This window comes from Arvicanthis niloticus, chromosome 5 (genome assembly GCF_011762505.2).
Source record: "Arvicanthis niloticus isolate mArvNil1 chromosome 5, mArvNil1.pat.X, whole genome shotgun sequence".
Lineage (NCBI taxonomy): Eukaryota > Metazoa > Chordata > Mammalia > Rodentia > Muridae > Arvicanthis > Arvicanthis niloticus.
This window is the reverse complement of record NC_047662.1, coordinates 36,501,950-36,972,006: the sequence shown is the minus strand read 5'-3', so window position 1 is coordinate 36,972,006 and position 470,057 is coordinate 36,501,950. Positions and strand designations below refer to the sequence as shown.

The following is a 470,057-nucleotide window of genomic DNA, read 5'->3' as shown; positions in this document are numbered from 1 at the left end:
TTCAGAAGCCCACAGTTGCAGTTCCACAGGCCACAGTTTTTTAGTATCGGTCATCTCAGGATTTGGTTGCACTGCTGCAGCACGGACAGTTGGAAGCTGGTACTTGTTCATCTTCATTTCAGGGCTCTGCACAAGATCATGTTCACTTCCTAGGTTTACTTTTACTTTACAAGGTGTGTGTGAGGGGAGACAACAAGATGACTTAGCAGGTAGGAACACTTGGAGTCTGATCCCAGGAACTCATATTAGTGGAGAGAAAGAACCGACTCGTGTTAAGTCTACCTCTGACCTCCATATGTATGTCTTAGTACTTGAGCAACCTCTCGTCCCACTAGTAAACAAACAAATGAATGTTTTAAAAAAGGCATCATGTGATGAAATGATAGAGTCTGTCTAAGAAAGACTGGCACTCTGGGCTTGGTGGCACACACCTTTAATCCCAACACTTGGGGACAGTGGCAGTTGGATCTCTGCTCAAGGCAGCCTGAACTAGTTCCAAGCCAAACATAGTGAGACTGTAAAAACAAAGGAAGGGCTCTGAATGCCTGTGTGCTTCAGAAGGATACTGGCTGTCCTTGTCTACTATTCTGCACTTGTCACCTCCATACAAGGTTCTCAGTGAGCCTGGCGCTAAACTGAGACCCAGTGACAGAGCTACCTCTGCCCTCCTCTTCCCCACAGTGTTGGGGTTACAAGTGAGCATACAACCATACCCGGCTGTTTAGGTACGTTCTAAGGTTTTTTTAACTGTCACCATGCTTGTGTACCCATTTCCTCAGCAAAGAAGGTTTTTAAGATATAAAGTATTGCTTGGGGTTAGGGGATAACTTAGTGGGAGTGCTGACTGCTCAAGCATGAGTACCCGAGGTTCAATCCCCAGCACCCACAGTAAAGCTGAGTGTAAGGTTGTAACTTGTAATCTAAGCAATAGAGAGGCAGAAGCAGAAGGCTCTCTGGGGCTCACTGGCTAATCAGCGTAGCCAAATCAGTAATCTCAAGGTCTTTTAAAAAATATATTTGTCAACCAGGCAAGCTAGCACATGACTTTTTTTTTTTTAATTCAATGTATATGAGTATACTGTAACTGTCTTCAGACACACCAGAAGAAGGCATCAGAGCCCATTACAGATGGTTGTGAGCCACCATGTGGTTGCTAGAAATTGAACTCAGGGTCTCTGGAAGAGCAATCAGTGCTCTAAACTGCTGAGCCATCTCTCCAGCCTGCACACAGCTTTAATCCCAGCACTTGGGAGGGAGAGGCATCAGATCTCTGAGAGATCAAGGCCAGCCTGGTCCACAAAGTGAGTCCAAGACATCCAGGGATGTTATGCAGAGAAACCCTGTCTCGAAAAACCAAAAAGTAAAAACAAAACAAATATATAATCAGGCTGTGCAGTATGACACAAACCTTTAATCACATCACTCAGGTGGGAGAGGAAGGTAGATCTCCTGTGAGTTCAAATCTAGTCTGATCTACAAGGACATCCAGGGCTATATAATAGACTGTCTCAAAAAATTAAAATTAAAAAAATTAAATTACTTCTTTTATGAGCATGTGCAATTTGCCTGCTCATAGGTCTGTGCACCTCTTTGCAGAGGCCAGATGAGGTGATTGGGTCCCCTGGAATAGGAGTTGTATATGGTTGTGAGTCACCACGCTCCTACTCCTCTGGACGAGCAGCTAGTGTTCCTAACTCTGGAACCATTTTTTCAGCCTCCAAACCCCAAGTCTTAATCAGAGATATTCCTGCCTCAAGAAAGTAGGTGAATCCCAGCACTCAGGAGGTAGAGGAAGGCAAGTCATGATTTTGTGGCTAATCTGGTCTGCATAGTCTTCCAGAACAGCTAGAGTTACATAGTGAGACCCTGTCTCTATAGTTTTCTTTTTGCCTGACACAGAAGTTAGATTTAAAAAGACCCGTCTCATAAATAAATCAATAAATCATAAATGGAGGTGAGTGGTTTGATCTGTTTTGAAGAACACCTGAAACTGACCTCTGGCTTTCATATGTATGTATGTATGGAAGGGCACACACACACACACACACACACACACACACACACACACAACTAATCTAAGCATAGTACACTGGAATATGTCTGCAGTTCTTCTTATTCAGAAGGGTAACAAGGTCAAAGCCAGTATGGGTCACATAGACCTATTTCAGCAAAAGGAAAGACAAAAAAGAAAGAAAGGAGAGGAAGGAGGGAGACAAAAGGAAAGAAGGAAGGGAGAAAGGAAGGAAGAAGAAAGAGAAGGAAGAGGAAGGAAAGAAGGAAGGAAGGGTTGCTAACTTTTCATTTGTCACCCATTAAACGTTTTCTCTAGGTCCACATGGCTCATGACAGACTGCTATGGTAAAGGAATCTCCACATTCTTACTAGCTAATAGGGATGACTAAATTTTACGGGCCTGGGCAGAAGAGATGACTCACAAGGTAATAACACTGGCTGTTTTCAGGGAGCTTGGGTTTGAACCCCAGCACCCACATGACAGGTCACACCCATGTTTAACTCTAGTTCCACACCCTCCTCTGGCCTCTGAGGACACCAAACATGCAAGCCATAAATACAGGCAAAACAGCCATTTTCAAAAAACAAACAAAAAACCCCTGTGGTCTGGGAAAGATGGCTCAGTTGTCTCAATTAGCTCACTGTTGTTCTGCAAGTGTAAACCTGGGTTTGGAATCCCAGGACCCACATAAAGATGAGCATGGTAACAAGCTAGAGAAAAGAAGAGCAAAAAATACCTGTGAGCTTTCAGGCTAGCTGTATAGTCAAATTAGTGAGCTCCAGGTCCGGTGAGAGGCTATGCTTCAAAAAAATAAGATGGAGTTATCGAAGAAGATACCCAAAGGCAACCTACACACACACACACACACACACACACACACACTTGAATATAGACATATATACACAAATATTCTAATCAATGCTAATTAAGTGTTGAAAACTAAAAAATAAAAGCAAGCCAAAAATATACACAGAGTACACTTTAAGTAATAATGTTGGCTGGGTATGCTGGTGAACGCCTTTAATCTCAGCACTTGGGAGGCAGAGACAGGTGGATCTCTGAGTCCAGTCTAAATGAAAACTTTCAGGAACTACATAATAAATATACCCTGCCTCAAAAATAATAAATAATAAATAATAAAAAGAACAACAATAATTAACAATCTCTTTTTTCATTTCTGGAATTATATAGTATACAATACACACACAACACACACACACATATATAATATATATATATATATATATATATATATATATATATATATATATATATATATCATAATTTTGTGTCTTTTTTCTCATTGAACAAGATCATAAAAGCAGTCTAATACAATTCAAAAATCTTTTTTTTTGTTTTTTTTTTTGTTTTTGTTTTTTTTGTTTTTGTTTTTTGAGACAGGGTTTCTCTGTATAGCCTTGGCTGTCCTGGAATTCACTCTGTAGGTCAGGCTGGCCTCTAACTCAGAAATCTGCCTGCCTCTGCCTCCCAAGTGCTGGGATTAAAGGCATGCACCTCTATGTAATAATTACATAGAGCAGAAGTCCTATGTAATTATTAATTTTTATCAAATTCTTACCCTTAAGCATGCAATACTTGTTTTTGCTACTATACAAATGTTGTAGTGAAGTTCTAGACATAGGGTGACATGCTTATAATCCCAACAATTGTAAGGATGAGGCAGAAGACTTTGAGTCCCAAGTTAGCCTAGGACACTTAAGGTAGTATGCTCTTATATCTTAAAGAAAGGTGGAGGAAGGGCCAGGCAATGGTGGTGTATGTCTTTAATCCAGTACTCAGGAGGCAAAGGCAGATGGATCATTGTGAGTTCAAGGCTAGTTTGGTCTACAGAGTGAGTTCCAGGACAGCCAGGGCTACACAGAGAAACCCTGTCTCGAAAAACAAACAAACAAACAAACAAAAAACAGAGAGAGGGAGGAAAGAGAGAGAGAAAGAGAGAGAGCAAGAGTGAGAGAGAGAGAGAGAGAGAGAGAGAGAGAGAGAGAGAGAGAGAGAGAGAAGCTCAGGAGTTAGGACTTGCTGTTCCCACGGAAGACCCAGGTTCAGTTCCTAGCACCTAAATGGTAGCTTGTCACTGTCTTTAATTTCAGTTCTAAGTGATCTAGTACCCTCTTTGGTCTTTGTGATACCAAGCACACATACAGTACATATTTATACATGCAGGCAAAAGATGCACACACATAAAATAAAGAATAAATCTTGGAGGCTAGAGAGATGGCTCAGCAGTTAAGGACACTGGCTGCTCTTGCAGAGGACTTGGGCTCAATTCCCAGCAACCACACTGTAGCTAACAACCATCTGTAACCCCAGTCCTGGGGGATCCAACCTCCTCTCCTGGCCTCTACAGACAGTACATACAGGTAGTGCACAGACAAACATGTAGGCAGAATATCTATACTCATGTAATACAAATAGATGTTAACAAAATTTAAAGTACTTTCTAAAAAAGTTTGTGGGGTTTGGTGGCACTGGCTTTTAATCCTGGCCTCCTGAGTTCTGAGGAGGCAGATGTGGGCAGGTCTCTGGGAACTTGAAGCCAGCCTGGTCTACATAGTTAGTTCCACGCCAGACTGGGATATTCAGTGAGACCATTTTTAAAAAACCCAACAATAATAAAAAACAAATAAACAATTAAGAAAGACAGAAAGAAAGAGAAAGAGTCTATAATGAAAGGCCAACTATGGTGATACATGGTGGTAGTGCCAACTTTTAGGTAGCTGAGGCAGGAGGTTTCAAGGAATGATGAAGGAACTCAAGGCCAGCTTAGAAAACATAGTGACATCTCATTTCAACAAGTTCAGGATGGTGAGATTGTAGGTTTGATCCCTGGAACGTAAACAAAACAGAACAGAACAGAACGAATGCATATGCAATATCCCATGGGTCTGATGCTCTCCATCTCCTCTGGCCTCTGTAGGCATTCATGTTTGTGGTATGTAGTCTGCTTACATCCATGTAGGCAAAACTCTCGCACACAGGTGGACATGGTAGTACACGTTTAAACCCAGCACTAAGGAAGCAAAGGCAAGCAGAGCCATAAGAATTGGAGGCTAGGCTATACAAAAGACTTGTCTTAAAATAAGCAAACGAAAACCTAACAAGCTATCACCAAACACCAAAACCAAACAACGACAAGACATAAAATACAAATAAAGCTTGAGTTAACAGAATGGTTACGATGGTGGCTGCAGAGGTGGTTCATCAGGTAATAGCATTTTCCTGAGGACTTATGTTCAAGCTCCAGACCCCACAGGGTGTAAAGAAAGAAATATTTCTACAAAGCTGTCCTCTGACTCTCACACGTGGATCATGAAACACACACACACACACACACACACACACACACACACACACACACACACAATTAATGCAATGATGAAAATCTGTGTGCACACATTTTGTTTATATTTTTAATTATTTTCTACTTTTTTGGAAGTGGACTTACAGAAAAAGGCTAGAAAAAGATATGTTCCTGTAGACAGGATCCAAGCTGGCATGGAACTTACTGTGTAAATCAGGTTGGCTTTGGACTCACAGACATCTGCCTGATTCTGCTTCCCTGAAAACTATGCTGACCATGTTTGAGACAGGGTTTCTCTGTGTAACATCCCTGGTCATCCTGGAACTCTCTCTGTAAGCCATTCTAGCCTCAAATTCACAGAGATCCACCTGCCTCTGCCTCCTGCGTGCTGGGATTAAAATCATGTGCCATCACAGTCAGTAACTAGAATGTTCTTAAGATGCCTGTTGTCTATGGAAGAAAAAAAAAAATCTGTGCATAATAGTTACCATAAAAAGCAGAGTAGGCCCAAGGGAACAACAACCAAAATGTCCTGGAGCTCAGGGATGAGTTTACTAGAAGAGACCCCATCTAGGCAGACCTTTGAGGAAATGCTTATTTTATTTATTTATTTATTTATTTATTTATTTATTTATTTAAATGAACTTAGGTCCTCAGGAAGAGCAGCCGCTGCTTTTAAACACTGAGTCCCAAGGAAAGGCTTCACATGAATGCAGGAGGAAGGAAATGGTGTGAGCCAGACACTGACACTCATAAGCCCAAGTTACAGTGGAGGAAAGGGGAACAGACTGAGACGCTCAGCTTGGGCTGGACTGTGAGGTGAGGCAGTTTGGATTTACTCTGTGCCATCAAACACTTTTAGACAGGAAGCAACAGAGTCATAATTATGTCTTCAAGTGATCCCTCGGGCTGCAGCTGGGTTGGGGGAGGGGGAGAACAATCCAGGAACTTGTAAGAGCTAACTGAGTGACTGCTGATGAAGCCTTAGGAATATAAATGGCGAGAATAACAGGATGCAGGGGGAAAGGATGCTGCAGCTCCTCCTCAAGACCCTCAGGGAGCACAGAGGAATTGCCCGAATGTGGCCCAGTGAAACTGGGCTTTAAGATAGAGGTCAGCTTTGGGGCAGTGGTGGCGCATGCCTTTAATCCCAGCATTTGGGAGACAGAGGCAGGCCAGCCTGGTCTACAGAGTGAGTTCCAGCACAGTGTGTATTTGTCTTGAGAGCCCTCCTGTTTTGACATTGGACAAACTGCAGGGAAGAGGGCATCCAATCTCATTACAGATGGTTGTGAGCCACCATGTGGTTGCTGGGAATTGAACTCAGGACCTCTGGAAGAGCAGTCTTCCAGAGAGGACTCTTAGCTGCTGAGTCCTCTCTCCAACCTGGGATTAGCTTGCTTGCTTGCTTTCTTTCTTTCTTTCTTTCTTTGTTTTGTTTTGTTGTTTTTTTTTTTTTTTTTTTGGTTTTTCGAGACAGGGTTTCTCTGTATAGCCCGGGCTGTCCTGGAACTCACTTTGTAGATCAGGCTGGCCTCGAACTCAGAAATCCGCCTGCCTCTGCCTCCAGAGGCAGGTTAGCTTTCTTAACAGAGACTTCTTACAGCTTTCAGAACATGGATGGAGAGATGGTGGACTGAGTTAGTGCTGTGGAGGTCTGTGAACATGCAGCAGAACGGGGATGATTCTCACACAATCATTTTTTAAAAAAGTTGGTTGACATTGGAAATGGTCTGTTTACCTCCAGAAAGAAATCAAAGATCATCCAAAGTTTTTTCCTTTATTGTGTTATTTATTGTCTGTGTTAGTGTATTCGCACAATGTCTCATAGCACATTGTGGAGGACAGAGGACAACTGCAAATGTTGGCTTTCTCTGTCCACCATGTGGGTCCTGGGTATCTAACGCGGGTGATGAAGCTTGGTTTACTTGCTAAGCCACCTCACTGGTCCCTTGTGTAGCTTTCTGATGGAGAGACTGAAGCGGGGGTCTTGTGGGCAGACTTGGTGAGGGGGCCCAGTATAATGACCTGGCCGAGCTTATTTTTTTCGGCTTTGGACATTTTTACTCACATTAGCTAATTAACTGACACTTTATCCAGGTGGAGATGAGGGAGGGACGGTGGAGGACAGCAAGCTCATGGCTTATTACTCTTCCAGAGGCTGGAGGAGACTGATAATGTGACTGCAGTACCAGAGCCAGAGTGTTTGTGGACTGGACAAGGGCTAACAAAGGAACAGGAGCTAATTGATACGCTCTTGGGGCCTGTGCATGATGGTCAGCTGATCTATCTATAACAGTATGATCAATGCCCCATTCAGTTCAGGGGCAGTGACAGCTCAGAGACACCCGGGCAGACTCTGTTGCTGATCTGATGACAAGCGCATGGGGTAATTGCTGCCTCAGCACAGATGTCTTCTCTGGAGAGTACTCTTGATTCCAAGAGGCAGTCTGTGATTCTTCATGGTCAGAAATGTCACATACGATTCCTTTTTTCACAGAGAAGGTCTTCACACTGAAATAGAGCAAGCAATGAATTCTTCCTATTGCTTTTTTTTTTAAATAAAAATTTAAAAAGACAGCAAGCATGATGGCTTATAATCCCAGCACTTTGGAGATTGAGGCAAGAGGATTGCCAGAAGTTTGAAGTCAGTGAGCTTCAAGCCATCCTGGGCTACCTTGTCTCGAAACAAAACAAAAAACAGGGACTGGAGAGACTGCTTAATGGTTGGTTAAGAGCATTTGTTTTTCACAAGACCAGAGTTTGACTCCCAACACCCACATGGTGGTTCTGAACTACTCATAACTACAGGGGATCTACTGACAGGGTCTTCACACACACACACACACACACACACACACACACACACACACATACACACACACACACACATACACACACACACACAAATAAAGAAATAACTTTGCTTAAATGAAAGCAAAATATTTACTGAAAACAAAAATAAGTGAAACTTAAAAATATCTTAGTCAGGCTTGGTGGTACATATCTTTAATCCCAGAACTCTAGAGACAAAAGCAGGCAGATTTCTGAGTTCAAGTCAAGCCTGGTCTACTGAGTAAGTACCAAGGTAGCCAAGGCTATACAAAGAAACCCTGTCTCAAAAAACATAACACAACACATCAAAACAAAACAAAATCTTGGCTTCTTCTTTAGAATCCAACCATTAAAAAGTTTCTTTTCTTTACAATTTTCTTTTCTTTACAATTGTTTATGTGTATGTACCATGTGCACACACTGGCCCCTCCCAATCACTTAAGGAAAAGAACAAAGACGGTGGGGGCTGGTGAGACGGCTCAGCAGAGGCACTGGCTGCAGAGCCTGATGGACCTGCACTTGATCCTGTAGGTCCACAAGATTTTCGGAAGGACATGGTGGAAGGAGAGAACCAACCCAAGGCTTCTCTTAGCCCGAACACATGCACCGTAGCATGGGTACCCCGCAAAAGAAAGGGGAGAAGTTAAAGCAAAATAAAACAATGGGAAGTGTTTAAAACCCTAAACTCAAGTTTTGATAAAAATTGAGTATCAAAGTTGAAGGGCAAAACAGATGGCTGGAGAGTGAGGTGCTGAGAGGACACAGAGCACAGGCACCAGGCTGCTCCCCAGCTGCATGCAGCCTTGGCTTTGCCTTGTTGGTTGTGAGGCAGGATCTCAAGCTTCCCTCAAGCTTGTTCTGCAGCCAAGCTAGCCTTGAAGTCATGATCTGCCTACCTCAGCTTCCCAAGTGTTAGGAACTAGATAACATGTTTTGTTGTTGTTTTTGTTTGTGGAGACAGGTTTGTTTTTTGTTTTTGTTTTTGCTTTTTTCTGTGTAGCCCTGGCTGTCTTGGAACAGCGCTGTAGACCAAATTGGTCTCGAACTCAGAGACCCACCTGCCTCTGCTTCTTGAGTGCTGGGATGAAAGGTCTGAGTCATCACCATCCATTGAAGAACAGCATTTGTTACCATGAAACAGAACAGATAACTTGGAAGAGTGTACAATGCTCAGTGTTACAATGTTCCGGAAGCTAAGGCAGGAGTATGTGAGCTTGAGGCAAGCTACTGTCTCAAAACACCTCAAAAAGAAACACAACACAACACAATAAAGCAGGCAGCCTGGGTGAACTGATGAGCTCCAGGTTCAGTGAGAAATCGGGTCCCACAAAAAGCTGGGTCTGGGAAAAAGCAGTTTTAGAAGTGGCTCAGTGGTTGTCGCTCATGCAGAGAGCCAAAGATTTGATTCCCAACACCCACATGGTGGCCCACAGTCTTTCATAATCTCATTTGCAGAGTACCTGACACCATATTCTGGATTCCAAGGGCACTAGGCATGCAATTGGTGTACACACATAGATGTAGGCAAACACTCATACACACACATAATAATAATAAAGTTAAAAACTTTTTTTCATTAAAAAAGGTAGAGAGTGAAAGTAGGAGACACTTGACATTGACCTTTGGCCTCCACAGACGTATGCATATGCACATACATCTGTATGTAAGGAGCATAGTTATACATGCACATACCATAAACACAGAATCCACAAATTAAAATAGGATGCCACCAGGTTGGTGAAGTGGCTCAGTGGTTAAGAGCACTTGCTGCTCTTGCAGAGGACCTGGATTCAGTTCCCAGATCTTATGTGGCAGATGGCTCACAATTGTCTGTAACTCCAGTTCCAGGGGATCTGATACTGTCTTCTAAATTTTGAGAGCACCAAGCAGGAATGTGGTACACACACATACATGCAGAAGAAACATTCATATACATAAATAAGAATAATCTTAAAAAAAAAAAAAAAAAAAAAAAAAAAAAAAAAAAGAGGATCCCGGCCCAGTAGTGGGATACAAGCCTTTAATCCCAGCATTCAAGAGACAAAGGCAGGTGGATCTCTGAGTTGGAGGTCAGCCTGGTCTATAGAGTGAGTTCCAGGACAGCCAGGGCTACACAGAGAAACCCTGTCTCAAAAACCAAAAACCAAACCAAACAAAGAATCCCACAGTGAAGCTGCTGTGGAGCACAGCACTCTGGCTAGCCGTGTGAAGGAAGATGACTGATTTTGAAGACATGAGATCTGAACTGAGACTTGAAGGAAAAGAAGGTGGTACATAAGTAAAGATGTGGGAAAAGGGACATTCTAGGTAGAGGGAGGACAGACATGTAAGTAAGTTCCTGAGACCGCTCTGGTCCTGTTCTCTGACGAAGGGCTGAGGTAGAGGTGGAAGGGTGTGTGTGTATTGCACACAAGTAGAAGGAGGTGAAACAAGACACAGAGAGTTATGACCAGGACTCTGCTTATCCTCCCCGCTTCCTGGCACCTTCAGCTGCTTACACTGTACATTTTAGGCAAACGTGAACATTTTTTTTATTCTTCAAATAGGCTGCTCTCTTTTTATATTAAAGAGTTTTGTTCAGAGTGTTCCTTAAGCTGGGGCTCATGGCTATAACCTTTCTCTCCTTCTTTTCAGTAATAGAATTTTATAGTAGGACATGGTGGTACACACCTTTGATCCAAATACTCCAGAGGCACAGGCAGGCATATCGCTATGGATTTGGGGCTAGCCTGGTCTACATAGAGAGTTCCAGGATAGCATGGCTACATAGAGACCCTGTCTTAAAATACAATAAAATAAAATAAAAAATAAAATAAGAATCTTGGCACAGCATATAGAATCTTCTATCTGATCTGGACAGCCTACTTCTGGGCTGCTATATGAAAGGAAAAAGAAATTTCTGTCTTGTTTGACACTCTGTCTGTTTCTCTCTGTGTGTCTCTCTGTCTCTCTTTCCTTTTTTTTTTTTCTTTTTGGCTTGGTCTTTCTGTGTATCTCAGGTTGACATCAGACTCATGATTTTCCTGCCTTCATCTCTTGAATGATTACAAGTGTGTACCACTCTGCTTAGCTTGGATTTCTTTTAATGGCTCAGCCTCTATTCTTTCTTTTACCTGGTAAATTCTTTCTTATTTCCTTCATTTTTTCTTTTGTTTTCTTTCCCAGACAGTGTCTTACTCCGTATCCCAGGCTGGTCTTGATTGCTCAGCTTCCTGATTATTGTGATTATAAGTGGGTACAATCATGTTTGGCTTGCCTTGTGAATTCTTATTTTTATCTGTTAGGGCCAAGCTCTAAGAACCACTTTTCCTAAGCTCTCTAAGGGGTGTTTCTTCCTTTCACTTCATTCTCACTCAGATGTCTCCAGAAAATAGCCTTCTCTATGTCTCTACTGTACTTTGTACCTATAGCTGTCCTAGTAGCACCCTTAATGAACAATGACGAGGCTAATAAAATGTCACACACTGTGGTAGATGAGGGATTTGTAGTCTACACAGGAGGACAGACATGGGGTAAAACAATTGCATAGTGGTCCTAATATATTCTCTGTGAGAGGAGAGCTGGAGGGTAGCACAACCAGCCTTCACTCTTTCCTCCTTCTCAACTCCCATACGTTGTTCTATGAAAATAACAAGGGATGGACAAGTCTGAATAACTCAGATCCCGAGAAACTAACAGTGGGAAAGAGGAAGCTATCCTCACCTAAAAGAGGCAGTTTCCAGACTCACCAGGACAGAAGGATTTATTATTATTGCTCTTGGAAGCCGACAACATCGTTTGCTGCATGTGATCACTACTGGAGATGGGCTAAGCTCTTTGGCGCATCTGCCACCAAAGGTGAAAAGTAGTGGAGCTGCAAGATGACCAAGCACAGAAGAACTTACTGTTGCCTTGAGAATCGCTGGACAGTTGATTCCTACACTTAGGGAAGGATTTGTTCATGTTGCAATCACTTTAATTAACAAAAAGTTGTTAAACAGTCTGAGTAGTTACAGAGAAATGGCCCAACAATATGTAGGCTACATGTTCTATCTAGAAGTTTAAGGAAAAAACGTATTTTATGTTAATCATGTGTTAAACTATGTGGATATGAGTACAGATGCCTATAGAGGCCAGAGGCGTGTGTAGATCCTCTGGAGCTGGAGTCATGGTCATTTTGAGCTGCTGCACATATTGTTAAGGTCTGAGCCGTCTCTCCAGCTTATCTGGGGGTATCAGAAGATTGTTGAAAATTATATTCGGTCCATGTACTCCTTACTACCTCTAGAGAGAAGGCATATTGTCACCAGGCATGGTAGTACACACCTTTAATCCCAGCACTTGGGAGGCAGAGGCAGGTGGAACTCTGGAGTTAAGAGGCCAGCCTGGTCTACAGAGTGAGTTCCAGGGCAACCAAAGGTACACAGAGAAACCCTGTGTCAAAAAAAAAAAAAAGATGAAGGCAGAAAGAAAGAAAAAAAGAAAGAGAGAGAGAGAGAGAGAGAGAGAGAGAGAGAGAGAGAGAGAGAGCCAGTCAGCCCATCAATACGGAACACAACTACAACTAAGAGAGTATTGGATGACTTGCACATAGATCTAGGTACGGACTTCTGGTAGGCCTTTATGAGTTAAAAGATTCAAGAGAACTATAAGAAATCAAAGACACTGTGAAAACATGGGTTGTGTCTTTGCACAGATAAAGAGAACTTAGCAAGGTCTTTGGGAGCAAAGACACTGCAGCCTCACTAGAGTTTACTAAGTATGCTAGCTAGTCCACAGTCCAGAAGCTTGACAGGGAACAGAGATGCCAATGTTGGGCCAGACTGGAGCTTCTCCTGTTCGTAAAGATACTCTGTTTCATTTCATTAGGCACCTTCAAACTCTTTGAAGTTGTCAGACTGGCACTTTACAACTTTGATACAAGATTTTTACCAGAACCTGAGTTTTGTGTTTTAAAGATTTATTTTATCTATGTGAGTACACTGTAGCTGTCTTCACACACACCAGGAGAGGGCATCAAATCCCATTACAGATGGTTGTGAGACACCATGTCGTTGCTGGGAATTGAACTCTTCATCGCTGAGCCATCTCTCCAGCTCCGAGTTTTGTGTTTTTAAAATATCATATTCTAGCCAGGTGGTGGCATGCACCTTTAATCCCAGTACTCAGGAGGCAGAGGCAGATGAGTCTCCAAGATTGAGGGCAGCCAGGGAAACACTGAGACAGCCGGTCTCAAAATCAACAACAAAAAATTCATATTATTTTTTTAATAGAAATTAAGGGTTTATTATAAAACACAAAATGTTAGTTTCTCATTGTCAATGATTCAAGAAAACAAAGCAGTGAACTCTTGGGTCTGGGGTCAAAAGCTATGAACTTTTGGAGGGTCTGAGGGTCAGGACACCTGTGTGAAGGCGTGGTGATCAAAAGCCACATTTAGGAGCACACTGACAGATGCTAACTAGCAACCTTTAGCAAGCAGTAAAACAACGCTTAAAGAAAAAGGTTTAAATCTTTATTTTATGTGTATTGGTACTTTGCCTGAATGCATGTTTGTGCAGTGCCTACAGAGGACAGAAGAGGGCGTTAGATCTCTCTGGGACTGTGGTTACAGACTGTCAGCTGTCCTGTGAGTGCTAGAGATGGAATTTAGGTAATCTGGAATAGCAACCACTAAACTATCTCATCAGTCCCTGATGGGACTAGTGTAAGATAAGACATCTTAGTTATCTCTTCCTCCTCCTCCCCTTCCCCTCTTCTTCTTCCTCCTCCTCTTCTTCCTCTTCTTCCTCTTCCTCCTCTTCCTCCTCTTCACACTTGTTTGTTTTTCAAGACAGGGTTTCTTTGTGTAGTCCTGGCTGTTCTGGAACTCACTCCATAAACCAGGCTGGCCTCAAATTCAGAGATCTACTTGTCTGTGCCTCTGCTGGGATTAAAGGTGTGCACCACCACTGCCTGGCTCATAAGATATATTTTTGAATGTGTTCAGCATGCCAAAACCACATAGTAGGCCCAGAACAAAGGCACTGGTCTAATTGCTGAGGGCAGGTGAGAGGAAAGGCTATTCAGTCAATCTAGTGACTTGGGAGGACCTGAAAGTTGACAGTATTTGGGGAAAAAGTCACTCAGAGAATGAGGAAAGAGATTCCTTGTTCCGAGCATTCCACTGAGCCCCTGAGAGTGTTGAGTTGCAGATACGAAGCATGAAGGAGGAGCTTCTTAGTGTGGTGAGGGGAGGTGTCAAGGTCTCAAGTTAGTTGGCTAAGTGCTGAATGCTCTGACAGGCAACTACAGGGCTATTCAGATAATCTGCTCTGTCAGGGAGTGAGGATAAATACACCTACATATGAATCGGGCCTGGATAAACTCCCATGGAAGGCAGAAAGTCCAGAAATCAGAGGTCCGATCTCCAATCTACAGATCCTGTGTATAACCACAGAGTATTATATCTGTTCCAGGATAAAGTTTTGGAAGAAATTCTAGCTGTCAGGATTGTTGAAAATAATACAAGGAAAGAAGGGAAGATTGGTCAGACCACCAAATAAATAAAAGGCAGTCTTTACCATGTGTCCCCAGTCCCAGCTTCTCAGGAGGCTAAGGTCATAGGTTCCCTTGAACTCAGGAGTTCAGGACCAGGCTGGTCAACACAGTGAGACACCAGCTCTTAAAAATATTAAGAAGAAGACAGGTAAAGTCATTCAACAGAAAAGACTGTAAATGTCCACCAAGGATTTTGGTGATTCACAAGTTTATGTGTGAGGATTAGACAGGAGAAATATCTAACAGTGGGCCTTTTCAAATATTTAATGTGTGTGTCTGCATGCATATATGCATTCATATGTATGCAGCTACCTGCAGAGGCCAGCAGAAGACATCAGATCCCTTGAATCTGGAGTTATAGGCACTTGTGAAGTGTTCGAATCTGAACTCTGGCCCTCTGATGGGGCAATTTACACTTAACCAATGAGGTATCTCTCTAGTCCCTAATGATGGCTCTAATAGTAGATCTTTAGGTTCTGGGGAGAAAACCATGAGAGTAGAAGCTAAAAGACAGAACACGGAGACTAGTGCTGTAGCTTAGTTGGCAGACCGCTTATTACTATGAAGGACGCCATGGGTTCTGTCTCCAGTACTGCATACAACCAAGCATGGGGAAGAGTGATGGCTTAATTGGTAAAGTGCTTGACACACAAACACAAAGACTCCAGTACCCATGTGAATGCTGAGTGCAGCAGCACAGTCGAACTCATAGCTAAAGAGGGATTCCAGTGATAGCATTCAAGGTTGAAGTACATCAGTGAAAAGGAGAAGGGGACAAGCCTGGAGCTTTAGCTATATTTAGCTCTCACAAGAGGAGACCACAGCCAGGAAAGGATTGGAGCTCACCTTTGTCTGGTGGAGGGAGAATCCTGGGAAGAGGGGTGACAGAAAATTGCCAGCTTCTAAGAGGCTGTCAATGTCATTATTTTAAAGACAGGAAGGAGTCTTGCTACATAGCTCCAGACTGCTTCAAATGTGTGATCTTTCTCCACTCCCTGACTGCTGAGATCATAAGCATGTTACCCCAAGTCCATTTCCCTGAGGTTTTTGATGGAAAGATTCCTATGTAGAAAGCACCTAAGCCATCTCCCATCACAGAGGGCCATATTTAAGCTTAGCACTCAGGTGTCCTACACAACTTGGAAAGAGAGAAGGGGTGAAAATGTCTGTGATCACAGACCCTGGTGGTATTCAGGAGAGGTAGGCACATTGGTGGGGATCAAGACCAAACCAAAAAGTGTTTTAAAAACACAGGGACAGGGTACCTGAACATTCTATCTTCATCTGGGTATACAAGCCATAGAAAAAATAAAGGAAGGAAAGAGCCAAATATTTCTGTTTTCTCTGCTTCCACTCAGGGTTATCCAACTTAAAGCTTTAGTTTGGAGAAACATTCAAAGTTCAAAATGTACAAGGAGAAGCTATCATTCACGGAAAGGCCAAGGCAATGGTTTTCTTTCTTTGTTTCTTTCTTTTTGTTGTTGTTTCAAGAATGGAATGTGACTTAGGGTAATGAACTTAGGGTAAGCACAAGATATAGTTTGAAAACTCAAGACTCTAGGAAATAACCCAAGAAGTCTGTTTTAACTGAGAAGAATAAATTTAAAATTACCTTAAGATCCATTGATAAACTATTGTTCCTGGGTTCTCTATACCATAGATTCTATCTTATCTTATTTTACTTATCTTATTGTTTTCCCTGGATGTATGCCTGATGCCTGCAGAGGTCAGAAGAGAGCATCACTACCTGTCACCTCTACACACACACACACACACACACACACACACACACACACACACACACACACTGTATTTAAGGATAGTTGTGAGTCACTTTGTGGGTTCTGGGATTTGAACCTGGGTTCTCTGTATTAGCAACAGGTGCTTGCTAAAGTGCCAAGCCACCTCTCCAGACCCTTAGAGTTCCTTTTTAAAAATTACTATATATTTATTATATATGATTACATGCTATGGTGCTGTTTCAGACATCATAGAGGACAACTTGAGTTGTTTCTGGTCTTCTGCTATGGGAGTTTGGAGATTGAACTCAGGTTGTCAGGCTTCATAGCAAGTTCTTTACCAGCCAAGTCACCTCACCAGCCCCTACACCAGCATCAGAATTATTATTATTAAAATAAATGAATTTAAAGAAAAAGAAAATGGTTGAATTCTAAAGAAAGGAAGCCACTGGTGACACATACCTTTATCAGGAGGCAGAGAGGCAGAGAGAGGCAGAGAGGGACAGAGAGAGGCAGAGAGAGGCAGAGAGAGGCAGAGAGGCAGAGAGGCAGAGAGAGGCAGAGAGGGACAGAGAGGGACAGAGAGAGGCAGAGAGAGGCAGAGAGAGGCAGAGAGGCAAAGAGGGGCAGAGAGGGGCAGAGAGGGGCAGAGAGGGGCAGAGAGGGGCAGAGAGGGGCAGAGAGGGGCAGAGAGAGGCAGAGAGAAACAGAGAGAGACAGAGGGGCAGAGGGGCAGAGGGGCAGAGGGGCAGAGGGGCAGAGGGGAAGAGGCAGGTGGATCTCTGAGTTCCAGGCCAGCCTGGTCTACAAAGTGAGTTCCAGACCAGCTGGGACTACACAGAGAAATCTTATCTCAGAAAACCAAAGCCAAAACCAAACCAAAGAAAACATTCTCTTTAACTAGACTCAATGATTAGTTCCAGGGTGACCATGTGACCCAATGGGACAAGCCTGTCCCCCAGAATTTCTCTGTTACCATATGACAAAATTTACATTTTGCTGGATAGGATTGTTTTTTGAGTGGAAGGTAAACCTGATCTGCTGGATCCATCCTTGGGGAGCATCTGGGGGGAAGGGAACGGAGAATGAGTCAGATTCTTGCTAACACTGCGTTCCAGTTACTTTTCTGCAGCTGTGATAAACACCCAGACCAAAAGCAATTTGGGGAGGAAAGGGTTTATTTCATTTCACAGGTTACAGACCATCAAGGAGGGAAGTCATGGCAGAAGTTCAAGCAGGAACTGAAGCAAAAATCATGGAGGAATGCTGCTTACTTACTAGCTTGTTCAAAAACTTCAGTTACCTTTCTTACCTAACCTATGCCCCCTTGCCTAGGGACGGTACCACCCATGGTGGGCTGGGTCCTTACATCACTTACCAATCAAGAAAATGCCTACAGACATATACACTGACTAAAATAATCAGGAAATTCTTCAACTGAGGCTCGCTCTTCCCAGATATGTTAAGTTGACAGCCAAGACTAGCTATCATACATGGTCATAGCACCACTGCCCTCTGTTCCTGATATGACCCTTTTGATTTATTTGGCTAAAGCAGGGTTTTAGTCACAACTAAAGTCATATTGGGACAACAGTAGTACTGGGCCCTATGAAAAACTCAAGATTGAAGGTGTCCCTTTATAACTTCAATAATTTTGCTTAATCCTCATAAAAGTTGATGACAGGAAATATCACATAGAATATAAACACAGGCTATGAAAACATCTATATTGTTGTTGTTAGTATTATTAGTTTTGGGGATCGGACCCACAGCCTCAGGCATGGTAAGTGTGCTATCTATGACTGAGTTACACCCTTAGGCCCAGAAGATCCCCAGATAACTGCTCCCACTTATGAACCCCAGGAAGTCAAAAACAATCACAATGTTACTGAGGAACTCTTCCAGGCTCCTAAGTGTCCTTAGTGTTCTAACTTTTTTTTTTTTTTTTTTTCGAGACAGGGTTTCTCTGTGTAGCCCTGGCTGTCCTGGAACTCACTCTGTAGACCAGGCTGGCCTCAAACTCAGAGATCCACCTGCCTCTTTATCTCTCTCAAAGAGGCAGGGTATCTCTGTGTTGACCATTAGGTTAGGGGTCTTCCTACTTCTTGTGGCAGAGCAGCTGGGAACCCAGACATGCACGGTGACACTCAGTTGTTTTGTGAGTACAGTGAGGGATCATTAGACACACTCACAGGCTCCTAAGAGTCAAGTTGTGAGGCAGGTCTAGCAGGAAGTTCCTGTCTGTCTTAGATATCATGCTCATGGTGGCATTTGACTGTATGGTCCAGAACAGATTATTATTACCCAATCTATGAATGTGAAGTTGGATGGAGGAGTGATAGACAGGACTCACAGCAAGTGTATGTCCAACAGCCCCAAAGAAAACTATAAAGGGTTTCCAAGGACCAGAATTTCCTCCAAGGGAGACAGCTCCAAGACCTGACTGATGAGATTATAGAGGACATTTTACACTCTTTGATACCCAGTATCTGAACATTGCTCTCATTTTGGAGTAATGTCAAGCCAGATGAGAGGCAGAACTCATAAACTCTGATATAGCATTGTTTATAGTTTCAGAAATAAGGTAATATTTTACGATTTGGGCTATTAAGCTCAAGATCTCTAATTAGAGATACAGTGTACATACTGTAAAGCACAATGATGGGTGTAAAGTCACAATGAGTAATCTAAAATAGTTTTCTACAGATGGCAGAAGATACAGCAAGAGCCACCTCTTTGCTCCTGGCACAGCTGTAGGTAGTAGGGCTTGTGTCAGACACCAGCCTCTCTAGCCCACCAGGGGACAGACAATAAAGCTGGCAAGGAAGTTGCAAGTAACAGAATCTAGTTGGATCATAATTTATATGAATATTTGTATAAACAATTTCTATTCGAGCTGAAAAAGAAACAGCTCTGGTTTGGACCCTGTGTCTAAAGTCTTGCTCTGGTTTGGACCCTGTGTCTAGAGTCTTGCTCTGGTTTGGACCCTGTGTCTAAAGTCTTGCTCTGGTTTGGACCCTGTGTCTAGAGTCTTGCTCTGGTTTGGACCCTGTGTCTAGAGTCTTGCTCTGGTTTGGACCCTGTGTCTAAAGTCTTGCTCTGGTTTGGACCCTGTGTCTAGAGTCTTGCTCTGGTTTGGACCCTGTGTCTAGAGTCTTGCTCTGGTTTGGACCCTGTGTCTAGAGTCTTGCTCTGGTTTGGACCCAGTGTCTAGAGTCTTGCTCTGGTTTGGACCCAGTGTCTAGAGTCTTGCTCTGGTTTGGACCCTGTGTCTAGAGTCTTGCTCTGGTTTGGACCCAGTGTCTAGAGTCTTGCTCTGGTTTGGACCCAGTGTCTAGAGTCTTGCTCTGGTTTGGACCCAGTGTCTAGAGTCTTGCTCTGGTTTGGACCCAGTGTCTAGAGTCTTGCTCTGGTTTGGACCCTGTGTCTAGAGTCTTGCTCTGGTTTGGACCCTGTGTCTAGAGTCTTGCTCTGGTTTGGACCCAGTGTCTAGAGTCTTGCTCTGGTTTGGACCCTGTGTCTAGAGTCTTGCTCTGGTTTGGACCCTGTGTCTAGAGTCTTGCTCTGGTTTGGACCCAGTGTCTAGAGTCTTGCTCTGGTTTGGACCCAGTGTCTAGAGTCTTGCTCTGGTTTGGACCCAGTGTCTAGAGTCTTGCTCTGGTTTGGACCCTGTGTCTAGAGTCTTGCTCTGGTTTGGACCCTGTGTCTAGAGTCTTGCTTGGGCCCTTTTCTGTGCCAATTTCTCTCCTTAGGATGAGAAATCCATGGAGGCAAAGGGAATTAATTATTTACCCCAAGTCCTTGCCTCTCACTTCTGGACCATCTTCAGTATCTGGAGTTTCCTGTTCACAAAGCCTGTTTGCTTCCAACTACTTAGTCTCTCTCTCTCTCTCTCTCTCTCTCTCTCTCTCTCTCTCTCTCTCTCTCTCTCAGACAGGGCTACTCTGTGTAGCCCTAGCCATTCTGGAACTCATTCTATAAACCAGGGTAGCCTTGGGTTTGCAGAGATCCACTTGCTTCTGTCTCCAAGGGCTAGGATTAAAGAGCATGCACCACGGGGCAGTGGTGGTGCACACCTTTAATCCCAGCATTTGGGAGGCAGAGGCAGGTGGATTTCTGAGTTCGAGGCTAGCCTGGTCTACAGAGTGAGTTCCAGGACAGCCAGGGCTACACAGAGAAACCCTGTCTTGAAAAACTAAAATAAAATAAAATAAAATAAAATAAAGGGCATGCACCACTATCTCCCAGCTGGATGTGTTTTTCTAAGAACAGAAAGCATAAATAGTGTCTGCTCCTTTAGATCCAAAGGTGATCGAGAGACAGCTATTGGGAAGGGATGGGTGGAAAGAGCTTGGGTACTTGAATAAGGGCCACTCTCACAGAACAGGATGAAGCCAGGGGCAAGAAGACAAGGGATCATCTCTCCATCTCCTCCATCTTTTGTATGTGTCAGAACTCCAATGATCCTTGAATATTAAATTTGAATGTAGTCTTCTGGGTTTGCATGAAGATGCATTTGATATAAGGGGACTTAATTTTTTTTTTTTTTTTAGTTTAGTTTTTTAGTTCAATGGTGTGTATTTGACTTAGAACCTTTAAGAATTTTGACAAATGGCATGTGGGTCTCCATTAATACTCTTGCCTCAGACCCTACCAATGTTAATATCAGAACTCAGTCTGCTGTTAGGAAACTCTAAACTGATGTCACAATGTTATATTGCTATAACAAAGTACCCAAGGGTAGGTGCTTTATAAAAATGATTTCTCTTGCCTCGTGGATTCTTGAAGGCTGAAAAGTTCAAGCTCAGGCAGTCACATCTGATAAAGATCTATTTTTAAAAGTTTTTAATTAGCGTATTTTAATTATACATAATAATGGGTTTCACTGTGTCATTTTCATGAACGTATATGATGCACTTGGATCATATTCGCCTCTCATTATCCTCTTATCCCTCTTACACACTCACCAGTCTCCTCAACTTGTTCCCTTTCTTCTCAAATCTCTGCGTGTGCATTAGGGTTTTGTGCAGGATGAAGAGTTATTTATAGGAGCATGGGCAATTGACCAGTGGCCGCATCACTGAAGAAAAGGCCTCTCCCACCACAGCAACACTAATTGCCTATAGATCCTCCAGGAGGGGTGAGGCCCATGAGTCACTCCTTACAAATAGCAGTTAACTGCCTATAAATCTTTAAAGAGGGGTGGGGCCTCAAGAGCCCCTCCCACCCTCATGTCAGAATGTTGACCGGCCAAAGCTTGTGCACATCTTATTCTTGTGGTCACAACTCGCCAGGAGTTCAAGAGTGCAATGTCATGTCCTGCCCAGAATACAGTACTCTGCAGCACTCCACCCCTTTCCCACTTGGGCTCGTCTGTCTGTTTTGTGACCACTTCTGTGATATTCCCTGAGCCTTGGTGTGATACAGATGTTCCATTTTGGACTGAACACTCAACTGTCATTTATTCTCAGAATTTTAACCAGTTATGACTCTTTGTGATAACTGTTGCCCACTAAAAAAGAAGCTTCTCTGACCAAAGCTGACAGCTTTACTGGTCTGCTAAGACCTTTAGAGCATATAACACAACAGAGGACATCATGTGGTAGAGGTGTGAATGAGAACAGTAAGCCTACAAGAGAGAGAGCAAGAGAGAAAACAAAGGAAGCTGGACTCACAATGTATCAATTCATTCTCAAGGTAATTAATCCAGTCTCTTAAGATCCAATGGATGCTCTGGAGATGGACCTTAATCTGTCCCCTCAGAGTCATGCCCCATGGCCCAATTCCCTTATACTGGACCTTACTCTTAAAGGTTACACCTCCTCTCAATGACATGGTGGGTGAAGTTCCCAGCACATATGCTTGTTTTATGTTTTCATTTAAGTATATACTGTACTTGATCATATCCGTCTCTCCATTACTCTTTTCTTTTCTCTCCTGTTGGTTCCCATTTTAACTTTCATGTCCTTTTTTAAAACTCTAGATTACATATATGAAAGGGGGAAAAGTCTCATATTTTTCTTTCCTATTCTGTATTCTTTCATAATACAATAGCTCATTTCATCCATTAAAAAAATTTTTTTTTAGGAGATTGGATATATTGGTATATGTCTTTAAGACCAAGACCAGCCCTAGAATGGCAGAGGCAGATACATCTCTGAGGCCAGCTGGGACTACATAATGAGACCCTGTCTTACAATTTTAAATTTCTGAGTTTATTTTTATTCTATGTGCATGACTGTTAGCTGGAATGTATGTCTGTATTTTACATGTCTGGCCAGCACCTACAAAAGCCTGAAGAGAGCATTGGAACTCCTGGAACTGACTCCTTGTATTCATTCAGTCCTTTAACTCTCTTCCATTCTTAATATTTCCTTCCTTCACTCTTCCTATTTTCAGCATTGAGGTTGAACCCAGGGCCTTATGCATGCTAGATAGCACTCTGTCATAGAACCATATCCCTGTAAAAGTGTCTTTTACTTACTTGCCTGGTATAATTGTCATCCCAGAGGCTTACTGCTTCTGTTTGCTAGCCTAAGTCTAGTCCTGGAAGCCTCCATACAACCTAATCTTGGGCTAGCATGTTTTCTGCCTCTGAGACTTACTGTTGAATAAGCTCACCCTTTCTTATTCTTTTGATTGCTGGCTAGCTGATTTTACTCAGCTGTTCTGGCTCAAACTCCTCTCCAAGATGATTGATTCAATCTGGCTTCTCTTAGCTCTGCTTGGCCTCAAACTAACTCTAGCAATCTGCTCTAATCTGACTCCTTTTTATTCTCTGGCTTGTTCTGTCTTCCCCTGTGTCTAGCTTGTTCTCTCTCTCTGTAACCTGTCTCTGTACAACTGTCCCAGTAAGACTGCCCTTTCTCCTCCCTCTGTCTGCTACCTAGCTTCTCTGTTTTCTGTGTTCTCCTGAGAGTTGGGCAGATCCTATTCCAACAAATCTTTCTCTGATTTGTCATTTTGTCTACCATTCAGTCAGACATCACTTTTAAACATGGGTGCTTCCTTCTACAAACTACCTTTACCTTCATTGTTTGGAATTAAAGGTGTGTGTTAAGGGCATGTCTACATTCCAGCCAGATCACACAGATCTAGAAGGTCTTTGGACCGTCTAGCAACATGCAGCCATGTTGCTAGACTAAAATTCCTCTACATATCCTCAGATCTCCCCTCACCTTTTTTTGAGAAAGGGTTTTGCTATGTATCTCGGCTGGTCTGGAACTCTCTATGTAGACCAGGATGATCCTGAACTCCTAAAGATCTTGCCTTCTTTTTACTTTTCTATTTTGTGACAGGCTCTCACTGGACAAGGCTGGCCCTGAAATCACTCTGTAGCCCAGAAGTCCTTGACCTTGTAATCTCTCCATGTTTGGAAATGTAAGTAGTTCTACCAGGCCCTGCCTTCTTTGGTTTCCTTAAGAGTAGTTTCCTCTGAAATTCAGTGTTAGGTTGAACAGTACCCATAGCCAACTCCAGAGGTTTATACATTTTTACAAGTCCAAACCTTTAAAAAGTCTAATTAGGGGGGTGGGTGGGTGCTATTTCCAAATATTTATGAAAGGAACACTAATTAACTTGGCCTGGGTGGGGTCACTTATGGCCAGGAGCAAAGTCCTGTGCAAGTTGAAGAGGGAGATTTCATGCTGAAGTCACCAGAGGTATTAGAAGGTATCCACTACAATGGGATAATTGACTCACCAGTTTAGGACAATGATCTTCACCCAGTGTCAGGCCATAATCCATAAGCAATGCTCTTTGGGCTACCTGATATAACCTGGAGGGTCCTTGACATAAATGAATAATTCAGATACACAGAAGAAAATAAATGAAAACATCCTCACTTACTTTCTTATAAAAATTTATAAAAGTGCATCCCTCTTGCCCCCAAGGATCTTACTGTATAGAACTTGATTAGATCTCACAGAGATCCACCTGCTTCTGACTCCCTAGTAATAGGATTAAAGGTGTATACTAGCATCCCCAGAGCATGAAACCATTTAAAAATAAACAAATGGGGCTGGAGAGATAGCTCACTGGCTAAGAGCACTGACTGCTCTGTCAGAGGTCCTGAGTTCAATTCCTAGCAACCCCATGGTGGCTCACAACCATCTGTAATGTGATTTGATGCACTCTTCTAGTGTGTGTCTGAAGACAGCTGCAGTGTACTCATATAAATAAAAAAAAATCTTTAAAAAATAAAAAGAAACAAATGGATTAAATGGGAAAACATTTAAAAATTATGGAACTGAGTATGATGGTTTACCCTTATAATCCCAGCACTTGATAAACTGACATATGAAGATTACAGTGAGTCTAGAGTCCTAGGGTCAGCCAGCTTGGGCTCTAGAGAAGAGCTTGTCTTGAAACATTTAAAAAAAAAATAGAGGAAGAAGGCCTGGTATTTGTGGTATTACTTTCCTAGGATTGTGATAGTGTCTTACCACAACTGGCTGGCTTAAAACAATAGAAATGTATTCTTTCATAACATTGGAGGGCTGAAGTCCAAGGGTTCAAAGCCAAGATATCTGCAGGATTAGCACTTTCAGGAGACTCTGGGAGAATCCATGCCTTCTCCTAGATTCTAGGGGTTGCTTGTAATTCTTGGTGCTTTCTGGCTTATAGAGGTATTGATTTGATCTCTGCCATTGTCTTCAAACAGCTTTTTGTGTATGGCTGTGTCTCAGATCTACTTCTTCAGTTCTTATAAGGACATTTGTCATTGGATCTAGAACCCACCTTAAATTTATGGTAATCTCATTGCAAAATCTTTACTTATACCTTTGAAGACTTCTTTTTCAAATAAGGCCATATTTAGAGCTTCTGGGCTTAAGGCATATACAGATTGTTAGATAGAACTGGCTGAAGTGGTACTAGGGTATAATCATTTCCCCCAATGTATTACTTGGTCAGAAAAAGAGACAAAACAAACAAACAAAACAGAGAAGTCTTAGTGGTGTTATTGAGTTAAACGTTTCAGAGATGAAGCAATTCATGGGTGAGATGGGTACTGCCTGGTTCTTATTTGCAGGGTCCTAGTCAAACACTGCAGAAGCAGCAACCACAAAGCCCCATATCAAGCTAGGATTCTGGGCTCAATTCCTCTATTGTCTTGGAAAAGAAGACTTAATCCAAGGGATGTGTTTCAGTTGTGGTTGGGGAATAAAGCCTCCAGTGAATTCCACAAGAACAGAATCATGAGGTTAAGACTCTGCAGTCAGAAGCCAGGGAGAGGCTGAGAGAGCTAGGCTGTTGGAGAGGGGGGAAAGCAAAACAAAACACAACGAAACAAAAACTGAGAGGGTCAAGAAAGAGTGCTGTTTTGTCCTGGTTTTAGTGCCCCAGGGAGAATGAGTTAGTTTGAAAGCACAGAGGTCATGGAAATTGTTGCTTGTTCTTGTAGCACGCCCTTATGGTATGGTGGGCTTATTTAGGACAAGTGGTGTCTTCCAGAGTGCTCAGCACAAGATTGGTTAAGAGGAGAGGCTTAGTTGAGGTTGAAAATGAAAGCTTGTTATTTTTGGACCATTTTTTTCTTCTTAAAATGCTCTGTCTCCCCCCCCCGCCCCCCCCCCCCGCGCGCGCGCGCGCGCGCGCGTGTGTGTGTGTGTGTGTGTGTGTGTGTGTGTGTGTTTTGAGACAAGTTTTCACTGTGTAGCTCACTTGTGCTGTGTAGCCCATGCTGATACAGAAATCTCTGTGTAGCCTGGGCTGCCTCAATGCCACTGTGCCTAGTTTTTAATTTGGTGGGGATTTGAACTCAGGTCCTCATGCTTGTACAAGTATCTTATCCCAGCCATCTCTCCAACCTCTTAGGTTTTCTTTTTGTCTCTTTCCCCTTTTCTTCTTTCTTTATTTCCTTTTTTGTTAATTTGTTTTTTGAGATAGGGTTTCTCTATGTAGCCCTGGCTGTCCTGGAACTCACTCGGCAGATCAGGCTGCCCTCAAACTCCGAGATAGATTAGCCTGCCTCTGAGAGTGCTGGGATTAAAGGTGTGTGCCACCACCACCCAGACATGCATTGCTTTTCAATACACATTTCTCAATACATTAGAAGCCTTAGTTCTGAAAATGATGTAATTTAGAATTTTATACTTTGGCACTCAAAAAAGAGAAATAAGATTTTAAATGAAGTTTTGTGTATAATAGTGATCTTTACTAAGTGTTATCTCTTGTGCAACATGATTGTAATATCCTCCTTCTCCTCTTTCTCTTCCACTTCTTCCCCTCCTCCTCTTGACATAAGAAAAATCTGACTTGGTGGTGCACATTAGTAATCCCATATCTCAGGAGATGGAGGTAGGAGAACCAGAGGTTAGCCTAGGCTATCTCCAATCTTGTAGCACACTTCCTATCTCTGTCTCCCATGTGCTGGGATTACAGACCTGTGCTACCATGCCCAGATTCTTCCTTTTAATTAAAGAAATCTTTTTGAGTGTATGATTTTTTTTTTTAAATCAAATGATCAAACCTTTTGTTGTTTTTGTTTTTTGTTTTTGGAGACAGGTTTCCTCTGTGTAGGCCTGGCTGTCCTGGAACTCACTTTGTAGACAAAGGTGGCCTCAAATTCAGAGATCCTCCTGCCTCTGTCTCTCTAGTGTTAGGATTAAAGGCATGCTGACCAGGTCTTTTGCTTGTACTTTCCTTACTCAGAGATTTTTTTTTTTAAAAAAGAATTCACTTATTTATTTAGATTTATTTATTTTATTTTATGTGTTTGAATGTTTTTACTACATATATGTAGGTTTACCATGTACATCCATGGTCAGAAGATGGTGCTAGATATCCTGGAACTGGAGCCAAAGGTGGTTGTAGGTGCTAGGAATCTTCAAGAGTAACAAGTGCTAGAAACCACTGAGCCATCTCTGCACCCCGTCAATGATGATCTTTTAGCCCTGGAAGCCACCTCATTTCACCAGGTCTCCAGGATGATGTCCCCGTAGAGATTGATGTGGAGGTTGCAGAAGGCCCTTTGGTTTTAATACACGTATTACATAAACTACTTGAGAGTTTCCCGCTGCTTGCAAAGAAAGCTGTTATCTCTACTCTTAAACTGGGATTGTCAAGTAAGAAAACTGGGCTACCTTTATCCTCAAACAATGATACATATTAAATGTATTTTGATTTGAGACCTGTGGCATTACATTACAGTTAGATATACTCTAGAAAGGTAGCCCAAACAACAAACTGCCCAGAACTACCGAAAGAATGAACTCAGGAAGCGAGCATGCTTCAAAGCCCTATATGGAGTTACATTTCAGAAATGAGCTGGGCTGAAAACAAAACCCATCCCTTTCCTAGCTGCTGAGCTTTCCTGAATTTCCTACAAACTGCCTGGAATTTTTCAAACAATTCACAGCTGATAAAATAGAAGGGTGGCGGAACTGAAAGTCTGTGGTGAAGACCCTGGAGGCAACCAGCGGGAGAAGGTCACTGTCTCTAAGTGTTCCTGTAACCAAAGAACTGCTCCTCTGCACCACCTACCCCCCCACCCCACCCCACCCCCTTTTTTTTTTTTTTTTTTGGTTTTCTTTTTGTCCTTTCAAGTAAACCAGGAATCAGGATCAGCTGAGGAGCTACAGAGAGAATTACTAGGGTAATTTAGAATTTAGAATGCTGTAGAACCTCCTTGGAAAATATACTTGTAACATTTTCTGACCACTCAATGTGTGCCACACCCTTAGCAGGGCATGGATGACTCAAGGACCTGCTCTCCACCCACAAGAAATTCTTTCTTTTCTTCTTTCTTCTCTTTCTTCCTTTCTTTCTTCCTTCCTTCCTTCCTTCCTTCCTTCCTTCCTTCCTTCCTTCCTTTCTTCCTTCTAAAAACAAGATAGAATTAGTCTCTATAGCCTTGGCTGTACTCAAAACAAGATCTGTAGACCAGGCTGCCCTCAAACTCAGAGCTCTGCCTGCCTCTGCCTCCTGAGTGCTGGGATTAAAGTTGTGCATCAGCACTGCTCAGCTGTTTTTTGGATTTTGTTTTTTGTTTTTTTAAAGAAAACTTAAAATATTATTTTATGTGTATAGATGTTTTTCCTGCATGTATGTCTGTATGCTACGTGCATGCCTGGTACTCACAAAGACCAGAAAAGGGCACTGGATCCCCTGGAACTAGAGTTACAGTCAGTTGTGAGCCTCTATGTAGGTGCTGGGAATCAAATCTGGGGCCTCTGGAAGAGTGACCAATGCTCTCAACTGCTGAGCATTCTCTAGCCCCAGGGAATTTTAAGGAATGTTGGAGAGCTGTATCTAACAACACAAGCTTTAACACGTAGCCCAAGGCTGTTCAGAGGGGATGATTCCAGCAGACTTCAAAAACAACTGTAGAGAAAGGAGTTTGCTATTTTATACTGTAGTGTGTCACATGGAGGATAAATTTTTACTATTCCCATACCTGTAAATACCTCACTACAGTCAATTCTTATTTTATTTTTGAGACATTCTCACATAGTTCAGCCCCACCTTGAACTCGCTATGTAGCTGAGAACGTATTCCACCCTGGAGGAATTCATTTTTACAGTAGGGCCGGTTATTGACAGTTCTTAGGAGATGGCAAGAACTATGTGGAAAGGGACTAGAGGAGTTGGCAGGAACCAGAGCATCGAAGGCCTGAATGCCAGGCTAAGAGAACAAATCATTTTCCAGAGGGCATGAGAAACCATCTGAGTTTAAAGTAAAGGAACGACATAGGTTTGTTTTTGTTTCTTCCCAGTGCTCCAGACTGAACCCAGAGCCTTGCCTGTCAGGGTTTATTTGTTATTGTTATCATTATAGTTATCGTTACTGTTATTATTGCTGTTATTATTATTCATCTTAGCTATGTGGTGTATGGACTAAAGAAGGCAAGGAAATTAGGTAGAAACTGTTCAAATGTGATTCAAGAAATTGAGGGATTCTGGGGACTGAGGACAGAGCTCAACCTGTAGGGCATTTGCCTCACATGTATGAAGCCCTGGGTTTAGTTCCCAGCACTACATACAACCAGTTGTAGTGGCACATACCTGTCATACTTGGACTGAAGATGGGGAAGCTGGAAGACCAGAAGTTCAAGCTCATCCTTGGCTATATAGTGAATTGGAAGCCAACTGGGCTACATGAGAAACTGCCCTGTGTAAATAAAATAGATAAAACAAATAAACAAAGGATCTGACAAGTTGCAATTTGGGCTAGCTTTTTTAATGAAAACCTTAAAAAATATGTATATAAATAAATAAATATATATGTATATATAAAATAAACATATATGTTCCTTCTCACATAGTGCTTTCCAACTCCTAAGAACTGTACATGTATATATATTTTTCTGGCTGCCCTGGAACTTGCTATGCAGACCAGACCCAACTAAAACTCAGAGATCTGCCTGTGCTTGTTCTGCCTCCTGAGTGCTGTGACAAAGGCACGCACCACCACTCCAGCTTAAGATATACTTTTTAATTATTTTGTTTTATGTGTATGAATACTTTGCCTGTATGTATGTCTTTGCACTATATGTACACCTGGTGTCTATCAAATCCAGAAAAGGGCATCAGATCCCCTAGAACTGGAGGTGCAGACAATAGCGAGTCACCATGAGGGTGTTGGGAACCTCTGAAAGAGTAGCTCATGCTCTTTACTGCTGAGCCATCTTCTAGCCCTTGGTGAAACTTTTTCAGGCTTGAAGTTAATTGTATGTATTGGAGAAATAAAAATAAAGAGACCAAGGTATATAAAAAGTTTGAGAAATCCCAACTACTGAGAAGTGTCTCCTCACCTGCACCTGGGTCAAGACCATCACTTCTTTGGGGGCTCCCACAGCTTTCTGTCAGTTTCCCTTTCCATGCCTGCCATTGTTTGTTCCTCTGTTGGCTCTCCTTTATGAATCTAGAGAACTCACTGTTAGAGATTCTTTCTTACTCATTCTATATCTCCAGGTAAAAATAGTCGCTAGGTACATGAAGAGGCGAGGGGCTGGAGAGACTGCTCAGTACTTAAGTACTGCTTTTCCAGAGGTCCTGAGTTCAATTCCCAGCAACCACATGGTGGCTCACAACCATCTATACTGGGATCTGGTGCCCTCTTTTGGCAAGCAGGTGTACATGCATACAGAGCACTCATACATTAAAAAAATAAAAATAAAAAAAAAGAGAGAGATGAAACTATGATGTCACAGAAAAGGAAATGTTCTTGTGGTGGAGACCTGGCCTCTAGTGTCAGCTCTGTTACTAAGTGATTGCATGACTTTGAGCAAGTTCCTTCACTGCTTTGGGTCTCAGTTCCTCATCTGTAAAATGAGACTAAAAATACAATCCTCTTCCCCAGGGTTATGGAGAGCACATGAGGTAACAGAGCTCACCAGCTGCTTGCCCTGTTTGTGCCCTGCCCTAGCAAAGCAGCCTGGACTATTGTTCCTGTCATTTGGATCTCATTTGCTCTGTCTCCTGGTGAGAGCCAAACTGAAATCTGTTGTTGGAGGGGACATTTGTAGAAATGGCATACATATCATCCAGGTGGCCTTTGTGTTGCTAGAAGGGCAGATATTAAAAGAGAGGAACATGCCAGGCAACAGGGAGATGTAGTTTTATATCCTTTAAAGCTGAAGGAGAGTCCAAGGTGGGGAGTGTGGTAGAACAGATCTCCATCATGTGCTGCTGGGCCTAAGCCCCTAAGCCCAGGACTTCATCAACATTTGGACAAATGCCACTTCTCTAAAGCCCACTCATTCATCTACTGTCATAATTCTCAGGGCCTTAGGCTGATATGATTAACTCTATCATGATTATTCAAGTGTTAAAAAAAGATGAGGGGAAGTTTTTAAAAAAAGGCAAATACCATGTAAGAGCGATGCTATTCAGAGCGTTAGGCACAGCTATCTCAAGAGATATGTATCAATCCCCAGGTGAGAGGACTTTCTAGAAGATTTACTAACACTGCTCTTTTTGCAATCTAAGGGAAACTTTCCATCCAAAAGCATGTGGCTTTGGGAGGCCCTAGAAGCTGCAACTGATAATTTTTAGTGCTTTCTTTGGTTTCAATTTATTAAGTGCATTTCTTTAGCTGCATGGGGGCGGTCTCAGGAGATCAGTGGTCAGGGAAGGTGATGATCGGGGAGTGTGTGTGGGGGAAAGGAGATTGAGGCCAGTGAAATTCTTCCTGAAAGGCTAAAGTTAGTCCTGATGTCAAAGCTAGTGACCTCAGGGGAAAAGGTACGTTTTCATTTGGTCAAGTTTTTTTTTAAAAAATTTTGTGTTCAGATGGTACCTTTAATCATGAAGAACTTTTGGCTGAGTTCCAGGCAGAGTCTGCTGGCACAGAGAACGCTGAGATCACACACTATATTCAGAGCACAGAAGAAAATTTTCATCCCTTTCTGAAATATAGGGAAGGGGGGAATGGAGCACATTTGAACAGTTTTGTAATAAAACAATAGCAGGGTTAAAAAAAAAAAAAGGAAGTGTATCCTATCTATTTGGAATTCAGAAAGGTACCATTCTAACTATTAAGTGGTATTTTTATTTATTCTTAGAGCTTGAAAATAAATTTAAGTAGCTTGCATAAATCCAAAGGCAATCTCCAATTTCAAATATATAAATGAAGGCAGATAGATTTTGTGATTTACCTAAGGCTAATTTAAAGTAAAGAAAGGAGGCAAAAGAAGAAGGAGGAGGAAGAGGAGGAGGAAGAGGAAGAGAAGAAAGAGGAGAAGGAGGAGGAAGAAGAGGAGGGAGAAGAAGAGGAGGAGGAGGAGAAGGGGAGGAGGAAGAGGAGGATGAAGAAGAGGAGAAGGAAGAAGGAGGAGGAGGAAGAGGAGGAAAAAGAGGAAGAGGAGAAGGAGAAGGAAGAAGAAGAGGAGGAGAAGGAGGAGGAGAAGGAGGAGGAGAAGGAGGAGGAAGAAGAGGAGAAAAGCACCTTCTAAAGTAGCAGGTTGTGACCCAGAAGTTTGAGCTCTTAAAGCTGAATTTAATCCACACTAAGGCCAAATATAATCCTCCAGTATGGAAGTGGTCCAGAACACCAGAGCTAACATTTTTTACCTTTGCCAAAGAGCCAGAGGCAGTTAAATGTCGTGCAATCAGAACCTTGATTCTGTTTCTTAGCTGGAAGAAAACCCAACATCATGTGATAGGCACTTCACACCATGGTAGGATGATGATTGAAGCCCATCTTAAAGGGAATATTCTCTTTCTGGACATCATCATAGGCTCTTGTGCCACTCATCCCTTGGAAATCTCCTATTCAAAGGTCTATTTAAGTTGGAGATTTGGATCATACACTTTTTTGGTGGTAAGAATGAATTATTGCTGACTTAGGGTTACTATCGCTGTGATGAAACACCATTATCAAAAACAACTTGCTGAGGAAAGAGTTTATTTTCCTCACAGTTCCATGGAACAGTTCATCATCAAAAGCAGTGAAGGGAAGAACTCAAGCAGACGGGAGTCTGCAGGCAAGGGCTGAGGCTGAGGCCATGGAGGGGTGCTGATTACTGGCTTGCTCACCCTGGCTTGCTTAGCCTGCTTTCTTATAGAACCAGGATCACCAACCATCGATGGCATCACCAACAATAGGCTGGGCCCTTTTACATCAATCACAAATGAGTAAAAGTCCCTACAGGCTTGCCTACAGGCCTGTCTTATGAAAACATTTGTTGTTGTTACTGTTTTGTTTTTTTCTGAGACAGTGATTCTCTGTGTGGTCCTTGCTGTCCTGGAACTCACTTTGTACACTAGGCTGTCTTCAAACTCAGAGATCTGCCTGTTTTTGCCTCCTGAGTGCTGGGATTAAAGGTATGACCACCAGTGACTTGGCTTAAAGATATTTTCTTAATTGAAGTTCCCCTCTCTTAGATGATGCTGTTTCTTTTTTTTTTTTTGGTTTTTTGAGACAGGGTTTCTCTGTATAGCCTTTGGCTGTCCTGGAACTCACTCGGTAGACCAGGCTGGCCTCGAACTCAGAAATCCGCCTGCCTCTGCCTCCCAAGTGCTGGGATTAAAGGCGTGTGCCCCCACTGCCCGGAGATGATGCTGTTTCAAGTTGACATAGAACTATCCAGCATAATTGCTTTAATGCCATGTATCAACCTTGATCATTAGACAACTACTGTGTTACTTTTTCACTCCATCCTGCTAAACCTTAGATATGGGTAAGGCATGGGTGATTACTTTGTATATCAGAAAGGGAAACCCATAACTAACTGATCAAACTCAGTCCAGGCAAAAGCTGCTGTGGAAACATGAAAGACATTTTCTTTTCCACACTTTTGTCTCTTCAGTTTTGTTTTCTTTGGGAATGCACAGGGAGGGATATCTGTGTATACCAACTTGCCCTCGACTGACTGTTTAGCCTTTTGAGTTATCTAATGTGAACACTTTTGGCACTCAGATATGGTGAGGTAGAGACTGCTGGGAAGCCAGCCACAAATTAGAGTTGTTCTTCCAACATCTTCTACCTGAAGGAGCAGTTCAGGAGATTAAAATTAATGAGCCCTGCCCCAGAGCTGCTTAGCTTTTGAAATACATTTCAACTGAAGAGACAAAAGAAGGCATCTACAGGATTGGAAAAGAATTCTGGTGTGCTTTTCGAATTTGTTTCCTTAATGCTTAACCCTCTCTGTATTTCCTGGATTTTTATCCCTTTACTTTGTATCCAGTTTGTACACATTTTGATTTTGACTGTTTCCTGGGCCTGTCAGTACACCCTCATGTCCCCTCCCCGCCCCCACCACCATTTTTTTTTTTTCCCAGATAGGATTTGTCTTTGTAGACCTGGCTATCTTGGAACTAGCTCTGTAGACTGGGCTGGCCTCGAACTCAGGCCTCGAACTCAAGAGATGTTTGCTTCTGTCTCTAGAGTGCTGGAACTAAAAGAATGAACCACTGCTACTGGCTTAATCCAGAACATTTTTTAAGAAAAGCAGAACCCTTTAGGAGGTAGAGGATAAAAAGTGGCGACCCTTCCAGAGGCCAATCAATACGCAGAGCTACTCAGGATTGGTTTTGCTAGGGCTTAAATCAGGTTGTCAACTCAAACACAATGGGCTTTGTTACTCCAGTGTAAAGAGGAAACAGCAGTTTTGGCCTCCTCAGACTGTGTTGTAGGGCAGAATGGCAATTTTAGGCACAGGTTAGCTATTCAGGGTTCCCCCGGCAAGTTAATTAGCTGTTTCCGAAATGCATAGAAATGTTCAGCATTTCTACACTGAAGCAAGTCTCAAAGCTTTAAGCTTGGAGGGAGGGAATTGTGTGTGAGGAAGTGGAAAACAGGATAGCGCCTTTTTGGCAAGAGAATCCAACACCTGTGATTTATCTCAGAAATCACTCAGACACTGTAATTCCAAAAAAATAAAATTCTATTTTATTCTTATTTTTTAATTTTCTGGTTTGAGAACTAAAACTGGAGGGCTTGATGAGATGCCTCACTATTTAGCTGAGCGTTACTATGGGTTCAAAAGTCCTTCAGTGCGAAGCAGAGTAGCGCGGCAAAATGACTCCCCAAGAAACACTCAAGGTTCGGGTACCCTCCGGGAGTCGGGGGGGGGGGAGGGGCGATGAGCACCTTGTCTGGACAGAGAGTCCTGCAAGTGGGTTTGGCGACCTTTACTGTATCTTATGATTTAACACCGGGGTAGGGGACAGCGAACGCAGCAAGGTGAAGAGGCTGGTGAGGAGGAACTCTGCCTAGAGACTTCCAATGGAGCAGAAGAGTGTGCGCCCCGCCAAGTGACAGCACGCCCCGCTGCCGCCGCTCCCCTCCCCCCCCCCCCCCCCCCCCGCGGCTAGTCTCCAGGCAGAAGAGTCTCGCGCCAGCCCGTCCTCCCCCTCGTCACTAGTCCGGGAGAACCGAGCCACAGCGGGAAGCCCCGCCAGTCTCCGGGCAGCTTGAGCCCCCGAGCGCTCGCCCAGCCTGTCAGTAACCGCCGTTTGCGCCTTCTTTCTTTCTCCACACCCCCTCCTTTTCCTCCTCTTTTCTTTTCCCCTTCTGCCTTTGTCCCGCTTAGTAACTGAGGTCCGACCAATCGCCGTCTTACCGGCCGGCGCCGGCTAGCTTCTGATTGGCTCGCTCGGGGCGCGCAGCCGTCTCCGCTCCTCAGCTGGAGCAGGGCAGACAAAAGACGCAGGCTCGGGCTCCGGCAACCGGGATCAGCCAATCACCGTCCGCCCCCCACTCTTGGCGGAGCTCGCGTGCGCCCGGCTCTGACTCCTGGCGAGCGGCCAGCGCCCGGACTGTACCATTCTGAGCGAGGCTAGGGGGTAGTGGCAAAGTCTGATTAAAGTGTCGAGGCTCACAGGCTGACACGGAGAGTTAAAAGTCGAAGCGGAGGACAGTGGCAGCCTTCTTTCTCAGGTTCTTGACAATTTTTGCACGTTAGGGTGAAAAGAAGTGGAAAGGACAGTCGAGCTACCGACTGTTCCTCCTGTCCCGCACGGTTGGGTGGCGCCTCAGCGGGGGTGGCAAGGGGGGCGGGGGAGGAGGTCCCCTCAGCGCAGTTAAAATGAAACTCTAGTGGTTGGAGCCAGGGCAGAGCGTGAGGGGAGCCGGCGCTGTCGTGGTTACCTTTACTACACCGGCAGAGTCGAGCTGACTGGACTCTTCAAGGGGTCGCCATCCCGAAGCTGCGAAGCTTGGGTTCCCAGCCTGACGCGAACAGAGCCCGAGTCCCAGTCCCAGAGGGAATCGCTCTCTGCAGACCAGTGGGACCCCGAAACTTGAACGCAACCCCCCTTTTCAAGCCTTTGTCACTTCCCCGGCTTTCTCCCAACGCGTTCTTTTATTTTTTTCCCCCCTTCCTCTCCATTCTCTCTTCCCCGAAGGACACAAAAGTGGCTTCCGCTGAAAGATTAGGAGGCGGTGGGAGCTTTTCCCTTTGGAGAGCGATTGTGTAGGAAGGATTTTCGGGAAGCTGCTTTTTAACACCACTGCTCTTTGCTTTCTGAGCTTCCCTGTAACCCTCTGAGGTAAAAACCCCGTAGCTTGAAAGTTCGGGGCATTTTGTTGGGTGCTTTAGGAGGAGAGAAGGGAAGGACCTTGTCCTCATCCCAGTAGTTTGGCTGGACTTGTACTGGCCGTTGGAACCCCCCACGTACATTTCCGTGTGGAACTTTTGCAAAATATATTTAGATTTTTAAATATCAGATAAAAGATATATATGCTTTCTATATATTTCCTGACGACCTGACCCTGACAGCGCGATGTACAATACGGTGTGGAGTATGGACCGCGATGACGCAGACTGGAGGGAGGTGATGATGCCCTATTCGACAGAACTGATATTTTATATTGAAATGGATCCTCCAGGTATTTGAGAGCAAACTTTTAATTTTTTTAAAAAAACTGTTTGGACGGGTTTGATTTGTGCTTAACAAAACCCCGGTGACGTTTTCAGGCCAGAAGTATTCTTGGTGCGCCAGGTTCGGGATGAGGGACAGATTGCAGTTATAGCTGCAGTAAAACTGTTCTGGCTTACACCTTTAAAGTTTGCAGTTAGGACCCTGATCCCATTGTCCAGAGAAGGTGGGGGTGGGGGGGACTGGAGTGGGGGTGGGAGGAAAGACCCGTTTTGGTTTGGCCTTTGCATGTCATTCAGGTTTTTGACGGCCCTCCACTTTTTTTTTTTTTAAATAATTCAAGATTTCTACTGGCAATGTTTTATAATCCATGCTTGAAGGCAGACTTTCCCTTTGTGGTGATTCCTTAAAGCTTATACTTTAATGCAGTTGTCTGATTTGGTTCGTTGTTATCTTACCCTGGTTAACTTTAGAAACTGAGTTGCCTTTGTGATTATTCATTTTGAGACTTCTCCTCTTAGAAACCAAATGCCGGTTAGTGATTTTCAGGGATTGGGCGGTCTTATTCATTCATGGCCTTAGTCTGAGGCTTTTTGCCTTCTGTGCATATAGTTTCTTAGGTCTGCATGTAGTATTTACTACTGGTTAATTAATTTATGGTGATTTAACTTAATTTGGAGGATAGAATTGATATAATTTCGACTCTTAAAAATAGAGAATCTTTCTCTTTCCCGTGAATGGGATATATACATATATGTGATAGGTTTCCATATATGTACATGTGAAGTGTAATATGAACATATTTTTATTTGAGGATTTTGAGGCCACTAGAGATATTCTGTGTTTCTCACAATGAAGGAAAAAGAAAGAAAAACAAAAGTTTTTTGTTTTTTAAAGTATGCCTCATTTTATAGTTATTATAGCTGTCAGATATTCAAATCCTCTTTGCATTTATAGACAGTGCTTTATGTAATGATTTTGAATAAGCAGAGGGCCTTTGTGATTCTTTATTTTTAATTGAGGATAAATTTGTTGCCTTTTAAACTGTGTTATAGTTAAGTCTACAGAATAAAGTGTTTCTCATTAGAGAACCTTGCTTATTGTAAGACTATATATTTTTGGAAACATTGGAAAGGAATGGAGTCCATGCAAGTATAATGGAGAATAAATGTCTTGTAGAAGGTATGTAGCAATTATTTCTGCATCCTTGTGAGTGGTGGATTATCTTAAAAAATTAGTGATAGTGTAAATGATGCCTTAAAAAGTAATAACAGTATTGAATGACCCTTTTCTGAAAACTCTTAATGACCACTAAGAGTTTTTCTCTTTTCCTTTGTCTTAGTACTGTCTTGGTTTACGTTTGTAATTGTGGTTGTGATCCAGTTGACGCTTTCCAGTGTTTATAAAGTTTGTGAGATTTACCACTGTCTATTGTGTGTTTCCCCTTTGTTTCCCCCAATGGTAAAGCATAGCCTCTGTGACATACATTTGTCATTCATATGTTCAGAAATCCAGGCCATCAGTGGTCTCTCTCTCATAAAGAGTGAATAATGCTATATATCTGTATTTGTAAGAATTGTATATCCACATCGCCTTAGAATCACGCTGGATCATAGAGTATCTTGCCTTCCAGACATACAAAGGGAATTTATTGGGCGGGGAGTTGAGAGGGAGGAGGGTAGAAAATAAAGAAGGTACTAATGTTTGAAAATTTTAATTTTATAGAAAAATATTGACCAAGTTGAGCTGAATATATATATATTATTTGTTTATTTTTTGAGCCTGAGTCCAACAGTATAGCTCAGGCTAACCTATAGCTCTGTATGGTCTAGGCTGCCCTCTCAAACTTGCATTCCTCCTGTCTTATCTTCTGAAGTGTTAAGATTACAGGCATGTGCCACTATGTTTGGGCCCAAAATAATTTTTCAGAAGGCTATTATAATTATGCAAAATGTGGGTTTTAATATGTATGTTTAGAAAATTCTGATCCAAACTTTCTTTTTCACTGAAATAAACTTTTGAATTTAAGATGTTTATCCTTGAATGAAATTCTGTATACTAAATATTCAGAACACTGAAAATACATTTATACTAGTATGTTTTATATCCTTACTATAGAATATGGTTGTTCCTAATAGTATTTCAAAAAAGAAGCTGCTTTTAAATATGCTGAAACACTGACTATAAATTGAATATATTTTCTTTCCTCCCTTTTTTTGTTTTTGTTTTTTGTTTGTCTTCTTGTTTTTGAGGCACAGAACTTACTTTATGTAGACTATGTTGGCCTTGAACCCATAGAAATCTACTTGCCTCTGCTTCCCAAGTGCTAAGATTAAAGGAGTGAGCCACCACACCTGACATAAAGTGAATGTGTGTATATCTCTGTGTGTGTATGTATGTGTACACATTTTTACATGTGCATTACATATTTTAATTGTTTAATGCCAAATTATATTTTATTTAAGTTATCAGGAACCATAATAATTACTTTAGAGCAGTTCTTTGATTACCAGTGAAGAAACAAAAACAGCTAAATAAGACATATCTTTTTTTTTTTTTCAAGATACAATGATACTAACATTTTTTTGGATAGTTTTATACAACATTTTTTAACCATATTCAGTCCCCCTTACCAACTCTTTCCAGTTCCAGTCCCCTTTGATTGGCAGCATGTTTCTATCCATCTTTTCCTAGCCTTCCACCCTAACAAAAAGTTCTTCCTTCCTGGACTGGGGGAGAGGTTATTGTTTTCCTATTTCTCTTCAATGCAGTCTATAGTTTTTGTTTGTGGATGTTTTGCCTGGTGTTTATCAGTGCACTACGTGTCATGCCTGGGGCCCTCAGGCCAGAAGAGGACACTGGATCGCCTCCAACTGGAGATATAGTTGTGAGCCATGATGTGAGTGCTGGGAATTGAACTCCAGGGTCCTCTGGAAAAGCAAAAAGGGCTCTTGACTGCTGAGCCATCATCTCTCTAGTCCCCAGCTTACAGTTTTATTGTTACAATATTTTATGATGATTTACCTTTAAAAAAAATCTTCCAAAGGTGCTGGGTGGTGGTGGTCATGCCTTTAATCCCAGCACTCTGGAGGCAGAGTCAGGTGGATATTTTGAGTTTTAGGTCAGCCTGGTCTACAGAGTGAGTTATAGGATAACTAAACCTACACAGAAAAACCCTACCTCAGAAGAAAAAAAAAATCCCAATGGCTTCTTTGCCTCTCTCTCTCTCTCTCTCTCTCTATATATATATATATATATATATGTATATATATGTGTATATATACATGTATACATACATATGTATACATACATATATATGTATATATATGCACACATACAACACACACACACACATACACATGCACCCCACATTGGTTATCCTTGCATATAAATCCATCTTTCTTTTTCTTCCTAATTTTCTCATCCATTTTTCTCCTGGAGTCTATCATAACTTCTATGGACGCTATTTTTTCTTCTTGTTACTTTAATGTATGCTTTTGTCTTTTCTTAATCACTTGTAATGGTCGCTTGTCAAAATGTTATATGTTTTTAACTTAAATCAGATGCATTTCCCCCCCAGAATATGTACTTCCTGATACCCTTTGTTAGAAGACATTCTTCCCTTTTCTTTTTCTTTCTTTCTTTTTTTAAAAGCATACTTCTTAGATGGAATTTTTTTTATCATGTTTAGAGTGGCTGCTGCATTTATTTATGAATAGTTTGTCCGATGGAATTGTGTTTCTGCTTGGTTGGAAGTTTCTTTCCTTGTTTAGGGTTTTGGAAGTAGTAGGCAATTTAATCAATATATGTTATAGGTAACTAAGTGTCCCTCTTTCTTTCTAAGTTTAGGTGGTTTTTTTTTGCTTAAGGTCCTTGATCACGTCACTTCTTGGCTATTGCAATAGCCTAGCTTTGGAGTTAGTTTATTTAGGCCCTTAATTGGAGTATTATTAATATTTTTGTGTATTGTTTATATGTTGACTTTAGTCTGAATTATAAATATAATACGTTTTTTATCTGATATTGCCTTAAAAACTATCTTCCAAAGAGCTTTCCCTCTAACCTGTCTTAATCTTTTCAATAACTATCATTCATTTTATTCTTCCTTCCTTCCTTCCTTCCTTCCTTCCTTCCTTCCTTCCTTCCTTCCTTCTTTCCTTCCTTCTTTCCTTCCTCTTGGTTTGGTTTTTCAAGACATGGTTTCTCTGTGTAGCCCTGGCTGTCCTGAAACTCACTCTGTAGACTAGGCTAGTCTCTTAACTCAGAGAACCCCTGGGATGAAAGGCATGTACCACCACTGCCTGGCTAGATTTTTAGTCTTTAGAATTGTGTCTGTGGGGTTGGAGAGATGGCTCAAAAAATATAGAAAGATAGAAAGAAAGAAAAAGAAAAGGAATTGCATTGAATCCAAATAGGAGTTTAATATGTTTTTGGAAAATTAATATCTATCTTATCTATCTATCTATCTATCTATCTATCATCTATTTATGTGTGGGAGCAGGAATGCCATGGTGTGCCTGTGGTGATCAGATGACAAATTACAGGAGTTGGTTCTTTTTCTCACCATGTGAATCCTGGAGATCAAACTCAGGTTGTCAGGGTTGGCAGCAAGCACCTTTACTCACTGAACCATCTTTGTGGCCTGGGTTTCATATTTTAATGTTCCTGCATTTTCTGGCAGCTATAGAAATACTGTTTATATGAAATGTAAAGATACCTTCAAAATGTTAAGATTGGGATAGAAATGTAATTAGTTGTTAGAATGCTTGTCTAGCATATAGGATGCTCCGGGTGTGACCCTCCACACCAGGTGAACTGAGTGCGGTGATACAGGTCTGTAATCTATGTAGAGAATACAAGACGATCACAGCCACACAGGGAGTTGAGACTAGCCTGGGATATGAGATCTGTCTCCAAAAAAAGAAAAAGTACTATCAAGAGTTAGGATTGTGGGCTAGGCTGGCAAGATAGTTCATTAGGTAAAAGTTCTTGCTAACAGTGCTAGGAATTGAACCCAGGTCTTCTAAAAGAGCAGTCATCGCTCTTAACTGTTGAGGCATCTCTCCAGCTCCACACATTGTTGTTGTTCTTACTCTAACGGTAGAAAATGTAATAAATGATTTTTTTTTTGTTTTTTTGTTTTGTTGTTGTTGTTGTTGTTGTTGTTTTGAGACAGGGTTTCTCTGTGAATCCCTGGCTGTCCTGGAACTCAGTCTGTAGACCAGGTTGGCCTCAAACTCAGAAATCTGCCTGCCTCTGCCTCACAAGTGCTATGGTTAAAGGTGTGTGCCACCACTGCCCGGTGATTCTTTTTTTAAATTAAATGACAGGATTCCTAAGATTTTTAACCATTTTGGGTCTCACTATGATAAATTTTTGAAATTTAGTCAGCAGCATTTTCTCAGTAGATAACTAATTGTTTTTTTTTACATTTATTTATTGATGTGTGTGTATGTGTATGTATGTGTGTGTGTGCGTGCACATGTGCATGTGTGTACACACTCACATCAGGGTCAGAGGAACCAATTGTAGGAGTTGTTTCCAACCCTTTACCCGTTTGGGTCTCAGAGGTTAAACTCAGGTTGTCAGATGCTCAGTGCATAAAGTGCTTGCTCTGCGGGGCCTGCTGACCTGAGTTTGGTCCTCAGGACCCACGGAGAGGTGGAAGGAGAGAACTGACTCTATAAAGTTGTCCTCTGGCCTCTACACAAGTGCTGTGGTTTGATTGTTTTTACTTACACACAAAGCATAGACAGATAGTAAGCCCAATAAACTCACTGCATCACCGAGTTAAAAAAAAAACATAAATGAAAGCAGGTGTGTTTATACATGCCTTTAATTCCAGCACTGTACTTTGGAGGCTGAGGCAGGAGTTTGAGGTCAGCCTGAACTTCACTGTAAGACCTTGTGTCTTGAAGGAAGAAAAATAAAGCAAACTGTAAGATAGACCTTTTCCTGTTTTGTCAGTTACTTATTTCAGGAAGAAGGCAACCTCTCTGGTTGATACTCTTCTCAGTTGAGGAATATTAGGTCTGAAATAAGGTTTATTTGCATAGTAACTAAAAATGTAAGAGAACATTGAGTAACTATAAACTTCTTACATTTTAATTTAGTGTGTGTGTATATCTCAGTGTATATGTGTGTGCACACATGTACATATGGAGGTTAGAGGACAACTTGTAGGAGTTGGTTCTCTCTACCATCATAGGGTCAGCAAGTGCCTTTCTTTACCCATTGACCCAACTCACTGGCCCATAAACTGTATTTTTTTTGTTTTTTGTTTTGTTTGTTTGTTTTTGTTTTGTTTTGTTTTTTGTTTTTCGAGACAGGGTTTCTCTGTGTAGTCCTGGCTGTCCTGGAACTCACTCTGTAGACCAGGCTGGCCTTGAACTCAGAAATTTGCCTGCCTCTGCCTCCCAAGTGCTGGGATTAAAGGCGTCCACCGCCCGGCTGGCCCATAAACTTTAAAGTCTAAAGTAAATGAAGTAAACTTGGAATGGGTTATGATTTGAGAACTAGCCTTAAAAATTAGGAGACCACTATAAAGTTATCTATAGATTATGTCTTTTAATTAACATGTGTGATATACCTAAATATTGGTTATGTTCCCCCATCCCCAGTATGTTGGAAACTAGAGGCTATAGCATAGGATGTTTAAGAGAGGTAGCTTTGGAATAAATTTCCTGACTTGATAATGTGTCTCTGCTACTTGTTAGCGTGCTTCTCTGGATAATTTACATGTGTTATATTTTTCTCATTTAAAAAAAAAAATGGAGGTGAGTCTAGGGTGACAGCTCCACTGGTCAAGTGCATTGACAGACATAAAGACCTGACTTCTGATCCTAGAATCCATCCAAAAAACTGGGCATGGTGGTACATGCTTATAATCCTAGCCTGCTTACCTGTACCTGTACATGAACATACACACAGAAAAAAAATGGAAGTGGTTCTGATCCTTTGGTAGGGTTACTGTGAAAGTTAATTGTGTGTGTGTGTGTGTGTGTGTGTGTGTGTGTGTGTGTGTGTGTGTGTGTGTGATGTGTTCGTATGAATGTCAGAAGGCAGTACTGATTGTCTTTCTGGATTGCTTTCCACATTATCTTTCATAGGACCCAACACTCACAGATTAGCTAGACTGGCTAGCCAGTGAGCTCTAGAATTTCTCATGTCTCTTCCTCCCAGTACTGGGAATATAGGCATACACTGCCATGCCAGGAGTGCTGTGATCCAAAGTCAAGGTCCTCATGCTTGTTCAGCTAACATGTTACCCACTGAGCCATCTCCCTAATTCCTACTTTTGTGTATTAATTCACTGATACTTTTAACAATTTCTTGACTGTTAGACACTGTTCTAGGTGCAGCAATGAGCAAAACAAGTCTTCACATTTTGAAGTAAGGGAAGACAATCAACAGATTCTTAAGTTTAATACACATATATGGCAGACATGAGAGCAGGGGAATTTTTCAGGTAGATACAATATCTAATGACTTGCCTTGGGTCAGGACCATATTCAGGGATCACATAGGAGGCCAGCGTGGGCTGGAGTAGAATGAAGAGAAAGTGTAAGAAATAAAAACAAGCTGAAGAGATGGCTCAATGTTGAAAGCATTTTCAGTGCAAGTGTGAGAACTTGAGTTCAGATTCCCCCAAACCCTTGTAATTTCAGGCCCCTATGGCAAGATATGAATATGAATAGAATCCCTAGAAACTTTCCTGACATACGCAGTGCAATGGCAGACAACACAGACCCTGTCCCAAACAAGATAGTACTCGACCAACGTTTGACGTTGTTCTCTTTCATACCCACACCTGCCAACACAGACAGAGGTGTGTACACATATTATGCATGCACCAACAATTTTTTTTAAAAAGAGTTGGAGAAAATTCTTAGTATTTAAGGGTTCAAAGGACTGGAGTTCTTTACCCAGTACCCATGCAGGGTGTCTCAGACCACCTGTAACTCCAGCTCTAGGGAGGGCTGATTCCTCTGGCTTCATAGACATCATATACTAAGACATCTGCACACACACATGGTGATTTTTTTTTTTTTTTTGAGACAGAATTTCTCTATGTAGACTTTGCTGTCCTGGAACTCTGGGTAGACCAGCTAGAGTGGCCTTGAACTCACAAAGATTCACCTGCCTCTGTTTCCAGAGTATTGGGATCAAAGGCATGAGCCCTGTGCCCAGCAGTAAAAATAAATCTTAAGAAAAAAAAAAGAGAGATGATGGTTAGGCAGTAATGTCACACACCTTTAATCCTAGAACTCTGGAGACTGAAGCAGGTGGATTTCTGTGAATTCAAGGCCAGCCTGATGTACAGAATGTAGATCCAGGACAACCAGGGCTGCACAATAAAACCCTATCTTGAAAAACCAAAAAAGAGAGTGGAGAGAGAGAGAGAGATAGGCACACACACACACACACACACACACACACACACACACACACACACAGAGAGAGAGAGAGAGAGAGAGAGAGAAAGAGAGAAGATGATATAGGTGGTGGTAGAGCATTATATTCTTTTTTTGGTTTTTCGAGACAGGGTTTCTCTGTATAGCCTTGGCTGTCCTGGAACTCACTCGGTAGACCAGGCTGGCCTTGAACTCAGAAATTCGCCTGCCTCTGCCTCCCAAGTGCTGGGATTAAAGGTGTGCGCCACCACCGCCCGGAGCATTATATTCTTTAAGACATTGTGAACCATTATAAGAACTTTGGCTTTCAAACTTGAGTGAAGGCCCCAGTGAAATGTCTCAGCAGGTAAAGGTACTTACCAACAAGCATGTCTATTAAATTTGATCTCTGGGACCTACATGATGGAAGGAGAGAACCAACTCCTTCAGGTCACTGTTGACCTCTATAGTATGTTACATCTGTACATGTGATCACATACATAGATCCACACAAAATGTAATGAAAAACTTGTTGTTATTGTCAACTATATGGCATTCCACTTCAAACTGACTTTTCTAGTTTCTTAGCTTTATATTTCTGTATGTGAGTTGATAAAAAAAGTTAAGTAAAAGCTATGTATTTTTACTATTTTCTCTCAAAGTGTTATTATTCTGATCTCTGAAATTTAATTGGTTAGTAGAAGTATACTTGGCTTTGGTTATTTTAGGAAGAGCTGCCATAATGTATTTATAAATAACTGAGTATAAATCTAGTTTGTACTATAATTTACTTTAAAAGATAACTTTAAGAGGCTGGAGAGATGGTTCAGTGGTTAATTTGTTGGCCTATAACTATTGGTAACTCTGGTTCCAGGAGATCTGATACCCTCTTCTACCTCCAAGAACACCATCCATGCACATGATACATAGACATACATGCAGGCGAAACACTTATATACATTAAAATAAAATAAATCTTTAAAAATTATTTTTAAAAAGTAGCTTTGAAAAGAAAATTTCCCTGAAGGTTCTTAGTTTCTCCTTTGGGCTTTGCCAGGAAGAAGAAATTCAAAGAAACCATGCCATACACATTTAATTTTATGTTAAAGTTGTTAGTACCTTATAATAATCAATATAGACTTATATATTTTCTCTTATTTATGTAGTTTTTTTTCTGGCTCAAGTTTAAATTAGGTGGATTAGACTGGTTGCAGTGTAATATTGACATGCCGGGGCATTACTATGTTTAAAAAAAAGAAGAACTTTTTACTCAGTTTTTGGTCTGTGTATGGGTGTTTTTTTAACGTTTTGTGTGTGTGTTCCCTCAGAGACTAGGCAAGTTTGAGGCCAGCCCAGGCAACACTGTGAGACCTAGTCTTAAAAAAACGGAAGACAGGGAATAAAAGGAGAAAGAAAGGAAGGAGAGAGGATGGGAGAGAAAACCCTTTTTAAAAGATGAAAAGAAGGGCCTTTCACTGTCATTTTATTCAGCAGGCCATATGACTCAAACCTTCCTTTTTCCTCAGAATATTCTGTCCTCTCAATTCTTCTTGTACAAAGCTGCTGTCTATTCTGACTGCTGTTAACCTTTAAGCATTCATAACCTCTTTATCTATACTAAGATAACTTCCGTACTTTTTTTTTTTTTTTTGGCAGGGTTTCACTTTGTATCCCTGGATGGCCTGGAACTAGCTAAGTAGAACAGGCTAGCCTCAAACTCATGAGATCCACCTGCATCTGCCTCCCAAGTGCTAGTGTTAAAAGCCAGGCCCAATTTCTCTTTAATCTGTCTATTTTTCATTTTGGCAACCAGTTAATGGTGCTACACAGCTGCTGGTCAGATCAGCAGTCTAACCCCAAGTGCACTCAGACCTTTCCTGATTTGGACCTCATTTGTCTATCAGACACATCAAACACAATTCCCACTTTACAAACAAACAAAAAAGTTTTCAACAAAACTTAAGATACATTAATCCACATATGTACTAAGCTGTTTATTCTCTATAATCACACCAGTAATTCATACATTTCTCCTCTGCTTATTTTTCTTAGTATGATTCAAACATTTAGTCAACCACTAGTTACTAACAGCTAGGTTTTGGAAACTGAGCAATTACTGATTCAGTTCCTATCGTAATGGAATTAATAGCCTAATAAGGAATAAAGAAGCTAAACTACTACTAATAAACATAAATAATTTTAAAAAATGGACCAGAAGAATGGCTCACAGGTAAAGGTACTTGCTACACAGCCTAATGACCTGAGCTCAACCCCCAAGACCCATATGCATGCATCTGTGAATACATTATGCAGTAACACTTTTGTTTTTGTTCCATTTAGCGGCCATGTTTTGACTTTTAGAAAGCTATCTGCTTAATTTAAAAAGTATCACTAGGTGATTTAGACTTGTGGGATATTAATTCAGAACTTGGGGGTTAGTCTTTTTCCAAATAATCATTAATTATAAAAGTAGCTGTCACATATTGAACTGGGACTGAGCTGAACTGCTTTTTGGTTTCTAGGGTTCAGTAATGGGACTTTAGGGTTGTCAGAGAAAATATATACTTTGTGTCTCATACAATATTTCGGACATATACTAAAAAGTATTGTTTATTTGAAATTCAAATTTATTTGGGTGTTTTATATTTGTGTTTGTTAAGTCTGGCAATCCTAATTTAGGGAAAGGCTGTTAACTGGACAACATCTTCTAGTACATTTTCTGTATAGTGATGTGTAATTTGATGCAGTAGATATCCGAATAGAAAATTCAACAGAAATTCACTAAAACAAAGAATCTATAACTTATGTAACTGAAAAGACCAAAGAGTAAGGGCATCTGGCTTGGTATGACCAATGCTATTAAGCTTTGATATTGTCTTTCTCCAGTTCTTTTGGAATTACAAATCTTTGTTGGCTTTTTTCTCAAGTTGGCTTTTCTGGTGATAAAGGTGGCTGCTGCCTTTGGCTCCTGGAATTACACGCATCCTTATTCATAGATGATAAAGATTATGTTACATAAGCATGACACAAAAATTGTGATCTTGGATGTAATCAGACCACCCCTATGTTCTAAAGGATCACTGCTTTAAGATCTGGGCAGCTTTTTTTGTCTAGACAGTAGCTATTAGAACTACTTCAAGGGTTTGTCAAAACACATACTGCTTGTCCTTACCTTCATGCTTTCTGTTTTATTAGGTCCCCATGAGTTTGAGTTCTAGGAATTTGTAACATGAGTGAGACTGGCTTTGCTATTCACAAACCACACTTTTAGAATCACTGCTATGACAAGCTCCCATTCCTGGAGCTGAGGAACAGGTCCCAACTAAATTTCTTACCAGTGTTGGAAAGGAACAAGGTATTTTAGAGAAATGATAACTGTGTCTATTGAAAAGAAAAAACAGATGCTATTTTTTAGATATCCACTTTTCTTCCCATTTATTTAGGCAATAGCTTCTTGATTTTTCTTAAAAAATAATTTTTATACCACTTGCAATCAGTGTCGTAAGGTGGAGATGGTCTAAAAGTAGGTTTATGGTCCACTCCTGATCAATAAGGGCTGTTGCTGGGTGATTAGCCGACTAGTGAATAGGGCAGTGATCTTTGTAGTATAGTTAATGAACATTCTATTTACTCTCTTCACTGATAATCTGAAAATGACATAAGCCTTATTGTCAAGAAGCTCAGACTATGATCAAGGAGACCCACATTGTTAAATACATGAATTACTTCCCTGTATAACCCCTTCATTTTCATCTGGCTGTCATCAAATGTACACTTTCATTTTATGAATATTGTATTACCCTTTAAATTACATTTCATTTATTTGTGTGTATGTCTGTGTCTGTGGTGTGTTCTGAGGGTTCCAGCCTTCAGGGTGATGGTCTTTCCTTTAAGGGTTTTTACATAAATCTGTATCTTGGTGGTAGTTCTACCACAGAAGGTGAACCAGAAAGAAAGATTCCATTTTTATAAAACAACTAAAATACAAAGTATATTTTACATCTTTTGTTTAGGATTGTACAAACACAAAAAAAGGTATGAAGGTATTTTTCATGCATTCATTTGATGGGATGTAGCAAGTGGACAAAACAATCCTTGTGTTGTTCTATGGGTGGGGATAAAATAGTTTGCAAATAAGAAGTAAATATAGTTAGGTAGACATAAGTAGTGTAGAAAATGAAGTTACTAGCAAAGGGAGGTGGAGGGCAGAGAAGGAATTGCTATTTTACTTTGAGTAAAGTACAGAAGGTTTCACTAATATAGTAACTTAACCTTACTGTAAAATATATACCAGAAATATCTAAAATATAAATGTGTAATTTAATGAATTGATACAAAGTGAACCACCCTATAACTACCACCTACATAAAGATGGAGATAGCCAGCTTCTCAGAAGTCTCAGGCATTCCTGTTTCCAATTAGACCCTTTATCTCAACAGATAATTATTAAGTTGACTTTTTATAGCAATTACTTTTTTCTTTATAGTTAAATCCCTAAATGATGCATATTATCTCTATCTGATTTTGAGTTTGTTATACATGGGATTTTGAAGAATGTATTTTCTTATTCTTTTCATTCAATATTATCTATAGTTTCCGTGTAATGGTAGTTTCTTTTTTGTTAGTATAAGGTATTTTGTTGTGTATTAGTTGATTTTTACTTTTTTCTTGGACAATTGCTCACTCTGTATCATTGGCTAACCTGGAACTCCGTATATAGGTCAGGCTGGCCTCAAACTCAGAAATCTACTTGCCTCTGCCTTCTGGGATTAAAGGCGTGCACCACTACCGTCATTCTTTATTTTCCTTTTTATAAGAGTTCTTGCCATAACCTTAGTCCACATGGATCAAAAATAACCTTCCCATTTTAAATAATCTTATTTTGGTTGTTTGAGATGGTTTCTTACTGTGAAGTCAAGACTGCTCTTAAACTTGTGATCTTTCTTCTCAGCCTCCTGAGTACTGAAACTCTGTGCATGTGTTAATGTATTCACTCTTCAACCTAGTAATTTTAATTACCTCTGCAGAACTCATTTAATCAAGTGATGGAACATATTCAGAGGATGGCATATGGACAATTTTTATGAGGGTAGTTATTCTGTCAGTAATTCTAAATATGAAGAAGATAAAATTTTACCAACCAAAAGCCGGACTTGGTAGTACATGTGTTTAATCCCAGCATTCTGGAGGCAGAAGTAGGCAGATCTCTGAGTTTGAGGCCAGCCTGGTCTATAGAGTGATTGCCAGGACAGCTCGTGCTACACAGAGAAACCCTGTTTTGAAACAAAACAAAACAAACACAACTGTATTTCGAAAAAGGAGTGAGACTGAGACTGAAGAGAGAAGGTAAGGATGGTGTTCTGTGAGGTGTAGAGCCATGAGAGTTGTGTGTTTGGAGGAGCTATGGGCATTTTGTTGTATCCAGGATGAAAAGTACCTGTGGGAAAGCTCTAGAAAAATGAGCCTGGAAGAGTGGTCAGAAACAAAGGCAGTGCAGGCCGTCTATGCTGTGTTGAGTTCAAATGTTATCCTGTCTGTAGTAGCTAGCTCTTGAAACAATTTGCTAAGCTAGGGTGGTTAGTTTTGAGAGTCAGAATAAGCAATGAAGGTAAGAAAAGAACCAGGGATGCGTTTTCAAAAAGGAAATAGATTCCTACCAGGATTAAACCCAAGATGATATGTGAAATATGTAGATTCTACTGTACTTTTCTGTAAGGAGGCCTTGATAAGACACACTTAGGGAGTGGAATAGACATCAAATAATAGATTTAAGAGTAAATATGAGGTGAGGAAATGAACAGGAAATATGTATCATCTTTAGAAAACTTATGAAGCAAACATGAAAGTTTACTAGTGAAGGAAGAACAGTTTATGTAGTGCAGGTTATCCCTGAACTTGCTATGTAGTCATGATGACCTTGAATTTAGGATTCTCCTGATTGTTGGGATTATAAACATATGCCGCCATGCCTGGTGTATGTGAGGCTGGTGTTCACACCCAGGGCTTCATACATTCTAGGCAAGCACTCTACTACCAGAGCCACATTCCTATCCCAGGAAACAGATTTAAGAATATTAGAGTTGAACTTGTTTCATATTTTCTGGCTTTATATAGGTAGAATTCAAAACAATGAGTCTGTGTGATTAGATGGACAGGAAGGTGCTGGATTTGAAGATATGAAGGGATTATTAGTTTAGCAAAGGAAGAGAGAACACTTTGTCTAACACTCAGAAGTCTGAACTTGAGTTTCAAGAATAATGCAGGTTGGATATAAAAATTGAGTGGCAGCAGAATTATTTTTCTGGTAAAGGGCACAAGAAGGGGGAAATAGGAAACAGTTCTCACTTGTGGGTTTGCTTTTCAGGGTTTCAAGTGCTTGTGGTCAACTGCAATCTGATAATATTAAATGAAAAATTCTATAAACAATTGATAAAGGTTAAATTGCATATTGTCCTGAGTAGTGTGATGAAATCTCCTACTGACCCATTACATCATTCATAGGACACGAATCTTCCCCTTTGTCACACATAGGCCCTGTCAGTCACGTAGTAGCCACTTTCATTATTAGACCTACTGTTGGAGTATCTCAGGGCTGGTGTTCGGTTAACCCTCATCATAGCCTAACCCTGTAACACAATGCCTTCTTCAGTTACCTCACTTTATCCCATCATTTAGGCATTGTGCCGTCATCACACAGTGTTAGAGGAGGGGGTAGATACAGCATAATAAGATATTCCAAGGGAAACCACGTTCACAAAACCTTTTTATTAACAGTATATATTTTTTTTTTTGTATTTTCTTAATCTCTTCCATTTAGTTTATAAGTTAATGTACAGGAGAAGATAGTATCTATTAGATTCAGGTATTATTATTGGTTTTAGGTATCTAGTTGAGATCTTGAAGTATATCCTCCATGGATCAGATTAGAGTGACCATTGGTCACTCTGTGGGATGGAAAGGTCATTGCTTATAGACATTCAGATAAATTACTAACAAAACAGTAATTTCAGTTGCCATTGGAAACTATAAATTGGAAGCGGCATGAATTTCTAAGCTGTTGTAATTTCCTTCAGGAGAATTCAGAAGCTGTGCCATAGTAATAGTAGAAACAGGGTTTTAGGATTTTCCCGCAGTGGTATGACAAAAGAACAAGGAGCTTGCTAGCTAGTTCGAGGCCAGCTTGGTCTACAGAGTGAGTTTCCGTATAGCCAGGGCTCCATAGAGAAACTCTGCCTCAAAAAACCAAAGTAAATAAATAAATAAACAAACAAATAAATAGGAAAGCGTTGGAGAAAACTCTGTTAGCCTTCATCCATATATATGCACACATATTTATATACACTCACATGTGCCCACATACATTTGAACACACAATCACATATACCACAGACAGGGTCTCATTATGTAGTACTGGCTGGCTTGGAAACTCACTATGTAAACCAGCTGGCCTCAGACTCAGATCAGCACGCTTCTGCTTCCAGAGTTCTGGGTTAAAGGTGTGCATCACCATGCCAAGCCAATGTATAGACCACTTGATGTACACTACCATGCCCAGCCAATATATAGACTACTTGGTTTGCTTCCATTCAGCTGTTGTAAATAGTTGGTTATTGATATGGAAGTGCTAATACCATACCTTTAAAAAAAAGATTTATTTTATTTATGTGTGTATACTGTAGCTGTCTTCAGACACACAAGAAGAGGGCATCAGATCCCATTACAGATGGTTGTGAGCCACCATGTAGTTGCTGGGAATTGAACTCAGGACCTCTGGAAGAGCAGCCAGTGCTCTTAACCACTGAGCCATCTCTCCAGCCCAATACCATACCTTTTAAGGCTCAGATTTTTTCTCTTTTGGATATATACTTATAAGCAGGATTGATGGATGGATCATATATTTGTTGACAATTGTTTTAGGTATTATTTTAATTTTAAATTATTTTTAGCCTGTACATGAATACTGTACACATATGTTGGGTACTATATGATGTCTATCTTAATGCTTAGATCAGGTTAAAAAGATTTATGTTTTTTTTTTTTTTTTTTTAAATCTCTCTACCTTTTCCAGCCCATGTCTTGAGCATGATAGGCAAATACTTTACCATTGAGTTGAGCTTCATCTCCAACCCCTATCCCCTGCCTTTTTTTTTTTTTTTAAAAAAAAAAGAAAGAATCTCTATATAGCTCAGGCTGACCTTGCATTTGAGATCCTGCTTTTTTGCCTCTCAAGTGGAAGGATTGCAAATCAACATCTTAATATTTTACATGTGCATGAAATCATGCTGTATTTGTCTTTCTGTGTCTTAATTATTTCACTTGACATTTTTCTATTTTCATGCCACAAATAACAGAAAGGGTTTCTCTGTGTAGCTTTGGTTATCTTGGAACTCTCTCTGTAGATCAGGTTGGCCTCAAACTCACAGGGATCTGCCTGCTTTTGCCTCCAGAGTGTTGGGATTAAAGGCCTGTGCCATCACCCAGCACCCTCCACACATTTTTTTTTTTTTTTTTTTTTTTTTTGGTTTTTCGAGACAGGGTTTTTCTGTATAGCCCTGGCTATCCTGGAACTCACTCTGTAGACCAGGCTGGCCTCGAACTCAGAAATCCGTCTGCCTCTGCCTCCCAAGTGCTGGGATTACAGGCATGGCCCACCATTGCCCGGCCAACCTTAATCTTTAAAAAAAAATTATATTTATTTTATGAGTACAGGTGAATGCCTAAGTGCATCATGTGTGTTTTTGGTTTCTGAGGAAATCATAAGAGGGTGTCAGCTCCTAAGGAACTAGAGATACATACAGCTGTGAGCTTGCCATGTGGCTGTAGGAAGAGCAGTGTGTGTTCTTAACCACTGAGCCATTCTTACTGAGCTAAGTGTTACTGCATTGTGGTTTGATTTGCATTTTCATATGATTATTGATACTGAATATTTTTTCATATACTTGGTTTCTTTTCTCTCTCCCTTTTTTTTTCTTTTTGGTAGAAGTTAGCTGATGGAATTTTTAAAGTCAGATCCATATAATTTTTTATGAGCACAAATAATTTTAATGATTTATGGTAAATAAGAGTGAAGTTTAAATCCATTAGGGAAAACATGAAAACTGCAAGCTTTTCTATAGAAGGAAGTAAAACTTCCTAGTGTTAAAAGCCTAACATAAACCAACTGCATAAAATTCAGCATTTAGAGTACTCAGAAATACTAATACTGATAGGGAAAAGTTAAAAAAATATGAGGGGGGGGGCAAGGCAAGAAAATGAAACATGGACAAGAACCCTCAAAGGCATTTTTAGATACAGGAATTCACAAGAAAGGAAGAAATACAAACAAGACCGGGAATGAGACCCTGATGTAACACAAAGCAACTGAGAGTCAGAATAAATAAAAATAATAAAAAACTACTACAACCAAAATCCCCAGATTTTTTTTGTTGTTGTTTGCTTTTTAGACAAAGTTTCTGTGTGTAGCCCTGGCTTTCCTTGTGTTTGTTCTGTTGACCAGGCTAGCCTCAAACTCACAACGATTTGCCAGCCTCTGCCTCCCAAGTGCTAGGGTTAATAATGTGCACCACTACCACCTGGTCAAAATCTCCAGATTTTACATGGCTTAATCCAGATGTTACCCAGATTTAGAATATGATTTGAATGAAGCATAGGCAAGAGTTGTAGACTTACAGTACTATTCACCCTGGCAAGCCAGAACCAGGAAATATTATTTTGTTTACATAATATACATGAAAAAATAGCAGTATGTTAAGGGAGACATTATGTAAGGTGTGTTTTCAAATGATGAGCAGAATCTCAGACTTTCTTAGTAGTGGATCTGGAGACGACTGGCTTCATGGCCTCCTGTGTTCTGAGCTGGTATACACCTACCCAGAGCTTGTCAAGCTCCCCTGTTTGGCTTTTGACAGCAAAATTGTTGGTTCTCTTAGCACCAATTTCTGCAAACTTTAGTGCCACAAACACCTCAGTTTCTGAGAAAATTCATCAAAGAATCCTCTTCTTTAAAACCATTTTAAAATTATTGATTTTTGTCCATTTATAATGAGAGCATGCAGGCCTGACAGGTCAAGCTGCCCTCATGCCCAGGTACCCTTCCTACTTCTATGCCTTGGCTGTTTCAGTGTCAAGAGGAAGCTCTTCACACTCGTACTATATATTTGCTGCTATGGCTTTTGTGTAGGGTGTGGTGAAAGTGTCATGAATTGAGAAATCTCCACCTTTGACCACCCACCAAAATAAAAACTTTATAAAGAAATTAAAATTGGGTGAGTTCAAGGCCAAACTAGGTAACTTAGCAAGATTGTCTCCAAAATATCCAAAGGTTGTGAGTTTGTGTATGTGCAGCTTCCCCCCAACCTCTGCAAGAGAGAGAGAGGGGGGGGGAGAGAGATTGATTAAAACTAGGGGCCTGGGGTTATAGTTCTATGCTAGGTAACTAGCATGTACAAGATGTACAAGACCCTGACTTCCATTCCCAGTATCACAAATAAAAGGTAGGCAAGGGGAAAGGTAAAGAGAAAGAGAAAAAGGAATAGGGAAGAAATTAAATCTTCACATAGACTTATTTTAGTAATGCTCAGAAAAATTTATCACAGATTGCTTCTAATCTATTGAACTGATGGTATTTGTTTTCTAAACTGGCAAGACTTTTAAGAAATGATGACAGACTGGAGAGATGGTTCAGTGGTTAAGAGCACTGACTGCTCTTCCAAAGGTCTTGAGTTCAATTCCCAGCAACCATATGGTGGCTCACAATCATCTATAATGGGATCTGATGCACTCTTCTGGTGTGTCTGTAGACAGCAACAATGCACTCACATATATAAAATAAATACATCTTTTTAAAAAAAGAAAGAAATGAGACAAAAAAAAACAAAAAAAAAAAAGAAATGATGACAGTAAAAGAAGTTAGAGAAGATTGAGGTATGCACAGATACGTAGTAGGCAGATAGCCAATGTATACAATAAAAGTATGCACAGATATATAGTTGACACAAGTATGCATAATAAAAGTATGCTGCATGAGCCAATTTGGCACTAACACCCAGTGGTTCACATCATGATTTCCTAATGCATATACAAGATTTTAAAAATGAATAAATGTGAAGAAAGACCAAGAAAAAAACCCAAGAAACTAAAATACAGTATAAGAAAAAGATAATAGCAATAGAACTTTTCTCCTATAGTGGTATATTTAGATAGATGCTTTATTATAACAAAGGCAAAATAAATCATACAGTGATATTCTGTTTACTAAAGAATACAAAATTAATGATAGAACACTTGTGGGTCTGACAAGTAGTTCTGATGCCATCTGACTTATTAGTCTTTGATAGATGCTGATAAAACTGAAAGACCTGATCAACAAAAACCACAGGCCATTTGTAAAATGAAAACTTCTTTGCATTTGTAAAATGAAAACTTGTTTGCAGTTCCCAGTGTGGAACCCTGTGCCTCATGTATCCTTCTTGAAGACTCTACCACTGAGTTTTAGTCCCACCCTAAGGAGAACAAAAAGAATCTTAAAAGTAGTTTAGGCCTCTAAATAAATTCCTAATCTAGTACCAGTTGTATTATTTTTCAATTTAAAGGTGAACAATGTAAATGGTTCTTCTTTTTCACATAAAGTAAATGATCAAGAATATCACAATGGTTCTGTTCTCATGAACCATGCATGTTCAACTTAAAATGTTCACATTTTATGACATTTAGCTGTCAATTGGAAGCAGTTCAAAGACCATTAATTACGTAGCTGATAAGCTAGGTGGAAGAAGCCATCTAGACTGCTCTGCTGAGCACTGGGTGACAATGAAACAAGATTTTTATAGATGATGTATTTCATATAGAAGTGCTGATGTCTGGTATGCAACTTTGTTGGTAGTCTGAGTCATGTCACTGGCTTGGGCTTTCTACTGAGGACCTTGTCTCCTGCTACAGCAGTGAGCTTAAGAAGGTCATTCTGTAGGTGATGTTTAAAGTTTACACCCTCCCTCCCCCAAAGAAGTAGCATCCATCAGATAGCTTTAGCAACAGTTGCCCTCTGTTGAGCCTGCTCCTCTACCGACCTCCAAGAACTAACTTCCTGTTCATGTACTTTGCAAAGAGGCCAGCATCTATTGTGAACCCTCAAGCATACACTTCAAAGGACTTAGAGCTTTATCATCAGGAATAATGACATGAGGAACTGTTCTGTCAAACTCAGCACATTTGTAGCCTTAAGAGCTATCTCAAGTTTGCTGAGCATCTTCTGTTGTTATGAAAGCCACTGCTTACAGGCCCAGTAGCCCATTCTTCTGCTGCCTGGCATTCATGGCTGAGCACTGCCTAGTTGAGAATGATTCATTCTTCTCTGGTAGCAGCAATAATAATTATCTTATGTTCTTATTGTCTGTATGATCAATAGGCTACACACCAAATTGTTGACAGCATTCCTCAAGGACATAATAGGACAGTAATGCCTTGACTGTATCTATGTGACCGTTCTTAGTTACATGTTGGACTGGTGAGTGTTTCTGATAGCCAGTGGTGTTCACCAAAGCATTGTTCTGGAACAGCTATTCTATACCTTCAGGTGCCCATGACTATAGGGTTCATGCAATGGTGTTTATCCAGTGTGGTCTTTAACTTTTGGGTCATTTCCATTTTGCAAAAGGTATTCAATAGATTACCATCTGTTGCTTTTAATAGAAACAACATGAAGCAAAGTCTCTCCTGTGATTTCTTTTCCTGGTGTAGTATTGGGTGATGACTTCACTGTGGAGGGGCTCGACATCATTTGTGAGTTGAATTATTCAGCAGAATTGGAGGTGTACCCAGTGAAAGTTTAAGGGAATCATCTGATATGGTAGTTTCTCTGAGTGTGACATCAATTTAAAGTTGGGTTAATGGCAGTGAAGAACAGTTGATCAATAGTACTTTTCTGCAAGCTTATTTCTCTATTGCTACTTGGAATGTTGCTTTCACATCTCTTAGAAGTAGGATTAGGGGGCCTGATGCAGTGGTCACAGTTTCTATTATACCTTAGTGAGAGATGATCTTTTACATAGACCTTCTTCTCGTGAGTCTCTTCACCCTTGTTCACAGTGTCTGGAGACACTATATGCTCAGCCAATTATAAAGAGAGTCTAAGATGGTGGAACATGCCTGTAATTCAAGAATTTGGAAGTCTGAAGGAGGAGGAGCATGAGTTCAAGGTTAGCTGGGGCTACATAACTATGACCCTGTCTTAAACCAAACAACATAAACCAAACCAAAACCAATCAAGAAAATCAAAACAAACAAAACCCAAAGAACCTATATTTTTTCTGATATATATGTAGAACAAATAAGGTTTTTGGTTCAAAGATCACTAAATACTTGCATCCTTTGATATACCAAGTCAATAGAAAACGTAGGTTTAAAATTATGGTTCAGGGTGGGTACTAGTGGTTAAGAGCACTCAATATTCTTGCAGAGAATCCAGATTTGGTTCCAGCACCCACATGCTGCTCACCGTTACATGTAACTACAGTTCCAAGGGATCCAATACTCTCTTCTAGCCTCTATTGACACCAGATATACATGGTATACTCACATTCAGGCAAAGCAATTATGCATTTAGAATAAAAATAAATCTTTAAAGCCAAAACAAAAAACCCTAAACAAAAACATCAACTATTTTCAATATTTATTAATAAAAATAAAATTTAAATTAATAGTTAAAACAATTTATTAATTTATCAATATTATTATCACATATATATGTGTAAGTCAGAGGAAAACTTGTAGGAGTTAGTTCTTTTGTTACTTCATGTGGGTTCTGGTGACTGAACTCAGGTCTAGGCTTGGCAGCAAATGTCTTTACCTGGTGAGCCATCTCATCAGCCCTAATTACTTTTTAAAACTTATATTTGTTTTTTTGTTTTTTTTTTTTTCCTTTTTTTGGGGGCGGGGGGGTTGTTTTTGAGGCAGGGTTACAGAGATCCACCTGCCCTTACTTTTGCTGGGATTAAAGGCATACGCCACCACATCAGGATCAAGCACTACCAAACTACTGAACCATCTCTCCATTCTCATGAAATAGTCTTTTAAAAAGACATATTTTGAACCAAAAAATATGTGTGTTTGGTGATACCCATCACCTAATCTTGGCACTCAGGGGGCAGAAGCAGTTGGATCCCTGAATACAAACTCATCCTGGTCTACATAGTGACTTCCAGGCTTGCTGGGATAACAAAGTGAGACCCTGTATGAAAAAGAAATATAAACAAAGATATCCTTGGCTACCCATGTTCAAGGCCAGTCTGGGATACATGAGAGACTCCATCTAAAGAAAAAAGAAAAAATACAATTTAAAGAAAAACATGTCTTCAAAGATAAAATAATACTTTAGTTTTGTTGAGAGAGAAGCTCAACCAAACTACCTGCTGGAAACTACAGATTTCTGCCTTGATGACACTAATATACAGGTTCTGTGTAGTAATTAGCTGTTTTAATGTTTTCATTCAGAGATGAGTGTTGCCAGCAACATCTGATGTGGGATTGGGATTTAGTTGACAAAGCAGACTGATGGTTAGGGTGTAGGGAGAGGTTAATGTTAAAGGAGCAAAAGTCACTGTGGGGGGGGGCGGGATTTCATTTGTCCACGCATGAGAAAAATTATTCTGTACTTCAGTGCTACGTGCCAGGTGTTCAGTGAGGTCTGGATGGAATGTGGCAGCTCAGGGATGCTGAGGAAGATAGTGTCTAACCATTGCTTCTGTAAAACAGTTGATTAAAGCTTTCCCCCCCTTATTTTAGAAAGTCGAATGTTTTGTTTCTTACTTTTGTTTCTACAGAAGGCTTTCAAAAAGTTGAAAATTTAATTAAAATAACACATTTTCTTTCCATATAACTTCTCTTTCTCCCAGAGTAGCTTGATTAAGTGGTTATTTTTCTAAGTATATTTGACCATAAACAGTTATAATACTCTGAACAGTTCTAATTTGTTGTTGTCTTGTGCCTTTAAAGTAAAATAGTTTTGGTCTAGGGCCTATATTTTAAAGGCTTATTTTGTTTTATTAGTTATATATTCCGAGCCCTTTATAATACCTAGTTATTTACAAATATATGCACTGGGATTTTTTTGTTTGTTTCTGAACAGTGATTAGTAAAATTGATATCATTTTTCTAGAAATTCAGGATATGGATCTATTAACATGGTCAGTTATAATACCATGACTAAAATTTTCTACTAGAATTTTTGATAAAATATTTCAGGTTTGTTGTGTATCTTTTATTGACAGTTCATTTGATTTTGATAAAATTTAAACTGGATAATCCTTTAGTTTGTTTATATTTAAATACCCTTAGTACTGCAGTAATATATAGCCGAGAACTGAATGAAAATTTTCTTTTTAATTTTGACATTTTTTTTAAGCTGAGAGTTTTTCACATCAAGGACATTTGTGGGAGAAAAGATTTACTATTTAGAGGGTAAACATGTTTTGTTTTGCTTTTGAGACAGGCTCTTACCATATAGTCCAGGCCTTGAACTCTGAATTCTCCTGCTAAAGCCTGCTAAATGTTGGGATTACAGGCCTGTATCACCAGGCCTAGCTAGAAACTTAAAAAAAAATTTGAGAAACTAAGAAAGGGAACTATTGAGGGACATTCGTTGACATTTTTTTTTAAAGATTTATTTATTTTATGTATGTGAGTTTACTGTACACTGTTTTCAGGCATACCAGAAGAGGGCATTACATCCCATTACAGATGTGGTGAGCCACCATATGGTTACTGGGAATTGAATTCAGGACCTCTGGAAGAACAGTGAATGCTCTTAACCACTGAACCATCTCTCCAGCCCACATTCTTTTTTTTTTTTTTTTTTTTAGTTTTTCCAGACAGGGTTTCTCTGTGTAGCTCTGGCTGTCCTGGAACTCACTCTGTAGACCAGGCTGACCTCAAACTCAGAAATCCACCTGCCTCTGCCTCCCAAGTGTTGGGATTAAAGGCGTGTGCCACCACTGCCCGGCTCTTTTTTTTTTTTTTTTTTTAAACTTAAAAAAGTTATGTGTACAGGTGTTTACCTGCCTGTATGTCTGTGTACCACACATTGTGTGGTTGGTGCCCATGAGGCTGGATGAGGGCTTTGGATCCCCTGGAGCTGGAGTTATAGAGAGTCGTGAGCCATTAGGTGGGTGCTAGGAATAGAAACCAGGTCCTCTAGAACATCATCAGTGCTCTCAACCACTGAGCCATTACTCCAGCACCCTGTTCTTTTGAGAGATCTCATTATGTATCTCAGTATCTCATTAACTATCAACATCAAGCTTCTTCTCTGGGATTATGATTTGCTGAAGCCTTAGATATCATTAAAATTTTTAGTAATAATGTGTTTTTAAAAATACACATGTATTTTTTTAGGCACACCACAGTACAGTGTACGTTTAACTTACTCTAACATTGATGAACCTAACATTACTAATGTGATATGCTTTATTGCAGTGCTTCTTAATGTGGTCATTTATGTATACACCCATAGTTTCAACAAAGTATGCCTTATGATTGCCCATTTGAAACCCAGTTCATTGGTTTAACTTTAGCATGATATCTGCCTGTTTTAAACTTTTCATTATTTCTGCTGTTTTCAGGAGAGGATTCACTTCTTTTCTCAGCTGTGTTTGGTGTCCCTGAGTCCACAGTCTTCATAGTTATTTTCCCTGAACGTGGGAATTGACCATCTGTTCTTGTCTCATTTCTGTGCTGTGATGACAAAAAGCAACTTGGGAGAGAAAAACTTACTTAGGTATAGTTTGGTACAGTTTCATGGTCTAGCTCATTACTGTTGGGAAGTCAAAACAGGAACTTGACAGTTACGGTACATCCACAAATGGAAGCAAGAACTGAGTGCACACACTTGTGCTGCTTGCCTTCGCCTAGCTTGACTTCTTCATTCATGTAGGGTGCAGGACCCCCTATCTAGGGAGTGGAGTCACTCACACTGAGCTGGGTCTCCTCCCCATATCCATTAACTTAAGACAGTCTCTCACAGACGTGCCCAGAGGCCACATCAGTGTAATCCATCCTTTACTGAGGCTCTTTCCTTGTGATTCTGTTTTATCAACCTGACAATGAAAACTAACCCTCAGGAGGCTGGTGTGATGGCTCTGTGGTTAAGAGTGCTTGCTACTCTTCCAGAGGACCCTATTTCAGTTCCTAGCACCCATATCAGGCTGCTCATAACAACCGAGGGGGTCTAGTTCCCTCTTCTGGCCTCCAGGATCCCTGTACATGTTCTACATGTTCTACACACACACACACACACACACACACACACACACACACACACACAATTTTAAAAAAAATTTTGAGACAAGGTTCCTCAAAAGGTAGTTCTGGCTGTTTTGGAACTCTCTAATGCAGGAGTTCCCAGCTTGGCCTAAGACTCACAGAGATCCTCCTACCATTGCTTCCATCAATAAAATAAATCTTAAAATAAACAAAAGCTAACTAACCATCACACAGACCTTGTGTAGGATGCGGAGAGAGGAAGGTAACTGCTTGGGTACTTGGTGGAACTGGGAAAAAGAACTGAAGGTTTGACTTTTTTTTTTTTTTTTTTTTTTAATATAAGCTGATTCAATTTTGTTTGGTGGCATATTCTTTATTTTTTTTAGATTTATTTACTTATGTATTTTATGTTTATGAATGCTCTGTCTACATGTATGCCAGAAGAGGGCATTTGATTCCATTATAGATGGTTGTGAGTCACCATATGATTCTTGGAAATTGTACTCATGAACTCTGTAAGAGCAGTCAGTGCTCTTAACTGCTGAGCCATCTCTCCAGCCCTTGGGGCCCATTCTTGAATTTTTCCTTCAAAGCCACATTGTACCTCTTAATTCCTGCAGGCTACAATAACGTGAATTATATTACATTTGACTGAATTTCTTTTCTTAGGCTTGTGTTTAATTTTAGAGGCTCTACCAATTCAATTTTGTCTTTTTTTCCCCTTTATTAGTTTTGTTGCTATTCTCTGTTGTCTCTTTCCTGAATCTCTTTACTCTGTTTAACTTTCAAATGTGTTTTATTGCCATTTGGGATTGATCATAACTTTTTTTTTTAGCCCATTTATGTTTTACTATGTATCACTGCTTTGTTACTTTCATTGTTGTATGACATTGTGTTACATAGAGATGAATCACAACTTGTTTCATCTCCTGCTATATACTCCCCATATAAAGCCCACTTTGGGGGTATTACAAGTTGTTTAGCTATGAATATCATATACAGGTTTTTTGTGGGTATTTCATTTTTCTTGAATATGTAAAATTGTTGAGCCGTCAGGTGACTGTCTAGCCTTTGAGGATACCAGCTCTTCTTTATGGAGCTCATAATTTTTAGTCCCTAGTGTTAGTGTAGGTAAGTGCCTTCCTTCCTCTTCACTAACTTGCTATTCTGCCTTTGAATTATAATTACTTTAATGGGTATAAAATAGTGTCTCATTATGGATTTGTTTGTTTGTTTGTTTGTTTCTCAAGACAGGGTTTTTCTACATAGCTCTAGCTATCCTGGAACTTGCTCTGTGGACAAGGCTGGCCTCGAACTTAGAGATCTGCCTGCCTCTGCCTCCCCACACAGTAAAGGTGTTCACCACCACCAGTTGGTTCATTATGGAATTTTCGTTTTTGAAGATTATTTATTAAGAACTTCAGACTTGTCTGGAAATATCCATGTATCTCAGACTGATCTCAAACTTGTCTACAGCCTCCTGAGTACTGGGAATGCAGACATGCACATCACACCCTGCTAAGTGCTGGGAATGCAGACATGCACATCACACCCTGCTGAGTGCTGGGATTGCAGACATGCACATCACACCCTGCTGAGTACTGGGAATGCAGACATGCACATCACACCCTGCTGAGTGCTGGGATTGCAGACATGCACATCACACCCTGCTGAGTGCTGGGAATGCAGACATGCACATCACACCCTGCTGAGTGCTGGGAATGCAGACATGCACAATCATACCCTGTTGAGTGCTGGGAATGCAGACATGCACATCACACCCTGCTGAGTGCTGGGAATGTAAACATGCACATCACACCCTGCTGAGTACTGGGAATGCATATATGCACAATCACACCCTGCTGAGTGCTGGGAATGCAGACATGCACATTACACCCTGCTGAGTGCTGGGAGTGCAGACATGCACATCACACCCTGCTGAGTACTGGGAATGCAGACATGCACAATCACACCCTGCTGAGTACTGGGAATGCAGACATGCACAATCACACCCTGCTGAGTACTGGGAATGCAGACATGCACATCACACCCTGCTGAGTGCTGGGAATGCAGACATGCACAATCACACCCTGCTGAGTACTGGGAATGCAGACATGCACAATCACACCCTGCTGAGTACTGGGAATGCAGACATGCACAATCACACCCTGCTGAGTGCTGGGAGTATAGACATGCACATCACACCCTGCTGAGTACTGGGAATGCATATATGCACAAGCACACCCTGCTGAGTACTGGGAATGCAGACATGCACAATCACACCCTGCTGAGTGCTGGGAATGCAGACATGCACATCACACCCTGCTGAGTGCTGGGAATGCAGACATGCACAATCACACCCTGCTGAGTGCTGGGAGTGCAGACATGCACAATCATACCCTGCCTTTCTGGTTCTGGTTTGCATTTCCTTGATGACTGATGATGTTGAGCACCTTTGACTGTGCTTGCATTAGCCTTTTTGGTCAGGTTTTTGTTTGTTTTGTTTCTTTGTTTTTTAAGAAAAGATTTCTCTATGTAACAGTCCTGGCTGTTCTGGACTCAATTCGTTGACCAAACTGGCCTCGAACTCACAGAGATCTGCCTTTGCCTCTACAGAGTGCTGGGATTAAAGGTGCCCGCCACTAGGCCTGTTTATGTTTTGACTATTTGTATATACTTTTTGTGTGTGTGTGTATATGTGCAAGTCACATGTGTATATAGTAGTCAAAAGATGGTTCCCTCCACCTTTATGTGGGCCGGGACAACTTGAACTTAGGTTACCAGGCTAGCTCAACACACATCAGGATTATACAGTGAGACTCTATCTCAAGAATAAGAATATATAAAATCCAGTATGGTGGTACATTGCCGATATTCAATATAGTATTAGTTATTGCAAGCTAGATAGAGTCTTCCTGTTATACATTAGTCACTTAACAGTTTTTGGAATGAATTGCTCAGGTTAGGGCTCTACTTATGTTTCAAAGATGTGAAGTTTTACCTGGTGATATTTCCAGGTAACCAAAATGCTACTGTAATTGAATGCAGTGTTTTATTTAATGAGGAGGAAAACCTTTATATTTCAGGCACCTATTGGTAACATTTCAAAAGGGTCCCCTTGGCTAACACTAACCTGACAGCTGATTTGATTGAATCCTGTTTCACATTGATTATTTTGAAGACCCCCAAACTCGGGAGACCCTTCCTCAAGTCTCGGGAAATCACGACCAACCAAAAATCACAAGAAACCATACCTGGATGCAATCAGCAGAGGCTTATTGGGGAGAGTTGGCTAGCCAAGGTCAAAACTGCTCGTCCACGCAGGAACAGAATTTTGACAAAAGGCCAGCAAGCTGAGGGTTTTTTTTATTATTATTTTTTATTTTTTTAATAGCATGGGGTGGGGAAAGGAAGGAATTTTTGTGCGGTTACACATGATTGGTTGTTTTACAAATTTTGAACATAAGCAGGCTGTAACACTGGGAAAACCTCAAGGGAGTGTGGGCGGGTAACCAAGAACAGTGGAAAGTTAGCTACTTCTTGGAACCACCCAGATGACTTGCATCTTCTCTGTGGTCAGGAATGTCTTCTTGCTTTGGGCCTTCCCCACCCTGAGGCTTGAGGAATGTTAATCTAGCAAGTATCCTCTGATTCAGGGATAATGCCCTCCACCCGGAATGTGTCCCGGGGCAGTGAAGGCCTGAAATCTTACATTCAGTTCCGCCTTCTGGGACCTGCATTCTCTTGCTCAGGTTTAGGGTAAAGAAAAAGCCTATATATATTTCATAAAATGGTCTTTATAATTTTTCACTCTACAATTTCACACAGCAACTATTCCTGGGTGAAGAAATTAGAAAATGAATAATTTTCATATACAAATAACATATATTTCTCTTGTAGCTCTTCCACCAAAGCCGCCTAAGCCAATGACATCAGAGGTTACAAATGGAATGAAGGACAGTTTTGTTTCTCTTCAAGATGCAGAGTGGTACTGGGGTGATATTTCCAGGTAACCAAAATGCTACCGTAATTGAATGCAGTGTTTTTTAATTGATTTTGAAATAGTAGTTAAGTTGTTTAATACTCTATTGGTTTTCATTTAAAGATTACATTTCAAAAAGTAACCCTTCAAAAGTGTATTTAGGGTCTGTTTGTTTGTTTTGAGAGAGAGTTTCACTATGTAGTTCAGTCTGGCTAGAAGCATGTTCTGTAGACCTTATTGACCTTGACTTTGTCCCCCTGCCTCAGCCTCCTAACTGGACAGTTTACAGGCTTGCACCACCATGCCCATCTGTTGTGCTTTTTCTTTTTTAAACCCCAACTGTTTGTGTCAAGGCAGGTTCCAGTTGATGGTGCAGTGCCATTGTAGATCACCTTCTGCACTTTTCTTAACCTTGGTGTTTCCTGTTACCAAGTGGTACCAGCCCATTTCTCTTTGACCCATATCACTTTATCTTTTCATTAGTATTAGGTACATTCATACTGTTTCACATAATTACAATCTGTCTTCAGAACATGTGTGTCTTTCTAACTGAACTCCACCTGTTAAACCAGGTCTCCTTCCTCTTCTTGAGCCCCTCCTAACCAGGCTTCTATATTCTGTCTTTATGAATTCAACTACTGTAAATATTGGGATTATATAATATTATACATTTGTGACTGGCTTTTCACTATTTCACATATCTTCATAGTTCATTCATGTGTCAGAATTTCATTTCTGTATATATAGCCTAATATAAATATCACCTTTTGTTTATTCAACTAAAATGAGGATTTAGTGGACATTTAGGTTTTTTTTTAGCTTTTGTGCTGATACAAATGAAGCTGTTATAAATATTATTTATAAATATATATCCGCTAGACTTCCTGCTTTTGATGATTTTGGACATTTACCCCAAATGTGGGATTGCTAGATGATTTGTTAATTTTGTGTTTACCTTTTGAAAAGGACTTAATACATTTTGGATCAATTATATAATAAGAGTGTTTTTAACATTTAAGTGCCATTTAAACTATACTTTAAAATCATGTTTTACTGGAATTCAAAGATCTTATGTCTTAAATTCCACTGAATAGTAGTCCTTAAATTCCTAAGCTGCAGAAGGAATTTTTTGTTAACACTAATTTAAATTAGAGAGCACCATGTTGATATTTTCCCCTCTGCTCAGTAACAGTACCACTGCCACTTAAAGCAATGACCTTCTTCCTAAACAGCTGTGGGTTTTCTTGAAGCTCTTCATGTTCAGACCTGCCCAAGAAAGCCCTAATGGCTTATTAGAAACACGATCTGTACAGAGAGTTGAAATCTGGAGGAGTTAGACATCAAGTAGTCTTTCCCTAGATTATATAATACCAGAAATAATATCAGATTTTGTTTCCATGGGGAGGACCTGCATGACTGCTGGAGACTTGAGGGTGTTGTAACTTCCAGCTGGTCTTGATAATAATATGTGAAGACAACCAGTGTTTAAGATTTTTTTTTTTAAATGTTTGCTATAATTTTGCTTCTCAGGGAAGAGGTAAATGACAAATTGCGGGACATGCCAGATGGTACCTTCTTAGTTCGTGATGCCTCAACAAAAATGCAGGGGGACTATACATTGACCTTGAGGTAAGTGCTTTTCTGCTTCTAGCTGGTATCCTCCTAACATGAATGTGTAGAAAGTTCTGTGTTTTATTTAAATCTTTATATATTTTCCATTTTTATTTAATTTAGATATATAATTTTTGCTTTTTTGGTTTTTTGTTTTTTGTTTTTGTTTTTTTTGAGACAGGGTTTCTCTGTGTAGCCCTGGCTATCCTGGAACTCACTCTGTAGACCAGGCTGGCCTCAAACTCAGAAATCCACCTGCCTCTGCCTCCCAAGTGCTGGGATTAAAGGTGTGTGCCACCACTGCCCAGCCTAGGCACCATTTTATGTTTAAATATTTTATGTACAATAAAGGCTCAGGGGTTAAGCATTGGCTGCAGAGGACTGGGTTCAATTTTCAGCACCTACATGGGCAGCTCGCAGCCAACCATCTATTACTCCAGTCCTTGGGGATCTGACACACTTTTCTGACCTTGGTGGGTAGCAGTCATATTTAGGGAATACATACATACATGCAAACAAAATACTTGTATACATATAATAAAATAGTTTTTTTTTTTTTTTTAAATTAAAGGAATCTTCAATATTTACCAGTTTACATGGGTCAATTCCTTGAATAGCAGTACTCAAAAAATGACCCTGTGATCTTCCTTCAGCAATAGTCCATTTTATTGTTGAATATTAAAAAAATTTAGAAGATTGTCTTTACACTGGGGATTATATCTAGGATTGGGAATATTGATATACTTAAGACATGGCTTTATCCTGAGGAGTTTGTAATCCAAGTGTGTGATAGTGGAGTAGGAGAAACAAATGTACCCTGTACCTTAACTGTTTCATTAGAGTTCTTTCAATTGCCCCTTCTGTTTACCCAGGCTGTCCTAGAACTTGCTATGTAAACCAGGCTGGCTTCAGACTCACAGATATCTGCTGCTCTTCCTCCCAAGTACTCGAACTAAAGGTGTGCACCACCACGCCCAGCTCTTGCTTTTTAACTGTTGAAACTATTGTTCTGCTTTCTGTCTCTAAACTTTACTATTCTAGGGCCCTCATATAAATAGAATCATACAAGTACTTATCCTTCTGTGTCTTGCTTATCATTTAAAAAAATTTATTTTATGTATATGAAAACACTGTTGCTCTTTTCAGACACACCAGAAGAGGGCATAGGATCCCATTACAGATGAGTGTAAGCTACCATGTGGTTGAACTCAGGACCTCTGGAAGAGCAGTCGTTGCTCGTAACTGCTGAGCCATCTCTCCAGCCCCTTGCTTATCATTCTTAAGTTTAATATATTTAAGGTTCATATATGTTACAGCATGGGCTCAAATTATATTTTCTTTAAGGCTGGATAATATTCTGCTGTATGTCTATATTTTAGTTTTCCATTCATTGATAGATATTGGCAAGAAAAATAAGCAAGAAAAAATTGTATTACTTTTGTTGATACACTTAACATAATTCTACTTGAACCTAGATTCTAGAGTATGAATTGTCTCTAACTATCCTTTAAAGTTTTCATCCATCTAGAAAAGATTTGGTAAATAGTTAGTTAGTTTTTAGTAAATATTTGAATAGAGCATAGATTAAGTGAAAGAAGGACAGAGGGCTTTCTCAGAGGCGATAACATGTGAGCTGTCCCTTCATGGGTTCTGGTAGCCAGACAAACAGTGGACTTAATTCAGTTTAATAAGCAGTTAATTTCAGGATATTTAATTACACAGGATATTTAACACATCAAAACTTTTGCCTGCTATAACCTCCACCTAGGAGGCAGAGGCAGGAGGATTGATAAATTCAGGCTTACCTGGGTAACTTACAGAGACTATCTCAAAACAAGAAGTGAAAAGTGGAGCTGGGCAGTGGTGGCGCACGCCTTTAATTCCAGCACTTGAGAGGCAGAGGCAGGTGAATTTCTGAGTTTGAGGCTAACCTGGTCTATCTACACAGTGAGTTCCAGGGCTATACAGAGAAACCCTGTCTCAGGGGTGGGGTGGGGGTGGGGGGAGTGAAAGGTGGAGAGATGGCTGGAGAGATGGCTCAGTGGTTAAGAGTACTGGCTGTTTTTCTAGAGAGCCCAGGTTCAGTTCCCATCGTCCCCTGGCAGCTCACAACTGTCTCTAACTGTCTCTGCAGTTGTAGAGTATCTGGTGTCCTCTTTTGAAGCACACAGTGCACAGACGTATAAGCAGGCAAACACCCATACACGTTAACATCTGTTAAAATAGAATGAGCATCCAGTTTATTTGTGGAATGCTCACTTAACATGAGTGAGGACCCTGGGTTCCATCTCCAGTGCTGCTGTTACAGCAAAAGAAAACACATTTTGCCTAAACAACCACATAGGCAGGTTCAAAAGAAGTAAGAAAGGTATATTGAACAAGAGTTAAAATAATAGAGTTTCAATAAATATGCTTTGGAGGATGTAAGAAATTAAGGAGATTCATTTTTAAGGGCATAATAAAAGCTGACCTTCATGGAAGAAATGACATTTTATGTGTAGAGATGGGGATGCATTATCATAACACTGGGAGCAGGGAAAGTGAAATGAGAAGTCAGAGCTATCTGGTGTGATGCAGTTTCTTTCTGGCTGTGTAATGTTTGTTAAAAGAAAGTGGGAGGGAAAGGTTCGAGGGCTTAGAGAGCCTTGAATTCTAAAGTTTGGAGTTTATAGTTAATATAGTAGGTGGGTGTAGAGAAGTTATGATCAGACTATATTTTAAAAGAAAGGAGAAACAGGGAGGGAGATACAGCCCAGTTGATGAGTACTTGCCTAGCATTTGAGAGAGAGACCCTGAGTTTGATTCTTAGGATCAGGTGTGCTGATGCATGCCTGCAATCTCAGCAGGATCCCAGGAGGATCCTAAATTCAAGGTCATACCCAGCTATATAATGAGTATGAGGCCAACCTGGGCCATATGAGACCCTGACTTAAAACAACAAAACAATTAAAGGAATAATGACAGATACTTAGGAATCTTTCACAGAGTGAGAAGTAGTCATGACTAAATTTAGGATTTATCACCCATTTAATATTTATTGAGTACTAACAGTGTTTACACTCTTCTAAGCAAAGAAAAGGACAACAGAGCACAGCCCTTCCCGTGTAGTGAGAAGGAAGGAGTGAAGACAGGGAGACAATACAGGACATTAAAAAAAGAAATGAGCTGAGACAATGTCACAGCCCATGAAGTGCTGCACAGGGGAGCACAATGCCCTCAGGAGTGTAGAATGAGGAGGCTCAGAAGGGCTTCTGAGGCAGTGGCCTCTGAAAGTTGGATTAGAAATCTCCAGCCAGAAAGGTGGACTCAGGGGAGAGAACAAAAAATACAGAAGCAATCTGGGGGAAGATTTATTGTAAAGACCACTTTGTGGTTGGCTTACATTATCATGCAGAGTATGTGAAAAGGTTGAAATTAGAATGGAAACAAATGCATAAAATAAATAAATCTTTAAAAACTAAAATAAAAAAATAGAATAGAAACAAGCTTTGCAAAAACTTAATGAACCATGAAAAGGAGTTTGAATTTTTTTTCTAAGTGCAAAAAGATTGGTAGATGATTATATATAGGGGATGACATGATCCAGTCCTGATTGCACATTGTCCTAAGATACTCCAGCTATTGTCAGAAAGGACTTGAGATAAAAGGATATGGAGAATTAAGTTCAAAAAAGCTTGGTAACAACAGGACTGGAAGAGAAGGTGAAAGTGATTGTGGTTTGAACTTGCTAAGCTTAATGCTGTGTTCCATTTGCAGAAATAGGAAAGTTGGATCAGATTTATTTTTAATTTTTAATTTAAAATTTTATTTTATGTGCCTTAGTGTTTTGCCTATATGTATGTCTGTGTGAAGATGTTGGGTCCTCTGGAACTGGAGTTACAGACAGTTGTGAGCCTCCCTGTGGGTGCTGGGAATTGAACCTGGGTCCTCTGGAAAAACAGCTAGTGCTCTTAACTGTTGAGAACCGAAATAGTCCCTGTTAGGGTGCCAAAAAATGTCACGGCCCAAGCAAAATGTTGAGGCCTGGGCTGCCCTGAGTTTGGTGGCCACTGTATCCCAAGTTGCCACTCCGGTCCGTGAGTCAGGGTTCAGCAAGAGAGAGAGTGAGGACAGACTCTAAGAATGGAGACCAGACAGAATGTGCTTCAATCCCGTTTATTCTTCAGTCTCTCTTCCTAGTCCAAGTCCCAAGTCTTGAATTCCTAGTTCCTAGTGCCTCCAAGTTCAAAGTTACTTCTTCCAAATGCCTGCTTCTCTGTCTTCTCTCTGCTGTGTCTGATTCTCTCATCTCTCTTCTGTCTGCCTCTCGCCTTTATATGTCTCACTTCTAAGCCATGCCTTTTGGTCACACCTTTAATCATGCCCTTAGGTCTTATCTCTAAACCTGATCTCTACACTTCTAAGTCACACTCTTAAGTTACACACCTTTAATCTCATACACCCAAGGTATCTAAACCAAGATTATCAGAGTGTGCTCAGCTGTTGTAGGCTATTGTAATCCAAGTCTCATGTCAGGGTATATGGCTCAAGATGGCTGCAAAGCTGATAGCTGCTTTCTGCTAAAAGTCGGCCCCCAACACTTAACCACTAAGCTACTTCTCCAGCATCTAGATGTTTATTTTTATTTATATGTATGTGTGTGTATGCCACCTGTATGTGTGTGCCTGAGAAGGTCAGAGGAGAGCATCAAATCCCCTGGAGCCACCCAATGTGGTTTGCTGGGAACTGAACTTTGGTTCTCTGAAAGAACAAATAGTAAGTACTTATTTTTTCCCGCTAAGATAGGGTTTCTCTGTGTAGCAGTCCTGGTTGTCCCGGAACCAGGCTGGCCTTGAACTTAGAGATCTGCCTGTCTCTGCCTCCCAAGTGCTGTGACTGAAGGCGTTTGCCACCACCACCTGGCAATAGTCTCTAAGACATTTCTTCAGTCCATCTACTGCAATCTTTTTTTTTTTGAGATAAGTATTGATTTTTAGCTCTCTAGAACTTTTAGGAAAAAAAAAAAAATATATATATATATATATATATATATATATATATATATATATATATATATATCTTAAGATCTATCTAGAGATGGTGATTCAATGCTTATGAGATCATAGAGCACCCCCCCCCTAAAAAAAGAGCTAGGCACCATATGTGTGCAGCTAACACAATGTCAATGAAAGAACGTATAGAGTGACAAGGGGGAAAGCTGAGACAGGTTTTTAAAGAGGGTAGCTATGTAGCCAGGAAACAGATAAGAGAGGAATAAAGCAAAGAGCAACATCATCAGAGGCATGGGGAAATGGTATGCTGGGAAGCAGGAGGCAGTGGTGGCACATGTCTTCAGTCCTAGCACTTGGGTGGCAGAGGCAGTCATATTTCTGAGTTCAAGGCCAGCCTGGTCTACATAGTGAGTTCTAAGCTAGTTAGGGCTACACAGTGAGAAGCTCTCTTGGAAAAAAAAAAAAAAGAATGAAAAGCAGCATCACCAGCATGCAGGGATAGGTAGGTGCCTGGGGAGATGGATCACTGGGTGACAGTGTTTGCTGCCAAGCCTAATGACTGAGTTCAGTCCTGGGCCCCACTATTTAGAAAGAAAGATATATACTGAAAGTCGTCCCATGACCTCCATAAACAATGTAATACATGAACATCATACATTTTCTTTTTTCTTTCTAAAGATTTATTTATTTACTTATTTTATGTATACGAGTACACTGTAGCTGTCTTCAGACACACCAGAAGAGGGCATCGGATCCCATTACAGATGGTTGTGAGCCACCATGTGGTTGCTAGGAATTGAACTCAGGACCTCTGGAAGAACAGTCCAGTCAGTGCTTTTTCTTTTCTTTCTTTCTTTCTTTCTTTCTTTCTTTCTTTCTTTCTTTCTTTCTTTCTTTCTTCTTTTTTTTTTGTTTTTGTTTTTTTTTTTTGTTTTTTGTTTTTTTTGAGACAGGGTTTCTCTGTGTAGTCCTGGCTGTCCTGATACTCACTCTGTAAACCAGGCTGGCCTCGAACTCAGAAATCTGCCTGCCTCTGCCTCCCAAGTGCTGGGATTAAAGGCGTATGCCACCACCGCCCGGCAGTCGTCCCTTCCCGGGGACCCAAAGCATGCCCCACCACTAGCTTGCTCAGTCAGTGCTCTTAACCACTGAGCCATCTCTCTAGTTCCATACATTTTCTTTTTAAAGAAGAAAGGCGCTGGTGCTCCCGGTTAGATGGCAGAGTGCTTGCCTAGACACACGAGTCTCTAAATTGGATCTCCAGAACCACATAAGCCAGTTACTATAGAAGACCAGAACTGAAGGTGAGGGCAGGGCAGTCTGAGGGTTAGTCTTGGCTAATAGAGTTTACTGGCAGCCTGGCTACCTGAGATCCTCCTCAAAACCATAGCCGCCAGAACCAACAAAAAAGAAAGAGCAGGAAGAGAAGGAAGGACTGGGCCAAGGACAGAGCCTGGATTTGATAAAATTACTGGTGAGCCTTTGATGGGAGAGATGAAAGTGAAACTAGATAGCAGAGAATGGGGTGGAGATGATTTTCCACAGAGTAACTAGCATTTTCATTGGATGAGATGACTCAGTAGTTAAAGGCACTTGCTATGCAAGCCTTGAGTTCAATTTCTAGAATCCATGTAAAAGTGGAAGGAGAAACCAGTGGCATGTGTCATTCCTCCAGTAATAAGTAATGATATATTAAAAACCAAAAGTGGTGCATACCTTTAATCCTAGTATTTGGGAGGCAGAGGCAGGCAGCTCTCTGAGTTTAAGGCCAGCCTGGTCTATAGAGTTAATTCCAGGACAACTGGTCTCCTAGAGTTGGGGTTACAGGTGGTTGTGGGCTCCTGGAATGGGAATGAGTTTGGTTCCTAGCATCTCCTTCCTGCAGTGCACAACTCATCAGACACCTGCAAGTGTGAGTATACACATGCATTTCATTAAAAATAAGTCTGTTTAAATCAAAGTCTTACTATAGTTTATAAGATGTTTTATGATCTTCTATTTCCTCTTACAGAATTTACTGTTCTCTCTTTTGGTCATTTAGCCCTTAAATCACTGGCCTCCTTGCTGGATTTAATTTAAATATATATATTTTTAAAGATGGTTTTACTATGTAGCCCTGGCTGACCTAGAACTTTCTATATAGAACAGGCTGGCCTTGAACTCACAAAAATCTGCCTGTTTCTACCTCCCACGTGCTGGGATTAAAGGTATATACCACCACCACTTTAGCCTTTATTCTTTTTATTTTTAATTTATTTACTTTGTGTGTGTGCATGTGTGTCATATTGTGTTTATGGAGGTCAGAGAGCAACTTAAAGGTTCCGGGCTTTTTTTTTTTTTTCTACTGAGTAGGTTCTGTGGATTGAGCTGAAGTTGTCAGGATTGATGGCAAGGCCCTTACCGATGAGCCATCTCTATGGCCCTTCTTTTTCTATTTTTAGCCTGAGGCAAGAAGATTGCCACAAGTTTGAGGCCAGTTTGATCTACACAGCATGTTTCAGGCCAACACTGGCTATAGTATAAACATTGTCTCAGAATGCTGAAACCCAATCCAGAAATCAGAATGTAGCCCTCTCCCTCCCCAGACCTCAGACCTGTGAAGTGTACATACGCTGTCTTAAGTTCTGTGAGAGCATGGGCTGAATCTGGCTTCTTCTATCATTGTGTCCATAGCACTTTGTGCAGTTCCTATTATAAAGTAGAGTAACTCCACCCCGAGTGAGGCAAGGCTTACTCACCTAACATGACTTAGTTAGCCAGCACTGCTTCAAACTTGTGGAATCTGACCTTGGGTAGTTTATTTTAGTTATATTTAAGTATAGCACAATTTTAGAAAAAAGTTTCTTGATGAAAATTAACTCAGTCCTGTGTATACAACAAAGCTTAAGACATGTTTATAATTGAAACTACAAAATATGGCCTCTTCTATAAAGATGTTTCTGTTGACTCAGAAACAATCCTTAAAATAAGGGTCTAGGGAGAATAACTGAAGTAAATGTGATAGCCTGTGGGAGTCAGGACCAGCCTGGCCACAAGGTAACATAGATGTTACTCAGGCTGTTATAAAGTACAATTGACATCTTGCATAAGGATGGGCTGATGACTGAGAAGCAGTGCTCAAGATCTAGGGAGCAAGAGTCCAGGATAAACAAACATTATAGTCTCGGGGACTTGTGTGAAACGCTGACCTACAGGGGTCTGGAGCTGTGGCTCAGTGGTTAAGAGCACTGGCTGCTCTTCCAGAGGTCCTGAAACCACATGATGGCTCACAACCCTCGGTAATAGAATCTGATTCTTTTATGGTGTGCAGATGAACATGCAGACAGAACACTCAAATACATAAATAAATAAATCTTTAAAAAAGGACTGGCCCTACAGATAGTAGAGGTCACCAGTGTTGTACTGCTATGGACAAACACCATGACTATGGCAAGTCTTATAAAGGAAACGTTTAATTGGAGTTGGCTGACAGGTTCAGAGGTTCAGTCCACTGTCGTCATGGCAGGGAGCATGGCGGCATGCAGGCAGAAATAGTGTTGAAGTACTTGAAAGTTTTACATCTAGATCTGAATGAATGCAGCAAGAAGAGAGACTGGGCTTGGCATGAGTTTCTGAAACCTCAAAACTTCCCTCCCAGTGACACACTTCCTCCAACAAGGCCACATCTCTGAATCCTTTCAAATAGTGCCACTCCTTGGTGACCAAGCATTCAAATCTCTGAGCCTTTCTATGGAGACCATTCTTATTCAAACCACCACACCAGGTTATTAACTATGTCCATTCCCTGACTTCTGGGTGTGAAACAGGTGTATGCGCCCCTTCCACTTTCCTGATTTTCCTAGTGCTTATCTATGAGCCCTCTATAGATGTTCAGCACATAAATTTGAATGAGGTTGGGTTTTTTTTTTTTGTTTTGTTTTGTTTTTTGTTTGTTTGTTTTTTGTTTTTCGAGACAGGGTTTCTCTGTGTAGCCCTGGCTGTCCTAGAACTCACTCTGTAGACCAGGCTGGCCTCGAACTCAGAAATCCGCCTGCCTCTGCCTCCCAAGTGCTGGGATTAAAGGCGTGTGCCACCACTGCCCGGCCAATTTGGATGAGTTTTAAGTGAGACAGACTAACTTGGATTTATTGTCTATATATGTGTGTATGTGTATACACCTATACTAATCACATGCCATTAGTTGATCCTTGTAATGTGCATTTTATATGAATAGTTCATCATTCTTCTAAATGCTGACCTAAGCCTTGTATAATTTGAATTTTAATCAGTCTATAGATTCAGGCCTATTTTGCTTAGTCTTTCACAAGTTTCAGTGGATCATTTTTCATGTATTATAAATACACTGCATAAAGTGTATAAACCCGTCCCCCATATCATGGTGCTGTTAGAAAACCTGAATGGGAATAGCACAGTATTTGCTGTTATAGCTAAATCAACCTGGTGTGGGTTTAGATGATGCTTTGTGGGGCTTATAAAACATTGCCATTTTAATTTTAGTTATAAATTCCTTTTTTTCTTATTTCCTATTTCCCCTTTCTTTTCTTCTCTTTCATTTTCTTTTCTGGGGAAGGGCCTTGTAGCCCAGATATACTGGGCTCACACTTTTGATTCTCCCTCAGTGTCCCAGGTTTACAGGAACGTACTACCATACTTGTCTTAGAAGTTCTCTTTAGGGATTATTTGTACTTGACTCGGTAAATAAAGGTGGTCTGTGGTACTTACGCATAAAATTCTGTCTGTAATATGAACCTTGAGTGTATTGATGACACTGAAACAAATGTTTATAATTCCTTTTGTATAGAGATGGCTTCTGCTTCTGTTCAAAGACAGAAACTGCCTCTATTGTCCATGACAAATTAAAAAAAATTCACAAAATAACAAAAAACAATTAACTTACTTACATTTTAGTTATTTTTAAGTAATATTTTGGGCTAAATTTCTCAATATTAACTGTTCTATAGATTTGGGTATTTTATATTGATTTATTTTGAGATAGGGTCTCTCTATGTAGTCCTGGCTTTTCTGGAACTCACTATGTAGACCATGGTAGCTTCAAACACACAGAGATTCTCTTGCCTCTGCCTCAGAATAAAGACGTGCATGACCATTCCCATCCCAGATGTTTGATTTTTAATAACTAAGGTATCTTATGGACAAAAGAAATAGAAGAAAAAAAACCAAACAGACAAAAAAAAAAAAAAAAAAAAAAAAAATTTAAGGTGTGATGGCCCTATGCTTGGAGGCAGAGGCAGGGGGATCTCAGCTGTTCAAAACCAGTCTGGTCCACAAAGCAAGTTCTAGGATAGCCATGACTACACAGAGACTTTGTCATAAAAACACCAAACAAAACAAAGCAAAGCAAAGCAAAATAAAAAGAAATAAAGGCAAGAAAATAATATGAAATGCATAGTTTTAAACACATAATTATATATGCTGTCTTAGCACCTCTGCCTATTACCAAAATAACACATTTATTTGTTGTGAACTAAGTTCTTAATATCTCCATATGAAGTTAGTGTTTTAATAGAATTTTGGGGAAAATGCTACAATTATTGTTTTGTTGTTCACAGGAAGGGAGGAAATAATAAGTTAATAAAGATCTATCATCGGGATGGTAAATACGGCTTCTCTGAGCCACTGACGTTTAATTCTGTGGTGGAGCTCATCAGCCACTATCGCCATGAGTCTCTGGCTCAGTACAACCCCAAACTCGACGTGAAGCTGACGTACCCAGTGTCGAGATACCAACAGGTATGACGATTATTTCATATAATTTTATTCTTATTGGTTTATACTTATTTTCCTAATTAATCCTGAGTGTAGTGGGGCATGATTTTAATCCCAGCAGAAGCAGGTAGGTCTCTGCAAGTTTCAGGCTAGCCAGGGCTATGTGAGACCCTATCTCAAAAGAAAAGAAGAGGAAAATAAAAGAAGAAGATAAATTTCTTTCTTTTTTTTATATTTTATTTACATTTCAGATGCCATCCCCTTTCCCCATTTCCCCTCCCTAGAAAACCCCTATCCCATGCCCCCTTTTCCTTTTTGCTTTTATACAATTTTTTAAAATGTTAATCAAAGGCTTTATAAGTTTGTTAATGCTCAATCAGAAGTGTAAACCAATACCCAACCTAGATATATAAACTATCTTTGGTGGAGACACGTGAACATCTGCCTCCATGCCCCCCTCTCTTTCTCTCTCCTTCTCTCTCTCATCACCTAGCTTCTCTTCTTCATCTTCTCCTCTCCTTATCTCTTCCTCTCGGTACTCCTTCCCCCTTAGCTCCTCCTACACATCACCCTTCCTGTTAAAATAAAACTTTTTTCTCACAATACAATTAGAGCATATTTATTCCTTTTTTGGGGGTGGGGGGTTGTTTTGTTTTTTGAGACAGGGTTTCTCTGTGTAGCCCTGGCTGTCCTGGAACTCACTCTGTAGACCAGGCTGGCCTCGAACTCAGAAATCCACCTGCCTCTGCCTCCATCTGCCTCCCAAGTGCTGGGATTAAAGTCGTGTGCCACCACGGCCCGCCCGGCTGAGCATACTTATTACTAATTGTACCAGTGAGGTACAAGATAGTCCTAATACCCAGTCCATCATTTTGTTGACTAACCAGAAAGAAGGTAAATTTCTTAAGTAACATTTTAAGTATATTAGATTAGTTTTTTTTGGTTTTGTTCTTTGAAATAGGGTTTCATGTATACGGGCTGGCTTTGAAGTCACTATGTAGCCAATAGTGATCTGGAACTTACGATCTTCCTGCCTCAGTCTCCTGAGTGCTGGGATTCTGTTTTTTGCTATCCACCTCACCTTTTGGGGGCGGTGTGTATGTGAGCCCAGAGGTCATCTCAGGTGTTTTGAGTCAGTTTCATTGGTACCTGAGGTTTACTGATTATCCTAGGCTGGATGACCCAGGGATCCACCGATTTCTGCCTCCCTAGCAGTGGGGTTCAAGCGTGTGCCACCAAGCCTCGATTTATTCTCTGGAGCTGAGGATCAGATTCAAATCTTGATATTTATTTAACAGGCACTTACCAACTGAGCTGACTCTCCAGCCCTATTTCTTTTTTTCTTTTTTTAATTTAAAAGTTTTGTGTATGTGTGCTAGTGTGTGCATGTGTGAGGGTCTGAAAGGCCAGAAGACATTACATTTTGTGAGCTGGAGTTACAGGCAGCTGTGAACTGCTGGGAGTGAGCTTGAGTGCTCTGACAGAGCAGCCAGTACTCCCAACCATCAGCCATCTCTCCAGTTCCTCCAGTCTTATTTCTTACTCTCTTTTTAAATATTTTCTTGGCCAGGCAGTGGTGGTGCATGCCTTTAATCCCAGCACTTGGGAGGCAGAGGCAGGTGGATTTCTGAGTTTGAGGCCAGCCTGGTCTATACAGTGAATTCTAGGACAGCCAGGGCTATACAGAGAAACCCTGTCTTGAAAAACAAAACAACAACAGTAAAAAGGTTTTACTGTATTTTACTTTATGTGTATGATTGTTTTGCCTGCCTGGTATGTCTGTCTGTGCATGTATATATGTGCCTGGTGCCCACTGAGGCCAGAAGAGGGCATTGGATTCCCTGGAACTAGAGTTATAGATGGTTGTTAGCTATCACGTGGGTGCTGGAAATTAAACCTAGGTTCTCTGGAAGAGCAGCCAGTGCCCTTAAGCACTGAACCATCTCTCTAGCCCCATATTTCTTAATTTTTTATAATGTTATTTTTATCTGACTTAAAATCTGATCTTAGTGTTAACTAAAAAGTGTTGTTCTTGCTGAGTGGATGGTGTGTGCCTTCAGTCCCAGCACTAGAGAGGCAGAGCATCACTGTGAGTTTCAAGCCACCCTGGACTACATACTAAGATCCTAGCTCAAGAAACAAAACAAAACAAAACAAAACAAATTCTTTACAAAATCAAATCATTTTTTTGGTGCTTGCTATTAAAACAGGACTTCTAAAGTTGAAATATAATTTAAATGTAAATAGACCTGGAAAAACATGTCAGAATTAATAATGTTGCTTCATTTTATTTTCTTCTGCTTATGTAGGATCAGTTGGTAAAAGAAGATAACATTGATGCAGTAGGTAAAAACCTGCAAGAGTTCCACTCTCAGTATCAGGAGAAGAGCAAAGAATATGATAGGCTGTATGAAGAATACACCAGAACGTCACAGGTGAGAGCTCTTGTTTCAGATGATCTTTGTGCTATATTATGGTTGGTAGATTTTGAGTAGTTGCCTGGGCCAGTCTGCTGTCTATCTGTATTAACCCAGGGGGTCAGGAATGTGGCTTGTCTGGTAGAGTGCAGATTGTCTGTCATTCACAAAGCCCTAGGTTTGATCCCTGCATCACATTAAACTGGATGTGGTGGTGCAAGCCTTTAATCCCTGGCACTGGGGAGTTGGAAGTAGGAGGATCAGAAATTCAAGGTCATCCTCAGCTGTGTAGCTAGTTGGAAGCTAATCTGGGATACATGGGGACCTTTCTCCAAAAAACGTTTTCAAAATTAGGTAATAGTATAAATGATAAAATTAGCAAAATGACAAATTTCTGAAATAGAAATTAATTTTTGTCCATATGGGCTATCTTGGAACTTGCTCTGTAGACCAGGCTAGCCTTAAACTCAGAGATCTGCCTGCCTCTGCCTCCCAAGTGCTAGGATTAAAGGTATTACCTCATCCAGCTGGTTTTGTGATTTTTAAGACAAACATTTATTTATGTTTTGCTTGCATGATTGTCTGTGCACCGCACGTATGCCTGGTGCCCATGAGGGTAGAAGAAGCCATCAGAACTGGAGTTATGGATGGTTGTGAGCCATCATGTAGGTTCTGGGAATCAAACGTGCATTTTCTGCAAGAAGAATAAATGCTCTTACCCACAGAGCCATCTTCCTAGCCTGAAGTTCTCTGCTTTAAAGTGGCTTCCTATTTATTTTTATAAAGTTGGTATTAACATCCCATCTTTGTTTTTTTTTTTAAATATTTACTTTAAGCTAAAGTTTTGTTGGTTTTGTTGATCTTTTTAAAGAACAGTTTTTGATTTTGTTAATTTCCCCTCCCTTCCTATCTCATTTTCTTACCCTTCTTCCCTTTCCTTCTTCCTTTCTTTTGTTGTTGTTTCTTTGTGTTTTTGTTTTTGCTTCTTTGCAACTCAGTCTCATTTAACCCAGTGTATTCCTGGCCCTTCTACCTGTACCTTGCGTGCTGGAGCTGCAGGTGTGAGCCTCACTCTTCGCTGGCTTTCTTTCTCTGCTTTCTCTTCTTGTCGTTACTGCTTCCTTCTGCTAGCTTTGCATTTCATTTGGTTTTTTTTTTCTTTTTTTTTCTTAGATTCTTATGTTATCCAATATATAGTTGATTTGAGAGCACAGATTTCTTTGAAAAAATCACTTACTAGTATTATGAGGATACTTCTGCAGGTCAGAGGGCAACTTTGTGGAGCCTCGAGGTCTGAGTCCCAGGGCCCTTTAACTGTCAGCTTACTTCTTTTCACTGTGAAAAAGAATGTGACCAAAAGCAACATGGGAAAGACCCTTCTTTGGGTGATTTTTCCTGTATCCTATCAGGAGGGGAACTCGGAGCAGGAACTGAAGCAGACACCATGGAAGAATGCTGCTTGCTGATGTGCTCCCTGTGACTTGCTCAGCCTGCTTTATACAATCCAGGAACACCTGCTCTGAGGTGGTGCCTCCCACAGTGGGCTGGGCCCTCCTGTCTGAGTTGTTAACCCAGAAAATGTCCCATCGACTGTCCTACAGGCCAGCCTGACGCAGGCTGTTCTCAACTCGGTTTTCTCCTCTGAGAAGGCCCTACCCTGTGTCACACTAACAGAACCGACCAGCGCACCCAGTGACCCTGCCCGTGTCACACTTAACAGAGCCGACCAGGGCACCCAGTGACCCTGCCCGTGTCACACTAACAGAACCGACCAGCACACCCAGTGACCCTGCCCGTGTCACACTTAACAGAGCCGACCAGCGCACTCAGTGACCCTGCCCGTGTCACACTTAACAGAGCCGACCAGCGCACCCAGTGACCCTGCCCGTGTCACACTAACAGAGCCGACCAGCGCACTCAGTGACCCTGCCCGTGTCACACTAACAGAGCCAACCAGCACACCCAGTGACCCTTTGCACTTCTATCCCTCCTACCACTCTTGCTTTTGTTTTTGATTTTTGGAAACAGGTTTCTCTGTGTAGCCTGTTTGTCCTGGAACTCACTGTGTAAACCACTCTACAGTTTTTTAACCGTAGGTGTTCACATCTATAAAATACCCTGGATACTGCTTTTATCATGTCCCATAAGTGTTCTTATGGAGTGGGTAGGTCTCATGTCAAGGCATTTTCTAATTCTGCCTGTCGTTTCTTTATTTATTTTACATTATTCTTATTCTATGAGGTGAGTGTCACTAGCCCTGGCTAGCCTGGAACTTCACTGTGATAAGGGTAGCCTGGAGCTCACAGAGATCTGTCTGTCACCAATTCATAAGGCTTCTGGGATAAGGATACATACACCACCATGCCTGGATTTTGTCATTTATTTTTTGAACCATTAGTTGTTTCAGAGCATGTTATTTATTTCCTGTGTATCTCTGACTTTTCTAACTTTTCTTCTATGATTTCTTTCTTTTCATTGTGGATCAGAGAAGGTCCTCTGTATGATTGTAGTCTTATAGTCTATTAAAACTCAAGGCTAGAAAGATGGCTCAGCATTTAAGAACATTTGTTGCTTTTGTTGTTCTGTTTTGTTTTGAGATAGTTTTTCTCTGTGTAGCCCTGACTGTCTGCCTCCACAGTGTTGGGATTGAAGGTATATGCCACTGCGGCCAGATAAGGTTGCTGGCTCTCGCAAAGGATTTAGGTTTGGTTCCCAACACTCAATGGTGGTTCACAACCATTTTTAACTATACTGCCAGGGGATCTAATGCCTTCTCCTGACCTAGAGTGTTTTGGCACTGGACACAAATGTAGTGCACACGTATACGTGCATGCCACTCATACACATAAAATTAAATAAATCTGAAAAAAATTAAAACTTATTAAAACTTGTTTTATGGCTTAATGTGATATATTTTGGATATAATATTTGGAATGTTATATTTTTATTTAAGAATTACCGGGCAGTGGTGGTACACGCCTTTAATCCCAGCACTTGGGAGACAGAGGCAGGCGGATTTCTGAGTTCGAGGCCAGCCTGGTCTACAGAGTGAGTTCCAGGACAGCCAGGGCTACACAGAGAAACCCTGTCTCAAAAAACCAAAAAAAAAAAAAAAAAAAAAAAAAAGTTTTAAAAAAAGGATTACCTATATTCTATTCTTGCTATGTGAAGTGTTTTTATTATGCATATTAAGTATATAATTGGGTTAATTTACAGATAAAAATCTTTGTAATATTACAAAACACTATTATTATGCATCTGTCCTTGCCTGACCCCCCCCTTTTTTTGAGATGGATTCTCATTATATAGCCCTGGATAGTCTGGAACTCACTGTGTAGACCAGGCTAACCTTGAACTCATGGATATCTACGTGTCTCTACCTCTCAAGTGCAAGGGCTAATACTAAAACTTATGCCAACTTGCCCTAAACCTGTATTTTGTTATATATCACCATCCAAGATTACATTTATATATGTTTTATGCCTATAATGATTCTCTTACTCATTTCCCTTTCACATCATATAAAATAAAAGAGGCAGGTCTAGGTATACAACTCACTGATAGAATGCTTATTCAGCATTTGTAGCTTCCTGGTTTTGATCTCAAGCCTTGGAAGCAAAATCCCCTAATTTACTAACTGTAAAACCTTATACTATGAATGGCTATTTCACTATCCATGTACTATTGACCAATTTAATGGAGTCAGTCTGTAAATAGCTCAGTGATTTTTTTCTCCTATCACCACACTCATAGGCTCATTGTGCTAAAGCAATAGAAGACATTGAAACTTGAAATAAGGGTGTAGATACCAAGCACACACAATACATAACATTTGGGCAAACACTCACATAAAAATAAACAAATGTCCTTGATGCTCTTTTAGTCCTTCCTCCCCCTCTTCTGTGGGCTTCCCTTTGCTCCATCTAGTGTTGGCTGTGGGTCTCTGCATCCACTCCCTTCAGTTGCTGGATGATGCCTCTCTGATGACAGTTGGGCTAGGCACTGAGTATAGCAGACTATCATTAGGAATTATTTAATTGACTTTTCTTTCCCAGTGTGTGTTTGGTTCTATTCTGGGTCTCTAGGCTGTCCAGCCTCTGGTTCCTGGCTGCTGGCTGTCTGGACAGTATTAGGTATGGGCTCCCTCTCATGGTGTGTGCCTCATATTGGACAAGTGATTGGTTGGTTGTTGCCACAAGTCCTGTGCCACTATTACCCCAGAACATCTTAGAGGTTAACAGTTTTGTAGCTGGGTTGATGTCCCATTCCTGCTGCTAGAAGCTTCGCCTTGTTATAAAAGATGGCCAGTTCAGTTTCTGTGTCCCCATTACTAGGAATCTTTGCTAGGATCACTCTCATAGGAGCCGGAGGGGTTGTGGATACCACAAGAACACACCCACAGAATCAACTAAGCAGGGCTCAAAGGGGTCATAGAAACTGAAGCAACAGTCACGGATCCTGTATGAGTCTGAGCTACGCCCTTTGCATATGTTATGGTTGTATAGTTTGGCATTCTGTGAGACTCCTAATGGTGGGACTCTTTTGCTTGCTTTTGGGACCCTTTACTTCCTGCTGTGTTGTCTTGTCCAGCCTTAATATGAGGGTTTAGGTGTAAAGAGAATATCTTCTATATTGTACGGATACATCACCTGTTAATTAAAAAGCCTGTGGCCTATGTCTTAGGCAGGACATAGAGGTGGAACATTCTGAAGAGACAAAGGATTTGGGGAGAGAGCCCAGGGGAGATGTGAGGAGATAAACTCATGGTGCCTAAGCACAGGTAACCAGCCACATGGTAGAATGTAAAGTAAATGGGTTGTCTTAAGTTATGAGTCTAGCCAGAGTTGAGCCTAGCTATCTGAGGGCAGAGAACTCATTATTTGAATAACACAAGTGTAAACTTCACACAGTGTATAGGAACATTATGCCTACATGTAGGCCAGTCCTGTTGTAAGTTATGCCATGTCCAGTTGATATCCCTAGGAGACCTGCTCTTCTTATGAAGGGAAACTGAGGAGAAGATCTTGGGGAGAAGGGAGATAGATATGAGGGGGGAACTGGGAAGAGTGGAGGGAATGGGGTCCTAAAATCCAAAACAACTCAAGCAGTCACTAGAGTCCAGCAAAGCAAGATCTTTATTAGAATTAGGCAGCGAAAACTGACCAGTCAGGGACAGCAGCACAGACTCGAGAGCTGACTGTCTTAGAACATTCACCTTAGTGAAGCAGAAAAATAATAAAGCCCACAGGCATCTGTGGTGGTTTGAATAGGTTTGGCCTCCATAAATTCATGTGTTTGAATGCTTGGTCGTAGGGAGTGGCACTATTGGAAGGTGTGGCCTTACTGGAGAAGGTGTGACCTTGTTGGAGAAAATGTGTCACTGTGTTGGTGGGCTTTAAGGCTTCCTATGTATGCTCAGGGTTCTTCCCAGTCCAGGAGATAATCTCCTCCTGGCTGCCTTGGGGTCAAAGTGTAGAACTCTTGGCTCCTCTAGCACCAAGTCTGCCTGCATGCTGCCATGTTCTCTGCCATGGTGCTAATGGATTAAACCTCTGAAACTAAACCAGCCCCAATTAAATGTTTGCCTTTATAAGAGTTGCCTTGGTCATGGTGTCTCTTTACATCAGTGAAACCCAAACTAAGACAGTATGTATGCCAAGGTACAGTTACAACATTTCATCAATCAGAATCATTTGTTCTTGTTCTGGTTAAAAACAATCATTATGTTTTGGGGGACAAAAGAAGAATGAGAAGGAAGTTGGCTAGCCACCTGGAAAGTCCCCAGCTTCCTGAGAGCCTGAGAACTTGAACTTAATTTCACTTTATGATCAAGATGGAGTCTGAAAACAAAATGACAGTACTTTGGGTAAGACTCATTTGTCTCATCCATACAGATGTAATGTATGAGAGAATAAATAAATAAATGGTTCTAAACATTGAAATAATATATAATATTAAATACATGTTGCATAAAGACATATAAGACACAGCAGCACAAATATCTGAGAAGACCAGATCTTTTGGGTTCAGACACTATCTTAGAGAACCTGACCTAAGGTTGAACTTGAGTTAACTAACAAACTGACACCTAGCACCAGTTTCCAGGTTACTAACCAATCTGAACCTCTAGGTTAAACGTCTCCCCCCGACACCCCCCACTTCACTTCCTAACAACCACCAATTGGGAGAAAAGCAGAAGTTAAGTTTGTGGTTTGGCTCTCAGCATCAGCCAATTATGTTAAAGGCCATAATGGTCCCCCAATCAGATGTGTGCCGGGCTAGGTACCCCCTTCTTGCCTCTATAAATGCTTTCTTGAAACTAGGCTCAGGGCTGACTCCTCCCATTCTGATTTGTCAGAGACAGTGGTGGGACCTAAGCTCAAGCTTGAATAAAGAGACCCTAATACTATTACATCGGAATCAGCTCCTTGGTGGTCTTTTTGGGGTTAACAAACGCTTCCTGGCACAACAATCAAGTAGTAAAAAATTATCAAAATATCAAAATCATTCTTTTTTGTTTGTTTGTTTTTTTGAGACAGGGTTTCTCTGTGTAGCCCTGGCTGTCCTGGAACTCACTCTGTAGACCAGGCTGGCCTCAAACTCAGAAATCCACCTGCCTCTGCCTCCCTAGCACTGGGATCAAGGTGTGTGCCACCACCACTGGGCTTAATGTTGTTGTTGTTTTAATTACATTTTATTTATTTGTTTATTTGTTTGTGTGTTTGTGTGTATGCATACTGCGGCACGTGTGGAGGTCAGAGGATAGCTTTCAGGAGTTGGTTCTCTTCTTTTATCATGTGAGTCCTGGGACCAAACTCAGGTCATCAAGCTTGGTGTCAGATGCTTTTTCTCATTGAGTCGTCTTCTTGGCCTGGACATGACTTGTTAGAACAGCTCGTTGTACTGTCTTTCCTAGTGCTATGGCTCCTGACTGTACTACAGCTGCTCTCCACCTTGCAGCGTTTGCACTGGCTAACTGTTTGCCTCAGAAGACTTTTTAAAAGCCTGGCTAGCCGTCTGACTTCCATTTACTCTGCTCAGACAGATGTCATCATCTCAGTAAGGCCTAGTTGGCATCTTTATTTAATAAATTGAATGTATTGGTCAGGCATAGTGACAAATGCCTGAATCTCAGCACTTGAAAGTTAGAGACAGGAGGATCAGGTATTCAGAGTCATCCATGTTTTGGGTGAGAAGCTTCAGTTTCACAGATTCTCTTAGCATCTATCAGGTAGTACTTCCATGTAGTGTATTCTTAATAACCATTCACTGAAATCAGTAAGTATGAGATAGTTGAAAAACTAGCCTACTAGGTGAAAATTTCTAGAACTATAAGTATTCAGGATAGCCGTCTGTGGTGGTTTGATGATGCTTGGCCTGTGGGAATTGGCACTTTTCTTTCTGGAAGTTTTTAAGCAATCATTACTTTTCTGAGAAGTATACTGAGCCAGAGTTAAGCCTGTAAGTGTGTTTATTTTTCTTCCTGCAGGAGATCCAGATGAAGAGGACCGCCATTGAAGCCTTCAATGAGACGATTAAGATATTTGAGGAGCAGTGTCATACCCAGGAACAGTACAGTAAAGACTACATCGAGCGGTTTCGCAGAGAGGGGAATGAGAAGGAGATTGAGCGGTGAGTGTGCTTAATACCTCATGCGAGACTGAAACAGACTGTTCTTTTTTTCTTTTCTTTCTTTCTTTTTTTTTTTTTTTTTTTTGGTTTTTCGAGACAGGGTTTCTCTGTGTAGTCCTGGCTGTCCTGGAACTCACTCTGTAGACCAGGCTGGCCTCGAACTCAGAAATCCGCCTGCCTCTGCCTCCCAAGTGCTGGGATTAAAGGCGTGTGCCACTACCACCAGGCCAAACTGTTCATTAGTGATACTTTTCTGTCTTTTTTTTTTTTTTAAATATTTATTTATTTAATTAATTTATTTAATGTATGTGAGTATACTGTTGCTGTCTTCAGGCATACAGAAGAGGGCATCAGATCTCATTACAGATGGCTGTGAGCCACCATGTGGTTGCTGGGAATTGAACTCAGGATCTCTGCAAGAGCAGTCAGTGCATTTAACTGCTGAGCCATCTCTCCAGCCTGTCTTGTTTGTTTTTACCCCCTCAAGTTGCATATGGAACTGCTGGCTATTCACACTAATGCTACCAGATGGCATCTCTTGTATGTGTTTTATCTCTGTAAATTCTTAATTCTTACCCATTCTGTAGAACTTAGGTTAGATATAACCTTTTACAGAAAAGTCTTCCCCAATACCTCATGGTGTTTAGGGGTATTTTGCCAGTGTTCATACAGTGTTCGCTCCTGGTCCCATTATAACATATGCCCACTGAACTGCCAGCTCACTAAGAATAGACATGGTGGCTTACTTTTTCCCTGATGTAGCCCAACACTTATGGCTACCATAGCCATGCTTTTACATGCTTTTACAGTACCAGTTGAGGCAGGAGGATTGCTTAAACCCAGGAATTCAAGACCAGCCTGTGTAGCACAGTGAGACCCTATGTCAAACAAACCCCAAAAGATATTAGGACTCTGTTTTTGCTTCATGATCTTCCTGTTTCTGTTGTTATTTTAGACTTAATATGTCATGTATTTTTACAGAATTATGATGAATTATGACAAATTGAAATCACGTCTTGGTGAGATTCATGATAGCAAAGTGCGTCTTGAGCAGGACTTGAAGAAACAAGCTTTGGACAACCGGGAAATAGATAAAAAAATGAATAGCATCAAACCTGACCTGATCCAGCTCCGTAAGATCCGAGATCAGCACCTTGTGTGAGTAGTCTGGGGCTGTGCTGAAGGAACACACCAGTGTTGGTGTTTTACTGGAACTAGAAATATCAATGGGAGAACAACTTGAGAACTAGAAGGTAATATATAAGAATTTAGGAATGGGCCCGTTAGTAGTAGGAGGACCCAGAATGGCACAAATTAAGTCAGGATATAGTGCTGTACTTCATGCAAATACTTGGGAACTCTCAGATGAAATTGTAAGGCCTCCATGAATGGAGGACCTCACCCAAGCCTTGGGAATTCACGGCCACCCATTAACTGCAAGACACCAAACTTGATGTAATCAGCAAGAGGCATATTTTAATCAGTATACTGAGGTCAAGACCTGTAGCCCACACAGGGGCAATGGGGTCTGACCCCGGGGCTTTGGAGACAGAGAGAATTTAAAGCCCAAAACCACAACTCAGGGGGGAAACCACAACCCAGGGAGAGTAAGGGAGGGCTATTGGAGAGCACCTGTGGAAAGTCCCAGCCCATTATTCAGTTTGTGACAGGGTACAAGGAACAGGCTATTCTCTAAGAGCCTATACGTAATCAGCGAAGTTCCTGGTATCCAGGATGTACAGACACTCTGAGAACTCCCAACTCAAACTCTCCTGGTATCCAGAGTGTACAAATCAAACTCTCCTGGTATCCAGGGTGCACAGGCATGCTAACTTGAACTCTCAGCTCAAACCCTATTCAATCTATCTTATGGTCAGTTTTTAGTTCCTGGGACCCATAGCACTTGGTCACACTGTCTTGAACTCCGAGCTCTGAACTCTATTCAATCTATCATCTATTTTGACTTGTGGATAGCTAGTTTCCTAGGACCCAGAACGCAGAACAAGCTGATCTGTACTCTTGACTCCATCTGTGGAAGGTTTAAAAATTTTTAACTCTTTCAAAATTAGCAAAGTGTTACAGACTAAAAATTATATATTGAGGCTGGAGAGGTGGCTCTGTGGTCAAGACCTCATGCTGTTCTTCCAGAGGACCCAGGTTTCCAGCACACACATGGTGGCTCACGATCATCTGTAACCCCAGCTCCAAGGGATCTGATACCCTTTTCTGAACTTTGTGGGTATCAGGTACATGATGCACAGACATACATACAGGCAAAACTTTTATAAGGTAAAATAAATATAAAAAAGAAAAGTGTACATTGATGTTTCCTTAAAATATAAAAATGTAGAAATTGTCGTTTTATGGTGGAATCACAGAAGTAGAATTATACCCTAAGGGTAAATTCTACAAATAAGTCAATAGAACAGGCAGTTCCTTAAAGAAGTTTTAGGCTTAAGAAATGATACATGTTTGTAATCCTAGTACTCAGGAGGTAGAGGCAGTAGGACCAGAAGTTCAAAGCCAGCCTCAACTACATAGTAAGTTTGAGGCCAGCCTGGACTACATGAGACACTCATATGTGTATGTGTATGAGACACTGTTTGGCGGGGGGAGTAGCGAGGGGGTGCTGACAAGATGGTTCAGTCGGTAAAGGCCACCAAGCTTGACAACCTGACTTAAGGCAATCCTCATGGTAGAAAGAAAGAACCAACCTCTGTAAATTGTTCTTTGACTTGTAAATGGAATTAATCATTCTATCTAGCTTGTGTAAAAGACACACAGTGAAGGTATTTCATTTATAAGCCGTAAGCCTAGATTGGGCAGGTTTAGAGCTGTTCTGACTCATTTCCCAGCCATATGTCCCTTGTTCCTTGCTGTTTTTCCGCCATGCGGTGGCCTCCTCCATTCTCTGTGTCCTTTCTTCTTTTTTCCCTTTTCTCTACCTGCAACCCTCTCACTAGATCCTCAAGCCCCACCTTTTCCTTCTACTGCCTAATCACAGGCTCTAGATGGTTAGTGACCAGTTAAATTGAGGAGCAAGGTTTACATAGCATCACTTGGGGTAACCGGATCTTGAGAACCAGTATTTAGCATTATAATACAAGCAACACCAGACCAACCCACTATACTGACCTCTGTTTAGGGCCATGCCTCTTCTCCCAAATGTAAAAAAAAAAAAAAAATCTCTAAAAAAATGAAATTTTGCGTTTAAATTAAAAAGTGTGTGTTTAGTAGGTACTTGAGATCCTTTGAGTAATGAAAACCAATGGTTTAACATTTTCTCTTTATTTTTATGTGTATGAGGGTTTTGCCTGCTTGTTGTGGGTGCTGGAGTGGGACCTGGGCAGCCTGTGCTCTGAACTAGTCTCTTCAGCTCCCAAATCCATTCTTTTTTCCCTTTTTTAATATTTATTCATTGATGTGCAAGTGTGTTGCCTGCATTGTGTTGTAAACAGGTGCACTGTGGCACTCTGGGAGCTTCTCAGGCTTCTTTGCTTAGGACAGTAGCCCTGGTAACGAGGGCTCCATCCTGCCTCTTTTTAATAACATTATATGGGGGTTAAGATTTCAACATGTAAACTTTAGGAGGATACAAACCATTTATGATATAGCATGGTCCAGACATAGAGCCTTGAAAATTCTGTTTACAGTTTGAATAGAATTTAGATCATTGCTGATGTGGTGACATATATTTGTGATCCCAACACTTTGGAGGTAGAGACAGGAAAATCCTGAAAGTCCCTGCTTCAGGATTCCCTGTCTTTGGGGAAAAAAGAAGTGTTAATGAGATGGCTTAATGGACAAAGGCACCCACTTCTGAGCATGGTAACCTGAGTCTGATCCCTAGGATCCACATGGTGGAAAGACAGAACCAGCTTCTCAGTTGTATTTATACACACATAATAAATACAGTTCACTAGAGACTAAAAAGCAAATTCTGCTGTAATTACTATAATTCCCTTTGCTTAAGGTATAGGCAAGATAAAATTATTAATATTGATTATTTGTGGTGGGGATACTTGATAAGAAAATGCCCTGAGGTAAAATTTGGGGTCCTTAGAAATGTTCTGAATTTTTCAGTAAATGTAGCCGCCTGCGGCCACAAGTCAAGTGGGTTCACCTGAAAGGGGGGCTGGGAATGAAAGGGGAAGGAGGGTGAGAAGAGATGAGGCCAAGACAAAGTTCTCTGATCAAGGCCTGAAATTTAATAATTTGCTTTCACATATAAAGGAAAAGCCCCACCCTCCAGAGTCTCTTCTCGGTTCAGCCCAGGGGCTGGGCGAGGAGTTAGCAGTCCGAAGGTGTCAAGGTTAGCTCAGCAGGCAGTCCATTCAGCTCAACTCCTGTGGCAGACTGCAGGTCTCCAATGCAGGCAGCTTCCCAAGTCCTTTGTTATTCGGATCTCTAGTGGTAAACAGCATGTTCCAGTCTGCTCAACCTAGGGGCTGCTCAACCTAGACAGGTTGGCAGCGTGGGGGAAGGGCACAAGTAAATACATTTAGAACTTGGCATCTGAATGCTAAGTGCTGGTGGAGCACGCCTTTAGTTCCAGCACTCAGGAGGCAGAGGCAGGTGGAGCTCTGAGTTCAAGGCTGGCATGGTCTATCAAGTGAGTTCCAGGACAGTTAGGGTTATGCAAAGACTTTTTTTTTTAAAAGAATAAAAGAAAAAAGTATTAAAATACTTTAAAATTTCTGTTAAAGAAGTGCATTTGGGTTAGGAAATGGCTTAGTGCTTGCTTGTGTAAACAGAAATCACGTAGTTTTTACCTATCTTCCCTATTAGCGCCTTCTCCTGGCCCTTAGTAACCACTGAGCTACTTTACTCTGCCTGTAGAGTTTTGCTCTTCGGAAGATGTCATGCAAATGAAGCGCACAATGTGTATCCTTTTATGACTGGCTTCTTACACTTGGCTTGATGGTGTTAGGTTTTTCTATCATGGGTATAAATACTGTATGTTTTTATGAATACATATGTCCTCTTGTGGCCATGAGAGGAGTGGAATGGCAGTTCTGTTTGCGGACCCCCAACACCATTTAAAATGTGGCTATATTATTTACACTCAAACCAGTGGTGATGGGAGTCAATTTTTAATATATTTCTAATAACTCTCAGTGTTTATGAGTGATTTTTCTTTCTGACATTTTCTGTTATCTCATTTTATTCATTTCATTTTTTCCCCTAGGGGGGTCTCATTGTGTAGCTCTGGCTGTTCTGGAACTCACTATGTTGACTGGAATTTACAGAGATCATCTGCCTCTGCCTCTGCCTCCCTGGTGCTGGGAATAAAGGTGTGAGCTACTACACCTGGCCTCATTTTATTCTTATTTAGAGAAAATAAAGTTCTGTCCACACAGGATGGTACACTCTTGTCTTTCTTGGGAGGCAGCGGTGTTCCTCATGTCTACCACGCACCTCTTACATAGGAAGGGTTTCATCCCATTCATCATGACTCTTTCCTATCAGACAGATAGACAGGAGTGAGCATGTGCTTCTGTGGTAGTCCACTTTTGTTTGCTTCCTTTTTTTTTTTTTTTTTTTTTTTTTTTGGGTACATGGTTTCTCTGTGTAACAGAGCCCTGGCTGTCCTGGAACTCACTCTGTAGACCAGACTGGCATTGAATTTACAGAGATCTGCCTCTCTGCCTCTCTGCCTCTCTGCCTCTCTGCCTCTCTGCCTCTCTGCCTCTCTGCCTCTCTGCCTCTCTGCCTCTCTGCCTCTCTGCCTCTCTCTGCCTCTCTGCCTCTCTCTGCCTCTCTGCCTCTCTCTGCCTCTCTGCCTCTCTGCCTCTCTGCCTCTCTGCCTCTCTCTGCCTCTCTGCCTCTCTGCCTCTCTGCCTCTCTGCCTCTCTGCCTCTCTGCCTCTCTGCCTCTCTGCCTCTCTGCCTCTCTGCCTCCTTTGCGTTTAAAGATGTGCACCGCCTGCCAGACAGACAGATCTACTTAGTGAGACCCTGTCTCAATGAAACAAAAAACAAATACCAAAAATCCATCGCCTAAGAAACCAGGGAGCACAGGTCTTTTGTCCCTGGCTCCTCAGACTACTGTCTTAGCTGCTTTCCTGGTTTGTAGTTGTTGATTTTTTTTTTTAAAGATTTATTTATTTGTTATTTACGAGTACACTGTCTCTGTCTTCAGGCACACCAGAAGAGGACATCAGACCCCATTACAGATGGTTGTGAGCCACCAAGTGGTTGCTGGGAATTGAACTCAGGACCTCTGGAAGAATAGTCAGGGTTCTTAACCACTGAGTCATCTCTCCAGCCCCAGTCATTGACTTTTTAAAAAATTAATTAAGATATTTTAAGTTAGCTGTAAAAAAGATGGGTTCTTGTCCAGATAATTTAAAGGTTATTTTCACAGTAATATTTTAGTTGAGCACCAATAGACTTTGCATCTTAACACTTAATTCTTGCCCTTAACTCAGGGTGCCCTGGGTGCAGCATCTTTTTCTAACCCCATGTACTCTACGGGAAGCCTACTGTCTCACCTGCGCCCTCTTTAGCTGTTCCCAGCATCAGACATATGAGAGTGAGAATATAAAAACACTCTCATGGGGGCTGGAGAGACAGCTTAGTGGTTAAGAGCATACACTGCTCTTTCAGAGAACCCCAGTTCAGTTCCCAGCTCTCAAATGGTGGCTCTTCTTCAGTCTGAGACATTAGATCATGCAGTCAGTTGGAACTTGACAGTGGATGTTCTATAAATTTCCCCATCTTACTAAATGAGGCAGGGGCAAGGAAAGGCTATGAAAGTAACATCTTTTTTTTTTTTTTAATTTTTAAGATGAGAAGGTAGGCAGCTTGGTTACTGGAACATGGACCCCAAACCCTTTTTCTTTTGCTTCCTGAATTTTCAGAGGTGTCCTAACTTTTTTCCTAGTAGGGGCACCTCAGTGTAAGGAGGATGGGGGTAAAAGGAAGTGGGTGATCTGAGGAGATGGCTTAGTGGAGGAGAGCTTGTGTTACTATAAGGACCTGAGTTTTGGTCTTCAGCACCCACGTAAAGGTAGATGTGGCCACAGATGCCAATAAACACAGTCTGGGAGGCAGAGACGGGCTGACCCTGGGAGTTTGCTAAAGAGCCAGTTTGACTGAAACAGTGAGCTTTAGTTCCAGTGAGAGACCCTGTCTTAACATCTGTTATCATCCTGTCAAGCTAGAGAACTTTGTAGTGACGTATTAAATTTAAGTTTCTTACCTAGTATGGTCATTGCTTAATAAAGAAATATGCTTCTTTAAGCAAAGACAGTGTCGGTGCTAAGGACGTTTAGAAAAAAAGCATCTGGATGTTTTGCTAAAGAAAGTGATGGTGTAGTGGGTTGGGTTGATTGTGACTAAGTCACATTTTATCTCTTTTCCAGCTTCACTAATTGTCAAAAATGAAATCCATGTTAACTGAAGGGAAAGTCCTTACAAATCTGTCTCTTAGACCTTTAAACACTTAGGTGTGATGCCAGGTTATATAATGTACTTGGGTCAGTGACAGACACTAAGATGAACCCAGAGTTGTAAAGATTTTCTTAAAAGCATCCTACCAGCAAATATTTACTTTGTAATGATCATCTGTATATTGGCACTGTTTAAGACATTGGCAGTATGGCCATAAACAAAAGAGAAATCTCTTTAAATCAACATAGTTTAGTGGGGAGACAAGCACAAACAGTAAAAGTCTAAAATAATGAACTTCTCCAGGGGCTCTGAAGATAATAAAGTGGCAAGGAGTAGACTCAGTCAGAACAGTCTGGCAGATGGGTTTCAGGTGATGGTTATGACATTGAATGTTAAGGAAAGAAGCCCAGGTTGGTGATAAGCAAGTGGATTTTTAAAAACCTTCCTTTTTAATTTTTAAATTATATGTATGAGTGCAGGTGACTTCAGGTAGACATGGAGGCCAGAGTGGATGCCCTGGAGATGGGTTGTTGTAAGTGGTTGTGAGCCATTTGAGTGCTGGGAACTGAACTGGGGTTCTCTGAAAGAGCAGTGTAAGCTCTTAACCGCTAAGCTGTCTCTCCAGCCCCCATAAGAGTGTCTTTATACTCCACTCTGATATGTCTATTTCAGACCATGGGTCTCTACTATGCTTGAATGCAAGTATATGTGTGTTTCCAGAAAAGAAAGGAAAGAAAATAAGATACATGCCTAATTTCAAGTGCTTTTGTTTCTTCCCTTTTGTAAATTGGTGGGAAATTGGTTGTGGTATTAGTTGAGGGAAAAGTAATGGAAAGACTAATTTAGGGGAAACTCTGGCCACTCTTCTAGAGACTAGGAAAAATAAGAGGTTCCTGTTTTTTTAAAGCTTATCTGGTTGCAACACACTTTGTCCAAGCAGTTTGATTCTGATAGTGTCTTCCCTCTTGGCAGATGGCTCAATCACAGAGGAGTGAGGCAGAGGCGCCTGAACGCCTGGCTGGGGATCAAGAACGAGGACATGGATGAGTAAGTCCCTTTGTGGGAGGATCCTTCATCGTGCGTGTGGGAAGTGGGCTCTCAGGCTCATGAGCAGAACCGAGGCCTTTGCGCCTTTTTTGAACTAGTTGCCTGAAGAACACAGTGTACACACTTGAGTACAGAAATGACCCACATGGAACCTGGATACATACAGTACCATTCAAGTGTCTTAGGATACTGATGCACTCTATAGGTTTTGTACTATAGTAAATAGGAAAGTTGTTTAAAACTGAACACTCAACCTAATTTTATAAAGATTGAGAACAACATTTTATTGGCTTTTAGATGTAAGAAAACTGATTGTTAGAATAATGTTTCAAATATTTAATTTTTAGAAGCTGTTTTATCAATGAGGACGATGAGAACCTGCCACATTACGATGAGAAAACCTGGTTTGTGGAGGATATCAACCGAGTACAAGCAGAGGACTTGCTTTATGGGAAACCAGATGGTGCATTCTTAATTCGTGAGAGTAGCAAAAAAGGATGTTATGCTTGTTCTGTGGTGTAAGTCTTCTCTGGGGATATGACCTTTTCAAATCTGCATTAATTAATGAAAGTCATTATCATAAAATTGAGATGGGATTAGAGTATGGTGATAAGGTATGGTCTGCCATCAAGTATTCATCTAATGTTTTAGGATGGAGTGCATTTGAGTATGGCCTTGCTGCTAACCTGCTGTGTAACACAGGTACATAACTTACCTGTCCCTTGTCTGGTCTCACCTGTAGAGCAGAGGTGAAAATAATACTTGCTCTGAGGTAAAAATACCTACTAAAGTTATTATGATAATGATGCCACTGTGGTAGGAAGCAAAGAAAGATGACCAAGTGATTGCTGTCAAAGAGGGCAAGGTTCAGACAACTGTGGATGTTTCTCTCACACACAGAACATAAGTATAAATATAAACAACATAAAAGCAGAAGATGGACAGCCAAGGCTATACAGAGAAACCCTGTCACTATTGGAAAGACGCAAGAGGAACAGATGGTAGTCAGGGGGATAGAATATGATGGAGGTACAATGACAGATATGTCTCAGAAGTCATTCTGGGGCCCCCAAGGTCACTCAGTAGGTAAAGGCACTTACCACCAAGCTTGATGACCCAAAGACTCAGATGGTGAAGGAGAAAACCAACTACTTCAAGTTGTTTACTGATTTTCACATGTATACCATGCATACATAGTATGTGTGCTTCAACATAAAGAAATAAGTGTAATTTAAGAGCCCTTTAAAATGTCACATGAAAACCCATTATTTTGTATTGTAACTTAAACAAAAAGGAGGGTCACATAGAAAGGGACTCGAGAACAGTGAGATTACAGGTATGAGCTATCACACTTGGCTCCCAGGCTTCATTCCTAAAATATCTCAGATAATTAGAATCACTGTGAAATAGCCATCAATAGTAGGCATTTCCTGTGTGGGAATGTTTATTGTGATTGGGGAAAAAAGAGTTAGAGGATTATGGAAGAGGTCTTAGAACTGGATCCTGGGGCCTGAGTGCTGTCTGTGGAAGGAAATGAAGGCGGGGCTGAAAGGTATAATGTACCTCTGTTGTCCGGCCATCTAGAGTGGGACGACTTACAGCAGCCCATGTTTGTTTGATTTACTCTGCTTAAGTTGTGAGAGCAGAAATGACTGTGTTCACCAGGCCTCAAGTCTTAGAACAAGGAGAGGAGGTGGCTGCATGTCTCCTACAGCTGATGAACACGTTCAGCAAAGTGGCTGGATACAAAATTAACAGACACATCAGTAGCTCTCCACAAATGACAAGTGGACTGAGAAATCAGGGAGACAACTTTCACAATGGTCTTAAATAATAGGAAATACTTAGAGTAACCCTAACCAAGCAGGTGAAAGACTTGTAAAATAAAAACTTCATTCAAGGCATTTAAGAAAGAAATTGGAGATATAAGATCTCCCATGCTTATGAATCAGTAAGATTCATAAATGGCCATTCTACCAAAAACAATCTAACACAATTCCCATCAAAATTCCAACACAATTCTTTACAGATCTCGAAAGGACAATTTTCTGTTTCATATGGAAACACGAAAAACCTAGGTTAGCTAAAATGTTAACAATAAATATACTCCTGAAAGTATCACCATCCCTGATTTCAAGCTGTACTACAGAGCTGTAGTAATAAAAGCTACATAGTATTAGCATAAAAACCGACATGTCAGTGAATGGAATGGAATTGAAGACCCATATGTAAACTCCTGATTTTTTTTTTTTAAATAAAAAAGATAGAAAGAAAATACAAAAAAAATATTTTTAACAGATATGCTGGTCAAACTGCATGGTTGAATGTAGAAGAATCCAGATAGATCCATACTTAGTGTCCTGCACAGAACTCAACTTCAGATGGAACATAGGCCTCAACATAAAACCAGTAACACACTGAAGGTGACAGAAGTGAAAGCAGGGAATATCCTGAGCTCATCAGTACAGGAAAAGACTTTCTGACCAGAACACTGTTAGCACAGGCTCTACAATTAACAATTAATAAATGGGACCTTATGAAACTGAGAAGCTTCTACATGGCAAAGGACACCATCATTCAGACAAACCAACAGCCTACAGAATGGGAAAAAGATTTTAACAACTACACATCCAATAGAGGGCTACTATTAAAAATATATAAAGAACTTTAAAAAACTAGATATCCAGAAAACAAATAACCTAATTTAAAAATGGGGTATAGATCTAAATAGAGAACTCTCAAAAGAGGAAACTCAAGTGGCTAAGAATCAAACACATGTTCAACCATAGTCTAGTCATCAGGGAAATATAAGTCCAGACTACTTTAAGATTTCATCTTATACCTGTATGGATGGCTAAGATCAGTAACACAAGTGACAGCTCATGTTGGTGAGGAGGTGAAGTAAGGGGAACACTCATGCATTGCTGGTGTAGATCCAAAGGCCCACAGATCCATCCTCCCACAGAGATGCTTGCTCACCCACATTCTTTGTTGTTCTATTTATAATAGCTAGGAATTGGAAACAGCTTAGATGTTCTTCAATAGAAAAGTGAATAAAAGTATGGTACACTTACACAATGGAGTATTACTTAGCAGTTAAGAAAATGAAACCATGTAAGTTGCAGGTAAATGGAATTTTAAAAAATCATCCAGAATGAGCTAATCCAGACTTGGAGAGAGCAATAAGGTATGTTTTCACTTATATGTGGATATTAGCTGTTAGGTCAATGATAACCAAGCTACAATCCATAGGACCACAGAGATTAGGTATGGAGTAAGGGACTGGCAGGGACAGATAGATCTCATTAGGAAAGGGAAATAGAATACTTACAGATGGATGGTGGAGCTGGAACAGGAGGATCAATGGAGGGAGAAGGGGGGCAAGGGAGGAAATTCGGAGAGAGACAGCTAAAATTAGGGTCATTTGAGGGGGGTCATATGGAAACCTAATACAGTAGAAGCTTCCTAAAATACAAACATATATGAGAAGGTAATGTAATTGAAATTGCCAAATAACTGGAAAGACAGAGCCCAAACTGGCCATCTCTTATTACCAAAGGAAGCTTCCAGTCACAAGATTGGGTCACAAGATTGGGTCACACCTAATTGAGTTGTTGGCCAAAGGGATGCCATAGGGATCTCCAAACAACTCAGGCTGTTGCCAAGGATATAGGTGGTTCTCCCAAGGCCCTATTGCTGAACTCATTGAATATAGAGAAGTTGAATTGGTGCCATACAGAGCCTTTATCCCTATTGTTTGAATGTCTTTGGTACTGAAAGTTCCTCTGTATGCTGCTAAATGAAACATAAACACCAACCCTGTCACAGACCCTTGGGATGGACAGTGGTGGCCTGCCTGTAAAACATGCTACTACAATGGTGGCACAAAGCTTACAAAAGTAACCAACCAATATCTGATTTGACTTAAGGCCCACTCCATGAAATGGAATCTGTACCCAATACTGCTTGGGTGATCAAGAACCAGAGCCTATAGCCCAAGGATCTAGGGTACAAACCAACTCCTACTGTTCTTAAAAAGTGGTGGTGGGGGCAATAAAAAGACATTCTGCTCTGCTCTATACAGAAGTGCCTTGCTTAGCCTTCATAAAGAATCTTTCTGGCTTAATTTTTAATAATCTGCATGCCTTTAATCTAAGCATTTGGAAGCAGAGGCAAGCAGATCTCTGAGTTTGAGGCTAGCCTGGTCTATAGAATGAGTTCCAGGACAGCCCCAGGGCTACTCAGAAAAACCCTGGCTGGAAAAACCAAACTAAAGGAACCAACCAACCAACCAACAAAACAAAACAACAACAACAAACCCCCCCCCTTTGTTCTGTAGTCAATGGGAACACATACAAAGACACACATCCAGACACTGTTCAGATTCAGAGAGCGAGAGACCTTGGAACACTGAATCCTCCATCAAATTCCTTCCTCCAGGATGCAGGGCAGAGGAGGCAGAAAATGTAAGAGCCAGAGGGGATGGAGGACTCTAAGAAAACAAATCCCACTAAATCAACATGAGCAAAGTTCATATGACCTCCAGAGGCTGCGGTCGCACACACTCGGCCTGCGTGGGTCTGTAACCATGGCTTCCAGTTTAGTGTTTTGGGGGATTCCTGAGTGTATGACCAAGTAGATCTCTTTTTATTGTGCTTTCTCTTGGGCTCTTTTCCTTCTGTTTGTTTTTTCTAATTCCAATGTGTTAGTTTTGGTTCTATCTTACTTTATTATTATCCCTTAGAAGCCTGTTTATTTTCTTTTTTTCTTTCTTTCCTCCCCCCCCGCCCCCCCCCCCCCCAGACAGGGTTTCTCTGTGTAGCCCTGGCTGTCCTGAAACTTACTTTGTAGACCAGGCTGGCCTCGAACTCAAGAAATCGCCTGCCTCTGCCTCCCAAGTGCTGGGATTAAAGGCGCCTGTTTATTTTCTAATGAGAGACAGAAAGGGAGTGGACCCATATGCAGGGGAGATGGGAAAGAACTGGGAGGAGTAAAGGGAGGGGAAACTGTAATCAGTATATATTATGTGAGAAAAATTCTATTTTCAGTAACAGAAAAATGAAAATTTAAAAGAACACCAAAAAGATAAACTCAGAAAAAGCATTATGCATCACAACTAAATAGGATTCATCTTTAAAAAGCAGGGGTACTTTAATAGAAAAGTCAATTAACGTGATAATACTAGGAAAGGAACCAAAAAAATTACATGATATACTCAATATATTCACAAAACATATTTGCAAATCCAACTCTTTCATTTCTTAAAGCACGGAATAAGCTAAGAATAGGGAAGAATTTCTATTACTGGGTAAAAGGTATCATACTTTTTTTTTACTCCATGATTCATAGACTTTATTTACTTAGCACATCTTAATTATACAGATTAACAAATTTCATTATGACATTTTCATAATGCATATAGTACTTTTATTACAATTGACTGTTCTACCATTTCTTTTTTTTTATTGAATATTTTATTTACAATTCAGATGTTATCCCCTTTCCTCATTTCCCCCCACCCCCACCCAGTTCCCTATCCCATCTCCTCTCCTCCTGTTTCAATGAGGATGTGCCCACCTACCTCCCACTTCCCACCTCCCCACCCTTGAATTCCTCCACACATGGCGTCCAGCCTTCATGGTACCAAGGATCTCCTCTCCCACCTATGTCGAACAGGGCCATCCTCCCCTACATATACAGCTGGAGCCATGGGTCCCTCCCTATGTGCTCCCAGGCTGGTGGTTTAGACCCTGGGAGCTCTGGTTGGTTGGTATTGTTGCTCTCCTCATGGGGCTGCAAACCCTTCAGCTCCTTCAGTCTTTACTCAACTCCTCCATTGGGAACCCCTTGATCAGTTCAGAGCATCTGCCTCTGAATATGTCAAGCTCTGGCAGAAAAAGGTATCATACTTAATGACAGAAATTTGAATGTCTTCCTCTGAGAGCATTATGTCCACTGTGAAAGGTATTGTGATGGAGGCAGGAGTGGGAGTGTACACCTTTAATCCCTCCCAGCACTCAGCAGTGGAAGCAGGTGGATCTCTGAGTTCAACTGCTCTATGTAGGGAGTATCAGGCTTGCCTACTGTGAGACTCTGTCTTAAAAATAAAAAGACATCGTGATTGGAAAGGAAGAGTTAAAATGGGTTTATAGAGGTTGCAGGTTACATCACTGTTACATTTCTCTGCATATGTGTGTGTGTTTGTGTGTGTATATATTATACATACGTGTACATATGAATATGTGTATATGTGTATATATATACACACACTTAGATATACACAGATATACTTACTTATTATGTATTTACTTTTGGATAGGATCTCTTGTACCCCAGGCAAGCCTCACATCTGTTGTGTTTCTGATTATGACCTTGAGTTTCTAATACTTAGGACTCTACTTTTCTAGTGTTGGGTGCTGCCATGCCCAGTTTATATAAAAGTGTATTTCTGTGTACTAGCTATGAGTAACCCAAAAGTGAGGTAACATGCCATTTAAAATTATGAATTGCCAAGGAACTAAACAAATACGAGTTGTACGATGATTATCTGAGAAACGTGGTTGAAAGAAGTTGAGAGTTTAGTCAGTGAAGATGACCACGTGTTAATTTCTAGAGCAGTGGCTCGTGCTCTTTCCTAGTGCTTCAGCCTTTAATACAGTTCACATTGTGGTGACCTCCAAATGTAAAATTATTTTCATTGCTACTTCATAACAGTAACTTCACCACTGTTATGATTCATAATATAAATATCTGTATTTTCTGGTGGTCTTAAATGGCCCCCTGTGAAAAGGTTATTTGATCCCCAAAGGGGTCGTGACCCACAGGTTAAGAACTGCTGGTCTAGAGGTAGTTTTCCTGTCAGTGTCACACCTACTCAGCTCCTTGAAATGTAATAAACTTGATTTTCTCTTCACCAAAACATCTTCATAAAGTTGATCTACATAATTATCATGATCCTAACAAAATCCACAGCCCTAGCTGAATATTTGCAGAAATAAAAAAAAATTTCTAAAATTCCAATGAAATTCAAGGGACCCAAAATAACCCAAACAATCTCAAGAAAGTTGCAGCACTGCCACCTGATACCAGCACTCAGGATTATAAGCTATAGCAATCAGCAAAGGAGGAGTTAGCAGAGAGTAGACTTGTATGTGGAGTGACAGGATTGAGGACTGAGAGAGTAGGTCTACATCGGTGGTGGTTGTAAGTATCTGAAGTCAAGCCTTTAAGAGACACAGTTATGTTTGATTGACAGGATGCTTCTGCATGGGATCCTTTGTGTAACAGTTGTCTGGACTTCCTCTGTTTACTGTGACCTGCCTTAAGCATTTTCCTGTGTTGTCTTTCAGTGCAGACGGGGAAGTGAAGCACTGTGTCATCTATAGCACTGCTCGCGGATACGGCTTTGCAGAGCCCTACAACCTGTACAGCTCACTGAAGGAGCTGGTGCTCCACTACCAGCAGACGTCCCTGGTTCAGCACAACGACTCCCTCAATGTCAGGCTCGCCTACCCTGTCCACGCACAGATGCCTTCGCTCTGCAGATAAGCAGAGTGGAAGAGACATGCTCTCCAGCAGTTTTTTTCCTATGGTTTTTATTAGACTACGATGAGGGCATTCTTTCAACGTAGACTGCTTGTTTTGCACAAGTGATTCTGTGAATGTGAAATGGAGAGGCCAAGCAGTAGCTTGGAGAGAAATAAGGGGCCCAGGGTCTCTGGACTCAGCTGTGCTGCTGCACTGATGGACTAAGCTGGAAGCAAATATTGGTTTCATGGGGTTCAGTTTTGTTGTCAGGCACCTTTAAAGGAACAGTTAGACTTGTTGTGGGTTGGGGTGGGGGTCTTATTTGGAAGCCTCTGAAGAGTCCATGTTCCCTTGTCCTTGACTCTGAGAGTGCAGCAGGTCACGGTTCTGCTGGGAGTTGTTTGCTTTGATAGTCTTTCCTCTTCCCCCCAAATAAGGAGCCGATTTTGGCTCTGTGGTAAAATGGGATTTGGTTTGGGGGGAAAAACAACCAAAGGAAAATAGGGAGGTGTGGGATTACATTTATAGAGTCTAAACCAAGGAGGCAAAAGACCCCCTTCAGTTGATGTTACTTCAATTTTACCAAGGTAATATAGGCTTCAACATCTTAACCAATTTTTCCCTCTAAAGCACTGTGTTCATAAATCAACAAAGCAGCATTGCCAGACCAAGGTCTAAGGGGGATAGTAGTAGCTGAATGTACACTTCTGTACCAAAACTTGAAAGAAAACTAGAAATGTGAGTTTCAACAAACACTAAAATTGGTCAGTGTGTTTCCTTTTGCCCTGGCCTTGCTTCTCAGATGAGGAATAGAATTATTTTGTGGAGATAGTAAGCTTTGAGTCATAATGAAGTTGGTGCTTGTGTGGTGTTTCTTTAGGCTAAAGAAAGATGTTTGAAACCCTTGTAATTGTTTTATGAGTAAAGAAAAGGTGCAATCTAGTGATTTTAGATGGCTTGATATACCAAATAATGATAGAGAACATTGTTGTGTGCTTCCTCAAGTTTAAAAGCCTTGCCAAAACTATACAAGGATTAATTTGCCTTCATTTCCCCTTCCTTTTCTGGATAGGGTTTAGGGAGCCATAGGTAGCTAAAAGAGGACTCGAGTTTGTGGTCAGAGACCTCAGTAAATCACAGGCACATGGGCCCTGGTGTCCACACTGAAGGGTCCATTACATTACATGTTATTCCATACTGTGGTTGAAGCTTTTGCCAGAAGAGGGGATAGCATGGAGTTCAGACGATCTGGGAAAATAATCCACAAGCTTTCCTGTTTGCTTTTTGTGAGCCTGCTATTAAGGCAGTGTGCACAGCCTGCTCTCATTCCTTCATGGCTGTGACGTTAGGCCATGAATCTGTTCCATGTGGTTTAAGCCTTCCAGCTAAGTGAAGTTAGAGGAAAGGGCAGGCATCTATTTCTGGCTTCACACTCATTTAAAAGTCCAGCTGCTTCAGAGTCAATCCTGGAGCCATAACAGGCTCAGTATGACTCAGCTGCTTGAGCCCAGTGATGTGCAGTCAGGCACTCTAGAGAAGCAGGCTGTACCTGGGTCTTGGCTCCAAAGGCCTAAGGGAAGATGGGGTTTGGGGGCCAAAATAAAGATGAATATGACTTTCCCTGAGCACTTCCTTTGGTGACAGTGTCTAGAATGAACCAGTCTAGAGATAAGTCAAAAGTTTTGGATAATTGTTGTCACAGTTAAGGATAGGGCATGTCACTGATGGCTTTTTCTTGTTCATGCTCCAGTATGAAATGAGGAAATTGACCACCCTCAGCCACTGTTTAAGGCCTGGCCTTTCTCATAATTGCCAGCTTGAAATCTTACTCCATTTTCTCAGTAGTGCCAGGCTATTTGTTGACTGGCACACCTGTGTGACTGTGTACTGATGTTGAACTTGCTGAAGCAGGTATATGCTCAAGATTAGGTGTGAGGAATCCCTCTGATTCGGCACTAAAATTTTAGTATGTCCTGAATGTTTTTTTTTTTTTTTTTTTTTTTTTTTTTTATTAATCTTTTCCAAGTAAGTCAAGATGGTAGTGTTGAATAATGTCTTTACTTTGCAGGCAGAGAGCAGCATCTTAGCTTCTGCACCTGGACTTGACTGTGGAGAAAGGCTGGTTTTCAGTCCTTTCAGTTTTAATAGTCCTTCCCTTTGAGTGACTATTTTGTGGGATCTGAGACCAGGGCTCATTTAATAAATCAGAAGCTATCTTTTTCTGACAAGTTGCTACATGGTTTATCTGATCCTGAGCTGTAGAAATGGCATCAGGACCAGTCTCCTAACAGTGGCCCTGGTGTCTGAGGGAGTCATCATGACTCGGAAACAGGTATTGGTCCCAAGGCTAGCTCAAAGTTCTGTCCCATGATCTAGGCCCTGGGACTATCTCTTTTTGTACCTTAACTGTAGTCTCACTGACTAAAGCAGAGGGTAGAGACAGATTAAGACCATAGGGTCAGATCAGCGAGCCCCCAATAGGAGAGCAGCTTTGGGTTGGCTAGATACATTAAAAACAACAACAACAACAACAAAACAAGGCTGTTTCCACCTGGCATAGTTCAAGGGTAGGTAGTAGGTTCTCTATGTTCTTGTCACTGCTCCAGCACTAGATGAAGACATCTTACAGCTCCACCCTAAATAAGATCTCCACATTTACTTCAGACTCAAGCTTGTGAGTGTGGCGTCTTCCTTGTGTCCCTTCTCTGCAAGGTACCAGCTCCACCCATTCTGAATTTAAGAAAATGTATCTGAGCAATTTCTGATTTCTAGGGTTCTCTCTACTGCCAGTTAGATCTTTGTGAGGTTTCCATGCTTCATAAACCAGAAGTCCATTCTTGGTCCTTTGCTGCCAACTGCTCATTCTTGACTTAGCTCTAGCCGTTTGTGACAACCACCCTTGTTTCCTTACAAATCCTCGCATGTAACTTTGGTACTCTTGTTGTTTCTTGTGAAGAATCTATTCTGTTGTCTTTGGTGTAATAAGAAATTCATGTAGTTTATGTAAAAATAACTGACTCAGAAGGAAGCCAACTGTGTCTTGTGTTGGAACAATTCATAATGTAATTTCTAGACCACTTTTGCAAATTGTTCTTGTCATCAGATGTGTTCAGACATTGCTGTGCAGTTGTGGGGAAGGGTGGGGGGACAGTAAGGTGAGAACATTGTTGGGGCTTTTTCTTTTTTTAACCTTCTCCAAGACTTGGAATGGTCAGCCGACTCGCTCCAGATGCAATAAAGACATTGCAGTGAAGCATCTTTTTGTTTTCTTGGCCTGGAGGGCAGTGGGCTTAAGCAGGTTAGGGCAGACGGTAAGAGGTTCTGCATGTTTGGAGGCCAAACTGGGGCCAAGAGAGGCTCTCTCTCCCTCCTGTGATAGGAAATGAACACTCAGCAAACCTACCTACCTTCCTAAGGACACAAACCCAAAATGAAATGGAAGCGTTTCCTCCCTTCCACACCCAGTCAAGTGAATGCATTTTACTGGCTCATGCTCAGAAATAAGAGTCTTCATTTTCTACTCCGGGACCAGGAGAAATGGACTTAGCTTTACAGTTTATACTCTTGTTCCTCTTCAAGGTTTCCCACATGGCATGGTCAGGGAACACCTGTTTATTTACCTTGTGTTGTGCCTTTATTCCATCGTAAGTACAAAACCTGAACTGTGGGTGATGTTTAATACCAAGACAATCAAACTTACTCTCCTTGGATACAGTATCTCATAGGCTTTTAGACTTAGAGAAAAGGTTAACAATCAACTGGTTCCCTGATTGTCCTATCCCCAGACCCTCAAACCTGCTTATAGCTTTATTAACTCCCTCCTTTCAGTTAAATCACAGTAGTTAACTCTGTTCCAATCCCCCCCCCCCCCCCCACACACACACCATCCCTTATATATATTTGGATTCTGTCTCCTCTCTGGAATCTTTTTTCCACTCAGTTTGATCATCCACATTTTACACTTAAAATAGTTGTGTGTATAGCGCTACAGAGACCTACTAAAGGACCCACCTGGCAGGTCACAACATCCAGAATTCCAGTTCCAGAGGATCTAACCCCTCTCTGGCCTCCGTGGCACTGCATGCCTGTGGTACAGATACACATACAAACACTCACACGCATACTTTTTACACATTTGGGCATCTTCATTCTACTCTTAAACTCTATCTGTGCCCACCCCTTATTATTATTTTTCACAGCAGGGGCCACCTCAGTGTCTATTTCATCACCTGAAATTTCCCTACGGTTATTACTTGAAACTGTACCCTCAGAAATGCTAAGTAATCATTGCTTCTGTTTCTTCATTAAACCTACTCCTCACCTCGTTTTCTTCAGACATGTCTCATCTCTTTGGCTTTTCTAGTCTCCATACCTGGGGCCTCTGCCTAAATTTTGTCTCCATCACCAAATTCACCTGCTCTATTTCTAGGGCAATACATTTCTTTTGCCCAGATCTCCACTGTAAGATACCTCATATTCAGAATGCAGGGTGTGGTGCTCTGAGTGAGAACGGGCCCCACAGGCTCACGCCCCAATATCTGACCCCAGTTGTTAGAACTGTTAAGTACAGTGGTGTGTGTGGCCTTGTTGGAGGTGTGTCAGTAGAGGTGGGCTTGAGGTTCCAAGGCCCTGCCATATCCTGTATTCCTTCTCCCTGACTCCTGCTTGAGGACCAACATGTTAGCTCTTAGCTTTTACTGCTCTCATGCCTTTGCTCCACTACCATGGGCTTTAACCCTCTGAAACCATCAATCTAATTGAACACTTTTTAAAGGTGCCCTGGTCAAATGTTTTGTTATCTTGTTAAGACAGGGTTGAAGTAGCCCTGGCTGCCCTGGAGCTATGTAAACAAGTTGGCAGCAAACTCAAGTTCTCCTTCCTCTACCTAAGTGCCAGGATTAAGCGCGTGCCACCACACCTAGTCTAGCTTTCTGATTGAGGATCTCATTCCTTTTTTTTTTTTTTTTTTTTTTGGTACTGGTTGTGGGCCTTTTGGGTTTCCTTTCTCATCTTATTGTTTATGTTCCCCGGGTGATCCTTATTTTATGTAGGTTTAATTACTATCTTCTGATAGTTCCTTGTTGACAGGTTTGTGCACTATTCAGTGGCTTATGTGAACCACTATAACCTGTCTGTACTACAGCCAGAATATAGATAATCTAAAGTAAACCTAGTACCACTTGCCCAAAGCCACCTTTGATGAGAAACTGCTCATACCCAGCAGTGTTGAGTACTACTGAACTTGGGTTGATGCCTATGTAATTTTTGTATTTATATCACAAGATGTTTAGTGGTTGTACTTCCTCCCACTTCCAATCTCCTAGAACTGTTTCCAGTAAACTGCAAGTGTTTCCTTCCTCCCATCCACCCTCTTCACCTATGCTATGGTTCTTCTGACCAGATCCTGACATGAGACAATCGTTACCCCCTTAGTCATCCTGTGGTATTTCAGGCAATAACCTGTGACCGGTTTTCAGGACCCAGTGCAACAGTCCAGGCTCTGCAACAAATTCATAACAAGAAGCTACAGAACTATCAGAAATGAAGAATAAGGAAGGCATCCCAGATGGAGCAGATAGCCCTGGGAACCAGCAAGTCTTCTAGCTTTGACATGCCAAGCCTGGTTCCCTGTCCTGTGATGCTACTAACTCTGATCTTAGCACCTGATGTTCCAACACAGAAGTAACCCAAACATAACCCTAGCTTTTAGCAACAGCATTTATGCAGCGAAGCTTCAGCCCATGTTGTATAGGAACTTGTTATTGTCAATCTAATTTTTGAAAGTTACTGCCTCCCCCATACAGAATGACAAAGCTGCAGTAGCCCAGAAGTAGTGACTTTGGTTTCCACATCTCCCAGTACTGTTCTCAGAGGTAGGCATTAGATCACGGGGCAGGTAGCAAAACTATCAGTTCAGGAATTTTGGGAGTCTGGCCTTACTTTACCACAGAGAATCTTCTAGCCTTGACACACTATAGAGCCTGGTTCCTGCCATGATGTTACCTCCTCTTACCTACCCCTTTGTCCCCTGTATGTTTTCCCTTTCTTTCCCTCTCAAACACTACCTAGAAGTATAGTTCTAATCATTAAGGGCTGCTCATTTTAATATTTACCAGCAGAAATCCTGACCTACAACAGCCCAAGAACAGTCTGTCACTAAATAGGCAATTCTATTTTCCTCTCACCTGGCCTCTTCTATTTTGAAGCTCTTTCTTCTTCTCTTAGATCTTGTATTCTAGAGTGTGTGTTATGGTGTGGACCTTTTTTCATGCTAGACAATTCTACCACTGCGCTATACCTCCCATCCTTGCCTTTAATGTTTTATCCAGGGTGTTGATAAGATGTAGCTCTCATTTCCATATATTTTATTACCTTCTGGATGCCATATATATATCTTAAAGTAAATATATCCAAAGTTAAACTCATCACTTCTTTGTACTTTTTCTCACTGGCTAAGACACAAAGTTAGATAAGTAAAAGTTCTAGAGTCACAGGTCCAAGTTCTAATCCCAGCTCTGCCCAAACTGTATTGCCTTGGGCAGGAAAGCTCATTTTCTTAATCTAGCAAGCAGGAATATTAATGGCCACATGTCCTCATTTAGTGCTCCATTACTTATAGTCTCCGGGCTGGACCCTGCTTGCTCCTTTTGTACATTTATGGCTATGCAGAAGGATGGAAGGCCACAGTCTGTCCTTAAACTGCCAGATCTAGTTCCACTTTGAGTTCTTTTGGTTCTTTGAACATAGAAGGTATATTGTGTAACCTACATGGACCATTCTTTCCTAAGCTACCCCATTCTTATACCCAGAAAACTTACTGTCCAGCACCCATTTATGCCTGAGTTCAGTTATTTCATTAACTGAGAAATGCAACTGGATTAGTTTTTTCCCCCAAGAGTAGAAACTGAAGTCATTATAATCTCAGCAGCAAAAGGCCCCAGACATAAGAGTCTTGGGTATAATGACCAATGGAAAGAAGCAAACAAAGGCCAATATGGGTTCCAGGAGGGTGTATTACACAGGTGAGTGCAAGGAAAGCAAACAACTGCTATGTTCGCTTTAAAAGCTCATCTGATGTCAGTGCTAAGTCCTGATGCTCTTGCTGGCCCTCACGTTCTTGGTTTCGCCAGAGCAGGCTGGACCGGGTTTCTGGGCTCGGGGGGTGGGCTCTGCATGGAATGTCCTGCCTCCTGTCGCCCGAGGAGTCAGGCACTTCGGTGATGCTCAGGGATGGTTCCTTTTTCTTCATTTGTTCACATTCAGACTCCCATGGCCAGTTCTGGCTGGAGACCTCAAGAAGTGGATGGGTCAGCCCAGGGACACTTGGTGGCTGTGGCTTCTCCTCCTCAGGAGACAGATTCTTAGGAAGAGTTGGAACTGTGGTTTCCAAATCTTGGGAGTTAGCTGGTTCACCTGTCCTTGTTATCTTCTTGTTTGTGGATGTTCTGTCTGGCCCCTCAATAAGGAATTTCCAGGACCATGTCCCTGGCTTTCCAGAGGTGGAGGTGGCAGCAGAACAACTGGTAGGGGTAAGTTCTGAAGAGCTGGGACAAAGTGCAGCTAGTGCCTGTGTGTGGAGGTGCTGGGCCTTCCAGCAGCCTTCAGAGGGGGTAGGGCTTGTGGGTCCAGACCTATTCAGGCTAGGGGCTTGTAAGGAGTTGGTAGCTTCCTCAAAGGCTTGTGGCCTCCAGAGCTTCCTCTGCGAGACCCCAGGAACTTCTATTCGGGGGGAACCCAGTATGATCCCTGTCAATAGACCTGAGAGTACAGGACCCTGGTTCTTTAGATCCCTGTGCAAGAAAGTGTCCTCTTCCCTACCCTCTACTGAACCTTTAGGGGGTAGATTCTGGCTTGCTTCTGGGTGGGGGGACAATCTTGGCTCCTGTGTGGCCTGGCTGTTCTCAGGCTCGTCATCAGTGTCATCTTCTGAGGAGTCTACTTCACGGATAGCTTCTTGTTTTTGCAGTGACTCCCGGCGTTCAGCTCGATCCTGCCGTAGGGTCCCAAGGGCCCGTGAAGGAGCAGGCTGCAGTACCCCCTTTCCTGGAAGGGGCCCTTTCCCAGATAGCACACTTCTGGTTCCAACTACCTCCAGAGCGCTGGCTTCCCTGGGTGTCAGTTCCTTCTTTAGCTCACTGTGGGGTAGATCAAGACTATGCTTGCGGGAAGGAGCTAACTTCTTCTCAGCAGCTGCCAGTGCGGCCGCTAGCTTCTCAGCAGACTGCACTCTCTTAAGTAGTGGAGAGCGGGGTGGCTCTGCACTCTTGGGCCGTGAGAGTTGCCTACCTAGTGGAGGAGACAAGTGAAGTTTGGTAGGAAAGGACTGAGACCCATGGCCAGACAAAGGAGATGGGGAACGCTGAGGCGATGCTGCTGCTGCTGCTGGTGGAGAAGGGGTGTGAGCCAATGGCGACAGTGGGATGCTGCCTGCTGACTTGCGCCGTGGTGAGCGGTACTGGCGTTGGAGCTTGGGTGCCAGACCGTGGAGGGAGCTGGGCCGTGTGTGTGCAGAGCCAGCAGGAGAACTGGGCACGCTGGAGCTGGGAGAGCTGCTCTGCGAGGAATTCCCTCCTACTTTGGATAGTTGCATGGGTAGACGGACAAACAGAAAACAACACATCAGTGTTAGCTGTTAGAAGTGACTGAGAAGCGAGGCAGAACTTAAGCTCTAGAATGCCCCAGGACTGTGGTTCACTGTATACTAACTTTATACTACGGTCCATCCACTTAATCTATCCCCTTTGCCACCACCCATCAATTCTTCCCAAGACTTCTGGATCTTCAAGGTTATGCTCAAAGAGATTTAGAGTTGGTCCTATGGGAAGCAGATGGCTCAAGTTCATTCCAATTTCCCAAGGAACGGTTTCTGATCTGAAGGGGAACCCCTGTACCTGAGTGCACAGCATCTGGGGCTGCCCGGTAGCCCTGAGGAGGAGATCGGGGAGAGAGGCTGTGGCTGTGTGTGGGAGAGCCTGGACCACTCTCCCCTGATGACAAGGAGCGGTTAAGGGAAGAAAGGCTGCGGCTGGTGTGTAGCAAGGAAGCCTGCTTTGTGATTTTCCGGAATAGGGAGCTTCTTTTTCGGCTGCAGAGATAAGGGGACAGCATACTCTAGGCCCGATCAAATGTGGGCATCTCAGGGCAGACCTCTGGATGGACCAAGTGTGTCTCACCTTTCTTGCCCATCCTTGCCCCGGCTCCGTTTGCTCCTTCTGGCCATTTTGGCTTTATAGCTGCCTTTCCTTGCTGGCCCCACTTTGATGGATGTGTTCTCCAAGGGAGTTGTTGAAATTGATACTTTGTTTCCACTCTAGGAAGCCAAGCAGACAAAGCAGGACCCTTTAGCTGGGGCGATGGCCATTCTTTTGTCTTAGCCTTACTCTTCCCTGAAGCTCAGCTTCAGCTTTTGCTTCCACACCAACATGTAAACTAAACTAAACAAGCACTGTTCTTCCTCACAGGATAGAAAATGGTTCCAAGTAGCACTCCAGAGGAGTTGATGACCGGGAAGACAGCAGTACCTCCCCTGTCCTGACATCAGTCTTACTTGCAATTTAGAAGGGTCTAGGGTTTGGTCAGCAAAGGTTAATTACCATACAGAGAAAAAAATCTCCTGTATTGCACATTCAAATTCTGCATGTCCCTACATTTATCCTGAATGCTACATGAATGTGTACCCAATCCTCCCACTCCCCTTATGGCGAGTCCAGGCTCACAAGTCTAGGGTCAGTCATACATCACACAGACAACATTCCTAGCACTAACCTTTAGAACCAGCTCCACCACTTCTGTATGGACTAGCCCATGCACAGGCTCACCATTGACATGGGTGATAAGGTCACCCTGACGAAGCCCTGCTTCGCTGGCTGGACCACCATCCTCCACATGCTGCCTCAGGAAGAGAAGAGCCTTTAATTTGGAGCCTGGTTCTGCTCTGTGACCCTTGACCACCACCACCCTCTGGTTTCTGTGAGTTATGTGGGCAATGACCAAAGAAAGGGCAGATAAGCTCTGGTAAGGGGAAGGTAGAGGTACACAGCTGGAGGACAGCAGCTCTGCCTGCCCAGACATACCCACACCATGTGGTGGACAGTGTAGACATCTGAGTCACCCATGTAGACACGAATGGCCCGCAGGGTGAAACCATACTTCTTGCCAGCTCGGTGGATGATGATGGGCGGCCTCAAGCTGCCAAGGGCTGGCAAGAAGTCCCTGCTTGGAGAAGAGTCCCTGGATGATGGATTGGATGACTGGGAATGTGGGGACATGGGGCTGGCCAATGGTGAGCAGGCATGGTGTTCTGGAGAAGCAGAAACCAAGACTTAGTGATCAGAGGTCTTGACATGGCCATGATCCTAGCTGGTCCAAGCTGTTGATCCCACCCCACTCCTAGTCATGGATGGAGCTAGGACTGAGGGACATCTTCCCCACAGGACTTGATTTACAAAAGGCCCTTACCTACAAAGAGCTTTTGGGGCCCTAGGTTGGAATGTAGGTGACAGGGAACAGCCAGCTAGGTGTATAACAGACTATGTGAGCATGTCACAAGCATTCAAACATCAGTTACCCTATGAGCTTATTATTTATATCCAATTACAATTTTTCTAAATGATTTATTTTTTTGCCTGCATGAATGTTTGTGTGAGGGTATCAGATCCCCTGGAGTTACAGACAGTTGTGAACTGCCATGTGGGCAATGGGAATTGAACTTTGCTCCACTGACCCATCTGTCCAGCCTTATATATATATCCATATTTTTAAAGTGAAGAATTTAAAGTGTCAAGACAATGTAGTCAAGGTCAAGAGCCTTTTCACATTGATGATTTGAATATTAGCTCCTTGGCCCAAAGCCTGCACTCTTCTGCCTCTAGAGTTCCGCCCTCTGATGCCCGTGCGTGTACATCACTAACATCCACACTGGTCGTTAGAGACCGCTATTCTCATGGGAAGGAGGTAGCCTCTCGTCCTTACCTGCTTTACACATGCAGCTGCACACCCCAGCCTCCCATGCCCTTCCTATGAATTTTATCTTAGTTTCCTGTTGGTCTTACCTGAAGGAATGAGGAGGGAAAGGGCCGTAGCTGAGGCTGATTTGATTACTTTGTTGACGGGGCGAGTGGTACGCTTCTCTATAGAATCCCCAGAGAGCAGCCGGTGACGGGCCCTACGCACAGCTAGGTCACTGATGGCTTTGGCTGCAGCTTCCTCAGCTAGCTGTGGGGTCCCGCGGCCTCTTGTCTCCGTGGCTGTGGGCCCAAGTGAACAGTGAGACCTGTGACACAGCTAAGCCTCTCCCTGCAGTGTATTCCAGCCTATGCCTCCCACCATCCATGGGCCACACCTGGGCAAGACTGACTGCTTTGGCCAGGAGACTCCTCATCCAGCTTCAGCTGCCTCTCCAATGGTCGTTCAGGAACAGGCCTAGATGACCCCTCTCCAGATGGGGGTGTGAGGACCCATATTCCTTCCTGTTGTTGCTTCCTAGGGGTGCTACTGGTCTCCTCAGGGAAACGAGACCCATCTGGGAGGCCTGAACAACGGTGCCGCACTGTCATTGGAGGACTGGAATCACTCTCTGTGTGGGATGACTCAGACACAGATAACCGCTTCCGTAATCTGGGAAACAGAGAGCCCGGTGGGGTGAGGTGGCCCAGGTAGTCTCCCTTTCCTGCCTCTGCTGAGACTACCTTTGAAGCACAATTAGTCACAGACCTTTTCAGACATTTTACCAGACTTCCCTGGAGAATGCTATTTAACTAGCAACACCCTCTCCCTTCACCATCTGCATTTCCCCCATGATGTGACAACTGAGAAATGACTGACCTTCCCACCCTTGTGAGCCCCAGATGCTTACATCTCAGGAGACCCAATCACCCAGCTGCGGTCTCGGCCCTTCAGTCCTGCCAAGCCATCTGAGTGATCTTCCTTTTCTTCACTTAGGCTGCGCTTGGTTGGGGGTGGTGTCCGGTGTTCCTCAAGGAGGGAAAGCCGCTCCATGCTACTGTAAACCTGTGGACACAGGAGACACATGAGATGGCCCTGAGAGCAAAGGGTCTCCTTGGGGTCTGACAGTCAAGGGTTTGAGGGAATCCTTCTTTCTGGCCCATTCCATTCAAGTTGCATATCTCAGAAGCTGCTCTGCTGACCTGTCCCTGGCAGGGACCGGGTGATTCTGGGAGCTCCTGCCGTGCAGTCCTGGCTCTGTGACCTCCTTTTCTGGAATAGGTCCTATCAAAATTTCCTGAGCCTGCCCTAGGTATGTCCCTGACAGGTTCTCTCCTCTCAATTCCCATCAGCCTGGGCCTTCTTAGTCACACCTTGTTGAACCTTGGAGAGCAGGAAGAAAACTGGCGGATCTCAAGGTAGCCATCCTCACTCACTTCCTCCTCATCCTCAGAGTCCACATGGTGGTATCGTTCTGAACGGGCTGGACCAAATACAGTTTAATTAGTTTCAGCGCCATCCTGGTGGCACCAGCAGGACCCTGAGCAGGGATGTATAGCAGTTCTGGGCACTTACATTCCATGCTCCACCTCACCCCACCAGTGGTCTTACTATCAAAGTAGCTGGTGTCATCCTCTGACTCCAGCTGAGGTATAAACTCAGCCTTCTGGCGAAGAAGTCCTGTCCAGTCCAGACCCATGAAGAACGGATGCTGCTTCACTTCACAGGCACTACCTGCAGACAGAATGGACGGGGGACAAGACTAGCCTGCATGTGGGACATCAGTCATGTGAGAAGCTACATTATGAGAAGGCAGGCCTGGGGAGTCTCAGTTCAAGTATTCTTCCTTCTTTGCCTAAATGAATAGGGGAGTTTCAGGATCAAAAGGGACTTTCCATTGAACTTTTGAGTAGACAGATGGAGCTTCTCTGTCTCCTGAGGTAAGAGATAGGAGAAAGGCCCAACTTACTTGTACCCAGTCTTTCTAGTGGGTTCTGGTGAAGCAGTTTGGAAGTGAGGTCTTGGGCATCTGGGGGAAGCGCATCATCACCCTCAGGCCACACAATCTCATCTGAAATATCAAGCATGGGCAAGAAAGGAAGGAAAACTTGTGGGTAGAATGGGGACATGCAACAGATGATAGTGTAAGGTAGGGCAAAGTCCGGCTGGGAGCTCCTCAGAGCCTTTGTCTGGGACCCCAGTTCCTAAAGCCCTATAGGTTCCCCCACTCCTAGGGGAGTCTCATAGCCCTTGCACTGCCTGCTCCTTGATCCAGTGTGGACGAGTATCAACAGGGATTCCCAGCCCTGACGCTCCAGCTCACCTGCCACTTTACACACAGAACTCATTCACATATGTAACACATTGGCACAAGAGTGACATGAACACACAGAAAGCCCCAGGAGGACGGAAACACACGCACATGCGCACACGCATCCAAAGAAGCAAGCCTACTAGGAACATACACTCATTTAGAAAAAAGAGCTGCAGAGCCTCCCTCCCAGCTGTGTGCATACAGCCCGACTCTCCACACTGACCCAGGGTGACAGTACCTACCACTGATCACTTGCCCAAAGAGCTCCTCCGGAGTGTCTCCAAAGAAAGGAACGCAACCCACCAGGAACTCATACAGGATTATGCCCATGGCCCACCAGTCCACTGGCTTCCCATATCCCTGCCGCAGGATCACCTCAGGTGCTATGTATTCCGGGGTCCCGCATACCTGAGTGCAGAGAAGCCAGGCTGGCTCAGAGTCCTGAGGGATACTCCTACTGCTGGAGTAGAGAATGCTCTGAGGCAGCTTACCTTACTAATAAATAAGAACATCATCAATCCCAGGGAACCAGAGTTAAAGCTCTTGGTCAGGAGGGTTTCTGTACTTCCTAACTAAATAAACATCTAATTCTAGCCCAAGCCCACCGTTCTCACTCTCTTCTGGATTTGGTCTTAGAATTGGCTCCTCCCCCCAGAACAGAACTTACCAGTCACCTATGGAAATCACAACCTGAAATATCAAGTAAGAGAAAATCCAGGGGCTGCTCTCCAGAAAATGGCAAAGTGTCCAATGTAAATGTAGAGGTGTGTTCCAACAAGAACAGGCCCCAGGAAAACTGTGCCTGAGACTGCCCTCACATGAAGCTATCAGCAGTTAAATGCCTACTCCATCCAAACCCCAGGGAATAGTTTATCCTCTTTTTTTCTCAGGGCTCATCCTGTTTACCAAATGTGCCACCTATTTCAGTGCTTCCCTGGAACTAAAGGCAAAACCATGGAATTACCATGTTAATAATCAGGCACAAATTAAGCAAGTGACTCCAAGGCCTTATTCTGAGGCCTAGATTTCAACCCTCAAGGTTTTCACCAGTCTTTCTTACCTGCTTGTCTAGGAACTCTCGGGCATCCTTTTCAATATGGCCCTCATACAAGTTGGTTGTCAAACTCATGAGGCCAATTTTAGAAAGTCCAAAGTCAGTGAGTTTGATGTGCCCCATGGATGTAATCAGAAGGCTGTGAGACCACAGAAATAAAATCATGGAGTAATTTCTCAGTTGTCCTTCAGCTCTGATTTAGAATGCTTCTGCATGGTACCAAGGGACACAAATGGGGAGTGCATAGGCAGCTAGTAAGGAGAAGCCCTGGCTTGGTGAGTACCATCTCAGCACCCGCCCCCTTACAACTCCATCTCTTTGTTGTTCCACCTGCATTCTATACCTCAAGAGGATGAGACTTGCTCCACGGTTGAGATCAATCATCCTAGAGCAGCTGCTAAAGTCACTAACAATCCCTCTCTAATCTGAGGGACTTAAAATACCCATCTCAGAGAGAAGGAAAATTGGTAAATTCTTTATCCATGCCCTTGGATGTCTTGGGAGTGAGTGACCAGAAATCAGAGACTTCTTTACATACTCTGCCTGGGTCATTCTATTTGATGCCTCCCCTCTATCCTAGTGATTCCCAAATTACTATCTCTGGTCCTGATTTCCTTAACAGGCTCTGTCTGTCCAGCTGCCTGGCCATGAACTCAAACTATCCCAAAGTCAGGTTTCCTACCTTGTTCATCATCTGAGCAAGAAATAAGTGCTGTGATCTACTGAGTCCTGTGACTGTGTCCAAACTATTCTGGAACTGAGGATGTAGTTCAGTGGTAGAGTACTTCCCTAGCATGCATAAGACCTTGCTTTTGATAAACAGCACCAAAGAAGGAAGGGAGAGGGGTTATTTCTACAATACTCAACAGAGAGAATGCACTGTTTTCATTTCAGAAGGGAGGAATTCAAGGCTAAAAACTTTAATTAAAAGACTGACTCAGGGTTAACAAGCATGAGTGGCCGTCAGACACAGGTCTGCATTTCAAAGCTAATTTTCTATAGTCACTATTAAATGTACTGGCTCTTTTGTTCTGCTTGGTTTCTTCTGTTTCCTAGTAGCCATTCTAAGATGATCCAAACATGTATTTGTCCCAGTTATCAAGAGACTTAAAGAGGAAGTCCTGAACGATAGAAATAGACAGTGGGCATACTTGTCAGGCTTGAGGTCGCGGTGCACGATGCCGTAGTTGTGTAAGTATTCCAAAGCCAGCACAGTTTCCGCAAAGTACAGACGTACCATGTCCACAGGTAGGGCCCCGATGTTCTTGAGCAGAGTGGCACAGTCTCCCCCTATAAAGAGCCCAGGCTACCATGAGAAAAAGCTACCATGATCCAGGACCCTGCTCCAGCCAGTTCTTAGGCTTTGTAGAACCTAAGGAAATAGTCTCACAGACCAGCCTGATGCGGGAGCCTGGAACTCTGGCCCTTCTGCAACTAGTGTGGGTGGGAGACAGGTAATAGGAAGCAGGAAATCAATTTGCCAATGGTTTCCAAGACTATCATTTAGGAGGCAGAGGAAGAAATCCAAGCCTTTATACATTCATCATGACTTGCGGGAATAAGACTAAGTTTTTTAGGATGGGAATACTGTATCCAAAGACTGCATCTGCTAAAATACTTGTTTGTTCTACTTCCTTTTTTTCCAGTAAATACCCAATGAAGAAAACGCATGGCTTTGTTTAGGTTCAACTTTAGGCCTTAGAGAAAATATGTTTGAAACTGTACACAGAGGGAGGGTCAGAGGGGGGCCGCTGCCCTCTGCAGGCTCTGCCCATGCTGTTCTCTAGTCTATTCTGAGAACATTTGACTGCTTTAGGGGTGGCCCCTTCACAAGTCATCAGCCAGATGCAATCTTCTGAGTCCTACATTGGGCTTTTCTGGCTACTAAGTAAAAGCTCTTTTCCTGTTTGAGGGTGCCTCAGACTTTGGGGAAGACCACGGATGCTGGGTTGCCACATCAGTCTCAGAGTGCCTTCCTGGTAAGGCACCGTTCTCACTGTGGAGCTATGAGCTCACTGTGGCCCATGGTCTCAGAGTCCCTAAGCAGAAATAGATGACAAAGAGGTCTTGGAGACTGGAGCCTTAAACTTCACTACCAAGAAGCTGGTCTCTATTCAGGCTTAAGTCTCAGACTGTACTCTTTTGACTTCTACACAGCCACCCTGCCCCAGTACCTTCAACGTATTCCATCACCATGCATAAGTGACGCTTGGTTTCAAAGGAGCAGAACATGCTGACTACAAAGGGGTTTTCAGCGAAAGTCAGTATGTCGCGTTCCACAAATGCCTGCTGGATCTGGTTCCGTAGGATTAGGTTTTGCTTATTAATCTTCTTCATAGCAAAGCGCTGCCGAGTGGACTTGTGCCGCACCAGAAAGACGGCCCTGGGAAAGACAGCCAGCCCAGCCCAACCCCCAGGAGCTCTCAGTACCTCAATTGTACATTCCATAACCCCAAGCTGCCTTTTCATCACATATGCACACACAGAACAACAAAGACCTTGGAATGTGCTGCTACTGTGCCAATTAGCTCTTTTAATTTCCTGGCAGACCAGGTTCTGAGGACCCATCTCAGTATTTTCAGAACTCAGAGAGTGCTACCAAGACAGGTGGGAATCTTGCCTGGGCAAGAGTAAATGTTTAGATGCCAGAGGAAACTGACCTCTTAACACTCCAGGAGAAATTCAAGGAGGTAGGAGGTCCACCTTATGGTATCTTTTGCCCAGGGGATTGGGAATCATACAACTTCAGAAGGAAGAGAGCAAGGGCTGACTAAGCTCTGTTTCTGGCCCTGATCTGCCCCCAGGCCTTTACCCATAGGCGCCATTGCTGATGAGCTTCATGGTCTCAAAGTCCTCTTCAGAGGGCGTCTTTTTAGATGGTTGAGGTGCCCCACGGCCCTGGAAGACAAAGGAAAAGGAAGGAAGTAGCTATGTTTTTCAGAGCACACATACTTGGGAAAACTGTTCAGCCACAGTGCCAGGCCTGCCCATCCTTTCCCAGGAAGCACACTTCTTACTGTTGGCAGCATCAACTCCTCATCCAATTACATGACCCCTAAAGATGTGTTTGTGTATGAGAACTTGTCCACATATATGTATGTGTGACTGGTGCCCATGGAGTTGAGAGGAGGATGCTAGAAATTAAACCCAGGTCCTCTGGCAGAACAGCGGTATTCTTAACCACCAAGCTCTCTCTCTAGTCCCCAAATGTTCTTTTTAAAGCAAATTTATAGGGCTTCACAGAGCTCAGTCTCTAAGAATGAGGCAGAAACTCAGGATCTTTACCTCAACTGAATCATCTGTCTCCGGAGTATCAGGACTGTCATAGCTGCTCAACTGGGCCATTTCTAGAAACATGCAAGGATATCAGAAAAAAAAATTGCATAGCAGTGGTAGGCATTTTGACAATATCCTCATACCATACAACAGGTACATGTAGGGTATGTATTAATACTCCTGTATCAACCTGAAATGTAAACTTAGTCCTGTGACTCTATCCTTAGTAAGGCACACGTTTCAGACAGGGAAATAAGCCAAGTGCTGTGACTTTCTTATTTCTAGAAGTTCAGTACCATTTATAAGACCTGGCATAGTCTTAGAAAAGCTTCTTTCAAACTTGAAGTATTTCCTGGATAATAGGATTAAGGGAGGCTTCTAGTCTGAAGATCTCATCCTTCAGACCAAGACTATTTTACTTACTGGGTCAGGGAAGCAAACAGACAGGAGCAGAACAACTACAGAGCAAGACAAGTAAGCCCATGCAGGGGCTCATCATGAACTCCAGAAGAATAAGGCTAAACTCTACAGAAGAACTGGACAAGCTCCCAACAGGAAGGCTTATAAGGTGGCCAATAGGGGAGGGAAGTATGTAGAAGAATGATCTTTTTTTAAAAAATGTGATTATGATCCTTCCTTATTGACCTTGTTTGATTTGAGGCTCTAAATCCAATCTAACTGGGACCAAGGCAAGCCTGGCTAGGACAGAGCAGTAACTGTGAATACTGGTTCAAAAGGAAAGGCTGTGTAATAGTAGAGAACCACAGAGTGTCTCCTGTGGTCCTGAGGCCTCTGACGTCATGTTATGTCCATGTCTAGGCTAAATCTCTTCTTTATAGGTAGTAAGCAGCATGCTCACCCTCTAGGGGATCCCGTGTGAGGCCCAGCTGGCTAACAATGTAGCGGGGAATGTCACATTTAATTCCATGTCCCTCTTTGGCATGACCCTCAGCTGCTTCTAAAAGGTGGTAAAATTCTTCAGGGTCAAACTCCTGTGCCAGAGAAAAGAGGTGGTCAGTGGGGAGAGATACAAACAAGTGCTGTTGCATTTCTTGGCATTAAAGCACATAACCACAATGAAAGAAATCAAACTTCTTTGTGATGGTATACACTGGCCCCTAAACATCCAGAAACAGGATTTACAGATCATGGAACAAAGCTGGTCTATAATCACCTCCAGACGACTTCCTAAGCACAGTGTAGACTTCCTAGTAATAAGAAAAAGAGTTTTTGGCTTCAAGACAGTTTAGACTATTCACCTGTTTTCCAGTTAGATTCTTTCAACCAGGTGGTACTGTCTTGTCAGGTGCTCAGGTGCTGTCTTGAGCACTGCTGGTACATACTCACTTGTAGTTCACAAGAGCTTTGGCCTACCATCTCAGCAGTGCACATATGCCTTTGAGTATTACTGAACACTTCTTTTTTAAAAAAAAAGATTTATTTATTTATTTTATATATGTGAGTACACTATAGTGGTCTTCAGACACACCAGAAGATGGCATCAGATCCCATTACAGATGGTTGTGAGCCACCATGTGGTTGCTGGGAATTGAACTCAGGACCTCTGGAAGAGCAGTCAGTGCTCTTAACCACTAAGCCGTCTCTCCAGCCCTACTGAACAATTCTTATGTGCAAGGCCTAGAGTGCTAATGTTGATAAAACACAGTTTATACATGACAACAAGGGATTTACTTCTGGATGCCTGCCCTTTGTCACACTTTGGGCTACACTATTAATCCTTTGACTATAGAGAGAAAAATCAAAGTATACAGGGATATGCTGACCTGTCAATGACTTGTTCAAGATCACAGAGGTAGGAAGAAGTAGAAATCCAGCATGCAAATCTCCTGGCTACAAGCCTGTACCTCATTATAGACTAAGATATCCTCCTGCCTCTGCCTCCTGAGTATTGGAGTGATGTTTTCCTATACTGCATGAAGATGTGTCTCTATCCTTCCTTGCTTGCCTAAGTCACCCTCTGATTGGTTCAAATAAAAAGCCTATGGCCTTGGGCTAGGACAGGGAAGTAAGCTCAAATACTTTGGTCATCTTGAAAAGCCCTTAGAAACAGTGATCAGGGGAGTGTTCACGTAATTGGGTTTATTGCCTTGCTTGTTCTTTGACTATTTGTGTTTATTGTCTTGCTTGTTCCTTGACTATTTGCATCTATTGTATTGCTAGTCCCTCCACCTAGAGCTAACCTTAGTACTTGCATGTAATTAAAATGGTATAAAAGCAAAAAGGAGGAGCAGGGATGAGATAGGGGGTTCTAGGGAGGAGAAATGGGGAAAGGGGATGATATCTGTATTGCAAATAAATAAAATATCCAATGTAAAAAGAAAGCCTATGGCCTATAGCAAAAGGCAGAATTGTAAGGTGGGACTTTGGATAGAGAGAAGAACTCTGGGAAAGAAATGTGGATCTGGACAAGGAGGAAGAAACAAGTTGGGAAGGAAGGAGAGGTAGCTAACAAGGCAGGACTTTGATTAGTATAAACCAGATAATTGAGTTATGAGCTAGTGGGAATAATGCCTAGCTATAAGGCCAAAAGCTTATAAAGAACAAGTCTCCCCATCACTATTTGGGAACTGGGGTGGGTATAGAAAGGCCCACAGTTACTCCTGAGAGCTGAGATTAAAGGTGTGCACCATACCTAGATCCGACTTCATACTCTTGACATAGAAGGACTAGATCTGCAGCCTTTGCTTTATACTTGCCTCCATTCTCTCTGCTCTTTTATCTGAGAACTACACCATTAACAATCAGGATTGCCGGGTGGTGGTGGTGGCACACACCTTTAATCCCAGCACTTGGGAGGCAGAGGCAGGTGGATTTCTGAGTTTGAGGCCAGCCTGGTGTACAGAGTGAGTTCCGGGACAGCCAGGACTACACAGAGAAACCCTGTCTCGAAACAAACAAACAAACAAACAAACAAACAAACAAACAAACAACCCAATCAGGATCAACTCTAAGACCTAGAGTCCATCGAACTTCTTCCTCCTCAGTCTTCAGCTATTATGACACCCACCTCATAAACACTTCTCTAACCTAATTCTTTGTTCCTACTATGGCCTGGCACTGCCTTCCCTTCTTACAGATGCTTTAAGGTCCCTGTGCTGATTCCCTGAGTCATCTGGCACTCTTGTTCAATTCAGCACCCATGTTGAACCAAAGTAGTTTGTCTCCTTCCTTCCTTCCTTCCTTCCTTCTTTCCTTCCTTCCTTCCTGTCTGTCTTTTCTTCTTCTTCCTCCTCTTCCTCTCCTTCCTTCTCCTCCTCCTTTTGCTTCCTTTCTTCTTCTTTCTCCCCTCCTTCCCGCCTTTCTTTCTGCAGTGGTAGAAATACAATTACTAAAGCACCCTAAAGGGTCTTGGGCACGCTAGGCAAGCCCATAAGTTTGATGGTGTATTTACTAAGAAATAATGTGTTGATGTATAAATCTAAAACCCAAAACTGTATGGAGTGAAAGAAGGCAGAACATACTGCCTTTCTTAGCAAAAGCAGGGAACATGTGTCTGGGAGGAAGAAGAAGAGGAGACGACTGTCACAAAGGGGAAGAGACCTTTTTGAGGAGAAACATTATTTTAACCATGGCAGCAATTATACAGCTGTACTTTAATATTTGTTAAAACTCAAAGGACTATATATACTTCAGAGATATGTATTTATGTCAATTATTTAAGAAGCTAGGTGTGGATACATACATGCTTATAATCCTAGTATTTGGAAGGTAGAGACAGGAGGATCAGGAGTTCAAAGTGAGGCTCAGCTATATACTAAATCTGAGGCCAGCTGGGGTTACCTGAGATCTTGTTTCAAATAACAAAATATATCTAGCCTTTTTTGGCAGTTCCAAATGGCCTAATGTTCTCTGTGCAGCTTTACTCACTACCTTTTCAAAGACACTACTGTGTTCATGGCCTTCCACTGGCCAATCTACACTTAACCTCCAAGTCAATGAATAAACTCCATGTTTTCCAAGGACCTCATGTTCATTGCAAGAATGGAAAGTTTTCTTCACCAGGTTCCCACTGTACCCTGTACTGATCAGCTGTGTGACTCTTCTCATAGTATGATCCCCATCCACATGTCTGCATGCCCTATATTTGCTTATGGCACAGGAAGCTTTTAAGATTAAGACCCTGAGGGTCCACCATGAGGTAGGTGTTTAGTGATGTATAACTGAAAGACAAGATGAAGGACTCATGCAAACTCAATTGGCCCAGGCTCCTCTTATGCTCTTTAACCCTCAAGGTTCCCATGACTCGGGTGGGGGCTGATCTAGCATATGGCTAGGCCAGACTAATATTTATTTCAACCAGTCCCCCAGGGGCTTGCAAATCATATTTAAATAAACAATTTATCAACAGACATGTTAATTGTACTGCCAGCTTTTGGCAAGCTACTTCCTCTATCTCCCCTAATCCCCACCTGCACATGCAACCTTCCATGTTGACTCACCAGACATTCCAGGAGACGAGCTGGGCGGGCAATGATGATCATCAACTTTTTTACCAGCTGTATCACAAAGGCTACATCTGAGCTTTCTGAACGTTCATGAGCCTACAAGAAGAGAAAGGCTACTTAAACAATTATCCTAATGTGGCTGGATTAAAAAGGACCAGACTGCACAGAGCTGACTACAGAAAGAAACTTGGAAGTCTATGTTGAAGAGTCAACAGCCAGGGGACAGCCCTTCTGTGCCCATTCCACCAGGGCCAGCTTCAAACCTATGTTTTTTAGGACAGGATCTCTCACTGCATCTGTCATTCACTGATTGGCTATAGAGGCTAGCCAGCAACCTCCAGGGCTCCCCTTCCTCCCCTAAAGGGTTTTAGAATATATCTGGTTTATTACATGGGAACTGGGAATCCAAACTCAGGTCCTCAAGCTTATGATTGACTCATCTCCTTAGCCCCTTGACATTTTCTCTTCTTTTAAGAATCTTACTATGCAGCTTAGGCAGGCTTCAGTCTCCTGAGTTCTGGGATTATTAGGTGTATGCCACCATATCCAGTCATGTTTTGTTTCTTGGTTAGCAAGCTCCACTCTCTTATACTAATGATTACTAGAGCCTCATAAGAACTAGGTGACTCTGTTTTTATTTATTCATTCTATGTACGTGTGTACATGCTTATGCCATGGTGTGCACATGTGTAGGTCTGGGGGATCAACCTGAGGTCATTAGGCTTGGTGGCAAGTATCTTTACCTGATGGTCTCATCTTATCAACTCCAGAACTTCATTTCTGAACAGAAATAAACAGCTGCTTTTCATTGGAATTTGGCATTCTCAAGTTGGTCTTATATAATGTTTATAATTAAGTATCCATTTTGAAATCAGAGGAAGAATTTTTATAGATAGAATTACTTTTTTTAACATATTTAAAGAAAACTTTCTCATTGTAACTACTGCCTACTGAGTTCTAGCTTCATGGGTATAGAGGCGGATCTGCTAACATTCTAGTATTTGAAAGCAGTGATCAGGATCAGCATGAATCTTATCTGTCTTGAGATGAACTGCTTCCGAAAATTCCTGCTCTTTCTAGACCCACCACAAAGCCCTTGTTTGAACATTAGCTCTGGACTCTCAGTTCCATTACTCCTCCTCCTCAGAGGGGTCTAGAGGAGACAGGGGTGCTTGACTACTTTAGTGGCATGAAGCACCTTGGAGAAACAGGTGCTCTTTTTTAAATGGTATCGGCTGAATGAGAAGCATCAGCTCACCTGACCTGAGAGGCTGACAGACAGCAAAGTGAGCGAGAGGCTGAAGAAGGCAGTGCTTAATAATTTATCGAATGGTTTGGTTTTTGCTATCTCTGGATTATTCTGTCTTTTGTTTCTTGGAGACTTAATTTTTTTTTTTCTTTCTCTCTATTTATGTGTATAGGCTTGTATGTATGTGGACATGAATGTAGGTGCTTACAAAGGCCAGAAGAGGGTGTCAGATGAGCTGGAGTTACAGGCAGTTGTGGTTGCTGGGACCCAAACAAGCAGTACACACTCTTAATCAGCAAATCATGTCTCCAACCTTCTCAGAGATGTAAAATTTATAGACTGTTGTGAGCCACCATGTGGGTGCTAGGAGTTGAACCTGGGTCCTCTGGAAAAGCAACCAGTGCTTTAATAGCTGAGTCATCATTTCAATTCCTTCCAGAGACTTTTTATAGTGAAGAGAATCGCATTTTCAAGTTAGAGTATATCACTGTGTTAATGAAGTTAATGGGCATGCTCACAGGATAAACCCTACCCTGCTCCACTGGGGTTGAGAACAGTTAAGAAGCTGTGCTTCAACAAATGATTTTCAGTAAAAGATAGTTCATACACATATACTGTATTATTATGTTTTGAAATAGGGTCTCACTACATATAGCCCAGACTGGCTTGGCATTTACTATATAGACCAGACTGTTTTAATTCACTGGGATCTGCCTCACATGCCCAAGAGCTAGGATTCAAGGAGTGGGCCATCGTGTCTGGTGAATCTCTGCATGACTTTTTGCTTTTGGAAAAAGTCAAATACCTATACATAATACCAATGCTGGAGTTAAACACTACTCATGTTGGAGTCTTTCTAAAGCTTTGGCTTTAGAAAACCATTCACAAAACTGAGTTCCTCTGAAACCAAGCAGGCTTCTCTTAGTGATGGAGAGGCTGTGGGAAGGATATCAGCTCATCAGTACCAAATATGGAAATTCCTACACACTGGCAAGGAGATCTGGTAGGGGCCAGCAGCTGGGAAGAGTGAGTTCACTGCTAATTCCTGGGATTGCCTGTAGAAGTTTCATTACTTTCCTTGTCAAGACACTTACATCTTGCAGAAGCTTTTCCAAATTCTCTTGAAGTTCATAGAAATAGTGTGATGAAATGAGGCCACTCCGAGATTTATCCAGGCAGTCTCGGGCCATCTCAATCACTTGATGATGAATAAAGCTTAGTGCTCCATCTGCCAAGGGCAACACACTATCTGGAGTGTTACAGGAAATGAATTCAGCTAGTCGCTCTTCCATTTGTGCAGTGGCCTGAGAATAAAAGAAAAGTAAATAATTCCCTTTCAGTCCCAGCTTAGCTGCAGCAAACTTTGAAGGATGGGATCCCTGTGTGTCTAACTTCCTCATGTTACAATGGGAAATCTAATGACTGAAGGCATGAAGGGATCTCATCAGGTAAGTCAGACAGCCCCAGGACAGATTCAAGGCCCTCTATCACCTTTTTTGCCTGTTTCTTGCCATATCCTACATTGTAAGATTTTTGGTTCTGCAGGTATACAAGGTTTGCTGGTCTCTGACTGGCCATGTTTCATGCCTTTGTTACACCATTCTCCAGGGATGGCCTTTCTTACATGTTCCTGTTGCTCTTCATCTCACTTAAGCATCATGAATCCTCCGGTGAGTCTCTTGCTTCCTAGGAAACAAAGGTTCTCTTTCCTCTTGGGGGGAGAGGGGGTCTAACTTGGTCTCCCAACTGGACAAGTCAGTGCATAGATGATATTGGTTCTGAACTATTCTATGTGTAAGACATTCTGGTAAATCAGAAGGTTTCATTATCACAGGGTTCTCGTATTTAACATAAGTTCACACTGAATACAAGAGGTACTCAGAGAACATGTATAAAAGATATGAACCTGCCTGGTCTTGGAAGTTAAGTTGGGATGAGGGCTGTGGATTGCAACATGACCCTGGCCTAGATTCCCAGAAGAGCAGAATGGAGATTTGGCTCAGGGCTCTCTTGGGCCTCTAACTGTACAGCCATGTGAAAATTGACAAACATACACCAGTTAACAACTGCCTTTCTCAGACTTTAACTTCTTCCACTAACTTTAATAACTTTGTCACTAGGTGGTGACTTCTGTATTCTAATATCCTGACACAAAAGTATGTTTATATGTGTATAGAGAGATTAAAAAAAAAAAGGACAGCAGCAGGGAAAGAAGGAAGGAAAGAAAGCTTTTTATTTTATTATTATTATTATTATTTTTTTTTTTTTGGTTTTTCGAGACAGGGTTTCTCTGTGTAGCCCTGGCTGTCCTGGAACTCACTCTGTAGACCAGGCTGGCCTCGAACTCAGAAATCCGCCCGCCTCTGCTTCCCAAGTGCTGGGATAAAAGGCGTGCGCCGCTGCCACCACCACCCGGCGAAAGAAATCTTAACACATCTTCTCTAAAGCCTATCTTAGATGAAGGACACAGAAATACCTATAAATACCAACACACAGCACTAGGTGTTAATACATATCTCTGCACATAGATGCATGAAATGAGACATGAAAGATATGTTTCTCAACACTATAATGAAGTTCCATAGTGTGCAAAGTAAAATATGACTTCCTAGCTACTTTCCTGCCATTTCTTTGCTCTTAATTTTTGTGCCTACTTCAAAGCTACAATGTGGAACAAAGAGAAAAGATTAAACAAACCAATAGCTAATAGTTACTCGTACTTTTCATGTCTGGCACACTGTTAGAAAAGCAGCGTTCACTGATCCTCATATGAGACAGACTCTAATAGGATTCTATTATTATGAGTTGTCAACAAGGCAAATGAAGCTCCTCGAAGTGAAGTAATCCGTCCAGAATCACACAGCTGATAAATGGGGCAAAGCTGAATGCAGGCAGTCTAGGTCCTTGTCACACGGCTTCACTGGTGTATGTCAAGAAGGAAAAGCATAGAGCATTTTTGTCGCTCCCCTCAGCTGTCACGGGTATGCAAGAAGAGTATACAGGAAGGGCCTCCAAGAGCAGCAGGAAGCACATGTCACAGACAGGAACAGACAGACTATTCAGGGAGGTCTGGACAGAGAGAGGATGAAGGACACTTGACCACCTCAGTCTCCTGTTGTCTCTCAGGGCTTGTCATGGTTATTTTGGTTGTCATCTTGACTACATTACAATTAATTAAAACCCTCAAATGCCTGGGCATACTCGGGAGGAATTTTTGCTTAATTAAATCATTTGAAGTAGGAAGATCTACTTCTAAACTGGATCTCTGAGGTAGCAAGACACATCTTTAATTCAGATCTTTTGGGATGGGAAGGCCTATCTCTAATCTGGGCCATACCTTCTGCTGGAATATTAGATAAAAGACATCTCATTTTACCTGCTTGTTCTTGTCCTTGATAGCAAATCTATTCCTTTATTGGCACTAGAGCCTACTTCTTCTTTTTTTAAAAATTGGATATTTTATTTATTGACAATACAGATGTCATCCCCTTCTCCCACAGAGCCTATTTCTTTGAAATTCTGGTATATACTGAAGACTAGTTAAAACATCCAGGTTTGTAGACTGAACTACTCAAATTTTGGACTTTCTGATCATAGACAGTCATTATTGGATTAGGTGGACTACAGCTCTGTAAATCATTCTAATAAATATTACTTCTATATAAAGAGAATTCATCCTGTAAGTTGTTACTCTAGAGAACACTGATTGCTTTCTGTAGGAACAACTTATCCTCAGAAGACCAAGTATGAGTACATAGCAGATTGCTCTTAGTAAGAACTGCAAATTCATACTCACAAGACTGGGACAGGATGCAGTATGAGGCTAACCATAACAGTTCCAGCTATAAAGTGAGACCGACTCAAAAGACAAAACAGACAAACAAAACCCTTAACAACAAAAAACACAACCCAGCAAATTTCAAAAAGTAAAGGAGGAGAGGTCAAGGGCAGGGGAGACAGGCAAAGTGATGTGCTAATGTCAAAGACAGATGTTCATAGCAAAAGTGTGAGTGTTTAATTTCCCAGCTCTCTTGGGAGAGTACCAATCTTCCTTCTCAGTTTGAAAAGGAAAACAAATGTTAGTGAGCAAGTCTAGGGTTCCTGCCTCTGGACTTGTTCTCTTGGCGGCTTTTTCTACCAGCTGAGCACTCCTCTGGCTGTGCATGTTCTGGGAGCTACTTAAGAAATCTGTATCAAATGAAGGTGTGACCAGAGGACAAATTCTGTTGAAGGCAAGAGGGGGAGGCTAGAGACAACCCTGAGTCATGAAGGCAATGTATACAATAAGAATCGAGCTCTCCCAATCTGTGCAACCACTCTGGAAATCAGTCTGGCAGTTCCTCAGAAAATTGGACAAAGCATTACCTGAGGACCCAGCTATACCACTCCTGGGCATATACCCAGAAGATGCTCCAACATACAACAAGGACATATGCTCCACTATGTTCATAGCAGCCTTATTTATAATAGCCAGAAGCTGGAAAAAACCCAGATGTCCTTCAACAGAGGAATGGATACAGAAAATGTGGTAATTTACACAATAGAATATCACTCAGGTATTAAAAACAATAAATTCAAGAAATTCTTAGGTAAATGAATGAAACTAGAAAATATCATCCTGAGTGAGGTAACCCAATCACAAAAAAAACCACACATGGTATATACTCACTGATAATTGGATATTAGCCCAAAAGCTCCCGATACCCAAGATACAACTCAAAGACCACATGAAGCTCATGAAGAAGGAAGACCAAAGTGTGGGTGCTTTGGTCCTTCTTAGAAGGAGTAAGAAAATACTCATGGGAGCAAATATGGAGATAAAGCATGGGACGGAGGGGTTGTCTGGAGACTGTCACACCTAGGTATCCGTCCCATGTGCAATCACCAAAGGTAGATAGATGCTGATGTGGATGCCAGGAAGTACATGCTGACAGGAGCCTGATATAGCTGTCTCCTTAGAGGTCTGCCAGACCTGACATACTCAGAGGTGGATGCTCACAGCTAACCACTGAACTGATCATGGGGTTCCCAATGGAGGTGAGAGAGAAGACTGAAGGAGCTGAAATGATTTGTGGCCCCATGGGGAGAGCAACAATACCAACCAACCAGAGCTCCCAGGGTCTAAACCACCAGCCTGGGAGCACATAGGGAGAGACCCATGGCTCCAGCTGTATATGTAGGGGAGGATGGCCTTGTCGGGCATAGGTGGGAGAGGAGATCCTTGGTCCCCTGAAGGCTGGATGCCACAGTGTGGGGGAATTCATGGGTGGGGAGGTGGGAGTGGGTGGGTGGGGGCACATCCTCATAGAAGCAGAAGAAGGGGGGGGATAGGATAGGGGGTTCCTGGGTGGGAGGGAAATGGGGTAAGGGGAATCACATCTGAAATGTAAATAAAATATCCAATAAAAAAAAAAAAGAAAAAGAAAAGATTCGAGCTCTCTAGTTCCTTTCTTCTTCTTAAGACATATGATATTTTCCTCTACTCAACTCTTGATCTTGAGTGGAGAAACAGAAGTTCTGCAAGTAACAGCCTCTGCTTCTTTTATCCTGCCCCCTCTACATCCTCTAGATGATGATGAACTTTCTGGTTTCCTCTGCACTTGACTCCTTCACTCTTGAGTCTTCATATTGGCCTGGCTATAGGTAGTCATCCTAGGATATTATTTTCTCCTTTAAAACGAATCCTTACCTTGGGGAATCTTTCTTTGTACACATGATTCATCATTATTATTTCACTGTCAAAGGAAACTGGGGACCGTCCAGGACTGAATAAGAAAGAAAGAATCATGTTATTTTAGTGCTATGAAAAATTCAAGAAGAAATATGGCCATCTTTGAGGCATCTGAGTCCAACTGTCAATCAGCATATCACACATTCCTACGGTCATGAAAGCCAAGTTCCAGGCTTTCTTTATTCTTAGAGGTCCTAGCATATTTGTTTATAGTTTTAAAATGATGCAATGTTAAAATAAGCTACCTTCCTGCAAGAATTGTAGCTTTCACACAGTTTTCTGCCATGGCTGAGAAGAGGGGAATCTACTTGCCAGTCAACCTACTGCTGGCTTCCCTAGGATACGCTCCCCAGAAAATGATTCCCTGTTCTTATAGCTTCAGTTAGTGAAAGACAGTCTACCCCAAATGTGTCCTAGGAATCAAATCAAACAATGAACCAAAGAAAGACTGTGTATACATATTTTCATTTCTAAAACAAGTCACAACAATGGGCTACCTTGACTGTCACCTAGAGGATAGAAAAGCCATAATGAGTAGTAAGTCTAGGTTTTAACTGAAGATTGATAGTAATTTTTCAGTCTTTTTATTATTTTTTCATAGTAAACTGTATCTTTTCATCTAGAATACGATAATCATATCTCTTTAAACATTTGAAATCTGAGTCAAAGAGCTGAATACTCAGTTTAATATCCAGACACAAGATCTCAGCTGTCAGCTAGGTTAGTCTTAGAATTGTGCTTTGGACTTCCCTTAATGTTACTATAATCCTCACAATCTCACCTGACTTAAAAGGTACCCATGGTCCAAAAAAAACTGTGAGACCACCATGGTTTCGGTGTTCCTTTATAAAATCAAGAAACTGCCTGGGATCTGCACTCTCATTGCATTCCTGACCCTTCACTGTGAAGGCCCAGTGACATTTTCATCAATCTGTGAATCTGAATCACGTCTTTGAGACCTGGCCAATGACTCCGTGTCACTTCCAGTGCTAAGATTATCTGAGGGGTTCTTCCTGGGAGGTACAGCTCCTCTGAAATTCCAACCTGTCCTTTAGCTAATTCATTGCTTTCCAGGAAACCAAAAAAAAAATAAAAAAATAAATAAAAATAAAAATAAAAAAATAAAACTTGACTTAGTCATTAAAGTCATACTCATTTTCAGAACTGATAATATCATGATTCTCCTTTACTAAGTGGAATCTGAAGGAAAAAAAGAGCCAGCTACTTTGCACTTGAAGCCAAAACGGCTGAGTGTTATTGTACTTGACTCACTCAAGCTTTGGTTGCTTTTGACCAGGAGTCAGCAAATTATGGTTTGTGGATTGTTTGTGTGAATAAAAATTCTAAGGAAGTTATCTGTACTGCAACAGTAAAGTGACATAGCTGTGACAGAAATCAGTTGACTGCACAACCTAAAGAATTTAGCAGCTCAGCTCTTTGCAGGATATATGTACTGAACCCTGTGCCATGCAAATAAGATGGGGCCCACAAGTTCTAGGGCAGTAGGTAGGAGTATTCCTTACCTGAGGCTTCGGGAACGGGGCCGCATGGCTGGGGACTGACGCCCCTCCTCATCTGGTACATTCTCTGTGCTAAAATGCTTTGTCAGAAAGTGTAGTTCATCAGCTGTCGGCTGGAAAGGTAACTGATGAAGCTTTTCTTGTGAGGAACATGATGACTAGAAAACAAACAAACAAAACCCACCAGCATTAAAGATATATGCAAAGGATCTGGAGAAACAGTTTGGTGGTTAAGAGTGCTTGTGACACCATCATAATGTCCAGAGTTCAAATCTCAGCAACACATAACAAGCTGGGTGAGTAAAAAGCAGATTCTTCTACACAAATGCTTTACCTTCACTCAATACAGCTTCTAGCTACTTGGAAGAGCAGTCAACCATGTTTCCTGGCTCCATAAATATTCCAGGTCTAAGCAAGTGCAACCCCTTGTTTTCAGTTTCATAACCCTGAGAGCACTAGCGTGGGATAGCTCAGCAATGTTTTCTTTTAGTTTTGTTATGCAGAGAAGAAAATGTTTTGCTGAGGTTAGGAAGAACGGTGGGATGCCAGGGACACTACAAGACAAGAAAATCTAGCAGGAATGGCAACTGCTTTAGGATCTAGACTTAAACAACAGACCTGGTTTGAAAAGCAATCTGAAGTTCTCAACAGGGCTCAAGAATTTCTGACAAGGGCACACCACTTACAGCAGACAATAAGAGGGAGCAAGTTGGTGCTATAGTGAGAATCTCACAGATGTAGTCACTTTGTGGCAAACCACAAAATCCCAGTCTCCAGAGTTCTTCCTTTACTTGGCAAGACTGTCTCAAAGACAACTTTCACATACCAACCAATCAAGGCCATGGGGTTCAACCATCTGAATCTATTTAGTATTAGAGCTTGAGTAGCAACAAAGGGAACCACTGTTATAAGATCATCCAGTGAGAAATGAGCTCTGCCTGGCTCAATAGTACAAGCCTGCCTTATAGAATATTATAATAATGCACAAAGCTTAAAAAAATTATTTTTCATGTGTGACTGAGTGTGTGTCTGTGTGTGAGGCCAGCCTAGAATAATAAATGGTGAGCTGTCTCAAAATGTGGGTGGGAAAAGTATGTAAGATGAGTCTATTAAAATAGACTGTACAGTAATAATTTTGTGTTACATACATAGACACAGAAATACACATAAATATGACTCTCCTTTTGGGTTTACAAGATAACACTTCTTTGAGTAAAAGATTTTGGGAAAGGGTATGTTTATTAGGAAAAAACCTTAAGCTTAACTGCCAAAGACCAATGCAACCTCTGGACTAATAGTGATTTATAGGCCAGTGAAAGAACTAACGTATTTTTTCTTGCTTGTGACTCATGACTATAGATAAATCGAGCAGAGAAGACCTGAAGACTGATAGAAGAAATGGGGATGGCTCATCAAGTTTATGCTTTACAAAGCTGTTACTTAGTCCTTTGTCAACATTTGTCAGCTTTATCATCCCAGCTCTGATGCTCCAACCAGAAGATGCATTTCAGAATTAATTATACATACTCACAATAAGTGTATCAGACAGATCTACTGTCCAAAAACTGAAATTCTCTTTAAAATATACTCTTTAGAGAAAAGCCCACCCTTTTGATGACATAACAAGCAACAAATAACTACTCTTCCTTTTTGGCAGGTTTTAACAATGATGAAGGCTACTAAAGCTTTGGAACATGGGAAAAGTGATAACCTCTCTATTGGATCCTAGAAATAAGGTTGAAGGAGACAGGGAACCATGCTTGGGAACTCCCACATCTCATCTCACTGGCAGAGAAAGCTCTTTTCTGAGTTCATCAGGAGGAACTAGTAGGAGAACTGGTTAATCCTTCTGAAGGAAGGCCTTATAATTATGCTGTGAAAGTTACCAAGCCTCTTCCCCTCAAAAAATAAAAATCTCTCTTATCCTCAAGAAAACTCATTGAGCTTGGAAGAAATTACAGGACTGAATGGAAAAAATTATCTATAAGAAAATACTTCCAAAGTAAAGAAAATATGTTGTCTTAGTTGGGTTCTAGTGCTGTGAAGACATACCATGACCAGGACAACTCTGATAAAGGAAAACATTTAAATGGGGCTGGCTTACAGTTCAAAGGTTTAGTCCATTATCATCCTGGCAGGAAACATGGCAGTGTGCAGTTACACACGGTACTGGAGAAGGAACTTAGAGTTGTACAACTTGATCCCCAGGCAGAAGGAAGACTGAGCCTCTAGACCCAGCTTGAGCTACTGAGACCACAAAGCCTACCCTCTAGTGACACACTTCCTCCAGCAAGGCCACACCTCCTACTAGTGCCACTCCCTATTCAAACCACCACATATGGTTACAGCTCTGGATACTTACAGAAACAGTGGAGCTAGGAGTGTTGGTTCCATAGCCTGAAGAAGGCAATGAGGCCAAAGACCAGCGCCGTCCATCAGTCCTACATTAAAAAAAAAAAATTATGAAATTCCTACAGGGTCACACTCTGAGCTTTAGGGCTTGCCTGCTTGTGTCCATTAATACTTTTAGGCAGTTAATTCACTGTCTTACAACACAAAACACTCTCTGTCTAGCTTGAGTTCTCATACGCTCTACTGTGTGGGGCCTACTGTGTGATTTTTATTTCAGAGATAGCTACCAACACCACAGAGTCTATGACCTTGAATAAGAGCAATGGTTATAGGCAAGTCAGATGGCTCAGTAGGTAAAAGTGCTTGCCATCAAGTCTAACAATCCAAGTTTGAACCCAGGACCCATATACTGTAAGAAGATCCTATAAGTTATCCTCTGACTATCACAGTTGCATTTGCACACACACACACACACACACCCCTCTGTGTCAGAGTATGCATGTGGAAATAAGGGAAATGTGCGGGAATAGGGTCTCTCTTCCTATCATGTGGGACTCAGGGATCAAATTAGGCCATCAGGTATGGCAATAAGTACCTACACCTGCAGAACTATATTGATAGCCCATAAAAAAAAAATCTTTTTTTTTTTTTTTTTTCAAAAGCTGGGCATGGTGGTACACACCTTTAACACCAGCATTTTGGAGGCAGGGGTAGCAAGATTTCTGTGAGTCAGAAGGGAGCCTAGTCTACAAAGCAAGTTCCATGCCAACCTGGGCTATAAAATGAGCCCTGTTTCAACAACACAAATTTTAAAAGGAACTATGTTACATGGTTGGTGAGATGACTCATCAGGTAAAGATGATTGTCAACAAGCTTGATGACATGAGTTTGATTCCTGGGACTCATATGAAGGAGATAGCTAACTGTGTGGGGCCTACTATCTGATTTTTATTTCAGAGATAGCTACCTATCTCTGAAACAGAGAACAGGCCTATGGACTGTTCTCCAACCTCCATTCCTGTTCTGTGACATGCATGTGCACATACACACACCTGATAGATAAACAACATAAAAAAGAATACTTTATGCCACATCCCATCACCCAGACAAATAATTACGAGTCCATGTTATAAAAGCTTCAGCTCAAAAACCTGCTTAACCTTTCTCTGGTACAGAGAAGCCAAGAACTGTGATTCTCTGTGTTAAGTGCTTTAGGGGAATACTTTTGAAAACAGCAGAAAGCCTTCTCCAAAGTCATAAACAGACAAGTTGGTTCACTATTCTTTCACGAGGCTATTGCTGTTCTTTGACAAATATTTTGAAGCCAACTTATGTGTCCTAATACATACCAAGGAGCCTGTTACTATTTGCTATTGACTGATACTTCAGACTCAAACGGTGCCTAGTTCTTTCTGTCAATCAACTGGCCTAGGGAAGAGCCTTTATAAGAGATGTACATATGGAAATGAAAAAAATGTTTTGTGGGAGTTGGTTTTCTCCTTCTACCACATGGGTTCTGGAGACTGAACTCATGTTGTCAGGTTTGGCAGCAAGTACCATAACCTTCTGAGCCATTTTGCTTGTCCTAAAGAATTTTTTCTTTGGAGCTTGGTGGTATATCCTCAAGTTGAATTTGAATAAAAACATATTTGCTACTATTCACTAAATACTTTTTAGATTTTTAAATGTATTTTCATGTGTATAGGCATTTTGCCTGCACATGTCTGTGCACCCTAGGAGTACAGTGCCCAGGAAGGCCAGAAGAGGGCATCAGCTTCCCTGGGACTGGAATCATTGATGCTGAGAGAAGTCATATGGGTGTTGGGAATTGAATCTTGTTTTTCTAGAAGGGCAGCCAGTCCTATTGAACACTAGGCCATATCTCTAGCCGTGACATACAGAATCTCAAAACATCAACAATGTAGGATCTTTAGAAGTTAAGCTCCAATTATAGTTTGCATAAATTTATCTACTTCTTCAAGGTCTTAGTAATAGCAGGGGATAGATTAAAAAAAAGAGAAAACAGGAAGAGATCTTGGCAGGATTCTTCATTTTCAAGTCTTTGTTTTTCTACCATGTACAAGGGAAGAGCTAGAGGTTCCATGTCACATGCAACTTCAAGCTACTCAGACAGCCAGCTCATGCAAATTAGAACTTTACTGAAACTCAGTCTCTGACGCAAAACAGTGTCCAGAAGGGAGCTAAAACATGATGTTCTTTCTTACCTCTTTGATGGGTCCTAGGTGATCTACAAGAAAGCCACTCAAGTCCAGGAAAAAAGCTGGGCAAAGATTAGTCAAGTATAACTCAGGGATGGATTTCCTATGACCTTATCAAATTCGTTTTTTCACAGGTGATTTTCAATCTTTAGATCAGTGATACTCAACCTGTGGGGCTGTGACCCCTTTCAGAGTTGAACAACCTTTTCACAGGAGGCTCACTAAAGAACATTGGAAAGCACTGGTATTTACATTATCATTCATAACAGTAGTAAAATTACAGTTATGAAGAAGCAATAATAACTTTATGGCTGAAGGTTACCACAATCTGAGAAACTATATTAAAAGGCCACAGCATTATGGTTGAAAACCACTGATTTAGATGAAAAAATAAACTACTGGTAGGATAGCTACTTCTCAGTATATACTGAAGGGCAGGGACCAAAGTCAGTATGAAATGCAATCACTGGATATCTGTTTCCTCTGCACACCTCACTGGAACTATGTGAGTCTAAGGGTGACTTGTCCCTAGGCTTGAAAGCTTGGAAATTATTCAGCAAATACTGCCTCCAACATATGAGTTCCGAATCTCAGTTCCAACAGGAGTATTGAAATCCCATATGCCCTTTTTTACTAGAAAGGCTCAATTTTCAAAACCACATTCAGAAAAGAAGCCATCACAAACAGTTCTCCATCAAACACAGAGACCACATGCTATACTGACTGCCATGCAAAGCAGTAGCCCAGCCCATTGCCCATCACACCCGTTATTACCTGTCTGCTCTGTGGCCATGGCTGTAGTGAAAAGATATACATCATGAGAACCAAAGTGAACCAGTATGAGCAATTCCACCCCCAGTATTTTGTATAGCTTGGCAGAGACAAACATTTTGTTCAAGAATATGTGGCAGTTTGAAGTAGAATTGTATGACAGATGGTCTATCCTCACCATTCAATTATATCTGTCTTTTCTGTGATATGATACAAATCTGATCCTGAAGGGATCCTTAGTCTACACACCTGGTCATTTTTCTTATATGTTCTGCAGAAGGATAGCTAGGGGACTCATATCCCACAACTACAACTCAAATGTCATAGTCCCAGTCCAGACATGTTTGGGTCACATTGTTTAATATCAAGCTTCAAAGCCCTTTGGCTATCCCTATGTCAAATATAAATGAAGCAGTTACAAGGGTATCAATAATACCTTCCATTCCATCTGCTTAGAATACTCTCTATGTTTTCATCCATGGGTTCAATGCAATAGCTACTTCTTAGCCTTCAGAGGCGTCTTATGAATGTACCCAGTGGGAAGCCTGTTTCTATTCTTTCATACAGTATCATGTTCCTTCCCCTTAAGATATTCATCAGCCTTCCTGGGCCCCTTTATCAGAGTTGAGGATGGAACCAGGTTCTTCTGAGCTAAACTTCCAGCCTCCAGTTTATAATTATGGATTCTTTTGTGTCTTCATTTACTGTGTTATGTGAACCACTCATTGGACTAATAAGCACTGAGGGTTTATTATTTACCAGGATGCTGTTCTCAACACATCTAAGGTATTTCTAATTAAAATATGATTTGACTCTAGTTCAGGCAAGACAGAAAACATGAAAGCAAAAGATTATACACTGGAAAGCACTACAGATGGAATGAGATGACTTTATAAAAAATGTTCAGACTGTGGTTAGAAAAGGTCTAAGGAGATAACAATATGAGATATGAATGATAAGAATGAATCCACTAAGTGAAGGTCTAGAGAACAATTTCCTTATACCAGGACAAGTGAATAAGTCTGTAGTAAGGCCAAAAAGCTCAATGTATTTCCACTGTGTTACCATGGAATACCTAAGCACCCAGGGAGCCTGACTCAAAATTTCTTAGTAAGTATTTATTAAATGAATAAGAAATGACCCAAAGCTACCTGGGTGGATCTGATAACGGGTCTCACTGTTCCAGCTCATAATTTGATATTAAGTTCACATACAGGCCACAATTATCAATTAAGCACAAACTTACAATATGATCCTACCAAAACACTTGATTAACCAGATAGAAGTTATATGGGCCATGTGCGTTCACAGAACAAACCCACATGAGATTTCTTCTGATTAAGCTGACTACTAAGTGAGGAGAAGCAGCAACATTAGCCATCAAGCCCTTCCTCACTTGTCCTTCTCAGCCACACAGAACTCTAGGGAGAAATGGGATGCATCCTTTCTCAGTTGAAATGTGTTAGTTAGTGCTTGTTCTAACAGTTTCTTTTGTTTCTGCTTTATTTTTTTGTTTTTATTATTTTATCTTAATTGTTTTGAGACAGAATCCCATGTAGCCCATCTAGATTGTCTTCAAATTTAGTATGTAGCAGAGGATGGTTTCAACTTCTTTTCCTCTTGCTCCAACCTCCCAAATATTGTGACTACAGGTGCGAGTCATTATACCTCATGTATGTGATAGTTTGTGCATGCATATTAGACAAGCCCTCTACCAATGTAGGGTTTCTCTGTGTAACCCTGGCTGTCCTGGAGCTGGCTCTCTGTAGACCAGACTTGCCTCAAACTGAAGAACTCCACCTGCCTCTGCCTGCTGAGTGCTGGGAATAAAGGCATGCACCACCACTATCACTTACCAGAGAAAGAAGTCTTAATATTAGAACTGCTCTTATTTCAAGATATATTGTATTCTTTGGCCATTGACAGTAACAAAGCTGGAGCTTTATTACTATTTATTTTAAATGGGTTTTCCCATTTAAAACTAAGGACATCTCTACCTCAAAACTAAACAAGCAAACAACCCCTAAATTAAAACAAAAGCTCCACAAACTTGAACTTTGGCTAAGAGAGAGTTCTGAAGTTTGGCTAAGAGAGAGTTCTGGAGTTGTGAAAAGAAACCATTATGTGTAGAAAGCCTTAGCAAAAGGTTTGAGACACTGTCAGGATGGATTTCGCCAGAGGCCACTTAATGTGCTCTAGGCATGGGTGGAACTGTCAGGTCTGCTGGGAGAGGCCAAAATCTACACTATCGCTTTCAGACAGGAGAGAAGTGGGACTTAACAAATCCTTCCAAGCTCAGCTAATTTTAAGTGAAGATCCTATAGTCTTTCTATACCTATACTTGGGACCCCCCTAGCTGAAAGCTGGGATTTGTATTCCTAGCATTTGGGAGGCAGAGACAGGGAAAATCTCTGAATAGGGCTATATACATAATGTTACTGTACACTGGGTAAAGATTATCTTTGTATCATTCAAATAATGATTTCTGTGCCCCCACATCTAGTTGCAATCCTTATTCTGAGAATCTCCTGTCTCAATGTTGTGTAATCATTGATAACTAATTCCCTGATTGGTCAATAAAGGGCTGATCAGCCAATGACTGAGCAGCAGAGAGAATAGGGCTGGACTTCTTCTCAGCCAGGGGACAGGGAGGAAAGAGAGGAAGTAGGGAATTGCAGCAGGTAGAGTCCTGGAGACACCATGAGAAATGGCCTGGAGCACAGAGAGCCAGATCAGTACTAAAATGAAAGTATGGTTGGAATTTTGACTGAGAGGTAGCCAGGTTAGTTTAGAGGATCAGTGTAGAGTAATACTGATCAGTTGCTGTGACCTTTAAAGCTTGTTAGATAAGTAATATAGTCCAGTCTCAATCTGGGAGCTAGCTGGGTGAAGGAGACAACTTCGAGAAACACATTAAAAAGCCACTAACATAGGGCAGCCTGTATAGTCTACATAGCCAGGGCTACATAATGAGACCATGTTTAAAAACAAACAAACAAACAAACAAACAAACAAAAGAAACAACAAGAAGTATAAAAAACTCCAACAACAGCTGAGAATAAAGTGATGTCAGGCCCTTTCAGCTTCGTGGAAATACTTGAGATACAAGGCAAGAATGTTACTCTGGATTCTTCCTGGAACACTTTCTCTTCTATAACCTGAGGATAACTATCAGTTACAGTATAGTGCTGTGGAATATATTCTTAGGCACCAATGTCTTGTATTTAGGATTATAAAATAAATGAATCTACTATCTTTTTGTTCAGCTGCAATGCAGTCACTTAGAAAAACTTGAACAAGATACTTATCATCTGGGAGAGGACAGAAAGGAAGGCATTTTAATGACAGGTAGTCCAAGACAACCCAGTCCACATGAAAGAGTATTGACTTGAAAGAAGAATTCAGACATCTACCAAGCACACATATCAGCCAGGTGGCAGTCGTGCAATGCCTTTAATCTCATCACTCTGTTCTCTGAGTTCAAGATCAGCCCTGTCTACAGAGTGAGTTCCAGGACCTCCAGGGCTACACAGAGATAAAACAAGACAAGACAAAACAAAACAAGTCAAAACAGCACAGAAGAGGTTCTCAGGCAACTTACCTACGGGCAGGAACAAAGGAAAAGTGAGCAGGAGCATTTGGAGAGAAATTCCGGGGGCTGTCCAAGGGACTGTTACCTGTGATGGAGAAAGGAAAAGAAACCTCTTTGAGGTTTGATTTGGGAATGAGGGGTAAGGGTCGGGTGAACTGGTGTGGCTTTCTGGTAAGAAACCTTTCTCTCTTATTAATCTAGTATATCTGATTATTTTCTCAGGCCAGCCCTCAGCCTAAGAGTCTTTATAAAAGCTTGACAACCCAGAAATTTTATCTTTTGCTCTCAAGGTACCTGTGACAATCTATACCTCTTGGACATCCATTCTAGACACAGCAGTGATTCACATGCTTCCTGCCCTCTCAGGAACAGATCAAGTTACAGTATTTCAGAGGCTTACAGATTTTCCTAAAGACAACAGAATGCCTAATCTAAAAGTTACTTGTACAAGTATCTTCACACACTTCATCCAAGGGACTAAACAGAAATGTGCATACTTTAAGGGTAAAGTTCTTTGGCAGAAATTCAGGATAGAAGTACACCATAAAATGCCTTATAGTATAAACTCTGAGGTCTATAAAGCATGGTCAACCTCCTCAATTACCATTTTCTCAATTAATTTTCATGTATACTAGTCACTTTTGAGATAGAAGCCCAGGCTGTTTTTGAACTCTTACTCTTGCCTCAGACTGGGATTCAATCATAACCTAACGCTTTGATTTTTGAAATGAGTATGTGTGTCTTACAAAGATGTCTGGAGCTTCAATGATCCTCCTGTCACAGCCTTCCAAGTACCCGGGACTATGGATTATTACCCAGTCAGGTAAGATATGCAAATTTCAAACAAATAATATATCATGTCAGAGGATCCCAAGAAATAATGCAGACTGACAAGAGAATCTAATCAAATTACAGACACATGAAGCAACGCCACTGAAGGAGTGGAGGAAAAACTGTTGACATAAACTTTAGAAACGGAGTCTGTAAGATTAAAGGAAAAAGAAAGACGGCCCTCCAATATCAAAGCTGTTACTCAGGTCTTAGTTTCTAATACTATCCTCCCCTCCAAAAACATTCCTCAAGTTTCTTGAAGAAATGACTGACTCTAAGACTGACTGATGTAAGATGTACCAATGAGCAGGGAGCATTTGATGGTGTGAGAAGGCAAGGAAGCTGCAAATAACCCAAAGCACAAACAGAGACAAACAGCACTGATGGGAGATGTCACAGAACAGGGATCAAATGGAGGGACTTCCTTTCAATGGCCAAAGCTACAACTTAAACAGACAAATAAATAAGATTCAAACTAGAAGATAAATATCTATTAGTCCATACTAATAAATTAAAAATGAGGCGATGAATATACAGACAACTTAAACAATACTACCAACCAATTTCTACCAACCAATTTCACCTAATTGACATTGAATGCTGCAATACAATAGTAGACTTTATGTTTTTTTCAATGACACGAGAAATTTACTAAAGAATATCATATTCAAGGCCATAATAAAATCAAATACATTTTAAAGAATTTAAATCATATAAAATATTTTGACCATGAAATTTAATGATAAATTAGTAAAAGAAGCAATAAGAGAAATCTCTGGGATTTGTTTTTGTTTGAGACAGTTTGTCTGTTTAGCCCTGGTTGTCCTGGAACTCACTCTGTAGACCAGGCTGCCCTCAAACTCAAAGATCCACCTGCCACTGCCTCCTGAATGCATGAGCCACCAGAGCTGGCTGGGATTTGTTTTTGATGAATTTAATTAGTAAGAGGGCATATAGTATGTAATATAGTTGGGAATGGGGGGAAGGGGGACTGTGAAAGATTATGGCAAAACAAAACAAAACCTTCTATAAGGCAAGGGGATATAATGATGGGTTCCTCCAGCCTGGTAGTCTAGGAGTTTATAAACATTTCTCTGATGATCCAGGTTCCAATAGTCTTCCCAAAGCTATTTTGACCCCAACTCTGAGAAAAAGCGTAAAGAACTTAGTGTAGATCTCACAGAAAGGTTAAGAGCGATTCTCCCTCTCTCTCCCCTCTCCTTCTCTCTCTATGCAAGTGTCCTTTCTCTCTTTCTCTTCCTCCCCTCCTACCCCTCAATTCCCCTGGCCTCTGTTCTTGGAGCCAGTTAACTCCCCTGTCCAAGAGCAACTTCAAGAAGACTTTCATTTTCCCAACCTTGGAGTAGAGGATCCTAACTTGGAGTAGGGGGGTCCTTTAGACTACCTGTGTTTCTAACTGACTGACCCCAAACTTGTTAAGTCCCCATAGTTCCCTTTAAGGATTTAATAATTCACTAGACCAACTCAAGAAAGCAATACATTCATTCTAGTTGTACTATAATCTATACTAGGGGAGGGTAAGGTCTGTGAGAGAAATCAGAGCTGCTGTGCCTGCGCTGTGGAATAAGGGCGAGTCTATGAGCACACAAATGTGTTTACAAATCAGGAATCTCTACCAAGCTTGTGTGTCCAGAGTCTGTTAGTTTTAAATTGGGATTTTATTATATAGGTGAACTCAGTCTTGAGGTCCAGTCTCTTTACTGGAGATCAGGTTGGCTCAAAGTTTCAACCCTGTAACTACATGGTGATCAGCCATCAGCCTGAAACTACCTTTTGTTAAAGTGATGAGTCACTTTAATAAAACCACCATTCCTGTGCCAAGAATTAATTTTGGTATAATTACAGATGTCAAAAGTCTAAGAGAATATTTGTATACCTTCCTTTATTGCAATGTTCTATTTTTCAAATACTTATTTTACTTTAAAAAATTTAAAAGGTTGTAAATATTTTGAAGTTTACAACAGAATAAAACCAGCAATAATTTAAATTAGACTTATTTGGGGGAAGATTAACATGTTAGAACAATAATGTTTTAAAGAAAAAAAAGAAAATGTAGCAGCACACAGAACAGGCTTTTTGGACTTTACTAAGCAATTTAGTGGATGGAAAGAGGGTTCAAAGACAAGTAATTCTAAGAAGTTATAATGAAATAACTATTACATAAAAAACAGAAGCACTCAGATGAACTTGAATCAGCTGTTTCCCTTACAGTTTGTTTATAAAAGAACACAATTATGTAGCAAGGCCCTGTGCAGAAAGTAGCAAGCGTAACAATGTTACCTTCCAAAGCCATCTACATAATCATTCCCAATAAATCCCTTTTCCTCCTCACTAAAGGTCAACATTATCCTGATTTAAAAAAATTTCCTCACTTTAGCTTTACTAAGTACTAAACATCTACAGAGTAAGTTCCAGGAAGCCTGGACTACAAAAGGAGACCCTGCCTCAAAAAAAAAAAAAAAAAAAGGGTGGGGTGCATTCTAATCATCTTATTATAAAAGTCACTCTTTTAAAATCTGCCTGCTTTGACATTCTTGAATCCTCTCTACCTCTGGCAGCCTCTAGGCTTTCTGTTCCTACAGAATGCCTTTTCTAGACATGTCAAAGAAATGGAATTGCAGAAGTGGCCTTTTGTGTTTTAGTCAGTCCACTTTGCAACTTTATGTAAGAAAATGCCAATCTTTTGGCAAAATGGTTCTACCAATTCATACTCCTCCCATTAGGGCTATTGTGCCCTCTTCCCACATGACCACTCAGTAAGCCATCATTGGTGGTCAAAGAAGAGAGTATTTATTTTTGTGACTTTAATTTTGCAATTACTAATGAAACTATCTTTTTATGCATGCCTTTAGCTATTTTTCAATCATACTATTATTTACAAGTGTTCCTTAAGTGTTCTGAATCTAGAGTCCTTTGTCACATGTGTCACAATTATCTTCTATTTCATTGCCTTTTGACTGTCTTTGAAGTATGTTTTGATAGCTACAAATTCTGAATTTTCAAACAGTCAAATTATCAATCTTTTTATATTCAGGTCCCAAAGAAAGGTGGGACAAGTCTCACTCAGTGCCTCTGACTCGCCCCAGTACCTGTCACTGGGTCCTACCCTAAACTTCTCTAGCATAGGGGCCGAGCTTCCATTTCCCGAGCTTCTGATTCCTGTATAATATAGCCATTTTGGCCACACATACTCTTGGTCCTCCTCTCTAGGCCTCTTGATCATATGTAGGCTCGAAGTTAGATGTGCATGTCTTCCTTAATTGCTTTCCAGTTCACTTATTCAAATAGGGTTTCTTGCTGAACCCGGCACTCATCAATTCCAGCTATACTAGCCAGCCAGGATCTACAGGAAGTGCTGGGAGTGCAGGGATTACAGGCAGGCTACAATGCCTGCTGGGCTTTTATGTGGGTTCTGGGGATCCAGAGGCTTGCCTGGAAAGTGGCTTATCCATTGAACCATCTCCTCAGATCTGAGTTTTAATGTTTCTTGATATGGATATTCAACTGTCCCAATACTGCTTAATGAAAACAATCTTTTTGTTTATACCTTTACAAGTAACTTTTGTCATAAGTGTCTATGTGGACTCTGAAAGAAGAGTCCTAAATCTATTCTTCCTATTAGTGTTCCTTGTCTCAATTAATGGCATCCTTACCCATTTATTACCCAAGCAGACAATAAGGAGATACTGCACTCTAGTTGCTTTAGCCATTTATGCGTTTCCTGTGTTCATATATTCTCCACTTCTAATAACCTCTTATACCTAGATAATGGCAATGGTCTTCCAACTGCCAGCTGTGACAATCCTTTTAGTAACTTTGATATTTTTAATCAGATAATTATATACTTGTGGCAAAAATGTAGCAAGCTGAAAAGAAGTGACAGGTTTTTTTTCTTTTTAACAAAATAGTTTGTGTGTATGTGCACACATCTACAGAGGCCACAAGAGGGCACTGCATCCTTTGCAACTGGAATTACAGGCCTTGTGAGTCACTGAATGAGTGTGGTGGGACCTGAACTCCAGTCCTCTCCTACGGATTGAACAGCAATGGCTCTTAACTAGTACAACCCATCTCGCTAAGTCCCCAAAAGTATTTCTTTTATTTTTTTTGCTAATATGGTAAATGTCCACTTTTAGGATTATGTAGTTCTAATTTTTCTAGACTTTTCTTTGCATTATTAAACCTATTTTCTATATTGTTCTAGAAAAAAATTTAAGCCTTAAAGAACACTCACGTTTTAGATTCAGAAAAAATTTTTAGAAAATTTCATAAACTCTTCTTTGAGGAAAATGAACATAGATATGAGTGTAAAACTGCAATACAAGCTTAGAGTTACAAACCTCATAAAAACATCCACAGGCCACAGATCTTAGGTAAAAGAACGACACAAAAAATTAGTATCTTAACTCTTTATAAAACGTACAGCCCTCCCATAATTTAGCTTAGCCTCTTAACCAGATTCAATTAGCAATTCAATTATAATCTGGAAACATACACCATGAAGGCTTGCATTTTTATTTCCTAACTATAACATGCTATTCTATACTTACAGATAAGTTACCTTTGCTTAAACTTATCTCTGAAACACCTTGCTTATTACACAACTATCGTAGAAGGCATCACCTTACTTTCTGATAGCACATTAAGTGACCATGGGTCTAATACATCTTATGATGTCATGTTAGACCTTGTCTGTCACTTGTGGCAGCTTCCTCTGCAGCTCTCCTCTCATATATCCCTTCTGACATGGGACCTGCATACCTTGCTAGCTTTCCATTTTCTCTTTCAGGCATTCTCTCTCCTTTGACATAAAAATACCCAGGTCTGAAATCATGTCATCAGAAATGACTCCTTTTGAAGTCATCAGAACATACTATACACACTTTTCCATACCCTTCAGTAAAAACTGTCATTCTTGAATTTCTGACATTCTTTTTATCATGGCTTTTGACAAGAGTGATCTCACTGTCCTCACAATCTTTCAACATCCCAGCCTTGAGAAGTTTCTGGAGAATGTCACACAATGAGGCTGCCCAGTTTCATATTACCCTATGATCCACTGATCCCACTGACTCTGCATAAAAAAAAATCAGACCACAGTTTTACTGTATTTACTCTCACATTCGTTTAAGACACTATTTTATAGTTTACCCTCTGTCCTCAGGCTCTCAGATAATTATCTCACTTCTAACTTCAGATAGGGAGCAGAAGTAATCAGAAAATACCCCAAATAAGCTGTCATTACTGTAATGTGGGTGTTCTATTCCCACCCTCTCTATTACTGCAAAAGTACATATAACTGGGTTCCTGTTAAGGCCAAGCTTCTGCTTACGTACTAGATCTCATGTCGTCTCAGTCACACAAGGACTGTGGGAGACATTGCCCTTTTTCATGAATGGCCAAATTTTTCACTACATGGAATGACTTCTATCAGAGTACAATAAATTTCATTTCTAACTTATTCTCCTCTTGTGCAAGAGAACTAACCTAGGGTCTTATTTACACCTGGCAAGGGATTTAAACCTCTGAGTTATTGCTTCCTACTTTTTTTTTAAAAAGAGCTGTCAACAGAACTTTATTCATAGAAACTGGGCAGTCTGACTTGATGGAGCCATGACCCGTGAGGCCTAGCCCCTTGTTTGGACACTAGTGAAAAGTGCAGAATGCCCTCTCCACTGCCGGAGAGAGCCCAGGAGGAATGCTATGTTCTATGCCATGTAGGGAATGAGTAGACATCTGGTTGTTCCTTCTGAGGCTCCCCATGGAGCTGGCGTGCCTGAGGGTAAATGGTCCCAAAGTTAGGTGTAGCTGCACCCCTGTACCCAGGGATAAACTCCTGACCCCAGGTTCTGGTCAAGTTGGGAGTCTTTAAAAGACAATGACAAGCAGAAGTAGCCCTAAGGGCACCTGCGGGTCTCTACTCCCAGATCCACCAGGACAGAGGCTCTGGCTGAACATTAAAGATTCAAAATCATTCCAAACCAAGAAAAAAAAAAAAGAGAGAAAAAAAATCAAGATCACTCCAAGGCCCATGAGTTGCCAAAATCCTCAAATGACACTGATGTGGCATGGCCTAGGGGGAGAGGACCAAAAACTCCAACAAAAAAGCCAGAAGCAGAGAAGGACAGCCCTAGAGGCAGGCATCTGGGTGGGCCCTGACAGGTGCAGCAGAGCCCACCACACAGTCTCAGGACCCTTGCATAGTGACATACTCACCACCCTTAGCATCTCAGGGCCCCATACAGGGTTTAGAGAAAGTGTTACTCTGTCCTACCCAGACTGGAATCTTCCAGAGTACTCCAGCTACATGTCCTGGATATATGGCATGAGGCTTGGCAGAGTCACTTTCAGGGCACAGACGACTCAGGCCAGAACCCAGAGGCAAAATGTTGATGCTGTCCTGGTGTGTAGAGCGCAAAGGATGGGCAGGCAGGGAGGGAGTCTTCAGAGGTAGACATTGAGGGTCTGCAGGATGCTGTGGCGGCAGAGCGGGCAGTTGTGGTGGTAAACAGGGTGACCCATGAGGATCTTGGTGCAAGCCTGGCACAGGCACAGGTGCTGGCAAGGCAGAAGCAGTACCGTCTTGCTCTGGTCCTGGCAAATCACACACTTCTTCCGCTCTTCTTGCTCCTTCAGCAACTTCCATGGGTCTTGCCCAGATGTAGGCTCCTCCTCATTGAGTCTCTCACAGCCTCTAGTAGATGCCGCTCTCATGACCTCTTTTGCTTCAGGAACAGTGTCCTGTGGATCCTGGCTGAGAACACCCTCCTGGGGCCACCTTGGGGGCTCCTAGTGCTCCTCCCTGATTTGGCCAGCTGGCCAGTTGTAGGCTTCGACTCCAGACTCTGCGCCAAGCCTCTAGACCTAGTAGAAGGTGAAACAGCCGTACAATATCCTCTGGAAGCTGCTGGTAGGATGGGTGGGCGTGAAGCTGAATGAGAGCTCTGGTGGCCAGCCTCAAGGTTTGTTCTGGATGCAACACAATCAAAATCACTGCTAGTACAAAAGCCAGCAACACCAAACCAGTGAGGTGGAAAAGCACACAGCTGGCAAGGAGGAGGACAGCGGAGGCCAACAACTCCAGTACTAGTTGACAGGGGATCCACAGGAGAATGACCATGGCCAGAGCACTGCTGGAAATGTGGGCAAGGAAAGCAGCCACCACATCTCTCATCCTCCAAAGAGGCCCTGTCACAGCATCCCACAGGGCCAGCACCAGGGAGAAGTTCTGAGTGTCAATGAGGCAGACGGTGACCAGAATGTTGATCACATAGGCCACCAGGCTCATGGCAATAGCACAGATGTCACAGGCCTGGCGCAGCAAAGCATGACCATTGGAGACTATGTTCAGGATGCCCCTGTTCAGTAATTCCAGGCTCCTCAGAACTCCATGAGAGGCCAGGTACCCCAGTAGCTTTAAGCTCTCCAAGCCAGAGCAGCAGCTATAGAGAAGAGTACACAAGGCCTGCAAGCTCTGAAAGTAAATCAGACCACTGCTTCCACGACAGCCACCAAAGAAAGCAGGAATTCTCGACCCAAGTGCAGAAGACTAGTCAGTACCATGTGTGGCAGATTGTAGATGAAAGCCAAAAGCCAGTCCAAGGTAGCCAGGAGGGAGGACACGAGCAGGAAGTTGAGATCCAACACCAAGGTCAGCAAGTCCAGCACCAGGCCCACACCATTTATCACCAGGTAGACAGCCTCCGTGATAGGGGCTGTGGAGTTCAGGACAAAAGGAGGGCTGGCTCCTCAGAGAAGACGGTGTCAAGGTTGCTAATACTGTGGAGAGTTGAGTTAATTTGGAAGGGATGTGAACATCTCAACAAGGGAGAACCAAGGTCTACAGAAGTGGGTTGGAGGGAAGACTTTTACAAGAGGAAAAGGCATCCCAGTTTGGAAGGCGGAATGTACAGGTGCGACAAGGTGAAAGAAGCATCTCTAAAGTGACAGGGAGCCAGGATTGGAGGAAGTACATCAGCTTTAGAAGCCTGGAGCAGTACACAAGGCTGGGCAACAGGTCAGAGTGGGAGGAGACCAGGAAGGAAGGGACAGAATCAGGAAGGGCGGGGCCAGGGCCGGGTGGGGGTGGCTCAGGCTCATGGTCCAACCACTCAAGTGCTCCTGCCCCCACCTGGCCCTCCTGCTCATGGCGAGTGGCACCCTGCTTCCTAGTTTTTACAGTAATACTTCTACACTTACTGTTTTCTTTTTCTTTCTTTTTGACTGTCCAATCAGGCTGTGGCCACTAATCAAAGCAGCTACCAAACATCACCACATGGCTATATCCAAATGGTAGTCTTCAGACTTCATGTCACTAAGCTCCACTTGAAATACTTGTTCTTATTGCTGTTAGCTCCAAGACACTAGTGTTTCTCAGAATTCTTCCTCCTCTTCTTTTTGTGCTTTCCCTACTCTGATCTCTAAGAACTAGAATGTTCCACAGATTAGTCATGTACCTTTAGCCTTTTCAGTTTCTGCTCATTACTCCTAGGATCTCATCTAAACACACAGGTTTTTAATCTTCATAACTTCAATGTTTATATGTCTTCTATACTTATTCCATGTAATCAAGACAAACATACTCAATTGCTTACATAAATGCACAGATAGCATTTCACTATAAGGACCCAGCACTTCTAGATGGATCAGAGGTGGAGTTTCAGGAAAACAGAACTAGAATGATTAGAGCTAGTATCTACAAAGCACAAAGAAGAAAATTGAAACTATGGAGACAAAAGTTAAAGGCTTAAGGTACAAGAGGAGGGTAACTCACCACAAAGTTAGAAGTAGAAAAAAATCTGAATGGCATAAAACTGCAAAGCTGAAAATTATGAGCATATCAAAACAACCAACAGAGGAGTGGAACTGAAGAGAATACAGTAAGTCAAGTGCTACATGTTTTCACAAAATAAGAAGACAATCTGAGATAGTCAGAGAAGTTGAAGTTACAGGACAAACACTGTTTCCCAGAGTGAAGATAAAGAAGCAGATGCAGAAAATCTGAATTTATAGACTAGACTTTCATAAACAAAAACTTCCATGGGAGCCAGTGGAGGAAGTAGGAAGAGTAAGAAGGCCTGACTGCGATGGACAACTTGTACAAGGCTCAGAACAGGCTATTCTAAGAGGTAAGAATTACCGGATGATGTATGTTTTATTCAATATGCTTGGATGTTCTGGCTGCATAAATGTCTACATACCATGTGTGTTCCTCGTGACTGAGGAAGTCAGAAGAGGGCATAGGATCTCCTGAGACTGGTTACAGTTGTAAGCTGCTATGTATGTGCTGAGAACCAACCTAGGTCTTCTGTAAGAGCAGCCAACAACCTGAACCACTGAGTCACCTCTCTAATCATCTCTTTAAGTATTGGTAAATTTTATGCACAGGACAGCTACCAGATTCTCACAGTGAATATTTAAGAAAACCTTCATCTGATTTCAGAAGAAGAAGAGGAAGAAGGACCACTATGAAAAAGTCAAGATATTCTGTTATTAACGAAGCACACCTTCTGAAGAAACTACTATAATGTACTTAATCTATTGGAAAAGAAATACTCAACTCCTGCAACTTAGAATCTCCTGCACACATAATCTGTGGGAATTAAACTAAGACATGTTGATTTATAGCCCAGCAACATAAGCCATCCAAAAACTTAGATTCAATTATATAACTAGAGAATACTTCTCTCCTCACCCTATCAAATTTACTGTGGTTAATTTGTGTAGTACATTATAGCCATCTACCAAACAAAAACATTATGAGCTAGGTGTGGTGGTGCACACCTTTAGTTCCAGCAGAAGCAGGTAGATCTCAGGCCACACTGGTCTGTGTAGGGAGTTCCAGACCTTCCAAGGTAACATAGTAAGACCTTGTCTCAACAACAACAACAAAAAAAGTTACAAGGCATACTAAAAGGCAAAAGAGGAAGGGAAAATATCCCTATGATTAATATTCTATGTGCCTGAATGAAAGAGTAGACAAGTATCCAAATGTTCACTCAAGAACATATGGGGAATTATGTAAGCAGATGGGTGCTAAAGAAGCAAAGGGAAAGCTAAAGATCAAAAGCACTGCACTAAAAGTCAAGAATACCGTACTGATAGACAGGATACATCTCAGGGAAGCATCGCTAACTTAAGGAGATGCCAACAGACATTTCAACAATTGAAAAGCAAAGGAGAAGTGGGGAGGAGGAGAGAGGAAAGGAGGAAAGCATTTGGGACCTAAGACAACCAGTAAAAGCTGTAGCAGACCTACAGCTGAGTAAGAGAAGAAACAGCAGGGACAGAAGAACATCTGAAACAATAAGAAATGAAAACCTTATGTGCTGGCAACATAGCTCAGTGGTTAAGAGTACTGGCTGCTCTTGCAGGGGACCCAGGTTCAAGCTCAGAACCCACATGGCAGCTCACACCTATGTGTATATCTAGTTCCAGAGGTCCAAACACCACCACACAGACACAGATGCAGCCAAAACACCAATAAACATAAAATAATAAATAAATAAATTCTTAAAAAACCCAAACTAATGTCTTATAAAAGCTATCAAGCAAAAAAAGGTCAGAAAACGTATATAACTAACCCCTCTCTCCAAACTCTACTTAGGCATATTGTGTACACATTATAGAAAATCATAGACAAAGAGGTTTTTTGAAGTCTTGGAAGAAGGTGGGAAGATATGCCTTCCCCACAGAGAAGCGGACAAGATTGCACTCTCACAGACAAAGGTGACAGTATGGTGAAATAGTGTAAGGGGAGGGAGAGAAGAAAGGAAAAAAAAGCACACTCTCAGAATTGTTTCTATATCTATGAGAATAGTCTTCAAGGGTAGAAGAGAAATACCTTTTCAAAAAATATTAGCAATTTAATACCACCAAATCTATTTTCATAGAAATAGTTAAAGAACAGTGTATAAAGACATTATATACATAAGAAACTGAATTCTACATAAAGAAAGCATTTAGCTTAGCATGTGGCTCAATTACCAGTGCTTGTTGAAAAAAAAAACAAAACAAAACAACACACTGCACGCAATTAATTTTTAATAAAAATTTATTATTATTTTTTGTGCACAAGTGTTTTTTTGTTGTTGAAGCAGTCACAATTTTTTTCCTTGTTTTAAATCAAATCATAATTTTTACTTTTTAACACAGGGGTTATAAACACAAAAATGCAGGATGTGGGGAAGGGGATGACACAGGAGCATAGGTGTTCAGGGGAGTACAGATATCTTTCAGAACAGGGTATCAGCTGGGTAAAGGTTTAGGGGACAGGTCACTATGACTCTGCCTATGATTCACTTGTCCTTATCTAAGTTGGTATTATCTGCCAAGGCTGCCTATTTACAAGGTCTATGACTACTCAGGTTGGTAGATTTCCATAAAAGCTGCCTGTTTACAATAGCTTATAGCCATCTGTTTCAGTGTTTTTCCACAGAGACCCAAGACTTTGTGTTAGCAGGCATGTATGTCAGGTCTACTGCTGATTTTAGGCTTATGGCTGATTTTAGGCTTATGGCTGATTTTAGGCCTTCAGTGTATAAGCAGGGCTGCTCCTGACATCTCCTCCCTTCTCCAAGTATAGAAGGGCTGTGGCGATTCTAATCTTGCCAAGGCCGGGATAGAAGCCTGACCTCCAATAATTAAAGGAGACCTTGTAATGGCTCCAGTCCTCCTGTCATTGTCCAGTGAGGCATGAAGGCCATACCTATCCCAATGTCATTTTTCCTGGAGAGGGGATACTTTTGACACCAATCCCTATGCAGTCAGACTTGTCCCTCAGGGAACCCAGAAACATATTTTTAACTTTTATTTATATTCCCTTGCAGTGCTTAGCCTCGCCGCCTAAGCAAGAATTCAGATCACCAGTCAGAGGGAGTTGTGGGTGGCCCCTCTCTACTTGGTCTAGGGGTGGAAGTCCCCTCTTTTAGGTTGGGTGGAGATGGGATTTGGGAACACCCTGGATAGAGTAACAACCTCATCTTGAGTCTCGTGTTCCTCCATAGCTAACTTATGATAATGTATCTGAATAGATTTTGCTATTAGATTATCTATCTGTTGTTTCACAAAGTTAGTCAGCCTATTTAAGGCCCAGGAAGCAAAGGAAATAAGCAAAAATAACCCAATTAATGGTCCAAAGATGGAAGGAAGTAGGGTTGACAATCATGGAGAGGTTGAAAACCAATTCTTGTACCAGCTCTCATCTTTCTCTTTCTCTTTCTCTGTCTTTTCTCAAGACCTTCTCTGGCCTTTTTCATGCTCTCTTTAATCATCCCTGTTTTGTCTATGTAAAAGCAACATTCTTTTTTAAGGGCTGTACACAGTCTAGAGCTGTACACAGTCTTTTCTATTGTAAAAGAGAAAATCAAGTTCAATAAAGTCATTTGCAATTTTTGGAGATTGCATCATACAGCGAAACAAGGGATTTCTTCAGATTAGTGTTGTCAATCTTTAGCTGTTTGATGTCCTTGCAAAAGGCCTATCGGAGGTCTGAGTAGTATAAGTCCGGAGGCCAGCATCAGGATTAGAACTCCTAACAGCAGATATCATGGGTGATTCATTTTTACCTGAGATACTGACCAGGTTAGAGCTCCTGGGAGCCCTGCTTCATCTGGGTTTTGTGAGGTTGGATGCAGAGCTGCCACCGGTGATCTGCTCAGTACACAAGCGTTTTTACCTGCCTGTATGCATGCATGTGTTCCACATAAATGCCTGGTGCTTGATGAAGCCAGAAGAGGATGTCAGATCCCCAAGAACCAGAGTTAGAGAGAGCTAGGAAGCAAATCTGGGTTCTCCTCTAGAACAGCAAGTGCTGTAACCCCAAGTCATCTCTCCAGCTTTAGTATGCCAAGTCTTAATGTGTATTTGCCAAATAACAAAGCATTAAAATGCATAAGGCAAAAATGAACACAATCAAGAGTGATAGAAGATGACATAATAGCTACACATTTTAATGTCCTTTCAAGAGAAATGGCAGATCTAGGAGGCAGAAAATTACTAAGAACTAATTAAGCTTATCATAGTAGTCATATGAATATGATGGACATTATAATGATTACATCTATATACCATATCATATGAAAAATTGATATAATTTTTCATATCATATGAAACATTTATCAAAATACTACATTCTTGACCAGAATATATATCTCGTCAGGTGGTGGTGGCTCACGCCTTTAATCCAGGCAGAGGCAGAGGCAGAGGCAGAGGCAGAGGCAGAGGCAGAGGCAGAGGCAGAGAGGCAGAGGCAGAGGCAGAGGCAGAGGCAGAGGAGGCAGAGGCAGAGGCAGAGGCAGAGGCAGAGGGGCAGAGGGGCAGAGGGGCAGAGGGGCAGAGGGGCAGAGGGGCAGAGGGGCAGAGGGGCAGAGGGGCAGAGGGGCAGAGGGGCAGAGGGGCAGAGGGGCAGAGGGGCAGAGGGGCAGAGGGGCAGAGGGGCAGAGGGGCAGAGGGGCAGAGGGGCAGAGGGGCAGAGGGGCAGAGGGGCAGAGGGGCAGAGGGGCAGAGGGGCAGAGGGGCAGAGGGGCAGAGGGGCAGAGGGGCAGAGGGGCAGAGGGGCAGAGGGGCAGAGGGGCAGAGGGGCAGAGGGGCAGAGGCAGAGGCAGAGGGGCAGAGGCAGAGGCAGAGGCGGCGGCAGAGGCGGCAGAGGAGGCAGAGGAGGCAGAGGAGGCAGAGGAGGCAGAGGCAGGCAGATTTCTGAGTTTGAGGCCAGCCTGGTCTACAGAGTGAGTTCCAGGACAGCCAAGGCTATACAGAGAAACCCTGTCTCGAAAAAACAAAAACAACAAACAAAACAAAACAAAAAGAATATATATCTCACCAAGCTTAAAAGAACAGAAATCATTCTATATCTGCTTAGAGCAAAATAAAGTTAGAAATCAATAAAGGAAAGATAGCTGAATAAATCTCAAAGTATTAATTATTATTACACACTAAAAACATTTGAAAATATTTTGAACAAAATAAAAATAAAAGCATCATTTATCAAAATTTGTGAAATGCAGATAAGTTAGTACTTGAGAGTATTAATGCATATACTAGAACAGATAATTTAACTCATTCTAAGTTTACACTTTTGAAACTAGGAAAAAAGCAAATTAAATTAACTTCAGGCAAAAGAAAATAAAATCTAGAGATATAATAAAATTAGAAACAAGAAAATAGAGAAAAATCAATATGTTCTAAAGCTGGTTTTTGAAAAGAAAAACCAATCTTCCCCTTGTCAAAGTAGTGGGAACAACAACACATAGATTACTAATATCAGAAATTAAGTGTTAGGCATCACTAAGGATCTCAGGAACTAAAATCATTAGTAAAGAAATACTATAAAATAATTCTATACCCACAAATCTCATAATACGATTAAAATGGATTAATTTTATAAAAAGATATAATTTGATAAAATTATTCATATAAAAATAGGTATATGGACAGGTCTCAATCTACCACAGAAATTGAATCAATAATTAATAACTTTTCAAGGCAGAAAGCACCAGTTTCAACTACACATTTCAAAAAATATTATACCTGTTCTACACAAGTTCTTCCAAAAGAAAGAAGGGGAAGGAATACATCCCAGCTCATTCTCAAGCCAGCATTTACCTTAATACTCAAATCAGACAAACAAAAACAAAAACCACAGACTGTTATCTTTCATGAATAGATACAAAAATTATTTACAATTATTGACAAGTTGAATTTAACAACGCTTAATTAAAAAGAACTAAACACCAAGACCAAGTGGGGCCTATCTTAGGGATGTAAGCTAGTTCAACACTTGAAGAAAATCAACAAAATAGGTATAGCTCTGTATGGTACTACAATGGGCAACATATGTCATCATAAATGTGTCTAATGTGTATCATTAGTAGTAAACTCAAGTACAAAACTACTGTTTGGGCAATAACAAAGTATCAGAGTAGGTTTACCCAAGTGCAACAAATGTACCATTCTGGTAGGGAATACTGACAATAGAAAACCTTAACATGTGTGGGGACAGAGTATGTATCTTGAGTTTTGCTATTAGCCTAAAACTAATCTAAAAAATAAGGATTACTTTTACACACACACACACACACACACACACACACATATATATATATGAATGACTAGGGGATATAATATGCAGAAGGCCCTGGGATTAAACCCAAATCTATCTATCTCCCTCTCTCCTTCTCCTCCATCCCCCCATACCCACACTTTCCAGAATGGCTAAGTACCTATTGAACCAATTTTACTAAAGCTACGTCTGTTTATAAAATATTTAACAGTCTAGGCTGAACAGTTAAGAGCATGTATTGTTCTTCCACAACCAAAGTTCAGTTCAGAACACTGTGAGGGGGAGGGGAGGGTGAGAGCGCCTCTAAATCCAGCTACAGTGGGAATCCAACAGCTTTGGCCTTCATGCGCACCTGTACTTATATGCACATACTTAGATACATAACTTAAATAAGAAAAAGATACTTAATACTAAATTGGTCTGTATAGAATTTATTTAGTTAATTTCAAATTAACAGATATTTTATTATTCAAGAGATTCAAGTCTTAAGAGCAAAGCAAATAGGACTTAGAAATTTCAGCTGTATAATATTTGACAATTTAACAAATGTCAAGTTTGATATGTATGGAACAACCAGTGCTGCTTCTGAACAGCTGGTTAAGTATAGTCTACATTCAATCACAAAATGTGCTTCATGCCAATTCTTCTTCTCTGAATTTTCTGCCATCGTTTGTTGAAAGATGATTATGAAAACATTTATGAACTACTAGGCATGTTATAAATACTAACTCCTGGAGTTAAATTAAAGATTCAGGCAGGCAGAAAAGACTATGTAGTATTCTCAATCAAAATCACTTGAGTAAGCAAGACTTAGTCCTAAACTCTATCAGAAATCTAGAGATAATCATCTCAGAGAGGAGTAGTCAGTAGTAATTGTTCAGATTCAGACCCAGGATAAACTGCTGAGATGCACATTTTACATTCCAAGGTGAACCTGGTCTCCAGGTTCTCCCAGCATCCCTTAGTCCCTACCTGTTACAGGGTATACCCTGCTCTTTGGCCTGAACTTTCCAGCCCTGGGTCTGGGCTTCCCATCCTCCAGATGCACTTTCCTATATAATCTAGACATTTGCCTCTCTCCTCTCTCCTCCCTGTCCTCTGACTCCCTCCCAAAGACAACTTCCCCCAGCCTCATGTTCCTTGGGACCAGTGAGCTTGCCCAAGAGCTGCTTCCTAGTAAAACCCGCCTTTATATACTATAATTTGGCTTGAATTGACCCATTTCACTGGCAGAGAACGTATCAGTTATTACTGCCCAGTACTTACATTACAGCTATGTATGGGGTCTAGAGAAGCTAAATTTACTTCCACATAATGAAAATCTGGGTCAGACATATGCTGACACTTTACAAAGTTCTAGGGTGGAAGTGCGATTTAAGAGAAGCCAGAATCGATTAAATATACATGCACCCATGCATGCATGCACACATGCACGCATGCAACACACCAAAAAAATCCTTGGAATTATGTAATAAAAAATGAGAGCTTTGCTTTAAAGGCCAAGTATTTTTAATTCCTTTTATTGTTGATAGTGTCTTCTAAAGTGACAGTTTTTCAGATGAGCCCTTTTTCCAAAGATGATATTTAATTAGCATCCCTCTCAGAGTATTGATATTTACTCAAAGACCGTCAGCAAAAAGAGAAGCCCACAAGATTAGACCAGATTATAAGCCTATGATATCCACCTCTTTCACTACTTAATGTCCCCTTTTATTAATCAAAGACAAAGGTCAGGCTTATGACAATAGTACCCAGCGATTAAGACATCTAGGAATGGGCAGTGGTGGTGCATGCCCTTAATCCTAGCACTTGGGAGGCAGAGGCAGGTGGATTTCTGAGTTCGAGGCCAGCCTGGTCTACAGAGTGAGTTCCAGGACAGCCAAGGCTACACAGAGAAACCCTGTCTCTAAAAACAAAAAAAAAAAAAAAAAAAAAAGAAAGAAAGAAAGAAAGAAAGAAAGAAAAAGAAAAAAAAAAAGACATCTAGGAAACAATCTTTGACTAGTTTCCTATTGTTCTAAACCTGTCCATTATCATTAACCCTATGTTAAGAGGTTCTGCTCTAAACAGGATACTCCAGCAATTCCTGCAGCAAAGGTGAGTCTGACTCTCACGATACAAGCCTAGAATAAAACACCTGGCTAAGTTAAATAAGGTCTCTGCCCCTTTCCTACTAAGTAGTGTAGGGCCTGAGTTTGTACAAATCCCATTAAAATTATGTATCTCCCTTAATCAGAAGCAAATAAATCAGCTCTTACACTATCTATTAAAGTTCATATTCTATATGGACCTGAGACTGATTACAGAAATAATATGTAAAATCAATGTCAATATGAAGCAAATATTCCTCACATTTTGTTTTCTTTGATTCTCAACTGGAAAAATTAACAGGAGTCTTATAGGGTAGGAAAATCCTCTGTGAGACCTTTTGGCAGGTGTTGTGTAAGTTTCCTCCAAGATCAAAACATTCCATTCAGAAGGGATGCTCCTTAAGGAAAAGGTAAACAACTCAAAATAGCTCAGGAAGTCCCTAAAACTAACCAGATTTACTAGGGCCCTCCCTGCTAGAGTAAACAATAAAAACTGAAAGTCCCTCAAACAAAGCTATAAAAAAACACTCTCAAGCTAGCTATGCAACAAAGACAACTCTGAGATCTGACCACCTAAAAGAAACAAAAACCAGTGAAACTGTATAAAGAAGTTTAAAATAATTAGGTCACTTGGAAGGGATACTCTCCAACCTGTTGAGCTACTTGCAAGATGTCCCATCTGTATCTGGTTCCCAGATTTTGTGAACTGTCACTTGTGCTGGGATGGGCTTTGGAGATGCACCTGTCTTTGAGTCATTTCTGCTTCTATAAGTAACTCCAATACAACTCATTGGCTCATCACCAAGTGGACTTTGGTAGTATCAAAGTACTTTGGTCTGTCATAGGATCCCTATCTGGAGCGAATAGACATGTGTTTTGTATCTCCCCTCACCCAAGGCGGGAGGGAGGACTTGTCAGACAACAGTAGGACAAAATGTTACTGGATGGTCATATGACCCAAGATAACTCAAGCCACACATGGTAGAAAACATTAGAACAGAGGCCATTGATCAGAAGACTCAAGTGGCATCAAAAGGTGTCCAAGACTAGAAGTAATGTACATAAGGAATCAAAATCCACTGTACACATACTCCCACAGAAACAAAGTCTAAGAACTCTTTATGTGTGGTAAATTCCTCCAGCCTGCCTTCGACTCAGTTGCTGCAACACAAGCACTCTTTAGAAGGCCACTCTGGACATCACTGCATGTGTTCTTATTCTCTCTCTACCCTTTTGTCTTGTTTGTTCTCTCTGTCTTCCAGTCTCTGTCTGTCTCTATCCCTCTCTCATGTGCCCAATCCAAGATGGCCTTTTGCCTTCACCCACTTCCCCAATAAATAAATCTCTTCTGTTAGATCTGTTGCATAATATGATTTTGTGACACGCCTTGGCTCCAACTGGCCAACGTAACAGTGGCGGCTTTAATAACATGCATTAGTCAGACAATGTTGAACTCACAATGTGAGAAGTAGGAAAGAAACCTGCTGTCTGTTTTATTAACTTTTTAAAGTTATGTTTTATTAACTTTTTAAAATCTGCAAGCACTTACCTGTGTGGCCATGGAGTGGGGAGTGTGGCCTTGGTAGTGTAGGTGATGTGCTAGAGGTTACAATCAAGCTCTTGCGGTTGCTTGTCCGACAACTGCAATAAAGACAAAATGTCCGTTATAAGCATTCCAGGTTGGTTACAGAGGCACCTAAGTAGCATGATTCCCTGGGTTGAACAATATAGTGCTTTAAACGTCACTGTTCACCAATTACTGTGTGAATCACTTAAGACTTTATAATTCAATTCATTTTACACCTTGGAGTAACTTTTGCCAGTGCCCTGACTTTTGTCTTGACTTGTATTTTTCCAGTGTTAATTAAGTTTGCTTTCTGAAGAAACCCAAGAACATATCTGGGGGAAAAAAAAATTTGTTCTAAATTGTAAACTTAATTTGGAAACATAGCACGTGTCAAAATATTGTTTTATTTAGGCAGGTATGGGGCACTCATCAAGTACAAAGCCCTGAGTTTGACTGTGGGCATGAATAAACAAGCAAGCAAATACACAAAATGATCCCACTTTTATCTCACAAATTCAATGTTTTGTCATAAAAATGAAGCTAATTTATACAGTCTGTCAAGCTACTTTTACAAACAGTTAATTGCTAAATTATCTAACATCTTTATTTTAGAGTTGTTTCAGTAAAACTGAATTTCCTTACAAGCTAACATAATCTTTCCTATAATCAGGGAAAACCAAACCATGATGAAAAGTCATTTTAGACCACATTTCTTACTTAAAAAAAAAATTACAAATGTATTTTAAAACCAGACTATTTTTTATTTAAAAGACTGGGGAAAACAAACAAACAAACAAACAAACAAAAAGGCATTCTGCTGAGCCTGCTGGTAAGCCAGCACACCATATTCTGCCTCGACTCCCAGTCTCCCAATAAGTGTCCTGATTCTTGTGTTAGGCAGAGCAAAATCAAAACCAGCTTGGTCACAAGAAAGTGACAGATAAAAAAGAAGGAAAACAACAAGATAAAAAGACTGAAAAATAAGATGGTGAAAGTTAAGCCATTTAAAAGTAGCCAGTGATTGTGCAAGAGTCCAGGATGATGATCCCAAAGTGCCAGTGAAGGTCAAAGGCTGCACGTGAAGACCTTCAGCAGACACTAGAAAATGAAAAAGACTGAAGAAGCTGATGCGTTCAGAGAAGCATGAGAAGTACCAGACATCGTGAGGTTCGAAGCCTTTTCTGAGTTGTTGGCATTACTGATTAAATGAGTTTGCCTAATTAATAAAAAATTAGGGAAGTTTGCCGTTGAAAGTAATCTATGTTTACTGAATCTACTAGTACAGGTGCCAAGAAGGTAGTAAGGGAATAAAAAGTCTGTGACTGGAATGAACAGAGCTCACTCCAGTCACAGAAAAAGAGAAGCGAAAACAGAAGAAAAAAAAAAGAAAGAGAATAAGGAAGAAGTGGTGAGTAGGAGAGAAAGCAAAAGGAAAGACACTGTGCTGGGAGTGGGAGCAGTTGTACCCAGGGAAGGTTTGAGTCCTGAGAGGAGAACAGGGATCTGAATTACAGACAGAAGATCACCTCAGAGAATGGGAAAGGTATGATATTTGTTATGCTTGAATACTGCTGGATGTTTCTTTTTTTAAAAAAAAAAAAAACTAATTCAGATATTATCCTCAAACAATCAGTCACCTTACACTCATATGCCAACTCTGACTTTCACTGGACAAATGACAGGCTTAGCAGAAAAGCTCAGCATGCCTGACTACTTCCTTTGCCGTGCAGGAGCTCTTTGGTCCGTGGACGCCTATTTGTTAATTTTGTTTTTGTGGACTGATCTTTTGCTCTAATACCTAAACAATTTCCACCGGCAACCTGGGCTTCGTCACAAGCCCTTTCCTTGGGCTGGTAAGATGGGAAAGTGGTTAAAAGTACTTCATTATCCTTCCACAGGTCCTGAGTTCAGTTCTCAGCACCCACTCAGGTGGCTCCTAACTTCCTATAACCCCAGCTTCAAGTGGAATCTGAGAGGAGGAGGGGTGGGGGGAGGAAGAAGAGGAGGAAAAGGAAGAGAAAGAAGAAGAGGTGGAGAAGGAGGAGGACTGGCAAGGTGCCTCAGTGGGTAAAAGTGCTTGCTGACATGCCTGACAGGATGACCTGAGTTCAACCCTGAGATTCATAGTGAAAGGGCTTCATAGTGAAAGGGTTTCATAGTGAAAGGGAAGAACTGGCTCTTACAAGTTGTCCTTTGACCTCCACATGTCTGCTGTGGCAGAAACATGCAAGGGTACACAGAAAATAGTAAATATTTTACATATCCATTTTGCTGTCTGTTTTCTCATTAGACTAAGCTCAAGCAGTGACTTTTATGTTTGTTTTGCTTACAGTATGTTGCTAAAGCCTAGAACAATGTAAGTAGCTTCTCAAGTAAGGTAGGCTCTAAAATATTTGCTAAATAAATTGATGAGTATGATTTGCTATAAAAACTAAAATAAAGACAATAAATGTTTAACTGTGTACCCGTGCTACATGTAAATAAAATTATTATATCTAAACTTACTATTGTGTAGAAGTTAAAATCCCATGAAACTTAAGGGATCAATAATTGAGTTGAACTATATTTGGTTCTTTAAACTTTAAAATAAAATACAGACCACTAAAGATCGTATTTCTAGGCCGCATGCCTTTTAACAAAGGTACACATAATCTCACTTGGCTAATCTGTAACAGCTACCCGAGGGAGAAGAAAGGTCAGATGCTCTGGTACATTTGCCATGATCAGTTGAGATCCAAAACAAGGCTAGCTTTTCCCTTTCAATAGGCTCTAGCCATTTCCCCATGATCAGAAGAGGATTAAGATTTTATTTTTTCATCTCAATGAGAAAAAAGGACCTGGTGTCTGAAGAGGTGGGTATACAACCCAGCTAATGGCAAATAACCTGAAAGTTCTTTGAACTGATGCTCTGCTGCTAACTTCAAAAATCTGGTCAGTAAGAGTGAAGCCCAGCATTTCATCTTACATGCATCTCACTGTGACAGTAGGAGCAGGGTCTCAGGGACCCCATACAGTCTCTGAGACATCACTAAGTTATGAAGCAATACACAGTGTGGACAGAACACTCTACTGTGGATCTTTAAGCACCTCTGAATTTCCAATCCCAGGGGCCTACTTCCTATTTGAGCACTTGGCTTTATGGTCAGGAAAAGACCACTTTTGTTCCACTCAGTGTAAACAAGATAGAGAACCCGGAGCAATTTCCACCCAAGCATTTCTGACAAGGCAGTAATAATCAAGATGATGTCCTTGTTAAGACCAAGATATGAGCAAAGGTAAAAACAAACAAAAAAAACCCCAAAAAACAAAACAAAAAAACACTTCTTGCCAATAAAGGGAGGTGTTATTAAACATATATAGTAAAAAAAAACAAAAACAAAAACAAAAAAACTAATGCATCTGATTCTTTTACACAGATCATTTCAATATTCTTTCTCCCTCCCTTTCATATTTGTCTTCTTTTCTTATTTCTACTTCTAACACATGCAGCCTACTACTGACCTCTTTAAATTAAATACCTTCATTACATTCAAAATCTTCCAAAGGCTATTGACTCTAAATAGGAACAAGTAGCTAATAGGTGCAATGTGTTAACTAATTCTCCCCTTTATCTAGGATGTCCTTCTTTTTCAACAATACATGGTAAAAATTCCTTACTCCTTTAAAACTATTCAACTGCTACCTTCCCCATTTCTGTATATGATACCAGGATGTGTTCTCCTTTATCATTACTTCCCAGCAGCACTTATCATCTTCAGACAAGTATACTAACAAGTTTGTCAGGAATAATGTCTATTTCTTTTCATCTACAATAATCCTAAGAGATATCCCAGTCACTCAGAAGTAGTGCCTCCAGCATGGCCAATTTCTCTAATCTTAAACAAATGGAAGTATTTCCAATGCAACAGGTAGTCAGAGTCCTCTCCGTTCTCTGGGCTATCAAGCACACAATTTAGAGGGAAGTCCCAAATTCCTTTTCTCCAAAGCTAGCAGCAGTTCTACTTGAATTTAACTGCCTATTAGGAAGCATTCATGACTTAACAAACTAGCCTCTTCATCCACTTTCTGACAGGGGCTGGAAAAATGGCTCAGCAATTGGGAGTACTTGCTGCTCTTGCAGAGGACAAGAATTTGGTTCCCAGCACCAGTATCAGTTCTTCAGCTCCAGGGGATCTGCCATCCAATACTGCCCTCTGCTGGCATCCTCATATTCATGAGCAAACCCCCCCCCCCCCCCCACCCATGATGACAGGATATAAGGTGTTTTTAAGTAGGGTCTAGTCTGGAAAGGAGGGAGAGAAGACAGAAAAAGATATATACATAAATACATCATACATAATCATGTGTAATAGTCCTAATTGAAAACAGTCCAAATATCTATCAACTAATGACCGAACAAAATACTATCTATTCAAAAAGGGAATAATGTTCAACATGATAGAACTGTAGAATCATTATATCAAATGAAAGAAGCCAGAATCAAAGCACTGCAACAATTATATGTATGTGAAATGTTCAAGTTGAGTGTGGGATCTTTAATCCCAGCACTCCAGAGGCTGAAAGAGCTCTATTAGTTCAAGCACAGCTTGGTCTACATGGTGAGCTCTAGGCCAGCCAAGACTATATAGTGAGATCCAGTCTAAATAAAATAATATCAGGCCAGCTGTTACCTAGGGCTAGGACTAATACAAAGATTAAATGCAAATGGGTAAAAGCAAACTTCTCAAGAAAAGCAAATGTTCTACACTTAGATTGTGTCTATTTCTAAATGTAGTAAAACCTACCAGGTCACTTATAATTGCTGTGCTTTATATCATGTGTTACAACTTAAAAGCCTTTTTATCCAAGCCTTCCATCACTAAGCCACATTCCCACTTACTCCCCTCCCTTAATAATGCAGTTTAGAAACTATTAGATACTTGTGATGTCCATGTGAATGATAAGTATCCATGTAAGTGATAAGGTACTTGGCATGAGTTGACAGAGATGTTGAGATATTATCTACTTAGAGAAAACAGTGTTGGTATATCATGAGGTGCTAGACAACCAAAAAGGTAAAGATAGCTTTTTTAGCCACAGTGGTCAGTGGGTACAAAAGATTAGTTGTAAACTGAAGAAAAATTATATTAAGTAACAATATTGAGGATAATTAGAGTCAGGGTTCTAATTAGAAAAAAAAAAGAATCACAAAACCAGAAATCACTAATAGAGAAAATTGGAATAAACTACAATTAAAAGCAGTGGCATCAAGTAAGCCAAGAGTTTTAATATATGCACCTATTACCTAAGAACAGTATTCACAGTATAGCAACATCTTTTAAATAACATTCCCCACTCACAAGAACTATGCATTCTACAGAATGCCTAAATCAAGGGCTAGTGATGGGAAGTTAAAAGAAAAGCCACATAGGACTATTTTATGAGGCCAAAAAGAAAGTTTTCACAAGAATGACATATTTCAAAAACACATAAATGCCAACATAAAGAAACTCCTCTAGATCAAATGGTATAACTTCAGCAACAGCACATATAAGGATATTAAAAAAATATGGGGCTGAGAGATAGTTTAGCAGTTAACAGGATTGAGGTTAGATTTCTAGCATCTACATGGCAGTTAACAACTGTCTGTGAGGCCAGTTCCTGAGGATTTAACACTTTCTTCTGGCCTCTATGGGTACAACACTCATGTGGTACACGGACAAAAAAATTCCATATATGTAAATAATATTTAAAAGTATTTTAAACAACAAATTATACTACATTAAGTAAAGTAGCAATTTTTTGTGTAGGTTTGTGTGATACAGTAAGTGAAAAAAAATAACAAAAGGAAAGTTTTCTAAAGTAGAAAAATACTATTTAGCAACCCAAATAATGTAATAATATCCTTAAAGCCATCAATCATCAATGGATACTAAAATCAGTGGGCAAAGTTATTATTCTATGTGTCTATATGTCTGTCTGTCTGTCTATCTATCATCTATGAATCTATCATCTATCTATCTATCATCTATGAATCTATCTATCATCTATCTATCTATCTATCATCTATGAATTTATCTATCATCTATCTATCATCTATGAATCATCTATCTATCTATCTATCTATCTATCTATCTATCTATCTATCTATCTATCTATCTATCTATCTATCATCTGTCTTTCATTGATTCTGGGTCCCAAACCCAGAACCTTGAAGATGCTAGGCAAGCCACTATGCAAAGTAAAAAGCTCAATGTGTCAAATTTTGATAAGGATAATTTAAAATTTTAAATTAGGAATAGATACTTACACAATCATTCTCACAAGATAATTGTCAACCAGGAAAAGATTTAAAACCACTGGTAAGATAGTTCTGTGGACAAAGGAGTTTGTTGCTCAGTCTAATGATCTGAATTTTATCTCTAGAACCAGCAAGGTGAAGAGAGAACCAACCTCTTCAAGTTGACCGACCTCTGTCCTCCACATATGTCTTGTGGCATGAGTGTTCAACAAAAATAAATATAAAATTGTAATTTTAAAACATGTTTTAAAGTTTTTAAAAACATAACTGCACTGAAAACACGCAGCTTTCACCTTGTTCAAATCAAGGCTAGCTTCATAGTAATGTCATAAAAATGAAGTTTGTGTTACCTGATTGTCCTTTCAAATAACTGGTAGTGATTTTCTATACCTTTCTCTCTCCCCTCCTCCCTTTTCTTTTGGTTTTTTTGAGACTGGGTATCTGTGTGTAGCATTGGCTGAGGTAGGTGGAACTCATTCTGTAGACCAGGTTGGTCTTAAATACAAAGATCTGCCTGCCTCTGCTGCCAAGTGTTGGGATCAAAGGCATGGCCTGGTTGTTGGTTTTCTAAAGTGTCAAGAACATAAACACCAAGAAAGCAAAACTGTTCCAGGTAAGAGAATACAGAGATGATAAAACTCTAACACATGATCATGGACCAGATTTTTAACATAGTATATACTTCTAGGGTATAATGTGATATTTTGATATATACATAAAACTAAAAAAAAAAAAAAAAAAAAAACCTACGAAATAAAATAAAACCTATACATGCTAGGCAATTGTTCTATCACCAAACTGGGTTAAACCTCACCCTTTCAAAGAATAATGCTACTGTTTTTTGGAGGAGGGATAAGGTCTCATGTAGCCCTGACATCAAACTTGCTATATAATGGAGGATGACCTTAAACTCCTTTTTGATCTTCTTCTCTCTCTCTCTCTCTCTCTCTCTCTTTCTCTCTCTCTCTCTCTCTCTTAAAGATTTTATTTATTTATTCTATGTAGGTGAGTACACTGTAGCTGTCTTCAGACACACCAGAAAAGGGCATCAGATCCCATTACAGATAGTTGTGAGCCACCATGTGGTTGCTGGGAATTGAACTCAGGACCTTTGGAAAAGCAGTCAGTGCTCTTAGCCACTGAGCCATCTCTCCAGCCCCTTGCCTCTATCTCTTGTAAGTTTCAGACCTACACCATACCTGATTTATGCAGTGCTGAAAAATCCAATCCAGGGTTTAATTCATGCTAGCAAGGTGTTTTAAATGAGACTGGCCCATCAAGATTCATGCCAGGCGGTAGTGGCGCACGCCTTTAATCCCAGCACTTGGGAGGCAGAGGCAGGTGGATTTCTGAGTTCGAGGCCAGCCTGGTCTACAGAGTTAGTTCCAGGACAGCCAGGGCTACACAGAGAAACCCTGTCTCGAAAAACAAAACAAAAACAAAAACAAACAAACAAAAAGAGATTCATATATTTGAACGCTTGGTCCCCGGTAAGTGGAAGGACTAGGAAATATGGCCTTGTGGGAGTAGGTGTGTCCCTGAGAATGGGCTTTGAGGTTTCAAATGCTCAAGCCATGCCAATTAGCTCTCACTCTCTGTATCCTGCTTCTGGATCAGATGGGAGTTCCCAGCTATCACTCCAGTGCCTGCCTACCTGTTACTAAACTCCACAACTGTAAGCTCACCACACCCCCTTGCTTTCTTTTATAAGTTGCATTGGTCATGATGCTTTGTCACAGCAGAAAAAAAGTAACTAAGACACTAGCTAAGTACCAATTGACAGCTTTCCCTCTATTTTTAGTTTTCATAGGTTTTTTTTTAAATTAGTTTCTTGAGGGACCTAACATTTTCCTCTAAAAAATGCTTTTTTTTTTTCCTTTAAAACAATTATTAATCACCATGTGAATACTTGGAGTCAAACTCAGGTCCTCTGGAAGAAAAGTCAGTGCTTTTATCTGCTGAGCCATCTGTCTAGCCTCAAACTAACGTTTTCCAAAATAGCTAATCCAACTGAACATATCACCAACAGGTTCATATGAAGACTTCTCTTTGTTCTACATTATTTTTCATCTTTCTTTTGGTTTTCCCTTAAAGTCCTGATTTAATAAAGAGTTAAGAAATAATAAGAAAATAGGTTCATGAAAATATAGTATCAATTTTAGAAAATGAAGATTAATACTATTACATTAGTTATTTTTCTAGAAGATGCATTGCAATACCAACTTATTCACAAAAATTCATTATAAAAATTGTGAGGTGTTGACCAGGCCCATAAAGTATAAAGAGTTATAACAAGATTATAATTCAGAGCTGCCCTTTGGAGCTACAACTAAATAAGATTGCTTTAGAAGTCAAGGAAGCAACTACTGAAATGATTGGAAAAAACTTTTTTTCTCCATGACAAGAGATTATCTTGGAGGCATTTAAATGACCTTAGATGAAGTGCCCAACAGTGGGGAGAGGGAACTCATAGAGTCCACCTCCAGGAAATAGACAGGCCCTTAAGTGGAAGGATGAGATTGCCAACCCACAGTCAAAATTTCTGATCCAGAAGTGTTCCTGTCTATTAGAACTGAAGGGACAAAAATGGAGCAGAGACTGAAGGAAAGGTGGTCTGATGACTGGCCCAAATTGGGATCTGTCTCATGGGAAGACACCAAGATCTGACACTATTATTGATGCTATGGTGTGCTTACAGTTTGCATGGTTGTCCTCTGAGAGCCCCAATCAACAGCTGACTGAGACAGACATAGATACTTACACCCAACCAATGAACTGAAATCAGGGACCCCTGTGGCTGAATTAGGAAAAGGCTGGAATAAGTTGAGGAGGAGGGTGACCCCATAGGAAGACAGGCAGTCTCAACTAACCCAGACTCAGATTTCTCAGGCACTAAGCCACCAACCAGGCAGCATCACTAGCTGGCCTGAGGCCCCCCTGACATATCTACAGCAGAGGACTGCCTGGTCTGGCCTCAGTGGGAGAAGATGGGCCAAACAGGAGAGACTTGAGGCCTGGGGGGAGAGAGGGAGACCTGCTGGTGAGGGAGCATCCTCTCAGGGACAGGGGGTAGAGGGAATCAGATGAGGAGGGGGGACTGGGAATGGGAACAATGGCTGGATTGTAAAATACATACATACATACATACATACATACATACATACATACAATTACTTTATAATTGGTTAAAAATCTTTTTATTGTTAAGTAATAACAAGGCATCAAAAATAAACACAAAAATACAGAGTAAGACTTAACTACTTACTGGAAGGATTTAAGCGAATACACAAGGAGCCAAGCTCAGCACAATAGAATTTATGAATGCAAGAAAGACAAGGGATAAGGAGAACAAATAGCATGTGCTGAAGATAGGATGTGAGAAGAAGGAGTGCCTCCATAGTAATGGGATACCATTTCCAAACCACTCTGTGCTTAAGAGTTGCCCTCTATTTCCTATGCCTTTTACATCATCTTGATTATCTTTAGCTGGTCATTCCCTAACACTATCATCAGCATCCAACAGGGCACCTCCTCAGCAGTCATCTGCATTTGCCTCCGACGACATCTCAACAGCAGGCTCATCTTTCTTCAGGAAGCTGCTGCTCTGCTCCTCTAAAACTCTTCATCACTATGGCTTGTTTGTTCTTTTTTTTTTTTTTTTAATACCTTATTTTATTTAGATTTATGCATGTGAGTGTTTTTCCTATGTGTAAATGTGTACCAGCTATGTGCCTGGAACTTATGGAGCTCAAAAAGCAAGTACCAGGGACTGGAGTTACCAATAGTTGTGACTCACCATTCAGGTGGTGGGAACTGAACCCATGTCCTCCCCAAGAGTAGCAATTGTTCTTAACCCCTGAATCATCCACCACTCCATCTACTTTGTAAATTCTTTTCAAGTGTTTCTAGTTTTTTCCACTTTTAGTTTTATCTGAATCAGCTTCTTAATGGCCTCAGGTCATCTACTTTCAACTCTTCACACTTGGAAGATCCCTACTTATAAATTAAGCTATCTTGGCCCTTCATATGGTGTTTCTCAGTACACACTGGTATTTAGAGGACACCATTATCTGAACAAATGGAAAGGAGATACCTGTGCTGGGTAACTACATCCTGTCATAATAATTCCATTGATAATAATTCCAAGTCAAATGGAGAACCATACATCTCTACTGCAGATCACTTCCTTAATTCATTTTCAGCTCCTCAATAAACATAATTATTTAACCCTGCCCAGCAACCATTCTATCATTATTTCCTGGTTCATCGGCCCAGGTATTTATCTCATTAACGTATTAGAAGAAGGTAAAGCCCTTAAACACAATAACTACAATTCTGTCATAGTTCAAGAAAATTTGCTCTGTAGGAAGCCACGGTTAGCGGTGATACATTCTGCCATTCCAAGATGGCGCGGGCATCCTGTCCTCCCACAAGTAAACAACTGACTGCGCAGGTGCAAGAGGCAAAAAGCGCGCCAAAAGTCACTGCCGATCCCGAGGCGTATTATGGGTAATGAGTGAACAGCCAATCAGAAGTGAACACGTCACTCTAGGGTGTATATGAGCAGTGCCTCTTCCAGTCTTTCCATCTTTCCACTTCTGCTTATACAAGAAGTAAAACCTCGCTGTAGTATTACCCGATCACTGCCTCCGTGTCTTTTTCGTGGGCGAAGGGGACTCGGGAGGCGCGTGGAACATTGCTCTATATCATTCTTCTTCAATTCAAGAATATTGAGATTCCCAGAAGATACACAAGAGTTTATGCAGTAAGGATGTTTTCTTCTTCGTGACATTTTTAGCCAATATCTTTAATAAGGTTTTTCACAAAGCTAAAAATGTAGAGATTAGATCCTGACTCTCCTCCTAAGTCCTAAGTGGAAAAAGCTGACTGGCACAGGTGGTTAACAATGCAGTACCATTTTGTCTTCATATCTTTACAAAATTTCATCCTTTTGATTATAGTCTATGTAACAAATGCGAGATAAGAGCTCACTGTTGTTTTTATTTGAATTTCTCTAATAGAGATGCTGAACATTTAAAAAATATTTTTAATACAGCTATTGATCATTTTGTATGTCTTTTAAGAAATATCTATTCAAGTATGTTGTTCAGTTTACTTAATTAGGTTCACTACTACATTTAGGTTGGGGATTGAACCTCACTTCCCACATGCTAAGCAAGCATTTTACCTTTGGGCCACATACCCAGACCTCCTTTACCAACTTACCAACAACAAAAATCAGGGTTGCCTTATTGTTATGGGGTAGTTTGAGCTGCTTGTATATGTTTTTTTTTTAAAGATTTATTTATTTTACTTATATGAATATACTGTAGCAGTCTTCAGACACACCAGAAAAGGACATTGAATCCCATTACAAATGGTTGCGAGCTACCATGTGGTTGCTGAGAATTGAACTCAGGGCCTGTGGAAGAGCAATCAGTGATCTTAATCACTGAGTCATCTCTCCAGCCCCTATGTTTTTTTTTTTTAATTAAAAACTTAAATTTATATGTATGGCTGTGTACCATATGTATACCATATGCATATGTATGTACAATGGCATGTATGTATCACTCATACAGATACAAACATACACACACAAATGAATGGTGGAGAATAGGATCATGTCATCTGTAAGCCAGGATAATTATACTTCTTCATACATATCCCTTTATCACTTTTTCTTGTCTCTAGCTAAAACTTCAAATGGTATGTTAACATTAGAGAAAGTAGACAGCCTTGCACTGTTCCTCATTTTAGGGGACACACTTTCAGTTTTCCCAATTGAGTATAATGTTGGATACTGGTGTGTCAAGTGGTCTTTATTATGTTGATGTTATGTTCTATTTAAAGTCTCTTAAGGAATTTTATCATGAAGGGATGTCAAACTTTGTTAAAGGTCTTTTTTCAGCAACTATTGAGATGACTAAGTGTTTTTAGTCCTTAACCGGATATATGTGTTCCATTTGTTAATTTCTGCATGTGAGTCAAGCTTGAGTCCCTGAGATAAAAGCAATTGGGCTATGGTGCCTCATCTTGCATTTAATCTGCAAAAAAACTACTTGTGAGTTGGAAATGGTGGTACACATCTTTAATCCAGCACTTAGGAGGCTGAGGCAGGCAAATCTCTATGAGGATGAGGCCAGCCTGGTCTATATATGAGTTCTTGTGTCCGGCCAGACAAGGCTACACAGTGAAACTTGTCTCAAAACCAACCAACCAACCAAACAAACAAACAAACAAACAAAAAACCCAAAAGAATAATTTTATTGCAATGTTTTTGTATCTATGTTCATTAAAGAAATTTGTGCTTTTTGGGTAATACCTTGATTCTTTCAAGAATAAATTTAGAAAATAATCTTGATACTATCAAAACAAAGACTTCAAAAATTGTTTCACTGAAGAGGGCCACAAGAGCTCCTATCCTTTTGCCATTTAAGTCTACAGATAGTCTGCCAGAGAAATGAAGCAGGTGGCGTGCTCCTCCACCTCACAAGGGCCAGCATTTTACTTTCCCACAGCTTGATTTCAAAAAACTTACAATGCATAGAAATAAGGCCAAATACTCAAAAAATATTACCTCAAAAATGGAAAATGACTTCCAAGATTTATTCTGGTCACACCAAAGATTAAAAGTAATTCACAAAAGGATCCAATGGTTTAATAAGTATATCCTAGAATCTTAAGACTGCTTAAAGAAATACAAAAATAATCTGTAAACAATCAAAACCATCTCATATAGTGAACAAACATGCAAACAAGCTTATCAGAATACACAGCAAATTTCACATTTTTATGTCTATCAATGTAAGATATTGTTCAACATTGTGTGTTCTAAAACTACTCTAAGAAGTGCTACTAGTCCATGCCATGTGCCAAAGCTAGACCTACATGAGGCTATGTGTGCTATCCAACCCTTCATCTGTGCTAACCTCACACACTGAGAGTTGTCTGAAGGTTGGGTCAAGCCCTTGACACTGTCTAGTATTTAACATTATCCCAAGTGACCAGATTCTGATCTCCAAAATTAAATTATGTCATTTAAATCTGAATACCCTGTAAGTAAAAATTACTTAACCTTTTGACTTCACGGTTTAGTTTTTTTTCTTTCTGGCATATACATTTTTGATCTTCTTTTTACAAGCTTTTACCCCATTTGGCTTCCAAGATACCTTTCTTGGTTCTTTCTGAGCAGTGACTCTTTATTCTGCTAGTTCTTATCTCCCTACCCAATAAAAGTCAGCTTGCCAACTCAATCCTTTGACACTTTTTAAATTTTCTATCAACAGAAACTCACAATTCCACAAATCACTAATATGTGCTCAAGTTCTAATTATATTACCTATAACCCAGATTTTGCTTCTCTCTCATTGACTATATAATTAGTTATCCTGCAATTTTCCAATATGCTACTTAACTAAAATTTTCTGGCTACTGAATCCAAATTCTTTAGCTATTTCTAACTAACTTTTTCGCAATTCTAACTTTTTCGTTAAGTGACTCCATTAACAAATTCTGTCAATTCTACATTTCCAATAATATACCGGGGGCTCAATTGGTAAAGTGCTCACCATGTGAGCATGAGAACCTGAGTTCAGATTCTGAGCAACCGATACAAAGGTTGTGGCTACGTGCACTTGTAATCCCAATGCTGTAAAGCTGGAGGCAGGAAGATCCCTGGAACTGAAGGATGTGAAGGGGCCTGTCCTGCAGAACCCAAGCTGCAGGATCTCCATGACATGGCAACAATAGGATAACCCTTGGTCAACCAGTTTAGCTCAGAGCTCAAGGTTAAGCGTATGTCTTAAGGCATAGAGAATGGCTGAAGAAAACACCCAACACCTACCTCTGGCCTTCACATGCAAGTGCAGATTCGTGCATACATATTTGCACACTCATGTGTATGTATCTTTACAAACACATAGGTATATATACTACACAGATAGAAACAACAACAATAATAAATTCCCAAGCAAGAGGCCTGCCTGCCCTACTCATCGTTATGTATGTAGTAGAAGCATGGAAGAGAAAGAGAAGCAGAACAGTTTGTATACTACGAAGAGAGGTAGAACTGGAGATGTGGTTGGTATCCATCAGGAAAAGCCTGACAGGAGTAGCCTGCACTGCTACCTGAGGCCACGGTAATGTCTGGGCCCAAGATGCCTCCAAGGGCCATGGCCTAGTGGCATGAGGGGCCTGTGTAGATGTCTATGGCCCACATTACCACCAAAGGCCATAAGGATATCTGTGGTCTGGGATACTACCTAGGACCTTGGTTCATGTTCAAGGGCTGAGCTGAGGTAGCCCCACTGGCCCTCTCCTGGGCAATATGGGAGATCTGGCCCAGATAACATGAACCAGGAGAGCTATTCATCCCACTCAGCACTTGGGAGAGGTAGCCCCAGTGGCTAGAGACCAGATCCAGGACTTTGAGCTGGCCCATCCCAACATCTACCCCATCTATGAACTGCTGAAGCATGTAAAGGGGCCAGTCCTGCAGAACCAAAAATGCAGGATCTTCATGACAGTGGCAACAACAGGATATCCAAGAGGAGTCCCAGTGAGGGTACAGTATTGATGGTGTAGAAGAAGCCAAAGGTCTCAAGCCAGATCAATGACTCATTACAACAAACATTTACAAGTAAAGCTGTTTGGGCAAAAGGGTAAACTATATGACACACTGACAACACTGCAGCTTCCAAGATGAGATGATTTTGTTGTTGTTGTCATTGTTGTTATTTTGTTTGTTTTCTTTTGGGGGAAAGTTGAAAGGCCTGCTTTTAGATTTGTGTGGGTATGTGTGTATGTATTTAAAGATTTACTTATTTTATTTATATGAATCTTTTACCTACATGCCTGATTGATCCCCTGGAACTGAGGTTACAGATGGTTGTGAACCACTATCTGGGTGCTGAGAATCAAAGCCAGATCCTCCAAAAGAACAAGTGCTCTTAACTACTGAGCCACCTATCTAGGCCCTATACTCAGATATTTCTTTTTTTTTTTATTGGATATTTTATTTACATTTCAGATGCCATCCCCTTTCCCCATTTCCCCTCCCTAGAAAACCCCTATCCCATGCTCCCTCTTCCTTTTTGCTTTTATACAATTTTTTTAAAAATGTTAATCAAAGGTTTTATAAGTTTGGTAATGCTCAATCAGAAGTGTAACCCAATACCCAACCTAGATATATCAACTATCTTTGACTGGTGGAGACACGTGAGCATCTGCCTCCATGCCCCACCCTCTCTTTCTCTCTCCTTCTCTCTCTCATCACCTAGCTTCTCTCCTTCTTCTCCTCTCCTTACTCCTTCTCTTCCTCTCAGTACTCCTTCCTCCTAAGCTCCTCCTACATATCACCCTTCCTGTTAAAATAAAACTTTTCTCTCAAAATACAATTAGAGCATAATTATGCCAATTTGTACCAGTGAGGTACAAGATAGTCCTAGTACCCAGTCCATCATTTTGTTGACTAACCAGAACCTCTGTCATCTCTCCTAACTAAAACACTTAGTTCTGAACCTGGCTTTTTCCTTGGCTTTAGAATGAATGTCAGCTGAAAACCATCCACTCAAATCTTTTCTCTCAAAGTAAATAGCCAGGATTGGCTATGAGACTATAAGTTTTCAACCCCATCAGAAATCCAGAATGACTGAGTTAATTGAAATTATGGGAAGCACAAAGCATAGCTTCTAAAACTTAGCCAATTTATAGAGACCGCTGAACACCTGGACAGTCCCTATACTACAGAATGTTGGAATACTCAGCTATTTCTGCTACATAAAATATGAACGTGTTATGAGTTTGTCATAGTCACAGAGTTAGGATGCCCACAAAACTGTCTTAGTACCAATATGCTGCCCTACTTTCTTCAGAAAGTTTGAATATAACCGAGATCTGTGAAACACTTTTACAGCCTTTTATCAAATTTTTCCCATTACTAAGGAGCAAGGAATAGACTTTTATCTATTAGACTAGAAGCAATTGGCAATAACCAAATCAATTTATTGTAGGCTTCCTTACCTCCACTGTAGTGTGCGGCTGGAACAAGGACTGCAGGGACTGCTGTGGGCTTGAGGGTTCAAGAAAAAGACAAGAGGAGAAGTAGACAGCACACAATCAGCACTAAATGGGACTTTAGCCAGGGAGAGGGCTGGAGCCGATGAGGGCGAGAACATATGCTGATTTAGGTCGGCTCCTCGGCAAAGAGTAGAGATTCTGACAAGGTATCATAGTAAAAAAACAGGGTCAGTGTTAATTTCTCCACCAAAAAAGAAGCATATTCAAAGTGAATTAGTTTAAGAGACTTAAGAAAAGTAAGTGGTCAAAAATCATTCTCAAATATTCTACATCAGTACTAATGTGGGCAAACAGCATAGAGAAAAAAATATATATATATTTCAGCTTTGTCTATTTAAAGTATTTAGAACTGGTTTCAGGCAAACCACCATATTCTCTACTAAAATTTATTCATTGGTAAGGAACAGGTAGCATTTCATATTTAATGACAAAAAATTCCTAAAGAAATACGTATGTCAATAAAAGGTAAATTGCCCTCAAAAGTTTGCAAATTGTAGCATCTACAGTGACTTTAGTTTCTCAGTCCCCTTTCCCCCTAGAAGTAATCTCGATATCCTCTATCTCAGGTGCTTTGAAGGCTTTTATGAAAATGAGGCTGAAACAGGTGATACTGTTCCTAATTTGCTGTCAGTGTCATAAATGGAAAAAAGATGAAAATAACTTAAAAGATTTATAAAACTTAATTTGCTATATAATTAGCATGGCTTTATACACACACAATTATCTATGAATAGTATTATAACTTTAAAGTTTAAAATGTATTATATAAGCACCTAACCTATTTCAAAATGCCACATTCCTGTACTACTATTATTGTTTAGATACAATGGCAGTCTATCTAAATCTTATACAATATATATGTATATACATATGTACACACATATAAAAATCTTTACCTTCCTTATCATTATCTCTCCAGCTGAATTCAATTTATTTCTTGGGGGTGGATAAATGATAGAGTAGGATAACAAAGTAGAAGACAAAGTGACTCAAAAATGGTACATGTCTATAATAATCTCATTACTGTGAGGCTGGTACAGAAAAATCATGAGTTTAAAGCTAGCTTGGCCTACATTGCAAAGCTCTACCTCAAAAGAGAAAAGTAAATTAAAGGTATACCTAAATTTTCACAAATGCAACCTATTTTTACTTGCATATATAACTTAGAATTCATTAGAATCTACAATAAACTACTGTTTTTGTTATCCTGTAAAATAATGCTTAATTTTTAAAACGTTTCTTCTTGAGACAGCATCTCACTAAGTTGCTCAAGCTATCTAACTTACTATGTTCTTTCTCCAGCCTCTCACAAACGTAGGATTATGAACACCCATCACCATGCTTGGCAGTCTTAAATCTTATCACAAAATGTGAAGTTTAGTCATTTTAATGACTATGTTATCAAGACTACAAAAATCTATAAAAACACTAATCTCATTTTCATGTTGCTACTAATCACCACTCTGCACATTAATCATATAATGAGCTGTGGGGTCTAAAAGGGACTATGTGATTAAAAAAAGAGAGAGAAAGGAAGGGGCAGGGTATGCATGCCTAATTTAATCTCAACATGAACACTCTAAATTTGAGGCCAGCCTGGTCTACAGAGTAACTCATTCCAGTATAGCCAAGGCTACAAAGAAAAAAATTCTGCCTGGAAAAAAAATTAATAAACTACTTATTAGTTCCTCCATTGGGGTTATTTTTCAAATTCATTTCTAAAACTAACAAGACACAATAATCATAACCAATGTTCAAAGACTGTAATTGTTGACCACTTATATTTTTGTAGGTCTACCAACTCCATTTAAAAATTCATGCTCAGCTAAGTCATATTTATTTTCAATACTATGTCAGTTGATTATGCTTCCTTTTGTGATCTTTTTACTTTAGTCTCAGTCTGTTTTTTTTCTTTTTTTAAGTTTCCCAATATGCCAATTATACTTAAAATAAATAATATTTTGTAAGGACTAGTAGAATAATAATTCATTCAATAAACATGCTAAAGGCCTCAACCTACAGAAAGCCACCATGAGCACGAACACCTAGGAAAAAGTGTGCTCCCTCAGATTGGAAATTTAAGGCCCAGCTCAAGGCACACTAAGGAGACATGGACACTAAGATTCCTCCATTGTTAGTGATTTACTTAACACTTCTTTAGTAAATAAATCTGTGTAAGATCAGGGAAACCACCCTGAAAATAAAACCCTCTTTTCCAGTTTTGAAATTTTCACCTAATAGTTTCAGTTTTAGTCAAAGGAGAAATAGAATTTAAGACTTGGATCTGTAAGGCTGAAGGCCTGAGGTTAGGAGGTGACAGGCCAAAGGCAGAAATGTAACCCTCCACAACCTGAGTCAAAGGAGGAATGCTTTTTATTTTTCTTTTCCTCATATTCTTGAGGCTTTTTTATTTGAATCTCTAACAATAACTTTGAAAGCTTGCTTTCAATGTAAGGGGAAAACTATGTATATTGTTAACCAAGCTTCTACAAGCACCATAGAACCCCTAAAATTACTTCTCAGTTTCCAGAATTTGAAACACCACTGGTCCCTACTACAGACCACTCTTTGACCTTGAATCAATTAAAGTAGCTTTGCCCTCTTCCTAACAGACATTTCCAAAGCAGAGTCTTCATCCAAGCAAATGAAGGAGTTATTTGGTATTAGTTCTTTTCTGACACCTGGCAGTTTCCAGTCAGAGACCCCAGTCTCCTTACTGAATCCGTAGGCTCGGTGCTCCCAGTCTCTCTCTCCTCCGCTTCATCATTCTCCTGACTACTCAAGATCTGTCCTCTTACAGTGGAATCTCAGCAGACACTTCTCTCATATAAGAAGCATTTCAACAAGTAAAATCTTAGAAAGGTTCCCAAAACTCATGGGTAACATTAAAATATTTTTTCTCCACAAAAAAAAAAAAAAAAAAAAAAAAAAGTGACCAGCACAGCAGTCAGAATCCCCTCACAAAAGCTAAGAGTACAAGAGAGCAAAAAGTTCCAGATCCTAACTGAATCAGCTGTCCTCTGATCTGCCTGACATCATTCACACTCTGCCTACAGCAAATCAGAGACCCAGAGAGCACCTTGTTCCCTCTAGTCACAAGCACCCTCCCCCACAAACCAGCTGTACCCTCCCACCCTCAGACTTGGCAGCAGCAAAGGCTCTGGCAGAAATTATACATACCAACTTGAAAACTCACACTGTGTCAGAAATACTATTAACCCAGGAGCTGTGGGTCAGGATATAAACAGCTGTTCCAGCAGGCAGGGGATTGGATGAAAGCCTCTTACAGATCCCAAATTTGTAAATTAATGAGCTAAGAATAAGTATGTATTTCTGCAACATTATTCATTCTTAAACCCAGGCCTGGTAGAAGATAACAGCACATTAATTTTATTTAAGACTCCAAACGTAGTCATTATTCAAATTCTAAAACTGACCAATTTAAATAATCTATATTCCTTAAAATTTTGACATCAATTTTATTCAATTTCTATTAACCTCTTATCACTCCAATAACCTGTGGTAAGAAAAGCTAAGAAAATAAGTCCAGAATATCAAGGCATACTGATATCTGATCCTGGGAGGTGGAGGCAAAAAGATCAGATACAAGGTCATCTTTGTCTATCCAGCAAATTGAGACCACCCTGAGATACATGAAATTTCTCAACATAATATAAATAATTGCAAGTCCAGAAACTAATGTAATTTGATTCAGTAACTACTACAGAAAATATTTACATGTAAGGCATACAAGATTTTAATGTAAGCTAATTAAGTATGCTTTAGTTTCCCATCTGTAAAAGAAAGACAATTAAGGTACCCAATATAAATAAATAATATGCAAACCAGAAAAGTGTACAGCACAGAAAGCACTGTGGAAATGTTGGCTACTGTTATCTATCTTTCTATTTTAAAAAAGGAGATGCATCTAAGTAACAGGCAATCGTCTGACATGTAGAAAGCTAAGCACCCAAAGAAGCTGCACAGGAGCTAAAGACTAAGAACTTAGTCCCATCCCCTAGTGTACAGTACTAGCTAACTGCTACAGGCTCTTCACATATGTACATGGCAAAGTATGTCCAACTGTTTTCCAGGTGAACATCAAAAGATTAATGTATATTCCAATCATGTTAAATCAAGTGAGGAGGACAAAAATCAACATTTTTAAAAGGGGGGAAACAAAATATAGTATGTCAGAGTATTACACATAATAAGGTTAAACACTGTTTTATGAAATTAGTTTGTTACAATTATTGAAATATGTAAAAATATGTGCGTGTGATGAGATATGATGTAAAACAAAATCTATTTGTTACTAAAAATCAAAAACATTTGAAAGTCATTGTTCTGTTTTAATCACTTAAGCAAATCTACCCTTGCCTGGTAGCTATACTTACTTACACAATATATTAGCTCAATTTCTTGGCCTTTACAGTTTCAAATATTTTCTCTCCAAGTCTTAAAGGTAACTGAATCCTCTCAGAAACCTCAGTAAGTACTGTGTCCTACTTAGGAAGTCCTAGTATATCAGGATCAGCCACAAAAGCCACAGCCTCCTATCCCACTCCTACATTCAAGCTTAAAATTGTGACATGGCTTTAAGTTTCTTCCCAATATGTTCCAATTAAACCAAGGTTAATAAAGTACAGTAATGACAAAAAAAAATCAAATTTTATTAAGTACTTAGTAGGTTAAAACTAAGTACTTCACACACAATTCTTATCATCATAGTATCCCTATACTATATATGCTATTAATAGTCCCATTATTTCAAACAACAATAACCATATAAAACCAAACAAAGTAAGACAGTAAGCTACATTGGTAAACTGAAAATCAACCTCTCCTCAAGTTTTATGCTTAATTACCTTTCATATGAATTTTAGTAGCCCAAAGTATCACTCTCTTCAGCCAAAATACTGAACCAAAGCACTTTGTCTCTAGAATCAATGTTAAGAAATTTCTGAGCTATACTTTTCAGTAAAAGTGTCTAATAACAATGGCAAACTGATTTTTCTCTAGACTGCTTTGCAATACCAACCACAGGAAAATTGACAGTGTGGGGATTTCTTCAATAATACTGAAGATGAAAAACATTTGATTTTTAAAAAAGATTGTCATATTTTATATCCTTTATCTAACATAAAAAGAGAATACTACTTTTACCTCCAGAGTTTAATACATCTCCAGAAAGAGTACTTTCTTTAAGTTTACTGGCACTAGAGTCTATATAATGTCCCTGTGCCTTTGCCAACACTGGGAAGGCCTAACATTTTACTGAATAAATAACAGGTCGTAGTACATATTGGTATAGCAAATGAATCATCCAACTTTTCCTATTCATTCACAGAAACATTTGTGGACTGTGTTATTAACTCAAAGTAAGGGAGAAAAAACCTGTGGAATATATCACTCACATTAGAGATCAGCTAAACATTACAAACAAAAACTAAGATACTTAAATAAAGCTGCCTCAGTTACAAGACCTGGCCATCTATACTGGCAAAATGGAATGTTAAAATTCCACCCAAGAACTACTGTTCAGAACCCAGGAAGATGACTACATCTTTCTTCTCTCCTTTAAAGTGAGAGGAAAAATGTCAGAATGCCATCAATGTAACTATAAAAGTGGAAACTTCAGAAAGAGAAAGAACTTCATCAAAGATTAATGAAAATTTGAGTAGAAAACTGAAGCCGGCCAGATGTGTCAGCACACACCTGTAAGCCAAAAACTCAGAAGGTAAATGCAAAATGATCAGAAGTTTAAGCCATCCTCTATTACAGAGTTCAAAGCCCAACTCAAACAAAGAGATATGAATAAAGAAAGAATCAAAATCAATGCCTATGTTTTTCTACTGCATAAAAAAAAAAGACCACAAACTTGACCACTAAAGCAGCACTTAGCTTAGATTTTGTATCAGAAACTCCAATTCAGACTAGTTAGTTTTTTTATATGTAATATTTCAAAAACCTGTAACCAGCATGCTATCTTGGCTATTTTTTTTTCCTCAAGCAATCTTGATTCAGAAAAAAAAAAAAAAATCCAATTCTAAATTCATATCACTGAATGAATTCATTTCCTTGTGGTTTAAAAAAGACAATTCTAGCTATTTGCTAGCCATCAACTATATTCCAGTATATAGCCTAGAAGAAGCTACTCTTAAGTTCCTTTTTGCCTGGTGAATTTATTAGTTACTGTTTCTCACAGTTATAACCAAATACCAGACAAGAGCAGATTAAGGAAGGAAAGGCTCCCAGCTTGAGAGTGCAGTCCAGCAAGGAGAGAAGTCAGGAAAGCAGAAGTAAGAAGTGATATGTGGCATCCAGAGAAAGAATGCTAACGTTCTGCCTACTTCCTCCCTTTTTAACTCAACCCATGGAATGGTGCAATCCACATTTACAGTGGGTGCTCCTAGATTAATTGATTCCAGAAACTCCCTCAGAGGAATGCCCAGAAGTTTGTTGTTTCCTAAGAAATTCCACATTCTGTCAGTTTTACAGTCTACGTTAACTGTCACACCTAGAATTTTTCAAAATGGATACTTATTTCATTAAACCAGTACAGGCAGCCTATGATGAAGTCTATAGCTATACAAAACTATATATATTATAATATAGGTATAAGAGTGGCATCCAATATCCTGAAAGTGCTTAACCATATTTTACTAGGAAACAACAGTACAGTATTTTCAATATTGACCTCAGTTGTTTAAAATACTCAGTAATGACATTGCTTCAAAATTTGTTATCAAATATCTTATGGACCAACATAGTTTTATAAAATGCTGATGTCTAATATTTATATCAGACTCTCCAAATACTTTATTTTAAATATTTTTTATTTCATGCATATGGGTATTTTGCCTGCATGTGTATCTGTGCACCTCATGCATACAGTGCTCATGGAGACCAAACGGAAGTATCAGATCTTGGAACTGGAGTTTCAAATGTTGTTCATCACAAAGGGCAGAGGTTCTCAAATTGTGGGTCTCAATTTCTTTAAAATCATATCTTGGATATCCTGCCTATTCGATATAATTCATAGCAGTAGCAAAATTACAGTTATAAAGTAGCAGCAAAAATAATTTTGTGGTTGGGGGGGGTCACTGCAACATGACAAACTGTAATAAAGGGTCACAGCATTAGGAAGGTTGAGAACCACTGAGACATCTCTCCAGACTCTACCCTGTTTCTTTTTACATGATTATTCCTACTTCCTTTTAGTACATATATTGTATCAGATGACTAAAATGTCACATTAGCCTTGTTTCCCCTATAATAATTATAGTCATCATGTTTTATAAATCAGATACATCATTCACCATCTTCTGAAAGAACTATTCTGTAGATACTTGGCTCAAATCTGGAGTTGGCTTTATGTTTCTTTGTGTAATCCCGTCTGTCCTGGAACTTTCTCAATAGGTCAGGATGACCTTGAATTCAGGGATTCACCTGCCTCTGCCTCATTAGTGCTGGGATTTAATGCATGTGCCACCATCACCCAGTTATTTTGTCTTTATATGGTATTAAACCACTTAATTCACCTGTTAAATGTATCGTCTTAATGGCTTTTAATCAGAACTTTCACTTTTGAAAATTATCAGTAAAATAACAATAATTATTTCACATCTCTGTTATCTATGAAGAATCTCTTTCACAGTGATGCTTGTCTGGAAGCTATACAATCAATTAGTAGCCAGAGTCTGTGTTTTCAGCAAAGAAAGCTTGTCTCAGAACTACAAGGGAAAGAAGTCAGCAAGTATTTAAAACTACTAACAGGTCAAAGAATAGACTCTTGGGCACAGGCTTCCGGTGGTATCACTAGGACAATTGGACAGTTTCCAGATCATTCCAGTCGACTGAGTCAGAATTTCCAAAACTCCTTTTGGTAGAGAAGGCAGCTGCTAACATCTGAACTACTAAAATAAAAATTAATATACAGAACAAAATACTGAGAAGGAATGACTGGTTACTTGCTAGAAATAGTCTTCTAATGTTTAGTTTCTAATATGTAAAAGAAGCCCATTATCTTCTTTTATGCTATTTATAACCCTTAAATTGGTAGACTCTACTCTTGTGTAATGCAACACTGATAAATCACTTCTCATTCTCTTTGGCCTGCCTCCAACCAAGATTGAGAAAGGCTTACTAAGTCGCCTCACTTTACAAAGCAATCTAGTTATCCAAATAGGTGTAATAAAAGTCTCTCTTTTTTGAACACTAAAATATAAATATATATGTATATATATTTATATATAAATATAAAATATTTATAAAACACTAAAATATAAATATATTTATATATAAATATAAAATATATATAAATATAAAAACCACTTATGCAACCAAGGACTTGCCTCAAATGTAACATTTGAGAGTCATATTCATTTATTCAGGATTAACAAGATGCTTTTAAGGAACTACAGACAATTTTGTATAGCCAGTTCAAATAAAATCCTCCTAGCAAAACTGACCTAGTACTTGGCATATAGGGTCAAATCTTACAGAAACTAAGAAAGATCTTTTCCTGGATTGGCCAGAGCTTGTACGATATCTGGGACCCTAAGAGAAAACAAATTCCCCAATCTGATGTAGAATTTCTTAGATGTGATTTCCTACTCTCAAATTACAAAGCACAGAAGCTTTCGGATTTTCATGAGATTTTTTTTAAAGTAAAAATTTTACTTATTTTTATTTATGTGTGTGTGCCTGACTTTCTATCTGTGCACCATGTGCATGCACATGGCCCTGGAGGCTAGAAGAGTATCAATATCCTCTGAAAGTTCAGTTACAGGTGGTGGTGCGCCACCCGATGTGGGTACTGGGAACTTGAGTCTTCTGCCAGAGCAGCAAGTGCTCTTAATCACTAAGCACTTCAGTTAAACAATCTTAGATTTATTATCAGTTAAATCAAATTTTAAAAGGACTACAGTAAACTAACATTCTTGCTAACCTACAAGAATTTAACAAGAATCATGCTAGTCTCTTGTATGTGTGTGTGTGTGTTTATGTTTTTAAGATATCAGGTAGGAAAAGCAAGAAACAGCATAATAAGGGAGGGGGAGGAGAGGAATGAATAAATTAGATCACTAGGTATTTCCAAAGGAAGGTTATATATTGTTGAAAAAAAAAAAAAAACATTCCCTTGTTTATTTGATTCCAGTCTTTTATTGCATTTAAGCTATGTTTTATAACTCATAAGCTACTTATAACTGATGGCAATACAAAGTATTTTGTCTATATACATGCAAATGAACTCTGTAATTATCCAATTACTTCCCTTCATCATAGAAAAAGCCAGTTTTGAAAACACTCGTACACTTATTTTAATCCATATAAATCATTCTTCTTTAAGTTCTTAGAAGTGTTACAACTGTCTGTCTCCCTTACTAATGGGTTAAAATAATTAACATGCCTTTTTAAGTCAATACTTCTATGTATATTTTATTCATATTTGTTACTGTGTTACAAGATTTTTACAAAGCTGGATTTTTCTATGGGAAAGGAAAAGTAGCTGGATCTTTAAAGAATTGAAATAATATTTCTCATGATCCAGACATAGAATATTGTACTTTAGAGTCCATTAGATTAATTTAAAACTTTTTTGTTTTTAAATATTTATATGTGAGCTGGAGAGATAGCTTAGTGGTTAATAATGCTGGCTAAGATGGGGTCTCAGCACTGATAGGGAAAGTGGACACAAGTCCCTATCCCTAACCAAGAAGCCAAGACCAACTGATAACCTTTCACAAAGAAAAAAATTGTTTTTCCAAGTCTTGCTGGGTATATAGATCTAATGGCAGGCCGCATCCTCAGCAGTTGATGGCCAACACAAAATGAATTTAATGGTATTTCTGAAAGACTTTGTCTTTCAATGTTTGTTTGGACTTTGTTGGGGTTTTTTATTATTATTTATTTATATTTCAAATGTTGTCCCCACTTCCCAGTCTCCCCTCCACAACCCCCCCTTCCTATCCCTCCTTTGTCTCTAAGATGGTACTCTCTCAACCATCCACCCACCCAATCTCACCCCTCTAGCATCCATCCCCCTTCGATGGAGGCAACAAGACTCCACAGGACCAAGCATCTCCCCCCTCCCCCACTGAGGCCAGATAAGGCAATCCTTTGCTATAAATGTAGATGGAGCCATGGACCCAACCTAGTTGGAGGTTTAGTCCCTGGGAGCTCTGACGGGTCCCATTAGTTGATATTGTTCTTCCTATGAGGTTGCAATCCCCTTCAGCTCCTTCAGTCCTTCCCTATCTCTTCCACTGAGGTCCCTGGGCTCAGTCCAATGGTTGGCTGTGAGTGTCTGCATCTGTCTTAGTCAGGTGCTGGCAGACCCTCTCAGAGGACAGTTCTACTGGGCTCCTATCTGCAAGCAGTTCTTGGCATCTGAGTTTGGTGTCTGCAGATGGGATGGATCTCAAGGTGGGGTGATCGCTGGATGGCCTTTCCTTCAGTCTCTGCTCCATTTTTCTGCCCCTGCTTTTCCATGTATGTCCTTTTGGGTTTGAGTTACCTCACTCAAGATATTTTCTTGTTCTAGCCACAAAATTTGTGAAGTTGTCATTTTTAATAGTAGTATTCCATTGTATAAAAGTAAAACTGCTATGAACATAGTGGAGCACAGGTCCTTGTTATATGTTGGAGCTTCTTTTGGGTATATGCCCAGGAGTGGTATAGCTAGGTCTTTAGGTAGAACTATTTCCAATTTTTTGAGGAACCGCCAGACTGACTTCCAGAGTGGTTGTTCCATCTTGCAATCCAACCAGCAATGAAGTAGTGTTCCTCTTCTCCACATTCTTGCTAGCATCTGCTGTTGCCTGAGCTTTTGATCTTAGCGATTCTGATTGGTGTGAGGTGGCATCTCAGAATTGTTTTGATTTGCATTTCCTTGATGACTAAGGATGCTCAACATTTCTTTAGGTGCTTCTAAGCCAATCAAGATTCCTCAGTTGAGAATTCTCTGTTTAGCTGTGTACCCACCCCATTTTTAAATTGGGTTATTTGGTTTTTTGGAGGTTAATTTCTTGAGTTCTTTAAATATTTTGGATATTAGCCCTCTATCAGATATTGGTAAAGATTTTTTCCCAATCTGTAGGTTGCCATTTTATCCTATTGACTGTATCTTTTGCCTTACAGAAGCTTTTCAGTTTCATGAGGTCCCATTTATCTATTCTTGATCATAGAGGCTGAGACATTAGAGTTCTGTTTAGGAAATTTCTCCCTGTGCCAAGGAGTTCAAGGCTCTTTTCCATTTTCTCTTCTATTAGATTCAGTGTATCTGGTTTTATGTTGAGGCCTTTGATGCACTTGGACTTGAGCTTTGTGCAAGGTGATAAATATGGATCTATTTTCATTTTTCTACATACAGACTTGCGAGTTGGACCAGTACCATTTATTGAAGATGCTTGTTTTTGGCTTCTTTGTTGTAGACAAGTGTCTGTAAGTGTGGGCTTATTTCTGGGTCTTCAATTCTATTCCATTGATTGACCTGTCAGTCTTTGTATCAATACCATGCATGTTTTTTTTTTTTTTTTTAAATCACTATTGCTCTGTAGTACAGTTTGAGGTTTTTTGTTTTTGTTTTTAAACCTCACAGGTTTTTTGCCATCACATGCTTAGGCAGTAAAGGAAACCATCAAAAACATAATGATGGTAAAAATGTATTATGTATTGGAACAAGGGAGCCATGTTATAGCCCAACAAGCAAAAGAACTTGGCAGTTTTTTACTGTGTGGCTCTAGCTTTAGAGGCAAGGATACAAGAAAGGTGTTATGAAATCTCCCTTTATGACTAAAGAAAGCCACTGAGGCCAGGTGTATGGCACTGGTGTCCCTGTATGGAGACAAAGTGGCCACTGTATGAAGTTGTGAAAGTGAAGCCTGGATTGCCAAGGTGTAAGAGAAGCCATACTTGTGGGATATCTGCCAAGGAGAGCTGCTAACGGAGTGTAGAAAAAAACCTGTCTTAGTTAGGGTTTCTATTGCTGTGAAGAGACATCATAACAACAGCTACTTTTATAAAAGAAAATATTTAATTGAAGCTGCCTTACAGCTTCAGAGGTTTAGTCTATTAATTATTATCATGGTAGAAAGCACAGTGGCATGCAAGTAGACGTGGTATTGAGAAAGGAGCCATGAGTTCTACATCTGGATCCACATGCTGGAGGAGGAGACAGTAAGCCACTCAGTCTGGCTGGAGCTTCTGAAAACTCAAAGCATATCCCCAGTGACACATTTCCTCCAACAGGCCACAACCTCCTAATAGTGCCACTTCTTTGTGACCAACCATTCAAATCTACTAGCTTATGGAGACATTCATATTCAAACAACCACATCCCATTCCCTGGCCATATTATGATGCAGAAATGCATAGTCTGTAACAGTTCTCAACACCATTGAAAAGTCCAAAGCTCAGTCTTCTCTGAGATTGATACAATCTCTTAATTGTAATCCCTCTATAAAATCAACACAAAAAAGCCGATCCAGCCCCAATTAAGTGTTTTCCTTTTTAAGAGATGCCATGGTGTTGATCTTCACAGGAATAGAAACCCTAACTAAGACAATTATGGTTTCTGATTTTGTGTTTTAATGGGAGTTCTATGTGGTGGGGTCGCATGCACGTGTGTGTGTCTGTGGGGGGGTGTGGGTGTGTGTGTGTGTGTGTGTGTGTGAGAGAGAGAGAGAGAGAGAGAGAGAGAGAGAGAGAGAGAGAGAGGAGAGAGAGACTGTTTCTTGTGTTTTTTCTTTGAGACTTTTTGTTTGTTTGTTTTGTCCTGGCTTGTTTTTATTTTATTATTTATTTATTTAGATGCTTGTTTGTTTTCTAGTAAGAAAGGTATGGATGGGTAGATAAGATCTGGGAAGAGTTGGGGAAGGGGAAGCCATGATCAAAATATATTGTATGAAAAAAATTTGTTTTCAACATATATTTTTTAAAAAACCACTAATTACTCTATCAGAGGACCTAGTTCAGTTTTCAACATTCACATGGCTACTCAGAACCATCTATAACTCCAATCCCAGGTATTCTAACACCATCACTGGCAACAGGCACATAAGTCCTACACAGATACATATGCAGCCAAAAACTCCCTTACATATAATATTTTTCATTAAAAAAAGATTTCTTTATCTTTATATGAAAGTGTCTGCATGTATGTAATTGTGTCACATGCATGCCTGGAGTTCTAGATAGAGCCAATAGAGTCTCAAAAATGATGCTGAATCCTCTGAAACTGGACTTATAGGTGGCTATGAACTGCTCTCAGATTGCTAGAAACTGTAAATGCTTTTAATTGCTGAATTATCTCTCTAGCTCCTTAATTTAAAATCTAATCATGCAAGAAAGGAAAAAGATCTCCCACTCCACCTCCCAGCATCTATACTTTAAAAAGGCTAAGTGAGCATATGGTATCATAAAGAGCCATTACTAGAATCCCTCCCTGATGACACTAATCTTATACTGCTAGCCTCCAAAACTATGATCTAATTTTGTTGCTTAAGCCATTCAAACTATAAGATTTTGTTACTTCTGGTCACAATGACTAATGCAGTATAATTCTCTTTTTACATGTGACTTAAGAAATATGAGGGATGAATCTGAGGTCATCTTGGTCTATATAGTGAGTTCTAGGCCAGCTAGGGAGATCTTGCCATAAAGGAAAGGTAGAGAGGGGAAGGAAGGGAAGGGGAGGGGAGGGGAGGGGAGGGGAGGGGAGGGGAGGGGAGGGGAGGGGAGGGGAGGGGAGAGGGACAGAGACCAGCTTGGTTACAAAGCAAGTTCTAGGACAGCCAAGGCTGCACAGAAAAACCCTATCTCAAAAAACACAACAAAAAAGGACCCATTAAAGATATATTCTAGAAAATGCAACTTAATCTAAGTTGTCTACAGTTTAAGAGTGATGAGGTTAGAAAAGCCTTTCATAATACAATAAATTATGAAAATTTATCTGGGGTGTGAAAAACTGTAAAACTACCTGGGTATACATAGGAGAAAGAGAGAGCTAAAGAGATGGCTCAGCAAGTAAAGTGCCTACTATGTGAGTATCAGAGCCTGAATCTAGATTGACAGCTTCCACGTAAAAGTGAGACATAGCAGTGTCAACATGGGAAAGAGGCAAAGACACACATATACTTCTCCTTCTGACAAATCTTGAAGACAATAATAAAATCCTTTCAAAACTTTCCTTTTGAGCTTGTAAGAATACAAAGCAATGAGCAAATTATAAATCACTAATTTCATTGACATCAGTTTTTCTGTTATAAAAACTCTTGAGTACTAATTCAACTTAATCAAGAGTATGTAACTTAGGGTTTTTACTTTTCTGGCTTCTTTACTGAAAATGCTAAGCAGTAAGCACTTTTGCTTCCGACAATACACTACCTAGAAGGCTTTGTCCAGTTCTACATAAAAGTTTCAACTATCTGAGGAGATGTCCAGGAACAGATATCAGGTAGTCATTCACTTCAATTAAAGGCAATTAAACAACAGAAATTACAGTTCCTATTTAAAGCAACAGAGAACTTGTTAATTGCTAAAGGCTTGTGTGCTATAGCCTAAATATGGTTTGTCCCCTACATATGAAAAGTTATTTCAGAGAGCACTGGTTCCTTCCAGTCTGAGCAGATCCTGGGCAGCAGCTCTGCACCCAATCTCACAGAACCCAGAGGAAGCAGGCCTCCCATGAGCTCTAACCCGGGCAGTATCTTAGGTAAGGAGACAACAACACCTGCCCCAAACAGGGAGTAACTGGGACCCACTAGGACCCAGGAAGTCACTCCTGGTCCGAAGCACTGGTTCCTTCCAGTCTGCACCTGAGCACTGAGCAGATCATGGGCCCCAACTCTAACCCCAGTAGTAACACACACCCCACACAGCTCTGACACAACCAAGATAATAGGAAAGACAGGCTCCAGTCAGAGACAGGGCAGATAGCACTAAGGAGATCCAGATGATGAAAGGAAAGCACAAGAACATAACCATCAGCAACCCAGGGCACTTGGCATCATTAGAACCTAGTTCTCCCACACAAGAAAGTTCTGAATTCCCCATATCACTAGGAAAGCAAGATTCAGATTTAAAATCACTTCTAATGATGATGATAGAGGACTTTAAGAAGGACACAACACTCTCAAAGAATTTGAGGAGAACACGGGTAAACAGGTAGAAGCCCTTAAAGAGGAAACACAAAAACCCCTTAAAGAATTACAAGAGAACACAACCAAACAGGTGAAGGAATTGAAAAAAATCATCAAGGACAGAAAAATAGAAGTAGAAACAATAAAGAAATCACAAAGGGAGCCTACCCTAGAGATAGAAAACCTAGGAAAGAAATCAGGAATCATAGACACAAGCATCACCAACAGAATACAAGAGATTTGAAGAATCTCAGATGCAGAAGATACCATAGAAAATATTGACACAACTGTCAAAGAAAACACAAAATGCAAAAAGTTCTTAACACAAAACATCCAGGAAATCCAGGACACAATGAGAAGACCAAACCTAAGGATAATAGGTATAGAAGAAAATGAAGATTCCCAACTTAAAGGGCCAATAATTATCTTCAACAAAATTATAGAAGAAAACTTCCCTAACCTCAAGAATGAGATGCCCATAAACATACAAGAAGCCTACAGAACGCCAAATAAGACTAGACCAGAAAAGAAATACCCCCGTCACATAATAATCAAAACACCAAATGCACAAAACAAAGAAAGAGTATTAAAAGAAGTAAGGGAAAAAAGGCCAAGTAACATATAAAGGCAGACCTATCAGAATTATACCAGACTTCTCACCAGAGACTATAAAAGCGAGAAGATCCTGGACAGATGTCATACAGACCCTAAGAGAACACAAATACCAGCCTAGGCTACTATACCCAGCAAAACTCTCAATTACCATAGATAGAGAAACCAAGATATTCCAAGACGAAACCAAATTTACACAATATCTTTCCATAAACCCAGCATTACCAAGGATAATAGCAGGAAAGCTCCAATACAAGGAGGGAAATTATACCCTAGATAGAGCAAGAAAGTAATCCTCTTCCAACAAATCCAAAAGAAGATAGCCACACAAAGATAATTCCACCTCTAATAACAAAAATAACAGGAAGCAACAATCACTGTTCCTTAATATCTTAACATCAATGGACTCAATTCCCCAATAAGAAGACATAGGCTAATGGACTGAATATGTAAACAGGACCCAGCATTTTGCTGAATACAGGAAATCCACTTCAGTGACAAAGACAGACTCTACCTTAGAGTAAAAGGCTAGAAAAAAATTTTTCAAGCAAATGGTCCTAAGAAACAAGGTGGAGTAGCCATTCTAAAATCTCCAGCCCATGAACAGAAAGGGAGGGACTCATGGCTCCACCTGTATAGGTAATTGAGGGTGGCCTTGTCAGGCATCAGTGGAAGTGGAGGGCCTTGGTGCCTGAAAGTTTAGATTCCCTAGTGCTGGGGAATTCGAGAGCAGGGAGGTAGGAATGGGAGGATGGTGGGAGCACACCTTTATAGAAACTCCCAGAATTATATAGATTAGACATGACAAAGGCAGGCCATCAAAAGACTAGATTCCAGAATTCAAAGAAAAAATCATCTTGATACTAAAATTTGTTTTGAGAATTGTATATTGCAGAATACACAGCCTTGGTGTATCTACTCATCAAGGGAGCTGAGAAGACCTGCTTGAACCTCTGATGTCCTGGAATTCCAGCTGGATGCAGTGAAGATACAGAGTCAGAGGCTTATCAATTTACTCTTCCCCCTGCCCCTTTTCTAATATCTCAACACCCATAATCAGCTTGAAGAAGTTAATGAAGTCGGCGCCCCTATTCCCTGGGCTTGGGGACTGAGGTGGTTAATATTGGCCTGTCTTTCTAGGGAAAAGTAGTGGTTTTGTTGGAACAGGGAGGAGTAGCTAGGATTTATTGCATAGCCATAACCTATTGGTAGAAATATGTATAATTGTTATTAAGATGAAGTTATAAATTCTTAAATGGTACAAAATTCACTTTGATTTCAAATTTAAGGTTTTGATTGGTATGAGCTTCTTATTGATATAAAAGTGAGATTAATATTGTTACTCTCATAGGCATTGTGCCTATATAACACATTTAGGAATACAAGGCTTAGACCCAGTCCTTCTTTAACTTTTTTAAACTTTTTTGAGTTGGTTAGACTGTGAGTTAAGGGCCTATAGCAAATTCATGGCTGAGTTTACTGTTAGGGTGTTTTCTATATTTTATTTAGAAATAGCTGAGAGGAGTTAACAGACAATAGTCCAGATTGCCTCACATGGATAGTTGGTTTTCAAAACGACAGAAGCCCACAGAATTGACGTTACAAACATTTCTGTGTTAATGTTCATTTTGATTAGAGAACTGTCTGCTCCTGACAGTTTCCTGTCTTGGATTCTAAGAAGAAATTGAGCATCTTTGGAGTTACTACAGTTGTGGTGAGACAGCCACTAGGGAAGAATTGCCTCTTTCCATCTACAGACAAATTACTGTCCAGAAAAGGAACCACTTGTGGAATAGTCGACTGATTATATCTGCCAAGACAGAGTAATCAGCCCTTAATAATTCTGCATCACTAGGTCTGTCAGATGATCCTGGGCCAGAAGGCTGAAGATTGGATGCTCCAACATTATGTAGTATAGAGACTATCCAGGTGTCCAGGGGTCTCTATAAATTGGCTAAGTTTTAGAAGCTATGCTTAGTGCTTCCCATAATTTCAGTTAACTCAGTCATTCTGGATTTCTGACGGGGTTGAAGACTTATAGTCTCATAGCCAATCCCAGCTATTTACTTTGAGAGAAAACATCTGAGAGGATGATTTTCAGCTGACATTCATTCTAAAGCCAAGAAAAAAGCCAGGTTCAGAATTAAGTCTTTTAGTTAGGAGAGATGACAGAGGTTCTGGTTAGTCAAAAAATGATGGACTGGGTATCAAGTCTATCTTGTACCTTACTGACACAAATTGGTATAGTTATGCTCTAATTGTATTTTGAGAGAAAAGTTTTAACAGGAAGGGTGATATGTATGAGGAGCTAAGGTGGGAGAAGTAAGGAGAGGAAGAGTAAGGAGAGGAGGAGAAGGAGAGGAGCTAGGTGACGAGAGGGGGGTAAACATGGAGGCAGATGTTCACGTGTCTCCGCCAGTCAAAGACAGTTGCTATATCTAGGTTGGGTATTGGGTTACACTTCTGATTATATGGGCATCTTGTTATTGAGCATTACCAAACTTATAAAACCTTTGATTAACATTTTAAAAAACTGTATAAAAGGAAAAGAAGAAGGAGGGATGGGATAGGGATTTTCTAGGGAGGAGAAATAAGGAAAGGGGATGGCATCTGAAATGTAAATAAAATATCCAATAAAAACAACTAAAAAATTAAAAAAAGGAAAAAAGTTATTTCCAAGGTGTGGTATTTTGCACGTGTAAATGCACCAAGTGGAAAGGGTAGATTTCATGGGTTCACTGGCAAACAGTCTTGTCTAATTGGTGAAATCCTAGTTCTTCAGAGAATCCCAAAAAGTCTGTATGATACCCAAAGTTGACTGCTGGCCTCCAAATGCACATGCAACTTGCACAGACAACTGCTCATAAAAACCTGCACACATGAAAAGAAAAGCTAGCATTTTATTAACTGTCAACTACAATTTCTTCTGTCTATTTAATAATAACTTGAACAAGAAGAATTTGATAGTTAAAATATAAAACCTGTATTTTTTTTCTGATACTTTCTTGGTTCTAAGTTAAAAAAGAAATGGTTTTCAGGGCTGGCAGGGTATTCAATAGGTAAAGATGCCTGACATCAGCCTGAAGGCTCACATTTGATCCCTGGAATACCTATGGTGAAAGAAGAATTCATGTCCATATTTTGTGTTTGCAGGTAGTTTCTACTCTGAATGAAGTCTTTCTTGAAGCTGATGTGCAAGCAATTTCAGGGTTATTGGCCAATATGGCTGCTGATAGGTCAGTGACGGCCAGCAAGTGACGAGGCCCCGGCTGCTGAGGAGCCACCTGCAGAGTTCCTGAGAATGCAGTATCTTACTTTCCTCCTAAGATCGTGAACAAATGTGATGATGATTAAGATGTTTCACTGTGATTTCAACCAACTATAACAAATAAAGGACCACAGCTGAGAGTCAGATGTGCAACTCCAAAATACTGTATTTTTCAAATCAAAATAGATGTCTGCAGGATTGGAAACCTTTTTTTTTTTCCTTTGCCACCAACTATGTTTGAGTTGTTATGGACTGTGATGAGACAATATTGCAGAGGCAAAGTACGTTTTATAAAATAAAGACTTCTGTGTTCTGAAAAATAAAAACCCTGCACACATACAAAAATACTCACCCATACATGTGCACATGTTGACAAACACTATGATATTGTTTATAGTGAGGAAATGAAGAACTGGCTTAGTCAACCTTCTAAGTCCTCCAAAAGAATGTATCCAATTCAAAGTTCTAACCTGATAATTTCAGTTTGTTTCCAGCACAGAACATAGTATCTGTGAACATTTGCTTAATAATCAGTTGTTTAAATGTCAGTTACTATTTAAAAGAAAAAAGCCAGGCATGGAGGTACATACCTTTAATCCTGGCACTTGGGAGACAGAGGCAAGTGGATCTCTGAATTCAAAGCCAGCCTGGTCTACAAAGCAAGTTTCAGGACAGCCAGAGATACACAGAGAAACTCTGCCTCAAATAAAACAAAACAACAAAGAGAGAGAGAGAGAGAGAGAGAGAGAGAGAGAGAGAGAGAGAGAGAGAGAGAGAGAGGGGAAGAAAGAAATATCTGATCATCATTATTACATAACATTTTAAGGCTTGGTGTAGGCTTAACTTTCTTAACTAATGTTTAAAATATTTTTTGTTTTAAAGATAAGATAAATATTTTTAATAAGATAATATTTTTTGTTTTAAAGATAAAGTCTCTCCCCATAAGCAATATTAACCTCAAAATCACAATCCTCTTGCTTTAGCTTCCTGAATGCTAGAACAGAGGCTTTATCATGATCAGCTAGAACTACCTGTGGTTGGTTCTATGATTATTTCAGAACTTGTATGACCAGAATATTCTTCCAGTACCAAATTAAAAACATATCTCACGATTTCCTCCTTCCCTAAAACTTGATTCACTGGAAGCATATATTAGTAGAAGCTACCTACCTTGGGTCTTAACTTCATCTCTTTTTTATTTTTTTCTTTTTTATGTATATGCATGCATACATGCCTTATCATGCCTGTAGAGGTCATAAGACAGGTTTTAGAGAGTTTAATTCTCCTACTATGTAGGTCCTAGGGATCATATTTGGGTTGCCAACTTTAGAGATGACTTTACCCATTGAGCCATCTTGCAAGCTCAGTTTCGCTTAATATTAAATGGAAAATCCCAGAGAGTTTCCAAAAAAAAAAAATAAATAAAGGGGGATAGGTAGAAGACATAGTAAAAAATGACCAATTACAAATGAATGCTAAATATAATGCTGAAAAAGCACCAAATCCATTACACCCACTCACTTAGGACAACATTCCAACTGGGTCTTTGCCTTGACCAGCTTTGAGATGATTCTGGACACTTATAAGACTAGAAATGAAACCTACTGTAAAACTGAATTAAAAGAATCAAGGGGCTAGAGAAATGGTCAAGTGGTTAAGTGGTTAAGACCACTGGCTGCTCTTCCAGAGGACCTAGTTTCAGGGATCTCACACCCTCTTCTGGCCTCCATGAGCTCTTCAAAATATGGTAAACAGGAAGGGGAAACACAAACATAAAATACAGTCTTTTAAAAATATAATGCATCTTACAACAAACCAAAATTACTGAAGCAACGTTATTTACTATAAAGTGATCCTTCTAATAGTTTTAATAGAAAAGCAGGTGTCATGATCTTTATTTCAAAGATTAGGGAACTAAGACTGAATTTAAAATGAAGTGATTTGTCTAAGTTATAAAGTCTATTCTGTGATACGGTGAAGACTAAATCCTAGTTGTAACTCATAACCAGAGAAACTCAAATGGGCTTTGTTAAAACAGTTAAAAATTTTTTTAGGGAACAATTTAATCACTAGAGTCTTAATATAAAGCAAAATGCTCAAATAGTAGTGACAGAATTGCCTGTTTCATACATTTAAAAATATGTATGAACTATATTGGGGATTGAGAGACAAGTGAACAATGACAGTGGGGTAATCAGGGACAGGCAAGCATGCTCATGTCACCCACAGATGGTAAAAAGCAGCCCTTGAAACAGCCCAAGAAGGTGGACTAGGAAGAAAAGGCTTTTAGGTAGAAACAGGAGGAGCAGCAGAGGGAATTTGAAGAGCTAAAAGCCAAAGCCATAGACAAAAACCCTCAGGCCACAAATAAGAATTAAAATATCTTGCAAAAAAAAAAAAAAAGTTATTCCTAGTGTAAGTGACCCTCTTCCATTCCTATTTAAATACCTGGATGCTCTGTTATAACACCTTTACCACCTACAGGTAGAATGAAGTGTTGTCAGGAAATATGTTGAACATTTTAATAAACATTTGTTTAAAAAAATCAAAAAGTTACTATTGTCTATTGTCAGGAAATATGTTGAACATTTTAATAAACATTTATTTGTTTAAAAAAATCAAAAAGTTACTATTGTCTATAGTTCTCATCCAGCAACTCCTACCTCAGTTGTGAATTAAAAACAAATCCAATAAAGAATCCTGTCAGACCCTACCGATCCACCTTTCTTGTATTCTGGCTTCTGTATCACCTTGAATTAAACCAATTTGTTTGAAAGGCAGTGGGGGTTGGGGGGGGGGGGAGAAAGGTATATGATATACTTTATGTTTAAGGGCTAGCAAATGGCTCAACAGGTAAAGGCATCTGCAATCAACCCTGACAACCTGAGTACAAGTCTCAAAACCTACATGATGGAGAGAATGGACTCCTGCTGGCTGTCCTCTGATATGCACAGCTGTCATGGCATAAACATATTCATCCACTATACACTAAATAAATCTCTTTAGTACAATTAATAACAAACAATAACATTGTATCTACTTCATATACAATAGCTCAAGTTTTCATAAAAGTTTCAAAGTCACTGTTTTATCACAGTCCTGTTTTCTCAATAGTTCCCAAAATTTTTTATGTGTACATGTGTATGTTCTTACAGGTGTGTATTTATGGGCATGCATGTTTTATATAACTGTGAAGACATATGTTACAACACATATGTGGACTAAGAGGACAACCTACAGTGTTGAACAGAGCCTCTTCATTGTTCACCACTGTAGATGTTGAGCTAACCAGTCCCTATTTTTCTAGGGATTCTCATGCCTTCATCTCTCATCTCCCCATAAGAAAACTGGGTTACATACACATGCTACCAAGCTCAGCTTTAATTAGGTTTAAGGGGATTTGACCCAGGTCCTCATGCTTGTATAGCAAGCACACTGACCAGAGATATCCTCAGCCTAATGTTTTCCAAATTTTGACTCTTAGTCAACCATAGTAGATGTTAGTACAAGTGTACATAGGGTAAAGGTGTATCAAATAACAATTGATGAGCCTTATCATGGAAATTTTAACTCAGTAAATTCATATTCTACCTTTTTTCCCTCTGCAATGACAGATGAAACCTTGTGCATGAGCCTCGTCCAAGCTAAGCACACACTGTGCTACCGCTGAGTTACTTCTCCAACACCACACTATGCTTTTAAGCATACATTCCAGAGAGTCTATTTAGTCATGTCAGCAATGAAGCCCCAAGAATCCTTGGGACAAAGTAGCCAAAGAAGACATTTCTTAAGATTTCGTAATTTCTTAAAATTAAAGTCCAAAGACAAAAATTACTTTCTAATCTCTACTAACCCTCAATCCAGACTAAAATAAAGAGGATAGGGACCTGCTTCAGTCTGCTCTCTAAATGTGGCTGCCTCTGCTCCAACTTGTCAGAAGAATCATTCTCTTCAATATAGCCATGTTGTGGGATTCAGAGACAAAGAATTTCAGATTTAATACTCCAACACTCTAAGCTTAATAAATCTATTAAAAGTAAATTCCCCCACCCCGCCAAAAAATAACTGATAGGAATGTAAATGACAACACTTCTATCAAACTGTTAGGCGAACTTTGAGTCAGAGAAGGGGACTCGGGGCAATGAGGTCACTGAAGAAGTCTCTGACCAAATGAGAAACACAAGCAGAAAACAGATTTTTTTTTTTTAATGAATATGAATGTTATACCAGTGCATATGTCTGTGTACCACATGTGTGCCTGCCTGTTCCCCATAGAGGTCAGAGGAGGGCATCAGGTCCTTTGGCACTGTAAGCCACCATGTGGGTGCTTGGAATTGAACACAGGTCCTCTTCTTCAAACCACTGGACAATCTATCTTTCCAGCACCCAGAAGACTCTTGAATGAGATTTCTATAATGAATATTAACAATAAATTCTTAAGACAATTCCCAATCAGGAGATCATAATATAAAATCATAATGGTAAAGACCATCTACTTACAAGCTGCCTCTCCTTGGAAGGCTCAACTCCTTCTGAAAAACAAAACACATAAATAAGTTAAACAAATAAGGGCCCATTTGAATCCCATGAGCCTATCTAAATGGTCTAAGAAATTTATAGCATCATCTTAATAATAACACAACTAAATGTTTCTATGTCGTAGTCTCTTCTTTTGCCTCTAAAATTTTATGAAAGCCAGGCATGGTGTTGTAAGCCTTCAACCCCAGTACTGAGGACAGAGACATGCAAACCTTTGAGTCCCAAGACAGCCAGAGATGCACAAGGTTCTGACTGATCACTTGTCTACATCATTTTATAAATAGTCCTCCATTAATTACATCAATATCCAGCCATGTTTTACATTCAGAAGAGATTTTACTGGTTTGCTAAAACACATATAGCAACAAAATGACAACATAAAACACAGAAATAGGAACTTAAGGATTTCAAAGGTTCTCTATAGGCTAGAGAGATGGCTCAGTGGTTAAGAGCACTGACTGCTCTTCCAGAGATCCTGAATTCAATTCCCAGAAACCATATGGTGGCTCACAACCAACTGTAATGGGGTCAAATGCTCTCTTCTGGTGTGTCTGAAGATAGCTACAGTGTATTCATATACATAAAATAAACAATTCCTTTAAAAAAAGGTTCTCTATTTCAAATGAATTGCTAAGACTTAAAATATGTTGCTTTGAAAGCACTCATTCAACTTTTAAAATCTATCTTTATTAGGTAAAATACCCCAATTTTCTTCATTTTAATTACTCATTTCATATGCATTACCTTTTAAAAATATTACAATTTTTAATTTTATGTCTATCAATTACTATTTTTCTTTGATTTTTATAATTTTCATATTAACTGCTTTCAAAATAAGCTTTGCAAAAAGGTTATATAAAAAAAACTATAAAGAATAAATGTTAATGAAACAACAGTCAGAACGACCTCTCTATTCTTCCCAATTAAAGGGAAGATTTCACAGATAATTACAATATTTTTTTTATACATGTAATCACCTTCTCAGGGTAGATATAGCAAGTCTTTCTGCCAGTCTTTTATTATTAATAAACTACAAAGGATTCATTATGATTAGGATATAAAACAAATGGGAGAGAGAGCACTTAGGAGGTAGAGGCAGGCAGATCTTTGAGTTCAAGGCCAGCCCGGTCTACAGAGGGAGTTCCAGGAGAGCCAGGGCTGCTACAACAGAGAAACCATGTCTCGAAAAAAGTAAAAAAAGTAAAATATTTTAGTCAAAAAAATTATAATACAGAAAATACAAAATGAAAGATCAGGGGCTGGAGAGATGGCTTAGCAGTTAAGAAAGAGCACTGACTGCTCTTCCAGAGGTCCTGAGTTCAATTCCCAGCAACAACATGGTACCTCACAGCCATCTGTAATGAGATCTGATGTCCACTTCTGGTGTGTCTAAAGACAGTGACAGTGTACTCATATACATTAAATAAATAAATAAGTAAATAAGTAAGTAAATAAATAAATAAATAAAATATTTTTGCAGTGGTGGCGCACACCTTTAATCCCAGCACTTGGGAGGCAGAGGCAGGAGGATTTCTGATTTCAAGGCCAGCCTGGTCTACAGAGTGAGTTCCAGGACAGCCAAGGCTATACAGAGAAACCCTGTCTCGAAAAAACAAAACCAAAACAAAAAACAAAAAGAAAGAGCATTACAGAGACTAGAGAGATTGTTCAGTAAAGTACTTGGCATGAGAACTTGTTAGTTCCTCAGAGCCAACATAAAAAGCCAGATACTTAGTAACCTCAGCACTGCAAAGGCAGAGATGAACAGATCTCTGGGGCTTGCTGGTCAGCCAGTTTCATCTAATAGGGCAGCCCCAGATACTAGGGAGAGGAGCTATCTAAAAAACAAGGTAGACAGTTCTGAGAATCAACACTCTCTGGCCTCCATGTTGATGCACACTCTCATATACCTATGAAATCATACATATCTAACCTAAAACATGCAAACTAACAATTATGTATCCAAAATACATGAAAAGATACCTATATTAGCTATTAGGACACTATTAGAAATAGTTTTAGTTAAGGTTTTATATAAACCTTAGAGTAAGAAAGGGAACCCTGAGACTGGCTTTCAGTGTTTCAAGTCCCAGTTCTCACCAGTCCCCTTTTAAGCAATCCTCCCTAAAACTGAGTTTTCTGCAACAGTGTTCGAGTATATCCAACCACACTCCGGGGCAGACCCATGCCCACTCTATGGTTTTTTTGTGTGCTTTTTGGTTTTGTCTCTTTTTTTTTTTCCAGTTTGTTTTTTTCCTTTTGAGAGAGAGCATAAGAACATAAAATTGCTCGGTAGGTAAGAAAAATCTAGGAGGAAACTGGGGAAAAGGAAAGAATATAATCAAAATATACCACAAGTAAAAAAATTTTAAGTAAAAAATTAAAATGTTAAAAAAAAATAAATTTCTTCCCTATCCCCCGGCTAGTCAAGGAATTGAACCTAGAACCTTGTATAAGCTAGTAAGTGCTATACCACCAAACTATCCCCAGGTTACACTTTACTTTTTATTTCACATCAAGGTCTTGTCTGTGCTGGCCTTGAACCCACTCTGTGTCCTGGGCAGGCTTCAGACTTGCAATCCTCTGTCTCATGTCTCCAGAACAGCTGGATGACAGATCTGAGTCATCGAGAGTAACTAGAACTACACATCTGTTCTTTTTATATTACTGTTATGCATATAGTTGGTCTCATCTATAAATACACTAATATGTATTTATCCATTCTCAAATAAATACAAGATTATTTTCTTTCATTTTTCTACTCCATCAAAACTACACTCCTATAAACACTCTTGTATTTATGTCCTAGGATATATCTACAAACATTTCTTGTACTGGGCAAATTGGTACAAAGCTATAATACTAGCAATGAAAACGTAGAGGCAAGAAGACGGAATTCAAAGTCATCCTCATATACATAGTAAATCTGAGGTCAATTTGGGTTACATCCGATCCTATCTAAAATAAGGAGAAAGCTTCTTAGAAATAAGTTTCCACTCAGATGTAGAACTGCTAAGTCATAAAGTACAGGATAGTCCAAGTTTTTTCAAAGAACCACTGGACCAATAACCCTCCATTTCCAATGCTTGGCATATTTTTTATTCTCAGACTTAGCTCTAATCCTAAACGCATCTAACTAATTGCCTATATAATATCTGAATGATGAAATGTCCAATAAAATCAACAGTTCTTTTAATTGAGCCTGAATCTACCCAAGTCTCTCTCCCTATCTCAGATAATGATAGCTGTGTGAACTACCTAGAGAAAACATAAAAAAGTATTCTATAATTTTGCTATGAGAAATAATTGTTTGAGATAATATCTTGTTCAGTTCCCTATGATGGTTTAAAACTCATGGCCTCCACTGATCCTGGCACCCTAACCTCTCAAGTTGTTTGGATTAAAGGTACAACCATGCCTCCCTAGGTAAGAGAGTATTTAGATGAGATATAACAACAGAAAATTATAGACAAATGGGATTGTATCAAATTTAAAAGATTCTTTACAAAAGGAGTAAATGAGCAACCTGTCCTTTACTGTCATTCTCCAAATGGGAGAAAATATTCATAGTCTGTATATCTGACAAAGAGATACTAGCCAGAGTACATAATGAACAACAGCAAAATGCCAAATAATAGAATCTGAAGTTAAGATAAATAAACACCACTTGAAAGAGACATGATGATTGCTTAGTCAACTTAATACAACTTAATACAATCTAGCATTACAGAGGAACTTACATAGGAGCTGTCTAAATCAAGTTGACCTACAGGCATGTCTGTGGGGGATTCTCTTGATTACATTAATTAATGTGAGAAGAACCATTCTCTGTGTGGTCTGCATCATTCCCTGAGTTTAGGTTCTGAACAGTGTAACAGTCAATAAAGCGAACTAAGTAATAAGCATAAATAAATTCACTTTTCTCTGTTTTTTACTACATTGTAAAAATTAAAGATGTAATTCCTGCCAATTTGGCTTCACAGATATGATTGACTCTAACCTGGAATTGTTATCTAAAATAAGCCCTTTCTTCCTGAAGTTGCTTTTGGTCATATTACATTCCATTGCATACATACATTCACTGCAGCATGAATCTAAAACAGAAAACTTACAAATGGGCAACAAGTGTATGCAAAATTGCACAAAATTGTTATAAGAAGCAAATAAAAACCATACTCTTGTTAATACTCAATTTCTAGAGGGGGGAGGAGGAGGAGAAGTAGTATAAGGAGGAGAAGAAGAAAAATTAGAAGGAGGAGGAAGAGGAAGAAGAGGCAGAGGAGGAAGAGGAAGAGGAAGAGGAAGAAGAGGAGGAAGAGGAGAAAGAGGAGGAAGAAGAGGAGGAGGAGGAAGAGGAGAAAGAGGAGGAGGAAGAGGAGGAGGAGGAAGAGAAGAAGGAGGAGGAGGAAGAGGAGGAGGAGGAGAAAGAGGAGGAAGAAGAGGAGGAAGAAGAGGAAGAAGAGGAGGAAGAAGAGGAGGAAGAAGAGGAGGAAGAGGAGGAGGAGAAAATATTTGCTAGTAAGGATATAGAGAAAGGTGAATGCTTATATACTTTCCATTCATTTGATTTTGATTATTTGTGGAAGTTGGGAGGGTCTGTCCATGTGGAAGTCAGAGAACAAGTTGCAGAATTTATTCTTTCTTCCTACCACATGGGACCTGGGGACTAAATCAGGTCACCAGATTTGGGGACAAATGTTCCTTTTTAAAAATTTTTAAATTGCATTCATTGTTTTCTAATTTTTTTTTAAAGGTACAACATATATTTGGGGCTGGCTTACAGGTTCAGAGGCTCAGTCCATTATCAGTCAGGGCAGCATCCAGGCAAGCATGGAGGAGCTGAGAGTTCTACATCTTCATCCAAAGGAAGCCAGGAGCAGACTGACTCCCATGTGGCTAGGAGGAGGGTCTCAAAGCTCACCCCCACAGGGACACACTTCCTCCAACAAGACAACAGATCCCAATAGTGCCACTCCCTGGGTTAGGCATATTCAAACCACTACATTCAACTCCCTGGGCCCCACAGGCTTGTTCAAACACGAGTCTATGGGGTCCATACCAAGGGATAGCATAATGCAAAATACATTTAATCCAACTTCAAAAGTCCCCACAATCTATAACAGTCTCGACAATGTTAAAAATCTTCCGAGCCTCATGCACTCTCTTAACTGTAATCCCATATAAAATTAAAAATACTGGGCCAAAGTAACACAGAAAACCAGCTGGGAAAACTCCAAACTCCATGTCTCCATGTCTGATATAAGTACTGTTCACACGTCCAACTGCTTTCATCCTTGTTGACTGCTGTTGGTAGATCTAGCATTCATTAGCAACAAACTTCATTCTTTCAAACTGGTTCCACTCTGTTAGCAGCTTTCCTCGGCAGGTACCCCAAGGCTCTGACATCTCTTACATCTTGGAGTATTGAAGGCAACTTCACAGCTTCTTGTTCCAATGTCTGAGAACCACACATGATCTTCTGGGATCTTCCAAAGGGTTTGGGTCACTTCTCCAGCTCTACCCTCTATAGCATTCTAGATTCTGGTTGAGGTTGACCCCACTCCACTGCTGCTGCTGTTCTTGGTGGTCATCCCATATTACTGGCATTTCCAATACCCTGGGGTCTTCCACTGCAACTAGGCTTCCCCAATAGCCTCTCATAGGCTTCTTTCATGGTGCCCATAACCCCTTTAGTCCTGGCCCAACAACTGCAACCAATGGCCTACCATGGCCTCTCACAGTGCCAAGCCTCAGGTGCCCTCCATGACCCCTCATACCTTCAAATTCTGTAATACCTGAGTGACTCTTACATACTACCAAGTCCAGCTGCAGCATGAGCTTCAGCCTTGGCTGTCTCTGGAACACAACTTCTTTGTGCTCTCAGGTAAAATCTTTCTTCCCAGAAGATTTTACCTCAGTGATGCTGATCTCTTCTTAATCACCGCTAATTTCTTAGCTCCAGCTAACCAGCATCAGTTGTCCCAGAAGTCCCTTCTATTTCTGACTCTAAAACCAGAGCCACGTGGCCAAAGCTGTTAAGTTCTGCTGCTTGCTGGGGCTGGAATATGTTCCCCCTGTTCTATTACATTATCACTAGTTTCCACTGTTTTCTAATTTTATCTATTTTGTGTTTATGGGTATTTTGCTTGTATGCTTGTCTATGTACTACATATACATACATATACATACATATACATACATATACATACATATACATACATATACATACATATACATACATATACATACATATACATACATATACAATACATATACATATACATACATACATACATACATACATATATATATATATATATATATATATATATATATATATACCTGGCGCTCACAGAGGCCAAAAAGGGGCATCAGACCCTCTAGAATAGGAGTTACAGATGGTTGTGATCCACTATGTGCATGCTGAGACTCAAACCTGGGTCCTCTGGAAGAGTAGCTAGTGCTTTTAATTACTGAGCAATGGTTCATTGTTTTAATAAAATTCTCTTCTTACTTCCCACATAAATTTTATATGAATCTAATTTCAATTCTAATATATAATTTTATGTATATATGTTACAATTTCAAATATCTTTCTTACAATTATAATTAACAAGAGTTGCATTCCATTATACCATCAAAGCAATTGCCTCCTAAGATACATTTTTTTAAAATATTCAAATAAAACAAACAAGCAAACCACCTAGAATGAAAATCTAGAAAAGTTTAAGGAAGAGTATGTATCCTTATGTAATATATAATAATAATACTTCCGTCTATAGCCCAGATGGTACAGCTAATATTTTTCTCTATTTGCTTTATTATTACATATTTAACTATCTATTCATCTGTTTTATAATGCATTTTGCAATAGATTGTAGACTTCTAAACCAATCAGCTAAGTGTTTTATTAGCAAAGTTCAACAACTATGAATCTGTGTCTCATTAATATACAAATCTTGAACTGTAGAGATGTTAAGTGTGTCAATCAGTAACTTTGATAAATACACATACTCCAATAACTGAAATTTCTATTAAAATACAGAACAAGTTTAACAAATCAGAAAGTTCTATCATGTCATTTATTGGTAAATAACTTCCTCAACATTCCAATAGTGTGTTCAAAGAAAACTCTATTTTTACTATAGATACTTTTTCTGCCTGCTTGAATATTCTAGATGAATGGAACTATGAAACACCCGCTCTCCTTCTAGGACCTTACTAAGTATTCTAGTGCCTTGAACTCATTATCATCATACCTTAGCTTCCCCAATGTATGAAACTTTTTATGTAGGGCTTTGTTTTATATATAGCACAGTGTATTTAAAATCCATCTACATTGCTGCAAATAATAGTAACAAATTATACTGCTTTTTCTTGGTGATAGAAATTTGAGTTGTTTTCAGTTTGGGGCTTTTTAACAAATGTTTTCATAAATTAAGTTTTGTTTGTCTTAGGAAAATACATAAGAATATGGACTTAGTTGGTTACATATGTAAGGTTGTTATGTGAAACTAGTATTTTTAAAAGTGATTGTACCATAATATTCTCATTAACAATGCATGAGTTTTAACTGCTCCAAATCTTACCTAAAATCTGCTATACTTATAATGTAAGAATGTTAAAAGTTGACTATTTTATATTAATCCAATGTATTATACAGTCCTGTCAGTCCTGTACACTTTAGCTACTCTATTGGGTATATAATGGTATCTGGCTGTGGCTTCAATTTGCATTTTCCTGAAGCCTGGTGGCCCAGAGCATCTTCTTTTCATGCTAATTAATTGAGCTAATTAATTAGTTGAGACATAAGGAATACAAGTTTGAAGCTGGTCTGGACTACACAGAAGGTTCTAGGCCAACCTTAACAAAACAAGGTTGGGAAAAGAAACAGAAGAAGGAATTAAAAACAACAACACTATCAGATAAAGTGAGGTAATTTCATTATCATAACTACTTTGTAAATTCTTAAGAATTTTACTGCATGAACATTTTTGTTTTCTATCAAGACAGAAGATTTTCCATCTTTCCAGTTTCCATAATTGCTATTAAAATGAACACAAGTGCAGATATCTTTCTCATCTAGTCTCTGGGAGAAAGCATTCAACTATGTTGCCACTAAATATTAAAAGACAGCTAGAAAGTTTTCAAAAATAATATTAAACAAATTAATAAAGCTCTTCTCTATTATTAATTTGCTTAGAAATGCTTATTATTTCAGATGTAGAATGTTTCTGTATAGACCAAACTGGCTTCCAACTTGACATTCTGCTGCCCCAAACTCCCAATTACTGAGATTATGGGTTTGCACTATGTCTCGTTTGTACCTTGACTTTCACAATGGATAATAGTATCTAGCTTCCTTTTCATCATATCTCTGTCATATTTTTGTATTATAATTATGCTGGTTTCTCCAAATGTGTCAAGGAGATAACTATTCTATTTTCTGAATGAACTTGTATTAGTTAATGTACTTATTAAGTTCCCACAAACAAAATAATCTAGGCCTACAGACTTTTATTTAGAATTCTGGCCCTCTATACTAGTGATATCCATAATGTATTATTTCCTCTTCTCAAATTGTTCTTGTCCATATGATATTTTTATTAGTCTCATTTGCTATGGAAGTGAATGATTCATGTTTGGACTACACTCCAATGTGACAGTATTATGAACTGAGAGCTTTAGAGGTGAGTAGATCATAGGTGATCCTGCCTTCCTAAATAAAAAGTATTTATTAAATTATTGTATTTTATTACATTTATTTTTAGTTAAAAATTAATAAATGACTTATTAAAATTTCTTTAAAACACCTTTATTAGAGGGTTTTTTTTTTTTTGCCTTTTTACCTTCTGCTATATAAAGGTGAAGCAAAAAATGCCCTCTCCAGACAACAAATGCCTATTCATTCATTTTAGAATTTACAAAATTAAAATTATCTCATCTTTTTTGGGGGAGGGTGGCATTTTTGAGACAGTGTTTCTCTGTATAGCCCTGGCTATCCTATACCGCGGTCCTACACAGGCTGGCCTTGACCTGCTTTTCTCTGCCTCCCAAGGGAAAAGCTATTGAGAAAATATGCTTGAAAGGTATATTCCATTTTCCTAGCTTAGCATCTAAAACAATCTACATAAAATATTGTAATAGTTCTTCCTGGCTTTTTAAAAAATAACTTCACTGAGTATCAAAAGGCATAATTTTAAGTAGCAATGAGAAACACAGCTACATAAAATGAAACCCTTTATAGGTCAGAAAATGTAGCCACAAAATGAATACATGAAAACTGATCATCTTGATCTATTTTCCTTACCATTCCTTATACCATAAGGCCTACATTTTACATCCAAAGCTCCAGATTAACACATTTTGTTCCAAAAAGTCTTTGGTACCAAAGAGGATCAAATTCTAGTAGAACAAGAAATACTCTATCAGGTAAAGACAGTAAAAGTAACAATGACCTCCCAATCTTTCCTATTCTCAGGAATATAGTATTGCATTTGGCTAAAAAGCTACATAACCAGAAATCTGGATGAATTAACAGCACTTCCATTTAGGCAAATAACCATAAATTCTCTGATTCATCATCTTTTAGAAACAAAACCAGTTATTATCTGACAATACATTCTAATATCGGATGAAGTGCATCTCAGCTTTCTTTGATCTATGTATTGTCCCCCTTACCTCAAACTCTCTTCATTCTTTATAAACTTTTAATTAGCATTCCAAACACCTATCGCTCTTGAAATAAAAAAGAAAGCAAAATTCCTTTAATTACTATATATCCTTTTTTCTTTTTTTAACATATATCCTTTTTCAATAACTACCTCATCAACTCCCTTCTCAATGCTGTATTTCTTAAGTAAGTTGTTTATACAGATAGTCTTCAACTTTTCTCTTCCGACCCATTCTTCAACATACTGCAAACACACTCACACCGTACACACCATTTGAACTATGCTTGCCAAGTTACCAACAATCTGAAGGTAACAAGCCCCCATTGTTACTGTTTTTTTTAAGCCAGCAATTCTTTTTATGTTTGACTCATTAGCAGCTTTTGACAATTTTATTCACTCTTCCATCTTGAATACTTCATGAAAGTAGAAGGAAATTAGGTCTTTTGACAGAGGCCACTGCACTTAGGTCTCTCTTCTTTCTCTCCTTCTTGGTGACTATGAGAAGAACAACTTGCTTCTCTCCTCCTCCTACCACTTACATGATAGGCTGCCTCACCAGTCTCAATAATAATGGAACCACCCAATCAGGAACAGAGACCTGGAAACCCATGAGTCAAATTACTCTCCTGTATAAATTGATTTATCTCAAGTAGTTTGTTACAGTGATAGTAGCCCAGTAACACAATAAACAAACAAACAAATAAATAAATGAGTGGATGGTATTTGCTATTATCACCATTATTCTAAGACTCATAATAGGATCCCACCTGCTAATTTGGAGTTACATTTATGAAAACTCTCAACTATAGTTATGAACACTAAGAACCTTCAAAGTTATTATGTGTCTTAGTTATGGTTTCTATTGCTCTCATAAAACACTATAACTAAAAAAAAACTTGGGAAGGAAAGGGTTTACTCTGCTTACACTTCCAGTCGGGGCAAGAACTTGAGGCAGGAACTATGCAAAGGTCATGAAAGAGTGGTGCTTACTGGCTTGCTCCTCATAGCTTGCTTTGTTATAACTTAACCCAGGACTACCAGCCTACAGGTGACACTACCTATACCTCCTACTTCTACCTACATTGAGCTGGGCCCTCCAAAAATCAGTCTTCAATTAAGAAAATGTAATTCAGGCTCACTCATAGACCAATCTGGTACAGTTACTTTCTCAATGAGCTTTCTTCTTCTAAAACGACTCTAGTTTGTATCAAGTTGATCTTAAAACTAGCCAGCACAACTCTTTAAGAGTTTTGTGGCTAGTAGTTATTCTTTATCCCCCCTAACCCCACCAGAGCTGAGGAGCGAACCCAGGGCCTTGCACTTGCTAGGCAAGTGCTCTACCACTGACCTAAATTCCCAACCCTGCTAGTAGTTATTCTTATAGGTATCAGAAATAATGTTTTTAGAAGAAATCAGCTAGCAAGGCAATGTATAACACCACTTATTAACTGGCATTCAAAAAATGATTACCTCATTGGAAAAAAAAAAGAATGATTACCTCAAATAAAAACACTCGGTAGCTTTGGAAGCAAAAAAGTCTGCTGAACGACTCAAAAATCTGTCTTTTGTAGTGATTTAAGACACTCCTGCTCTGAGCACTATGGTATTACAGCTTCACCTATTCACAGCTCAGCACAAGACTATCTTGAGGGAAGGAGCCAAAGCAGAAACCAATGATTTTACAATTATAGAACCTCTATGAAAGTCTACCATTTTGCTTTTTCCATTAAATCTCCATGGCATCATCCTGAAAACAGGTTTCAAGATGCAGTTGTTAGAATGAGATATCCCCCATACGCTGATATTATTTGAATACTGTGTCCCTGTTTGGTGGCTGTTTAGGAAGAATTAAGAAGTATGGCCTTGTTCAAGGACAAGCTTTGATGATTCAAGACTCCTGCTATAACAAATTAGTGTTCTCTGCTTCCATCTTATGGTTCAAGGCATGAGCTTTCAGCTGCGTGCTATCTCTGTCCAGCCATAAAGGACTCTAAAAATAGCCCAAAATAAACTCTTCAGTCTTATCACAGTAATTGAAAATAAATAGAACAAAAATATAGAAAACTTACAGCATTCAATAATAATGTGGCTAAGTACATAAAGGTCAGGCCTTTAATCTCAAGCACTCAGGCTGAGGAAGGCAGATCTCTGTGAGTTTGAGGCCAGCCTGGTCTACAAGAATTCCAGAACAGCCAAGGCTACACAGTGAGATTTCATTTACTTACACACACACACACACACACACACACACACACACACACGGGGAGGGAGGGAGGGAGAGGGAGAGGGAGAGGGAGAGGGAGAGGGAGAGGGAGAGAGAGAGAGAGAGAGGGGGGGGGGGAGAGGGAGAGAGAGAGAATATGAATGTATTATGGTTCGTGTCATGGCTTAATAAAATTTAACTATGACCTCGGATTTCACCCACTCAGATGAAATGCTTATAAAAGTTAAATAAAATACTGATGATCCTAACAGGCAATTTCTACATGCTATTAAGAGCACAGGGCTTAAAACCAAAAGAGATAGCAAGTTCTGATATTGGTATGCGTCATAAAATTTTAGTAGTAACTAAATTTTTCTTAACTTTTTCTCCTTTCTACATACCTGAAATTTAAAAAACAACAACAGCCAGGGATGGTGGCTCACACCTTTAATCTCAGCACTTAGGAGGCAGAGGCAAGAGGATCTCTGGGAGGCCAGCCTGGTCAACATAACTATTAAAGGACAGCATAAAAAGCTCCTGTCTCAAAACAACAACTAAATTCAAAGTATTCCAAAGATAGAATGAGAAAATGCCTTAAAAGTTTAAAGTTAAAAAGGTGGTTATGGTGGTGGGAGGCAGACACAGGTAGATCAAGGCCAGTCTGGTCTGAACAGCAACTTTAAAGCAAGCTAGGGCTATATGGGAAGCCCCTAACTTAAAAAAAAAAAAAAAAAAAGTTTAAGGTTAGACATTTTAGATTCTTGTAACTGATGAGAAGTTAAGTTTTCTAATCTGATTTACATGGAACCAAAATTATTGGTTGAGAGATAGTTACATAGTTAAAAGCTGGTATGACTCTTTCAGGACCAGTTTTGAGGTTTACAGTAGCTTGTAACTCTAGTTCTGGGAGGAGCCCATGTCTCTGGACTACACAGATGTACAAACACATAAATTTGAATAACTAAAAAAAATTTAAAGTCTATTTAGAAAAGATCTAACTCAAGCAAATGAAATGCTAGTCTCTAAAAACTATTGCTGGGTGGGAGTTGCAAGGAGGGGGCTGTGATTGGGATATAAAGTTAGTTAGTTAGTCAGTTAATTAATTAATTAATGGAGAAATAAAAAAGAATGACAGAAGCCCAAAACAAAACAAACAAACAAAACAAAACCTATTGCTATTCCCAAAATTCTAATATATATTATTTGAAGAGTCTCTAAAATGCCATTACCATTTTAATTTTAGGTCCTTCAAATTCATGCATTTGCATACTTCCTATTGAGGATGATACTTCCCCAAAAAAAAAAAAAAATCTGATGAAAATGAATAAAGCAAAAGTCCATTAAGTATATTCTGAAATTAGAGAGAAAACTACATATACAAAATCCTAGAAATCACTTACTCTTGGTCACTTACCCACAAAGCAAATTTCTAATGGTGTTATAGAACACTTTAAATGATCTTGGGCAGATCAATAAAGAACCACTACGTATATGTGATATGTATGTGTGTGTTTACATCACAGTATTCAAATAACTAAACACACAAAAGCCAAGTATCCAAAAAGCAGTATCTACTGCCTCCACAAGTAAATATGCAAATGAGTCACAAGGCTGATACTTGCCCTTTATGTCCATAGTCACCTGTTAGGGGACGGTTGATTTGTGGTTTGATTTAGTTTGGTTTGGGTTTTATCCACCCAGTGCCAGAGATGGAAACCAGGGCCTCATTCCCCTATTGAACTACAATCTCGTGCACATCTATAAATTAAGCTATTTGTGCCTGAGGCAGTTCCCTCCCTGAATTTCCCAGACTTTCAAATGAGTGTGCAGGCTTATGTATGTTTGTTACAAAAATAAAAAATCTAAAAAAGAAAATATTTACTTTGTTCATGGTTTCAGAGGCTTCAGTGTCTCATGAGAGGTTGACAAAAAGCTCACATCACAGGGCCCATCAAGCAGAAATGTGAGCCTGTGCTAGTGGGCTTTCTTCTGCCTTATTTATTCTATCCAGGCTCCAAGGGTAGAAATTGGAGTCACCCATACTCAAGGTATATCATCCATCCCCTTAATACTGCCTGGAAATACTACCCCCTACCACACATGGCTCTAAAAGGTAATCTTTAATAATCTCCTAGATCATTGGTTTTCAACCTGTGGATCACAACCCTTTTGAGGCCCCTTTGAGGTTGAAGGACACTTTCACAGGAGTATTAGATATTTTCATTTAAAAAGGCTTTAGCAAGTCCAAATATGGCAAACAAAATGCTGACAGGTTTTGACAAGTTTTGCCAGTTACTGTTTTACCCCTGCTTAAAACAAAAACAACAACAACAAAAAACTGTTAGATTACATTCCTAAAGCAAGCCACTAAGGTCTATTCCCTTATTTGGCCACTTCACTTCTTGAGGCTGACCACCAAGTTCCAGCTATCAAAGTACTGACATCCAGCCATCAAAAGCCCCCTTTTGGCTACCCTAATTAATACGTCCAATCAAAACAAACCAACTCATCCTAACATAGGGTTGGCGGGGAGGCTTTTCTCTTCATAAACTGTCATTTGCCTCCTCTTTATCAAGAGGCAGTCCTAAGTCTCTCAAATATCCCTTCCCCTCTCCCTTGTTTCTTTTCCCTTCTCTCTTGGCCTATCTCTCCTGTCTTTGTCTTTTGTTCCCTGCGCTTTGCAACTCTGGGGCAAATCTCCTTTGTGATGAGAACTTGGTCTTGGTATGTCCCATGCCAACTCTGATCCTTATAAACATTACAATTTATAACAGTAACAAAATTATAGTTATAAAGTAGCAATGAAAATAATTTTATGACTGGGGCTTATTACCACAACATGAGGAATTGTATTAAAATGTCATGGTATTATAAAGGTGAGAACCACTGTCCTAGGTATTTCTCAATCCAATCACAATTACCCATCACAGTATACATTCCCCGAATTTGCTCATCTTCCTGTTGCAGTAGCATGCACAAAGCCCTGACTCTGAGCCACACTACAGCATAAAGTGAGTGTGATGCTGCAAGCCTATAATCCCAGCTCTCAGAAGGTAGAGACAGGAAGATGAGAAGTTAAAGGTCATGCTCAGCTATATCATTGAGTTCTGGGCCAGCCTGAACTAGAGACCCTATGTTCAAAAGCAAACAAACACAAAATTAATAAAATACGATAAATGTGTGAAGCGATCAGGGTTAAAAATAGGCGATCAGCCGGGCGGTGGTGGCGCACGCCTTTAATCCCAGCACTTGGGAGGCAGAGGCAGGCAGATTTCTGAGTTCGAGGCCAGCCTGGTCTACAGAGTGAGTTCCAGGACAGCCAGGGCTACACAGAGAAACCTTGTCTCGAAAAGCCAAAAAAAAAAAAAAAAAAAAAAAAAAAGAGGATCAAGGAGACTATATTGATAAACTTTTCTTTAAATTTCCAAAGGTGTCTGCTGTAGTTAGTGGCACACACTTTTAAACCCAGTACTTGGAATGCAGAGACCGGTGGATCTGAGTTTAAGGCTATCATGGTCTATATGTGAAGTTCCAGGCCAACGGAGGCTGCAGTGAGACCCTGTTTCAACAAAACAAAGCAAAGCAAACTGTCTATTAAAAACTCCACTAAACAAAACATGGTTCACACACATTCAATTTGTAATGCTAACTAACTTACACAGAACACAGGTGATCAAAGAAATATATAGAACTTTTAAGTTTAGATGTGACTTTGCTGTTGCTTGTTCATAGAGTCTTGCTGTGTGGCTCAGGCTGGCTTTGAACTCCAACTCTCCAGCTTCAACCTCTCAAGCGCTGGGATTGCAAGACAAAGGCTGCCACACTAGCACCATCTTTTAAGATTTTTACATAAAACAACTTTATGTATAAAATACCTGGTATCTAGAGGAATGTGTTGTTAGAACAGAATCCACACAGCAGAGGAACTCTGAATATTCAAGGCTGGTCTGATAATTCTTATCAGTAAAGATACTAGATTTTATCAGTACAATTTGGGTATTACATTTGTAGGTCTCAACTACATGATGATGGCTGAAGGGTAATAGGTACAGAAAGAAATTCAAGAGAAGGATGCATATGAGGAAAAGAAAATTAAAATAACAGCAGCAAAAAAAAAAAAAAAAAAAAAAAAAAAAAAAAAGGGAAATGAGTGCCATATAACATTGACCGGTAATTTTACAATTTTATGGGGCAGACTGAAGAAATAGGTTCACCAGAGAGAACAAATCCCTTAAACTTTGAAGCCATCTATCTTACTAATTTGATGAAAATATTTTAAAATACTGAAGACTACGAAGATAAACTAAATCTCTCTCTTTCTCTTTTTCTCTCTCTCTAAGTCAAACTCTCTATGGAAATCAATAAGAAAATAGAGAACAATGAAAATAATTAGGTTATACTTTTATTCACATATTATACTCTTAAAATGAAATAAATTTTTAGATACTTGCCGGAAAACCAGCCAGAAACTAGAAACAACCTAGATGTTCCTCAAAAGAAGAATGAATAAAGAAAATGCAGTACATTTACACAATGAAGTATTATTATTCAACTGCTTTAAAAAAATGGCATCATAAAATTTCTAGACAAATAGATAGAACTAGAAAAATACCACCCTAAGTGAAGTAACCCAAACCCAGAAAGATATATATGGTATGTACTCATTTATAAGGGGATTATTAGCCATTAAGTAAATAATAACCCAAAGGAGACCATAGACCCAGCAGATTAGGTTTAGAGGAGGGTTCTAGGGGAATGCAGGGATCTACCTGGGAGATTTTAGCTGTATGTTAAGACAAAATGTTGCTCTCCACAACAGCAAGACCTCACAACACCCATGCAAATCATTGAACATGGATGGAGACGTCAAGCTGGTACCTACATGGAGCCCTCACCCCTACAATCTAGTCCCCTTGGTGTGAGAAGGTACTCTGCAGGCTATGAAAAGAGGAACATGGACACCAACCCAGTCACAAAACCTCTGACCCACAATCTGTCCTGCCTACAAAATATGTAGGACAGTGATGGCACAGAATTTGTAGGCATAGGAAACCACTTCAGAAGAAGGAACTGACACCTAACACTGCTGAGGTAACCAAGAACCAGAAACTGGATAGCCCCAAGACCTAAGAGAAAACCAAACACTACTGGTCTTTTAAAAAAAAAAAAAAATCAATAAAATGATTCCTAATGATACTCTGCTATATTCACAGACCAGTGCCTTATCCAGTCATCATCAAAAAGGCTTTCTCCAACAGCAAATGAGAACTGATGCAGAGACCCACAGCCAGACATTACGTGAAGAGCCTAAATTGGAGTTCTCCATCAAAGCACTCCCCTCTGAGCTCAGGGAATCCACAGAAGAGGTAGAAAGATTGTAGGAGCCAGAGGGGGTGGAAGAACACCAGGAGAACAAGACCCTTTGAATTCAACTAAGCAAGGTGCATATGAGCTCATAGAGACTGAAGCAGCAAGCCAGGAACCTACAGGGGTCTGCACCAGATTTTCTGAATATGTATTATAGCTATTAACTTAGTGTTTTTATGGGACTCCTAACTGTGAGAACAAATGGGTCCGTAACTCTTGGGCATACCCTTGAGACACTTTTCCTTCAGTTGGACTGCTGTGTTCAATTTCAATAATAGTTTTCTTTCACATTATAATTTTATTTTTGTCATGTTTGGTTGTTATCTCTTAGAAACCTGTTCTTTTCTAATGAGAGACAGAAAGAGGGTAAATCTGAAAGGGAGGGGAGATGGGGAGGAACAGGGAAAAATAGAGAGAGGAGAAATTATAATCAGGATATATTCTCCTCAGGTAAAAATTAACTTGTGTCACCTCTCTCCCCATTCTCTGCCTGTGTCGCTCAGAAATCAGAGCCTTTAAAGTACCATTGTTCAGAAGTATTTAATTAACGTTTAAGGCATACTAGAAAAAACTATTGCTGTTAAAATTTACTTGGGCTTTTTCTTTAGCTATTAATAAATTACGATTATTATATGAAGGGCAATTCAGTTTTCAGTCCTTAAAATCAAAACCAAGAGGCATAGAAATATCAAGCATTCTAAATTTTTAAAATATTTTTTCTTTTATTGAAAATAGATTCTCCTTAAGGCAGTGATGGTACACACCTTCAATCCCAGCACTCAGGAGGCATAGGCAGGTGAGTCTTTGTGAGTTCGAGGTCAGCCTAGGCCACAGAGTGAGTTCCCAGGACAGCCAGTGCTAATAAAGTGAAACCCTCATCTTGACTTCCCCCCACAAAAAAGAATGAAAGTCAAATTTTACCATAGACCTAAATCTGAATTTCTTTTCATGTAAAAACGGTCAATTCCTATACTCCTCTCTAAAAAAAGATGCTCATACAAAATCTCCAGGCATCTTGTAAGAAATGTGGAGGGTATGCAGTGTATGACTGTTTCATCCCCTTCTTTTTCCAGTAACAAATTCCAGTCTGAGAATGAACCCAACACACAATAATAAGCCAAGCTTATCTCTCCAGCTTGTGTCTTCTTTCACATAAATCATTAAATAAACTAGTGTATTTCTATTTTAGTATTTATTAGTACTATGTTGTACCAAAATTATAGTAGTTTAGTTCTTTTACTTTCAAAGCAGCTCATCTGGTAAAGGCCACCTTCACTCAAACTCGATCTTGGTTTTTTGGTTTTTCTTTCTTTCTTTCTTTTTTTTTTTTTTTTTTGGTTTGTTGTTTAATTTTCAATACTTTTTAAAATTATTTTTAACTATGTGTATCTGTGTTTAGGTGTGTGACAATGAGTGCAGATGTTTAATGAGGCCAAAGCCCCTGAGGCTAGAGTTAGAGGCAGTTATGAAGCATCTCGTAAGGTAGTGAAAACTGAACTTGGGTCCTCTCCAACAGCCATACATACTGTTAATCGCTGAGTCATCTCCTAGACTCTATACTTAGTTTGGGGGGTTTGTTTGTTTGATTGTTTGGTTTAGTTTTGTTGATAGAGGGTATCAGGACAGCTCTGTCTGTCCTGGCACTAACTATGTAGAGAGGCTGGTCTCCAACCCACAAAGATGTGTCTGCCTCAACCTCCAAAGTGCTGGGATTAAAGACGTACACTGCTAAGCTCTGCTTTTGTTGGTTTTTTAAAACAGTCTTCTTTAAAGGTATTGTAATTTCATGCCAGATGTTGGGACCATTTATTTAGTTGTGTTGTTTTGTTTGTTTGTTTGTTTGTTTTGAGACAGAATCTCAATTATATAGACCTAGCTGACCTCAGACTCAAAGAAATACCTAATGCAAGAATCAAACGTGTATGTGACACCACAACACCAGGCCACAGTCATCAACCCCACATTAGCATCATGACAATACTGCTCTCTTAGCCATTCCATACAATACTTCTTTCCTTTTATGGATCTCAAAACATTTCGTAGTTTTCTTGTAATAGATGTTTCTTTGAAGAGCTTACTTTCATATTTGGGGAATTCTGTTGTTAATAATGCTGACTTCTATATATTTTCTAATTGGCTACTGCTAGTATATTAGAATATTATTTTTTCATCTTATGCCTGTTAATTTCCCTCAGCTGTTTGTTTTGAAAATGGTCTTATGTAGTTCAGACCTACCTCAAATTCACTATATAGCTAAGGCCATCCTTAAACTTTTGATCTTCCTGCCTCCACTGGCCCAGTGCAGGCGTTAGACTTATGCCACCACGCCTGTCCTAAACTCCCAATCTTCTTTCTGAGAAAAGAACACATGCATCTCAGACTGATCTCAAACATACTATATAGCTTAAACACCTTGGACATCTGATATCACCTCCTGATTACAGACCCAAGAAATCATGTCCAGTTTATATGTACCAGAGATCAAACCCAAGGCCACATGAATGCCTGGAAGGTACTCTACCAATTAAGCTATATACTTAGCCAAGACCTAAATTTATTTTAATACTCCTCTGGCATTTCCAGCAAAGTTACCTCAGTGATAACAGGATTTTTTTTCTTGTTACTCAGTATGTATGCATTGCTTTATTTTTCATGTATTAAATTGTCTAGAATCCCCAACCCCCAGCCTTCGAAACAGGGTTTCTCTGTAGAGCCCTGGGTGTCCTGGAACTCACTCTGAAAAGGAGCTGGACTCAAACTTAGAGATTTGCCTGCCTCTGCTTCCCAAGTGCAGTGATTAAAGGCCTGTGCCACCACCCCTCCCTGCCACACCTAGCCATCTAGCACTTTTTAAAAATTTAGTAATAATGGTAAGAACAGGTATTATTTACTTTGCTATTGTGTTTATTCATGCATTCAGCAAATACAGCTTTTTATTTGCTCAGTTTTCATAATTGGCTATAGAATGGCAAACTAATTAGACAAGGCCTCTTATCTTGAGCAAATATTTACTGTTGCTACCTCCAAGAAACCTGGAAAGAAAGTTGGTAGGATGAAAGCAGCTTATATCTTAGCTGATTTTCTGGAAAACGTTTAGGTAGTCTAAATTATTTCACAAAATAACTTGAGTACTTGCTTAACTAGGTACACTATTACCTACTGTATGTTTATGGACACAAACCTAAAAATTGCTTTCAAAGTTCTTTTGGAGGGAGGGTAATTTGATTTGGTTTTTTTCAAGACAGGATTTTCCTGGGTAGCCTTGGCTGTCCTGGAACTAGCTCTGTAGGACAGGCTAGCCTCAAACTTAGAGACTCACCTACTTCTGCTTGGATCAAAGGCATGCACCACCATCGAATTGGCTTGAAACCAAATTTCTTTGAACAAGTGAACAATCTAAACGACTGCTTTTAACACATTGCTTCTATTTCAGAATGTGTAAGTGCTGTATTCTAGAAAATAAACCTTAAGGTAGAAAAACCAAACCAAAACATACAGCTATTTAAAACAAAAGAAAACAAAGCTACTCTCCAACTATGTAATCTAACAGTTTGGTACTCTCACTAAACAAAAATAGATTCAAAAGAAAGGGCATCAATAAACAAAGTAGCAGATCCTGAACTAGTCAGTAGAGGAAAAAAAAAAGATGTCTGATTTAACACAAAACAAACCAAAAAAACCCTAAAATTCATCACTAGATAAACACAATTCCATTTCTGAATACCAGCAACTAAAGGGAAATGAATTTATATTAGGAAATACAATTAAGCATGCTTATTGAGCCAGTCATTAATTAGCAGCTATACTTTCACATACACCACTACGTAAGAAGTGTCCTGAATACTTTTTAAGTGTACTTCAGAATTTCCCTGAAATATCAGCTGACAAAATACTGAACCAACTGTAGGAGAAGGGGACAATATAACCCACTGGGGTTTGTGATGACTTCTGAACTCCAAGACAACTAGAACATACTAGACAACTGCTGAAGAACTCAGTAAGTATTCCTCCTAGATTTGACTGTTTGTAATATGAAAATATTAGTAAGAGGCACAATCATGAGGTTGAAAACATGGCTCAGTTACTGCTCCATTAAAGGACTGGAGGATCCTGGCACCATCTGGTGGATGACAAATGCCTATAACTCTTAGTTCCAAGGGATCTCTGCTGCCCTGCCCCATCACACACTGATGCACTGACACACAAGCACACACACTCTGTCTACCTCTCTCTGCTACCTCTCTCTGTCTACCTCTCTCTTTCTCTCTCTCTCTCTCTCTCTCTCTCTCTCTCTCTCTCTCTCTCTCTCTCTCACACACACACACACTGAATAAAATGAAATATAATCAAAACTACAAATAACATGTTTCAACTTGTTTTAAGTTTACCAGTCCTACCTTACATATATTCTTTCTGAACACAAAGGAAATAAAAATAAAATTCATGAGAACTGAGAAGACCAGGGTGCTTTTTGGGAAGCGGGGGATAATTACAAATGTCAAATAAGCCAAACAAAAGCAAGAGGCACCGTTGTATTTCACATAGACAGACCCTCATGATTAGCTAGAATTTATACTGGAACCTTCATTGTGTCAGTTCTCAAAACATTCAGTGATGAGCTAGCTTGTTTGTTATTTATGAATAAAATAGAGCAAGATGATCTGATTTACGACACATGATAAACATCACCAAATTTGAGAAGAAATCTGATGAGTTATTTTAATGCTAAAGGTATTCATTAAAATTCAATTTAAGTTGTCAGTCTCTGTATTTCCTCTCATTCTCAAATATCTTAGTTGCCTCTTCATGTACCAAACATCTAAGAACTGAGAAAGATGGAGGATGGATGGACAGAGATAAACACAAATAGACAGGCAGACATAAATAGATAGCATATATGCAAAGCAAAGGTTTAGAAAAGTTCTTAGTAGTTTACATAGAATCAAATGTTACACATACACACACGACTTTATTATGGTATAGAGAAAAGCATAATGGTCAAAAATGTTTGCATATCTAATGTTCAAAATTAGGTTTGTATCCTACATAGATTTGACCTAATTGATCCACTCATTTAATTCAAAGTAAGTAAATTCAAGTAGCACTTTTCTATCAAAAGTAGTAATAATAGCTAAGAAAGGTGTGGTAACACTCCCTGTAGTCCTAGCTATTCAGGAGGCTTGAGAAAGAAGGATCACTTGAGCCCAGCAGTTGGAGATTAACCTGAGTAACATACCAAGACCCCATTTCAAGATAAAACAAAAGAAATTAAAAGAAAAATAGCAAGGTCTTAACAAAAATTCTCTAGTTGTAAATATATGTGACAGAATAAAGTACTTACTGACACCTCCCTTCCCCCATGCATTGAATGAAATTGCAACAATCTGATACATCTTCAAAAGATGCTAACAGCATTTTAAAAGAGGATTTCTTTTACTCACCTGTAAACCTCTCCTTCTCAGAATACTGGAATCATCCATAGCAAATATCAGACAAAAAAAGCCACTCCCCGGACACCAACTACTAGCACCTACTTACTGCTGAATAAAGAGGTAAACAAAACAGTCCATTCAGAACAGCAGGCTGTGCCCAGTAACCCAGGACACAATTATTGCCTAATTCTAAAATATAGAAAGCTCTCACTAGAATCAAAGCAGAAACAGAGAAAACACTTGATATTTGCTTTTCTTTTCCATACATAGCCTCCTTTGTCTGAAATTATCTTAAGTACCAAGAAAAAAACAAAGGTCTCAGGAAAAGCAATTGCAATCTTTGCTATCCAGATTTCACTGCTTATTAAAAAGGTTTGGCAAACAAAACAAGAGTCTCCACCTACAGCTACTAAGCTCATAAAATCGGTGTCACATTTTCCTTTCCAAAAATAAAACCATTCCACATCCATTTCTTAAGCTAAATATGCTTCAAAAAATAACATATACAAGACCATATTATTCTGCTGCCAGTTTTCAGGCTCAAACTGATACAAAACCAGTTATTGTTTTGGCTAAGTCGGCAAAATTCCTTTCATCCTTTGTACAGACAAAGCAAATGTCAGATTCTTTCCATACTGTCACAGGCTCTTTTGTTTCTTTATCGCTAGATATGCAGATCTTCCCTTCTTGGACAGTCCCAAAGCCTCTTCCCCCACCCTCCACCCAGAAGCCTGGACCACAGCTAAGGTTGATCTCTCGGCTCTTTTATGTCCTTGGGAAGATAAAAGTCCACGTGCTGTGAGTTCTGAGCATGGATGAATTCATTCATCTATTCATCGCTGACAGTGCTGCCACAGGAAACGCTCCCGATTCTACCAGATGTCTAAAAGGACACAGCAAGCAAAAGCGTAGCTTCATCAAGCTATTATAAACTCAGAATTATTTCTTTGGTCACTGCCTGCCATACTTGAAGTAGAACTTCAGCCACGTTTAAAGATGTCTACTCCTTAATTCATGGAACAAAACACATTATTTTAGATTTCAAGATTAAAAAGCTTATCTCTTATGATAAGACTTGTAACTTAAACACTCATAAGTGTTTAAATTTTCTAGCATTGTAGAAATTGTTAAAATCCCAGGAAAAATTGAAACAAGTTGGTGAATCTTCTAATAAATCACATGAAAATTAGTGAAAGTAGGGCTACATTATCAAGATGATTATTAACCTTCTAAGCTACAACCATTGTTCTTCAAACTATAGGACAAACTGCAAAAAAATATTAACCCCACAAAGAATTCCAGAAATTAATCCAAATTTCCTATTTTGACAGAAAAGGGTATGTACAGAACACCTAAATCAGCCTTAATATTCTCTAAGGAGTAAACATACCAATAGCTATAGGGCAGACTCAGCGTGTATCCCACGAAGAGGAAAAGCTGCCCTCTATAGCTATGCCAGCTGCAACCAAGTCTGGGCTTAAAGGAAGTTCTATTTAAAAGATCTTTTTCTGATCCTCTTATAACAGACTACAAGAAGAACAAGAGTTGGCCTCACAGTTAAAAATAGTACAACGCAAGGTGCAGCTCTCTTTCATTCATCAAAAAATTTTAAGTCCTTTAACACAACCACTGTAGTCAGTCATTCATTGTGAAAGCTAATAAATCCAATCCCCTTCCTCTATCAGCTGCTTTTAAACAACCAGTGTATGTCTTATGGAGAAAACAAGTAAGACCTGAACAGACATGGCATATTACTGTCTACAAAGTCACAGACTTTTAAAGACACAGAATTTATCAAGCTAACTTTACTAACCCAAACATACATAAGTGAGCATAAATCAAGAGAAATAATATCTAATTCATTCAAATCCTTTTTTTGGGGGGGGGGGGGGGGTTCAAGACAAGGTTTCTCTGTGTAGTCCTGACTGTCCTGGAACTCACTCTGTAGACCAGACCAGGCTGGCCTCGAACTCAGAAATCCGCCTGACTCTGCCTCCCAAGTGCTGGGATTAAAGGCATGTACCACCACCACCCGGCCATTCAAATCCAATTTATAGAAATATTTTAAAGTACAATCTAATAAGCTATTCAGGCTAAAGATTCAAAACTCCTATTCATTTTTCTAAGGAATCATTTATTATGCTAACTCCTGAAATAGGGATAGGAAAGATTATAACAACAATTACTAATAAACTTTTGAGAAAAACTCAAATCCACAGTGTAAGCGGAAGATAAGTAAGTAATGACCTAACACAAGTTCTTATCAGGCACAAAACAAAAGGCTACAGGGGTTAAGAGGAGTTCGTTCATTACACTGAGAAAGCTGCAAAGACTTTCAAGGAAAAAGTCATCTGGGTACTGAATGGTTAATTTAACAGAAATAGCAGTGTTTATAACAGGACTTTATACCTAAAAGAGTGTGCAGAATTTAAAATCTTCTAACTGGGAATGGGGGCATACATCTTTAATCTCAGCCCTCAGAAGGTAAAGGCAGGTAAAACCTTTGGAGTTTGAGAATAGCAGGGTCTACAGAGTTACAAGCAAACCAGGGCTACATATAGTTAAAATCTGTTTTGGGTTTTTTGTTTTTGTGTTTGTTTGTCAGTTTGTTTTTTTTTTAAAGGCAGCTTACACTCAGCACTACCTTAAAACCCCCAAACCAGCTCCTTTCCTAGGTATTCAGAGCCCTGCCCCATAATACAAAAGAGTAGACTTTACCTCCATCCCTTACTGTAACTTAGTCTTCAAATCAGGAAGAATGAAGTTTCTTAATCTCTCTCTCTCCATATACTTTGTAATTAAACAGGAATACAACTTACCTTATATGTTGTTTTAAAGGGGCCATTGCAATGATAAATATCAATGCTTTCTTTTTTAAGGAAAGGGTTTTTTTTTTTTGAGATTTATCTTTTATTTATTTATGTGTGTGCCTGTATGCGTTTATGTGCATCATGTTTATGCAGGTGCCCACATGGGCCAGAGTTGTCAAATACCCTATAATTAAAATTACAGGTGTTTGTAAGCTGTCATATAGGTACTGGGAACCAAATCTTCAGCAAGAGCAGTTAAGCACTTTTAACCAATGAGCCATCTCTCAGGCTCCTAATTTTTTTTTTTTTTTAACATTTGTTTATTTTGGATGGGAGAGGGGTATACATAGAATTGCCTGAATAGGTTAACTTATTCTACCATATAGGTTCTAGACATTAAACTCAGATTACTGTTAAGCTTAACAGTAAGAACCTCTACTCACTGATACGTCTTAAAATTCTGAGTATCTGACAGCATAGAGTGTACGCTCTGCCCAAAATTTCCTCTTACAACCTGAATTCTTTACAGTCTAACATTTTGTTAAAGTTTTTATAAACTTTGAAACCTCCTAATAAATAGTTGGTATTGAAATAGCATTTGTAAGAACTGATTAAATCACAGGAAACTGAAGATGAGTTATCAAAGAAGCAGGAAGAAACCCAAGACTGAATGCTACTAAAAAGAAGCACTTACTCAACAGTAAAACAAGCTGCAGAGAAGCCCATGGATCCCTTAAATTTACTTTTCGAAGCCACTGGTATCTTTAACTACTGATAGTAGTTTAAAGGGTAGGTTGGTGTCAGGAGCCAAAGTCCAGAAACAGTGGGCCTCAAACTGAGTACAAGATGAGAAAATTAAGAATTTAATTTATCAATTTATTTATTATATTATGTGTATGAGTATTTTGCCTACATGTATGTCTGCTAGAAGACGCTGGAAGACAGTGTTTGATTAGATAAATCTAGAGTTTCAGACAGCTATAAGCCACCATGGAGATTCTGGAAACAGAACCCTGGTCCTCTGGAAAAGGAGACAGTGCTAAGCCATCTCTAGCCTCTCTAACTAAACTCTTTCCTACCTTCACAGACAAATGAATACCGTGTATAGTAGAAGAAATGAGATCCAGAGCATGAACAGAAACAAGAGAAAAATACTTAAAGTTTAACCTCACAGTAAAAGAAGCCAAAGATTCCAAGTCATAATTTCCCCAGTAAAATAAGAAAATTACTTGATAGCAAGAATGTTAGAGAACTAAGAAAAATGAAAGTGAAAATATATAAAAAAAAGATTCAAGTCTGATGTAGTAGCACCTATCTAAAACCCAGATAGAGAAAGGAAGATCAAGAGTATAAGGCCAATCTGGGCTACACAGGAAAAGAACAGGTGTGGGGAAACTGCTAATTAAGGCCAAAATCTACCACTGACCAAAGCCCTTCTGGGGCTCGGCATGTAATAAAGGACTTCTTTCATGACCAGAGTTTCTCATTCTCTACCTTGTCAGGGAGTTCTAAGCCCACACATACACCTTTATCTAAGGAATACCACTTAGCCACAATTAGTTTATAGGATCAATTTTCTTATGACAAAACCTGTTTAGGCAGCACGGAGTGCCCTCAGAGCTTCCCCCCCCCCCGGCCCCCCCCCCCCCCCCGCTAATGAGGCATGCCAGGTACCCTAAGACCCCAGCCAATGACCTTTGCCCATCCTGGATGTCCCTACCCTTAGTTCCCCCAGCCTTCAATCGCCCTAAATAAAGTTGAACTGCCTACTGAAAGGCAGTTCAGGTGTGGTCCTCCACCATATGTATTCACAGGACTTCCGAACCCACTGTTAAACTTCTCTGCTTCCTCTGCCCTTATGGACCAAATAGGCTGGTAATCCATGACAGCAGGGAGACCCACAAGCAGTGTAACTTGAAAGAAGAAAAACAAAATGAAACAAACAAACAACAACAAAACCAGCAATGATTACTAGTGAAAACCACTGGAACCTAAGACTTTATAAAATATATCCTTCATCAAAATAGGATCTCCTTACAGATGGAGCCCATTAGAGAAAATCAAAACTGATCAAAACACAGAGAGCAAGTGACTATGTGGTGGCCATCCACAACTAATACATCTACAGTGTAACTCCTACATTTAAGGATTGGGAACCATTGCTAAAGAGCACATAAAAAGATTAAGAGTCACAGAAAAAAACAATGAGTTTGCTGTGAGAATTTTGACTCCTAGAAATGTTTTAAAAAGCAAAACTCATAGAGCATTATCAAGAATGCTGCCTAAACAAGGATGACCCAATAGACATGCTAACATATAAGGAGGAATCTCACTAGGTCCCACCCATAAACAAAGAACTACAGGCAGCTAAGGAATGCTGAGAGCGGGAGTGGGAGAAAAAACTCTTCCAAATGTGCTACTCAATACCAAGTGTCAGCCCTTAAATCACATAAGTAACATTCAGACTGAGCGTGTGTTTATACATTTAGAAGTACTCGTAGAGAGGGGGGAGGTAAGAAGAAGGAAATAGAGGCCATAAATATAAGAGAGCAAGGTGAAAACCTGTGAAGGACTAGAGGGAAGAAGGGAAAGGAAAATGACATAATTATACTTTAATCTCAGATAGATAGATAGATAGATAGATAGATAGATAGATAGATGATAGATAGATAGATAGATAGATAGATGGATGGATGGATGGATAGGGCCACTAATCTACTCCTCTAGTTTTCATAGAACTTGGTAAGACAGAAATAAAAGTGTTGCCAGAAAAATTTACAAGATATACTAACCAAAACATGAGGGTAAAAAATTTATCACAATGTGTAGAGTAAGAGTTAATCAACTATGAACTTTATACTTAGAGAGAAGTAAAGATTAAAGGTCAGGGGAAAGGTAGAGGCATGTACAGAGGTGCTGACAAGCCTGGGAAGTACTACTGTATTTTAGAATAATTAAATGAGGAAAACTGGGCATGGTGGTGCACATTTGTAATGCTACAAAACTCAGAAGGAGGCCACAAAAAGACTAGAAGGTCAAGACTATTTTCAACTACACAATGAGATGTATTTCACATATCCCAGAAGCAAAAGAAACTAAATCACATAGGCCAAGAATTAATTTTTCAATCAAGATTAAGTCCAGAGAAAGAAAAACAACAAAACAACAAAAACTACAAAATATTTGTAAAATATAAACAAATAAAATGTTTGTACAACTGCACATGCAAGTACAGACTCTCACATACTCAACTTGGGTTACAGTACCTCTTGTCAGAAAAGGCTTTCCTAAGGCTTCTTACAAGAAGAACCATTTACACATTTAGATATTTGTTCAACACACATTTATTAGAACCTTTCTGAGTTCCAGGTCCTACATTATCTAACTATCTCTCTCAAGACACTTAGCCTCAGAAGAAAAAATAAAATAAACATTGTAGGGTTGGAGAATGGCTCAGCTGAGTTTCATTTCCAGCACCCATTTGGCAGCTCACAACTTCTGTTCCAGGTGATCTAATGCCCTCTTTGTCTTCAGTAGGTACCAGGCATACAAGTGATACAAACATGCATGCAAGTAAAACAGACACACACACACACACACACACACACACACATATTTTTAAAAATCAGTATCTGCTGGGCATGGTGGCACACATCTTAATATCAGGACACTCAAGAAGCAGAAGCAGGAAGATCTCTGTGAGTTAGAGGCCAGCCTGGTCTACGAAGTGAATTCCAGGTCAGGATTACACAGAGATTCTTACCTCAAAATAAATAAAAAAGATCTAAACAAATAAAAACACATACTGCACTTTTTGGTAAAATGCAATTTGCACCAAACTCTCTATGATTTTATGATTCAGAGCAAGAAATGTCTATGAGTGTTTTACATGCATGTATGTCTGCTGGCCAAGAGGCCAGAAGAGGACATCAGGTCCCCTGGCTAGAGTTACAGATAACTGTGAGCCTCCATAAGGGTGAAAGGAATAAAACCTATCTCCCTGAAAGAGCAGCCAGTGCTCTTAATTGTTGAGCCATTTCTCTGGCCCATCTACTTTAGTTTTTAATCTCTATTCTTGATTTAAAAAAGAAAAGAAAAGAAAAGAAAAGAAAAGAAAAGAAAAGAAAAGAAAAGAAAAGAAAAGAAAAGAGCTTGTACTCCACTGGAATTTCCTAAATGATAGATTGGTTTTTGTTCTAGTAAGACTCCTACTGAGACTCTGAATAAAAATTAAGTACCATGAAGATTATGCAAAGATCAGAAACTGAGAACTACCCACCTGACTCCCCAGACTACAATTGTATTGCTAATCAATCATGCTTTTATGAATGCTTTCATAAAAATCCTTGACCTAAGAATTCAGAGAGCTTTTAGGGGCTAAACATATGGCAGTGACTGAAGGTTGATGTGTCCAGAAAAGGAATGAAAGAAAGCTCCATGTTTGTTTCTGTTAAAGAGGCTTGGCTCTGAGGGTTGTGACAGGAAAGGAGTTTATTTTGGGTTTGATGAGACTGAAAAGGCAGCTATCTATAGTATCTTGCCCATTAGGATAGTAGCATTAGGATTTTAAAGGAAAGGACAACAGTAGTGAACCAGAAAGTATGCATCTGCATAGCAATCTGAGTAAGACTATGGTTCTGGGGCATTTCTGCTTTCACAGTGTTCTGCTCCACTATCAGAGAAACAATCATTTCTATTCTAAGCACAAGACGACTGCTTACAGGAAGCTGTAGAAGAGAAATAATGAAAAGAGAACAGAATAGGACAAAATGAAGTTAGTAAAGATGACAACTGTGCCCTTCTCCTTTAAATTCCAATTTTAAAGGCACTTCTGGTATATTCCCACATACCTCACTCTCTTTATTTGGTGATTCATCTCTATCCACTGCTACTCCTTTATAATAGATAGGCTAACACAGATTTCCTGAGTTCTCTGAACCATGCTAGCTAATTATCAAATCTAAAGAGGGGGTCATGAGAACCATAGCCAGTGATTTAGAAGCCCACATAAAATAACCTGGGAGCTCTTATCTCAGCCATTAAAGCTAGGCTCAAAACCAATATAACCTGGGGCTTAAGACTTGCTTTTGAAAAATGGGAAGTATTAAATAAAGCCTTGGCCTGTGGGATCAAAGGCTAATTTCAGGTGGTATTTAGTTCCAGGTGAAGTTGAACTGCACTACACTCAGCTGGTTTCTGCTAGAGAATGTCTTAGTATGTAGAAAAGAAATCCTACAAATCAAGTGCCAAAACTGTTCTTTTTGTGGTGAGTATGAAAGATAGTTTATAGGCATTTCGGTATCTGATTGATACATTTCAATATAATATTTACATTAAAAACTTTTCTATATATAAAAAAATATCATCCTAAAACTTATATGGGAAAGAAACTAGAATACTAAAAACTTTTGAAAGAAAAGAAATAAAGAACTACTCAACCTAGTATTAATATGTCAGTAATGAAGGCAGTATGGTAATTAAAAGGCAGTCCATTAGGACAGAACAGAGAGAATCCAGAAATAAGCCATCACAAATATACTGTCATTTTACAAACATACAAATGGTATTCACTACAGTATCAGCTTCTCAATAAATTATGCCACAACTATACATCCATAGGCTAAAAATAGACTAATGACTACCCTTTGCACTGTATACAAACTACTTCAAATTAGACCAACAGTTTAGGTGTAAACTATAAAACTATAGTTTGGTTTTGTTTTTTTTAAAAAAAAAAAAAAACAGGAGAGGTGCTGATAAAAAAGAGAACTGATTCCTGAAAGTAGACCTCTGACCTCCATACATATGCATACACATGTATACATATATCTGAGCACACATGTGCACGTTCTCTCTCTCTCTCTCTCTCTCTCTCTCTCAGACACTCACACACACACACCACAGTCAATCAAAACTTAAAAAAAAAGAAAGAAAGAAAGAAAATCTTAAAGACCTAGGATAAGTGAAAAGTTCCTAGACATATGACATCAAGAGTCAGCCTAATAATGGCTTAAACATCCAATTCCAGCATTCAGTGAGCTAAGCAATAAAACTACAAGTACCCTGAGCTGAATAAAAAATAAGACCCTGTCTCAAAAAACAAACAAACCAACCTACAAATGCAACCCATCAACATGCTAGCAGATAAAGAAATGGTGGTACAAGTACACATCAAAATACTGAAAAGCAAAACAAATGAATACAACAGTTAGTATGGGCAAGTCGGGTCGGGTCGGGTCGGGTCGGGTCGGGTCGGTTGTATTGGGTTTGATTTGGTTTTTGAGACAGGGTCTCATTATGTATCCTTGGCTAGTTAAACTATCTATGTAGACCAGGCTGGCCTTGAACTCACAAAGATCTGCCTGCCTCTGCCTCCTACAAAACACTAGGATTATGCGGGAATGATGGCTCGAATGTGGTCGCTGGCATGGGTTTCTGAATCTTGTTGGGCGGTTGGTGATTCCCACTGCTCCAAGAGACTGGGGCGCGGGAACCTTGACTGAGTTCATTCCGCACAACATCGCGCGGGTACTGGGCAGCCTGATTCTGTGGGGGCGCAGGGCTCTTGAGTGGACCCAGAGGTCCAGTGTCTCCTTTGAGGCCCCCAGACACCACTGGGGGGAGGGGCACAGCAGAATGGAGACTGTGGGCACGCAGCCAGCCAGTGGGGGTTGGGGGAAGAGCGCTCTGGCTACACCCCATGGGAAGTGTCCTCTTGTTCTACTCTCTTGGCTTCCCATGGCTGGAACGCAGAGAAGTCCTCCAGGCCACGGCAGCAGACGGCAGGACCCAATGACACAAGAAAGTCCGGGGTTCCAAGAGCTTTATTGACATAACAGATGATAGATGGTCTGGATGTGCGCACCCCGCCCCCCCCCCCCCACCACCACCACCACCACCACTTAAGCCAGGGCAGGCCTGACTTAAATAGGGAGGAAGAGAGAGGAGAGACTGGGGAAGAACACTTAATTAGCTACACCCTCTGGCCTTTAGGTAACTCATTAATAATGGAAATCTCTCCAAGGCCTGAGGCCTGTAGTCACACCCTCTACCTGTGGAGGGTGATTGCCCTACATGACTACAAGGCGCAGGTCAAATAGAGGTCTTAGGCCTTGCATGTCACACACACACACACAAGGGGGACATGAATTTTAGGAAAAAAAGATACTTATGGGCTAATATTACATTTTTCTGAAGTTCAGGGCTAGAGAGAGAGAGAGACCGACCCCCTCAAAGTAATAAAAATAAAAACACACCATTACACAAACCCTGTCACACAGTAAAATCAGTCCTATGAGAAAATGCATTGCTACAATTGCCTACCGGAAGGAAGGAAGGAAGGAAGGAACGAAGGAGGGAGGGAGGGAGGGAGGGAGGGAGGGAGGGAGGGAAGGAAGGAAGGAAGGAAGGAAGGAAGGAAGGAAGGAAGGAAGGAAGGGAGGGAAGGAAGGAAGGACAAAAGTAATTGTCTTTAGTATACAAGGAAAGTCCCTGCCACTTCATTCCCTAAAGACCAATCAGTTAAAAAGTCACACTATTCTAACAATCATATTGTGCCTACCTGCTATTTCTCTATGCTACCCCTGGAGACTGTATAAATGTCTGCTGAATGAGCTGTGCGGGTCACCTCTCCTTTTGGATGCAGGATGACCCCAGCATGCTGGAACAGTAAAAATTCCTCTTGCTTTTGAAACAATCCCCAGCTCTGTGTTATTCACTCAGGGGGTCACTGATAAACTAAGGTTCTGCTCACCAGAGTCTTACAATATATGTATATGTATGTATGTATGTATGTATGTGTGTGTGTATATATATATGCACACCACATATATACATATACACACAGGTATACATATATATGCAGATATGCAGGCAAACAGTTATACACATATCTAAAAGAAAGCCCAACATGGTAGTGCACACCTTTAATCCTGGTTTCCTGCACTGGGAGGCAGAGGCAGGCAGATTTCTGAGTTCCAGGCCAGCTTCATCTACAAAGTGGGTTCCAGGACAGCCAGGGCTACACAGAGAAACCCAGGCCCAAAAATACAAGAACAACAACAAAAAAAAAAAATTGTTAAATACTATATACATAGACCCAACCACATCACTCTATATACTTCAAATAGGCTCTCAAGTACTTATGTCTACCATAATATCAATGCTATATAACTGGTTATTATTGTAATGTGTGTAGAATGAAAACAAAACAAAAACAAAACATCTACACTGTTAAGCAAAGACAAAATCAAAGCCAAAAATACAGTCGGATAAGAACAGGGTGTGCTCAGAACACAGAACTTTACTCAAGTGACTTTAGAGTTTAGGGTAGTGCTTGGTATGCAGGAAATTCAAGTTTAACATCTTTAAAAACTTCCTAGAATGTTGGGGTGATCTTTTGGTGCTCTATGTAAAGATGGTCCTTATATTATTCAAATGCTAATTTTGTCCTTTTCTTTTTTTGCATGTTTTTAATTGGATATTTTATTCAAATACTAATTTTTGTACCTGAAGAAGAGATGATCAGATTACAGGCCAGACTTTGGTTTCTTTATTCTAATAGCTCAGCACCTGCATCATATTTTACAAAATACACATCCCTCACCTTCTGATTAGTTTGATAAAAAGCTGACAGCCCATAGCAAAGGAGGAGAGAATAGGCAGGACTTACAGCAGAGATGGGAACTCTGGGAAACAGTCAGAGGCTGAAGAACTTACCAGCTAGACATGTGGCGATTAAGGTATTGAGGAGAACTAATGGGCTACATGAACATAGATTAGCATAAATAGGTCAAGTTATGTATAAGAGCTAGTTGGGAACAAGCCTATGATAAAGCCAAGCTTTCATAATTAATAAAAGGTTTCTGTCCCCTTATATGGGAGCTGGTGGGCCAAGAAACTCATCCCACTATACTGGAATTTTCTAAAATGTTTTTTTTTTCCTAAATTCAATTGGCAGGTTCAGAACTCATGAATTCAGAGAGCCAACTATAACAAGAATCAAGTCAATAAAAAATAAATAAATAAGTGGTGGCGCACGCGTTTAATCCCAGGAGGCAGAGGCCGGCAGATTTCTGAGTTTGAGGCCAGCCTGGTCTACAGAGTGAGTTCCAGGACAGCCAGGGCTATACAGAGAAACCCTGTCTCAAAAAAAAAAAAACAAAAAATAAATAAAATATAAATAAATAAATAAAGTAAGTAAGTAATTAAGTAAATAAATAAATGAAGAAGATAAGTAAGAGTACTCCATTTTTAAAATGAGCAAAGAATTCAGACACTTCTTCAAAGAAGATATAAAACGTCCAATTTGCACATAAAAAGATGATCAACATTTTTAGTTATTATGGAGGTGAACAAAGTAACAAAATACTACTTTACTCTTATCTGGATGAATAAAGTCAAAATGATAGCTAAAAATGACAAAACATATAAAGAAACCAAAATTCTTCAAATAATTAAAAGTTGTTAATATATAAATGGTAACACACACACGTAAGACAAATAAATCTATTTCATAGAAACATTATTCATAATTGTCAAAAGGTGGAAGCAGACCAAGTACATAGCAAATAATAAATATAAAAATATATGTCTATATAAAAGAATATTACTTAGAAACAAAAATTAAATACTGACATATCCACTATGAATGAACCTTAAAAAACATTTGAAGTGGAAAAAAAAGCCAATCATAAAGACCACATATCATGTGATTAAATTTATATGAGAAGAATCAAAACCATAAACTGAATACATAGAATAGGCAAACCTATAGCTGTAGAAAATACATCTGTGGCTGCCTAGAACTAGGGAATCAGCATGTGAGGAGGTGATATAAAAAGAAATGTAGGTGGTTCTCTCTAAGGTAATAATAATGTTCGAACACTGAATACAATGATAGCTAAACATATCATGAAATATACTTTATATGGATGAGCAATATAATGTAAATTATGTATAATAAATATGTTCTACCTTTAAAAACCATAATTCAGAAACATAGTCATCACTCCATTTCTAAGAGTTCTAAATTCAAAGCAATACCAGGAAAACTCAAGTGATACCAGGAAATCGTCTGATCCACAAATTATCTTTCTACCTGACACAGGAACTCTTCTTCCATCTGCCCGAATTTCCCAGGACAAGAATCCATGGAAGTCCCAGGAAGACTCCATGCTTATTGACCCAAAAGGCTTATCCCAAGATATAGATGATTACAATTACATTTTAAAAGACCAAGTTTTCTGTTGTTGTATCCTCAAAATTACTAGTATGCATTGTCCTAAAGGACAAACAGAATACTATGAGATTAGTGGGGCATCAATGGTTATCTTTGGTCCACAAAAAGCAGGTAATAGGGCAGAAAATAAAAATCTTAACCTTTATGAAGACCAGCTTAGCATACAAAGACTAGATACAGAGAAGGTAGGCTGGGAAAAAGACTCAGTGGTTAAGATCAACTACTGTTTTCCAGGGAACCTGAACTCAGTTCTCAGCACCCACTTCAGCAGCTCACTACCACCTGTAACTCCAGGTTCATGGCATCTGATACCCTCTTCTGACCTCCACTGGTACCCCAGCTCCATACACAAAAATAAATAAATAAAAATTTAAAAGACAGAGCCGATTCTTTTCTCCACTACATATTTAGGTGTCCAGTATTTTCGAGAGCAGTACACAGAAGCAATACAACTTCATAAGATTTTTAATTATTTATATATAAAGTTTTCTCAGGAAAGATATTCATTAAAGTTACAACCACACTAGCCAGGTGTGGTGATGCATGCCTTTTATCTTGGCTCTAGGGTGGAAGAGGTCAGCCTGGTCTACTGAGTGAGTTTCAGGACAGCCAGGGCTACACATAGAAACCCTGTCTCCAAAAACAAAACAACAACAAAAAAATTACAAACATACTCAATTATTCTTTTGATAATCACTAATCAGTTATTCAAGTTATAAAGTACAAGTTATAAAGAGATCAGAAATTTAATTAAAATTTCAATCTTGTTCACTTTAAGAAATTATTAAAATTTTAAAAAGGAATATAGAACAAACATCAATGATAAATGAGGATCAAAGGTTCATATGGCAATCCTAAATCTTTACACTTACCAAGCCAGCAGTAAGGGAAGGTGCAGACTGTCCAAGGGATTGGTTTCTCATTCGAACCAGGTTTGATGCTTCTCCTGTAGACTGCCAAGTTACCTGTCCCACACTGCTGTGTACACTGCTGGACAAAGGGAGCAGCTGCTTACCTTCAAACAAAAGGCAGAAAACATTCATGTAATTATATATTGACAAATGAATGAAAAGATACAAATAAAATGCTACCAGGTGGACAAAATAATATTGACACAAAACAAGAGAGTTTCATACTTATCCACGTAAGAATTTGACATGGCCAAATTAAATGTCTTGATGATGAGAAATGCAAGTGAAATCCTAAAGTGAGTTGAGTATATTTAGTCCCGATAATATTCACAGCCATGCTAATCTCTCACCAGAACACTTAAACCAGCAGACTTAAGAGTTTTCCAAGGACTATTACCCTACCTAAGTGCAATAAGTAGAAGAAATAGTATTCAAAAGGGTTCTGAGGCTTGTGGTTTCATAGATAAATACTGAATCTGTACTGTTTTCACCAGGTTCAATGTGCTCAGTCCAGGTTTACCAACTACATTAATTGTATGCAAATATAAGTGAAAGTCAAGCTAGACAAAGTGGTGCCAACAAGAGTTCAAGGCCAGCTTGGGCCATATAGCAAGTACCAAGCCAATCAGGATAATACAATAAGATCCCATCTCAGGGGCAAAAGTTGCCTATGAACGCCTAGAATTGCAATGGTTTTTGCAAGGGATGTACCAGTCCCATTTCCCCCTTCACATAATTCATACTACTACTAACCAAAATCAATGTGACTATGACATTTATTTCCTTTAAGAGACATCTAGTGGCTTTCCCAATGTTTATAAAGAATTAAGTCAAACTTTTTATCTTCTACAGAGAATTCTGGGCCAAAGAGATGGCTCAGCAGTTAAGAGCACTGAGTGCTCTTCCAGAGGTCCTGAGTTCAATTTCCAATGACCACATGGTGGCTCACAACCATCTGTAATGGGATCCAATGCCCTCTTCTGGTGTGTCTGAAGACAGTTACAGTGTACTCATATAAATAAAATAAATAAATCTTTTTTTTTTAAATTCCAAAATTCAGAGTATCTTTCTGGCTTCATCTCCTACTCTTTTCACATTTTTCCCTTATTCAACTTCACTGTTATACCCTGCACTTTCCATTGGCTTTATCTTAATTACTCAGTTCACTTGAAAACTCTTCCTGTCTACATGGCAAAACCTTAGTTATTTAGATTTTTCTTGTTTTTGTTGCAAACAAAATATAATCCAATTCATTTGGACAGCAAACCAAACAAAGAAAATTAAAATTAAGAAGAAAATAAAAATTGAGAATGACTACAATCTGCTTGGCCTGATGACAACATGTAATCCCAACACTCAGAATAAGAAGACAGAACTGTCTGAGCCCACCTAGGCTTCACACTGAGTCTGAGAACAGCATAAGCTATACACCAAAGCCCTATAACCAAGCCAGCATCAAAAACAAAACAAAAACACAGTTTAAAAAGAATGACTTTGGGGACTGGAGAGATGGCTCAGTAGTTAAGAACACTGGCTGCTCTTCCAAAGGACCAAAGTTCAATTCAGAGCACCAACGTGGCAGCTCACAGCTGTCTATAACTACAGTCCAAGGGCTTCTGACACCCTCACACAGACATACATGCAGGCAAAACAACAATGCACATAAAATTTTAAATATATATACATATAAAATAAATATAAAAACTAAACAACAGGATAGACAGACAGACAGACAGACAGACAGACAGACAGACAGATGGACAGACAGACAGATGGACAGACAGACAGACAAAGAGAAAGATCGAAAGCAGACAGGTAGAATATAACTATCAAAACCAGGGAAAGAAAGGTACAGACTATATAAGACTAAAGAAAGCTACCTGAAATCAAGTTAAGCAAAAATTGTTTTCCCAACAAAATCTGAGATAGGTGCAGTACTAACAAATGAAAACAACTGCTAGGCATGGTGACATGAGCCTTATTCAACACCTGGAAGGTAGATGCAGACAGATCTATCTCCATGAACTCTGAGGTGATCCTTGTCTACATGGCAAGTTCCAGGCTAGCCAAGGATACTCAGTAAGATCCTCTCTCAAAAAACAAAAAGAAAAGAAAAGAAAAAAAGAAATTAAAATACCTAAGGCAAGATACAAGGCTGAGGCAATGGAGAGGAGGTTCAGAGCATGGTTGATTCCCAGAACCCACATGGTGACTAACATTTGTAATCCAGTTCCAATTCTGGTACACTGACACACAGTCAAAACACTTAAACATAAAATAAGTTAATAAGTAATTTAAAATAAAAAAGATACAAGGCTGAAGTCAAGTTAAGTAAAAATACAGATAGTCAAACAATTAATTTCCACAATTTAAAACACTAAAATTTCCACACAGAATAGAACAGATTTAGCATTACAAAGCATAGCACAGGAACTAGTGTTGCTAGGAAATTAAAAGAAAAAGTTAAAGAGATAGCTCAACAGTTAAGGGCACTTGCTCACAACTAACTGTGAGTTCAGTTCTGGGGGACTCAACCCCCATTTTCTGACCTCCTTGGGAACCAGGCACACAATTATTCACAAACATAAATACATATAAAATAAAATGTTTTAATCTAAAGTGAAAAAAAGCTCAGTGTGGTAGTGAACACCTTTAATCCTAGCACTTGAGGAACAAAGGGGGTAAGTCTGCTATGTGGTCTACATAGCTAGTTCCGGGCTAGCCAAGACTATATATAGACCCTGACACAAAAAAATAAACAAAATAAAAGGGGCTGGAGAGATTTCTTAGTGACTAAGACTACTTACTGCTCTTCCAAAGGACAAGAATTTAATTCCCTTGCTGGCACCAACTTAGGGTGAGGAATTTAACTACGTAACTTTAAAAATAAAATTAAAAGGCCCAGGCTCATACCTTTAAACTTAGCATTCGGAAGGGGAGGATCTGTGAGTTTGAGGCCAGCCTGAGCTAAAAACTGTATGTGTGCACAAATGTATGTGTGTATGAAGGTATACATGTATGTGGAGACCAGAGGACAACATTGGATGTCCTTTCTCAGGTACTATCCACCTGTTTTTGTGTGTGACAGAGACAAGGTCTCTCAGTGACCTGGAACTCACCAAGTAGGCTAGGCTGTGTGCCTGACAGTTCAGTAAATTCCAAGAACCTCCACAGCACTGGGATTCTAAGTGATACTACTACCCATGGCCTAAGCAACTAAATTGTCCCCCCAGTGCCTACAGGTTTCTTCTTTTTTTTTTTTTTTTTTTTTTAATATTTTTAAAATTTTATATACTTTATATGTATGTTTTGCCTGAATGTGTATGTATATGCATGCCTAGTGCCTGCGAAAGTCAGAAGAGTAAGATCCCCTCAAACTGGAGATGGTCATGAGGCAACTTGTTGGGACTCAAATAGAGGTCATATGCAAGAACAAGTGCTCTTAACTGCTACACCTTCTATCCAACAATCTATCTAAAAGCAGTTTGTTTTGTTTTTCTTTTTACGTTTCTTTGTTTCTTTCTTTGTATACTTTTGGTTTTTCCAGACAGTTTCTCTGTGTGGCTCTGGCTGTCTTGGAACTTGCTCTGTAGACCAGAGTAGCTTCAAACTCAAAGATCTGCCTGCTTCTACCTCCCAAAGGGCTGGGATTAAAGGTGTGTGGCCCCCTCCCCACCACCACACTGCTTGTTTTTACCTTTTAATCCTTAATTCAAAACTCTATTTACAGGACTATTCAAATGTTTCACAGGGTAAAGGCACTTGTAACCAAGCCTGATAACTTCAATGATCCTCCAAATCATTGTGATAGAAAGAACCAACTCCTAAAAATTGTCCTCTGGTTTCCACATGCACATACACCACAGTATACACCCATACACCCATACATTTACACAGATCAGTAGGTTTTTTTAAAGTTCAATTTATCATGGACAATCAGAAGATAATCCTGTTCTTAAAAAATAGCAGAGTTCTATGAAAAATAAGAGCAGAAATCACAAAATGAAAATGAAAGCACAATAGTGAAAAGATAAAGCCAAGGGGAACATGACTAAAAAGGAACTGAAAGAAAAGAGATGACAACTGTTGACTACTGGGAGGAGCACACAGCAGGACTTGTTTCCTCTACTCATCTTCTCTACTGGCCATACTCCTTTTGTTTTTCATAGTCTATTGACTGATTTAAATTACTGTATCTTAACTGTTTTCAACCTGGACTAAAACTTCTTTTATAACTTTGTATATTGGATTTTATAACTGTCTTTTCTTTACAGGAGGCAGGAAGATAATTATGGGAGTTTGCACAGTAGCAGAGCACTTGGCTAGCATATATAAGACCCTGGGTTTTTTCATCATGGGTAGCAGGTGGGGAGGTAAGGGTGATAAGAAAAGGCTGTGAAAATCTACAAAGTTGTAAAAGGAGCAAACATCATCCTGGAATAGCCAAGAGTACTAGTTAGCTAACAATATTTATGCTGTTCAAGTGGCTAGCATTTGGGAACATATCAAAGAAGAGGCTATCAAGATGACAAATCAATTGATACATCTTTACATATTAACAACACAGTCCCACAATTACCCACCCCCATCCCCACTTTTTGGTTCTGGAGATTGGACCCAGGTTCTACGCATGCTTAGCACACTGTGTACCACATACTAGTGTGGCCATTTCCCACATTCCATTAACAAACCAAGTCTGGTATTTACCTGACAGAGAACTGGCCAGGCTTCCTCTCCGTAATTTACAGTCATCCTGACTAAGTTGTCGCTGGAGTTTAGCTTTTCCAGTAGCTGAAAATATGTCAGGATTACTAAGCTTCCTGAAGAGCAGGGGACTAAGTCCAGTAACCATATCCTTCAATGAAAAAGAAGTGAAACATGAATCTTTAGTAACTTTTCTAACAAACTTTATATTAAACATCCATACAACATTCATTGCAATTAAGAAGTGTCATTAGAGCTATATACACAGATGGCTCAGCAGTTAAGGACATTAGCTGCAATTCCAGAAAACCAGGGTTCAATTCCCAACATCCAAACAGCAGCTCATAACATCTCTTAACTGCAGTCCCAGGGAATCCCATGCCCTCTTCTGGTCTCCACAGGAACTGCATGCACTTGACATACATGCAAGCAAAATACCAATAATATATAAAATAAAAATAAAATTTTAAAGTACCAATTTAAAAAAAAAAACATGTATTCAGATATTGGAGGGGGTAAGCAAATGCACAGTACAAGTGTAGAGATCAGAAGACAACTCTCAGGAATCCATTCTCTTTCCATTATGTGGATTGACAGCAAGTACCTTTACTTGCAGACACCTTACTGGCCTAAAAAGTACTGCAGTAAACACTGATGTACAAATACTTCTGATAGTTTAACTTGAAGTCTTCTGAGTAAACACTCAAGAGTAATATACCTGGATCAGAAACATGTCTCTTCAATACTGCTTAGTATGCTATTGAAGGACATAAAATGTTAACATGAAGTGCCAAAGGAAAAATAAAAGAATTAGCCCACAAGACAACTTAGGACATTTTAATATAATATACTTACTCATAATGAGTGCAATTCTAACTGTTTGCTTAATTTACTTCTCTTTTTATTCCCTCCCTTCCCCACCCCTTTTTTTTTTTTTGTATTTTCCTGTGGCTTCTGCTTACTACAATGTTTCTTAGTTTAAATTTTGAATGCCTGATCATAAAGATGCTGATGAGACATTTTCCTCTTCATCCCAACAGGGTGAAAGTAACAAGGGAACACCTTCATAAGGTATAATTCCCTCACCCCAAGAATCAACAAAACATAACCCACCGTTCAAGGGATGGAAGAAACTTTTCTGGCTCAGCCAGAAAGATGCACATACAGGGTGTCCTGAGCCTCCTTATATTACTAAAAGTGTGCAGGACAAGCCCAAGATTCAATGGTAGAAAGCAACCCTAGGGTCATGAAATGAGAGAGCTATTCAAAAAGGCAGTACATAAATGTCATCCAACACAGAGATCTTAAGTCAGTATAGAAAAAAAAATCTAACAATTTTGCTAAGTATAAAACAGAGGAAGAGAAAATTACTGAGAAAATTTGTCAGTTGGTATTCAAGCTAATTTTATATATAACTGTATTAATTCAAGCTGCAAATATTTGCAAAATTAGAAATTGATCTACCTAAAGATAATCTGGCTATAGATTTCACTCAGTGAGAAATATTCCCGAGTGTGTTTTGTGGGTTTTCTATTCCTGCTGCTATTTAGCTATCATGCATAGGCAATCTACTTTAATTCAAAAGCATCTTTAAAAAATCATAAAATTAGCAATTTATAAAAACATTAATAAGAGGTTTGTTTGGTTTGGTTTATTTTTTATTTTTATATTCTGTGCATTGGTGTTTTCCTGAATACATGTATGTTTAAGGGTGCTGGATTCCCTGGAACTGGAGTTACAAACAGTTGTGAGCTACTGGGAATTGAATGTAGGTCTCTGGAAGAGAAGCCAGTGTTCTTAACTACCGAGTCATCTCTCGAGCCCCATTTCCATCTCTCCAGACCCAAGTTTTTTACAACTCAATCCATGTTTTAAAAAATACCTTAAAAAAATCTTGCCAGGTATGGTGGTGGACAGCTTTATTCCCAGTGCTCAGAGAGCAGAGGCATGCAGGTCTCTGAGTTCAAAGCCTTCCTGGTCTTCAGACAAAACAAAAAGAGGAGGAAGAGGAAGGTGAAGAAGGTTATGCTATAACTATAGATAAATTCTCAGATATCTAACTTTTCTTAGCCTCCTATTCCAATCTACCTTTCTCTAACCTTACTTCTTCCTCCTTTGCCTCACACAGAACAAAACTGAGTATCAAAGACTGTTGAGGCCTGAGGGAGAAAAGGGATATTAAAATTTTCCATGTTAAAAGCATCTTTTTTCTAAGTAGCTCTATAACCAGGACAGACGCAAGCCAGTATAACAAGCTATATACAGTTTTCATCTCACTTTTACTGGCCCTTTCTCACATCTCAGAAAGAGATAAAACTTTCTACTTTGTTTTTACTGAATATACTGATTTAATGTAATCGTGTCACATATTTCATGATCATTGTTTTCATGTATTTAAAGATTTGCGTTTTTAAATGCATCTTTGTGAGTCTAAAGTAGCAAGGGCAGAGACTAGAAAGATAAGTCAATAGTAAATAAAGTGTTTGTCTAGATGACTCAGCAGGTAAAAACACTGACTGTTCTTCCAGAGAAGCTGGGTTAAATTCCAGGAATCCACACGGTGACTGATACAACCCATAGATACAATCATCAGTTAACTCCAATTCCAGGACATCAGATGCCCTCCTCTGGCCTCTGTGAGCACCAGGTACACACATGGTGCACAGACATGCAGGCAGGCAAAATACCCATTTATTTTGTTTTTGTTTTTTTGTTTTTTGTTTTGTTTTGTTTTTTGAAGCAGGGTTTCTCTGTATAACACTGGCTATCCTAGAACTCCTTCTGTAGTCTAGGCTGGCCTTGAATTCAGAGATATGCCTGTCTCTGCCTACCAGTGCTGAGATTAAAGTTTTGTCCCACCATGTCTGAACCTTAAATAAAAGTTCATTAATTAAAAACAATGAGGGCAAAACTTAATCTGCTGCCAAATTTCCAAAAAATTACTAAGCAAAACAATCTATGGCCATTATACTTCTACACTGTTTTAAAACTTAACAGAGCTAAAGCAGAACATAATGATCCCAGCACTACCCTCTCTCCCAGGCAGATGAATCTGAGTTTAAGGCAAGACTGGTCTACAGCAAAAGTTCTAAGACACGGCTAGAGAGATGACTCAGAAGTTAGTTATACAGTTTTTTGCAGGGGACCTAAATTTGGTTCACAGCACCAACATCAGATAACTTGCAACTGCCTGTAACTAGCTCCAAAGAGATCCAATGCCTCTGGCTTTCACAGATTCCTGCATTCACATGTATATACACATATGAACATACATAAAATTAAACATATTTTAAAACATTGTATATTGGAATTATCATTCTAGATATGCCTCCCCCACCCCACTCCCACGCTCTTTTGAAAAACAAAGCTTTGCACTGAGTAGTGGTGTCACACATCATCATTAATTCCAGTACCCAGGAGACAGAGTAGGCAGATCTCTGAGTCTGAGGACAACCTGGTCCTCAGAGTGAGTTCTAGAGCAGCCAGTGCTATACAGAGAAAACCTGCCTCAAAAAAAAAAAAAAAAAAAAAGGAAAAACAATATAGTCCTTTTCTTAGAAAATTCCAGGATTAAAAGGGATTTTTAAAATGGTCATTTTTAAATCAAATTGTTATTGCTCACTCAGCATACAACAGATTTACAAAAGACATGATATGAACAAAGTATTTTGAATGTATTTCATTTGGTTCCCTAATGCTGTCTTCTGACCTCGACACACATGCCATGGTACACATACCCACAAATATATCAATAAATGTAACTTTAAACATTTTTAAATGTTAAACTGCTAAAAGATAAGATGTTAACTTGAAATTAAGTCTATCGCTTTCCGGTCTGGGCCCCAGCACTGAGTAGATCCCGGGCGGCAGATCTGCACCCAATCTCACAGAACCCAGAGGAAGCAGGCCTCCCATGAGCTCTAACCCGGGCAGTATCTTAGGTAAGGAGACAACAACACCTGCCCCAAACAGGGAGTAACTGGGACCCACTAGGACCCAGGAAGTCACTCCTGGTCCGAAGCACTGGTTCCTTCCAGTCTGCACCTGAGCACTGAGCAGATCATGGGCCCCAACTCTAACCCCAGTAGTAACACACACCCCACACAGCTCTGACACAACCAAGATAATAGGAAAGACAGGCTCCAGTCAGAGACAGGGCAGATAGCACTAAGGAGATCCAGATGATGAAAGGAAAGCACAAGAACATAACCATCAGCAACCCAGGGCACTTGGCATCATTAGAACCTAGTTCTCCCACACAAGAAAGTCCTGAATTCCCCATATCACTAGGAAAGCAAGATTCAGATTTAAAATCACTTCTAATGATGATGATAGAGGACTTTAAGAAGGACACAACACTCTCAAAGAATTTGAGGAGAACACAGGTAAACAGGTAGAAGCCCTTAAAGAGGAAACACAAAAACCCCTTAAAGAATTACAAGAGAACACAACCAAACAGGTGAAGGAATTGAAAAAAATCATCAAGGACAGAAAAATAGAAGTAGAAACAATAAAGAAATCACAAAGGGAGCCTACCCTAGAGATAGAAAACCTAGGAAAGAAATCAGGAATCATAGACACAAGCATCACCAACAGAATACAAGAGATTTGAAGAATCTCAGATGCAGAAGATACCATAGAAAATATTGACACAACTGTCAAAGAAAACACAAAATGCAAAAAGTTCTTAACACAAAACATCCAGGAAATCCAGGACACAATGAGAAGACCAAACCTAAGGATAATAGGTATAGAAGAAAATGAAGATTCCCAACTTAAAGGGCCAATAATTATCTTCAACAAAATTATAGAAGAAAACTTCCCTAACCTCAAGAATGAGATGCCCATAAACATACAAGAAGCCTACAGAACGCCAAATAAGACTAGACCAGAAAAGAAATACCCCCGTCACATAATAATCAAAACACTAAATGCACAAAACAAAGAAAGAGTATTAAAAGAAGTAAGGGAAAAAAGGCCAAGTAACATATAAAGGCAGACCTATCAGAATTATACCAGACTTCTCACCAGAGACTATAAAAGCGAGAAGATCCTGGACAGATGTCATACAGACCCTAAGAGAACACAAATACCAGCCTAGGCTACTATACCCAGCAAAACTCTCAATTACCATAGATAGAGAAACCAAGATATTCCAAGACGAAACCAAATTTACACAATATCTTTCCATAAACCCAGCATTACCAAGGATAATAGCAGGAAAGCTCCAATACAAGGAGGGAAATTATACCCTAGATAGAGCAAGAAAGTAATCCTCTTCCAACAAATCCAAAAGAAGATAGCCACACAAAGATAATTCCACCTCTAATAACAAAAATAACAGGAAGCAACAATCACTGTTCCTTAATATCTTAACATCAATGGACTCAATTCCCCAATAAGAAGACATAGGCTAATGGACTGAATATGTAAACAGGACCCAGCATTTTGCTGAATACAGGAAATCCACTTCAGTGACAAAGACAGACTCTACCTTAGAGTAAAAGGCTAGAAAAAAAATTTTCAAGCAAATGGTCCTAAGAAACAAGGTGGAGTAGCCATTCTAAAATCTCCAGCCCATGAACAGAAAGGGAGGGACTCATGGCTCCACCTGTATAGGTAATTGAGGATGGCCTTGTCAGGCAAGAGGGTAGCAGGCTTGATTATTGCTGGTATAACAGCTTTAATTCCATTAATTGCTAGCACCACTGCTTCTGCAATAGCATTGACACAAGGAATTAAGACAACTATTTTTGTTAACCATCTAGCAAAAAAAAGTTACTAATGTATTGAGTATACAAAAGGATTTATATAGGTATCTGGAACAACGAATGATGCTCTATAACCCATTCAAATTATCTGACGGAGGTTCAGGGTTCAAGAGTTAGGACCCATCCCAAATGTCATGACAAATATCATTTGAGTAGCATTACTTTTGAAATTCACAATGACTGTCATAATAATTAGAAAAAAGTTTAAAGACACCTGTAGGATATTTGGCATAATCCTAACACCTCTCTGGGTGTGTTAACTTTGCATAGTAAGATTATGAATTTAAAGAATGCTGCTCTGTTGACCTTTGATGCTACAGATAATGCTGATAAAATTATACATGGCCTGAGCTCAGTATTCCCATTTTGGACAAACCTCAGGAATGGCATATATAGTTTGATCAGGCTAGCCCTTCTTGTCCTGGGAATAATTTTATTCCTGCCCATCGTGCTAAAGCTTATCTTTAACAACATCAACATGTTGGCAGCCAAAGTACATGGCTTAAACCTGAAAATGGACACCCTCCCCCCTCCAGACAGAGTTACCTAAGACAGAAGTGCATTGCCTTTGAGAATGCATATTCCATGACGGGTAAGGAAGGCATTCTTGTGAGAATGACCTAAGACAGACTAAGTCTTGTTAACGAAATAAAAAAGGGGGAGAGGTGGAGAGCCTTTGGGGCTGCTTGGCAAGAAGCTGACATGGACCAAGGACAAGGAAAGGGGCTGCTTCGCAGGAATATGACATTGGCCAAGGACAAGGAAGTAAGCTTCAAGCAGGAATCTGACATTAGACTAGAACAAAGAAGTAATTTCAGGTAGGAGTCTAAATCGTAGGCTACAACAAAGAAGTAACTTCAGATAGGAATCTAAATATTAGGCCAGACCAAAGAAGTAATCTCAGATAGGAATCTAAATTTTAGGCTAGAACAAGGAAGTAGGCTTCAGACGTGAAAATGACCTTGGGCTAGGATAGGAAAGTAGGCTCATATACTTTGGTCATCTGGATAAGCCTTTAGAAACAGTGATCATGGGAGTGTTCACATAACTGGGTTTAATGCCTTGCTTTTTCTTTGACTATTTGTGTTAATTGCATTGCTTATTCCTCGACTATTTGCATCTATTGTATTACTAGACCCTCAACCTAGAACTGACTTTAATATATGCATGTAATCAAAATGGTATAAAAGCATAAAGGAAAAGGGGGCATAGGATAGGGGGTTCTAGGGAGGGGAAATGGGGAAAGGGGATGACATTTGTATTGTAAATAAAATATCCAATAAGAAAAAAAGAAAGAAATTAAGTCTATCAAAACTATCCTTGAAGGGCTAAAGAGATGTCTTAGCAGTTAAGAGCACTGACTGCGCATCCAGAGGTCCTGAGTTAAATTCTCAGCAACCAATGGTGACTTACAACCATCTGTAATAAGATTCAATGCACAACAGAAGAGAGCATATCTTTTTTAAAAAACTATCCTTAAAAATAAGGAAAAATGAAGACATTCTTAGGTAAACAAAAGCTGAAGGAGTCCATTACCACTGCACTTGACCTGTAAGAAATGCTAAAGTTATTCATGCTAAAATTATTATCATTTTTTTTAATTCTAAGACTGGGTTTCTCTGTATATCCTTAGCTATCCTAGAATTTGCTCTGTAGATCAGGCTGGCCTTGAACCCAGAGATCCACCTGCCTTTGCTTCCCAAGTGCTAGGTAAAAGCCTGAGCTGCCCCCACACCTAGATCCTCATGATAAAAGACAGTAAACAGAAACTTGGCACTCCATTAAAAGCAAATAAATAAACAAAGAAAAAACTCAATAAAGACAACTTACATGGGCAAATATGAATGCCATTATCTCTGTATTTCTGGTTTATAATAACTGCCCCCCCATCTTTGTTTTATTTTATGACACAAGATTTCTTATACTGCCCACACTAACCTCGAACTTACTATGTTCCTACCTCAGCCCCAGTTGGAACTACAGGAACTTACAGCTACAGTTATGGCACCAGACAACTTTTTTTAATCTATATGATTTAAAGGGCAAAAGCACCTCAAAGATTAAAAATTTATATTACTGGATATACAATGTATAAAAATGTAATTTGGAAAAAAAAAACTACATACATGGGTAAAGGAGCTAATAAAAATAAAAGTTTTGGAGCCAGGTGTGGTGAGATATTCCTTGAACCCCAGCAGGCCATAGTTACACAACAACCAGAGCTATTACACAGAGAAACGCCATCTCAAAAAGCCAAAAAACCAAAAGGGGGGGGGGGGAAATAAAAAGAGAAAAAAAAGGTAACTGCACAGGAGTGATGCACACCTTTAACTCTAGCACTCAGGAGTCAGAGGCAGGTGAATCTCTGAGATTGAGGCCAACCTGCTGTATAGCAAGCTCCAGGATAGCCAGGGCTGTTACACAGAGAAACCTCATCTATGGAAAAAAGAAAGAGGAGGAGGAAGAGGAGGAGGAGAAAGAAGAGGAAGAAGAGGAGAAAAGAAAGAAAATTTTGCATACAATTAAAGTTAAACTGATACAACTCAACTTTGTCAGAAATTTAAGGGTTGGAGGATGTAGATCAGTGGTAGAGCATTTGCCTAGCATATATAAGATGATGGGTTTGATCCTCAGCACAGTAAAAAATAAAAACAAATAAATTTAGGTCATATCTATAATCCCCATAGTGACCAGAATGACAATACCTTAAAAAAAAAACACATACAAAAGGAAATGAGAAAATAATCAAATAGTTCTCAATCAATCAATCGATCGATCAACACAGGACACAAAAGATATAGCTCAATTGATAAATGCTTGTCCAACATACACAAATCCCTGTATTCTATCCCCAACAATTCATAAACAGGAAGTAGTGGTAGCACACACCTGTAATTAGTATTAGGGAAGTAAAAGCAGGAGAATTAGAAAGAAGTTCAAGGTTATCTTCAGCTACAAAGTCCAGCCTATCCTTTCCAAAACTGGCAGGAAGGGACTAGAGAATGATGGTGCAGTGTTTAAGTGCTCTAGCTGATCTTCCAGAGGACCTAGGTTCAAATCCATCACCCACACGGCAACACACAACTGCTCCAGAAGGATCCAATTCCCTTCTGTAGGCATTGTATGTACACGGTGCACATACATACATGCAAGTAAAACACCTCTACACATAAAATAAAAACAAATAAAACCTCAAAAATATATTCTTATCAACAGGCCACAAAAGAACAGAAAAGGTCACAGGAAAAAAAAGTCTTAAGGCAGAACATAATGTGATAAACCTTTAATCCCAGTACTCAGGAAGCAGAAGCAGACAGGTCTCTGAAAGTTTCAGATTAGGCTATTCTACAGAGTGTGTTCCAAGCCTGCCAGGGCTACGATGTGAGATTGTGTCTCAAAAAATTTTTAAAAATAAATAAATAAATAAATAAATAAATAAATAAACTTTTAAATATACTTGATCAAATAATACTTCTATATGCTATTACAAATATTCTTAAAACAAGTAAAAAAAAAAAAGAAAAGAAATTAAAAATAAAAATATTTTCTAAAAGCCAAAAGGAACCTGATGTAGCGGCACATGCCTTTAATCCCAGCAGGCAAGAGGCAGCAGAAGCAGAGGATGAGTTTGAGACCAGCCTGCTCTACATAGTGCAGAGGTCCTCATCCTTCCTAATGTTCTTCATGCTGTGGTCACCCTCAACTATAAAATTATTTTAGTTGCTACTTTATAACTGTAATGTTGCTATTACAAATTGTAGTGTAAATATCTATGTTTTCTGTTGGTCTTAGGCAACAGCTGTGAATGGGTCGTTTAGCCACAGCAATATAGTGAGACCATGGGGGATGAGAGATAGAGACTTTTAGAACTAAAAAAAAAAGAAAAGAAACTGAATTAGAACACAGAATAGAAAACATTCAATATGTTCAATCAAGAGAAATAAGATTGAAAACTATAAAAGAGACTCAAGAACCTATAGAATTATTATAACAAAAAGGACCTAACATCCATATTATTCATTTCATAATGAACAAGACTAGCTGACATGGTAATAAAATAAGCAGTTACTTTTTCCAAATGAGTCCAAAGACCCATAAACCTACAAATACAAGAAGGTAAGTAACTTCAAACAAGATAAACTCAAAGAAATACATAAAAATACATAATAAAAATTCTGAAAGCCAGGCGGTGGTGGCACACGCCTTTAGTCCCAGCACTTGGGAGGCAGAGGCAGGCGGATTTCTGAGTTCGAGGCCAGCCTGGTCTACAGAGTGAGTTCCAGGACAGCCAGGGCTACACAGAGAAACCCTGTCTCGAAAAAACCAAAAAACAAAAAACAAAAAATTCTGAAAAAGCATAAACAAAGAGAAAACTATGAAAGAGTTGGGAGAAATTCACTCTCGGGGAAATCATCTAAAAGACAAATTTCTCATTAAAAACTATTCAGTCCAGAAAAAGTAGTACACTTACAACATTCTGAAAAGAAACAAGTCAGCCCAGAAGCAAGATATGAAAATATCCTTTTAAAACATAACTAACAGAATCTGTTGATAGCAGACCTAGTCTAATAGGCTTAATTGGCAAAGTGCCTGCTACACAAGCATGATGAAAAGAGTTCCAATTCCCAAAACCTATATAAAAAGCCAGGCTTCAGATGGGCACGGTGTAGAATGCCTTTATTCCCAGCACTCAGGAGGCAGAGACAGGTCCATTTCTGAGTTGGAGGCCAGCCTGGTCTATGAAGCAAGTTCCAGGACAGCCAAGGCAACACAGAGAAACAAACACTGTATCAAAAAAGCAAACAAATAAAAAGCCAGGCTCCAAGATTGCAACCCTACCATTAGCTGAGTAAGAAAGAACAGGGACAGAGACAGGGGGATCCCTGGGTTTCACTGGCCATCTACTGGGTCAAATCAAGCTTAGGGTTCAGTGAGTGACCCTGTCTCAAAAAATAAAGGTCAAGACTGATAAGAGGCAACTAACATCTGTCTCTGCCCTCACAATACACCTACACTAACCAGTACATACACCACACAAACACAACACAACAAATATACTCCCAAATAAAAATGTTAAATATATTTATGATATAAAACATAAATCAGAACTATAAAAATTCATAAATAGGATAAGAAAGCTCAAGAAAAACTTACAGAGGAAAATGCAATCTAAGAAATTAAGTAATATGAAAGAATTAAAATAGACAAAGCCATATGAGATTTTTTTTTCCTATATAATGGGAAACTTTAAAATTTTTTTTTTTACATTTAAAGTTATGTGGTTGAATTCACTCTTTTTCTCGCAACATAATATTTTTATAAACTTTCGGAATCTCATACAATGCACCCTGATGACACTTGCTTTACAATCCTCCAAGGTCCACTCCCCTACCGTTGAGCCCTCCCTGACCAAAACAAAGCAAAACAAACCACCAAGTCCAATTTGTGTGTTGCCCATATACTCACTGGAGCATGGAGCATGGTCAAACTCCCAGTGGCCAGCTCCTTAAAGATAACTAAGTCCTTTCCCACTTCCACCACCACCCCCACTAGAAGCCACCTACTGTGGAGAGCTACACTTCATCATCTTTATCACAATTTTTATAGACTTTCTTTAATAGCTTCCTGTCTGGACTGTTTCTGTAAGGGGACAAGAAGGGTTGTCACAGAAGCCTCCAATGTCTCTCAGTTATAAGCCTGCAACTGTCGCTACCACTGCAAAAGAAGCTTCCTTGCCCATACAGCCTGTGGCAGCATAGATCATGGACTTCCAACATGGTTTCCATTAGTAGCATGGACCATAATCGACCACAGACATCAGGATGGCTTCAGGCAGCAGCACAGAATCACAGATATCTACATGACCTCAGGCATGCACTCAAAACAGACATCAACATGGTCTCGGCGAGAGCCCTGATCATAATTATCAACATGGTCTCAGGCAGCAGTACTGAACACAAATATCAACATGACCCCAGTCAGCAGCATGGACCAAGCACATCAGCATGAAGATCTTTTAAGGAGGCTTAATCCAGAAAGTGAACCATTTATTCTTCATCTCAGAGCCAAGGCAACTGTATAGATGGGCAGCAAGTTCAGCGGCAGAACCTGTTCAAGCTCCAAACTGCTATACACCACTCTGTCCTACTTGACAACAACATGCTCCTTGGTTCACTGACTACATTTCAATACCCATCACCCTTCCATACCTGTCACCTTGCTCTACCACAAGTACTTGTGCCACTCCCCAACAAACATTCCACCATCTTCCCATCTCTATCACACATTCATTTATTGAAATGGCACCGCAAACTTCTGGATATCACACATTATATTTTTTTGCCCAAGCAGCTTTACATGCAAATGCTTATTGCAATGAGTCATTGGTCTGGTTCAAGGTTTCTAAAAGCAACATTAAATTCTGGACTATTGCTGAGACTCATCTTGGATACTCTGTTGTTGCCGAAAGTCAGGGTGATCTTGCAACTGGGCAATGCATTATGGGGGGAAGGAGGACAGGATTTGTGAAAGCTCTAGATCAATGCACACCTCCCTGCCCTCAGAATCAGCCACCACAGTGGCTCCCCTGGGCAAGACCACTGTGCTTGCATCCTGTGAGCTGAGCTGTGGGCCCTCAGTCATCAAACCCCACCAGGACCAGCAGGCAAGCAAGCAACCAGGTGGCAACAGCAGAGGCCAGGGGTGGTGCAGGTCTCTCAGCAGATGAGGACCACCAACTCTACTCTACAATGACATGCTCTTTTGTCCCCAGTAGCCATCCATGTTCCTACAACCCATACCAGTAATCCATGCAGCTGCTGCTGTCTCTAGTTCTGCTTCTCTGCCATCTTTTTCTCCATTTCCATGAAACCACTTTTTTTCTTTTTAATTCTTTGTGAGTTTCATCTCATGCACCTTAGTGCCACTCTTCTCCCCATCCACTCATATCAGCCCTTCACTCTTGCAACCTCCCGCACAAAATAAAAAATACACACAAACAACAAAAACATAGAAAAAACATCTCATCATAGAAGCTGTAGTAAGTCAGTGTATCTCTCTGTCCACTCAGTGGGGTGGGGAGGCACTTTTAAAACATCTTCCCATAAGACCTTTTTTCACTTGCTCTGGAGATACTGAACACTCTGCAGGTTCATCCTCTACTGCTGCATCTCCTCACCCAAGCCTCTGTGAGTCTCTCAGGCTCCTTGGAGCAGCTAAAGGTGGCCACTGTTTTCTTCTTTAATTCACTCCTTTAAGATCTGTTGCTATTTTATGTGCTTGAGTGTTTTGCCTGAGTATATGTATGTGTACCACATGTGTGCCTAGTATCCCCAGACGTCAAAGGAAAGCATTGTATCCTCTAGAATAAAAGTTAGAGGTGGTTATAATCCACCATGTAGGTACTGAGAATTGAACCCAATTCCTAAGAAAGAGGAGCTAGAGTTCTTAACCATGGTACCATCTCTCCAATCCTTCTTAACCACTAAGCCATCTCTTCAGCCCTAAGACAGTCATTTTTATTTCAAATTCAAACCAATTATTACACTACAAAAAATTCAAATCTAACTTCAAAGCCTTCTTTTTCTACATACTGTACCTAAATGATATAAAGAATTGCAAGCAATCAATTAGGGAAAAAAAAAAAAGAAAAAAACAGCAAAATGTTTTTTAAAACACTGGGATGCAGCAGATTAAGAACCTCTACTGCTCGTGCAGGACTCAAGTTTCACTCCCAGAACCCACACTGTATGGTCTACAACTGCCCATACTTCAGCTCCAGGGGGATTCAGGGGGCCTCTACAATGGTGCCTATACTCACACACACATACCCCTACACAGACATACATACATTATAAAAATTAAATTAAAAACACTAAAATGCTGCTTAAACCCAGGAAGTAAATAAATAAAAAGTAATAACCTGGTAAGAACTGTCAAGGACATAAGGAATCATTATGAACAACATACAAATTGAAAACCAGACACAGTATTTCACACTTTGATTGCAGTACTCAGAGGCCAGAGAGAAAGGTGGATCTCCATGAGCTCAAGACCAACCTAGCCTACATATTCCATTCTAGGCCAGCCAGGACTGTCTCAAAATAAATAAATATACATAAATATGAACACACACATATGTGGTATAATTACATCAAAAACAATTTGGAAATTAAATAGCACCCACAAAGAGAAACTCCTGAGCATGTGCAGAAAAGACAGACAAGTTTTACTGTAGCACTGTAATAGACGATGGAAATAACTAAGGAATAAATGGACATCTGTCTATAATATACCCAGACAAGGTGGCATCCCCCTTTAATCCCAGCACTTGACAGACAGGTATCTATGTGTGTTAGAGGCAAGTCTGATCTATATAGAGAATTCTAGGTTAAGTTAATCAGGTTTATATAGATGGTCTCAAAAAAAAAGCAAAAAACAAAAAAAAAGTATGAATGAATAAATCAAAGTACTACTACAGATTAAACAAACTGATTTGAATAAAGTAACATAGATCAAGACTGGTAAACCAAATCTACCCATCTGCCAGAACCAGCTAGGAAACTAGAAGTATTTTTTTTTATGGTTTTTTTTTAAGATCTATCTTTTTTTTTTTTTAAATATGAGTACACTGTAGCTGTCTTCAGATATATAAGAAGAGGGTATCAGATCCCATTACAGATGGCTGTGAGCCACCAAGTGGTTGCTGGGAATTGAACTTAGGACCTCTAGAAGAGCAGACAGCACTCTTAACAGCTAATTCATCTCTCCAGGCCTATTTTTTATATTTTAAAAGTAAAAAAGCAAATACTTGAAATATTATCAATATGAAAATATTAAAAATTACATGAAATTCCAACTTCAGGGGCAGTATATAACTTATTGGATCATTAAACTTTTTTTTTTTTTTTTTTTTTTTTTTTTTTTTGACAGGGCCTCATGTCTGCCCAGGCTGGCCTCAAACTCTCTATATAGCTGAAGATGACTGAACTTCTGATCCTGTCTCAGTCTAATGATTATAATACAGCATCACATCTGTTTTGCAGTGCTGTGGATTAAGCCCAAAGCTTAATATGCTAGGCAAGCTCCCTGCACACTGAACTGCATCCCGCCTCCATAAGCTAAGTAACATCTGCATTGTTACTATCACAATCTAACAATAGATTATAATCAAAGCCTCATGAGTGCAGGGTAGTCAAAGATCTAATGTACCAAAAGCAAAGGGAAAGAAGTTTTTCAGGAGAGAGGAGAGACCAGGAGGACAAGGAGGAAGAACGAGAAAGTAGAGGAGAAAGCTGTCATGAGGGGAGATGGACCATGAGTGCATGGCCAGGAGAACCAAGCAAGCAAAGCCTGGCCTATATGAAGACATGAAGTCATTCCAGTAAGGAGACAGATCCCAGTTAAGTACACCATCACCTGTGGCTCCTGGCTAACTCACCCTCTGAAACAACAAGCCTACACACAAGACTGAGTTACTCTTCAAATATCCACCAGCAACCCCCCAGCACAACAGCCTGACACAGTCACTCCCCAAAGAGTCACATGAAGAGTCTTAGTATGGGAACCCAACTAAGCATTCAGGTTAGAAGAGGTGCACTTGTCACTCTGATGGGTGGAGCCTAATTAACATAAGGACTGCTACAAAGATGCTAGTTTAACAGCAGTATAGAGGGAAAACCAATCTAAGATGTTCAAGTATTGTTCCCCATCCATGTCTCTCACGGAACTTTAAATGCTCGAAGTAAACGTGTAGAAAATACATGACATCAGTGCTGATGGGCTAAAGGTCATTGTTTATCCCATCACCATCTCTGTCTTACTGCTACCTTTGGCCCTTCTGCTCTAACCAGAGCTTTGGGCCATCACCACTGCACCAACCTACTGGCCATGTATTTTACACGCACACATAATAGAATCCTCAGGGGGAAAGCCTTATGCTCCCTTACCTGGGGGTAAGCTACATGGATGGTCTTAGGACCATCCTTTCATTAGCTACTCCAACTCAGGAGAAGCCTTCCTTAGCCAGCACTTGAGTTTCAAAACAACTTGACAAATGAGGGAAAAAACTTTAAATCTGGCTCCTAGATTTTACCTCTAGCTTTGCAGCCTACTGCAGAAAGGTGGGTTAGGAGTTACACAATGGGTTTGTGTAACTGTACTGGCCTTGAAATTTTAAATGTCTTTACAGAAAGAACTCACATTTTAGCTCTCTATGGGTCCAACAAGTTATACAGCTACTTCTGTCTCCAGAAGAGATCTAGAAAGTCTCTTCAAAGTTCGTGATAGGTATGAGGGAAAATTAAAAAAAACTTAACTAATCTTGGGGGGGAAAAAAGAAGTTCTTTCAGATTTTCTATCAGACTTAAGGAACAAGGCCTTTTCTTAAATCCAAAATGGTGGTGATTTAAAATTCTGTGGGCTCTGAAAGGAATAAAAGGAAACTAAAATTCTACCGACTCACTGAGGTTGGAGGTCCAAAGTAGAGAGTAGCTACAACTTAAGAAAATATGAGTCCCTTCCTAAGAATCTACATAATGTCCTCAGCCTTCTAGCAGTTAGCTATAGGTCTGTAACTGATTTTGGAAGTAAAATACAAGTGAAAGTGATTATGCTGGCCCATCATCCACTTTGTCATCATCTCTATCTAGGTGACCTTGCAAGAACCTAGATAGAGAATGAAAAAGTGTGTATCAGTCTAGGTCATTCTGAATGTATCTATTACAGCAACCAGTGTTCCCTAATAATATAAAGACCAAAGTCTGAGCTAGAATAACAATGTCTCTTTCTTTTACTAGTCAAAGGCAGAAACTAAATATCCCAGGGTAACCTGAACAAAAATCACATAACATCCTTTTGAAATAACTTTAAAAACTATTACCAACTATATCTAAATGTTCTGCTTCATAAATCACTCCTAAATACCTAACAGAAAGCCTAACAATACTAATACTAGAAAGTAGCTCTGCTTTGGTGAAATACAGGCAGAGATACCATGTAGTGAATTAATCTTCACTCAATTAAGTATTAAATGATTTTGAAACAGCTCAACTTCTCCCACAATGAGCACTCCTAATACTCTAGTTGTCACAGCATACCTCAGAATTTAGAAGTAAGGGCCTCTAAGGCTTTGATCTCAATTACATTCTCAAATCAATAGAGATATATCCCGTTCTAAGACAGGTTCTTAATAAAGAAAACTGGTAGAGGTCAGAGAAAACTTTCAAGGGTTGGTTCTCTCCTATTTTTTTTTTTTAAAGGAAGGGTCTCTCTTGCTGTTTCTGCTGTGCTTCATACTTCAAGCTAGATAGCCCAGGCACTTCTGGTTGATTCTCCTATTTCCACCACCCATCTTGCTCACTGAAGTGCTAGAACTGCAGATACACTTTTTACATTGGCTCCAGGTATCTAACTCTGGTCACCAGGCTTGCACAACTTCCTACCTACACCCACTGAGCTGTCCCAACAGCCCAGCACGACTCTTATTTCATTCACTGTACTGTCAGTCATAAAGTACTTATTACATTTTGTAAAGAAAACAGAATTCAAAATGCAGAGAGATCTGGAAGTCAGAAAAAGAGACACAAATTACTACCCTCAAGGAGCAAATGTTATAATGTGGAAGAAAACCAATAAATACCAAAAACTGTGACCATACTATCAATAGAAGATAAGAATACAAAGAGAAAAGGGAGTGACCATGAGAGTTATGGAACAGATAGTCAAAAAAGGTTTTTTTAATAAGTATTATCTCAACAGACACGAATAAAGTAAGAAAACCATCTGTACACATTCGTCTGAAAAAAAGAATTCCAGGTACAGAAACTATAAGTGAAAAATTCCTAAAGCAACAGTCATTTTTTAAAATGTTCTCAGGTAGACAGAAATGCTTACTATACTTGGAGATCACCAAGGCAGCCATTGTGACTAGAGCTAGTAAGCAATATGAGGAAATGAGGCCAAGGGCCAGATTACATAAAGTCTTATAGGACAAAGCCGTCAGCACTTTGGACTTTAATCTAAATTATAATGGAAACAACTAAAAAGTTTTTTTTTTAGTAAAGTAACAAGTTCATACTTAAGGGTTCTACAGAACAATTTTCTATGTGCAAAATATCACAGAAGGAAGAGACCACTAAGGGGCTGGTGAGCTGGCTCAGCAGTTAAGTGCACTGACTGCTCTTCCAGAGGTCCTGAATTCAATTCCCAGCAACCACGTGGTGGCTCACAACCATCTATAATGAGATCTGATGCCCTCTTCTGGTGTGTCTGAAGACAGCTACAGTGCACTCATATACATTAAATAGACAAATAAATTTTAAAAAGAGAGACCACAAAGAATAGAACTAGAAGATGAGTTAGGAGACTCATAAGAATTTACATCAGCCGGGCAGTGGTGGCGCACGCCTTTAATCCCAGCACTTGGGAGGCAGAGGCAGGTGGATTTCTAAGTTCGAGGCCAGCCTGGTCTACAGAGTGAGTTCCAGGACAGCCAAGGCTACACAGAGAAACCCTGTCTCGAAAAACCAAAAAAAGAATTTACATCAAAGATCTAATAGGGAAAGACTATAGACTCTGTAGTTTCCCCCACCCCCACCCCATCTCCACCAGCCCCAGCAGGATTTCTCTGTGTACCCTTGGCTGGCCTCAAACTCACAAAGATCTACCTTCCTCTCCCTCCCACATGCTGGGATTGAAGGCAAGGGGAACCACATGTGAAATCAAAGGGTGAGAACACAACACATTCATAGGGCCAGCAGGTGGGCTCAGTGGGTAAAGGCACTTGTCCACTTGTTGCACAGCCTAGTAATTGAGTTCCATCTTTAGAATCCTCATAACAGTAGAGAATCAACTCTTTCAACTTGTCCTGTGACCTCCACTTGTATGCAGAGGTACAATATATATAAGGAATACACACACACACACACACACACAGAGAGAGAGAGAGAGAGAGAGAGAGAGAGAGAGAGAGAGAGAGAGAGAGAGAGAGGCTTTGAATGAAAAATGGTCCCCATAGGCTTATAGGGAGTAGCACTATTGAGAAGTGTGGCCTTGTTAGAGGAAGTATGTCACTGGGGGTAGGTAGGCTTTGGGGTTTCAGAAGCCCAGGCCAGACCCAATGTCCCTCTCCACGCTGCCTACAGATCCTATGTAGAACTCTCAGCTCTTTGACCGCGCCATGTCTGTCTTGCATGCTTCTATGCTTTCCATGACAATAATAGACTAACCCTCTGAACTTATAAGCCACCCCCAATTAACTATTTTCCTTTATAAGAGTTGCCATGGTGACAGTGTACCCTCACAGGAAAAATCCTAAGACACACAGATACACAATAAAGAAGTTTTTTGGTTTTTGGTTTTGTTTTTTAAAAGGAACAAATCAAATCAGTACTTGCTAAGTTTAAAAAGAGATTTGAGAATAAGGCCATCCATCCTGTTAATTAATGAGTCCCTGGCCTATCTGAGTTACATAGTGAGACCTTGCATTAACAACATTTATGAAGCATCTCTTAAGAGTTCTTGGTGCCGTTCTAGAAGAATGGAGTTCAGTGCCCAACAGGACAAACTCCACAGGCACCTGAAGACTTACATACTCAAACAGACACACATAATCAGTGACAGCTTCCAAGACTTGGTCTGAATAACTTAATGAATATGAATGATGGTGCTATTTAATAACATGGGAAGTCTAGGAAAGACACAGACCGGGAAGTGAGCATCAGGAGTTTAGTTGGGCAAGCTAAAAACATGGCTCAGTGATTAAGAGCACTGACTGTTCTTGCAAAGGACCAGGGTTCAATTCTCAGAACCCATATTGTAGCATACAAGTCTGTAACTCCAGTTCCAGATCTAATGCCCTCTTCTGGCCTCTGTGGGAACCAGGCATGCATATGACATACAGACATACATGCAGGCAAATAAAACACCCACACACATTAAAAATAAATAAATCTAAAAGAAAAAAAACTCTCTAAAAAAGTTAGTTTGGGGACATGTTAGGCTTAAAAGATCTAAGTTATTCAAATGGAAATGCAGAATAAACTAGAAACAAGTCTTGACATCAAGAAAAAGGTCAAGAACAGAAATAAATGTGGAAATTGTCAAGCCAGGAGAACCTGATGACATCACACAGTGCAAATAAAAGAATCATATTAAACACTGAGCACCCAGAAGCATTTCCAATGAGATAGGATGCAAATCAACAGATTCTGACACCAGAAGTCAACCTAAAATAAAATATCAACTTGTCAAGTCCAGTTGATCACAAGGTGAAGTGAGATAAAATTTAATGAAGACAGATTGTCTGACTTTCTCATTGCTGTAATCCAACACTATTTAAAAGGGGGAAAGGATGAGGATGTGGCAGAATGTGATAAATTAGCTAAGACCATTTATAAAGGAAACACCATGTCTGTTAAGATGACAAGAATCATCCAGTGAAAAATAAAAATTGTGATGCCAAATATGAAAAAATAATTGCAAGAACAAATTTAACCTCTTTTTTTTTTTCTTTTAAAGATAGGTCTTACTACAGAGCTTTGTATAGTAAGAATTCTGGAATTTTGGTTTCTTTAAAAAACACAGAAATATTATAAAAACATGCTTTCATTCTAATCCCAGGTGTAGTGATACGGGGTTGCTTCAGACTGTCCAGAGCAGCTGAACATTTACCTTGTGCTCTAGTAGAAGTGTGGTTTTGCCAGCTGCAACTATTGTGTGACATTTGGAGTTCTGGGAACTTTACAAACATAAATTTTAGGGCCCCAAGGCAGTGGTGGTTGTTAAATCATTCATTGGGGGGTTGGTTATGGTTTGTTAGTAGTTGTGGTCAATGAAGAAGCAAAAGAAAGAAATTAGATCCAGAGAACCTTCTCTCTCCCCTTCTATCTCTCTTTCTCTATCTAGTGATGGGGTAAAATAGGAGTGGGATAGAAAGGGTGGGAAAAAGAAGACCCCACAAAGTAGCAAAGACTGATTTGTGTCATCATACCTGGCAAAATTCTTATTTAATTATGCAAACTTATGAGATACAATATATTGTTTCAGTACATGTCTATGGTGTGTAATAATCAAATTAAGGCAATTAAAATAGCCATCACCCCAAACAATTATAGTGAAACATAAACTTTGTATTTTTAAATATGCAATATATAACTGCAACTTTGTACCTACTGACCAATCTCTATGTCTCCATTTTCATCAGACTTTAGCAATCACTATTTTCTGTTTCCATAAGACTGTCATGTGAGACCACACAGTACTTTCTGTGCCATATGTCCTCTGCATTTATCCATTACAAATTATAAGCTTCTATCTTTTCACAGCTTAATTGTGTGTATGTGAACATATATCACATTTTAACTGCTAACAGTTGATTCCCTATCTTGGTTATTCTAAGTACAGCCATCATAAACGTGGGTTGCTGCTTTCTCTGAGATATACAGACTTAATTGCCTTTAGGTATATAATCCCAAGTAATAGAATTGATGGGTTTATAGAAGTTCTCATTTTTGTGTTTTGTTTTATACATATAGTTCCTTATATATTCTGGATATTATCCCCTAAACCAGATAATTGGCAAAAGTCCTTTCCCATTCCATAAGTTGTCGCTTCACTGTTTCTGTAACTGTGTGGAGCTTTTCAATTTGATGTAAGCCATTTCTCAAATTTTGCTTTCGTTGCCAAAACTTTAGATCTTATCCAAAAATCCTTACCTGGTAATTTTTTCCAAGTTGATTTTTGTATATGGAGCTAAAGGGTAGAAAAGTTTACTTTTTACTTTTTCTATTTTCCTTTTGCATGTACATATCCAGACTCTTCAGCACCACATATTAAAGAGATTATTCTTTCTTCAATGTGCATACTTAGCACCTTCATCAAAAATAAGTTACCTGTAGATGCCTGGATTCAAGCTCTTGGTTCTCCATTTTAGTTTACCGGTTTACATGTCTATTTCTGTGACAATATCATGACTTTTTGATCATCATAGTTTTCTAGAGATTTTTTCATTATTTGTTTAATTTTTTTAGTTTATATAGATGAGTGTTTTGCTTGCATGTAAGTATGTATTCCAGGTGTGAGCAAATGGCTATGGAAGCCAGAAGAGGGCATCACATCTCCTGGAAATATAATAGTTGTAAACTATCCTATGGGTGCTGGGAATAACCAGGGTCCTCTACAAGACAACTGTCTCTCCAGACTACTTTCTAAAATACTCTAAAGTGTTATAATGCCTCCAACATAACTCTAAGGTTGGCCTTAGATGAGTAAGATCAGCAAAAGGAAAGCAAAGATTGTACTAATATATAAAATTAAGTTGATTCATTTGTAAATAAATTTTAGATTTATACTGTTTTATATCATTAGACAAGCCATCATTTTCCTATAAACAGCTCTGTGGTTTTAGAAGTGGTAGTATAAAGGATTGTGGTGTGGGATCTAATAGAAGGCATAATGTGGAAATTTCTGGTTTCTTTAACAACTCAGTTTGTGTCATGTGATGTTTTTCTGGAGGCTGTCTTGTGAGAGAGGGTATGTGATGTTTTGCTGAAAACAGACATTTGAGAGGACACAAGATGATTAGAAAGAATATAAGTAGAACCCCATAAATAGTGAGATGATGTTCTTACATTATTATGTCTTACAATAGTTCACTTCTTCACTGGTCTTTGCTGGTCTTCATCTTAGACAGAAATGAACAAAAGAACTTCTCCAGGTATTCGGGCTGACTCTGGTCATTTCCAGTGACTCCTAACAGAGCCTTGCTGTTTCTGCTGAACCGTACTGCAGCTACTGATTCATATTTGGTGTCTGCTACTGGACTGCTGGTATTCTGACAATGAAGAGTGAAATTGCCCCAAAGCACTACTTTTAAACAGGTCCACAACACCCTTTCCTATTAACCTTCTTTCTCTCCGACCTCTGACCAGTAGGCTAGAAAGAAGACTAAAACATTTCAGAACCCTAAATACAGTGAGTTTTAAAAAATATATAAGGCTACAAAGACAAAATGTTTTATCATGATTTTTGTGCCAGTAAATTTAAGACAAATTGAAAGCTGATCCCAAGAAAGAAAGAAAGATAGATTAATAGAAATTAAATAACATAAATAGAAAAGAGCAGAAGTTAAACACTGGGTTTTTTTCCTTTCATTCCACACTTATTAAGTATCTACTATATACCTAGGCATGGATAAAAGAATGTATTACAAGCCAGACAGTGGTGGGGCACACCTTTAATCCCAGCATTCCGGAGGCAGAGGCAGGCAGAGCTCTGAGTTTGAGGCCAGCCTAGTTTACATAGTGAACTGCAAGACACGAAAGGTTACACAGAGAAACTGTAGTTCAAAACACCAAAAACAAAACAAAAAACTTCAAAGGCTTAGAAACAAGACAGTGAAGAAGACAGCCTCCAACAAGTCTGTTCACTGATAAGACACTGACTGCCAGTTAGGATATCCACTGAGCAATTGTCTGGTTTTTTTTTTTTTTTTCTTTTCTTTTCTTTTCTTTTCAAGACAGGGTTTCTCTGTCTATCCCTGGCTGTCCTGGAACTCACTCTGTAGACCAGGCTGGCCTCCAACTCAGAAATCCGCCTGCCTCTGCCTCCCAAGTGCTAGAATTAAAGGTGTGTGCCACCACAGCCTGGCCCAATCATGTTTCTAACAAATATTCAAATAACTACATTTCAAGTAGTTATTTTTATTTATTCTGGACCTGCATATACAAAGGTAAATGAAACAGTGTGAACTTCTAAGAACTTCTACTAAGAAAAAAAAGCTAGTCTCAGCAATCAAAGGGGACAAAAGCACAGACACTAAGAAAGCCAGAGGAGCATCTAAATTCTTTACGTGAATAATTCAAGCACACCTTGAATGCTAAGGTCTTCAGGTTTTCTTCTGTGAATAATAAGCTAATAATGTCTTTGAAGACAGAGAAATTCATAAGCTTTGGTATTATACTGCATAAAGGGGTGACTAACAATGACAATAAATAAATACAACAGACCTCTAAAGCTAAGAGAGGGCTTAAGTCACTATTTGAAAAAGGATCTACGCCAGGCAGTGGTGGCACACACCTTTAATTCTAGCACTTGGGAGGCAGAGGCAGGCGGATTTCTGAGTTCGAGGCCAGCCTGGTCTACAGAGTGAGTTCCAGGACAGCCCGGGCTATACAGAGAAACCCTGTCTCGAAAAAACCAAAAAGAAAGAAAGAAAGAAAGAAAGAAAGAAAGAAAGAAAGAAAGAAAGAAAGAAAGAAAGAAAGAAAGAAAGAAAGAAAAAGGATCTACACAATACAGTCTGGCCTAGAACCCATGAGCCTCCTTTAACAGCTTCCCAGTCCTACTAGTACTGCACCTGTGTACCATCACACCTGGCTTACAAGATTTTAAGTGTTTCATCATACATACACACACATACAATAAACAAACAAACAAACAAAAAGTATTTTTCTTAAGCTTAAAAAATATCCAGTCATGATGGCATATACCTTTAAAGCCAACACTTAGGAGGTGAAGGCTGGAAGATCTCTGTATGTTTGAACCCAACGTGATCTTCTAGTCAGTCCTAGGGCAGCCAAGGGCCATAGAGTGAGGTCTTATTTTGTTTTTGTTTTAAAACCAGACAGATCTACAGGGCTCACTGGCCAGCACTGTCTATTTAATGAGCTCTACTGCAGTAAGAAACCCTGTCTCAAAATACAAATGGGAGGTGGGAAAATGACTCAGCTGTTAAAAATGCTTGCTGCTCTACCTGATTGATGGCCTGAACTGAATTCGAAGCACTTACTATGTGGTTTACAACTGCCTATAACTCCAGTATCCAACACCTTCTCTGACCTTGAAGGACACCTGAAATCCTATCCACATACCCACAGGTGCACATCATTTTTAAAAGTAAAATAAGCTGGGGCAGTGGTGGCGTACGCCTTTAATCCCAGTACTCGGGAGGCAGAGACAGTTGGATTTCTCTGAGTACAAGGCCAGCCTGACCTACAGAACTAATTCCAGAATAGCAAGGTCAGGCCTACACAGAGAAACCCTGTCTCAAAAAACTGAAAAAGAAAAAAAGAAAAAAAGAAAGAAAGAAAGAAAGAAAGAAAGAAAGAAAATCTTTTAAAAAGAACAAGGTGGATGGTATCTGAGGAATTATATCCAAAGGTGTCCTCTGACTACATAAACATACACACACACAAACACTTTCCCTTTGTCCCCCTTCGATAACACTGAGTTTTGTTTTGAAACATTAAACACAAAGTAAGCAGCATAGATCTAAAATGAAAATCAGGCTTAAAGACTCAAATGACTCTACCAGGAGGTTCTATAATGCAATGTATGAATGAAACATCCAGACCTTTGCTCTACATCCTAGCACCTACCATGCATGAGCTTGCTAAAGAATGGAGTACAATAAAGAATCAATGTTAGGACCAAGCACATTATCTTCAATGAATGTTTTAAAAACAGGAATGAAAAAAAAACACAGGAGATCAGTCCAAGAACCATTAGTGAGATGAGTATTGGGGGCTGGAGGGGCAGGAAGAGAACACATGGTCAACAATGGCAAATAGTTCACATAGCTTGATAAGATGACTAAAGAAAACTATCAAGTTTAATTATATAAAAAAAGCTCACTGAGCCATTCACAGAATTCTCTTTGTAAGTCTTTCACAATGTTTTCACAGGTAGACGTGCCTTATTTTAAGTTGCAAAATAAGTTTAGTAGGGCTACACTGTGGAAAATTATACAACAATGAAAAAGCAAAGTACTTCTATGAAAACACAGAATGCTCAGAAATTATTTCAATGAAATAATTCTGTAACAAAGTACAAACTTCACGATATTATTTATATGAGTTTTAGCTAAAAAGTAATCTATGGTGTTAGGGGGAATAGTGGTTAACTTTGGTGAAGGGTAGTAAGTAGGAGAAAGTAAGGGAACATTTTTGGAACTGGAAATGTTTTCCACCTTGACCTGAATAATGGATATATGGTTATATTAGTCTGTAAAAATTCATGTTAAATGAACCTTAGATTTATGCACTAAACTAAGTCAAATTTCAACTTAAAAAGCAAGCCAAAAAAAGTTACTCATGACCTGGAAGTTTGGGAAAAGCATTAAGTATACAAGACAAACCATAATATTAGGAATACACACAGACACACAACACATATAGTGAAGAAACTGACACAGAATACAAATTCAAGAAGCTTGTTGGTTAAGGCAACAAGATTAAGCATATTAGGAGAGAGGAAATTACACATTTGAAGAAAATTATACTTTTTATTTTAAGCTATAAACAAAGAATATAACTACAATTTTTAACAGACAAAAAAGGTATGTGTACCAATGATGTAGCCTCAGAGAAAAGAATAATGGGTTCTTTCTCCGTGACTGCTAAGGATGTGTGAATATAGAAATTATCTTTAAAAGAGGGGGTTGGTTGGAGAAATGACTCAACAATTAAGAGTACTTGCTGCTTTTTTGAAGGACCTGGGTTTAGTTCCCAGCAGACACCAGCTGCTCACAACTGTCTGCAACTCTAGTTCCAAGAGATATGACTCCCTCTTCTGGTTTCCAAACTATGTGATGCACTAACATACACGCAGGCAAACACTCATACATGCAAAAAAATAAAAATAAAAAGATCTGTTTTAAAAGAGGGGAGTCGGGGCTGAAGAAAGGTTCAGCTTCTGGCTGCTCTTCCAGAGGACCCGGGTTCAATTCCCAGCACCCCAGCACCCTAGCACCCATGTGAGAGCTCCAACCATCTGTAGCTCATTACCAGGTAATTTGACACCCTCACACAGAGATACCTGAAGGAAAAATACCAGTGCACATAAAAACTAAAAGTAAATTATTACAATTTACTTAAAAAGAAAATGAAAGGGGAATCAAATAACCTTGAGCACTTTCCTGGAGCATGCAAAAAAGTTAACTGCACCAGGTAAACTAAGTCAGAAGAGGAAATATATTTCAAAGGTTTTGAACAAGTACTAGAGGGGGATTACACAAGTCAGCAGTCTAGAAGCCATGGCAAAGACCCAGGGCTCCCAGAATAAAAAGTGAGGAAACAAAAGGCAGAGGGGAAATTTTTAAAACCATAGGCTAACATACTGCAATTCAAAGCAATAATGCCCAGGGACGTTTACTTTATAAGAGGAGCAAGAAATAGGAGACCTGGAACTTCAAAGACTCAAAGATGGTGTCTCAACTGGGGTCTGAAGCAGAGCTGTACAAAATCAATGCTGTCCCTGGAGTTCATTACTACACAACATTCTTTCTAAAATCCAACAAGATCAAGGATCTTACAAGTCCTTGTCAATCTCCTTTCACTGAACTTCCTACAGCTGAGTAGCAAGTTTATCCTTTCAGATATTGCCGACCTTTATTCCCTACTCATAAATACACCTATTGTCTAATAAATTACACATCCTGCACATTCGGAAATCCCACGAGTACTTTTACATTTTCTCTCTTTTCCCATTAAGGGTAAACTAGAAGGCAGACAGAGCCTTCATCTACGGATTCTCTGTCCACAGCTCCGGCCTTGAGATTGCACAAATGCAGGTACTTTTTATAGTGGTTTTAAAGTGGTAGATAGTTACTGAGGAGAACGTTAATGATTCTGAATACTTGCCTATAAAAGTAAAATGGCCACAAAATCAGAATGCTTACGAATGCCCCGTTTTTATAACTGTGGGGATAAACTCTAAGAACAGTCAACACTATAAAACTGGCATTTCTCCCTTAAAACTATTCACTCCTCTAGATAACTCAATTTAGTAAACCTACTCTTTGCTGCTCATTCACCCTGCCCACATTCCAGCACCCATTCTCTCCATCCAGAGCTCCAGGCTACCCCCCAAGACCATTTTATTCATTCCTCAGAACTGCCCTACCCCACATCCACTGCAATCTCAGGCCCCCACCTTCATTTCTCCACTCCCCTTTCCTCAGCCTCTTCAGACCTCCCACTCCTCCTAACCGACTCAGTCCCCACCCTCACCACCGCAGCCGATCCTCCCGCGAGGACCCCCTCCCCCACGGCGCCCACCCTCGCTTGCGGACCCCAGCCCATCTTACCTGCTCCCTGCTGTCGTGCCCCATAGGCCCGCTCCGCTCCTCCAGTAGCTGCCTCCCGGGCGGCGCTCGCCGGCGCGGGGGCAAAGACTGCGGCTGGGGCAACTCGGCCGCCCGCGGAGCCGCATCCTCCCGGCGGGCGGGTGGCGGCTGCGGTCGCTCGCGGCAGCGGCTCCGCTTCATCTCGGTGTCTGGGCCCCGCGGGCGTTAGCACCGCGACTGCGCCGGCCTGGCTCGGCCCCGGGCCGCAGCGCTGCCGCGGCAAGCCCGGTCCGCGGCCAACATGGCCCGGCGGGCACTCGAAGCCACCCGCACCCGGCCCGCCGTGTCCCCGCGCTTCCTGTGGGCTGAGGCGCCGAGACCTTCCCGGCGCGCCTCACGAAGGCAGCATAGCCGCCGCCGCGCCCTCCGCCGCCCGGCACACGCTCGGCCGGCCACCCGCCGCCGCCGCGGGCTCTGCAGCCAGCCGCCGGCCCGCCAGCCCGCCCGCCGCCCGGCCCGCCCCTCACGCGCGTGCACGTCGAGCCCGCCTGCCGCCCACAGCGCGCGGCCTGCAGCGCACGCTCTGGCGAACGGTCGCGAAGACCGGCCCGCGGCCGCGCGGCGCGCTCTGAAGCGGAAGGGGGCGGGGCTCCCGGCGCGCCCGCGTCGACTGCCGGACGCCCTTTCATTCATCCCTTTGGTACACTGCCTGCAGGACTGAACGCTGTCCAGACTGGGTATCGGAAATGACTTCCAACGGGAAGGGCGACACCAACACACTATTTACCAGCAGATGCTCACCTAGTTCTCCTCTACGCCTCAGAGACAAGTTAGCCATCCTCATGTTAGAAATAAGGAGACTGAGGTGTAGGGAAACGAACCCAGTCACCGGCATATCCATAGTCCCATTATTAGTAGAGGAGTCCCATTCTTGTCGCTCTGTTTTGTTTACACTGCCTTTGACACTTCCAGACAGTGTGATAGTGTGTAAAGTCCTGTAAAAGAAGTAATATGTTCCTTCGGGGTGTGGAAGGACTAAAAAGGCTTCGGAAGAACTGGGCTTCCCACTGACAATGAAGTCATCATATAGACTCGGCCCAGCCTGCTGCGGCCTGGGAAGCCTGACCTGCCCCTTCCAATGACTCATCTGCTTTAACAACACGTGGCAGACAGCTCAGCCATGCCTGGCCTCCTTCTGGCTTCAGCTAGTCTGCCACAACGCTGTTTTTCCTCTTTGACCTAACCAGAGTTCGTTCCCAGAAGCCTTTCCTGCCTGTTTCATTCATTTGTCTTTGGCCTCCTCCCTGAATCCTTTCTGAGTAGTAATAACGGCTAATACAATGCATTTCAGACACTGCGTTCAATTCACATACACACAAAGAGGTCAATACAGTTTTCATTGTACAGTGGAATGAACAGGGTGAGTTATATAGTGCAAAGAGGACTCAAAGAAAGGTCTGTGAGATAGCAGAATCCACACGCATAAGCAGTGTGTTGGACAACCCATGCAGCTTTCTTCTGCATCCCCTGTCCCAGGTCCTCCCCATCCATCCAGTTGCCTCAGTAGGAACAGAGTGCCATCCTTGGCTCCTTCCTTCTTCTCATCTCTCATATCTAATAATGAAGAAGGCCTGTTGCTCTATAAACTCAGTATCTCTCCAGTCTGCCTTCTCTTTTCATCCCATTGGTATTAACTCGTATCCAGTTCCACCTTCCCTCACTTGTTTAACTGGGAAAGTCTCCCAACTATTTCCTCTGCATCAAATCTTATTCTCTTGGGAACCATCTTCCCAAAGACTCTCATAAAGAATCTTTGTAACACTGTCTTACTTAGAATAGTAAAATAAAGCTCAAGATGAAGGGTACACTTTCTAAGAAGGCAAGACCACCATTCAAAATCCAGTCTCTGCCTATCTCTTTTTTTCCAGTAGCCCATGCTGTTGCCACTATTTATAATGACCCCTGCTACATGACAGGAACAACATATTCTTGCTTATGAAGAACAGAAACACGTGCTGAATCTGAAATGGCCATATAGGAGAAGATTAAAATTCCTTTGGGGGCTAGAGATATGGTTCAATATTTCTATATCAAGATAGAGTGCTTGGCTATCATGCACAAAGTCTCAAATTCAATCCCTAGAATCTTCTTTAAAAATTGGTTTTTGTTTGGGGGCTTGGAATGTAGTTCAGTTGGTAGAGTGTTTGCCCAGCATACACAAAGTCCTGAGTTTGAGCCTAAAACTACATAAACAGAGTGTGTCAAGGGAATCCAAGAGAAACACTAGACCTGCTCAAAACAAAATTAAACAAAAGTGAATTACTATTTCACCCCCGCAAAGCAGTGTAACCCAGTATAGGTAGGAAACAAAAATACAACGGTGTCCTGAGACTGTTGCTGATGTTTCATAAGGCTGTTTCTCCAGCATCAGTCTCCATCAATCAATCTGATTGATTCTGTGGTGCTTTCTAAATAAATTCCTCTAGGCTTAGGCATACTCACTTCTACAAAGATAATCCACAGGCTCAGCTTTGAGAACAGACTCTCATTCTACTTCCTCATCTTTGACTATTAGGAATAGCTGGTGTGATAGACAGAATCTAAGCTGGTTCTCATAGTCACCCCTTTCCCAGGATTTATACCTTTGTATAATCATCACCCTTTGACTGGTTTCTAATGAGTTAACTATAATATAATCACTTTCATGATTATGTTACATCATATAAGATGGTAGCTTGGAATAAGACTCGATCTCAAACTCATAATGTCCTTAGAGATGGAAATGTCCTTTATTGCAGGGCAAGGTATGTAACTCAGCTGGCCTAGAACTTCCATCCTCCTTCCTTCCAAGTCCTTCCTTTACAAGTCTGTGTTATCAAGCTTAGCTACAAAACTCACTTTTTACATTGGCTGTAGAGAGGTCCATGTAGCAGGAGATAAAATGGCAACCTGCAAGAACCTAAGCCAGCCTCTAGCCCAATAGCCAACAAAACAGCCTAAAATAGTCTTTGAAGCATTTACACAGACCTACATTCAGGAAGAAATTAGCTCAGGCCCAATATCGAGAGTTATTGGGGCAATTCTGGAATTTTGGCTTCTTTAAAAAACACAGAAATATAATAAAAATATGTTTTCATTTTAACCTCAGGTGTAGGGACATGGGGCTGCTGCACACTGTCTGAAGCAGCTGGCTATGATTTGCCTTGTGCTCTAGCAGACGTGTGATTTTATCAGCTGCAGAGTTTCTGCTATTGTGTGACATTTAGAATTCTGGGAACCGTTCAGAGAATATATAAATGCTAGGACCCTGAGAGGAAGGGAGTTGGTGGTTGGTGGTCATTCAAGGGGTTTGGTTGCAGTTTCTTAGCAGTCATTCCAAGAGGAAAGAAATTAGATTCAAGGATCTCTCCCTCCCTCACTCCCTCTGTTCCTTCCTCCTTCTCCCTTCCCTCTATCCTTCTTTCTCTCCTATCTAGTGAGAAGAGTGAAACTGAGGAATAAAGGGTGGAAAACAAGAAGAACCCACAAAAATAGCAAAGACTGGCTACAAATGGCACCCAATGTGGGGCTCAAAAGTTAAGGATAAAAATGAAATATGATTTCAAAGGCCATAGAGAAAATGGCAGGGAACAAAGGAGTGAATATTTCTTTTTAAGATACCAGCAAAAAATGTATTACAGCTGCTACTGCTGGGATATCCCCCACTTTGCTCCCAGCGGAAGTTTCCTGTTTTTTCTCTTACTTCTTTATATATTCTGATTCAAAAAAAAAAAGTTAGAAGAATGGCCGAGTAGTTGGAAAAACCACAGGTGGAAATGGAGGGGCCTGGGAAACAAAATTGTTGAAACTGGAAACCAAAAAGAGTCATTCTGCTCTCTTGTTTCTGAAAGGATTACAGAGTTGGCTGTGCACCGTGAGAGGTTGTGGGTGGAGGTGGAAGTGCTTGGGAAGTGAGGAACACCAGGGAAGAGAAACAAGAAGGCTCAGTCCTGGAGACTGAGAAAGAGAGCTGGCGTTTCCCCGAAAGAGGAAAGAGGGATCAAAATGGCCACAGGGCCATCAGGTCACAGGAAAGTTGAAAAGGTAGGAGGACAATCTGACCTTAGCCCATCTGAGACAGGGTCAATCTTGAAACAACCATGCTGCCAGAGTTGGAGGAGGGGCAGCCTGGAGTGACAAGACTTTCCCATCAACTTTCCCAGTAGTCATGCAGTATATGTCTGTTAATGGTTGAAACACAGTTATGATGAAACAGGATGGCATCCTACAGAAATGACAGATCTAAGTCACTTTAAAGAATTCATGATTTTATATGGGATGCATTTGCCATATGTGACACAAATTCTAAATAACTGTGCTACTCAAAATAGAATTATTCCCCAAGACTGGGAAGGATTGGTGACAACTGCAATGAATAACATGATGGAGAGAAGAAGCCTCAAATATTGAACAGTGATATACAGCAAGGGAAATGAATATAGTAAAAAATTAGTTACAAAGGACAGCACTCTGACATACAAGAGACGATTCAATTTGATGATCCTACTACAGAACAAAGTCACTTAGAAGCTTGGGACAAAATTGAGGACCACTGGAAAAGTCCACCTTATTTACAAAGATTATAAAAGGCTCTGGAGAAGCCTTCATTGTTTTTCTTTTAACAAAGATTAGTCTTAGAAGTGAACAAAGCCATATCAGACCTTGATGCAAGAAAGGCATGTGTTGGTAGAAACCTTGGTGTTTGAAAATGTGAATACAAGGGCCAGAATGAGAGGGAAAAGGGGGCGGAGGGAGAAAATGTGAATACCAAATGAAAAAAGTTAGACTATTAAAAGGACAAGCAGCACCTATGGACAAGTGGATAAAGAATAGGACCAGTATTTGTTTTAACATGTACCATGCTAATATAATAGGTCAATCTATAGCTTATAAGTCTCTGATATCAAATGCTGGTGTTTCAATTGCAGGAAATATGGTCATTGCAAAGAGACCAAAGAAACTGTGACTAAACTGCTTGTATTAGTCAGGGTTCTCTAGAGCCATAGAATTTACAGAATGAATCTACATATATAAAGGGAATTTATTGTAATGACCTACAGGCTGCAGTCTAACTAACCCAACAATGGCTGTGAACTGAGATGTCCAAGAGTCTAGAGGTTGCTAGATCCCATGAGGCTGGGTGGTTCAGCTGGTCTTCTGTATAAGCTGGAATCCTGAAGAAGTAAGCTCCAAAGGATGTGCTGGCAACGTGAATGCAAGCAGGTGAAGAAGAACAAACCCTTCCTCCCTCCATTGTCCTTATGCAGTCCGCCAGCAGAAGGTATGGCCCACATTAAAGATGTGCCATGAGATCTAAATTAAAGATCCATGTGTTCCACCCTCAAGATCTGGGTTGCAGGTGTATCCTCCATTTCTGAATTGTATTTTTTTTCCAGATATAGTCAAGTTGACAACAAAGAGTAGCCATCACACCACTAAAGGTCTCAGATCTCAAAATGCCTTGTGTTTTAGTTGTGGGAAATATGGTCATTTGCAATAAAACTGTGAACAAGGCATCTCTAAGAGCAATGGTTTTTCTAAAACCAGAAATGTTTTTCTAAATATAAACCAGAAAGAACACCTGGACTTCCTGGGATGTGTATGTGATGCAACAAAGACTGCCATTGGGTTCAGGAGTGCAGATCCAAAAGAGATATCCAAGGCAATTTCTTGCTGTTGGGAAACGAAAGGAGGGCCTAGCTTGAGGCCCCACAGAAAAATTTACAAGCCATTACTCAGTCCAGGAGAAATTCGAAGACCATAAAACCTCAACACTCAGCAAGAGAGAGTCACCAGGTTATAAAAAAACAAAAACCCTAACCTACCACCTACTTAGTCAAATCCTCTAGTAACCTTACCGTTAAAATCCTAATTTACTTTTGTTTGGGGTTTGAGACAGGCTCTTTATATATAGTCCAGACACAAATCTTGAACTTTAAATCCTCCTGCCTCAGCTCCCAAGTGCTAAGATTAGAGCCATGCACCATCACAGTCTACCAAACCAAGGTCTGATGTCTAAGGTCTGTATTCTGAATTTGAGATTTAGAAACACTGGAAGGGCTAGGGTTTGTTTGTTTGCTTGCTTGTTATGTTAAGAATTGAAACCAGATCTTCATGCATGGCAGACAAGTGCTATATCACTGAATTACATCCCCAGACCCCAGCACTGGTTTTTTAAAGAATGTGTGTCAAAAGGCTGTGTTGAATATGTTAATCTGAGCACGTGTTTTCACCATTTTTTTTTGAAAAATTTCACTGGACTTGTATCAAAAATTAATAAAATAAATCTAACTTGTGACAAACTCCTGGAAGACAAAAGGCTTCTGAGTTGTGTCCTTATAGTTTTTCACTGCCAACCCATTTGTAGAGAGCTTTTGTGTAAAATTCTTGCTGTTTAAATTAGCTACTATGGCATGACCTGTGTTTTTCTGACAAGGATTCGACAGATATAGTACTACATAGACCATAAAAGTTAATGTCATTCCATCATCCATCCAAGTACATAGAAGAATGGAAGGATGAAGAGTCCCTAGAGCCAGCCCCCAGGAATAGGCAGTAGTTTTTTCACAATGCCTCTCTGGAGCCAAAAGCTGGGCTACCTCCCCTGATAGAAATGTTCCTTCAGTTCTATCATGAATTCTATCTTTCAGTTCTTGAGTGTTGTTCATGTTGTATTCCAGAGAGGCAGAAAAAGAAAAGAGATCAAGTACTTATATTCAAGGATTCCAGAGTCTAGTATAAGAAACCAAATATGTGCAAATGACCAGAAATAGGCATCACCTGTTTTGTGAGAGCTCAAAGGAAGAACAGATTAATTATAGCTTTGAGTTCAGAATAACCTCAAGGCTGTGCCTTTAACCTTGACCTATTTCAATGTTTAGAGACATGAAAGCAACACCAAAAACATGCTTATGAAATGCAGGTGTTTTGAAGTGAATGGTAAGTGGTTTTGTTAAGTTAAAGCTAATGGAAATAATGAGGAATATGGATGGAGAAGAAGCAACTTGTAACCTGAGAAACTCTCTGAATGTCATATACTTCCGAATATAGTAGACATTGGACCTTGATTTTCTTTTTCTTTTTTTTAAAGATTTATTTATTTTATGTATATGAGTACATTGTTGCTGTCCTCAGACCCACCAGAAGATCCCTTTACAGATGGTTGTGAGCCACCATGTGGTTGCTGGGAATTGAACTCAGAACCTCTGGAAGAGCAGTCAGTGCTCTTAACTGCTGAGCCATGTCTCCAGCCCGATTTTCTTTTTTTTTATTATTTATTATTGTTATTGGTTATTTTATTTATTTACATTTCAAATGTTATCCCGGTACCAGGTTTTCCCTCTGCAAACTCCCTACCCCATTCCCCCTCGCCCCTGCTTCTGTGGGGGAGCTCACCCACCCACCAACTCCCACCTCACTGCCCTAGCATTCCCCTACACTGGGGCATTGAGTCTCCACTGGACCAAGGGCCTCCCCTCACATTGATGCCAGATAAGACCATCCTCTGCTACATAAGCAGCTGAAGCCATGAGTCCCTCCATGTGTACTCTTTGGTTGGTGGCTGAGTCCCTGGAAGCTCTGGGGGGGGGGGGGGCTGGTTGGTTGATAAAGTTGTTTTTCTTATGGGGTTGGAAACCCCTTCAGCTTCTTCAGTCCTTCCCCTAACTCCTCTATTGCTGTCCCCTTGCTCAGTCCGATGGTTGGCTGCAAGCATCCATATCTATATCAGTCAGGCTCTGGCAGACCCTCTCAGAGGACAGCTATATCAGGCTCCTGTCAGCATGCACTTCTTGGCATCAGCAATAGTGTCTGCAGAAGCCATGGATCCCTGGGTTGGGCAGTCTCTGGGTGGTCTTTCCTTCAGTCTCTGCTCCACTCATTGTCCCTGCATTTATTATTTTTGAGATGGATGGGTGGCCCCATCCCTCAACCAGGGGCCATGCCTAACCTCAGAATATGGTCTCTATAGGTTCTCTCTCCCCTTTGTTGGACATTTCAGCTAATGCCATCCCGGTTGGGTCCTGGGAGCCTCTTGCTTTCCTGGCATCTGGGAGTTTTTAGTGGCTACCTCCAGTTACTCATCCCCAACTGCTACATACCTCCGTTTAATTTCCTTACCCTCTTTACTTCTTCCCTGTCTTCTCCCACACCTGATCCTGCCTCCTTTTCCCCTCCCCCTTTCCCTTCCAGCTCCCTCCCTCCCTCTACCTACCATGATTATTTTGTCCCCCACTTCTAAGTGGAACTGAAGCATCTACATTTTGGTCTTCCTTCTTCTTGAGCTTCACCCCTATGGTCACCTGATCTTTGACAAAGAAGCCAAAACCATGCAATGAAAAAAAGACAGCATATTCAACAAATGGTGCTGGCTCAAGTGGCGATCAGCATGTAGAAAAATGCAAATTGATCCATTCTTATCTCTTTGTACAAAGCTCAAGTCCAAGTGGATCAAGTACCTCCACATAAAACCAGAAGCACTGAATCTAATAGAAGAGAAAGTGGGAAAGAGCCTCAAACACATCAGCACAGGGAAATTTTCCTGAACAGAACACCAATGGCTCAGGCTCTAAGATCAACTATAAACAAATGGGAATCTCATAAAATTGAAAAGCTTCTACAAGGGAAAGGACACTGTCAACAGGATGAAATGGCAACCTACAGAGTTGGAAAAGATCTTTACCAACCCTACATCTGATAGAGGGCTAATATCCAAAATATACAAAAAACTCAAGAAGTCAGACTCCAGAGAACCAAATAACCCTATTTAAAAATGGGGTACAGAACTAAACAAAGAATTTCCAACTGAAGAAGCTCAAATGGCCAAAAGACACCTAAAGAAATGTTCAACATTCTTAGTCATCAGGAAAATGCAAATCAAAACAATCCTGAGATTTCACCTCACACCAGTCAGAATGGCTAAGTTCAAAAACTCAGGTGACAGCAGATGCTGGCGAGGATGTGGAGAAAGAGGAACACTCTTCCATTGTTGGTGGGATTGAAAGCTAGTACAACCACTCTGGAAATCAGTCTGTGGTTTCTCAGAAAATTGGACATAGTACTACCAGAGGACCCAGTTATACCACTCCTGGGCATATACCCAAAAGAAGCTCCAATATATAACAGGAATACATGCTCAACTATGTTCATAGCAGCCTTATTTATAATAGCAAGAAGCTGAAAATAACCCAGATGTCCCTCAACAGAGGAATGAATACAGAAAATGTGGTACATTTACACAATGGAGTACTACTCAGCTATTAAAAACAATGACTTCATGAAATTCACGGGCAAATAGATGGAACTAGAAAATATTATTCTGAATAAGGTAACCCAGTCACAAAAGAATATACATGGCATGCACTCACTGATAAATGGATATTAGGAAAGCAAAAGCTCCAAATACCCACAATACAACTCATGGATTTGGTTTTCCAAACCATTCTAGGGCCAAATCTGGTCTGTAACTTGCTTCTATAGATAACACTGACAATCAGTTTAATGACAGAACTCATTAAGTTCCAAGTAAACGAGACATTTCTCCAAAGCAGAAAAAGGAATATCATACCTTTCACTAGTAGCTTAAGTTGTATTTTAAAGAACATACTCAACTTTTAGCATTTTATTATATTTTAAAATTTGTCACCAGGTCACCGGTGGTGGCACACATCTTTAATCCTACCTCTAAGAAGGTAGAAGTGAGTTTTGTGAAATTCAAGCCCACTCTGGTCTATAGAGCAAGTTCTAAGACGACCAGGGCTTCACAAAGAAACTATGTTTTGGAAAAAACAAACAAACAAACAAACAATGCCCTGACTTCCGTTATCTGGACATAATCAGAAGTTCTCAACCTGGTCTCAATCTTCGACCCTTTAATACTGTATGTACTCCATGTTGCAGCAATCCCCAACCATAAAATTCTTTTTGCTGCTACTTCATACCTGTGATTTTGCTACTGTTATGAATCATAATGTAAATATATGCTATGCAAGATATGTGACCCCTGTGAAAGGGTTGTTCTACCTCCAAAGAGGTCAACCTCACAGGTTGAGAACCACTGTACATGGTGAGAACTCCCAGAGATTGTTCTCTGACCTGCACACAGTGCCCACACTCCTCCAACTCACACATAAGTAAATAAATGTAAATTTTTAAATTATTCTTAAAATATATGAGACTTGCAAAGCTTCAGTGAATGAAGGAGCATGGGTCAGGGAATGGGTAATTCATAAAGGATGAGTTATATAAATTAATAAACAGGTAAAATGTTCTAACTTACTAGTAACCTGCTAGTGACCAAAGAGAAACAAACGGAAACAAGGGAATTAACTGTTTTTTTTTTTTTTTTTTTTTTTAAGCCTAGATTAAAAAGGAACACGTGCTATTTAGACTAGAGAATAGGCTAGTTGCTGCTGGGGATGTGCTAGACCTGAGCACTCACCTGTTTTGCAGATAGATGACAGAGGAAGTAGGCTCAACCTTTAAGTATTGTGGCTAAAACTATCTGTGGACCATAGAAATGTTCCACCCTAATAACTCAATTGCTAAATAGAGGATTTTAAGCAAATAATCCAAAACATGGAAGAAAGCTTTATGCAAAGATATTTTTTACAGTCTTAACTTAAAATACCTAAAAAAAAAAAAAAAAAAAAAAAAGCCAACAAGAAGGAAAGGTGTTGAGAACCGTACTGCCCGGCTTTGTGGGCCAAAATGTTGCGGCCTGCTCCGCCTCAAGAGCCCCACGTTGGGTGCCACTAATGTTGAGTGCTACACTCTGCCTCAACGCTTCGGGGGCTCGCCATCTTGACTACCAACTGCTAAGCATCCTGAGTAAACTGCTGTGAGAAGGAACCGGTTGTTCCGTGTCTTAATTCCTGCTGGTCAGGGTTGGCGTGGCGCATTTGATGGCCCGGTAAGGGGACGTTAAAGTCCCGGAGTTCCAGAACTCTCAGTGGACAGGGTGGTCAACCACCCCATGCTCTCTCTTGACCAGAGCACTTAGCCCCCAAAGCGTTGAGGCAGAGTGTGGCACTCAACATTAGTTGTTTTTTGTTTGTTTGTTTGTTTTGTTTTGTTTTGTTTTTTTGAAGACCATTTTGACATCAGACATGGAGATGCAGAGTTTGGAGTTTGCCCAGCTGGTTTTCTGTCTTGCTTTGGGGATTACAGTGAGTGGCTGAGCTTCCTCTGTCATGACTCCATAGAGAGAAATGCACTAAGAAACTTCTTGTGAGGTCCCTGTTCAGGCGCCACTAATGTTGAGGCCTTTACTCTGCCTCAACACTTTGGTGCTAAGTGCTCTGGTCAAGAGAGAGAGTGGGGCTGCAGGGGCAGGAGACGTGAAGAATGGAGACAAGACAGGGTTCTGAGGTATTTATATACACAAACAGGAGAACACAGGTGAAAACACTTTACTACATGCACCATACAGCTGAGGTCACTAAACAGCAAAACAAGCTATGTGGGATAAACAATATATTTATCAGAGTGTGCTTCAGCTGTTATAGGCTTTTGACAACCAAGTCTTTCATCAGGGTATATGGTTCCAGATGGCTGCAAAGTTGATCTAGCCGCTTTCTACTAAAGTCGGCTCCCAACAGAAAGGTGCTTGCCACCGTGACTGGTCACCTAGGAGTTTGACCCCTAAGATCTATGTAATGGAAGGAGAGAACCAGTTCCTCCAAATTGTCCTCTGACCCCAGACTCACACTGTGTCACACACACATACACAAAGTAGGTAAAAGTTTAAAACACAAAGCCCTCAAAAACAGTAAGAAGAATATGTACAAAAACATATATAAATGCATATACATGCTAATAGGACTGGCTTAACAAATTATGATGCCATCTTATGCAAAATTACATAACCATTAAAATTATGGCAATGAAAATTATATAGCAACGTGTAAAGTGTTCATAAATATCCTTGATTATGTTAGCTTTAATTATAATTACATTATACTCCACATATAAAGTCAAATAAAACAAAAAGTGGATAAAGGAAAACGGGAGACTGAGGCATGAGAATCCTGTGGACCCAAAGTCATCCTGGGCTATAGAGTAAAAGTGCTGGAAAACTAGAAAGTGTTGTAAAGATGCTAGAATGTTCTTCCACAGAGCACAGCTGTAGGGATGTGGAGATTACAAAGCACAACGAAATGCCCAAGGGGGGGGTGCCTCTGTTTTTTCTCTTTCTCCACAGCTCTGCCCCATTCTCCTTTATTGCAAACTTTACACAGTTCTTCCCATTCAAGGTAGCCTGAAACTAAGCCAGGCCAGAATTCCTATTTAAAAATGGATCTTGTTTGGTCAGTTGTCTAACCATGTACAACTGACAGCAGTAGGTGACTCAAAATTCTACTCCTGAGGCTAGAATATGAAGGTGATGGAGAAAATAGGTCCCCTTGCTTTCAGAGTAGGCTGAAACATTGCATCCTGGCAGGATACCCCCACCCTCCCGACACCCACGAAGAACTCCACGTACCCACTTCCTTCCTTACAGTGGATAGGTAAGTTAAATTGTTAAGTCACGTGACTTGATCATTTTTAGACTAATGGCTTTCCAACCTACTCTCTCAACTCTTAATACTTGTCCTATTTGCCTGTTATCCTCCAGCTCTGAGAGAATAGGTGATCTGACATTTCACTCATTTGAAAAGAAAAAAAAGTGCTACTCATTATTTTAATTTGGCACTTTTAAAAAAGCTCTATCGCAGGGCGGTGGTGGCGCACGCCTTTAATCCCAGCACTTGGGAGGCAGAGGCAGGCGGATTTCTGAGTTCGAGGCTAGCCTGGTCTACAGAATGAGTTCCAGGACAGCCAGGACTACACAGAGAAACCCTGCCTCGAAAAACCAAAAATAAAAAATAAAATAAAATAAAATTTAAAAAGCTCTATCTTGGCCAGGCTGTTTGGTGCATGTCTTGAATTCCAGCACATGGGAGGAAGAAGCAAGAGGATCTACATGAGTTTGGGGCCAGCCTAGTCTACATAGCTAGTTCCAGGATAGCAAGAGCTGCCTGGGTCTAAGCTTTTCATGGCCACTATGCCTCAAGATCTCCAAGTCAAGATCCAGGTCAGAAATTTGTTTCTTCTAGCCTTAAGATCTGGATCACAGGTGAGCCCTCCAATTCTGGATTGTAGTTCATTCTAGATATAGTCAAGTTGACATCCAGGAATAGCTATTACAGCTGAGGAATTTGGCTTTCTGATAGAACGAACAACTGGACACTGTCAGTGCAGCCGCTGTGCATACACTAGTATTTCTCCCAGGGTGCATAACCTGTGCTCCAACCATCACTGGCTACCGTCTGGTTCCTCACCCCATCCTGCCACCTTCATTTCCAGTTTTTTCAATTTTCAAAGGAGACCTGGCTGTACGTGTCCTGATCTCCTAACTGTATTTGCCATTGGGAGGAGTCTAGAATGTAGCAGTTCTATCCTGCAGTACAGAAGCTGTTCTTATCTCGATTCCTAGAATCACCGCTTGCCTGGGGAACCTACAACAGTGTGAACTCAGACCAAACATTCATTCTCCTGCCATGAATCTCTCCATGAAATCCCACCCACCCAGTCCACAGGCTCTAGCTCAGAATTTCATCACTACATTTGGTATATTGTGCTGTCATTGTGCTTTTTTTTGTTTGTTTGTTTGTTCAAAGCCCGCCCCACTGCAGCTAAGTGTCAATTCTCTGAGGACAGAGACTGTCTCAGTCCCGCTTATCTCCTGTGCTCAGTGCTGGAATAGTCTACAAAGTTTTTACAGTCAGCACTTCCCAGGCCCCCTTAGATGACTCTGCAGGCTCTCTCCTGGTAGAAAGAGGATCCTAAGAAAGACTATTTGTCATCCAAAAAACTGAAGAACAAGTAAAGGGAAAACTAACTTTTCTAACCACCAAAAAAGTATTGGTCATTTACATTGTTCTTTAATCTTCCACTCACTCAGGTCTTTTGTTTGTTTTGTTTGTTGTTTGTTTGTTTGTTTTCCTCTGCCTATGGGAAAGAGAGCAGTCAAGATTCCCAGGTTTACATTCTGTCAGAAACAACAGTGAAAAAGCACACTTTCTTACCAGTGAAATGGCTCAACAGGTAAAGGCACCACGCCCAACAACCTGAGTTTGATCTCCAGAGCCCATAACGGTTGAAGAAGAGAACTGAATCCTGCAAGGTGACTTCTGACTTCCACATATGTACTCATGGCACATGACTGGCCTCCTCCTGAAAAATAATGTTAAGAAAGGAAGAAGGAAGAAGAGAAGGAGGAGGAGCAGCCACAGCCACTCTCAGGCTAAGGGGAAAGCATTTGTCTAGCGTGCATGGGACCCTAGGTTCAGTCCATATGGCTGTGCAAGCTAATAACAATAATAATGTTTCTGGATTTGATGGTATATCCATGTAATCTCAATCACTTGGGAGACTGAGGCAGAAAAATCCTTCAAGACCAAATTTTAGGCTAGCTCATGTAACACAGAGAGACCCCCATCTCAAAACAAAAAGAAAAGGAAGAGACCAGCAGAAAGGACAGCCAGCAAATCTAGGTGGATCTGTTTCTCTTACTAGATCTTCAGAACTGATGTTAGACTAGACAGGAAATGTTAAGCCCAGGCAGAATCATCGGTCCCAAGCAACTGGGATTTTTTGGAGACAACACACAGTCACACTCCATTTATGTGACCTTCTTGCTTTTCACTTCTCCTCCCACACACAAAAGATTACTCCATCTTTCACACAGATTTCTACTCTAGCCATGTTCTCCATTCACTTAAAAAAAAAAACATTTATTTATTTATTGAGTCTGAGAGAGAATCTAGGGTGGGCAGGGGTGGCCACATGTCATAGCATATCTGAGACATGATGATGCTGAGAACTGAAGCTTGGTCCTCTTCAAAAGCACCAAGAGCTCTCAGCCACTGACCCATCTCTCCAGCTCCCCATTTACTTTTGAAAACAAACCTATTGCCAATTGGGGTGGCACATGAACTAAAATTCAACACTCAGCAAACAGAGGCAAGTGGATTTCTGAGTTTGAGGAACACATATAAACCTGATTTATATGTGTTCCAAGCTAGCCAGAGCCACAGAGTGAGACCCTGTCTCAACATAATAAACATATGTACATGTGTACACACACACACACACACACACACGTAGATGTCAAAGGATAACTTTCAGAAGTCAATTCTCTCCTACAGTGGATTCTAGGGATGGCCCTCAAGTTATCAGGCTTGGTTAATAAGTGGTTTACCCTTTGTTTCTGTGGAGACTGCTGATTTTTTACACTAGGTGACATGGCATCCTATGGTCCTGATATAATCCTTTTTAAATTCAGTCACATGAAAAATACAGAATACTTTTCTCAATCAAACAAATACATAGACCTACCTAACCACCGGGGGCTTGAAAAAGAAGACTTTTCTAAGTGTTCTTTATATCTAATTTAACACATGTGCACATATTTAGCCTCCACTTTAGCCTAAAGCTAGATGGTTCTGACTCCAGCAGCTGTCTGTACAGCTGACAGTTTATCTCTATAACTTAGCAACAGCAGTAATAACAAGGTAGGCCCCAGGCCAGTTGCTCAGGGGTGCCTCTGACAAGTATGGCTACTTAGTAAAACCAAATAGGTCCCCTGGGCTTCTTTATCTCTGCTCTGTTTCCAGACAAAGCTGTAAAATTGATTTCTCCTGGCTAACTTAATCTGCTCCCTAGATACTGGGAGCTATATGAATAACAAAAGCTGGTGAAAGTTCTTTGAAATGGAGGTTCAGTATTCTCTACATATTCCTAGGGCTCAGGGTGAATTCTCAAGCCTGGCCTGGATTTCTCTTTATTACAATTTACAGATGCAACTAGTTAACCAGCCAGTCTTCAAAACTAAAGCCTTCAACACATCTAAACCTTCCAAGAGCAGACAAAAACAAAGGGTTAGGAATTTGTCTCAGTGTTAGAATGTTGTGGCCTTTACTCTACCTCAACACTTTGTCTCAACACTTTTGGGGCTAAGTGCTCTGATCAAGAGAGAGTGTGGCTCTTGGGGCAAGAGACTCGAAGAATGGAGACAAGACAGGGTGTGATTCAGTCTCTCTTCTATTTTCTCATGTCTCTCTATTGAAGGGAATTCTGAGGTATTTATATACACAAGCAGGAGAACACAGGTGAAAACACTTTACCACGTGCACCATACAGCTGAGGTCACTAAACAGCAAAACAAGCTATGTGGGATAAACAATATATTTATCAGAGTGTGCTTCAGCTGTTATAGGCTTTTGACAACCAAGTCTTTCATCAGGGTATATGGTTCCAGATGGCTGCAAAGTTGATCTAGCCGCTAAAGTCAGCTCCCAACAGGTCCCCCTTTTTAAATTTTTTTTTTTTTTTCAAAAGGGAAGGCTGGGAAAACTTACGGAAACCTTGCCTGTCCTAGGTTGGAACAAAGGACCCCAGCCTCACTTAAGATGGTGAGGCCTCCCTTATTTTAGGGGCAAGGGTCTCGATATGCTCTCTTACCCGTCATTGGCTATCCGGCTTAGCACGTAAATTAGGGGTTAATCCTCATCAGTCTTGATGACAGAGGTTTCAGAGCCCCCTACTTACAGCCTGTAATATTGGACCTGTATGGGTTTCATTTGTTATCTGTTGCCGTACCAAAGCCATCAGTTTGAACAGCATGAACCCGAGAGACAAGAGACTTAATATCTAAACCGTTGATATAAAAGCAACACTCTTTAAGGCAACACACAACTTCCCCTGTTGGAGAAGTGAAAAGTCTAAGCCTTGTACCCACAAATTTATACCAATGAAATCCTTGAATTTTGCATCAGCTTAGTAACAATTATACAGATAAAGACAGCCTAATATTAACCACCTCAGTCCCCAAGTCCAAGGAATTGGGGCGCCGACTCTTCATTAACTTCTTCAAGCTGAACATGGGCGTTGACTTTTAGAAGAGGAATGAGGGGAAGGGTAAATTGAAAGCATCTGAAGTCTGTCTTAACTGCATCCAGCTGAAGTCCAGGGCATCAGTGAACATGCAGGTGATAAGATTCATTCTCCAAAGCTGTGTATTCTGTAATATACAAATCTCAAAAACAAATTTTAGTATCAAGATAATTATTTTGTTTGATTCTCTGGAATCTAGTGTTCTGGAGGCCTACCTCTGTCATGTCTGATCCATATAATTCTGGAAGACATAACTACTACCTTAATGACCTCATCAGAAAACTCATAGAAAAACCTTTTTTTCCAAATTAACCTTTCCTTAAGCCAGTAACCAGAAAAACCTTTACATTGAGTTTTTACCCAGAAAAATATTATACAACTCAGAATCACACCCATTTTGAAAGTTAAATCAATTAACATTATCATTCTTTTTAGCTCTCTGTCTAGAGCAGCCTTCTATTTATTCCTCGAGTCTTTAAAGCCTTTTTCATCTGTTTTTACTCACTTATTTCTTGCCCCATTTTCGTTACTATAACCTTTATTTATCTGTTTGGCTCTCTTGACTCAGAGCAGCCTGCAATTTACTCCTTGCATCTTTAAAACTTTTTTCATCTGTTTCTATTTACTTATTTCTTGCCCCGTTTTTGTTACTATGCAATCACCTTTGTTTCACTTCCGAATTCAACCAGCTCCGTCAGTCGACTGGTTCTCCAGCGCAGGGTGTCTTCCACTGTATCCTGCTTACTGGAGCTCTAACATTGAGACTTTGTCAGTTGACTGGTTCTCCAGCGCAGGGTGTCTTCCACTGTATCCCGCTTACTGGAGTCCCTGTTCGGGCGCCACTAATGTTGAGGCCCACATTCTGCCTCAATGCCTTTGCCTCAACGCTTTTGGGTCTAAGTGCTCTGATCAAGAGAGAGTGTGGCTCTTGGGGCAAGAGACTCGAAGAATGGAGACAAGACAGGGTGTGATTCAGTCTCTCTTCTATTTTCTCATGTCTCTCTATTGAAGGGAATTCTGAGGTATTTATATACACAAGCAGGAGAACACAGGTGAAAACACTTTACTACATGCACCATACAGCTGAGGTCACTAAACAGCAAAACAAGCTATGTGGGATAAACAATATATTTATCAGAGTGTGCTTCAGCTGTTATAGGCTTTTGACAACCAAGTCTTTCATCAGGGTATATGGTTCCAGATGGCTGCAAAGTTGATCTAGCCGCTTTCTACTAAAGTCGGCTCCCAACATTAGAACACTTGCCTAGCAAGCTCCAAATGGGAATGGGAGGAGAGAAAAATCATACACACACACACACACACACACACACACACACACGATGGGGGGTGGGAGGAAGGGGTGGAGGGAGGGAGGAAGGAGAAAGGAGAGGGAAAGAGGGAGAGAGAAAATCAAATATATATATGTGTGTGCATACACATATATGCGCCTGGGTTTTTTAGATGGGTTTTTAGATGACTCAGCGAGTTAAGGTGCCGCCAGCCACCAGCACTGACAACCTGAGTTCTATCCCTGACTCCCACAAGGTAGAAGAGAAACAACTCCAGCAAGCTGCCCCCTGACCTCCAATTGAGCATAATCGTTTTATATATCCCCACATACAAAAATAACTGTATTTTTAAAAATTAAGAGTAGACAAGATTATTCAGTAATCCCCTCATGTTATAAAACAATCTTCCTTGGAGTGAGTCAAAGGAAGAACGGACAGGAATGCTTAGATAATTACCACGTTACTCAGGCTGCTGCATACAAAGCTGGCACCTAGGCTCTTCCTCAAGAGACGTAGGAAGCTGCAGCTGGAAGTCTCAGTTTCACATAGGACATCTATATTGGTTAAGATGAATTAAGTTATGTTTTTTATTGACTAAATAGATTTGTTGGCTTTGAGACAAGGTCTCACCATATAACCTAGGCTAGCCTCAAACTTGCTATGAGTCTATGCTAGCATCAAAGTTGCTGTCTTTCTGCTTCATCTTTCTGAATGTTGGGATTACAGGCCTGTGCCTTTATGCCTAGCTCAACAGATACTTTGGTAGAGCTGAAATCTCAGTGTTTAGGAGATTAAAACTCTGAAGCCCAACCTCAGGGAAGTTGGAAGGGGACAAATAGCGCTCTGGTACTTTGTGGAAGTAGCTTTGCGATAGAGTGGGAAATACTTGTCCACAGCTAAAAGAACAGATTGTAGTTTATGAGAAGAATGTTTGGTTTGGTTTTATTTCATTTAGTTTGGTTTGGTTTGGTTTGGAGACAGGGGCTTTATTCAGTCCTGCCCTTGAACTTCTACCCTTAATTCTACCCAATTAAGTAAAAATTTTAAGTAAATTTTTTGGTATTTATTATCAGTAAATGTTTGGTTTGTGTGTCTATTTTATATACCTATATACTCAGGGTTATGTACAAAATTCTGAGACAAAAAGAGTTTGCAAATGGAAATGTTAGGTAGCCCAACTTTAGAAAAGTCTTCTTAAAGCCCTAATCTTAAGTCACCATGTTACTGGTATCAATAAAAATCTTACACCACCATAGCCCATCTAGCATACACATGTAAATACCTATCTAGAAACAACTATACAGAGAGCCTCTTTTGTGTGTGTGTGTGTGTGTGTGTATACATATATATAGACATATATATATGTATATATATAAAGATTGGAAGGAAGGAAGGGAAAGAGGGTGGGAGGAGGAAAGCAGGGAGGGAGGGAGGGAGGAAGGTAGCAAAGGAGGAAAAAAGGAAGGGCAGAAATGGACTGCCATGGGGTCAAGGTGTAGCTCAGTTGATAGTGTTCCTAATGTGTGTGGAACCCTAGGAGGTTTGATCTCCAGAACAGAAGAAAACAGGCATGGTGGTACACATCTGTAATCTCACTGCTCAGGAGGTAGAAACAGAAGACCAGAAGTCCAGCGTCATCCTCAGCTACATAGTAGGTTCCAAACCAGCCTGGGCTTTGTGAGAGCTTGTCCAAAAAACATATAAAGAAAGATGAAAGAAGGAAGGAAGGAAGAAGGAAGGAAGGAAGAAAGGAAGGAAGAAAGGAAGAAAGAAGAAAGGAAGAAGGAAGGGAAGGAAAAAGAAGGAAAGAAAAAGAAGAAAGAAGAAAAAAAAGAGAGAGCCGGGCAGTGGTGGCGCACACCTTTAATCCCAGCACTTGGGAGGCAGAGGCAGGTGGATTTCTGAGTTCAAGGCCAGCCTGGTCTACAGAGTGAGTTCCAGGACAGCCAGGGATACACAGAAAAACCTTGTCTAAAAAAACCAAAAGAAAAAAGAAAGAAAGAAGGAAAGAAAATTAAAGAAATATTTGTAATTTGTGGCATATTTGGGGGAAACAAACATTGGGGCTCCAGTAAATCCTGGTGCTAGCCAGAGGAAAGAACTTGTCTTCCAGGAAGAGATCTTACCATGTTTGAAAACTTATGAGATTGCCACATGGGACAGACTGGAGTAGAGATGATGATGTGTTAACAAACCCAGAACTACTCTTTGGGGAAGCATACCTCTTGCCCTTTGTATAAACCTAAACTTAACATCCAAAGCCCAAGGATGGACTTGAGGGGCTGGACCTCCTTATTTGTTCATTTCTCAATGTGGCCGTACTGAATAAATCTCCTTCCTCTAGTTTTCCCTGTTGTCTCTTTAGTTGGTGAATTGAGAATGAATAGTCAAGCGTAGCTTATTACGGCTGCCAGAGCCCAGGCTTATATCCTAAAACTTCTGGTAATAGGAAGATGAAAAAACATAGAAGTGGTCCTAGTTAGAAGAATTTGGTCACTGGGGGCCATATCTTTGAAGGCAGTTGGGTAATTTGCCTTTGTAACTTCTCCTCAATCTTGGCCCCTTCCTATATGCCTTTTCTTGACTTCTCGGCTGCATTGATTTGAACTGCTCTACTCCACCATGCCCCTCTTCTCCATGACAGACTGTCACCTATAAAATTGTGACCTAAAATAAATTCTTCCCCCACCATGTTTCTGTCAGGAACTTAGTCACAGGGACACAATAGTAACTGATAACTGAGAGATACTCCTGAGTATCCGGTATAGCTGAGAAAGACTGGAGTCCTGGATGGACAGATGGATCGAAATACCTCAGTGATTAGACTTCCATATTGGGGTAGTCTTACAATTCAGTAAGGACAAGAATGTTCTCAGTGTGCAGAGCTTGGTGAAGACTTGAGGTAGTATATACCAAGGGGATAAGGCAATACAGTGCACAGAGACATTCAATAAAAGGCCCTTTTTACTTTTACTTTTGTGATCTCAGAACATTCAAGGATGCAACAAAAACAGAGGTTTTATCCCCCAAATTACGAAGTTTTTTCTGTATAAAATTTGTTCCAGTCTGTCTCAGACTTTTGGGAATAAAAATGAATCAGAGACAATCATCATTTTGCCTTCTCCCTGGGTAAGATCTTCTGACCAAAGGTGTGTGTATCTGTGGATACAGGGGTGTATATCAGTTTATGTGATTATGTCAATGTACATGTTTATATATATCTTTGACACATGTGTATGATATATGTAATGTTAATGTCTGAGGGCATGAGAATCAGCACATATGTGATGGCCTGATAACAATATTACCCCCGTTTTCCTCCATAGTCTCTACCAGTCTCCTTTGATGCTTCCCTACGGTTTTAGATTGGGGAGAAATTATGAAGGCAAATTACCCAACAGGTCTTCCATTTTTGGCCAGCTAAATAGTGTAGGGAAATGTCTAAGTAGATGATTGGGTTAAATTGGTGATGGATGGCATGGGAAGAGGCCCAAACCCTGGGTCAGAGCGTAAGAGCGCATTTATAAGCATAAGCAGGGAAAACAGTGGTAGGTGAGGACAGGACAGAATGAGGCACTGTAAAAGCTGGAACTAAAGGCCAAGAGCACCAAAGCCCTTATCTATGATGTACAGGATCCAGATAGTATTTTCCAACGCCTTATCTCAAGAGACTGCAATCAGCCAGGCAACACTTCCTGGATGGAATCTGTCCAATGCCAGCTCAAGCTGAAGCAATGCCAAGTCACAAAATGAACCATTTACATGAAGGAGGAAACTGAGCTTGGCTAGACAGGGACCCCCACAGCAGCTAGAGCCTGAGCAGATGCACACTCCACACGCAGGAAATCCATTAGCCTATTTGGCCATACAGGAAACAATCACACTCCCAGGAACAATGCTGTGTATTTACACAGGGACAAACAGCTTGAGGTCCTTTAACTACATTATTGCATTTTCCTTTCTAATTTTTTTACATGTATTTATTTATGTGGGGGTCACACATGTGTCACAGTGTGCATGTGGAGATCAGAGGACAGTTTCCAGGAGTAAATTCTTTCTTCCCATTGTATGGGTCCCAGGGATTGAACTCAGGTCATCAGGCTTGGTGATAGGTACCTTTACCCACTGAACCATCTTGGCAGCCCTATTATCTCTTATGAACCTTATGTAGGCTCCTTGGGGACAATGCTCTATCTACAGATAGACTAATGCATAAAAGGTTAAGTGTTTTCCTGTGTTTATGTAACTGGTTGGTGACACTGCTGAAACTGAAATTTAAATAAGTGTCTCCAGAGCTAGAAAGATCTGTTTCTTTTGTGTCCTTCCCTGCATTAGTCTTTTCATTGCTCCCCCTGTGGAAACACATGGGGTCCTCTAGAAAAACAAGATTCTCTTTCAATTGAGTCCAAGAATTTAGTTGTCCTTAAGTAGGGTCTTCAGTTCACACACACAGTTCTCTTTCTTCCTGGAAGTTTGCCCAGGAATATTTGTATGAGCTGGGAAAGCAAAGAATTGTAAACAGAAAGTTTCAGATATGTGAGGAATCCTGCTGTATGTATGCTATCCATCCTGGTTCACTTCAGCTCAGACAGAGAAGGCAGAAGTGACTGTAGGAAGAAGTAACTCCATCAGAATCAAGTACTAATTCCCTCATCCCAACAAGAGACCTACCTGTCTCTAGTTATGAAAATATCAATTTTCTCCCAGAAGATTCTCAGATTACTCATAATATCTATCCTAATTTTCAGAAGAATAAGTGAATTAAATGAATCCTTTGCATTTCAGTCTCTCTTCCCCTCACTCCATTTTTTTCACTTATAGTTCAGTGAACTCATGGCTTCACATACCAACTCTGGACAGAAATGACATGGCATACCCAAAAATATGTATCTTGGCTTTTCAGAGTTAAAACTTTGGACTGCAAGTGAACATGATGAAAGAGAATGAGCTTCCTGTACCTAAGACTAGCTTGGTGTATAGGAAGTAGGAAAGGGTTGAGGGGAAGCAAGGAGAATGGACTGAGTCCAGGCTTGATTGATGGGTGTGGTTATGGCAGAGCCTTCAGTTCTGGAGAGAGTCCAATTACAACGTGAACCTTGGCATCCTTTTAGATAGAGGATACAAAAGGCAGAGAGCCCAATAGATGTTTTGGTGGTGTTCTTGGGTAAACAAGTCTGTGGCCTCTGCACACCCTAGTCCCAGGGTAGGCAGAGAGGAAGTAACAAGATTCTACTGTTCCCTAGAGCAGCATGGAAAAGTCAAATGGTGACAGAAAGTCCCAGAGTTTCACATGACCCTAGCAAGTTATAAGAGCAATAGAAAGATCTAGATCTCTGGATACAGTATGAATGACCTGAGAGAAGTGACTTAAGAATCCAGGGTGGGGCTGGAGGGATAGCTCATTGGTTAAGAGCACTGACTGCTCTTGCAGAGGACCCAGGTTCAATTCCTTGCACCTGCATGGTGGTTTTCAACTGTCTGTAACTCCAGTCCTAGGGAATCCAGTAACCATGAGAGCATAAAACCTGCACATGGTATATAGGTATACATGCAGTCAAACACACATACACATACGATAATAAAAATTTAAATTTACTGGATCATGGTCATGCACACTTTTAATACTAGCACTCAGGGAGTAGAGGCAGGCGGATCTCTGAGTTTGAGGCTAGCCTGGTCTATAGAGTGAGTTCTAGGAGAGCCAAGAAACCCTGTCTCAAAAAACAAAGAAGAAGGAGGAGGAAGAGGAGGAGGAGGAGGAGGAGGAGGAGGAGGAGGAGGAGGAGGAGGAGGAGAAGGAGAAGGAGAAGGAGAAGGAGAAGGAGAAGGAGAAGGAGAAGAAGAAGAAGAAGAAGAAGAAGAAGAAGAAGAAGAAGAAGAAGAAGAAGAAGAGCAGCATCCATCGCTCAGGGTTTAGGATATAGCATAGTTGTAGAGTACCCTCCTAGCAGGCACAAAATTCTAGGTTAAATATACATATATACAAATACATACACATATATATAGAGAGAAAGGAGGGGAGGACAAGCCAAGAAGGAAGATGATGGTGAAAAGGAGAAAGCAGCAGCTGCTATCACCACCACCACCAACAGGGTGACTAGAGTGACCCAGCAGAGCCCTCATATTTCCACAAATACAAAGCAACTTAGGCACAATGGAAGCACAACAAAACCAGTTGTGGTGACATATGAAATCCTGTGATCCTTTCTATACTTGTTCTTAATTATGTGTATATGTATGGCATGTGGGGTGTGTTATTCATATCAATACAAAGCCTGAAAAGGCCTAAAAAGCGTGTTGGGTCCTCAGGAGCTGGACATATAGGTGGTTGTGTGCTGGGAACCTTAAGTGGAAACTTCTGGTTTATTTGGAAAGTCAGTTATGTCAAAGGATGATTTGCTAAAGCAGACACATGAAAGAATCTTTTGCTGAAGCAGATACAGGTGGAAGGATGTTTTCTGATAACAGACATGTGAGAGGAGGAATGATATTTAGAAGGACTGTAAATATGACCCCAGCAAACAGTGGGAGCTCAAGCATTGATTTGCTTCGTTCTGCCTCGATATTCTTTGTTGATGGCACACATGTATTGGTTCACCTTACATCGCTTTGCTGAGGTTCGCTGGTGGTGACTTGATGGAAACTTGACAAAGAAATCCTCTGGAATCCTGCAGCTTCTTACCACTTCTGGGGTGTACTTGGACTGTGGGTGAAAATCCAAGTTTCATCTGGCTTGAACTGCCCTTGCTGATTCCTGTGTGGTGTCTGCTGAGTGGACTGGATCGCAGCTGCTGATTTATGTTTGGTGTTTGCTGGACTGAGAACAATGAAAATTGGAATAGCCATAAAAAACTAAACAGCTCCACTTTCCCTGTCGCGAACCCCCACGCTTGGGCACCAAACTGTTGCTCTTACTGGAGCCCGATGTTGGACGCCAAACTGTTGCAGCCCGTACTGCCCGTTCCGGTCCGAGGGTCAGGGTCTAGCGAGAGAGAGAGAGTGGGGATAAAGGGGAAGAGACGCGAAGAATGGAGACAAGACAGAGATTCTGATCAAGTCTCGTTTATTGAAGGGAATTCTGAGCTATTTATAGGCTTTTGCCACATGCCTTGTAGGCGCGTGGATACCACGTGCCTTGCAGGTGTTGATATGACGTAAGCCTTACAGGCGTCTATAGCGTGGACAGCACGTGCACTGCAATGCTTTGCAGGTGTGGATAGCACATGCGCCTTATGAGCATGTATGGTGTAGATAGCACGTGGACAGCACGTGAACTGCATGCCTTGCAGGCGTGACTACCACGTGCACCTTGCAGCTGGGGCCAGTAAACAGCAACACAAAATATGTGGGGTATCAGAGTGTGCTTTAGCTGTTGTAGGCTATTGAAAACCAAATCTTTCGTCAGGGTATATGGTTCCAGATGGCTGCAAAGTTGATCTAGCCGCTTTCTGCTAAAGTCGGCTCCCAACATTTCCCCACATCCTAATAACCTTTCTTTTTCACTGCCTCTGGAGGATGGTGGACTGGAGGAAAGGTTGAACCCTCATTAAAGTAGGTTAAGAACAATTTATGCCTACAGAAAATGAACTTGGGTCTTCTTGTAAGAGCAATACTAACTACTGAGCCATCCCTCCAGCCTGTTGGGGTTTTTGTTCCTTTGTTTGTCTTGTAGCATTGTGACTCAAACCTAAGGCCTCATGCACAAAAAGCAAGCCCATTATCAACTAAGCTATCCCCAGCCATCTTCTTCTTCCTTTTTTTCCCCTTTCTTTTCTTTTCTTTCTTTTTGTATCTAAGGAATAAAGTCTTGGGGCCAGTGAGATGACTCAATGAGTAAAGGTGCTTTCTGTACATATCTGGCAGAGTTGAGTTTGATCCTCAGAAGTATGGAAAGGTGGAAGGGGCAAATGAACTCCACAGAGTTGCCCTCAGACCACCACACATGCACTATGGCACATGCAAAGTGTCGATGCTCCCCTCCCCCATATACTAATTTTTTTTTTAAGTTTAAGAAATAGGGTCTCGAGTGGGCGGGGCCTCCAGTTCATATCCCAGTGTCCCTTGTACTAAGTTCCTTTCCGACTCTTACCGGACACTCAAGATGTCGAAGCGAGGACGTGGTGGGTCCTCCGGAGCGAAATTCCGGATTTCCCTGGGTCTTCCGGTAGGAGCTGTGATCAACTGTGCTGACAACACAGGAGCCAAAAACTTGTATATCATCTCTGTGAAGGGAATCAAGAGACGGCTGAACAGACTTCCTGCTGCTGGTGTGGGCGACATGGTGATGGCTACAGTTAAGAAAGGCAAACCAGAACTAAGAAAGAAGGTACATCCAGCAGTGGTAATTCGACAACGAAAGTCATATAGAAGAAAAGACGGGGTGTTTCTGTATTTTGAAGATAATGCAGGGGTCATAGTAAACAATAAAGGCGAAATGAAAGGTTCTGCTATCACAGGTCCAGTTGCAAAGGAGTGTGCAGACTTGTGGCCCAGGATTGCATCCAATGCAGGCAGCATTGCATGATTCTCCAGTGTATTTGTAAAATATATTCATTAAAAAGTCTTTGCTCTGAAAAAAAAAAGAAAGAAAGAAATAGGGTCTCACTATGTTTCTCATGCTGGTTGCAAACTCCTAGTCCCAGGCAATTTTCCTGAATCAGCTCCTGAATAGCTATGGGTCTATAGGTGCATGCTCCATTATGCCCAACCCTTTGTGTTTTTGCCTTTTGTTTGTTGTTGTTGTTTCCTTGTTTTCTGAGACAAGGTTTCTCTGTGTATCCCTGGCTGTCCTGGAACTCACTCTGTAGACCAGGCTGGCCTCAAACGCACAGAAATCCACCAGCCTTCAAAGTGCTAGGATTAACAACATGTGCCACCACTACCTGGCTCCCTGTTTTCTCAAGATAAAAGTCTAGGCCATTGATTTGAGACCTTTTCTCTTAACTAACATACACATTTATTACTATAAGCTTTTGCCTGCATCTCACATATAGATACATTGAGCTTTGGGGTTTTGTTTTGTTGTTTTTTTGTTTTTCAAGTCAGGGTTTCTCTGTGTAGTTCTGGCTGTCCTGGAACTCACTCTGTAGACCAGGCTGGCCTCGAACTCAGAAATCCGCCTGCCTCTGCCTCCCAAGTGCTGGGATTATTGTTTTGTTTTTTTAAGTAAAGATTATTATTGATATTTTTAGAGATTTATATATTATTTTTATGTGTGTTAGCATTTTTGCCTGCACTTATGTATGTGCACGATGTGTGTGCCTGGTTCTCACAAAGGCCATAAAAAGGCCTAAGGTCTCATGTGCCTCAGTGTTACTATTGATGTGATGTGATGTGATATGTAAGACACCATGACCAAAGCAAAGGGTTTATATAGCTTACATTTCCACATGGCAGTTCATTATCAAAGGAGATCAGGACTGGAATTCAAGTAGGGCAGAAGCCTAATGCAGAAGCCATGGAGAAGTGCTGCTTACTGGCTTGCTCGGCCTGCTTTCTTATAGAATCCAGGACTACCAGCTTAGGGATAGTACCACCCACAATGGGATGGGTCCTCCCACATTGATCACTAATTGAAAAAATTCATTATACCTAAATCTCATGGAGGCATTTCTTCAACTGAGGCTCCTTCCTCTCTGATGGGTCTAGCTTGTGTTGACTCAAGCTGATGCACAAAACCAGCCAATTCACCATGTGAGCTGCCAAGCAGGTTCTAGGTCCTCTGCAAGAACAGTTAATGTTCTTAATCCCTGAGCCACTGGTGCAGTCCTGAGTGTTTACATTTTATCTTAATACAATACAAACTATTTTCTAATTTCTTATTGAATTCTTCATTGAACCATGTTTAATTTGAAAATGCATTGCTTAGTTGATAAATAGTTAAGGGTTTCACAGACAACTTTCTGCTTTTGATTTCTTGTTTACTGTTATTTGTAGTCACAGATCGATCATATTGTAGCAATCCTTTTATATTCATTGAGACTCCTTTTTTACAGTATAGTCTCTATTAGTCAAATTCTACCGCGTTCTTGAAAACAGTATTTATTAGGTTGAGAATATAGATCAATCCATAGACAGCTTGCCTAGTATTTGTGAAGTTCTGGCTTCATTTTCAATACTGCATACAGTCAGCATGGTTTTACATGCTTGGAACCTCAGCATTTGGAAGGTGGAGGCAGAAAGGACATCAAGACCATCTTGGATATTAAAAAAAAAAGTTTAAAAAAATAGCCAGGTTTGGTGACACACGCCTTTAATTTCAACACTCAAGAGGCAGAGGCAAGCAGGTCTCTGTGAGTTCCAGGACAGTCATGGCTACACAGAAAAACCCTGTATCAAAATACATACATACATACATATATAAATATATACATACATAAATACTATTTATGTATTTATTTATTCTTGATTCTGAATTAGGGTTTTCTAAGTGTCATTTGTGTAATAAGGTTGATAGTGTCATTCAAGGATTACAGTCTGATACACATGTTAATATGGTCAGAGACAAGGGAACTGACACAGGTTTTCTGATATAGGGTGACATATGGCATCTAGCTTGTACTTGTAGCTCTTATTTTTTATTATTTTTTGGGCAGGTTATTATATAATTGGGCCCCACCTGCCCTTGATCCCACCAGGCATCTGTATTTGTAGCAATTATTTTTCTGAGTTGTTAATTCTCTCCATGACTCATTTCAGATTGTTTCTATTGTTGTGTCTTTGGGTTAACTGATTTCCAGGGTCCAATTTGCTGTTAATTCCATCTAATACTTTTTTTTTTCATCTTTCATTACTTTCTCTGGTTGTTTGTTTGTTTCTTTTTGTGGGGGTGGAGACCAAACCTGGAGCCTCTCATGTGCTAGGCGATCACGCCATCCTTGAGCTAAATTGCCAGTTTTGGCACCAGGTTTTAGGAGTCAGTTTTAATAATCTCTTTAATTTGTTTATTTTCACCATGCAGGGGACTTAGGTGTGATGCATGCCAGACAAGCACTCTACCACTGAGCTACGCCCTTCCTTAGCCTTCTCTTTTCACTCAATTTGACACAAGGTTTTACTAAGTTGCCCAGAAGTGGCCTAGAATTCTTTCTGCATTATACACTGGATGTAAATTTGTGATTCTCTCCCTTTGCCTTCTGTGTAACCTGGGTTACAAGCATACTTTACCAGTCCCAGGTTCATAATCTACCTTCTTGAAGGTATGAAATGAAAATATAACAGTTGTTTAATTGCCTAGGCTAGTGTCATTTCTGAATTTGTTGCCTAGTCGTTGATTTTTCAGTTTAGGTTTCGTTCCTTGCTTCCATTACATACCTGATCATTTTAATTTTCAAAAAAGATTAATTTGTTTTAAGTTGTATGTATGAGTGCTTTGTAGCATGTATGACTACTCCACATGCATGGCTGGTGCCCTTGGAGGTCAGAGATGGTGTCGATTCCTTGAAACTGGAGTTATGGGAAGTCATAGCCATCATTTGGACACTAGAAACTGAACCTGGACCCTCTGCAAGAGCATCTTAAGTGATCTTAACCACTGAGCCATCTCTCCAGCTCCCATCTGACACTGTTTGGCTGGCTATCATACATCACCAATTGTAGTTCTGGATATTTTTGGAATCCTATAAATACTCTTATTCTAGAAAACTGTTTGATAGTGCAAGGATTGTTTTTGAGCTTTGTTTAGTGAAACTAAAAGGATTTTTTGGTCTAAGGCTAATTTTGCTATATTATTAATGCTCTATTAAAAAGTATTGAGTTCTGTCTGGTGTTCTACTCATTCATTTGGAAATATGAAGTGTTTGTGGCTCATGTTGTCAACGGTTTTGCACATGCTTTCCCAAGGTTTCCATACTGTCCTCATAGTGTCCCGCTGTGATGCACATACAGTATGAGGGAAGCTGTCTGTAGCTCTCCAAAGCACGCTCCTGTCCATCTGCTTTCTCCAGGCTGTTTTCTCCTCTCTGGTACATAGCCTTGAACATTCAATCCATGGCTGGAGAGATGGCTCAGCAGTTAAGAGCACTCATTGCTTTTGGAAAAGACCTGGGTTCAATTCCCAGCACCCACAACGTGGTTCACAACCATCCTTGCTCCAGTTCTGGAGGATCCGATGCCTTTTCTGACACTGGGGGTACCAAGTACTCACCTGCCACACAGCCATACATGTAGGCAAGACAATAATATGCATAAAATAAATTTTATATAAATAAAATTCAGTTCACTTTGTGTTATGGAGTTTGGGACTCCTGCGAAAAGACCATAGACTCAACCCAATTATAATTAAAAGATTTATTGATTAGCTACTAGCAGGATGAATAATCTCTGAATCAAATTTGAGAATGCTATGAAGGGGGATTATGGGGAAGGACTTTTAAAGTGAAAAACCATGAGAAGACCTTCAATGTCTATGCAAATAAATAAAAACTGTTCTGTTCTGCCAAGTCTAACATTTACAGCAACTCAAAGCAATCTTTGGGTATCTGCATAAGCAAGTTACAGAAGCAAAAAAAAAAAAAAAAAAAAGCAGTTAATTATATCATAAAAGTAAATACTCATGGCTATAAATTTTTTGGGGGGGGTGAGTTGGGGTTACTGAGAACTTATCTTCCAGAGACTGTAGTCAGAGACAAACAGTTCAGGGTACCAAGATGGATGCCTAGCATAAATAGAACTTCTTTAGCCGTGTAACACTTGACCTTCTGAAATACCAGGTCAGCCAGGGTTACCTAGGAAGACCCTATCTCTAAAGCAGACCAACAGGAGCTTTGGAAACAGATGGCTTATTGATAAAGTGCCTGCTGTGTAAGCATGATGACCTGATTCCATTCCTAGCACCCGCGTAAAAAGCTAGGCATGGTGCTGCAAGTCTGGAGCCCTAGTGCTTGGGATCCCTGGAGCTTGCTAGGCAGCCAGTTTAGCCAATTGGTCCACTAAGGAACCTGTCTCAAAAGATAAGATAGAGAGGTAGAGGAAGACACGTAACATGACTTCTGGCTTCCACATATGTATGCATGGGTGAACACACCTGTGTAATAAATAGTCACATGAGCACACACAAGTAGACACAGACACTGCATATGCAAAAAGGAAGAAGATTAAAAAGGAACAAAAGGGGCTCATACCACTGAAAAGAGAATTTAAAATTTCTTTTAACTGATGCCTGGTGGTGCTAGTGCCTATCTTTAGTCCAGCACTAAGGAGGAAGAGGCAGACTATTTCTAAGTTCAAGTCCAGCCTGGTATGCAGAGCAAGTTCCAAGACAGCCAGAGTGACACAGAGACACCCTGTCTCAAAAAGCCAAAAAATATATTTTTTAATTGACTTATTTAAAAATATTGTTAATGAGTCAGCTTGGTGAATAAAGGTGCTTGCCATCAAGCCTGATGATCTTTGTTTCATCCAAGACCCACTAATGGAAGGAGAGCAGACTGTCTTTTGACCACACAAATGCTGTGATATGAGAACCACTCCCTCACACACACACACACCAAACAAATATAATTTTAAAAATATAAAAAGTATATTGTTAATATATAATTTTCATTTTATAGTTTGTTATGCATGACTTATACTAAATAAATATATGTGTATATTTGGATGGCATTTAACATATCTTACTGATGGGGTGTAGAATAAGTCAGATGAACCTAGACTCTCCTGTATGTATACTTCTCCCTTCCTACTCTCAAAAGCCTTCATGTTTTTCAGTGTATTTAGGACAGCTGTTTTTTGTCCTTAGCTGAAAAAGTATTAGAATCTCCTGGAAAGTGTTTTAGGCCATAAATAATAGAATGTGTCTCACTCTAAACCAATGCAATCAGCAGCTCTGGAGGTTAAGTACAATGCAATTGAAAAAGCCAGGTGATTCGAATAAGTAGCCAAGGCTGGGAACCAATGTTCATGCACTTGAACTTAATTGTCTTTGGAAAGCACTTGTGGGGAGAAAAAGGCTCATTTGGAAAAATATCTATTTGGGTGGATTTTCTGACGAAGCTCAACTTCCTGAAAGTACTAGAACGGACCTACAGAGGAAATATAATCTAGATCACAAAATAGCCAACATTCACTTCTCTCCTGTTAACTAAAATAAAACCAAGACTATAAAGGTCAAAACCAGTCTTCATTATCCAGGCTGGTTCAAGGAGGGCTGAGGTATAAGGGAAGTAAAGACAAGGCAGACTACGAATGTTCATTCAGTTCTGCTCCAATGTGCACATGAGCTACTTCTCTTTGGATTCTCTATTAGTTTGCTTCTCCAGTGAGTATACACAATGACTCTGCAGAGTACTTCCGGGCTGAGCACCCAAAATAAACAGAAGGGACTGTGCATAATTTGCTGACTGTTCCTTTCCTTCAGCTTCTTCCTCTAGGACACCACTTCATTATTTCTTTTCTTCTCCGCATTTCAAGGTTACACATTTTTTGGCTAATTCCAACAATTCTGCTTTGCCTCCCCGTCTACATCTGATAGTTCTATAGCAAATTTTCCATCCAAACCTGAAAGCAGGCTCTTTTATGTATAGTTATTTTTTTGGCTTGCTGGAGCAAGAGCTCATTGGTTAGGAGCACGTACTGCTCTCGTGCCTCTCAAGTGCTAAAATTACAAAAAACGCACTATCATGTCCTGGGCTAAGCAAACATTTTTTTTTTTTTTTGTTAAGTTTTCTTCCAGACTCACCACTTCCAGCTCAAACTATTGCATTTCAGGAAAATTAGAGAAAGAGAGAACTTTGCTTTTGATTAATATGTTTTTACTCTAGCTTTTGTGAAATAGGTTAATTGTAAAGTCTTTTGTTGAAGTTTGATCCTGGTTCTTTCTCCTAACCCCATGCTCAAAACACATTTACAAATACCTTGGTCATATAGCTAGGCTCATCTCTGGCTAGAATAATAACTTAAGATATCCCATTTATTTTTTTTATTTTTGTTTATCTATTTATTTATTTATTTATTTATTTATGGTTTTTCGAGACAGGGTTTCTCTGTGTAGTCCTGGCTGTCCTGGAACTCACTCTGTAGACCAGGCTGGCCTCGAACTCAGAAATCCGCCTGACTCTGCATCCCAAGTGCTGGGATTAAAGGCGTGCACCGCCACCGCCCGGCCTATCCCATTTATTTTAATCTATGTTTTGCCACTTGGCTGGTTACCTGTGCTCAGGTACCATGCGTCTGTCTCCTCACATCTTCGCAGAGGGTTCTTTGCACAGCTGACTCTATCCCAGAATTCTTTCTCCTCCTGGATGTCACACTTTCTATTTCCTACCTAGGCTTTTTAATTGACAGATGATACATCCATACAATACATAAGATAATCTTTCTATAGTCTGTATTCTCTTGTTAATATGGTCTTCCCAGAGCAATGATTGTTTCATTTGCTTATTTTTGAGACAGAGTCTTGTTGTGTATCCGAGGCTGGTACTGAATTTAGCATTCTCTTGCTAGTAAGCATTACAGAGACATGCCTCCACACTCAACCAAGAAATTATTATCCAAACTGGTTACTACTAACCCAGAATCTTCTGAAGATAATACATATTCTAACTCTAGCAATTAGTCCCCTGTGGTGCCCAACTCTACATGCCATTTTTCATTGTAAAAGATCTTTAAGCAATGGTTGATTCTAGACATGAGACTTCAATAAACCACAAGGTGAACCTGAAATATCTTTTAATTGTTAATTTTCATTTTAGTTCTAAAATTTGTCCTTTTAGATTTATTTATTTTTATATCTATGAATGTTTTGCCTGTTTAGATGTGTGTGTGTCACATGTATGCCTGGCGCTCTTGGAATTAAGAAGAGGGTATAGGGTCCCCTGGAACTGAAGTTATACATGATTGTGAGCTACCGTGTGGATCCTGGGAACCAAACCTTGATCCTCAAGAAGAACAAGTGCTCTCAATTGCTGAGTCATCTCTCCAGGCCTCTCTCTGTGTGTGTGTGTGTGTGTGTGTGTGTGTGTGTGTGTGTGTGTGTGTGTCTTGGTCCGAGGAGGCCAGAATGGGAGTTGGATCCCCTAACACTGAAGTTACAGGCAATTGTAAGCTACCTGGCATAGGTGCTGGGAACTGATTTAGATCCACTGGAAGATCGACAAATGCTCTTAACCACTGAGCCACCTCTTGACACCCTGAAATATCTTTTTATGCTCTAAAGCCATTATTGATGTTGAACCAAACTGATAAAACAGACAACCAGAAAGGAATTTCTACTGCTCAAAAATGCTGAATTAATCGCCGTTGTGTCTCTGTAACAGAACCATTAAGGAAGAAGGCATTAATTTTGACCCACAGTTTTAGAGGTAGGGAAGAAGGCCCCCTGTGGTGGTAGGAACTTGTGTCAAAGACTCCTCACATCTTGGTAAATCAAGAAACAGAGAACACAGATCAAAAACAGCCTTCCAGGCCTGCCTTTAGAGGACTACTTCTTTGAAGACCCCCAAGTCCCAAAGGTTCTACAGCTTCTGAAAACAGTACTACTGTCTGGGGACAAAGCAGTCAAACATGTTGTACAGTACTATCCTCCAAGCAGAACAGCTATTATCTTATAATAGCAGTTGTGTCCAGGTGGACTACACACACACACACACACACACACACACACACATACATGGGACAGTTTTTTCTAGAGATCTCTGGAGAGAACCATCTCTTCAGCTCAATTTTATTTGTATTTGTTTGTTTTGAGACTGGGTTTCTCTGTGTAACCCTGGCTGTCCTGGAACTCACTCAGTGGATGAGGCTGACCTTGAATTCACTGAGATCTACTTGCCTTTGCTCTGGAGTGTTGGAATTAAAGGCATGCACCACCACAGCCTAGCGCCAATAAAAATTTTTAAAGCAATATTTTGAGAACCCAAGTAAAACAATAATCTTGGCAATTACCTAAACAACAGTACATGTGTAAAATTATTTAATTTTGTCTCTCCAAAATGGTTCAACAGTTAAGAGCACTGGCTGCTCTTTCAGAACACCAGAATTTGATTCCCAGCACCCACATGGTGGCTCAAAACCATCTGCAACTCAGGTATCAACACTCACCTAACTTACATTTGAATTCCAGGGGTATCTAACACCTTCTTCTGACCTACATGGGCACCCAAATACACAATCATACACATATATAAAAATAAAAATTGTAACTTTTTTTCCTGGACTTGGGGGCACATACCTTTAATCTCAGCACTTGGGAGGCTGAGATAGTTGGATTGCTATGAGTTTGGTGCCAGCCTAGTCTATAAGTGAGTCCCAGGACAGCCAGGGCCTGTGAGAATTTGTCTCAAACAAACAATTAACAAGTTAAAGAAAACAAATAAACAGCAACTGTCCAAAGGCATTCAATGATATAGTGAGATTTGAACCACAGAGTCTGTTTTTCACTGGGAGAAACTGACTTCTGCTCTAGATGAAATGGAAAGTCACTGGGGAGTTCTGAGCACAGTAATAACATAATCTAACATTAAAAATACAGCAGCTTTTATTGAGCTATAATTCACATGCCATAACATTTACTCTCTTATACTAGGCATATAATCCAGTGATATTTTTTTCTCTGTTTACATAGTCGTACAACTATCACCACTACCTAATTTTAGAATGTCTTCACTATATCAAAAAGAAGTTCTATACTCTTTAAAAGTCACTTTTTTGCTCAGTCCTTTGTAACTGCAAATTTAATTTCTGTTCCTATCCATTTGCCAATTCTAAATATTTCATAGTAATGTAATTATACAATGTATGTCTTTTCATGATTGGCTTCTCATGCAGCATAAAGTTTTCATACATATTGTAGCTTGTAACAGTCCTTCCTCATCTTTTTTAATTTTATAAACCTTATTATAAAAAACAAACTTTACAAATAAGCACCACACATTAGAATCAACCAGACCCAGAGACTAAGATCTCAGTGACTTTTCTACAGTTGGAGAAGCTGTCCTGTGGCTGTGGAGCTTCGCATTGTATGTTTCTGCTGTCATTATCTGCCAAAAATGAAAAAAAAAAAATATCCACAGCAGAATTAGAACTAGGAAAACAACTAGCTGTAAGTCCTTTGTAGTAACTCACGTCCATTGAGTCCTTCCTTATCCCCTGATACTTACTTAGCCTTTCTATCCTCTTGTCTATATATTTATATTGTACCCATAAACACAGTTTTTTACATATAAGATACATTATTGCCTAGATTCTGCATATGAGGGAAAACGTATTCCTTTCTGAGACTGTGTGACTTTGTTTAATATTATACATTCTAAATCTATTCATTTTCTGAAAATTTTGTAATTTTGTTCTTCTTTAGAGCTGAATAGCACTCCATTTCATGTATATATCAAATATTCATTATTCATTCATCTCTTGATCATCGAGGTTGGTTCCAGTTCTTTGATCTAGTAAATAAAGCACTATTTTATCTTTTTTTTTTTTGTCGAATCATTCTTTATTTTATACACACACATTTGTTCCCATTTAGTTTATTCCTTCATCAGTTGAGAGTCATTGAGGCTATTCCCATTTGGTGGCTATGAATACTGATGATCAAATTATACCATTCCTATAAACAAGTTTTTGCATGATCATCTGTTTTCATTTCTTTAGGATATACACGTAGGGGTTCAGTTATTAAATTGCATGGTAACTTTATATTTAACCCTTTGAGGAGCTGCCAGAAAATTCACACAGTAGCTGCAACATTTTACAATCTCATTAGTAAGGCCTTGTAGGAATGGTGTATTTTCTAAGAACCTAAAATAGCTAAATAAATGTGATAAAAGAGACAAAAGTGCCTTGGTATCACTAAAATGTAATGGTTTTCGTATCTTCTATGAGGTGAAAAAGGTTAGCATTTTTTTTCTAAATTTTTATTTATCCTTATTTTATGAGCATTGGTGTTTTACCTGCAGGTATGAATGTCTATGTGATGCTGTATGATCCTCTAGAACTGGCGTGAGCTGCCGTGTGGTTGCTGGAAACCAACCCAGGTCCTCTAGAGGAGCAGCCAGTGCTCTTAACCGTTTGAACCTTCTTTTTAGTTCCCAGGATTTATTTTTCCCATAAAATAGTTTTGTCAATAGAAAGTCAGAGCTCTTGGTAGAACTAGCCTCCCAGTATTGGCCAGTGATTGCTGAGTCTTACGCCAAACAGGGTTCCAGTAACTCCTTTTACTGTTTTCTACGATTTCTGCAAATTTTTGCAGATTTGTTTTTGCATTTTTAATATAATGAGATGTAAAGCAGAAATTGAAGATATGTGGAGTAAATGCAAGCATAGCCATGTGTTTTAGTTTTACATCTGTATATACAAATACATGGTATGGGTTTGATGTAAAATATTTTTGTACACTATGGGTCGGGATTTAAAAATGAGAAGATAAAGTTTGAGAGTTGGAGAGATGATGTGGCTAAGAGAACACACGTCTACCTTTTTAAGTTATCTTTGAGAAAGGGTCTCTTTACATAGCCCCAGCTGTGCATAACTCCTGGCAAAGAACCCACTTCCCTCGAGGAGGACCTGAGTTGTTCCTATACTGCAATTCCAGCATCAGGGGACCTACCACCGTCTTCTGACGTTCATGAGCACCGCCTTTACATGTACAAACTTAATAGTTAGACACACACATTTAAAAAATAAAATCTTAGCCAGGCATGGTAGTGCACCCCTTTAATCCCAGAACTTGGGAGGCAGCGGCAGATGTATTTCTGAGTTCAAGGCAGCCTGGTCTACAGAGTGAGTCGCAAGACAGCCAGGGCTACACAGAAAAACCCTGTCTCGGGGAAAAAAAAAAAAAAAAAGACTAAAAAAGATTTTGGGAGTTGCTAATGCTCCAGGACACATTATGATGCTCTACACTGAGGAAGAACTGGGCGTTTTGAGTCTTTCCCTCAAAGCAGGCAGAGTGTATCAAAATTGAGGTTCAGGAAATGATCTAATGAAAGTGGTAGAGAAGCACTGTGCACGTGATTTTTCTCAATACCGAGATCAGTACCTGGCCTGGGACACTTTAAGAATTGAAAATGCGCATGAAACGGCCTAGGGGGCTCCACTAGCCCAAGGCAGGAGGTTGGCTTTAAGAACACGCCTCCAGGGCCAGCGAGCCGCTACCCTGGTCAACCCAGCGGCGCCGGAGGCTGTGAGGAGGCGGGCCTAGGAGCGGAGCACGCGCAGTAGAAGGTTCCCGCATCGGCGTCGAAGCTGCGCCTTCAGCAATCGCAGTCACCTGTCACCACAGGCTGTCCCCGCCCCCTCCGCTGCCTGCGCGCGCAGAACATCGGAGGGCGCCGGCGGGAAGGGACACGGCGGGTAAGCGAGGCCTGCGTATGATCTGTGTTTCTCACAGGGTTGGGAACTTCCTCGTGTCCTCTCCGGTCCGGGAAGAGCGAGTGATTGGAGCTTTGGAACGCACCGTTCCTCCGCTTTCCTCCTGTCACCTCCGGAGGCGCTCTGACGGTCCAAGTGTTTTTGCCGTCCCCGAGCTTCCTCCAGTCTTACGGCGCCTCGGCCTCAGCTCTCCCAGCACCCACTGGGGAAACCCAAGGCCGGACCCTGTCTCCGACTTCTGCCGGCTCCAGTCTGAAATTCCTCCCCTGCTTGCGCTGTCAGTAGCACGGAGTTGATTTTCTTCTTTTAATGTCGACCAGTTTAAGTAGAATTCTACTTACAGCTTCCAACTCAAGCACAAAGAGTCTCAGCTGGACTTCTGGCCCCCTTACTGAATCAATTTTCAGATTCTCTTGAGAGGGAAATCGAGGCCACCAAAGCATAGGTCCTCTTTAGTCCCTCTGATTGTCTCCAACGTTAGCCAATAAACTGTATTGAGACGTCGTCCTTATGCACTAATCAGAACTTTGTTTTTCATGTTTGTATGAACAGTCATTTCCCAAGCCTCGGTTTAGGATGAGGTACTCCACAGTGGAGTACTATCAACATTTACTGAGGATGACAACAAACATTCTGACCCTCTACTGTCAAAGTGAATACTAAGTGAACTGTCTCTTGTAACAGGAGGCATTTGAGTTAGTGGCTGTGCTCTAATACCTTGAGTAAGAGAGAAATAGAGATAGCCTGGAATCATACCTCGGGGCTTCAGAATCTGCTATCACGGAGAATACAAGCAGCATCAACTCTGACAGGCACACCATGTTTAATAACATCTATAGGTCGAGTTTCCACATAGAGGGAAATAGATTGTATTTATGTGCCGCTTGTTTGTAAGATGTTGACATTGTGTACATGCTGAAGTAAATTTTAGTGGCTTCCTTTAAACCTCCCAAAAATTAGTTTCTAGATGGTCATGATTATCAGTTTTTATTTATTATTATTGTTGTTGTTGTTGGGACAAGCTTTTACTATGTAGTCTTGGCTGGCTTGGAACTAAGATCTCCCTGCCTCTGCACCACCACACCCAGCCCCAGACCGTTTTTTTTTTGTTGTTGTTGTTGTTTTTTGTTTTTTTTACTGATAATTTTAACTGAATACTATATACTGATTTTTTTTTTTTTTTAACATCAGCTTACAACAGTTCTGTCATTCTGATTACTGGTTTTCTTTGATGCCTAAATTATAAGACCTTAATCATTTTTTCCTTTGCTTTATCTGTTGATCTTATATTGCAAGAACTCGTGGTTTCTTCATTCAGTAACTTGAATTTTTCCCTTTGGTTCTCATAGCAATTTGTTATGTTGCTTAACTTCAACTTTTGTTTGGGAAATAAGAAATAATGAAAGGATTGGATTTTTGTTATCTCCTATTCATACCTACTTGAAGAAACCAAGCATTCTGAGATGAATATTGGCATGTTTGTTTTTGTTAAACCTATAAAAATTCAGGTCCAAGTTTCTGTACTTGGGTTTCATTCTCTACAACTTGGTCTGATAGTTTCTATGTAATATAATATGGTAGGAACAACCTTAGGCTTAGACAAAATAAACCTGAGACTGTTGGTACACGAATGCTGGGAAAACTTGGCTAGTTTCCTTCTCTGTGATCTTAGAGATTATCTTTTCTTCTCATAAAAATTACAATTGAGGATGAGGCATGGTTGCACAGGACTTTAATCCCAACACTCAGAAGGCAGGGGTAGATTGATCTTCTTGATTTGAGGGCAACTTAGTCTACATGATGAATTCCAGTCTGGCCAAGGCAAGGCTGCAAAGTGATACCATGTCTAAAAAAAAAACCAAAAACAAGCCAAAAACTACAATCAGCATAAATTTGTGAAGAAGCTAACAATTGAGGCAGATATGGTGGCACATGCCTGCAATCCCAGCAGTAAGTGTCAGAAGGCAGAAGGATCATTACAAGTTTGAGACCCTTATCTTATAAAACAAAACCGCAAGCCTTTTATTATTTATTTCACAAACATTTGAAATGCTGATATATGTTAGAGACTGATCCTGTAGCAGTAGAAGCTAGTTCCTTCTGTAAAGGAACTATTTTTCAGTAACTGTGTGCGTGCATGAGCTTGGATAGATGTGGCTGAATGTGATATAGACTGTAACATAGGTAAGGTTAGGGTGGCTAACAAGTCTAGAGAAGAGAGAATCAGGAAAACGTGTGGAACAGAGTCTTGGTTAAAACAAAGATCCACAAAGGCTTTCTATGTTGAATGAAACATACAGACGGAAAGATTTTAACCAGACATTTGTGCTGGTCACAGTGGATTTTTAGAAGTTCATCCTGCCTAACATGTCTACTTCTTAACTGTAGTGATAGAACTTCTTTCTGCCTTTGCTCAAGGTAGAGTTTCTGGCCATTCTTCATGTCTTACTGCTGTTAGCTTTTAGTGCTTATTTCTTCTGTGGAGCATCCGTTGGCTTGTTACTGACTACTTATTCCAAAAGCATATTAGAAGTCCTATCATGTAGTATGGCCCTTATTTGTTTGGTGTGTGTTCTATGATCGTAGATAAATTATAGAGAACATTTCATCTATATGTGAATAGAAACTATATTAACAAAGAGAGATATTCTTTGATCTTTGTGCTTTGTTTCTCAGGGTAGAAGCAGAAAATGGGCAGCAGTGTCTTTCACTAATCTGTGATCATCATGTCTAAGGAGGAGTGTGCCAAGGCTGCTGACAGTTCATTTTCCTCTGATAAACATGCCCAGCTCATCTTGGCCCAGATGAACAAAATGAGAAGTGGACAGCATTTCTGTGATGTACAGCTACAGGTGGGGAAGGAAACCTTTCAAGTTCATCGGCTGGTCCTGGCTGCCAGTAGTCCATACTTTGCAGCTTTGTTCACAGGAGGAATGAAAGAGTCCTCCAAAGACGTTGTACAGATTCTCGGAATTGAAGCTGGAATCTTTCAGTTACTTCTAGATTTCATTTATACAGGTATATCGATGTATTGGTTTTCTATTGCTGTAATAAAATATCATGACCAAAGTAATTTATATAAGCTTATTTATTTTTAAAGGTGTACTTATTTTTCTTTTATGTGAATGAGTGTTTTGTTGGCATGTGTATACATGAACCACTTGCATGTAGTACTTTTAGAGATAAGAAGAGGACATTGAATCCCCTAGAAATTACTCTTATAGTTAGGGAAAAAATGGAAACAAATACTTTATTTGGTCCAGTTTTGGGAAGATACTATGTTCTCCTTAAGCAGTTATGTAAAGGAGTCTGATGACATGCCTCAGTGGGTTAAGGTGCTTGCTACAAAGCCTCAGGACCTGAGTTCAATCCCTAAACCCACAGGGTGGAAAGAAAGCTCTGACTCCAGGAAATTGTTCTCTGACCTCCATGCATGACATGGTGATATGTATCTATACTACACAGACACACATGGGGTAGAGGTGGGAATAATGTAAAAAAAATTTTTTAAAAACTACTTAAGGGAAATTATTATGAGACTCAGTAAAGTGTTTTATTTTTTAAATGTGTGGTATTTGAGGTTAGTGAAATGGCTCTGTGGTTAAGGGTACTTAATCTTCTTTCAGAAGATCCAGGTTTGGTTCTCAACACCTGCTCAAAACCAATTCTAGTTCCAGTTTCAGGGGATCCAGTGACCTCTTCTGACCTCCACCTGTCATATATCACCTTACTAGACCATATGATCCTGCACTTTTCAACCTCAACTTGTTTGTTTTAATTTATTTATTTTTATTTTATATGCATTGATGTTTTGCCTGCAATTTGTGTGTCTGTGTGAGGGTGTCCATTCCTGGAGTTACAGATAGGAGCTGTCATATAGGCTCTGGGAGTCGAACCTGGGTTTTCTGGAAGAGCATTCAGTGCTTCAACTGCTGAGCCATCTCTCCAGACCCTTAAACCTCAATTTGTAGTCAGTGTTCTTCCTGTTTCTTTAATCTCTTTGGCCATTCACTCTTAAATAATTTTTTGAACATCCAATTGGACTAGATCATTGGGGGTAGAGAAGGTAAACCATGCATACACAAACTTTAATATACATATAGAATATGTGTGTGTGTGTGTATACACATATATATAGTTTTTTCTTTTTTTTTTTTTTTTTTTTTTGGTTTTTTTTGGAGACAGGGTTTCTCTGTGTAGTCCTGGCTGTCCTGGAACTCACTCTGTAGACCAGGCTAGCCTCGAACTCAGAAATCCGCCTGCCTCTGCCTCCCAAGTGCTGGGATTAAAGGTGTGCGCCACCACCGCCCGGTTAGTTTTTTCTAAAGAGAGTCTCACTATGTAGCTTTGGCTATCCTGGAACTCACTTTGAAGACCACGCTGGCCTTGAATTTAGAGAGATCTGCCTGTCTCTGCCTTCCAACCACTGGGTTAAAGGCCAGCTTAAACTTTATAAATAGAAAAAGAAAAATAAACTAGGGACAGACAGCTTAGTACAATGGCTGTTATAAAATGGATAAGGTGATTGTTGTAAAAAGCTGGGGTGGCCAGGCATAGTGGTGCACACATCCCAGCACTCAGGAAGCCGAGTGGGAGGATCTCTCTTGAGTTTCAGGTCAGCCAGGGCTACACAGTAAAACAATATCTAAAGAAATAAAGAAAAATGTAAAGGCTAAGTGTATAGCTCAGTGGTAGAGTAATTATCTATTATGTGCAAGGCTCTAGACCCTCAAAAGGGATACAAGTATAACACTAAATGAAAAGTTTATTAGGAAAGAGAATTATAGTACTTCTGCTACCTTAAATATAATTAGCAATTTAATATCCTCCAAAAGTTATTACATAAACTATGAAAGTGAAGCCAAGTAAGGTGGCACATAATTATCTCAGCAGTTGGGAGGTAGAGGCAGAAGAATCAGGAATTTAAGGTCATCCTTAGGTACAGAGACCCTATCTTAGAAAAAAGAAAAAATGAAAATGGAAAAAAAAGAAAAAATGAAATTGGGGCAAGAAATTAAAGTATTTAGTTGAAATATTTAGTAGTTCCTCATATGCTATAGATTCTTATTTATGCCTCATATTAAAGAAACTAAGACTGGAGCTAGAGAGATGGATCACAGTCAAGAGCACTGACTGCTCTACCAGAGGTGGTGGCTCACAACCATCTATGAGATCTAATACCCTCTACTGACATACATACAGACTAATAACCTCTACTGGTATACATGCAGACAGAGTACTCATATACATAAATAGATAAATAAATCTTAAAAACATTCTAACATTGTATGACATTATATCATAAATGACTATAGTAAACCTGCTTTGTTCCCCTTCCCAGTACCTCAGTTAGTTTGTTACATGCATATAATCTACATTAAAAGTATGAATTTTACTTGATGTAGTGTGCACTGCTTTAATCCCAGCATCTTGGAAGAAGAGACAAGACTGAAAGTTGGAAGTCAGCTTGCTCTATATAGTAAGACTTAGTCTCAAGAAGCAGGCAGAGTGTTGGCTTTAAGGTCAGACTAACCTGCAACTTGTTCAATCATACATTTTTAAAAACATTTTTTGAAGAATTATTCATTTTATGTTCTGTGGATGAGTTTTTACCTGCATCTATGTATGTGCATTAAATGTGTGCAGTGCCTGCAGTGGCCAAAAAGGGCTTTGGATTCTCATGGGAACGTATCAGTCACTGTGAGTTCTCACTTAGGTTCAGGGAAGTAAACCTGTGTCTTTGTAAGAGCATCAAGTGCTCTTAACTGCTTAACCACCTCTCTAGCCTGTCAGTCATATAATTTTGATAAGAATTATTTAAATTTCCTAGTTCTGGGTCAGGCGGTAGTGGTGCATGCTTTTAGTCCCAGCACTTGGGAAGCAGAGGCAGGTAGATTTCTGAGTTCAAAATCAGAGTGAGTTCCTTAATACAATAATAAGAAAACTGATATCTACTAGATAGGAGTATAGTAAATATTAAATAAGTATAAAGCAACTAAAACAGTGTCTGGCTTATTATGGTTGTTCCATAAATTGTATTTTGTTTTATTTGAGATAAGGTTTCATTATGCAGCACTGGTTGTTCTAGAGCTCACTATGTAGGTTAGGCTGGCCTTGAGCTCACTGAGATCCTCCTGTCTCAGCCTCCTAAGTGCTGGGATTGAAGACATGTACCACCAAGCCAGGCCTAGTTGTTCCATAAATGTTAAATATCATTGTCATTTAAGTTTTGGGTTTTTCCCCCCCACAAATCCTGTTTACTTAGTTTCTACTCTGCAAGCATTAAATTATTATTAAAGTCAAGTAAAATCATGAGCCAAACGTTCATTTTGATTTATTGGTTATTTTATCTTTCTATTTCCCTAGGATTAGTGAACATAGCTGTGAATAATGTCCAGGAGTTGATTGTTGCAGCAGACATGCTACAGTTGACTGAAGTTGTTAATCTTTGCTGTGATTTTCTGAAAGGACAAATTGATCCACAGAACTGCATTGGACTCTTTCAGTTCTCTGAGCAAATTGCCTGCCATGACCTTTTGGAATTTACAGAAAATTATATTCATGTCCATTTCTTGGAGGTTCATAGTGGGGAAGAGTTCCTGGCACTTACAAAAGATCAGCTGATCAAAATTCTACGAAGTGAAGAGCTTAGCATTGAAGATGAATACCAAGTCTTCTTAGCTGCCATGCAGTGGATTCTAAAAGATCTGGGAAAGAGAAGGAAACATGTAGTGGAAGTGTTAGATCCAGTTCGGTTCCCTTTGTTACCATCTCAGAGGCTTTTAAAGTACATAGAAGGTAACTCTTTACTGTATATCCAACTAGTTGATCTCCAAGATATCTCTCTCTCTCTCTCTCTCTCTCTCTCTCTCTCTCTCTCTCTCTCTCTGTGTGTGTGTGTGTGTGTGTGTGTGTGTGTGTGTGTGTGTGTGTGTGTAAAGGGTAGAGGTTGACTTGAGGTATCTTCCTCAGTTGTTCCTCACCTTGTGTTTTGAGACAAGATCTCTCATTGAGCCTGGAGCTTGCTGATCTAGACTGGCTAGCTAATAAGCCCCAGAGATCTTACTGTCTCCACCTCCCCGATTCTAGGATTTCAGGCTCATGCCATCATGTTGGGAATTTTCACATGGGTGATAGGATCAAACTTAGGTTCCTATACTTTTTGGTCAGAAGTCATTGAACAGCTGATACAGTATTATGGCTTCTGTGTAAACTTTGAATTATCTTCAGGTTCTAAGCATTTTAGTCTTTGTTTTATAATTGTTGGGGATTTCTTGTTTTAAGGTGTAGTCTAGGCTGGGTCAAATTCACAATCTTCCTGGTGTGTACTCCCACAACCAGGGAGATTTCTAGTTCTGAGTAACAACAGCAGAAAGACATACATACATACACACACACACACACACACACACACACACACACACACATACACGATTAGAAACATAAAATAAATCTTGATTTGGTTTTAAAGACACTGTTTCTCTGTGGAGCCCTGGCTGTCCTGGAGCTCACTATGGTGATCGAGCTGGTGTCAGACCCTGAGATCTGCCTCCCCTGCCTCCAAAGTGTGGGATAAAGGTGTGCCACCACTGCCCAGCTACCTTACGTTTCCTTTTTTTTTTTTTTTTTTTTTTTTTTTTTTTTTTTTTTGTAACTTGAAGGACAAAAGGTGAATATCATTACAAATAAAATGATAGTTTCAGTTTTGAGCAGTGTCAGCTTTCTGCTAAGAGAAATTGGGCACTTAGGATTTTTACTTTTCTTTCCATCTACATTTTCTGTTTATAGCCATCATATTTATGTTCCAGCCATGAGTCGCTTGGCTTGTTGCCTTGATCTCTCTATTCAGATGATTTTGGTGCTAATAGATGATTTCCAGCTGTAGTTTGTGTGTTTAAGACAGGATTTCATGTAGCTGGAGTTGGGCATTAACTCAGTCTACAGCCAAGAGTGGCCTCACACTTCTGTTGCTGCTGACTCCTTTGTCTCACAAGTGCTGGATTACAGCCATGTGATCACACACCCAGCTTCAAGTATGGAGGGTTTTTATTACCAAATTTTCTTCTTTTATTCATGGTTTGGGTTGGTCAGATTAAATTTTTATTTTTATTATTTAAAATTTTAATGTACGTATTTTGCCTGCATGTGTGTCTATGTATTATGTCTGTGCCTGATGCTCAAGGAAGCAAAAAGAGGTCAGATCCTCTGGAACAGGAATTATAGATGTTTATGAGCCCCATGTAGGTTCTAGAAATTGAACTTAGTTCTCTTCAAAAACCATGCTTGCTTAATTGTTGAACCATCTTTCCAGGCCAATGGGTTTGCTGGATTTTTTTGTTTTTATGGGGTTTTTTTTTTGGTTTGTTGTTGTTGTTGTTTTGTTTTGTTTTTCGAGACAGGGTTTCTCTGTGTAGCCCTGGCTATCCTGGAACTCATTCTGTAGACCAGGCTGGCCTAGAACTCAGAAATCTGCCTGCTTCTGCCTCCCAAGTCCTGGGATAAAGGCATGCATCACTACAACTGTCTTTTTCATAGAAAAAACATGGCTGTTGTAGTTCCTGAATCCTTTCATATTTGAAATTTTCTTGGTGTTGCTTTTTAAATTTAAATTTAGGTTTACATAATACTCTTTAACTATGATAGTATTCCTGTTCTTTTTTAATTTGGTAAGGCATAATGTTTTAATGTTATTTGTGGAGTCGGCTATAGGAGTATGAGAATGCGGGTGGTGGCCTGTGCCAGGGCTTTCAGGGGCCCGCCAGCTGTATAGATAATGATCTGTATAGATAATAGTCCTTTATCTCCCAGCTAGCCCATCTTCTCAACCCGACTAATTCTGGTCTGCATCCCGCCTGGTTGCCAGGTTTACCTCTCTGCTGGCTCTAATTGTCCACCTCCGTACCTGCTGGCTGAATCTCTAGCTTCTGATTTCTTGTCCCAGAGACTCTTTCTCTGCACGGAAGTTCCACCTTCCTCTTCTTGCTCAGCCATTGGCCGTCAGATTTTTTTTTTTTTAAAGATTTATTTATTTAAATGACTACACTGTAGTTATCTTCAGACACACCAGAAGAGGCCATCAGATGGTTGTGAGCCACCATGTGGTTGCTGGGAATTGAACTCAGGACCCCTGGAAGAGCAGTCAGTGCTATTAACCACTGAGTCATTTCTCCAGCCCCCCCCCCCCCCCCCCCCGTCAGATTTTTATTAAGCAAATGAGGAAGTTGTGTTTATCAGCAAGTGAGGAAGGTAAACATTTACAAAATAGAAAGGTGATGGGTACAGAAGTAACAGCTGAATGTGAGACACACCATCATACAGTTTACTCCAACTGTGCCAGAGGGGAACAATTTGTAAGAATGATGTGGAGTCCTTCTTTCCACCTTGTAGGTCCTAAGGATTGAACTTGGGTCTTCAGGTTTGATGGTAAAATGCTTTGACCCACTGAACCATCATGACAGCCTATAAAACAGTTTGTGTTTGTTTTCAGTGATTTCTTTCTTTCTTTCTTTCTTTCTTGCTTTCTTTCTTCTTTCTTTCTTTCTCTCTTTCTTTTTAATAGTCTTTGGAATTCTTTCATTATTCTTGATTTTTGTTGTTTTTGTTTTGTTTGCTATTTTTAAAAATTAGATTCTATCATGTTTTCTTTATTTTTGGAAGTTCTTAGTATGAGGGTGCATGTCTGTAATCCTAGTATACAGGTGGCAAAAACAGGAGAAGCACTGCAAATTTGAGTCCAGCCTAGACTGCATAGTGAGTGCTAGGCCAACCTGGACTAATTAATGGTCAGACAGAGACCTCTCAAAAAAAATACATAAATAAATAAATAAGTTTAATTTTCCCCTCACTTTGGGAAAGGTTTTCATGTGCAATTTCTGAATATTTTTATATATCATTTGACAATCATCTTTAGTAAAATCTTGGGAACCATCAATAGATATTTTGGAGTAAGAATGAACAACTGAAAAGCAAAGCAGAGGCAGTTGAGAAACAGAAGTAATTAATCCAGCATCTAGGTTGGATTAGAGCTCAGTGGAGGCTAGCCCAGCATAATTCAGCGCTGGGTTTAATCCAAGGTAAGGACATGAGCCCTAGAGCCTCATTTCACCACCCCTGTCTCAGGCTAGAAAGATACAGTGAGACACAGCAAGTCTGGTTCAAAGTTTCTACTGGAGAATACAAAGTAATTGCACTAAGATAAAAAGACAGAGAGGGAGAATCAGTTCTTTGTCAGAGCAGGGTTTGAACTATGTAAACAACATGGGGGTGGGGGGAAGGGGAAGCATCTATTGCAGTAGATCCCAGGGAAAATAAGAGAAAGAAATGGAAGGATTCAGCCTGGGTAGAGGAACAGGTGGGCGGGTAGGGTGTGAGGGGAAATAGCCATAAACAGAAACACATTCCTCTTGAAATTCAGACAATAGAGTTCTAAAAATATATAAATTTAGCAGGGTGGTGGTGGTTCACTCTTTTCATCCCAGCAGTCAGGAGACAGGCATGCAGATCTCTGTGAGTTCCAGGATGTCCAGGGCTATACAGAGAAATCTGTCTCAAAAAAAGTTAAAAAATAAATAACTAAATAAAATAAATAAACACACACGTATTCTAAAACAGGAGCATTAGGATAGGAGGAGATGTATTGCTAAGATGATGAAGTTAAAATTGAAACACCAATATTGTAGAAAGGCATATACATGGTATACAGGCATGCATGCAGTCAAAACACCCATCCACATAAATAAAATGAATTGTAAAAAATTTTAAAGATTTTTTTCTTGCTTTAACTCATCATTTTTAAAGGTTTCTAACATAAATATAATTTTTTTTGAACTCAGGTACTCACACATGCTGAGGCAGGTGCCTTCCCACTGAGCCTGGCCCTGATAATTGTGAACTTGGTTCATTTTGCCATCTTTATTTGGAAAGCATTATATAACTATTTGTGATTTCAGTATTTTTTTTTAAAACTTTTAAATTACATTTCTATGTACTTGTGTATATATTTATGTGGGTTCAAGCATACCTCAGATCAGAGGAGGGCAGCAGAAAGTTTGAGGGGCTGGTTCTCTTCCACCATAGAGATTCCAGGAATGAAACTCAGGTCATCAGGCTTGGCAGCAAATGCCTTTACCTGTTAAACCCATCTCATGTCCCATTTAAAACATTTACAATCTATTTGGATAGATTTAAGGAAAGTATATTCCTTGGTAGCAATTATAAAAATAATATTTTCTATTGTAAGAAATGTACCATTGTTTGATAAGGGGTTTATTTTTTGAAGGATTTATTTTATTTTAAATAATGTGTATGTCTGTGTGTTGGTAAGTGCATGTAAGTGTGGGTGCCTCCAGGGTGTGGATGCTCGTGGATGTGGATGTGGATTGCTTTGAGCTGAAATTATAAGTGTGGTTGGTGGGAACCGGACTTGGGTCCTCTGTGACGGCAGCATATTCCTTTAATCCTCTCCAACACCAATGATGGGGGGGGGTGTCATTATTGTTTTTTGTTTTGTTTTGTTTTGTTTGTCTTTCTTTTTTGAGACTGGGTCCAGGATGGCCTAGACCCCACAGAGACTCTCCTGCCTCTGCCTCTTGAGTGCTGGGATTAAAGGCGTGTGCCACCATGACTGACCAGGAAATGTTTCTTTTCAGTAATATTTGAAAGTCATTTAAAACATTGTCTTTTTAAATACTGCTTAGGAGTATCTGATTTTAATCTTCGAGTTGCACTGCAAACACTTTTGAAAGAGTACTGTGAGGTCTGCAAGTCTCCCAAAGAGAACAAGTTTTGTAGTTTTCTGCAGACATCTAAAGTTCGACCTCGGAAGAAAGCAAGAAAATATCTGTATGCAGTAGGTAAGAAACTTTGGGTAATAATGGAAATAATTTTCAGGATAAGAGCTTTACTAGTTTGTTGTTACTATGCAAGTGTTACTAATATGCAAGGCCATCAGAATCATATTTAGTTTTATGTTTAGGCTTAAGATTAGTGAATTGAATTTGCATAATAGGTTGAACACATTTAAAACCTGATAGCTTCTCGTCCAACATTCTATTCTGTGTTCTAAATCTTTGGTCTCTGATTACCTAGTTGCCATTAAATGACTGTCTGCAGTTTATTTATTTATTTATTTATTTATTTATTTATTTATTTATTGTGTGAATGCACATACATGGGCCATAGTGTATGTGTGTGAGAGGACAACTTAGAGAAGTTGTTTTCCTTCCCCCACTTAGCAGGCCCAGAAATTGAAGTCAGGTCGTCAGGCTGGACAGCCAATGCCTTTCCCTGCTGAGCTACTTCACCAGCACAAGAAACATTTCTGTAAAAGTTAAAATTTTGCTAGGCATACTAGCTCATGCCTACAATTCTAGCATTCTGAGGCAGAGGCAGAAGGCGTGTCATCAATTCAAAGTCAACCTGGGTTACTTAGTGAGTTCTGAGTCAGCTGAAGCTACAGTATGACACTGTCTTTAAAAACACAAACCTTAAATTCAAGGGAAATATATTTAACAATTTGAACTCTTCATAATGTCTTAGATAGTCATTAGGGATGATAAAATAAGTGGTTTCCAAAGTGTTTTGACAGCATGATCCATAAGAGGACTCTTTCTGTGACCTTGGAATCTGTAGAGTCCTCTAGGAACAGAAGTTCTAAAAGACAGATATGTCTGGGAGGCTGTGGTGCAAGGCTATTTTTCAAGGCTATAAGCAAGTTCTCAGCACCAAAGAACACACAGCTCATCTTAAAACTGAAGATCTTTATGCCTGAGATGAAACTGAGTTCTATTCAGGCAAGAGATGTACTTATGTGTATAAAGCAAAAAGGACACAGTGATTCCTGGAGAGTGAGCCAGGAGAAGTAACTGAGGCCCCCAGAAACAATGGCAGGTTAATGTCAGATTCCAAAGCAACCTTCCTGCAAAGACTGTTGGGCACAGGAGCCATGTGATCTTGTCCCCTCCTGATTTAAACTAAAGAAAATGGACTTACAGACTGGGCGTGGTGTGCAAGACTTCAGTCTCAGCACTAGGAAGACAGATTAGGTGTTAAAGCTTTATCTGTTAGCTTTTTCTGTATGAGTTCAAAGCTATGTACATAACCAGGGCTATGTAGAGAGAGACTGTGTCTCAAAAAAAAAATGGATTTGTGCAAAAAAATCGGAGGAACATGTCAAAAAATTTTAATTTTAAATGATTAAAATTGGCCGGGCCGTGGTGGCGCACGCCTTTAATCCCAGCACTTGGGAGGCAGAGGCAGGCGGATTTCTGAGTTCGAGGCCAGCCTGGTCTACAGAGAGAGTTCCAGGACAGCCAGGGCTACACAGAGAAAGCCTGTCTTGGAGGAAAAAAAAAAAGAGTCCTTTAACTATTAAAAGTGGTCAATATATAAAATATATAGCATATAAGGTTATCCAGATGTATTAGATATGCTATGGTTTCTATATAATTGTCTATGTATAATATAGCTCATAGTTACACAAGATGAATGGTATGAATACTTTTTACATATTATCCCATGTAAACTTTCCTTTGGAGTGTGTACTATATTTTTTTGATAAGTGGATGGGTTGGGAAAACATGAATTTCAATTCATTATTTTTACTTTGTTTTATTTTTTATTTTGTTTTGTTTTGTTGTGTTGTTTTTTTTTTTTTTACAGGCAGGGTTTCTCTGTATAGCCCTGATTGTCCTGGAACTCACTATGTAGACCAGGCTAGCCTCAAACTCAGACATCAACCTGCTTCTGCTTCCCAAGTCCTGGGATTAAAGGTGTGCACCACTGCTACCCGACTTTTGCTTTACTTTTTAAAAACTTATTTCCTGTGTTGTTATTATGTGTATGGTGTCTATGTGTGCATGCACATGCCACGGTGTGTGTGTGTGCATGGAGTTAGTTATTTCCTTCTACATTAATGTGAGTTCCAGGGATTGAACTTGGGTTTTCAGACTTAAGTGACAAATGCCTTTTCCCACTGGTCAACTCAACAATCTTCAACCCACTTTTTTTTTTTTTTTAAGATATGCTTTTTAAAAAATTTTTAATTATGTGCATATGTGTGTATCTCTGTGTGGAAACATGCATGTGTGAGTACAGCTGCCTGCAAACTCCAGAAGAGGGTGTCAGATCCCTGGAATTCCGGTGGTTCCCTATCCTTTGCAATAGTACATACACTTTCACACCAGGCTATCCCAGCATCCCCTCAACACACTGTTTTTAATTGAGACATACAAAAGTCATAATGAAAGTTTATAATTAGTTAAAGGACATGGCCTACACATATTTTATATAGCCTTCTATTATAAATGTGATCATATGGTTAAACACTGAGATTAATATCTCATTTCATATAGGCCATAATTTTCCAGGACTTGGCATAATTGAGAGGTATGTATTTTATATACTCTTGAATAGAGGTGACAGTCTCTAAGCTATATAAATGTTTAGCTGTGGAGGCCTAGATTTTCCTCACTACTTCCATTTCCATATTTAGCAGTAAATGTTTGTTGTGGTTTCCTTCCTACTTTTAGGTGGATATACACGGTTGCAGGGCGGCCGCTGGAGTGATAGCAGAGCCCTCAGCTGTGTAGAGCGTTTTGACACCTTCAGCCAGTACTGGACCACCGTATCTTCACTTCATCAGGCTCGGTGTGGACTTGGAGTTGCAGTTTTAGGAGGGATGGTCTATGCTATTGGAGGTAATGATAAAAGTATCTCATTTCTCTCATTAGTTTACTTGACTACATTGTTTGTATATCTGTCCTCTCGAAGGTACTGTGACCATCTTCATTCTTTCTTGTTTCCTCCCCTCTCCCTTAGGTGTTTTTAATAAAAAGAATTATTTATAAAATACCCATCTCTTTGAACTTAACTTATATGCCAATACATACTTCATAATTAACATGTCTACACCAAAATCTGTATTTTCCTCCCAAGATTTGCCATGTTCTGGATAGTAGCAATGGTTTACCTAGTGGGTCAGAACAACGCTGTAGACATCTTCTTTGTTCCTTCAGTACTGAGTGATTGATCCTAGAGCCTCATGAATGTGAGGCCAGCACTACCAATGAGCTGAAGACACCCTCAAAACTTCAAGTGTCCTCCAGGTTGTCTTCATTCACACCTATATGCAGTCCAACAGTATTTATATAGATGTATCTACTTCAACATTATATTGCCTTAATCTTGATGTTTCTGTTTTAATCTCTAAAGTCTGCTCTTACGTTTTGAATCTGATCATGTTACTGTCCTATTCTCTCTCTTTTTTTAAGATCTACTTATTTATTAAAGATTTATTTATTTAGTTTTATGTATATGAGTGCACTGTAGCTGTCTTCAGACACACCAGAAGAAGGCATCAGGTCCCATTACAGATGGTTGTGAACCACCGTGTGGTTGCTGGGAATTGAACTCAGGATCTCTGGAAGAACAGTCAGTGCTCTTACCCGCTGAGCCATCTCTCCAGCCCCCTACTGTCCTATTCTCAACTCCAGAATGGCTCCTTGTTTACTGTTGAAGGGAAAATCTAGTGTAGGAGCTGAAGATGTAGATCAGCTGGTATGATGCTTGTTTAACACGCAGGAAGCCCTGGCTTCAGTTCTCAGCATTGTATAATTCATAGATGCTGGTCCTTGGCTGTAATGACAGCACTCAAGAGGTAGAGGCAGGAGGTCAGAAGTTCAAAGTCATTCTCAGCAGCACAAATAGTTTGAGGCCAGCCAGGGTTACATAAGACCTATCTCAAAAAAGAGGGAGAAGCCAGAAAGATGGCTCAGCAGTTAAGAGAACTGGTTGTCCTTCCAGGAGATCCAGGTTCTGTCCCAACATCCACGTGGTGGCTAACAACCTCCTGTAATTCTAGTTCCAGAGGATCTGATACCCTATCTGTATACAGTGTCTCTGCATACACTGTATACATGTAGTACAAGATGTTCATGGAAACAAAATACACATATACATAAAATAGAAATAAAATGTAAAAAAAAATTATAAAAAGAAAAATTCAGGGCCAGGTTTAGTGGTGAATTCCTTTTATCCTAGGACTTTCGAGGCAGAGGTAGGCAGGTCTCTGAGTTCAAGGCCGCCTGGTCTATAGAGTGAGTTTCAGCACAGCCAAGGCTATACAGTTAAAACCTGTCTCAAAAAACAGAAACAAAAACAACAACAACAAAACCAAACCAAAACCAAGAAAAAGAAAAATCCATTTTCATTAAATATTTATTTTCCATACATGATTTTTTCTTTTTCAAGAAAATACCACTATCATTTTACTCTTCACTGTATTGAACTTTACCATCTTTTTTCCTTTTTTTCTTAGAAAAGCTACCCTTATTCTAGTTTAATTGCTTCAATTTTCTCAGCTTTAAAAGAAAGATGGCATAAAAAACAATTTAAACACTTAGTAATGGCTACAATTTTATCAAAGTATGTAAATTTGTTCCTATAGTTAGACTCATGTTTGAGAATCTTTTTTATGCATTCTTTATTATTTATTTATATGTATATATGCATAAGTGTGGCATGGTGTTGGATGTGGGATCAAGGAGTGGCTGAGGGAGGTGAAGTCACAAACCCTGGAAATGACTCCAGGGATCAGCATCCAGGAGCAGATGTACGGCACTGCACAGCAGCAAGCATTTTTATCCAGCAGTGGACCAATGGGAGATTGAAGATGCTCTGGAGTAGCCAACCACCCCACTGGTCATATGGGGAGGTGCCAGGCTGCCAGCACCCATGAGGACTTATGTAAAGACTGGGAAGCAGCTACCACCCTATTCTAGGCCCATTCTGAGGTTCCACGAGGTTGCTAGGATTCTCAGTTTTATGTCAAGGGGTATGCCAACAGACATGGGCACTTGTACTATTTGGGCGGTCATGGAAGCTTCCCTCACTGTCCTCTGGGCCCTACTCAGGCACCAGACACACCATGGCATACATGTGGATGTCAGAGAAAACTTGTAGGAGTTGATTCTTTTCTTCCACCATCTGGATTCAGATGATAAGTTTTGGTGCCTTTATCTGATGATTTATCTCATAAGCCTTGAGAATTCTTTCATGTATATCTGCTGTAGGATTTTCAGGACTTTTTTCTACCTTCCAATTAGAAGAAATAAACATGCTCATTAAAAACTGAATCTCAGAGGAGTTTGAGGCAAACCCAGTCTTACCTAGTGAGTTCGAGGACAGCTAGGGTTGCATAGAGACCCTGTTTCAAAGAAACGACAAAAACAAACAAACAAACAAACAAACAAATAGGATGGGCATGGTGGAACATACCTTAATTCCAGCACTGAGAAGGCGGAAGCAGAATCTCTGTAGGCCAGCCTGGTCTACATAGGGAAATCCAGGATAGCCAGACTAACTAGAAAGACTCTGTTATAGTGGGACTTTGTCAGACCCACCAGCAGTATAAATACTGACATAGAAGATTTTTAATATTTGAAAGCTTAGGCCTTTTAGCTCGGGCAATCTCCAAGCCAGCAATCTAGTAGAACCCAATTGATCTTGGCACCGTGTCCCATCACGTGGCTAACTCTGCCTCTCTGTCCTTTTCCACTCTAGTCTTTCCCTTCACTTCAGTGTCCACTGGAGAATCTCCTGCATCTTATTTCTTCTCCCAGCATACCTCTCTCTCATGGAAGTTATTGGCCATAAGCTCTTTATTACAGACAATCAGATAAAATTCTAGCTTGCCACTAGGCTAATGAGGAAGAACAAATATTTATAAAATATGAGGCCTGTGATGGGCCATAGAAGTAACAATAGCAAGATCCTATCAGCATTTAGCTCTCTGCCAGTACACACCTTCCAATGTACCTCAACACCCTGTTTCAAAGCAAAACAAATAATAAATAAATAAACTGGATTTCAGGACCTAAGCAGGAAAGCATGTGTTCAGCATAAACTACATTGTTTATATAAGCAGTTTAGGAACAGCAAGTCACTCATTACTTTACAACAATTTTTTATTATTATTACTTTAATTTTTTTAATAGTCCAGTCATTGCCCTCCTCCCAGTCTGCCCTCCTACAGTTCCTCATCCCATTCCTCCTCCCCCTGTCCCCAAGAGGATATGCCCCCCACCACCCACCAGGCCTCTCCACTCCCTGGGGCCTTAGGTCTCTCAAGGTTTAGGTATGTCTTCTCCCATTGAGGCCTTACCAGGCAGTCTTAGGCTGTATGTGTGTCGGAAGCCTGGACCAGCTCATATATGCTACCTGGTTTGTGGCTTGGTGTCTGAGAGATCTCAGGGGTCTGGGTTAGTTGAGACTGCTGGTCTTCCTATGAGGAAGACCATCTTCCTTATCTTCTGCCAGCCTTTTTTTAATTCAATCACAGGGGTCCCCAACTTCAATGGTTGGGTATAAGTATCTGCATCTGTCTCAGTCAGCTGCTTGTTGGACCTCTCAGAGGAAAGCCATGCTAGGCTCCTGTCTGTACACACACATCATAGCATCAGTAACAGTGTCAAGCCTTGGAACCTTCCCTTGAGATGGATCCCATTTGGGCCAGTCACTGGACCTCCTTTCCCTCAGTCTCTTCTCTATTTTTGACCCTGCAGTTCTATTAGATAGGAACAATTCTGGGCCACAGTTTTTGACTGTGGGATGGCAACTCAGTCCCTCCACTTAATGCCCTGTCTTTCTACTGGAGGTGGACTCTACAGATTCCCTATACCCACTGTTGGGCATTTCACCTGAGGTCCCTCCTTTTGAGTCCTGAGAGTCTCTCACCTCCCAGGTCTTTGGTACTTTTTTTGGGGAGAGGGTCCCCCCACCTCCCATCCCTCAAGGTTACATATTTCCATTCATTCTGCTGGCCCTCAGGGCTTCTCTCCTGTCCCCACCCCCCATGCTAGTTACCATAACTAGCATAAAAGACTCTTTTCTCCATTGTTCTATATAACTTTAACATATCCTGGAATGTCATGTTTCTTTAGTTTTTTATCTGTCCCTATCTTTTTTTTTTTGGTTCTTTAAGACAGGGTTTTTCTGTATAGCCCTGTCTGGCTGTCCTGGAACTCACTCTGTAGACCAGGCTGGCCTCGAACTCAGAAATCCGCCTGCCTCCCAAGTGCCACCACTGCCTGGCTAGTCCCTATCTTTTTTAAATAATTAATTTTTATTTGTTTGTTTATTTTTAATTTTTATTTTACATGTATTGGTGTGAGGGTGTCAGATCCTCCGGAACTGAAGTTACAGACAACTGTGAACTGCCATGAAGGTGCAGGGAATTTTTTTTTTTTTTTTTTTTTTTTTTTTTTTGGTTTTTTGAGACAGGGTTTCTCTGTGTAGCCCTGGCTGCTGTCCTGGAACTCACTCTGTAGACCAGGCTGGCAGGTGCAGGGAATTTTACCTAGGTCCTTTGGAAGAGCAGACAGTGTTCTTAAGTACTGAGCCATCTCTCCAGCCCCAGTCTGTCTCTGTCTTAATTACTTTGGACCTATTTAAAAAAAAATCTTAGTTTAGGGCGAGCAAAATGACTCAGCGGCTAAGAATGATTGCTACCAAGCCTGAGGACCCAAGTTCCCTATGTTGGCTAATGTTTAGTCAACTTGATACAAGATAAAGTCATTGGGGAAGAAAGGTTCTTAATTGAGAAAATGACTTCATTGTATTGGCTTTCAGACAAGCTTGTGGGACATTTTTTATTTGATGGTTGATGTGGAAGAATCCATTCCACTGTGGGTAGTGCCACCCCAGGGAAGGTGTGATCCTAGGTGTTATAAGAAAGTAGTCTGAGCAAGCCATGAGTAGCAAGCCAGTAAGCAACAGTCTTCTGTAACCTCTGCATCAGCTCTTGCCTTGAGTTCCTGTCCTGACTTCCCTCAGGGATGAGCTGCAAACTGTAAGATCAATCAAACCCTTTCTTCCCCAAGTTGCTTATGTTTTATCATAGCAAGAGAAATCCTAATTGAGAAACTGGGTGACCCACATTGTTGAAGGAGAGAACCAATTCCTGCAAGTTATCCTCTGATCTTTATGTATAGATGCCTTCTTGCCCCTCCCGCCCCCAAACCCCAGAGATTTAATATCTGATGGGGCTGTTTTCTCTCATTATGTTCTGTTAGAGTCTAACTATTCTTGGTTGTACTTTGTTTTAGTCAGTGTTCTGTTGCTGTGAAGAGACACCATGACCACAGCAACTCGTACACAGGGAAAGCATTTAATTGGGGCTGGCTTACATTTTCAGAGGTTTAGCCCATTATCACCACGGAAACAAACAGGCAGACATGGTGTCAGAGGAGCTGAGAGTTCTGAGCCTGGATCCACAGGCAACAGGAAGTGAGAGACACGGTGTCTCCCTTGAGTATTTGAAACCCCAAAGCCCAGCCCCAGTAACACACTTCCTCTAACAAGGCCACACTTCCTAATTCCTGTTGAATAGTACCACTCCTTAATGACTAATCATTTAAATATATAAGCCTGTGGGAGCCATTCCTATTCAAACCACCACATTTATAAATCAATTTCCCACAATATTCCATATATATATATATATATATATATATATATATATATATATATATTTTTTTTTTTTTTTTTTTTTTTTTTTTTTGGCTTTTCGAGACAGGGTTTCTCTGTATAGCCCTGGCTGTCCTGGAACTCACTCTGTAGACCAGGCTGGCTCAGAAATCCGCTTGCCTCTGCCTCCCAAGTGCTGGGATTAAAGGCGTGCGCCACCAATGCCCGGCATTCCACATATTTTTATTTAAATTGATATATATATCATGGTGAATCATAAGATGTAAACTATAACACATTCAGGTCATGTTTCCAAAACAGCAGCAAACTAATTTTTTTGGAGGGGATTGCTTGTTAAATGTTTTAAAAATTGGATTGTGGGCTAGGGTTACATAATTATCTTTATATTGGCCTTTTCAATCTGATTTTTTTAGGTTGGCACAGTCATGTATGTCATTATGGCATTTGTCTCCTCCATCTCTTTCTTGCTGATCTCCTTCATCCCCAAGTAGTCCTCCTTTTTGCTTTTATTTCACATGTATCCCATTGCCCTTCATGCCTTTTTTTTTTTTTTTTTCTTCTCCCTGCTTTAGGTCTTCTCCCTCTCAGAGTTACATTGACAGTTTTTTAAGAGATTTATTTTATTGTATATATATATCCTTGTGTATATATATGTACATCACGTGTATACAATACATGAGGAGGTAAGAAAAGGGTGAATCTATTAAAACTAGAGTTATGGGTAGTTGTGAGCCATCATGTTGGTACTGGAAAAGCAAACCCTGGTCCTCTGCAAAGACAGCAACTGTTCTTACCTGCCAAGCCACCTCTCCAGACTCTACGCTGATTCTTAAATTTCATGAACATTATACACCTTCATTTTTCTATATGCTCCTCAATTAGAATTTTAAGCTTTTTTTGAAGAATTTTATTTTGGGGCAAGGTGTTGGGAGCCGAAGTGAGCATGTCCGTATCCGCCATTCCAAGATGTCGCGGACATCGTGTCCTCCCCACTGGTAAACAATTAACTGCGCAGCTGCAAAGGCAGAAAGCCCGCCAAAGTCTGGCCAATCCCGAGGAGTAATATTGGGTGATGAGTGAACAGCCAATCAGAAGTGAAACACGTCATTCTAGGGTGTATTTAAGCTGTGCCTCTTCCTGTCTTCAGCCCTTCCGCGGACTTCACTTAAGAGTAAAGCCTCGCTGTGGTAACTACCCGAATTCTGCCTCTCGTGTTTCTCTTCCACGGGTGAAAAGGGGACACGGGAGGCGCGCGCAACAGCAAGGTCTCAATAGGACCAGGCTGTCCTTGAACTCACAGAGATCCCCTTACCTCTGCTTCCCGAGTGCCAAGAAAAAAGTAGTGCACCAGCAGGCACCAGTATCTCAGTAAATAAATTCTGTCAATTGGAGCTTTACAAATCTATGATTAGATTGATATGATAATGATGTGTGTGTGTTACTGGGGATTGAGCCTAAGACTTTATGGATGGACGCCGAGCATACCCCTTTTCCCCAACCATGTTTGGTGTATATGGGTTGGTGAGTTAGTGTAATTAGTTGCTTACATGTACATAGGTTTGGGTTATTTACTGGAGTGTAGACATTCCAGTGCTTAAACCATTGATGAAAAGAACTTTCCTGTATTCCCCATAGTCTTTTAATCATAGTGTATTTCAAAATTCTATTTTAAGAATATAGTTTCTTGGGCTGGAGAGATGGTTCAGTGGTTAAGAGCACTGGCTGCTCTTCCAGAGGTTCTGAATTCAATTCCCAGCAACCAAATAGTGGCTCACAACCATCTGTAACGGGATCTGATGCCCTTTTCTGGAGTGACTGAAGACAGCTACAGTGTACTCACATATTTAAAATAAATAAATCTTTAATAAATATATTTTTCTCAAATTTTCTGTTTGTTGCTACATATGGATTTTAATTATATTAAAATTCAAATTGTACCAAATGCAAATTGTTTAGGTGGTAGAATTAGAGTAGTTAAAAAGGCATGGGCCGCCGGGCGGTGGTGGCGCATGCCTTTAATCCCGGCACTTGGGAGGCAGAGGCAGGCGGATTTCTGAGTTTGAGGCCAGCCTGGTCTACAGAGTGAGTTCCAGGACAGCCAGGACTACACAGAGAAACCCTGTCTCAAAAAAACAAAAAAACAAAAAAAAAAAAAAAAAAAAAAAGGCATGGGCCTTTGTTCTGTAAATGGTCTCTAATAAGTGACAGTGCTTTGAGTTAAAAATATGACTTTCTAGGCAAAGGCTTTTAATGGGTATTTTAAAATTAGACATAAGGGTTGATTTCTGAAAACACAATGCCAATGTTGCTGAGTATTATGTTATGATTCTATTATGTTAGCATCACTAAACCTGATGTCTTTCTTAAATCAGGAGAAAAGGATTCGATGATCTTTGACTGTACTGAGTGTTATGATCCAGTTACTAAACAATGGACAACTGTTGCTTCAATGAATCACCCCCGCTGTGGATTGGGAGTATGTGTGTGCTACGGGGCAATCTATGCTTTGGGTAATTATGCTGTTTGATTTAAGAACAACAGATTAAAATCTTGGGATCTGACAGTTTTAGAGATGTTCCTTACTTACATCTAGCTCTTGGGCTGGAAGAGGCAAGGTGGATTCTGGGATTTCAAGGCCAGCCTGATTTACATAGTAAGTTCCAGGCCTGAAAGGGGCTGCTTAGTGAGATCTTGTTTTGGGGGGAAAAAAAAAGTGCATTCTCTCTCTCTCTCTCTCTCTCTCTCTCTCTCTCTCTCTCTCTCTCTCTCTCTCTCTGTGTGTGTGTGTGGTGGTGGTGGTGGTGGTTTTTTGTTTTGTTTTTGAGACAGGGTCTTGATTTGTAGCCCAGGCTAACCTAGAAACATTGAACTTTCCATCCTTTTGCCTCTCCTTCTTGAGTGTTCTAACAGTAGGTATTGGCTGTGATATATGGATAAAGGAAAAAATTTTAAATTCAAAAATTGGAGAAATGGACCAGCACTCTGGAAGAGTACTGCAAATAACCCTAAAGCAGTAAATTCTAGGCCAGCCTGGGCTACACTATAAAACCCTCTCTCAAAATATAAAACACCTGCCGGGTTGTGGTGGCACATAACTTTCATCCCAGCATTAAAGAAGCAGAGGCAGGTGGATCTCTGTGAATTTGAGGACAGTCAGGGCTACACACAGAGAAATTGTGTCTCAAGATAAAAAGGAAGGAAGGAAGGAAGGAAGGAAGGAAGGAAGGAAGGAAGGAAGGAAGGAAGGAAGGAAAGAAGGAAAAAAGGTAGGTTGGTTCAAAACTAGCACCTAAGACTGAGGGATCACTGCAGGAGAGGGATGGAAAGCATGTAGGTCAGTTTGTTATAAGACTGCCTTTCAGGGAATGTCAGAAGATAGACCATAAAGGCTTCCTTCCCAACGTGACTGCCTAAACATGAGCTGAACAAGGACAACAGCAATCAACATTAACATGGATGGAGGAAAGCCCATGTGACTTCAACTCTGCACAAAGAATTATAGACAACAGTGCCAATAGTGGAGAAACAGTTTCTCCAGGGAAGAGCACACGGATAGGTTATGTACTACCAAAAGGTCAGCCCTGTAAACATACATACAAGTAGCATATAGATTGGACATATAGTTGTACTTATGTATTTAGAAATATATGTACATATACGTATGTAACAATAATTAATGAAAAAAAGAGGCCTTGAATTTTACAGAAAGGAGTATATGAGAGAGCTTGAAAGGAGGAAAACCAAAAGAAACAAGTGATGTAATTATAATCTGAAAAAAGAAAGAAAGAAAGAACAAAAGGAAGAAAGAAAGAATAAAAAACTCCAGCGAACCAGCTTAAAAAACAAACACCACAAAAATAACTGGACAGGAGGCAGAGACAAGAAGATCGGAGTTCAAGGCCAGCCTGGTCTACATAGTGAGCTTCAGGGAATCCAGGACTACACAGTGATACCATGTCCAAATAAAGAAACAAACATACCTGGAGAATATTTAGAAAATGATAATTAAGGATAAAAACCCTCTGAAGTCCCCACATTCATCCTAAATAAGTAGTATACTGTAGTTTGGCTTAGAATTGGCCTTATAAATATTAACAGTTTTGAAGCTATTAAAGTCATGTTAAAAACTGGTTTATGGGGAGTGGTGTTCTTATTTTGTCTAAACTCCACCTCCACAGTTACCTGGCAACAGCCAGGTATGCTCCTCCCCACAGTTACCTGGCAATAGCCAGGTAGGCCTGGTCCACTATAAAAGGGGCTGCTTGCCCCCTCCTCTCCCTCTTGATCTCTTAATCTCTTGCTCTCTTGCCTCTAGCTTCTCTGTCCCCTTGCCCCTCTCCCCTTATATCCCCCTCTCTCCACGTGGTCATGGCTGGCCTCTACTTCTCTACTCCTCTACTTCTCTGCTTCTCTACTAATCTACTCTTTCTCTCTCTGCCCCTATTACCCTCCTGGCTCCCCTCCCCATGCCCTGAATAATACTCTAATCTATACTATACCGGTGTGTGGCTGGTCCCTCAGGAGGAAGAGATACCTCGGTATGGGCCCGCTCCCCTTCCCCCATACCTCTCCACACACCCACAGGACATACTCTCTTTATCTCTTTATCTTTTTATAAACACTTCAGGCGGGACATAGGAAGTAGAAGCAGGAAGATCTCTGAGTTCAAGATCATTCAGGTCTACATATTGAGTTCTGGGACAGCGAGGGCTACATAATAAAACTTTCGTCTTTCAAAAAAAAGGAATGAGTAAAAAAGAAAGATAGTTTTGTGGTCAGGTGTATTAGTGCTTCTTCTTGTTGTTGTTTAAGACAAGGTTTCTCTATGTATCCCTGGCTGTCCTGGAACTCACTCTGTAGACCAGGCTAGCCTCAAACTCAGAGTTCTGCCTGCCTTTGCCTCCTGAGTACTGGGATTAAATGTATGTGTTGGTGAATTTATTTTATTGGGTTCTTATACCCTCTACCTCCTTTCCCACCCTCCAACACTAGGCAGGAGAAGATTAGAGTGAAAAGAGAACATACCTCTATAGGCTACTTCCTGCTGATTAGGGGCTGGGCTCCTTGGGGCATGTCCAATCCTTGTCATCAGACTATCAGCAATAGCAAAAGCAGCAACAGGGACCAGAGGGGCGGGGTGACAGCAGGGGGTACCAGCAAGTGGGGAGGGGGGAACAGCCGCCTCCAACGGCCCTCTTAGAGCTCTCCCTTTATATTCTTTCCAGAGTCCCCAGAATTAAACTCTCTACAACTGACAAAAACCACGCCCCTGCTTGTAAACAAGGCAAATCATAATCACCTGCTATGAAGCAGCCTTTTATCCCACACCTAGGATTAAAACAAAAATATACTAACATAACTTAATTGGGTTTTTACAGAAACCAAAATTTTCACAACAGGCATGGCCCATCACCACCTGACTGTTAGTACATGTCTTTAATCCCAGCTCTCAGGAGGCAGATGCAGGCAGACCTCTGAGTTCCATAAAAGCCAGAGTTATATAGTGAAACTATTCCAAAAATTAAAAAAAAAAAATTGGAAAAACTGTAATTCTCCTACAATATGCTAAGTTTTCCTGTTTGTTTTAGTCTATAATGAACAAATCTGAACTTTACTCATAATTACATTCTGACTTTTTATGGCAACTTAGATCACCTCTGGTCCTTGTGGACTCATCTGTAACATGAAATAGTTAGACTAGGTGGTTTCTAAAGTCCTTGTCATAAGTAAGATTCCCTTGTCTCAGAAGTTATTATTTTTCATTTTGTTACAGGTGGGTGGGTTGGAGCTGAGATTGGCAACACCATTGAACGATTTGATCCTGATGAAAATAAATGGGAAGTGGCTGGCAACATGGCAGTGCCCCGATACTACTTTGGGTGCTGTGAAATGCAAGGTATTTATAAAATATTTTTTTCTGTTCAGTTACCAGCAATACAGTAGTTATCATTTTGCTATATATATATATATATATATAAATATATATATGTGTGTGTGTGTGTGTGTGTGTGTGTGTGATTTTGCTTAGAATTGGCCTTGATTAGTATAATTGTTTTGAAGGAACCAGAAGTCATGTTAAAAATTAGTTTTGGATAGCAGGGCATGGTGTTGCATCCTTTTTGAGACAAGGTTTTTCTATGTATCCCTAGCAAGAAGATTGTGTGTGTGTGTGTGTGTGTGTGTGTGTGATTCTCCACATGGTAGGAGAGAACCACCTCCTGCAAATTGTCCACTGGCCTCCACACATGCCCTGTGGTGTGCACACATGTGTGCATATGGCACACAAAGCAAATAGGCGTAAGTTATGAACTATCTGAGGCCCTATTTTCAAAATATGTTTTAGGTCTGTTATTGGAAAAGTTCTGGCTTTTACCTCTTCTATTAATGATGTTTTGTTTCTGTATTGCCAGAATAATTTTTCTGTAATGAAGAAAAGTAAGTTAAAAACTTCAGATGGAAGCCAAATATTGTAGTGAGAATTCTGGAATTTGGTTTTCTTTAAAAAAAAAAAAAAAAAAAAAAAAAAAAAAAAAACAGAAATAGGGGCTGGAGAGATGGTCAATGATTAAAGCACTGACTGTTCTTCCAGAGGTCCTGAGTTTAATTCCCAGCAACCACATGGTGCCTCACAGCCATCTGTGATGGGATCTGATGCTCTCTTCTGGTGTGTCTGAAGACAGCTACAGTGTACAGTGTACTTATAGACATTAAATAAATAAATAAATAATTCTTTTTAAAAATTCATAAAGCCGGGCGGTGGTGGCACACGCCTTTAATCCCAGCACTTGGGAGGCAGAGACAGGCGGATTTCTGAGTTCGAGGCCAGCCTGGTCTACAGAGTGAGTTCCAGGACAGCCAGGACTACACAGAGAAACCCTGTCTCAAAAAACAAACAAACAAAAAAACACAAACAAAAAAAAATTCATAAAAATATTGTAAGAATGTGTTTTCATTTTAATCCCAGGTGTGGGGATGTGGTACAGCTGCCTTGTGCTTTAGCAGAGGCATGGTTTTGCCAGCGCAGATGTTTCTTTGGTTTTATAACATTTGTAATTCTGAGGGTAACCTTTCAGAGGGTATAAAAGTACTAGAGCCTGATAGGGGGATTGGTGGTTGTTGGTTATTCAGGGTGGGAGGTGGCTGTAGTTTGTTAGTAGTCGTGCTCAAAGAAAAAACAAGAAGAAAGAAATTAGATTTGGGGATCTCTCTCTTTTCTCTCTCTCTCTCTCTCTCTCTCTCTCTCTCTCTCTCTCTCTCTCTCTCTCTCTCTCTCTCTCCTGTATACTTCTTTCTCTCCTATCTTGTGATAGGAGGTGAAACCAGGGAGGGAGGAGAGCAAAGACTGGTTATAGCATATGGAGGTGCACACCTTTAATTCCAGCACTTGGTAGGCAGAGGCAGATGGATCTCTGTGAGTTGAAAGCTAGCCTGGTCTACAGAGAGAGACCCTGTCTCAAAAAAAAGAAACAAACAAAGAAACTTCAGATAGGTGCTAAAGAAATTGTTTGGTGGGTAAATTTGCCTGCTACCAGGCCTGCCAACCTGATGGTGGACATTAGTAACTGACCCTTGAAAATTGTCGTCTGAACTCAACATCCTTTACATGGCATATGGAACCAATTTATCATTCTTTGTTGAAACTGTAGTCACTAGTAAGTGTTCATATTGGTTTTATACCATCCTGTTTTTATAGCTCTACCAATACACACACAAATAAAATGTTTTTTTTAAAGAATAGGAAAAAAAGAGTCCAGATAGAATAGCTGTTTATTAAATCAGTGTCTGATGTATCTTCCATTGTTGTCATTTTCTTTCATACCAACACCTAAGTTATTTCTTATAAGTAGGGAGCAAGTACAAACACAGTTTGTTTAGTTTTTTAAGACAGGGTCTCACTGCCGGGTGGTGGTGGCGCACGCCTTTAATCCCAGCACTTGGGAGGCAGAGGCAGGTAGATTTCTGAGTTCGAGGCCAACCTGGTCTACAGAGTGAGTTCCAGGACAGCCAGGGCTACACAGAGAAACCCTGTCTCGAAAAAACCAAAAAACAAATAAACAAACAAAAAGACAGGGTCTCACTATGTAGCTCTAGCTGTTATACTGGAGCGCACTATGTATGTACACCAGGCTGGTCCGACTGCTTCTGCCTCCTGCGTGTTGGGGTCAGAAGCTTGTGCCATCATGGCTAGCCTGTACCTGTTCGATAGAAACTGAGCACAAATCTTGCATTTTTCAGGTTTAATTTATGCAGTTGGAGGAATCAGCAATGAAGGACTAGAGCTCCGTTCCTTTGAGGTTTATGATCCACTGTCCAAGCGCTGGTCTCCACTTCCTCCTATGGGAACCAGAAGAGCCTACCTTGGGGTGGCAGCACTCAATGACTGCATCTATGCTATCGGAGGGTGGAATGAGACACAAGATGCCCTTCACACTGTAGAAAAGTACTCCTTTGAAGAGGTAGGTTGAACGATTTCAAATGCTTAGTGCCTTATTTTCTTTCAATACCTGTTACATATGTAGTGGTATGCTGCTTTCTTTAACTCATTATTTTGATTATCAGTTTTCTCTTTCTCTTTTTAAAGAACAAACTTTACATATCACTTTTTAAAATTTCTGTTAATTGCTGTCCATTTTCTATTATTTCTGTTTTTATTTTGTCTTGCTTGTATATTTTGATTTTTTGCCCTTTTCTAATCTGTTAAGTTAGAAGCTGAGATGGCAGATTATAAATCTTCATCTTCTTATCATTTATAACTATAAATGTTCTTTTAAGTTTTGGTGTAGGGTGGAAAGATTGCTCAATGGCTAAAAGCAATGGCTGCTCTTGCAGGGGTGACCCAGGTTCAATTTCCAGTACCTACATGCAGCTCAGAACAGTCTGGAACTCTAGTTCCAGGGCATCCAACATTCTCTTCTTGCTTCCTTGGGCAGCACACACACATGATATAAAACATACAAGAAGGCACGACACTAATACACATATAGTAATTTAAAATTTTTAAAACTTTTAGTGGTTTGTGTGTGCAAATGCTCTTAACTCTGTTACATTGCCAGCTCTATAAATTTTTTTGTTTGTTTGTTTGTTTGTTTGTTTTTTGGTTTGTTTTTGTTTTTTGTTTTTCGAGACAGGGTTTCTCTATGTAGCCTTGGCTGTCTTAGAACTCACTCTGTAGACCAGGCTGGCCTCGAACTCAGAAATCCACCTGCCTCTACCTCCCAAGTGCTGAGATTAAAGGCGTGTGCCACCACTGCCCGGCATAAATTTTCTTTAGATACTACTTTAACTGAATCCTACATATTTGATAGTGTTTTGTTTTAATTTTTAAAACTTTATTATTTTTATGTATGTATACTTGTTGAGGCTACATGACTTTATGTGTACCACATGAATGCAGATACCTGTGGAGACCAGAGGGCTATGGATCCCCTAGAACTTCAATTACAGGCAGTTGTGGGGTGTCAATTGTGGCTGCTAGGAATCAAAACTGGGTCATCTGTAAGAGCAGTAAGAATTCTTAATCACTGAGCTATATCTCCAGGTCCTGTTGTATTTTAATTAATATTTACCCTTAAAATATTTTTTTTAATTATTGGTAATTTTTATTTGGCCCAGTGGGTTGTTATAAAGATTGTATTGCTTTGGGAGTATTAACTAAATAGTAAAATTCACACTTAGCCACTGTGAGTTGCTGGGTCCAGTTCACAGCAATAACATGAAAAAATATATATATAGCTAATGTAATTTACTCATATATGTAGATTTTCCAGGTGTCTTTTAACTACTAGTTTCTATTTCTTTTTTTAACTTTTATTTAGCTGGGCGGTGGTGGTGCACGCCTTTAATCCCAGCACTTGAGATGAGAGGCAGAGGCAGGTAGATTTCTGAGTTTGAGGCCAGCCTGGTCTACAGAGTGAGTTCCAGGACAGCCAGGGCTACACAGAGAAACCCTGTCTTGAAAAACCAAAACCAAAACAAAACAAAAAAAATTTTTTTTATTTAGGTTTACTTACTTATTTATTTTTTTCTCTCTCTCTTTCTCTTGCTTTCTCTCTCTCTCTCTCTCTCTCTCTCTCTCTCTCTCTCTGTGGGGGGGGGGTTAAGGGGTAGGGAGTGATCTCTACATTATATATGTGGAAATCAGAGGGCAGTTTGCAGGAGTTGGTTTTCTGTTTCTATCATATGGGTCTCCTAGGGATTGGATTTTACTTGTCAGTCTTGGTGGCATGTACCTATACCTGCAGTTCCATTTATATTTTTAATTTAAAGTTATTATTATTATTATTATTATTATTATTATTATTATTATTATTATTATTATTATTATTGTATGTGTGCACCAGCCCCCTTTGTTTATTTTAAGACAAGGTCTTGAATGGGTGGTAGTATCACATGTCTTTAATCCAACCACTTGTAAGACAGAGGCAGGTAGATCTTTTGAGTTTGAGGCCAGTCTACTCTACAGAGTGAGTTCCAAGATAGTCAGTACTCTATAGGGAAACCCTGTTTGGAAGACAAAAACAAATAAAGACAAGGTCTCATTACAAGACCTAGGCTGCCTTTGAGTGAGCTCTTGTAGTGTAGACTTACCTTTAGCTGGTGATCCTCCTGCCTCAGCTACCTAAGTTGATTTCTAATTAAATTCTATTTTGATCAGAGGACACATTTTGTATTGTTCCTGTCTGTTTGTTTGTTTGTTTGTTTGTTTTTTGAGACAGGGTTTCTCTGTGTAGTCCTGGCTGCCCTGAAACTCACTCTGTAGACCATGCTGGCCTCGAACTCAGAAATCTGCCTTCCTCTGCCTCCCAAGTGCTGGGATTAAAGGCGTGCACCACTACTGCCTAGCTGTATTGTTCCTATCTTAATAAACATTTCATAAAAATTCTGAAAAGAATTGTATCCTGCTGGTATTATATGTGTTCTTAATATCTATTAGGTCAAGGTAGTCTGAGATATCAATTAAAAAAAAGGTGTTAACATTTTCATTTGTAAATGTGGATTTGTCTGTCTCTTTCTTAATTTCTATCATGTTTTGGTTCATATTGTTTAATAGTTCTGTATTACACATTGATAGAAATGAAAGAAAGAATACAAAGTGATCCTATGGTCTCTTTATTCTTGTCAGGGAACATTTTGTGAGAAAGGGAAAGCTTTCTCTACTGCAAACATAACTCTAAGGCATCCTAATTTGTCTTAATTAAATGTAAATTTTTTCAGCTATGCTAGTTCTGTGATGTTCTTTGTAATTATAGAATTTTTTAGCCTTCAAATGTAATCTACTATTTCAGTTCCAAAACCTTATATCTGGGGATGAGTATGGTGGCCCATACCTTTTATTCCAGAACTCTGAAGGCAGAAGCTAGTGGATCTTTGTGAGTTCAAGGCTAGCCTGGTCTACAGAGCAAGTTCCAGGACAGCCAGGGCTACACAGAGAAACCCTGTCTAAAATGAATTAATTAATTAATTTAATTTAATTAAAAATAAAAGTAAAGGTTTGTTTTTATTTATATGTTTCTGTGTGCCTTCCATGTGTGTTCAGATACCTGCAGAGGTCAGATGAGGGTATAAGCCTCTGGAAGTTGTAGGTATAGGTGCTTATGAGCCTCCATATATAGGATGGGATTTAAACTCAGGTCCTCTGGAAGCAGCAAGTCCTCTTAACTAATGATCCATCTCTCCAGGCTCTCTTCTTTTCCTTTTACTTACATATTTTATTTATTTATTTATTTATTTATTTATTTATTTAATGTGCATTGCTGTTTTGTCTCTATGTGTGTTTGTGTGAGTACCGGATCCTCTGGAACTAGAATTATAGCCATGAGCTGCCATGTGGGTGCTGGGAATTGAGCTTGAGTCTTCTGGAAAAGCAATAACTGCTCTTAACTGCTGAGCTACTTCTCCAGCTTACTTCTATACTTTAATTTATTATTATTATCATTATTATTATTATCACCACTATTTTTTTTTTTTGAGACAGAGCCTCACAATATATCATTGGCTGGCTAGGAACTCACTATTTAGCCTAGGCCTGTCTTCAACTCAGCAGGATCTGCTTGCTACTGTCTCACAAATGCTAGGTTTAAAGGCATGTACCACCACATGTGGCTTCCTTCATTTAAAAAACAAACAAACAAACTTCTGGGGCTGGAGAACTAGGTCACCAGTTAAGATCACTTACTGCTCTTTTGCGTCTAACACCCATATCAGGTAGCTCATAACTCTGTATAGCTCCCAGTTCCAACACCCTCTGGTGTCCCTTAGTAACTGCATATATGTAGTGCACATAAATTCATGCATATGAAAACACATACACACCAACAAAATTAAACAAGTCTCTGGGAGTTTTTTTTCTTTTGTTCTTGTTTTGTTAGGTTTTGTTGTTCTTGTTTGTTTACTTGTTGTTTTGGGTTTTTTAGGGTTTGTTTTTTTTTTGAGACAGAGTTTCTCTGTGTAGCCCTGGCTGTCCTGGAACTCAATCTGTATAGACCAGGCTGGCCTCAAACTCATAGAGCACTGTCAGCCTCTGCATCCTGAGTACTGGGATTAAAGGAGCATTCTACCATACCCAACCTCAAAAAATAACTTTTCACTATGGAAAAATCATTCCTTGTTATATAAAATGTAATACTTACTCCTTGCGAATGCATTCTAGAGATCATGGACTCTATTGGACAATCCTTGGAATAAAGTTTTTATGTTCAAATAAATCTGGAGAATATTGTACAGTATAGTATTTTCTTGGAAAATTATAAGGATTTTGTTAGCACAAAACTTTAAAAACCTCTTAAAGGAGCAGGGCAGGGGTTGGTGCACACCTTTTATCCCAGTACTAGGAAGGCAAAGGCTGGTGGATCTCTGTGAGTTTGAAGCCAGCCTGGACTACAGAGCAAGTTCCAATACAGCCAAGACTGCCTGGAGAAACCCTGTCTCGAAAAACAAAAACCAAAAAAACTCTTAAAGGGACTAGTGGCTCTGTGAGTAAAGGCACTTGTAGAGCAGGCTTAGTGACCTCTGTTTCATCCCAGAGTCCACAAACAATGAACTGAAGTTGTCCTTTGACCTCCACACACATGGCTGTGTCATACATGTCTACAGACACACAAACTAAGAAATAGATTTTTAAAAAATATTCAACTATTATTTTTATATGTGTGTATATGTTCTAGTTAGGGTTACTAATTGCCATGATGAAACACCTTGACCAAAAGCAATTTGAGGAGGAAATGGTTTATTTGGCTCACGCTTCTACATTGTAGTCCATCACTGAAGGAAGTCAGGACAGGAATTCAAACAGACTTGGAACCTGGAGGCAGGAGCTGATGCAAAGGACATTACCAGGCTCTGTTTACTAGTTTGCTCATTGTGGTTTGCTCAGCCTCCTTTATCGTTGGTCACTAATTTAAAAATGCTCTACCTCTGGATGTTATGGAGGCATTTTCTCAATTGCTCAGCTGCATACTCCAAAATTTTGCATTTCTTTCTAATGTCAAAATTAGATCTCTAATTTCTTTCAGCTCTTTTGACTGCATACTAATCTCTCTTAGGCTGGTTCCATAACTGGTCTGCAGCTCTCTTTGGCAGGTAATCCTCCAGCTTTGGAATTTTCCATTATTTTGGGATCCAGAGAAATCCAGGCTTTACCTTCACACTTCATGAAATGGCCTCTCTAGGCCTCCAAGCAAGGACCACCCTGACACATGCCTACTGTCAGTGGCCAAAGCCATAGAGGGATATTCCAAAATCCTTTTCTTGTATCCTTGACTGTAAAGCTAAAATCACATGGCTGAGGGTGCCAAGTTCTGCTGCTTTATGGGGCTGCAACTTGCTGCTCTTGATCAATTATGTTTGTATCAGCTTTCTGTTATTGATGGTTTCCTTCACTGCTGAAGCTTTTCTGTAATTCCTTTTCACTAATTAGAAGCTTAGCTGTGTGGGATCTCATCCTAAGGCTACTACTCCTTTTATTCCATTTAACACCAAGTTTTTCTTTAAACTTTTCATCTACTTAAGCACTGTACTTAGCCCCATTACACTTCCTGGTGCTCTTTTCCTGCTTAAACTGTACATTTTTAAATTTCTCCTTGTCCACTTGCTCCTTTTCATTGTATAGCTGCATAAGAGTGACACTAGTAACTATGTAACATGATACTAGGTTGTCTTGGAATCTCTTCTGCCATTGCCCATAGGCTAAAACTCTTCCATTTAGCCTCTAACAAATTTTTAGGACAAGGACAGAAAGCAACTACATTCTTTTGTATATCTATCACAAGAATGTTTTCTGAGTCACTAATATATTCTTCCCTTCTGAAACTTATTGAACCCTGCCATCAAAATTTATAATGCTCTCAGTACCACTGTCTTCCATGCTCCTACTACTATGGCCATTAAGCCCAGCTTAAACATCCTATTGATTTTTCAGTCCAAAGTCCCAAAGTCTTCCATATTCTTTCAACAAAAAGAACAGTCAGCCAGGCCTATCACAGCAAAACCCTACTTTTGAGTACCATTTTCTGTCTTAGTCACTGTTTTATTGCTGTAAAAAGATACCACAGCAACTCTTATAGAAGGAAGTATTTAATTGGAGACTTGCTTTACTGTATCTGAAGTTTAGTCTATTATCATGGTGGAGGGTGATTGCACGCAGGGAAGTGTGGAGCAGTAGCTGAGTGCTACAACCTGATCTTTAGGCAGAAAGACAGATGGAGCCTAAGGCTGGCCTGGTTGAAACCCCAAAGTCCACCTCTAGTTACACATTTCTCCAACAAGACCACACTTCCTAATCCTTCTAATCCTTTCAAATAGTACCACTCCCTGGTGACCAGGCATTATTATTATCAGCTTATGGGGCCATTCTTTTTCAAACCACAAGTACTGAATCCTTTTAACTGCTGAGCCATCTCTCTAGCTACCTAAATAAAAACTTGAAAGAATCTTTTAAAAATAAAAAGTCTTTTCATATATAGGGTTTCCCCACTTGGTACTTGACAGTCTCTTCTTTTTGAATGTAGTACTTGCATTTTATAGACTTAGGTTGTCAGAATTTTGTCTTCAATGACTCCTACTTTTTTTTTTTTTAGCAGATTTCTTTATTTATATTTTATTTGTATGGGTGTTTTGCCCTTGGGAATGTCTTATACCACATGTGTACAGTGCCTGCAGAGTCCAGAAGAGGGTTTCGGTGTTAGGTCCTCTAGAACTAATAGTTACAGATGGTTGTTAGCCATCATGTAGGTACTGGGAACTGAACCTCAGTTCTCTACAAGACCATTGAGTTCTCTTAACCACTGAGCCTTCCCTCTAGTCCCTTTATATGATTTCTAGATTATTACCTGATCATAATTTATAGTTAGATATGTCTAGCTATTATTTCTCTCTAGGTTTATTGTTTTGTCATACCTACCCAAAAGTTTATTTTAAAATGTTGTATATAGCTGAGCAGTAGTGGTGCACGCCTTTAATCCCAGCACTTGAGGCAGAGACAGGCAGATTTCTGAGTTCAAGGCCAGCCTGGTCTACAGAGTGAGTTCCAGGACAGCCAGAGCTGCACAGAGAAACCCTGTCTTGAAAAACCAAAAAAAAAAAAAAAAAAAAAAAAAAAAAACCAACCAAACAAAAATGTTGTATATAGTTACTTAATTGGTTTGTTTGAATTTAAACATGTAAAGTCTAAATATATGATTTCTCAGAGATTTTATTATCATTTTATGACAGTACTAATGTTAATTCTTTTCTTATTTTATTAGGAAAAGTGGGTTGAAGTTGCTTCAATGAAAGTGCCTAGAGCAGGCATGTGTGTTGTGGCAGTCAATGGTCTTCTGTATGTTTCTGGAGGCCGATCTTCTAGCCATGATTTCTTGGCCCCAGGTACTTTGGACTCAGTTGAAGTTTACAACCCTCATTCAGATACATGGACCGAAATTGGTAATATGATCACTAGTCGTTGTGAAGGGGGTGTTGCAGTACTGTGACAGAGAAGGCACAAAAGCAGAAGGAACATTTGGAAAATGTAGGTTCTGACCATTTGCAAATCAAACATATATTTGTGATATGATCTTCTGATTCTTTTGAGTATTCCATGTATTGAATAGATGAAGAGTGATTTTTCTAAAACTTTGAATGAGAATGGATATGGTATATATCTTAAATTAAACAAATTTGCAGAACGTAGCAACAATACAAATGATATTTATGCCTTATTCAGTTATCAATAGGATCCTAATTGTAAAAATTGTTTGCTAGAAACTTCTGGGAAATAGTGCATTTTGGCTATTTCTCCAGTATAATTCAAGTTGAAACATAGCCTGTATATAGTATAAAGACATGAGACAGTTAAAATTTTTTTATAATTTGTGATTTGATCCAGAACATAGTTCCATGGTGGTGTCATGTAGCCTACAGAGAAAAGTCAGTGAAACTGTCCCTCAATGGCAGGGGTTTTCACTACCCCTGATTATTTTATTGGCAGCAGAATATTAAAAAGGACAGATAGTAAAATATCTGGGTTTTTTGTTTTGTTTTCTGAGACAGGGTCTCTATGTAGCTCTGGCTGTTCTGGAACTTTCTATGTAGACCAGGCTGGCCTCAAACTCACAAAGATTTGTCTATCCCTGCCTCCTACATGCTGGGATTAAAGGCCTGTGCCACTATGCCCAACAATAACTAGCTATTTAATAGGTTTTGCTTTTGATAGTCTAAGAGAATATTTTTCTTTGATTCTGAAAATGCAAGTAAGGAATTAATAGGTTCTTGGTGAAGGCTCTTTTTAAAAAATAATTTTACTTATTTTTATTTATGTGTATCTCTATGTGCACCATGTGTATGCAGGTGCCTACTCTGGCCAGAAGAGGATGTAGTATCCCCTGGAACTGGAGTTATAAGTCTTATAAGCTGCCTGATGTGGGTGCTGGAACTGAACATTTAGATCCTTAGAAAGAGCTGCAAATGTTGTTAACTTTTGAGCCATCTTTCTTATCCCCCTTGATGATTTAAATATGTGTGTAAGAGTTTTACCTGCAGTTTTGTCTGGAATCCAGCATTCCTGATGATTGTGAACTGCCATGTGGGTGCTGGGGCCTCTGGAAGAGCAGCCAGTGCTCCTAACTGCTGAACCATCTCTTCAGTCCCTTAATGACAGTTCTTTATTGAGATGGTATGTAATGGGTATAAGAGTCCCCAGGGCATTATTACTTAGAAGTTTCTTCTTTATTTTCTAGGTAATCACCAAAATGATGTTTAGTTTTATGAGGAGGGACTTTTTGTTAGATTAAAAACTTTAATTTACTTGTACTTTTGTAAGCGTATGTAATAGCTTAGTTATAATGCTACTGCCTGGTTTGGAAAAAGCTAAATTGTGGCTACAACCTTTGATTGTTTTGTTTTTGAGACAGCTTTATTATATAGCCCAGGTTAATGGTGAACTCTCAACATTCGTTCTGCTTCAGCCTTCCTAGTTCATGAGCCACTATACATGGCCCTGTAGTATAGCTTTGAGCATCCTTATTCTGAAATCTGAAAGTTTTGGGGGGGTTTTTTTTGTTTGTTTGTTGGGGGGGGTTGTTGTTAGTTTTTTTTGAGACAGGGTTTCTCTGTGTAGCCCTGGCTGTCCTGGAACTCATTCTGAAAACCAGGCTGGCTTCAAACTCAGAAATCCACCTGCCTTTGCCTCCCAAATGCTGGGATTAAAGGTGTGCGCCACCACTGCCTGGCAGTCTGAAAGGTTTTTTTTTTTGTTTTGTTTTGTTTCGGTTTTTGGTTTTTCGATACAGGGTTTCTCTGTGTAGCCCTGGCTGTCCTGGAACTCACTCTGTAGACCAGGCTGGTCTCGAACTCAGAAATCCACCTGCCTCTGCCTCCCAAGTGCTGGGATTAAAGACAGGCGCCACCACCGCCCGGCACTGAAAGTTTTTTAATGAGAAAATCTAATGCAAAACAAACAAACAAACAAACAAACTTTTGGATATTGAATCATTTTCGATTTCTGATTTTCAGAATAGGGATATTCAGCTGATGAGTGCTACATAAACATTCTAAAATCTGGTGTATTCTGAAATCCAAACACTTCTGGTCCCAAGTATTTCAGATCTTCATCAAGGATTTAACTTGTACGTGTGGAAATTTTTTTAATAGACAAAAATTGTAAGTTTTAACTACCTTGGATCTAAAACTGCTTCTAAAAAGCTTTTTGGTTTTTTTTTTTTTTTTTTTGATAGTAATTTAAGGAGTTGTTTTGCTGAATTCTGAAGGATATCATCATTGCTTTTATTTCTGCCAGCCAGTTAGAACCACTTTATTGAGGTTTTGCATACTTTAGACTTAACTGGCTAAGGCAGAAATGTAATGTCAGGACATTAAGTATTTGAGTATGTATGATTAGTTCAGAAGTTCCCCCAAAAGTTAACTAAATGTGTATTAGTTCTCAAGTGATAACACATTGTTTTTGGAAGAATGTACTAATTAATAAAATTCTAACTATTTTCTTTTCTTTGAATTAACTTAGTTCATTAGCATTACTGGATTACCAAACTGTAATAGTATTATACTGACTATTATTTTTAACCTTAGGAATGTATACATTTAGTTATATAATTCCATTTTCAGAGAAATTAATTAAAGTGATCTTTCTCCAAAATGTTTGGAAATGTCAGTATGTTTCTAAATACTTTGTCCATTTTATATATGCTGGCAGATACCTGAAGGCCCATCTACTGGAGGAAGCTGACGACAAGTGCTTAAGGCTACATAAAACACTAGAGCTGGGGACAGAATTACAGCAGGGCGCGGGTAGAGAGCTCAGCCAACACCACCTGCTTAGTGTGAACTAGCCCCTGCATTTAATACCTAGCACCTCAATAAACAAAAAAAGTAACAATGATAATTTTTTTCTTCTAAAGACTATGGGCGATGTACTTGAGAAATCAGTTTTTAACCAGGTGTGGTGTCTCACACCTTTAATCTTAATACTTGACCAGAGGAAGGAAAGTCACCATAAACTTGAGGCTAGCCTATTCTATATAGCAAGATCTAGGCCAGAAGCAACTATGTTACAGTCTTGTCTCAAAAGAACTTAATAGAACTTTTTTTAAAAAAGAGTTTCATGAGGGGTGGTGGTGTACACCTTTAATTCCAGTACTGGGGAGGCAGAGGTTGGTAGGTTTGTATGAGTTGAAGGCCAACCTGATCTACAGAGTGAGCTCCAGGACAGACAGAAAAACCCTATTTTGAAATAACCAAAGGTAATGGTGGTGGCAGGGAATTTCATTCTGTAACCCTAGCTGGCCGGAACTCCCTAGGTACACCAGGGTGAGCACAAACTCAGAGATCCACTGGACTCTACCTCCTAACTGCTGGAATTAAAGATGTATACCATCATGCCCAGCTTTAACAGATTTTTTTTAATTTACAATTTATTTATTTATGTATTTGAGTGTTCTCTCTGCATGTACACTCTGTTTATCAGATCCAATTATAGATGGTTGTAAGTCACCATGTAGTTGCTGGGCATTGAACTCAGAATCTCTGAAAGAGCAGCCAGTGCTCTTAACCACTGAACTATCTCTCCAGCCCCAGTATAACAGATTTTTAAGGTATATATTTTAATTCACCTGAAAATTAGTATTTTGTAAGTGAAATTGTGCAGTTAGCTTGAAAATATGACTATCTTCTCTGGAAGACAACACACTGGAGACTAGGACAAAATTTGAAATAATTGAATATAAGTAACCTAGAAACAGAAAAGCACTTTCTCATGAAAATAGTTGAATAGAATCTGAAGAACCTTTTAAAAAGTCAAGTTTTCCTTCCATATATTTAAAAAAACAAACAAACAAACAAACAAACAAAAAACCCCAGTCATTTCAGACTGTTACATTACCTGATAAGCCCTTCAGAAATCTAAGTGAGGTCTGATGAGATGATGCACTAGTTTGCTATTGCTTCTGTTAACACTATGCTGCAGAAATTCAAGCAAAGAGCTGAGAAGATGGCTTGATGCTTAAATGTGAGGACCAGGTTCAAATCTCATAAATTCACTACAGTGCTGGTTAGCAATCTTTAGAGCAAGCTGCTATCAAGATGGTAAGAGCCACTTCTGGGTTTGATTAAAATGGAGGAGTGACAGTAACCGAGAGTGATTTCTGCTGTTTACCTTGGGTTTCCACATGTGCAAAATACACCTGTACACATACCACACACAAGAAAATGGGGGAAACCAAGTAGTACATTGTCTCCATACTTGTGGAGGCTAGAAATGTGAAATCAGTGAAATCAAAAGGAAGTTACTTCCTTTTAGGACTATCTGCTCTTTGCATCTGGTCTGAACTGGTAGGTGGCCATTATCATACTCATATGGTATTTATTCTCCATGGTTCCAAATATTCCCTTTTACAAAAATACTACTTGGGCTGGAGAGATGGCTCAGAGGTTAAGAACACTGATTGCTCTTCCAGAGGTCCTGAGTTCAAATCCCAGCAATCACATGGTGGCTTACAACCATCTGTAATGGAATCTGATGCCCTCTTCTAGTGTGTCTGAAGACAACTACAGTGTACTCATATATATAAAATAAATAAAGTAGTAAAAATAAATGACTAACCTCATGCCAGTCAGATAATGGCAAACATTATAAAACAAAACAAAACAAAAAAAACCAAAAATACTACTTATATCACATAAAAGCCCATCACAATCACAATATAACATTATATAACAATATAACTATATAAAGATTTTATTTCTGAAAGTCACATGATGACTTACTAGGCATTAGTAGTTTAAAAGCTTAGAGTAGTTAAAAGCTAGTAGCTGTGCAACAAAGTAAACAAGTTGCTGTTTTGATACATTTCTTTCTTTGTTCTAAGACTATTTTAGTGTTTGTAATCAAATCTACATAGAATAGATATTAATTCAGTGTTAACTTTGAACAGGTGGAGATATATATATATATATATATATATATATATATGTATACCAGTATAACTATTAATTTATATACTATGCCATATAAACTTACCATATAAAACTGGCAAACTTCCTCAAAGTTGATAGAGAACTTGAGTCTTCAAAAATTCAAATATGGGGCTGGAGAAGTGGCTCAGAGGTTAAGAGCACTGGTTGCTCTTCCAGAAGTCCTGAGTTCAATTCCCAGCAACCACATGGTAGCTCACAACCATCTGCAACGTGACCTGATGCCCTCTTCTGGTGTGTCTGAAGATAGCTACAGTGTACTCATATACATAAAATAACTCTTTAAAAAATTCAAATGTGTATGTATGTATATACATCTATATATGTGGCCAATAATAGTATTAGTAGCAACAGTGGCTTTTCTTGGTTCTACAGTCACCTGAATAAAATATGGAGACATCCTATATGTTCCATTAAAAAATAAAAATCCTAGAAAACAGCAAAGTTCTATTACTGTTGTGATACCTGCCACATTTTATTATTTTCTCAATCATCATCTGGAATGAAAATACTCTTACTCTAGTGTAACATTAAAAACATCTGAAAAGCACAGTCACTATGTTTCATAGTAGGAATTACTAGAAGAGAAAATGTGTGCATAATTTACTTATAAAACTTGTGGTGGTTGACTGAGCATATTAAAGATACAACATTCAAAAAATAATTTCTTAGGATTTATACTTATACAAAGTAATCCTTAATCCTCCTGTCTTGACCTCCTAAGTGCTAGGATTGAAGACTTGTGTTATCAGTCCCAATCTGTGGGGTACTGGGGAGCAAACTGAGGGCTTTGCATGATAAGCAAGTATTTTATCCACCAAGCTACATTCCCAAGACCTCAGTGTAGACTTTCAAGTTAAAACCCAAATTGTTAGCCTGTAGGTGTATTGCTCAGAAGTAGTACTTGTATAGAATGTATCAACCTCTACTACTGTGAGAGGAGAAAACCCAAACCAAAGCCATGCTTTTGCCTGTTTTATTAATTGAAACAGAGCCTCTTTACGTAGTACTGGCTGTCCTGGAACTTGCTAAATACATCAGGCTGATCTAATATTTAAAACTTTTTATTTTAGTGTATGAGTATTTTGTCTGCATATATGTCTGTGTACCACATATTTGCCTTATGCTCAGAGGCCACACCCAAACCCCAGGAACTATAGTTATGGTTGTTAGCGCAGTGCAGGTACTACAACTGAACATGGGCTCTCTAGCAGAGAAGGGGGGTGCTCTTAAACACTAAGCAAAGTCTCTAGCCCTTTATCTATTTTATAAAAGCTACTGTATGCTAAACGTGGTGAGAAAACAACAAACAAAAGCTAAGACATGTGGCCAGCTTTTCTGTGAGTGGCTTTCCTCATTCCACTACTGCCTACCACCTTTAGAGCCACAGATCATTTCAATTCATAAACTTCTGTCAGGTAAAATAAGCTTAGACAAGCCAGGTGTAGTGGCTCATGCCTTTAATTCTAACGCTTGGGAGGCAAAGATAGGCAGATCTCTATATGGTCCAGGCTAGCATGGCCTACATAGTGAGTTTCAGGACAGCCAGAGCTACATAGTAAGACCCTGCCTCAAGAAAACAAAACAAACAAACAAAAGGCTTAGACATGTAATCCAGAAGTGCTATAACAACTTGACAGAAATCCTTTTATTTTTAAGGTGTCACAAACTTCTTAGTGGTGCCTCAATTAGGGTTTCTATCACTGTGAGGAGACACCATGACCAGTGCAACTCTTATAAGAACATTTAATTGGGGCGTTTACAGGTTCAGAGGTTCAGTTCATTATCATCAAGGTGGGAACATGGGCAGCATTGGCATGGCTGAGAGTTCTACATCTTGTTCCAAAGGCAACCAGGAGAAGACTGGCTTCCAGGCAGCTAGGAGGAGGGTCTCAAAGCCACCCCCACAGTGACACACTTCCTCCAACAAGGCCACACCACCTAATAGTGCCACTTTCTGGTCCAAGCATATTTCAAACACATGAATCTGGGGGCCAAACTTCTTCAAACCACTACAAGTAGGATTCTTTTCATGAAATATGACTTCATGATTGCTAGACTCTAATATAGGATTTTTCATATTGTCTTTTACTGTTCTCAGTATATTTAGAAATAATTTTTATAATCCCAACACTCAGGAGGCAAAGGCAGGTGGATATCTGTAACTTTTTTTTTTTTTTTTTTTTTTTTTTGAGACAGTTACTCTGTGTAACCCTGGCTGTCCTGGAACTCACTATAGACCAGGCTGGCCTCAAACTCAAGAGAGCCACCTGCTTTTGCCTCCTTTCTGCTGGGATAAAAGCTGTATACTACCATCTGGCTGAAAGAAATATTCTTTAGAAAAAAACAAAAACAAGCAAACTATGTATGAAGAATAAATTCCTATCAGTGGGAGGGGGAAAAAAAGAGCCAAACAAGAGGAACAGAATTATGATGCTAAAATGCCGATTTACAGGGTAGAGATAGAGGTTCAATATTCAAGATTATGTACTGCTATGAACCCAAGTTTAGTTCCCAGCCTAGATACTGAGTGGCTCAGAACTACCTGTAACGCTAGCTCCAGGGGATTCAACACAGTCTTCTGGCCTCCAAAGACACTGTGAATAATATCAAGAAAGTAGTTTTATATTTCTACTTGACCAAGTCTCTTGGGCCCTTTTTCTGGATAAATATTTCCAAGTATTAAAGTGACTACAAATGAGATAAAAGCCACTAAAGTACTTATGCCCCTTAAAGCTTTGAACCAGTTGGGATAATGTGGCAAGAGGAAAAGCTCATTATGTAATGCTATCCCTAAACCTATTATTAACGTGACTATGGCTTCATTGAGTCTTTCAGAAAATAGGATGGCTACCCATGAAAACACAACAGGACTCATACTACTAGCTAAATTAATATAGTCTGGTTTGGCTGGACTACTTTCTGGCAGAGCAAAGCCCCATCTGACCCCTCCCAAGAAAGCTAGGAAACCAGCTCCATAAGCCATCTGAGTAAAAGCTAGTATGGGGATATAAGACTTTGTTATCACCATGAGGAGTGGTGGAGCAGTAAAGGGGATTAACCCCACCAGAGTTATATATAAGGCTGGCTTTGGACTATCACGTAGGTAAGTGATGGTGCTTGGTTTCTTGGGGGGAAGGACTGTCTCCTTCTGCTGCTTTTTAAAGTTGCATGGTGACACATGATAGCATTGTATCTTCCTCACGCACACTTGAAATGACGTGGAAACCCAAGTTCTTGGAGACAAAGAGGAAAAGTTCTGCAGAAGACATGTCTTAGGAGAAAGTATATCTATTCTGCTGGCTCTGAGTCTCACTGTAAAAGGGTTCTTCAGCATCTATAAAGGAAACAGAAAAGTTTAAAAATAAGAACACATGGCACACAGAAATACATGCAGATAAAACACCACATATATAAAGTAATATATATGTGGGTTGGCTCAGTGATTAGGAGCACTGGCTGTTTTTCTAGAGGACCCAGGTTTGATTCCTGCCACATGTGGTAGCTAACAACCATTTGTAATTCCAGTTCCAAAGAGATCTTACATCTTCTTCTAACCTCCATACACACTATATGCAGATGGAACACTGACAGACATGTAGGCAAAATACCCATACACATAAAAAAATAAAACTTAAAAAAAATATGATTTTGAATTAAAAAGGAACAGCTTCTTGGGAAGCCCCCAACAACATGCCGAGAATGATCTCATACTGGCTTTTACTCCTTTTTGTCAGTTAGAATGCCTTTCTTTCAGGTACCTACATGTGCAGTCTTCTTTTCTAACCTATTTATGTTATATAATCCTGTCTATTATTTTCTGGTAAGATTTATTCTTATTTCCATGTGGGTGGGTACCTTCAGAGGAAGCTTCAGGTCCTCTTCTAAAGCTGGAGTAACAGTGGTTGTGAGCCACTCAACACAGGTGCTGGGATCAAACTAAGCCCCCAGTATGTGCTTTCAACAAAGCTGAGCTATCTCTCCTGCCTTGTTCAATTCTTGATATTCCCTATTCTCTTTCCCTGATACATAGTACTCCATAGCAGTTACTATTTGACATAGTAAATATTTTACTTATTTATAATTTGTCCATTGTTTTCCTTCGTCACTTGAATACAAAATATTTATATCTGCCATAGCCAGACAGTTAGTGATAAATAGTGCTCAACTAACCTTTGAAGATGCTCCAGAAATTTTCTGAATGAAGGAAAGCATTCTGGTGTCTACTCAAGAGTTTTGTCCAGTTTCGATGCAGTTCTGATTCATGTATTTTTACAATTGAGGGGAATGGCTGAATTTGAAGCAATGTCCTAAACATAAAACAAGATATCACTTGTCTACATTTTATACATGAATAAGAAGTCATGAAAATCTCTACGATGAAACATGATTTATTTTATGTATTTATTTACCAAATTTATTTACCAAATTATGTATTTATTTACCAATTTTACTTTTAGCTATTTGGTTTAACAAAAGGAGCAATGTGAAACTTGAACATCTGGATTTAGCAAACATTTCTACCACTTTGTGATGTACCAGTTTTCTCATCATTAAAACTGACAGTTATACCTTTTGTTCCCACTGATTATCTATCCTCTTTAGTTATTGTGTACTTCGGGGCTTTGGAATTTTTACACTAAAAATGAGCCACGAATATGGCTTTGTTGTGACCCAGGCAGTATAGTGTAGCACATGTTTTCTGATTTTGGAAAATTATAATGTGACAGGCTGAAGCCCAGAGACAGAGGGTGATGTGGAGATTAAAAACTAAAAGGCCATGGTCAATTCTCCCAGTCCACGAAAAAATGCCCAAATGTTTTCATTTCGCCAACTATCACAAACTGGGAGCTCCAAGCTGACATTTTAGCGATAGGTAGGAGCGGAATTTAGATACAAAAGGTCCTTAAGACGCCTGGGTAACTAAACATCTCCTATATACCAACCCTCAGTGACCCCACCATCTTCCCAAAGTGTACCCTTGACAACCCTGAAACATACTTGCCACCATCTCACGGTGCACCAGAAACGCAGAAACAGCACTTCCGGCAACTGGAATCAAACAGCCCCCACTTCCTGAGGGCAGGAAAATGAGTCCGGGTGGGAACTTAAGGTAGCAAGTTCCGACTCTTCTCTGTACGTATTTGATTGCTTCCCTCCCTCAGTTATTTTACATTATTTTTAATGTGTGTGTTCATGCACTTTAGTGCATGTGCTCATTGAGTCCAGAAGCCTGGATCCCCCACAGTATAGGTGCTGGGAGCTGAACTGAAGTTTTCTGTAAGATCAGCAAGCGCCTTTAAACCACGGAGTTGCCTCCGAAGCCCCAAGGGCTAGTCTAAAATATTAATTCTAATTGAAGTCGGCTTTCAGATACCTTACAAGTCTCTATTCCAGGATTTCTAACCAGATATATATATATCAATTCAAGAAGGTAGAGTACAATTTCTGAAACGAAGTGTAATTTCTGTAACAGCAGTGGAAGAACCTAGGATGAAACTTGGAGTTGGCCAAATTGGTCTACGGAATTATTTTTTTTAAGACAAGATGGCCTGGAACGCTTAACTTTGCAAAACAACGGGTTGAGCAGATTGGACACATCTTCCTCCGCATTTGAGTCCTTTATTACTATTACTGGGCGAGAAAGAAGAGATGATTTTGTTTTTTACTTTATTCTCTTACTATTACCTATAAATTACATTGAGGAATACAGAGGACTGAGACCCAACATTCAAAATTCTATGAATCAAGGTGTGGCGTTACGGGCTATGGGTTTAGAGGTCATCCAGGAAGTCACATCACATCATTCTTGAATTTATCCAAGTCTCCTTTCCCACTCCCCAACCTGCTGTCTGCCGGCCAAAGAAACAGACACCAAGTACTTCGAGCGTTCTCGGATCCTTGTGTAAAAAGCTGAAGACAAAAAGGAGAGTTCATTTACGTAAGGACCCTTTTTTTAAGCAAGTTTCTCCATTCTAAGTAGTAAAACTAAATTCCTGAAACAGTTTCTAGTGAGACGCAGCCGTCTGCCAGTTTTATTCCCTTCTCTGGAGAGGTTGTACGGTCCCTTTCTGTCATGCAATACCCAAGGGAGTGCTAATAGACTCCTTGGTGGTGTATTAGCAAAGACAGGGCTGGACCAGAAATCAACCATCCATTCTGGCGGCTCCGTGACGCCTACGAGGTCCATGAACTACAACTCCCAGCGCTACGCGTGGACACCGCCGCGCATGCCTTTGGTCCAGTCCGGTGGCGGGAGTGTGTTGTCCAGGGCTGGAGTTTCAACAGCGCGCGCATGTAAAAGAAGGGGCAAAGGTGTACAAGGGCTCGGAAAACATGCTCTTCCGCTACTTGTTAGCTAATTCTAGTAGTTGGCGAAATGTCTGGCTCACAATCGAGGTGAAGAAAAAAATGGGAGGGGGGAAGAACTGGAACAAATATATCCACTCAAATTCACGTGTGCTCCCAGGCCGGACAACCCGACAGGGAGTTTTAAGGGGGCGTGCTGAATTCGGCTGATTCTTGCCTCAAGAGCGGCACAAGGAAAGGCAAATGGGTTTGCGGAAGGGAGAGCGGACCAGCCCAGTGTCCGGCTGAAGGGCGCCGGGGGGCGGGGCGGGAAATAACCGCTGCGGGAGGATCCCAACGTTTACGGAGCGAGCCGCGGGCGCCTGGGCGGGGCCACGGAAGCAGGCCCTCGCGCATGCGCATGCGCCTTTGCTAGTGGGCGTGAAGGAGGCGGGCCGAAGCGGCAGAGGGAGGGCCCAGCTGGTCGTCGCTCCTCCTCCACCCGCTCTGCCCCCTCCTGAGCCTTGTGGGCCGGGCAGCCATCTTGGGAAGAGCTTTGTTATGGTTTTGGGCTAGTCACCTCTGCTGGTCGGAGAAGCTGGGGACGAGTCCTCAGACGCCGCGAGTCGTCCTTGACCGTAGCCCCGCCGCTGCCGGGTGAGTGCGGGTTCTGGACACCGAGCAGAAAGAGTCCTCGAGTCGTCCCGGCACGGGCTCCGCCGGCTTCCTAACTGGCCGTCTATGAAAACTAGTTGGAAGAAGGTCTTGCACAGGTGGTTGGGTGTGGGTCTGCCGGGGTGGACGAGAGGAACTGGGAGTCGTCTAGTTGGAACGTCCTCTTACCCCCCCCACCCCCCCAACGGGAGGAGCCTTGCACACTAGCGTCGCCGCGGCGGTTCCAGAGCTCTCCGACTTCAACTTCAGTTCCCGGTCGGAAACGCTCACCTGCGGCTCCGGCTTCTTTCCAAGAGTTCCGGCTCGATAGTGGTTGAGTGATTTGGTTTACTCTGTGTTTTCATTCTTTTATTTTACCTTTCTTTAAAATAAGAGCCGAAGGCTTCTGTTTTCCAGTTAAGAGAAACTTAACGAGGAAAAAGTCTTGTAAGTCAAATGTGGAATATTTAGGGGAAAGGGAACTTCCACGCCCAGAGTCGCGGTTCTCCGGGGTAGGGAAACCTTTTCCTTCAGATTGTCTTACCAGTTATTTACCAAACTCCGTCCCATTAGGGAGGAGAATTGATTGGTTGAAATGGCTTAACTAGTCTTTTTTTATTCCATGCTAAATCTCCCCAACCCATAAAATTAAAAAGATCCTGAATCTAAAATGGCTGTAGCCTGGGGAAGTACCCTGTTTAAATGCTTAAATATAATAACATTTCAGTCGTTTTTCCCTGTGGGACGTTAACTCTTCGGGATTTTTATCAATTGGCGTCTTTGGAGAGGGTAGGTGAAAGCGAAGGTGAGGCCAGGAAGTTTACTGCAAAAGTTTACATAAGAATGGGTGCGGTTTTTTGTTTTTGTTTTTTTGGTAGTTGTGAATAGTTCTGAAATTTGTGCTGTGGTATCTGTTTTGTCTGCCACTTTTATCCTCTGAGATTGGCATGTATGATGTGTTGACTAGTTTACCTTGGATAACTCTTAGTTATCCGGAAAACCTGAAGTTAGTGGTGGTTTATGTTTTTTTGTTTAGTAATAATCCACTTTCTTCTGTAAATCTCATTAAAAACTAAAGTATTAGACCTCTACTGGAAATTGTACCGAAAATTGTAGTTTGTTGGTGGTCGAATGTTTTTTGTTTGTTTGTTTGTTTGTTTGTTTTCAAAATGAGTTTCTCAGTGTAGTCCTGTCTATTCTGGAACTCATTCTGTAGTCTTTGCTGGGCTCGAACTCAAGATCCTGAGTCCTGAGATTAAAAGGTTTGTATCACTACTGTTCGGCTGGAGGTCTCAGGGTTTTTACAGTACTTTTCACCTCAGAATCCATAAATTTGGGCAGTTACAAAATAAAACAATTTTGCAAGTGAAAATATATTCAGAAGTGAAATTCTAGGTGACTGTGTCTCCCTCCCCTCTTTTTAACTAAAGACAATCTTTGCTTACAAAGCAAAACAAAAAGACCCTCCCATAAGTGCAACAGAAACAATAGCAAATTTTAATTTTTGGAAAGGTATGATTGAGTTGAAATTTCTGTCTATTCAAAAAATAAAATAGAATGCAGATTGTGTATCTTTGAAGATCCATTCACAAGATAAACTGCCACCTTTCATAGAGTTGGTTTCAATTACTTTTATACAATTCATTTAGACAGGAAAGTTTTTGTTCTAGGACTTTTTTTATGTGTATGGTTATTGTGCCTGTATGTATTCCTGTGTAAATGTACATGCAGGGCCCATTGAGGTCAGAAGAAGATATTGGATCCCCTGAAACTGGAGTTAGATAGACAGTCGTGAGCTGCCATTTGAGTGCTGGAGTCAAACCTGGGTGTTCTTGAAGAGCAACAAGTGCTCTTAACCACTGAACCTTCTCTTCAACCCCAGCAAGTATTTATTTACTTATTTATTTTGTTGGAAGAAAATCATTTAAAGTTCTTTTTGAAAATTAGAATTGCTTTCTGTTTTGACATTATTTTACAGTACTAAATTCACCTTTTTTCTGAGTATTCTAAAATGGCTTGCATTTATTTGTTGGTCTAACTATTCTTTTGGTTGCTTGTGGACAGTGTGCTTTCAGAATTCTTGAAGTTGGGAGACGGAATGGGAAGCCTTTATTTTGAATTAACAGAATTCTTTTTGTTTGTTTTTTCGAGATGGGGTTTTTTTTCTGTGTAACCCTGGCTGACCTGGAACTCTTACTCTATAGACCAGGCTGGCCTTGAACTGGAATCTACCTGCCTACGCATGCTAGAATTAATTAAAGGAGTACACCATGTCTGCTTTTTTTTTTTTTTCAACCATTTCAATCATTATACATGATAAGAAATCTATGAGTTTATTTTTGTGTATCTGTGTGTGTATGTCAATATACATAGAGACACTTTTTGAGACAGTCTTACTATGTAGAACAGTGTTTCTCAGCCTTCTAATATTGAGACCCTTTTAATATGGTTTCTCATGTTGTGGTAAGGAATTCCCACCATAAAATTATTTTGTTTCTACTTCATAACTGTATATTTTGTGCTGTTAGGAATTATAATGTAAACATCTGATATGTGACCCCTTGAACCTACAGGTTAACAGCCACTGGTGTAGAGAGTCATGCTGATCTAGAACTCACAGAGATCCACCTGCTTCTCCCTTTCCTATGCTGAAATTAAAGGCATTCTCCACTGTATTTGGCTACTTTTTATTTTCAGTGTGGGGGATTAAACCCAGTTTAGTGCATGCTACAAAACTTACTGTCACTAAACTATATACCACCAGCCTATAATTTATTTTATAATAGAATTGATTCTATTATTAATGTGCATGAATATTTTGCCTGTGTGTGTGTGTGTGCATCACATGTGTGTCTGGCTTCCTCAGAGGTTTGAGTTGGGCCTTGGATCCCTGGTACTGGAGTTAGAAACAATTGTTAGCTTGGGTTCTTGGAATTGAACTCAGGCTCTCTAAAAGAACAAGCAGTCTTAACCACTGAACCAAATCTCCAGCCCTTTTTGTTTGTTTGTTTATGGTTTTTTCAAGCTAGCCCTGACTGTCCTGGAACTTTGTAAACTGCTGGCATTAAACTCAGAGATCTGCCTCTGCTTCCCAGGTGCTGGGATCAACAGTGTGTACTGCCACTGTCCAGCTCCCATGTGCACAATTCCTCTCTCTCTCCCCCTCCCCCCCCCCCTCTCTCTCTCTCTCTCTCTCTCTCTCTCTTTCTATATGTGTGTGTATGTATATATACACATATATACGTGTATATGTATATATGTGTGTATATGTGTGTTTATATATATATATATATGTATACACACACATACACTTAGAGGGGGGGCATTGGATCCCATTACATATAATTGTGAGCCACCCTATTGTTGCTGGAAATTGAACTCAGGACCTCTGGAAGAGCAGTGTCAGAGCTCTTAACTGCTGAGCCATCTCTCCAGCTAGTGTTGTTATTTAAGACCAGGTCTTACTAAGTTGTCATGGCAGGCCTTGAGCTGTGAACCTCCTGCTTTGCCTCCTTTCAGGTAGCTATGATTGCATGTGTGTGACATCATGCTTTGCTACTCAGATGGTTTTTTTTTCCTTTACTTTGTAGTTGAGAAAAATGGTGAGACTCATTTGACTAGTAGACAAACCTAAGTAGACTGCTGCCTTTATCTGGAGTGCTGTCTCTTTGTGTGTGTGTGTGTGTGTGTGTGTGTGTGTGTGTGTGTGTGTGTGTGTGTGTGAGAGAGAGAGAGAGAGAGAGAGAGAGAGAGAGAGAGAGAGATTGATTTTGTTCTTATGTGGTTGGTTGAAGTTTTTTGTTCTGTTGTGTTTTACTTTGTAGCCATGATTAGCCTGGAATTTGTTGTGTAGATATAGTTGCGTCAAACTCAATAGAGATCTCCCTGCTTCTGTCTTCCTAGTGCTTAAGTTAAGCGTCTGTGCCACATCAACCTTAGTTGATTTTTTTTGTTTAGTTTTTCAGAGATGGAGGTTATACTGGCCCACCCCCCCCCCCCCATCCCCAGTCCTGACTGCTTTTAAACATGAAGTTAAACTGTTGTAACATTAAGGGGCGTGAGCCGTTTTAAGGCATCCTAACAAAAATGGATTATTTTGTCTTTTTTTCCCCCCCAGAGCTGAGGACTGAACCCAGGGCCTTGCGCTTTACCACTGAGCTAAATCTCCAACCCCTCAAAAATGGTTTATAGAAAGGCAAAATTTAGGGCAGGCAATATAGCTCAGTTGGGTAAAGTTATTTGCTGCCCAAGCCTGAGAGGATCTGAGCTTGATCCCTGAGACCCACATGGTGGTTAGGAGAGAATTGACTCCAGTAAATTGTTCTTTGACCTTCACACTCATGCTGTGTGATTAAAAAAGAAAAGAAGGGCAAATTTGAGCCAGGGAGATGGCTGGGGCATAAAGACTTGCCTCATAAGCATGAGGACTTAGATTTCTATCTATAGAACTCCTGTGCAAGCAGAGATAGGAGAATCCCTGGAAGCACATGGACCTAACCTGGCATGTGCAGCAGCAAATAAGACCCTGTCTCAGACAAGGGAAGACATGGACTGATATTGGAGATTGTCCTCTTAGCTCCAATGTGCAGTGGCATGTGCTCACCTGCATTCATAGGAATACACAGGTCTTTCTGTCTGTCTTTCTTTCAAAAAGAAAAGCCACATTTGAATTTGTGTTGTGGGAGGATCTTGGTATACAGGTAAGAAAATATTTATGCTGTAAGTCGTCATAATTGGTGTTGTCTAGAATTTAGCTTGTTTTTGTTTATGCTTGAGATCTAACACCTCAAATGACTGTTAAATCATACCCAGTGATTTCTGTCTGCTACTGCACTTTGCCTCAAACAAAACTACCCACACTCAAGATACTATCAATGGTTTTATAAGAGAAGAACATCTTCTGCCCAGAATGAACTTTACTTTAATTGTAAAGTTCATTCATTACCTAATATAACATGAGTTGAATTTTATAGGTGATTTTAAATACAATAAAGTTATAGAAAGGCAACTATTCCTTTATATTCCTCTACCAAAGCAATCATCAGCTTATAACTGGTTGTTTGGCAAACATTTTTCAGCAAAACATTGGAAGTTGTACTGTGAGTGCAGATTTCCATGTACTGGTGGCTAGGAGTATCTTGTAGATCATAAAGCAGTTATTTCCACAACAAAAGAAGACTTTACAGTTTGCCAGCTGAAGTATAAAAGTACAGGATAACAGCATAGCTATAATTTCCTTTTTGAGGGAAGGTGGGATGATGGAACATGGTGCTGGTTCTCAGGATCTGGCCCAGGGCTTTGTACATGACGTTACTACCAGTGAGTTACACACCATTAGCCTAGTAGTCTTTCTTACGGAAACTGATTTTAAAATCCTCGGTAAGTTTATCTTCCTTTTCTGTGAACAATCAGCCTTCTTTGCTTTGTTATTAAGACTAAAAGCCAAATCACTGGACTGGAAACAGTATTGAACATAAGGTTTAAGGTCGGCTGTACTTTACATTTGACTTGAAAACCTTGTTTGTATTTAAAAGTTTAAATTTTCATTGACTTTCTTGGTATCTGTAGATACATATATAGAATAATTAACATCTATTTTAAGTCCCTTTTAAAGATTTTTACTTATTTGTTTCTATGAGTGTATAAATGTGAGTGTTTTTGGAGACCAGAAGAGGGCTTCAAATCCCTTGGAACTGGAGTTACAGGCAGTAGTGAGCTTCCTTGTAATTACTGGAAATCAAGCTCTATTAATATCTATTTTAAATAAGTGCTAAAAGGAAAACGATTTTATATTAGACTCCATTATTTTATTTTATTTTATTTTTTGAGACAGGGTCTTAACTATCCATAGCCTGCCTTTGTCTCTCCAGTGCCAGGATTAAAAGCATATGCCATTACACCTGGCACATTGAACTCTAATTATTTTTTCATATTTATTTGTGTGGACGTATGCATACCTTAGTACATATGTTGAGGTCAGAGAACAGTTTTTGGAGTAGTTGTTTGTTTCTAGCATATGGGTCCCCTGGATGGAGCTCAGATTGTGGGACTTTTCCAACAGGTGCTGGTGAGCACTGAGCCAGCCTCCTGGCCCTTTGTTGGACATTTGGAGAGTTGACTCAGTGGTTAAGAGAACTTACTGCCTTTGCAGAGGACCCAGTTTCGGTTCCCAGCATCCATTTGGTGGGCCAAGTCTTCTCCAGTCTCAGGGCTTTGTGCATGCTAAAGAAGACTTTGAGCTGAGCCACATGTCTTCTTGAGAAGAGATTTTTTTTTTTTTAAGTAAATGTTTTATAGTGTATGTGTCACAGTGCTCTTGTGAAGGTCAGAGGACTTTTTAGGAATTGGTTGTTTGAAAATAATTTCTAGAAGTAATTCTAAAATTCTAAGAAAAATCCACATGAGGTGGTTAAAAAAATTTTTTTTACATAAATAGACCTTTTCAGAGTCAGTGCAGTTTGAAATTATTGATAAAAGTTAGCTCCTTTTATTTATTTTTTTTTTTCAGATAAACAGGGTCTCTGTAGTTTAGGCTGGCCCAGGACTCTTTTATAATCCATCTTCTTTAGTGCTAGAACTACAGGCATGAGCCACCATACTTGAGTGAAGAAAAAAATAGTGATCTTTACTGAATAACTTGTTTGTAACATGTTTAGTGTAGTGACTTTTGGAGCAGATGTAAAAAAAAAAAACAATTTTTTTTTCTGGTTTTAGAATCTTGGGGTTTTAATATTTAGACATTAAGGATTTAACATAGAATTCTTGATCCTGAGTTAATTTTCCAGCATTGTAAAATAAAAAGAAAAGTGAATAACCTTAAAATTTCATAAACAGCATAGTAGGTAACTCACTCCTGTAATCCTAGCCCTTGGGGATGAGGAGGCAATAGGACTGGGTTCACAGTCATCCTCTGCCTCATGCATAGTGAGTTAGTTGGAGGCCAGCCTGGACTAAAAGCAAACAGGGCTGGGGCTCAGCAGTGAAGAACAGTTGTTGGGGGCTGGAGACATGGCTCAGCGGTTAAGAGCACTGACTGCTCTTCCAGAGGTCCTGAGTTCAAATCCCAGCGACCACATGGTGGCTCACAACCATCCGTAATGAGATTGGATGCCCTCTTCTGGTGTGTCTGAAGACAGTTACAGTGTGCTCATAAGTAAAATAAAAACAAAAACAAGAAAGAAAAAAAAAAAAAACAGTTGTTGCTTTTGCAGAGGACCCAGGTTTGGTTCCCAACAACCATATGGTGGATCACAACTGTCTGCAATTATGGTTCTAGGGATCTGATGCCCAATTCTGAACTGCAAGTATACCACACAAGCGCATGATGCACATAAATACAGACACTCATACACAAAAATAATTTTAAAGAAAAGCCAACTACCACGAACAGAAAAACATGTTTCATGATCCTGCCTAAATATAGCACCCTTAATGATCTGAATCTTTAAAAACCAACAGTAATGCTCAGATTGTGTCTAGTAATAAGTATGCTTCTCTGTTTGATAGTCTGTGCTCTGGTAGAATTTATCTTAACTTTTATTATCTAGCCCCCTTTATATTGGCATTTTATTAATTTTACTGGGAGACAGTGCTGAAGAGGCTGTGTACATGAATATGCGTACCCAAGCTGTGCCAGTGAGCTACAAAGAAGTAAAGACAGTTGAGAATTCATTCCTTTGGCAGTTGTTCCATTGCTAGGTGTAGCAGTTTCCTAAGCCAGCTCTTCCCTGTGTTGTGACTATGACATTGGTTTCCACTGCTTAGTTTCTGTTGTTGTTTTATATATTTGCCAAATCAAAGTCTCCTAGTTCTCAGAACTTCAGTGGTGGTTTGATAAATTCCTTTCCTAGTTAAGTTACCTAAATTTGGTTTCTTTTTGTTTTCAGCTAAGGGCCTTGATTTGTAGAATTTGCTTTCTCTAATATGTTTATTTTTTTTTTTTTTAAGAATTTACATGGGGTTAGGGGATAAAATCTGAAGTGTAAATATAATATCCAATAAGAAAAGAAAAAAAGAATTTACTTATTTTTATTTTATGTGCATTGGTGTTTTACCTGCAGGTACATCTGGAAGAGAGTGTCAGATCTCCTGGAACAGGAGTTAAAGACAGGTGTGAGCTGCCATGTGGGTGCTGGGAATTGAACCCAAGTCCTCTGGAAGGGCAACGGGAGCTATTAATATTAACTGTCTAACCATCTCTTGGCCCCAGTTTCATTACTTCTATTTATGGTAGTTTGGGGGGGGGGGCGGTGTTTTGTTTTGAGCCAGGGTCTATGGCTTTGACTGTCTTGGAGCTCACAGAGATTCTCCTGCCTCTGCCTCCTGAGTACTAGGATTAAAGGCATGCACCACCACTTCTGGCAGGTTATTTTTTTACAAGTACACAAAATACAGGTTTTATGATGACATTCTTATGTTTACAATTGTACTTTAGTTACATTTGACCTTATCACACTCTTTTACCCTTTCCTACTAATCTTCCCTCCCAAATTCTCCTTTATTTTATGTCCTCCATGTTTAAATGTAGATTTCCCATATGAGAGAAGACATACAATATTTGTCTCCCCATTACCTTCTTCTCCTCCCCTTCCTCCCTATATCAGTTACTTTTTTGTTGCTATGATTAGAAAGCAACTTACAAAATAAAGAATTACTCTGGCTTATTGTCCCAGGAGGGAGCAATGGCTCAGTGATTAAGAGCTCGTTTTTTTGTTTATTTTTTTGTTTTTTGGTTTTTTGGTTTTGTGTGTGTGTGTGTGTGTGTGTGTGTGTGTGTTGTTTTAGTTTGGTTTTGTGTTTGGGGTTTTTTGTTTGTTTGTTTGTTTGTTTTGTTTTTTTTGTTTTTTTTTTTTTTTGAGACAGTGTTTCTCTGTGTAGCCCTGGCTGTCCTGGAACTCACTCTGTAGACCAGGCTGGCCTCGAACTCAGAAATCCGCCTGCCTCTGCCTCCCAAGTGCTGGGATTAAGGGCATGTGCCACCACTGCTCAGCCTGAGAGCTTTTTATAAGGCCAAGAGTTCAGTTCCCAGCAGCTATCTCAGGCAGCTCACAGAGTATTTGTGACTTCAGTTCTGGGTGATCAAAATCTCTTACTTCTAAATTCATATACATATAATTAAAAATAATAAAACTTTTAAGAGTTTTTTTGAGCTAGGTCCTACTATGTTGCCCCGGCTGGTCTGGAACACTAAAAAGTTTAGTATGGTTTTCCCTTAAATTTTGTCTTATAAACAGTCCTGATTTAAAAAAAAAAAAAACTAGATTGCTGGACAGTGGTGGCATTCACCTTTATTCCCAGCACTTGGGAGGCAGAGGCATTTCTTCACAGATATGTTTATTGTCATGAACTTGGTATTTTGTAGTCCATGAACTTAACACAGTAATGCAGATTTGTCAGCAGACCAGAACCTGCCCAAAGATACAAATTCTTCTATCAAAAAATAACTCCTGGAAGAAATGTTGAGAATTGGGCAAACATTTGAGTCCTCTTAGTTCATATCAAGTTAGATCAGAAAGAGCTTTATTTGTCTCTAAACTGATAATTATCTAAAAATATGTACAGTATAAATAAATGAGGCGACAGATTGTCTTAATGATCTACCGTTGGATAATACATAATAATTAGATAGTGATGACATTGGCAGTGTTTCCTATGTGGTTTGGCCAATTTGGTAAGATGAAAGTGTAAATGTAAAAAGACCCAGTAATTGGCATTTCTGAATACCAATGGGTGGTTTGGTTTGTTTGTTTGTTTTGTTAAATCTATGGTCAAGCGAGATGTATAAAATCTTTAAAGGACTTAAAAAGGTTAGGTGTGATGTGATATGCCTGTTGTTTTTAGCTGCTTAGAAGACTGAGGTAGGAGGCTGTTGGGTCAGGGACAACCAGGGAAGCATAGTAATTTTCTTGTCTCTACAACAAAAAGACTTGTAGCTATGTTATTGTAGGCAGTGACAAATTAATACCTAAATTGAATTTAAGGAATTTACTCTCAAGGTCTTGCTTTGATTGATATTCATTAGCAGTTAGGTGTGACTGGTTTTGCCTCTTCTAATTATGTGTTTTCTTTTATTTTCTTTCCCTCAGAGATTGGCAGACTCAAGTGGCCTTTTTAATGTTTGAGTAATGATGGAGATGGACCCAAATTAGATAGTGATTTCTTCAATAAAGCAATAGAAGATTCTTCACATCACTGCTGGAAGCGCAGTTCGGTTTTGGGGAAGGAGGAGAACAAGTGAAATACAGAAGATTAATAAGAAGAAGACCTCATTTTGGAATTCTCTTTCTCCTTGACCCTTATCTTTTCTACTTTATAATTTTGCTTTGAATGTATAAATAGTAAAGACCAAAGAAATTGAATATATATTTAGGAGCTTTATACCAAGAAATCTGCCTTGAAAGCTGCTATTCTGTGGCAGAAAAACTATATCAAGTTTCTGTTGGATTCCTTTTTCAAAAAACAAAACAAGACTCCTTACATCTTTAGATTTTGAAGGTTAAAACTGATAAAAGCATATAGATCTACACACTGCTTTAAGCAGTTGTATAAGATAATGAGATCTGTGTTTTAAAAGCTTTTGTTGTGGATATTTTGCCACTGGAATTGATTGCACAGAAGCTCTCTTACAGTGCTTTACAATTACATTTTTGACCTGTCACCTTGATGACATTTCTTGCCCACACGTAGACCACTTGTCTTTCTAGCCATGACCTTGTTATGAACAGTGTTTGTACTCACTGTGCAGATGTCCATGGTTTGCATATTTAAGCAACATTATAGTGCCATTACTCAAAGAAGTTGAATGAGGTGAACATAGACATAGCTTTTCCCCCTTTCCCCCCTTTTTTAAATGTAACAAATAACTTTTTATGTTCCCCTTCCCCCTTCCCCTTCCCCTTCCCCCTTTGGAAAAGTGTCAGGAACTAGGTATTCAGCATGAGCAATTGAGAGGATTAAGAGGGTGGGCCACACAGAGCTGGGCTTCTTTGTGCTTCATCACAAGGCGTGCTGCTGGCCAGGCTATTTGAGCACCCTTTTTACGAGAAAACCTCGTAGAAGATACAGGTGGCAACTTTGGATACAGGACCACAGAGGTGACACTCTGAGGGTAAATATTCTTGTGTCTTAACTTGTGGAGAAAACATACATGGGTTATATGTCATAAAAAAAATATGTTTTGTTGTGCTGTGAAATATTTAGTTTTCAGAGAATATCAGTAATTCAGGTACATCAGTGAATTTCAGGAAAACTGATACAAGTTGATACATAAGAAAATGTTCCTAAGATAAATGAAAAAGTGCTTGAGAGGTTCTATAGTAGTGACATACTTTTTTTGAGACAGGGTTTCTCTGTGTAGTCCTGGCTGTCCTGGAACTCACTCTTTAGACCAGGCTGGCCTCGAACTCAGAAATCCGCCTGCCTCTGCCTCCCAAGTGCTGGGATTAAAGGCGTTCGCCACCACCGCCTGGCACTTAATGCTTATTATATCAGTAACCTTCTTAATTCTTCATCCCTTTAATACAGTTCCTCATGTTGTGATTGCTGATCATAAAATTATTTTTATAATTATTATAAATTGTAATGAATTATAAATTGTATAAAATGTAATTTTGCTGCTGTTATGAATTATAAATATCTGATGAGACCCCTGTGAAAGTGTCTCTTGACCACAAATGAGGTCTTGTCCCACAGGTTGAGAACCAGTGTTCTATATGTATCTATTGTAGGTGTTTTTGTTTTGTTTTTTAGGTAAATCTCAAGAATGCATTTGCTTCCTTCCTGTAACTTTCTTTATTTCCATCATATTTGTGTCATTTAGAATTCCCGAGATTTGGAATCTTGAAAAGTAGTCTGTGGAAAGTTTTCAGGGTTTAAATCTTTTGTAAAGGAAGACTATAGGTTAATCATAGACTCCTTTACATCCTGTTGTCATACTGTTAGAATCATGTGTGATTTGTGTTCTTGTTTAGATCCTGGCCATGAGGTTGGATGCCTCATCTTGCTGAAAAGACACTGGACCTAAATGGCGCAGCATGACTTTGTTCCTGCTTGGCTAAATTTCTCAACGCCACAGTCAGCTAAGGTACTGTCTTCATTCCTTTGGTAACTACCCAAACATACCAGTTCTATCCATCTTGAGTGGTGTGTGGTTTCTGTTTTGTGTTTCAGGCTGTGTTGCTGATCTTGCTTTGGTTATTTTGAGGAGAGAGTTGTGTTTTATTTTTCATGTATGTCCTACTTTTCCTTGGGATTTCAAACGTATTCATAGATTTCCCATTCCCTTAAGAGCATATCAATAATTGGGGCTGGAGAGATGCCAAGAACAGTTAAGATCATTCTGTAGTCTTGCAGAGGACACAGGTTTGACACCCAGAATCCACAGGGTGGCTCAGAACCATCTATAACTTCAGTTCCAGGGGATCTGACTCCCTTTTTTGATCTTTTTGGGCACCAGGCCTGCATATGGTACACATAGATACATAACATTCAGGCAAGATACTTATACATGTAAAATAAATCTAAAAATGTCTTTTAAGAAGAAAGTGTATGGGGGTTGGGGATTTATTTAGCTCAGTGGTAGACCGAATGCCTAGCAAGCACAAGGCCCTGGGTTCGGTACATTAATATGTACCTTAATGCCAATGTGTCTATGTTTCTAAAGGTATATGTACATAGATGTGCAAATGCCCTTGAAGGTCTTTAAAAAATGACTGGTACAAGTCTGTGTTTACAGGCTAAGGAAATATGGAATCTTGGTTTTTTTCTGTTGTCAGCACATAAACCCAAAAAGGTTCCATTTAAGGAAGGTCTAATGCTAGTCAGTGAGTGCTTTGCTTGTGCCTTCTCATATTTATATAGATAGTTCCAGAAAAACTCAGGGCGGGTCTCTGCCCTGACCCTTCTTTGGCAACAACCTCATAATCATATTCAGTATATGCATCTTTAGACATTTCATACTCTAGTGAAGTTGACAAATCAACCATCAGTTCCACTTACAAATAACGAATATATAGAAACCTGGGGAGAAGACTGTTTGTAAAGTGTTTGCTGCACAAGCATGACAATCAAAGTTTGCCCCACCTTTATTAAAACCTGGAAGGTGCAGCAACCCACCAGTAATTCCAGTGTTAACACCAACACTAGGGAAACAGAAACAGGATCCCAGCTGAGTAAGCAAACTGTAGGTTCAGTGATAGTTCCTGCATTGGTAAATAAAGTATAGAGGAAAGCAAAGTAGAAGATACATATTATGTCAACTTCAGGCCTCTGTATACTCACAGTTGCCCAGATACCCACTCACATACACATCCCGAAAAGAGGTTTAGTATAAAAATTTATGAAATAGGAATATTAGAATTAATCTATGATCATTTAAAAGCTTCTTTCTTTTGTTTATGTAAGTTTAAAGACTTAATCTCCCTGAATTTTCCCCTCTCATGAATAAATAATTAAATGGGGCTGATACGAAAATTACACTATTGCCACAAATATGAAATAATGTTTAGAAGTATTTTAAAACCATGGTAACACGTTAGTGGTGGATTTTGGCTGTAATCAGAGTACTCTAAAAGCTGAGGCAGGAAGATTGCCGTGAGTCCGATATATAACTGTGGGCCTTTCTGTACCTGTCCTTTCTCCCAAACAGTGATGTGGTCGCCTGTGTTTATTTACAGTGCTTTCACTGCTCCCCAGCGTGCTCTTAATTTATATTCACCTGTTGGTACTATTCTATGTCTGTGGCTGATTAGCTGCCTCTCCTCAGTTTCATACATCAACTTCTTCCAAGTCTTCCTTCCTCTGACTTTTCCTCTAATCTTCCTACCTCTGACATTTTCCTAGAGTTCCTCTCTCTTTGCTGGGTGTCCTACCTTCTATTCTACCTTTTGCTATCAGCCATAGGCTTTTTACTTTAACCAATCAGAAGGCACCTTAGGCAGGCAGAGAAGGACAGAGACACATGTTCACACAATGCATATAAACATCCCTAAACTGATGCAAACCTGGGTTATATAGGTAGTTCTGGGTTACAGAATAAGACCCCGACTCAAAAGACAAAAATTGTAGTAAACTGGTTATGATAGTTCACATCTATAATACATTTTTTGTGTATTTGTTTAGTTTTGAAACAGGGTCTCCCGTGTAGCTGGCTTCAAATTCATGGTGGTGCTATCTCAGTCTTCTTATTGCTGGTATTATAGACATTGTACTACTAGAATAGACTGTTGCTTGTTTTTGAACCACTGATTTAGAGCCCAATAAGCTACTGAAAGAAACTGAAAGAAACTTCTTTGCCTCTCTACACTTTATAATGTTAGTCATCTACAGCCACCTTTGACAAACACGGAGAGCACCTATCCCGTGGAGAAGGTAGATTTGGAGTAAGCCGTCGTCGACATAATTCCTCTGATGGCTTTTTTAACAATGGACCTCTGCGGACTACAGGAGGTGAGTTAAATCCAGCTGTTGTGATGATATATTTAAACTACTGTTTAGGGCCAGGCATGGTAGTGAACACTTAACGCCAGAACTCAGATGACAGGCAAGTATATCTCTGTGAGGTTTTGTTTGTTTGTTTGGTTGGTTTTTTTTTTTTTTTTTTTTGGTTTTTCGAGACAGGGTTTCTCTGTGTAGTCCTGGCTGTCCTGGAACTCACTCTGTAGACCAGGCTGGCCTCGAACTCAGAAATCCACCTGCCTCTGCCTCCCAAGTGCTGGGATTAAAGGCGTGCACCACCACTGCCTGGCATCTCTGTGAGTTTTAGACTAGGCTAATCTACCTATTTCCAAGACAGACAAAGCTAAATAAATAGTGAGACCATGTCTAAGGCCAAAATAAAAACAGCAGTAAACTGTTATTTACACTAAACTCAGGCTAGATATATGCCCATAATTCAGAAATAGTCATTATCTAGTTTCTATACCTGTTTCTATGAATCATTTTTTCAGTTGAAGAACTAATTTAAAAGGGCTCAGTGGTATGCACACTTTCTCTCAGTAGCTCTAGCACCAGAAGGCCTCACAAAGAATGGTGCACTTATTGGTTTCTTTGTGTGGATTTCTCATTTAAAATGTTTCCTAAAGCCTTTTTGGAAAGAAGTTTGACCAAATCAAGAAGCATATAGCCCAGTTAGTTCTGAATTTATTTACAAGAAACAGACAACTAATGCCTTACTTTCTCTTGCTATTTTAGATTCTTGGCACCAACCCTCCCTGTTCCGCCATGATTCTGTTGACTCTGGTGTCTCGAAGGGAGCATATGCTGGAACCACAGGGAATCTATCTGGTTGGCATGGCTCTTCCCGAGGTCATGATGGTATGAGCCAACGTAGTGGAGGTAGCACAGGAAACCACCGACACTGGAATGGCAGCTTCCACTCCCGGAAAGGCTGTGCCTTTCAAGAAAAAACACCAACTGAGATTAGGGAAGAAAAAAAAGAGGATAAAGTAGAGAAGTTGCAGTTCGAAGAGGAAGACTTCGTAAGTATGAAGCTTTTAAATGCATAGTTAAAAAGCAAACAAATAATGTCCTTTAAAAAACACAGGACCCTAATTAATTTAATATATTTATTTGCAATAGGGTCTCTCTATGTAGACCAAGCTGACCTCGAGCTCATGGAGATGTTCCTGTCTTTGCCTCCACAGTTCTGGAATTAAAGACGTGTCATTGTGATCAGCTCAGGATTCATGTGAATTTTTTTCTGTCTGTTCAGTCACCTTTATCATAAAAGTTTGTTTTCCCTAGATTTTGCTCTTTGTAAAATAACTGTTTGGGCTGTTAATTATAGTCAGTGAAATTTAATTCTCAGGATGTATCTTAACTTACTTTCTTTATTATATGTATAAGTGTGAATGCATCTATGGCATGACCATGTGTTGAGATCAGAGGACAGCTGGGGTTGGTTTTTTCCTTCCACCATGGGGATCCTAGGAATTAAAATAAGTTATATTAGGCTTGATGATAAGGACCCTTACCTACTGAACAATCTTGCTGATCCCAAGAGCGTTCTTAAAAAATTATTTATAGTATCGTGAGCCTGTGAATGCACACATTATATATGTTTATGGGCATGCATGCAGTAGTCCATCAGGTCTCAATACAGATTTGTAGTTAGTTCTTCCACCGTCACCTGAGTTTCAGGGATTGAACTCAGAACACAAATTCTGGCTGCTCTGGAACTCACTCTGTAGACCAGGCTGGCCTCAAACTCAGAAATCCACCTGCCTCTGCCTCCCAAGTGCTGGGATTAAAGGCATGCGCCACCACTGCCCAGCGAAATGTAGCATTCTTAATATTAATAATGAGAGATTTCAGAAACAATGAAGATTAAATAAGAAAAACAAAGAAAATGAATGCTAATATGGTCAGGAATTAGATAAAAAGAGGAATTTTTTTGTAAGTGACAAAATTAGGCATGAAAATTTTAGAAAAAGAACTTTGACCAAAAAGATTAAGGCCGAATATAATAGGACACTATCAAGAAAACCAATTCTAAGCAGGAGCTTAAATGTTGAGAAATTTTTTTTGAAATAGAAACTATAAGTTAAAAACAAAACAATATTACCAGTGTTGAAGATACTAGGTTTGAACGGAAAGAATAAAATCAGATACACTTTGACAACAGAGCTTTGTCCAACAGAGAAGTAAAATTAGTAAACAGAGTTCTCAAGGAAAGAAAACACAAGCCACACTGTTAAAATTTATTCTCTGTTAAAAGGTCACAGTCAAACATTACTATTTAAGACATAGATATGGTGCATGAGAGACAGCTAAGAGTGTTAGGAGAGGAGGGAGGCAGATGTGTGCTGTGCAATAGTGATGACCTGAGTCTGGATTCCCATCACCCACACAAGAGACATAGAGTTGTCCTTCTGTGTGACCCTAGCTTGATGGTGGGTGTGGAGAACAGAGCTCCACACTGGTTACTAACCAGCCAGTGTAACGTAAACAGATTACTCCTGGTTAAGTGATAGAGCAACAGAGGAACCACTGTCAGCTTCTGGCTTCTTTGTTTGTATACAAGGATACATGTACACGTTTGCCAAAAACAGACTGAAACAAAATGAAGACTCAAGATATTCTTTGTGATTTTCTGACAAAATTACTAGAGAATAAGGTTCAGACAATCAGAAAAGATGTTAACAAAAGAGATAAATGTTAAACATATGGTATATTTGGCAATCAACTTTAGGTGCCAAATATGATGGGATTTGATCAGGCCCATCACTGATATAAATAATAATGGAATCATTAATATTTTAAAGCTTAGGCCATTTGCTGAGCATCTCCCAACTACTCTATCCCGACTAATTCTAGCCTATGTCCACATGGCCAGGCTTATTTCTCTGTTTTGCTCTGTTTCATCCATCCACCTCTGTATCCACTGTCTAAATCTCCCGCCTCTCAATTCTTCTAGAGTCCATACCTCTGCTGGTAAGTTCTGCCTTCCAGTACCTGCACAGCTGTTGGCTATCAGCTCTTTATTAAAATCAATCAGATGCAATTCTAGATTGCCTTAGCTAAGTGAGGAAGAGTGAATATTTACAAAATATGAGACAACACTGGGCCATTAGCTCTCTGACAGTACAGAATTAACAATTGAATATACAGAGACAACTTCACACTGTGTATCCCAACAAGTATCTATGATTACAACTCAGTGATAGAGTATATATATATATATATATATATATATATATATATATATATATATGTATGTGTATATATCATATGCATATGATATATATAGATAGATCAATAATCTCCTGGTTTCAGCAGATTATTCAATGGAATCAGGAGCCAGGAGTGCTTAGATTAAAGGTCAAGTTCTTGATAAATGTATTTATGTCTATGTATGAACTAACAAAGACAATACAGCACATTGGAGGTATTATATAACTACTTCTGTGAGAAAATAAGAAAAACACATCTCAAAGTATTCATGTTTTAGCTTTTGAAACACTGGCATTGCTATTTGCAGACTCTTAGGTGTATCATACATAGAATTAAAGTAGGTAGAGAGAATACTCCTCCCGAAGGATGTAAGTCTGCTGGCCTTCAAGTTTGGGCAGGAGAGAAGCCTCCATGATTAAGAACACTGGTAGTTGTTGCAGAGGATACAATTCAGTTCCTAGCTGACAATCACTTGTGACTCTAGTTCCAGGAAATTCAACACCCTTTTCTGGCCTACACATATACACTAGGCATACACATTGTACATAGACATATATGCAGGCAAAACACCCATTAATAAAAGTACAAAAACCTAAACTTGAAACCAAATTTGACTGGATTGAATATTTCAATAAGTGATTAGGTATTTGTCTTTAAATTGGGATAGTGCTATAAAAAACTAAAAATAGAAGTCAGTCCATGAATTAGTGAACAACCTAGTACCTAGAGCATAGTATTAAAATACATTTCTTGACAAGATGTTTATAAAATGAAATTTGTTAGTTTTTGTTGATGTTTTCTTTCATTCTACATAGGAAATATTTAAAGACTACTAGGGCTCTATCAAAAAGATTCATGAGCCAATGAGCTGACTCCATGAATTAGGTTGCCTGCCACCAAACTAGATTACCTGAATTCAATTCCTTAGATCCATGTCAAAGGACAGACTTAACCCTAGCAAGTTGTCTCCTGACCTGTACATTCACTGAGTCACACATGTTCCTACACACAGACATAGGCACTGGCATACAAAATAAGAATGTGAAAGGGGGATGGAGAAAGATGGCTGAGCAGTCAAGAGTAGATACTGCTCTTGCAGAAGACTTTAGTTGAGTTTCTAGCATCCACATCATGTGGTTAACAACCTCCTGAAAGTCCAGCACCAGGAGGATCTAAGCCATCTAACCTCTACAGGTGAGCATACATACAATAAAAATAACTCTTTAAAAAATTAAGTAAAGATCAAAATTAGGCATGGTGGTGTACACTTTTGATCTTAGCACTTGGGAGGCAGAGACAAGTGGATCTCTTGAATTTGAGGTCAGCTTGCTATATGTTGTAAGTTCCAAGACAGCCAGGGCTATAAGAGGAAACCCTGTCTCGGAAAAACAAACATAACAAAAATATCAAAGAGGTTATCTAAAATCATTTAAAGATAACTATAATAGTTTACAAAGTGTACCCAGTTTAATCAGTTATGTACTTGTGTTAATGAGTGATAGTTAAAAGAACTTTGCCTGTTAATTAATTATCTGCTTATTTGTTTTTGTGGGTTTGAGTGGTGTGTGTGTATCCATGTGTGTGGCTTAGCCAACATTTAGAGATCAGAAGACAACTTTTAGTTCTTTCTTACTACCTTGGGATATTGGGATTTTACTTGGCTCATCACGCATGCTTACATAGCAGCCTTTTTACTACTGATCCATTTTTCCAGCCCAGTTGTCTATAGCATTTTGAAAATAACATTTTTAAAAACTCAAGGAGCTAGATAGATGGATCAGAGGTGCTTAGTGCTCTTGCAGTGGGCTTACATTTGGTTGGCAGCAGCACATGGAGTGGTTCACAACCCTAATTTATTCTGACCTCTTCAGTTGCTTGCACTCGGGTGCAAATACACATAAACACATCATTTAGAAATTATAACAGTTGGGGCTGGAGAGATGCATAGTCAGCGGTTAAGAGCACTGACTGCTCTGCCAGAGGTCCTGAGTTCAAGCCCCAGCAACCAACCACATGATGGCTCACAACCATTTGTCATGGGATCTGGTACCTTCTTCTGGTGTGTCTGAAGAAACTCAGTGTACTCATAAACATAAAACAAATTAATTAAAAAGAAGAAATAGTTTTTAATAGTCAGTGTGATGAGAATGGGGATGCTGCATAAATAGGAAGTCTGTTCTAGCACAAATGCCCCAAGACCAGAGGTGACTCTGTAGTTAAGCATACTTAGATCCACACAAATAACAATAACTTTAAAATCTGATTGTTTGAGATAGAGTTTGACTGGGTGGCTCTGGTTCTCCTGGAATTCACAGAGATAACCTGCCTATGGCTCCCCCATGCTGAAATTAAAGGTGTGGCCACCATATCCTGTACTAAATCTTTTTTTAAAAAAATTATTACAAGTGCTGAGTATGTACTTCAGTGATAAGTGTTTGTCTGGCATGTCTAAGGCCTCGGGGTCAGTCTCCTGAGGGAAAGGAGATAGCCTTTTTTTTTTCAGTCTGTTAAAACAGTTTCTACTCTGGACATCCCTTCTGTCCTCTATACACTTAGTTAAGTCTAAGCTAAACTTGGTTTGAAATTATTGAGCTTTCAGTTCTTAGAATCATACATGTCCAACTTTGGAATTAGTCTTTGAGGGTAAGTCTCAGATATCACTTGTAATGTAACTTCTCATTTCACTGCCAGGAATTATTCATTCCCCTCTATGAGTTTTTATCAGAGCAGAACCTTTTATGATATTTTCTTGGCTACTAGTTTTATCTTTTCAATAGTCCTGTGAGGACAAGAGCTTTTTAAATTGGCTTTGTATTCCTCATACAGTTCTGAAGTATGGCTTTCTTCTACTCTAATGCAGTCTTAGAACTTCAGTGAATACTATGCATTTCACTGGCTTCATTACTCTCCTTGATTCTGAGGAAAACAACCCAAATTCTTGTTCTGTGAATTTTTTTTTTTTTTTTTTTTTTTTTTTTCCCTTGGTTTCTCTGTGTAGTCCTGGCTGTCCTGGAACTCACTCAGTAGACCAGGCTGGCCTCGAACTCAGAAATCCACCTGCCTCTGCCTCCCAAGTGCTGGGATTAAAGGCGTGCGCCACCACCACCCAGCGTTCTGTGACTTTCTATGCCTCCTTTTTCATACTCACCCTATGGAAAGATGGAAAACTGCATGTTTATATGTTATGTATATCTATATGTATAAGAACTCCTATAACAAAGGAAATAAAATTCAAGATACAAATAATGCCTGTTACTTCAGCATATTACTTGTTACATTTTTGATATATTATTAAATTAGTTGGATCTAATATTAATAATTATTTAGTTGCTTTGGTGGTGATTACTACTTTGAAAATTTTTCAGTAATGAGCATTTTGTATCAACTATTTATATCCCTTTTTTCTAGCCTTCTTTGAATCCAGAAGCTGGCAAACAGAATCAGCCATGCAGACCTATTGGGACCCCTTCTGGAGTGTGGGGTAGGTAGATTTGACTGTATTAAAAGCACAGCTTGAAATTCTTTATGACAGGTGAGAGAAATAAAACTCCTTACTCCTTTTTTTTTATTATTTTGTTCTCAATTTTTGTATCTTCAGCCCTTTGCCTGAAGTAGCCAACACCAGATAGCTTCTTCATTAAGTTAGCTCTTCATCTACAAGATAGGAAAATATTCTATACCCATAAAACCATCCAAGCATAATAAGCTTAGAGGACCCTATTTGGGAAATGGGTTTTTGCTGTTTGGTGGATTTTCTGACAGTTTGAGTAGTTTTAGCTTGAACTGTCTACTTGAGAGTATATTGTTAACGATTTGTTGATACTTAGGAGAGAGATGTGCAGCATGTGTGCATATGTACCTGTGAGTTCAGATGGCCTTGATGTCCAGAATAGGATGTTAGACTCTCTGGAGCTAGAGTTACAGGTGACATGGGTCCTGGGACCTGAGCTGAGGTCTGCTAGAGCAGTATAAACTGAGCAGTCTCACCAGATCTGCTGATTGGTAGTGGTGGTTTTTTGAGACAGGATCTCAGAGATCTATCTCTCTCTGCCTCATCACTGACTTTATAGGTTTGCTCCACCACAGAGATCCACCTACCTCACCGTCTTACTTGGTTGTGCCTGATGATCACCGTCCATCTTACAAGCTAAACACTCTCTAAGGACTGCTAATCTTGTGTTGCAAGACTGTCTTATAAACTTGGTGATTCGTATGCTGGGGTGTTTGTTTGTTTCATAAAGTTACTAAATGTACCTTTTTTTTTTTTTTTAAACAAAAAAAAGGAATGGCTGGGCCTTTAATTCTAACACTTGGAAAGTAGATATAGTTGAATGTCTCTGAGTTCAAGGACAGCCTAGTCCCTATACAGGCTTCCAGGCTACCCAGAGAAACCGGGTCTCGAAAATAAATAAATTAATTAATTAATTAATTTAAGGGATTGGAGAGGTGGCTCAGTGGTTAAGAGTACTGACTTCTCTTCTAGAGGACCAGGGTTTGATTCCCAGCATCCACATGGCAACTTATAATATTTGTAACTTCAGGATATATTCAGCACCCTCCTCTGGCCTCCTTAAGTACTAGGCATGCATGTGGTATGCAGACAAAACACTCATGCACATTGAATAAGTAAATTTTAAAAATTTGAAAACTTTTGCGATTTTTTTTTTCCCAGTGGTGTCTTTTGTATTGTTTTAGTAGAGTGTTTGGGGAAATGAGCACATGCATTAACATACAGTGGGAAAAGATCAACCCTGGCTGGTTTTCTTCAGGAGCCATCACCCTCATTTTTCAACACTGTCTCATTTATCTAATATTCACCATGTATGCTAAACTGGCTGGCTGGTAAATCTTAGGGACTCAACTGTCTTTCTTTTCATTGCTAAGATCACAAGCATTTGTACCTGGTTTTTTAAAACATGGGTTCCTGAGCTCATACTTGTGCTGGCATGGTATACCCACCCATAGTATCTTATTTTCAAGAATTTGTTAAGTGAACACAAAGTAATGTTTGTCCCCTGGCCTCAGCTTCATCTCCTATGTTGAGGTGAGGCTATTGTTTAAACTGTTTGGTTTTGCTTGTCAAAGGTGTGACCTTCCTTTGTGTCTCCACTCATATTTCACAGAAAATCCACCTAGTGCCAAGCAACCCTCAAAGATGCTAGTCATCAAAAAAATTTCCAAAGAGGATCCTGCTGCTGCCTTTTCTGCTGCATTCACCTCCTCAGGATCCCACCATGCAAATGGGAACAAAGTATCAACTATGGTCCCAAGTGTCTATAAGAACTTGGTTCCTAAGCCTGCACCACCTCCCTCTAAGGTATGAGTTGCAGTCATTACAGGAATGTTGAGACACAAGATTAGTAATAAGTCAGATCTTTAATATATTTGTATATTTGAAAATTATTTGTTTTTCCTATAGAGTTAGACTTCCATCACCAGACTTTGGCAGTGCCAGCTGACTAGCTTCATTTTTGTAGTCTTGATCCTTGTTATTTCCTTTAATAGTGTTAACATCTATGTGATCAGACAAGCTGAATACTTGGCTGCAGCTTCCCCTCTTTATCTTCTTCCCTTACTCCCTTCAGCCAAACAATTATCTCCGTTATTCTTTTTCTTTGTCCTTGTTTAGGACTTTGTCACTTTGCACACCCTTGTATTTCTTCATCTTCATACTTCTGCTAAAATGATCATCCTTAAATGGTTGAATACACTTGGCCACATTGTCACATACCTATACTCAGCTACTCAGAAGGATGGTGCAGGAAAATGAGTTGAATCTAAGACTTCTGGTCTGGGTAACATATCAAGAGATTCCATCTCTAACGGGGATGAGGGGATAGTATATCATTCTACTCCTATGTCTGTTCAGTGGCTTCAAGCTTTATTAGAATGGTAAGTGTTTTTCTCTGAAGAGCCCCACACAGGTGCTCTAGTCTGCTCTCACCTTTGTTGTCTGTTACTACTGTGGCTGCTCACTTTCACACCCCTTTAAAACCATAGAAACAAGCCCAGGGTGGTGATATGCATGCATTTAATCCTGCCAGTTGGGCCACAGATAATACCTGTCAGCAATCAATGGTAAACATCTATTTTTATTGTTTTTAATTGTGCACAGGTATGTGTGTCTGTGTCTTACGTGTGTGCAGGTACCCTGGGAGCCTAGAGGCTCTAGATCTGCTGGAGCTGGAATTATCATCCAGAGGTGCTGGGAACCAAGCTCCTTTTGAAGGGCACCTAGCCCTACTAACTACTGCACCATCTCCAGGTCCCTGCCACTTGTGCTGCTGGATTTTTCCCCCCCCTATTGGTTTTTCAAGATGAGGTTTCTGTGTAGCCCTGGTTTTGGAACTCACTCTGTAGATCAGGCTGGCCTCAGACTCAGAGATCTGCGTACCTCTAACTCCTGAGTGCTAGGATTAAAGGTATATGCCACCATGCTTGGGCCATAAAAGTATATTCCCTATTTTATTGCTTCTATTTTTCTCTTAACTAGGAAAAAATTCCTCTTGATGCTTCTGCCATCCTCTTTGTGGTTATATTCATACAAAGATTAGTCCTACGTCTCCATCATTGCACGACACAGTCTTTCTTTAGTTTCAGCACTTCCCACTCAGTTTACTTCCCTCTTTTACGTGTAACCCTTAAGGCTGAAAATAATTCATTTCTAGCACAATTTAAAAGGCACTCAAGCCGGGCAATGGTGGTTCATGTCTTTAATCCCAGCACTTGAGAGGCAGAGGCAGACGGTTTTCTGAGTTCAAGGCCAGCCTGGTCTACAGAGTGAGTTCCAGGACAGCCAGAGCTACACAGAGAAACCTTGTCTCCAAAAAAAAAAAAAAATTAATTAAAAAAAAAAATCAATCCAGGGCTGGAGAGATGGCTCAGAGGTTAAGAGTACCAACTGCTCTTCTAGAGGTCCTGAGTTCAATTCCCAGCAACCACATGGTGGCTCACAACCATCTGTAATGGGATCTGATGCCCTCTTTTGGTGTATCTAAAGACAGGAATGGTGGTGCTCATATACATTAAAGAAATAAATAAAAAAAAAATCAATTCGTTTAATTATTTTTTTTAAAAAAAGGCACTCAAAATTGCTTGGACAAGTTTCAGTCTGCACAGATTCACATGAAACATATTGCTATCTAAGATCAGACCGTAGAGAGCAGCATTGGTTCATCATTCATGGTGTGGTTGGTTTTATTTCATTTTATTTATTTTTTTTGGTTTTTTTGAGACAGGGTTTCTCTGTGTAGCCCTGGCTGTACTGGAACCCACTCTGTAGACCGGATGGCCTTGAACTCAGAAATCTGCCTGGTGGGATTAAAGGTGTGTGCCACCACCACTGCCCGGCCATGTGGTTGGTTCTTATGAGCAGTACAAAGTAGATTCTGTTATGATTTTTGTGCTAAATAGCTGGATATAGCAGTACAGGCTTGAAATTGAACCACAGACTTTTTTTTAAAAGATTCTAAGTTCATTTCAACTAAATTAAGTTACTGAATACAAATCATTAAGAGCAACACCAGTGTAGACAATGGTCATCCACCAATGTTTTACCAAGAAAGATTTGGGGGACTCTTTGGAGTATGGTGGATAGCCAGAGTTTGGAGAGTGTTTGACATTAAAGAAGAGACAATTAAAGAGGTTCTAAGATCAGCACACATTAGACATGTGGGTGGTGACTGGGCTATTTTATTATCCTCAGTAGCATTGTAAGGTAATACTAAGACTTGTAATGTCTTTTCTTAAAATATATATTTGTGTATGTCATATGTGTATGCTAGAGTGTATACAGGAAGTATGAGGTTGACATTAAGCAATTCAACCTAGAGATTGCTGATTAAGTTAGTCTAGCTAACTCACTTGCTTCAGGGACTCAACTCATCCCTTGTCTTCTTTCTGGGTGCTTGAGTTACTTGGGGGTTTGGGGGAGACAGAAACAACATTTGTGCTATATTTGCATACATGTTTTCTTGGGTGTTGGGGATTCAAACTCAGAGTGTTGACACAACTAGAGCAGCAAACAGCTTAGCCACTGAGTCTCTGCCTAGGCTCCTAACAGAGTCGTTACTACAGTAAAAAGATTATTATTTGTTTTACAGTAAATCAGATTATCTAGGCAAGAGAATAGACACGAAGGAATGGGGAAAGAACTTTGGTTGAAGCAGTTAAAATATTACCAATAAATTATAATTCAGGAATAAAAAATCATATTCTATCACAGATTATAAGAGCTAAGTTTAAAGTAGCAGTAATGCTTATTAATACTTGTCACTTGCTGGTAACAAGTTGAGGAAAATAACTTGGATCAGGCAAAATGTCCTGATACACACTTTTCATCCTAGCAGTATAGGTAGGCAGATAACTGGAGTTCAAAGCCAGAGCTCCCAGGCCAGAGAGGTGTCCATGGTGAGACCTTATCTCCAAAAAAGGTTTTTCTTATTTACAACTAGAAAACTTGTGGTGACTTTTGAGTTGAGGACTTAAGAGAATAAAGCAGCAGGTAGAATTGCACACACCTGGATCTGAGTCAGGTGGATTGTGGATTTGGGACCAGCCTAAGCTGCTTGACAAGACTCTAGAATGTAGAGATACAGAAATCTTTAGGCAGCTGTCATGGGGCAACTTTAAATGCCTGTGAAGGTGGAAGTCCTAACCTGGTGTAATCATGGTCCTAGATTTAATCCCCAGCACCAAGAAGAGAGTTAGTTTATCTGAGTACATCATAGCGCTGCTCTTCAAAGTTGCAAAGAAAGTCTGTTTACCTCATGGTGGCCATAAAGAGCTAACACAAGAAGCAGCAGCCAGGAAACTGATAACCCCTGCAAGACCATACCACTAATTACTAACTTCTTTCATTAGGGCCACCAACCTACTAAAATTTTTAACACTTTCCTTTTATTTGGGACCAGATCATCTACATATGGCCTTTTCTGGGTTTTGTTTTCTTCTGGGTTTTTGGTTGGTTTTGGTTTGTTTTTGTTTGTGGGGGGGTGTTTGGGTTTTTTTTGTTTTTGTTTTGTTTTTTTTTTTTTTTTTTTTAGATTTTATTCATTTATTTTATGTATGTGAATACACTGCAGCTGTCTTCAGACACAACAGAATAGGGCATTGGATCCCATTACAGATGGTTGTGAGCTATCATGTGGTTGCTGGGAATTGAACTTGGGACCAGTGCTCTTAACCACTGAGCCATCTCTCCAGCTGTTTATGGGTTATTTTAAATCTAAACTATGATAGAGACTTTTATTAGTACTGCTTTTATATAGTGTGTGCAGTGTGTGTCAGTGTCTTTGTCTTAGATTCTGTGGCACACATAAAGATCTGATAACAACTTGTCAGGAGTCTTCAGTCCACCCTGTCAGTCTCAGACATTGAATTCAGGTTGGCAGGCTGAGCAGCAGGTACCTCCACCTCTGAGTCACTTCATCCACCCTCCAGCAGTTACCTCTGTAAGGTAACAGTTTCGGGACTGCAGAGAGAGTTGTACAGTGAACCTTGATCTATTCTCAGCACTCCATGGTGCTTCACAACCATTTGTAACTCCAGTTCCAGGGAATTCAACACCAGCTGGCATCTGCAGGCACTAGGCATGCCCATGGTGCCGAGACATACATACAGACAAAATACCCATACACATAAAAATTTTTTTAAATCTTAGAAAATAATCTAGAAGGAACTTTAACACCAGAGTTTTGAGGTAGACAAATTGTCATTTTGGTCTTTCTTTGTACAGTGACTGTGGGGAGGTTTCATAGGTAGGGGTGTGTGTGTGTGTGTGTGTGTGTGTGTGTGTGTGTGTGTGTGTGTGTGTGTGTGTGTGTGTTGTGGAGGTGGTAACCCTCACTTTTTAACTTTTTAGTGAAAAGCAACAACACTTTATGAAATATTTAACTGGCATAAAGTAAGTGTCACTAGTGTTTATTACCAACATGGCAAGCACATGAATGTTTTAGCCATTCTTAAGAATTTATTATTAAGCAGAATGCCATGATCCTCCAGTTCCAGGGGATTCTCTGCTTGCCTCCACTGTCATCAGCCGTGACTCTCATGCACATACACAAGGCAAAACACTGGTGCACATAAAATAAATTTAAAGAAAAGAGTTTTTAACAGTATAAAAATATATGACAATGTCTTCAAGGGTTTCAAATGTTTTAAGGGTGAAAAGTGACAAGGATAAAATTATGACAGAGCTTAACTCCAGTTTAGCCCTTTTGTTATGAAGACAGAAGACAGAATGCTAATATACTCTTGTCCTTTTAAAAACGGATGATACTTGTGCTCAGATAAAGTGTTTTCTGTACTTGCATGCGGGTTGGAGTGTGAATCCTAGCACCTATATTTTAAAATAAAACAAAAAACTAGGTGTACATCTATCTGTAAGCCCAGAGCTGATGGTATGATGAAGTTAGGCCAGTTCCACAGTCTAGCTGAGATGGCACGCGCGCGCACGCACACACACACACACACACACACACACACACACACACACACACACACACACACACACACACAGGCACCCAGAGGTAATGATACCTTAATCAGGAAGCTGAGTTGGGCAATGCAGGGTGTCATAGTAGTAAATGGGGAAGTAAATTAAAGAAAAATAGAGGGGAGGGGGGAATAGTGGTCTGTAAGTTCTAGGCCAGCCTAACTACATAGTGAGACTTTGTCTTGGATGGATGGATGATAGGTAGATAGATGGGTACAATGACTATAGCATTCTCCCTTGGGAAACTGAGTTAACTATGAGTACCTTGAAGATGACGTGTTTATAAAGTGGCTGGAGTTCAGATCTGTAGAACTGAAGTAAATCAAGGTAGGCTTAGCAGCCTGCCTATAATTATACTTCTTACAAAGTGAAGACCTGGAATCTTCTCAGCAGCTAGCCAGCAAGCTTTGAGTGAAATTGACAGAACCTGCCCCTCATTGAGTTAAGGTGAGGAGTAATGCAGAGTAGGTCCCAATGTTGGTTGTGAGCTTCCACTTACATACTCACTTGCCTGCGTGCAAACATGGATATGTACATGTACACTACACACAGAGACTTATGAAAAAAATATAAAATGAGTTTATTAGTCATTACCCAAAAATGAAGGCAGAATATTTCATATTTAAAATAAATGTGATTAAATCTGGCTTCCATGTGGGAAGTAGTGAAAAATGGTTGAATAGAGGCATAGTTTTACATGTTTACATAATTTTAGCAACTGAAACTGACTAGTTACACATAACTAGTTTTTCTAATGAAGTTAACAAGGAAAAGATAACAGAATGGTTTGGATGAGTAGGTAAAGGCACTTGTCATCATGACTAAGAAACTGAGTTTAATCCCGGGAACCCATATGTTCCAAGAAGATAATTGACTGCCACAAGTTGTACTGAATTCTATGTGCATTTCTGCACCCACATGAACACAGTGGAAATAGTAATATTCTTAAAGGTAAGAGAATATTGAGTTTTGAGTACTAAATTCCATCTGCATTGTACGCACACACACACGTGCACGTGAAAATACTTTTTAAAAGACAAAATAATATTGAGCCTTATTACTATTCTTAGTAATAAGCATTATGTCATTCTCATAATGTGTTTTGAAAGTTGACCTTTTAATATAAGAGCAAAAGTTTTGGGTTTTTTTGTGTGCGAAACAGATGTTTTATAGACTAAATTAAATGAAAATATCAGAAAGTAGGTGTTAGCGCCTATGAGCCCATGATACCTGATCAATAACTGAGAATTCTATTTGGCAGAAAAATGATGGTAGTCAAAGACTGAGAGAAAACACTTCTGCTTGACTTCTTGCCTCTGGCTTAAGTATTGAGCTCACAAATGAAAGATAATAAACAGAAGTTGAATGGTACAAAAGAATACTTTAAGAGAAAAAATAAAATTTCTCAGGATAAAGCTTACTAGTAGAGCCCTTTTCATGCACAAATTTGAAAACCATGTTTGATAATAAAATTAAGCTCACTTTAGGGAGTTTTTACTTAGTAATCAAATAATAAAAATTATAATACCATGAACTACTTATAGTATTTAGAGTAGCTAAGACGGAAGATAGCAAATTCCAAGCCAAAATGAGCTGCATAGCTCCCATCTGGAGGCATGGTAGGACCAGGCATGGGGCAGTTATCTATCCTATTGTGTTCATAGTCACTGAACACTAGATGAAGTAGAAATGTTTCTGCTTTGTATATAAAAGAGTATTTTGCCTGTAAGTATTTCTGAGCATCAACTGCATGCCTGGTTGTATAGGGGCCAGATCACCAGGAACTGGAATTAATAGATAATTGTAAGCCTCTGTATGGTGCTGAGGGTGGAACCCTGGGTCCTGTGGATGACCAGCCAGTAGTATTAATCACTATCTTAGCTAGGGTTTTATTGCTGTAAGAGACAACATGATCAAGGCAGCTCTTATAAAGGAAAACATTTAATGGCTTACAGTTCAGAGATTTAGTCTGTTATCATGGTGGGAACAATGGCAACATTTAGGCAGACATGGTTCTGGAGAAGGAGCTGGGAGTTCTACATCTTTTTCCACAGGCAGCAGAAGGAAACTGTGTGCCACACTGGCCATTGCTTGAGCATAGGAGACCTCAGGAGCAAGGCTTCACCACCTAATACCTTATGAGACAAGAATTTAAACACATCGTCTATGGGACCATACCTATCCAACCCACCATGAGCACTGAGACATCTCTGCCCTCCCATTCGTGTTTTATGCATGACATGCAGGCCTGTCAATAAAACTTCTTTAGCACTGTAACAGTGTTGCTTTGCCCAGAGGCAACAGTGTAAAGGCAGGTTTTCTGATGGCATGCTATAATTCTGAGACACAATCACAAATTAGCTTTGATGAGTGACTGAACACAAACATCTTCTTTTCCATAAGTGTAAGAAAAAATATTTGGGCCTGAAGACATGGTCCAGTAGTTAAGAGTAGTCATTGTCCTTACAGAGGACCTAGGCTCAAACCCAAGTTCTACATGGTGCTCACAGTCATCCACAATTCCAATCTCAGGGTGTTCAAATCTTTCTGACTTCTTTGGACACCAGGCACACACTTGCTGCACATGTATATATAACAAACAAAATAGAAAGTTCTTCATTCTGATTGGGTAAATGTCTCTAGCTTCTTATACATCTTTTTTGAGACTTAGGAAAGTTTTTTTTGTTTTGTTTTTTTGTTTTCAAAAAAAGAAGTTATGCTCATTAGCTGAGTAATAGTGAACAAATTACATAGCTGTATTTTACTCAGCATTATTTGCTAAAAATAGACATAATAATCGCACATCATTGTCTTAAGAATTAAACATTAGGAAGGTGGGTAAGAGCTTGTACTGTGTCGTGGAAAGGAGTTCTTCTCATAGAAACTCTTTCTTGTAAGTCTTCCGTGTGTTTTGGGAAATAAGTAGTTTTGCATTTACTTATGTTCCACTCTGTTGACCTCTGTCATCTTCTTTGGTCTCTTTGTTTTTCAATACAGGGTTCCTCATGTAACAGCCCTGGAACTTTCTCTGTGGATCATGCTGGCCTTTGGCCTTGAACTCAGAGATTTGCTCAAGTGTTGGGATTAAAGATATGACCACTACAATCATCCCTCTTTCATCTCTTTAAGACAGTGTGATTGACTAAAATAATGGAGTATTCATTCCACCTGTACTATAGCTGTTATAGCCATGGCCAGGTCCCACAAAACTGAGCCAAAGAAGGGCTTTGGATTTAAACAAGAACTGTGTGCCATTTACAGTATGCATCCTAGCATGGAAGTAGCCTAGCACTATTAAAATCTCTAGAAAACTGCATTTTTTTTTCTGATATGTTTTGTGGAAATTAATTATCACACACGTATACATACACACAAGAATTATAGAGGTCAGGGGTTCTAAATGAGTGGAAATTTTGCTTCTAGTGCAATCAAATGCTTTGAGAACTATCATGGTAAAGAAAGCTATTGAACCTGCTCAGCACAGCTCATGACCTTTCTATTCGCCATCTGTCTAAACTCAGAAAGGTTACATACATGTTAACAAGTAAATTCTGGGAACTTCATTCCCACATAACATCTCACACGTTCCTGTGATTTTGCAAGCTAAGCTTCTGTGCACATGTTGCTTTTAACTGATGTATTCTTTATTCCTATACAGCCCAACGCATGGAAAGCTAACAGAATGGAACACAAATCTGGATCCCTTTCCTCTAGCCGGGAGTCTGCTTTTACCAATCCAATTTCTGTTACTAAACCAGTGGTACTAGCTGCTGGTGCAGTTCTCAGCTCTCCCAAAGAGGTAAGTGAGAATAACTGTAGGGCAGCCTTTTTAAATACTGCCTTTATGTAGCCCATGAGGATGACCTTTAATGTCTAATCCTCCTGCCTGTGTCCCCAGCTCACAAGCACATACACCTATCTTACGCCCTATTTTATACAGTTCTGGGGATCAAACCCAAGACTCTACTTATATGGTAGGTGAGCACTTTGTCCACTGAGTCACATGTGCCCTCAATAAGTTGGCATCCCCCCCTTTAAAAGATTGTGTGTGTGTGTGTATGTGTTTTTACCTGGATGTATATATGTACCCCATGATTTTCTGGTTACTGTGGAGGTAAGAAGAGGGTGTCCAATTGCCTGCATCTGGAGTTTCAGGAAGTTACAGGTTTTGTGTGATTGCCTGGAACTGAACCCAGATCCTGTGGAAGAGCAGCCAGTACTCTGAACTGATGAGCCATCTTTTCATCCCAATTATTTCTTACAAAATTATAAAAGAATAATTTTATTTAAGTTGTCACCTTCAACAGTGTGTGGTTGTGCATGCCTAAATGACAGTACAGCCTGAGGCAAATTTATTATAAATTCCTAGCTGGGCTGGGCAGCAGGTCTTTACACACACTCATACTCACACACACAATCTTAGACTTCTCTATTTATTTGCATTAAGGTTTGCAGTGTAAAGTATAAGTACAACAAACACCATTTCTATTGTGACTATACTTACATGATTACCTTCTTTATTGATGTCTTTCATAGGCATCAGATAGGAAGTCACTTGGTAGTCTAAGTGCTTTGCAGTAAACTATGGTTGATGTTCCCCTGGTTTCTGCAGAGGGATGAAAATAGGTGTGTCATATAAACCAGGACTCTGTATTCTAGAAATTCTACAAAACCAATGTTTTTTAAATAAACTGGTTTGTGGGTGGTTTTTGTTGTTGCTTTATATATATGGGTGTTTTGTCTGCATGTATATGTCTCAGAACCCTTAAGTTAAAGAACATTGTGAGCTGCCCAGTAGGTTCTGAGAATTAAATCTGGGTTCCTTCAGAGAATAGCCAATGCTGTTTCTAGTTCTTGTGATTTGCTGGTAGGAGCAATCTGTTTGTGCTGTCTGCACAGAGTCCCTCCAGTACTACCCCTCCGATTGAGATCGGCTCCTCTCGCCTGACCAAATTGACCCGACGAACCACGGACAGGAAGAGTGAGTTTCTGAAGACTCTGAAGGATGAACGAAATGGAGACTGCTCAGAAAGTAGAGACTGTGACAAGCTGGAGGGGCTGAGAGTATGGAATTTTTCTGGTGTACTATGTATTTTCTTTTGTTATATGTATTTTTCTTTCTTTAACTTTTTTAAATTGTGTGTGAGTTTGTCCATGTTTCACAGTCCCATTAGTGGAGGTCAGAAACTTGGAGGCATCAAAGTCAAACCACCAAGTTTGGTTGCAATTTCTTTTACCCACTGAACCATCTCACCAGCCCTCTTGTTTTTGGTTTGGTTTGGGTTTTGTTTGTTGGTTTGGTTTGGTTTTTGTTTTTTTAGACAGGATCTCACTATGTATCTCTGGCTCTCCTGGAACTCACTGTTAGACCAGGCTGTCCTCAAATTCATTGAGATCCATCTGCCTCTGTCTCCTCAGAGCTGGATTAAAGGTATGTGGAACACCAAATCCAGCCCAGCCTTGATACTTTAATGTGTGGAAGGAACATTTGAATGTGACACATTTTACATTTAATTCATAGGATTTGATAAGAATGATTGCACTACGCTAAGAATTAAAGCAGGGATTGCCATGTGTGGATTTTATATTTTGTGGTGTGTATAATTGCTGTCTCTTGAGGTTATCCTCAAAATGTAGTCATGAGTGCTGGTGAGATGGCTCAAAGGGTGAGGCCGCTTCCCCTGACTCTACGCCCCAGTTGCCAGGCTTAAGCTTGGATACCATTGCCAGCCCCTTTTCTTAATTAAATTAATTCTCTTACTGTTAAATTTATGTGTTTTTTGTAGGAATAATCCCTCATCAAATGAGTTTTATATATTTCCTCCCTATCTCTTCCTGTCTTTGTTGGGTCTTGCTGCATTGAATTCTTGATGTTGGTGTTTCTGCCACCTCCAGTACTAGGATGTGCTGCCCTGCTGTTCCCTTCTCTAAAGAATGTCTTCCACAGAGCAAAAGCTTGCTTTTAACGAAGCCCAATTAAGGTTTTGTGGATTGTTCATATGTTCCTTTACCTAATAGTCATATAGTGTTCAAGATGTGTGCTGGTTCCTGTTTATATCAGGTGTCCTTTGCACTTCTGATTTGGATCAGTGCACCCCACCCCCTCTTGGTGTTAGATGTTCTGTATCTCCCAACTTTCCCAGTTAGTTTATTGGCACAGCTGGTCTCGGTTTTGAAATGAGAAAAACCTGTGTAGATGGAGGGTGGGGCGTGGTCTGGAAAACATGTTCTCACACCTCAGGATTGTTGGTTGCATTCATCCCTTTCCTCATTACAGTTGGAGGTCAGCCACACACCTGAACCAAAGGAAAATGGAGAACAAGGTTGTCTTCAGAATGGTCTTTCTCTACCCATGGTAGAGGAAGGGGAGGTCTTGTCACACTCTCTAGAAGCAGAGCACAGGTGAGGATAAGATGTATGGCATGTGAGACCCTTAAAAGTACTTAAAACGTAAGGGGTGTGGTCATGAAATCCTAATTACTCACACTGTATTCCCCCCCGTGTTAGACTATTTAGGGGCCGTAGTCAGGTGCACAAGGATTTTCCACAAATGTGTTGCTGTCCCCATCTGAGCAATTACTGTAAAGTATCTTTAAAGGGGCTTTGATGCCTGGGAATCCTATATATGGAACCAACTGGCTAACCGAAAGCCTTGCAAACATAAGAGTAATCTGCTATATACAACCTACCAAGTATGACAGTACTTTTTTGAGACCCTTTAATACAGTTCCTCATGTTGCAGTGACCCCTCCCCAATCATAACATTATTTTCTTTGCTACTTCATAAATGTTATGTTGCTACTGTTACGAGTTGTAAGTATCTGACATGTAGGATATCTGATACACAATCCCTGTGAAAGGGCCATTGGACTCCCAGTGGGGTAGGAACCCACAGGTTGAGAACTACTTATCTAGAGGAACCTCAGAGGATAGTACAATTATAAAAGAATTCCACGATGCTGTGAAATTGAACAAGCTATGGACTCATTTGTTGTGCTCATTTGTTCATAAGGAACAAAGCGTAATTTCTTCTTCCTTTTCTGGGTCTATGCAAAGATTCCTTACAGTGGGGATTTTGAGATTTTATTTTGTTATTTCTATTATCTTTTCCAGTATTTCATTTTCCCTTAAACCATTAAGAGCCTTTATTTACTTAGGAGCACCTGAGTAACTTGTCCTACCAGAGAGAATACAAAATTCCTTTGCTAGTGTTCATTGGCCCTGGACAAACTTTTCCTGTGGGTGCTACTGGGCTCCACAGTCAGGATTACTAGCATGTTGTCTTTGCTTGTCTGTCCTTTTGCCTACTCCAGGTTATTAAAAGCAATGGGATGGCAGGAATATCCTGAAAATGATGAGAGTTGCCTTCCACTCACGGAGGATGAACTCAAGGAGTTCCACATGCGAACAGAGCAGGTTTGTACTGAGCTCAGCCTTCACTGACACCAAGTTAAATGTTTCAACTTCTTTGCCCTTAGAAAATTCTAGTGTTTATTTGCAGTTTGAGGGCCAATTTTTGCTGACAGGATCTCACCAGGTATGGTAGTACATGCCTTTAATCCCAGCCTAGGTTTAGAGTTTTATGACAGCCAGGGCTACACAGAGAAACCGTATCTCAAAGCAAAATAGACCAAAAAAAAAAAAAAAAAAACAAAAAAAAAAAACAAAAAAAGAACCCGCAGACCTCACTTTACAGTCCTGAGTAGTTTGGAACACACTATGTAGAATAGGCTACCTTGAACCTACAGCAATCCTCCTGCCTCTGCCTCATAGTTACTGAGATGACAGCCATGTGTTGGCTAGCAAGGAAGCAATAAAATTGAGAGACTTAAACTACCACAGTAGTATAGCACAGTGTCTGTCAGTTCATTTCCACAGTAGGAATAAAAAAATATAGAGCCCAGGCCAGTGACTAGCAGACCTGAAGGGCGCAGGTGCCATGCTCAGAGCTCTAACCCTTTATCTCGAAAGTTCAGGAAGGTCGGAGCTCCTGTGTAGTCTTGAGAACCTCACTTACCCTCTGCAGCATAAACCGTGGGCTGGAGAGAGACGGGTCAGAGGTGAGGGTGGCATGGAGTGCTTGCATAGGAGCTGGTTTTGATTCTTGGCACCCATGTTGGCTTAGAACCACATGTAATTCCAGCTTTAAAGGATTTGAGAGCTCCAGCTTTCATAGGCATCACACACATAATTAAAAATAAATATCTTTAAAGCATAAATGATACCTGCTAAGTCTCACAATAGGGCCGTATTGGAAAGGGAAGAAACTGTTTGGATGACCCAGCTTTGGTTGCATACATCTTTATGCCTAGAACCTGAGGCATAAACAGATTTCTGAATTTGAGGCCAGCATGGTCTACATAGTGTTCCAGGACTATATAGTAAGACACTGTCTCAAAACAAAAGAAATGAAATCCTTGTAAGACTCATCTCCACATTGAAGTTTGAAAAGTACTGCTTTAAGAGATGTTAGATCTCTTGGGATTCCCCTCTAGATACTTCTCTAGACCTGTGTAGTCATTGAAGGATTTTTATTTTCTTTCTCCTATACTCTGTAGCTACGAAGAAATGGGTTTGGAAAGAATGGCTTCTTACAAAGCCGTAGTTCCAGCCTGCTCTCCCCATGGAGAAGCACTTGCATTGCAGAGTGTGAGGACTCGGACACGGAAACAAGCAGTAGTGAGACGTCCGACGACGACGCCTGGAAGTAGAACTATAAATGCTCACAGTTGACCTGCCCCGCTGAGCTCAGCCTTGTGTTTAGAGAATATAAAGTGTTCTTTTCCTTTTCTTACGTTGTTGAATACTTCATGCACAAGGGAAATAATCACATCCCCAAGAGAGAGCAGTTGTCTTGCTTAGCTTTTGTTCTTCCCTGTTATCTGCTTAATAGGCATTTGTGTGGTGGGAATTTTTAAGCACACACAGTACCTGTGGGGCTGTGCACAAGTGGGAGCTGTCGGGGCAAAGACGCAGGGAGGAGATGCTGCTCTGCTCAGCAGCTTCTACTACCAGCCCTTGGGCACTCACCCTGTGCTCAAGCAATCATTGTCAATGACAAAGTGACTATTGAAGTTATAATTGTATTAAATTAATGCTAATAATCTGGATATTTTATTTTATTTTATTTTTGGCTGCTGGGGTAACTTAGCCCTTAACCAAGCATATGTGGTTGTTTTTGGTTTTTTGGGGTTTTTTTTTCTTTTCTTTTCTTTTCTTTTTTTTTTTTTTTTTTTTTTTTTTTTTTTTTTTTTTTTTTTTGGTACAGCTGTAAAATATTTGGATATAGGAAATGTTATTCTTGCAGCCTTGATATTCAGGGTGGATTGTAAAATATGAATTTTTGTGAGATTTCAAAGATTAAGATTATTTTGATAACATTATTTACAGATTTAAAAGATGTGGTTACCACAAGTCTGTTGAGGGGAAAAACTACTGCATAAAATAACTAACGTGGAATAAATATTTTGCATCAGTTTGGATTGTCTTGTGTAAGAAATATATTTTCTTTAAAATTAGAGAGTGGATTCTTTTTTTAGGGGAAATATTTTTAGAAATCTGGGGGAAAACTGAATTCAGCCCCACCTTTTTCTCTTTTCAGCAAAAAAATCTTGATGTGGAAAAACCTGTGCAATAAATTATTCATAATAAACTACATTTTCTTTCCCGAAAGAATTTTTTAGCGCCCAGGATTTATCAATATACCTGGGTTTGGAGACCTTTTTACCCCGTCTTGGTTTTGTTTTATGCGTATGTGTTTTTGCCTATGTGTATGTCTGTGAACACCATGCAATACTGATTCCCAGAGGAGGGCTGGTCCTCTGGAAGAGCAGCTCTGAACTGCTGTTGAGCCAAGTGTCCAGCCACCAATATGAACCTTTCAAAGAAGGCCTGACTCACGTTTCCTACTTAATAAAATGGGTGCATGGGAGTGACTGAATAAAGTAAGATGGCAGTGGAGATGGAGTAATGAGAATGACTCATTATGGAGTTAGCATTTGCCCACTAAGTCTTACACCTTTCCATCCTTGGAAACTTTCACGTGGTGGAAGGAGAAATGGTTTCTCCAGTTTGTTCTCTGAGTTGTATATGTGAACCTGAATGACATGCACACGTACATACAGAATAGATAACAAGGCTGAAGAGATGGCTGGTCAGCAGCGCCTGCTGCTTTTGCAGTTTTCATGGTTGTGGTTCCACACCTGTGTCTATTTTAGGGCCACCAAGATGGTTCAATGAGTAAGTTATGTCACCAAGTTTGAGGATTTTGGTTTGATTCATGGGATACACATGATGAAAGCAGATAAATGTCTCCCTTGGCATGATACCTTACCTTGGCCTGCCTGTGCTAACACATACATGCCCAAACTAAATGTTAAGATGTGTTAAGGAAATTCACAGCTGGAGATTCTAGCTCATTGGCAGAACACTTACATGCATTCCATGCCCAAGGACCTGGATCTACTACCTGAAACCACTAAAAATTTAAAAACAAAACAAAACTTTCTACTTTCAGTATAATGCTCATGTAACCCATTTAAAATATATATGTATGTATGTATGTATGTATGTGCTGGAATTGGAGGGATGGCCCCATGGAATACTCACTAGCTGCTCTTTAAATGGTCCATAGTTCAAATGCAATTAGCAATCATAACCTAATGCCAGCTCCAGGGGATTCCTCTTCTAGCCACAATAGGGACTGAATGCATTGGTGTACAGGCATACATGCAGGCAAAATACCCATACACCAAAAAAGAAAAACTTTAATCCTATGAAGTAGCAATATTTTGTTGGGACACTGGAGAGAATGATCAGCTTTTATAAAATGTTTCAGAGCAGATACTCTGAAACATTTTGTAACTTGCACCTCATACTTTGGATGTTTTGGGGGGGGGAATACCCCAAGGACTGTCTTACTGAGGAAAGAAGGTTGCTTCATTAGATGCATGGATCTGTAGAGAGGATTTTCAATCCAGAAACATGTCTGCTCTTGTAAGGGTTCACATCCAAAAGACTTGTGTCTATATGATCTGGCTGGAATACAACCATACCCCTTAGTCCTCATCTTTAATCCCAAGCAATATATGTAAGGTTAGTTTGTAGAAAGAAGCACCATGTTTGAAAGTGATGTCTAATTGAGAATTGGACAAAGTGATAAATCAGAGGAATATCTAACCAAATGAGTCAGAGATGGGCTAAGCCCAACTCACACAGACCGGGAAAAAAATGCTACTTAAGAGCAGTGTAGGGAGAGAGTACATCTTGGAGTTATGTTGAGTGGAGTTCAGAAGCAGTTTTACTAAGTAGAACATTTCAATGAGAAGCTGAGAGAAGCCTGTTTGAATCAATTTGAGACAGAACAATTTAGTTGAGTCAGCCAGGCAGCTTTGAGGAAGACCTAGAGTGAGTTTATTCAGCAGTAAGTCTCAGAGGCTGAAAACATTCGAGGCCTAGATTCGCAGACAGCCAGTAAGCCTAGGAGATGACAATTCCATCAGGTGAATAAGTTTCTTTTACAAGTATGTGTAAAGGTGAAGAGAACTTGACCAGCAGAAAGAGCATGCTTAACTCCCAAGTAGTATCCTTTCCCTTCATCTGACAGGTAGTATTCTCCCCAACCCATCTCCCAGTTTTCATTACTGGGGCAGTTCAGATCATCCCTGTCCCAGAATGGGAGTTAGAAAGACTACTCCATTGTGTGTGTGATGGGTTAATTCTGTAAAAGATGAGTTTATGCAAAGGCATACTGCTAATATGAGATTCACCTGTGGGAATGTTCCCTACAGTGGAGAACAGCACTAGCTTGAATTTTGTCCATTTCAGAGGACAGCAGTGGTACAGATGACACTTGCCTATCAGAGGCTAGTTAAGGAGGCTGCCATTTCTATAGGCAAATCAAAGCTGCTTTTACATACTTGGCCAAACTCACTGCAATTGGAGGAACAAACTGTGACACTGTCTCACCCAGGCTCCACCCAAAGGAGGCAAGGCACATTGTCCAGGCCTGCCTAAGCCTGTACTCGCTGCCCAGGGAACTAGGGCACCTCCCCAAACATAAACAAATTCGAAGAACTTGGAGATTTAACAGAGTTGGTCTATTCTTTGTCCCTTTTCTCTCTTCTTTCCAGTCTGCCTTTTCTCTTTTACCACATCCTCTGTAGGACGCTAGTGTCTATAACAGATTCCATCCCATGGCCGATTACTCTGGGGAGTCAGGACTTTTGCCCTGTGAATCCTGTGATATGGTTTTCCGCTCCTGGGCTTTGTTGTCCACACACACCAAACGATTCTGCATTGGCCGGCTGACTCCGGAGGTAACACTTAAAACACAGCCTTCAGTAGCCATTGAACGACGGGGCACCAAGGTAAGGGCCGCCAGTGGCCACGGATAGGTTTTCCAGCAAGCAGTATTCTTAGGTTTTCATCTTCTTGCCCCCAGATTATGGCCCAAGAACAGAGCCGATCAGATCAGGAGTCCAGCACGTCTGCTCCAAAGAGGCTTTCAGAGGAGGTACCCACCCAACATGGTTACAAACTTCACATGTGTGATATGATCTCTGCGGGAGATCACCCAGAACAGAGATAGCGGGTCCGGGTTACTTGCAGGTGCAGTTGCTGAGACTGTCCCTATAGAAAATAAGTCCCTGGGCGACTGAGAGTCTCACTTCCCAGACTGCAGGGAGCCCTGGGGAGAGGTTGCGAACCTTGCAGGGAACCCGCCTCAGACGCCTGGAGGAGACGGAAGCGCAAAGGCGGGCCCTGGAGCTTCGCGGTGAAGGTGAGAGGTTGGGAGGCATAGACTCTGGGCCTTGGCGCTGTGTTAGGATTCACCCTGACTCCGCCCCTTTCTCCCTCAGAACTAAAACGGCGCCTCCGCAGCGTAGCGGGACCCAAGGGATTACCCCGCCCGTTCGTCTTGGAGCGAGAGCTCAGAGAATTTAGGGAAGAGGCCAGCCGGACGCGAGGAGCGCTGCAAACGCTGGGAGCCCGTGTCCAGGCATTACAGCCTCAGCCTACGTGAGCCCCAGCTTTGGTAGAAGGGCGTGTGAGGCGGGGCCTTGGGCGCAGGTCAGTGACATCATCTCCCTGCTCCAGCCGCCCGCAGGACCTCCGTAGGGTAGTGGATTTCTATTGCCTGCCGCTACGGTCCAACCCGGAAATGCTGGCTTCAGAGATCCGGTGAGGACCCCGGCGCCGGGTGGGCAGAGGCGCATGTTTGTTCAGTCTCGGAGATCGCTTTCTGCTTCCTACTTGCTAGGGTCCTGCGTGAGGCATACGTGCGCGGTGGAGGCCGGGACCCAGAAATTCTGGACAAAATATTGCAGCTGCAAGTGGAGGCGTCAGCCCTGGAATTGCTGCGGTCGCAAAACTGCAAGGGTGAACAAGAGGGTCCAGCCTAGAGGGCCTCTACACTGATAGTCCTAGACTTGGGAGGAGAAAAGGGTGTGAGGGAGAGCACCAGAATGGGAGGCACTTACACTCAAGGAAGGAAAACCCATTGCCAGCTGACAAAGCCAGGGTTGTGCAGAAACCCTTAACGTTGGAGAACTACATAACGGATGACGGGTTACTTTAATTCATCTTAGAAAAAGCAAGTGCCGCCTCTGAGGAAGTTCTAATGGTGGAAGCCGAAAACAGGTTCCTGGAGGCAGAAATCCTGGCCTTGCAAAGGCAGAAAATCCCGAGTTTGTCGCCCTGGGGTCAGTGAAAAATGCAGCCTCTCCCTAGACCATCCCTGGGAACCCAACTCTGAAGGGGTGAAGGGACCATGTCAGGAAAATGATGTCCATATCTGTAACGTCAGTTTCTGTCTATACATCTATACTTGTGTCTTTGGTTTATGACCCTGTACTCCCCCTGACTTAGAAAGTTTCCTGTTTCCTCAAGCTCAAGCCAGCTTTATTTTCTGTTTCTAGAACCCAGAGATCTCTTGCGACACCTGAGTAGAAGGTGCAATAACTCCCTCCTCCCTCCACCAGTTGCACCCACAATGCCACAGCTTACAAGTTCCTCAAAAGTCCAGAACTTCGATGACACTTCAAAGGCTGTGAGAAAGTCAGCGGAGTCGGGGTTGATGGCTGGCAACCCTTGACATGAGTTTGTGGAGCATGGGCAGATTGCAAATCTGTACGGCTGAACTCTTTTGTCCACAATAGATACTTAATGGAACCATGACAAGAAACTTGGGTCAGGATCTCCACTTCCTCCTACCAGCATCGGATATCGTAGGTTCTGCACCCTATGATCCTGGGTGAGGCCTGCTCCCTCCACAGCATTTTTTACTTAACCACTACTGACATTTATGGAGACCCACCCTAAACAGCCATCCAGGGTACTGGCTGGGTGGAGGCAGTAGGGGCTCTGTTTGTTTTCAGGGCTGGCCTTGTCATTTTCTATGACTTCCTGAGGGGCCTTGAGGCTTCTTGGATTTGGGTGCAGCTAACGACAAGCTTGGCTCGGGATGGACAGGATACTGGAGGGACCACAGCATTACCTCCAGCCCTTTGCTTGCCACCACCTTCAGCTCCTGGATCTATGGGCAACTATGCTATCCTTGCAAGCAGGCAGCCTGTGCCCAGGTTAGTAGGTATAGGTCATAAAGGCTGCACATTATGTTTAATCTGTATACTGGGCCCATTAACAGTCCTACAGTACCCTAGGAAGGGACTTCAGCTGTCTTCCAACATGGTTTTGGTTGTTTCACAGGCTGCCTCCATCACCACTGGTATCTTTGATCTGTGAACTACAGGCCTGGCAGGGAGTTACATGGGCACCACAACCAAAGGCTTGGACGTCACTATTGCTATTTGACCAAGATCTAAGGGTGCTTAGTGGCCGTTGGCGCCTCCCACTTCGGGTCCCCCCTCTTAACACCAGCCTCAGCCTTGCCCAGATGAATGAGATTCCCCAGGTAAGTGTAGAGGGTAGAGACTGGGTGCACCCCAAGATTCCAATGGAGTACCACTTCCTTTGTTAGGCAGGCCAGGCTGAGCTCTTTCTGAGGCTGGTAAATGCAAGAGATGCAGATGCCCAGACATTGGCAGAGATCAATCCAGCAAGTGTCCATGAATACCAGTACCCACCAATGGTAAGACCACTTCTGAGTCTAACTGGTCAGCCTGGTGGCCAAGCAGCTTCTATTAGTATGTACCAATACCTCCTTTTGATCTTACTCTTACCCATGAAACTCCAACATTTGTCATTTCTCTAGTTTTGCTTTAAACAAAACACCTTTCATGTTCTACAGGTGTCCAGTTCATCTTCCCTGGAATCGAGTTTCTTCACCCACAGTTCTGGCTTTGTTGACCCCCGACCTCCCACAGAAGAGGTTTTTGTCAGTGTCAAGGATAAAAATAAGCACGAGTCCTCACCAGTTTTGACCAATTTCTAGACCTGCAGTTTTTTAAATGGGGTCTTGTAGCAGTGGCAATTTGATCCTTAAATACTGTGTGACAACAAAGAACACTTAACCTAAACCCCCTAACTAGATTTTTCTTCTGCATTTATTTTCATTTTATAAAGCAGATCCAGGGGTAAATATTTAAATAATTTAATGCTAGGCAATTTAAATATTCAACTCTGAAAATGGCTAAGATTTAACAAAGCCAGTGTTGTCAAATTTCATTCAACTCTGCTTTCTCAGGACTTGTAGATAGAAATCTATCCAGGATCAAGCTTTCAATATAAAGGAAACTCCAGGATTAGATCCAAGGGCAGACCTCAGCCCAGTTATTTTCCAGCCATGTAGAGCATCATGTACTGGACCTAACCACAGATCCAACCAGCAAGGATCCTGCACTGCATATAAAGAATGTTCTCACTGGAAAAATGAGGAAAAACATGTTAGGAATTGAGTATAACAGTAGTTATTAAGAAGTCAGATACTCAGCCGGGCGGTGGTGGCGCACGCCTTTAATCCCAGCACTTGGGAGGCAGAGGCAGGTGGATTTCTGAGTTCGAGGCCAGCCTGGTCTACAGAGTGAGATCCAGGACAGCCAGGGCTACACAGAGAAACCCTGTCTCGAAAAACCAAAAAACAAACAAAAAAAGTCAGATACTCTTCAGCCAAGCTTTAGTGACTAGCACAAAAAAATATGAGAACTGGAGAAGTCATTTTGTACAACTCCATCCTCAGGACCAGGTGTATGACTCATGCACCCTGACTGTCCTAGCCCAATAGGATGGCAGTAACGCTGACCACCATCCCTCAATTAGACACTCAGAACTGATGGACCAGTTTGCCACTCAACACCATATCCCACAATGAGGTACTCCAGGGAGCCCAGGACCCTTCTGTATGTAGTCTTTCAAGTATTCCAGAACAAGGGCTTTGTTAAAATTAGCATATTTATTTTTATAGACAAAACTGCAGACAATATAACAATTCCACTTATTGACATATTGTAACCTTTCTATACAGAAAATAACATAACAGTCTTTGTTTTCCAGAGTCTTCTACTTGTTTCCCCCTACAGTGTGAGCATTTCAAATCAGAGCTTGAGTCTCTAACAACTGTTTTCCTCAGGAATCACTTCCCATGTTTCTACCAGTTTTCCCAGCATAGGATTGTGGCCTTAAATGGAAACCAGGTGAACATAAGATAGGCACAAACCAAGACCTGGGTCATATTCCATCATCCATTTTCAGCACCAAACTGATTTCTACCAGTTCTTGTTTAGCAAACAAACCCATCCAGGGACAGCACCACTGAAAGCTTACAAGGTAATTAAATCAGCCAAGTATTTGGAAATAGAAACATAGCACCAGTAGAAGATAAAGGGCCTCTAGCCACACTTGATCACCTCCACATTAGACAGGAAGTGGGTTGTGCAATAGCAACACACAAACATGTACACACAAGAAATGTAGAGTGCCCCAAAGCATTCCACCAATATTTAAGAAATAAGCCATCAAAGCCTCAGCTGTTGCCTACAATCTTTATTGGAGTTATACAAAAAGAATCCCCAAAAGTGAAAAAATACATTATGTACAAAACCACTTTCCCTCATGAGGAAGGTTCTGCTCGCCTCTTAACATGCAGTGCTTTTAACTGTAGCTGCAGACTCCACTGTCCCCTCTGCTGTTGTCTGGCTCTCAGCCTGATTCTCAGCCTGAAAGACAAAAAGCCTGGCTTTAACTTACCCTGACATAAGTCATTCCATATGTAACAGCAGGCTTCAGTCCTTCCTAATCAGATGATAAGGCTGACAAAGCCAGGAGATCACAGGGGAAGGATAATGTAGAAAGGATCAAATTGTTGGCCAGGTACTCTTCCATATACTCATTGTTACAGAAGCCATAAATTGAATCTATCTGCCAGATATCCAGTCACTTCACATGCAAACTATTCATTAGTACATTCATTTTACACATATGAACTCAAGGCCTGGCTTCCCAGCCCTAAGAACAATGTGTAAGGCAAGTGGCCATGTCTTATACTACCCACCTCAGCTTCCATGTTTTCTGAAACTTCATTTCCACTGGAGACAGCATCCCCACTGCCTCCATTCACTTCTGGCTCTTGTTTAGCTTTCTTTGCATCATCTTTTCGGGGACTTTCTTCCTCTGGTTTCCTCTAAAGGTAGAATTGTAAAGGGTTCATATTTATCTTAAGAAAACAATTGCAGAATAATCCTGTAGCCCCTGTGATGGCAACATCTTGAACACTCTGACTCACAGCCCTGTGGGTCTGCTCTCTAGTTACAGGGTAATGCTGACCACAACATAGATGCCACAATTTATCTTATCTTAAAATTGACATATTTAGCTGGGCAAAGGTGGCACATGCACGCCTTTAATCCCAGCACTTGGGAGGCAGAGGCAGGCGGATTTCTGAGTCTACAGAGTGAGTTCCTGGACAGCCAGGGAGGGCTATAGAGAAACCCTGTCTTGGAAAAAAAAAAAATCGACATAGTTGAGGCGCATGGAATTGGGTGAGGATGAGGGTGAGGGGTAGAGAGCAGAACAATGAAGAAACCCAAGTAAGGACACCGAAGCAGAGTTATACCAACAAGAAAAGGAATATTAATTGGGGCTACTGGCAGAAGGCACAAGTGTAAGAAGGCCTATTATGGAGGAAAACCTGCAAGATTCCTAAAATGTACTCATCTTTTTAGTCCTCCATCTGCTTTCCAAACAGGGAGCAGACTAAGATGGTAGGTTTGCCAGTTATTCCAAGTAAAACCCATCATTTTCTTTGAAAATGCATGTCTCACTGTGCCACTTAGGAGGGTGAATCTATTATTCCTAGATTATTACAAACTTCCCACCCTCAAAATGCAGACAGTGTAAAAAGTAAAATTTACCTTCTTTCTGACAAGATGGGAAATATCAGTCACACAATTTGATGAGGAAGCGCCATCTGTTGGTTTTCTACTGGCAATCTGGAAAAAATGAGCCTGTTAGTTATCAATTTACAAAAACCTTATCATAGTAAGCCTAGTGACAGAAACAAAATACGCACGCACCATGGATACTGAGGCACTGGCTCCACTAGGAGTGAAACCTGAAGTAGAGCTCTCCACCTGTGTGAAACACAGACAAAGTAAGTTACAGCATAGAACCCCAGGCACTAGCTCAAGTTGCCTACCACGCAAGCACCTGATTAAAAGTTAAAATTCCTTTTGCCTACAGCATCACAGCAAATTCTTCAACACAGACACCTGGGAAATTCACAGTAGGCAAGAAACTAAACCATTCTCATGTCCTATTATTTCCAATACAGAGTATACCCCAGGAGCAGAGCCAGGAAATTTAAGGCTAAGAGACTCCATCCATGACTTAAGCTTTTTCTATATGGTATTCGCAAAAACATTTTACAAATACTAACATATATACTGAAAGGCAAATGTCCAAGGACAAAGTAGCAGTGGAAGAATCTACAACTGACTCCTGCATCCAGAACACACTTTCTAACCGTGGGACTACGTGTATGCATGAAATGAGCTCACATTCTGATCAACTAATTCAAAATCAAGCCATGAGAAAAAGTACCTTTTAAATGGACTATAAACATTAATTGTACCATACAAGTATATTATTCAAAAAATATTTTAAGATAAAATTCAACGAACCAAAGTAGCTTTCAGGGCCAGTTCAGCTACATTCCCACTCCGCTGAGATTCCTTTGCATCTTCTATCTTCTCTCGAATTTCAGGTAGCAGTTCTTTCAGCTCCTCAATTTCTTTTTCAAACTCAGTAAATGACCCTTCAGCCTCCTTCATCTGCTCATGTAGTACAGCTACAAAGAGCCTTGAATCATTAATAACCCACTTTTCCCCCCAACAATGTAAATCACTGCATCACCTAAACACATAAAGTAATTGCTGTTCACTTACCCATTCTCTTCTCAATGACTTCAATAGATTTACCAAACTGTGCTACTGCCTCGTCATACTGAGAGTTGTAACCATAGGCCAAACCCAACTGGTAGTGAGTCTCTGCAAGGAGACGATCGTGAGCTTCCAAATATTGTTCTTGCAGGCTTAGGCAAGCCTGAAACTCCTCCACAGCTTGGATATAATTCTCTGATAAATGAAGAAACAACATCATGGACAGCATTTAACAAAAATACAGTTCATGCATGGACTCATCTCTCCCTCTTCCCAAACAGGGTCTCACTATATAGATCTGGTTGACCTGGAGTCTCTGCCTCCCCTCTGAAATGCTTGAATTAACTGTCAGGATACCCAATTTACAAGGCTGTTTACTGCTCTAGATGGTATAGAGAACTCAGACCTCCTATTATTCTTGTCTATGGGATTTTGTTATATAGAAAGACAGCTCTTGGCTAACACATTTCTCCTTTAGTCAGCAGAGGGCTGGAAAACCTGCCTTTGTAATTTTGGACGTTCAGAGACAATTCTAAAGAAAATAGGAGGGGAGAATGGGGACATGGGGAAAGGTAGGAGACAGCATAAAGGAAAATGCATTACCAGATTCAACACTAACTTCTCCAAGTTTAAGATGGGCTTGTGCAGCATAAAGCTGGGCTTCTTTTGTTTCTTGCCTAAAACAAAAATTAGTAAAGCCTTAAAAATAATTGTCGAATCTTAAACTGCTTTCTATTTCCAACCACAAATTCCCACATGAGCCCAAAAACACCAAGAGTTTTTACCTCTTAAAAATGATCTTGGCTAAATCCAACATATCCCAGGCAAGTTCTAAATTCCCAATCTCCTCCTCTTCATTTTCTTGAAGAGACTGAAATATATCCAAATCATTGGCATTAAGGCAAAAGAACAAGACAGACATCTTTTTAGAGAATGAATCTTAATACAATTTTAAAAAAACAAAACTGAGCTGGGCAGTGGTGGCACACGCCTTTAATCCCAGCACTGGAGGCAGAGGCAGGTGGATTTCTGAGTTCGAGGCCAGCCTGGTCTACGAGTGAGTTCCAGGACAGCCAGGGCTACACAGAGAAACCCTATCTCGAAAAACAAAACAACAACAAAAAAAAAACTGGTTGTAATTCAAAATGCAGGCCTTCTCCCCTAAACCTACCAAAAGTGCACCCACTATAAGGTGTCACGTCATCTCTCAATGAAATATAATCGTAATGTTGTATTTCATCTTATAATAATAAGAAAGTTATAATAGTTCTGAAGGAATAACAGCTTACCTTTTTTTCAAGAACTGACTCATTTGGTGTCTCTTCAGACTTGTCATTTTCTTTGTCTTCTTCCTCTGAGCCTTCAGTTTCTACAAGAAAAAATTCCTCAGTATTGAGATATAATTACAAGTCTTGTCTGATTCTGATAAATATCTGTCAACCTCCATTCTAAGATAGAATGGAAAAGAAGTTAATCAAAGTCAGCATCTGATTGGAAGTTCATCTTCAGTTAGTGGTTATCATCTAATTCAAATTTAACCTATACTAGAATATACACACTTTTTAATAGTGTATTCCTCCAAATGTCAGTTAAAAGACTAATGATTTTCTCGTAAAGCTAAACCTGGTGTGATTCAGAGTAAGAAAGATCACCTATAAATTGCCTCTTGCAAAAATCTCCCATCTACCCACCAGTCATTTAGTCATTTGTTAAGACATTCATATTACACTTAAAGTATCAAAACCTAAATAATTCCAGACCATTCAGAATACCAAAAACTAGCTTCCTACAATAAGCTATTAGAGAAAAGAGACATGTCTTTATCAGCTCTCCCCAATGAGCAAGTCACAGACTCCAGCCAGCTCAGAGAGAATAAACTAGTTACTTTTAAGATTTTAGTGTGTAGCCACAACAATTATGATGTACAGTTACACATCAGTTATTCAAATAAGCCTTTTAAATTGTTATTGATAAGACAACTTAAAATCAAAATATCAGCTGTTTAGTTGATAAAATCAATCACACTGTCATCTTTCATTTAGCTTAATGGGGATTTTTTTGTTCTTTTTTCCTTCTCAACAAAACAAAATCTTACTATATACCCCAAACTACTTTCAAAAACCCAGGAATCAGCAATATTTCTGCATCTCACTAGTAGCTCAGAGTACATAGCTGCCAGGTAAATGTTTTTAACCTCCCCCCCCGCCCCCCAAATCACAAATGTCATTATTCTACAACTTATGAGAATGGAAACAAGACAAGTTTTTTTGAGAAGTTAGAGCCTTGGCCATTCTGAAACTTGCTATGCATACCATATGCATACATATGGTATGCATACAGTATGCATACCATACTGGCCTCTGCTTCAAGTACTGACTAAACATGCATTGCACAAGGCCTATCTGAGCCAAGTTAAATGCCTGCAGTTTTATCTGCAAATCAACTGTAAGAGAATAGGTACAGAAAATTCCTATATATTGACAATTGCTAGCACTATCAAAGTATTTGAAAAGTTTGCAAAGAACAACCTAGTAAACTATAGTAAACTCTGTGTAATCAAAGGGCTCACATTTTTGTATGTAAGGTGTTTATCTCTATGGTGACCAGAAGTCAATGTTACGTTTCTTCCTCTCTTACTCTCTTACCGTATTTTCTCAAATAAGGTCTCTAACTGAAACTGGAGCTCAACAACTGGCTAGTTCCCAGGATATTAAAAAAAAAAAAAAAAAAAAAAAAAAACTCACTTTTTTGTTTCTGTGTAATTCAGTGCTTCTGAAATACAGCCACTAAAGCATTTTTTAAAAGATCGTTTTAGGGTTTGAGAGCTGGCTCAGCAGTTAAGAGCACTGACTGTTCTTCCAGATGCCCCGAGTTCAATTCCCAGGAACCACATGGTGGCTCACAACCATCTGTAACAGGGTCCAATGCCCCCTTCTGGTGTATGTGAAGACAGTAATAGTGTACTCTCATTCACAAAGTAAATTTAAAAAAAAAGTTTTTAAGGACTTTAAAAAAAAAAAATTCATGGGAGCCATGCACACAAGTGTAAACACCTGTGAAGGCCCAGAAAAGGGCTCCCACCTTAGAGGCAGAGTTACAGGCAGTTGTGAACTGTCTAATGTGGGTGTTAAAAAGCAAACTCAGATCCTTTTCTGCTCTTAACCACTAAGCTATCTATCCAGGTCCACTATTATTTTTCTCAAGTACTTTAGTTTGCTAAGTTTAAACTAGAAAATGACTTCACCCAACCTCGAAAATAATCCAGGAATGTGCTTTTCACAATACTCATAAAACCAGGCATGGAAGGACGATCATTAAGAGTTGGAGACTAAGGCCAGGTGGTAGTGTAGAACATACATTTAATACCTACATACAGTAGGCAGAGGCAGACAGATCGACCTCTGTACATTCAAAGCCAGCCTGGTCTACAGACTACTGAGTTCCAGAACAGCCCAGGATATAAAGAAACCCTGTCTTGAAAAAAAACAAAAAGGTTGAGGCTAACAAAGGCTATACTTTCAGTTATTAGTGAAATGAGATGCAGTCTCAGAAAAACAAAATCACAGACATGTATTTAATTATCTGGTATCTGTACCTATTTATACCTATACCAAAGCGTCATAAAACTTAATTTGGCATAAAACATCTTAGAATTTGGCAGGAAATTTATACATTAATGGTCTTACAATGACCTGAGAATAATGGGTTTCTCTTGAGAAATCTACATGACTGCCTTTATGAATAGTGGAGATGAGCTAGGTTAATCAGAAAGCACTGACTGTAAAGCTCCCAAACTTAAACCGGTCAGCAAGCACTAACAGGAACATACTTAATGTCATCAGCAAAATTAAATATTTTCTGACCTTGTTGTAAATGAATATTACTAGTCATGTGCATTTTCTATTTTCCTATTTTTACATGTGATCTTGTGACATACTTAAAATATGCCAAAATTAAAATTGGGTATTAAGAAAATATACCAAAGATAAATAAACTATGTAATCCTTACATCTGTAAACCCAGCACAAAGGGCATGTCATAGGCAAGGGGACTGCCATTACTTCAGGCCAGTCTGGATTTATAGCGAGATCCTGCCTCGAAAATAAATGAAAGAATACTAATTCTAGAATTCCTACAGGTAAATCAAGTACCTACCAGATCAGTTAGCACAGACCATTTGAGCGTAGCAAACCTTTATAACTACAATTTAAAAATTTTTCCCCTAACCAACCACATATCTAACATGACAATAAGAAAAAAGTACACTGAATATCTGTAGGAGGGATATAGATATCCCAGAAATAACAAATCAAGTACCATGAAATGGGTTGCGATTTTCTTGTGAATCTAGATCAAACTTTCCACGTGCCAGGCAAGTATTCTACCACTCAAGTGCCATCCTATGCACTAGGGCTTTGTATGTAGAAATTCATGTATGTGAATGTAGGTCCACCTACATCATCAGGGAAGATGGTCTTGGGTGGCTCAGAGATGGGACAGGGTCTCTTGTGTGCCAAGCTAGTTCCACAAGCTTCTAGGAAATCTGTATATGGCTCCTATCTCTCCTGAGAAAGGCTGGTATGGAGTATACAACAACTTTTATGTAGATTCTGGGAACTCACTCAAACTCAGGTTCTCACACTTGTGTGGCATGTGCTTTTACCCACATATAAGATGTGGGTTAGCATTTATCCAATATAATGGAACCAACCATAGAAGGTGGCTGCACCCATCTCTATTAGGTGTGATGAAGGCTTTCTCCCTAGACTGTATTTATAAAATCCACAAAATTTTATTAGGCAAAGAACTAAAAGAAAATGTCACTTATAGGGATGAAGATTTGGTTCAATAGTATAGTACTTGGCTAACACATGAGGCCCTGTATTCAATCCTCAGCACTTCGGGGGGGAGGGGGAAGAATCAAAACATAAGAGTTAAAAAAAAAAAAAAACTGAGGAATTCTAAGCTTTCTATTAAAGAACTCCTAAAGCTCAAGAAGCCCAACAGAACTATCACTTAGCAAGTTCATGTCTGACTATGTCGGCTGGCTGGAGTGCAGGGACCTGCACACAGGCAAATGCTTACCGGAATGGTCAAGTAATAAAGATAGGTCACTGAAAATCCATAACTTAAAACAACCCATAAAATAGTTTATCAACTGCACAAAAAATTATTAATTGAAATATACCTGTAATTTTTAATGCCAATGTTAGATGAAACTTACAGTAGAATCCCAACTGAGCACAACTCAAGTCAGACGTGCCAATTAGTTAGAGGCTTAAAAATATTGATAAAATTGAATCTGAATTAAGCCAGTAACACTATAGTTGATTAGCAGCCAAAGCAAGCATTAAATGAAGAAGGAAAGCAACAAAAGAGATAATGGCTAAGTACTGTTCTATCTCTTTTCCCTGAAGAGGGTTACTGAAATTAATGTGAATAATCCTTTAAACATTTCTATGAACTAAAAGTAAAAAGGGTACCAGAAAGTTAACTGACTTCACTTAAATGGCATGCCTGCTTAAGTGTACCAATTCAGTGGATTCTACTGCTCTGTTCCTATGTCCTACAACAGAGGAGAAACCATATGAACAGCAATTTTAAAATTCCAAAGGCATGCAAGTGAACATCCATTCAGCATTCTCTGCCAGCCTAGCCTACTATGTCCCTAACTATCCCCCAACCCATTTCTAATCCACCCTTCATATCATTTCGTTGGCTAGCGTGGCATAACAAGTTACTGACTGCTAGCCAAGTTTCAGAAATCAGAAGACCTACTTTGTAGTTTCTAAAGGCAGACTGAAAATCCTGAATGGAAGGCTAACTTTTACCAATGATTAGTGAGTCAAATCTAGAAATGTACTCCACCCACTGTGGCTCTATCATATCCCAGTTACCTTCACCCTCTTTCATCTGTTCGTCTCTCTCCTGTGTCTCTTCATTAGCAGCTATCTTAAATTTGTCTTCAGGTGCTTTCTCCGTGGCCCTCTGGGCTACCTTGGTCTTAACCCCATCTCCAGCTGCCTCAGACTCTTCTACAGGTAGCATAACTTCCTCCTGTTCAGGAACCAGCTCTGCCTTGACCTCCTCTACACTTGAGCCATCTTTAGTTTCTGTCAGTCTTTCTGCAGAGGTCTGTGGTTCACTAGGAGTCTGATCTCCTGCAGTTGATTGTCCAACAACTGGACCATTGTTGGGAACTGTAATCTCCTGCCCTGGCTTCTCAGAGACTTCTGATCCAGCCTCTGCAGCCACTACTGGTGATACTTCAACATCTTGCGTAAAAACAGCCTTTCCTACTTTACTCTCAGAGGTAGCTACTTGATCCTTTGGCTCCTCCCCACCCACGCCCACTGACTTGACTTCAGGGTCTATTCCAGCTTCTATTTCTACCACCTTTATTAAAGTGCCCTGCTTTTCTGGAGCCTCAACAGGCTGGTCTTCTGAAGTTTCTTTTGGCTTTTTCTCTAAGCTTATTATTTCCTCTCCCTCCTCCTGAGGCACTGTTTCTTTGAATTCTTTATTTTGAACATAAGCTCCAGAAATTGATTTTCCTTCCTCAGTACACAATGATTCCTGTTCTGTCTTCCCAGAAGTGACCTCATCTTCATTCAGTCCTGGTATTGCTGCTTCTTTTGCCTCTTCAGAGGATTCAGTTAATTGCTTTGAAGTCGATTCAACTTTTTCCTGGAGTTTCTCTGCAGGCTCACTTATATCCATATCTTCTCTTCCACCCTTCTCCACTTCACTTTCCTGTTCTTTATCAGTTTCAGGCTTTATCAGAGACTTGCCTTCTGCTTTTTTGGCTTCTTTTTCTCCCATGGCGTCATAAACCTGTTCTCTCAACTCTTCCCTTGCTTCCTCTACATGGTTAAAGAACATGAAGCATAAACATGTCTCCGAGTTTAATGATAAAAGCATAAATTGAAAGTAGAAATACATTCCCTTTAATCCTAAGTTTTATCAGATGCCCCAATGAGAAAAGCAAAGGGAGAAAGGGAGAATCCAAGCTAGCAAAGCAACATACTGCAAAAGAAATGAAGCCTGTAGGTTCACATCAAGTAATCTGTTACCAGTCAGAAAAGAGATGTCAAGCTTTCCTCCCTCTCTTAAACATTATACTTATTTGACATGTAAAATTCTAACAGCCAAACTTAGAAAATATTTAATTTTCTAAGATGTATAAAACAGAAGTATTCCACGGACTCTATTAAAATAACTGAGCTATGCAAGGTGTTTTAAAAATATGCATCAGAAAAATATTTAATGTTTTCTTAATATTTAATATGCCAATTTAAAAGAATTTATTTGATACATTTGGTTATTCTTTTAGACGCTCACTTTAGTAATGGCCTACACTTACTATATCAGCCCAAGTATCTTTGGAGAGACCAACCACCAGGAGAACCCTATTTCCTTCTTTAAAGAAGTATCAGTCGTCGCATCTCTTGACTGTAGCATGCAACTCTACATACCATCTACATTATCATTATTTTCTACCAAAGATTCATCTTCTGTTTTTTCTCCTTCTTCCTCTTCTACATGCACTCCTTCTAAGGCATTTCCCAACACTCCATTCTCCATTCTATAAGAAGAAAAAGCACAAAAGTATAACTAGTTCCTAACAATGTATTTGTGATTGTGGGGGGAAAAAAAAACAGGAAAAGAAATCAAGTTAAAAGACTATAAAATATATATATTTAAAACTCTAAGAGTTCTGCAAGTTCCAGGCCAACCAGGACCACACAGCAAGATCTAGTCTTTACAAATAAGGAGTGTGGAGAGGGAGTGCCAGAGCTTAGTGGTTAACAGCACTTGCCTCTCTTCCAGAGGACCGGATTTCATTTGCTAGCATCCATATTAGACAGCTCACAAATGTCTGTAATTCAAACTCTATGAGATCTGAGAATTCTGGCCTTGGGAAGTACTCTACACTTATGTACACAAATCTACCTCTACATAAAATTAAATAAGAAAAAATATTTTTTGTTTAATTTTTTTGACAGTTCCTTTGTATATAGCCCTGGCTGTCCTGGAACTAGCTCTGCATACCAGACAGCCCCAAATTCAAGAGATCAGCCTGCCTCTCTCTCCTAAGTGCTGTGGTTGGCTAACCACCGACTGGCTAAAATAAGAAAAATCTTAATAAGAAAGAACAGCAACATTAACAAAAACACTAGGCCCAGCCTTGTGTCACATACCTTTAATACCAACTCAGGAATAAGAATTAGGCAGTTCTCTTTGAGTCCAAGGCCAGGCTGATCTACAGAGTAAGACTTTCTGTAGTAGTCTAAATGAGAATTGCTCATGTTAGAATACTTGGTCCCTGGCTAGTGGAACTATTTGGAAAGGCCTTATTGGAAGAGGAGTGTCACTTGGAGTGGGCACTAACATTTCAAAATTTCAAGCCATTCCAACAATGGTTACTGCTCCAGTGCCATGTCTGCCAGCCCTGCAACACATGCTCATTTCCATGATAGTTATGAAATCACCCTCTGGAACAATAAGCCTCCAATAAGCTCTTTTCTTTAAGTTACTTTGATCAACTAAGACACCTCTATTATCAAAACAAACAAAAAAACCAACTACATGCTCAAGGAAGACAAGCAATGATCAAAACTTTAAGAATAATAATGAATGTTCAGCTATAAGTGGAACGTCTGTATCACCTCTAACATGGTTCAGAGAACTCCAAGCAGAAGCAGAGGATGAATGAACCAGAGAGGAAGGGTGGGGACACTGTCTTCAGGCATAACAAGAACACTTGCTGCTCAGTAGCAACTGTGCTTAATTAGCCTACATACGATCACCACAGGACTGGCTGATTATTTCGAACAATTAAAATATACTAAAGAAATCATTTAAAACTTTTAACAAACACTAACACAATAAGATGCTAAGAGAAAACAGACTCTCACCTGAAATGTGCAAATAGTGATAATCAGCTAGAGAATAAAACATCTATCCATTTCATTTTGTACCAGGGACAAACTATTTTCTAAACTATGGTAAACTAAAATCTACTCCCATTTCCCTTATATGGCCAGTGATACTCTGAACTTACTGAGTTAGTACTAACTCGTTTAGTACTAATGCATTAAGTGTTATGAATATTCACAAAATTAGGAAACTTGAGAACTGGGTAAAGACTGATCACTTATTTTGTATATTCTCAAAATAGCTTTATTTTTATACAATACATAAATAAATAAAGTTGAATATTAATTGAATACTAATTAGTAAATTAATTAATTAAACATTATTTATATAATAGATTTGTTGAGCAGTTTCTAGGAATGTTAATAGTAAGTCTCCAACTGGAAAGAAAGAGACAAGTCTCCTTTTGTAAGTCAGGCTACAAAACTTGAACTTGGTCCCCCTGCTTCAGCCTTCCCAGATTTTGGAAATTCAGGGATATGGAACCCTACCAAGCAGAAAGTCCTTTTTACTAGATATTTTCATGTGTTACTTATTCAAATTCTACTCCACACAGTCCTTGTTGAGTAACTGTTTTGAGCTTGCTCAGAGTGTTTCTTAATGTTCATATCTATGTATTAAACCCTCATCAACCATTGACTATTATTAAAAAGGTCATTGTTTCTACTAACTTAAAACCTCAAAAAAGTAATTTCATTCTTTGCATGGACAATTTTAGCCAACAAGGAAGCTTCAATTTTTAAAGAAACCAACATGATATAGACATACCTGGCCAACTCCAGAAGTGACTTTCCATAAAAAAAGAAGGCTTCTCCACACTCATTAGCCGTTTCTCCATATTTCTTACCTCTACAAAGAAAGTAAATACCTAGTCTGAACATTTTTAATTGCTAGTTAACAACACATGAAGTTAATGTTATATGTTCTAAATCTACATATAATGTATATTTTAAGTGCCACCAACTAAGTATTTTATAACAGGTATTCTTCCTGCCACTTTATAAATACCATGTGGTCCAGAACAGTTAGATCTTTGGTTGGGACTTACATAATGAAAAAGAACCATGGAAGGGTATTCTGAAATAGAATATTGTTTCAGACTGTGTTTTTATTTTTATTTTTCATTCATTGGTGTTTTGCCTGCACATATCTATTTGAGTGTGTCATAAGCCCTAACTGAGGTTACAAACAGATATGAGCTGCCATGTAGGTACTAAGAATTGAACCTTGGATACTCTGGAAGAAGTCAGTGCTCTTAACCACTACACCATCTCTCCAATTTCCAAAGAGCAGTAACACTGAGACCAGGATACCTAAAATGAAACCTCTTTTTAACCCATAACTAGCAATACACTATTTGACAAAATCTTCTACCTCAGTGCCTAAAATTTTCTTTTTTGTAAAATGCAAATATTGTATTAACTGCTCAGAGCTATAAACAGCTGCCCAGCATGGTGGTATGTAAGGTTTAATCCCAACACTCTAGAGAAAGAGGCAGACTAATCTGAGTTCCAGGCCAGCTTAGCCTAGTCTAAGGAAGGAGTTCCAGGACAGCCAGGGTTACACAGAGAAACCCTGTCTGGGAGGCAGGGGGGAAAAATAAACCTAGAAAAACAAAACAAAACAAAACAAAAAAACTAAAAAGGTGGCTGGAAAAGCTGGGCAATGATGCACAGACCTTTAATTCCATCACTTTGGGAGGCAGAGGCCAGTATCTCGAGTTGGAAGCCAGCATGGTATCCAGAATGAGTTCCAGGATAGCCAGGAATACACAGAGAAAACTGTCCCCCAAAAAAACCAAAAGCAGAACAAGAACAAAAAACGTAGCTGGAAAAAACATGAGTAGTTAAGAGCACTTGTTCTTGGCACCCACATGGTTAACAATCATAATAACAGTTCCGAATCCAGTATCCTCTTTTAGCCTCTTGAAGGCACTAGGCAAGCACACCACATACATATATAAAGTCATAAAGTCATAGACTTAGGGCTGGAGAAATGGCTCTGTAGTTAAAAGCAAGTACTGCAAACTCCAGGTCTAGGGAATCCAAAACCGTCTTTGGGCCTGTAAACTAATGGGCATACCTGGCACACATAAAACATTAAAAACCAGGAAACAAGTATATCAGCTTTCATGGAATCCAACAACTAGTATAAGTCTTACAAAATTAAACCAACTAATGTTTTAAGACTATGAGTCAAGGGAACTAGAGAGATGGCTCATCAATTAAGAGCACTAGCTGCTCTCCCAGAGTACCCAGGGTTTAATTCCCAGCACCCACAGGCAGCTCACAGCTGTCTAACCTCATTTCCAGGTGATCTGACACCCTCACATAGACATATATGTAAGCAAAACACTAATGGTCATGAAAAAAAAAAAGTAATAATTTAAAAAAAAAAGTTGAGTATAAGACAAACTCAGCAAAAACTGTGCTGAAGGTTATGTTTAAATGAATTCCATTAGAACAGTTTAAATTTTGTTCCTAGGCAATGAGAATTTAACTCAGTAGAGCTCTTGCCTAGAACATGTGAGGCCTTGAGCTTTGAAGCAAACACTGAAGGGAAAAGATAACCTTTCTGGCAGGAGAGTGAAAACGATGATCTTTCAAAATTCTAAAGAATAAACTAGAGTGTTTACTTAATCTTTAAAAACCCATGTATTGTGCTGGAGAGATGCCTCAATGGTTAGGAGCACTTGTTACTCTTCCATAAGACCCAGTTTCGATGGTTCAATTCCCAGCACCTACAGGTCAACTTACAAGCACTTGTAACTCCTGTTCCAGGTGATCTGATGCTCTCCTTCCAGTCTTAACACCAGACATGTACATGTTCAGACACAAACATGTACACAAAACACCCATTTGTATAAACAACAACAAAAAACCCATGTATCATTTCTAAACCCATTCATTTTTATGGAAAATGTTCTAATACTTACAGTTTACACTTAGTTTTTGACAACTTTACACAAACTACAGTTATCTGGGAAGAGGAATCTCAACTGAGACAATACCCGACACAACCTGTAGTCTATGGAACATTTCCTGAATTAATGATTAATATGAGAAGGCCCCCATCCATTGTAGGCAGTACCACTTCTGAGCAGGTGGTCATAGTATAAGAAAGCAGGGTGAACAAGACATTGAGAACCAGCTGATAAGCAGTGTTCCTGCCCTGAATTCCCTCAATGATGGGAGTATGATCAGGACATGTCAGACAAATAAACCCTTAATATGTAACCCACATTGATTTGGGGGCATGGTGCTTATCACAGCAATACAGGGAATAAGACACCAGAACATATTTGATCTTCACTAGTACTAAATACCACAGCCCAAATACAGAAAAGAATAAAGGCAGGCCCAGTGACTGCTACAGACATCTAAGAATAACATTGTTCTGGATGCTGAGAGAAGAGATTGGGTATGGGCAAAAAGAAAATCTGAAACCTACAAAAGCTTGTAAGAATTTCTTTACTGGTGTGAATAAAAACACATGACTAACCTTCAATTACTATTAGGAAAACTGTCATAGAAACAGAGTTCAGACAAAGTGATTAGAAAAAAGACACAGTTTGAAGACTAAGATTACTAATCTGTTCCTCCAATATACGGCCAACTCGTGGCTCCCATCATATTCCAATCAGTTACATAAGCAGATAACAATGTTAATGTTTGAAAAATGCTATCCTAATAACAGATTTAGTAGCAGAAGTTAAATCAATAGTCAAGCTGGAGAGAAGGTTGAGAGCTTTAAAAAAGCTACTGCTGGCAGAGAAACTGGGTTTGATTCCTAGCACCCACACACTTGACAACTCACAATCTACTACTACCAAAGGTATCCCAATGCCCAATCCTTGCCTCCATAGGCACTTGGCACACATGGCATATATACATACTTTGAGGCAACATATATATTCATACACATAAAAATTAAAAAATAAAAACCAAACTGAAGCCCAATAGAATAAGGGAATAGCTTAATGTACTAGCTTTCCATCTAAAAGGTCTTAGAATTAAACCAAAGTATATTCTTCGAGACAGTTTCTCTGTATACCTGGATGTGCTAGTACTCCCTCTATAATAAACTAGACTGGCCTCTGCCACCCAAATTCTGAGATTAAAGGTGTGCCTCAACCACCACCCGACTCGTAAGCATATGTTATATAATAAAAAGTAAAGAATTAATATGTCTTCGACTATGATGAAAACCAACTTATTCAAAAAGTTAAAGTCTGAAATTACCCAGTGATATTTAGGCTTTAGAATTATAATAAAAACTCATCCACAGAAAATAAAAAGCCAGAGTTGTTTTTGTGGTTCAGAAGGTTAGACATGGGAGTTCACATATTAGGCAAGTACTCTACCAACATGCTCCTGTGCCCCTTCATTCTTCCTTCTTTCTCCCCATAGAAAACCTTTTACAAGTTTGTAAGCAATATACTATTGTTTTACAATAGAACATATACTTACAAAAGACTAGCTGCTTCCTGGAATGCATTAACAGCTGCTGGGATATCACCCATCACCAGATGTTTCTGTCCTAATCCCAGTAGTTTCTTCGCTTCACTATCCACATCCAGACTGCAAGAAAAATATTTTATTTAGTGTCAAATATTGTTTACATCAATACTCACTATTACTTACAAAAAAAAATTAAAAATGGAACATTCACAAAACCTTACAGAACATGCTGTTATAAATAAATGCTAATTACACAACATAATAACCACCAAGGAAAACAAAAGACATACACGTTTACTAGCTAAAATGAAGGCTGACTTGGGAGTCAAAACCTTTGCAATGCATGCATGAGGCCCTGGAGTCAACCAAGCCCCCCATACCACAAAAATAAATAAATAAATAAATAAATAAATAAATAAATAAATAAATGGGGAAAAAAAAAAGACCTCACTTAGAAAAGTAAGAGATGCCGGGTGGTGGTGGCACACGCCTTTAATCCCTGTGAGACCTGTGATCTCAGCAGTTGAAAGGAGGTAAAAAATTTTAAATTTCAAGGTCATCACAAGAAATACAGGGAAACTGAAGCCAACCACTGTTATATGAAACTCTCTGGAGAGAGGGGTAATACCCTAAATAAATAAGCTGTGTGGTGACCTATTCCTTTGATCTCAGCAGAGGCAAGCAGATCTGAGAATTCAAGGCCAGACTAATCAACATACTAAGTTCCAGGACAGCCAGGGCTGTTATACAGAGAAACCCTATCTGGATAAATAGGCAAACTAAATAAATAGGAGGCCATGGTATCACCTCAGTGTATAAATCTCTGGTTGAACAAGCATGAGAGGACTAGAGTTGGATCCCTAGGACCCTCTTAAACACAGGGTGGACCAGACCCACTTGTATTTCCAATACTTAGAAAGTAGAGAAGGGATCCTATCAGCAAAATCTGGGTCCAGTTGAGAGATTGAATTATCAAAGATTCCCAATATCAACCTTGTGTCTTTGAGTGAACATGTGTGCACACAGCACACACCATAAACATACACGCACATATACAAATTAGGCATGCCACAACCATAAAAATAAAATTCAAAAAACAAAGCATGGTAACACACCCTTTAATTCCAACACTGGAGAGGCAGAGGTCACGGTGTGTTCTAGGTAAGCCAGGGCTAAAGTAGTGAGATCTTGTTCTCGGAAGGGGAAATATGGTACATGTTGGGATGAAAGTGATTACAGAGAGGCTACAGATGGCTCAGTATAAGCATTGGACCTAGATTCAATTCCCAGCATTCATATGACATTTCAAAACCTACTTCAAAGGGATTTATCCAGTAACCTATTCTGTCTTCCAAGTAACACTAGGTATACAGGCAGTGCATAAATATACATACAGGCAAAACACCTATACACATAAAATATTTTTAAAGATTTATTTATTTCATATATGTGGGTAGATTATCACTGTCTTCACTGGGAATTGAACTCAGGACCTCTGAAGAGCAGTCAGTGCTCTTAACCACTGAGCCATTTCTCCAGCCCAAGTATTATTAAAAAAATAATTTAAAAAAATGTTATGAGCTGGGCACTGGTGGCGCACACATTTAATCCCAGCACTTGGGAGGCAGAGGCAGGTGGATTTCTTGAGTTCGGGGCCAACCTGGTCTACACAGTGAGTTCTAGGACAGCCAGGGCTACACAGAGAAACCCTGTCTCGAAAAACAACAACAACAAAAAACCAAACAAACAAAAAATGTTATGAAGAGGTGTAATGCCAATGTGAAAAATGCCTACCTATGGATGAATCCTTGGGTTTAAAGCCTGGCATTAAACCAGTGTGGTATAAATCCCCAGCTACATACCAAGTTAAAGACCAGCTTAGGTTAGGTTAGCCAGGGTTGGTGGTGCGTACTTATAATCCCAGCACTTAGTAGAAAGAAATGGGAGTAGGTCTCACAAGTTGCATTGATAGGCCATAAACTGAGGGTAAAAGCAATCAGCCTTCCTATTTCAACCATAAATAGCTAAAATTACAGATAAGTCCTATTATACTTACCTCTTACCACATTTTAAGTCACCTCTAATTTAAAATCATTTTTGAAGTACTGGGACATGGTCAAATTCACAATAGTCAAAAATACTTTTCCAAAGTTTAAATTACTTTTAAGGTTTTGTTGTTTGTGGGGCATTTTTTGTTTGTTTGTTTGTGGCTTTTTGTGGGGGCAGGGTGAATGGGTAGGGTCTCAATCTGTAGTCCAGGATAACTCCTATCTTAGCATTCCATAAGCTGGGTGTCCTAGTTAGCTTTAGCTGCCAACTAGACATACCCTAGAGTCATTTGAGTATCAACTGAGGAATAGCCCAGAATCAGACTGGCCTGTGGAACCAGCCCGTTGAGGAAAGCACCATCCTTAGAAAGATGGATTTCCACTAAAAAACAAAAAACAAAAACAAACAAAAACAAAACAAAAAAACCCAAATCACAAACCCACAAACTTGCTGAGCATGAGCCTGTAAGCAAAGCAAAACAAAGAAGAAAACAGCAGTGTTTCCATGGCTCCCACTCTGATATTCCTTATTGATGCTTAAAGTGTTAAGCTCAATGAATCTTTTCTTCCCCAGGTTGCTTTTGCTCAATGTTTTATAATAGCTAACAGAAAAGAAATTAAGATTACTGGGGTTACTTAGAAAATGTAAGCTCAATTTTTTTTAATTTTTCTGTTACTGTAAACCTTGATTGTTATGCATGCTAAGAAAGCACAATAACAATTAAGTTACATTGAAAATCTTAACTTTTATTTACCTCAAATTTTATTACTAGAAACAAACACTATGAATTGATTCCCCTAAGGAATATTCTCATTTTGGATAAAATGTCTCCCAAATACCCAGGTATTTGAAAAATCTGTTAGCAGTTCAGTGGTCATTGTGGCACATCCTTTATTTATGTTGGAGAGATATCAGGCTTACCTACTACTGTGTTTACATTAGTGCCAATTAAATGAACTAAATGAATCCCTGAACAAGTTTTGCAGACCCTAGAGGCATCTAAAAAGGAAAGAGGGGCAGAAGAGGCAGTTCCAGTAATACTATGAGTAAAGCCTCAGATTTCATCCCCAGTGAGCAAACTTCCCTCAGTTATATAACTTCATTTGTTTCAAATACAAACATATCTGTAGCATATACTCTTACCTCTCCATTTTATCTGCAGAGGTAGAAGGAGCAGGAGCATCTTCAATACTATAATCAATAAAAGAAAAAAAAATTAAAATGGAAATCTTTTAAGCTTGGATATTAAGTAATATCAGAAAAATACAAAAGCATAAAAGAAATTTTCATGTTTTAAACACAGATCTTGGGGGGAGTGGTGGTATATGCTTTAATCCAAGCACTCTGTAGGTAAAGGCAGGTGGATTTCTGAGTTATAGGCAAGCCTGTTCTACAGAGTGAGTTCCAGGACAGCCAGGGGTACACAGAGAAACTGTCTCAAATAAATTAAAAAAAAAAAATTTTTTAAATAAATAAAAAGAAAAAAGGAAAGAAAAGAAATAAAAATCACACAAAATAAATATTTACTGACTCAAAGTCACACTTGCTTCCAGGCATGACAACCTAAGTTTAATGACTAGAATCCACATGGTAGAATAGGATGATTCACACAGGGGTGTATTCTGACCTCTACCCACGTCATCCCCTGACTACTACACAAAATTCAATATAGCTTAATAATTTAATCCTAAATCACTGAAGCAAGCAACTTTCCTATGAAGAACTAGGAAAAAATAGGCACAATAATTTAAAAAGCAGTACTTTCAGGTACAGGACTCAACAAAGCAGGCTATCTACCAGATCCAGGAATGACCTTTTAGATTCTTTCGAGACAGGGTTTCTCTGTGTAGCCCTGGCTGTCCTGGAACTCACTCTGTAGACCAGGCTGGTCTTGAACTCAGAAACCACCTGCCTCCCTCTGCCTCCCAAGTGCTGGGATTAAAAAAACATGGTGCCACCACTGCCTGGTAGTCTTTTAAATTCTTATATACAAACCCTACAGCAGCTAGTTTTATTCCCATTATGTTTCAGTACTTAGCAAAGTCTTCAAATGCTAGACTTAAAGCAAGTGATCTACCACTGAGTTACTACCTCCAACCTCTATCTAAGGACTACAAGATTATGCTGATCCAAAGGAACAAGAACAAATTTATTAACTACCATGATTGAAGGACATTTTTATTTATTCCTCATATGTAACAGATGAAATAGAAGATATGGTTTTTTTGTTTGTTTGTTTGTTTTTCAAAACAGGGTTTCTCTGTGTAGCCCTGGCTGTCCTGTAACTCACTCTGTAGACCAGGCTGGCCTCGAACTCAGAAATCTGCCTGCCTCTGCCTCCCAAGTGCTGGGATTAAAGGCATGCGCCACCACCGCCCAGCAGAAATAGAAGATATGTCACAGGGCAATGTTAGATTATCCCTGTGTTTCTAACTACACTAAAGTTTTGTACATCTCATTGTATATACCATTAACAGTTTACAAAACACTATATGAATTCACCACTGCTACCCAAGTACTAGAATTAATAGAGGTGTCTGTCACCCTTGGCTCTAAAAATTAATTTTATGTGTTTAATTTTAATTGACTATACTCACAAGAACAGGCAAGTAATTTGCAGGGCTTGGTAGTTCATGCTGTAATTAATCCCAACACTCAGGAAGAGACAGGAAGATCAAAAACAAAAACAAAAAACAGCCGGGCGGTGGTGGTGGTGAATGCCTTTAACCCCAGCATTTGGGAGGCAGAGGCAGGCGGATTTGAGTTTGAGGCCAGCCTGGTCTACAGAGTGAGTTCCAGGACAGCCAGGGCTACACAGAGAAACCCTGTCTCAGGGGAAAACAAAACAAAACAAAACAAAACACACACACAAAAAAAAAAAACCCACAACCCAAAAAACAGGACATTTGGAGCTAGCAAGATGGCTCAACCAGTAAAAGTGCTTGCTTGCAGGACTGATAAGTTTGAATCCCCAGAACTCACTCCTGAAAGGTGTCCCTGACCACAAGAGTGCTCTGGCACCACACTCAGATATATACAACAATAACCTTAATATTTTTCAAAAATATGCTTTTTTCAGAGACACAGTTTCTCTGTGTAGCCTTCACTATCCTGGAACTAGCTCTATAAACCAGGCTGGCCTGGAACTCAGAAATCTGCCTGCCTCTGTCTCCCCAAGAATGGGATTAAAGGTGTGTGTCACCACTACCATCTAGCTCAAAAATATACTTGCTAAATAAATTATCAGGCTAGGAATGGTGGTCCATGCTTTTAATCCCAGTACTTGGGAAGCAGAGGTAGGTCTGAGTTTGAAGCTAACCTAGTCTACATTGTGAGTTCCAGGCTAGCCAGAGCTATGTAGTAAATCCCTGTTTCAAAAAGAAAACAATAATAAACTTAGAAAAACAGATTTCTAGGAGTTGACTCTTTTTGGCTGTCAAGGGAAGTAAAACTACTAAAGTCAACAGTAGGGGCACATATGTAATTCACACTTGGGAGGCTGAGGTAGAACAACTAAATTTAAGAACAGTATGGACAATATATATACTTTGAGGCCTACTTAGGGACACAAGTCTCAAAAAACAGAAAGTATATGTATTATATTCCTTTCCATTGCTGTGATTAAAGCACCCCAATTAGGGGCTAGAGAGATGTATCAGTGTTTAAGAACACTGACTGTTCTTATGAAGGAACTCGGCTGGGTCCCCAGTACCCATATGGTGGCTGACATCTGTCCAAAATTCCAGTTCCGGAGGTTCAGAAAGCCTTTTCTATTTTCCACAGGAATTGCATGGACATTGTGTACAACACACATACAGGCAAAACTCATACATGTAAAAAAAAAGTTTTAAAGAATGCCAGGCATAGCCGGGCGGTGGTGGCACAAGCCTTTAATCCCAGCACTTGGGAGGCAGAGGCAGGCGGATTTCTGAGTTCGAGGCCAGCCTGGTCTACAGAGTGAGTTCCAGGACAGCCAGACAGGGTTATACAAAGAAACCCCCGTCTCAAAAAAACAAAACAAAACAAAACAAAACAAAAAAGTCAGGCATAGCTGCAGTGGTGACGCTAGTCTTTAATCCTAGTCCTTAAAAGGCAGAGGCAGGCTAGGAAAGCAAGGTCTACAGGGCTGAGTTCTAGGAGGGCCAGAGCTATACATAGAAATGCTGTCTCAGAAAACCAAAAGCAATAAGAATATTAAGTGATTCTAATGGGAAACTAACCAGCACAATGAGCAATTAGCTAAAAAGAATGATAAAGAGGACTGGAGAGATGGCTCAGCAGTTAAGAGCACTGACTGCTTTTCCAGAGGTCCTGAGTTTAATTCCCAGCAACCACATGGTGGCTCACAACCATCTGTAATGGGATCAGATGCCTGCTTCTTGTGTGTCTGAAGACAAGTGACTATTCACATACATAAAATAAAAATCTTTTAAAAAACGATGTTTAAAGGTAATTTTTAAAGATTCTTTTTATCATTGTGTGCTATGATATGAGAAGGGGGACTATTGCACAGAACACATGGAAAACACTTTATCCATCTCTGGCTACCCCTTATAATATTGTAAATCCAACCATTTTGGAGTGTTTAAATGGAAGACAGAGCTGTCATATGAAAAAAAGACTAAGAGACTAAGAATGCAGCAGCAGATAAACAGCTAAGCTACAACCCCCAAACTGTAAAGTCAAAATTCAACTTTCTTCCACCTCACCTTAAATACACTATGACTGAGGTTATGATTCAGTGACAGAAGCATGCAGGTCCTAGGTTAATCCCATAGTACCACCACCACCCCCCCCAAAATCTCTAAATACCCCCACTAAGTATGTCACTTAGGCATGGTGTCCTCACTTTTATCTCAAACTCATTAAATACACAATTTCCTGCCAGGTAAGGTTTTTCCATGGAAAATGAGGAAATGAAAATTCAAGTGAATAGGATTTAACTGAGAATATCAACTTAATTTGAAAATTTACCCATTCAAATCTTGATTTTTATTACCTATAGAAAAATTTAAAACTACTTCACACTTTTGTCATGCGACTGAGAAATTACTTGGGTGGCACAACTTTAATCCTAGCACTTGGTAGTCAAAAGCAAGCAGATCTGAGTTTGAGGTCAGTCTGGTATACAGAATGAGTTCAAAGACAATCAGAGTTACACAAAGAAACTGTCTCGGAAAAAATAACCACCAAGGGATCTTAAATCCTCTTGTCTTCCTCAGAGACCAGGCATAAATATGATGTACATATATATACTGCAGGTAAAACATTCATATACATATACAGACATGCCCAATGCATAAAAATCGCTCACTGAATTTTAATATACAACTTATAATACAACAATTTTTAAAAAATGAGTCTGAAGGCCACACATGGTGCTGCACACCTTTAATCCCAGCATTTGGGAGGCAGAGGCAAGTAGATCTTTTGAGTTCCAGTTCTACCTGGTCTACATAGTGAATTCCAGGACAGCCAAGATACAGAGAAACCTTCAAAAACAAAAAAGTGTATTGTGTGGATTTTTTATAAGTAGGCATGTAATTTTCTTTAAATATACATTCAGTAAGCTGGGAATTACTCCACCAATGGCCAAAGTTTAACCGAACACAAGGTAGCTAGCAATATAGTCCTTTAATCTCAGCACTGGGGAGGCCAAGGCAGTCAGAAACTCTTCTCTGAGTTCCAAGGCAGCCAGGGCTACAAAGAGAAACACTATCTGGAAAAACTGAGAAAGGAAAAAAAAAGCTGAAGATCTAACCCCAAGATACGCTAGGCAAGTTTGAGCACTCTCAAACTGTAAAGTATTGGAAGGAAAAGGATCCCAATGTAATACAAACAGCTGTTCAGAAAGCACCATAAATGAAGATTCTTTCTGTAATAATATCTACAGAATTCCCAAACCTAATCTACTCTGGTCTTAAATTTAAAAAAAATCAATTTAGAGGAAGTAGGAAAACGGAATCTGAAATTAAAACTGCACTTCCCAAATGGTTGAGTGGTTTGAGAATCACTGATTTTCAAGAACCCACTAGGAAAGGAACCAAAAGGTGATAGGGTAAACTGACTGAGTGAAATGTTAACTAAAAACATTTCAACCTATAGGAAAGAAAGAAAAAAAAATCACTCAAATATTTAACAAGCACCTTTACCCAAAGACAAAACTTTGAAATGCTCAAGAGACAGAAAAAAAAATATCAAGCACCTAAAAAAATTAAGGAAAGTTTGGAAAATCGAAACCTACTGTAGGGAAAATACTTCTTTCCTCAAACTGATGGATGTTTCTGTGCACTAAACGAAATAGTGCATGTTTGATTAGCACTTTAAAGCTCTCAAATCAATCAGTCATTCTTTGGGGTCCTTTTGCTTGGCAAACTCATTTAGCAAGTAAACACTACTTAGACTGAAAGTTCCATGCAGCCTTTACCGAAGACGCTACACAAGTGAAATGTCTCTTGAAGGAACAAAATCTCCGACCCATATACCGAAAACCTAAAGAATCTCGGCACTTCTCCACAAAGGTTTAAAGTTACAAAGCTTCAGCCCCGTAACCACCCTGATTACTGTAAACCTAGTAGGAGTATAGAATAAAATCCACTGCGCACCACTGCTCCGGCAAAAGTAGCCTCAACTCCAAACAATGGAGTTTTCCCGCCTCCTAAAGGCCCCGCCCACTCCGAAGAGCCAAAACTACGACGGGCGGCATGCAAAGCCCCGCCCTCTAAGAGGCCCCACCCACCCGAGTCCCCTGTTCCAAGCCTTCATCCTCATGTGGATTTTTTTTTTTTTTTTTTTTTGGCGCCAAATCTGCTGGCCAATTTCTAGGTTCGTCTACCGACTCTCTACAGAGGCGCACCCTAGGAGTGCGCGGACAGTAGGAGCTCAAGAACCGGCTGCAGCCGGGGCCCGCCTACCTACCGGCAACCTTGGGCCGGGGGTGGAAGAAAAGGGGCCGGCGATGGAGACAGCCACCGCTGCCCCCGGCAAGATGGCGGCCGTGAAAAGCCGGGCAGGGGGCGCCAGCCACCCGCCGTTACCGCTAGTGCGCCAGCTCTTGGCAAGTGGGGCTTCTCCACAGACCAACCCTCTCCGAACATCCGCACTTGTTCAGGGGAGGGCAGCTGTCCCACCCACCAGTCCATCCCGCCCGCGAAGCCAAGTCCACCAGCTCTCCCTGAGGACTGGCCAGTGCCTCAAGCTCGCCACAGTCCCGCTTACTTGTCAGCGGAAACCAGCTCCGCGGCGATGGCAGCAGTGGCTGTAGACTCTGTGGCCATCGTTCCCCTGAGGTGGTGGGCCAGTGGGCAGAATACTGCCTGCGAAGAAAACGAGAGAATTCCAGACAGTGAAGACTTACTCGGGCAGAGAAAATGGCAGATTGGAGACCCCGCGCGGTTGAGGCCCTCTTATATATCAGTGCCGCCTTGCCCCGCCCATCCACTTCCGGATCCTCCCCCCTCGGGTTTAAAGGGACAGGACTAAACACTTTTCTGTCGCAAGGACACAGCCCCGTATCCCTTCCCGTTTGGGTAACTTAACGCCCTGGCCCGTTTTTCCTTAAAAAAGAAAAAGAAATTAAGATAGGAAGGAAAAAGAAAACAAAAATCAAACAACTTCCTGCTTCTGTGGCTAGTCGTGTTAGAAGCAAAAACTTCTGAATGGGAGCCAGCCTAGAGATTCCACAATTAAGTGGAGCCAGTGAGTCTCTGCGACTGTGAAAAAGTAGACCCGAGGGTTTCTTTCTGTCGGGGATACCCGAGAAGGTGACAGGTCTTCCCTATGCCCTCTCAGTCTTAACGGATGGAAACGCAAGAGCTGGGCACGAGTACAGCAGCAACGGCTAGAACTGACCAGAGAGACGCGTGGCTCTGGGCCTCAGCAACTACTGACGAAACAAGATTGCTGCTCTAGGATTGGCTACAGATAAAACTATCGCGCTTGATTCAAAACTCAGAGAGGCCAAGGGATACGGGTGTTTAGATCCTTTGACTGATCCAATATGTTGATGCCATCATCTTACTCTACGCACGGCCAAGTTGTTGAGCTAAATCCTGTACTTAAAACACTTTAAACACTTTAGCTGTCTCTTTGTTTTTTTTCTTTCATATATATTAGACAGGGATTCACAGTATATCTCTGGCTAGCCTGAAACTTGCTATTTAGACCGACTGACCTAACCCACAGAGATCTGCCTGCCTATGATGGCAAGAGCTGAGATTACAGGTGAGCACCACCACACACAGCTTGTTTTACAACCGTTTGTTAACTCCAGTTCCAGGGCATTCAATCAATGCCTTCCTCTGAACTCCAGAGACACTAGGCACACACATGATACACATGTATGCAAGTAAACACTCATACACATTAAATAAAAGTAAATGTGGCTAGAAGGTTACCTCAGAGGTTAAGAACTCTTGTTATTCTTGCAAAGGACCCTGTTGCAATTCCCAGCATCCACAAGGAGGCTCACCACTTCGTTAGGCACCAGGCATGCATGTGGTACACAGACATGGATATGGGTAAAGCACTTATTCACACAAAATGAAAAAAAAAAATCTAAAAATGAATAGAAATAAGTGAATTCTTTTTAAAAATAACTTTTGTGGGGCATGGTGGCACACACCTTTATTATTTATTTATTTATTTATTTATTTATTTATATTTTATGTACATTGGTGTCTTGCCTGCATGTATGTCTGTGTGAGGATCTCTGATCCTTTGGAACAGGAATTACATATAGTTTGTGATCTGCCTTGTAAGTCCTCTCCAAGTATAGCCAGTGCTCTTTAACTGATGGGCCATCTCTCCAGCCCTAACTCACACCTTTAATCCCAGCACTCAGGAGACAGAGGTCTCTGTCAAATCCAGCATGCTTTACAGAGCTAGGTTCAGGACAGCCAGGGACACACAGAGAAACCCTGTTTTGAAAAAACAAACAATCATAATAACAACTTGTTTAAAAGTCCAGGTGTGCTCACAAACACCTGTTTCAGTACTCCAAAGGCAGAGGCTGTTGAGGCAGCCTGATCCATATAGGGAATTCCAGGACAGCTAAGGCTTCATAGTTAAAGCTTGTCTCAAAAAAATACCTTTGATCTTTTAGATTATGTATACAAATATAGATTTGTGATTGTGAGTGCATTGAAACAGAGGTAAGAGAAATTGTTTCCCCTGGAGCTAGGATTACTGGTAGTTGTGACCCTCCAGATATAAGTGCTAGGAACCAAACTCCAGCCCTCTGGAAGAGTTACCAGTGTTAACTGATGACCCACCTTTCCAGCAACTGGTGTTACATGTTTTAGTTAACTGTCAGATCTTTACTTTTCCCTTGAGATTTGTTTGTTAATGTTAAGCAAGATGAGATATTTGAGTCAAGAACTTAACAAAAGCCGGGCGTGGTGGCGAACACCTTTCATCCCAGCACTTGGGAGGCAGAGGCAGGCGGATTTCTGAGTTCGAGGCCAGCCTGGTCTACAGAGTGAGTGCCAGGACAGCCAGGGCTACACAGAGAAACCCTGTCTCGAAAAACCAAAAAAAAAAAAAAAAAAAAAAAAAAAAAAAAGAACTTAACAAAAAATTAAGGCAGGGCAATGGTGGCACATGCCTTTAATCCTAGCATTTGAGAGGCAGGAAGATCAGAGTTCAAGGCCAGCTTAGTCCAAAGAACAAATTCCCAGGACAGCTAGAGCTACACAGAGAAATGCTGTCTCAAAAACAAACAAACAAACAAATGAAGAACAACAAAAACAAAACTAAAAACATTTAATTTACTTTTTTAAAGATTTATTTATTTTATGTATATAAGTACACTGTAATTGTCTCCAGACACACTAAACACACTAGAAGAAGACATCAGTTGTGAGCCACCATGTGGTTGCTGGGAATTGACCTCAAGACCTCTGAAAGAGCAGTCAGTGTGTTTAACCACTGAACCATCCCTCCAGCCTCAAACTGACTTATTTATGTATATGAGTGTTTTACCTACATAGTACATCCATGCCTGATGTCCATGAAGGAAAGAAAGGTGTCAGATCCCCTCAGACTGGAGTTACAGATAGTTGTGAGCCAATATGTGGGTGCTGGGAACCAAACCCAGATCTTCACAAGAGCAAGTCCTATTCAACATTGAATCAACTTTCTAGCTCCTTAAGAACTTTTTTGTTTTCTTTGAGACTGAGCCTCACTCTGCAGCTTTGGCTGGCCTTGAATTCAGAGATCCACCTTCCTCTGCTGTAATTAAAGTAACTCACTACCATGCCTTGCATTTTTGTTTTGTTTTAGTAATTCTGCAATCTAACCATGCCCTCAAATCCCAAGATAAGTTTTATTTTATTTTTGTTGGGGCTTTTTTGGGGAGGTGGGGAGAGTGAGACAATGTTTCAGTACATAGCCCTGGCTGACCTGGAACTTGCTATATAGATCAGTCTGGCCTTAAACTCAGTGATCCCCCTGCCCCTGCCTCTGCCTCTCTGCCTCTCTGCCTCTCTGCCTCTCTGCCTCTCTGCCTCTCTGCCTCTCTGCCTCTCTGCCTCTCTGCCTCTCTGCCTCTCTGCCTCTCTGCCTCTCTGCCTCCTCTCTGCCTCTCTTCCTGCCTCTCTTTCTGCCTCTGCCTCTCTCTCTCTCTGCCTCTGCCTCTCTCTCTCTGCCCCTGCCCCTGCCCCTGCCTCTCTGCCTCTGCCCCTGCCTCCTGAGCACTGGGATTAAAGGTGTTTGCCACCATGCCTTTTGTCTGTTTTTTGAAACAGTCTCAAATAGCTGAGCCTAGCTTACAACTTGATGTAGCCAAGGATGATCTTGAATTCCTGATCCTTCTACCTCCAACTCCCAAGTGCTAGGATTATATCTGTGTATCACCACACCCAATTTTTCTGGGGTTTGTGAGACAGTAACACAGCCAGTGTAAGATAGAATTAGATCTTGCCTTTTTAAAAAAGAAAAAAAGTTAAGACAAAGTATAACTTTAATTTTTTCAAAACCTTTTTTTTTTTTTTTTTTTTTTTTTGGTTTTTTGAGACAGGGTTTCTCTGTGTAGTCCTGGCTGTCCTGGAACTCACTCTGTAGACCATGCTGGCCTTGAACTCAGAAATCCACCTGCCTCTGCCTCCCAAGTGCTGGGATTAAAGGCGTGCGCCACCACCGCCCGGCTCAAAACCTATTTTTAATGATGATTCTTAAACAATTTAACCTCCCTTTTAGCCCACCACCCACCAGAGGTAGTGGAAAATAAAGGATATAGGGAAGTGGACCTGTTTAGAAAGGTTCTTTGGAGCAACTCCCATCTGTGTTGTCTGGAAATCAGCAATTCAGTTCACAGGATAGCAGCGGCAGCTCAGTCCACTCATAAACACTTCATGGATACACCACCGCTCAGTTAAGTAGAGTCGGAATAGCAAACATGAGTCGGCAGTGGTGGCACTACCTAGCAGACACAGCCAGGCCTCAGCCAACAGGAGGTACCAGCAGGAACACCCGGAGAACCTCTCAGCTGTGCCTCTCAACAAACATCAATGAGGGTCAACAAGGATGAAAGACCAACAAGTGTTGCACAGCTAACTCTATAAGCAAGCCTAGCTCTGCCTTCATCACTGTCAGTTGAGTTCTAGTTATATCCCTCCAAATGTCACATGTCCACCAAGATCTTGCCTCAGCCTGTGCATGTGCATGTCTCAGCTGACATCACTCTGCCAATCAGCAGGAGTCTGCAGAATTGGCAAGAAACTGCAACACAACACCAGATTTTTCTCTCTATGGAGTCCTGACAAATGGAGCTCAACCACACTGCAGTGTAAAGCGGACAAATGCATGCATGTCATTAGCAAAGAATTCATCATGTGTCCTTTCACGTGCTTGCTTTAGCAGAACATCTTTTCTCCTGTGTCTGCTTCAGCCAAATGCTCCTTCATCAATCTGCCTTAGCTTTTCACCTGTGTCCACTTTAGGAACACACTCACATATTTGCCCCAGCAAAACACCATCCAACACGATTAACTTTCCAAAGAACTATTAAATTTCCACTTCAAATGAAGTCATTAGGATGTGTCTTAAATCCTATGAGTGGTATACTGAAGAAATATTTATGTATGTATGTATGTATTTATTATATATGACTACACTGTAGCTGTTTTCAGACACACACCAGAAGAGTGCATCAAAACCCATTATAGATGGTTGTGAGCCACCATGTGGTTGCTGAGAATTGAACTCAGGACCTCTGGAAGAGCAGTCAGTGACCTTAACCGCTGAGCCATCTCTCTAGCCCCTATGAGTGGCATACTGATAAGAAATTGGGGGGGGGGTGTCTTTAATTCCAGTACTGGGGAGGGGAGGTAGAGACAATCCTATCTCTGGGAGTTTTAGTCATCATGATCTACATATCAAGTCCCAGAATGGCTCCTGTAGTGAAACCTCATCTCAGATAGAAAGAAAGATGGATGGATAGATAGATAGATAGATGGATAGATAGATGGATGGATGGATAGATAGATAGATAGATAGATAGATAGATATTGATTTAGAGAGTTGATAAAATGGCTAATCAGGACAGAGGAGCTGAATTTAATCCCTTGATCCTATGAAATGTCAAGGGAGAACAGCCAAGAATTGTCCTCCGACCTCCACCCCATCTTACCATTGAGCTCCACCTCTGCCCTGACTTGCTTTGTTTTAATTACTTAATACAAGAGGAAGTTGTAGAATCATTTAGAGCCACAACCTAGAAATAGGGGAATAGCTCAGTGGTAAAATACTTGTATTGTCTGCTCAGACCCTGGTTTTAGCCCCCCACCCCAAAGAAAAACAAAGCAGCCCTGGTGTAGTTACAGAAATGAATTGGAGGAGTAAAAAGAGTATAGAGAAAGACATAGGAACCGAGCTGCTCTCGACTCAGGGAATCTTCTGCCTCAGCCTCCCAAGGGGTGGGTATCCAACATGCCTAAGATTGGTTCCTTGCCACAGTGGAACCCTTAATCCCAGCACTCAGGTGGCAAGGCAGGGGGACTCAGAGTTCAAGGTCAGGCTGATCTATATAGTGAGATCTAGGTTACCAAGGATATATAGTGAGGCTCTGTCAAGAGAGAGGGAGATGGAGAGGGAGAAAGAGAAATTCTTTCCACTTTCTAGGCCAATAGAGTTCTATTACAGGCCACTTTATTTGTTTCATAGATTGTGTTATGGTTTAGATGTAAAATGTCCCTGTGCTGAGTAGCTCTATGTCAGTTTGACACAAGCTAGAGTAAAGGGCAAATTTCTGGCTTCTTTGGAAAATCAGTTGTGTTATGTGATGTTTTTCTAGAAGTTGTCTTGTGAGAGAATGTTTTGTTGAAACAGACACTTGTGAGGATGTTTTGCTGAAGCAGACATGTGAAAAGGCATGTGACGGTTTGTTGGAGCAGATGCTAGAGAGGGCATGTGATATTTGGAAAGAGTGTAAGTAAAACCTCATAGACAGTGGAAGGACTTCTTGCATTGCTAAACCTTGCAAAGCTTCACTGGCCTTCAGTGGCCGCAATGCTTAGATGGTCTTCACTTCGTAGAGAGAAATGTGCCAAAGAACTTCTCATGGTACTTCAGCCAATTCTTGCTGCTTCTACTGACTCATACAGATTTGGGAGTCTTGCGATTTCTGCTGATCGAGCTACAGCTTCTAATGCATGTTTGCTATTGGACTGAAGTGCTGGTATCCTAACAAGAGTGGAATCGCCTGGGGCTGGAGAGATGGCTCAGTAATTAAGAGTACTGTCTGCTCTTCCAGAGGTCCTGAGTTCAATCCCCAGCAACCACATGGTGGCTCACAACCATCTGTGATGAGATCTGATGACCTCTTCTGGTGTAGCTGAAGATATCGATGGTGTACTCATATAAATAAATAAAATTTTTTTAAAAAGTGGAATCGCCCTAAAGAACTACTATTAAACAGGACCACAAGCCCCGTTTACTATAAACCTCTTTTTCACCTAACTCTGGTCGGTGGGTTAGAAGGGAGGTTGAAGTGTTCCAGAACCCTAAATGAAGTAGGTTTAGAAAAATCTAAGCCTACACTAGAGTCATTGGGGAAGAGGGACTCTCAATTTTCTTTAAAAAATGCTCCCATAAGATTTGCCTATAGGCAAGCTTGTAGGACATTTTGTTAATTAGTAATCATATTGGTATAGCCCATTGTGAGTGATGCCACCCCTTGGTAGGTTGTCCTGGCCTGAGCAAGCCATGAAGAGAAATTAGTAAACCTTGCTCCTCCATGGCCTCTTGGTCATTTCCTGCTTCTAGGTTTCTGTCTTGAATTCTGGCCCAGACTTCCTTCGGCAATGGAGTGTTGTAACCCGGGAGTTGTAAACTTAAATAAACCCTTTCCTTCTAAAGTTGCTTTTGGTCATCGTGTTTTATGACAGTAACAGAATCTAAGACAATTCCCAGTCTTCTGTTTGAACACTTGGTTCCTAGTGGTAGGTGCTGGGTTGATTCTCGGATCTTTAGGAGGTGGTGCCTCACTGAGGAAGTGGGTCACTGGGGGAGGACCTTGAGGTCTGTAGCAAATTCCATTTGATGTCTGATTAGCACTTCCTAATCTTTCTGATGTGAGCAAGCTCTCTCATTTTCTCATCTCCATGCCTGCCACCATGTCTTCCTTGCTACAATGGACTATGTCCCCAAAATGCATCTCTTCTTATTGCTGAACTGTCTGGACCCATCAGTTGGAATAGCGACACAGGCTTTTTGAAAGCTTTAGGCTTTAGCTTAGGCTTGTTCCCAACTAGCCCATATAACTTAATCCATTTACTCTAATCTATGTTCTGCCATGAGACCCATTAACTCTCCTCAGCCCTGACACCTACTTCTTCCTCTGTGTCTGGTTGGCAAATCTTCTGTACCTGATTCTGTCCCAGAGTTCCTATCTCTGTTGGATGTCCTACCTATCTTCTGAACTGCTATAAGGGCAGCTTTTTACTAAATCATTCAGAAGAGGATGGAGATGCTTACAAAACAGAGACAGGTGATGCTTTATAAAAATAATACCAAAGTCTTCTGTACTCATATCTCTGCTGGTGCAGAAGTCAGCATCTGAATAATACAAAGACAATCTTTACACAGTGCACAAAAAGGTCGCCCCAACACCTTATTTTCACCAGGCATTTGAGCACAGCAGAGTAATGCATATGGTGTGGTGTTTTGAATAAGAATGCCCCCAAAGACTCATATATTTAAATGTTTAGTTTTTAGGTGGGGCGGGGAACTGTTTTGGAAAGGATTTGGGGTATGGTCTTGGAGGATGTGTCGCTAGAAGTGGGCTTTGAGGTTTAAAAATCCAAACCAAGCCCAGCCTCATCATCTCTCTGCCTTCAATTTGCTGATAAGATGTAACCTCTCTACTACTGCTCCAGCTCTATGCCTGCCTGCTGCCATACTCCCACCATGAGGATCTTGGACCCACCCTCTAAAACTGTCAGCAAACTCCCAATTAAAGGCTTTCTTTTACAAGTTGCTTTGGTGGTGTCTCTTCACAATACAACAGTAACCAAGAGATGTGTTGTCCTGTTTCCGCATGTTACTTTCTTTCTATATACATCTGGGTTCAACTTTCTTAGGCCAGGCAGAAGCAGCACACAACTTTAATCGCAGCATTTAGGAGTCAGAGGCAGGTGGATCCCTGAGTTTGAGGCCAACCGGGTCTCCAGAGATCCAGGATGGCCAGTGCTACACAGAGAAAGCATCTTGAAAAACACAAACAAACAAAAAGCCCTAGTGTAATGAGGTTTTTGTTTGGTTCATTTGGTTTCTTGAGACAAGGTTTCTCAGACCAGGCTGGCCTTGAACTAACAGAGATTCACCTGCCTCTTCTTCCAAGTGTTGGGATTAAAGGCATGTGTCTCCTGGTATAAATGTGTTTGTATGCAAAAGGCACATGTCAGAGGACAACTGTGGGGATAGTTTTCTCCTTTCATCTTCATAGTTCTGAAGATCAAATTCAGGATGTCACAGGCACCTTTACTCACTGAGCCATCCTTTGGAATCTATTATTTTTTAATTATACATTTATATCTATGTGTATGTGCATGTAAGTATAGGTGGCCACAGAGGTTAGAGCTATCATATTGCCCTGGATCTGAACTTACAGTTAATTGTGAGCTGCCTGAATCAGGGGAATCAAACTCCAGACCTCTGCAATATATGTGCTCTTAACTGTTCAAATATCTTTCTGGTCCTCATTGACCATCTTGACAGCCTCGTTATTTTATTATTTGGAGAGGTCTTTGGGAATCTCAGGCTGGTCTCAAACTTGACTTACTTAGCTACAAATGACCAAGAACTTCTGATCCTCCTGCCTCCACCTCCCTAGTGCTGGGATTGCAGGTTTTCATTCACATACTAACTTTATTTAATGCTGAAGATCAAACTCCAGGATTCAAACTTGCTAGGTAAGTACTATCCGGACTGAGCTACATTCCTGGCCCGTCTAGAACAGCCTTCAGTCAGTCAAGCCCTTTATTACCAGGCTCCTACCAACTTGGCATCATTCTTTGCCTCCCTTCACACTACTAACTTTTAGTTTCTGTCACATCTTTGTTTTTCCAAAACCTTCCAATTGCAAAGCTTTCCTTCCCCCAAGGTGTCCAATTTGGAGTCTGTTCGTTCCCACTCTTACCTCCTTAACTAATTAATCTCTCTATTCATCCTTAAGATCTCAACTAATTAAGTAAACTCATGATGCACATCTTCCAACTATAATTAAACTAATTATACAATTACTTAAGTCTGTCTCCTCAAGTAGACTACAGGGACCTGCATATCTTAGTTGTACTATATCCTCAGGGTCTAGCACTATGCTTAATCCACATGTACTCATAGATATCAGTGAATAAAGACAAATGCGTTAACTTGGAGGCACATGGATAGTTTAAAGCCAGTTTGAGTCACCAAAATCCTTCCTAAAATCTATTAGTGACCTCTAGTGGTCTTTATCATTGTAGGTGAAGGCTTTAGGTGACAGGCTTTGGACCTGATACCTGCATCACTCAGATGGCACATGCACATTCACTGTAGTACCCAAAAGAAAAAAAAAAAAAAAAGACCCCACTCCAGTCTTTCATAATTCTGCAAGCTGAGATCCTTAAACATTCAATAATACACTTGGGGGGAGGAAACATGTTCTTCTTCCTATTTTTAAACTTAGGCACTGGCGCTGGGCGGTGGTGGCGCACACCTTTAATCCCAGCACTTGGGAGGCAGAGGCAGGAGGATTTTTGAGTTCCAGGCCAGCCAGGCCAGCCTGGTCTACAGAGTGAGTGTCAGGACAGCCAGGGCTACACAGAGAAACCCTGTCTCGAAAAACCAAAAAAAAAAAAAAAAAAAAAAAAAAACTTAGGCACTGGCTAGGAATGGTAAAAATTAAAGATCCAGTTTTGCTTTTAAAACTTTGTTAAGTACCAGTGTATCAATTAGAAGTTGTAAGATTTCTGGCATTTTTGTAGAGTGCTAAGGAAGCACGTAGAGCTTCTCAAAATAATAATAATAATAATAATAATAATAATAATAATAATAATAATAATAATAATGGCAAGTCACACCCAGCAGCCCTAGGTCTGTGTTGTCCCTGAAAACAACTTCTACCTCACGCCTAACCAGACAAGTAAATCAAACACACAGTATATACACTTCAATGGCTTTATTGATTCCTTCTTTCTGGGGAGTAGCAGGCAATGCTTTAGCAGGAGAACTGAAAGGGAAGCTGAGAAACTATGGGTCTCAGTATGGGTCATTAAAGGGATACAGAGGGTGTCCAGCATCTCTGGGGACCATCTTCCCATCCACCTGAAAAGAAAGATAAAATAAATTAACCCAATAGCAAGCACTGACATTCTGAAGACCCAGGACATTACCTCCAATTCTTCTGAAGAATTCCACCTATCTCTTGTATTATGCCAGGCGACATCAGCAAGGCCCATGCCTCAATTAATGTTACAACATCAACAGTAATTCCAGCATCAAATTCACAGTCTGCTACATGGTTAGCCCTACCCTAAGGTTTCCTTGTCTCAGCTAGAATACTGTGCCCAGATCTGTTTACTTTCTTATATGGAGCAGACCTCAACAAGCTCAAGAATGTTCTTGAGCACTACTCTCATTATTTAAAGAGGGAAACTAAGTAGGCTACAAGATGATCACTAAGCACATGAAGACTCACAGGTTATATTCATTACACAAGATCACTGGAACAAAGCTTGGTGTGGCCCAAAACTTGGTAGGCTGAGGCAAGAGAATGAAGAATGGAGTTTAAAACCTGCCTAAAAGGAAGGAAGGAAGGAGAAACTCAAAGGGAAAGAAAGAGAAATCAGGCATGAGGAAGGGCAGGAGTTCAAAGACAGCCTGAGCTATATAGTGAGTTCCACGAAAGTATCAACTATAGTATTAAGTGCCCATCTCAAAAAACAAAACAAAAAACAAAAAGGGAGTCAAACATGATGACATACACCTTTAAACCCAGCACGCAGGAGGCACAGGCACAAGCAGGCAGATCTCTGTGAGTTTCAGGCCAGCCAAGGTTATATAATAAAACCTCATCTTTTTTTTTTTTTATTTTTTTTTTATTTTTTTTTTAAGAAGGGAAAGAAGGAAGACAGGGAGTGAGGAAGCAAAGAGAAGAAACAAGCACTGCACCTTGGGTAGCAATCCCAACATTCTGTCCCTTCTCCAAGCAGCAAGCCTGAAGCACACCTGGACCACCATACTCCAGACCTCCTACTAAAGGGGCTCTAGTAGGCCTGAGCACATCACCTATTCACTGTTCCCTGACTCTGAATGGTTGCATATCCTTACCGGAATCATGGGCACAATATACCGCCAATTTTTGTTCAGAGCATCTAATTGCTTCATCTCCTCTGGGCTAAAGGTGAAATCAAATACCTGGGGGAGAGAAAATCAGCCTTGTGAGTGATAGCTGGAGTCCCCCAATACTGGTTTCTTAGCAGGCAGAACCAGGTCCAGAACATATCTCAATATTCTAAAGAATATTGAGTATTGGCCAAGTACCTGAATGTTCTGAAGGATGCGGGAAGGAGTGATGCTTTTGGGGATGCAGATTACTTTCCGCTGAACCTGCCATCTAAATAAGAAATGGAGACAAGGTAAAGGAGTTAGTATAGAGAAACAGTATCTTGACCTTAATGCAACTCTCCCTAGTTCCTAGACCACCTGAGCCCATAGGAATAGACAACATGATTCATGGTAGCCTCACTCTAGACCACACAGTAAAATCCTCAGCCTTATTCTGGCAAAATAAAAAATTAAAAAAAAAAAAAAAAGTAAAGTCAATAAATAAATTAATGAAAATATAGTGAAAGAGAGAGAGAGAGAAAGAGAGAGAGAGAGAGAGAGAGAAAGGGATCTCCTTTGTGTTGGGTGTGGTGGCCCAATCCTTTAATCCTAGCACCCTGGAGACAGAGGCCAGTGGATCTGTGAGTTCCTGGCCAGCCTAATCTAGATAAGGTTCCAGGGCTTTTTCAAATAAAGTATTCCCTCAGTCCTGGCCTCCCAACTATACCTTTTCCTCAAAAATGTCCCATACCTGAGCAAGATCTGAGCTGGAGATCGGCCATGTTTTTCAGCTAGTGCCAAGACTACTGGTTCTTCAAGCAGGACTGGCTCATCAGGATGGCGCCAAGCTCGATCAGAGGAACCCAAGGGGCTATAAGCAGTCACCTCCAAGCCTCGTGCTTGACAGTGGGCAATGAGTTCGTTTTGAGCCAGATATGGATGGCATTCCACCTAAAACAAATAACAGCCCTTCAGCATGGGGTGGCCACGCCCAGATCACCTGACCCCTTCTACACTCTGAGTGGAACTCCACTGTTAACCTCTACTGCCTTTAAGCCCACTTGTTTTCACTGGTGAGTTCATGCTCTTCCAGGACTTCAAGTTCACTGTTATACAGAGAACTCCTTCAACAACACTTCTAACAACTTGCCACCTCCATTAAGGAGATTCCCCACCTGATTCTTCATGTTCTGTACACACAACACATCTTCCATTGGTCTGTTTGTACTGCTCACCTGCAAGACAGCTGGGCGCACAGAGGCCACACTGAGGACATCATCAATCTGCCGACTGCTGAAGTTGGACAAGCCCAGGGCTTTCACCAGCCCCTTTGCCACCAGTGCCTCCAGAGCCTTCCAGGTCTCCTTATAGTGAATCAAGTCATATCTGACAGTTCCATCGGCATTCTTGGGAAAGGGATTGTCTCCCCGCCTGAGTAAGCAGACCCCACCCAAGTGTCAGCAAAAGGTCAGGCTTTTGCCCTGCCTGCCCATCCAGCTATTCTATGTACCACATCATAAGACCAAGGGATAAAGTGACAACAATTAGGAACAGCAATGCTTTCTTATCTTTCTAGTGTATAACTCAGGCATTTCTTCTACACGGAATGCCCATTCCTTCACTTATTCATAGCACATGCTTTTTATGTTTGGGCTTTGTTTTGTTTTTGTTTTTCAAAACAGGGTTTTCGTGGGTAGCCCTGGATATCCTGAAACTAGCTCTGCTAGCTTTGAGCTCAGAAATTCACCTGCTTCTGTCTCCCAGGTGCTAGGATTAAAGACATATGCCATCATTCCTGGTTCACAGGCCAGACTGTCTCCTCTAGTATAGCTTCCTTAAGGTCACTTTCTTCAGGGGGGTTTCTGCCCATCTGACAAGGGCAGAGTGCTTACATAAGACTATTCAGACCCTCCTCAGCCGAGAAATTCATGGCCCAAATCTTAGGGGTCCTACTTCAAAAGAAGAGCAGCATGTGTGGAGCACTAGGGTACATACCATTCTGGGGGCTACCCTCTTTATCCACCTAAACACCTGGCTGCAGAAAAGGCAAAGATCCCATGGTAGAGTAAGCACCTCTGCTTGCTTCACTAATTAGAGTTCTTCCCCTACTCTGCAGCTGTGAATATAATCTATTACCAAGGCTACCACACCCAATCCTCAACTTCCAGAAAATGTTGCAGGGCAAGTCTTACTCAAAGGCATAAGGCCAGTGCATCAAATAGAGGTCCAAATACTCCAGCTGCAGATCAGCCAGTGTCCTCCGGAGGGCAGGCTCTACATCCTCAGGGTGGTGCTTAGTATTCCAAAGCTTGGATGTCACAAACAGCTCCTCTCGAGGTATTGCCTATGACAGAGGAGAATCACTGTGAGAAGAGTCCTGAGCACCCAAGCTTACCCACAACACCTCTGAGAGAGAAGCACAGTGTGCCCTGGAACATGACCCAATGCAAAATCGTAACTTACTTAACGTAGTGGTTTTCTTTTTCTTTTCTTCATTTTCCTTTTAACTTTTATTTTATGTGCATTTTTGTTTTGCCAGCATGTAAGTCTATATGACAGTGTCAAGATGCCCTAGAACTGGAGCAATAGGCAGCTATGATCTGTCATGTGTGTGCTGAGAACTGAATCCAGGTCCTCTGGACTAGCAGCCAGCACTCTCAATCAGAGCCATATATTTTCCAGCCCTTTTGTGTTTTTTGTCCTGGAACTTGCTCTGTAGATTAGGTTAGCCTCAAACTCAGAGATCTGCTTAGCTCTGACTCCTGTGTGCTAGTATTAAAGGTGTGCACCATCACCACCCAGTGAGGTGTTTCTCTCTCTCTCTCTCTCTCTCTCTCTCTCTCTCTCTCTCTCTCTCTCTCTCTCTTTTCGGTTTTTCGAGACAGGGTTTCTCTGTGTCCTGGAACTCACTCTGTAGACCAGGCTGCCCTTGACCTCAGAAATCACCTGCCTCTGCCTCCCAAGTGCTGGGATTAAAGGTGAGCGCCACCACTGCCCAGCTGAGGTTTTCTTTTTAATGCCATCATGTTACTCTCAAGTAACTCTTTGCCGGTAACAATGTCAAAAGATTGGACATGCTGGGAGCTGATGCCAATTTCTCTTCTCTAAGACTTCAGCCCAGCTTCAGCCCTAAATTCTCATATCCCATTTTCTTTATAGTCCCAATACTTACCTTGCCTGGTCCCACAATCTCCTTCAGGGCCTCTCCAATCTCAGTTTCATTGCCATATACAGAAGCACAATCAATGTGGCGGTAGCCTACGCTAAGGGCATGTTTAATGGCTGCTTTCACCTGCATTGAAAAGAAGAGGGAAAAAAGATTTCAGTTCCACTGGTCTGAGCTGGTAAGGGAGAAAGATTATATGAAGGCCACTCATGCAGATCAAAGTGAGAAGATGAATAATGATTCTAGACTAAGGATATAGCTCAGTTTGGCAGAGTGTTTGCCTAGCATGTATGAAGCCCTAAATTTGATCTCTAGAATAAACAGACTATGCTGGCGTAAGCCTATAAATCAGCACTCAGGAGATAAAGGCAGGAGGATCAGAAATCCAGGCTCTGGTCTGGAGAGATGGCTCAGCAGTTAAGAGCTCTGCTCTTCCAGAGGTCCTGAGTTCAATTCCCAGCAACTACATGGCAGCTCACAACTATCTAAAATCCCAGACTAGGAAAAGAGATGGAGGTTAGGCATTTAAAAAGGTTTCTTAGGCTGGAGAGATGGCTCAGCGGTTAAGAGCACTGACTGTTCTTCCAGAAGTCCTGAGTTCAATTCCCAGCAACCACATGGTGGCTCACAACCAACTGTAATGGTATCTGATGCCCTCTTCTGGTGTGTCAGAAGACAGTGATGGTGTAATATACTCACGTACATAAAATAAATAAACTTAAAAAAAAAAAAAAGCTTCTTAAAAATAATTAAGATTCATTTATTGTGTTTTATGTGTATGAGTATTTTTCCTGCACGCATGTATGTATACACATGCACACCTGGTATCTGCAGAAGTCAGTAGAGGGCTTCAGATTTCCTGGAATTGGAGTTATGGATAGCTATGAGCCACTATGTGGATGCTAATAATCAAAGCAGGTACTGCACAGATCAACGAGTTCTCTTAACTGCTGAGGCATCTCCACAGCTCCCAACACCATTCCCACACCCCCAAAAATAAGTCTTCTAAAAAAGATCAAAATAGCCGGGCAGTGGTGGCACACACCTTTAATCCCAGCACTTGGGAGGCAGAGGCAGGTGGATTTCTGAGTTCGAGGCCAGCCTGGTCTACAGAGTGAGTTCCAGGACAGCCAGAGCTACACAGAGAAACCCTGTCTCGAAAACAAACAAACAAACAAACAAAAGATCAAAACAGAAACTGGAACTAGAGTCCCTTAATGGAGAGAAGAAAGCAGAGACCAAGTGGAAGAATAGGTCAGTTAATCTGCAAAAATAAATAAATAAATAAATAAATAAATAAACTAATGCAAGCACTCAGGAGGCCAAGGCAAGAGGATTGCCAAAATTTCAACTGTAGCTTGAGCTACACAGTGAAGTGAGCACCAGGCCAGCCAAGGCTGCTCAACAAGGCCCTGTCTCAAGTACAACAATAACCATAAAATGCTGAGAACATAGCTTAGTTAGTAGAGTGCTTGCCTAGCAAGCACAAAGTCCTAAAGTCCTAGGTTAAATTCCCTAGATGGACTGGGCATGGTGATGTATTTCTATAATCCCACAACAGTAGGAGGAGGAGGATCATAAATTCAAGGTCATTTTCAGCTACACTGAAAACTCAAGACCTATCTGGGTGATATGAGTGAGACCTTTTCTCAACAAACCAACCAACCAACCAACCAATCAACCTCAACTTTTTAAATTTTTTTTGATTTATTTATTTACTTTATGTATGAGTACACTATAGCTGTCTTCAGACATACCAGAAGAGGGGGTCACATCCCATTACTGGTGGTTGTGAGCCACCATGTGGTTGCTGGGAATTGAACTCAGGACCTCTGGAAGAGCAGTCAGTGCTCTTAACCTCTGAACCATCTCTCCAGCCCCCAACCTCAACTCTTACTAAACAGATATACTTTCTTTAGCCTCTCCCTAGGCTCCTGCCTCCTCCTGAACCCTGGTAGAGAGCTCCCTTCCTTAATCCTTATCCCTAGGATTGGACAGAGTAGAGTGCCTGCCTAGAGCATAGAGACCCTGACTATACTTCAGGGTCCTAGGAAACTGGTGAGGAATGCAAAAAACAAGGCAGATACCATCTAACTACAGTAGAGATAACAGCTTAACTCAGAGGCCTGACTTCCCAAGCTTAATCCCTAAACCAATATTAACTCTAACTCAGATTTCTAAGGAAAAAGGGAAGAGCAGAGATTTAGCAGCATGTAAGACCATACTTAGGTAAGACTTTTACTCTATTTTCATTTTGGGGGTTTTTTGAGACAGGTTCACATTTGGTAGCCCAAGTTGCCTTGGAACTCACTTGGTAGCCCAGGGTACATAGCACCCAGCACTCCCAAGTGCTGAGAGAACAGGCATGAGCCAAATAGCTTTGGTATTCTTAATTGGTTACCTATTAACTGACAATATAAGAGTACAATCAACCAGGCATCGTGAAACATGCCTGTAACCCCAGTCCTTGAAAGGCTAAAGAAAGGCTGCACTTTAAGCCAGCCTGAGCCATATGATGACAAATCTCAAAGAACAAGAATAAAATCACCTTCATTCTGAATCTCATTTTAAAAAATCTAAAATAGTAACTACCTGGTCATTAAGAGAAAGTGTATTGGGGCTATAGAGATGGCTCGGGGATTAAGAGTGCTTGCTGCTTCCACAGAGGACAGGCGTTCAGTTCCCAGCACTAACAACAGATGGCACCCAACTACATGTAAGTCCAGCTCTGAGGATCTGACACCTTTTTCTGGCCTCCACAAGCATGCACTCTCACTTGGGTACGTACACAGACACGTACACAGACACACACACACACACACACACACTTTGGAAGCTAAACTAGGACTACTGCCTGAGCTGAATGGTGAGTTCCAGATAAACTTGGGCTACACAGAAAGATCTTGTCTGAGGAAAGAAAAGAGGGGATAATTGTGGTCAGTATGTATTACTTACATGAATGAAACAATTACTTTAATTTTAAAAGTTCAGTTAAAACCTTTTTCCTAATTCTTGTCTATACAGTTATCCCAGTAACAACTTCTCAAGTTTCAGACTATGCTCCTAACTCCAAAATATGCACTCAGGAAAGGCCCAGGTGTGCAGGAGATGTGAAGACAGCATGGGGAGGTAAGTAATATATTGGGACTCAGCCCACGCCTGGAAACAAAGAGGGTCCAACACTGCCGTAACTCTGCTCTACAGGGCCCTGAGTTAGCTGGGAAACTAAGGGCTCATAGTTGTCCTTTCTTCCCTCATCTCTCCACTATCTTTATCTTTACCAGAAACAATAATGTAGGTTATTGTTGGAAAAAATACAGGGCCCATCTTGCAAATCCCTCTTTCTCCCTGACAGAGACTCAAAAAAATCTGTCCTCTTTCCAATTCCTCACCTGACCAGGCTCACTCTTCCATGTCCCCAGACCAATCAGAGGCATCTTCTGTCCAGTGTGCAGGAGGACACTGGAGGCCGTCATTGTCCCCTAAAACACAGAGAGGAAACAAATGGTGAGGAAATTAGTGCTGCCTTGAGCCTTAGCCATCCACTGCTGTAAAGCATACTTCAGAAAAGGATGGAGAGCAGTGGCAGACATGGGAACAAACACCTCACATAAGCACCTGTGTGCTCGTCTCTATAGACAAGGTACCTGAAATCAAGCAAATCCAGTAGCTCCTGAACAAACACTAACCAGACTGGCCTTCACACAAGGCTACAGGTCAGTGTTCAAAAGCTCCATTTTCCGAGGTAAGAGCAGCTCTGTGGTACAGCATTTGTCTAGCATGTACAAGGCCCAGGACGTCATCCCCAGCAACACACACACTACAAACCCAGCATAGAGATAGTCTATAATGCTAGCATTCAGAAAGCTGAAGTAGGAAGATCAAAAGTACCAAGCCAGCTTGTCTCAAGAAATCAAAAACCTTTCCCAGCACTCAGGAGGCAAAGGCAGTTGGATCTATGACTTCTAGGGCAGCCAAGACCACAACGAGAAGCCCTGTCTTGAAAAAAAAAAATGAAAAATAAAAAGACAAGGGTCATTATGAGACAAAGATTTCATAAAAACAGGCCCAGAAAAGGATGACTTCTCTGAGGATGAAATTAATGCCTCCAGCAGGAACATGTCAACATCAGAAACTAAAGCTTTTTAACACAGAGATTCTCTGAATCCCTCTCACACACGTCCGACTGGCTCAGTTCAGAGGCTTAAGTGGGCTCCTTCAAGAGAAGTGTAGTACTTACCACTTCTCAGATGAGAAAATATAGGCAGCAAAGAGGACTTAAGGAGATAAGGAAAAGCTGTGAAAGAGACAGGTAAACAGATCTATAAAGCATATACCCCTTGCCGGACATGGTTGCACATGTCTTTCATCCCAGCACTTGAGAGGCAAGGGTAGGCAGATCTCTGTGAGTGTGAGGCCAGCCTAGTTCATATAACAAACTTCAGGCCAACCACAGCTGTGTATTTTAAGACTTTATCTCAATAAATAAACAAATAAATAATATATATACTCAACCAGGCAGTGGTGGAACATGCCTTCAATCCCAGTACTTGGGAGGCAAAAGCAGGTGAATTTCTGAGTTTGAGGCCAGCCTGGTCTACAAAGTAAGTTACAGGACAGCCAGAGCTACATAGTGAGACCCTGTTGAAAGAAAGAGAAAGAGAAAGAGATCGATCGGTTGGTCAAATAGCACAAGAATTCTCAGTCAACCAATGATGAATATTCCAGGAGTTGAGAAACACATTTAAACAGGCTTCCTGCCCTCCTTATCAGTATGGTCTAGGAGGAGAAACAGATTATCAGTACAACTGACACGAATTTTGGCCAAAATCTGCACAAAGGCTACACATGGACAACAGCAAAGATTAAACCACCTAGGATAGTTTCTTGGAGATGACATAAACCTTTAATCCCAGCACTTGGGAAGTGGAGGCAGAGACAGGTGGATCTCTGAGTTCAAGCCTGGCCTGGTCTACATAATGAGTTCCAGGACAGCCATGGCTACACAGAGAAACCCTGTCTTGAAAAAAACAAACAACAAAAGTGAGGCTGAGCACAGTAGAGTAAGCCTGTAATCCAAGCAAATGGGAGGTAAGGGCAGGAATATCAGGAGTTAGGTCATCCTCCATAAGAGACCTTTGCTTGCAAAGAAAAAAAGAATAGGAATGGTTAGTTCCAGTACTCCGGAGGCAAAGGTAGGAGAGTGTTGGGGGCCGACTTTTAGCAGAAAGCAGCTATCAGCTTTGCAGCCATCTTGAGCCATATACCCTGACATGAGACTTGGATTACAATAGCCTACAACAGCTGAGCACACTCCGATAATCTTGGTTTAGATACCTTGGGTGTGTGAGATTAAAGGTATGTGAGATTAAAGGTGTGTAACTTAAGAGTATGACTTAGAAGTGTAAAGATCAGATTTAGAGACAAGACCTAAGGGCATGATTAAAGATGTGACCAAAAGGCATGGCTTAGAAGTGAGACATATAAAAGGCAGAATCAGACAGAGATCAGAGAATCAGACAGAGGAGACAGAGAAGCAGGCACTTGGGAGAGAACTTGGAAGAGGTAACTTGGAACTTGGAGGCACTAGAACTAGGAACTAGGAACTTAGGACTTGGGACTTGGAGAGAAGAAGAGAGACTGGAGAATAAACGGGATTGAAACACACTCTGTCTGGTCTCCATTCTTCGAGTCTGCCCTCACTCTCTCTCTCTTGCTGAACCCTGACCCGCGGACTGGAGCGGCAGCTTGGACCGGGATACAGTGGCCGCCAAACGGGCCGAGACAGGAGAGTATCTGTGAGTCTGAGGCCAGCCTCACCTACATAGCAAGTTTCAGGACAGTGAGGACAACACAGAGAGACTCTGTCTCAAAACAAGTGAAAAGACAGGCTTGGTGGTAAGAAACCTGCAATCTCAGCTGCTTCGGAATATGAGGCAGGAGGATTGCAAGGTTAAGGCTTGGCTGTGCTACACAGTGAATCAAAAGCCATGGTAGGCAATAGAGTGGAACCTGGTCTCAAAATAAAAAAGTAAAAAGAAGTCTGGGGGTATAATGATAAACCAGCCTGCCTCCATCTTCAGCTTGACAGCCATCTTATAGTAAGACAAACTAGGGTTCGTTCCTGTTTATGATTAAGCCTGTTTCTCAAGAATTGGGCTCTGTCCCACCTATAACCTTGACTACAAATAATGTTTCTGTACTGTCTGTCCCAGGAAAGACATGGCAACCATGTCTTTGTTTCAAAAAGTTATGACCACAGTTCAAGTGTTTCAAGAGGCTCCTTTGTTTCAGGAGGCTGTCATGACTACCTTACGATGACCACCTTGCTATGTTCTACTGCCTTAACTCTGCCAATTTCCCTGCTAAATCCCCCATTTGAAAACCCCTATCTTCCACACATCCAATACTGACCTTTTGAACCCCACCTTAGAGGGAGGCAGCCCGTGTACAGGAATGAAAGTTTGCTTTCATTAATTTGGGCATGATGAATTTGGCTCAGTGGTTTTTCACCTCCCATCTTTGAAACTAACAATAGCTTAGTGGTAGGATGCTGACCAGAATGTTTGGGACTCTACATTCTATACCTAGCAAGTGGAGAAGAAAGTGAACAGTTATCAAAAAGAGAAGGAAGAGAGAATATTTGCTCCAAGAGCCAATCAAGTAGAAATAACCTTTCCTTCCATCTTATCAGTACCATAAATATTCTCCTGGAACTGATATAATTGCCACTAACATCTTTATAAATATAAACTTTGTTTCCAAGTTTTAAAAGATATAAGGAAGGGCAGGTGATAATGTAAGTGGTGAGTAAATGAACACAGCAAAACTGTCTTTCCAAGTATTTCTGACGGAAAGAATTGTATTGCCTAGCAAAGCTTGAATATACAAGCGATTCTTTCTGCTGAAACTACAACAAAACCCATTAAACCTCTAAGAGCATGGTCTTTGTAACCGCACACTTCCCAGGGATCAAGCAAGCAGTTCTATGGCTAGGTTCCTGGGCTTGATCTCAAACAATAACCTGTTTACTTCTCCCAGCACTTGAGAAGGCTCTGAAATTACACGGGTGGAGACTGCACAAAGGCCTAGCTCACAGGGAACATGGAAGGAACCTTAATCTTGCTTCTTCATTCCTTTTGCAGGTGAAACTGAACACCAGAGGAGTGGGACAAAAGGCAGGAAGAACAATCACAGATCTGTAAGGAACTTCTGAGAAGGGAATAGAAAGGCCACAGCAGAAGACAGACTTCCAACAGAACAGAAAGTAATCCTCTGCCAGCATGTGATTTTCTAGTAGTCTGCTTTAAGCAACAGCTTTCCAGTATAGCTAACAAAGTTGCTAACAAGACACAAAGTACAAAGCACTTACAGAAGGGTCTCCTGACGTTGACGACCTCCCTCCCTCTGCCTCTCACCAACACTGGCACCCGTCGACTTCTTTTCTTTCCTTTGGTCTAGTTTGTGTTTTCAGTAACCATCTAAAATAAACTTTTCCGGGCGATGGTGGCCCACGCCTTTAATTCCAGCACTTGGGAGGCAGAGACAGGTGGATTTCTGAGTTCCAGGCCAGCCTGGTCTACAAAGTGAGTTCCAGGACAGCCAGGACTACACAGAGAAACCCTGTCTTCTGAGTCATTCTACCAGCATGATCCACAGGTATCTGAGAGACTAAAACTATCTCATCAGATCCATCAGCAGAGTGCAGAATCATCTAGGATCTAGAATTGCACAAACTTGGTTTGAATCTCAGCTCCACTATTTCAAGAGTTTGCACAGTACCTGACTCATTCTCTGCTTTCTGTATACCCAATTCACCAGAGAGCCAAAGCCCTGGACAGCAAATATTAAAACAAACCAGACAGAGTCAGGCAGTGATAGATAGTACACAACTTTAATTCAAGCACTTGAGAGGCAGGAGCAGGTGGATCCCTTGAGTTTGAGGTTACCCTTGTCTACAGGGGTAAGTTCTAGGCCAGCCAGGCCTACAAAGACATACTGTCTTGAACCCATATCCCCTGAAAAAAAGGGAGAAAAAAAAAGCTGGAAGTTATCCTCTGACCTCCACACTCATTCATACAATAATAACATAATATTTTTAAAATTAAAACTCATATGCCAAGCAGTGGTGGCACAAGCCTTTAATCCCAGCACTTGAGAGGCAGGCGGACGGATTTCTGAGTTTGAGGCCAGCCTGGTCTACAGAGTGAGTTCCAGGACAGCCAGGGCTACACAGAGAAACCCTGTCTTGAAAAACCAAACCAAACAAACAAAAAAACCAAAAACCAAAAAACTCATGTAAGGGGGCTTTTATCTTCTTCTGCACTTCAAGAATCCTGCTTAAAAGTCATCCTCAATACATAATATTGGCCCAGATCTCTTGTTTTCTGCATTAAAAATCCTGTTACTAGGTCACCATGGTGCCTTGTGCATTTAATCCCAGCACTTGGGACGCAAAAGCAGGGGGATCTGAGTTCAAGGCCTGAGGAGGGCAAAATGAACAAAATAAATAATAATAAAAAACAAAAAAGCCCAACCCTAAAACCTTCAAATCTCCAAAAATATATACTTCCTAAGTATATATTGTATGATGATGCACATCTGAGGCTAAGTAAAGCAAAAGATCCCCACATGTTCATGGTAAGACTACATACACTACATATTAAAGCCCTGTCTCAAAAACACAGAAAGTAAATAAATATAAAATAAATTATATAAGCTGGGTCGTGATGCCTGCCTTTAATCCAGCACCTGGAAGGTAGAGGCAGGTAGATCTCTGAGTTCAAGGCCAGCCTGATCTACAAAGCAAGTTCTAGGAAAGCCAGGGTTATACAAAGAAACCCTTTTTGGGGGTTGGGGGGTGACAAAAACAAAAAACATGCATACCTTTACTTTCTGATGCTGGGATATAAATCTTTCCTAGTAATTTACATAAGCCTCCACTGCTCCTGCCCTAGTTGTGACCACTACCATCCCTTGACTAAACCAGGCAATATTTTTAATTTGGACTTAATCAAAATCCATCCACCAAATCCAATCCTGTGACTGGTTGACTGAAGCTGTTGGGCAATTCTCCCCAGGTTAAAGTCCAGACTCCTTTAAAACCTAGGTCCCATATTTCTCATTTCGCTGTCTCATCATTTCAGACTGAGAAGCAAGCACCAACTCCAGGTCTTTGCACATTTTCTTTCCCCAAACTTCACACTTGCCTAACTGTTACCATTGAGCTAGTACATGAAAATTCTGGTTCCTCCCTGAAACTGCTAATCACTTTCACACATGATTGTGTGTGTGTGTGTGTGTGTGTGTGTGTGTGCTGATATAGACTGTATATCTCAATGAATCTTTTTGTCCATAAAAAAGTTTCCCCCACAAGCCAGGGTCATTCATCTGAACACTTTACCATGCAGACACAGAAGTTACTAGAAGAGAGACCTTGAATACTGGGGCTTTGCTTTTTTATTTGGTTTGGGTCTTTTTTTCCAGATATGGTCCCATGTAGCCCAGGATGGTCTTGAACTGTCTGTAGCCAAAAATGACACTGAATACAGGATCCCCTAGCCTCTCCCTTCCAAATACTGGCTTTACAGGCTCGAGATGCCATGCCATGCTAACTAGACAGCTTAGCTTGCTAGAGAAGGAAGTCACTGACTCCATCATTTTCAATCCATCTTGAAAAAATATAAAAAAAAGTCATGTATCTGTGTGTGTATGTGCCGGGGAGTGATCCCAAGGCCTTATACATGCCAATTCTACCACCGACCTATACCTGTTAGTATTTTACTAACTTTGAACAAGTATTTAAAAAAAAAGATCTGGGCTGGAGGTGTCGTTCAGTTGGTAAAGGACTTGTCCTGGGATTTGACTCCCAGCAACTCATAAGACCCAGGATAGTGAAAACTCCTACAATTCCAGCACTCAAAAGGTGGAGGCAGGAAGATCAGAGAATTCAAGGTAATCTTGGCTACATAACACAAGTTCAAGGCAAGACTAACCTACAAGAGATCCTGTTTCTATGGTTAGAAAGATGGCTCTGCTGTTTAACTCTCATTTCTCTTGCAGAATACCTGGGTTTGATTCACAGAACCCACATAGAAGCTCACAACCATCAATAACTCTAGTTCCAAGGAATATGTTGCTTTCTTCTGACCTCCATGGGCACCAGGCACCCACAAGGTGTACATACTTACACGCAGACAAAACATTAATTTTTAGAAAAATTACCTTAAAAGAGACTCTGTCTCAAAAACTACCTACAAATAGTAACCAATTCTGCCGGACAGTAAAGGATCATGATGGAATTAAACCTATATTGTTGCTTAAATGGAACCTTGGAAAAGTAACAGGCCTGATTAGAACCTAAGAAGGCCCTACAGTCCTAGGCTCGGTGATGTGAAGGCTCAAGTATTTTTCACTTTAAAAAATATCCATAGCGATAGTATATGTCCAAGTTTTCTCAAACTTAAGGCGAAGGCTTGAGCAAGCTAATCTCTGGCTCCCAATTCTGCCACTTCCTAGAAATATCCGTGTACCTCCATTAGGAAAAGCTGAGAGCCTAGAAAACTCGTGCAGATGAACAAAGAGATGGCGAAAGCAATAGATATGTATCAGACACGTTCAAAGGTTTATCCCAGTTCTCCCTATAGCACTGATAATTTTCCTGCTTATTCAACTCTGAGGAAACAGAGGTCCAGAAACACGTTCTCTGAGAACAGAATAGGAAGAAGTGCTCAAACCCCAAACTCAATCTCATCCCCTGACCTGCCGGCGCCATTCGCGCAATCCCCGGCCTGACCCGTGGTACTGAAGGACCCCGCTTTTTCCTCAAGAGAAAAAGATGGGCCAGCAGCAGGAAGAACTCACCTTGGCAGTGAGCACAGGCTGTGGAGAAGACAAAGTGGCCAGAATTCAGCTCTGCACTCCAGTACTGAGCCAACAGGCCCCGGCTTAAGTCTGGTGGAGAAGCAGCAGCCCCACCCCAGGGAGGAGCAAGGGCCCGGCTCCCAGAATTACGCGCAGGACGGAGGAGACCCCCGCTGTCCTGCGAAGTAGAAGAGGGGGTAGAAGCCAAAGCAGGGACTTTGCACATTCCTCCCCTGGGAACCTCTCACTCCGCCACGAACGTCTGGATGGGCCGGGGTCCCGAAACTGTGCATGCGCACAAGCTACGTGGACAGTCTTGGGCGACTGGCCGCGCCCACAACCGGCCCACAGTGCACCGCGCAGGCACCTCTCTAGATATAGATTCCTGTACTTTCTGAGAAGATCCTCTATGATACCTACTGGGTCCTTCTGGCCGCCCACCTTTCTTTCTCTAAAGTGAATTTGTCGGATTCTCAGAGCAGGCCTGATACAAAGTTTGACCAAAAAACACAGAAAATCTTGCCTCTGCAAACCCCATTTTAGAAAATTACTGATCTTTCACTCAGTACCTTGCACTTTAGCACTGTGCAAAAGACTTCATAAATATGAGCTGGGGGTATAGCTAAGTTAATACAGTGCTTACTTAACATAAAGTTTTGGGTTCAAAATCCAAGCACTGCATAAAATTGAGTCGTGATCCCAGCACTTGGGAGGTGGGGGCAAGAAGGATCAGACGATTCAATATTTCTTGCCTCCTATATGTTGACTTTGAGGCCAGCCCGAGATTCATGATCCCCTATCTAAAAGGAGAACATTTGAAGCTGGAGAAAAGGGGTGGGGGTGTCAGGAACACTTGCCGCTTTTTCAGAGAACCCAAGTTTAGCACCCAGCACTCATGTGAGGAGGTTCTCAACCATCTGTAACTCCACCCTCTTCTGACTTCCATGAGCACCTGCATAAAGGTGACTTGTGTGGGTGTGTGTGAGTGTGTGTGTGAGAGAGAGAGAGTTGAGAGAGAGAGAGAGAGAGAGAGAGAGAGAGAGAGAGAGAGAGAGAGAGAGAGAGAGAGAGATTGAAAGCTACGGCCACGAACATTTCCCAGGACTAGCTTATAAAGGAAAAAACACAATGGACTCATAAGTAGGTGAGGGAGGGCTTTAGAGTGGTCAACCCTTTTCCAAAATATTTTAGTAGTTTGGACATAACAGTTCAAGCTGCCTTCTATCTTGCTTGGCTGAGTCAAGGCTGCGGTGGTTAGGGAATTTCCAATAATCATCATCGTCATCCTCAGAGTATATATGGTCAATTTGATCTTGCTCTGAGCCAAATTATTTTTGTGTGTGTATCTACAATCAAACTACTTTTGTGTCAGCAATATGGGATGGCCAACAGACATAAATCAAAAGAATTACAGCTAAGCTAGAGGTGATTTTAAGCCAGGAAGCAGGTTTCAACATGTGGACCAGACTTCAACAGTCTTACTCTAGCTGTCCTGGAACTCACCATGTAGACCAGGCTGGCCTCCAAATCAGTAATCTGTCTGGCTCTGCCTCCCAAGTGCTAAAATTAAAGACATGCAGTACCACACTCAGCTCTTTTTCTTTTAAAAAATTATTTTATTACCATGTGATGGCAATACATGCTATTAATCCTAGCACTCAGGAGGCAGAAGCTGTTAGATCTCTAAATTCAAGGCCAGCCTGTTATATAGGCTGAATATAACCCTGTCTCAAAAAACAAAAACAAAAATTTATTTTTATTTGTATGTGTGTGTGCCTGAGTATATGTCTGTGTACCACATGCATGCAGGAGCTTGAGGAGGTCAGAAGTGACTTAGGCCTGCTTTCTTTCATTCTTCTGTGACATAGTCCTGAAAGAGAGGACCAGGAGATCAGCAGATAAGCAGAAAGGTAAAGTTTGAGATGGGGAGGCCTTTCACAAACTAGGTCTGTTAAGACATACAGCATCTTATATACTATTTCCAGGAGAGAAATGGAACACAGCAGAAACTGTCATACAGTGGGACTAAATCTGAGGAAAGCTAATCAAACAATGTTGATTAAGGGGAACACAGGGTATCTCAAAAACATTACAGACCAAGCTCTCTGCAGCCTTTGGACTGATAACTAAAGCCCCATTTGGTGGGAAGAGTTGGATTCTCAGGATCTGAAGCAGAAGCTCTCCCAAACCCTGGCTTCAGGCCATTACTGGCCTTGCCAAGCGTATTCCTGGTTTGAGAAGGAGTTGTGCTACATCCACAGGGGGCAAAAGAATAGAAACTGCAGCAGAGACATTTCTGTGAGGGCTGTCAGGTAGTGTTTCAATGCCAGGGGAGCTCTGTTGTTTAGGTCTTACTGGGTGGGATGCCTCTGAAAATTCACATGTCAATTATTAGGTGGTTATAACATTTTTTTTTTTTTGCCAAGGAATAAGTTTTAAGAATAGATATCTGTTTCAGGGATGTACAAGACAAATATTGGTCACTGACTGAGTCTCTCTCTCTCTCTCTCTCTCTCTCTCTCTCTCTCTCTCTGTGTGTGTGTGTGTGTGTGTGTGTGTGTGTGTGAAACTTTTGATTGTCTGAGCCTATTTATTCTCTACACTGGTACAGGATTGATAACAGCCAGGGCTTGTTGAGGTTAACTCTTCCTGGTTCTGTCGGAATCAACAGGGGCTCTACTCTGAGCCTACCCTCTCTGAAGCAAAGCAGCCTTATTCTGAAGTTACAATAGTTCAGCACAGCCATACTTTCCAGAGCAGTGTACACTCATATGTCCAACATGTCACTCTAGCATAGTAAAATGCAATCAGGAACCAGGTATGGTGAATTGTAATCTCAACAATGCTGGCAGGAGAATTGACCTCAGTTTAAAGCCAATCTGGGCTACAAAACATTCAGGCCAACCTGAACTAGAGTAAAACCCTGCCTCAAAAAATAAGTAAATTCAGATTCGAATTAATTATTAGAATTTAGAATCCTTCAAATATATCTTACCATCAAGAGACACATACTGTATCTCCCTTTGAGGAGGGATCTCTGCAGGTGTCAAACAGGAGACTGAACCTCTCAAAGAGGTAAGAATGAAAACATGGCACAGATTGACTTTGTCAACCTGGATCAGACTTTTCAGAGTCTAATGCCAGAGGCTGCACTGTCAGCATATTTATAACACAGTACAATTTGGGGAAAGGTTTCCAGGAGACGATCAGTCCAATCACAGGTGCACAGTAAAGCTTAAGATGTGACTACATAGAAACTCCTTCACAAAGTACATGTGGCCATGAAGGTGGGTTCTAGAGCTAAAGGGTCTAGAATGGAGTACATGTATGTGGTCTCTGATTGATAGCATAGAGGTCAGCAGGCCATAATGTACTTGTGACATCCACCCATGGGTGGGTAGTAATCTAGGGAGGCCAGAGTCTGGGATAATCATTCTGAGGAATTTGTGTGTGAGGTCTGCCTCCATAGTGAAAAGTAGCTGAAGTCTGCATCCACGGATAGCAAAAAGGCCAACAGGCCATGAACAATATCCACTCTTAGCCTTCTGGATGGAATTCGGGTATTTGATTCTTATTACTTCCATTGAGGAGACCCATGCTCGGTAACACGTCTGCAACCTCCCACCTTAGAACTTCCACCATCTTCTCTACAAGGTCAAATGGACTCTCCATTCTTTTTCCTGATGAATCTGGCTTTTTAAAAGTCTGAAGTACAACAATCACTCGTGACCTTGCCACCGAATAAACTGCTGAATCATTGCTGTAACCCAGTTTCCTCCTTCCTGCCTTGATAAAAACTGTTAGGTTACATTCCTAAAGCTAGCCCCCCAAGGTTTATTCCCTTATTTGGCCACTTCCTCCTCCTGAATCTGACTACCAAGGTCCAGCTATCAAAATATTGAAGTTCAGCAAACAAAAGCCCCCTTTGAGTCCCCTAATTAACAGGCCCAATTAAAATTAAACACCTCTTCCAAACACCAGGCTTAGTTTTATAAAGTGCTATTTTCCTCAACTCTGAGATTACAAGGTGTCACATGCAAAGTGTAACCCCAGTCCTCCAAGAATTGTTCTAGCCTGGTTGGATGTCTGTTGTTTTCCAAACCTAATCTGTTTACTGAGCATTGTGGATCAAGTCTCTAATCCCAGGACTTGCAAATTGGAGGAGGCAAGATCAGTAGCTCAAGATCTGCCTTGGCTATAAAACAAGTTAGAGGCAAATCTGGGCTATGTGAGATCCTGTCACTAAATAAATAAATGACATAAATTTGAATGGTGTAGTTTATAGTTTGGGCCATTATTCTAGTTTGCTTTCTATTCCTCTACACAGATCAAGACCAACATGGGGAGAAAAAGGTTTGTTTCACCTTACACTGCCAAGTCACAGTCTTGCACTGAAGTCTGAACAGGAACTCAAGCAGGATCCTAGAAGTAGGAACTGAAGGAGAGACTGAAGGGGCTCTAGCAAGCCTGAGCATGGCAAATGCAGGCTGCACCTCAGCAAACATGGCTCTGCCCAGCCTTGCCCTTCCTAATTCCCTCTGCCTTGATAAAAAACTGTTAGGTTACATTCCTAAAGCTAGCCCCCCAAGGTTTATTCCCTTATTTGGCCACTTCCTCCTCCTGAATCTGACTACCAAGGTCCAGCTATCAAAATATTGAAGTTCAGCAAACAAAAACCCCCTTTGAGTCCCCTAATTAACAGGCCCAATTAAAATTAAACACCTCTTCCAAACACCAGGCTTAGTTTTATAAAGTGCTATTTGCCTAAGGGCAATGTTTGTCTGTCTCCTCTGTATCCAGAGGCAGTCCTTTGTCTCTCGAGGGCAAATCTCTCTTCCCCTTCCCCCTTGTTCCTTTCCCCTCTCTCCCTCTATTTCCTTCCTGTCTTTGCCTCTAGTTTCCTGCCCTTTGTCTCTCAGAGGCAAATAACTGAGCTGAAAACTTAGTCTTCAGGTATCTTGTGCCAATGCAGATCCTTTCAGAGACAATGGAGAAACACCTGCTTGTTCTCCATGGCTTGTTCAGCATGCTTACAGATAGAACCCAGGAACACCTGACCAGAGATGCACACTGGGCTGCAGCTTCTCACAGCAGTCATTAATCAAGAAAATGGCCCTGCCAGGCAGTGGGGGTGCACGTGTTTAATCCCAGCACTTGGGAGGCAGAGGCAGGTGGATTTCTGAGTTCGAGGCCAGCCTGGTCTACAGAGTGAGTTCCAGGACAGCCAGGGCTACACAGAGAAACCCTGTCTCGGGGAAAAAAAAAAAAAAAAAAGCCAGTCAAAGCTGCAGAAGCACCAGTTTAAACTGATTATTAGCCAAGGTCTCCTTGCATAGGCTCTAAGGATTGGGCAGACTAAAACAAATCCTATTAAAGGTGAAGGGGGTGGTCCACCTCTAGTAGAGGCCTCAGCCTACCCAGAGGGGAGGTGGGATAGCTGCTTTGGCTTTCAAGCATCAAAGCACAGTTGCTAAGCTAAAGCTATGTGTGGATAGAAGGGGGAAAAGAAAAGAGATTTGGTAAGTCCTGCAGAGATCCTGCAGAGATCTAGCTTGAATAAGGGGTAAAATGTGTAAAGCCTCAGAGGTGGGAGAACTGGACTGGGTTATTAGGATGTGGAAAAGTAGGATGAGAGAAAAAAGAACTCTACATATTGGGAACTTTCTGCCACTTGTCATTTTGGGTTCTTCTGTTATCGCCAAGATCCCCCAGAATTTGAAAGTCACACATGCCATTTTTAGGCTACTGGGACAATTTATATTAGAACCAGACAGAGTAATCACTTTATGCTTGAGGCACAGTTTAGAAAAGATGGATAGCCTGGCAGTGGTGGTGTATGCCTTTAATCCCATAACTCAGGAAGCAGAGGCTGGCAGGCAGATCTCTGAGTTCAAAGCCAGCCTGGTTTATAGAGTATGTTCTAGGACAGCCAGGACTGCACAGAGAAACTCTGTCGAAGAAGAAGAAGAAGAAGAAGAAGAAGAAGAAGAAGAAGAAGAAGAAGAAGAAGAAGAAGAAGAAGAAGAAGAAGAGGAGGAGGAGGAGGAGGAGGAGGAGGAGGAGGAGGAGGAGGAGGAGGAGGAGGAGGAGGAGGAGGAGGAAGAGGAGGAGGAGGAGGAGGAGGAGGAGGAGGAAGAGGAGGAGGAAGAGGAAAAGGAAGAGGAAGAGGAGGAAGAGGAGGAGGAAGAGGAAGAGGAGGAGGAGGAGGAGGAGGAGGAGAAAGGAAGGAAGAAGAAAAGATGGAAGGAAAGAAGAAAAGAAGGAAGGAAGGAAATTGAAGTTATTTGGAAAAGTGGGAACCCATGCTTTTTAGGACGAACTCAGGGTGTTCTGAGGATTCCAGATGCACTGACAGGCATCCCCATCAGTATTTCAGGCAGCAGCAGAACTTCTCCAGGAGAGGTCAGAAAGGGCACAAAATAAATGGCAGCAGACCTTGACCACACACCAAGCTTCAGCTTAGGCAGTGCCCAGGGGACTAATTTCACAGGCACCTTGGGAGAGAAGCAAACAGGCAGAAGGGATCAGGTGCCGATTATGGGAGTGGATATGAGTCCAGCACTGGGCATAAGCACAAGAAGCAAGAAGACTCCCAGGTCTTCAGAAGCTAAAGAAGGGAGGGTAAGCCGGGCGGTGGTGGCCTTTAATCCCAGCACTTAGGAGGCAGAGACAGGCGGATTTCTGAGTTCGAGGCCAGCCTGGTCTACAGAGTGAGTTCCAGGACAGCCGGGCTATACAGAGAAACCCTGTTTGGAAAAACCAAAAAAAAAAAAAAAAAAAAAAAAAAAGGAAAGAAGGGAGGGTAAGAGGAAAGAAAAAAAATACACACATATATATATCACCTGATGGATTACCAAAAGAGAATTCAAAGAAGTTAAGATCTGCTAAACACTGTATGTGATTTTGGGTTTCAGCAGAGTCATCCCAACAAGCAGACAACAACTCTCTTGTAATCAGAGGGTGAGGCTTGAAGGAGTGGGAGAGGACAGAATAAAAGCCAGGATCCTGAGAGGAGCTGCCACCATATGATGCTTTCTGGATTGCAAGAAGGTTGGATGGGGAGTGGTTTTGTGTACTGTGTATTCAGATGCTGAGTTTTGCACCCAGAGATCTGGTTGCAGTCCAAATGTTGGCATGGTCACCATTATTGAAGCATCTCCTGTCTCAATGTTGTGTAAAAATTGTTCTCCATCACCTCTGATTGGTTAATAAAGAGCTGATCATCCTATAGCTGGGCAGGAGAGTTAAGGCAGGACTTCTGATCCCATTGAGAGAGTCCCAGCTGGAGAGTGTGGAGGGAGTTGCCATGAGGACACAGATAGAGCAGGAGGACCCAGTGTGAGACTAAGATGACAGGTGAATGGGGCACATGACTGGGAAGTAGCCAGCATAGTCGTGTGAGAATAGATGAGTATCTGCCCAGTTTCAATCTTATTAATAAACATAATTGTGTCATTATTCAGGAACAAGGGAGGCATAGAAAAGCCCCAAATGATACTTTTACAGAGGTCCTTGCTCCAAGCACCTGTCCTCAAACAGGTACCAAATGTAAGAAGAAAGAGGAGAAGGTGGCTGTATAGAAGAGACTGGTTTATTTCAGAATAAATCTGAGAAGGGGGTCTCATCAGAGAAGAGAAAGAGTGGACTTATCTAACAGCTTAGGACTTTAGTCAGATCCGACGTGAGGGGGCTGAATTCCTTCTTAATTCAGCCACACAGTATTAATGGTTAAACTAGGACATTCAGGCTTGTTATTAGTTATTTTGACTTTGGAACTATTGCAGCTGGCACATGATCACAGGAGGAGAGAGAGCTGGAATGGGGTTGCCTCTGAGTCTTGCTCTTGTTCCCAGAAGCATTTACAACCAAGACTGAGGGCCTGGATTTGATTCCCAGGATACCCCCTGTGGAAGGAAAGAACAGACTCCCATAAGCTGTCTTTTGACCTCCATATACACAGTGTGACATACATGCAGACACAAACACACACAAGTACAGAAATGCAGTAGTTCTTTTACATTTTTTAACTAAAAATAAAAACAAAATAACTCAAAACTTTCAAATTTAGGCACATGTTTGTGTGTCTAGGCCACATATGTGCAGGTTCCTGTGGAGGCCAGAAAGGGTGTTGGATCTTCTGGAGCTAAGTCCCAGGTTGTTTTGAGCCTCCTGATGTGGAGGCTGGGAACGAAACCCCTGTCCTCTGGAAAAGCAGCAAGTGCTCTTAAGGGATGAGTCGTTTCTCCAGCCCCATAATAAGAAATAAATCTAAAAATGTTTAGATTTATTTTATTTTATGTGTATGTATGTTTATCCTACATTTATGTGTGTGCATCACATGTGAGTCTGGTGTCAGGAGAGGGCATTGAATCCCCTGGATCTGGAGTTACTAAGAACTGAACCTGGGTCCTCTGCAAGAGCAACGAGTACTCTCAGCTGTTGAGCCATCTCTCCAGCCCAATTTTTAAATTTTTAAAAGATTTATTTATTTTGATGTATTTATTTTATGCTTTGTATGAGTGTTTTGCCTTTGTATATAGATGTGTACTGTATACATGACTAGCATTCTCAGGTCAGAAGAGAGTATTGGATCCCATAGAACAGAAGTTTCAGGTGGTTAGATTTGGTACTGGGAATCAAACCCAGTTCTGCAAGGCAACAAGTACTTTTAGCTTCTGAGCCATCTCTCCAGCTCTACATTCAATTTTCAATATATGTTATTTTTACTTATAGATATATGTGTGGGTTATATGCATGTCTATGTGGATAGCCAGGAGTCCAGAAAAAGGTGTTGGACTGGAGTTACACGTGGTTGTGAGCTGTCTAATGTAGGTGCTAGAATGGAATTCAGTTTTTCTATAAAAGCAGTATGAGCTCTTAACTGCTGAGCCATCTCTCTAGCTTAGGAAAGCTAAATAAGGCTTTTGTTGTTGTTAAGACAGAATCTAACTGGAGTCCTGGCTGAACACACAGATATCCATCAGTCTCTGCTTCCTGAGTGCCGGAATTAATGCCATAGACCACCCTGCCAGACAAAAAGGTACATTCTTATTATCAAGTGCTCTGTTGAATCTAAGGAAAGCCTGTATGAACAAATCTTGTTAATTGAACTTAGCTTCCTAGTCACCTCTCTACACAATTAAGGACCCTATTGTCTTTAAAATAATTTCGTTTCTGCCAATATTGGTTACAATATTGAGACCCTGCCCCAAAATCACTAACACATAGAGTTACTTGTGCCAGCTCTTCCTAAAGCAACTAAAGCCAAGAGGTTATCAAGAAATTATTCTTATGGACACAAAATGAATGCCTTCTAATTTTGGCTTCTACTTTGTTTTGTTTTGTTTTGTTTTTTTGAGACAGGGTCTCATGTAGCTTATGCTGGCCTCAAATCTACTATGTACCCAAGTGTTGACTTTGAATCTCTGATCCTTCTGCCTCCACCTCTCAAGTGCTGGAGTACCAGTGCATGCTACCACTTACAGCTTATGTGATGCTAGGGGAAAACCCAGGCATAGAATGCATCCTGGGAAACCATTCTGCCACTGAGCTACACCCCTCCTGCTTCTGTTAATGGTGTTTGTTTCTGACACAGACATACTTCTGAAAATTTCCCACCAAATTCCTCAAAATTAGAGTCTGGAAACAAAAGCCAGGCAGTGATGGTGTAAGCCTTTAAACCCAGACTCAGGAGGCAGAGGCAGGAGGATCTCTGTGAGTTTGAAGGCAGCCTAATGTACAGAGCTAGTTTCAGGACATTAAGGGGGTGCACAAAGAAGCTATATCTCAAAAAAACTAAACAAAAAACAAAGAGGGAAAGAGAACAAATCAATCAATGGGGACGTCTTCCTGTTCTGGCAAGAGGAAAGATATTTCAAAACAAACATTTGTGCCTTTCTTTTAGCTACCAGATTGTTGAAAAGATGTCCCTAAGGACTTAGAAATTTCCCAGGGATCTCCTGTTGGGAGTAGGAAAAGCCTGGCTGCCAACCAAAAGTCGAGCTTGTCTTCCAGGAAGGGATTTCTGTCTGTACTGACTGAGGCAGGATAGAAAAATGGAAAATTGTACAGTGTGGTGGTATCCACCTTTACTCCTGGTACTGAGGGCTGAGGTAGGCAGATCTCTGAACTTAAGGCCAGCTGGGTCTACAGAGTGAGCTCCAGACAACCCATAGCTACACAGAGAAACACTGCTCTGGAAATCTACCCCACTTCCCAACAACAACAACAAAAAAAAAAAAAAAAAAAGGAAAAAAAGGAGAGAGAAGAAGAAGAAGGAAAAGGAAGAAGAGGAGGAAGAGGAGGAGGAGGAAGAGGAGAAGGAGAGAGAAGGAGAATGATGCTTGGCAGGGTAGTCACACTTACCACAGGTCAACTTCTGAAGGTGGTAGGCCCTAGAGACACAGTGGAGACACAGTGTGTGTGTCTTATTTCGACACTTTCCAAAGAATGCCATTTCTTTTGTCATCTTGTTTCTACTGACAAGGCCAAAGAGACCGGAAGAGAACTGTTTTGAACTTTCTATGTAGACCAGATTGGCCTTGAACTCAGAGATCCACCTGGCTCTCTCTAGTGCTGAGATGAAAGTCGAGAGCTACAATGCCTGGTTAACTTCTAAACTTACTGTAAGCTACATCTTAGATCAATGCTAAAGAGGGAAGGAGGATTCTTAGCAACTTCTGGAGCCACCAAAATCCAGTATCTTTTTATTGTGAAGAAACCTGATTGCCAAATCAAGCAAGGTGGTTATTGTTTTTATTCCCAGTACTGGGGAGGCAGAGGCAGACATCTGTTGAGAGATAGTTTTGTGCACTGGCTGCTCTTCCAGAGGTCATGAGTTCAATTCCCAGCAACCATATAGTGGCTCACAACCATCTGTAATGGAATGTCCTCTTCTTGTTTATCTGAAGACAATGACAAGTGACAGTGTAGTAACATACATAAAAAAATGAATAAATAAATCTTTAAAAAGAAAAGAAAACTGTAACTGGAGAGCCAAAGGACCTAACACACTTTTCTGGCACCCAAGTGGTACACAGACATACAGGCAGGTAAAACATCCATACACATAAGAAAGAAAGAGAGAGATAGACAGACAAAGAATCCTAACTGGCCTGGTGCCAGAAGCCTTTAATCCTAGCTCTCAAGAGGCAGGTACAGTTGGATCTCTGTAAGTTCAGACAAGCCTGTTCTATACAGAGAAACCCTGTCCTGAGGAGGGGGAAGGGGGACCTAATTGCACGTGTATGGTAGCTGTAGTTGTTACAACCTCTTGTAGCTGCTGTAACCCCAGAATGGTGTCCTGGGGACAGTCAAGAATTAAAGACCCAGCCCAACCAGCTTGTCTATTAAAGAGAAAACCGCAAAGGGTTCCAAGACAGGATGCCTACCATTCAAGTGGCAGCGACTATGTGCTTTTAAATGGTTACAGAAGAAGGAAATCAATAGCAGGGCAGGAATAAATGGTGTCCTGTTAACTTTCTGTGCACAAGATGACTGATTGCTTTCTTCACTTGGCACCAGAACTCTGTCATAAACCACTATAATTACCGAAAAGTCATCAAGAAGGCCCTTGGTCTGTGAAGCAACTACAAGCATAGGCACTTTGATCTGTGAAACATAAGCAATTGATGTCAGGAGAGTTTATCCAGATAACTGGGTCTCCAGAAAGAATCTTACTAGGGCCAGTTCCTAGTTGCCTGCCAAACTTCCGTTTCCAACCTAAACACTCCCTTGGGAAGCTCACACTTTTGCTCTCCAATGTGATTTTCTTTTTCTCTGGACATCTTGTTTTGCTTATTTTGTTTCCGTTTTATTTTTAGATTATTTTATTTTATGTGTATGAGTACTTTGCCTACATGTGTATGTACACCACCACATATATGCCCGGTGCCCAAGGAGATCAGAAGATGGCACTAGATTCCCACAACCAGAGATACCAATGATTGTAAGCAGTTATGTAGGTGCTGGGAGCAAAATCTGGGTCCTCAGCAAAAGCACGAAGAGCCTTAACCACTGAGCCGTCTCTCCAGCCCCCACCTTTCTATTTTTAATAAGTCCAGCTTTGTTTCATACTAGCTTATCCTGGGATTCTTTTCTGTAGTAAACCCTTAAATCCCAGTTTGGCCTGAACGGAGGTCGTTAAGGGGAAGGAGAACTCTTTATGCATGAGGGGAGATGCGGAGTGGAGCGGTGTCTCTGTCCCTATTTCAGGGAACATAGAACTTGTCTGACCATCCTGCAACGGAGTCTGTAGGCTCTACCAACTGAGCATCCCCAGCCTCAATTTCAATTCTTAAAATCGGGGTGGAGAGAAATGGCTTAGTGGTTAAGAACACTATGCCGGGCAGTCGTGTCGCACGCCTTTAATCACAGAATTTGAGAGGCAGAGGCAGGAGGATTTCTGAGTTCGAGGCCAGCCTGGCCTCTTCAGAGTGACCACTCTGAATGAGTTCCAGGACAGCCAGGGCTACACAGAGAAACCCTGCCTCTAAAAACCAAAAAAAAAAAAAAAAAAAAAAAAAAAAGCACTGGCTGCTGGAGTTGAATCCCCAGCACCCATGTGATGGCTCACAAACATCTATGTAGGGATCTAATGCCTTCTTCTGGCATATGTGTGTACAACATTCATACATTAAATAAATAATTTTTTAAAATCTTTCATTTTTAAAATTAAATTAATTTCAGGGCTGGCTAGACAACCTGCATTCCATCCCTAGGACCTACTCACCCACAGGATTAAAGGAGAGAACTGACTTCTGAAACTATACTCAAATCTTGAACACACACACACTCACACTCACACATACATACACACACTCTCTCACACACACACTCTCACACATACACATATACACACACACTCTCACACACATACACACACACTCACACACATATACACACACACTCACACACACACACTCTCTCTCACACACACACACTCACACACATACATACACACACACTCACACACATACACACTCACACACATACATACACTCACACACACACACACACACACACACACACCCAGCACCCTAGGCCAGCTCTAGCAACTATGTCAAGGTTACAGTTCTGAAAGCTAATGTGGAGCGGCAGAAACATGGCCTGGGAGTAAGTGCCAGCTCAGCTAACAGACGCAGTTAGAAAGTGAGCAAGTGGGCTAGGAAGGAGGTGTGCTCGCTTGGCATGCAGGATCCTTTCTAAACTAGGAGGCAGGAGGAAGGCCTTGAGAGTCAAGCAATCCTCAGTGCATTCTGAAAATATTATTATCTTTTGGCAGTTGATTCTGGCCCTAAGAGGACTGTAGTCAGGTCCAAAGGTCAAGGAAACACTCTGCTCCAGTGTCTTCAGTTCTCTGTTTTATTTGCTGGCACTTCCTGCTTAGGCTACTCTGGCTGTCTGAATGAGAACAGCACAGCTTAGGTTTTCAGAGGCTCATATTCAACTCAGTCCAGAAACTGTCAGGACCAAATTTAAGAAAAATCTGGTGGCACCTTTCATCCCAATACTCAGGATGCAGAGGCAGGTGGAGAAAATTTGAGACTAGCCTGATGGACATAGGGAGGTCCAGTCCAGGCAGGGCTACATAGTGAGACTCTGTCCCAAACAAACAAAACCCAGAAAGAATACAGATAGTCAAAAGAAAGAAAGAAAGGAAGGAAGTTTGTACTCTTTCTGATCCATGAGTGTGTGTGTGGGAGGTTATAAATAAAGTTTTATTTAGTTATTTATCATTTGTATGTGTACATGTGTATGATGGGGCATATGCTATGGCACTTGTGTAAATTAAGATAAGAGGACAACTTTGTGGGGAATTTATTCTCTCCTACATTTATGTGGGTTCCAAGGATTATACCACAAGTGCTTCAGCCAAGTATGTATGTGAATATGTATATGAAAATGTATAGAGTATACATATGTGTGTATATATGTATATGTGTATATGTGTCTCTATATGTACACATATAATTAAGCTTTATTAACTTTTTAAAATTATTACTACTGTTACTTGGTTTTTGAGACAGGGTTTCTTTGTATAGCCCTGGCTGTCCTAGCACTAACTCAGTAGATCAGGCTGGCCTCAAACTCACAGAGATTCCCCCTGCCTCCAGAGTGCTTGGATTAATGATATGAACTGCCTCATCTGGCTTGTTTTTGCTTTTGTTTGAGACAGAGTCTTATTGTGTATCTCTTACTGGCTTGGAGCTCACTATGTAGACAAGCCTGGTCTCCAACTAACATATATCAATCTGCCTCTGCTTCCTGAGTGCTGAGGTTAAAGGTATGGGGGATTTTTTTTTAAGATTTAATAACTTAATTTATATATATGAGTACACTGTAGCTATCTTCAAATACATCAGAAGAAGGCATCGGATCCCATTACAGATGGTTGTGAGCCACCATGTGGTTGCTGGAAATTGAGCTCAGGACCTCTGGAAGAGCAGTCAGTGCTCTTAACCACTGAGCCATCTCTCCAGGCCTGGGGGATGTTTTTTGAGAC

General features: G+C 40.4%; 8 protein-coding genes, 1 long non-coding RNA gene and 3 pseudogenes across 24 annotated transcripts; 5 read left to right on the top strand and 7 right to left on the bottom strand.

The window, feature by feature from the left end:
• The first annotated feature begins 23,789 nt into the window (after positions 1-23,789).
• On the top strand, positions 23,790-107,920 carry Pik3r3 (phosphoinositide-3-kinase regulatory subunit 3). 2 transcript variants are annotated; one of them, XM_076934401.1, is made up of 10 exons: positions 23,790-23,809; positions 66,240-66,348; positions 67,852-67,950; positions 78,494-78,674; positions 80,960-81,085; positions 88,557-88,699; positions 89,681-89,857; positions 97,066-97,140; positions 97,488-97,658; positions 104,490-107,920. In XM_076934401.1, exons 2-10 carry the CDS (start codon positions 66,266-66,268, stop codon positions 104,686-104,688), a joined length of 1,254 nt encoding a protein of 417 aa, XP_076790516.1. In that variant the 5' UTR covers positions 23,790-23,809; positions 66,240-66,265; the 3' UTR covers positions 104,689-107,920. The 2 variants fall into 2 exon arrangements, with proteins under 2 accessions (XP_076790516.1, XP_076790515.1); XM_076934400.1 differs by lacking the exon at positions 23,790-23,809 and adding an exon at positions 35,850-36,703.
• On the bottom strand, positions 27,015-35,546 carry LOC143442372 (uncharacterized). The gene is made up of 4 exons (XR_013110497.1): positions 35,436-35,546; positions 31,670-31,778; positions 29,434-29,539; positions 27,015-27,399 (listed from the first exon to the last, which is right to left on the bottom strand). It is a non-coding gene; the product is annotated as an uncharacterized LOC143442372 (long non-coding RNA).
• On the bottom strand, positions 56,909-58,227 carry LOC117708350 (BRCA1-associated RING domain protein 1-like; annotated as a pseudogene).
• A 3,742-nt stretch (positions 107,921-111,662) lies between the features above and the next one.
• Mast2 (microtubule associated serine/threonine kinase 2) lies at positions 111,663-273,329 on the bottom strand. Of its 6 annotated transcripts, XM_076934398.1 has the most exons (31): positions 272,844-272,970; positions 246,871-246,967; positions 244,992-245,139; positions 240,246-240,388; positions 203,609-203,640; positions 163,705-163,796; positions 144,165-144,240; positions 140,567-140,587; positions 137,584-137,662; positions 135,225-135,379; positions 133,660-133,735; positions 129,065-129,274; positions 126,716-126,817; positions 123,115-123,247; positions 122,265-122,326; positions 121,792-121,877; positions 121,154-121,362; positions 120,131-120,269; positions 118,986-119,118; positions 118,168-118,333; positions 117,581-117,682; positions 117,223-117,345; positions 116,985-117,094; positions 116,522-116,676; positions 116,009-116,283; positions 115,719-115,913; positions 114,741-114,967; positions 114,433-114,555; positions 113,841-113,977; positions 113,559-113,752; positions 111,663-113,241 (listed from the first exon to the last, which is right to left on the bottom strand). In XM_076934398.1, exons 3-31 carry the CDS (start codon positions 245,134-245,136, stop codon positions 111,716-111,718), a joined length of 5,226 nt encoding a protein of 1,741 aa, XP_076790513.1. In that variant the 5' UTR covers positions 245,137-245,139; positions 246,871-246,967; positions 272,844-272,970; the 3' UTR covers positions 111,663-111,715. The 6 variants fall into 6 exon arrangements, with proteins under 6 accessions (XP_076790513.1, XP_034357790.1, XP_034357791.1 ...); XM_034501899.2 differs by lacking the exon at positions 246,871-246,967 and having other exon boundaries at positions 272,844-273,329; XM_034501900.2 differs by lacking the exon at positions 246,871-246,967 and having other exon boundaries at positions 111,663-113,238; positions 272,844-273,329.
• Positions 151,452-160,732, bottom strand: LOC117708348 (E3 ubiquitin-protein ligase RNF26-like; annotated as a pseudogene).
• Positions 273,330-299,150: 25,821 nt separating the features above from the next.
• LOC117708971 (large ribosomal subunit protein uL14 pseudogene) lies at positions 299,151-299,648 on the top strand (annotated as a pseudogene).
• Positions 299,649-311,225: 11,577 nt separating this feature from the next.
• Ipp (intracisternal A particle-promoted polypeptide) lies at positions 311,226-355,982 on the top strand. 5 transcript variants are annotated; one of them, XM_076934392.1, is made up of 10 exons: positions 311,226-311,374; positions 314,069-314,410; positions 317,759-318,190; positions 323,089-323,244; positions 325,921-326,088; positions 334,249-334,386; positions 337,650-337,772; positions 340,112-340,332; positions 347,617-347,737; positions 350,559-355,982. In XM_076934392.1, exons 2-10 carry the CDS (start codon positions 314,119-314,121, stop codon positions 350,564-350,566), a joined length of 1,659 nt encoding a protein of 552 aa, XP_076790507.1. In that variant the 5' UTR covers positions 311,226-311,374; positions 314,069-314,118; the 3' UTR covers positions 350,567-355,982. The 5 variants fall into 5 exon arrangements, with proteins under 5 accessions (XP_076790507.1, XP_034359876.1, XP_076790509.1 ...); XM_034503985.2 differs by lacking the exon at positions 350,559-355,982 and having other exon boundaries at positions 347,617-350,501; XM_076934391.1 differs by lacking the exons at positions 311,226-311,374; positions 350,559-355,982 and adding an exon at positions 311,394-311,669 and having other exon boundaries at positions 347,617-350,501.
• On the bottom strand, positions 354,456-357,144 carry Tmem69 (transmembrane protein 69). Its single transcript, XM_034501709.2, has 2 exons — positions 357,008-357,144; positions 354,456-356,171 (listed from the first exon to the last, which is right to left on the bottom strand). Exons 1-2 carry the CDS (start codon positions 357,047-357,049, stop codon positions 355,458-355,460), a joined length of 756 nt encoding a protein of 251 aa, XP_034357600.1. The 5' UTR covers positions 357,050-357,144; the 3' UTR covers positions 354,456-355,457.
• Positions 357,145-359,635: 2,491 nt separating this feature from the next.
• Gpbp1l1 (GC-rich promoter binding protein 1 like 1) lies at positions 359,636-397,598 on the top strand. Of its 3 annotated transcripts, XM_076934396.1 has the most exons (13): positions 359,640-359,779; positions 361,508-361,657; positions 369,862-370,883; positions 371,746-371,858; positions 374,092-374,221; positions 374,966-375,252; positions 380,855-380,927; positions 382,570-382,763; positions 391,600-391,740; positions 392,841-393,005; positions 394,219-394,343; positions 395,255-395,357; positions 396,500-397,598. In XM_076934396.1, exons 4-13 carry the CDS (start codon positions 371,799-371,801, stop codon positions 396,650-396,652), a joined length of 1,431 nt encoding a protein of 476 aa, XP_076790511.1. In that variant the 5' UTR covers positions 359,640-359,779; positions 361,508-361,657; positions 369,862-370,883; positions 371,746-371,798; the 3' UTR covers positions 396,653-397,598. The 3 variants fall into 3 exon arrangements, with proteins under 3 accessions (XP_034359636.1, XP_076790511.1, XP_034359637.1); XM_034503745.2 differs by lacking the exon at positions 361,508-361,657 and having other exon boundaries at positions 359,636-359,779; XM_034503746.2 differs by lacking the exons at positions 359,640-359,779; positions 361,508-361,657 and adding an exon at positions 360,090-360,223.
• A 2,364-nt stretch (positions 397,599-399,962) lies between these two features.
• Ccdc17 (coiled-coil domain containing 17) lies at positions 399,963-403,433 on the top strand. Of its 2 annotated transcripts, none has more exons than XM_076934395.1 (13): positions 399,963-400,258; positions 400,384-400,455; positions 400,617-400,722; positions 400,802-400,961; positions 401,040-401,123; positions 401,203-401,321; positions 401,531-401,644; positions 401,861-401,991; positions 402,101-402,195; positions 402,320-402,523; positions 402,651-402,855; positions 402,922-403,032; positions 403,192-403,433. In XM_076934395.1, exons 1-13 carry the CDS (start codon positions 400,136-400,138, stop codon positions 403,333-403,335), a joined length of 1,668 nt encoding a protein of 555 aa, XP_076790510.1. In that variant the 5' UTR covers positions 399,963-400,135; the 3' UTR covers positions 403,336-403,433. The 2 variants fall into 2 exon arrangements, with proteins under 2 accessions (XP_076790510.1, XP_034358010.1); XM_034502119.2 differs by having other exon boundaries at positions 399,963-400,309.
• Positions 403,434-404,867: 1,434 nt separating this feature from the next.
• On the bottom strand, positions 404,868-430,523 carry Nasp (nuclear autoantigenic sperm protein). 3 transcript variants are annotated; one of them, XM_076934389.1, is made up of 15 exons: positions 429,940-430,523; positions 423,865-423,912; positions 420,682-420,792; positions 416,981-417,061; positions 414,751-414,860; positions 413,173-414,138; positions 408,565-408,644; positions 408,061-408,146; positions 407,879-407,952; positions 407,282-407,470; positions 407,018-407,184; positions 406,412-406,468; positions 406,250-406,327; positions 405,391-405,519; positions 404,868-405,055 (listed from the first exon to the last, which is right to left on the bottom strand). In XM_076934389.1, the coding sequence occupies exons 1-15, from the start codon at positions 429,996-429,998 to the stop codon at positions 404,975-404,977; spliced, it is 2,316 nt and encodes a 771-aa protein (XP_076790504.1). In that variant the 5' UTR covers positions 429,999-430,523; the 3' UTR covers positions 404,868-404,974. The 3 variants fall into 3 exon arrangements, with proteins under 3 accessions (XP_076790504.1, XP_076790505.1, XP_034358008.1); XM_076934390.1 differs by having other exon boundaries at positions 430,079-430,156; XM_034502117.2 differs by lacking the exon at positions 413,173-414,138.
• Positions 430,524-440,362: 9,839 nt separating this feature from the next.
• Positions 440,363-455,896, bottom strand: Akr1a1 (aldo-keto reductase family 1 member A1). The gene is made up of 9 exons (XM_034502991.1): positions 455,555-455,896; positions 448,084-448,173; positions 444,698-444,817; positions 443,718-443,869; positions 442,761-442,956; positions 442,277-442,476; positions 441,742-441,814; positions 441,529-441,615; positions 440,363-440,523 (listed from the first exon to the last, which is right to left on the bottom strand). Exons 2-9 carry the CDS (start codon positions 448,165-448,167, stop codon positions 440,458-440,460), a joined length of 978 nt encoding a protein of 325 aa, XP_034358882.1. The 5' UTR covers positions 448,168-448,173; positions 455,555-455,896; the 3' UTR covers positions 440,363-440,457.
• Positions 455,897-470,057: the final 14,161 nt, after the last annotated feature.

What these genes read in the sequence shown, in the direction of transcription:
- Gpbp1l1 (XM_034503745.2), top strand. Translation starts at nt 371,799, where the DNA reads ATGGCGCAGCATGACTTTGTTCCTGCTTGGCTAAATTTCTCAACGCCA. An exon ending in CTGCACCACCTCCCTCTAAG is followed by an intron (nt 382,764 to 391,599) that starts GTATGAGTTGCA and finishes ATTCCTATACAG; the next exon opens with CCCAACGCATGGAAAGCTAA. An exon ending in ACAAGCTGGAGGGGCTGAGA is followed by an intron (nt 393,006 to 394,218) that starts GTATGGAATTTT and finishes TCCTCATTACAG; the next exon opens with TTGGAGGTCAGCCACACACC.
- Ipp (XM_034503985.2), top strand. Translation starts at nt 314,119, where the DNA reads ATGTCTAAGGAGGAGTGTGCCAAGGCTGCTGACAGTTCATTTTCCTCT. An exon ending in TCTAGATTTCATTTATACAG is followed by an intron (nt 314,411 to 317,758) that starts GTATATCGATGT and finishes CTATTTCCCTAG; the next exon opens with GATTAGTGAACATAGCTGTG. An exon ending in AAAAGTACTCCTTTGAAGAG is followed by an intron (nt 340,333 to 347,616) that starts GTAGGTTGAACG and finishes TTATTTTATTAG; the next exon opens with GAAAAGTGGGTTGAAGTTGC.
- Nasp (XM_076934389.1), bottom strand. Translation starts at nt 429,998, where the DNA reads ATGGCCACAGAGTCTACAGCCACTGCTGCCATCGCCGCGGAGCTGGTT. An exon ending in AGAAGTTAGTGTTGAATCTG is followed by an intron (nt 407,471 to 407,878) that starts GTAATGCATTTT and finishes TTCATTTATCAG; the next exon opens with AGAATTATATCCAAGCTGTG. An exon ending in TGGCCCTGAAAGCTACTTTG is followed by an intron (nt 406,469 to 407,017) that starts GTTCGTTGAATT and finishes TGTTTCACACAG; the next exon opens with GTGGAGAGCTCTACTTCAGG.
- Mast2 (XM_034501899.2), bottom strand. Translation starts at nt 273,023, where the DNA reads ATGAAGCGGAGCCGCTGCCGCGAGCGACCGCAGCCGCCACCCGCCCGC. An exon ending in CCCCGTTCCCGAAGCCTCAG is followed by an intron (nt 133,736 to 135,224) that starts GTAAGGAATACT and finishes TTTCTTATTCAG; the next exon opens with TCCTGGACGGTCCCCAGTTT. An exon ending in TGGAAAAGCTTCTGCAAGAT is followed by an intron (nt 126,818 to 129,064) that starts GTAAGTGTCTTG and finishes CTCTTCTTGTAG; the next exon opens with GCTCATGAACGTTCAGAAAG.
- Tmem69 (XM_034501709.2), bottom strand. Translation starts at nt 357,049, where the DNA reads ATGCTTTCCTTCATTCAGAAAATTTCTGGAGCATCTTCAAAG. An exon ending in TTTCTGGAGCATCTTCAAAG is followed by an intron (nt 356,172 to 357,007) that starts GTTAGTTGAGCA and finishes TTTCCTTTATAG; the next exon opens with ATGCTGAAGAACCCTTTTAC.
- Pik3r3 (XM_076934400.1), top strand. Translation starts at nt 36,598, where the DNA reads ATGTACAATACGGTGTGGAGTATGGACCGCGATGACGCAGACTGGAGG. An exon ending in AATACACCAGAACGTCACAG is followed by an intron (nt 81,086 to 88,556) that starts GTGAGAGCTCTT and finishes TTCTTCCTGCAG; the next exon opens with GAGATCCAGATGAAGAGGAC. An exon ending in AAGAACGAGGACATGGATGA is followed by an intron (nt 97,141 to 97,487) that starts GTAAGTCCCTTT and finishes TTTAATTTTTAG; the next exon opens with AAGCTGTTTTATCAATGAGG.
- Akr1a1 (XM_034502991.1), bottom strand. Translation starts at nt 448,167, where the DNA reads ATGACGGCCTCCAGTGTCCTCCTGCACACTGGACAGAAGATGCCTCTG. An exon ending in AGATTGTGGGACCAGGCAAG is followed by an intron (nt 443,870 to 444,697) that starts GTAAGTATTGGG and finishes CCTCTGTCATAG; the next exon opens with GCAATACCTCGAGAGGAGCT. An exon ending in GCATCCTTCAGAACATTCAG is followed by an intron (nt 441,616 to 441,741) that starts GTACTTGGCCAA and finishes TCTCTCCCCCAG; the next exon opens with GTATTTGATTTCACCTTTAG.
- Ccdc17 (XM_034502119.2), top strand. Translation starts at nt 400,136, where the DNA reads ATGGCCGATTACTCTGGGGAGTCAGGACTTTTGCCCTGTGAATCCTGT. An exon ending in TTGAACGACGGGGCACCAAG is followed by an intron (nt 400,310 to 400,383) that starts GTAAGGGCCGCC and finishes TCTTGCCCCCAG; the next exon opens with ATTATGGCCCAAGAACAGAG. An exon ending in GCGGTCGCAAAACTGCAAGG is followed by an intron (nt 401,322 to 401,530) that starts GTGAACAAGAGG and finishes AATTCATCTTAG; the next exon opens with AAAAAGCAAGTGCCGCCTCT.